Raw genomic sequence first — 560,561 nt, 5'->3', positions numbered from 1 at the left:
GACTGTCAGGACGCCATGTCACGCGTTATTACGGGAGATGAGATTTAGGATCTGTGCGTATGACCCGGAAGGAACAGCCCAATTGAGCGAATATCGTGCCAAAAATGCCCAAAAATCAAGACCACGTTGACAGTTTTCTTCCATTATCGCGGTGTTGTGCGCTATGACTTTCTTCAGTCAGGTCTAACCGCGAACAAGGAATATTACTTGAGCGTTGCTCGTCCTTTGGCCGAAGCCGTCCCCTTCAAGAGGTCAAAATTGTGGGCAGATGATTCTCGGTTTTTGCACCGCGCTAATGCAACGTGTCACACTGGAGAGGACATTTTGCCAAAAACTCGGTCCACGTCGCGCCACGACCACCGCGTTTGCCCGATTTAGCACCGGTGGACTTCTGGCTGGTCAAAAAGCTGCGAAGACCGCTCCGGGGACGCCGTTCCGACTCGATTGAGGAGACCAAAGCGGAAAAGTATCGGAGGCCATCCCGGAAAAAGACCTCTTTGACCGGTTCGAGGTTGGGAGCGGAACGACGGCAGAGCGCATCGGGTTGGCCCGGGAGTACCCCGAGGGCGATGAAATTTACTCGAAAGAACGATATGGAGATGAAGATTTTTCCTTTTAGAGGTGGATTCACCTCGTCTTCGCGTATACGTGCAAATAATGGCAAGTTGTGAATTGGCGGAGGCATCCGGATGCTTAGTCATCTGGAGAGGATGCTCCTGCGGTGTTCACGCGCTTGCAGCGTGTGGTCCTAAGTGGTGCACCCTCGAAGTGGTTTTTTGTCCAGCTGATTCGCACATTCTCATGCTGGAACTGCACGACTGCACACGTTCCGACTCCGGTTCTGGATCCCCCGGCTTCGTCACATATAATATCCGTTTTCCAAAATATTTCGTCTACCCTCGGTCATATTTTAGCGACATAAATGATTTTTTTAGCGCGCGGAAACGAGGATAAATATACGGCATTTTTCGCCATAATAATTATAATAGTAGCCTGTCTCTAATATTTTTCAATTTCGTGTCAAGTGATTAAGCACCCACATTATTCAAGCAGATATTCTTTCAAAAAAAGGGTGCCTGTCCCCATTGTTATTATGTTGAAAGTACGGCGAAAAAAACGAGGATTTTTAAAATATTTTTTCCAGTTAATGCCCGCCCTTTTTCCACCTCAAAAGAGAAACGATAAATAAATGTTTACAAATAAGCGTAAACGCTAATTAAATGACTAGTCCATTTCGCATCAAAACACTCCATTAGCACAACAGCCGACATTAAAAATAATGACTTTTGTAAATGATATCTTGTGATTTCGAAGCGCACACGCGATTGTGCTTTGTTGTGGCACTCTTCGGCTAAACGTCATATTTATTTATCACAAAAGCGGCATCGTTCGCCTTAATGCTCTCAATTAGCGATTAAAAGATGTTTCGACAGCCTTGAGAAGAGACAATGCGTTTAAGGCCTCATGAGCACTTCCCCCTATTTTTAAACCTCAACCAATCATTTTTGTATCTGCTCCCGGTGATGGTAATATATTCATGAAATCAAGATTAAGTTATTTAAAGTGAGTGCATTTTTAGCTTGAGGTTCCCGCTTGATGTAGCATTAAATTCCAAAGAAGGAATTGCGGCTTTTTTATTCCCCGAGAATTAATTTGAATTAAAGATGGGATTTTTTAAAGCATATAATTTCAATGATTTGCATTTGAAATTAAGTTATTATGGAGTATCGGGGATACGTTTTAACGAGCTTAGTGATGATGATGATGATGATGATGATGATGATGACGACGAGGTATTTTTAGCTTACTGGAAACCTAGAATGCACGAATGCGAGGTGGCGCGCACCGAGTCTTCTTACGATGCACTCACGTCCTTCGGACCCCGAAACGAGCCATAATCGGTATGCAAAACGAGGTCGACAAAAAGGGTTTTATGGCCTATGTGCACAAAGGCAAAAGCGGTCAAAGGTAAATTGCAGGTATTTGAATTCGGCCGAAAGTTTTGCAATTCGAGATTGAACGACAGCTCTGATATATGGCGGCCATTGTGCCTCTTGGTCACCAGGCTGCCATAAACTCATTTATACTTGGGAGAGCAGATAATTGTCCGCAAATTTGTTGGGGAATCTGGGATTGCCGGCTTGAGTTAGTTTCGATTTAGCCCGAGAATGTTGAATCGTTAAATGAAGTTGTTTTGACGAAATATTAGATTTGACAATGCAATCATAGACATGAAACAAAAATACGGCAATTTCTCAACGGACTAAACTCGCTCTGCTCGAAACATGGATGGGGCCCTCTCCGGTAATGAATAATGGAACAGAGGGCTCGGCAAAGAAACAAGACTTTGGCGTGATTGAGAGATCGGGAGAGCGGGCCAGAATATAAAAAGGAGATCAGGAATCGTTCTGCGGGCGACAAAAACTGATAAATATCCTGGAGATTTAGGACGGATTCGAAAACCGCCGCAAACTTTTCCATAACGTATTACGTGATCCAGAACCCGGAGCCGTTGCTAGTTCGCCTAATGTCCTTCGATCCGCGAACTTTTCAGCAAATGGAAACTTTCTTCGCCCGAGGTTTATAATGTGAAATCCTCGTGACAAAGAACTTTAAAGGGGATTAAAAATACGTAAAACCTACACGTACGTACATATATACACATTCGTAAAACAAACATTCACGGTTGGTTAGCGTGTTGTACGGTCGATATGAGAAACCGGAATTTGTTCGTGAAGGTAACAAATATGATTTCGGATGATGAAATGGTTGTCCGTTATAAATGGCTTGTCCGTTCCAACTTAGTGCCTGCCTCGCTATTTTGGACCTTGTACCTACTATGGCACCGACCCAAATTTCAGCAAGATATGAGCCGTTGAAAAATGGCACTGAAGAAACCCTTTTAAATTTATTTAATCTCGACTCACGGGAAACTCTCTGATTGATAAATAAATTAACAAAAAAAAATCTCCGTTCGAAATCCTGCAGGATCGTTGTCCGGATCGGCCTGAGTTATTTTCCGAAATCGTTCAAAATCCTGCCGCGACTCGGGGAAAAATCTGGTCTACTCGAAATGGGTTACTTGCTAATATTCTCGAATATTCTCGAATTATCGATTGGGGTTTGTTTACGCTTGAACTTTAAAGAAGGTGCGAATTTCGCCGTTTTAAAGCACTCATGTACATAAGGTAATTCCTCTTCCTGGTGTATTCTCACCTCATTTGTGAACCTCGTGAATCCACTCGTCTGCAAAATTGCGGAAATTACCGTGGAAAAATGAGGAAATTACTCAATGGACTAATAAATAAGGAAACGGGGAAAAAATAACGAATTCGATGATTTCATTCATCTGGTGAGAAGCTCTTCTCAGTGATTTTACAAATTCTTCGTTGTTTCTAGAACTGCGGGGAATTTTTTGCGGCCCAATTCCTCTGAACCTCCATTCTAAAATACACTTTTTCAATATTTATCGCGTCGCTTAAACGAGAAATTGAGTTTGGGATAAAATGAAACCAGGCTAAATTTGAATAGAGAAAGCCTATTTTTCAAAAAAACCATAATCTATCCTATAAATGAGCGAAAGTGACGATTTGTTACAGTTAAAAAGCCCCGAACCTCCTCAACAACTGCTCTTTTTCAGTGTTCCTTTATAGGGCAATATACAGGATGTCCCAGATTTAGCGCTACCCCATTATTTTGACAACCGCTTTAGATAGGGAGAAAATATTCATACAAAAGATGTAAGCGGCATTTAGAGCTGTATGAAGCATCATCAATTTTGTATACGGGGTGGGTCGCAGGTATATTTTCGGTTTTTTCAAATGGAAACCGCTGAATATTTGTCAATTTTCTAATTTCCGTCTCAATTCTAGACGCTCTCCATATAATGTGCATTTGGTTCGCAACCAATTGTTCGTTGGTTGGATCCACCAATTGTAACAGAGCTCCAAGAAATTTCTAAATTTATTTAGAACTTTATTATTACAAAAAAATGTAACAAAATTCAGCAGGTGCCAATGTACAAACATAGTTGAGAATGTTGTCTTTTCCGAATGAGACATTGCTCTATTCTCCTATTAAATCCCTTTTGAGCGAACGGTTTAGATTTTTTTTTTAGATAGAATTTCCTAAAATACCTATATTTTGAAGAAAAGCCAGACTAAGGCCCTCATTCCGGCTGCATTTAACTATATCTCAGATGTTCGGTGCGCGCCCGACTTATGGCCCCTTCTTCCTGAAAACCCTGTATAGGGTTGCTGATAGAACCTGTGTCTCACTAATTCCAAGCTAACGTGGCAACCGCGCCATCCGATGTAAACAGTTTTATATTCCATATTTTTTGTTCATGTTTGAGTTAAAATAAACAAATCGATCCCTTTTCTGCAGCCCTAGCTGATACCCCTTATATTGTGCAACCACTCTTTGCCTGCGTTCTTACATTTTTTGATATTCTTTTCTCGCATTTATCGATATCCGTTAGCACGTAAATCATCACTTTTTACCGGTAAATCATAGCTACATTTAAGAACGTTGTTGGTTGTTTTTGATCGGAAAAGTGTTTCTGAGACTGCGAATTCCTGCTGATCCGAACGCGATTATCCGCATCTGTAATTATGTTGGCAGCAGTTTGACCCCATGAGAAAGATCATGCACGCTTGTTGATGCCACGCCCAACCGGAACCACAACGGTGGCTCAGACAGTTAACCTGAGACCAGCACAAGTTCGACTAGAAGGAGCGTTCTCAGTAGAGCAGCTGATGTCAGGAATTTTTCAATTTGCCGTGAATCCTCTTCAAAATTACAATTTTTCACAAAAGTTGACTGATAAAGTGGCATAGAATTGCTCAGACCGAAAAAGTGAACAAAGCAAAACTTTGGTGCAGGAAATGTAATTTTCAAAAAAATCATAATTCACCCTACACATTCCGAAGTCAAGTCTATTTCAATTTTTAGGTGAGAAATGGCTCAAGTATAGGCCCTCATAAGAACTTTACAATGATTAACGGGACGAACCATAATGGAGTATTTTCAGGAAAATGAGGTTTCTGCCAGAGGTGGGATAAATCAGTGAATTTTTTGCAGTTGAAAAACTCCATCTTTGGTCCATAATGTTAGAAAATTAAATTTCATCTCATCGGCCAACATAAAAGCGCTCAAGAGACTTCCACGAACTTGCTCCATGGGTACACCAGAGAATTTTCAAAAAAATTCTAATTTTCTCTAGAGGTGGGATAGGAGACCGTATAGTTAACAATTGATTTAAACCGAAGTTTACTTATTTAATTATTTATTTATGGACAGTTTTAATAAGGATGTTATGTAGATTTTAAATGAACGTGGTGTACAGTGTGTCCAGTTGAACTGGAATCACACGGGAAACTTTTTTATTATTAATTTCACTAAAAAAAAGTTATTTTTCATATAAAGTGCTACATGATCTTAAGCCTAAAATAAAGTCAAATTTTTGAAGCCGCATCTGGGCTTTCTTAAATACGTAAATTTTCCTCATGACAATTTCATTGTTGTTTTATTAATGTTGCACATTTACCTCTTATTTATTGAAAACATGTATACCTTGTCGTCTCTTAATATGTTTTCATAATAATTGCGCGATTTAAATACGCAATTAACGCACGGTAACGATTTATTTTACTAAGAAGAAAGTACGAAGAATTATTCATTTGTGTGACCGTGAAGGATTAATCGTTCTTTTGTCAAATTTGGGGAAATGTTCTCACGTGGTTGCGACATGATCGCCTTCAAACGATTAACACGTTAAAGCGGTCTGCGCTGGTAGATTTTCTATTTCAAGTAACCGCATAAAAATAATCCATAGAGGTTAAGTCAGGAGATCTGGCAGTCCAAAGATTATGTGAAAGCCCGTGAATTTCTTTTCCATTAAAGATATTTTGAAGAATTCTGGCACTTGAGGCACCGACTTGTCGGAACCAAGTTTGCAGACGTTCTATAGTGATATACGACTACAAGAGTTTGATATCTAACTTTCTGACTTCGTATAGAATTTTTATGAAGAGTCGTTTTTTTTCGTAAAATCAACAAAGAGAAATTTTGCACATGTAAGTAGACACACTGTATATTTCCATTCAAACGGCAAATGAAACAAAATTCACTTGCTAACGAACGTTGCGACCTAAAAAAACAAAACGACTTCACCTTAACTTGAGACAAATTCAAACGCACGTGGGCACTCAAATACGTTCCCAGCTCGGTACCACACGAGTGGTACTATTCAAATTCAAAATCTAAAATATGATTAGTGGGTACGCCAGTCAATAACACAACTCTTGGACACCTCTCATTGTTGGCTACAACGCGCTTTAAAAATGGACTTATTGTTTTGATTCAGTGATTTATTTTGGCTGTTTCAGATGATGAATGAACAACAGATTTATTTAAATGGATTTTAACTGAATAAACTTTCACAAAACCATCAGGTCTTCCCTTAATGCTCATAATACGAGTGTAGATAATACCATTTGCCACACCACTCCATAGACTTCCCGCGTTTCCATCATGTGTTGACCATTAACGTAAATTAAACTTATGACATATTTCATGCAAATTTGTCCCATTGTCGCACTGTTTAGGTTCCAATTCAATGGGCCTCTAAAAATCTTTCGGTAGTACCAAATTTTCTATTGTGGTTTTGACCTATTTTCGGCATATGGCATGTAAAATTTGAAATGCCCCATGGACGTTGGACCGGGGCAGTGCACTAATGGGGCCATAAAATAGACCGCATACTGAGGACTTTTATTTCTGGTTGCGCAACAATATGCAAATCTTTGAATTTCTGGAAAAAGCACCTCCTAGGTAAAGTCCCTTTATTTGGTAACTTTCTCCTTCAGTTCGAGACATTCCGCGTTGGTGATTAGTTGGAACTTGTGCAAAGTTATGAGTGGTTTGATGATCTTCGTGATTAAAGGTAAGTGAAGCAGCGTTCTTGAAATTAGTCATGGCACCAAATGCGACCAGAGGAAGCCAGCTAACGAACAATATCAAGTTATAAAGCGATTTTACGTCAAAATTCAAGGCTCATTTAAGATCAGAAGAACGAAATGATGGCGGCTTATTGTCAGCTACCATAATTTTTTCAAAATGGCCCGCCATAAACATAATTAGTGCGATCATTAGAATCATTAGCCACGATCTAGATAACAGGAACATACGAGAGACTCGTTATAATTTTGTAAACATTCGGGCCTCGTTTGTGAATATCGCGATTATATTATTATGCCGATAAGCCTCATTAATCGGACTGTTAGTGGGTTGATAATGGCTTCATTTTTCAGCGATGAAGTTCACCTGAAGACATATGTATGACCATCTTAAATTTAACCCTCTATTACCCATTAAACTTAATAGAGCCATTAAATTAATCGTTTCTGTTGCACGTCGACCCATTCAAGAAAGCAAAGCAAGAGATGCCTATAATCTTGAGACGTGGTTTTGTGTACCTGATTGCTATAATCTGAGGCTGCCATCTTAGATTATGGCGGGTATTAATGGCCGACGGTCAGACCGGAATTCGAGATTTTTGACCTGCCTGTGGGCTAAAACCTCAAATGCATCATAGGCTTTGATGGGGTTCTAATCGACTGCCATCGCCGTGTGTTGGGTGGCAAAAAGCAAGAGCTAAAAACTCGTTCAAGGATTAGGCTTAGACGCAGCTTTTTAATGAACGCAGGATGTGCATGATGAAGACATTAGTAGTTTAATGTCTTCGGTATAATTTTAGCTTAATCTCGTTGCGATATTGCCCTAATTGGGCGATCAATATACGCAATTATATTATGAAAGCTAGTTTCTCTTTATAGTCCAGTACCTACACGTAACTCAAAATTAAAGTAATCATCCAAATAACTCCAAGTTCGCGACTCTTCATTTAATAAACTTAATGAAGCAATTTTGTTAATGATCGGTTTGCTCCTGCGTATAACCAGTTTTGGAAATGTATAGGCGAACTCGGTAACCACTGGTTTAATCGAGAAGAGGTTGGCTGTATTAAAATGGAATTTTTCATGCCTGCGATTACTAAATAATCGAAAATCAACTCAATGAAACTACGGCTAATCCCGCGGTGGCGAAACCGGGCCTTTAGGTATGAAGAAGTGCGGCGGTCACATGACTTCAACAAGAACAAGCACCGAAGCCAGTCCTGATGATAATGTTTCTTTTTCATCCGTACCTATTAAGCCCGTTTTAATTAAGTTGTAGGCAATTTATTATGCGGTTTAATTAATATAATCATCATCGTAACATGTACGAGTACCTCCTACGATATATGTGAACTATCATTAATTTTGATTCAACAATTTGCGGCTGTTATTTATTGTCGGATTCGCGATGTTGTCCTATATACCTCACAGTTGCCAGTTTCGACATGTTCATTTAGGTTTGGAGGTATTTTCACAGACCGGGATTGTCGCACGTTTGGGCACATTTGTTCATTAAAAAAAAATCGTGTTTTACTCGTTTAGTTTGGACAGAATTAGGACGCGTATCGCGGTGCGTCTTTGAGGAAGAAATTTCAAACCTCAAAAATGCCTCCGAGGATGTGTATCTCAAGATCGGGCCCGCGCTCCCCACGCCCCTGTGCACCGATGCAGGACTCCTGTGCAGGGCGGCAGGGAGGTAACTTTCGTAAATTTAACCAACGATCGAGAACATCATTCTGAACCAAAATTTTCCTTACAACATCCGGCAACGTCGCGTAGTGTTTATTTCATTTCGATATCGCCCTAAATAGCCGCATTAACGAGATACGCATTTTTTACACGGATTTTTTTTCAGTCCGATATGTTTTACAGTTAAAATTTAAACATAACGTGATTCTCATTTTATTATTTTGAAAAACCACTTACCGTTAAATTATTGTTGTCAACTCTAATTAGCAAAAAATGTTGCGTTACACAGTTTACACCACCCATATCGCAATAAAAAATGTTCGAAATGTCCGCCGTTTTAGTCCATGCATGCACGACGGCGTTTTACCCGATTTTCCTGGACACTATGAAAAATTCCATTTGTCGAGCTGGAAGTTTTCTTTCTCGATAATGATTAGCGAAAATGCACCCGGTTCCTTCGGAATTTTGTGACTCCGTACCATAAATCAAAAGAATCTCGTGATACCGGCGTGATGGATACATTTTCACCTAGATACTGCTGATAAGTCGGAATAAATTCTCGTACTAATTAAAAGGTCAGACCTTATCAGCTATCGGGCATTAAGGAATTGCAAAAAATAATCATAACAAAAATGAACGCCGTTTTCCCGGTCCCGTTCAGTGCGGCGTTGCCGCTTCGGTTTACATTTACCGCTCGAGTTGCATTATCAGTTATTAATTAAGTTTTAAATTGCTTTTAGCAATGTTATTACTGAATAATTCCTGCTTTCTTTGTTGCACGTCAAACGATGAATATCTGCCGTGTACGTGTTTTATCATCTTATTAAAAATCTTCACACCTTTCAGTTGCCAATTAAATTTTTTTTTTAACTGTTACGTGTTCGACCTCTACTCTAAGAAACTTCTTTGTTCAAAATGATGGTCTTGGTCATTTGTTAGACTTAGGAATGTTATTTCCCCAACACCCTGTAAGGGGTGCCGCAGTAGGAGCGCAAAATTTAGATCGGCCGGCACTTTCCTATGTCCCTATTTTTTTTAAATGGACCGACACCGACGCAACGATCTATTAAAATTATTAAGTATTCTCCCGAAAACGGTGAGAGTTTGGCTGCCGCCAATGCGCCAATCGCGTCCAACTTTTGTCGGAAAAATCTGCCCAATGCCTCAATTGTGATGAGACTAATAAGGAAATTTGGGGGGCTGAGTCGGTTACTGAGATGAAGCCACATAGGGGTGTCCATGGCATTGAGCATTCAGCAGAGAACGGCATCCCTGCTTGCCAGAATGTGGGCAAGAGCCCAAGCACGTCCGTTCGGCAACGCGCTTAAGACTTGTACATTACGATGAGTACTATGCACGAAGACTTGCATTTTTATGCCCACGAAATCCAACTCAGGCAAAAACTCAAGCTCAATCGTGTGCAGAGAAGGGAGTTCCTCAATTGGATCGTTGAACAACAAAACGCGAACAGTAATTTTGAACTACGACTAGTCCCTTTGGACTTTTTTCCCTGAATTTTTTGAGGTGGAAAGTTTATGTTAATCACCCACGACTACCCGAGCTTTGGAACAAGAGATTGGGCACTGTATCACTGAAATACAACCACATTTATTCCAAAAGTAATTTGAAAATTTTGTCAAAAGGACGCTAATGTGCCAGCAAACCCCTGGAGGGGAAATGACAATGGTTTTTGTATTTTCTACAAAAAAGGTTTTAACTTAAATTGAAATTCTGCTTTTTGTTGGGACGCTTTATAGTTTGTGGTTGGCATCTTTGCGTGCAACACGTACGTGTGTAGTTGTATGGGGGGGTTATGCAATTTTCAAAAAACAAGGACAGAGACATACACTCAATTTCATATGAAATGCACCGCTCAGCGATAATAATAATTTAATGCTTCATAAAAAAATATCAAACGATCGTAGATTCATCAAAAAAAAAAAAAAAAAAAAAAAAAAAAAAAAAGGAGAGAGAAAAAGAACGCCAATGGTTGTTTTTTTGTCATCGACCTTGTGGATTTTCTACTCAATTGTTAATAAATAAAATAATATTTACGTGGAAATATCATTTTATATTGTTGCTGAACTATAAACAAGACGGCTTAAAACACCCCTAGTTAGACAGCGTCGAAATTTCTCCCTCGTCTCGGGTTTTCATGGAGGACAAATTATCGACATGAAGGAGGGCGGACTTTCTTTTCGTTAAATTGCCCGAAGAATTAATTGGGACGAGAGCACTATTGCGAGAATATGGTGTTCGTTGTTGGAATCAACGATATCGTCCAGCTGGACGCCCTCCCCGTATCAGCGACAAACGTGAAGATGACGTAAGGACGCATACTGCAAATATTACTCGAGGATACCTGGAACAAGCACGATTGGAAATATTGCCTTGGCCTGCACGGTCGCCGGACCTATGACCTATCGAGCGTCTTGGGCATATGATGAGTCGCCGTCTTCGGAATTCATCGAGGCCTCCAAACAATTTGGATGACCTGCAACACCACCTTGAAGTACCATGAAATGTTTGTTTAAAATTGATTATTTGTTGCAAAGCATTCCACGAAGAGTACATGCGTGTTTGCTGTACGAGGCGAGGTCACTCATTATTTACTTTTTAATTATCAAATGTTTTTTTTTTTAATTGAAATCCTGGTTGTTTGATACTGTATTATGAAACGTTATTTTGTCAAAATTCCGAGACTTAATTTTTATTATTACTGCTGGGTGGTAAATTTCATGTGAAAGTCAATGTAATAAGCACGTCTTCCACGGACTAGACCACCGGGTCAAAATTGATAACGGGAGTGTATATGGGTCAAATGAAGACAGTGGTGTGAACGTATGTCATTGAGTCGGTTATTTGTGGCAATTCTAGCTCGATCATGACAATATCCATATGCTAATGATTCCGCTGTGTTCCGTATAACTACAGACAGTTTTGATGATGATGTTTTATTTTTTTGTTTCATAAATGAATAGTCCTTCATCTCCTCATTTTTTACCCGCCTTTGTTATACCAGCTTTTTGTACTTCGATCCAGAAGCAAAAAATTTTCGAGACGCCGCTGGCCATGTTTTGTGTCGACCATGAATTGATTCGTATCTATGACGCACATGCAAAAATCCGCACTATAAACTCCAACTATTATTTTTCAACGATCAGAGGCTCTATCGCATAATACTCTGCGCTCATGTCCAGGCCTTGAAGGGTTTCTTCGCGTTCCCCCTGAGTCACCCGACGAAAAATCTGATCCCACATGATGACCAGTAGAAACCAACAAAAGAGGCACTTTTTACATTTATGATGAGTGATCGTTCTTTGAAGACACACTCAAATAAGGAATGCTGTCCCCCATGGATCTTTTTTCAGGAGCAAATTATGGTAATCCGACCGAGTGAAGAGCATCAAATCGGATGCATGAGACGCACAGTAATTTTTTCTCAGCTTTAAGTGGATGTTTATGTATATACCGGGGCTGCTATTAGCATAATTACTGTCTTAAGAGCATGATGTACACGGTTTCGGTGGCGCGGCGTAGGTATGACATGGACTGATATGCATCTTGACTGCCAGGACTTACTTGGGCCCAATGAAGAAATTATAAATTTTCCCGCAAGTTCCTGAGGAAAAAACATATAAATATTTATGTATAAATAAGCGCAAACGAGTTTTTAACAACTTTCCAATCCTGTGTAACCTACCTGGAGGATGCTTTTCGGTATTGCAGTTGTTAAACTCGCATTTGCAGTAATTATTTTAATGCCATTATAATTCGCGTCTGGCGGGCTGAAAATGGCCGACCTATAGTAATTTTCTCGTTCTTTCGCGTGCACAACTTCATATTTTTATATGGTGCTTATTGCCCTTTTATGCATAAAAACCGTCCTGATGAATTCGCTGTAATAATGGTGTTGAAACTCCTATTAGACCATGCACCATTTGATTCCATCTGAAAGCCGACGGCTCACAAAAGCTTCTTTTGAGCTTTTGAAGCTGATTAGAAAAAAAAAAAGTGAACTGAAAGGACCTGACTCATTAGCGGGTGACATTTGATGGATTTCCATTCGGGACGGCTCTGCACCCGAAGGGATTTAGGGTATTTTCCGTTTCCTTTCAGGTTTTTAGGCCACGCCGTCGGGGGAGCCGCAGACGAACAAAGACATCAGCATGATGGATGCCCTTCATCTTATCCAGGCGCGTGATCGAGCCATATTTTAAAGGCAGCATTGGTGTCCCTGTCTGCGACTCTGAATGTTAATTTCAAGGAGAAAAAGAAATATTTCGGCAGTATGCTGGAACCGTCACGACGAAGAGAAAAATCTGACGGTGGGTTCCTTACCGTATCCCATTGTTCAAACATCGCGAGATGGGGGCAGGTTGGTCCACCACGTGTGGAAAAAGCTCATTTACAGATTAACACTCGGTTCAACTCTTCATCTCGGGCGACTGCACCAATGGAAGTCCTGGATCTTTGGAATTGCAGTTTTGTGCATCTTACTTTTAGAGGCATTTTCCCGATGGCGAAAATAGACATCAGAACGACTCTATAGTTCGGCAACTAACCGAGATCAACATTGATTATATAAGAGTCATCAAGCCGGTTAGTTTGAGACATTCCGTATTCGGGAAAGCCCTGATAGACTGGTGATCGGTCTCCATAGATAGAGAACCAAAGGTCCCACAGAAATTCCTTAAAATTGAACGAATTATTTTTAATAAAAATGCTGGAAGGCGACAAATATTGTTTTTAGGGTAGCGGACATGTATACAGTCACCTATGTGGTAGATAAAGGTACTTTTTAATTTTTTTCTTCTGGAACCCCGAGTATATTATAACGATTTTGAGTTCTTTGAAAAATTCTAAGCATACATTATGCAGGGAAGATTTTCTTTACACTATAAACGACATATTTCATAATTAAGGAAGCCATGAAGTGTAAATGTAGACAAGCCAGAAAATATCACGTTTTCATATTGGATAAAATTATTATCCAACGTCTGCATCATTTATTCTCAAAAATGCGTTCTTCTACCAAAATCGTCTTTATGAAGCTCCTGAGTTGATATCATGACATAGTTTTTAGTTTGTTGTAGAGAATTTCGTGAATAACACGAATTCAATTTTTGCCCATCACTATTAGCAATAAACTTTAATGAAAAGCAATTTTGAATGGCAAATGAAAAGATCATTCAAATGGGTTGCCACAAACCCACGCTGCCGATTTATAAGTTTGGGGGTTACAACTGTCCCCCAAAGGGCGTGAATTTGGGGATGAAATTTTTACGTTGCAGGATGTAATTTCAAAATCTAAAATTGACGTGTTTCGGTATTTTTGTCACATATGTCGAATTACGCAGATTTTGAGTTCATTCCATAGGATTGTTCCAGACTCTATAATAAGTCATACAGGGTGAGGCAAATCATCATGAATATATTTCACGGGACGATAATCGTGTGCAATATAACAAAAAAATGCTAATGGACCCATAGGCAAAAACGCAGTATTTTCGATGTACAGAGTGGCACATTTTCGACAGTTTTTACAATTCAATTTTCCTTTAGTTTTCTTTTAAGAAATTTGATTTAATGTTGGCAATTGATAATTGTTTCCGTTACTTCTTTTACGTTCTTAATTTGCGTCGATAGATATTTTTGCAAATTCTACGAAAACAGTGAAAAATACGAAAATACCGCAACAGACCAAAAAGCTAAAAAATTGAGGAAATAATTTAAGTTTGGGAAGTTAAAAAAATTTACACAAACCATAAAATAGTACATGACCCAAGTCATAACGTCTTGTATGTGGCTACCGACGATTTTGACATTTTTTGTAGAGGGTCTTAACGGACATAGATGTTTGAAATTTCAAAAATTTGGCTCAAGCCGTACGTGAGAAAAACGCAAAACGTGAGCGAAAATGTGATGCTTTGCCGCCCTGTACACCGAAAATGTTGCGTTTTTGACTTTGGGTGAATTATCATTCCTTTTATTATTTTGCAGAGAACCATCGCTCCCTGAAATATTTCTACATTGATATGTTGCACCCTGTACAGAAAATGGCATTTTTGTAGTCACGTTAGTGTCCGTGCGGTTGCTTAGAAAATGTTGAGCCGTTCGGCACTACAGGGCTCGCACACGGATTCTACGTAAAACGGTTGCAAAACCCCAAAATGTGACGTTTGTTTTGAATAAGCTCCCCAAATATCCCTAATTTGTTGTAGTACTGTAGGTGCCGTAGCAGTTCCTGTCGGTACGCTCCTTGATCCTCAACCCAACTTATGAAATTCCTCCGGTTCGAAGAGCTCTTCCCCCACAAAAGCAGTGGTGCATGTAAGATATGGAACGTCATACAGTGAAAAAATAAATGACCCTGATGTCCAAAACCACGAAACCAAAACGAATAAGAGCAATAAGGTGAGACAGCTTGTCAAAAAGCGTAGCATGCCCGGTTACATACATATGTAAGGCCTTAACAATAAAAGAATCGGTTGATGGAAAATCTCTCGCCATGGAACCGTGGGCTGGTTCTCACCGGGAGGTGACACAGCAAGACTTTGATTAAACGATTTGATCCCGAGCCCAGGAATTTTGATTCATTGTATGTGGTTTTAGTATAAGAACACGCTTCTGTTGCTGGATTAGTGACGCCTAGTTCTCGAATCAATTTTCTCTTCCAGTTGCGTAGAGACGAAGAAAATACGCATGAGTTCTGAGATAAAAACTTGCTTCGTTTTTCTGGGGGAAAAATCTAAGGGCTACTTCATCATCCCCGAGAAGCGCAAACTTACATGGCCACCCCAAATAATTGAGTGTCATTATGATTAATGCTTTTCAATCGATTTCTCTTATTGGAGAGGGGCGATAAACCCCGCTTCAGTCAATACAAAACGTTATTACAAGGGTGTTTTTCTAGATGAGATTTATGACTTCTTGTAGAATATTTATAACAAAAAATCAGCGGTTTCGTCTCCACTCAAAATAGGTCGATAAAGGAGTCACCACCTGACGTTTTTCCTAGTGGCACTTGGGCCCGTTGGGCGGTTAGAATTTTTGCCGAAAGACGTTGAACAGATCCCCCCCCCTCCCTCCCCCCCAAGTGAGTGCGTAACGTTGCTGATAATTCGATCGGGGGCGGCAATTAAAACAACGAATCCGCATCCTGTTCTATTGAATAACAAATGGATATCTGCAGGACCGAGGGAATTTTATCCGAATAAGAGGGGCCGATTTATCATCCATTTAATTTTAAATACCATCAACATTGCCAAACAAAAGCAGAAACCGAAATGAATAATCGAAACAGTGACTAACGGCTTGTTATTGTGTAATAATTTCGGGGCATTTATTAAAGATGGAGAAAGCAGGGAATGAATAGATAGGGGTAGGCAGTGAATTACCGGGAAAGCAGCATTGTTGCGGACGGGAATTGACGAGCGGGCATTATCGCCCTCATCCATCACCGACGAAGAGTATCAATGGTGCGCGCCACGCCATCTTCCCACAGGAGACCCAAAAACTGAAGCCGTGCCTGCTTTTTCTTTTTGTGCTCGCCTCGCGCGCCATTTTTCATCTTTTCTAGTTTCGGGGCCCCGTGACGTATGTCATTTATTTATCTGGATAAGAAATGCTTTTAGTTCCCTTTTTGTATGTGAATTTATCCATTCAGAAGACGTTAGGCACCACAATGGAAACATGCAGGTTGTTAATGGGCCCGTCGAAAATGGCATTATAAGCCCCTTCCCCATTAATACGCAAAAAAAACCCACTTTCTACACTTCACTGCGGAGTACATGGTTACGCAAGTCAAATCCTTCTACCTGTCCTGATCTAATCCAATTTCATGCTCTGGACAATGACTATCTATTTTGCCCCATTTATTTGCATACCTTGACCAAGGTCTCACCGTGGCAAATCCAACTCTTTCAAAAGGCTCTTTCAAGGATATTAGCTGAAGTCGGGTTCCGCAAACGAAAGGTGCATTAGACTTGAATACCTTTAGTCGAAATGGACTAATGTCCGGCAATTAGTCAAAATGTCTCCGACCAGCGGAAAGCTTTTTGTGTTGGAAAGGATGAGATTTGCAAGGTTGCATGCGTTTGGGAATATTGTATCATGCAGGTATAACGTGACGTAACCGTAGGTAGGGTTCGAGTCACGTAACTTTTTATTCGCGTCACACGATGTGACGATTGAGAGTCGCCTTACGTACAGTGACAAGTCATATAAATTTCACGTGCTAGAAAAAAACAAAGCTATATTTGACTCTCTAAGCATCAAACGTCAAATGGTGTTTCTTTTCGCCGTTGCCGCCTAATTTGTTGACGTTTTGGTTTATTATGGTGTTGCGTCCCTTGCTCGTCAACTTCAAAATTCGTTCGGTTGTTGCCCAACACAGCGCTCCTGGTTATTTATTATCGGTTTTGTTATTATTATCGACGGTGGGCAAATATTAGTACAAATTTAAGGTTAGGAAGCAAATTGACTGTCATTCAATGAAATGTTAAAGAATGACCTGTCACTCTTTGACATTTATTTAGTATAAACTTGGGAAATTTTAACCAAAGGAACGCTACTTTCTTGAACAACGCATTTTAATTATTAAAATTTATTATTAAAGTGGTGAACATTTTCTGCATCGCTTCTTAAAATTCGTTCACTTTTCCTCGTAACAAGGCCCCTTCTGAGACTTCTGTGCGCAATTTAGTGGCCAAATTTGAAGCCCACGGTACTATTTGTGACGTCAGACTAAAACAATACGCTCGCAGTGGTCGCAGTGCTGAAAACATGGCCGCTTTAACCTTTCGTTGGTAACGTACCGTCTATGAGACCGACAAGCATTGTCTATTCATTCTCCCAGTATCTTCCTAGATCAGAAACCTCTGTTTCCTCACAAAAAATCAGTAGTCACATTCTTACCATGTGTATGCTTTCAACATACACATGGTGCTAGTCTGAGAGAGTGACGTACAATTTGCGTTATACAGGGTGTCCCAAATGCCATGGGATACCATTGGTATCTTCTAAACGGCGAGAACTACGAGGTTAGTTAAGTTAGAGAAAATTTATCAGACTTGGAGCTTAGTTAATATTCGAAACAGCGTTACCAACTTTTCCTTATTTTCCGAAATATTGGACAAAATTTGGAAAATGCTACATTGCAGTTTTCATAATAAATCAAAAACTAATGATTTTTCTAAAAAAAATTTCATACAAATGTTTTATACTTTTTTGGACTCTTGGCGTATGCGATTTTCTAAATTTTATAGTTGGCGTAATTTACGAAAAAAAACATATATAACTTGTATAATCTTAATTCAAACACACTTAAAACAATTTCGGAACTATGGTATAGCGCATGACAAAATCATTTTTTAAGTCGGTCTTACAAACCATTGATACCATTTATGTCAAAATAAATCACGTTATCGCTAGAAGGTTAAAGAAAAGTGTCGAAGATGAGCATGGAACCTTCAACGCATCATCTTTCTCGGCAATTGGGCATTCCTAAAGGCACTTTGCGTAACATTCTGCATAAGGATCTTTATCTTCATGCTTATGAGGTCCAATTAACACAAGAATTAAAACCGCTCCATCATCGTTTGCGTCGAACATTTGCTGATTGGTTGTTCGAAAAATTGGATGAAAATGGCGATTTGTTAACAAAATCGTCTTCAGTGATGAGGCCCATTTTCATTGGCCATGTGAGCAAGCAAGCTTGTCGGAAAATCCAAGATCCATTACTGAACAACCATTGCGTTCCAGAAGAGTAACTGTTTGGTCTGGTTTGTGGTCATGAAGAATAATTGGTCCATACTTCTTTGAAAATGAGCACGCTAATGCCGTTACCCTCAATAGCGTACGTCATCAAACCATGATAAATGATTTTTTGTGACTCCAGATAGGTGATATTGATACAGACGACTTCTGCCTTCAACAAGATGGTGCCAGAAGCCACACAACGCATCAAGCAATCGCATTATTGAGATCGAACTTTGATGGTCGCGTTATTCCCCGTTTTGGTGATGTCAATTGGCCTGCAATATCGCGTGATTCAACACTTTTGGATTTTTTTCTTTAGGGCTATCTTAAAGATCGTGTTTGTGTGAACCACTCAGAAATGATTGATGGTTTAAAAGATGAAATTCATCGCTCTATTGCCGAAATAAGTGTATCTTTATTGGAAAAAGTACTTCAAAATTCCATTAAAAGGGCTGACACCTGCAAACGCGCTAGAGGAGGCGATTTATCTGACATTATATTCCATGAATAATTCCCATGTTTCTGCTTTACATTGGTATGAATAAAACTGAGTTGACAAAGAAAAGTTTTTTAAGCTCATTTACTTCCTGACCCTAAGTTAATAAACAGTCGGTGTAAGGAGCTCGTCGCGTCCCTGCCACATGTTAATTTTGAAAAGACGCGGCATCGCTGCCGATGTGAAGCCCGTAACGCGCATTAAAAGTTACGTCATTTGATGGTACAAGTAAAGTTTCAACTTCGCTTAGAAGTCGTTTCCAGGAGAATTGACACCGAAGAGATCTACACCTAACCAAAAAACGGGGAATTCGCAACATATACAAGACAATAAACACGTTTAAGAACAGAACAAGCTACACCAGGACACTCTCTATCTCCAACTTGTTTATTAAGGTATGCGGAAAAAGACCTCGAGGAGTATGAATTGGGCGCAGTCTCGGCTCAAACTCAATGATATATGATGAATTTTGCCACAGCAGTGCTGAAGGACAGCTGCCTGCCAACGAAAAACCAAACAGCGATGTTGAAAGGGGTCGGTAATAAGATTCGAAAATATATGCCATAATTAAAGTCTCAAAGCGGAAACCAGAGGGGTCCAACCATGTGTTACCAAGAGCAATTCCATTCGCAAAAACTGATAAACTCAACTGCTTGGTCAAACAAGAACGAAAATCTTTTGTGTCCGTCCGGGAACCAGATATGAAGGGGCTACGTTGTTGACCTCTGATTACGTGATGAGACGGGAGGGTGTCGTCATTAGAGCTGTTAATCTAGGATAATTGGGCCGTGGTGCAAAAAACATTATCCAGAACCTTGTCTTACCATAGATCCTACGCGATCGCTGTACCTATCGGGGACGTAACGGTTGAGCCTACCATGGCTGAAGAGGAAATATGTATTCCTAATTAGAGTGAGGCCAGAATGGCGGTCGATTTGAAGAGGTTGGTTTACGATGTATTATCACGGATTTACAATAGCACAATTGTTTCCGTTGCAGTGGCTGGTGAGGGACGCTGAATAGATTAACGGGGGTAAGCGGGGGTAAGCGGGGGTTAGTCGATCCCTCCAGCCGGTCCTGATAATAACAATTTTGAACTTTTCAAAAGACACATACATTATATCCTTCTCAGATATCACACGGCTCGATTGTTGGGCCTGTGCATGCCACAATATTAATCGAGTGTCAAGAGAAAACAACCTGGTGATAAACTGCTAAAAACGGACTTGAGCCCCGTGCGTTTGTCGGCTCGCCACGAAATGAAGACGTTACAAGATTCTAGTTTTAGACGGGTTTCATTTTTTTCTTGTTCCTCGCGTTCCTCGATAAAAGGTGGGTACGAGCTGGCACCTTTATTGATTACGAAACACTATACAGAGCGTCTCGAAAAGGTCTCTCAGTACGCCCTCTTATGCAAGGGTCCGCCGATGGACTCAAAGCGCTCGTAATGCAAAACAAAACTCTGCTTTAAATGCGCAGATAGCAGGAGGATGTTTTTAATACATAAAAGCCCATATTTCAATCTTTTCCTTGGTGTTGAATTTGCGGCGTTCTCCCTTGTATTTTTCGGTCAGGCTTCGACTATGACTAAGTGGACTTTGTTGTTCGCAGGACTGAGAAAAATGATGATTCCGCCATTCCGCATTGAGAAGTGCGCTGGCTGCCCCCCCCTGTAGGGATGCTCTATGCCAACCGGGTTTTATTCCGTTTCTTTTGCCTTTCGGTCGGACCACTTCGAGCGGAAAGTCTGACAATGAACAGCGATTAACTATTTTCCCGTTTTAACAACCGATGGTGATATTTCATGCCCTTGCTGAGAGGAGCAGGAACGAGAACTTTTAAAACAAAATTAATTCCAACTGTTTAAAACGTGCCTCGCATTTTTCAACATTTGAATGCCCACCTCCAACAATCACGAGGAGAACTTCCCCAAACGTGAACACTTCCTTATAAGCGACATCTATCCTTCACCCCTCCTCGAAAATATAAATTCCCTTTGTGTGCATGCAATTCCCCCGAAAGCTCGGAGCCCCCCGAAAACTAATCCATCAAAGGAAAAAATCGGCCGAAACTTGCCTAACATGATATCCGGCCAATCATTAATTACGGAAACAGATCGGCGAAGGACCCATAAATAAAATTCGACGTCCCATTTGGCAACGTCGCACTGGGGTGGGACGGTTGTGACGTGATGATGGAACGACTCCAAGGAAAAATGATCGCGTCAAAGGAAAGCTTGGCGCGGTTGCCAAATCTTATCTATCCTGGAAATGGCACTGGAAAACAGCGTTTTAGTATAATTTTTTAGCTCTTGAGTTTTCGCTCGATGCATTCGTCATCGGGCCAACAGTTTTATTAATCACAAGACTGTCTGACATCGGACTACGTCATTAATTCACAGATTATGGCAAGCAATTATAGTGGTTTAAGCTCGTCCTCCGTCAGACGAAACTGGGCTTAGAACCCTTTACAGGGTGATTAAAAATAAATTTGTTCTGTCCTTGATATCTGATCTATAGATGCTGATAGCAAACGATCGAATATTCAACTGTGGCAACGCTCATCCAACGACTCACAGATGAAACCATCTTTATCCTTGCGGCCCCCATCTACTAATCGAGTAACCCTTAGTAACCTAAATGAAACTATCATTAGTAAACTTGCAGTGACCTAAATCGATCCTAATGGAATTTTCGTAGCAATCGGAAATTACTTTAAATAGTTTAATGGTAGAAAGCCTAACAGCATCCACATAAGCGAAAGTAACTTCATCTGACCCCAATGAGATTTTTGTAGGAAGCGGAAATGACCAGGAGTGATGAAATTATTTGCAGCAACGCAGGTGGTAAATATGATGAAATCAATTTTAGCAAAGAGTAGTCTGACCTGAAAGAAAATATTTTAATTGACTTAAAGTAATTTAAATCGACTCAAATTTTTGTAGCCAGTAGTAATGACCTGAAATGAAATATTTCGACAAACAGGTAATGAAGTTCATTTTATCAACTTTCAGTAAAGTAATCTCGTTCGACCAAACCGTAAGTTATTTTAGTAACTTGGTCTCTTGATCCGAATAAACTTTCTGTAGTAATCGGGCTTGAAAGGAATCAATCGTGGCAAACTTAAACGTTGATTTTTTCCAAAATATCTTTTTTACGCACGCCTCTGCTCGATGAGTTCGGTCATATCTGAGGGAATTCTATATTACTTCAGCTTGTTCTGGTTCGTTCAGTGGAGAAATATGGAGAAAAACCCCAATAAATCTCAGAAAATTCGCTATTGTTTCTCTGTGGCAGTATAACGGAATTGCGAGTGCCAAATACTCTCTATATTACTTCAAGAGAGGTGACTCTATTAAATTTTCTGAACTGACACATCAGAGAGTTGGTTTTTGAAAACTATTTTTCCTCCCCTTTAACCAAAAATTTGACTGACGACACATACTTTCTTACTCATGCGACGTTTTCTTGAAACTACAGAGAATTGTCGAACGCTTGGCAACGCAGTCCCGAAAACTTACACTGTGCCATAGGGGTGGTGCACGCCTGAATGGGGGTTGTTTCGACCTTGATGGATTACTGTCCGTGAGGGGCGGGGGTGAGTCCTGGGACACACGGCCCCTTTGCCAATTAGAATTCCTACGATGGAACTCGTTTCTGGATTAGATCGAAAAATTATTTTTGATTTATCTTTTTTGTAGCAAAAGGGGAGAGACAATAAAAATTATATTATCAAACTCTCGAATGAAAGAGACACGTCATGATGGAGTCTCTAGACTCTAGTTTAATTTATCTTAATATATATATAGGTATCTTGGAAGTTGCGCCCTTATACCCCAGACATTTGAAACTGATTGAATCCATTTAGAAATTGTCTCCGAAATCCCAGAGACGTTGATAAAACGACGCCGACGACGCCCCTAAATAAAACCGAATTGAAAATATTCTATACGGAAGAAATGAGCTTTTTGGGGTATTTTTGTTTTTACACGAAAGTTTCATCAGACCGCTTTGACCAATAATATGAATAAAATATACAGAAAATATGTTGTCTATGACAAATGTTGTTAGCTCAGCCATAGCAAATGCACGATAATGGATGCTTTATTTATTTTAAAAGAACATAATGCTCAAATGCTTTTAGTACTTAGATATGAAAAATGCGGTCAGAAAGTTCACGTTTCCAGAGTGAAGACGGCTGATTGAAATGATGTTTTTTGAATGTTTTCACTTTGCCCTTTTTTACTTGGGGGCCTCGAGATATTATGTCTCCGAAGTGGGAAGGAAAGGTGCAATAAACCCAGAAGCAGCAACAAAAAGGAGTATAATAGCCGATTCCAGTCCGAAGTGAAGCATATTAATGGATGGCAATTAGTCAGATGCCAAAAAATCTGGTGTTATCTAGCGAACGCACGTGTAGACCTATGCGGAGCTTTTCGATAGCTTAAAGCTTCCACCCGAACGGATCAGCGTGCGAAATTCCCAGTGTGAATAAATTGCACTTCAGAGGGACTTGTCCCCGATTCGTCAATGTCACTTTTTCTTTATTTTGTCGTCTAGAGAAAAATTGCCCGGGATCGGGTTCTCATGCGATCTGAATTCTTTAACGTCGAAAAATCCATACCGAAAAATCGTCTATGTAAATAAAATTCCTCCGCCATCGTTTGGATACCAAGAGAGAATTTTCTATGAGATCGTGGAAAAAACTTCTCAGATTTTTTAGCCTTCAGGTCCGCAAAATTTTCGTGTCCAGGTCCTTTGAGATTCCGTGCAAAACGCTCGAAAAAAAAAGTTATTGAAGTCTGTCGCATGCTCGGGAAGTGCGAATCGTCGTTGGGTTTTCGAAAACGGTAAAAGACACAGGCGCGATATATGTATCAACACATACCGCTGGTGGAAAATTGATCACTGGTGGAAAATTGACCACTGGTGGAATATGACAACGAATAGTTAAGTTTAAAAAGGAAACACTTCGCAATTAGCAGTTCATTCGTCTCCGCACTTCAAAGGGTCTTATCCCCAGGAAGAAGGAAGGGAAAACAAAAATGAAGGGCAATCCGTATATTTGCCAGAAATTCGGTTTGACTGATAAACCAATTGATGGCTATTCCGGTTCTCGACACACTATTTTTTTTGGCGCTGCTGTTTAATGGTCCACATTACTCTCCCGCACTCTAAGCATTCTTTAAAGGAATTGTTTTTATAATGGCCCTGTTCCAGGCCGCTGGAGTGAGCAGGAATATTGAGTGGAACAATCTGAAAAGCCTCACTAACTTGCCATGGAACATACTTTAATTAAATTGTCATCAGCATTGACGTGTCCGGGGCAAATTACCAAAAAAAATCAAGCGAAATTTGCTGTTAAAAGCCATACTTAATTTCTTATACTTTTTGATGAACCTTTTCTTCGTTTTTAATGAAAGGTAATTTTGTACCGCGCAGACATGCGATTTAATCATCTAGATGCCCAGAAAATACGTCAACGAGTATGCGATTTTTGAATAATCCATGCAAGGCACCTAAAGGTCTCCAGCCGACCAATAAGAAGCTATCGCTTTAATGTTTTATTTGTTTTTGGGGGGGTAGCCGGTATCTGGCTCATCCATCAAGTATATAAAGGTTTAATAATAAATGAGCAGGGTCATTATTGGGAGTCACTTTATGTGAAAGCATGAACGAATTTTTCATTTTCCACTTTTTCACTTATGAATAATGAAGGGGAAATTGTAGCTGAAGGCGATTTATGGCCGCGTACGGGTCTTTGTTTGCCCTTTTCGTGGCCAGCGAACTGATATTTCCCAAAAATAATTAGGTTACCCTCGTTTGGAAAATATTTGTTCCGATTACGACGTAATGTACCTACGGAAAAGCATAAATGTTTCCTCCATCCAATATCTTAATGCTCTTATAACAGCCCCAAATCTGAATGGAAACATTGCTCCCACGTACAATCTCGCTAATTCGTGATTTAAAACTGCCCATCTCCCATCGAGCTCCATTACCGAAAAAAACCTCTCGTTTCTCCTTTTTTATCTTCCTACAAATTCTATGGCCTTTGGTCATACGCGGGGGGATCTCCCAATTAGGAAGCTGTCGCCTTGCTGGGAGTTGAAATACCGGCCCCCAAAACCGGTTATAAGGATCGGTTCTTCAATCTCCGGTTAGGGAGCCACAGATATCGGTTAATAACTAACACGCAGATAATGCGTTTTTTAAACCTACTGAGCGCTTAACTCACACCTGAAGTAACGACAACTAGATGTGTGAAGCGCCTTCACACAGGCACTTTGACTGACCATTGGTCTCGACTCCAAGTTACTTCACGCGCCCTTTTGGCAGAAAATTGAAGAACTTCCCCTTAGATTTTCAGAAGGAGAACCCGCAAAAATCCGAACAACCTTCTCAGCAATTCGAGAGGTTCTCTTAGCACCCGTACCATTCTTCTGTAATGGTACCTAGAACCATTTCCTATCGGACAATCGCTCCACATACGTTCCTTTCCCTACTCCTATTAAAAACCCATCAATAGGACCGCCATTAAGCCAACTAAGCCATGTTAAATCCCGCCTTAGGGAAAGAGGGAGCTGATGACTAATGATTACGTCCGATCTGACCGCCAATGACACTTTAATGGCTATTCAAAAATAGAAAAGGCCCTCCTTCCCTTGGGGATCGTGGGGGAGAAATTACCTACGTTTTAATTGAATGAGTGTGTGATTAGGAGGAAGAGGTGGGTTTACACTGTGAAGCCTCGCAGAATCGCTCCCGGGCTTGAAATTCCTAACCAGAATCTACTCTTAAGTGTGTTATCCAATGATGAATGTTCTGCATATTTTTAACCAGTTCGGCGGTCCCACAATCTTTGAAAACACTGGCTGAGATTAATTTCTGCTTCTTAATTTTATTCATTTGATGAATTTTAATGAGGGGACCGGAATAACATTAAGCTGAAAAATAATTGCTTCGTCCTTGTTGTACTTGAGTACCACCTCTTCAGGCTTATCTCTCGAAGATTATTAAAGGACTTTGCAAATTTCCGGATTATAATTTGGCAGTGCGCGGAAAACCTTTCATGTTTCTAAAAGAACTAATTTCCCCAGCCACGGCTGCAATTTATAATGCTTCTCCCTTGGCAAACAACTGTGCCTGCCATATTTCCATTTCTAGTTCATGCTTGGTTTAACGTTAATCGAATGTTAGGAAACTCGGTTCTGTGTTTTAGAGCTCGGCCATCAATTATTGTTTACTCTTTGAGGGAGCCGGGAAGTGTAAAAATTGAACGGAGATTAATGTCTCCATTTCTGGACAAGACCCAAAAAACTATCTCGGCTGGACCCCATTATACGTCCCCCCCCCCCTCCCCCCTCCCGCTCCGCGGCCTAATTAAATCCGAATTTTAGGGTATAACGTAAAATAGGATTGTTAATAGGCTACATAATGGAAACAACGGCAAAGGTGTGGCGTTAAATAATGTTTCACTCAGTATTTCGGACAGTTTTCACGCGGAGGTGCGTCTCATGTAGTGTAAATGCCATTAATATGAATTTAGCACATTTTGAAGGTGGTTTTCAGATTTATGAAAGCAAAAAATTACGTGTTATGTCGTATGGTCTAAAGTTCAATTCACTCACCTTGTGGTGTAGTCGTCGCTTCCTACATTTTTATCCGTCGTCCAAGAATAATGACCACCATAGAATTCCACTTAAGGTAAATATCTTCATATTAACTTAATCTTCAGAGCCATTTCCCCGCTTATGTCGACGACTTCATTTTACTGAAAGCCGTCTCAGTTGTTCTCCAACTTTTTGCATCTGCTCGTTATTATTATTTTTAACGAGGTGGTACCACCGTTAATCTACTAGCGAAAAACCTTAAAAAAAAAAACATTGATCTCCGGGAAGTATCTGCTATCACTAACTAAAACTATTCATTAACATATATGCACTTGGGGATGTTTTTCCGAAGCTTTTTGCCGAGCTTTAGAGCACATCTGCGGCTGTACGAAGCGAATTAATCTCCATTTTTATTTACATATAAACTTCGCCGGCTAAAAACCTTTGAAGTTGATTAAGATTTCGCCGCAGAGAGATATATTCGAATACTCTTTGAGCCTAATTAGTCTCCATCTACACATGGCTTCTTTTGCCGACAGAATGGTATCGCCGGGTGTTAAATGGCAGCAGTACTCGCATGATTTTACACGATTATGGAAGTCGAAGCAATGGCTGTTAGGCAGATGGATTAGACGGATATGATTCGAGGAACATTGCAGAACTCCAGATTTTTCGTGATTTCCAAGGTGGAGGGTGCCAAGAAGCCTCGCAGCTGGCATGAGCGAGACTCTCGACAATTGGAAATATTCAATTTTCCCTTTTTCACGCATACCAAATTGGCATGGAAGTGCGGTAAATTAGTCTCCAACACGAACGCTACACATCAACAAACTAAGGAACTGCTCCGATTAAGTTTGACAGATCTTCCAAGCGCAGCAACCCAGAGGGTTGTTTCGTGGCAACGATGTACACCTGCATGTGGGCCTACAACGTATATGGAAATTGTACATGACGGCACAGTGGAGTGCTGGGAGGGTGCTTGAGGTGAAACCTGTGAGGCGACAAATCAATTAAAAGTTGTGTACAGTTCGGGGCAGAAGTCTCCTCTCCCCGAGGACAGAGCCTGCGAGGATAGAGATTTGGCCCAATGCTCTGGACGGGCGGAGTGCGGTGGGAAAAAATGGACAGAGGTGTTATTTCCAGAACGAAAGTGGTATCATCTCAGCAAGGCTGAATTCCTAGAAAAACTTCCTGATGGGCACACTGCTACAAGAACAATTTTTGACGCTGGGTTAAAGAACCCCTGATAGCTACCTCATTTCTCTAGCTAGGCAAACAACATTGTACTTTTTATCAGAAATCCAAGCAGAGGGATGCTTATATTGATTGCCAGCAGGCGAAGAGCATTAATATGCTTTTTTTGACGACGTGCTCATTTATTTTTCCTGCGAGAAAACAAGCATTAGTTAATTGCTTCGCTTTTGGTGGATGCTTCTAAATATCAAATGAATTATAGCTGCGCTTATTCACGATTTTTTTCTAATTTATATTAAGCTGCTGCAGGAAGTTTTTAAATCACGACGAGGCAAAGTGGTTTCAGTTTGGAAGAAGTTGCGGTAGGTGCAACTAATCACGTTAATGCATAGTTTCCAAAACTCAGCATGATGTCAAATTCGTTTTCAGGGGAAAGACAGATGGCATCAAAACGGTTCGAAAAGAATCTAATGAAGATCTCCGTGAGCTCATCAAGCTCACAGCTTGCCAATCAATCCTGAGCACGTCCTTTTCCTTGTCCATCATTCGTTTCCATTTTAGAAAATGATCTTTTTGTTGCTCTTGAAAGAAATAAATGAGACCCGGATTATTTTCAAGTTCAGCGCCGCGTTTCCAAGGGTTTAGTTTTTACTCGGGTTAAAAATAAAGATGTTTTGCTACCTGAAAAACACAACAATTAATGGCCTCCCATTTGTAACTGCTATGGCATGGAAGTAATTTTATATATCGGGGCTTTTGCTGCTAATGGACCTGCGTAGACATCAACGTCAATATAGCAAAAGCGAGCAAAAGTGAAAAGTTGGAAAGAGGGCTCATTAGCACCTCGTAAGAGGAAACCATATAGGTAAGCCATGGGGGAGAGCAAATGGGTGTGATAAATGTCGAGTCGTTATACAGGTACTAACCGATAATGAGACCAATTAAATTCCTGCCTGGGTATTGTCGACGGAGCTCTGATGCCGAGAAGTTCATATCCCCAGGTAACAGTGATGTAATCTCTGACAGTCTGCCTCCCATCAAACTTGGCGATAGTTTTACCTTCGCCCCCCTCGACCCCCGGAATGTAAATTTGATTCCACACGTGGTTAGGACAGGACATTATTAGTGTTTTCACTCAATGTACAGCTATGGGAAAAAAAGTAATATTTTTCCAATCGCATCAAGGGAAACCAAATCGAAAAGGGGGCGGCTTTTACGGGGGTGGCACGAAGGGGGCGACAGGGCTGCGGCCCGATGACAAATACTCTCCAATCCGTCACTGCCAAAACAGGGCCGCTCGGAATTGGATGCGATGCAGACTCACAGAAAGCTTTGTAATATTGGATGGATTTAGACTGGATCGCAAGTTATGACGAAAAAATGGTTGCCGGCACAGTCTAAGCACGATCTCCAGCGGAGAGAAGCGAAGGGGAAGTCTATAGGAAATTACATAAACTCCGCACAGACAAATACAAATGTCCTCTTTGTACTGTTTCTGGGTACCCACTGCTGTGTCTGGTGAGCCTCTGTTCAGTAGGTTCAAGGGGGATATTTTCTAATTGCAGGATCGGACTCGGGAAAAAAATTACTCCCAGTTGGATCTTGATGGGTCGTTAGGGATTTGCCCACAAAATGCAATTCAACAAACAATTATTTACGTTAGTATTATTTTAATTACTCGATAGCTATGGCGACGAGAGTGCTACTTCGAATTAATATTAGTAACGAAGTAAGTTCCTCAGTCTCAGAAATGAGAGTGGCCACTTTATACGTCCAAATCGGTGTGTCCATTTAGCGTGTGCTTTCATTAAGCCTGGTAAAGTGGCTAAATATCTTGTTATAGAGTCCGAGATATCAGCATCCGGCGTTGCTTTTAACTGAACTACAGTCGAGGTTTCACAGCTCGTAGACTGCTATATCTCTTCATTTTGGATTTCCATAATTTCCACGAGGATTTGAAGTTCTTCGTAGAACAAACAACACTAATGACTACTAGGTATTTTATCTCAGGTCTCAATCGCGGAGATTCTTTAAACATCCTGCGATAGAAATTTCATATTCTACTGGTCTTTGAGAGTCCATGATTTCGTCGTTAAAAATATGTATAAATCACACGGATACAAAGCTGGCCCTCAGTGGCGTACGTTGAACGGTCCAATACTATTTTTATCATGATATAAGAGTTCATCGATTTCCGTTCATATTTTGGGCCATTAGTGCGTATCTGGATATATCTCTGAATTTTCTGGGTTTCTGATTTCTAATCCGAGTTACTGCCCTAAATCCTCGTTCTTTCCAGGATTTTTATCATTTCAAGGAGATCCTTTACCCTCTTCGTTTTCCTCCCTTTCGTGATATAGAGGGCATTTCAAATTCGCCCTCATCGCTGGGATCTCAGGAGCGAGAGGAGATACGAAGAAGTTCAAATGGGGCCGAAATTGCGCAATTTAATCGTTCACCCTATGCCGTTTTCACAATTTGAATTTTCCGAGTGTTTCCGAAGATATGCGACAAAAACAAATAATTGAAGATTTCGTTTTTTTTTTCGCGTTAACTGGGGAAGAAACCCGAAACCATGAGCGCATTTTCACTGCCACTTTTTTCCAGTTACACGATGACGTTTTCAGATTTGCCACCCGACGTTTCGCCTTTCGGCTACCGTCATCAACTTAATTTTTTCATATGGGCGCCACATTGGATTTTCCAACAGAAAAACAGTCCGATGCCAAATCTGAAAACGCCATCGTGTAGCCGAGTGAAAGTGGCAATGAAAATGCTCCTGTGGTTTCGGGCTTCCCTGCCAAATCGAGCTGAAAATAGTGAAAGCGAAATCTCTAATTTTTAGTTTTTCCGGATATCTTCGGAAGTGATGGGAAAATTCCAATTTGGAACCCGGCATTTGGCCAAGCGTCAAATTACGCAATTTTGCCCCCAATTAAGCTCTTTGCGTCTCCTATAATTTCCGAGATCCCACTGCTGAGGGTCGAATTCATGGTGTTCTGTATCAGCCCAGGGGGGTTGGCCCACCTCACCAAGTCCCTTCAAAACAACTACACACCATCCATTAGCGATATGACAGCCGTTGAAATAACCGACTAAAATCACCCTCGGTTTTATGGTAACATTGTTAGAGTCCGTGCCTGGCTGCTGAAAACTCAAAACCAAGAAAACATTCATTATCATTCAGTATCCAATGAGATGGATGATTGGGGACGCCAGACAAATTAAGACGGATCTCCTGAAATAATTACTAATTTGACCAGGCTTTCCATTATATAAATCGATCTTCAGACTTGGCAGTGCAGATCTTTATTAATAGTTATAAGTATTGGAACGTGGGTCGGCCGAGAGGAAATGGATTCCGGGTTATTCGTCAGGTGAAGAATTTTTAACCGGCAGGTGATGGTTTTTCCTCACGCGACCCGTCACCATCGCATTTGAACCTAAAATGCGACTTTTTGTTTTTGATTTAAATGCTATTGTTTCCATTGGGAAGATAAACTGAAGATGTTAAATTAAGCATATCAAAGACGAGTTTTTGTCCTCATTCATCTCGAAATATAGCCAGTCGACCAAAGTTCGCTATCTGCCAAGGAGGCACTTAGTCAAAACCCGGGCCAAATAAAACAAACACATTTTTCTCTTTCGTCTTTCGCTTCTAAAAAAGGGTTCAAGGGATCGATCTCCCCTGAACGCATTAATATACTTTTTTTGATGACACGATCGTTTATTTCAAGGAAATGTTTCAGGTTGCGCCATTTTCTCCGATGCATTGCCACACTACCAACAACAGATCGTTCACACTAAAGCTGGGAGGACGTGTATTAATCAAAACGGTGTTAATTACATAAACAGAAAACGAAAGAAATCGCTGGAACAAGAAACGAAAAACTCTATGTTAATTAACGCTAATCAGATCCGAATAACGTCTTTTTTTCTTGGTAGCCATCCCAGCTAATTCAAGACCATTAGTCAGAGTCAGTTTGGTCTTGATAGTGGCGACCCAAAGAAAATGCCGCTTACATAGCCGAGTAATTACATCAACGTGAAAAATACAGATATTCTGGAATTTATCAGTTTGGACATCTCAAAAAAATGTTTCCTGCTTTCGGGGCTGATGAGAGCGGGCCTCGCATTATCTGGAATGAATGTTAGTGAACACACAACCTGGGGTCAAGGAAATCCCGATATGGACGCTTCCCTCAAATCGACCTTTATTATTCTTCTCTCTAGACTTTAATAATAATGTAAGATTGTTGAGTGCCTAGGGAGATAAACGCCTCCGAAAGCCCCTGAAGATAATACCGAACGTCGTATGTAAATGTCAAGCGGCTTAATTGAATATTTATAAAAGCTGACCCTCAGAAGAACGGGCTGAGCTTTGATAGGGATTTAAGCCCAAGCGAGCTCAATTGACTTTATAATTTAATTACCACTGCCTCGATATGAGGGAACCCTTTTCAGCTCTATTGTTTCAGCAAGTATCAAATTGTTGTCCGGACATAATGAGGTCAAAAATAAAGAAAACGAAGTGCACATAAGAAGTCCATTAGGGCCTGCCGATGACCCGGGGCCTAATGGCCGGCGGTGGACCCTGTATCGAGAAACGATTAGTGTCGTTCGGGTCCTCGGTTGGCCGGTGTAAACGATGCCCATGCCACGCCCATCGGGCCCATCCGGCAGGTAGTCCTTCCATTTATTTCGTGAGGGGATTGTTGGGTGACATCTTTTTTTGGGTTTGGAGCCATCATCATCATCAGGGTTAGAGTGAAAGTTGGGTCGTTAGCGGAGGCTACCGGCATTTTCTCGTGGCCCTCTCCACTACGAAGAGTCGGTTTTGCTGCTAGAGAGTGCGGGATCTTCGTTCCAGAATTGAAAAAAATTAGACTCGATTGATGTAGCGATGCACCAAATAGAATTTCGATTCTCAGCTGATAAATTCGCAATTCTTCTCGGCCTCTGGTTTTTAGATCGCAGTAGTTGGAACCAAACTCTATCGCTATTAGGTACTATACCCTCCACTTCGACCCTTTTGGTACACGCTCGCTGATAAGCCTGGCAGTCGATTTTATGAAGGATCAAACTCTATGATATTCAGTAGCGTCCTGCCGTTTTCACAAAATTTTCGATAACGAAAAATGCTTTTTTGACCCAATGCTGAATGTCCGAGACTGCAAAATACACTCCCTGAGGATAAAATTAGGTTCACCTCGTAATTTGCATTTAATTTAATAAATTATAGTTTATTCAACTTTTTTTTCACCTACAACGTTATTTACTAACTTTTTGAGGTGATGTCGCGATCGCCCTAATGAAAACAAATATTCGTTTTTGCTGGAAAGTGTGTTAAAAATAGTGAAATTAAAGAACATGCATTTATCTCGAACATGAAAGTTTCTGCAGATAACAGCTTGTAGACGACGAGGCATGCTTCGAATCAGGTTTTGGATTACATTCTAGCAAAGATCGTCCCATTCCTGCAGCAGAGTTTCGCGAAGCTCTCTGAATATTTCAGCAGCCAACACATGTGTCTGCAAGAGGCTCTTTGCCTCACACATGCTCTATCGGATACAAATTCGGACTTCGAGCAGACCACGCAAATCGCGTGACTTGCACCTCGTCAAGTAAAAAAAGGTAACCAGGCGAATAGTGTGGGGCCATGCATTATCACGCATGGAGGCTGCGTTCTCTCTAAAAGTAACCATGAATGGCACAACACGGTCTCCTAAAGCCTCTGTCAGGTACTTGTGCTGATTCGGATGAAGACTGTGTACGAGCTTCAAAAGGAATTCCTCCCCAAGCCATACTGGAGCCTCCATCAAATGGACACTGTTAAGTAATACACGTTTAGGTACATCTCTCGTCTGGTCATCGCTACACTCTCAGACATCTGTTTCAGGTTAGGATCAGTAGGATTCAGGTCTGTTCAGTCGTAGGACAGAGTTGAGATTCATCGGAAAGGAATAGACGACTTCAATTCTCTACTTTCCAACCCAAGTGTTTTCGTGCAAAATTCCACCTGGCAGTCAGGTGACCACGAGAAAGCGAAGGCCTCATAGCTCTTCTTCCAGAGGATGATCCTGCACTTGAAACTCGCCCCTTAACGGTCCACTCGTTTTCGTTTACATTTCTCACTTATTGCAGATAAATTCGAAGGGAAACTGACCTAGCCCTTTGGTTCTTCAACGCCATAGAAAGGAGGAAGCGGTCGTCTCCAGCTGTTGTAGCCCTTCCTCGCCTCGATCCGCGTCTTCCAGTGAGCAGCTCAGCTTCTCCATATCGCTGAAACACGCCATAATTTATATTTTATATTCACTTCACAGTTCCTAGCAGTTTCGCGTTGTCCGGGTCCATCTTCCATAGCTGCCACAATTCGCGTCGCAACGGCAGGATTTATGGGCGTTTTAACGAAAGGACAAAATCGTCACGATAATGAAACCAGCCGTAGAATTTCCAATATACAGATAAAGACACGGGACAAAAATGCTGATAACGTATTTAAGGAATTTTGGTGCGGGGCCGCTTTTTTGTCCAGCGCCCATCGAAACATACTGATTGGCGGACTGGGGATCGTTTTAGATTTCGACGAGGGCCGCACTTGACTGGCAAAGTGCCCCCCTGAATTTGTTCGTGCGAGCCTTGAGGGCTTTTTCACGTGACCTAATTTTACGCTCGAGAGGGCGCCTCAAAAAAACCCAAAATTACGTTTCCTTTTAATGAGGTACCCTCACAATTATCGTCCTCCTGTATGTCTGATTTTACAACTTCCTTCGGAGCCAGGCGTGACAAAGCATGGATATTTACGAATGATTTTACTGGAGGAAAAATGGGTTGTGCCTAATTAAAGCGACACGGAGCGAGAATGACGTATTTTTATAGGATTGTCCAGAATATCAACAACTGATGATAATTCAGCACGAAACATCCGCCCTAGCACGGATCATACATAACGCGAGAGGCGACAGGCGTGTACCGGAACAATGCTTTTTTTCGTCCCTCCGCCCCGCGCCGAAAACTCGTCCAGCTCTGGCCCAGGAACTTCATGTGGGTGGAAACTCTAATTGTTCAATTTTTTTTTGTCACCACAACGATTATTCCTCGTGCGTTTTCACCACGTTTTTGGCGGTGGTTTAACTCTTTGGCCACAAAGGCAACTGGCAACGGGATTGATGGGAACTGGCGATTGCCACTTAATGTCGAATTAACACCGCGACTATCGCAATGCCACCATTTGACTTAAACGAATCGGAATCAATAGCGAAATCTCGGCAAAGCCCAGTAGTTGTTTCTTCGTCGACGACAACATTAATAAGAGCGCATAAATGTCAATTAAGAAAACCAATTAAAATGCGCGATTTGCGAGTGATTAACCGGCGGCATTCTGAAGATAATTGGCGGCTGCTGATGATGGTGGCAACAGACGCAAGAAACAAACCAGACCCTGTCGCACTTTTAATGACCGCGATTTTCTTAAACGCTCAAAAGTTGTTAGCGCTGCGCGGTTCTTAGGCATTACGAAAATTATATTACTATCATCAGGGTTATTAGTTCTTAAGTCCCGAAGCTGTTACAATCATGACGAAACATCAATTTCCCGGGGGTTATTATTTTAAGTGATCATCCTTTTGGAGATCAAATTAAAAGGGGATTTAATCTTCCCTGGGATTAACTGCTTTGATTGTTGGCGAAGCCATTCTTCTATTTAGACCTTGACAAGATGGTTCGCAAGCAGCGTTCAGGAATCTCTTCGGCGAGGAAAATTATTGTTCTAAGAAAAAGATAATTAAAAAGCACTTACGCAGTGGGTAGGTACTCGATAAACGAACGGTTGGAAGCTTCGCACTTAATGTCCAATAATCCTTTCTCTCTTTCGCTTAATGAGCAGGTAACTAAAACCGCATTATCTGGCAATGGCATGGCTGCCCTCCCCCGTCACCTCGGCCCTCCCCCAGTTTCAATCTCCTTGCGAGCAACATTGATAAATTTCAGGCCATTTTTCTCTAGAGCGTTGTATCCTTTCCAAAGCGGGAACAAAAATGCGATTCTAATATTTTTTGTGGACTTCAGTATAAATTGCCTGCCTTGTCTAATTGCTAATATTCCGGCCCTGATTAAAAAAAGCAATTCGAGTTTTCGAGTTGTGTTACGTAATTAAAAAAGTTTTTCGGAGGGACTCTCCGTGAAAAATATCGAGATTTCGATGAAAAATGTCATTATGTCATAGACAGATATTCTCTTCGAGATTTAATTAAAAAATTAATAGCCCCAAGGATGATCCGGAACGCAACCTCCTTTACATTCACTAATACCAAAAAAAGCTATGTACCAACCATAGCGTTGTTTATTAAGACTCAGTCCTCTATGGAATCCTTCCACGCGAATTCTTCATTAAGGCCTGGGTGATTAATAATAGATGCTGATCATTACCCTTCAGTCAATATTTAATCAGAGATGAGGAGTTACAGAATTCTTGTTTGCTTGATGGAATACAATTTTATGCATTAAAAATTAATGTTTTGGGATAAAAAACATTTAAGGAGGTTTGGTACGGTGGGTCGCAACATTTTCCTCCAGCAAGAGTGTCTTTAGGCGGACTTTGACTGCTAATTAGAACTGGAGGCTCCAGTGGCGGCTCCAGAGCATTTCACCTTCACAGTTTTTTGAACGAAAAATTGAAACGTGCACACCTGCGGTATTGGAATTTCCAATGAAGGCGTAAGAGCTTTATTTATTAAAAAGATGCGGCAGTTGGGGTTCCAGTGGCGGCTCCCAATTATTTTCCCTAATGTCTTCAATTTAAAAATTTTGTTAATCAAAAATAAGTTCCTAATATAAGCATCTGCGCTACTGCAATTTATATTTTGCAAGAACGAATCTGAATAACGGCTTTGCGTCCTAAAACCATGCCACAGGTGAGGGTCACAGTGGCGGCTCGGCGTTATTTTTCCAAATTGCGGAGAACTGAAAAATTTATATTTTACAATTTCGTGAACGAATGAATGAAGTTCTGATATAAGCACCGGCGCTAATAGAATTTATGTATCAGGAGAAATCTGCACAAGAGCTCTATTCACCAGAAATATGCCCCAGTCGATGGTTCCAGTGACGGATCTAAATTATTTTTACTAATGTCGTCGATCGAAGAAACGAACGTTCCCAATCCTTTCAATTGGAAAGGAAATAAATTTGTAATGAAAGTTCCTGCATCTAACTTTGAATTCGTGTTGGAGCTTTATATTCGCAAGACTTGTAAAGATGAAACTATTATGATTTGTGCCAGTCATGATCCATAGAATTCCCCGTCATTAATTCATCCTTACGAATGAATGAGAAGAGGCGAGAGGCACAAACGTGTCTTTACCACGTATAGGTCACAGAGCGTCCTCATTTATTCATCCAGTCGAATGAATCAAAAAACGACTGAGGATAGTCGGGAGGGGTAAAAGTTCCCTTACCAAGCATAGGCCACAGAGTTTCCTCATTCATTCAATCAGGCGAACGAATGAATGAGGGTAGTTGGATTTTACCATGTGTAAGTCATAGAGCTTCCTCACTCATTCGTCCATTTGAAGGAGCCAGTTAATAAATGAGGGTACGAAGTACGAAAGTACCATAGACCACGGGGCTAGGCCTGTCATGTTCCGCCTAAGTGTATTTACTGCAGCCTCGTCTAATTCATGAAGCTGACGAGTCTCTTAAGTACAACTCTTTGATCTGGTTAGCCCATCAGTTGTTTTAAACATGTAATTTAGGGGTGAAGGGGTGGAGGTGGGGAAGGACTCTTAGGATCGTCTCGATTACAAGAATCACACCATGGGGAGAGGTAACGCAGTGTGAGGCAATTTGGTTTTCAGCGTTGTTTTGTCATGCAGATTCCAGCCCAGCTCTTCCAAGGTGCGAGCCCTTTCTCTAAGGTAAAGGTATAGTATATATTTTCGACCTCGGGGGGCTTATTACCGAGACATACGACAAGGTCAGTTTGTCGTCAATGCAGTGTGCCCCAAGAGGTACAGTCATTACACGGAATAAAATGTTTTGTATTTTATCAATTCTCTCTTCCAAAATCTGTCAACTTTGAAGAATGAGGCACACCACTGACTTTTAAAAATTTTGAACTATTAATAAAAATTCTTTATGCAGATGATGAGACTTGAAAATCTATTGGGGAAGACCAGTCTAGCACCATGAAGGCAACGGAGGATGGAGAAGATTCAAGTTATTTTCCGATATTATATCGCCTCATTTATTTTCTATAGTATCCAGACAGGAAATATTGTTCCTCAATACTGTTTTTTTTTCTAAAAGTTCTTAATTGGTTCACTTTGAAATAACCTAGAAGAATAGCTTTTCAAAACTTCCGATTCTGGCTTGCCGGTGTGGACCCTCTTCGATTCGTTGGATAAAGGAAAATCCTGGAAGCTCGGTGAAATTCGCTGATTGTTGGAAACTTCCATCGAGCATTCCTAGGTGCTCCTCGTCCGAACTGACTTGAAATCGCCTTGCACCCCCCGAACTTCTTTAATGAACCACGCCCGGATATTAAAAAAGCACAACCGCTATACAACGCTCTATTAATCACCCCCAAGGAAATCCCTACACGTAAAGATGTTGCTCCAAGTCTAATATTTATATATGCAAAACGTTACAACGTCGCATTTGTCATAAACTTTCATTTTCCTGTACCGAATGGAAGCCGGCCTGACATGGACTAATGAGTCGCATTTGTCAGCGGGTATAGCGGTGTGACATCTTCTGGACCCGATGCATTTTTAATGGCACGATTCTGGAATGGTTAAGCTTCGTCATGCAAAAATATCCATTTTCACACGAAGAAGCAAATTTAACGGTTTTGAGTTTAAGAGCGACAGTAGCGCTACATTCATCCCCTAAACGAAACCGGGTAAAAATCCCGAAACTAATCTGCCCAGCAGCGGCAAGGGTACTTTATCATCTTTATGCCCGGGATATTCGGTGGCCCGTCAGTCGATATTACGAAGGACCGCTATCGATCACAGTCGAGGGTGAACTCACCCCGCTGGAAGCTTCCGCAGAGCAAAGACAGATGTCGCGACCATTAAAATTAATGCCCGCAAATTTGTAAACAAAATTCCTGGCGATTTACATAATGACCAACGATTTTTCCACTATATTGCAGCCATTCACGCAAATATAAGTTTTCTCCCTCATCGGGGAAAAATGGACTGCTTTCGATGATGACGGAGGGACTGTTATCAGGGCACCGAGTGGGGCGGGCTAATAGTGATTTTGTATATTTGTAAAATAATTTTATATTTAGTAATTTTAGTAAAACTTCGCAAGCATAAATCACAATTTTTCAAAACCGGAGACGATATAATTTTTTTTTTAATTATCACCTGCTTCGTTTGCGTTGTCCGACACATTTGACCACACTAAAGAGAGAAGCAGAGAGAGAGAGCGATTACAACTCGCTGTGCTCGATTTTCTCGAACTATGCCTTCAAATTCTTAGATGGCGCTGTGCATGGCGTAGCCACTTTCCCTGTCACTCCGTCAGAGGGCCGCAGCTGCTAATTTCTATCCACATCCCAGAATAATACATATTAGAAGCCTCCAACTTCTACATACAATAACAATTAATGCTCATTACTTTCTAATTCCAGAAACCAATATCGGGACTCCTCTCATCTAGATCCAAATTGGAAACGTGGGGCATCAAAGGTGTTAATGGGAAGCGGGTGCTCTTAATAGAAACATAAGTGAATGTTTATGTGCCGTAACACCGGTTTCAGGCTGCCTTTTGCCCTCCACATCTGATACACCGCTCCCGAATAAATTTAAATTGAAAACGAGAAAAAAATCGTACTCTGGTACTCCCGAAGTAGAGTTATGAGTTGGTTTTGGAAAACGAGCTTTGGCAGTTGGAGAAGATGTTAATGAATATAATTCTGAGATGCTAGAGCTCCATTGCTCCCCTTGAAGGATTGGGTTTTGAGGCGAAAACGTGAAAACTAACTCGAATTTTTAATATCTCCTCAAAGGGGGTAAATTTTCGAATTACCAGGTGGGACCTGAGTGTCAAGATTTTTGAGATTCCAAATACGCGAAACGCCGCTACAATTTTTGAGGCCTCCTGCCCACGAGGTCCTTCTGTTCATGAGGCTCCTCCATTGATCTCCTGAGTTGTTACGGAATCATTGGAATTAGGTAATCTTTTGGACGTCTCCGAATGGCTTTGAAGTCGAATTGTCGATAGCCGTGACTTCCAGGAGAGCCCTTAATGCCGGATTTATAAACTTGATATTCGTTTTGCCGACGGTGCAGTCGTAGCACTGCTTGACAGATTTGGCGTTGTGTTGCGGGCTACGTTCGGTTACCCCCTACTTTGAGCTAACCGGACGCCGTGCTACGGTTTTGCTACGAGCGCCATCATCAAAGAGGCTAAATTGGTTGGTGGCAATTTTATCTCCATTTTTCTGTTGAGAGCCAAATTTGAATTATCCGTCGAGTGCATAAATACGGCTTAACGGGTATAAAAATGTCTTTACCGTATGCTGATTGCAGTTTAACTAAATATTAACGTTCAAAAAACTGGCTTACACGTTCGGTAAAAGATTTTACGGCACGCATGTGGATTGCCGAAGCGGTCTAATTGCCCAGAAATAATTTTGCCGCATGCCACTTTGATTTGCGTGCAGTAAAACGTCGCTTTTAGCTCGCAAATGCGTCCGGTACAGCCAAGTTACCACACGACCTTAAGAAAATAGAAAAGACAATTTTAGACACACACTGGCGTGCTGAATGCTGGAAGCTGGCGATGTACTACTTGATTGCAAACCAGCTGAGAATCACGCTGTATGCGACCTTTTTGTTCAAATTAGAGAATTTTTTGCCCTCGGCGCTATCTGGCTCATAAAGCCGGCAGTTCAATCCCACACTTTGCCTCTCAGTCGAAATTCTCGCTGGGACTTCTGCCAAACAGGCGTCCTTCGAAGAACAGGAAGCCTTCTAAAACCACTTTTGCACGTTTTTGACTTAATCTATCAATGATACTTACTAAGCATCCTCTGCTGTTAGGCTTCTTATGAATCTGCTATGATCCCTCGACTAGGATTTGATGTCTTCTGGAAATTACAATTTTCTATTACCATATTTTTCAACTAGCTCTATGAACTTCCCACGCTGAGTGACAAGTTTTCCGACTCGGCCGACAGCTTACGTCTCCGAAGGAGCTAGGCAGAAACCAGCAATCAATTAGATGAGAGGCTTCGTCATAGCGATGGCTTCATAGTTTCGAGTTACTGGATAAGTTTTTGAGTTATTCAAAGCAGCAGAAACATCTAATTCTCCTACTTCACTGGCGTATTTCTTTGTCTTACATGATTCTAATGGGTCTTTCGGTCGCGCTTCGAGATGACGAATGTTCCGTGTAGGGACGCCATGCGATTTATGTTCTTCCGTTCCCCTGTTTTAATTTTTATTTACAAGCATTTAATTATATTCTCGAATCAAAATCAACCCCAAAGGCTAAAGCTTTCGTCCAAGCATGGCATCTAGCCGAAGCCTCTATGCACTTCGCCTTTTTTGAGCCTTGAATCGTACAGTCCCGATAATTAATCATCTCAAATTAGAAACTATTATGAGCGAATGTACTTAATTATTGGTCATGTAATATCAGATGCTTGTTGTTAAATTGAATATGGAGCCTTATCAAGACGAAATGATTAATGCTTGTCTTTGAATAGGTATACGAGGCAGCTCTCAAGAAATGGGTGTGAACATAATTATTGTTATTTTCTTGTTCGAGATGTTATCTCGTTGATACTGGTTAAGTCGAGTATTGTTAGAGAACAGTAGCATTTTGAACCCAAACAACTTTAGACCTACTGAGAACCGTTTAGGACTGGAGTTTTCAGTTGAAAATGTACTTTTAAGGGGATAATGCAATATTCAAAAGACAGTAAAAAATCATTTGAATATACCGGGAAAGCTACATCAGAAGACGAATTCGTGCGGGACTCGGGTCATAATGACCAGTTTGCGTGAACAGACTTCAATGGAACCCTCGCGTAATTTACATCATTCTAAGAAGTTTTATGTGCTTTATTTAGTTTTAAATATGGTAATGCCAATTTGAATGGAAACTTGCCCAAAACTTGTATTAAAAGTACTAGAATGCCAGATTGGACGGTTGATGTTTTCTTTTTATCCCTTATTTACCCGTTCAACATAGACTATTTCTCAGCTACAAGGTCAAAACCTCGCCTGTTTGAGATCAGAGGCCAGCTACGAGTACTCATTGCCTCCAAAAAAACCAACAAATGAAGTTGTAATTTGAAAGGCTCGCAAGGCATGATATGAACTTTGGTAGCTCCGAAGTAAACCTTCAAAATCCCTGTTAATGTCACATTTAATTTAGTTCAGTTCTCTGCGATGACTTTTTGTACTTTTGGATTTGACCAAATATCGCAGACCCTCCGAGGAAATCAACATGTTGAGCTTGCAATTTGAGGTATTGAAGGGTAAGTAATTATAACAAAGTTTAACAAAAAAATCAAGATATTATTTTTGAAATTGTTGCAGGTCCCCAGTGGGTCCAGCAGCCATTCCATACTTGCTGCTGTCCAGCACTTTTGACCAGATCGACAGGGCTATTCCAAACAGTCAACACTGAAAGATACGAGCTTCGCTGGCTGAAAATCCACCCTTCTAGATCTTTCCCATTTGGAAGGTGCGACTTTCTAAATTTAGCTCAGCTTGCTTTTTTGTTTTCCAACTCTTCGATACAACTCTATATTCGTGTGTACAACTTCAAAGCGGAGGTAGATTCTACTCTGGAGGAATCTGGTCCTTCGTTAACAACTGGCTAATTCTTTGTGATAGCGTTTAAACGCGGTCATACTGTCTGCCAAGAGGAACTCCGCACTGGTCGACCCAATGACACTCCAGATTCGACCTATCCAGATATTATGGGAAAAATCAACAAAACTTTACTGAAAGCTAGGCATGTCGAAAAGTACTGTACGTCGGGTTTTGACGGAAAATTGGATATGAGGAAGCTGTGCCGAGATTACTCACAATTGAACAAAAACAGTGCTGTGAGGAGCTGTGAAGTGAGTGTTTGACGAAGTTTAGGTTGCGCCAATTCATAACCATGGATGAAACGTGGGTCCATTATTTTACACCTGAGACTCAAGGGCAGCCAACACAATGGACTCACAGGGAAAAAAACTGTTCCATCTGCAGGAAAGGTGATGGCGTCAGTTTTTGGGATAATTTTTATTGGTTATTTCCCTAAGGGAAAACCAATAAACAGAGAAAATTACAGAAATTTATCACAGGCTTTGAACTGAGAAATTAGGGAAAAGCAACCGCATTTGGCAAAAAAGAAAGCCTAGCTTCGTCAAGACAATGCACCAGTCCCCACTTTCTTCATCGCGATGGTCAAAATCAATCAATTTAGTTTCGAACCTTTCCCTCAGCCGCCCTATTCGCCAGATTTAGCCCCCTCCGCTTATGTTCCATTTTCAAACTTGAAAAAATCGTCCGATGAAAAGTCACTTGCCACGAATGAAGAGGTGAAGTCCGAGTTGGATGCTTATTTTGAAACATTCGAAGCTTTTTACTGTAAACAAGGTATATCGCTGGGTAAACTGTGTCAATCTCAAAGGAGACCCTGCCGAGAAACAGTGTAATATTTTCCAATTTTTGTTTCTTTAAGTGTTAGATGGGGTATTTCAGGGACTATCTTCCTAAGCTAGTAAACTTTGAACCTCTACTTCTCCTTGGCAAAGTCTTTCAATGCCACTACGCACGCTCTAGATTTGACTTTAGCCTCGGTAGTTACTTATTTACGTAGCTACCTGGCTGAAACGACTTTTCTGCCCATGGAAAAAGCTCAATACGTATTTGGATTTAGACAGGCTTAATGAACAATTAACACTTATCCGCTAATTATATGAAAATCGCTAGTCTACTGAATAATTTACAATTTTTTATCTAGTCATAATTTCACCTCATCGCCTATGAAATTAATGTCTTAATTACAAGTAGCGATAAATGCGTATCAGTTTTTTTAATTTATCGAGACAATTAATTCTCTAATGGAGGCATAAGTACTGATTAATTTCCTGCTTTAGTATGTAAAATTGCTTGATATGTGGAGGAATATAGGGAGAATAATGCGGTTTTTGCACCAGGGCAAGCCTCTTTGGTCATAACTAATTTCTACATAAATAGACCAGCAAACGCAGATAACTCCATGAATAAAAATAATATGACGTTTACTTCCATTCTTGCAGTTTTGCCATCCCAGAAACAGGCAAGTATTTAATGAGTTAAAATTGTTTCTATTTGCATGTAACTGGAAGGAAAGTGAACTGATCTGGAAGGTTGACAGTTGATGGGCGAACGAAAAGGGCTCGAAGCCTGGAATTTGCACTTCGAACTGAGCAATGGCTGCTGAAGAGGAAGAATGCCGCCATTGGTGCAAGTTTTTGCAAGTCATCCGGAGATCCTGGGGGAATTGCCATTGTCGAGGGCCTTAAATGGAAAATGTGCTCGGCAAAGATGGCTTTATTATTGCGGATTTAGCACCGAGGCCCGATGGACTTTTGGGAAGATTAAAACCCCCGAAACGAGGACAATAATATGTTAATTCTCGAGGAGAAATAAATAAATTTTTTCGTATGTGTTTAAAATTACGTTTAATGTATTCAAATAAGCATTGGTGGAAGTCGCTCTAGCGTGCTTGTCCCATTCCAAGTTCTTCGTCGAAAAGATTTATAGCCTTCAACTGAATGGTGGTAGAGCAAAATGTAGAGGTGAATATTTACCGCATAAATCGTTCTTTATTAGTTATTTGAAGTGTTATCACGCCGAACATGTGTTATGGCTTGTGTCAGCCCTAATTATCAACCCCCTGTCTATATTTTAATAACTACGTAGAATTTCTGGACAAGGGGGCCTCTTTGAGGGCGCGTAAGAGGAAGAAGGGGAGAAGACGAAGAGCAGAAAGTTTCTCTATAGGTATTAAAAATCACGTTCTCTATATTCGAACAAACATTGGTGGAAGTCGCTCTAACGTGCTTGTCCCATTCCAAGTTCTTCGCCGAAAAGATTTATGGCCCTCAACTGAATGGTCGTAGAGGAAAACGTAGAGGTGAATATTTACCGCATAAATCGTTCTTTATTAGTTATTTGAAGTGTTATAAGGCTGAACATGTGTTATAGCTTGTGCCAACCCTAATTATTAATCCCCTGTTTATATATTAATAACTACACATAGAGTTTTTGGGTGAAGGCAGCTTTTTGAGAGCTCTTCCTTCGTGTAACTCCGAAATAAGAATTATGTCCTGTGGCGTAATTAAAGCTGGTCTTACAGTTATCAAGACGATCGCCAGACTTGACTCGAGATACTTATTATAAAACAATATGACAGCTGCCCGGTGGGTCTCAAGGCCCAGATTTCCGACGTGACCTATACACGTCATTGTTGGAAGTATATTTAATGAGGTCTCTGGTTTCTGCGGAGTCCTACGCGTTGTTACAGAACGTGTGGAGCCCCTCTTCCTTGTCAATTTCCATTAATTAAAAACAGCCTCAATCGCGACCGATAATTGATTTAATCGCAGCTCGTCTGCATCCACCGTTCGTTCGTCTACTCTTCTTTTCACAATTTGGTGTTTGTACGGAACACGATCCATCAACGTCAACAGTCGAGTTGTTTTCTCTTGTGCACCCCCAACCCCCCCGCCCTTCCGGAAGCCGACAATAACCCACTGGTATGGATGGACGATTTTTGTCATTTATTATTGGCTGCCTGTGACGATTGATTTTTCCACGAGGGACGTGTTAATTTGCGGTTGACACACACAAATTATTTCCAGTTTAAAAGACGCATCAGACGAGGTCCTTTTGTTCAGGAATTTAAGTATTAGCTCCAATGATCCTAAAGACCTATCGATATGTGTGAATATTTGTTGCATTATCCGACGATCAACGACCGGTGATTAATGATGGAAGTTACATTTTTACCGACAAGATCGCATTTCAGAATATTTTACATTGTGAAGCTGTCACACCAAGCCCCTTATCACATGTCCATCGACGGCTTTATTTAGATTCAATGGGGCCGGTTTTCGATTTTTTTCTATCTCCGTTACAGTTGCGTTGGTGGTCTATGTCTGTGACGCGGCTGATAATGCCATTTGATAAATTCGCATGACGCAAACTAACTGTGGATATCTCGAAAACCAACCGGGGACATTTCCGAAACTACACGTGTGGCACACGACAAAAACTGGCCGTTCGATATCTCGGAAGCCGAGCGCCAGATACACCCAGTAGATTTTTGCCAATTCCTAAAACTACTTAGTTTCCATTAGACGAATGAATAATGATCCTCAAGACATCCAAAAAAGAATGTAAACCAATTTCGCAATACAATTTGCATGGGGTTGCCGCTTTCTGTCTGTTCAAAGCTCGGGTAAGTGAATTCCCGGACGAGGGCTGTCTGTCACAGTTTGCGATTGCTTTTCAATACGGATTTTGATGGATGTAGTGCAAACTATACGAGCAACCTGAAATAAATTTGCTTCAGGGCGAAGCTGCGGTTCAATGTGAGGCTTTAATTCCAGGCCTTAAGTGTTTCTGCACGTACAGGAATGAAACATCAAAGAATAGCTGCGAATTTGGTTGCGAAACTGCAGAGAGTTTCATTCAAACTCCGGTTTTTCAGGTGGCGCAGGCACCCTGTATAATCTTTAGGGTTCTCGACTACTTTGAGGATACAAGGCAAAGCGTTTGCGGATCTTTTTAAATCATTTAGTTCTAGAAATCCACTCTTTGCTACATTAAAGGAAATTGCATTAGATGCTTCTTTTTAACATTTGAAATAAAATTATAAGCATTTTCAACAAAATATCAGATCTATGAACGCCGTTAAAGTTTTGCAATGCTTTTTACATGCGCCGTACGTAGTTGCAATCCAAATGGTCGGTTGGTCTGTCTATCGGTTTGTGAATTGTTTCTTCGGTTGGTCTGTCTACCCGCCTGTCGGTTGGTCGCTGCGATGGCTCGGAGAGCTAGCCCTAGGTCAACTGACTAGGCACTCGGCCTGTCTGTCTCCGTCGGTTCGACCAATATCGATCCCTTCCTAGATCGGTCGGAACTAGGTCTTCCAAATCAAATCGATGGATCGTTGAACCTTTTGACGAGCTGAGTGCCGATCGAAGTACCGTCTGACCCACGGACCGACCGATAGCTCGAGCTATTTGCGCTGATCTGCCGATTTGCCGTCCGTCCGTGAAATCATGTATTTGATTTGCCGCATTCGGCTCATTGATTTTCAAAGTTTTTTTTAGAAAAAGGAGTTTTAAACTCCCCCTAAAAAAAGTATAAGTAGAATTTTTACTCGAACCTACAATAAAATCTGATAATGAAATTTATTGCTGCTCTTACCGCGCCTTCGTACTAAATATGATTTCTTTGATAGAGAACACCCTCTATATTATTAGATTTTTTAATTGACAGGTCGCTATTCTCGAACCTACCACGGATATTTTTCTCAGTTCGCGACGAAGCTGAGGCTAAAACAGTTGATGTTAGAAAAAAAAAATTAATTCTTTCAGCGAGGCACAGTCCCGCTTTGCAACTGGTACCCTAATCGGGTCGGGCTGTGGTGTGGTACCGCTATGGACGCATCTAAATTCGTATCATTGGGACGACGATGTCAGCGTTCCATTAAATTTTATTTGAGGAGGAACAGTCGTCTACTAATATTTGTTAGAGAAACCCCTCGAGCTCTTTCTGTCTCCTTCAGGCGGACATTCCGACAATCTAAACTCCTTTGAATTTTTGCTTTTGCTTGCACTCAGTCTTCAAATTCTTTAAATATCTTAAATGCATTTGCTATACTCAAGTCTAAAAAATGCCAAAAGGTAATCTTTGCCATTATTTTCTCGACTTTCAATTTGCTTTGCGTTGTGAAAGCAACAAGTTACATCTGAACATCGTTTGGACCACAAACACTGCTTGAAAATAAAATGGGTGCGTTATCCATTTATTTCAAAGTAAAATTGTCCTTGGGTGCTTAGCTTCGCCACGCTTAATCCTCTAGGCGTTTTATAGTTATTATCGGCTGTATTTTCGGGTTCTCGTTCTCCTTTTACACGAATACATGTTTCCTTTCAACAGATCACGTAAAAGAGAAATTGTCGTAAACAAGTTATCAAAGGAAAATACGAATGTTCATTACTACCTCCGGTAGACGCGTCTCATTATTTACAATTATGTGAACCTTAGGCACCCTGTTACGTTATCGCATTTATTGACCTCGCGTAGGAACCAATAGCGAGGAAAATGCGGGCTGATCGACACGTACCCAAATTTCACACCCATTTAAGCGCTTTTAAAATGTACCATGCGGCTCTGCAGTGACCCCCCCCCCCCCTTGTTACTTTTTTTACAATTTTTAAAAATTTAGAAGTAGCATTGAATAGGACAAAAAGTACCATCCTTTCAAGTTTAAAAAAGTTATAGTAGTAGAACAGGGATTTCTTTTTAATTTTACTAAAGATGGTCGAGTACCATGCGGCCGAAAGATTGTTCGAGGAAATTTTTTTTTCTTTTTTTATTATATCGCCATTACTATAAATTCTATTCATTATTTTATCATTTTTTATCTCTTACGAAAGAATAAGTTTTTTTAAACGTTTGCGTCCTATCACACGGCACTTCCATTGCGCCTTTCGCACCTGCATTATTATCACCTGTTAACAGCTCTTTTTCTCAAAAACTAATCGGTCGATCTTAAGTCGCATCGCGCCATTAACTGCAGTTTCGAAACGTCTTCAATTTAAGGTGTCACGTGACCCATGAAATTTCGTACGCATTCCCATGTTCAACGAGCTCATGCGGGACTCTGTGTGTAACTGAATTTTCTCTATCGACTCGTCATCGCTTCGGCTTCAAAAAAAACTAGCAGCAGGGATTTCTATCATCGATCTTAGTTCAGGTTAGTTAGTGCAACTTGTCAAATTTCGCTTCATCTTTCGTGGGCTGCGTCGACTTTCCTTTAACATTCAAATTCAGATACGCCAAGAACGTCCTGCAGAACCAGGACGAAAAGATGTCGGTGGTAAATTTAGGTTCTTCCGGAACATTGGCATGACGTTCTGACAAAAACATCAGATTTATTGCCACAAATTTGGTCGTCAGTCTAGTTCAATTGTCTTGCAACCTAATTTATTATAGGTAGTTCCCATTCATAAGTAGGATATTGTAAAGGCCGTGACAAATTCTCATGAGAATCAGTGAGATGTCCTTGACAGCGACGAATATCGATTTTTTTCAAGATCGTCAGATCGACGGCTTCTCTGACTCTCAAGATTCTACACGTGAAGATATTCCCTTTACGATTGTTTAGGGCAATGGCATCTTCAGATGCGAAAAAACGGCAGTTATTTCAGTAATTTGTCAGGTAGCGACTCGTATTAAATTTTTTTTATACACACTGAATATACACTGTTTCGCAAAATTTACGCACATTTATCATTTTTACGCATTTTCTTTTTTATGATTTTGGAAAAGACATTTTACGTTTACCGAGGAAGGATAACCGTAATTTTCAATAAATCGAACTGAACGCAACCAACAAGGGAAACAGTTAAATTAACACGCGGGACACCAAAAAATCATAAATTTTTTATCCCTTTTCTATATGATATTTCCGTATAAACATTATTTTATTTATTAGCAGTTGAATAAAAAATCTAGGTCGATGACAAAAAAGCCATTGGCGCTCGTCCTTTTTTAGTGAAACTCTGGTCGTTCGATACTCTATTATGAAGCGTCATTTTGCCAAAATTACAAGACTTAATTATTATCACCATCGCGTGGTGCATCTCATATGAAACCGAATGTAACAATTTTGCATATTTTGTAAACAATTTTTGCTGCCTTGTAAATAAGCACGTAAAAAAATACGAAATAGCTTTATGAGCCATAAAGCAATAATTTAAAGTCACTTGCGTATTTTATAAAGATTTCCCAAAGCAAGTTGCTCAGTTTAAAAAATTATGCGTTAATTTTGCGCTGCAGCGTATTATCCCATAGACGGTACGTCGAAATTACCCCCTGTCCTCGGGAAAACGGCTTCTTTAACGAGCAAACGAGAGAAATGCTTAAGTGAGCGTTTGGTCGTGACTCAACGATAAAATTATCTGGTTCCGAAGAAATGATCTGAATTGTGGTGCTTTTCAGGAACCACCTGACAACGAAGGGTCAAAGGTCACCTCCTTCCTTAGCACGCGACTAAATTTGTAATCACAGTAAGGTAACGCCGATTAGAGAACAACTTCCTTTTAATCGACAATCAGAAGACGAGCAACATCTAATTGCCATAAAGATCGCCTGCGGGGTTCCCGGATCGTTTTTGTTTACGGATCCGGAGCAGGGACGTCGGCAGCGTCGGCGGCGTCGGAATGCGCCTTTCTCCGTTCGCTTTTCTTAGCAGCCGTCGTTCGGAAACCGACATTTTGTAAAACATCTCGTTAATCATCGACCCGTCCCCCGACCTGTCAATCATTGTGATATTTCCACTGAAAAGGCTGTTTCTTTATTCCTCTGCGTTTGCTTTTAATAGACGTTTGCCCTAGCAAAAATCCTTAATTTATCTTCGGCGTGCGAACTAAAAAAAAAACAAACAAACAAAGAAATTGGGCGAACCATTAATGTAATTCGGTACATAGAAATTAAAAAAAAATGGCACCATACCATGGGAAATAAGATACGTATCCCCTGAGTCAAAGTTGCAAGTAATCCTGTTGCCTGTGGAGGGTCAACACCGGCGGCCATATCGCCTGTCACTCAAATGTCACCGGCTTAACTAACCCTGTCATTGATGTAGCCGAAACACTCGATCATGATTTTCAATGCGAGAGTTCTTATTGGTGGAGCTTTCCACAATAGATGTCATATTTGTGTGTCAGCAGAATATGAAAATGCACAGAACCGATCGATTATAAGCACAAAGCGAAGTTTCAGTTATGTTTACCCTGATTCATTTGGTTTTGTTAATGTAACTTTTTTAATACCGTTTGCGCAGTCTAAAACGAGACCTCGTTGGCAATCGAAGATCATTTGGTTCTTCCGATGATTGTGCGAATATGAATAATGAACCAAAGCGAACCGGCATTTGCCTTCCGAATCAGATTGTTTTTTTCCTGATGCTCATTATGATTATTAGACCGAAATGGTTCTTTAACCTCCTGGGAGCTTTGCGAACGTTCAGTTTCGTAATGTACAATTTTTTAACGTCAGTTTACTCTTATTCTCAAACCCCTCCAACATCATAGTCAGGTAAATATTATAAAATTGAGGAAAATAGGAAAAATAATGCAGGCCCTTCCGGGAACTGAATGCTTTACGGCCTTTTATATCGGATTTTATGGCGCCATAGATGTTCTAGTAAAGCTTTATGATTTTAAATAACCGTATAATTCTGACCTTTTATGTGACAATATTTACCCTTCCTGTCATGTAGCAGAAAGTTTGTTGAACTTATAATAAAAGTTTTGTGAAAATCATTTCGTATTACCTAATCAATTTGCCACTTCGTTCCCCTTCAACAGGGCGCACAATGATGCAAATATTCAATAACGCAATATATATGGTCATCAAGCTAATGACGAATTCAATGGTGCATGGTATTTAATATCAAGATTGAAAGTGGAGTTTCATCATTTTTATCACTGCAGGAGAGTTTTGTCATTCTGGAAGCAAAAAGTGCAGTTCAAAACTTCAAAATCGGTTTGGATTGATTCATTATAACAAAGACTTAGTCGATTGGTTGCTATCGAGTCCTATCGGTCACCGTATCTTATTATGTGCAACACATGCGACAATGCTGATTCCCTCTCATTGTAAATCCCTCTGTGGAAGGTTTATTGAAAGGTTTGGATTTAGAGGGGAAGCAGCCAATCATCCAGGGTGGCACTCTGCAAATTTCGATAAAGAAGCCACACAATTTTCATATGTGAAACGCTCACAAAAATGGTTTTAAAAAATAGCAATGTTGCCATATTTGCTGAATTTTCACTAAAGAATAGAAACTTTGTGAAAAATCCAAGTAAAAGAATAAAAATGAATAAAGCTGGTTGGAAGATAACGTGTAAGATCCCTAATTGATGTTAATATTACATTTTTGTAAGCGAAACGAAAGTACGTTTTGCATGATTTTTATTTTTCTGAAGGTCCTGAATTTTTTTATTTGTTCAAAAAACGCAAATCCTCCAACATATCCCGAGAGCTGGACCAAAGCTACGAAACAGCCAAACTGTAGCTCTGAAATAATTGAATCTCGCAAGTGCAGTGGAGTGAAAATCAACCCCTTTCCGTGGCATATTTCTTTACCCTGCGAGACATTAATTTTTTTAATTGAGTATTTCTCGGTGATTCCCAAAGAACTGGATTTTCCGAGTCTCTTTTGTCGAGGCAAATCCGCGTATGTACATGCCCATAACGAAGCTGCGATGCATCGCATTGTTTATCACTTTCTCATTCCCTGGCGTATACAACGTATTTTACCTTGGGCAAGATCGCTTCGGATCCGGCACTGTCGTTATCAAAAGCAACAATATCAACCCCTGATTTCTCTAAACACTAGGAACAATACTGTTGGCAGCGGTTTAGAATGTACCATGAGGGGTAGGTAAAGTCGGTGGTGAATTTTTAATGGCTGATAAGTGTGACGGGTAATTTGGTATTTATGAATATTATTAGACTTAACGGAGGTTTAAAATTGATCAGGGGTGTAAATCGGCATTTGAGTATGGGCCGAAAGGTTTATTGTACAAATACCGGTAGATAATTTATGGCTTGCAGTAGATTTTATTGAAATAATTTACAATTAAGTCTGCTTTTATGTCATGTAAATTTACCTTTCAGATCCTACAAAGGAAATCTTGTACCTAATCCATTCGAAACCTCAACACTCGAACTGCTAGATTTTTCCAACTTAGAAATAAATGACATTAATTATATCAAATTACTGTTAGTTATACAAACATAGACATCTAATTGGCCAGCCTCTTCCTACAATTTATAACTGTTTAATGTCTTAATTTCTCAAAGCGTTCTCGGTGACGTTCGACAACACCGAAAAATGCCCAGTTTTCTGTGAATGCACCATACGGGCGTCAAGGATTGGGCACATGGGCGGAGAATACCATTTTTCAAAAATAAACTCCTCGAGAACCAAACCAAAATGCTTCTCCAGTTCATTTACGAGTGTATACAGCTAAGATCTTATAAACAATATTCCTAGTAAACTTTAATTATCTCATCATTCTCTCATGTTTGATTGTTTTCGTGGTATTCCAAATTTAATTTGCTAGAGGTGGTCTATAGGGTTGAGATCTGGGCTCTGAGCTGGCCAATCCAAAAAGTTGATCGTACTGTCCCTAAGTAATTTCTTTACAACTCCAGGTTAATGGATTGTAATCTTGTGCAAATTGATACCTTACTCCCATAAAGTTCTCTGCACAAGATTCCGTGACGGTTTCCAACTTCGATTGGGCAGTGTCGCATATGATGATTTCCGTTCATTTCCAAACTGTAAATTTTTGTTTCCTCCCAAAAAGGATATTTTTTCAAAAATTAACGATCTCCGATAAGCATTTTTTAGCAAAATTAATTTTACGAAGGCTGCTGCTTCAAGATACAAGCAGTTTTTTTAGCTTTGAAACCATCCTGTTCGTCTCATTCGTTCTTGGTTTGATTGACTTTAGCGACAATTAAGTGTTATGATTATCAATAATTTGTTTTGTTACTTCGTTCGCAGTGAAAAAGGATCAGCTCCGCTGATTCTTGCGATAATTTTATCTTTGGGCACGATGGTTTTTCGCTTTCTAATCGCCAAAAAATGTTTTCAGGGTTTTAACAATTAACCAGCTATTCAGTCGCCGAATGCAAAACTATTAATTTACATTCACAAGCCAAACGAGGACCAAAAGTGATAATGTTTTTGGGTTCATGGATGAAACATATCATACCAAAACATTTTAATGTTTTGCTTCGATGATTGTAAATAATTTTTTTACAAATATGCTATTTGTGCCTACCTATATGTACTCTCCATGAGACTTCAAATACGTTCATTTTTATTCAAAATAAAATTTATACGCCACTGCCGAACAGCGAAGCATTGACTATCGTAAACCGAAAAATACCCTATATACTTTCACAATTCAATAGCCCCAATAAATAAGATGAAAGATGAAAAGGGACCCAGGAATGGTCGGGGGTGGGTAAAATTTGCAGAGGGCAGCTGTGTAGCATAAAAGAGCAAACCTTAGGGGGTAGAGGACACCCCTCCTCAATGTGCCTCGGCGTGTTATTGTTAACACTGTTGACATTTACTCTCGGTTTGTCCATATCAAGGGCACACGTTGTGATTTTTCTCTTCGGGAGTGCTGTAGTGACGCTAGCTCTTCAGTGATTAGTGATATTAAACATGAGTGCATCTACGCAGTACTGTGATTATTGGAATCGGATTAATTGTGCCACCTCGGATATTACACATCAGTATAATCAAAGCTTCACGACCTACCCTCAGTGTCCAAGACAAGAGTACTACAATCCAACAGCTCACCGCGATGGAGGTATCCCTTTGTTACACAATGTGACGCGTTCTAATCTGTTCTATAACAACCACGAAACTGCAGGTTTCTATCCACCGTATATCCCGCCAGGGCAGCTCAATAATCAATTCCACATTCCAATCAAAGAGGAATCAGGCTTTTCTAATACATGTGCCTACCAAAATCAGCAGTATTCAGATTTGGACTGTACGGCGGACAATTCACTGAGTCCCACCATTAATCAGTGCCTGACTTCCTATGAATTGAACTTTAATCAAGTGACTAACGAAAGAAGGGATCTTAATGAAGCTGTTGCTCCATGTGGAAATGATAACCTTGACGTATATATGTATAGGTTTAGGCACATATGGTTAATAATTATGTTTTGTTTTATAGAGGACGAAGCCTGAAATTCAAGGCGATTCATCGGCTCTAAGGGCATTATTAACTAAGCCGAGCAACGAGAAAATTAGGTATGATTACTCCGATTTGCACATGTGTAATGTTGATAGGGTTGCAGAAGAGTCGGATGAGAAATCAGCACTAGACAATGAAACTAAAATTGGTTCCGATGGCAAGCTCGAGGGAGATGGTGATCCTCAGCAGAACATCTATCCGTGGATGAAAACTAATACTGGTAGGTAATTTTTGCAAAAGATGCCATTGAGCTGCACAAACCTTTCCTAGGTAAGTAAGTGTTCAGAAATCCAGAAAATGACCAAACCGAAAATTAGAAACTCAAAGCAGAACTGTTGAAAATTGGTTGTAGGCTCCACAAGAATTCGGCACTTGCATAAAAAGTATCTGAAACTCATCGAATTTTAGTCATAAGGGTAAAATAACTCTTCGAATAATTGCGAAATCCCAGGAAAAATGTCTCAAAAACCTTCAAAAATTGCTGGTAAATGGCATACATTTCTGCAGGTATGTGAAAAAGAAAATTCAGAGGAAAACACGTCTTGAATCCCTTCAAAAATTGCTAGTAGGTCTCAGAATTTCCAGTCTTATTCGTCAACTTAGTTTATTTGTGAATATTCAGAAATCATTCAGAGCATGTGCCCAACATCAAAGTACTCAAAAGTCTCACGAAAAGTTCTGGTACAAAAGAAATTTTGCGAACAAACATCACCTGAATCTCATGTCTCTGGAAATTATTTTTTCTAATAGATGGCGCTGTGCCGAGCCTAGGAAAAAAAATTTCGGGCCACTTTCGGTGTAAACTCCGGAAATAGCGACGTTAAAAGTTTTACTATAGATTTCGCCTAACCATCCCCCATCACGATAACATTATCGTTTCCATATGCCCGACGTGTGTCGCTATGGCCCTGAAACACAATATAACAATACCAAATTCAGACAAAAACACCCGCCTCCCCCAAAATGGCCTACATCCATCCCATATCAAGGCAGGCAGCTTAAAACGTCAAACTGTCAACGTGTGAGTTCATTCCTTTTCTCGGTTTGAGGTGGGTTTCACTCTGGTTCAGCTGGTTTACATGGGCAAACGATCCTCTTTATTATTTTTGTTTTATCTCAAAAATAAACTCAAGTTTGTAAAAAGGAACCTGTAATGCGAGAACGCACTTCCGGCCCTTATTTACTCCACGACTCCTGTTTTTACAGAATGTGCCAGCCCGGGTAACAAAAGGACCAGACAAACTTACACGAGATTTCAGACATTGGAGTTAGAGAAAGAGTTTCATTCAAACAAGTACCTGAATAGACGGAGAAGGATAGAAATCGCTCATATTCTGTGTTTGACGGAGAGGCAGATTAAAATATGGTTCCAAAACAGGCAAGAATCGAAGGCAGTTTTCTCAGTTAATTTACTCCAGAATTCTTATTTGGGCAGGCGAATGAAAGCAAAGAAAGATAGCAGATATGGGGATTGGTCCGGTCCAACCGGGGACATCAGCATGAATCAGAATGCAAATTTTCTAGGGAATAGCAGTAAAGCCTCGAACCTCAATCAAAATAATTATCCTTCAGGTAAATGTTAAAAAGTCGCATTTTATTTAAGCTTCAAAGAACATGCTGAACTATCAAATTTTTCATTTTCGCTTTTTATTGAGGTTTCGGATCATATTCCTATCTGACATTTTCAGACAGTCGAAGGCAGAACTAACCAGAACTAATCGGTAAAACTCTTTGCAGTGTGTGATCCTGAAAATTGGTATTTTGTAGTTCATTAACTGTAATGAAAATGCACTTTTCCACTAATAGCACTGGAGAATGTACTTTTCCACCAATAGTATGAGAAAATGCACTTTTCCACTAATCGCACGAGAAAATACACTTTTCCGCTAACAGCACGAGAAAATACACTTTACGTTGAAACTCGCGGAAAACTGCCAGTTTCCGGAGTCTTAATTAAATTCCCATTATAAATCCTGAAATGCAGCCACCAGATTGTATTTTCAAGCTGGTGTTATCGCTGTTTTTATCAGCGTCCAACTATGTCCCTGTTGATAAGACACTCTTTAAGTGTAAGCGTGTTGCCTCGGCATTCGAGAGAAACACATGCATGTAAACCAAGAGAATGAGTGAATATTTATAGAAGCTAGTAGGGAATAATTGTAGAGGTGATGAAAATGTGCATGTAGACGTTGGTTTGCACGAGAAATATTCCCATTTTTGAAACGGGACATTTTTTTAATAGAAAAAGCAGGACGGAATTATCAAGCTGCGCCCCCTTACGAAACCGTCGATTTGGCCCAACCTTTAACGCAAATCAAGAACATAGCGGAGCCGCATATTACTCCCTAAAGCCGGAGGGTGTAGCCCCAAAAGGACACCGTTTTTGAGCAATAATCAAAAGCCAACCAAGTGGATAATATATTCCCGTATAATAGAATTAGCTCGACTGACTTCTTTGACTGAAGGTTTTTCGCCAGGAGGAATAATATTGGGTTTTCATAGTCATTAGTATTAGAATGATTGCGTGCATGAGCACTTATCTTTAAATATGTATGTATGTTATATTTTGAAATTATTATTTAGTCGTAGTTTAAGATCAATTTTATCCCAAATGGCATATTTTCATATTTCATATTTACGAATAAATATTTTACATAAATAAATATTATACACGAATAGCTATTATAGACAAATAACTATTATACAGGAATGATAATTTCCAGAAAAAAAAAAGGTTCAGAATTCCAAATGACTGTTTGATTTTACCCATCCTCTTTGTGTACCGTAACAAACCAGTTTAGAGAACTGCAACACAATATTGTGACAATATTATGATGAATAGTTCTGACTCGACAAATTTCTACAAAGGAGGAAGACGCTAATTTTAAGACCTATACAAGGAAGGTTAATGGTTCAGGATGGTTATTATTCGGCAAAAATGTCGCAAATATCCTTTCAACTCTTATGGACTTAGCAGAAATAACTGTAGGTGCTCTACTGGAATATGGATCTGCACAATAAGATTAGCATTCTGAACAATTTGCTATTTACGGTAACTTTCTATTTTCTGTTTAAAAAATTATTACGGCCGTGTGGTAAAGCGGTTTTGCTGCACGCGTTTGCCGCTGAAAATAGCATGCGGCGCGTAGGATAATCCCCCGTACCTTTCTTAAACATTTCACCTATTCAAACAATCGTTTTAATTAATTTTTAATTTATTTCTGTGAAAGTCAGCTAAAAATTATTCGTAAGTTGCCTCACTTTTCCTTCCTCTAAAACTTTACCCTTAAAATCGTCGTATTCTACTCTAAGGCAAAGTTTTTCCACGTTCTGTAAATCCGAGGTTATCCGAAGATCTATTACTTCAAGCTACTCACTTCACTTACTTCGAACTTCTCCATTACCGATTTGATACAAAGTAAGAAGGGAATGTGCTTTGCATTCCTAAAGTTTTCACTTAACAAAACGTTAGAAAAAAAGTTAAACAAGATTAAAGGAGAGTTTTCCGACTTTCCCATAGTGATTCTTTTGCAATAACTTCAGGCTCAGCATACCTGTTGCCACACTAAGGAAGAAACTTTCCCGACTTTCTTACTGTTTAATTTCACCAAAAGTCCGTGAAAATTCTCCTCTAATTCCTCTTCAAGTTACACAAAATAAGAGAAGATAAATTTAAAATTTTCCTTACTCGAAACTGATCATGCACTGTAGGCAGATCTGCGTGACCTTTTCCTTGTTCATGGACACTCACAGCTTTTCACCGATACAGCACAGACATTTTTACACGCAGAAACACAGTTGATGCAATATTATGGTGTATAGGATGAAGGTAGAGTTACCTGAGACCATGATGCCTTGTGTAATGGAATGGTTCGTTGTTATTTCTGGTTTTAGGGCAAGAAGGCAGCTGCATGGGGTACGTTAAGATTTCAAATGAATGTCTTGCGCTGTGCTGCGAGAGATAAGAGGGTGCAAAGTACAAGATTTGAGTCGCTATCCGGTCAGGTGCGGCGTCTTAATGAAGAATTTGCGTTATTGAGTTCCGACTTTTTGGTTGTAAACAAACTCCCAACTATTTCCAAAGAACGTGCCAGCCAATAAGCGTTCATTTTCTTCTAGGAAATTAATCGATTTCTTTAGAAAAGTTGGGGCAAAAATGCCGGATCGCGAAAAACCGAAACTGTTTTCCTGGAGCTCGTTCGAAAGGGCGCCCGGAATTCCATCTTTGCATTTGACAGACAGGCCGGCATAATCAATCACGTGTCCGTCGTGCTCCCCTTGACGTCAGGGTTAGTGGAACACGTCACTGAACGTATTATGTTCCAATACACACCCCTGACAGACGGCAGCCCTGCGAAGGCCATCAGTTTTATATTAATGAAAATTTTCCGAAACCATTGTGGCTTTTAAAACAATAAATCCGATATTTTTCTGCGATTCGAAACTGGGAGTGTTAAAACAGAATCATATTCAGAAGAACCATATAACATCCACTAATGGATTAAGGGCTGGCCAATGCGGTTAGGATGTGACGGGTCACTAATCACCCACCATAATTACTCAATTTTCACAAAACTTGCGTCCGAGAGTATCATTAAGTCCACATCTGTTCAAATGCAGCGGAAAACCACTGAAATGCACGCAGAAAATGAATATGCTCTATGCTTAATGCTAGCGCTCTGGAGGCCCAACTAACGAGTTCGCAGAGTCAGAGTCAAAATTGAAAAGTGGTGACTCGTGAAAAACGTTAAGCCTTCAAATGCTTTTTCGGAAAACAGACTTCGGTTGGTAAGAAAGACTGATATTCGACGTTCCTAGCAGATACAATATGATTATCTCAAGGGATAATTTTCTACTAATTGTGCGTCAGAATGCAGGAGGAAAGAGATCTCGATTCATGACAGGAGAAAATTAAAATTAAGATAACAAGTACAAGTTTTTGAAATTTCTAGCAGGCAAAATTTACTAGCTACGCTAATGATTTATCTATCAATGTCAATATTCTTAAAATGTAAATGTACGGCAAAATTGCTCAGTTTATCAATGAGAAGACTGGCGCAGAGGCCCTAATTCGTCATATGATAAAGTCTTAAACTTGAAACAGGTAGACAAACCAGAATCCTTGATATCGTGCCTGTGAAATTCGGCTGAACAGAATCCATCTTTTACTAGAATTTCTTGAATAAATTACTTCCACTAAGCAAGACAATTTTTGCTGCGAGAAAATGGAAATTCGCACGATGAAACTATGCTATTCCTGAAATCTGAACTAATATTTTAGAATTTTACATCCGATTCATCGAAATTCAATCGGCCAGAATTTTGATTACTCTACAGATTTACTTCACCTCCCGATCGTCTAACTCGTTGACCGAAAAAAATGATAAATGATCAATAGTAGACATCATGAATCATTAAGATGATGGTCCAATGTCGATTTCCAAAACTGTATCGGAGTAGTCAGGGTGCTGTGCTTCACATCCCTGTCGCGGAGCTCCCCCAAAATCAACCATTAACCTCGTATTTATCATAATGGGTCCTGTATCACTTTCACCAAGAAAATTCATGGAAAAGAAAGGCTCTGGGTAAATGATGATATGATTGTCGATGTAGTTGCGGAGGATACCATGATCGATCCTGATGCTGAAGAATTCTACCTCGACTAAGATTCCTATTACAATTTTCCAGACAATGTGGTTAAATGTAAAAAAGTGCTTCCGGAAGGTATCAATAAACACCTAAGAAGAGGCTTCGGCAGTGTACAAGGCGGGCTTCGCTTTGATGTTTACGTGCAGCCCACCATAATTCAATCATAAGTGGCTATTTATTAAGTATTGTTTTCTTAACAAGTCCTGTAATTGAAAAATGTTTATTTGATTCGGGCAATAAATTCCTCAAACGTCCCTGCTAACCAAAACATGATTGAACAGCGAACAGTTCTTAAAAACCGACTTGGTGATTGAGAATATTTGACTTTCTAGCGTTTCTCCTAAATATTTTGATTAGTTTTCGAGGATTCGCAGATTGCGTGAGAGTGATGCAGATTTGAGAAATCGAGTGATTAATGCCTCTTTGGTGTTGTGTTGGCGAAACTTGAGTTCGAGTGAAGAACGGGAACTCGGAGGAAAAACAAATATGACTATTCATCATTAGAAGTCACACACGGTTTTCAGTGCTACGAGTCCATGTCTCTATCTTTGCCGAAGCCGATCTCTAGAGCGTTGGATTGAAGTCCATAAATGTTTAAATGATATTCCAAGCTACTGTGGTGCAATGGGTGCTTTTTTGATACAATGTCAATCAATAACTCTATTTAATCATAAGAAATAAGTAACTCAAAGACATTTGAAACGAATTAGGTAAACTCGTATTGAATAATTCATCGTCTAGGAAATATAAATTATTTTCCAATACACATTACCCTCGTTTTCTTGATATTGGAAATTTTACTTTTCATATTCTTTTTATAATCACACATACCTAATTGCGTATAATGTTCTCTGAATGATTAAAGACATTTCTTCAAAAAGAGCCGCCCTCGTGCTCTTGACGACTTTGAACTCTAAAAAATCCAAAAGCCCTTTTACCTACCGCATTTTACTTTACCTTAGGAGCAGAAATTTAAGACTATCTGTTGTTCAGTTCATTTGAATACCTTTGTGCGGTAGTCAAAGGGTGCTGCATTTATACCTTTATTCTCAAACTATTCATACTAATTCGGGAAGGGTGCCAACCTGTTGGAATAATAAATCTTTTCGGGTTAAGAAGTTGCAAATCAGAGCAGATAATGGGTTCGGGACAACCCTGTTTAAATGTCTTTGGCAATTTGCAAGAAGGACAAACATTAGGTTTTTAGCAAGGTTGGAATGTATGTATAGTTTCGTGAAGGTTAAGGCATGAAAAGAGTTATTTCGGAACAAGGATGATTCAGTTGTGAAACTCTGAGGTTGATGTTTTTGAACCTTGGAATCATATGAAAATATCCACTCAGGTTTAGTATTTATTTTTTAGTCATTCAAGGACCATCAAGGTTCAACAGAATCGAAAGATTGCGAGATATTTTTGGTACAGGAACGCAGTGGCTGAGTTAAACAATTTTGGACAATAAAATTAATTTTTTTCTTGAAATATTGCCTGTCAATTGCGATAGTTCATTTAACAGATTTGAAGTCTCCAAATTGGCTCAGAAATTTTGAACTTTTCTGGCATTCGTTTGAGCTTTCAGACACGTCAGCGAGTCCCAGTGGTGGTATAGAAACGGTGTTTCTTTCCACTGTGTGCTTTACACGTGCCCTCAAAGAACAAACGTAAACTTATAAAATTCCTCCCTTAAACCATTTAAATTTCATTAACATTCGCATCTTTTATATCCATTATCGTTCCATAAAAAATATTTCGTTGGATTTCATGACAACTGAATCAATTACATTTTCCTCCAAGACTCATAAAGATTTTTCCATTTTTTATTATTCCAAAAAACGTTCAAATAAATTGGTAAATGTTAGCAAGTAAGGCACTTTACATTTCAGTCAGCTATCAAGCAGTTTGAAAGACTTATCATCAACTCAAGTGTGATATAAAGCCAAGAATTGATGCCAAGTCAAGGTGATTTAAATTTACTTTTGATTACTCAATTTAAATCGGCAATTATTATTTTGCAGAATGTTCCATTTTCAAGTCCAATTAAAATTTTTTCATAAGTAGAAAATTCATTGGCTTTATGCGGGTTCATCAGAATTGAAGATAAAGTAGTTTTCTACTTAAAAATTTTTTAATTCAGTTTTGGTGTTGGCGAGGATGTGAAGGAAACGAGCATCAAGATATTTGTAATTGCCTTCGAAATAACTTTGAGGTTGCTCACGAGGGTTGTCGGAGATAAGTGTGAAAACTATTCATTTCCTTCATTTTATCTTGTTTAACTTGTGCTGTTTATCACTTTATTTTCTGTTTGATTTTAACAACTGGGACTCGTGCAACAACCGCTTCGCTTCTCGTTTCGCAACTTCAATAACGGTCTGCCTTATGAAAGTTCTACTTTAATGCATTACTATTAAGATATTAAATTGAAGTTCACATTTACGACTTCCCAAAGCATTTCAGGAGACACTGAAAATGCCGCCTAATAGCTCAAGCCGCAAGAAGGGTATGTAACTATCATTCATATACTCACATATTCACTCACACACCACACATGTTTCATAAGAAAAACTATTCGAGAAGCCCTAAAGCAAATACCGCTGAAATCATCGACTGCAAGACGATCATCTTCGGTTGATTCATTAGCCCAGCTACCGGAATCCAGTAGACCGCTCAGCTGAGCATCAAATCTTAAACAATTCACAAATTATCAATTTGAATTTGTGGCACCGCCCCGTGAGCGGCGCCCCGCCCCTGACTTGCGCCTGTCAAAACGCGGAGTTTACAGATAACGAAGCCACTAAGCTATCCCCCACTGGGTGGCACTGTCTCGCTCTCGCCCACGCGTAGGCCGTAGCTCCCTCCTTGTCTGAGGTCTGAAAACAGTGTGGGATTAAGGCAAAACGCGTGGTCTTGCCCAGTTGTGGCGCCTGTTCGCCGCGAGTTGTTTTACTATCACATAAGATTCCACGTGATACGGTCGTTTGTGACAAGTTAGTCGCGTCCGCGATGTCGCTGGCTCTACTCATTGGTAACCGGGTCTGGTCGTAAAACACCTCGTGACAGTTTTATAGCCATTAGGCCACGCGCCCCTTTTGTGCACCTTTTCCGGACGATTATTGTTTATTGTCATGCAGGTGGACACTGTGTGAAATTTTAATTCGTTTATGAGACTCCATCGAGATGAGTTCGTATCAGTTTGTGAATTCCTTGGCTCAGTGCTACGCTCAGCAGGGCCGGGCCGGAGACCAGTCGCACCAAGCCGCTAGCCCCGGAGGAGATTATTACAACCCCAACGCAGCAGCTTCGAATTACCCTCCCGCCTGTTACTCTCCTCCTCAAGTGGGGCCTCAGGGCTACACTCCTCATCCTTACGCTACCCCAGCTCCAGGCCATGGCCTGCAACCCATGGGCGATTACACTCAGCTGCAGCCCCAGAGGTTACCTGGAGGTGGTGGGAGCTCGCATATGCACCATGTCAGTCCTGGAGGGCAAAGCCCTGGAATGCTCAATCCTTCGGCCAGTTGCAAATATGCCGATTCCACCTCATCGACTGGAGTGGCGAGTCCTCAGGATCTCAGCACGAACGCTCCTCCTAGTAGAGCTACTCCTCCTATACCGAATGCTCAATCGAGCAGCAATAGCAACGCCACGATTACTTCGAATAAGTCTTCAGGACTGACGTCTCCTTTATCCGTAAGCACTTCTCCAGGAATTAAACCCGGGGTGACGTCTTCAACTGTGTCCCAAAATTTGTCATCGCCAGCGTCCAGCACCAGCTCGACGTCCAGTAATGACCAGAAAGTTAACACTAACAATAATAACTCGAAGAGTGGAAGTCAGACCAGCAATCCTCCTCAAATTTATCCGTGGATGAAGAGGGTGCATCTCGGCCAAAGTAAGTAGAAATGTTCACTAATATAAAGTGATTGCTTTGTTCTTAAGACTATTATTCTCATCCTAAGTCATGGGTTTTGACTGCTGTCCTCTCTCTTGCAGATAGACGTAAGTTCACCACAGGGTTTGTAGAAATTCATATATATAATTTTATCGCTGTCTGAGGAGAAATTTACTCAATAATGGTTGTTGACGTTATTTTAAAGCCATTAATCACCAGAAATGGCTGTAGCTACAAGGAGGTTTGACACGATTTTCTCAGCCGTGCGTTAATCATGTTAAGCTAAGAATTTTACGTTGTGAATGGTACTTTTAACATACGTGCTATTGATGTAAGTTCTTTTGAATTGAGATGCTAATGGGGTTTTAACGTGTCGTTATGAATTGGGTAGTTTAGGCTTTAAGAAGGAATTTCCATCTACATGCACACCAAATAATAAAACCCACTGGAGGCAGATGGTTCAAAGACATTCCGTTTTGTAATTAATTGAAAATCTGCTCGTGCTGCCACCAGAAACGCATTGGTAATTGGAGGTTTACAGACACGAATTTAATGTAGTCAATTTTACTAAAAATTTTCAGGTATACAGGAAGTTTCCTTAACATACGGCGCCGTTTTAAAATGCTTTAACAAGCTGAAAGAATATAAAATCTTCTCTCACGCCACCGTGTATGTATAATAATTAATGATATAAGGTACTTCCAAACATATTTATCGAAAATAATTCAAAACATATTTTATCCGTTTGTTTCGTCCATCATCAGGTTCCTTAGACTTGTTTTGTTTTTTCTTTACTGCAACTATCGTTATTCAACAATTTTAGTATCTTTGTCTATGTATCGCTTACCGTTTTCGAGATCCCATGATCTTGAACAAGATACGTCACTGATCTGTTTTTAGTTTGAGTTTCATGTTCAACGGACCGAATTTGTCAAATTTTCCATGAAAATGCGGTGGCATATAAAAGGTATTAACTAAAGATTGGCCAGAATCTGACCTTAAAATCTAGTCTTTAACAAATCGTAACTGTATTTAAGGGTCGCAATTTTTTGGGTGGTTAATTCCGGATTTCTTCTAAAATCACCAATATTTTGAAAATCCACTGGGAGAAGTCAGCGGGGAGTCCCAGAATGATTTAAAAGGTTGAAAGCATACAAACAGCCTGTATATTTGAATGATTTCCAAGCGCGTTTCAAAACAAGCTACGCTGCTCATTTTTTTTCACATTGGACATACCGCATGTCCTCTACAACCGAGAAAATCGTGAAAATAAAAAGGAAAAAAATCGAGGAAAATAAAATCATATTAGACGCATCAAGACACATCTCAATTTTCAAAACTACGTTCTTAGATATCTCATAATTGGCTAAAGAATTTCTTCATTACTCCCCAAGACTAAGTTTTACTAACTCTGCTTCTAGTGTTGAACTAATTTCCTCTCAGATATTCATCAGTTTCATTAGATTTTTCCTATAAACGTAGTTAGGTTTAGTTGAAGCGGTGTAGAACGCCGAATTATTTTTTGGTTCGATTGGAGATAAATTTGCATTCCACGGCTTGGACTTGAATAAGTGTGTTATAATTCTGTAAAATTTAAACTAGCGATAATTTATTTCATAGAGAATGTCGCACATGTGGAACGCGCATCCTGTTATTCAAATCTGTTTAGCCATCCATTAAAAATATCATACTTATTTATATGGGAAACATAACTATGTATCAAATATCAGATATAAAATTAAGTGTATTAAAATTCAAGGTTTTACGTTTTTTCATAGTTAAAGAGTTGTCATTTGTCTTTTGAACATTTTGACGGCGAATTCCAGCATTGAAATCCAGTTGGAACAAAACCAGTCTCTCTTCAACTATTTGGGCTAAACTTTCTCTAAACAAATGCGTGGAGAAATTGAATATTCAATTCCAAAATTTCCTTATGAAAATTCGACATTTTTAGGGTCATCGATCATGCTACAGGGGGGTACTAAACGAAATTTTATAGGGGTCAATATATAGAGAAAAATAAAGTTTCTTTTTGAGAATTTAAAGGGAAAATTGCAGCTCCTCTCAAAATCCAATTACAATCATGATTTTAATATAGTTTTATCGCCCCAGAATTTTCTACGAAACTTGAGACTGTGAACATCGTTCATGCCGCTACAGGGGAGTAATAAAATTAATTCAAAAAACGGTTACTCTACACTAAAAATCAATGCTTCTTTTGAGAGGTTTTTGAGACGACCACCGATGCTCTTGATGCTAAATATGAAATAGTCAAAAATTGTTGCTGTGTTTAGAAGTGGTTCTGATCGTTACACCGAATGCAAATAAAATGTAATAAATATTCCGCCTTGGTGACAAGTATAGCGTGTCCTTCTTCAAGGACTGCCCCGGCGCGGGGCCACTGGCCCATCGTCGCTAAATCTTCAACGATCTTTCCTCATCCTTGCTATTCACACTATTGCTCGAGAACGAAATTTTGGATAGACTGAAGGTCTTCAATCTATCACACCTTAAACCTACTCACATTACAAGCAATTTTTTATCCATCACCTCCAGTCCCTGTTGACTCATAAAATCGTGTAAAAAGCGATCGAGGGGCCACCTTATCAATTTTTAAAACGACTGGTACATCAGTTCTTGTCCCGTAGGCCGATCTATTGAAGCCGCCACTCAAGAGATTTATGGTCTTCACCCGATCCCTCGACTGCTGTTGCTGCTGCTACGGACCCTCCAAGTGACACTCTTTGATTTACGCGGGATTAGTTGACTCTATAACTCCGTTAGAGGTGTAATTATCATCTGATAATGATGGTGTTTGGCGATGTTGCGTGTGCCGTAGATGGGGGGGAGTTCGCTGAGCTGAAGGTGCGCTATTCGAGGTGGAAATTGTCTCTAAGTTTGGTGAAATTCGCCTGTACTTAGTGCCAAATTTTGAAACAGAGATAAATGCCGTGTTATCCCCCCAAATTTCGCCACTTCTAAACACAAAACAATGTTTTTGTCCAGTCTAATAGCCAATTAAAAATAATTAGTAAAAGCGCGAAATAAAGGTTCTACTGCATCATTAACGTGAGCCCATCAACCAAGTGAATATAATTAAATTATCTCACCGAGCTATTACACTTTTAACCGTCTTTGTCTAGGCGTAAATCAAGTACCTTTCACATGAATATAAATAAATAAGATAAAAATGGTTCCAGCGTTCATTAAAGGATAACTTGAATTCCGACAAATTGCCGTTTGAATTACGAATATTCATGATTTATCGTCTGTTCCAACTCCTTAAATATCCGGCATACATAAATAAAAAGGGATTGCAATAAATTATCGGTAATTTATAACGGCTGTTAATTAATAAACATTTAGTTGTTCATAATTATTTGTCTAAGGTTGCCTTATGGGAACTGCCTCAGATAAATTTATTATGCAAAGCCGGCTAATTTACGGGCCCGGCTCTGAAATTTATATTTACGTGGGCATAATTCGATAAATGCCTGGATATGCGATAAGTGCCTGGATGTGCCTTCAAGGTGCGCCCTATTGCAGAATCCGCGTACCAATTCAACCGTGGTAAAAAGGTAACCAAAAAACACACAAAACCGACCCATGATATATCAGTTTCAAAACTCGGGACCGTTTCAAATTGATATGGGGTGAAAATTTCATTGCCCTATCTTCACATCGTAAAGTAACCCCCATAAGATATGTTGTGGGCTACAGCCCTCTTTTAAATTGGCCTTGAACAATAGAGTCAAGCGGTTCGCAACCTAAAGGCTTCTTAAATTTCTTTTGACTTAGCTTGATCTATCGCTCAAACCCAGAAGAAACGCTAAACCCTCGGCTTAACCGCCATTATCGACGTACAAGAGAAGATTGCTGGCATACCAAATCTGGTTGGTGTTTGAGGTAAACATACGTGGGCAAACCCAGAAGAAGGAAGATAATTAAGAGCTTAAATGTAAATGCACCGCCCGAATGCAGTCAATTTTCTGCCCATCGAAAATGCCCATAATCATAGATGATTGCCCATTATGGTAATTGGGCGATTGTCGACGGTAATAGGAGAGAAGTAAGGTACGATGACTTTGGTTCAAAGAACTGAGCAGAGAGTGTGTAATGAGGAATGATGGCGATGATTATGGTGATCATGAAAGATGTCAAGGAAAAAACCTTTGTTGAAATGTTGCATTTCCGACTTCCGAAGATATTAACACCACTGTTTTGAGGGCAAACTGGGAGTGTAGTAAAGTTTCATGTTGGAAGTTAGAAGTGGAATTGTATCTGCCATAAAGTTTTCAATAGTTTTAAATGAGTTATCCAACATGTTTTCAATTTTCTTCGGAATTGAACGACTAAAAAGGTATGGAAAATTGCCTCAACTTAGCTCGGCTCGATTGACCAAAATCGTGTTGGAAGTTGCCTTCAAAACTGAATAAAAAAAAAGCGAACTGGAATTGTGCGACCCCACTGGTATCTTAAGGAGTTAATGACCGGGGGGTTCTTTAATTGTTGTAAAATTTGCATTTTACGAAAAATCAGAGACGTGCTTTTCTCAAATGCCGAAAGGATTGGAATTATAATACCACGAAATAAATCCGCTTTTAAGTATATTTTACTGTCGCTGAACTATAAACTATTCCACTGATATTTATCAGATACAATATATGAAGACATTTTTCTATCAAAAAAGTTAAATTATGAAGTCCATTATAAATTATTTATTTCTAATGATTTTCTGTCTTCACGAATGGTAGGCTACACGCGATTGGAATTTTAAGTACAAAAAGGCTAGACTTTTCTAAAATTTTTAGTAATTTTTTCGTTAATTTATTAGCATTGTGGCAATTTTCATTAGCAATGTATGTTTAGCCTGCGTACGTTCCGTGACGTAGCTCCTTTGATGGCTATTTTCGTGCCTTTAGATGCCCGAGAACTTGGACGTCTTTGACCATACCTCCATTTTCAGCACACATAATAAATATCAAAAACGTTTTGGAAACTGTAAAATCTTTATTAATTTGAAGATCGGCATCGAGACAGGACAAATCCGAGAAAAAGTAATTTGAACGAGAAACCTAGAACGAGGTGACAGAGAAAGCTTGGGAAAATTGCACACAATAAGCAAAATAATTTAAGATTAGATAAATATCCCAAAGGAGATAAGTTCTGGTTAATTCACCTAGCTTCTTAAACTGAGATTAAAGAAAAGGAAAAATCATTTCGGCTTTTTCACAACCAATGGCACAGAAATCCGAATAGAGAATACGTGTCAAAGATCTCGAAGAACGCCTTAAACACTATAGAACAGTGGTAATTGAGCCTCTGGATGAAAGAGGGGGAGGGGTCGTTGTGGCAACTCGAGACTTTCTTATTTGTCATTCGCGTGTTTGATAAATTCCTCATGTGGATAGAACCATTGAGAGGCTCGGTGAATGTACCGAGTCAAATTTTCGCACTATCAATACGTCTCAAAGACAGGACATCCTTGACAACCTTCCTCATTCACCTCTCTTCTTGCATCTTGCGAGTTCGAAAGAAATGTAGCAAATAAACGGAAGTTTGTGCACGAACCAGCAGCGCAATCTTCAACATTCTCACCGTATAAGTTCTTTTGCTCTTCGTATACCGGTGCAGAGGAGATAAGCCTTGCTGCTCGGCAAACAAAACAAAAGGGCATTCAAAATATTGTTTGCCTTAGAGGTCAGAAACAACATTTCTCATCTCACTCGGTTCGAAGCGCAAGAATGGCCGATGATACCGTGTGTTCGTGAATAAGTTAATAACAGAGTGCTGCTTCCCCAGGCCTCAATATCTCGGTCCGAAAACGTTTCTCCGCCCTTGCGATTCCCATTGACGCTACCATAAAGACCAAAAGGAAAAAGAAACTGACCACAAGTGTGGTTGAGACTTGTATGTAATAATTATTATTCCAGCAATGGGAGGAGTACTGCGTGATACTGAAAACTGAGATATCTTTATTATGAAACTTATCATCTGACAACGCAACGTGATTTATTCTGTATCTGGTTACTTATCGATATCTGTTTTGGTTTCAAGATTAATTTCGTATCGGGGGGCAATTATCTTTATCTGAAGTTTGGATCAGGAGTGTGGTATCAGTGCAATTTTTCCTCTGCCAGGGCTTGTCATAACATTTAAGGAAGTCGTAGCTTCATTATTGCCATACCTCCTGGGGGCACAAAAAGAGGAGTATACAATAAGTTCCATGATGGCATGATTTACTGCCGAAAGGGTCATGTCCTTATCGACGAAATTGGAGGGAACAAGGTTCGTGTGGTTGAGCAACGAATAGAGCCATTATATCGTTATGTCGAGTAACCACTTCATATTTCACACGAAAGGGCCTTATTATACTAATAACGGCCGGTCGAGTTGGTTTTTATCCGGAGCTAATCTCGGACGTGTAAAACATACTTCAATTTTCAAGAATTAACGAGATTTATCGAAGTCTCATGTGCCCAATTATGTCATTTGTATTAAAAAAATTGATTAAGATTTTGGGTAAATAAACTGTTGTAACGGGTCGACGAACTCGACAATTTTGGATAACTCTGACACAGACGGATAACCTCTTCTTATCAGAAACCATCGTGCCTACATCCGTAATGCAACACCAGAAACATCTAACTTTTGCGTGTAATCGTCATTCCCCAAGAGCTCTTTTCAAAAAGGCTCCTTTGAGCAATCAAAATCCACATGACTTCTTCGTCCAATATTAATATTCCATGTCAAACTACTGGAAGTTGATGGGGCTGGACAAACCTTCTTTTGCTAACTAGCCAAAGAAACGGTTACCCATTGTTTAAACTGATGAGAATCGTTGCGTGAAGTGGTTCTGCGTCGATTTTTCGGCACGAAAACTGGTAAAACGTAAAGCGCATTTAGATCAGATCGAAGATAATACGTTTAACGACAGTTTAGTTCCAGACCACACAGAGACTTTCTGTAAAAGTCAGCAAATAATGCGAAAGAAAAAGTTAAACTACAAAACTTGTAGATCATTGAAGACCAAGATAGATTTAAAGAAGTTTGAAAAAGAACTGAAGTAAAGATAGTTTTTTTTATAGAACTTCCAGGTCTCCGAAATGCCACAGTAGATGGAATGAGTCTGTAGATGAAACCCCCTTTCGAAGAGTTTAAACTATAACACAGAACCAGTCGGCATGCACAGTGGTATACTACAGATCGTGGAACAAATACAATTTATCAGGAAGTCGCGTTAAACTGGTCACATTGACGTTTTTCCCGAAGGAAATTATTCTCTCCAGAATCCACAATCTGGACATTTTGCGCAAATCTGTTTTTTGCAATTTTTGTTTTTTTTATGTGAAATTCGATTAATTGTTCCGTGCTTTCGTAATTCCGGGGCTGTTTTGCTCTTTCACTTATAACTTCGCGGATTTTTTTCGGAAAAAATATCAAAACCAATTTTTGCAAAATGGGTATTACTGCGCGCATCGAGATACTAAATGCGTAGTTTTGACCAGACTTCGAGGTCCCTCGTAGCTGAAAATCCAGCTACGAAGCACACTATGTAACTACCATTCTTGTACTTGATAATAAGTAGAGAATAAAATTCTGCCGCTCTTATTACCCTACAGCTTTTCAATGAAGTAATCGATGCTCGTGTTACATATTACTAATGTTCTGATATTTTACTTTATACTCAGTTTTTCATGTGCACTACTCAGAATTCGGCTAACTGTTAGATAGCAGTTTTCTTGCAGAACTTCCTAGGAGTTTGATCGACCCCTAGCTGTGGTCTCTGATCTCTAGGAACGATCTCGTATATTGCGGCAATGTTGACAAAAACAAAGACTGTTTTTCGACATTTTTTGCTCGAACACTTCAGAACGATTCGTATTTAGAAATTTCCTAGAATTTCATTCGATCTCAACAGGAACATTCGCAAACACCTTCACCTCCTCGTTAAAAAAATGTCGAGATTTCCAAAGGGATAGGATTATGTAGTTTGCTTCATCTCTGTATTAAGGGATTGCGCTACCATGAACATACAGAGTGTCCCTGAAACAACGGTACAATGCTTGATCAAAAAATCTTCAGGCAAAATTACCTATGCTCAATGTTGCTTTGTTTTGCCGCTACAGGGTGGAAAGTTCGTAAATACATAAGTTTTTTTGAAATAATTGCAACAGGCTTTTATCGATTTTCGCTAATTTTGGACCTAAGAGTTACCGCATAAATTGGCGTGTTCTGATGTTAGCGGTAATTTTTACTAATGCGTAAAACCATTGGAAATGGTTCACGGTTCGCAACTAGACGTTTGTATATTTGTTACTCCCTGTTCGAATAACTCAATTTTGTTCTCTGCCACCAAGTGACTTAATTTTGCAACTTTCTCGTCTTCGGTAAAATTTTCGCCGCCCAAATGGTTTTTTCACAAAAAAATAATTTACAACGCCTTGCAATTCGTCATTATTGTTTAGTCGGAGCGGCGCCGTGGATAAAGTTCGAATTCTAAATAACCACCAACGTAGCCTAATTCTTACAAGAAATGTCCACAGTGTTGACCGTTTTCCTTAACACATAAATAAATTCGTTTCAAAAAATTAATCTGTACTTTGGGCATCGTGTCGGGCTTCTTTTAACGTTGTTTTCATAACAATGATGAATTGCAAGGTATCGTAAATCATTTTTTTGCTGAGAAACTGTATGTCTGGCGAAAATTTTACAAGAGGCAAAAAAGATTTAAAAGAAAGTCAGCTAGTGGCAGAGAAAAATTTAAGGTCGTTCGTGCAGGGCAACAAAAATTACAATTTTTTTTATTTAGGAATCGCGCGCCATTTTAAATATTTTCACCCGTTAAAAAACGATCCTGCTTACATCGAAATGCGCCAATTTACGTAGAAATTTTCAATCCAAGAACGCTGGACATGGGTGTGTTTGCCTAGAACGCCTTATTTTAGGTTAAGAAATATTTAGTCCCGCGTTGTGCAGTCATTTTAGGGTCCTGTACTTCGATGATGAGGGTCACTCGAGTAAGACATTTGGGGAGAGTCTCTGCTGCTTGAAGGTCGCTTCGACATCTGATTTTTTCAATACCATTTCCCTCAATTTCTTCGCCTCTGTTCGAGTTTTCGCTACTTCCAAGCCTCGGCACTCGATTGAATTCTCACATAAATATAAAACCGACTCCAACAGGTGTATATTTCACTGGACAATCGAACATAAACCCCTGTTCCAGTGCGCTGTCAGGCAATAATGCGGGCAAAAGCAACGGCTTGTGACCCCAACCATCATAAATTTTATTCGGGATCACTGAAGAGGCGCACTCCAGAATGCGACTTACGCCAAAGAAAAAATGCATTTTAACATTTTTTTTTCTTCACACGATCAACTATATTTTTCGTTCTAACTCCATTGCTGCAAATCTCATAACAAGCCGCAAATCCGTAAATAATTAGCCCCGACTCGAGTCAAAGCTCAAGGGAGAGCTTTTTATTTAACAGCAGATGGTTTCCCCGTGCTATTGTTACGTCGTCACTTTAAAACCTATAATTAAATCGAGTTTCTGATTGTAGGATCATTAATCAGCTTGCTCCTTTAGTGCAGCCAAGTTGGAAAACTTTAAAGGGTAAACAGAACATGGTAAATGAATTTGCTTCCCTCGGCGTAGGGAATAGATATAAATTTCAAACAGGTATTTGTTACATTATGAGCGTTTCTAAGGCATACTCAGCAATATAATGTGAGGTTAACTGGTTTTAAAGTCTTTGGCTATTGTTTGCTACATACAAAAGCCGAAGGAAATATTTTATTAATAATCGGCGTGTCTCATTAGCGATCTAGATCGTGAGTCTTCTGGTGCGGGCACCGTTGTTCAGGTCGTTCCTCATAATTAATAGCGCTTCTAATATCTGATGGATTCGCAGGTGACCATCACCGTCACCCATGATCCCACATCCCATTGTATCATCACCGACATTTGTACTCTTCGCACTGGTGGCATAATAAATTAGGCTTGGTGCATTGCGCTACGTGGATTTATACGTAACAATTTGTTCGTTTTCTTAGATTTGAAAACACCTACGCCATGGTGTTTGAATTATGGACTCATCCTCCGGCTATTCTAATTTCCACCTCGGATGCGTTTTTCATAGTCGGATTAATATAAACAAACAATCGCGAGGTGGAAGACCCATGGGAGGTTCGGGAGAGCTTTTCAGTTGCTGACGCTTGCAGAAGGTGCTCCGAGAGTTGCTTATTTGGAGTCGAAAGTGATAAAATTTCTCGGGAATCGTGACCTCCATGATCTTTTTATATCTCAACATCGGCGGTTTAAAAATAAAAATTTCTCACATTAGTCTTTCGAAGTTCGGAAACGTTGTTTTATAATCGAATTTATATTGTTTTGAGCTGCTACTTTGTGTTTTGTAAGCTTCTGTTACGGTTTTAAGTGTTACAAGGCGGTAATGAAAGAATTATCGGCAATAAATTTCGATCAAAGCGAGAGTTTGCTTTCAATATTGGCCGCGAGAAACTTTAATAAATCGTCATTTATCTGGGGCTTATTTAGCTGCACATTTTTGGTTCAGAAGTGGCCCTTCTGGGAGTTCGATCATCGGGCGGACTCAATCAGGCCAATCAAATTGTTGCCGCATCAATTGCTCGTCATGAAATCGATCAATCAACTGGTGATATTTACTTGACTTCGTGTTCCGAAAGAGTACGCTTTCCAACTGTCGATATCTCGGGAACGCGTGGAGCCGCGTTCTCCTAGAAGATAGCTGAGGTTAATCGTCCCGAGGAGTGTTGCAAGCCCACGTTAACCGGGTTAGATAAGTCCATTGGAATTTTAGCATATCTTGCGAATACATTCCCTACGTGATGAAACAAATATTCCACGTGAACGGTTTGAAACCAGAGGCGTGTTAAGCCTCGAACCTATAATGCAGCTTTGCTCAGAAGTTTTAAAAGAATCTCGAAAAAAAGTCACGTGGACAGCGGGCAGCGCAGGCCTGTAGGGTCTTAGGAGGTCTCTCCAATAAATATGACGCATCTCCCACTTCTTCACTGGAACTCTCCTGCTGGTTGGAAACTATCACAATTCATTTTAAAAAATGTTAATTTAAAAAACATGAAGTTAATAATAATTTTCCAATGCCCGTGGCACTGTAATTCATGTATCGTGCCAAAATATTTACATATAAACCACGGAAAAAATTTCAGCCTGATAACCTTGAAGTCAGAGGGTACTAAGTCTGGAAATTATTACCGCTGTGTGCACATACACTGTTTACACCCAAATATGGAAAAAAACTAGTGAGTTGGAAATGTTTTAAGCACGGCAGTGGAATTGCAGCAGGTTGCGTCGATATATTCCCCACATAATCAGAAAATGTTTTCAACGCGATTGCCTTAAAACTAGGGGCCTACCAAGCCTGGCTAAGCTGTGCGTAAACGTTTTCAAAGGGACTTCAATGCGACTTCAATGTCCCTTCAATTTTGCTAAAAGAATTTAGGTATATCAGCCGAAAACGGTGCCTCAGATCGAAGGTACCTACTTCTCGGACGTCAATCGTCGATATCTCGAAAACCTGAGAGCCGTAAAAATAGTCCCAATATTCAGTTGAACTTTGACTGTGTTTCTCCGAGAATATGCTCTACAACGTTTGTAATTTGAAGAATTCGTTATTAAATTGTTCCGATGCACTCTAGGAGCCGTTGAAACTGACTTCATGGTGCTTTTCTAGCAATCAACATGGAATCTTTGCGATATCAATTAGATCTGCAACATCAATAATAGTTGTAATTTCACACCGTTCAAGTACGTAACTTGAAGCAATCAAGGTTTGAGAATCTTCATGAATGGGGGTATTCAAATCCCCATTCTAACCTTGCTTACGTCCGCTCGGTCTCGGAAACGCCATGTGTTTCGCATAAATCAACATGTCCCAATTACTTTAAATCGTTAATTAAATGTAGTGTAAGATGAAGACCGTTTTAACCGAGGACATGGTCGCCACCTCCATCTACACCCTTAATCAGTGCCCCCCAAAAAGTCCCATTAAGTGAGGAGAATAATCTAATATTCTAAATAAGTTTTACATCCTGACACAAATACCAACTGGTAGTTTCGTATTATGGCGTCGAACCCAACCCAGTTTTTGTATGCAAAACACATTTAGCGCAGGTGTAGAGAGCATTTATTAATGTGGCTAATCATCCTTTTCACAGTAATAAAAGTGATATTAACTCTGTAAAACAGCTGGTGACAGTGGTGGACGTAATTCTATGCAGAACCTATGCAAATGGGCCGAAATTACAGGGTCGTCCGCCCTTTTTTCCGAAAATTGCACAATGGGCTCAGTAGAACAAAGGAAGCGGAAAGCAAGAATAGACCAAAGATGACAGTTTGAATGGGCCAGTTTTATTGCCTGTGGGGACGTATTTCAAAATTATGTGGCATAATTTTAACATCTGGTTGTGCAATGTTTAGAACCTCAACATGTGGTTGCTGGCCTATTTTAGATTCGCTTCAATTCGGCAGAATTCCGTTTTTTGGGCTGGAAAAGGCATTTAAATGCTGTATAATTCGGTGATTTCAAATTCAAATCCCCTGCAAAATCCCCTGGCAGCAGGTTTCCTCACTTGCCGCGCCACCATAGAAAACAAGTTCATTTTTGTTACGTGTATGCGACTTATGCCGCATGACCCATTTGGGCTCATTTTATCTGAAGACAATTAGCACCAATTGTCCCCCATCCGGGCGCAAAAACCCATAACCATCATCCTGCATTCAGTCGTTCAACTTGGATCTTATTGTATATTCAGTTATGCAATAGCAATGCGAGAATTACAAGTCGGCTTCAATGATTGATGATTAAAGATCAATGCTTGTTTTGCATCGGAGGATCTCTGATCCGTGACATCTTTAGGCCAATAATTATTGTTTTAAATCCCGACAAGGAATTCGCCTCCTCCAGTTCTTATGCCAAACATACATGCGTCAATCAATGCCGGAGATATTATTCGCAAATAAACTGGTCTGATTGAAGTGTTTGTAATATGTTTTGATTGGTCTTGAAATTTATTAAATAGCTACATGATTGGATCTCTCAATCAGGGCAGACACTTCGGCTTCCGAACTAATATTGTCCCGGAGTTAGTTAGGATTTTGAGTGCGATAAATCACTCGGTTTATCACTAGAAACTTCCCGAAAAATGCGGCTTCCCTTAAGGTTATTTCCAGAATGAGATAATGTTATTTTAATTTTACGACTATAAATCAGCCGATAACAATCTCTGTCGCTTCTCCCAATAAAGTATAAATATGCATATAATTTTTTAAAAGGCAAATGCTACTAGGAGAAGCAATATTTTACCGCATACCTGTTGGGCGGTATAGAAAAATGCACGTGTTAGACGGAGAAGCAGCATTTTTAATCCAAAAGGAAGAAAGAATGCCGAGCCATAAATCTTGAAGTGACCTCGTAAATAAGCGGCGGTTGTAGTTTAAATATTCCAGATTATAAATAACTGGATATAAGCCATAGGAAAGTCTAGTGGGTTAGTCTGTCGGCCGATGGTCAAAATATTTACGATACCCCACCTTCAGTATTTATTTTAAGGAATTTATCAATTAGTAAGTAATCCAACTGCGCAAATTACACCGCTCTTTCATTGTACACCTCCAGTGACAAACCAACGATTTTCGAACCAGAACTTCACAATTTACCTAACTTAGGATCCCGTTAGCTCCCGGACTAAAAAATTATGTTAAAAACGGAATGGTGTAAAACTAAAAAGCTTTTTGAGATACCTGACTCACTGTAGGCAGATCGTGTATCTGTCAGAGCAGTTGGTTGTTTTCGGCCACATGAAGACACCTTTCTGTTTGAACATTAATAAGAATTAGTTAATATGGAAAGTATGCGTTAAGGTTAAACCACACGCACCGCCAGGGAAGAACGAATCGTATCGCATCGTCGTTATTAAAACGTCTAATGGAGTTTGATACACTTACAGAAAAATCACCGAGTTCAGTTTTAGTTTTCGACAGCTGAAAAATGAAGTTCTAAGTCTTCCAAAACATCTAAAAAATTTTTTTATTTGGTTTCACTTTTTAGTGAGTTTTTTGGGCATATCGAGAAAAATCATTAAGTGCAGCTCATATTTTAGGTTATTTCAGTAATATACAGAGTGTGACTAATTCGAGTCTATGCATGGGGTTCTCGAAAACGGCAAGAAATATAAAGTCGGTTGAATGGAAGCGAAGTTGGGTGTTTCAACGCTCAACATTAATTCATTCGCGACTTCAAATGAATCCGAATACTTCCAGAAATATCCGATAAAAACCGAAAACTTGTATTTTCTCATGGGGGCCATCTTAGATTTTTACAAAGTTGGAATCTACCTGAAATTTTCTTTTCGGTGATGTGCGTATTATCCCCCTTTCAGTATTTTAGGGGATTTTATATAAATAAAAATAAAAAAACTTTCTCAATCTTAGAAGCCTTAAATTGTGTTTTTTCTTCTTTTCATTCTTTAATAAAATTAGTGGACTAAGTAAAAAATAAAATAACAAAATACGACCTAACTTTTGTTGATTCGGCACGGCAATGCAATCCTAGACTCCTCATATGAAAAAAGTTTTTTTACTTTTATTCACATAACATCCCCTAAAATATTCGAACATAATAAATCACTGGAAAATTAATTTCCTGTAAATTCCAATTTTGTAAAAATCCAAGAAGGCGCCCGTAAGAGAATCCAAAATATTTCATGATATCTCAAAAACTAATCGTCGAGTAAAAATACCTACAGCGCGGATTTTTTCAAATTCGAAAATGAATTATTCTTGAGACCCAAAAGATGCAACTTTACCTCCATTTAATCTACTTTGTATTTCTTATGATTTCCTAGATCCCCAAACACAGGCTTATTACACCCTGTATAGGAGACTTGGTACACCTTGAAATTGAACTTATTTTTTGCGCGTTAGGAGGTGGAAATCTTCAAAAAACACCAGGACCTTTCAGTTTTCGCTCCCGATGACCTCACGATAACAGCAGCGTAGTGGGGGAGTCCAAAACCACCCTTTCTCTTATTCCGTGTCCCATGAACTGCCTTGTCAGCATACTTCGAGGTGCAAAAAACACGCACACACTTATTCCATTTCCTGTATAATTTTCCTTTCCACAATATTTTCCACCATAGTTTTGAACTTAATCAATTTCCTCTTGTTCTTTATTTGTCCTCTCCCTACTATTCCACGCTTCAGTCTCAATCCATTCGCTCTTGCTCTTTTCCGCTTAACTTTCCATTCAGCACACTATAAAAGGGTGTGTTTTCGAGTGTCTTTAACCCTCTCCTGGCTGAACATGCAGTGACTCTCGCTTTCAACCCTTATTTTTCCCATATATTTGGCAAAAACTCCAGGTCTTGTAAACATCTGTGTCAACGCATAATTGCCCTCAAGTTGATCTTCCAGATCCTTCCGGTTGCACCTAGCAAGTTTTTAAATTTGTTTTAGGTTTCGAATGAGGTTTTCGGACATTTGGAACTGACCAGTCTCGTTCTCTTTATAATGCCAGTGGAATCAGCAAATTAACCATTGAAGAATTTGCAAAGAAGCTTTAAACCCTCGAAAATTAGTCTCTTAGGATCTTCCTTTTGGGTGTTCGTTGGAGGGATTTGGCTGTAATCGTCTTCGTTTTTTCCTTAAAAACCGTTGCCTTAAAGTCCTTCGAAAATGAAATTATGTAACGAACTATTTGGCCTTTTGAGGACCAATAGGGAAGATTTTCGTAATCAAAAGGACGCATTTCTTCTGTGTGATTACGTTGCCCGATGAAGGTGTGCAGAAACGTTAAACTCCCACGAATTTATTAAAAATTGAGGCTTCTGCACACTTCCCCCATCTACGAGACACAGCTGCAAGGACTTCGTTTGGACGGTGGATCCATCCATGGGGGCCGACTATTCTAGGCTCAAGGGCCACGGAACGGGGTTCCTGCAGGTTCTAATGAACAAACGCAAAAAACGCACTAAATTTCAGAGTTGCTTTCATATTAATAAAAATGTTTCTATTTCAAGTCGCTTTCTCACAAATAGTCTCCGCTTATTCATGGCGTGACCATGCAAAATATATCATTTCTGCTGGAGGGAAATTAAATGAATTATGCTTGCATTAACTTGCGTATATCACTGTTACTCCACCTTCCTTTGAAAGGTGTATTTATGTACTGTAAATAATCCAATAATATACCCAAGAACAAGGCGTAAACATTAGCTTTAAGCCTCTTTTGGTCGGCACGACGGTTTCTGGGTTGCAGGAAAATGTCAATTTTGAACAAAATTTACCTCAAACCAATGACCATATCGCTCCATACTAAGCCGCAATCACTGAAAGTATATTTAGCATTGAAGTCATGGAGATAATCGTTACTAGTAGTGTGATATTCATCGATATAAATAACGTTCCTTAAGTTCGTGTGAGAAAAATGACTCGGTTTGGGTCGCAGTTTCCCCCCCAAGGAAAAGATCCCCTCACAGCTGTTACATAGGGGCCGAAAGCATTTTTCGAAATCGAAGCCAAAGAAACGATGTGACAGCCATCAATCTTCCATTTATGAAAAGTTTCCGGGGTTTTGTATCGGCTCGGATGTAAAAAAGCGCCATTCGCGACCTTGTTGGAATCTTATACAATTCGAATTTCCCGCTGCTTTTGTTTCAACTGTTTGCAACGCACGGTGATTGATGAATCGCGTCGGGTTGTCGGACCGGTAGGTCTTTCCTCTATATCGGGTCCTGAATGGCGTACCACGACTATGTTCCATGATTTAAAAAAAAATATCCCGTAGGAACACTTTGAGAATGCCCAAAAAAATGGAAAAATCGTCCCTCGACATGGCTAAGACTTAACGCAGGACGATCACAGCGAGCTGCAAAAACAATTCTGCAGTTTAAAACGCGAACACATGCGTCCCTGTGAAGTCCCTCCCGAGGATCTCTCTTCGAGAACTTGTTCCATTATTTCTTTCCTTTCTCGTAAAGTTTCCATCTTGACCTCCTTCCTTTTGTTGGACGAATTTGGGAACACAGTGAACAAACATTCCGACCTCCGGGACACTCTTTTTTGAAACGCGGCTCTATTCGTGTTCAATTAAAGTCTATCTCTGTGGGACGGGGAGGGCCGATTACGGGGGGGTGGATGGAAACAGTTTCGGAAAAAGTGCCGTTGACAGATGCCAAGCCGAATCGATTTGTTTTAATGAAATATGAACTTGTTCGGGGTTTGTGTGTTCTAAGAGTGTTCCTTGTGCGAGCCTCATAAGATAATTACTCGATTTCATAAGTCTAGTTGCAAGAAAGGGTTTGGAAACTGCATAGTTCAGTCAAGGAGAGACTCGATCAAGCGCCTCGAGACCCTCTCAAGAGGCGCTGAAACCAAAAATGTATTAAAACAACTTCATTTTTCAACATGCAAATTCATACATTCTGGGTTAGAGCTCCAACGAAATGTCATTTTTTCTTCGTATTAATTCATGGTAAAAATTTCTCGTTTTCCTTTGACTTTCCATGAATTTTCAAGACTGCTAAAATACCCGAGGAATTACCTCATAATTTCATATTTGCAATCTATTCTTAAGCAGAATTTACTGTTTCGTTCGCGACTTCGTGGAAAAAACAACCAGAATGGAACGTTAAATAGAACTGAGTAATTGGCTTGGAATGTTCGTAAATAATCCAGAAAAAATAGGGGCGTTCTAGGCTGTGATACGCTAGTGAGTTTTAAGGCATGCCTGATGAATATCATAGATAGTTCCCCACTAAGGGAATCTAGCAGTGAAACGTCGTTTAAATACAAGAAAACGTTCATTTCTCCAATACGTACATACTCAGCAATTTTTTTAACGCATCTTCTCAACTAGCTCATCTGCCCCAATGAATCTTCGAGTAAATAATCCTTTTAAAATTTTAGGTAAAGGCAGCAAAACTGACCGACCGAGAAACAGCGGCATAGATGCACTTTATTAATAGAAAATTTGCAAAGAAAAAATTAAAAAGTCAAAAAAATCTACCCCCTACACCAATGAATTTCGTTTTCCATTGTCTTTCGTCTACTACTTGCGATCAGTAAAATTTTTAAATTTATTGACTACGAAACAATGGCGTATGAAAAACACATTTTTGAGGATCGAAAGGGATCACAATAAAAAACACAAAGAGAGGGATAACAGAAAGAATAATATTTTAAAAAATTCCTAGTTTCAAAATAAAGCTTCTACGACAATGAATTTCAAATTCAAACAATTTTAGAAATTGTTGGACTAGTAAAACAGTAGCGGAGTGAAATCCAATTTGAAGATCCAATAAAGAGCACTTCTAAAGCTTAATTCAAAAAGGTCATGTTGGAATTGTTGTGGTCAGTGGCGAGAAATGCCTTGCATGAAGATGCGCGAAAAAACATTTACTACGCCATTGCTCGTCAGGAATATTCAAAGATCAAAAATCATTTCTGAGAAAAATAGAATTATACCGAAGGAAGACTCAATTTTGTCTCATTAAATTCTGAAAGCTCGTGTAACTTCTGAGAAATCAAGCACGTTATTGGATCTTCATGAATTCCCATGAAATCCCACAGACACGTCCAACTATCACGGTTTAAGCCATTGACTTTAGATAGAGAGGAGCAAAGTAACTGTTTGAAATAAATTAAAATAACTGGAACATCAGAATAGACAATCAAAATCAAATATATTTTCGAAACACGAAAATGACGCAAACCCATGAAGACCATCACTAACATAAATAAATTTCCTGACAAAATTCTTGATTTATAACTGGCATTTAACATCGTATAGAAAGGACAAACCAAAATCCTATTCAAAGTGGTACCAGCGCTCACCATGTGATCGTCTGATTTATGTACTGCTAACCTACGATTACTAATTTGTTATTAATAATTCACTATACTAACAGGCCTCTCATTCACTTTAATTTATTCAAGCTTACTGTGATTAAACTATAACGCAGTTTAACCGGTGACCTTAACAGGGATTTGATGGGGATTAGCGGTCTTCCATTGCGTCTCAAGTTATTTGTCAAACATTTGGAACGTCACTGGTTTTCGGTAATATCGAAAGTGCGTAATTTTTAATGATGTAAATTTGAAAAAAAATCAGTGACGTTCGTAAAATAATCCTGTAACGCAGTTCAACCAGTGACCTCAACAAGGATTTGACGGGGAGTGGTGCTGTATTGTTTCTCAACTTATTTATCAAAGACTTGAAACTCAAAAGAAAATCTTATGAGAAACCGATGACATGAATATTAAACGCAGAGACGGCAAGTTGACATGCCATCATCGTTGAGAAGGAAACAGTTGTTACCGCCCATGATCGTTAACAGATTTGACTTAAGAGTTAAGTAGTTAGTAGTCTAAAATGGTTGCATGGGGCCTATTATACACGACGTGTCAATCACGGTTTGTTTTTTTATAGACCTCCTGTAAGGTTGCGGTGTGTACACAATTTATGCCATTTTTTCCCCTATAAACAAAGAGTAGTGCTTTAATTGGCATCCCATTACATTAATTGCCCCAACAAACAAGATATGAAGTATTGTTATTGTATTTTTGCCGCATTCTTGATTATGCTCTAATGGGTTCTGTTGGTGCTATTGTGGCGCGGTACTTTGATCTGGAGGTGCGCGCAGAAACTCACATCTTCTTAATTTATTTAATAGCAATAAGAACTTCCCATATCCATTAACAACCCCAGATTTTGATTTACGACATTCAAATTCTGTAAATTATCAAGCTTTTAACAATTCACCCTCTGTTCAGATTTCGATCGCTGCTGCCGCTCCGTAACAACCCTTATAGCAATTGAAAACAGGCCCGTAATCTTTTAATCTTTATGATCGAACGAAATTGAGGAGAACGGCCGTCCGGGGCTGGGGTCGCTGCGCCGAGTCCGGCCCTGTTGCTCCTATAAGGAACGTCAACATCGCGAAAGGAAATAGACAGACAGATATAAATGGATAGAAAAATTATCAAAGAATTCCTCCTTCAATTCGAACACTATACACAAACATTGCATTCACTGCCGGAGGATGTATCGAAAAAAACTGTTTATTCCCCCTTCGCACAGTTAGCGCAAGAAATGGTTTTTTAAGAACTCTTTTGGGGATATAATATTTTATATATCACTATTTTTCTCTCTTTTAGAGCTTTGACAGATCATCAAGCGGTTTAGGGAGAATACGCACCTTAGGCCGAAAATTTTGGAGAGAAAATTGACATGAAGGTGGAGATGAAGATTCAACTGGTATTCTGGTTTATGAACAAATAATTACTAACGAGGCAAAGGGTTAACGAGCGTACGATTTTTATACCAATCGCAAAGATAACGAGTTCTTTCTTATTTATCATATATAGAAAGTGTTGAAAAATGCCTGACAATTATAATTAATCACCCTTATCAACGCTTATGTTTATAATAACAGGACATTGCTTTTGAATTTTATATAATAACAATTATCGGACTTTTGATTATTTCCAGACCGTTGCAAGAATCGATGTGACATGCTGGATGTTATCAATTAATAATGCTCAGTTTAGTGTAAAAGATGTTGGCTCAAATACATTTGTTGTGCTAATTAAAATTGTTAAGAGTCTCATTATTGAATAACTTTATGTAGGTTTATTATTCTCGCTACTGAAAATAGGATCTATCCAGGGAGGCCCAGTGTGTCCAGTTGGGACACACAAATAACGTTTTTGTTAACTTCAAATCAAAGTCGGTCAAAGAAGCCGGAAATTAGACTTTTTCTCATGAGCGCTCTGGTTTGATTCGAATCAGAGTCCCAATTTGAACGTTTATGAGGAATATTTATAAAATATTATCTAATGCCCTCAAGTTTGGCAAAAAAAACTGGGGAATCAAAATCCCGCTTTCTCAATTTTCCTGCTCATCACATTCGGGCCAAGTGCGTCTCTGCCCGCACTCAAATAAGGGCGCTAATTTGACGTTTTTTGAGGAATATTCCGAGCTATATTTCCTTCACGAACTATTATTACACTATAACTATTATGAGCTTTTAATTCGTTGAGGGTGGTCATCTCGTGGATTTTTCACACGCGTCAAATTCGCGCTATGTGCGCCTCTGGTTCAGGTCAGAGGCCAGTTCCATCTTGACCGTTCACAGGCGACATTCAGAACTATTTTTCCTCGGAAACTGATAATTAGATTTCTAGTAAATACTTCGTGTTTGGCAATTTCTCCAAAAATACCGGCGTGATGTTTTCAATTTTGGAAGTTTTCGATTTCTGGAGTTTTCGCGCGCCTCAAGTTAGAGCCGGACACGTCACTGGTTTTGATCAAACAAGCAGGGTCCATTTGATGGTTCACGGATGACGTTCGACAGCAAGGTGAAAACATAAAATATCATCGAATCGGGAAAAAAAACGTATTGAAATAGCAACGGAATCATCTGATGAACTGACGTTGCACAGTTTGAGGCTCGTAAAGTAACGCAAAAGGCACTTTCTCTCAATTCCCTGGGTGTCGGTAATTGAAACTTTTCCTGACCAAAATAGGCTTCTGCAATGTAGCTATAACTCAGTACTTACCTCGACATTATATTATCTACTCGGTAGTACTTGTCTATGGTAGTACTAAAGAGCCCAAAGCGACGAAAAGCCGCAGAAGCCTTTTTGTTGTTGTTTGAACTCCGTCGGTGTGCAATAAAGAATCGAATTAATTTTCTGCAAGACCGCTAAACATCTTGACAAACGAGCGTGAAATATTAACCTGGTGAAACTGTCGAGACCGCCATACGCAAAATATTTATAAGCCTTCGGTGCTATTTTATCGCTAAAGACCTTTATAAGGTATTTTGTGTTTTAATGGCACAAAAAAAACTTTCTGGAACAGCGGTTTAATGCATGCAGGCTAATTAGAGTCTATATAAAGGAATAAGAAACATCATAAAAGAAGAAAAGCAAACCGATGGGGCTGCCAATCATACGTAGGTATAAATATATGATGGAGTGTAGTAGGACGAGGTCTGGATAAATCGCGACAGCGTCTGAAGCTATCCAGAAGTGGGAAACATGGGTGCTTGTCTGTCGGAGGCTCTTACGTCATGTTAATTGACGGCAATGGTCTCTGGAAATGGATGTCGTTTTAAATTTATGTTTTAGTTTGGTTCTTCGACCTTATATAAAAATTGCAAATGATTTATATAAAGAGACCTGAGGCAACGAAATAACTTATCTGCGCTCTACCTTTGGCTCTGTGCCAGAGATAAAAAAGATTTATCGAGTCAACAAACACCTCTGCCTTGGTGAATTATGGTATAGAATGTCACTTGCCCGTGTCTGGATCAGTTGCCAAATGCTCTAAGAGTACTCTGCGCGTCTTTTTTTCAAATCTAATTGGAATTACAACTATTCGAATAAGTAGACGCCCACGTTACGTGGGTGGTGATTGTATTGTTGTGAGCCAGTTTAGATATTCGTGCGAAGTTACAGGAAAACTGTCCCGAAACTCGGATCATATTTAAATAGTTGTTATGCGCAGTTTAGCGACTTTGATAAAGTTGGACACTTCATGCAGAATTTCATAAAAAAAAAAACTTCAGTAAATTTCAATCTCCACGCGAAAGCAGAAAAACCAGATTCATTCCTGATAAATATTTACTGAAGTATTGTCAGTTTTGGCGAAAAAATCTGTGAGATTTCATAGTCTATGAAAATTAGTGACGTATCTTGTTGCTCCAAGCAATTCCAAGTTTCCCGCTAGTAGAGCATTCATCTCCTCAACGGTCAATAATTCTTTCGGCCGCTACGCCTCTGACCTTCGCAGTGTGGTTTCAAACATTTTTTATCGATATTTCCCAGCCCACGCCAAAGACGGTGACGCATCAGGATTTTCAAAGATATTGAAAATTCTCTCAAAACTCATCCTACTACTTCTCCTGAATTATTGTCTTTTGGCCAAAGTCCCTTTACGGCGACAATGATGTCGCCTCTTAAATGATAAAGTTTGAAGGAAAGCTTCATGAGATTCCTCAGTTTCTGATAACATTTTTAAATTGATATTTTTCATCGGAAGTTCTACGAGTTACGAGCTACGAAGCCCCGTAGCGCATCACGATTTTCAAAACTACAGGCGAAGAGCTTGACAAGAGTTCATCTTACAGATCAGTGAATCCATGAATCTCTCGAGACTTGACTAGTCTCCTCGGTGACTTCTCATTTAATTTTAAAAAATCACTACTAGATAGCAAAATGCAAAGGGTCCACAGCACGGAGGCACTCTAAGACGCCCTTCTTCCATATACGTCGATCAGAATAGCGGATGTTGCTTTAATTCTGCACGCTCAAAGTACTTCAATTGACACTCGAAAAAATAAATTATGAAATTAATTCATAATGCCAAATTCGCTTTCTAAGTTTGGTAATGTATGCCAATGTTAATCATCCTAAACCTAATGCCATTACCGGCCATTAATCCATAGCCACAATGCATTAGTATATTGCCATTATTAATAGCCATGCATAAAGTTTAATTATATAATTATAGAGAAACGTGTTCACTTGTTATAAAAAAAAAGTAAAAACCCTGAACATTAGCATTTCATGATGAATTGCATTGGATGTAGTTTAAACGCATTAAGGTAGCGCGCACACATACACACAGCAAAAATAATAAATCATAAATGTTTAATATGGAGAAGTAACCGCAGTCACCACTGATGACCTAAAACCAGCCTCAAAGACACCTCGATTAATCCTCGCTTCGTGAAATTTCAGTTACCCAAGTCCTAAGGGCCCTAATTTCGCCTTCGAGTTAGCGACTGCGAGATAATTTTAGCTAGGTTTGAGCTCCAGCCAAGAGATATCTCGGCTGAAATAAACCCGGAAATCAAAGAATAATTAGGTTTGTTGGATGTTTTGGCCCTGCCCAATTGTTGTAGTGATGCCCTTGAGCTCGCCACTGGTTTTCGAAGCTTTCACACTAAAGTAAATCTACGCACGATCTATTTCGAAATTTGTATTTTCGGTTTTGGCTGTCACTTTTGAAACGGACCAACATTTGGTCCCGCTGTAAATCTCCAAGTGGAAAAAAGTGGCGGCAATTCTAAATTTACTTGTCCGATCTCCAACATTAAAAATATGCACGTCATATTATGTGAAATAGATGAGCAAGTGCCAGCTTTATATTATTTGTGAAGTATCTTCCTCTGAATGATGTATGTTTCGGATTAGCTCTTAAGATCTCCTTTTAACTGCCATGTGCATTTTCAATTTCCTTCGAAACAGCTACTAATTTCGCTTCTTGTTTCAGGTACCGTAAACGCAAACGGAGAAACAAAAAGACAGAGAACCTCGTACACGAGGTACCAAACGCTAGAACTAGAAAAGGAGTTCCACTTCAATAGGTACCTCACGAGGCGAAGGAGGATAGAGATAGCGCACGCGCTGTGTCTGACAGAGAGACAAATTAAAATCTGGTTCCAGAATAGGCGGATGAAGTGGAAGAAGGAACACAAGATGGCCAGTATGAATATCGTTCCTTATCACATGAGTCCCTACGGTCACCCTTATCAATTTGACTTGCATCCCAGTCAGTTTGCCCATCTTGCCACTTAGGAATCTTAATGTGATATTTCTATTGTGTGATCTTATGTTTATTAGGTATTTTATTTTATTTTATTTTATTTTTGAGCGATTATTTTGTATTTACTTTTAGTCGAGAAGCGTTGTATTGCACAGAAATTGCTCTATTTTTACTAGTTATAGCACAACAGATATTTTAGGTGCAGTTTGTTAGTGTTAAAGGACAAAGTGGAACGGCAGTTAAATCCATGCGAAAATTGAAAAATTTACCCCAAAAGGTGTTTGGGGTGATGAGGTGTACTGCTTAAGCCTTAAGCGAAATAGAGGCTCAGCAAAGGATAATTTCATCGTAAATTTTTTTGGAAACACTTGTTTACTAGAAAATCACAAGAAGTTCAAGATGGTTAGTTTGTTGTTTATAACGTCTTCATTCGCTTTTTATCTCTGTGAATCTTCACCTTGAAGTGCGATTTTTCCCACACGATTTTTGGAGAAACTCGTTTGGCGTTATTCTAGAAAAATTCACTTTGTTATAACTTCACATTGTGATTTTCTTATGATACTGATCCCATTTTAGATTTCCTTGCTTGATCATTTGTTATTCCAGGACTGAAAATCTGATTCTGAAAATAAACTGTCCTGGTTGCATAATGTGGCTAATTCTTGTTAAACACAACTTAAACATGCGTTGAAATTATGGTTGTAGTATCTTTTTGCTAACTTTATCTGACATAAAATTGGCTTAACGTTGGGAGGATTTCCTTGGACTTCAATAAGAAACACTAATTTGACCCTTAGGATTATTCGCTTTTTTTCTATTTATATGGCACAGGAACTTGCTAAAGAGTGCAGATATAAAATCATAGGAATATCGCATCTTACTGATAACTTTATCTGGTTCAAAATGGCCGAATTCTGTAGCACATGCTTTTAAGTAGCTCCTGGAATTTAATATTGGAGCCAGCACATCTGTGCAATTTAAAGAAGTTAAGAAGGGCGCGATCGGTGGTTCCTTTGATGGGTGGACCACAGTATTGGTTCTCTTCTCGCAATTCTCGCTCAGTGTCCGCCTAGTAAAACTTATATTAGTCCCATCAGTTTCGTCATTTGCTACAGCTGCCAAAACTGCCCGTTTGTTGGTTCCAGCAACCAAAATCTCAGACTGTAGATATGGTTGTGGTCTGGCTTCAACATTTGAGTTTTTTGGCCTAGGAGTGGCGGCTGTCTGATGGATGGTAAGGTTATGTACAGGATGTTTCAGCACCATGAGCTCAAACTTCTAGGAACTGTTCAGGGCAACAATACAGTACACCTGAGTATAAGAACCCGTGTCCGCAAATGTCTCCCTAAGGCGCTACGACCTGATGATGCTTTAAGACAGTTATGTGCTAAAATGTGTTTTTTCAAGTTATCATATTTATTTTCAAACCGAAATGTCCTCCCATTAAACTTTCGACAGAAAATGTGACTGTACCCTTTCTGTTCAAACCCGTCAGTATTTGTATCGTTAGTTCGGACAATATCGGCAGAGGTGGTCCAGTTCCGTGGCCCCCTAGGTCGCCCGATCTAACACCTTTAGACTTCTTTCTGTCGGGACATATAAAGTCTTTGATTTATGAAACGCCAGTGGAAACAGAACAAGACCTGATTGCACGAATTACTGCGGCATTTGAAGTCGTTCAAAGCGATTATCAAATTCCTAGCCAAGCCCAGAGAAACCATATACGTCGTTTAAACAGGTGCGATGAAGTTCAAGAACGACATTCTAAACAATTAATGTAGTGTTATTTTGAACAAATAAATTCAAATGAAATATGCTAAAATTCGATAAAAACATTTTTGCACATAACTGTCTTGGAGCATCATAAGGCCGTAGCGGCTTAGGGAGATGGTTGCGGACACGGGTTCTTATGCTCAGATGTATTTTATTGTGGCAGTGAACAATTCCTAGAAATTTGACCCCAAAGTTTTGAAACGCGCCGTGTCTTGTAAACTTGTAAATATTTACAACTACATTTCCCACGTAGTTGCCTGTATCGTTGTAGTTAAAATAAATATTTAATAACACCATATTAAATATCATTTTCGGAGTTATTACAGGGATTTTGTACAAAAGATGTAATAGTTCGTTGTGCTATCATCTAGCGATACTGTTGTACGTTTAGATTTCGTGGTTTCTCCTCACGATTTTTCCCCATAACACTTTTCGTCATCGATATGAAATTGCTCAGAGTAAATGATACCTAAATTTATTAATAGTTCAGCTGTTCAAAATAAAGCGAACAATTTTCCAAAAATTCAACACAATCGAGGTGTCCGGAGCCAATTTATTTCTGAAAAAAATTGGAACATAACGTGTTTGTCACAACAATTTAAGTGATTCGCATTTATCCTTGATACAAAGTAGGATGACTTGGAAAAACCAGAACTTTCGTTAAATTCCATTTCAAGATCGCGCTCTTATTCTTGCCTCCTGACTTCCTCCGTTCGGACACACTTGACACTGAGTATGAAATTTGACGAAAAAAAAAATGAATGATTCCCAAAATAAGAACTGATTGAACACGGATTACAAACTTGCACCAGAAGGATTTTAGGCGTGTAAGTTTCAAAGATCCACAGCATCCGGCTGAATGTCACCAGTAGGTGTTAACGAGATTTGGCACCGAATAACCCATGTACTGCTGTCGGAGTTTTTAGGTCAAAATAGATACAAAATAGAAATTCTTCGCTTTAGTTTAGTTACGTGGGATTGAAAACGGGTGTCTGAGCCATTGTTTTGGAGTGCAGCAGGTTCAGATATGTCATGAGGAGGGAGGAGGAGGCAACGAAATGGGATTACTTTGTCTTGAAGTCTTGAAAATAGAGCTGCATCGTGTCCCGAGAGCAGAGATATTTTTGTCTGATTTCGAAAATGTAGCCGAAACATTCTTCTGTTGTTTCCCCTCTCGTGATCGTTGAGACTTTAAATATCCACTGATCATCATCGTTTGCTGCAGCGCTCTCTCCCTGAAGACTCACTTCTTCATCCATTATTGCATTAAAAAAATTCGATTATATCGAGAGAGCCAGTTATTAACCCCCATCCCCAATCACTATTTTTAGTTTTATCACCAGTTATCTGATTCTTATAGAGTACTTTTCAAGTCACTCAGTCAAAACCTCTGTTGCAGACTTCCACTTGGCGTCCCTCCAAGACGAAGGCTACGCATTCCATCAAGCCATGGGGATGGGCGGTATGGGGCCCATGCAACGCGGCCTCTACGCATGCGGCACCCCTTACAGCTAGCCCTGGGCCGCCTACAACGGAGACTGCGGCCCTTCCTAAGGGCCGTAGGGGCGCTCGGATCCTAAACAGTCTCCGACCTCCGGTTCTACCATCAGTGGTATCAGAACCGTGGGTGCTTTTAGATTTAGCTTTATAAGTGCCAGTAAAGGACTTTGTAAGCCTGATGATGGTGCGCATTTGTTGTGGTTACTTCTGGATTCTTTTACATTTTTTCTTTTTTTTTTTTTAATTGTCAAGAGGTTTTTTTGTTGTTGTTGGTTTCTTTTATTAGTCGAATCTGAAGTACAGAAATTATTGTGCAATATAGTTGTTGATATTATTATTGTTTGTGAAACAACAAAGCAATTATTGCGAATGTGAAAAAGACACTGACTTGTGCTCACTTAATTTTAGTTATTTACAAAACTTCAAGTGTGATTATATTAGGTAGTACGTACTCGTAGCTAAAAAGCGAAGGTTTTATGAATTTTTATAAATGGAGGTTTCCCCTAGAAAACGTTCTGATTTCTTGGCAATTCTGGATGTGTAAATATTGTCTTTAATGCTAAGTACATAATACTATAAAACTATGGATACGTTCTAAGCGTCTATGTAAATATTGATTGAATAATTTAAGCTAAAGTTAAGATATATTTTAATTTAAATAATGCATCAAAGTATACTTAAAGTAATGTAAATAAGAATTAATAATACTCTAAGAGCATACTCGATAATGTAAAATTCTCGACATGATGTATTGCTTCTGTACAATAAAAGTATCATTTGGACATTATCCTCAGGAGAACAGGCAAAGCTCTATAGGTACCATTAATACTCCAACATTTTTGCTTCGGAACCCCAAAAATTTTAGCACCCAACAATCTACTATCAAAACTATTGTGACACACATGGATTGAGATGTAAAAGTGTAAATAGTGTGTAAAATACTTTTAGCTCAATAGATGTTCATATTAATATTATGTTTTTTGTTTATTTTTATTTATGTAATTTGTACTACTTCTCGTGTGAAGGACGATATACTGTTAAGTTGTATTCGTTCTAACTAATAGTTACTGTTGTAATTGTCCACTCTAATAAACTATTAATAAAACTCTGCGTCTTTCTCTCGAGTGGAAATCGAGTCATTTGCAGCTGCATCCTAATTACCTTCGTCACACCTACAGACTTGCTGTTCCCCTATTCCATTTCCCGTTAGTGTAGCCCCCGCAATCAATTATTGCACTATTGATCTATGTGGGAGGAGACTTATTCATGAGAAGAGTTAGAGAAATACTATTGGCGCAAGCTGATTTTGCTTTAGATTTCAATACGACGCCAAATCTTAAAACTCAAATCTGTGCGAAAAGGAGAAGATGGGGCAACTGTGTCTATAAGAGATTTTAATCTGCTTGGGATATTCGGGAGTAGGTATTTCGCTCCTTATCCTGAATCCTGAAAGGTGGTGAGCAGCAATTTTAAATGAAGAGACACGTTTTCTCCATCAAAATCGTTTTTTCATTCAGCGTTTAATTACTGAAAATTGTCTGTTTTTTTCTTCATTTGGAGCGAATTAGTTAAGGGCATGTCCTTGAGCCAATTCAAGTTATCTCTCTAGGCGCATTGCTAGTGAAGTTACGTTAGACATGCACCCATTTTTTGCCCATTTACATCGCCAATTTTACATTATGCTTAGTAAGTCCAGCTTGATATCTAAAACACGTTGTTTGGTTACTAAAACAATTCGCAGCGACACATCCGCCAATCTTTCCTTCTGCAGAGGAACTTACAAGCGAAGAAATCTTGGACCATATGTAGGCCCGTCCAGATTTTCATTATTATGAAAACGGATTTGAAGTCCTGGTTCAACTTGGTACTGGCTGAAATCAACCGCTAGACCACTTTCACACGTTAAAACCTCCTGGCTCTCGGGAGGTTTTATAAGAAGAACTGTAACTTTAGCTTCACTGTCTGAAGCGTGCACTACATCTAGGGATTTCTGAGAAGTTTCCTCCCCGTGAAACTGCAAATTTTGAGTTATGTACGGATCTTTTCTGGTGGGTCGGACATTGAGTAGGAAAACAATTGATAGGTTAATATTAACGTCAACGAGATGTTTTTGGTACTTTGAATCCGAAATAGTTTATACAAATGTAAAAAGACACTTAAGGCCACTAGGCAAAAGTCGCTATTTCCACCCTCTGGAACAATACTGCCACCGCTAATTATATATTAATAATGATGACAGAAACATAAAAATTAATCATAATTTTTAAATTTAATGATAAATAAATATATTTCAATTTTCCAATTTCTTTCTTGTATATTCAAAAGTTTTTCTAAGAGCTTTCCAGGGTAAAAATCCTCCACCATTCTGTCTAGAAAATATGTGAAACCCGCGTCGATTCACATTTCTCACACATTTCCCCCGTGAATCCCAGCCGCAAACTTACAAAATTCCTTTTCCTATCAGAGAACATTATTCAAACCTCCTCAATATCACTATAAATCACGTTGTAGGTCATTTTGAAGGAAGAAGTGAACATCAGTATTGAGAAGAAGAGTGCGCAAATGGCGGTGATTTTGATTCCATCGGCATCACCTTATTCATTTCTATTCATACAAACTACGCGATATTGCGTTTTTCGCTCTTAAAAAATCGCAGACCTCATATGCAAATTTCCTTTGTAGAAGCAGCTGTGACAGACGAAGACTTTATTTTGATGCTTGACCACCGGTCGCATTGATGCTCCTCGGCCTGAAATGCGACAGATTTACATTTGTAATGTTGGAGGCCTGAATGCGATTTATGTCCTTTTGTGCGTTTGTTCCCATTTTTAATGTTGCGAACCGAGGAGAGCGTCACTATATCGCATATCGTCGTGTTCGTCTGTCAATCACTGATGGTTTTAGTAGGGCATGTGGGAAATGTATGATTGCATGGGAATCCAAAGGATTTCCATATGCACAATAAATATTATGTAAAATTTAGTTTAAATCTATTTGGTTGTAATGTTAAAATTACATTAATATCTGAAAAATCAGTATAGATAGTTTCTAGAAAAATGTCGAAATAAAGATACTCATTGACTGTTAAACTGTCCCGACATCCGCAAATTCTTCAATGGCTCTACATCAAACCCTCGCCTTGAGATAACCTCAAGAGTAAATAAGTACTCCTTAAGCTCCATAGAAACTTCCCAATTAACTCAAAAAATGCGAGATTTTATTTGTTAATAGGAAATTGATGTGTTGTTTGGTTCTTTTTATTTTTCTTTTATTTTTATTATAATTATTTTTAAGCAGACTGTTGGTAAGCGTAAAATCGAAAACCAACCAACTTCCTATCAACAACAAGTTTTTTCATTGTTTATATATTATTTATGTAAATTTGAACTGCATTTTTTATGAAGTTTATAGCGGTTTTCCTCAAGAATTAATCAATAGTTTTTAAATCGCATTACACTGTTGAATATAGTTTTGAAGCATTTTTAATTTGAGGTGTGACCCCTTGTGCCATCTAAAGTTTTAAGACGGTTGTTATGAGGCACATAAGGGTGAGATTTGCAGGTTGAATTTTTTACAAAAATTCGCCCACCTCAAAAACTGTTTTAAAGTATTTTAGGAGTTGTCTTAAAAGTCCTTATTTTTCAACATGAAGAGAGAGTAAAATTTTCACTGGGTCACTCTGTATAACCAGATTGTCTAGCAATCATTTCGATTCCCAAGGATTCGACCAAACTTGAATCAAATGAATTCCTTCTTGATACTCTCTGTTTGGACGTAAATGTCCATCACTCATTTTCATTTTCAGTCGGTTTTTTCATTTAATACTTAAAGTTTTCTTCTAAAAAGGTAGTATTGAGCCGCTCCCATGACTCAAATCTCAAATTAAAGCTTACAATTAGCACTCAGAGTTTAAGCTTTGTATTACGTTAAGCTTGAACCAAAAATAATGTAATAGTATGGGCGTTTTTAAGGAAGGGTAAGGAGGAGCGCTTTCTGCACCAATTTGTCAAGAACTTATGAGACCATAAAGTGACTAAGTAACTTCCATTATTTGTCTCTCTCCCTTTATTGTGTATTTATGTTTTCTTTACCTTGCTCTACTCACTCTCTGCGTTACTTTATTTTATTCTATCTAATACTACCAGACGGCAATAACACATCCCATTCATGTACTACGTACATGCGATATCTTATAACTCTGTGGCATATAGATAGAATATGAACATATTTTTCTATGCATGTTCTCAGAAATGGCAATTGTCCGGAAATCGTATGCTATACTATATGTTTGAATAATGAGTATCGCATCAAGTATGAATATTGGATACGCAGTTCATGCACAGATTCACTATGCATATACTGCGAGAGAGTGTACACATACTATGCATGTTCTAAGAATGGATTAGAAATTCAATGGATATAGCAGGAATAAGGGAGCATATGCCCGCTTATATTCAGTTAACACATTGAGTGTCGTGAGAGACACCGGTATGTGTTTCAGGTTTGTTACATAAAGCAACAACAAGCACCGGTGTCTGTTAATATTCTATTGTGCCAAGTGGCAGGGCTTAAAATTCTAAGGGCACCTAGTACTTGTTATGGTGTCTGCAGTGGCTTAATAAAATATGTTCCTATATCTGAGTCGGGCAAAAAGATCTGATAGAGCTCTATTCTTATAGTAACTGCATTTTGCGACTGTTATCGCTTACTAATTGCTTTATTTCTCTTATTCACATCATGGCAGACATTCTAATTAAAAATTCTTAGCTGCCGAAGGTTCGAACGAGTTATTTCGGCCACGCAAACTCTTGTCTGCTTCACGGAAAATGTCTGCTTAAGGTGTCTGTCATGCCCCCTTCAAACCATTATTTGCGTCTGCTCTGGCCCGCTATTTATTCTGCTATTATGCACTTCAACCTGAATTAGCATGAACTATTCTAAACTAATGTCTTATCATTCATTCAGCGCGTCACTCCTTTAATAAAAATCTTAATAATGGATCTAATGCTGATGTGCTAATGGATTTCTTTTGTAATAACACATAAAGATTATAGTTTTTAATGTCCAAGTCAATTAAAGCTGAGATCTTGAACAATACCTCGGTGGCAATATCAATTTTCATGGGAAGATAGCGCTTCATATCTATCAAATGAAAAAAAAACTCTACAATTAAATCTATTTTCATCCTCCCCGTACGATGTTTCTCACGAACTATATTCAGGATAAATTCCGAAGCGACAAAATCTCGGCCATAACATACACAGGGCCATGATTAAAAAGGGCGGTATTACATTTGATCCCTTTTCAGAGGGCTGGCGAAATCCGGATCAATGTCTGACATGCCAGCTGCGTGAAGACGCTGGTGACGTAATCGATGGACGGCCCCAGTCCACTATGCCACTTGAAGTATATCGATTTCTAGTGATGGCTAACTTTAGAGAGAGGTGGAAAGTTGGAAGCCTAAGGGCCATTATGTTAATGTCCTGATAAGTTTACCGGGTAGATAATGACAGTAGGAATAAAGGAATTTACTGATGTTTTGATTAGGACTCATTATTTAAATAAAAATTATGTTGTTATTAAAGTGAGTGTGACACATAATTCAATGTGCTGACAACTTTATCTAGACGATCATTTCCGTTAAAAAAGACCAATGGTATGCCCTTATTTCATGGTTTCATTAAACATTCTCCGCTATTTAACCTTCTTTGTGTAGCAGGTACCACCCTTTAAATTCACAAGTTGGAACAATGGGGCTGTGATACTTTCTCCTAAAGGTACTCTATGCAAAATCGCTATTAAGTAGTGAATTCGTTCTACTTTCCAGGAACTTGAATAAGTTAGAATACGACTTCTTAGACCTGGGAACTTGCACTACAACTTTCAAAGATTTTGACAAAGCGAATGTCCTTGAAATTGGTTAAGGGATGACGAAAATAAAAATGAAAATAAGGGAGACATCTCTTAGGAAATAAAAAAAAACAACAGAAAGGAATCAGCTAAAGAAAAAAAACGAAGAGAAAATCTTCATGAAACGAGAGATTGTTTCCACTACAGTATAAAAAAAATGGAAAGAATTAATATTTGCCACATGGTGTGCCAATGAGTGGAGCTCATTGGATCAGAACTCAATTGATCATTTTATTTGCTCCTCCCGATTCACGAAAATTCATTTATTTGTGGAGAAAGTTCATTAAAACAATAGTTCCCAGTCTAATAGTTTACTCGTTTAATAAAAAGCCCTTAATGGACGAATGAAACTCTGAAGAATGCGTCATTACATTAGGGGTTTCTGCCTCATTTCAGATGAGCGATCCGCACCCAATCCGAGAATCCGATCTTTCCAAAAATTAAAGTTTCCAAAAAAGTCCCGTGACGTATGACTTGACTTTTTAAATTCTCATTTTGCCGCCTTCAACGTCGTGTTGCAAGCCGCTAATCGACAAAAGCGACCATGAAGACTCTGCAGTTTTCTTTCTAAAAAGGGGCTCGAAACGGCTGAGCCCCTGGGGTTCGAACTAGAAAAAGGGTCCCCCGGTTTATGACCCAATATTAACTGTCTCCCAAATAATTTATGTTAATGGTTTCAAGCCGGTCGGACCGAAACGGTGCCGACCGATCTCGCTTTGCGCACCCACAGTTGCTCGAAGTCGACGCTGCTGTGAAACGCGTTTTCGTAGCTCTCTAAAGCCCTTTGGACGCTCTCAGTTTACAGATTTTGTCAGTTTTTAATGATTTTTTTGAGTCAGTTGTGGCCGGTTTTGTGGTGGCTTTGATCGAATTTCCGGGTAAGTGCAGTAGCTTTAAGCCGAGTTGATGCAGCTTTCCCTTGAACGTGTGATGAGCTAAGCGCTGCTACACCGTTAACCAAAGATTAATTTTTGACAAAAGTGTTTTATCTTAATCTTGCATTTCTTAATGGGTTTTTAATATCGAAATTCCTTGACGGGTTTGCCCTCTCTCCGTCCTCATCACCAAAATATCTACCACCAACTTGCCGATGACGATCTTCAAATAATAAATAATGGAATATAAACTATTCTAATTGGTCAACTGTCTAATTAGGTAATTATCAATAATTGTGTTAGAATTGTTATCAAAAATTAGGTTTTTAGAGCGTCAGGCAATTAGCAAGTGGCCGGGCAGTGTGCGAATTGGCATTCAGCCAATCGGCCTCTAATTAGGCGTTTAGTTCATAATATGTATTTCCTTGTTTGCATGATCATGGCTTTATGTATTCTTAATTGGTGTTACTGCTTTACTAAGTCAGTTGAAATTGAGCAAAAATGATGCGAATTGAGTGTTGGATCGCAAAACACAACAGCAAATCATTTTGAAAGCTCAGAATCCTCTGGGCTTGAGCTTTTCTTCTATCTTCACCTCATTTATTTCCAAAGTTTCGTGTCAAAGGGCAAGTTATTTGTGGTGTTTTTATTCATTTTTTTAGACATGTTTGAGTTTAACGAGGATTGAGAATCTATTGCTCCTGTCCGACTAAATCTTCTTATCAGTGTTTCTGCTGGTTTTTACCAAAATCGGTGAGTTTTCTTATTTTATTAATCAGTGAGGGTGCCCCCATCAATTTAATGTCTGGTTCAACCGACAAATAGCCAAGTTCCTCTAGCAATTCCTCATTCTGTAAACCAAACATCTTCACTCTCGTTGAGGGTAAATCGATTCTGTCACGCCATTGTGCCACTTATAGGGGAGGAATCGCGATGCTTAGCAACCCTTGCGCAAACTCGCCCCATCCATGGATCAATAGTGGAATTCTAATTTGCATTTTGATTTGCTTATGTAAAGTAAATTGTTCATGGCAGCAGGGAGATGACGACGGGACAAGCCGAGTCGTGGACGGGCCTTAATTTCGGGGGCAAATTAGCGCGAGGGTGGGTCGTATACTGCTGCAGGGGGGTGTCATGATTAAAATACGTTTAGAGATACGGAGATATACGAAGAGGCTCGGCGCTCTGAAGGATGCACGTTCTCAGTAGAAAGTAATGCTTTTGCCTTTAGCCTCTGGTGGGCAATTTTAACTTAAATATTTGTGAGTGAAGCTAAATGGCGTCTGGATTTAAAAGTCTAGTAAAATGGGCCGTAAAAGCTGGTTTATCATATATATATGTAAAAGCAAATCCATTCGAAAAGTAATCAAAATGCTCTAAACTTTGAGGTTTAAGTAGTAGTTTTAGAGAAAAACAAGCAAAAACTTAATTTAATTTTGTTAGTAGGAGATATGGAGATATTCATTGATGCTGAAATGTAGCTTTATTCTTTAGCTTTAAATTGGTCTACCATAGTTTAGTCCAAAAAATATTATGATACTGAGGTAAATTGTCCCTAAAGGGAGAAAAACACTTTCTCCTCAGGGGGGGTGAATTTGAAAACTTGCTAAAATTTGGTTCTCCTGCTTGTTCCGCAGTCTTCAGGAAATTTTCTAAAAGATCTTTTAAAATGAAATTTACGGTTCTGAAATAGTACAGATACTGAGGGTATATTGACCCTAGACACTTGTGTGACGCTCTGAAACGTATAAATGCAATTTGATGAAGCGGACGTGGTTCATAAAAGTATATTTTGGTCATTTAAAAGCAGTTTTCACTCTTGGAGGTGAAGGGTAAGGGATCACCATTTTTACATACAGGGTGTTATTTAAGCACGTGGCCTACGTTCATGAGGTGATTCTAAGACGAAAAATTTAGATCGGGTAATGCTTCGATTTCGAGATAAAAGGAGACAAACGTTTAAAAAAACATTTTTTTTCGTAAAAATCTTATCAACTCTTCAGTCGATTTTGCAGAAATTCCACAGTTTTATTTATGGTCATTTATACTACTAAACTATTTATTTGTTTAAGTGTAATTTTACTAAAAGTTTTTCTTTTTTTATTTTTCTTTAATTTTCGGCGTTACCCGTGCGCAAGTCACGAGTAAAACAAGACAAAAAAAATTAGATTAAAAGATTTCTTTGTATCATTAAAAACTGTCACCAAGTTTCAACCTCATATTAGTTGGCGTTTTCTTGTTATTTAGGATTTTATTTAAATATGTAACAGTTTGAAATTCTGTATCTTGCAAATTAAACATTGCCGGACCAATCTCACTGAGGTCGGAACACTATTTTTACAAATTTTTTTTGCAAAATCGTCCTGTACGCCACTGATTCTGAACAGCCAAAATTTTGAGGTGAAGCGCACGTCAAAAAAATTTTCTTGCGAAAAACTTCATCTAAGAAAATTATACTCGCAAATTTTTATCTTTGTCAAGACAGTGGCGTCCGTGGCAAGTGCGCACTAAAAAAAAAGTAAAAATTGAGTGCTCCGATTTCGAAAGTGTTCGATGCCCGAGTAGGCATTCGAACTACATATAAACGTGTCTTATTAGAATCACTCAAAAAAATCACCCCTTGAAGTTTAGCCACGCATAACTCTCTGTATATTGGAAACGTTCGAAGTTGACTGGTTGGGCTTGAAAGCGTTTTGCCCCATGCCATCGCTGAATAAAATCGGTAATTAAATCAATATTTTTCCAGCTCAATCGGGCAATGAAAGTCTACTTAAGATTCAAATTGAGAGCAGTAGAAACCGTTTCGACCACCAAATTGATCCATAGTCATGTTTGTCACGAACCAAATGAGGCCAGTGGGTGTAGAGAGGCATCGTACCATTACGCGGTGTTATGTTGAAGTTTTATTTATTTTGGTCCGAATTGATGTCAAATACCGCGACAGTGAGGTCATTGTTATTTTCGTGGAACGGGAATCCCAAAAGCAAATGGTCAGTGACGGGGAGCTGACCACTCGAGATGGTGCTAAATGAGGAGGATTCTTCATCGATTTAAAATGGCTATAACGGTATGTTTAATTCTAATAAAGATGTAAATGGCTCGTTTCAAATTAATCATTCAGAAGTTTTTATTGGCCATTAGCGAACATGAAAGACATGGAATTGCGATCGGGGCTGGAATTTTTTAATTGCATTTTCTGCTCGGGTGAAAACAAATTATTTAACAAACGTGTATCAACGCAAGTCGCAAACAGGATTATCAATTTTGAATTCGTTAACAAAACTTGTTCTGCCTCATCCAACATCGATAATTTAATAAAAATCGTGAAGCTTCGAACGACCCACCTTCTTAAAGGGATTTTCCTGCGAACAACATTCTTCAACTTCTACGCCACTGGTGTTACTTGCTCTAACACAACACTTGACTACATGAACCATTAACGTAAATTCAAGGTGTAATTATTCTAATAATCCTTAGTTAAGCATGCTATTGTTTTGTATGACTTCATAGTTTTTAACAGGCTGCTGGTAAAACCAATTAAAGTAGATGTAATTAATTGGCAACTTGGTGGCGCCAAATGTAGTATTCTTGGGGTCGTTAACATCGATTTCATACTTTGACGGATATAGTCTAGTGACCTGAAGAGTATTTCTGGCAAGTCACACAGCTTTAGGTGCAGATGTAAAAAAATCGTTCGCCCCAGGTAGAAATAATATACCGGGCACATCACGAAAAAAGCAATAGCCTTTCTACGCAGAACTGAAGATACCGTCATAAATCTTAATGGAAAATCACGTTTTGCCCCGATTTGTTCGAGGGCTTTGATTGTATTGTAATACTGTTCCAACGGAGTTTAGCTTGGCCTTGTATCATTTACAAGGGGAGTTCTTGTAAAAGACCGTAAAGTAACGTAGGTCATTGCAAGTGTTTCCCGAATTCGCTTTGCAAGAGCAATGGCGTATCACACGGGATTTTCAAGGAAATCCCATTAGATTAAATTCGACTCGTTACGCTTCAAGACGAGGGACGCCACTGACCGCATTGAAGCAACTTCGCAACCACTAAAATGTCCAGAATCCGCTTTGAAGTGTCAAATCGGGTGGCGGGGACGAAAAAATTCGTAAGGAAAAGTTCGGCTTTCAGCCCCTAGTCAAGACAAGTTACTTGACTGGCTATATTCAATTCTGACGACTTCGAATCTCCTTGTCACCTATGCAATTGCATATGTAATACTATATGCTATCAAATTGCCAGTCTTTCTCGTATGTGGGGCAAATTCTAATGATTGATTCCTAATGATTCAAATCTGGTTCAGTTCTGATTAGTGCGCCTGACCTCTATGCCAAGAAAATCTTAATTTTTCTGGAATATACGGTGCCTGCTTATGTTGGAACAAAACTGGAAACTTTATTATTATTAATAAAAAAAAGTGATTGTTCATAAAACGTTCTGTACGATCTTAAATATAAAATAAAATAATCAGACATAAAATTTTTGTAGTCTTACACCAGCCTTTTTCAAACTACGAATTTCACTCAAGCGAATTTTATTATTGTGAGTTTCAACATTTATTTCCTGTTTATTGAAAACACTATAGCTTTCCGTCTCTTATATATACTTTTTGATAACGATTACGCAAGCTGAAGTGTTAAAATATTCAACCATTACAAGAATGTAACTGAAAGAACGTACCGTTTGCCGATAGGGAACATTTCCGAAATATTTTCAATGGAAAAGTAAGCCACAGACATTGAAGTATTTCTGGCCTGCCAACCTGAACCAACTTAAGCGAGCGCACTGTATACGGAGAATCGAAACCATATGGAGAAATGGAAGACCTCTTCGGAATGGAAGTTTGAACAAAAGGCAGGATCGCAATTCGTGCTGTTGAATTTTGACGACTATAAAGCCCCACCACAGGAAAGTTTAAAAATTTATCAGTTATTGTGGTCTAATCCTCCTCTCCTTTCTTCAGACGTAGCGTTCAGAATTCACAGATGAAACTTTGTCAATGCAGATGCAAAATCCGAGTTAAGTTCCTTTGAATCCTGAGCGCTGTGGCTAATCTAAACCACTCGGAACCAAATTGCAACGTTTGCAAATAGAACCAACTCCGATGTGAATTTTGCGATGATCTCCGACGAGATCCGCACGAGTGGAAGATTAAGAAAATGCCTGTCTAGACATCCACAAATCGCTGCTTAGGAGCATTGCCAAGGGCATTTCTCCCTGTCTCAAGGCCAGCTGACCCCCCAAACCCTCTAAAGCCGACACACCCCTTAGGCCCTTACCTCACTTACCTACATAAGGCGAAAATGCAAACATTCAAGAGTCAGACGCAAAATAAATGATAGTTGCATGTCACGACAAGAAGCAATTCTCCACCGACCTACCTCAAACCTTAACTTAAGATTAATGACATCGTTTGTAGAATACGTGCCTCAGGCTTTTTTGGGATTTTTAAATCTGGATCAGAAGGACCATATAGAATAAACTCTATGTAGGTCTGTAGGGTGTGTGTGCAATTGGGAAATCAAAGTCAACGACCACGTAATCGAAATTTATGTGCAATAAAAATTTAGACAGAGTCATCATAAGCGGCGAAACGGCTTTGTTGCAACTTCTGGCAGTTGCTACCATGTTTCGTAGACGATTTTTGTGTCAAACTACGTAGCTTTATGTCTCGATTTAACTTTTAAAACTTCGATAATGGCATCAGTTATGTTGCCAGCTGATGCACTTTAATTAGGAATTTTTAAAGGGGCTTTGCCAACACCTGGCCTATTCGATTACTGGCTTTTCTCACAGACAATGCGGATACGTTCCAAATGAATCCACAGGAGGATCTGATAAGGGCAACACGCAGTGGATAATTTCAAGGGCTAATTAGGGTTACGTGGATATCCGCGGAGCTCCGCTCCGCTCCCCTTCCCCAGGAATTATCAGAAAATTTTCTTGATTTTTGTTTTTCTGTTAATAGAGCGATATGCATTGTACATTGATTTAGAAACCTGAAACGATGGAAAGCACTGTTATGGACCTTCGTTTTACAGAACTTTCAAAACCCCAAAAATAGGTATTAACATGATTCCGCATCTCAGAAAACCAACCAGATGTTGCATGTCCGTTTATGTAGGTTACACAATAAGTAAACACATAATAATTCTGAAATAATGTGAAAGTTTATTTGCGAACCTTTAAGACGATTAATGGATCCAGGAGCCACGAGCAAAGCGATCTAAAAATCTCTCTCCTTCTAGAAAAGGTCTGGGAATATGAAGCTCGGCTATTATTCCAATGGTTAAATGCAACTTCCTCTCTCTCAGAGCAACGACCTGAAAGGCTGACCCTAAATGGGCTGGCAAGATGAATTCATTGGCGACAGCCCTTACATATGATGCTGGGATAATGCAGCGGAAAGGGAGGCCATGTTGGTATAGCGTTTGTATAAGGCTTGTGCAGCTGCTTTTAGAGGTAAGATTCGATTTTTTAAAGAGCGCTTATTAACGATTTCTCATTGCAGGGCGAAGAGGATCCGTCAACAATTTAACGAGACCCCTTTCCCTCGTCATCCCCCTCGGACGACCTAAATAAACCCCATCGTCAACACAGGCTCGTTCCCTGGAACGAGAATCTCTTTCAGGAAATCACAACCCCTTGAAAAGGGCCTCGTCACCCCTCCCTCCATCCCTCAGGAGGAAAATCGTGAGTCGGCGGACATGGAGCAACTCACCCCGCGCATCGAAAATCAGGGCGTGGGAAAATCGATCGAGGCTCGTGTGGAGAAGGAAATGGGGGTGAAGGGGCTGGTTGTGGAGCAAGGGCGCCCCAGTCTCGTTGCTGCCCCTTCTTGTCATCGGAATGCGGTGCCGCTGTGAAAAAGTGAGATGTCGACAACTCAAATCCTGTTTCGGTGCTGACGGAAGCTTTATTGAGATTGGCAGCCAGGTAAGATTCATCTTTTTGTACTTTCTTATTGAGTCTTGATGGTGTTAATATTTTCTGGAATTTCTCCGGATAAAAGCATTTTTTTTTAACGAGAAAATTTACTGCTGCAGGGTCGTCTACCACTACTACACGTATGAATATAAAATATTAATTTTTGCTATTATGGTACTTGCGAGTCAAAACGTAAAACGAGGCTGCGCACTTGAAACTTGTTACCCAAAATGGGCAATCTTCGGCCGGTTTCTTTGGGAGATAAATGACTGGTTTCTAAAGTCATTGAAAACTCTTTTGACGTCACGATCTTTGTTCGTGGAAGAGGGTGCGGTACTGGCCTTGACCACTTGAATTTCATACATCAAAATTGGGCGGTTAAAACCGCCATGCAATAACTTCGCTCTCAACGAATTTAATTTCTAAGAGCTTTTTGAACCCATCAAACCTTCGCTTAAAAGAGGGAAGGTAAGAAAAACCCAGATGATAAACCTGCAGTAGTGTAAGGCGAATGAGAATAATTGTGTTTGGTCAAATTACGTGCTTTAAAACTTCATGCAATAACGCTATTACTTTTGTCCCAATGGGATGTTTTCCAAGAGCTTTTTACACTCGACAAACCATCAAATGAAGGACGAAAACTAACGAAAAATAATACGATAAATCTGCAGCGAAACCTAAAGACTATACTGGCAACACAAATTTAAATTCTTGAAATGTTTCAATTTCAAGCTTAAGACGTCTGCCCAAGACATCACTGGATTTTTTATGAGTATAGAGAACCGCTGAAATTTGAATAATAATTCGATTTTTAAACCGAAAGAGAACCAGTTTGATTGATGATTTAGCTCTTTGTATATATCAACTGTACTTTCAAATATCTAAATAAAACTTTTTTAGGTTGTGCAAATTTTGGAAAAATCAACTGGAGATCCAGATTTGAATGCCGCTGCACATTGTTGTTATCGATACTCATTGAAGAAACGGAGGGATGCAACATCAATTGGAAAATGAACATTGGTAAGAACTAAACTAATTGCCTCCTCATAGCAACTACAGTTTCTGAGATATCTTGCCCAAATTTGCAGATCGGCATAACTTTGATCAGGTCATGATGATCGGCATTCGTGTACACCATATTGTCAAGAGTCAAAAGGTGCCGAGTTATTTTTAAAATTCTTGTGACTATTTCAAAAAGTTCTTTGTCTTTCCTTAGTTCGCCTTTATACAGAATGAGTCTATTGATGGTAAAAGAACATTCAACAAATTTTCTTGATTGACGTATCGCGTGGGGTTTAATGCGTTTTACAACACATTTCTTTCAATATCATTCATTAGCTCTTTCTTTGAAGTTTTACTCCACTTTCTATCCAAAAACTTTTTTCACAGTTCTTCCTTACAAGCCTCCCTCATTCCGTGATAAATTACTCTTTCTAACAAATTCACAGCTCTAATCCTCAAAAACCCCTCTTATCGCCTCCAAAAGCTCCTCGCATGTCGGTATGACACTAATTACATTAAGCTATTTAATTAAAGAGAATTCGGAGGGTCTAAGTTTCTACACTAGACCTAATGAGCCCATACACCACGCTATTTCACACTTATTTGATTACCTCAGGGTTAATTGGGCACATGCTACTCGTAGGCAACGTGTAAATTAAATTCTGACTGAAAAGCTGCTTTTGGTGTTGGCGGTTTCAAGAAATTTAGGGGCCTAGAGTGTCGTTAATTGCCCTTTAGAACGTAACAGACAAATGGAATTTCCTATACCTATACTATATAAATACCTGTTTTTTTTTGCGACGAGCACTGAACTGCGTTTTTTTTAGAGAACAAACACTCACGGCCGAGTATTTGACAATGGAATCCTCAGCTCCTTCGTAGAATGTTGCGGCCCAAGTACAGTCGCTGGAATCACCTCCATACACATCATTGACGAACGGACTCTGTTGATAAAAAAATATATCGTGATGGTAGAAGTATATTTCAGCTTTCCATATTTTGCAGATTTTGACTCATATCGATCTTTTTAGCTCATCATCATGAAGAAGAGATACGATAGAGGGTTCTGGACTCCACGTTAATGCTCTACATCTACCCTGTAGATCCGAATTTGTTTGATAATAGGCGACAAATTCGGTTCTAGAGAGGTTTGTGTGGTGCATACAAAGCAACGTGAGATGCCGGAAGATGTAAAATAAACTTTCGCTTGAAGGAATATTAATAGAATTGTTAATAGTCAGGGTTTAAATGTTATAATTTAATTGAATAGAGCGGTTATTTTCTGCAGGCGATAGGTAGATTTTTAGCATTTTCTTCGATTGCTATTGATTATTATAAATGGAGAGAGAATAAATTTGCGCCCTGAGCCTCAAAATAGAGCAGATAATTGAAGAAATCAAGATGAAAAACTCAGACTTAGTTTTGGAACGCGAAGTCCCATTGGTTGACTTTGAATAAAGACACATCCATTTTTGGATAAAGGGACTGTAAAATCACTTTCTACAGGTGCGCCTGCTTTACTAGTGCCCGTTCTCTAACTAAATGTTAATAATAAATTGTATTTCATTCTGCTGTGTTTTGCGGCTATTTATGTTCAATTTCAACTAGTGGAATGACCGGAAAGTAGATTTGCTTGCACTGAAACGACTAATATATTTCACTCAAGTTCAATGTCGGTACAGGCATTAGCCATCGAGGTAATTGCTTTTCTGTGCCTCCTTTGCAATTTTTTTCTGTCCTATAATTATTATTTCTGTCATAATAATTTCTGGTCTATCTTTAGGAACATTTTCTATAATAACTTTGATGGTTCTAAAAGGTGAATCAATTAAACATAATTTGAAATTCAGTTAGAAAAAGGACTCTGATAAAGCGAGTTCCCTTACCCCCCCTACACAAACCGATTTAAAATCTCTGTCCAAAACTTCGTGAGATTTTTTTTGACTTATTCCATATGTTGATTCACATCTCAAATCCAAATGTTGTTTAATTTCTTCATCAACTATCAGCTTCATTTGCTGGTTATCTATGCTCCATTTCATCCTCTATCTATTTTTATTAATTTTTATTTTCACTAAATAATTGCTATTTATTCGAAAATTTCCGTTGCGTAATTTCATTATTTTCTTCATATTTCCTGCACCTTAATTTGCGTAAACTTGAGTTCAAGTTTCAGCGTTAGCCGTAGAACCATTAAGACAGTTTTGAAAATGGAAGGAAAAGAAGATTGCTACTGAGTGGATCTCTCTATGTAGTTAGCTTATGTGACCATTCTCCCTATTTAATTCGCATATAGTTAGGCTCAAATCGTGTAACTTTTAAGATAATTATATCGTTCATTTCATTGTGGTGGTTTTTTCTACAATTCTCCTACAGCATCATGTCCCGGAAGAAACACCCTCATACAAATTTAGTGTTAGTTTTTTAAATTATTTGCTTTCTGGAGAACCATCCCTGTATATGCATTTTTTATGCCACCCTTCAAGTCAGCAGAAAAATACACCGACAAGGCAAGCGCATTATCAATAATATCTCAAATGGGGTTCTGAGAGCTAGGCAATTGGACTGTTTCTATATTGTAGCATCTCTTTTGTAAAACATGATTCGAGTGATCATAATGAAGCTTGAGCAGGAAATGGATGCATGAAAGTAGCTAATAATTGAACAACTTGAGGGTTGAGTAGATAGAGCAACGTGAAAGATCCAGTTGTTATTTCACATCAGAATTGCAAGGATGTTTTGAATTCAGTTAGAAATCATATTTACGTCATTCGATTGAAACTGACCATTTAATGGTAAAATAGTCGTGTGGAGTGAACATTTCAGGTAAAGAAGAATTTATGACGGATCTTCTTCACCAATGACGAATTCAAAGTCGTTGGAATATGCAAACGATAGATCCCCCTCCCCTCGTTCCTTTCATAAATCATTATTTTTCCTAGCTATATTTTTAAGTCCCTTCTGTTTGTAATGAGTCCACTATTGTGACTGGACCTTCTTCATCCTTCTCTGTTCTCTCCATATCCGCTTTCCTAGCCTAGTTTTTCCAAAAAGTGTCCCTTAATTCTGCTCTGTCGTTAAACATTGATTCTTTTCGCAATGATTTCAAAAACCTCTCAAAGAAGATATCTAATGGATATAAATCAGGACTTCGTGGTGGCCTCCCTTGCATCTATGAGATAAGGAGCAGGAGCGTTCTCTCGCACATAAAAAAAATATTGCTTTAAGGCTAGAGAAATATCCCCCACAACCAGAGATAAGTCGTTTTTCAAGGGGCTCAAGCACCGTGCTCCATTCAGCGTTGCCGGAAGGAAAAGACTGCCACAAGGATTCAGCTTTGATGAAAAATTGCACAGGCCTTAAATGGTATGGAAATAACTTCTACTTCCAAAGAAGTTTAAAAATAGCTAATTTGCTGACCTCTGCTGCTTTGGAGATACGTCTTGTGTTAATGTCTGATTTTTACAGTGCTCGGACGACTATCTGCTCTTCTTTATCCACAGCGCGAATTTCTTATCCTCCATTTTTCGGTTTTGAACCAGTATCGTCGAATTTGTCGTAGATTAATTTAAAACCTCATACAGCACATTTGGGCAAATAATTGGAACGTCTACCTATCTATCCATCTATCTATTTATGTAGCCGTGCATTCGTTAAAAATCAACTTAATATCTCAATAAATATAGGAGCTGAAGAAATGACTATTGAATTTGAAATTTACCTTCTTATGTACGTGTATGAAGTAGGAATCCAATTTGTCTCTCTTATATTTCTTGATGCTGAAAAGATCGGCGGCTAGCGAATTGGCCTCAATTTGTATGATTACAACTTCATTTTGCTTTTACGTTGGTCTTAGAACATTTCAAAGTTTAATCAAATCCTCGTTTGGTCGCGGAAAGTCCCCACCTTCTAATGATGAGTTTTTCATAGTGTATTATCAATGTAATAAAAATAAGGCCCCCGGCAATTTATTTTAATACACCTTCAGCTCAAGAGGTAAAATTTTCGTTAAGCCTAAAATCCCCATATTCCCATCTCACACACATTGAAACGATTTTTCGCAGGTAGAGCATCGCCATCATTAATAACTTCCAAACACGTCTCTCTTAGTCGGATTAAAAAATGCTTCACAAAAGTAATTTCTACCTTTCTGGTTCAAACAAAACCATCCTCAAGATACAGTCGGGCTCTCACTCCGAGATTTTCGTGTCACTTTTGAATCTTTAGTCCGCAGATCATTAATCTTCCCCCAGTGAGGAACAAATACCCACCACTGCCGCAATTTATTGGTAAGGGTGTAATACAGGGTTATACCTAGGACCGCAGTATCGCTTTAAAATCAGAAGGTGTGATGTATATTCCACGGTACTGTATTATCAAGTTCATGCCAGATGTCCTTTTCCGACCACCTTCAGTGGCATATCATCAATTACTATATCTTTTATCTCAAATCGGAGCAGTCAACATTAAAAACCGAGTTGCTGGTTATCAGTACCGGGAATGGGTATTACAGTAGGCGAGGAACAGCACTTTAATGCTGAGAGTGGTACTACGCAACAACGCTCTTCTCCGGCTCCATTTCAAAGCCATTTATAAAAAATAACTTGTATTTTATGAGCTCAACTGTTGATTGTGCGTAAGCGCTCATCAGATGATTATTAGTGTTGACTGTAACGGTAATTTCTTGCGTGGTGCCTCTCTCAGCTGCAACTGATTAATAATCATCCTGATTGATAATCGTGTCACAAAGTATGCAGTCTAACCGTGGGGTCCAACCTATCTTTTTTATTAATTAACTACATTAAAGAGTTGACTGCCTGTTTCGAATCCCTTCAGAGTTTTAGAAGGGTGGCTCTCTTAGCCGAGATAAGGAAACGCGTTTTTCGAGGGGGTAGCAAATTGGGCCCAAGAATTTGACTCCAAAGGACACTTACTGCTCGGAAACATTCACTGACAATTCCATCCACAAAATCAATAATTGGGAAGGGAATGATAGCTGCGTTATTAAATTCGAATTAGACTTTTACTGTGTTACTTTAATCAAATTTGAATTAGAATTTGAAGCAGAAACTGTGCCTTAAACAATGCATAACTGAAAAATTCCTTAAAAACAATTGTCGGTGTAACGCACAATAGATGAGTTTCATTTATCATATGAGCATTTGCATTCCCATTTGACAGAAAAAAATGCATTGCAATGGCGCTGTAACGGGTCACGACAAGGTTACGATGGAGGCTTGTACACTATAATAGCGTTTACATATTCAGTTACAAAGAGACAATATTGTGTGTTAAAGGATGCAATGTATCATCTTGTAGCTGTCAGTGGTGGGCACACCTTCACCGGGAAATGACACACTTTGAAGATAATCTGTACTCGCCATGTTGGTTTGGTGTGTGGGGAGGTTCTGGCTTCGTGTGGAGGGAATGAAAAATCTTAGGAAAGCTCCTCTAGCGCAGATACCAAATACGTACTGATCTTGATAGATGAGAGGTCAGTTGATGGAACATTTACGGGAGGCACAGGGCCGGCTTCAGCAAGTTTCGGCGTCCTGGGTAAAATCGTTAACCACTACCCGATCCCCTATGGAAAACCGCTGACAAGGAAAGTCCGCTGTACTTCCTGGTCTTCCGTCCTATGCCAACGCCCAACCTGGCCCGCCCATATTATTAGCCGTGAGGCAATTGCCTTACAAAGTACCTCAAATTAAACGTTTTGACTAATTCTATAAAATGCTTCAAACCCTTCCGCCGAATCTTGTTCAGTATCCAAGATACAGGATCACTTTGGGCTCTAATTTTTGCGATTCTTTGGTGCCGTGCCCTTTCAAGGTTCCACGAGCAGAAGATCCATGTATATATGGGACCTTATGAGTTCACTGGACCAAGAAACAGGACATCGAAAATGTCGTTTTTTTTCAAAAAATGTCATAGAGGGGAATTATTGCTCCTTATTTCCCCTTTCAAATCTGGCTTAAATCACAAAGACGCATTACACATATTCTTCGGGCTTCGAAAGGAGACAAATCTCCGTGAGGATGTTTTTTGCAGAGTCGCAGAGTAGGTACACGTCTCTATTATTTAAAGCAACCGCTATCTCTCTTATAGTAATTCGAATCTGAGTCTAGGTCTCACTGAAGGCTTTCAGCAAATCTTTTCCCGGGTATTTATCCGATCGAAAACAGCAGCGATTATCACATTCAAAATAAAGAAAGTTCTTTAACTGGCTGTCAGTCAAGTCAGGCGGTAGAAAGAGGGAGCGAGGGGCCTTTAATCTTGAAGGGTAGATAGAAAGAGTCTTTCGTTCGTTTCTTACGTCGGAGAACATTTTTTCGGTCTCGGGCTGGGAAAAGTTTGTTGTTTGAAGCCGGTGCGGCGCGCCGACCGCCCGGCAAAGCATCATTAATCACCGCGCGATTCCGAGTGAGTGACAGCTGCTCTGGAGCGAACGCGGCCCCCCTCCCGAGACAGGGATGGATCTTCTTTTTAATTAAACTAAACAAAAAAGAAGAAAATCTTCGGGTCTTCCTTGCAGATGAGGATGCGATGAACTACAATTTGATACTAAAAAGTGCGCTAGAGTAGTCACAAAATCAGTTCAGAAATTGAGGAGTGAGGAACTTCCAGTACGCACTGAGAAATATGCAGTACGGTTCTGCTCTGCGCCCTTAGCCCAAAAGAACTCAAGGGAGCTTTCATAAAATTGCAACAACTCCAAACCGAGCGAAAAGGAGAACGCGATGAACTTTCGAGTGAGCGATTCTTCCCTGAAATGATGACGCGGCAATACATTCTCGAAACGAGGTATTTGTTTCGGCTTAATTAAATTGAAATTGGAAATTGCCATGTCGAGGATTTTCAGTGTCAGCGACATCTCCCGTTTTAAGTTCAGGGGACGACTCAATCATTCTAATTAGATTTTTGTATAAATCAAATCCCGAAATTTTAAGCATTCGTCAGAAAGAACATCCCGCATTAGCCTCATAGGCTAACTTTTGCCAATTAACAAAAAACGATTTCAAAAAACCATGATGACTAATAGCGAAAATTTTCTCTTCCACTTGCACGTTGATGTCTCCCAGATCAATATTTTTGTAGACGTTAAAGGAGATAGGAACAGTAACTCTAATAAACTGAGTCTTACTACCCATATTAGCATGAGTTTTTCTTTAGAAGATCCATTGTTTTGTGGACTGAGTCACTACCTTAACTTTAATTACAACCTTCTCCGGTGTTCAAATAAAAATAAACAGAAAATTAGCATTGCAAATGTGTTTTCAATTAATAATTGCGTTACCTGCTATAATGATAAATATTACTTGAATAACACTTTCAATATTTTTAAGTCTAAATTAAATTACGAATTCAATTTACATATTATGGGAATTTGACCTGTGGTGGGAATTAAATTGAACATATGCTCAAAGATAACGAGGAAAACACAGAAAGACATAATGATAGTTCATGAGAGATAAAGAGAGAGATCGGAGCAGGAGTTTTAATCACTTGAAATGTGACAGGTGATATGACAGGACATAAAGTTGTTGATGGTGGCATGTAACTGAAACATCTGATAGAATTTCTGCTAAAACAATTTTATTTTTATTTTAAAGATCTCTCGTCAAATGAGGCCGAGAAAAACTAAAAAAGTTTTGCGAATTATCATGACCTTCAGTTTTGCAAACAATGCAAGAAATTATTATACCAATCGGATGTTATAACTGCTAAGTTAATCTGTTGCATTATGGAATAAATTAATATTGGCACCTGCTAATTTGTCGCAGTTTTGCACATGACTCACCTTTCCTTACGTAACGTTCAAAGTAAAGCTACTGCTGCTGCAATGCAACTCGAAACGTAAATGCAGGATTATTAAGATGAGAATCAGATTCTTGGCACGAAAGGCCTGATACGGTATTGTGAGTATCAGAAGGGTCACAATTATTATTCATTTGTAAATGTCATCCCGTGCCCGATATTCAATATGGTGGGAGTCACCGGACCACACGACGTTGCAAGATAAATGATCTTCAATTCTTGAGATATTTTTGTTGTTTTCGTGTGCAACTTTGCTGCTTTTGCTCGGCTTAGCAGAACGCGTTTCCTATTTCGAGCTCTTATATTTCTTGCTGTTTTGCCAGAGGCGGCGCATCAAGGATTTTCCTGAAAATAAAAATAGTTGGGAGCGGTTTCGAGATTATTTGAGTGTGTACGTGTAACAATGACATTCTCAGGGGTGTTTTTCGGTAGTCACAATTCTATTGTCAGTGGCTTTGACTTTCGGGCATTACCTATATCTGTCGACTTTTCAATGGAAGTCCCACTGGGTATTCCCGTCTGTGCATATTATCAACGAACTTTGTCGGTTTTCTTGTATAGACTTCAAATTTGTCCTTCAAAAGTTATGACGGACCTCCAAAATGATCACCTGAAAAATAAATAACCTATAAGCCTAATTTACCTTGAGCTCTATTTTTAAAATCCCCACCTTCCCCTTAACGAGAAAAGAAGGAGACTTAACCCGGTTATTTGAAAGTTGGGGTGCAAATTGTTGTCGACCCCAACTTCCTCGAATTAAAACGCATTTATCAAAGAAGTTTGGCGGTGCCATTAAATCGATGAAAGTTGGATTTCTCTGTCGAAGACCTACTTAAATTCGCACTTCCTTATCAGAAAAATGAAATAAATTTTGGAGTTGTGTTCGAACCACTAATTAACACATTGCATAGTACACGAGAAACAGCATTTTTATGGCATTTACCATTCCATTATCTTGGAAATTACAATGTGAAATGTTGGTGGTCTCGTTTTAATTCACTTTATCCAATTAAACTTTTACGCTAATGATTAAATAATTGCGGGGCTACATAAAGAACCGGCATTAAATCGTTCTGGAAGGATTAAATACTATTCTTATAAAAAATCATCGACCATCTGCCTGATGAAGGTGTTCAAAATTGTTTAATGTCAACAAATCCCACATAAGAAGTTATGAACGTCCCTACTCAAACAATATTTACAAGATTATCCCTAGAGATTCCCTTTCGGCAGTTTTAATCCTTTGTCAGGCGTTTGTTTCGCAAATGCTACCGGTTAGAACATCGTTCGGATATGTTCTTAGAACTTACCTGACCTACCAGAACTACCAAAATTTATGGGTCTCTTAAAGGGTTGTGTAGGGTGTCAAATCGCTTTTCTTCAGAGATTTATGGGTTTTTTTGTCATAAGATTTACAAGGCTTGCGGTCGAAATATCGAGGGTGTAATTTGAATAAAATTCTAGGTCATCGATACTCAAACACAAAAAGTTGGAATTTTATTGCATTTTAGTTGTAAAATGGCGTAAAGGCACCAAAAAACAATAAATTGACCTTGTTATCGATTCAAAACCACTATGTACAGGACGTATACTAAATGAAATCTAAAGAATACATTGCATGCACCTACAGTGAGTTAAATAGGTGAGTTAATTTAATGTCTGTCCGATGATCGTTGGCCGCGTTTAGCGGAGTCAACATTTGGGAAATTGTGTGGGATTTGCTTCACAATTAGTGCTACAGCCGTGCAATGGGAATTCGTTTTATTTATTTACGTTGAAGTACGTAAAGAGTAGGTCTCGAATCATATTTGAAAAGTTCTGAGTGTGTGAACTAAATCTCGACATATGCACATTAATTTTATATGAGGCCAAATGGGCATCAACTGATTTATAGATTACTCAAGCCAAGTCTTAACATCTATACTAATATAATGCAGCTAATGCAGACCAAAATCGTGAAAAATCGACTAGAATTCAATACATGGGGATTTCCCGTCGTCGAGATGATTCTCACAAAAAAATTCTCTAAAAATAGTCTAATAAAGGGAGGATGGTGTTTTAATAGACATAGGTTCGTTATAACCGATCAAACCTGCAAATTCGTCATGGATAAAGGTTCGCTAGAACTGATGGTTCGTTATAAATGTGTTCGTTGTATCCGAACAAGAATATCACGTAATTAAATAAACACTTTGTACGTTCCTGACATTTAGTTCGTTAAAAACGACCGTTGGTTCTGAGTTTGAATGTATGTATATGGTACTAAGAATAACCTTCCTCCTTAAGTTAAAAGCATTGTCTTAAGACGAGAGGATGGTCCTCCAAAACTAGATTTTGCAAAAGGCTTCTTACCTATATTTTTACGGTTCCCTAATATGCATTATTGGAAGTTCAACTTGTTCCAGACACTCCACCGAAGCTTTATGTTACAAATAATGTCCTTTCATTAAATAAGGCTTCTCTGTGCTTCAAATGTAGTATTGTTCCCACCTTCATTGCAGCACTTATCGACAATGAAAGAAAAGGCTCGGTAACCACTATTTCTTGGGATTTGAAACTTCTTCCACAGCAGGAAAGAGAGTTAGCGTCCACTCCCTTAAAATAATTTAGTTGGTTTCTTAAGATTAGCCTGTATTATTTATTGTATTAAGGGATATTGATTCTAACATAGCACAAAGTAAAAAGTAAATACCTGAGTTAGACTTTATACGTTTAAGTTTTAAATAAAGTGATATTAACGGTCTTCGAAATTTAAAACGAAACAACTATTTTGAGGTTATGGCGGGAAGAATGAGAGCGACATCTGGGAGAAGGACCGTAACATTATCATACTGTCTCTCTCTATATATTACACATTTTCCATCCTTGTCTGGCATTTGTCTGGCATTTGTCTGGACGATTTGGATACTCTGTCTTACTTATAGTGACACATAGACCTAGTTTCTTCAGATTTATCTCTTTATTAAATAGACTATCCCCTTTAACGACCGCTAAACTCTTTGCAGTGGAATGTCTGGAATGTTGACGTGACATAACATTTGGAGGCGCCATGTATTTTGCATTTAACTGTCTTCACCTTGAACTGACCTTCGCGGTAAATTGTTGAAGAAACGCGAGTATTTCAATACCAAGAAACTTTTTAAGCCCAATTTGGCTTTTAGCCTAATTATGTTTAACTGTTTAAGCCAACAAAAAAAATAAATCCGAACAAAAAAAACTGTTGAAAATATCCTTTTTTCAAGATGCAGGACTCTACTCTTTGCCTCATCGACCAACAAACTCTCAATTATTCTAGGAGTATTGCCGATGGTGATTTTACGGAATTCGATTAAATGTTACGAATTGCTTCAGATAGTTGATAAATGAGCGGGACGATTATTTTCTCCTCATTTTCTTCACAGTTTTAATTTGCATCGATAGATATTTTTGCGAATTTTATAAAAAGAGGGAAAGATCCGAAAACAGTCGAATTTGGTTACAAAGGACACGAGGGGCCAGAGATTTTCTCCGCTATAGCCGGACGTTCGGTATATCCTATTCTAGTTAATATGCACATACATAGATATACATAGATACTATCATGTTCGCCTTACAAATTCTTATATGTTGAAAATCATTATTTTATGAAATTTGTATGATCACAGTTAAGATTTATGCAAACATGTCACGTAGTTTGTGCTCAGTTTTTAATAAGAGAATATCTTTTAATGTAGTCCCATACAATTTGTTTAAAATAGATTGTTTACAAATCGTTATCTATTTTAGTAGGCTTGTCTAGATCAACATTATTATGCTTCTTAATCCACCTTCACAACGGAACGCCTTCTTTGTCATCTTGATCTACGAGTTCCCGTTACCGTCCAAAATCCAAAATCGCGCAAAATCGACCACTATTCAGTGCATGGGGATTTCCCGGTGTGAAGATCATCACCGCAAAAGATACCCTGAAACTAACCTAATAAATTTTTCAGGATGGTTTGTAATCGACATTAATTCGTTATAGTCCAGTTTCGCAACAATCGAGTTTAAGTGTCTTTTCTGTGGGATTACTTGCGGTCTCTAGTTAACAAAACCCCAGTCCAGAATGAACAAGATCTAAGAAACAAGATATTTGAATGGTGTGCCATTATTAATTAGACACCAGGTATATTCGAAGGAGTTCATCAGTCAACGTTAATGCGAATTGATGCATATATTGCAGTGGGCGGCACTCATTTTCAGCAATTATTTTAAACTTTATTAAGTTATTTGCAATAGTGGTTTAGTCTTAGTCTTGTAAGTGATCTAAGTTTGTCACGTTATAATATAATCAACAAAAGTCACATTTTTTCGTTTATTTTTTAAAAAGTCTCAGTGATCCAACTTGCAAACTCCCAACGCGGGTTTAAGGTTAAACCTGGTTTTTTTTTTCAAAAATAGCGGCTTTCAGCAACAAATACTAAGAGTTGTGGTTATTTCAATCCAGGTTCGATACCGTATGTGGGTTCCTCTAATCTGTCTGGCTTTAAATGAAAAATTATGGTAATATTTGAGTTTCTCATCACCGATACTCCTAGTATCCGGAATTTAATTAAATTGGCATGCTATCGAACAAAAATATAATCAAAATACTAAATAACATTTCCTTTGAAGCCCTGTATTTCAAGAACCCAACCACTGCGGTTCATATAAAATTTTTATCTTAAAATTTGTCAAAGATCCACTTTTTAAAGTTTGTACAAGTACTTAATAAACACCCTGTATATAGACATATCGTTCGGGAGATATCCCTAAAGCGCAGAACTTACTAAATAATTCGGCGTCATTTGAGCATCGTTCCTTTCTTTTTCTCACTTATCGCGTTTTAGACAGAGAACATTCATATCTAAATACGCACTTACCTTACAAGCAATAGTATTCAATTGTCATATTAAATTTTGATTTACTTCAACTCTGCCTTAACTTCGAAAATGGTATACTAAAGCTCTACAATGGGTCCATTGAGGAAACAGCTACGTTGCAAGACTTTATTTCAGCAATCGCTATCCACTGTAGCGCTGACTTTAAAAGTAAAACGTATTTTGCGGAAAAATTTGAATTTTCAATTTCCACAACATTAATTTCACAGCTGTTTCAAGTACAAGTTGTAGGTGTATGCTGTGATGTTACTATGATGCTGATGCACTCGGCATATGTTGAACGACTGTGAATGCGCCTCGGCAGTGCTGAACCGTTCCAAAAGAGCTGAGTGCTCCGGATAGTTGCAAGGGCCAAATTAATTCATTTTAATGTGCTTTAGACCCTCTTGAAAATTACGACTTTGGTTTATACACTTTTTTACTCCAAACAGACGATATTTAGAAGAATCCACTAGGCTATCCATATTTAGATATTTTTAATGATTTTTTGTTGCCTACGTGGTCTTCAAATTCCATCATTTGGTTTTCCATTAGTGTTCGATTCCATTATGCTTTAATTAACCCCAACCACTAACGTACAAAACTATGTCATCAACTAGTCACAAAGATAATGGGCTAAACTTGAATAAACTTTTATACAAATCTACAGGATTGTGCTTTTTTAGAGGTGGATTGTTCCGTCGGAAAATCGAATTAGCTGCTGAGTTTGCGATGTTCAACGTAACATCGTCGCACGGAGAGCGCACTGTTGCGGCCGCCCGAATTCGCCGTTCAATGGAAAAATCTAATTTTGAATATAAGTGGCAATGCTTAGTTTAGATTCTCATGTCCAATGCGTATTTTCCCTCGAAATCAACTTATTACAAACAACAGCTGAAATCGAGACGGTTGATTAAATCTCACCCTCCCTCATTGGAAAAAGGGGACTTTCGGCTTAGTGGAAAAGGCATATAGCACCCGTTTTCTTCTTTCGTCCACAGTGGCAAGTTATTGAACGCCGTCAACTGGATGACTGGTCATAATTTGTCGTGACAAGCGGTTGCGCCGACAATGACTTGCATGATCCCAAGTGACTGACTCGTATGCCGATCGTTCTTATCGCAAACATCGCTTTTTACGCCGCTCGCACCACAATCGAATCGTTGTTGTAGGTGAGCGTGTTGTGTTGCAAACTTTGATCGATCATTTCAGATTCCTGTGTTCAGATCGGTCAAAATATTTTCCTCTTAGCCATTATACCGGAGCGGGTTCAAAATTGCCTCGAATGAACGATCGATCCATTGGGAGAACCTCGATCAAATTGAAAATACACAAATCATCTGCACAGTTCACAAAATTAACTCATCACCAAAACGATCCGAACGACCTTAACCTACTTAGAACCATTACTGTCCATGTGACAATAATTAGGACTCTTGAAGAATGTTTGTGTGCAAGAAGAGATTGATGATCTACGGAAGTCTTCATGCTAGTTTCGACTATTTAAAGTTGAATAATGGAGGTTCTTAGTTATTGCAGATGGTCCCAGAAAAGAAATCTATTTCGGTGCTCGTCCAGTTGGTTATTCTGGTCGAGAATCAAAAGGATGGTGAAATGGTTAAAATTCGGGTTTTACAGCTGCCATCAGCTTTGGCAATGTTACTCGTTAAATTTGGTTTGCAAAGATAATGAATCGATCACAGTGTGATGTAAAATACTAGTTTCGTCTGGTGATATTTATCATTACCATTTTCGAAGTCATGCGCAGAAGTCATACTCATTGGCTGGAGTAATCTCGAGCCAGAGATTCTTGATTAAATTTTCTAAGATATGGATCGACGTCACGAATCTGGACTTTAAGTGAATAGAAGATTTATTTTCCGGGAGAAATAGTTTAAACTTGCAATTTTTAGTGTGAACTCTTGCCCATCTATTCCATATGTTGGTCGTCACCCACATTGCTAAAAAAACTCATTTTTTCTGCTTAGTTTTTTCAATTACCTTCCACAACATCTTGCTGTTTATACTTGATTTCCATCGATCGGTTGCAATCGATGGAAGAACCGCAAAGAAATAGATATTTCCGCGAATCCGAAGGTCTCAAAACTATAAAAAAAACATTCAAAATTGCTTAGCAGTTGATCTTTCTGCTCGTATTTTATTACATGCGGCTTTTTCATCAAAAACGGCCAGCCCTCGCTCCCTGCCGATTTTAATATCCCATAAATTGAAAATTCCTGTAAAGAGATTATCCAGAAGTTGTTCCCTGCCACGTCAGTTTTCCATTACCAAATTAATATGTCCGACTAAAGCAATCAGGGCCGGTTTGTAAATTTAAATCGAAAAACAGTAAAAATGCTCAATCACCCAATCGTAAATTTTTAATATTATAAGGGCGTATCTTCTGCCATAGTCTTAAAAATTATCCGGCCATCTGTGTGAAAAGCCGCCGCGATAATGGGCCCTGCGAGATGAAACCCACCCCTAAAAAATACCCTCCTAAAATCGGAAATTCTGTCGACCCTCGTCCAATAGAAGAATGTTTTTACGTGATTTTTACGCTTGATCGAAAATTCTTCTCGGCCCTTTGTTCCTCCAAAAATTGCAAATTAGGGCCATTCTTAGGGCGAGGGATTTCAGCCGAAATAATTATGCGTTGGGAATATCCGTCGGGTGATTAATAGTTTCGTTTTCCTTTTTCTTTTATTTGATGTTTAAAAAAATTGCGGGAGCGAGGCAAAAAGGTGACGACGCCTTTCAACGGCATCGAACCGAAAATTCGGTTTTGTATGCAATTCTTGGCGATAATTGAACTTTGAATGCAAAAAACGTGGAACGATCATCATTAGCAACACAAAATGGTGGAAAATATTGTGACGCCACGTTTCACAGACCTGGTGATGCACATCTGCCTCAACTTCAGCAAAAACCGCCACCGAGCTACGGCCGTTTCTACATGGGGAAATTGCATTTATTGAAAATCAATCAATCAAACCTGAGGCAAGAAAAGACGTGACGTTGCGATGGAGAAGTTAAATGAGATGTTCGGTTATCAAACGGAAATTGTCTTCCGGTGGAGATGAACGCGGCCAATCCTCGAGCCAATTTAACCAAGAAACTCGCTCCACTGAACTGATCTTGATTGATAAGACAATTAAGAAATACTTTGTTTTAGAGAGTTAATAATTTTCTTAGAGATCTTTGTTTCAATTCGAGTGTTATGGAATAAGCACCGAGGGTGAAGTTACGAGCAGTTTTAAATCTGACTTTGAAGGGAGAATTTAAGACATGCGAGCTTCTGGATCAGAAGGCCTCGAAGTTTGCGAATTAATTGCAGATATTTTTCTGGATTTTGTGTTCATTTCCTTTAATAATTATTGTAATTAAACACTATTTCGGCGACCACGACAAATCACCAGAATTTATTAATAAATGTCGTCATGAAGGAAGTTTCTAAAATAATTTTCTTTTTATTTCAACACCAACAGGGTTTTAAATCTGGTGTTTACTTAGTCGAATTCACCGAATTATTAAATCTCAATCTTCTCTAAAACTGTTGAATATTTCGACTTTCTTTGCTTTTTAAACAGTGCTCCCCTGTATTTCTCTTCGCTGAAAAACTGTGGCATTTTTTTCGAATACTTAAAAAGGCTGCGAAAAGTAATGAAAAAATACGAAATTTCATTAATTTATCTCGAAACGTTTCGAAAACATTAATTAAAAGCCATCTTTAGGAATCGACTTTCACACCCTGTACGTCGAAAACGTGCCGTCTTTCGATATACAGGGCGCAGCATCGTCAGACCGACCATAGGAAAACTCATGTATATTTAAATACCATTTAATATTATGTTCCTTGTTCGTCTAAGGGAAGCATTTTATTAGACTCTTTTGAAGGTCGTTTCATTACGGACTTGCATGTAAAATATGATAATTATTCTTCACACCATTTGTAAGATACTTTGAAAAAAACTCTTCTAAAATTTGCAATCTTTTACTGCTGACTATATTTCCTGCAATTAAACCACCAGCAACAAAATGATGTATTATTTAATGGTATTAGCACACAATAAATAAACATGCCTAAGTCTATTTTTACGTTAATAAATGTTCAAATAATTCCAATTTTTTCCAATGTAGCACCATCTAATTATCTTTATTGTTTCTGTTATTGTGTAGGATATTTTTTTAGAAACTTTAATAAAAATAGAATCGTTTTGACAAAACTCATTCACATAATGTCGCAGTAGATAATAAGGTGATAGTTGCTGATTGTGTAATTAAGGAAAATATCAGGGCGTCATTACAAGTTTGCAGATATTAGAAAAGCTTTTTCCACAATATCTCGCAAACGGTGCGAAGAACGTTTTTCATATTTTACAAGTCCCCCACAAAAAGACTTTCGAAAAAGTCTAATGCAATGTTACCCTTAAATGAACAGGGAAGATGATATTAAATGGTATGGACATTTACATGGATTTTCCTGTGGTCGGTTCGGCGATGCAACACCCTGTATGTTTATACGAAGTTTCCGTCATATTTTCAACTGACCTAATACCTGGTTGAATTTACGGCGCTATGCCCAGAGACATCTTCTATAACCTTTAAAATCCACGAACGACATTGACTTCAGTCAGTGTTAAGTCCAAAATTGGCTTCTGCAGGCAGAGATTTTGGAGCCCAATTTTCTGAACAATCAGTTTGCTCCTCTCCTGAGTTGCTGCTTCATTTCTCTTCTAAAATTTGAAGGCCTGATTTATTCTTTGATGCCGGAGAGTCTTAATTCAAAACCACTAAGTAATTAGGTACATAGTGTGGTCCAAGCAGGGTCTGCTTGCACGGGCATCCCGAGAGGTTTCTAGAGAATAAATCATAAAGCGAAAAAAACGTCTTCGAACCTCAACAAGCCGACTATTAAAGTCCCGGTTTCCAGCATTTGTAGTTTTCAAGAGGCCCGGAGATGCGCGCCCAATTTGGGCCACACTGTATACCGAGACGAAAGATTGATGATTGGGTAAAATAGATGTTTGTTACAAGAATTAATTACTCATTTCAGTTGAAAGTAAAGTGTCCATAAACATTTTTTTATAATAATGACTGTAGTATGATTTTTTTGCCTTTGTTTCAATAAATGGAATGAGCAAGTGAATAACACGACTGTATTTCTATATCCAACTGCTCGATTTAAAACGAATCGATTCTGAATTTAATAATAAATTTCCTCTCGGTAAAATTGCGCTATTAAAACCCTATTCGTGATATCCGAAAGAGGCCCAAAGAAACCATTAAAACTGACCGAGTGAGTGGCCGTGTAAGAAGAAAAACCAGACCGACCAATAAAAAAGCAAAGTGTTTAAAAATGCATTATCTGCATCCTGCTCATCCCAAAGCCGGAATGAGCATCATTTATCTTCTTTCCCAAATGTGGGCAAATGCCAAATTAAAAACGCCTAACAGGTGCTTTCAAAAGCCGCTTTAATTTTATAATGGCCCCTGGTTAGAACCTTGTTCGGTCGAAATGTTATAGAAAAGACGAGTTTGGTTGATGTTGGTACTTTAGGCCGATTAAAAAAAAAAAAAATCTGGATCAGGTGGGGTTGTCCAGGATGGAAATATAATTGGCTAAGAACCGAAAAGTGGCACACGGAAATAAACTTTCAAGTCCAAAGGCGCTTACGCGAATCATTTGTCTTACTTCACTCGTCATAGTCGGAGTTAATAAGACAGCGTCACATGCACTGCAAAGCAAAAAATTACGTGGAAAAAACGCATCTTGCGGCTTATTTCTAAAACGTCTCGTGTTATTAATGATGGTTTTGTGAAGTGACATTCAAAAGTAACAACGTTGACGAGTGTGCCACATTTCAACTGAGTATATTTTTCATATACCTACAGTTTAATTAGTCAGGAGTGCTTATTTGTGACGTTTGCCTAGTTCACGTCTACAGAAAAAAGAAGATTTTTCTTTCGTTTGACGCACTTCATTGCCTGCTTCAGTATCGAGAACGAGCGAGATGGAAGAATTTAATACTCACACGAAGTTGCTAATTAGTTTCCTAAATGGAATTGAGGTGTTTTGACGTGGTGAATAATATTGATCAACCAGTTGAACGCGCACCTGAAAAGCCACGGATCACGCTCTCACATGTTGAATCGTATACGATCCTTTGGTCCTTTGAAAACAATTGGCGGGATGATTCTAAAAGTCAAAATAAGACTTTTTTCCTTACAAACATGGATCCGCAAATGCTCAGTTTCCGATTTACAGGGTGTCAAAATACTGTCACTATCAAAATTCACAGTCGACCATGTGGGCGTAGTTTGACAACTCTACGCAGTTTTTGTCGATTTGTTTGACAATTTAGCTTAGCTGAGAGTTAGTACGTTTCATCAGGTTTTTAAAATTTCACCGGTACCTCGATCTCATTACCGTTCAGTTCCAACAAATTTCGCAATTTTTTTATTTCATTTTTTTGTAATAATCTGTTTTCTGCCTGCGAGGTTTTCAAGAATTTTAGATTTCATCACATTTGACAGGAAACGCTTAGAAGTGTCGAGCTACTCAGTCATAGTCCGCTAACAATTGTGACAATAATAGCATTTTGACACCTTGTACATCGGAAACTAAGCATTTGCGAACCCACTTTTGGAGGGAAGAAAGCCTTATTTGGACCTCAAAAGTGGGCTCCTAAATTCTTTACACCGAACTTTGAATGGGCCTGCATAGACGTCTCAAGGTGTACCTGTCCACGGCTCTATGACAGGGCCACAATGTCTCTTGTAGGACCAAAATCCAGAGTCGCCTGGGACAAGCAAACTCTCAACAAAGAGCTTTTCTCACTGGTATAATTAATCTTCCCGTCATCTGTGGCATTTTCACTCAGCTCAACTCACTAAAACCTCCAACAACCTTAAACCTAACAAATCTCACTTTGTCGTCATTCGCCATAAAAGAAAATTCTCCAAAAACATAAAATCATATTTAATTCAACAAGAATCGAGCCGTTTGGAACCCGTAATAGCATTAAGGCAGAATTGTGCCTCAGCTAGTCCTTCCTCTGCAAAATCACCATCACGTTCTTTAGACATTCTGAGCCCATGTTGCGGGCATCTCAGGATCTCTTTAAAGCTGCTAGTGAAGGACAGCTTTCGATTGGAGAAGCTACAAGGAGACGCTGCAAGCGTTCATTCTGCAGCGAGGAACCAGGTGAAGTTGATACAGAGTCTGGAGCTGTGGCAGAGTCTTTGAGATTTGAAATTTGGTAAGGGGAAGATGATGCTACGGATTTCTTGTAACGGCAGGGGAACTGGGCAGAGGAGAAATAGTTTAAACTGAAATTAGTCGATTGAAATGTGCGTCTGAGGATTAATAATAAACAGATTTTCCCCGAGAAAAATTAAAAATTCGCCCAAGTTAGCGAGATCATCAGATTCTTCTTACAATATTACTCTTATAAATCGCAAATCATAATGAGTTTGCCCGCTAAGTACAGTGTTAAAAAGACATTAAAACTATGAAGTTGTGAAGGCTAATTTAAATTAATTCTGGTTAGTAAACCCCTCAGATTCTCCTGAATAAATCGCCATCTATTAATGTTTTAATTCGGAGAACAGTTTTGAAAGATTCGCTGAAGATTTCCAGATTTCTTCAAGATAGATTCCGTTAATTAATGTTAATAGTAATTTGAAATTGGCTTTTAGTACAGTAGATCACAATTACATCTAGTATTTCTGTCCAAAAAAAAAAATAGGAAAAAAGTGAATAAACATATTCAACTTATTTCAGCCTGGTTAATAAAGAATTGTTTCCTCTAGTAAACTGAATAGTCCAACACAACAGTCACCGAGTTTAAATACTCAATGGGCATCTCGAAAAGTGAAAGACACCACAAAGATGCACCAGGTGATGCTTGCCGGAATCAGAAACCGATGGGCTAAATTGACACAGGATGAGACGCAGTTGGTTTCGGAGTGCCAGGCACTGACCTCAACCAATGAAGAGCTCGAAACTTCAAAATAACTTAACCGAGAAGAGTCGTTCGAGTTCAACGCGGATACGTCAGTGAAGTTATAATTCATGAGCGAATGACAGTTTCTAATTTTCAAATGTAAATACCCAATAAAGGACAGTGGAAGGGCCGTCCGAGGACCAAATCATCGGGGCGTGTTGTCATCTCAATTGTCCTTTCCAAATACCAAATCAATCATAGGCCGGATACGAACTCCTACTTCGTGACGTCACGAGTCGATCCGCTCTTCTGCATTTTAATGTTTTATTTTTGAACGGACTGCCGCCGCCATGTCACCGTTGAAGAAGAAATATGAAGCAGACGTCAAAACGTATATACATTTCAAATTTGAGGGGAGGTTAATGGCTTTTGAGATTTTGGGGCTTTAAATGATGCCCGAAAGACCCGCCAGGGCCAATTAGACTATGTAGAAACCAATACATTGATTTTCCTAGTTGTGGCTACGTATAGACCTGGGATTGAAGGTACAAGGTTTCGAAGAATCCTCCCGGATACGAGGGCTGCAAGGACACTTCCCGTCATCTTGCCGGCAACGATTTCTCATCCCGGGCTTAGGAAGGGACCATTGTGCCGGTTAAACTCACTGGATTACTCTATTCTACTGTCAGACGTTCCATTTATTATAAAATCAGAAAAATCATTAATTTCCCGTCGATTTGTCTGTTATTACAGCTTTAAACGTCCTAGATTTGGACCGAACTTATTTTGTTTTTAGATCAAGAGGAAACCTATTAGTACACTACATTCATCCCCAAGTTAAAAAAAGACTAAAAATTAATCTTCATTACAAGCGTCCATCTTCAGCAATAATCCCGGTTATCAATCTTCAGGCTTCATTAACAGTTGCATCTTCAAGACGACCATTATCAGTTATCGCGGATAATATTTGCGATTGGCTACGCTAATCCCGGCACATAACTATAATATATGGCCAACGGCCGAGGTTTTTAAAAATCCTTGACCAACATTTCAAAACCCGGAACCAATCCTGATAATAAATCATAGAAATGCAATGTAACCCCTTGACTGCAATCACTTGGAGCGCTTTCAAACAATGATTTCGTGCTGAGCCCGTACCTGAAATCGAATGCCTTTGTTTTCTTCACTTTTCGTGAGGATTGAAATTTCGTTGCACGAGTTCTTATAGTTTTATTTTTATTTCCTGGTTCTGCTTTCATAGCTGCAGGAAAGTGTACACAAGCAAGTGAAAAAGAGAAAAAATTTAAAATAAGGAGAACAAGTAAAGATCATGATAGAGGAGTTGATAAATTTATGAGTGGTCGTGGACATTGACATTGGAACATTTGGAAAGGGATCCCTGGTGTTGACGAATGGCAAAGACGAGGCTCTAGACCCAGAACTAAACTCGGCCAACTTAATAGAAATTACACACGATCCTGATGGTATTTACCCCAGCGCTATCAACAAATTTCATTAAAATACCATTTCTAAGAATTTTCAAATAAAAAATGTTTCTAGTTAGAGTTTCGGCCTAACCGTGCTATAAATTAGAAATATATAGATTGTAGACCCGGATGGTGCGCTAAATTTAAGTAACGGATTTTACTGGAAAGTTCACTTGAAGTTTCACATAAATTGGTCCAAGGTATAAGTGATAATTATCTCGAAGAGTTAAAGGACAAAATGAAAGCATCGCGTTAGAATTATCAAGAATATCGAAGGTCAGTGAGGAAATCGATATGATGAAAGGCAATTCTTAATTGCACAATGTGATAGGAATTTCTGCAAAGTGAAGAATGTGTCGCTAAAAAGCCAAGAAAAAGTAAAATTTCACCGAAACACATTCACATTCAATGACACAAGTGAGGAAGAATTAGAAAAAGGTATGATATGGAAACTGTCGCAGTACAACCACCATCACTTTATAACAGTTTTCTAGGAGAAACGTTCGTTCTCGGTCTTTTTTCAGAATTCCTAGTCACAGGTCTCGAACTTCTTTGTCTAGAAATAGAATTCCATGACCAATTCGTGATGAATCTCGTGTAATCGTCCATCGACACCCCCGTAAATTTCGTAACTGAAATCCTTTTTCAATCAACCTGAATATCGTTTTTAGTGTTGTAAGAAAGACCATTTTATGACTTGTTATCAGGACAATTTAGAATACGCTTTATTTAATTTTCTGACGACAAACCCTGTTTTCTTTACCTTCAATTTTATTGCTTGTTTACGAGACGCCTTTGTCCTAATCGCCTGTTGATGTTCCTTCGATATCAACGATTTTGGTATTACCAGCGATGCGGTTCGCATCATCAAAAAATCGAAAATTGTTGGATTTGAACTTTGGTCATTTTGGTCTAATACAAAATCTAATACAAAAAGTAGTAAAAGTTGTACAATTCACTGGAGATGTTTTAGAAGGCAATAGTTGGCAAATCGGGAAAGAAGTTTGCGTGATAAATCTGGAAACTGCGTTGCTGTTCTTGATGCTGATGACTTCTTTTCGGCAATAAAATCTTGTGAGATGGATGTGCACCAGAAAAACCATCGCCTTAAATAATCAGCTCTCTCGCGTAGACGTTCAATTGTTTCATGGCGAATTCGTCATTACATCCATATGCTCGTTAAGTATGATCGCCGTAAATGGAAAAATATCTGCGTTACAGAATCCCCATTTCTATAGTGGCGGAATTGCAATGATTACGTGAGAGTTAAATTGAAATAAGAAAACATTCTAAAAAATGCGCAGCAACTCTTTAAGAACTTTACTCGTGCGAGAAAAAATTCCGCTGGCAAATTATATACTCTCGGTGATAATGAGCCTTAATTTATATGCATTAAAACGGTGTGAATAACAGCGCATTATAAAAAGATTACGATCAATTCCCCCGCATAAAAGCCTGGTAATTAGTTAAAAACATTCCAACCCAAACAACATACGATCCGCCATCAAAACATTCTCAGGCACAAACATAAGACGCCGAGTGAAAAAAAGAACGCCCAGAGAGTCGACAAGAAAGAGAGAGAAGACCGACTCCACATTCTCCAAGCTTTGTATTGCACCGACTGCAAAACAGCAGGACGAATCTCCTCTCTTTGTCCCACCCACAGAAGAGGAAAGGTAAAATGAAGCGATAAGTGGCAGCCAAAATGGGTGGAGTAAAGAACGGGATAGAAGCCAGTAGATTTTATTCTTTTGCTTTTCAGTCAGTCCTTTCGTGTCTCTCTTACTGGTCGAGTCGAAGGGGAAAAGTGTCGTTCCCGAGATATTTAGTTGTTACTAGTGCGGTGCTCTGGACTTAATTGACTCTAAAGCCACATTATAGTGCTCTCCACCCCATAGTGCCACTGGGATTCGGTTTTATTCCATGCAGGTACATAATCGCCAAACGACTTTAGTGATGCCAATTGAAAAAAAATTGAAAAGTTTCAAATAAAATATAAGAACATAAACAATAATAAAATATGTTGGTCTTAGGTTGGTTAGAGTGAATCCTCGTGTTTAAAACACACGTTCCGCGCGGGCCCGTCATCCATCATGCTCGGTGACGTCATAACACGGGATTGGTTGTCGGTCTGTCACGTGGTTAGTTAATTGGGCCCGGTGGGCGGGGATCGTGAGTGGAGTGGGGAGAGAAGGGAGGACGTCTCCCGACAAGTCGTTGCCTTTGGAGAATTCCGGTAAAATTATTAATGACTATGAGTTCGTTTCTGATGAACCCCGTTTCGGGTTATCAACAGCCGCAGCATATTTCGGCGGGGGTTGTGGTCGACCCGAAGTTTCCCCCTAGCGAAGAATACAGTCAAAGTAGTTATATTCCGTCCGCGACCGAAAACTTCTTCGGGAACCATCATCTGAACCAGCCCCAACATCTGCAGTATGGGTACCACAACCACCACCATCACCAAGCCACCTACGGAACGTCGCTTCCCTTATCGAATTCCGGTTACGGGGGTTACGGTAACTATTACCATCATCAGCTGCACCATCCCTCACCTCCAATCCATCAAGTGCGTCCTGTCCAACCCATTCACGAACCACAGAATCAGTTACTTAACTGTGCCTCCTTGCCCGACGGTCATCCAAATCACCCTCCCCCGACCACGACACCCTCAAACATCCTCCATAATATACCGGACATTTCTCCGAATGTGTCTCAACCGAGTGATGTGAACAGTAGTGTGTGTAGTCCGGCATCGGTTGGCCATGGACAAGACTCGAGAGGTTCGCCTCCGGTAGGACATTCGTTGCAAGAATTGGGGTTAAGACTGGAAGATGGGGGTTCGGACGAACAGGATGAGCTCGACGACGGACAGGGCAGTTCAACAAACAATGACGAGGACGATGATGATGACGACAATGGAGACAGGCAGATTTATCCCTGGATGAGAAAGGTCCATGTGGCTGGAGCTTGTAAGTATCGAGACTGTGCGGTGTGGATAAGATACATTTTGATAACATGCAGTAAGGGATTTGTGGATGATTGAATGATATGTAAAGGGTATTTGCTAAGCTAGCAACTCAAATCTTGTAAAGCTTAACGTAAGTTAGCAAGTGAACGAAACTTAACTGACGAGAATAAAGTGTAGTTTAGGACTAATATGTATAATGGCGAATTATGTTCATTTTCCCAACAAATTCAGAAATGACCATATCCAGAATTCTACAACTCATGCCGATGGCATTTTATCATAATATTATGCAGATTAGTGAAATGATGATGTGGCAAGGGTTGCTTTAGAGGTCGTTGGATCACCGGAAGATACGGTGGTATTATTTAATCCAGGAATCCAAAATTCTCAAGTTATTTCCGAAGATTTTGAGCGAATTATTAACAGACTATCGATGTTAAAATCGAATGTTAACGACTCGCCAGGAAATTATTACTCATCGATATATGACAAACATTTGGTTAATCCGGAGGAAGTAGGAATGAGCCAAGGGCGATTTATGAGTTATCCAAGAAGTTGTTTGGAGTTCCGTTTTTGTATTTTTGGACCAAGTTCTTAACAAGGTCAGAAAGACTTTGGTTAAGTACCCAACCTGAAGGCGATTTCTTTCCTCTCGAGACAATCAAGGGGTACGGATCTTCACCTATACCGGAATTTTCATCAAACAACTATTTTAATTGATGCCAAAATCATAAAGATCTCAGAGTCATCTGCCTGAAACCAACAGATAGAATCCAGAGTTGTCGATTCAATTATGTTAATGTCATTCAGATATTCTTGGATTTGCAAGATAATCTCAAATTTGGTCCATGGAATGATCCTTGGACGAAACGTCCATTTTGTCGAGTTCGGACCGAAAGTTCCGTTAACCAAATGGGTTATATGTCGCATACTGGAAAGGGTTGATTATCATAGAGTTTCTTCGCCTCTTTACGATCCAGATCAGATAAAATAGAAAGTGAATTGCTCACACATGATTTCATGCTAATGGCTGTCTTCAAGTTATCGACTACTTTCATCGACTATCCAAACCTGCAGCTTTGAATCCATTCAGCTCTAGATTATTTTGATCAGACTCTTGCACTGACAGATGCAAAATCCTGAGCTTGAATGCCTGCGTGGAATGACTTACAAGAACGAAAAAGAAAAGATTAGGAATCAATTTATGAGGCTCCGAAGGAAAAAGTAAATTACCATGAAGGGCGAACAGCCAGCCAGTTAATTAAACTTTGCACAAAATATCTAGACCGTCTCCGGATGGTACTACTAATCCAAAAAGCCGGTAAAAAAGTGCTACATCACGGCACAGGTAAACATAAATATTAATATCGGTCTTCTATTTTTCCCATGACTGGCACAAACTTTTAATAGGCTATAAAGCAGGCGCCTGTTCCTTTTTTCCTGCCTTTGAATCCGAGCTGCTTGTTTTATTAGATTAATATTACCTAAGGTACCTATTTAATAGGTGAATAGCAAAGGCACGTGTTTGGTCCACATTAAACGGTCGAGTGGAAGAGGAGAATTGTACAAAATCGACATCCAAAGAGAAATCGATCTTAAGTCGAAGAAGCAGGAACGGTCAGACTCATTTCGATCATTTTGGCGGCGAAACAGGGGACTCTCTGCAGCCCGCAGCTGGATGGATTCTCCTCGCGTTCCAATTATTTCGACTTCTTCATCTTCGTCACATCTTCATTTTTTCTTTTTGTTCGACTGGTCTTCGACCAACAATACCGCTCAACAGCCTCACCAAAATATTACATCGACAAATTCAAATTAATACAGAACCTCTTCCACAAAACCAATCCACCCTGAAATTCTTACTTCTCACCGCTGCCTTCACAAATCATTCACACCATCCTTGAAACCCCCACAACCAACAACCCTGGAAAGACATTAATAAAAATCTCACGTTGAATAGCGAATTTGTAAAATATTTAAAGCTCTTCAGTACCCTTATTTATAACCCCTGCGGTCTGATCTTTAAACCGCATCACGTTCAAAAGGGGCAACAAGAGAATCTGAGAAAGATATAAATTGCTCATCGTTTGTTTAAATCGCTGATCCTTTCAGATTTTGAAGAGACGCTTATTTTTTATTCTATGTGTCACTAGAAGTGCTTGTCACTGTTTAGATTATAATATACCTTCGAAGGTTGTCGATTACTGCTCGTTCAAGAGGGATGATTTAAGACATATGGGGAAGGCCTCCTTTCTATATGTCAGAAATGAATATGACCTTGTTAATCTTGTCAAAAGACCTCCGACCATCCGACATTTAGCCCCACACAAGTCGATGAGATTTCTCAACTGAGATAGACGCAAATTAGCTCTAAAATTCCGACCGCACAATACCTCCTTAAGTACCTTCAATTTATTATCCTTTATTTGCTAAATGGCCAGCGATTTATAAATCTCTGAAGGTCTGTTGTGACCTCCCCGGGGATGTTTTGGAACATCGCTTTGTTGTCGAAGATGTTGAACGAATTTGAATGGTGATTAGGCTGTACGAGCTTCAAATTTGCCTTGTGGTATCTCGAGAATGTTTGAGTTGGATTTGAAGAGGGGCTTTGTCGAGATTGATAGGGAGAAATTTACATGTATAGAAATTTTATTACTGTGAAATGGTCGGGGAGAAAAATCCCAACGTTTTTTATTTGGAAGTTTGAAGCATTGGAATTCAGCCAATATCCCCTTAAAGGTGTCTTAAGTTTGAACTTCAAGCACCTAATTACCCGCCTAATTCATATACTTTTCTAATGTTGCATTTCCATCAAACATTTTCTTTCAGTTCTGGTAGCTGGGTGCCTCGTTATGAATCCTTCACGATTCATTATTATGCTCTCGAAAATGCGAGACGACCTCGGGAAAGTTTCTGAATTCTGTCGATCACTTGAAGAATTACTAAAAGGTCTTGAAGAAATTAATCTTAAAAATTCTCCACGAAAAAATTTACATAGTTGACGTCATTTCGTATGGAACGAGGAATTTTAAACATTTTTATTTTCCTATTTTTCAGCCAAAATCTTTAGCAGCAAAAAACCCTCAACCACAGAAACTAACAATCTAGATTTTTCCATTAGAAAAGGACAAATTTTGCAGTTTCATCAAGAAATTTTTTTCTCGAGTTGAATTATAGACCGTATTCGCTGATGCTTCCGAACCAACTGTCTGATTGAGCTCGTAATCACAGTGCACGAAGGACACGGATAAATAATTGTCCTTAACAGAAATAGGCCTTCGAGAGCATTTGAACTTGAAGACGTAAATTTGTAAAATTTGGTCGAGCCACGAAGTCATTTTTTGTTCTAGCTGGTCAAATCATGGTCCAGTGCTCCCAAATAAATTGTGTGATTAAGCTCATAATTACACTGCATGAAGGACACATCTATATGGATATTATCACCCGAAATTAGTCATTTAAATTATTTCATTTGGAAGAAACAAATTTTCAAGTTTAGCTGAGCCATCGAGCAGTTATGTATGTACAGTTGATTGTACCTCCCAACGGAACTAGCGAATTAAACTTATGCTGGCAGCACAGCACGCCAATACAGGGTGGCCCAGACCTATCTAGAGTACGGGTCCGAAAAAGAGGAATCGGGCAAGGCAAAGCGACCAAACAGTTTGGTCTCAAAAAATCCGCAAATTCGATTTTTTTCTTGAAACGAAAAAAGAGAGAGCTTGAGAGTTCGTTCAGAGTGCAGCAATAAGAGGCGATGCAGATGCTCTTGGATTGTGCAAGAAAAGATAAAGTGTGGAAATCATTAATGGCTAAAAGACAAAGAGGTAAGAGTTAAAGAGTCCAAACTAGAATCGCTCGGCACTGACCTAGTTCAAATCGAAATTATTTAATAACCTTAAATGTAGCACGACCGGACAATTAAATGGATCATAAGCCATATCAAATTCATTACTGCCTCGAAAAAAATTACAATTATGATTGTCGTCCACGATTCTGTAGAGAATCCAGCCACTAAAATTCGCAAACCGCAGTCTGACGAAAAAAAATGGAAAATTATTTAACACTTGAGTGTCTTCAGCCTTGGAATTGCCTCTTGGTGGAATAAATTTCATCTGAAGGCAGACCCGTTTTAAATGAGTTTGAAATGAAATATTACCGCCATTGGCACACGTCAAGACCTCAAAACAACATAAAAACATATTGCTTTTAAGTTAATGCAATTTAATGATATTCACGAATCTAACCGAAAGCTCACGCTTCTTACCTGATGGTTAAAGATGAAGGATCGTTACGTAACTGATTTTTTTTTTCTAGCTCTTTTCCTTCATCTCGAGCAATTGCAGCGGGGAAAATATAGAAAGTTCTCATATGTATTAAGTGCATCTGTCGCAGGAAATACTCTCGGTTTTTGGTTTTGTTTTTCAACTAAAACGCCGGATTCATTATTCATTAGTGTTGTCCATTAATCAAAAGTGCGTTACAATTTATTTGACATTAGCTTGCACGCACCTTAAGGGGAAAATGCCTGAATGAAAGGAAATTGATAACTTAGCAGTAAGAAAATTAACCCAAGACAAATGGACTAGACTAAAATAATGGTAAACAAAGTATAACACTTAGTTATAATTTTAGATATTAATACCTGTATATGTGATGTCATATTAATTACCTTTTCATTTTGTCTTTCAGTTTCGAATGCGCATGACATTTCGTCTAATGGCAGTAAGTTTTTATTGTTTTAACCATCACTAATGCTTTTAATACTATTAAAATATTATAGAAGGTTTGATCCTTTCGTGTTGATTATTTATACACGCACGAAGAGATGAAGTCTGCTTTCGCTTCTTCTTATTTCTTGGCTTTTAATGGTTATTATTTGCTTTCACCACTTATTAAATTTTACACGCAAATGCACCTTACAATAGTAGATTTATTAGATTAAGAATAACGATATAGAATGTAGAGTCTCTGCTGTTGCTTCTTGGAGTTTTAAACAAGTCGGTTTGGTTTTATTGATGTCTTCCGGATATTTTCCGCGAGTTCAGGAAAATCGCTTTTAGCCAAGATAAAGTGTTTCCAACCACTTCCCTCCGAAGGAATTTAATTAGACGTTGATTTGCATCACTGGCGGGATCGCGAAAATTAGACACCTTCCTCGTCCACCAAGAGTCTCTTCGTGCGAACATTACGGTTCTAAATGCGTTTGGAGTTGAATCAGATTAGTTCAGATTCAGACAGGGAGGTGGAGCGGTTCCTTGAAAGACGCCTGCACACGTGCCGAATGCAAGATATTTTAGGCTAAATTTATGAAACGTGCAGTAAAGCAGGGCTCCCACGGTCCCAGCAGGCAGATGACGCCTCGCACTTGTCGTGGCGTGGCTGGCATTTTTTGCGTCAACGCATCGCCGGATTAACTGAACCCATTTACCTGCTACCGGGTGGCTAAAAATACATAAATTTAACTTTGATTAATAAATGGCATTCGCACGTTCTGAACTTTTCGACTCAAGCACGTTAGTTTTCTCTATCAGGCAACTCATTTTGCAGTTTTTTTTTTAGTTAAAATGTAGGGCCGGAGCTGGAGAGGACTAAACGCAAGTAAAAAATCTCCTTCATTCTGGAGTCAAAATTTTCAAACTTTCCAAGGTACTACTGAATAATTCATAGCCCGTAAAAAGCAATCTTCGGCATTGCTTTACGGCAAATCAGGAACTCCAAATGTTCTAGAAATGCAAAGTATTATGGGACTTTTTCGATTAAAATCCGAGGCCGTGACACGAGCAAATTTGAAACGATAAAATCGAGCTAAAACTCTGCTTCTCGTGGAGGACTACACTTCAAAGAAAAAATAAACTGCACACCACGCCACAATGATTTCGGCACATATCAGGTTTATTGAATTATCCAGCTTTTGCATTTTACATTTTCCAAAGTTTAAGCATTGAAAAATGCATAGTCCTCTTAAAGAGCAAACAACTGCACTATTTTTTGGTAAATTCAATAACTCTAATGGACTTACGGTGAATTTTTTACGGAAAGGCCTCGATACTTGTCTCGAATTTTGCCGAAAGTTGCCTTCTAATGCCGTGTTCCCACGGGCCATGCCGTCGCTAATTCTGCGCTAAATCAAGGGCACACCTAAATTGTCGTATTTTAAACCTACCGATGGATGACATTGTACAAGCCTTTTTCTCACATCGGCAGTCTGTAGCCATAAGTACCATGGAAACCCAGCACATCGAGGTAAATTAAACAGGTTCGCGACATTTGTGCCCAAATAATTATGTGCTTTCGTAGTTCCTTCAAGTTAAGTCAAGAGTTTGCGACCTGCAGCTCGATCACCTACTTCCAACTGCCCAAATCTCAGATTGTATAGTGACCTGCAGCAGTACAGCCCCAAATTTGGACGGAACGGAAAAAGGACATTGTGTCTTGCCGTCTTCTACTACATCGACCGTTTTAATTTGGTTTATTCCAAAACTCTGCAAAGTCATGCTGAATGGCCGATTACGTGCTGCCAAGCAAGACTTCTTTAGAGTTTTTTTTTTGCCGACCATGTCGCGACGATGTTCATGGTCTGATCGTGGTCTGCACAAAAATGGGCATTTTTCACATCCAGTGGCGTATTTTAGTTAGAAACTTTGCTCGTGGTGACGAGCGAAACCTTTGAAATTTGGAATATTTAAGCGTGAGAGAAGCGACAGCTTGGCTTGGACGTTTTTAGGTGTGTTCACATAGAGCCACTTTATAGTTAAGAAGGAAGGTTGGGGACAGCGCTACGCCCCTGTATACGTTGTCGGCATCCAAATGCCCAAAGAGAAAACGCTGTTCATCGTCAGCATAGCGAGGAGCAACTCGAACATACAGCACATCAACAATAAGAGTGGTCTTTATTGTTAATTCTCTCTAATTAAATGTTATTCAAATATTCCCCCGCATGTGTGGCAAGATGTACACGAGGAGGTGGTGACAGGTTCAACAACCACAAGATGAATCCACAGTTTTTACTGAAAGGATAAATCGTAATTGGCTAGACATTTTTGGCTTAATTTGGTTACAAGGAGATTTCTATGAAAGGCTAATTGAGTTGATTCGCTAATTTGAATATTTCCAGAGTCAGGCATGAGCGCAGAAAGTGACCTTTGCTGTCACGTTCTGAGAATAAGCAAATTTATTCAGGAATTAATCAGGTAGTGGGGCAAGATGTACATTTTCAAAATATGCAGGGGAATTGGAAAAATTTCGAAACCTAATTTGGGTCATTAGGTAGAACAACGTTGAACAATGCTAGAGAAAATAATTAATTCTCCAAGCTGTCAATACTAATTATCCAAGCACATTTTTTCACCCGCTCTAATAGTCATTGTTGACAATTTATCAATACCATATTGTTGCCTAAAGGACCTTGATGAATGACGAAAATTTTGATCTGAAACTACGTAAATGGACGAGTTCTTGTAGAAGTTTTCCAATGTCACAATAACGTTGCACACACGTACTTAGCATGTAAAAATAATTTTCCCAACATCGATATTAAACGGAAATATTTTTATCTAAATGATTAATTGACTCCAGAGCATAATTTATCATAAATTTAAATAATATTTATGTAACACGGAAATAGTGGACGGTGTAATTTGCAAATTAATTCAGCCCTGTGTGCCGGTAATAGATACGCCATTATTTTGAGCTCTGCTGTGTGGAAAATGGAAAAATTTCCATTGCCGGTCAAAAACCCATATGTCTTGGATACGTTGGTTTTATAATTGCGCCACAGGGTGTCTGAAACTATTACCATGGAGATGCTATCTACGCCAGTTGATCGATGATGGTCAGGGTGGTTGCAATGGAAATGAATATATTCACAAATTGATAGCGAAAAGTAGTGCTGTTTAACATGGAAACCTTTTTGTAATTGTAATTTGTCTCTATTAGAGAGCACTCGGTCTTTGGGAGAGAAGAGCGGTTGTGTCCCAAACGTCCAAACGACGCTGAATACAACGTCTGATATAAACGTGATCAAATGACTGTAATGACGTCCTTCAATATCGTTAAGATCACGTGAATAAGACCCATCAACAGAACGTCACGTTCGTTGCATCCAAGAAACGTCCGTGAATAACTCATTTGAAACGTCGAATTCCATCTCCTTTATAACATTAATAAAAGGTCAATCAAACCTGCACTAATTTTGCAAAACTTTAATACACCTGTGCGACCTGTTTTGACAAGTTTTATAGACAAGTTTTTTTATCATACGAATTTTCATGTTTAATTGAACGAGCCAGCTATCAATTGATGAACCGCATAGAAGCGGCCGTTGTGTTACCACCATCCACAATGGAAGAGCATTGATGGCATTTGATTGAGCAGAAAAAATTGATGTTTTAAAATGGCCGTCAGAGTTCCGAGCTTATGGGGCATGCTAGATAGGAAAATAACATCAAATCAAATCAAAAATCAACAAGGACTTTTTGAAAAATTAGAGAAGGCGTGATCCACCATAGATCAATCACTATGGACGATAATTGTAAAATCAATTCAATCTATGCCGGAGCGGTGTCGCGTTGTGATCAGAGCAAATGGGCACCACACTAAATACTGATTGAAATAAACGTTTGTACTGTTTTTATTGCCTGTAATTTCTTCAATGAAAAAGTTCCAATCATTTTGTCGAGGCTCAAAACAAGATTTGTTTATGTAGTTGTATGTTTGCCTTCTTCAAAGTCAATTATATTCGAAATATTTTATCAAAAGCGTACTAATCATGATGTTATAAGCCGGATCAGCCAGGTTCACCTATTAGATATTAAAGAAATATATCAAATTTGCAAAAAGTCCCAACAACGGCCACTTCTTCTATGTCATTGAGCGTTTCAAATTCCGCGTGATATTTGTAAAGAACAAGTGTGGACCCACCTAGTAGAAATCTAACTAGAAAGTCAATTTACATTTGAATGAGCTTCTGTCACATGTGCCCTGACGATTGTCAGGCCACGTGACTTGCACACCGTCACATATCAATTGTTGTTTGTCAGTATACGTGATGTGTAGAGAAATTGTTCATGGATAGAAACGCATTTTCACGTCATAGAGTGGGCCCCCATGACTAATCCACATTCCCAATTTTAATGACCGTCTAGAGTTAACTGACTGCGATCATCGCGCGGGACGGCCTGGATCCCGGCCAGGTCTTCCGGCTCAGAAATGCGATCGAACAGGCCCGGATCAGAACCGACAGATACTGCAGACTTCGCAAATATCACTTGCGCAATCCGTACCAACGCAACAGATTAACGGTGGCAACAATTATGATCATAAAGGGCACTTTATGACATTGTTTCGCGGTTATAAATTGATTCATTAGAGTCTCAGAGCAATAAAGAAGGCGATGTTATAATCCTCGTGATATAACGCAGATAACACATGGCCTGACAATGTCTGAATATTGATTGATGACCGTAAATTCCTTTTAGCAGGTGATTAAGGAATTTTGGAGGAATTTGAGTTTTGTCTTAGTCATTAGCAATTTATTATGCAATCGAGCGTCATACATTGAAATGAGGTTTCACTTGACGAACTAATTTATGGACTCGCTCCCTGCCTGTCTTTACGTATTTATTTGACGAATAACTATATTTATATGTTTCAACGATTAATTCATTAACTGTTTAATAGGTTTGTCTCCAGATTTATTTGAGTATTGGATTACTGGTATTCGCCCTCCCAAGCTCGATGGAGCGCCACAAACTCCAGAAGGAGACTATGCTATGCTTAACATGAGCGGTATCCAGCGCGGTTGAGGAGACATTACTAAAAATTCCGAAAGATCAGAACCAATCAATCTCGCTGCCGAGAATCTTACATTCATGTCTATTATAGTCATACCTAATCCACAGTAATTAAACTAATTACAGACGAGAGAAAAACGAGAAGTGCAGCCATGGCATCCTGTTTTCGCCGCCACGTTAAATTAACACTAAAAACCAATGATTGTCGTCATAGGAAGCTGCATAACCATTTACTTTATGCATTGCATAACCTTTGTTCTAAGAAGCAATTATGCCCCTGATCTCGGATTTTGTTGCAGCAAATGGTGCCTTCGCCCCGGGCATGGAACCCAAACGGCAAAGGACGGCCTACACCCGGCACCAAATCCTCGAGTTAGAAAAAGAGTTCCATTATAACCGCTACCTGACCAGAAGGAGGCGAATAGAGATCGCCCATGCGTTGGTTCTCAGCGAGCGTCAGATCAAAATATGGTTCCAAAACAGGTAAAAATTCTTATACGCGGTTTGCTTCTTGGAGAAATGACTGGCGAGAAATATCTAGTCGAGTCACGAATATAGGTCATGTTTGTCTGTTGGTGCTTACAGTGGTACTAACAGAACTTGTATTGTCTCTTGCAGACGAATGAAATGGAAAAAAGACAACAAATTGCCAAACACGAAGAATGTCCGGAGGAAAACGAATCCTGCGGGCGTCACGACGACGGCGTCGGGGGCGCCGACGGCAAATAGCGGCAAATCGTCGGGCAAGGGCGGCGGTGGGCGGGGGGGCAAGGCGCAAAATAGCGCCGTCGCCGCCACCCAGCAGCAGGGGAACAACAATGACAAGAGGAAGAATAACAACACACGGTGAGTCATAGCTACCGATGGCAAGAGATGATTTATACGAGTTTGGCATGCTCTCCTCGTCTTATGATTCTGATATCCGGATCTGAGATATCATCAGCTTTTACGATTGCGTCATAGTTTGATTGCTTGAATAAATTGGTGACCAATATTTTTGGAGCTTCCCATTCCACGAAGAGAGGGCATGCAAGTCGCTTGAAACGCACTCCGTGGATCTTTCTCGAGTCTTCATGAGGCCATATTTTCGTAACTTTGGACAAACATCTTCGTCACGATTGAAATTCTATTTTTTTACGTATATTTGAACGCCCGGTATGTTTGGGGGAATTTTATCAATTTCCAGATTCAGATTCAGTTCCCCTTTATAAGTCCCCATGCTCATCTCTCTTAATTTTGACGTAGTACAGAAGTCAGTTGAACGATTGCGTCTTCTATGTCCAATATCTTAACCTTCTCAAAATATTCTATTCTCTTTGAAAGCTTTGCAGATTTCATCCTCTTGCTTACAGACGTTAAATCCCCTCTTTTTTGTTTCAGCGAGCCAATCGACGGCCTCGGCGATAATATGTTAGACATGTCCCTTACAGCCACCCATCCCCTACCCACCACCATTTCTGGTCATTCCCACGCCCACCCCATGACCTCATCCCTGCATCCCAGCAATCCCATGATGGACCCAGCCCTCACCCACTTGGGAGCCGCCCTAGGGGGGCCACCCATGCAACCCATGTCTTCACCCCCCGGATGCCGGGGCATACCCGGGGGAGGAACACCCCCCGTTATCAAACCTGACTACGACTTAACTGCGTTGTAATGGATTATTTTTTAAAGAGTTTTGTTATGAATTGGTGATAGGTTGGGTGGGAGGGTTTTTAAGTGAATCTTAGTGCGGTGTTCTTTTATCTCACTTATTATAGGAGATTGTAGAGGGTATTCATTAGGAAGGTTTTTAAGTAGGTTTGTCTAAAACTGTTATTATAGCTGGGTTTAATCATTATTTTCTCATAATTTATTCATGCTCCCTATAGAATACCGCGGATTTGATTCAGTGAATTCATACCAAAGCATGAAATGATATTTACGGGAATTATTTTAACTAATCTGCTGATAACGAATTAATTCGATGATTGATTACACCTGCGGATGCATCACAATAACGGTTGGAAAGCGTTATCTCTATGTAATATTGCAAATAACTCTTTCGTGCATCTCCGGTTTAAATTATTTCATTGCGGTGTTTTTTTTTTGTGTGTACCACCAAATTGGACAAATGTAGCGTTGTCCCGAACCTCCTTAATTTCTAATGCGAATGTTACCTTTTAACGAGACGTTTTTGCCGAAACTTGTAGTTATTATTAATGCTCTTTAGGGCGAGTTTAAACTTATAGCAATCAACAAAAGACATTTTTCTTTTTACCTTAAGGTGTTTGTAGATAAAACTTCAAAGTTTGTTTTTAGTAAATGCATCCTTGCGTAATAATACCGCAAGGATCGCGCATGTCTTATATGTGTTTGTATAATTGTACAAAGCGAGTTAAAATCTCGATTGGACTTACATTATAGAGATATACAAAAGGTATATATGATAACTATATTAAAATGTGTATTATAACATGTTATTATTGGTTTTACTGTACATAATACATCATACAATACGACGTTTATATTAGACCTAAGTTGTGAGCCCAGTGTGATTTTTTTAAATGTGAATATTATCGGTACATATAAAGTGTATATACTAACGATAGAAATAAATATGTATAATTCTACAGTAATTTGGATGTTTTATTTTCAATCTCAATTCTCGCATTTCGCTTGGTGCAGGCCCGGGCTCAATGGTCCCGAAGGAAATCACAAATTGAGCTTATTACCGAGGGTAAAGAACACGGAATGTGTTTCTAACATTTTCAAATTTTATCCAGCCAACAAGTACGTAATTTCCTTGTCCGGTTTGAAAAAACCATATTTGGCGGGTCCTCCAAAGCAAATTACCTGAAGGAGGTCATAATCACATTGGCGATTATCATGGCTATATAGGAACTTCCTGGGATTGAATTTTGAGGTTATGAATTTTCAAGCTTGGGTGAGCCAATAAATAACATTTTTTTCTCTTGTTCATCAGTCACGTTGGTGATCCACATTTTCGGGCTTGGAGCTTTTAAAGCGTCCAATTTTTCAGCTCATAAATTTAGTACGTGAAAGGCACATATACAGGACGCTGCCACAGTGCCTCAGGTTTCCTTTGTTTCTATACCAAAAAATTTTAATTTTTTTCTTCTGCAAGAGTATACCGCACGTAAAGCCGTATCTCAAAGAATCATTTTCTAATATACAGGGTGGCTCCCGATAGTGGGCCAACATGCACTTTTTTCGGATGTCTCGGTAAATTTTAAGAATGGTTTATGCAATGTGTCCCATCTCTAAAATTTATCGTTGCAAAGTGTTTCGCGAAAATTTCACAGCAGCAAGTTTCCACAGAAATCAGTACTGGGCGCTGTAAAAGAGAAAAAGACCCATATCACTTTGACCCACCAAAAGTTAAGAGTCTCTTCTTTGAAACAAGGACTTCTTCGACATTGTAATACGTGATCCTTTGCAAAAGACTGCGGATTTTTTTACTTACTGCCCGTATTGGTATCTGCAAGCTTGCGGGGCCGTGGAGTGAATGGGGGTATAGGGCGGGGTAAAATAAAACAAAAAAGCTGTTGGAAAATATAATAAATAATGTAATGAGACCTAATTTGACCTGACCTAGCGTCGGCCAAACCCACAGAAACCTAAACTAACTTAACCAAGTCACTCTTACCGAAATAAAAAGAAGTATATAACATAATTGAAAAACAGTTATTATATATAGTGGGTTTGGCTGTGGGTAGATTAGGATACTTTATATTAATTATTATATTTTTCAAATGTTTTTTTGTCTTATTTTACCCCACCCAGTGCCCTTATTCACTTCACGGTCCCGAAAGCTTGCAGGTATTTATATGGAAAATAAGTAAAAAAATCCTCAATTTTTTGTAAAGAATCACTTATGGCAATATAACAGGAGCAATTTTTTCGTCAGAAAAAACCATTAATTTTTGGTGGGTTAAGGTAATATATCACCCCAAAAACGTGTTAACTTCACTGATATAGAAGCTAAGGAAGGCTGACGCACTGTTGCAGGACCCCATAGATGATTATCGTCGCCGAAAATGAAACATCTAGTATCTACAATTTCCAAGATAGAATTATTTAAATTTGGCTCAAGGCACTTTTGCCGTTCATCGCTCATTGACGGGCCTAGTACTCCCACACAACTTGCCGGCTTGAGCTCGTAACTACCGTGCACGATGAGCACGCATATACGATTATTATTTATCAGAATGATCAGTCTATTCTATTTCGATGCAATAAATTTTTCAATTTTGTCGAGTTATCGACTAATTTCCCGCACTGCGAGTCAGTGCTCTCAAAGTAATTGAATTCATAATTACAACAGATGGAGCACACTTTCCGGTAATTATCAACCCCAGTAATGAACCTCCCGGAGACTTCCGTGAGGAAATTACAAATTCTCAAATTGGTTCCTTGATCTCCTAGCTTTCAGACCTTCGGCTTCTCGCACCGTTAGTCGCTGCTTATCGATTCTCAAGGTAATCAAACAGTCCCCTGAGCTGTTGTAGCGTCTCCCCGAGTTGCTGAGAGCTCCGGCAAGAATGAGAAAATCAGAAATATTATTTGTTCATCCTCGATAACCCACGATGGCATAAATACCAAGTTAATTTAATATTTCCCCCGGCGTTGTAGGTCCGGTTGGCAACATGGCGATGGGATAAAGCCACAGGGCCGAAATATAATTGGTCGGCATGTGAGCCTGCTTCAAAAGACTGACAGAAAATATATTTGACCCTCGCACGAATTCATGTCGTGCCAGGCAGTCGGTTTTTAAATTGTCTGGAGAGAGAGAGAAACAGACTGAATATAATAACAGCGAATTCAATATTCGAATCGTGAAGGAAACTTATATAGGTAGTTGACCTAAAAACTACATAAAACGGGTCAATACAGGTCAAAATGGTGCCATAGTGAAAATGCATCATTATGATTTAATTAGGTTCCGATCAAGATGTAAACTGTCCGTAAACATTCGAGTAGGTACGAATTGAAACCAGTCTTGATATCTCTCTATCTAGACGATGATTTGCAAAATAGGTTCAAATAACATAATAACAATCTAAATGGTCAAATGGTAGTTCAAAGACTCGGGAGATAAACGAACTTGATTAGAATGTGTTAACTGGACTGGACAAGACTTAATAGATTTAATAGATTTTTTTAAATGTCTGGCAACACTACTGCGCTTTGCCGTCACTAGTGCCGTTGTAATTTATAGCGATGAGTAAGGGATATTCCTCTCTTTTATATTAACTCGCATTGCAACACTTTTGCCTTCGATACCATCCAATTATTGGTTCTTGTATTAGTAAAAAGTCTCATTGCTAGGCGCAACTTCTTGCACTAATCTGACAGCGTTTTTCTATTAATCATTATTAAAACTGTCACGGTAATCGCTCCATGTAAACTTAACGTAATTACAAGTTAATATCTCCATTCCTGGACCCATCTGCTTGGAAAATGCTCATTTAAATTCTCTCCTGCTGCCGCGCTGTTGGATAGAGCGCTTTGCCGAAAATTCGCGCCAAATCCAGGAGCAAAATTAATTGAGTTCAAATTAGGAAACTGGGTTAGATAGCACAAACAGAGTGAGATTTTGAAAATGTTAACGAGGGTTGAACACTAGGAACTGGATATTATTCGATTAAGTTGGATTCCACGTCGAAGCCGGTGATCTGATGTGAGAGTCGGAGTTTTGGGTAGTCCGGGACAAAAACCACGAAAATTGGCAGGTTTGAACAAGACAGTTTGCTCGGGCTTAAAGTGGTCCGATATCAAGGATGGAAGTTTGAAAACGACTTGCCTAGAGTGGGAGATCCGGGTGTGAATGACTAATAACCGAAACTCAAACAAGGGAAGCAAAACCACCAACGACGAACAGGTTTCGCGGTTTAATAGAGTCAACTTTGAATTGATAATTCTTAACATTGAGAAAAGAAAATAAAACAGTTTACCGTGGCTTTAGATTTTCCCAAATTGCAGCAACATAATAAGCTTTCATAGACAAAAAGAAAGTTCCGTCGTTGTAGAGTAGACTGAAAAACCCTCTAACTACGCCCCTGAATGAGTCATCCGTTATACAACGTGTCAATTTGAAAACGAACCACCCTCGATATTTCAATTCTTATAGAAAATATGCAAAAATACGTCGATTTTATTTTCAAGGGAGACATTCATTCAGCCGGTCTCCTGTTAAACTACGTACACCCTATAGTGGGGGTGGAAACGTCCTTAACTTAAACCACTAAAATTTTAAAAGGGAAGGGAGATTGAGTCATACTTCATTTGAAAAATCTTTCAATTACCTTTCCGAGTGTACCTGTTCCCTTTTTCACTGAGGGGTTTTCGAAAAATCATGCTTCAGCCGTAAAAAGCTTAGATATCAACGATATTGTAGAAAATTTGTTTATTCATATTTTAAGTATCCTAAATACTGCCCATTATAAACAAAAAATAGTTATTTTGGTTTTTATTTGGTTATATGTATTTCTGAACTCACTTAGTTAAATATTTATGCTCGTAGGAAAAAACAGTAAAACTGTTCGATTAACAAAATGACGGTGTAACTCTTGAGTTGTGTATTATATTATTATTTATCGTCATAAATTTTATTTTCGGAGTTATAACGGTGTTTTACAAGAAGATCTTCATTTTCAAGAAGATGGAGGTCCACCGCGTTATTTTCTTCCTGCCAGAGAGTAGCCGCACGAAACGTTTCCTGGCGAATGGAGTGGTCGAAGAGAACCAATAGACTGGCCGCCGCGATCGCCCGATTTAACCCATCTAGTTTTTTTTTCTACTTTGAAATCTGTTGTCTGTTGATTATCGAACCCGGCCTCGAGATTTGGAAGCATTAAAGAGAACAATTACAGCTGCGTGTCGGGAAACTCAAGCAGAAGTTTTTGTGAATGTAGAGTGGTGCTTTAAAACAACCTTTATTATTGTTGAGAAAACAATAAGCAGCGTTCTGATAATTCAAAACGTTAATAATCAATTTTTCTACAGTACTGTGGGTACCTAACCTCGTGTACAGTTTGGACATGATCGTTCGAAAACCTCTCAATGGAAAAAGGCAGGTACATTTGAAAAGGTAATTGAAAAACTTTTCGAACGAGGTATAACTCAACCCCTCTTCTCATTTGAGATTTCAGTGATTGTTTCCACCCCCGCCAGAGGGTGCACGCAATTTAATAGAAGACCGATTTAAGGAATGCCACGCTCTAAAGGAAAATCGATTTATTTTTGCATATTTCCATATTATCTATAAGGACCGAACGATCAAGGGTGGTTTATTTTCAAGTTGACAGGCTCTATTATATTATTGTAAAAATTTGCTTTTGGACAGGTTTAAAATAATGAAAATCCATATCGGAAATGACCGCGTATCTCATCGTAAAACATAAACCATGCAGGTTTCGTAAAACATTGCATTATAGCTTGTCGGTATTCAGGCTGAACTAATCTATCTTGAATTTAAAATGTCCCCCATTAATGTTTGGAATTGTGTCTTCATAAAATGTACAAATAAGTCTTTACTTCCGAACTTTTCCCTCGAGGGAGCGAGCTGCCGAATAAAGATTGAACGCCCGAGAAGGCCTTAATAAGAAAAAATCCAATCTTGTAAAAAGTTTTATTTCCGGTCAGCCGAGCACGACGAAAACCTCTTCATTCGGAGCTCTCCGGGAGCAGCTTTTTCCATTTTCTTGCTAAGTAAGTAACTTTCCTTGGATCCATATTTCTTTCTTAGGGTCAATAAAAAAGTGACAGCTTTTCGGTCGACTGTACTTGACGACAAGCCAAACGGCAAAACCCTTCGAAAAGGGACCAACTTTTCCCAGTTGAATATGTGGGTGAAAACGAGACCTTTGCCCCTGCACCGCTATTATGTTGACGAAATTGCTTTTTTGATTGGATTGAACAAATGCCTCTTTATCTTGATTTTTAGAGTGGCACGTTAACTGAAAATCCACAATCTGGGTCAAAAAACAAAAACTTGACCAGTCATTCGAAAGTCATAACTCGAAACCGCCCCCGTGTCAGCGGTACACAAATAAAGAGTTGACAAATTTACTCTCGATCCACAGGGAGTTCCAGCTGGAATTAGCAATTCAACCGTCCATGTCCGAACAATTATCGAAGAGTGACCATTCGACCAGCCGAAAGGGTTTTAAATAATGAGCCAACCCTTTGGGACTGTCCAGCTTTCTCGTGGGTTTGCGCCTTTCACCCCTTTGTCGAGTCTGCTACTGGTCTTTAAGTTAGGAATTTTTTATAACTGTTTTATTCATTTCAATCTCTTACGTCCGCATTAGTGTAGTATCATACAGCAACATTCAAAAACTATCATTAACCATCGCTACTTGTGGGTCTCTGTGTGACATCAAAGCTACTCCAAACAAATTTTCACTTGTAATGCTCCGGTCATAATCAATCTCTTCAGTTTTTTCGATGACTTTGCAAAACCGAGCCGCTAATAGAATCACTTTGAATTATGGTAACTTTGAATAATTGTTTTATTACATTAAGGGCGCCTTTTGTGATTGATTCGATTTTAATTTGGCGCAAAAACATCATTTACTGCCTCTTTTTTCGATTTTCGATCGTTTGATGTCGCCTAATGACTAACGCTCATGGCTAATGATTATTTTATTGGTTTGACTTGATGGTTGAAACGAAACCACCACCTTTTTAGCCACTTTGATTCGGTATTAAACATCCCCTTTATATCTTGATCTTTCACGTGGCCAGCAGACGTCAAACCGTACTCAAATATTGAAAAGTAGCGGGGTTTTTCTGGCAGCAAAAAGGTCGGCCTTTGTTTTCTTGTGTTATCAACAAGGGAAATGGTGACCCCTCGCCATTTTGGGTCGCTCTGTATAAAAATAGATCGGCCGAGCATGTTCCCTTGTCGAGATTGGCAGAGCCCCCGGGGGTGAGAACGAGAGGAGGGGACGGGGCCATTGTGCAAGACCTTAAGAAGGGACTTGTGATTCGGGGAGGTTTGATTTTATTTAGTTGCCTGCACAGGGTGATGCTTCAGGCTCGGAGTGTATAGACATTCCGACGCCAAATGTTGCGACTTTTTTACAAGGGGAAAGGGAATATGGCATAAAAGTAACCGTTCGACGAAACCTCAGGAGGAGCTCCACAAAAATGTCTCAAATTTCTTTTTGGAATTTTTCAACTCAATGACTTGGGTCTTCAAAGCGTTTTCCTCAAATGCCAGAAATTTGGGGCCAAGGAAAACCGGTCTGGTCAACGTTTTCGAAGTCCAGATTTTTCCCCTTTCTTTGTAGAAATGTATCGATTCCCAGAATTGCATAGTTCATAAAAATGACTTAAAAAGCGTCAATTTCTAAGAGACGGAAAAAGAAGATTTTTTTAATAAAGGAATTGCTCTCTAATGCCCCGCTATGAGGGGGCGAATCATCATGATTTAAAATTGAATTAAAAATTGTATGTGCAGAGTCCCATAAAAAGGGGGCGAGGCTATAACTCAGTTATTTAACAATTTCTATAGGAGTTTTGACGAGATAAAAGCCAATTAAAATGATCAGACTATTAAATAACGTCTAAGTTGATTCTTTTTAACTCAACTTCTTCTGTTCTTCTGCTTCAGGTGTCAACTTCAAAATTTCAAACAGAACTCCACATTTTCTTATAGAAAATATTTTTCTGAATTTGATGATGTGTGGCAAGTTAATGTAAAAACAATTGTAAACTAAACAAAAAATGAAAAAAACAATTTTTTTAGACACTAATATATTGTTTTGAATATTATGAATCGCTTTTTAAAATATTCATAGCGTTGCAAGTTGTCTTCTAAACGTTAAAGTTTTTTACTATGAGGCACTTCTCTATTACGAAAAAGAGTAAGATAAAAACGTGCCGCTTCACCAGAGTTGCTAATGCTTTGAAAAAATGCTTCAAGCATATCTGTAAACTTACGGTTGGTTTTTAAATATTTTCAACTGAAATTGACCCTTGATAATTGTCGCAAAAGATAACACTAATAACTGTTTTTATAGCGCTAAGAAATTAATTTACAATTATCACACTTGTAACATAACTGCTCACGTAAAATCATAAAGGAGCATAATGTGGTTCCAATGGTTAAGAGCGGTTTCATCTTGTCCCCTCTCGCTGGGTCCTAACGGACTCCACTTGTCTGAGCATCTTTCCACAAGATAATACAACGGGATAAGGTGGGATGGTATTTAGACGACCACAGGATAATACACATGGCCCCATGAGAATGCAGATGGCTAAAAAACCCATATAGCTCAAATTATTCAATTTTTTTAAATTAAAAATTGGTTTCACATTAGCGTCGCATAATCACCGAACACAGAAAAATACTTTTTAACAGAAAATGTGACAAAAACTATGGAGTTCTATATAAAGCTCTGAAGTTGACACGTGAAGCGGAAGTTGCGTTGAAGAAAATTAACTTTTACGTTATTTAGTAGTCTCAGCAATGTGGTATCCTTCGGTTTTTAATTAATCAAAATCCGTTCATAAATAAGTGAGTTATAGCTTCGCCGGTTTTTATCGCCCCTGCCTAAAGTCACTCTCAGGTTCTTCCATTTGTAATATAGAATATTTCATAATTCCATGTTGCCATCAGAAATAAAAAAAAAAAGGAAATCTGAGCTTTAAGGTAACAGAACTGAGAGCTAAGAGGCTCAGGTGGGCTAAAGGGAAGATCTACGGAAAGAGAAATGAGTAATAGTGCGCCTTAGTCCTAACTGCAGACCATCAAGACTCCTATACTTTTAGATAAGCGCATGCTGATTTTGTGAGGTATCCAGAAATTGCCCGAAGAGTAAATAAGGTGATTTTTGAAGAAGAAAAAGACGTTTTTGTGTGGAAAAACCGCAATTTGCGATATTTAGAAATTTCAGTATCTTCAAAGGTTGTGCCTAGTAAAGGGGCAGCAGCAGTGGCGGTTCAATCGAATGATTAATGATCGTCGATGTTTTTTCAATGCCCTATTTTAAAACTCGAGCTAAAACACTTTTTGTGTACCGTTTGAGCAACACACCGATGCGATCGGCCCTTACTCCGGCTTCCCTTAAGGCCTTCAAGGGAACTCGCCGGCTGCTCGGCAGTGATTAATGATGGCGGACGTCAACCGCTCCCGAGCTTTAGACATGTCTCTGGGCCCCCCTCGCCCCATTGTGTGCTCGCATTGCACACGATATTTAAATTCGTACATAAAAGACGTACTGTGTTTTTCATTATCGCCGTTTTGGGCCTGAAGGATTTCGCATAAAGGCGCCCCCAACGAGCGCACAACAGACGCTGTCACGGCGACTCCGTCACCTCCTCCTCCTCCTCCTCCCTTTTGCACGGTCGACTGGAAATTTTCCAGCCTCACGTTTCCTCTCTAATGTTGCCCTAAATGCATTTCGAATCTTCAGCGATAAAACCCTGCCCGCAAAAATATTCAGGTCACTCTCATTCCTTTTTACTTTCATACCAAACAAATTACAGCCGAGTTCCCCAAAACGACCATAATTCATTCGTCACAGCGTCTCTATGCAAATTTAGCTTTTTCAAACCGTGGATAATATCTAACCCTTTCTCAAAAGTAGGTCATAAACCGCCCATAGAGACACAAGCACCTTTAAAATCTTCCAACTCTGAAAGAAGGAATTTCTGCATAAGTGTGCAGAAATAAAGCGATCTCTTTTGCAAACCAACACAAAAGAGCTTATTTTCAAAGAGCTCTATTCAGGTTTGATTTCACACGTGACTAAAATGGAACAAGTCCCTTGATGTGGGTAATCGGAAAAATAGGAAATAATTAATATAATCCTCAGAGCTTCTCCGCTAGGGCAGTTTGATTAAAAGCCCCACAGATAATTGGTAATTGGATGGAGACTCTGACGAGGAGATCAAATTAAAAGGAGCGTAGTGATACATCAATAAGATTCCTCTTCAGGCAGTATCAATAATGGTCGGTATTTTTTCTTTGTTTTGAAGATGGATATCCAACCCTTCTCGAGAGCCCAAGACACGAATAACATATTCAATCCCAGGGCAATAACTATTGGAATTCAGCGGGGGTCCGTAGGGGCAGCTCAACATGGGAAGTCCCCGAAAACCACTGGACGATTGCCTGCCAATCTCGTCTTTCTCTGATATTCTTGTGTGAGCTGAAAGACAATTTCCTGGTTTTCTTGGGGCAAAGGATAATTGCCTTCTCTGTGGGATATGGAGAAAACATTGGAGGGAGAGATTAATAGTGGCAATGGTGCGACGGCCTGGGTCCATGAGCAGAAACCAGCAATTTTTTTAAACCTCGTTTCAAACCTCTTAAAACATATAATTCTCAATTATTTCTCTACCGTTACCCCTTGCCCTTCTTCGTGGCAATAAACTTTTGCTTCGAAATCTACCCGGTAAAAGTTTTTTAAGAGTTTTAAGAAGGGTTTTCCCCACCTTACTTGCCCCAAAATCTTCTTGTAGATAGTCGAAGAAAAAGGTAAAAAACTAGCATATGTGTCCAGGCCAGTCTTCACAAACGAACTTTTCAATTAAGCTCGTGATTGCAGTGAATGAGAAGCTTATCTAGATGTCAATTATTGCCAAAAAGAAACCGCACAGATTCCTCCATTTAGAAGTTAAAAATGTTCAAATTTGGGTGAATCATCAAGTAGCGTTTTAGTTCCTGTTGAACACGTTGTATTTGCCTGGTCCAGCGCTCCCAAACAAATTGTGTGATGAAGCTCATAGTGATAGAACTTGAAGGACACATGGAGATGATGGTTCGTCCCAGAAATCAACTATCCAAATTCTTCTATTTGGTAGCTAAAAAATTTCCAATTTCTCGAGAAATCAAATAGCTCTTTGTACTGTTGCCTATGACATGGTCGTAGGTCTAGCGCTCCGGAAGCTGATAGCTAGTCGAGGTCCAACGACAGCATATACGAGCTCAGATGCGTTGAAGTTGAGCCAAGCCTAAAACACCAAGCTACGCTTTGTTTAGATTTCAATGTTAAATAAATTATAATAGATGGAGAAACGAAACTTAGCGTAATTTATTTTGTTATGTTGGCTAACTATGCAGATCGTTGAAAAATTTTAACAGCAAAAATGTAGAAATGTATGAGGTTTACTTTTACTAATTGTATTTACAGGAAACACTGCATAACATTTCTCTTTGAGGTCAATGTTCTAAATGAATCACAATCTATCAGAAGCAAGCAGGTGTCCGAGTGAGAAGAAAAACATCTCAATATATTTCAAGCTTTTTGCTGGGAAACCCATGAGCGATAAATCCCCAAGGAGGGACCCCCAGTATCCTTGGGAGTTTTCTCCAATTATGGCTGCTGTTTCTTTTTGCAATTTTCTAACAATCGTCACAACCATCAACATTTTTTTTCGCCCTCAATACCATCTAAAGAGATTTCCGAGGCTTCTAAAATAGACGTTGAATAACAGGTAAAGAAATTTTCCTCACATCGAACAGTGCCAGCACAGCTTCCCTTATTCAAAACCCCTGCGGTGATAAATTAATTTACGGATCACTAAACAACAAACTGCTCGGCTGATTCAAAATGGAGGCCAGATATTTGATTGACAAGGGTTTATTACCCACGGACATTTCTTAGCAACTTTCCTTTATTAGTTACAGATAAACACATGAGTTATTAACCATAGCGTTGAATTAATTACATGTCGGATATTTGATTTTATAATTGTGGTGCAAAAAAGCACCATTTTCTCTAAATGTGAATATCGTGAGCCCTGGGAAATTTCCGTACGGAACGCCGCTGGAAATCCTGGGAAAATATGAAAGAAGCGTTAATTGATAAATTACTCCTCAGTACCATGATAGAAGTCCATCGTCTAGTACCAATTTTTAAAATTTAGAGAAAACTTTTAGCGGCAAGCGCTGCCTGAGAATCTCTGAAGATCTCACACGATATTACTCAAGCTATTCATGTAAAAATAGCTACATCTCTATCTGCAGAGTGTTCCAAGCTAAAGTCTAGGGAAGATTCCGCTCAGCAAAATTTGGAAAAAATTGGCATGAAAATAGGTCAGAAAATGGTTCGTTTTCGAGATGCTGGGCCTTAAGATTTTTTTATCAATAACTTAAAAACGCTTTAGCCAAATTGATGAAATTGTTACTCTTTATTGGAACAATTATCATCAGACACCCACTGGACCATTTAGATTGGATCTACAACTCCCAAGGGCGTACCCAGCGGACAAGTAGGTCGTTCTCGATGGTATTTTCAATGCTAAGAAGTACCTGGTCATCTTAGTGAATTTTTCTTCGTTTTCGCAAATCAAACACGCCATAGTAGAATTTTGGATAATTCCTGCGCAGTTTTGTTTTCCCTCGTGGAGTTTGGAGAAGTGCCGAGGTGTGGTGTTGTAATTTCCTTTTCGAAACCAGGCGAGACAGTGAAAAAAGTCCAGAAAGAAATATTTATTTTCAGTGGGTTTATCTGAATATTACACGAAGATCGCAAAAAAACCATAAGGTGATGTTTTTCCCACAAAAAGTAGCCGACCTGCTCGCCGGGCGTGCCCTTGAAATTCTTGATCAAATATAATTAGTAAACAAATAGCGTTTTTGTGTGTTTCTTTTGTGAACAAAAAATTTAACGTCCTGTACCTCGGGAACGAGGCACGACCGAATCCACGTGCACATGAGCTTTTTTTCCTTATTTTGCTGAGCGGAATTTCTTCTGCGATTTGGTCACTCCACCCGTGGAACACCCCGTATATGTAGAGCAATGCTTAGTGGTATTCTGGGAAATGTAACTCGAACGGTGTCTCAATTTTTTTTTAGCAATAAACGACCCGAAAACTTGATCGACGCAGAAGAGCGGTTTAAACAAAGCAATTGTGTGATGCAGGCAGTGATGCTATAGGCTAAATATAAATTTAAATATACGGGGTGGCTAAAAACATACCGGAGATGCCATTGCTTTATTTTAAACCGGACCCCCGGGCAATCACGAGTAATATAAAATTGTACATTCAATTTTCCGTTTTCAAGTTTGCACGGTATTGAAAATCTATTTTTGACGTAAACCCGTGTATGCTACTGATTTTGCAACGAATGGTATTTCAGAGGTAATTAATTTTATTTAAATAATATAAGGTATTTCCAACACACAGGGTGATCGATGCCACACAAAGATAGGAGAACGGTTTAAATACAAGAGATGTAAGATGGAAGCAGCGATATTGTAGGCTGAGCATAATTGCATAATTGCAATAAAACATAATGGTGAGCCCGTGCTCTCACCTTTATGTTTCGCACGACATTGAAAGAATTATTTACTATAAACAAGTCTACACCACTGATTCCGAGAAAAACGATCTTTCAGATACACCTTGTTTTGCTGAAATGGGATGGGGCGTTTCCTAGGTATGGGGTAATTAAACGAAAAATGACGTTTTATCGAAAACTCCTTATCATTTTTTTTTGGTCCTCCACAAAAAGGACAATCCCCCAAACGCGTAGGGAGACATCGACCGAAACCGCTAAAGGACATCGAGTACATCAACAGTTTTGAAATGTCCTTAGTTGCCAAATGCAATCGGTTGAAAATGAACAATTTCGCATGATATTTCATTAACGCCGTACGGAAATGAGGGAAAAATTAAGATACGAGTTCTTGCTCATGAAAATTAGCGGAGGCACTTCCGAAATATGAGCTCCCAAATCGATTGCAAATTTTACCGCTATGTTTGTGCAGCAGCAGGTCCAGAAGATTGATTTTCCCTTCATGTTTAACAACGCTGCTTATTCTCAAAGCATATAGAATTACAATTGATATCTCAATAATACACGTCCCGACAATTTGGCATTGCTTCCACATGGACTCTCTTGCTGGAGTATCTCTTCTCAAGCCACCGTTTCCACCATAATTAATAGCTTCTCAATAAAATATTATACAGATCCCAGCTAACATAATATTTTCTTTGGCCGGCGAAGCCGCCATAATTAATAGTCTCAGATTTTTTCCTGAACATCTACGATGAACGAACCGGGTCTCTTTGAAATTAATAGATGTAATTGCCGTATTTATGAATGTGGCCGAATGGTCATTAATCAGGATTTGGTAGCGTGCTGAGGTGTCAAACTTCGTCGTTCTTAATCGTTTGATTAGAAGAAATCATTTCTATTCGCCGTCATACAACTTTTATACTTTGTGCACGCTGGGCTTTAGAATCGCCTCATTTGTAGGTTAATTTCGCGATACTCACTGATCGAATTCGAGACAAGGAAGTGTTCTCATAAAAGTATTTTTTCGAACATTGAGAGAAACAAAACAGATAAAAGATTGTAATCTTGGTTTGGTTACTTAACGAAGTGACTGGGCTCATATTTCATACATATCCATAACCCACGCGGATGATCGCATGTTAAATATGCTCCTGTCTCGTGTTCGAGACAGTCAACTCGTAACATTTCGAAAACGAGTGACCACATGAAGAGTCCCACAGCGATATTTCTCATCGCCACAAGAGCGGCCTGACTGGAACGATGTAGCGCATAAATTCCTGCAGCGAGATGTGCATAGTAGTATACGGGGTGTTCCCTAACTACGATTCATATCTTCAGGAGACAATTTTTTTGTGGCATCTAGAGGAAAAAAGTTCCTATAAGCGTGTCGGACGCTCTTGAGTTGCGAGATACAGGGTGTTGAAATGTAAAAAAGGATTATTATTTGAAATAAATTCCACGGTTAATGCTAAATTCTTAAAATGTTGCAGTTGCCGTAAGTTGGTATATGCATTTTTAGTATCAGGTCAATTTTTATCTCTCGCCAGTGGGGTAGTTAGGCGACAGCTGGTTGAAATTTTCGTCAATAAATGGAGGGCGCCAATGGATTTCGTTGACATTTTTACCATTTCCCCACTCTCCTAACGTTTTTCGACAAAAAAGGCCTCTGCATATTTTGCCCGATACGAATTTGCGCTTAGAAAAATGGCTAGCAACTACAAAGGACCGTCACAGATATAATCAGTTCGACATCAAACCAAGGCATGATGTTTTTCTAAAAATGGGTTAGTATTAGGCGCAAAAATGGATATATTTTTTATCGAAAAATATTAGGAGAATACGAAGATTATAAAAATGTAAAAAAACTCCATTGGCGTTCTACATTTGATGACGAAAACGTGGACTGACTCTCGCCTAACTACGCCACTGGAGGCAAACAAAAATTGACATTATGCAAAAACCAAACTTCTTGCCAACTGCAAAATAAAAAAAACTAACATTGACTGAAATTTATTTCAAACAATAATATATATATTTTTTTAATTTCAACACCCTGTATCTTGGAGTCCAAGCCTTTCCGACCACATGTTCATAGGAACTTTTTTTTTACTACCATAATAAACTGTGCCCTGAAGTTACGGACTGTACTTAGGTACCACCCTGTAGTGATAGCTCTTTGGCAGCAGTGGTATTACACCGGTCGTGGCGAACTCCAGCACTTTGATGTCGTTCTTGAAAAGTTTATGTTCGTGGCAGAGACATGGTATAAAGGGTCGGTCAAATCAGACGGTCATTTTTTACCATCCGTGATGCGAAGACTTCTTATCTGCCGTACGTGTTACGGGAGATGCCTGTCTTGTCATCTGCAACAGTGAAATTCATCATGGCTCACGGTGATCCCAGATCGTATCACCTCTAATTGCTCCGATATGGCTTATGGTGATGTCTTATGGCACATCACTAAATGCGTATAGGCAAATAAACGTAAATTCGTTCTTTTACCTGTTAACTCCCTTCCATGAAAGAATGTCATGGTGGCCGAAAATAAATTTATGAAATATTAATAGTGTTGCAACGTTCGTGCCCATCCCTCTGGACAGTATGAAAAATGGTTTGCGACGAACCAGAAATAAAATGGAATTTCCTGAAAATAATAATGCACTACAGATGCTACAGGTACGTCTCCGCCTAAGAAAAATGATCACAATATTTACTTTCTATTTTTGTTTATTGCTGCTCCGTATATGGAGACTGGCAATCTTGGTAAGGACATGCATTTCCACGAGGAAATTTCCATTGCCCTTTCCCTGACATTGTGTATTCATCCAAATATTGATTAATATCCCCCACCTCCATCGAAGGAAATATCGAAAAGTGCGTAATCATTGCGCTCTTTCGGTGCCGTATATTGTCGATGATCGGGAGTTCTGACAGGCAGACGAAAGCCCGCTGAAGGAGCATGAAAAATGGCCCCAATATTTTATCAAGAGATCAGATGGCTGTGTGCATACGAACCCGGGGATAATGAGACGGGTTAGGAAGCTCGATACCGCCGTTACAGGGATATTTCACCCCCGGAGCTTTGTGAATGCTTTCAAGGCTTTGACGTCGACAATACAGCTGATACGGGATTTTCCGAATAAAGAGGCTTTACATTAGTAATATCAGAGAGGTGGATTTAGATACGTTTGTTGGAATCAAAACAATTTAGCCGCTACGCTAGAAAGCTCCATGAGGCAATGATCTACAACAAACGGACCGAGCACGAGTTTTTGGCCAATCGGACACTAATGCATGGCGGCGGAATTGGCGGAAGTGACGTCACTGTGATCCGCAGCTTAGTACGCGCTAGTTAAAGGCATGAAAGGCTCACATTGAAAACATGTTTGACTTAGTTTCGCTCCGCGTGTTTCGTCACACACCCGAGTAGGAAGTTTACTAAGGGCCCTTACTTTCCAAGGAAAACTGTCCTTTGCGGACACCGTTTCGCCCAATGTTTGTACTAAATTTCGAAATATATTGATGCCATTACTTTTGCAAACTGTTATTACTACAAACTTGCGACTCGAAGAAAAGTCTTTTAGCCTTCGATGGCACAAGATTTAAAAGAACCTTACACCAAAAACACCCAGCTCTGGCCCGTGAAAGGAAAACCGTATAATCTTACACCTGACAATGTGATAGTGACAAATCTGAGCGACAAAAATTGGTTACGGAAGCCAATTTTTACCTGTCCACGATCGTGTTCAGGCCCACGCTGTCCAGGCCGGTGGGCCGTCCGATGACGCGAGGGTTATCGATATGAAAATGAGCCAGATCGCCTCTTGGTCAGGTGACATGACCACCAGCATGCAGCAAATTAGTCGATTCATATACTGGGTGTTTAAGCCTGATTAATAATTTATTACTAGACCGAGGAACAACTGCTGATTGACGATAATATTGCTGTGCGTTAAGCAAAGGACGCGTTTGTGCTCTGAAAATTTCTTTGCAGATTAAAAATCTACATTCGAACAAAAAGTGGACGAACTCCATGTCAGAATGATTAATCGGATCGAAAATAAGAGACACGCCGAAGAGCCGTTGGCAAGGCGGAAACTAATGCATATCGAATGAGTTGAAAAGCTAATTATGGAGTGCCGGAGCGCGATGTTTGAAGCTTCCAATTTCGCCAGAGCATCCCCTCGAATGTCACCTGTCACTTGTCACTCTGATAAGGATGATGCGAGGGACGCCTCGAATGCGGTTATGTTCAAACTTGACAGGTAAAATATTAATGAATTATACCGATAGCACAGAGGGCTGTTGCCGTCGAATAAAAGTTTTATACTTTACCAGAATCAATGAATATACGTACGAACAGCGCAGCACTCGATGCAGACAGCTGAAATTATACCCTTAATGTTTAAGCGGAAAATGTGTTCCCTGATTGCTCGCTTTACGAAGGGACACTACCTACTACTAACATGAGTACAACTTCGTAGCCAGTACAATGCGGACAGTACAAATTAGCAAAAAGCACAACCCTAAAAATTAGTACCCTTATTACTGAAGTAATGACAAAAAATTTTATAAGCAAAAAACACGACAAATGCTACCAAATTTATGTCTTAACACTTAAATGCAATCCTGAAAATTAGTACATACCTTGATTGCTGGGACAATGAAAAGAGGTTACGGTCCTGAAAACTGGATTTCAATAATGCCCTTGCCAATTTTCGATCTCTGAAGCTGCCATTCTAGGCCTCGCACACTGCTGCAATTTCCTGACGCTACGGCCCTGGCCCTTAGGGGCAGCCCCGAAAGTGTTTCCTTTATTGCTGGCATGGTGTTGAAGAGGCACTGGCCTCAATACAGTTTCTCAAGTAAAAGCTCGACATTCAAATAGTAAAAAAATAATACAAGGTGTTTCATAAATATACTGACAAACTTTCAGGAGATGTAGAGCCCATAAAAGTAAATACTTAAAGTGACTACAGTTAGGTTTGAAATCTCTTCGTTCGTGAGATACGGAGTGTTTAATTTCTTTTTTTTATGTTTAAATATTTCAAAAACAGTTTGAAATAACGACATGATATTAGGAACACGCCATGGGAAGATAAATGTGCATGACAGAATATTTCCACCTACACCAGTGGCGTCGATGCGGTTATCCAACGTTCCTGCACGTGTGAATGGCTCAGAATTTAATGGAACTGTGCCTTGGAAGAACAGTATTGTTTTGCGATGGGGCATGTTTGGCACACTTTCATCTTCATCTCCTCTATTTTTACTAAAAAAAAATTAAATTAAACTCTCCTAAAGAATTAAGAAAAAATTTCAGTCGCAAACCCATACCGGTTTTTTGGTAGGCACAGGAATGCGAGATTATTTTTTCTCTTAAAAACGGTTATCTGAGCAACAAGGCACTAAGAGACCTTTTGTAAGAATTGTTGGAATATTAAAAAAATATACTCGTATTAAAAAATCAGTGGCGTACACTTTTTTTCATTAAAAGTTTCCCATTGAGTGGCTGCACGGACGCTAATGAGGTGGGTGGAAATATTCTGTCCACTCCTAAACATACACATTATCTCACTATAGCGTGTCTCTAATTTTGTGTCCTTATCCCAAACCGTTTTTGATATATATAAAAAAAAATTAAATACTCAGTATCTTGGAAACGAAGCAATTTCGGACCTAAGTTTATTCGACCTAAAGGTTTCGTTGATGAGCTCTAGATTTCCTGAAAGATTGTCGGTATGTTCATGGAACATCCTGTATATCTGCTAGAGCAGTCAATGGATGCCGTTGAATTTCCGTGAGGCCACAGCCCCAACTCTCAAGTATAACCAAAGCTAATTATTGCCATGGTTTCTTAAGAAACGAAAAGGTACCAGTCCCTCTTGTTAAATTCCTCGCTTCACTAAAACTATGAGGCAATCAAATATTATAATCAATGTCTTATGGTTTAAGACTGTTCCTCGGACTCTTATGAAACATAGGATTACTAGATAGGAAAGAAGAATGAAGGATTTTATATTAGGAATCCACTTAGTACTGCCATACTGAGTCCTTTCTCTGGGTTCCTATTAGAACGTTTTGGTTCCTCCAAAGTCACTTAAATACAACCATCATCCCACCACCATCTAGATGGAAGTGACCAATAAAATACTTCTTTTTCCAATTTCAATGTAAACTAGCCGCAATTAACGTCAATCACCTGCCGCATATAATATCCCCGACACGCAGGAACCTTCCATCCAGGCCTCACTAAGAAAAATCGGCCTTTGTTCTTTTCAAATTAAATCTAAAGAGAAACCATTATTCATTTTATCGCGAAATCGTGACTGCAGCATGTTGTTTTATTAGAAAATGCATGCTTTGACGAGAAACTGCAGTGTAGTTAGCATGCAATAAGCATGGGAGATGATGTAAAAGAAGGGGGGTTGGTTTGGATTAAACTAGTAGAGAGACGCGCTTTGCCCTGAGGAAAATTTCGATTTTCTTCACAATATCATATAATGAAAACGCTTCTGAGTTCCTAATTCGGAAATATGTATTCAGAGTCACAGTCTAATTTGGGACAAACCCGCTTTATTGGTGCCCTCTATAAGTTCAAACTGAAAGTGTTCAGTATAGATTCTCATCCCTTAAAATAGGGGTAGGAAACTGCCAATAACGCCTAATGTCGTATGCTCGGCATTGAATAGATGGCGGCAGAAACTTAATCAATATAAGGGCTGAACAAATGTGATTTTGCCATCAACGTGAATATCACGGAGTTTTGTTTTATTTAACGTGCCTTAGGGCTAATTAACACGTAGATCATTTTGATGGAAATGCAGCGATTTTTCCATGTTTTGCTTTGAACAAATCGTTTCTATGGAAAAAAAATTTGGGGAAAAAAATGTAGAGGACTGGGGAAATGCACAACGCCTTTGGTAGGTCCAAAAGGCCGAGAAATACAGAACTATTTCAGTGCACAAAAGATCTTGAAAGGTTATTTTCCATAAAAAAACACGCAGAAGTTAAACATTGAATCATTCGTTGCGTTAGATCCTCCATGGCATAATTTGCTCCTGGAGGCATTGGAAAGCCACTCCCATAGCGATTGGTGCATTTGTAGACTTACTGGATCAGTTATAGGTAAATAAATTTGCTCATAAGGTTCTGCCCTCCTGACTTCTTTATATTAATACTCCCCCCCCCCCCTCACATTTAAAATATCCCCTGGGAAATCCATCATTCAACTATCGACCCATTAACAAAAGTCATCAACTTTTCGATAAAGTCGAGCTTAATCTTAGTTGGTGTGAGAATAAATTTAAGCATTTAGAAGCATAATATTTCAAGATAAGCATCGCAAACGGCCGAGATTGCTAAAGTAAGGTTGTTTGTCATATGTCCAATTAAGTGCCTATAGCTTCGAGATTGTTGAAGTCTTGCCTTTGTGTTGTTTCCTCTTATAAAGCTAATTGATTGCAATGCTTGGCTAATAAATAATGTTTTATTTGCGTGAGGTATGTGTGGAAGTGGCGATTTGTGAAATTCAATTTCCTCCAATTTTTTTTTTTGCAACTTTTAAATAGATCTTTCTTCAGTTTTAAGGGATAAACGACCCTTGTAATAGATTTTCCACCTGCGCATGCCGTTTCTGTCCTGTGCGTTTATAGATGCCGCAAGGGCAGTCCTATTTTTAGCTATGTTCTATTAGGAGAACAGAGGGTGTACCGCCCTTAGTGTATTTCAAGTGCATCTGAATTTTGGCAAAAATTTAAAGTTGAAGGAACCTTCAAACGAGAACGAATAATGTAGGTCTAGCTATTAAGAAAAGTCGAGTTCACTACAGAGAAAGGAATAAAGGAATATTAGTCCTGGAGAGGATAACGCAGTAATCTGGGTAAATGCTTTATTAGTTCATGTTCCAAAGGTGATAATAACAAATATTTTTCATAAAAGTACTGAAACATGTTAAATGTTGTTTTTAGTTGTGCATTTTTCGACGTAACACACGTGCGTACAAAGTTACCCATGTAGTAGATGAATGTAGTTTTTAATTTTGTTCTTATTAAAACCCCATGTATATTATGTTGTATTTGAGTTCGTTGCGAAATTCTCAACATACGTCATGTAACATATCTACATCTAAATTCAATAGTTATATTAGCAATATTTGCGCAGTATGGCACCTAAAGTGGCCTGTTATATCGCCTGACCTCACCCCTATAGATTTTTTTTCAATTTAGACACGCACATGGTTCATGAATTATATTCAAAATTTCTCATAAAACTCGAAAACGTCGCAGTATACATAGGGGTTTCATAAAAAAATAAAAAAGTGCATTTATCTACTCCATGGACAATCCTGTATACAGGCCTGTTACGTCCAAATATGCACAACAAAAAACGGTATATGACGTGTTGCACCATTTTCACGATAAATGTCTCCTTCATTTTTTAACGAAGTTGTGCAGAACTTTTGGTCCTCTATGTGTGTAGTTCTGATAGTAACTGATGGGGAGTTTCTAAGTTTCCTCGTTCGGTGCCGAAACAGCGTAGATCAAAATTTCCAACTCTGAGCACTAAATATTCAAATTGTGGAAATGTGCGAAAAACCGCCCTTAAAATGGCGCCCATAAGGCAACTAATATCATAAAGAAAATTCCGTGAATTTCTGCCTATTAAAATCTAGAAAAATGGTCTATTATTTGCGTGCTTATTTATAAGATACACCACCCACTCTCCTAATAATACCAAACACCCATAAAAATACCCTATAAATATAATATAAAAAGAAGGCATCATATGCTTCATACTGATCTGATTGCCTATGATTTTAACGAAAACAGCTTTAGAAGGCTTATAAAACTTGTTCAATAAAGCTTTGTGTATGCCATGAGCTCGAATTCTTAGCACGGCATCCAGAAACTTCTGGTTCAGCGAAGAATTTTTTCGCAAGACGAAAATTAGTTCACAACGGATTGTCCATTTCTGACCCTGCATGCATCTCAACTGCTTGAATAATAGCGAATCTTGCCTATACTGTACTAGAATATTTGGTAATAAGGTATATGAGTTTTTGTCCTTTCTGATTGCCTCAGTGCATTCTTTAAAGCTCAGACAAATCTGGCTGTTCTTCAAAAGGTCATACTCTCCAAAATTAACCAAAAAAATCCTTTCGGGAGGGGAGTAGTGTAGCTTCAGGCGGCCTTCGAATAATTGGTCTACAGTGGATGGAAATAGCCCATAGCCGGAAAGAGGGTCGGATAGTTTGGCAATCCAAAGGGACACGTACGAAGCTGACAGGAAAAGTTGTAACAATATCAAACAAGTATATACAAGGCGCGATATTTGTCTCTTCGGCATTCTGACAAAGGTACCTGCATTATGAAAAAAAATAAGTGCTTTTGGGCATATGAAGAAAATAACATTGAGTCACCCCAAAATAAGAGCACTACATCGTATATAGCAGAGGAAATCGCGTGATTTTCGTACTTCCAGAAAATTAGTATTGTTGCGATCATTACGAAACTTAGAAGTGCATGGGCCTGCGGAGATATCAGTTTCATCAAAGTCATCCATTGGGAGTTCACATATTCCTATAACATACGATAATTAATTAGTCATTGTTAACATATCTATACAAGGTGCCTCTGAACGTAGTGAATCAGGTGTTCTAAGCCTTAAAATATGATGGAAACTGCGTATAAGCTTATATCGAAAGGCGTATGTGAAAGATTGGTTCCTAAGGATGATCTGTTATTATATTATTATTATATTCGAAATATTTCTAGATAAATTAACGAAATTGTCTAGTTTATTACAATTTTTTGTTTTTTTTTTTTTGTGAAAATTAATAAAAAAGGTTTTAATCAGAGGTCTGTTTGGTAAAACATAATATCCACCGATTTCTTAAATCTCAAATTTCTCGAAAACTCTCTCATGTTTCGATTTTCAATAAGTACCTTTTTCGTGTAAAAATTTTCAAAATGTATATTTTTTCCTAAAAATCGTGAATGAAGATGAAATGGAAAGAATCTTACATACTTTTTAAGCAATACGTCCCTGTATTGCCCATTGCTAAAAAAATTAGACAATTTCTTTAGAGAGATTCCAAAAGCGCACAAAAAGTTATAATAAAGTACAAAGTTCCATTAATGTACTCCGGAACGGCTCAAAAATATTAATTAAAAAAAAACATCCTTAGAACCCAACTTTTCACACCCTGTACACCAAAAACGACACGTCTTCCTTCGTTTATATTAAGTGTTCATCACACACCAGAATACGTGTGTGAATTTATATTACCGTTGTTGAGAGACACCTTGTATAATAATACAACCTTTCTGAGGCAATACAACATATGATCCCTTAGCCAAGGATGGATAACTTCAAAATGTTTTTTTACATGTTGGGTTAATCTTATGTAACCAATAAAAGCATCGAATTTCCCAAGTTGGAGGTCACGGAACACCCCTGTGGCGGTTCCATTAGCAAAAATCTTTCCATAGTAGAAGTTGGTACCGTGGACGAGAGCATGGTATTGAACCTATAAAAAAATTGGTGTGTTCAAGCCCTATTTATACATTGCTTAAAAAAATCTAAGGAACAAGCACACTTTTGGCTATAATCTTTATATGATGACATTCATTTACAATAAATTCACATAAAATTTCTTCTATGCCCCGTGTTGCTACCACAAGCATTAATAACAGCAGCGGAACCTCTTGGCATACTCAAAATCGCCCTATCTATAACCTCTTTTGGAAAAAGTTACCATTGCTCCTTGAGGACGTTCTGACTAGTCAAATTGCCATGAATACAGGCTATAAAGGGATTCAGTTACCCTTGTAGCGCATTCCGTACGTGCTTTATGGGACTCAAGTCGGGTGATTGTGGTGGTCAATTCATAAGGGTTACATTGTTGTTCCTGAACCAACGGGTAGTGCCCCGGCTAGCACTTGGACGAGCATTGTCTTGCATATAGAGGAGTTCTGGGCCAACGACATATGCAAAAGGAAGGACAATAGGTTTGAGCACATGGTCTTGGTACCGTAGGGGTTGCGGGAAACAAATGAGCCCGGTTCGATGATGCAATATAAATCACCCCATACCTTCAGGGAACTTCTTCCAAAATTATAGACTTCCTGAAAATATCTCTCTCGTTTTAATCGTCCTCTTTCACGCCAAAAGTGTTGCCTTTGGATATCAGATCAAATCCCTAACCGGGACTAATCTGTGAATAACACATTCGCTCATTTTTTAATATGAGGGTTTGCCAACGATTGTTTTTGTTCCACAGATTATTTTGAGCATTATATTATAGAGAAAAATGAAATTACTTTGACGTTAAGAAACTTAGTCATAAGATCAAACAATTCCACCTCCAAACCTGTGAGCTCTTCTTTGGTCGCCTGGTGGTACATGCCATTCGAAGGAAAGAAGGAGGTGAAGGATTTCAATATTGCAAATGGTGGAATAATGTTAACTGCAACCCTATAGGAATTTACTTCATTATTTGATAAATTTAGGGGTTTTCTATAATAATAATACCTTAATGAGCCATTATTGGCTCTAGCTGCAGGAGTATTTCCCAGACCTAGTATTGCAAAATAGAGAAAGCTTAAACTATTCATAGTGCTGTGGCTCTATTTGTAGAAATAATATAGAAATTGAGGTAAATTCAAATGATAATAATGATGATAATAATGTGGTTTTATCCATTAAATTTCACTTAGATTTTTAACATTTTAAGCGATAAGTTGACGAAAATGGGCAAATATTATACCAATCATAGATGTTTGTCTCTATTAGTGCACTTGTATTAGGTTTATCGGGAAAGGCAAAGTGACTTTCTAGACTTACAAATCTTCAGGTCAACTGATCGACTGCGTGTCCGCTAGTGTTTACAACGCTCAATTAAGTTTTTTTTTTATTATTTTAAAATTGCGCGATTTGGATGTTTATGAACATCAGTGGCGTGTCAGAATCTGTACGAATTTTTACCCCAGATGGAGCATCAAACTAACCGATTATATGACCGCCACTGCTGAGAGCCGCCTCCTCCCGACACTCCCACTATGCTCGATTTAAATATCCCCGATAATGGATATCAGTTTTTTATGCAGGATTTAGATAACGTTTCAACCATATACACGCAAGAAAATCGTAATGCTATGTATAATGGCTGGTGATATACAGGGCGTTTCTAAGCATCATGTACATATAGAAGGGGGTAATTCTTTAGCTTGTTTCATGTCTAAAAGTTCATATAAACCTAGATCCGCAAATGTTTCGTTATCTATCTACAGGGTGTTCAATTTTTGACATTTTTCAGGTTTTTCTTTATAGCTCCTGCGGTTTTTCGCGCTCATTTCGATCAGTTGCATCATTGGGCATACCAAATGATTTTGATAATCTACAGGATGATACTATTTCAGAGATCATTTATCTTTTTCGTCCCCTGAATTTTTTTCCGGTGCACCGCTGGTAGGTTGTTTCTGATCTTGCAGTTTTTTCGCATCTCCGTCGGCGATCGAGGAAAAAAACGATTTTCTGTATTTCGCCAGATTAAATTAAAATGTATTAGAAGCAAGCAGTTATGTATTTTAGGTAATACTCTATTTTTTTAAATTTTGAGAGTTAATTTGGAAATACCTGTTAAAGATTAATGCCGAAACAATTCCAAATAATAACAATAATAAAATTAAGAAGGAAGCTACGTTATAGCACATGTTGAAAGCAACCTGCGTCCACCCTCATACATAGGCCCCCCCCTTTTCCAATTAATGTCTGTACTTTTCCAAATATCACTGGAGTATTTTTACATTTTCAAATGCATCTAATATTACATTTCGAAACTCATCAACAATATTCACTTTTTAATATTTTTTTCATTTTAACACCCTGTGTATATGTGAATAGGCGTTCACGAGCATAAGTTTGTATGAACTTTTAGTCATGAAATAATCCAAAAATCTACTCCCTTCCGTGTGTACGTGATATTTGCTGTATACAGGGTGTTCTTAGGTATAAAGGGCTTGTCATAAATTCTAGGGGTTATCGAGAAGATCAAAATAATAGTAGTACTTCGTAAAAAAAATTATTCGCCCTCATAATACGAAGTTGAAACTCGCAATTGAAAAAAAGTATTTTTGCTTAAACTTTTAGATCTAAAGAAGTTTTCGAAGGTTTTAATACCATATTTATTTTCACGTGTAAAACATATAATTTTTTTTATCATGTGTGTATAATTTCAAATTGTTGCCCTGTATAATGCACATTGATAATAAAATGCGATTTTCTAAAAAACGGTATAAAATATCGACTAACGTAAGGAGTACTTTTCTTGGAGGAAAATTATAAAAAAATCAAGTGGAGTAGAAACAATATTTATTTTGTCACCTCACTAAAAAATTAATTAGTTTAAATGGGAACTATTCCCGGAATGAGAAAGACACATGAAACATCTATTTACATATTAAAAGAAGCAAGAATGTCTTACCAAGATCATTCTTTGAAAGTCACAGCAAAAATAGGTTTTTCAACTTCTTAGCACTCTTTTTAACTTCTGTAAGAGCAAATAATTTGGTAAAAGTAGTCGCTAAACATTTTTTTATATGCAGTATTTTTGCTTTCTCTATAACCCCTGGAGTTTATAACATGACTTTCCCGGACGCTCTGTATTTTTGCTAGGTAAATAACTGTAAACAAAAGATACGAATTTTGGAGGAAATAACAAAGACCGTGTTTCCACCATCTCCAGTTATGGCATTAATTATTATACGTTAGTTAATTATTAATGTTATTGCCGAGTGTTTTCCCATCCGTAAGATACCTGTAGAGACGAGCTTCTGATCTCAAATCTACAAAAACCCGGATCTACAGGGTAGATCACGAATGTGCTCAGTTGGTGCTTCGCGAACGAATTTATGTATTTATCATCAGGATATTGACGCGCATCAAACAAAAAGGTAAAAATGCAACATTGATCCATGTACTCAATAAATAAATGTCCCGGCTTCAATATAAATTAATTATTTTCATAAAACCAAAAAGGGTTTTATCCGTCTCGATTTTGGTTGTGGTATAGACACCTGCTGTCACGCTGACCTGTAGTCCATTTTTCTGTGTCCATCGCCTTTGCTTTGATCGACTGACGTTTCGACTCGGTCAATTTATAATCTGCTCCTCTTTTTTCCGGATTCTTTTGATATGTGACCGACTTGACCATTTCGGACCCTACAGAAAGACTTTGTTTCAGAGTTCAGTGCGCATTTTTATCGAATTAATAAAAACCGCGGCACAAGTTTTAATGTATTTTGACTAATTCGTGAGCTAGAGAGAATCAAACTTACCCGAAGACACTGGATACGCCCACTAATTAAAGACAACAACACCGAACCTTAAGGCGTAAAGAGACAAGGTCATACCATCAGACATAGTAAACAAAGCCATTCATGAACAATCTTACTAGTCACTCTAACACTGTTACCAAATTGTAATTGATTTTCACTTACGATGGTCATGTGATGAGCTCTGATACCGAAAGAACGCAATGCATTTTTTTAATAAGATTTTCAATGTTGTTTCACACAATGGACGCGGCAGCGTCCCCTCATTTCGACGCCGACGCCCTCACGCTGTCGATGAATACTGCGTTTGGGGATGCTGAAGGGACGACTGGACCAGGGGTGGAACATCGGAGTTTGTTAAAAAAATCATGGCAGATGCCGAATTAAGGGAAGGGGGTAGTTTGATACAACCGCTTCGAAGATAAGAAGCAGCTCCACAGCAGATTAAATCCCAGAGCAAGTTTCAAGAAATGAGTAATTCTAAAATTCATAGCACTCCGCTGTTTCACGGGAAGTTCGAGTGTCGAAACAATGCGAAATGGCTGGAAGTTTTTGAGAATGGTGGAAGAAAATAGGCAGAGTGCTTTCTGTTTCATACATTTTCGTCAAAAAATAGTAGAATATGTTGAAAACGGATAGAGCAAGGCACAATTCAAAAGTGCACAGACGTACAAGATGTTTCATTTAAAATATTGAATTTCCGAGAATATAGGCAATCATCAATACTTATTCATGGTGTATAACCAGAAAATAACAAAAAATAAGAGGTAATAATTTTTACCCCGATTTTTAAGTAGACCATTCACAAAAGTTCAGACTTGAGGATTATCCCAAGTTACTTCAATTCAATACTGGCTCTTTGCGCATGTTCAAAAGTATGAAGTCCTCACTGCATTTAGCATTAAAAATTCTAGTATTACCCAGACAGGCTGCAATAACATAAAGTATTATCAAATTTTACCGCAGTTCAATCCTGTGGTGATATATTATCAAGAATTTGCCAAAACTGAACACGTGCCGCCATCTACCTCGCACCGTTCAAAGCGATTGTTACTCCAATCGCCGCACAGATGGCGACAGAAGTATAAAATTGAATAAGAATAAAATTGAACGAAACCGTATTGCCGTTTCGAATGGCCATTCGATTATCCTAACAAAATACCCTAAAAATAGCCTAATAAATTTTTCAGGATGGCGTTTTTAAGATAGTGGTTCGTTATATCTGACCGGACCTGCAAATTTTCAGTTCGTGTTAACCCACGTCAGGTACAATCAAATTTTAGTGGATATGGTACTGAAAGTAACCTTGCATAATCGAAAAGCATTGTCTTAAACTAAGAAGACGATCCTCCAAAACTGAAGGTAACTTATTTTGCAAAAGGCCTCTTACCTCTGTTTTTACTATTCCCCGACCTGTTTTGCCAAAAGTTCAACTTGTACCAAACGTGTTACTGAAGATTCTTGTTGAAGCTAATGTTTTCTCATTAAATAAGGTTTTTGTATGCTTCGAGAATAGAATTTTTCATACCTCCATCGCAATACTATTAGAAAATACAACGAAGGACTCAGTTACCACTATTTCTTGAGTTTTATAACTACTTCCGTAGCATTCAATGAGACGATCATCCACTCCCTTAGAGGAGTTTAGTTTGCTTCTTAAGTAAACCTGCAGTGCTTATTACGATATTAAGGAATATTGATTCCGACATAATATGTATTAAAAAGTAAATACTTAAATCAGACTTCATGCATTTAAGTTGTAAATAACGTATTGTTAACGGTCTCCTAACTAAATTCAAATCAGAAGAACTATTTTGAGGTTATAATGTAACGAACGAAAAAGACATCTGGGAGAAGGACTGCGATATTAGCAGCCTGTCTCTCTCTGTGAGTTTCACATATTCCGTCCTTATCTGGCATTAGTCTGGACGATTTGAGCACTCTGTCTTACTTACGGCGACACACAGACCCAGTTTTTTCAGAGCTATCTCCTTATTAAACAGACTATCCCCTTTAATGAGCGCAAAACACTTGGCAATGGAATGTCTGGAATGTTGACGTAACATACATGAAGGCGCCATACGTATTTTCCCTTTAACTATGTTAACCTTGAATTGACTCTCACGGGAGATTGTGGAAGAAACGCGGATATTTCAGTGTTAAGAAACTTTTTTTAGCCGAATTTGGCTTTTAGCTTGATTTCGTTTAATTGTTTAGCTAAAAATAAAAATAAATCTATACATATGTATATATAAAATTATAAAAACTGTTGAAATATTCGTCCTACCAAGATGCAGAACTGTTCTCGGCCTCATCGATCAACAAACTCGACTATTCTAGGAATATTGCGAATGATGATTTTAAGAAATTTAATTAAACGTTACGAATTGCTTCGGATAGTTAACGGCTGAATCGGGTGATTATTTTTTCCTTATTTTCTTCACATTCTAAATTTGCATCAATAGATATTTTTGCGAATTTTACAAAAAGGGGAAAAGATACGGAAATACGGTCGGACTTGGTTATAAAGAACATGAGATGACGAGATTTGACCGCTATAGCCGACCGTTCGTTATATGTTATTTTAGTTAATATGTACATACTTATACATACTGCTAGTTTGGCTTTAAAAATTCTTATGTGTTTGATTTTTTTTTATTTATATGCACATATCTAAGATTTATTCACCAGAGAAAAAGAAAAAAAGGCAAAAGAGCATTTCTGTTTTATTTATATTTATGTAATACCCCTGTAGTACATCATATTACTTTTACATACAAATATATTGTTTATTTTGTACTGTAGAGTAGTCAGTCATTTTATTTTGCAATTAATTTATAATAAGAGGACGTCTTTCAATATAGACATATAATTTATCAAAAATCGGTTGTTAACAAATCATTATCCATTTTGGTAGATTCTTCTAGATCGACATTATTATGGTGTTTAATCCATTCTGACAGTGGAACGTCTTCTTCGTCATAGCGCGAAATCGACGATTCATTATACTGAGTGTTTAAAAATGACACGATAATATTTAAGGGGGTGATTTCTCAGGTCATTTTGTGAAAAAAAATTCTATAAATATAGGTCCGGAAATGTATTGTTTCCAAGATACAGGGTGTTAATTTTTTTTTCCAATAACAATTTTTGAAAAATGATTAAAGTATCTTTTCACCGATTTTTTTGGAATTTTGTGGTGTTGTTTGTGGTAATAAGGGGCTGGCTTGGCCCTAACTGGATTAAAATTATTAAGCCCAATAGCGTTAAGATGGAGACCTTAACCAAATTACACCACTGTATATTTGTTTGTACATTGTAATTGTACCACTGACTTTAATTAAATTTCGATACTCTTTTGATATGAAGCAACTAAAAATATAATATTTTGACTCTTGAATTTTCGTCGTATCTGGCTTCGTTTACGAAAAAAAAAACATAAAAAACATTTTATTGCATGTCCATTTGTCATACAAAAACATTTTCAAAAAATTGAAGGTTTTACCCCCTTATGCCCTAAGAATACTTTATCCTTTGATGATTTTGAAAAAGTTCCTTTGTTACAAAACTATTATTTGAAACTAAATTATTTAAAAGAAATTATTTAACAACGCCCTGTATCTTGGAAACAATACATTCTAGGACCTATATTTATAGAGTTTTTTTCCATAAAATAGCCTGAGAAATCACCCCTTTAATTATTGCCGCGTCTTTTTGGAACACCCTATATATAAGAATTGCCTGGTGTCAAGATCGGTCCAACCAAAGAAATGCCCTAAAACTAGCCTAATAAATTCTTCAAGATGGTCTGTTTAACAGACATTAATTCATTATAACCAATCGGCCTTGCAAATTCTTCCTCGAAAAGGGTTCACTAAAATCGATCGTTGGTTATAAATGTCTTCATTATATCCAAACAAGAATTACACGTAGTTAAATAGACACTTTGTACATTTCCGACATTTAGTTCATTAAAGGCCACCGTTCATTATAACCTACGTTCGTTCTAATCGAGTTTGAGTGTATTTGAAATTTGGTTCGTTTTCTTTTTTAATAATCATTTGAAATACCAAGACTCTTAAGACGTCACAATCATACAGCACTTGTGATGTTTTATTCAGCAGAAAAATGTGAACTTCATCGAGGCTTAATTTTAACACTACTTTTTGACCACGAAAACTTTGTCGATATAATTTTTTCCACCATCGCGCCTAAACAACGTTCAACGTTCAAACCCCGAGCAGACATATACTGATTGAAAGAACATCGGCAAAAGGGCAAACTGTGCCTCACAAAGGACTCCTTGTCGAAGAGGGAAAATTTATGGCCAACCTACTGCCAACGTCCCTTATGTAGCATGCACGAAGGGTCAAATTATTGTTCAATAAGCGTCAATTGTTCTATCACACTAATTTACTTAAAAGTGAGTTTTGACGATTTGGATGTTCTAAATTCGTAGTAAGATAAATTCCGGTAGCTCATTTGTAAGCATTTTAGGAGTGTTTGCTGCCTAATTCTAAGGAAACTTTCCGTTCTGAGGACTTAAAAAATTTACCATTAAACTAAATTAAGAAACTCAGATTTTCCCTTATCACTGACATGTATTTCTGTACAAGTCAATAAACTCTGCAGATACCTTTTAAGGGCTGTGCAACCCCTCGAAGTCATTAATCATAGTGCGACAATTTCACAGTAGACAGATGTCTCACGCTTGAAAGCAGTTACTACTCTTATTAACAGAATTGAGGGTCCTTTGCTGTTTTTTGCTACTATACAGGGTGAGCCATAAATAGGTAAAAAAAGGACATTGAAACAAATTTTAATGGAACTTACTTTAATACCATTATAACAAATAATAAGCCACATCAGTACGCACATATAATATAAAAACAATCCCTACAGAAAAATGAGAAATACGGACTGACATTAGTTTAAAGTCTAAATAACGTGAACAAATTACGCAAGATCCCCAAATTGTACCATTGGAACTGGTGCTGAAAGGGGCGAGACTGTTGGAGCCGTTGCGGCTGCTGCAGGTTGTGCAATCGTTGATATAATCGAAGTTAGTTTGAATGGGCAAGTGAAGCCTAACTTCACAATGCTTTGTGTTAAAAAAAAATCAGTATCGCCCATTGGGGATCCATCAGCATTTAGAGACTCCATATTTATTATAATTCCCCGTAATCTTGCGAGATCTCAGCGCTACGCTTTCGTTCCTCAAATGGCCATGACCCTACAGAAGTCGAAAGCGGCTCCTGGATTTGGAAATGGGGGATAGCAGTCCTGACGAGTTAGATGAGAAAGATGGATATGCTGATGTTAATAGAAATACAAATGAGATGGATGGGGAAAATGATTCCCCGGCTACGATGCCCTTTTGGTCGCATTGGTTTAGGGTTTGGGGACACATATGAGGATATGGAAGCAGGAGTGGCAATTCTTTCGCTTTGTTCTTCTGCTTCACTCGCATGTTTTGGATCCAAACCTTAACTTGAGTCTCAGACAACTGAAGTCGCACAGGCGATGAGGCCCTCATCTCTGTTCCGATGTAGTGGTCAACGCGGCAAGCTGTTTCCAGTTCGGACAAGAGTTCCGAAGAAAACTGCGTCCTGGTTCGCTTGCCCTCCGGTTTCATCGGATCCTCTCAAAGCGAATTTGCAGGTACTTCTAATTCTAAATTAAAAAACTTTAGAAAATTCGCTGGCTTTTCGTTGAGCAAGGGCCGAAGTATCAAAGTACAGATAACTTTACCTAAAGGATAATTTTCACAGGAACGATGGAATAAGGACACGTCATTGGTGACTTTTTGGGTTTCCATAAAATTTTCTCGATGATAAAGTCCCATGGCCTGGTGACCCCAATTTGATTAAATAATTACCAATAGGATTGAAGCTACTAGCATCGCCTCCAGTTAGCTGTCCCATTATAAACTAAACCATTAACATTTGGAAGCTGACGAGACACATAGCCTCCAAGTAAAAGCGGTTAAGAAGGGTTATCTAACTGTTAATGTCATTAACTTAATGAAAAATCATCCATTGCAATATCTTTAAGTACTTACCCTAGACGGGCCCCCGTAGTCGAACTTATTCAAGAAGTTTCGTTAACAAAAGTACAAAAAGTAAATGGGGTGTCTTTAACCACTAATTGGCTGGTGGTTCTGCAAAAATACCAGTTCTGAATTTTAAGCCTTGGGTGTGTTTATCAGCTCGTTGAGCAGATCACAATAAGGTAGTAAAATTAATCCTTTTAGGCCTTTTCGAAATGAATAAGAAGGAGAAAAGGGGAGGAGACTTAAGGATGGTCGGTGGAAAAATATGAAGTAAAAATGGCTTTTTCGACTCCACATTTCTACCAATTAAATATGTTCGTAACAATAAAATAAGTTCCAAATTTTATTTCATTTTGATTACACATTACTCAAATGAGTCGTGTTTTAAAAATCTATAAGTCAATTTCGAAGGTCAATATCTCCTCAACCATTAAGTGTAGAAAAAAAATCAACAAATCGTCATATTTTGAGATCCCCTACACGGACCTGCACAGTGTCTGTTCCGTTACGACTCGCCCTGTATACGAATTTATGAGTTTCGTTTGTCTCCTCATATCTCTTCGATCGGTGAACTGCATGCAAAGCAAACTTCCTGGTAAATTTCTGCTTCGCGATTTTATCAATTACTTCTTAAGATATTGAAAACGTTGTTCCCAATCTTTAACAATTCATATCTCCTCAGATATGAGAAATCTCACCAAATAATGACAAACGCAGAGGGTTTTAATCCTTGATAAATAAAATAATTTTTCAATGGTTTTGCTCTGTAAAAGTTCAGGTAAACAAAGTTTTAAACATACCTGAGTAAAGCAGATAAATACAAAACTATTTATTTTTAGTATAAGGATATATTTTAAACAAAAAAAACCTCATACTATCGGATTGAAAAATATGGTTTAGGTGGTAAAAAATCACAATTTATCTGCGAATAACAAATTGGAACTTTCGTGGGTATCTCGCATCATCACTATGTGTCAATTCTAGTGACCCCCATTTTCATCTAATGATAAACGATCGCACATTTCTTTTAACTCATAGATGAAACATTTTTTATTCAGGGCCCTTAATTATGGTTCCGTTTGCAAACTTAACTGGTCGTGGTAATTTGGGCGTAAATCTTTAGTAAGCAACCTTATCGCGGACATGATAAAATAGCGGCGAAAGATATATAAACTGACTCATAAGATTCAGAGGGGCCACCGGGCCTCAAATAAAACGGCATGAGTATCATCGTTTTAATTGTGAACTACTGTATGCTTAAACCTTTTAAAAAGGGACTGTAAACCCACAGTTTACAAGCTAATTATGGCAATAATATGTAAAGTATACACAAGGAGGCATGTTTATGGCACTGAAATAAAGACATTCATATTTTATGGTCCGGTCCTAACACGTGCCGATTTTGCTACCTTTACTTTATATTACTTTGAAAGTCATGGGTCTTTTATTCAAAGGTACAATGTACTGTAATGAACATTATAATAAATCATGAATTTCCAAAATTTGTCAATGGCCAACCTCTCATGAGGCTTCTAGAAAACTAAGCATTTATTCTGGACGTTTTTGGTAATTTGGCCAACCCAGTGTTGTAACGTTTACAACAGGTCCGGCATATCCGATTTCTCAATAACTTCGACGTCAGTGAATTAATATTGTGGTCATCTTAGAATATTATCGCGTACTACCACCCCTTGAAATATTTGTTACGCCTTGTATAGGTATTCCTTGATACTTGCCAGAGAAGAATATTTTTTAGCGAGAGCTCGAATAATTTCGCCATATGGCGAACAATGGTCATTTTCAAATAATTTTTTTCTATTTTTGACCATGGCTGCCCTAGTTGAAGGGGGAATTTTTCCAACCTTCATATACCTTTCAGTTCCAAATGGCGTTTAACACAACTTGTTCAGTGAATTTTATACTGAGTTGGGAGTAGAAGAGGCTGATGCCACATACCTCTCTTTACCTAACAAGTGTAGTTGTATATCTCGTTGACTGAAGATTGTATTTATCTCTCTTTCTTTTAAATGCGCAGACACGCTAACTTCCAAAGCTTTGCAAGTTGGTATATCTTTGGGACGTAACGAAAATATACTCATTTACCCTGCAAAATCCCAAAACAATGTAATGAACCGAAGAGCGTGAAAATTGATTTTTAACATATATTACAAGATGTAAAAAAATATGCATATTAAAAAATAGATATAAAATGCAAACGTGAAATTGTAACTTAAAATTAAAACGATAAAAGATAAAATGAAAATGTTTAATTTCATAAAAAATTAAAATCTTCGATTGAACTCCATATAAGTTTAAACTCGGACACTCAAATCCTCAACGGAAATAAATTATTAACTCCTTTACTTATTATTGTTATATTTATTTTAATCCCTTTACTCGTCCTTCGAATTCTCACAATACTGTGTTCCTTATTTGCCCGTACGAGGAAATTGACTTTCCATCGACACAAGCTGATCTGACGTGAATTAAATTTTCACACTTTGATACTCCCAAATTGGGGGTAGTTCTCCCCAAAAGCAGTTTGGATGTGGGATTGCTGGAAATCTGAAATCATACAAAAGCACTAATTCAAGGGAAGACACATAGATATGCTTTATAATCCATAACTGAAAATTACGATTTTTCGCTCTTCCTGTCGATTATTATTACTTACCATCGCAAGATGGGACACACTGCAATTGCGAATGTTGAATTCAGACCTTTGGCCTTTAGGTATGACTTTGATCAGCTAACTGCTCAATCTTGTGAAGGACTCAGGAAATGTTTATTCAGCCGAAAAATATTTTTGGTATAAAAAACCAATCAGGTACTCGCGATTTTGATTCAGGTTTTAACCTTCTTGGGAATTTTCCATGTTTCTCAAGAACTTACGAGAACCAAAATAATCAGCTTGTCCCCCAATATATGCAGGTGGTTTATAATAAGTAAATTTTTTATTTATAATCCTACCTGAAAGGGCGATATTTACAATTAGCTTTAAATATGTAAAAAGAGATAATTTCAGATATCTGTAGTTTTAGAGCCTATTAACGCAAAGTGCAAATTTAATTTTGACTATAATAATTTTTGGAATGAAATGGTACCTTTTTGTTGAAGCTCTGTATCTCCAACAACATTAGATAGGTCTAGGGGGAAATTATCAGAAATCCTCCATATAAACTATAATTCATAAGTATTTCAAATATACAACGGCTTATATAAAAAAAAAAACCGAGCCAATCTTGGGGTAATTTTCCACTCCAAGGGGGAACATAAAGCATTTATAGTTCCCGGCCAATAATACTCCTGTTAAAAGCCTCTGTATCTCCCAATGTGTTAGAGGCATGCCTGACCGATGAAATATACAGTTCACGAACATGAAAAGCTTGATCGAAAATATCATCAACAAAATAATGGTACACTTTTTTGAAAAAATAGCAAATAAGAAACGTAGCAAAGTGGACCAAACCACATGTGTTGTCTTCAGACAATTCTTCTTTTGAGGCCGGTAGTTCTGCATCTTCAAAATAGTTAGGGGTTCACCTTGAATTATAAATCAATATGTAACAAAAAAATTATGAATGCACTCTTTTCCTACCGACCTAAACTAATGCCCTAACCCTGTTGCCAATACTTGGACACCCTGTATAATTAATAAAAACCACAATGGAAATGTCAGGAATTTCAATATTATGGAAAAAATTGGTGTCGATTTGGGCCTTTTAAGCTCAATCAATCCTCATGTCTCAAATCATTTTTCGTTTTAACCATGACAAAAACAAGTGGAAGTTCATAGGTGAGTACCTACATACTTTCATGATTTGCGGGTTTGGTTGTCGTTCAATTTTTGTAAAGTTGCGTTTCATTTTTCGTATTTTGTACCTCTCAGTGACGTTTCTTTGATTTTACGCCTGAAAATAACAATAAATCGATTGAAATATTGGCATTTCAACACTGAAACTGATTGCATTTATCATTGATCTCATCTGTAGTCTGTAATTTACATATATAATTTTGTCCTTTAATACAAAAGCAGACACAAGTGTTCTTTGCGAATTAATTCGGTAAAACCATCAGTCATTCTTTAGTCAGAAATCTGGCTCACTTTGACGAAATTGGACAAAGTGATTTCGAAAAATTCATCACTTGCGAATGTCACTTGTGCCTGCACCTAATGTAACACCATAATATGTGGACAGAAATTTTACGAATTTAACACTAAACTCGGAAAAATGCCCCTGATGAGCAGCTTAATTAAATTGTTTCTCAAACCCATGATGGACTTAATAAACCAATTTCAACTCCTAGATTCTATGTAAAATCTACTGTCTCCCCTGGATATGTTATTACCGCACCCTGTGTCCGCCATAAATTGTGCACACACAGGGCCATTGTAGATATCAAGGTTTGATCCCATTTGAACTCTCGAAGCATGTTATTTTTTTTATTATTGATACATATAAATTATAGAGAGTGTAGGAAAATAATGTGCCCTCTTGAGCCAAAAATAATCTAGCAGGTACCTATTTCATTGATACTGACTTGCTGAAATTCAACAATTTTTTTCTCTTTTGTTTGGCTTTACCAAAGGCACGATAATTGGGTGTTCAGGTATGATATTTTTAAGCTTCAATGGTGGTTTAGTACACATATGCGTGGGTAAAATGACTAAAACTTGTCATAATTGAAAAAAATATCTTTATGATATTCTGACTGCGTGGATCAATGTGGCAATTCAGTATGTTTTCTGAAAGACTTTCTCTGTAGGTATTTTCCAAACAAAATACAACTCATCAAGAACTAATGAAATACGCATTACAGCAGTAACATGACGATTTTGTCCAGGAACACGTCACCGCTGGATGGCCATATTTCAGACCACTTTCTATCGAAATTATTTTGGTTCTTTCTATCCATTCTTATTTTAGTCCAAATTGAAGAAAACTACTGTTTTTTCTAATATGGAGAGCCTCTCCAGCCGTCAGTAGACACCAATTTCTTATAAGTCTTTTCGTGTATTTTCAAGACTTCTGGCAACAACTGATGGCGTAATTCACTGGCAGCTTCTTCCATTTCGTTCCGTTTTTTTTTTTACATAAAACTGGATAAACCCGACATTTTTGAAATCTGCATCGAAAAACCAGCAGCAAATAAAGTCAACATACGAAGTTAACAAGACTAATATAAACTCTTTAATCTCCCAACTAAATCTGGTTAAGTCCTGTTGTAAAAAAGAACGTGCTAATAATAATGCTGAATTAAATTCGTGAAAATATTAACAAATACTATAAACAACGATTGTTATGTTCTTTTTGTTACATTCAGGTATCATTTGGAAAAGCCCTGAAAACTGAAATTATTTGCAGGTATTGTCAAGAATTTACCTCAAGATGCACGAGTTATTGGGTATTGAAGACCTTTGGAGCTACCTCAGAAATTATCACGAACCTTAGGAAGCGCTTATACCCTTTTGGGAATCTGTGTATTTTTTACTTATGTCCAAAGGCCTGCAATCTCTCTTTAACGGGAATAGATTATTGACTGTTTTATCTATAATTTTTTGAAACTCTTACTTTCATTTGTCAAATCATTAATTGGGACCATATAATCGGCTCATTTTTTGCAAATTTACACGTACCTGAAGGAACACTTACTTACCGTTAGAATTGGTATGAAATGAGGTTGTGTGTAGATCGACAAAAACATTAACGGAAGTTGGTGGAGTTGAACGTGAGGCGACAAGATTAACTGGAAAGATTGAGCGTCAGTTCTTTTCTGTTCTATTTGTATTTCCTGAAATGAAAACTCCAACGGAGATAGATTATTAACTCTTTTACCTATAATTTAATGAGCTCTCACTTCCATTTGTGGGTTTATGTATTGAAGTCCCAGGACCGGTTATCCATTTCTGTCATTCGAAACGCATATATACACATATATATATATTATTTGTAATCCCCTTCCCTGACACCCTCACCTTCCGCCATTTTGTGTTCACTGCACCGTCAACAACAGTCGTGTCAAAGTAAGGTAAGTCTTTGTAAGTCATCCTATAATTTTATTTAAATTTTTATATTTATGTTTGAACTATAGTTTTAAAGGACCGTTTTAGCCCCTGTGTTCCTGACCTGTACGTTCGGGACCTTATTAACAAACACCCCAAAATTCGAGAATATTTAACAACGCGTCCGGGAAAGAGCCAAAAACTATTAAAATATTGAAAGCTGCGTCTGACGTCAGAGCCCAGAGCCGCCTCGCCATTTGTCAGCTGAAAATGCGGCTGATTTGCGCAGGCGCGGCGCCATTTCATGCATTTAGAGCTGTCTTAATTTCGAAAAATTTCACGGAAAAATCCCCTTCGACACGCAGAAACTGGCCAGACACTTTAATCTAGTAACGCCTTGTTCACGATTTGATGTCGCAAAAACATCGATTGCCCTTCCAGAATCGCATTTGTTCAAAAATAATTATAAAGTATTGAAACATTTAAATAAAATCGATAATTATCGTTATCGATTTTCAATACAATGGGATTGAGAAAAGGTTGGAAACTGCTAGGTTTCATCCAACAGGAACAAATAATACTTCGATCGAATTGATTGATGACAAACATTTTCCATGTACGATCTATCTTCTAATAAATAGTAATGGTTGAAAAACCTCCAAGTTCTTAAGGAGAAGTTACTCCTGGCGGAGCTTGGTGTTCAACGGGATGCAATGGAACAGTTTGGAGATATTGGGCTTGTTCCCCTTCTATTCACTTCTACCTTCATTCATTCTGAAACCAAATCTTCAACGGAAATATATATTTTTGTTGATCAACGTTGTTTGCATTTGGACTGGATATTGAGCCAAGTCCTTTACTTCGTCCCATACTATTTCCTAAATTTGGTACATTCAGATTTCGGCCATAGTTTTGAAAGACATTGTTGATCTAATGCGGCAAAATAATCTCTTATCTGTATCAGTGCCGTTGTTATATTTGAAAACGTCGTTATCTCTATTGGTCATGCACCACCTTGTTTCTTCCTCCTTCTATAAACTGTTTTTTTCCATCAAAACTGTGATTTTTTTATCAGTTCAAGGAAGCGTTGAACGATAAAAAAATACTGTAATTACCATCCAGTCGTGAACTATAGCAGGGCGATTAATTATACTAATATAATACTTGCATGCATTAAAAAAAACTTGAAAATAGTATGATTCCAGCAGCAATTAATCTTTTTGATGAAATTATTTGCAGGATATTTTCAAGAATTGTTCTCGGAATGCAAGATAAGTATTACGGAAGCTTAGAAACCTTGGAGAGATTTATTTACTGTTAATGGTATGAAGATGTGGTAGATGCAGTAAGTTGAGGTGCTGAACCAGACGATGGGTGGATGCCGTGGTAGGTAAGATGTGGTGGCATATAAGGGACATGGTTGCGGAACATCCGCGACTGGGTGGTGGGGTAAGAAATTGGAAGAATTTTCAGAACAAAGCAGAATACATTATGAACTTTCGTAGAATTACGTAAGTGGGATACCTGAGTCAAGCAACTCACATCGTCCAACCATGAAGGCCATGATTTTTTTGCTGCCTCATGACGTGGAAATTCACGATGATCGGGTACTTTGCGGTTGAATTAATTATTCCGGATAAAAACTGTGTCTGTCTTCGTTTTATCCTCCTCAGAAATCTCTCGAACTTTTTTCTACTATTTTTTACCGAAATCTCCAATCTACAGTGAAATAAAAGAAGAAACATTTTTCCCTCATTCAGTAAGTGCAAAAAAATGTAAGTCCTGTTTTTATAGTATTTTGGTTCCCGCAGGAGTTGCCTTCAAGTCAAAGTTACCAACGTTATTTTGATCTATTAGTTCCAATTGCGTTAAACAATTACCAATAGGGTTGAAGCTACCGACATCGTCCCCATTTTGTGTGGGATAAGTTCTGCAATTTCAAGGTGAAACTGCTCACATTTGAAAGTTAGGGGGCCCCAGCGCCGTTACACGTATGGGGCAAAAAATTACCAAATTTTTAATGACGTTATGGAATTAAATCATCACCATTAGGATTGAATCTACCACTATCTCCATTACTTTATGCCGTAGCAATCAAATTTATTGATGATAAACTGTATAGTAAGAATGATCTCCTGCAAGAGTAAAATTTGGTTGTACATAAGGAGAGATTACTGAGGGAAAGGATGAAACCCTGGAAAGGTAGTTTTTTTTTCCAGCGGAATTTCCAATTAGCTTTTCTAATGGAAATACATTATTAACTCCAGTGTATTCACGGATTTGTATCGCACACCTTAACTTGAGTCTCAGCTCTTTCGAGTGGTATAGCCATGGAAGCCCTCTTCTCTCTAACGATGTAGTCGCTGATTCCGTTGTAAATTGTGTCTTCCGTCCTCTTAACTTTCTGTTTCGATGGAGCTTTTATTTACCTTTCTCTTTGGACATCTGTAATGTAAGTGATGGAACAAAAACTCGTAATTTTTCGATTCAGTAATGGGAATTTTATGCTCACCAGCTGCATTAGATTGGAAGCACAAGTAGGAAGCAGCGGTTGAAGGAAAATCTCTACTGTTCCGGAGAAGCGGTATGAGGAATGGCGGCGTTTGGAGCAGACGAACTGTGAGCAGACTGAGCTGATTGATTCAGAGGACAAAATTTTAAAGCACCAACCTTAATTTCATTGTAGAAAGCCTAGAACGAAGATACTGACTACCTTCAATGCTGTAACACCAAATCAGAATATAAATGCTGCTGATTAAAAAAAGCTTTTAAACTTAGCAGTAGTTTTATCCACAGACATTTCAAACACCCCGAATAGATAGTAATTGGCTCTTGCTGTTCTGGTCGCTGCTTGGACGCATACCAGCGAAATGGTTTGAGAAGACTACGTTTGGGCGCCTATTTATTCATACTTCATCTCCTATCCATCTAACACTTTTCGCTCATCTTTAACATCAAACTGCTCTTACTTATGAGATTCACAATCTACGGTAAGTCCTGCTAATTATTCCAGTAAAATCCAAAACAATCATAATACAAAAGTAATTTTAAGAAAACGCCCAAAATTTGAAGAAAAAAAAACAATAATTTTGATGAACAAATCTCTTTTCAATGCATTTTTAATAAAGTGCAAATATTGTTTAATTGTATCCTTCCAATATAAAGGATTTTTTCAAACTATTTGCTGGTATGTTCAAACCACCATCTTCTACCATTCCAGGCTCAGCGATGCATTTGAACACGTCTGACACAGAATTATTCATGAATTTACATAGCGTTAGTCGCACTTAACTTTTAGCTATTCCTGATAATTTATTTCAGAGCTGGATGATAAAATGAAGGAAATATTACTCTGGAAAAAAGAGGTTCCTGATTCGCTTCCTTGCAAGTCGAAGAGAAGGAGGGGCTGGATGAGAGGGTTGTTGTTGATAACCACGAAAATTCGATATCTCATAAGAGGAGACAGCGGCGAATCCTCCACTATTGGATGACGAGAGGTGATTTTTGAGAATAAATACTTCTCATTTTGTTTCCTTGCCAGTGGATTATGTTGCGTGGTTTGCTGATTAAGATGCGGCGAATGAAAGAGATGGAGATGCTGATAATCACAAGAAGCCGAACGAAATAGGTAGAGAAAGAATTTTCCTGAGTGCATTGCCCATTAACTCTCAGAAGATTGGTAACGAGGAAAATTTGATATCGCATAAGTGGCGATTGCGATGGATCTTCAATTATTCCTTAGGGAGATAGGACTTGGGAGAAAAAGTAGTTGTTATTTCGAATACGTACAAGTTGAAGGAGGTTGTGAGGTTAGTCATGAAACAAGATGTGCAAGAGGTGGATATACTGATGTTGATATAAATACCAATGAAATGAATGGAAAAAGAACTTCCCTGGTTGCCGTACCCATTAATCCATGGAGTGTTGTTGTTTGCAGTCAAAATCATTTGGATAGAGGAAGATTGCTGTAGAGCTGCTGGGTAATGGGACGAAACTCTGAAAGTAAAGTTGTTCTTTTTCCTTTCTTGCAAGTTATATCGAATTATGAAGGCCTTGCTTATGAATTTTGTGGAATAGAAAGATATGCTGGTGTTGACTAAAGGTATGGCTGTTGGTAACCAAGAAAACTTGGTGATATAATGGGAGCTTACAATGAACTGTTCGCTATTGAATGAAGAGATGGAAGAGGTTCTTTCTCGGAACCTCCATCTGAGTAATTGATTGATAGTCGAAGAAGTACATGCCGTAACTTGAGTCTCAGACAATTCAAGTCATACAACCTCCAAGGGCCTCATCTCTTTTCCGATGTAGTGATTTACGAGGATCACAGTAAATCAAACAAATTTAAATCAACACTAATGATTCGAGCCTGAAGGTAAGAACAGGGAAGTAACACTATCTATATCTAAAGTAAAAAATTTACAATTATAGTATGAACAAAATATTTCATCACTAACTCATCAATCCCCACTAGAAACATGCAGCATTTTCTAACTGGAAAAACTCTTTAAATTTACCTTCAGTTAAACACATTTTTTCAATAACTGTTGTTTTTGGCCCTGATTTTTTTGTGCAACGTTGTCAAGTTAGAATTCATGAGTAATCAATATCCGTGATAATCAGCGGCGTAGTGCGTTATTTCTAGCTTCTACGAAATTTAAGTTGTAAACGATTATTGCTTTGGTATTTTCATGTTTTCAACTCTTTTCGGTACGTTCCTGATTTCTATTCATATATTATTACTAGCCATGAAGTTTCAGGATTAACGAATGTCAGGGAAGTACGTGGTTTTAAAGAGCACCCAATAAATGTCAAAATTTTGCTTCGTTTTTAATTTGCTTCTTGCAATGCTGCATTGATTTCTTAATTGAAAATTTTCAGCTTTCAATATCGGTTAATATTGTCTTCTAATATTTTAAATTCGACAAGACAAAAGAGATTTGGACAAATGTGTATTAAGGAAATATCAACAATTATACAAAACGATTTTGAACAATTCAACTATATTTTTAAAAATAATTTAACATATAAATAAAAACTTATAACAAAATTATGGCTGGAATCCTTCTCCAGAGTGATAGCGGCATTCAAATATGGCGGGCCAACCCTACTGTAAAACATAAAAAAATACCAAAGTTAATTGAAGGAAACATTGAAAATGTTAAATAAAAACGATCATAATATATGAGACACTTAATTTAATGCATTAATTAACTTTTGAAATTTTTAAACCTTTCAAAGTTTAATTTTTAAATAAACAAATCCTTTGACAAAACTAAATATTTTCAGAACTATTGTCCCATGAGAATAGTTTTGATTAGCAGTCTAACTTACTCTAAAACGTCCAGATGCTCTTACCGTTGTTGATCTTGTTTTGCGTTGCTGTTGATCCCTATGTACCACCTCTGACGAAACCCTGAAATTAAATAGTCTATTTGGAGGTCAAATGGAATTTGAAAATCAAAAGTTGTAGAAAAGTCATTTTTAATATAACAATTGGGTTTTTCCTGAAAACCGCAACATTAACGGGCTCTGGAAGGCAAATTTTTTCATGTTTTCGGTCGAGAATCCGACCCTTCAAAAAATGTCGCACTTGATTACGGCTCATCCTGTACAATACTATAAGAAACGACGGCGTGTCTTGTACTGAATGTCCTGAAAAAGCAGCCCAACTTATTAACCACAGATTACTTGAGCATGAAGAAACCGCTGTGTTATAAATTATTTTTAATTTGCAAACATAAAAACTGTAGTAAATATTCACTGGTTTCCAATTATTTAGAAATTTTCTATTGTTAAAGTTCTTCATGCTAAAAGAACTGGGGTTAGTAGGTTGGCTCCCTTTTTCGAGACACCCCCGACAAAATTTTACAGGATGAGTTATAATTACGGTCAAAATAGGAAGCAGAGTGACTTCAAAGGAACTCACCTGCTGGATTTTCACAGATTAGTTCCTCCCATTTTGTGTCCTTGGAATGTAGAAAAGTTTCCGCCACCCCCTGCCAAAGGAGTTTGCACGATTTCCGAGAAGAAGCATGAGGAACTGAGCCCTTTAAAGAAAATAGAGTATTAACTTTTTTACAATTCAAAATTTTAAAGCACAAACCTTAGTTCGGTTTCAAAAAGCTCGGAATGAAGGGATCGGTACCTTAGATGCTGCAAAAGGAAAAACAAACAATTATCAAAAGAATTCTTGTTAAACAAGTAAATTTGCACCAAATATTGCTAATTAAAAAAATAAATAAATAAATAAAAGCAGACACTTACCCGCAATGTTGTCCACAGATATTTTCCAACACTTCAAATAAATCAGTGAAATCTTGGTCATATGGACTTGCCTCCTGTGGTGCAGGTACCAGTTCAACAGGATAGCAAGGATAAGCTTGCTGTGGGGGGTCCCATTGCCCTGGAACCTGACGTTGGTAAGGCAAACCATATGACTGATTTTCTGACTGAAGGTTGGGTTGCTGCATTAGCTTTAGTTGCAGGCAATCTAAGGTTGCCAAAGGACCTTGGAGGGGAGCTAAGGGCAACGGTAGTGTTTGAGGAGTTTGGTGTTCGACGTGAATGGACGAAACGGCTTGGGGATGGAGAACTTGGGAACGGGGCGACGGATCAAGGGGTTGGTGTTGGACGTTAGGCAGCAAGATTAACTGAGTAGATTGGGGAAATTGGATATAGTCGAATGGGACAGTTTCAGGACGTCGCCGCTGAGCTTCCCTCTGGTCCTTTTTCGCCTTCATTCTTTTGTTTTGAAACCAAACCTTTAAATAAAAGAAATTTGTTACACCTCGAATTTAACACTCATTGAACTACTTACTTTGATTTGCTTGCTGGTAAGATTTAGCAACAGGACCAGTTCCTCTCTCCTTTCTTTGGACACATAAATATTTCTGGCAAACTCCTTTTCCAACTCGGTCAGCTGCTCTGCGGAGAATTGAGTCCGCACCCTTTTACTTGCAGCATTGGCAGGGGCACCCTCAGCAATCTGAGGTTTATTGAAATCTGAAACGAGGCGAAAACATATATTAAACACATGAATTTTTGGTTATTTTCAAGTTGAAATGAAGACTTACCAATAGGACAAAAATTGACAGGAATTTCCTCATTGACGAGTTGTTGGTAGGGGGTAGGCGCCTGAAAAAAAGGTGGTTGCAAATTTACAAGGAATCTACTGAATCTAAAGTTCTATTAAAATAAAATTATGTTTTTAAAGCAGAACTAACTTCAAATCTCCCTATTTCTCTAGTCGTACCAATTGTTATTACTTACCACCGCAGATTGATAGTTAGAATTGAGCCCCACGTAATGGTATTGAAATTCAGGCTGACCATTAGAGTTCATGATAGAATTTAGTGCGTTCTTACACACTATTCGACTATACCTCCAGATCTTAGTGAAGGGATGGTTCGGAACTCTAGTGACCATTTCTCTGTGATACCTTTTTATTTATTGAGCTTGGGTTGACCTTATCGGTACTTTGAAAGATAAACCAATCAAGTGCAAGAAACCATCTCCGTTAGTTCTGCCCCTCGAGAGGGGGTGTTAATTTGCCTCTACCACTTTCGGTACTTACTATACATACAGATTTTTGTAGATTCGTTATAATACAAGGATGAGAAACTTTTCACGAAATTATTAGTAAAAAAGATGCAAATTATGGGGTGTCCACAAAGTCACTGCGTATTTTGCAATGTAAATAAAATGACATTTTTTTCACTAGTCATGATTCATTTTTTAAATTACCTATTGCCCGCTTTGTTCAGTAACGTTTCTCCAGGGCTTTGGGGCAATTTCATGATACCACGCTCATAAAAATTGACTCTTTTTTTTAACAAAAAACAGGCGCAAATACGTTCCGTTTGTCGCAAAAATTTTTCCATTAAGCGCACTTTGCAGCGCTCGAAACGGATGATAATCAGATGGTTCTAGATCTGGAGAATGGGGCGAACGTGCCAAACATCTCATTCAATTTATAGCAAGTTCTGGCGAGCGGTCAAACTTGCTTGTGGTGTAATATATGTTGATGAAACACAAAACTATTGCTAGATAACGATCCTGAGCGATTTTTCTTTAATCAATCAATCCTTTGAGAGGGTTCAAACTACACCACACCTTTACGATTCTACCAGTTGGATAACATAACTTTTCTTTGGTGAATATCCGCTGTTGGAGTGTGTTAGGCTGGCTCATTACCCTTGGTCTAAGACCTTTTACGGCCAACATTGTTATAGATGATCCATTTTCCTCACCTGTTATCATATATTTCAAAAACCCCCTCATTAGGTCAGTTTTATTAGCATGTTTTATTAATTCGTGGCTCGTTGAGGCTATTTACAAGAGTACCATAAACTTATATTTTCAAATAGCAACAAAAAACGAAATCTACAGAGGCTAAATTAGGCGATTTTTCAGGCCATAACACAGATGCGCCCCTTCCTATCCACGTACATGGAAAAGTTTGATGTAAGTGTTTTCCATGCATTGTTTTATCCATGCGAAAAGTTTTTTCCCGTTCTAAGAGTAGACGTCAACCTTGATCTTCCGAATAAATATCATTGTCGTCTCAACGAAGCATAAAAAAATTGGGCTTTTTTATCATTTCTAATTGAATCTCAACAAAAAAATATCTCAGCAACAACCCACACTTGCCATTAAGAAGATGGTTCTTGGATCTATGTGGGTGGTTATGTTAGAAATCAATGTAAACTTCCTTACATTATCTTATACATAGTGCCCATTTATATTGCAACAATAGATAAGTACCTAACCGAAAGGCTAAATAATCGAAAAGCACTAAAGTTTATTATTGGCGTTCGGAACCAAAAATTAAATTCTTGGTAACAATTTTCATAATCCCTGTCAACAAGGGTGAGATTTACAACTACTACGCTAAATGCAAAGGGCTTTGACAACAGAATGGGTGGCCACAATTTAATCACATTTTACTGAATAGAACTTTATCTGTCTGCAGAAATTATTTGAGTTTAAAATTTTTTGTGTTTGCCGAAGAGAAGATACCAGGGGTATAAAATGAGTAATAAAATTGCTAAGTGGAAATTTGCAAGTCAATATACTTTACAGTTATTCTATTTATTACAGATAAATAAAGAATGAAATTGAGCATGATTTAATTCCTTTTTGTAATTTTATTTTGTACTTCAATAAAGTATTTTAAACGCCTGAAAACAGATATTCGAAAAGTTCTATATGTAACAGAAATAAAATAATGAGGAGTGTCCGGAAATAACGTTCAAATATTTTAGGTAGTGACTCTCGAGATTAAAACACTTAAAAAAGTTCTTATAAACATACCTCAAAATGGCTTTTAAGGGAACTAAAACCCCTTAAAGGAGAACTCTGAAAATCCGTTTTTAGCAATATCTTCGAAACGGTTTGCGCTAAAATTATGAAATTCGGTATACTTTAATAAGTCGGAAAGGGAAAACTTTCTTTGTTAACTGCAGATTTCTGTCAGGGGGTCGCATATATGGAGTCTCCTTGAATGTGATGCCAACTAAATAAAATTTCAATTTACGTTGCAGTATTTCGCAGTTTTTCACCAAATTAAAGACAATAAAGTGTTTTTAAAAGAGGCTTTAATATTCTTTTGAATCGTAAATATCTTTTTCTGTGTAAATAGGTACAAAGAGGTACGTCATAAATCTATATGGGAGAAAGAGCTGACATTTATTGTATTTTAATTTGCTAGTCTGGTTTTATACCTTTACCTGCAACTCTGTAAGGTTTAGGAAGTAAACATTTCAACAAATAGATAGAAGACTAGGAAATAAGTTATTCACCCACAGATAGAGAAACGACAATACTTATATTTTTTTTAAATTTATTATTTCCAATTTTTGGATATTTCAGTTTAAAGATCCCCAAAAAATTGAATTTGAGAGTGTTCGTAAACATATGAAAAAACTGATTTAAGTTTCCTCTTAGGAGTTGCAATCTTGATTTTCTGGTGAAGGCAGAGTTCATGTCCTTTTGGATAATATTTAAAAATAGAATATAAGACAATTCTGTAGGACACTGATAAATGAATTTGTCATTCATCCCTATTGATTTTTCGAATTTTAAAACGAACTTTTTTCAAATATTCCTTCTCTTCTGCTAACCAATAAACACCTATAAAATTATTTTCAGTCTTCGCTCCATTGTTCCAGAATTCTGCACTTTAAGCTCTAAAAATTTGAAATTTTCAAAATAAAGTTAAAACGTCCAAAAACACCTTTTCATTAAAAAAAATCTTATACTTCAAAAATCAGAAACATGCCACGGATTTCTGTAGAGAAATTGAATTAAAATTTCTTCAGAAGCTATATAATTGAGAAATAAATATGATAAAAGTCAATGTCGTACTGAAGAGAATTGCAACAAAAAAGATGAGACTGTTCAAAAACACTTTTTCACTATTTTCGTAATGCTTCTGACGACTTCCTGGAGACCCCAAAATGTGAAATACGCCATTGATTTCTATTCAAACATTAATTATGGCTGTCCTAGAAGTTTTGTAAATAAAAGATACATAAGTGCACTGAAAGTCAGGGTCGTGCCGAAAGAAGTTTGAAAAGGGGATTGAATTTACTTAAACACATTTCTTCAGTGTCTTCCAAGATGGCTGATTTTTTTTTTTTTGATTCGTGGCTCCTCTGGCATGTTTTAAGTATTTAATCCCTTTGAAGGCAATCTAGCACTTAAATGCTGATAAACTTTATAAAGTCTTAAATGTTCTAAGATAAACCGAAGATGTGTTAAATGAGACGTCATATCTAAACTGTAAATGACTAGTTCGCCTAAATATGCTTTCACAAATTATGCAAGTATCTTGTCCATACTTCATGAATCATCATTTTCTAAAAAGTGCAAAAACCAGGTGGATGGAAATTTAATGGAATATATCCAGAATTTGAAGGGATGTTGTCATTCTAGATTCGGGCATGCTCGCCACTGCATATTATCTAAGATATTCACCTATTCGACGGTTTATTGAAGAAAATTAAAGCCAAACAATGATAGAAATTCGTTAAGAAATGTCTATTGTTTTGGCTTACAGATTTTTTCAGAACTTAATAAAAAATAACCTGAATTTTATGGGAAAACTTGACTCGCTAAATTCAGGTATGGTACGCCACTGTTTAGCGCTTAATGTATTCACCCGTTGAACAGCTTATTGAGGAACCCTAAAACCAGATATTGATAAAATTTTATTATGAAATTCCTGTTATTTTGTCCTGCAGGATTTTTTGGCACGTAATAGAACATAATCTCAATGTTGTAATAGGGATAGTTGGGTAGATTTGAGGATGGTGCACCACTGTTTATTAAAGTTTTATTAATGCGCTTAAACAAGTTTTTTAGGGAATGGCTTTGGGATTGTTTTGGAAAAAACTTGGTGACTGAATTCGTCCTACAACATGTTCGACACACAACCATGCTCCCCCTCTTCAGCACTAGGTGAAGCAAAGTCTAAATCAGAGATGACTGCCGGAAGATCGCGGTAAGGACTTTATTACCCCATTCTTTTTTTTTATTAAGCAATTTTTGATAAAGGAGTTGCACCTCTATGTAAATTTTATTGATCAAAATTAAAAACCGTCAATTAATGCTAAGAGTACTGTCGCATTCCTGTTTTCAGTAAAATTTATCCAAAACTCGCACAATCTCATCGTACTAATTATAAGAGTGCAAGAAAATCCCAACTAACCGAACTTCGCAATAAGGTTGTACATCATATCGGAGCTTCCAGTGTTGCCAGAGTTAAACAATTCATATGTTTTTTTTTATTTCGGGAAAAAGGAACTAATATATGTTGAAATGTATTTTTTTTTAATTATTTTATTTTCAACAATATGTGACAAAATTTTAAAGTGAAAGCTTTTCCTCGGTGTTAGCAATTATACGTTCTCCATTTAACTTTACGTTAATAATTAGCTTTGTTGGTTCTGCAGATCCCTGATATAACATTTAAATACATGCTGTTATAAGCGTTTTTTCCACCCATTTTTTTGAGATTGCAACAGTAGCCCCAAGAAATCCAATTCTATGCAATATGTCATATTTTCTTATGAACTATTACTTATTAAATGCTGCTGGGGCCAACATTTCCCTGCAGACCCCCATCTCTGCAGCAGGCATTGATATTACCAAAAAACCATCTCTTCTTAGCATCTTGAAATTTCTGTGAAAAAATCCGGTTAAATAGCTTTTTATTCTACCTTTGGCAACACCGCCTTGTGCCCGCCGATGTCGGCGGCGTGCGACAGCTGTCCTTACGCGGCTGTCTAAGGGATGATTGATGACATGGCGGCTGTGACACGGCAACCCCGCACCCCAACCCCATCTGGATGGATACACATAAAAGATCCTTACTCACTGTTATTTCGAGTTATTGGCGTTGGGAAACTTTTCGCATCATAATGTAGACCCTGCAGAGAATAACATTGTTTTAGAGACCGTTTTGTATGTCTCGGGAACTAGGCAAAAACAAGCGGAGAGTGTAGGATTCGCCAACTAACCTGAGGAATTACTCAACTAAATCGAACCTCTAGGGGACAGAAATGTCGGTCATATAAAGCATCTCTACTTGGTACTTCCTTCGGTTAAGTTTGCGCGATAAACAACATGCATATTGATGGCCTATTTTATTCCGCAATTTGCGGGGAAACAAGACAGATTCATTTGGTTCAAATCCACGGAATGAGATGGGGAAATCCCTAAGACCTAAAGTGTTTGTTCTCCATCTAGGAATTTTCGTATTTTATTATTTTCTACATTTGATACATCAAAATCCTCCATCCCAACAGATTATGCGTAAATCTGTTTGCTAACTCGTGTTCCCGGAACACAAAGCTATCTAATATCGACCGCCCCCCATTCCGGCGCCCATGCATCCCTACGTTATTCGATAAGGGCAGGATCAGGCTGTCACTCAGTGCTCGTCAACTGTCAGCGGGCCGGGGAGGCAACATGGCGACCAGGACCCCACTTGTCCGATGATTGACATATTCAACAATCACTTGTTTATCTCCGCATTCTCAGGGTATCGCATGTCCCGCGGCCTACCCGCCGGGCCATTTTCTAATATTCAATCATGCCTTGTCATTGTTCTCCTGTTTTTATTGCCTGCATAACGACTTTAATTGGATTTTGTGCCAAAAAGCGAGAAATTCTCTCATGCACCACAGAGCTTCTCAATGCAACGAAGAGCTTTCGTGAGGTGCCCTTCTGTGCTCAATAAAGATTTATTTGTACATATATACATTACGAATTTGAATAGATTATGTTTAATTGAAAGGGTCACATGCAAGAAAAATAAAACCCATCGTGCCTATTGTTAGTCCATAATGTATTTGAACCATTCCGATTTGAAGCATATCATATTATTTACATGTTATATTCCCCAGAGTTATTACAATAATACGCCATAATAACGGGTTGTGAACAACTTTTAATCAAGAAAATACATCGCCATAACATGTTATTTGCATAATTTTCAACAGAAATATAAAACGAAGCCGGTTCATTCGCTTTGGGCCGCTGGCGGCCATTTTTGTTTTGACACGACATCCTCCAGTCACGCATCTGATACTATCAGTCGGGATTACAGACCACCGGCTTTTTTACATTTCTTTGCTTTTCTTTCTATGTGGGATTATTTTGTTTACCGACATCGTTTTAGCTTGATTTGATCCTATCACAGTCCAAATATTTACAGGTGGAAGTCATTTGAAGGGGCCCGGATCGTGAGGAGCATGATGGACAAGGTTGTGTCACCGGTCATTCGCTAAAAATGGCCACGAAGCACTAAAGGGCATGTTTTGAGGGGGGGATGGTAGCAACAAGCAAAGCTTGGGCACTATTCTCAGCGAAAACTTAATAAAATTTACACTTTACCGAGCGCTCGGACGAAAACCACGTAAACCTATGTTTCGATAAGAAATCTGACCATCTTCAGACCGTGGAAGAAAATTCTAAAAAATCTACCAAGGTAAAGTGCAGGGATTGCTATTATGTAAAATGTTCGAAACGCTATGAAGATTCCTCGCTTAAAATGCTGAGGAATGACTGAGTTATTAACAAGAATCCTGTCGTCAGATCATTGCTTAACCATTGAATTTGTTGATTTATGATCTGTTGTACTCTAAATGGTATTTGTTAGTGTTTAGTTTCTTTTAGTGTGCCCGAGGTTCAAGCGTAGGTAATAACATATTGTCCATGCTTACCGAACAACAGGCCACACATCGATTTTTACTGGCACTTTCTTTGATTTTACGCTGCTTTGATAATGGTTCCTGCAGGCATCGTCTCATTTAATATTATGACCATTATCAAAGGCACGGCGGCACGTCTATTACCCACGAAAATCTCCATTTCAGCGCTAGTTTGGCGTTCTTTTAACTCTGTTTGCTACAGCTCTAGAGGTTTCGCCAACATACGCCAAGGACGTACACTTCTTATCACGGAATTTCAGTGCTCAGGCGTCATCCGGAAAATTCCAGTTTCGTCGCTCAGAAAAAGTAACTTGGCCCTTCCAGTGTGAAATTTGTTCAAAGTAATGCGCAGGTCCTGACTTGAGCGTGATAATCTTGGAAAATTCGATTTGTTCCGTGGTGCAAAAACTGTGATTCGCATTCAATAAGAACCGAATTACTGGGGCTTACTTTGCAACATGCAAAATCTCAGTAACATCAGCAGGCGAGTAGGGCAGAAACTTTTGCAATATATAAACCTCTGTGGGACGGAAAAAGCGGTGTTCCTGATAAGAAAATTCACAATTTTGGACAAATTACATTTAAAAAAGAATCACTTTACATATCGAATATGTATGTCAAGTCCCTTTATTTACGAAAACTTTAATTAAAATACATATAATGTTGTCTAAAGAAAGTAATACAAGGGGAAATTTCGCATGTACCCGCATCGCGTCATATAAGGATGGCATGTCATCGGTGGTGGAACCGAACCACTCTCGGGTCGGGCTGTCGTCTGTCAGTTTAAACCGTCTCAAACAAGATGGATGGCCGCTGAATGGAAATCAAGCGGCGGAAGTGCTCCGAGAGCGAAAGGGTGCGGCCGGCCCTAAAAAACCTCCCTATGGAAGGGTCGGTTCCATCCACCATCGACGTATCAAACTTACAAGTATTTGTAATGGGGGAAATCCTTGTGATCGAGGGAGGTGACAGAGAACACATTTCGCGGGCAAAGTTGTAACTGTTTTAAACCACCAAAAGCAGCAAAATAACTAAGTTAGAGAGTGAGTTTTTCAAACAATTAAAACGTAATTAATTTTTGGGTATAAAAATTTAAAAAGTGACCAACTGCATAACCCTCGCCATGTAACGCAATTTTAGACTCCTCTAGAGTTTTATATCTCGATGGTTCACGCAACCTTTAATCTCTAAATATCCTACAGGGATTAAAGCAATTTCGTACGCAGATTTTGGTTGATATGTTTGTATAACCAATTTCAATACGGCTTAATTTAAAGCACTAAATCATATTTTTGGAGGAGGGGGAATAGTTCGATAACAGCATTATTTTTAAGATATTTTACTGAAGGAGGAACCTTTATGTAAGGCCGAAAGTCTTCGATTTAGAATATGATAATCCGCCATCCCCCAAATACATACAGGAGTGCGTTATACAGATCAGATATCCCGGGCATATCCGGGATATCCTTTTCATCGTGGCGTAGTGGAGCTTTTGTAATAGGGGCCATAGAAAATCGACGGGAGCCCATAAATATCGCGAAAACGGGAGCTGCTCTGGAATCAGTCAATAAAACCAGAAAAATCCGAGGGGTGGAAACGTGCAGTCCGCGGATGCAGCCTTATGAATAAAACAAACGTTTTAAGAACTATCAATATTCCATTGAATCGATGAAAGTCTACGGTAGAAATCTGCCTGCTAAAACACGCATAATACAAGTTCCTTAATCTTCTTTAGATTTCTAGTAGGCACGAACAATTGATTTACATAATTCCTTAGGCATTCCGCTATCGGTAAATAAATTACATTTCTGGGTCGTACCGGTCCAATTGGCTTTAAAGTTTTAAGCGTCGATATCTCGCAAATCCGTAAATAAATTTCCCCAATAAAAATGTTCCAAGTGATCTGTCTCAATAATCCCTACAATCCTACACAAACTGGGTTTATAATTGCTCTTTTTAGTTTCGGAGATACGGAGTCCCTTTAATAATACGTGCCGTTATCTGCACATTCATGTTCCCAGAACCTCATTGCATCCGTCGGCTAAACGGAGAAAGAGCAAGAAGTCCTCGTGAAGTGTAGAACTAAATACTCATGGAATTAAAGCTGCTAAAGCAATTTAAAATTAAGATTATGAAATATAAATTATTTGTATACCGCGAGTGTGATAAATAAAATCCTGGTGCGCCATAAAATGCAGCCGCGCTCAGTTTCACCGATTCAGCCCAATTAAACGACCGGAAAAACCGGGAATCGTTAATTTTTTTCTATACGCCTTAAGAACTAAAAACAATTTTGGTTAGTCAAAAACACAGGCAGAATTAAGTATTTATTGGCCCTTGGGGGGTGCGGGCCAAGCATCCACTTCCCGGAAGAACTTTTCCACTAGTTTAGAAAAGTTGAAATATCGCGTGAAGTACCTGTTTAGTAGAAATACAATGATCTAACACTCTGCACGGTCTAGAGCCGAACAGGTTAATCCAGGTTTAGGCACTAAATTAAATCCGGTCAGTGTTGGAACCTTATCGAATCAATAATAAATTAAAATTAACCCTTTTTGGGGCGGGTTTTAATAAAGCGCAAAAAAGTTTTTATTGTGAAACATAGTGGCGTATTCCTAAAATAAACGGCTTCATTAATTACGAAACCCGGAGAGTCATCGATACGCTTTATCGGTGATAATTTTATTAATGATGCGGTTCGGAGTAAAAAGGGAAAGACTTGAATGAGTTTTGTTTAACAACGTTATTAGCTGGATTAAAAACTGTATTGGAACGCGGTTTTCGTTTTTTCGTGTCTTCTCGGAAAAAACTTGACCTATAGGATGAAACAACGGAAATTGATTGCAGCGACAGTGTGGGAGTGAACCTGATGCAAGAAGCTCCCGAGCGTGTAGCAATAACACTTATTATTCATTTCCTGAGAAGAATCAATATAAGGGAAGAGAGAGCAAAATATCCAATAAAACAAGAAACGAGGGAGGGTATCGGCTGCACGAAAACTATCAAATATTGAAATAAAATTCATCTCCGCACATCAAACGCATCTGCCACTTGTTTTAAGAGTTTGTAAAATCGGAGAACGCCGGCGACATATTAAAATTCTTCCAGAGTTGCGCCGACAATGGGACGGAGGTACGTGACTTCTGGAAATCCCTTGTCCTGAAGACTGTTTATGGGGTTTATAGGTTAAACAACTTTTAGCTGCCAGATTTGGCCTTAATTGAGGAGAAGGTTAGGAGTTTGAGATATGCAAACGAACGTGGCCATAGCACAGAACCCAAAAGACCCAATTAATAATGAGTGGAGTTTAGGCGGAGCAATGGCAGCGGGTGAAAGCGGCGAGACGCATAATTGAATTACTGATTTCAGAAACACCCTAAGTCCGTTTTTTTACATATTCCAGTTAGGTATGGGGCTGAGACGACATGGATCTATCGATTGAGTGTAGAGACGACCGTTAGTTGTAAGCAAGAGGTCGTTCAACTAGCGCATATTTTTTAGTTTCGAGAAATATTATGCGAAATGTGGAAAAAAATCCAAATTTTTCACATTTCAAGTGTCCCAAACTCGATTTTTTTTTTTTAATGGGACACCGTGTATTTTTTGACTCGCTCTCTTTTACTCACATTCAAATAATACATGTATAAACATATATGACACACAGCACCTTTTCACTGTTACGCACGTGGAGATGCAGTGAGTGCAAGCAAAAGGCAATTGGACGATTGATAAGTGCGAGGGAGACCGGCTATCGTTTCCCCTTCCATTTTTAACGATCGGCCAACATCGTTGACTCGCAAGCAGTACGCCTCAACCCGAGGACGGAGAAGGTCGCACCGCGATCTTTTTGTCACAAAAACAGCGCTATTGATGCGTTCTAAAATGCCATTTTTAACGTGTGTTTGTAGGAGTAAGGCTACATTGAAACTTACTATGGAATTTGTCCTTGAAGGACGCATTCAAATTTGCGCGTGTGCGCGCATTGTCCGTCCTCCAGAATCCCATCCACGAAATTGTTCTATACTAAAGTTGAAGCTTATCATAATAAATTTCCTACATAGCTACCTTTATTTGCCATGCATGTGGTATATAGTTTTTCTAGCTTTCTTGTAGAGTAATGCCACTTAATCAGCTATAAATGTAAGATCTCTTCAGTTCGGACATATAACATGTGCACATCATTTGAAAGTGAGCTAAAAGGAGAATTAATTTTCAAAAAAAATACAGAGTGTCTCATTTAAAATAATTAAGTTTGAACCATTTGAAATGCAAAAAGTTAGTTAGGTTTTCTTTCGACACCTTACGTAAAATGTCTCGAAAATTCACAATACGCTCTAATGTTTCTCTTTGTTTTCCACCCCCGCAAGTTTTCAAATGGTTCAATTAATTTCGTGTGAATTTGTTGATAATTTTAAAAGGCTTGTCTTTTGTTCGATCTTTACCTCAACTTCGATTTCTTTGAGTTAATTCTAAAACTGTTATGCGAAAAATGTAAAAAATTTCTAACTTAATTGGTCTGAAATCAGTGCAGTGGCGGATCCACGTTACGTCGATTAAAAATTTAAAGAGCTTTGCATTAAAGACCACTAATCGTTACTGTTCGAAACGAGCCTCTACGCCACTGAACTTTTGGGAGCCTAATCCCCTAGGTCTTACCTGTAAACAGCAGAATCTTGCACCTGATTGGTGACTAAAGAGAATCACAGCAAGATGGCCTTTGATGACTCGATAAACCTACTATTTTCCGCTTGTTATAATATAAATATTTTATCTAATGCACGCCGACAACATGCTAAAAAGAACAATCATATCCAATTAATAGAACACAAATTAATTGAAAGTATAATTTAATGAGATATGTGTGTGCCTTTGGAACTGCCAAGTTCTGTTGATTACAGGCCGCAATTACGTAATAAATTATCCGCATTTAAATATATGCACTGCTGAGTTTTAACGCAATTTTCCATTGTAATAAGTTCATATTCCACAACCATAATTATTCATTATTCGCAATAAAAACTTACTGAACGTGCATGATAGTATGGAAGTTATAAAGCGTTAATTACTGATTACTGTTAAGGTGCCTCTCAATGTGCGGTTCATTCACAAAAAAACACTCCCCTTCTAAGAAGGAATATGTGGCACACTTACAACCAGTCTGGAAATAAAGCTTTGAGATGGAAATTAGCATAATCACTATAATTTTCAACAGCTGACAACACTTTTCTTCCTTCCCCTGCCTCGGAATTTTGCAGAGCAAAAAGAGCAGAGGCGTAGGAACTTAAACTAAAATGTGCTAATGAACTTTAGCAACAGTGTAAGTTCTCGGAAAAATAGCCCTATAAAAGACATGTTTTTCATTTTCCCGTAAAATCTTTCGAATGTTTTTAGAGCTTTGGTAAAGTTAGAGCCGAGGATCGTTTTGCATATAAAGCGGAGCTCACGCGAATCAACAATCTAGTTCGACGATTTGGCTCCAAGTTACGACCGCGGATAACAGATAAATTTCCCCGAAATGGTTCTCATACCTGAGATAAAGCATATTGTTTTCGCCTCACATATTAGCAGTTTTCTGAACCAACTTAATATTTTTCGGCAGTACCAATCAGTCGTTCCCAGAGATCAGATGTTTGCCAAACTAAATACGTCCGTCATTCAGCCGAATGTGAAATGCTTATCTGTTAACTGAGGGCTGTCAAGTGGATCCATCACACTAATTACGCACGAGGATCTATTTAGGAGCTTCCAGGGAACAATGTTGCTACGATTTCCGCCGTACTACCTGAGAGTCGCCTTCGTTTTTTCCTAACCAGAAATAGAACTCCCGAAGAAAAACAAACGTTTAAATTTAAAGTGTCCGTTGGCAAATCAAGCTAACCCCTGGAAACTAATCAGCTAATGGAAACCCCCCTTTAAAAGGATTAAAACTTAATCAAACGTCGGTGGTCGTGTCCAAGTGGAAGCGGTCCTCCCTGTACATCGTTTTCAGAAAGTATCCCATCCGGCGTTAAAGCTCCCAATAAAAGGCAATCAGTGGCTTGTCATTTGGCGTTAGTTCGTTCCCGTGACGTCACCGACAGGATGATAGATGTCTGTTCTTGCGGCCTCCAGAAAGGACCAACTTGTTGGAACGGCGACCGATGTGGGGCGAGACAGCGACCCTTAAATACACCGAACAAGGATCTCGTGTTTGGTCTCGACGTTCCCGAACTTTGATGAGGATATTTCGGATTTTGCCCATGTGCGAAAGTTTTACTAGGAAAAAATCGGTTTTGGGGTTTGCAGTTTAAACCGTTTCTTGGGTGTGCAGTAAGAAAGTCAAAATGTATTCCTACACAAGGGAGAAATTGTGGGGGCGCGTTTTCTCTCAGTCTCAGTTAATTGGATGACTGATAATTCCAGCAATTTTTCAAACAATCGCCCTAACCGTTTCCGAGGTACTGACGCTCAGAGTTTCCCTCAATTTTTGGAAAAATTTCGACTCGCCCTTTTGCGGTCACGGCCATTACTTCGACGTGGCGTTTCCAAACATGTGGACAATATCTTGGAAATGAAAAGTCCCTGTCCAAAGATCGTACTTAAGCTTACAATGCTGCGCGTCAAAATTTGATAAATAACGCTCTTTCCAGTTGGTGGCATTCAATGGATTTTGGGTCGCTCCTGTATCGCACCAAGGTCAATAGGATAGGACCCAACAATTCTTTCTACATCTTCAGGGATGCGAAAGGGAAGCTACCCCCAACCTCTTTATCTCTAACCTTTTAAGGTCTTGGCCTTTTTTTAATCGCTATGCGGTTTAGTAGGTTTCGGGCGTACCCGAGAAAAAAAGGTACTCTTGATTGATGCACGCAAGCCGAACCGTTTTCAGGAAAAACGCCATTTCGTCCAGGGGCCTATTTTACAAAAGTAATGAAATTACACGTGTGTTTTCTACATAGAAGCAACAATATACATTTCTTTGCCGACGTTTCTAGAAATAAGTCCATCACTTCGAAATACATTTGTAAGTTTTCATCAACTGAAAAAGAAGATGTTTAGAAAATGCCATTTTCGCTATCAAACCACATTCCAGTAAGGTCTAGTTTTTGTAAAAAAAAATTATAAGCATAAAGTGACAAGAACTTTTCATTTCCGGGCTGTTTCCCACATTTTTGGCAACACTCGGCATAAGAGACGATTGTGGCGCATTCAGCTGGCAATCTTAACACGACAGAACTGCTCCTTGTTACAATAACAAGTTCCACGAACCTAAACGTAATTTATTGGTGTAGAATATGAAAAAGCTTAAAGTAAAGTTCTGACTTGGTCTGGTTGATAGGATTTTGTTTTTTCTAGAACCATTCCGCCCCTGATAATTCCAGAAGCACTGTTCCGCAAGCATTTTAAATTTTCAGCTGCAAAATGGCGTAAAAAGCCTTTGGGCAGAACAATGCCAAAACAGTTGCGACGTTTGCACCGATCGCCTTGTTCTTTCGCAGATACAATATCCAAATTCTGCCACTGACTTCTTCCACGCATTTCACTTTTCCAGATTTACGTGAGGCACTCTATCCATTCGGGAATCAATTCAAACCGGTCAGAGTTCCTCAGTAAATTTCCTGAATATTTTCCGAGGTATCACGGCTCAAAGCTAAAAAACTAGCATGAGATCGACACCGATTAACTTCGTACTCGTTCGGAAATTAGTTTCGAATACAGTTATTCACCCTGACAGGATCACAAAGGATTCACTAGAAGAAAAAGCGAAATCCTCAAACAACGGAACGTGTGTCACAATGAAATATTCAAAGACATTTAAAAAGGGTTTCGACTAATCTTAAAAAGAGAAAAAAAGATAACTCACTTAAAGGCATCATGAATAATAAACGTTAAGGTAAGCCGGAACGGATCGCGGCCGACAAAGGCTGATGAAATATTTGTCAAGGCCCGTGAAAAAAATTAGAGGCAGCTTATTAGCACTGGACATTTATTTATTGATGGGTTTCCATCAAATAGAGAAACCTCTCATCAGGCTGAGTTCTCGCGTGCATTCCGCTTCTCTCTTATAATTAACCTGGGCAGCGATACAAATTACAAAGTACGGGATGGCGTTTTTTTACGGAAAGCCTGCTCCTCAGCCGACACATTTGTCCAGGAATTGAAAGACCTTACGAGGGACCTTAAAAACATTCAAAAATCCCCCTTAATGTCATTCGTCTTCCTGCCATAGGTTTCTTCACGCCGATACCCTTTGGAATTAAAGATAAACAAATTCACCGGCAACTTTTACGCATACGAAAATTCCAAAAAGGCCGAACGGTTCAGCGCGGAAGTTATTGCGGACCCCCGGTAAGTGTGTCCACTCTGCTCCGCTTACTTATTAGCGGCTGACATTCGATTTGTCTTGTCCTCCGGAAAGAGCAAGACCGATCGCTGAAGGGCCTTTCGGTCGAGGCCCCTCATTTTCTTCTCAGACCGAAGCCCGAGACCGGGGGCGGGTTTTAATTTGGCAACTGCATGAATATTCGATTATTAATTGACGCTATTTCGTTGATGTATTAACCTGGACGAAGAAAAAGTCCCCCGTGACTGATTGCCTTTTCACGGTTACGATTATTACTTGGAACAAACCTTTTAACAGCCCTACAAAACTCAATCACTTGCTTATCAATACGATAACGGGAAATAAGGACGAATGCAGACCGCGAGAAGTGGGAGAATTTCGACAGCGAAGATAATTTCCTGGTATGTGCTGTTGCCATTGATCATGCAGTTTCCTCTTCCAGTATATTTGTGTCGGTGTTGTTCTTATCTTTGCTCTGTTATCAAAATACCTATTAACCGCTCTTCGCTTGCACTTGTCAATGATCCCGGAGTCTCTTCGAGATAGAGACGCTGCTCTGGTAAGGCTCATTACTCAGCCCCCGATTCCGCTCATTTCCCTTTTACGGGCGCCCACTATTTAGCGCGTTCTCCATTGAGTTAGCACCCATGGAGTTCAGTTGGATTCAAGCAAGTGTCAGAAACGAAAAGGGGGAAAATGTCAGGGAGCCCAGACCCACCTGAAAGGAGGGCGGCTCGACACGACCCGAGCCTGCCGATGTTCTAACCCTTTTCGACCCGGTTCGGTCCGACTAATTCTGCAATTTAATGTATAGGGTGGCTCAAAAATGTAGCGACCGACTTTAAAGGGCGGCGGGGCATCAATAAAAATAAATTTCTAGAATAAACGCATGCCCGCAAAAATGCCGTTAGGGCTCTGGGACAAGTAAAATATTTTAAGTTATATCAATCAACTCAACTACTTATTCATTTGGTTGGAAATCAATGTCTTTCATTAAAAATTCACTCTTTCGACTACGTTCGTAATTGGGGAACACAAGCATTTCTTTGCCACAATTAGTCACTCCGCAGCTGCCAGTTTCAAGACCGTATCATTTGTACATTGTGATTATGCAGTTGGCATGGTAACATCAATTTTGTTGAATTTTAAATCAAATTTGTATTGAAAATGGACGGTAATTTTCCATTTGAAGAAATTACCGATATGCACCGATGGACTGGAAGAGGAGGTCTTGCAACCCGGCCCGCGCTTTCTCCTGATCTCAACATCCCGGACTTTTTTCTTTTGGGTTATCTAAAAGCCGTGGCCCGCGAAACTCCTGTTCATACGGAGGAAGATCTCTCAGCAAGAATAATGGCCAGTTGCACACATCTAGAAGCTATTCCTGAAATATTTCGTAGGGTTCACGAGTCAATGAACAGACGGTGCAATTTTTGTATTGAAGCAAATAGTCAACATTTTCAACCATTACTGTAAGCCGTCGTTTATTTATCGGTAAAACAACTTCTAACGCGAACAAAAAGTGATTATAATGACCGAAACCATATTGCCTTTTTTTCTCCTCAAACGACACATTTGCGGGTATACGTTTATTTAAGGAAAAAAGTTTGTATTAATGTTCCCCAGCTTGAAGTTTGTTGGTGCATTTTTGGGACACCCTATATTTATGTATACTTTGACATGTGATAACGTCCTTCGAATCAATATTCCAGAACAGATGGCATGTCCGGGCTTATGAAAGTTCATCTTCCAACAAAACACGCCAACGTTTCGAGTACATTTTACCCATATTTCAGTGTATATTCTATGAAAGAGTATAGTTAAATACTAAAACACGCACATCCATGCAACCCACAGGCCTTTCGGTGAGACAAATTCAACTATTTCAGATCACGCTAAGTAGTAATGGTCCATTGTCGTTATTCTAAAAAATGTGATTTTAATATTCCTCTTCGAGGAAGATTTTCGCCTGATTACAGAAAGTTAAAGTGACGTAGAATATGTAAAAGTCTTACTCAGGATTTGTAACAAAATAGCGAAGAAACAGCGAACTTTTAGAAATTTACTTTATTGGTGCCATCCGATCGGTAAATGACTCTCGAGTGGCCGAATGGACACTGAAAAAGCACTCATTTGTGAGACGGACTCTTGAGGGGGCGCCATGTTCCTGCCGTTTTAGTAAACTTTCAAAAGAAACTAACGAGTTTTATAAAATTCAGGTTTCGTTTGTAACATACGGCTTGACTAGAGCCTGAAGCTGTGTAACCCGCCTTGGCTCAAACCCGCAGATTCAGCCGGGTCGGGTTTTGGCCCGGCCCCTGGAGGCCTCTTTTTTTCTTACCCATCTACCTATCATTCTTTGTTATAATTCATCCACTTCAAGCTCGTAAGCCGTTATCTTTCTACGTATGTTCAGTATTTACGTCGTAGTCTGATCTCAGAACAGAAATTAATCTGAGTCTCGTACGCACCAGAGCGCGAGACTAGTTTAGGGCTCCCGCGAAGCTTTATTCCGAGACACAATAGCAATTGGAAAGCGTTCCAAGTGCCTCAAGTGCCGATGCGTAAGTCAGCCTATTGGACTCTTGTAAAAATCCATCGGACCTTCGTTAAATCGTTTTTAAGCTGAGGGGGATAGATTCGTGATTTTCTCTTTCCTCTTATTTATCCAGACCATTTGTCTACTTGCGGCCAGGAATGCTGCTTTGACAATAATCGATGGATCCAGGGAGGAAAATGAGTCCTAACTTACCTCACAGTGTCTCAAATGAACTTTTCCTGACACTGACTCTTCCTAACCATCATCGTTGCCTCTTTTACAGAGTGAGAAAGGCTCTCGTCGACAATTCCCGAGTTGCGAACGTTTGCGCTTATCTTTGAGATTACGCCGCTTGAACTTATTACCTCAATAACCAAATGGGATTTATAACTTTTAAATAGCGCCACATCGATACTGCTACCGATAACTACCTTTGCCATGGTCCCACTGTTTAATAACCTGAAGCTCTTGGGTTTTTACGACCCATTTAATCAGTTGCTCCACCCCTTATCGTCAGTCGTATTTTGTCGCTTTTCATCGTCTCAAAAACGCGAAAGTGATTATATTACTAAATAATAATAATTCTTTTAAGGAGACGAAGCCTCACTTTACCTGTGAACGTTATGCAAAATCAATTCCCTCTCTTTCCTTGGAGCGTCTCTTTTGTTCGTGCACCGTTCCCCGCCCCTCGCACACCCGCAGGAATATCTTTTCAAAGGAGCAGGATTGTAAGGATTAAGACAATCACATTTTTCGAAGCCTGAAAAAGTTCCCTGCTCCAGAATTAAAAGGATGAGATCGACAGGGTGATATTAAAACAAAAAAGGCGGCCCCGCTGGCATATTTTAACGGAATGAGAGCAGATGAAATCTCTCTTTTTTAAATTATGTTCCCTTAGCAAGGTTCTCACACACTCACTCAATTTATCCAGAGGAAAAACTCGAAAACGAAGAAATTAGGAATTCATAGGGTTCCGCCGCCCTGAGGGTCGCCTTATCGTCGCCTAGGGCCCACGCTGGACCCCGAGTGGACAGGTGTGACGTCACACGTCCGCAAGGGACCCGACAGAAATTACCTTCTTAACCGCAGGGCCAAGAAGGGGCGGGAATCTCAGAGATTGAAAGGTCCCTCAGGAAATGGTCCTCTTTTAAGATAAGAAATTGGCGTGTCGCCTGTGTTTTTCCGGATGTTTCGGGCCTGGGACGGGTGTTGTTTTTGTGTGCTAGGGTCGACTTATTAAGGGCTCTGGATAGATGGCTCTCCGCTGGAATGGAGGACTTCCATTTCGAAACTGTGCAGCGCGATCCGAAGCTGAGGCGAGTCGTGCAGGAGAAGAAGCACGCCCTTGAGGGATCGGAGCAGTCTCGCTCGAAGTACCAGAAGTTGTTGAGCCATTTCTCAAACGAGTCCAGAGCTGTCGGACCTCATTTGAGGTTTGCGCAACAGTATAAGTTCGATCCAGAGCTCCGCACCAGAATTAACACGATTTCGATCGTGTCCTTTTTGATGTTTTTTTTTTTTTTTTTTTTTTCTTTTTTTTTCCCGAACCTTTAAAGAAATAAATTAATGCAGAAACTTGTGAGGATATTTTCTCTTGATGAAAAAGAAAAGTACAGAGGGCGTTTCGGCGGATATGGAGTCAACGTAAAAAAGGAGTTCCATTGCGGTGCCGGAAAGTGGAACAGGCCCTGCCGACAAAAAGCCAAGAAAAATCGTCTTTATAAGACGATAAAAGCGGCCGCGTCTTTGCATGTTTTGCGACAAACACGAACGACTCAGACTGAGATATTCCCGCGAACGTTTCTTTGTTGTTTACATTGTTCGTTGACGTATCGCAATTTGAAAACCCTGGATTATAAATGGTGGCCCCCATTGTAAGCCAAATATACATTTTTAACATTTGAATCATGCATGTTTCATAACGCGCTTTGTTACCCCGAAAAGCGCGGATGTTGCAGCTTTTGCCCCGTCTGACAAGGCCCTTAACCAACGTGTCGGTTTGATAAACAAAATAATGCAAAAATCGGTTTAATTGAAATTCAGGAAGAAAGTTTCCCCTCCTAAAATGTGGGTGCATTTTTTTACTTCGGCTGCATATGAATGAGATTTTTCAATTAAATTGCTATTTGGACGATGGACGGACAGAGAACCGGCGGCCGACCGACATGACAGCTGCCGGCCAACCGGGTCAGCGAAGCTGTCACGAATAAATCTACATTTCATTCAGCTTCGATTAATATTCGAAGCTGGAGCTGACAAGAAACGTCGCTGCCTACATTTGAAAAATGCGGACGGGACCAGAAATGTTTTCGGAGGACGCATGTTCTCGCATAGCTACGGACTGATTACATTTTTTTCATGGAAACTGTTTTTTAAACCTAGCGAACGTTAAAAAATGTCGTGTAAGTGGGAAGAAGCCAGAGAGCGGAAAAGACGAGAACTGTCTAAAAGAATAATTATTATTCTTCCGGGACTGCTGGTCAGGATGTTACTAAGAAATTCGGTCGTCCATGCAGCGCCGGCCAGAGGACGCGAATCAACTAAAATCAACACTGAGAGCAAGTACAACGCTGCCGAAAGCGACTTCTTGTGTATCAGCTGCGTCAAAAGCGACTTCTCGAGCATCAGTCGCGCCAAATGCGACTTCTCGAGCATCAGCCGTGCCAAAAGGGACTTCTCGAGTATCAGCTGCGCCGAAAGCCACCTCCTCGAGGTCGCTACTGGCGCAGCTGATGTTGACCTCGAAACACCGAAATATTCTAGATTTTTTACTAACCTGAATTGATCTCGAACTACTTAATTTGTCGATGGATCTGGATGTGAGTACTCACCTTACCCTCGCAGTCTAATGACGTGCATGACTGACCTTAAACTACCCCAATTTTCTAGATGTTTGACTAATCTAAATCGATATTGGAATGGTTAAATTTTCCGTTCTGTGGACTTACCCGAACTGACCTTAAAAGCGTAATTTAGAGTATTATTGACTGAATTTGGAATACTTCTGTTGTCAACATTTTTGACCAACTCGAGTTGCTCCTGAAGTTCTTTAGTTTCCTGGAAGTTCGAACTAATTTACGTCCCATTACTCTTTGACTTGAACTTCTGGTGTCTCACTCAGGGAGAAATTAACTCCTTCAAGTTTCCTATAGAAATTCTTTCGTTTGGGCCGGTTTACTAGCTTCTGCATGTCTTCTGGAATACATCCCAAACCCCATTGAAGCTCTTTTATTCCAATTTTCCCAGCTCCGGTGCACGTGTATGGAAAAAGTAGTGTCATCCGACCATGCCACGTCATAAATCCCAGAAATTACCCTTTACCCTCTTGTAAATTCCACGGCGGAGCTGAGATAATTGCGAAACTATAGCAGCGACATGTGGGGACATTTGTAAGAGCAAGATACGACCGTGCCAGGTAGACGGCCGCAGCTCGTACTATTACGTAGAGGGCTCGCTAATGTTCCCTTTTAATTAAATAAAACCTCTTTTTATATTATCTTTTTGCGACGGGGGTGTGAGACCGAGGCATTGAGGTGCTGCTCAAGAGATAACGTGTAAAATTCGTAAAACATATGCAGCTTTGTCGCCAAAAGCTTTCAGACGAGGGCAGTTGCTCTGTGAGCACAATTAGATCTCACGAGGGTTGTGTGCAGCGAGACTTAAAGGGACTGGGTGGTTTCCTGCCAAGTTGCGTCCTCCGACTGGCGGAACTCGTTGCGGAGCAATATTTGTTTTCGGGGGCGGTTTTCTGAAAAAAGCTAAAAAGCATCAGCAGCATGCGACGAAAGCATTAGAAGAAACACGAAAGCACATAAAAGTACCCGCTGGTCACGTAGCTGGACAGGACTGGTCGAATCTATGCTCGTTACGTGATTTGTCATTGAGGCAAGCCACTCATTAAGGTTTTTACTACTTTCCAATGATAGTCGGGTATTCACCTTAAAGTAGTTCCAGTTGCGATCTGAATCATTAACTTATGAATAAACCAAATCGTTAGGTAGGTACGCTCTCGAAGAGCATGTGGTTGCGTGCTATTACCGTCTAACTGTCAATGGCTTTTTTATCTGAGATTTCCAGATGGCAAAATATTTTGATACAATGCTGAGCGAGTCATTTATCATTTCCTCGCTGTTTATTCTGGCATGTGTACCTGTGTTGCGATTTATTTCCTCTTTTAACATAATGACACTCATTCCGTGAATTGCAAGAATAGACCGACTATCGTGTTATTACCTTCTTGCTTCAACATGACCAGAGACTTTTGTTTTGGTGAGGGCTTTTGAGGACAGTTGAACTTATGGAATGGCCAGGATTAGCTCGCGACCAGCTCCAAACTGGGTTCTCATGTAGAGGGTTGCAAAAATTGAGCTGAAGGATATTTTCGCAAGAAAGCTCTTCCAGAAAATTCTGAGTTTTTTCCAGATGCTGCTTTTCGCTTGAACCTTCGGTCGATCCAGAGAAAGACCAGCATTCGAATCCCGAAAAATGACCAACCTAGGTAAATATTTATTGCCGCTGGTTCTCCTCTCTTTCCTCAACCTTTCCCGATCTTGCGACGTGCCCAAATATTGAAGGCATCGCAGTGTCTCTCATTAGTGAGGAACTTCGTAATCTAATATGCAAATATCCTCATGTACAGGGAACTTCTTGGCCTGGTCGAGCAAAGGCAGAGGAAACATCTGCTCGCGATGAAGTATAAAGAGAAGCAACTTCCAAACTGGGAGTACACTACACTAGACTTCTTAATTAAATTGTTAAATTGTTTATCCTGTCTTCGGAAAGTTCACAAACTTGTTTTTGCGGGTTTGAACGGCAAAGCCGCCTCGGAATATGTTGAACACACCTTCATATTGAGTAAGTTTAAAGAGTTTTCCATTAGGGTGCGGCCTTTAAATGAGGACGGAGTTTGAATTTTTTTCCTGGCTGGATATGAGGAAATAAAATCGGAGTAAAAAATAGGGATCTGCGGCAGGGACATCAGATTTGCGAGGCTAAAAAACGAATCCAAATCAAACGGCCCGCCAGGATGAAAAATATACATCACGCGGCCGAGTGGCGGCAGATGGCTCAGAGGGTGCAACGCGAGAAATGTTTTTATTAGCCCCAATCGAATGATTGATCGAATCCAGATCGCGAATTTCTGGACAAATAATTTAATAATCAAGTTTGGAGATATTATAAATTTGAACTCTTTTTATGCAGCGTCTTCGATTATGCAGCAAAACTTTCCATCTTTACCGCTGGAAGGAACAACAGGGCTGTGGTGACAGAGCCACAGAAATATAGTTTGCAGTTTGAATCTTTGCACGTGCGTCAGCAACACGAATCAATTCAAGGTCAACATAAAATATGACCACGTGACGTCGAAATAATTTTCTGTTTTTGGATTGAAACAAAAAAAAAGCAGGTGTAATGAGACCGGGTAAAGATTGGGGATGTGAAGGAATATTAGGTTGTGGAGAAAAAATAAATCGAAGTCACGAAAACTAGTGACGTCATTAATATATATTGTATATATGAACCAACTCAAGGACGTACGTTCATACCACCACCCTCATGCGACCCGCGTACACGTCCATGATCGATTTTGTCCCATTAGTCCAGCCCATAGAAGACATGTATGTTATATATATATATATATATCTTTCTTATTTGAATATTGCCCCCCTGCCTCTATACGCCGTGGGTACGTGCTACCTAATGCGGTGCACATGCAAAGATGCGAACCACAAACTATATCTCCTGGGCCCCAGCTACTCATCGGCCACGTGACGAGTATTGAAACATAAAAGGCACCATCCCCTTATGGGAGCTAATTCCAATTGAAAAATAGACCAAAAATTGAAAAGATAAAAAAGATAATGCGGAGTTTTGAGCCAATAAAACCCGATTTTACGTGTTATTCGCTTGACAGGCAGTGGCGTCCCGCATTTGACGCAGGTTCCATACGAATTTTGAGCGCATAAAAGTGCCCGGGTAATTCTCCTTTTGACTATCTCTCTCGTTTTTCGCTAGAAACGACGACCTCTATCCATGAACATCAGTGGCGGCGGCGTCTCCCCGAGCTTCTATGAATTTTCGAGTGATGCGCGCGCAAAATTAAGTAGCGAAAACGTAAGTTGCCGTGAGGAACGGCAATGAAATTTTTTTATCGGTCGCCTCTCTCCTCTATCTGTGAGAACATGTTGCTGCGAGTTCCGAGAAGCAAAAATTGGTAGTCAATTGCCTTAAACCCATTTCTTTGGCACATTTATCCGGATTGTTGGAATTTATTTAGCGTGAAGAAAAAACATTTTTTCAAGGCATCTACAGACCCATTTAAGTGAAAGTAAACCTCGCATCGGCACCTATTTCCACAGGATAATAGACAATTAATTCGCATAAACGGTAAATTCGCAGCATAAAGCCGACTCAATTAGTTTGACGCGTTGTAAAAGGCTCCAGCATAAAGGTAGACAGGCATTAAAGAATTGTCCGTGATGATGAATCTGTTGTTTCTTTGTTGAGCTAGAGAGAAATTAATAACACCGCGAGCCAAATAAAACCAGGCACAACTTGGTTTTTTTTTTTTTTTATTTTGGTTGAAGATGCAGTTATAGGGGGAAACGCAGGCGCGAGCCCCATTACCTTAATGCGGGATAAAACCAAATTAAAACACTAAAAGCAAAAGGAAACGTACTTGAGTAATGCATTTTCCCTTTAAAATTCCCGAAAACGTTGGAAATTCCAGGGGCACCTTTCGGGAGCGGCATCGCTTTTGGTTGAGCGACAGCCTGTCAGCCGAAATGGAAAGACGAAAGAGTTTTAAGTAGTTGGCAGAAGTTTGAGTGAAACCGGATCCCGCCTGATGCCGGATAAATAAACGGGAGACAGTGTATCGAAGGAAACTTTCTTATTTTCCGTCATATTTATTGATTTTTGTTTAAACTCCCTCGTTCCTCAATATGCCCGAGCATTATGTTTTCGAAGTCTAGAGGAAGTTTTTCGATAATTTTTAACACTTGAGCTGCGCAATTGTTTGTTTTCCCTCATAAACAAGGTAGAATAACAGCCCCAATCATGTAAACCTTGTCACAATACGTGGTAGAAAAGATTTACTGCGTTTTAAGCGACCTTCTCAGGCAGTAAATCAGAGACTGCGAGAAAGAGCCGGTAGTCGCCCGACTCAAATTTATGGTCTCGAAATATTGACATAATTCGTGTAAGAGCTGCTATTTGGCTGATTTATAGGCACAGCTATAGATATAACTCATTTCTTTTCCAAATGTTTCCCAAATTCACGGGAATACCTCGATGTTGCACTTGCATAATTACGAGGGGGGAGGGGGGTAGTCAAATCCCCCTCTCTCTTAAATTTGCGCGGCAATTAAGGGAACCAAAAGTACTATTCGTCATCTTTTCTCCTTAAACCTTTTTGAAATTTGGCACTAAGAATGGATTTTTCGAATAACTTCCGGCCGCCTCCACCTTTCAACATTCACAGTTATAAGCGACGAATGAGGAGCATTCGAATATGTGATGTCAATTTGTCCTTCAGTTTTCACCCAAAAATTTAGAATCTGAAATTTGTGCCTTCCACCCGTCCCAACCTGAGTCAACCTTCACGGGCATCCATGCGCGTACGTAATTGGTACTGGCAACCTCGATCATCAGTAGAGGAATAATCCGCTCTTTATAACCACCCATTCGTTAACGCAAATCTCAAATTAAGTAGCCCCTAAGGCAGTGACAAAATTGATCAGACCTTCTGAGGTATTGCAAACGTTTAGAGGAATTAATTTCACCGTGATCGTTGAGCGTGGGCTTTGATCAGTCGCGCGAAGGGCCTCCAGGTGGGACTATTAAGTCCAATTCTCATTTTTCGTCATTTGACGAACGTCATTGCTAATTTGATAAACGTGCTCCAATTAGAGAAGTGCAGGTAAACCGTGGACCTAAGCCTTATAACAAAAAACCTTATCTAAAAATTCCGTCTATAAATACCTGCGAAAAGAGTGAAAAAATGCCCATATGGAGTTAGTCAAGGCTAAATTGAAAAAAACGTGGGCAAAACTTAATAAATAGGCGATCCGGGCAACTTGAAATTTCTCCTCATCCAAAAAAACGTCAATGCCGTTGGTGATTAATTTACATCTGTTTTTCGTCGATACATTCTCTCAAGTGTGTATATACAGGGTGTCCGGAAACGACGACGAATTATTTTGTGAGATGATTTTAACGATTAAAATAATAGAAAGTTCTTATAAACACGCCCCAAAAGTTGCTTTTTAAAGAGATTAGCACACCTTAGAGGGGAAACGCTGAAGATGGTTTTTCGCAATACTTTCGAAACGGTTCGCGGAAAAATTATAAAACTCGGTATACTTTAATACGTTGCAATGGGAAAACTTTTTGTGTCAATAATTGCAGACTTTAGTCAAGGTCGTCACATGCAGGGGGGCACCTACGTAAACGTTGCCCCATCAGTCCGTAGTACTTGAAATCAAATTACTGAATCGCGAATATTCTTAAGTAGAAAAGATTCTTTTGTTTCGTCTTGTCGGAATAGGCCGCTTTCCAGAAAAAAATTGTTTTCGTCAACCGATACGCGATTGCATGGACATCGAAAGTACCTTGCAGCGATATCAAGACTAATATTATTAAGAAATTGTCGCTTATTCGTGACAAATTTTGAAAATGGCCTCCATTCATCTCAACGCAACCTCTAATTCTTTTCTTCATAGAAAATCTCACCCTACCAAAAACACCCCTCTTATTTTTAATATAATACATATGCAGTAAATACGCGCTGTTGCGATTCCTCTACAGCGCCAGTCGCGACAGCACAAACCAATTCTTTCAAGAATTCCCACAGAAAGTAATCCAGGGGATTTAAATCTGGAGAACGCAGCGGCCAATGCACTGGTCCACCAGGTCCTATCCATCGTCCTGGACACAACTGGGCCAAACACGCTCTTACGCTGAGAAAGAAACGAGGCGAAGCCCTAAGTGGAACAAATCGTTTTCTAAAAAGTTTAAATACTGTTGCCCATTTATGGGAATATTTTCGGCATTTGTTACGAACACGTGACAATTCCTAAGTAATATTAGAATTGTCGTCGCTGGCTAATAAACAAATATTTCTATCACGGGGTCATGTTAATTGAGACGCGTCTCGACGTTCGCGCAGACCGTTTCGAAAATGTGGCGAAAAAATTATCCTCAGAGTTCCCTCTTTGAGGGGTTCTGACCCCTTCAGGAAGCAGTTGTCCGAGGATGTTTATGAGAACTTTCCTATTATTTTAATCAGTAGAATCACCTGGCAAAATATTTCGACGCCGCTTCCGGACCGCTCTGTATATGTCAGTGGTCTGCCTGCCCAAGGATTATTATCGTCCGGGTTCATTTATATCATTTATTCGGAAATAGTTGAGACGGTTGTCCCAGTACGTACCAGATGTACTGAGTGAGTGAATTAATTCGTGGGGATTGCTGCACGTTGAATGAGACTGAAGGACACCTCGATAGGCAGCCAAACTTCCAGATGAATCCAGTCCAGATATGACGGCCATAAATAAAATTTTCCCCACGCAATTTCATCTATTCTATCGAATGTGGCGCAATATTTAGTACACAGGTACTCGTCGGCGATATCTCCTTTTTCATATATTACAAATAATGTAGTTTCTGGAGTGAGTCGCAGAAAGAGATAAAGTTATTGTTGGCGAACGGGGATGGCGGTTTCGGGAGCACATCCACACTCACTTCATTTCCCTGGCACGGTCTTTATCTCACCGACGGGAGTTTATCCATTTCCTCCCTGACGAAGGGAAGCCTGCGAAATTTAAATTGCCCCTGGCTTATTTTAAATTGGACGGATAAGAGTTTTTACACTAACTCGACGGTAATTCGCCGAAACACGAAATTCTGGAAAAGACCGCACTCGAATGAGTCGGCACATATCCCGCCTCGAACAGTGGCCGAATAATTTTTTAATGCTGTTTTATTATTTGAAGTTATAAAAGGAAATATCGTCGGACATCATCATTATTTACAGTTTATTTGAAAGGAGTAATTTATGGTGCAAGGCGAACCCAAACATGTCACATAAATATCCTTAAAAAGAGCCTGGGAGAAAAGGTCAATAATTGTTTGGTCATTGAGGGAACATCCATCAAATCGGAAAACGGTAAGCCCCAGAGCTGGCTGATTCCGAAAAACATCGCTGTTTTTCGCCATCTGAAGTTCCATATATCTATCTATATATATATATATATATATAGATATATGTATAGATATATGTATATATAGATATATATTTAGTGGTTCGTAGGTAAATGTCCAGGCAGTAAGCCGCCATACTTGGCCCGGGTTCCATTTTTTTCCATCCTATCTGGTTATTATTTTAACAAGGCCAATTTCCTAACATTATCGAATGCCCAACGACAGCATTCAAATAACAGGTTGTGGCTACGTCAGCCATGTTATGTAGGTATCTAGATTATACCTTTGAGATAGGCAGAGCGAAAGGAGTTTTTGCCAGGAAGTTTTCGTCACAAAACACGGGAAGAGTGACATACTGATGCCCAGTAGTGGCGATCCAGATTATTTGCGACGAGCTCGTCTGCACGAATCTGGAATATGCGAAGTGACTTTCCAGGCCTGGATAGCTTAGTTTGGTTTCTACATTAATGTTTTAGCGCTCGAAAACTCCCTCATACCGAGAGTAAAATTGTCCGGTATTAGCTGCAATAAAACATAATAGCCGTTAATAACAGGCTATGTGTTTAAGTGGAAACCCTGGACTCACGATTGGCGGAGGAACAGGTAATATCTCATATTTAAATTGGTGGTGAGAAAAATTATGGTTCCGCTCAGGAGGACGTCGTGAGCATTCACAATTTTACTGAACCTAAATCGATGAATTAAAGGTAAGTCGAGAATTAGTTCATGGTCCTTAGTGCAACACAAAAGCGTAAAATGTTTCACTTTGAAAGAGGCCGCGCGTCTCGGCTCCCCCTGTGGGGGGTGAACGCCGTGCGTCTGCCATGGTCATATATCAAATTGGCAAGTTCTTCGCCACACCCCGACATAATAAGCATTTAAACCCCGATGAACTTTCTCTAAAGGCACCCGAGAGACCTGCCGACTAAAGAAAAATTACGCAAAATCTTGTCTTGGGGGCGACAGGGAGTCGTGTGTTTAGTGACCACCGCACCTGGAGGTCCATGACCAGTTGCCGTCGAGAGGTACTGAAAATGAGACGAGTCACGATATCAAATATTCACGGAGCAACAATAATGAGGCCTCTATTCCCGGACTGGAAGATACGCCAGTGGTGGGCACACGGCGGGGCAGTTCGGTTCGATCCCCATCCCCCTCGATGCGCCACTGAGTGTCGGTGAAATCTCGAGCCAAATACAGGGCCGTGCAAAGTGAGTCGCGGCGTAAAAGCTCCCTCTACGTCCTTACGCAAGTGGAGTTGCCACGTCCCCTTGGGTTCCCTAGATATGAGACCACGTTAGCAGAGCTACGTATTACTCGAATCCTCCCAAATTTACCACCAAGGTTAGTCGCTCGAAGCTCTCCGTGGGTACCCAGCCGTCTCGTCCCTGTATGCTGCAGGATTGACCCACAGGTCAGTACAGCCGCCCCCTCTTCTGGATTTTAAAACCGGAAAGACGCAAAGCACTCGAGTTTCCCAAGACAATCAAAAGTATCTCTTCGTGCTTTCGCCTTCAATTCATCATGCAGAAACGTTATGGAAAACTTTATAAAAATGTAATACGAAAATAAAGCAGCTGAATGCTGTATTATGCCATGTAATATGTTAGTATGGCGAATTTGTCACAAATGGCACAACACACAGAATATTATTTCAATACACATGGAGCGGGCTAAAGTGGTGCCATCAATCTCATGGCAGAGGCAGCGGAAAAAGGGCCGGCCGACACATCTTATAACTTCCTTCATATGAGATATAAGGCCCAATAAATCTGAATAATATGTCGCTGCATAGAAAATGGATATTCGGGCTGCTACACTCTGGATATTACTATGAGAACAACGTTGTCTATTATAGTACCACCCTATAAATATTTTTCATCAATCTAACGCAATTGCAGCGGACATCGGGGATGTCCCAATGGAGCCTCCTATTTGAAAACTTGCATGGGTAATTCCAGTTTTACGTGTTCTCCAACGCTCCTATCAATCTCAATCTCGAATTAATTTGACATGGCTATTGTTAGGTATACAGCAAATTTCCACCGAGAGAAAATTAGTAAAAACGTACCCGTCTTCATCGTTTTATGTAGAAAGCGTCCTATGCGAAGAGCACTAATTCGTCCCCAATTCGAGCGAAACTTATGATCAAAAGGAACCAGCTATAATGCGGCAATTACCAAAGGTCCTGCACTTTGAAACTGCAATTTATCAAACTTTCAAACTAATGTGGAAATCGTGTCTACCACAAATATATAGGTGCAAAACACACGCAACGCTTTTTTCTTCGTTGACCCAACTTTGTAGCCCTAATTTATACAATTACTTTAATTAAATTATCTTCAGGATCTATGAGCTAATTGATGAACTTACGGACTGCTTCGTACGAAGCTCCGCTGAATTTTAATGCTTCAGATGTGTTAAGCTCGTTATGCCAATTATGGTTTTAGATTTAATGAGTAATATGCAGAATATGTTTTTAATTTTTGCCTGAAACCACTCAGAAACAAACCAAAATAGTTTATCGCGGATTGATGATGAGGAAAAAATGATAAGGAGGAAGCTTGATTGTAGGCTGCGGGGAGGGGAGGACTGCATATGTACTTTCTATTATGAATTGTGCAGTTATCCAGCCGGTCAACGATGTTCTACTTGAGTACCTTTGGTGCGAAACGCAATTCAAAGCATTCAAGGAGCTAATTGAGGTAATCTACAAACCACCATTGACTAGCCGCTAAAGTCTCGAAGGAGGGGAAAACGTTATCTTCGGTAGTACGATCTGAACATAAATTTGCTTATGCTATAGCATACACAGAGTCCAAATGTTTGAAGTCGCCAGTTGCGACTTTCGACTTGAAGCAAATCATTGTTGAACCAACAAGAATAACAAGGGATAGTGATAGTAAGATTGATGCAATTTACTCGAATGAGCAATTGAAAGTTAATAAAACAGGAACGACGGAGACGCATCACTTGTCAGACCGCAGATTGGTTTCTACAAATTTGAAATTAAATAGTCCTGAGATAGTTGCAAAAATGAGCAAAATTACCGGTCCCGCAATGGAACGCTTTTGGTCCCCCGCTGATTTCTCCCAGGGGGTCAAATTTGCGAGGTCCGTCTACACGCCGATGACACACAATTGCTACACGAGTTTCACCCGGAATGGCAGAGTGATCCCCGAGTTCAGCGAACGAAAATCCGGGGCATACACAGGATGTTTCATTAAAGCTTGCCAAAAATGCGGAAAATAAGTTCATATGACCTTAGGTCCGTTTTCGCTTCCGGCGGTTATCGCTATAAAAAATACTTAAGGGACCTTGTTTCACCGAAATGCGGAGCGTTCGGAAAATGTTTTTTATCTTGAAAAAAATCAGCGGCGCATCACATTTTTCGGGCAAAATGCCAGTGGCGAACCCCCACGTCCCAGTGGACTGAATTAACATGGTCACCCCTGAACACGCATGTAGTTACAGCATTTTTCCTTAAATAGAAAGGAGATGTGCGATTGGGAGTACTGCGTAGGCATACGGAGCTCCAATAAAATATCGTGCGCCATTTTGAAAATTCCAAGAAAAACGTTTTATTTTCCTTAATATTTAACTATATCTATGTATCTGGGAAACGACTCATTTTAGGACATTCGTTTATATGACATTTTCGTCTTGGAATCGTCCAGGGAATCGGCTCCTTAAGCGTCGGGACACCCTTACGGACCATCCTGTATGTTTGCGTATGATTAACACTTCTGTGGCCAGCTCTAAGGTCACGAGCCCACATTATCGAATCCAAATATGGATTCGGAGTGCACGTCCGGAGAACGCGCTGCAGCTCCATGTTTCCCCACTTTGCATGCAGAACCGTGATGGAAAAGCGCAATTATTTCTGGAAATTGACGTCAGGACTACCGTGAATAGCCTCGGATGCCATGAACCTCGGTTAGTTGTGCCTAAATCCCCCATTCTTTCAGGCCTTTGTTGACAGACAGGAGTCGCGTCACATCATTCATGTCCCTTGCCCTTACGACTTGCTTCTGCATGTAAATAAAGGTCTGGTTCGCCAATCCATCAAACATGTCTTCATATTAGTAGGTCACACACTGTAATCGGACTGAAACATTCAGAAATACACGCCAAAGATTTATTGGGTTATTGTGCCACTTTTTTTGCACATTTAGAGGTGTCTCACTTCTCACGCGTCGCCTCACTTGATCGATGGTGGGAAGGTTGTGCAAGTTCATCTTTCCAACTGGAACCGATACTTTTTGCCGTTTCGCCGCCAAATTGGGGGAGCCTGAAGAAGGAACTTTTCATGGATGTACAGTAGCAATTGAAGCAATTTTCCTTTTGACTCAGCCTACCGTGAAGTAGATAAAAACTGCACTTTATATGGATGAGCTGGGTTGTAAAAAATCCTAATGCCATACAATTGGAGTAATAATTGTGGACGCATCGTCGTCGACCATTGAAAACTGTTAGGTTGGCGAGGGACCACAGACGCATTCCTTACAATTTAAAATGCATTACCAACAGGAAATCGCCGCTACGTTTTATACCTGAATGAAAATAAGAACAAACACCGGTTCAATAAGCGTGTTTAGGTTTTAACATGTTATTTTGCGGCTGTGGTGTTATTATTTTACTATTAGCGAAGCCGATCTAAACTTATAGATCCGACCGAAAGATTAATCAAGTGAGACAAAGTTTGGCGGAGGAAGGCGCAATGTAAAGTAGGATAAGTGCTGCTTTGCGTTTCGGGATCCATTTGCTGGCCCAGTTTCGGCTCAGACATTTAAAGGTAAATTCTATGACAACAAGCGACTTTCGCAGGAATCCGGCAACTTAGGAAAATATATGTGCATACCCAACAAGAACCGAGGCAAGATTTATCAACAGCTGCTTAAACCGAAACTTAAGTTTATTATCCCCGGGGACTCTAAAATAAAACTCTAAATCGCCTATTATTCTCTTCTTAATTGCTGCAGTTAATTTAATTTATCCCGCTCCTGCAATAAAATCGGGAGCGAGTCGTGGCCGCGGTCGGCCACGTGATTAACGCCCCAGGCCGCGGTCTAAGACGCACCACATTTGTATTCCTGCTGCGGCCATGTCCTGCATGTGTTGCACGGGGTCCACCGAAAAGGACAATGGATGTCCTTTGCCCTCTGGCGTGGAACGGGGCGAGCACGGGAAAGAAGAACTTGACTTATATGAGTTATATCAATAGGTGGTCCTGAGGGTGGAACTGTGAAGGAACGAGGGTGATGATTATTTTCTTTCTTCTCGATTGCTCAATTTCTCTTTATGCAACAGCTTAAGATAATATAGAGAAGGCACGGATCGATTTGACATGAGTCAGTGCCACCTCGCCAAACCCCAAATCGTTAAGAGAAAGGTCATACCTGCAAAGGGCGCGCGAAAGGCACTAGAAGTGATGACATCGCGAGGACACTTTCGACACAACGGGCCTTTCTTCTTCAAATGAGGGAGCCTTCCTTCACATTTAAATATATTTCGGTATTGCACAACGTCTGCCATCGAGGCACTTACGTCCAGCGCTTGCAAAAAGTCTTGCAAGACGTTAACATCTTCCGTAAACCTTATATTTTTTAAAAATGTTTAAACAGGTACAATTTGATCGGAAAAGAGGCATTCAATGCTTTATTTGCGATGTTCAAATTTTTCACCCCTATCCAGTTACCCCTACCGACGTTCGATTTCAAACGAAGGGGTACCCGTTGCAGTACATCAAATGAAAGGTAATTCGATAAGGGATACAACGGTGTACTCTGTAATAATATTAAATCGTTTGGTTTTCTGGCATGCATCATCTAATAATTTGCTCTTTTAAGTAAACCTTAGATCAAATTTTAGTTTCAAATATTCCATTGTAACCCTTATTGAATTACCTTTCATTTTATGTGCTACAATGGCGTCTTTCCATTTGAAAATAAAAAGTTAGTAGGGGTTGCCATATGGGGGTGAAATATTTGAAAACAAAAAATAATGCATTATATTATTTTTATTTCAATGTCTTTTTTTAAACAAAATTATGCGTGTTTAAGCACATTTAAAAAATATCAAGTTTACGTAAACAATAAATGTAGTACTTTGTAGAAGCCCTGTATGTACGTATACGCCCTAACTGTGAGCTGCGCAACAAGGACAAACTTACGCCAAATGCAGCACGTAAAACTGAGGTGGACAGAGTGATATGACGTGCGTTTCCTAAGCTACTTGAGCTTAGCCAAACCTTGATTTTCCTGAATGATTCTTCGAAAATAAAAAGTTTTTACTTTAACATGCGAGCTCGACACGCGAGCTACTAGGAGGGTGCTCAAGAGAAATGACCGAAATTTGGCTGGAGACTGTTCTTCACTGGTGGCCACGAGGGAGATGGACTATAGGCAATTTTAAAGTACGAGGAATAGGATTGTTTGGAGGAGAAGACTGCATCAAAAATTTTATCAAAAATTTCTTATTCACATCAAATCTAAGCATCTCGTCCATATCAAAATTATTCCTATCTTGATTATCGAGGAATCTAAGGTGACGTAACTGGGCGATCTCATTAGCAAATAGGTTTTCCGATCCGGGAAGCGTATTAATTTCCTTATCGGAATTAAGTGTATTACAGAACACAGCGGAGGTCGCTTTGTTGGCCCGCTGCCTCTTAGGCAAATCAAACAACGACGCCTTGCAAGGAGTGCGATTAATAAATTAAAAGTGAACGGGTGTTGGTGGACCACACCTTCGTTCGAGCTTTAATCCCCACTTTCGGATGATTTGCATTTAAGAAATTCAGTGGAAATGGTGTTGTCGAAGGCGATTGCACGGAGAAGATTTAATCCCGGTTTGAAGCTTAAACGCTTAAAACATACTTTTAATTGTCAAGAAACTTAAAAGCTCCATGTAGTGATTTCGCTCTAGGAAACTGGAACACTGGACCTAAATGTCTTGTAACTTAATGGTGATAATCCTGTATAGAGACGACGACGTAGGTCCATAAGTAAGGGCACAGTGCTCGTTTCAATAATCGTTAAGCTCATTTGTTTGATACGACTAACAGATTTTCCGAGAATTTACTCAAAAGTGCGCTCTTTTAGATAAAAGTTACTCCATAAACTTACCAGGCTTTTCTTGCATGTTTGCAGTAATGCGAAAGTCGGCTGCCTCAGAATCAGCCACCCATGTAAATACACACTTCTAAAGTAGAAATTTGCAGATCAGAAAACAGGAAAGTTGCGGTGATGAAGTTTTTTGAGAATATAGAGAAAAGCACGTTCTTCCAAATAAAAAATACGCTATAGACAAATTAGCGTAGCCTCAGCAGTCGCAGAGCTGCTCCCGACCGAGTCAAAACGTCATTGCTGCTTGGAATAATTGCGAAAAATTTTATCAAGTATAATTTTATAGGGAAAATAGAAAATTTCCAAATGGAAATTTCCGAGAGTATAGAAAAATAGACGCTCCTTCATAGGAAGAATATACCACAGGTTCGAGGACAGAGCGTCCGAAGTTAGAGATATGTCAACATCAGCTGATTCGTTGCTAGGGCCAGGCACCATGAACAATGCTTAAACGAACGATTTTCAGAAGGGAAAACTTGACAGTTACGATGACGAAACTTTTTAAGAGAGCAATCAAGAGTTCGGCCCTTCAAACAAAGAAAATGGCCGATGGACATACCAGCAGGGCCGAGTAGCAGCATTGTTGCTAAAAAATTCGCTGAGCTACATCTCGCAACATCGAATTTAAAATCGACGTGGCAGTCAGAAATGTTTATGTTGCAAAATTAAAAAGATACGACAATGAAAATCGGTGCGGGTGGAAATTCATTTAAATCCGATCGAAAAAAAGGTTTTTTTTTAATAAACTTTGTTTCATTCGCACACCGACATTGTCTCTGAAGCCGCAGACACGTTAACGTCAGCCGATTTAGTTGGAAAATTGAAAAGTTTCGACCATAACAATTAATGAAGACAAATGGGAATTAGTAATAAAATGCTTAGTCAATACCTGTTGCACTGACGAAAGTTTAAATCCTCGATGATTTTGATCTTCTCAGTTCCATGATAGCGAAACGACCCTCATCACTATACGATCCGTTACTTTCATCGTCATTATCAATTCCCCTTCGGCCACTGGATTAGGAAACATGCCCAAATTAACCAAAACTGAGTAAAACATTTCTGCGTGAACGTCTCGGAATAACTGAGAAATTGAGTGAAACTGAAACACTAATGCCAGTGGCATCATCAACTGCTAATTTGGAAACCCTTTTAACGAATTATTTCCTCTGGTTCACTAATGTGCTTTTGTTGATGTAAGTCAGCAGACTAGTCAGTGGACTATTAGCCTTGCCCGAATTATTAAACCTACTTCTAATGATTCACTCTTAATTACCTACTCAGATGTTTGTAAACAAAGCAGTTTTGCAGACGATCGCTATAGTGCAAGAATACCCTTTTAGGGCTGGTCAAATCGATCAATCAAATGAAGTGACCATTCGGGGCTCATGTGCGACTATAAACAGAAGTTTTCTCATAACTCTGTCGGTTTGCGGGGACCATATGTCTTTAAGACGGCCGCCGCAATGTCCGAGAAGTGGCGTGGTGTATGTAAAGTGGCGCATTGGGCCCTTTTGGCCGAAGGGTTGACTCATTTCCTGACCAGCATCTTGATTAATGATGCCTAATAACCGGGTTCCGGACCGGTTGCCACTCCAACTCCTGTCAGAATGGGCTTTTGACTTCGGCCGGCCGGCGGCCACCTCTTTTTTTCCAAAAAGTTTCTTGGTTTCGCATAACTTTGCGGTCGGGTTTCTAACTTGAAAATCGTTTTGTTGTCTGCCACCGACAAGGTCTCGTTACCTCGATATACTGCTTGGAATACTCTATTCTCTATCAGGAGCGCGAGAAGTATGCCACATCCCTAGCTGTAATTCGCCACACTGAAATAAATTATTTTGAAGGCAACTTGTATAGGGTTATAAATAAATTCCCAAGGGGATAATTTATCACCACAGAGTAATGACACAATATTAATTACTTGCTTAGAAAAAAACACCTCTGCGTTAAAAACACAGTTCGCAATTAAGGCTTGACCACCAAAGATTTATTACCCGTTTCCGTCTTAAGTCAGTCCGTCATTCCCGACAAGAACCCGAAACTATGAATAATAATTTCTATATATTCAAATTTTTCAAGAAGGTCATTACCATCACATGGTTTTCATTCATCAACTCGAAATCCCATGTGCCCATGCACTTCTTTGTGAGGACGAAGCGCACTACACTCGGTAGAAACGAAAAAACCCATTAATCATATTTTACAACACCGAAGTAATATAGCCACCCAGAATGGGTTGGAGACCGTATGGTGACCACATTACCACAGTATCAATACCAAGGCGGTGGTGTATTGCGTTTAAAGCATTCAGGAAGCAAGAACTGAGGGTTCATTGTTAGATATTGGGAATTGATGGTACCAATTCGTTGGTTTAAGCAAATGAATGAGTTCAGCAACAGATGACGGTGACACCACTTCGTCGTTGTTCTCGGAAAAAATTAGAGAATTTACTGGATTTCTAGGTTCCTCGCAAAGTGTTTGAGTTTGAGGAGTTTTTCACTGACAGGAAAGTCAAGGCGTGACATGCAACATTTCGGTGCGCAGGCACAGAGGAGATACGTTCTTATGTGTTGAAACTGCAAAAAAACGTACGCAAAAAAGTGTTTTTTTTATGGTAAAAATGATACGAAAATCGTGAAAAATCAGGCGAACATTCAAAGTTTCAAATGGATTTGGGGGAAACTTCCAGTTGTAGTGAGTGAGAGTAAACAAGTTCAGAGTTAAGAAAGTCAGATTTTACAAGAGCAAGTCATAAAATTTGTACTGGAAAATTCTTGGGTTCTTCAAAGAACGATATGCATCGCGGACTTAATTAGGTGTGGTAAATGCAAAAAAAAAATATGCAGACACCAAAATTTGAAAATTAGTTGTGTTGACTTAGAACCACACTGAAAAGGATCGGACGAAATCGGAAATTTAAGGAAAGTTTCTTCATGTTATATTCAAAAAAATTATACCCCTGACTGGATGAGAATCTACACTAGTTTATTGATCCAGAATACATAAGAGATTTTAAATTTGTTTAGGGGCTCTCTTTGATGTGTGTTTCACTTTTCCTATATCGGTTTACTCGTTCATTAAGCAATATGTACTAGACGTGTCATACGTCCGTTATTGTACAACGGATAGTCCGTTGTTGCAGGCTGTCTGTTTTGTCCGGTCTGTTAAATTATTGTTGTCCGTTATTCATGGGAATTTTTGTCAGTTTACCGACCTCAAATTTAACGACCGGCCCGTTAAATTTGTTAACAAATATGGCAATCCTAAAGTGTAAGAAGCAATTGCTCCGCGACGCTCGTCCAAAGGCGTCGCGTAGCGTCGCTTGACGTACCACTCAATTAGCGACCGCTATCGCAGTACATTCTCCCCATTTCTTAGTCGCAATAAAATTTTGTTTTCTAGGTCATCTCTGCCCAACTCCTAAAGAAGCTCCGTTTTTAACAATCTGACCCCAACCGCTTTTTAAGTGAATTCCGCAAAGAGAATGAGAGCAGTTCATATAAAGGTTAAATGGCACTCATGATGGTCGCAAAGCTTGCGTGATCAACCAGCACGTCCGTGTTTAAAGTAATAAGAATATCAAAGGCATATCGGCGGCGTGTTCATGTGAAATCCGCTGTTTTTTTCATAATTTTTACCTGTATAATTGTAGTGGAACCCGACACGACAGGCGTGAGCCCGCCCCGACTTCTCTATGCTCCGCCTCGTCGGCCCAGGTTCGCTGCGGCCATTGGCGGGGCCTTGGGACACGTGACCCTCTGTCAGCCTCCACAGGGAGAATGAAACAAAAACAAGGCGCGCTTACTGTATCCACGGACGCAAAGCCCAACAATCGTTTTCTATTTCCAAGCGCGGGAACGAGCAGCGAAATCTGCCCGACAACTGCAAGGATACGCGACAAAGGAAAAAGGTTTCGCGAAACGCACTCAAAAAGGGTTTTTCCAGACTTGCGACGGGCTATCAACAATGTTAATGTGCGGCAAGTGACGCGGTGATGACGCGTTGTGGTGGTATCGCGGACGAACTGTGATGGTGGTAGTAGTAAGTAAGGTGCGGTGGAGGCAGATAAGGAGTTCTCAGGACGGTGGTCGATGAGGTAAATATGGAGAATTCAACTAAAGATCTTTAAATGAGAAGTAAATGTACATTTAAAGTACCTAAAGATAGCTTGATGGTGAAAGGTGCCTGATTAGACTATGGAACTCACCACACGGGACAAATGTCACTTCGAAGGTGCACTCAGGTTCCATTGATGCACAGTAGTGCTGAAGTGATTGTACTTCGCTATAACACGACTGACTTACAGCGTGAATTTCGAATTTTCAGTTTTCAGGAGATCAAGTTGACAGGTGCTTGTCAAATTAAATTGTCAGACAGAAGGCGCTCAGCGAATCCGAGCTTCAACTTCTGTAGCCGCTTGACCGCTTATGCATCTTCTCTGAATGGAGCCGACGTGAATCTTTTTAAAGCAAAGGAGAATGAATGCGTGAAACATTGCCGCAAAGATGAAGAATTCTTCAAGCGCTCATTTAGTCGTAGTTAGCACCAACTAGTGAAATTTCCCTAATTTGAACTGATGATCACAAGAAAGCTGCCGAGAAGTTGTGAGTGTGCTCGATGAGTGAAGCGCCAAAATGAACTTAAGAAATTAAGAGTTATCCTGGCAGTCTGTCAAGCCCAGAATGTCGATCTGATTTTACATGCATATGTGGTCAGTTTCCGAGATACTGATCCGGTCATTCTTCGTATCTCCAGTTCCTAAGATATTTACTTCAAATATTGACTTGCCGATATTTCTTTCCATTTGTTTGGAGATTCATTTTCACTTCCATAGAGATAGGCACTCTTTCGTCCTTTCCTCAACCCTTTTTATGATGCGTCACCGGCTTCGGCCTCAGTAAAATCGTTGGTATAGTCAACCTCTTAGAATTCTTATATTCTTAAAGGGATCTTCAGAAACGTTAAAGATTTGAATTGACGTACTGGCCCTATTCTCGCGAATGCAAGAGAGTTCGTCACTAATGTTTCGGCAAGCATTACTAGGAATTTGAGGAACATTAGAGCGGCATTGGACCTTACAATTCCCAGTAATTTATTAGGCACCTTCTGCCTTTCAAGTCTTAGTAAAATCAATGGTGTAGTTAAACAATTTCGAATGGCTGAATAATCACATTGAATTCGCATATTAAAAGAATAATAACTTGATCCTTTAGGGAACGTGGCTGAAAATGAAAAAAAGTGAATAGATTCTACTTCGTGCTCACCTCTAAAGGTTCTTAAGAGTTTTTGTGTCTCAATTTGGAGTAGTTTCCTGCATGACAGCAGTTTCTTGTTAAAATTGTACAAATTTCAGAAAGATTAAAATAGTATTCAACCGTGCAATTCATACTAGAATCAGTTACGCAGACCATCCCTGGTTCTTCTCAGAAATTTCTTAAAATTAAGTGTCAATTCACCATGGTAAAATACGCTTTCGCTCTTTGAAAAATACAATTCTTATGATTTTTTAGATATAAAGCTCCAATCTGAGCAACCTTGTGCTCTATGTAACCTCCGTTCATAATGCATCAAATCATAAGTTTTTTAAGCTGTAACTCTAATACTCATGCCGATTTATTTACGAAGTCAGACGCTCTTTGTTGCCGGAAGTCGACAATATCTGCCTTTATTTATACCACAATCCACTGATAAGCTAAATGTCCAAATGCTGTTTTTGAGGCTCAAAATAATGCTAAAAACTTAACCTACACGCATCTGCGTTTCTTTCAAAATTTCCCGCTATCCTTTTTAGAGTTCGAGCTACTTTAAAAATATATTAACAAATTGAATTGGAAGAACATTACTCGAGTACTACCTGAGAATTGATTACATGATTTCAGGCTGATTCATATAAAATTCATTTTAGATAACATTTAGATGTTTCTCAAGAAATGATCAATATGCATTTCCATGATAATACTGTATTTTTGGCAACGTTATGCCTTAAAACAAACAATCACCGAAACAGTCGTGCATTGATAGATGTCAGGAAAAGGTAATTTATCTTTGTCGTTTCAGTTAATTAGACACATTTTACTGTTTTGAAGGGAATCTAATATTGGTCGTGAGAATAAGATATTTGAGGCTTTCGGGAATGTCGAAATGTATAATGCGATATAGCGGATGTTCCGGCTATTAGACACTTGTTTTAACATTAGATGCAGATATGGAAACCTCCTCACGTGTTATTCAAATTTTAATTCACCTCAGATTCCTCCCAATTTCTCTGCACAGTTTAGCCTGAAATGAAGTGTCACAATTAAACTTTCTAATGAAATCTCGAGCAGAGCGATCAGAATATTCATCGGTAGCTCTGTTTCGTTAAGAAGTGGCCAAATCCTGTGTGTGCATCTGAAGACAAGACGAAACGAGACCTTTTTTCATTGTAGCTTCCAGATCTTCATCACCTTCTTCTTCTCAAATGTCCAAAGGGTATTCCATACGTCTTGAAAATTTTATGAGCGTTCATCAACTCAAAATTGTGGAACAGGATTGAGTTTGAGAGTACAATCTTAAGCGGCAGGCACAAATTGTAAAACTTCAAAAACCTGATTTCTTACTAAAATCCTTGAGGCCTCACTGAAAAACCAAGAGGTTCCACTATATGCTATGAAGATTTCAGTACTATTAAGCGACTTGGAGGGCCAGAGCAGAATCGAAGTTAAGAATGCCGATTTCAGCTCCACATATAAATCAAAGAGATTACAAAAACAAAAATTCAGTTTTCAGCCCTCACCCCTTAACAAAAATTACTAAATCTCGCTCAAAAGCTTAAAATGTCAAGTATGGATGTTGAAAATTCCATGGAAATTAAAAAATTATATCTTTCAGACCGATGAATGACGAGAATTTTTGAACATTTTACGATTGTTCTCTAGTGGTCCAATAGTTAGTGTTGTAATGCAATTTTCTAATACTGTTTCTTGTTTTATATGAACTTTCCATTAGAATCTCACTTAAAACCTCTTTCCAGATTGAATCACGAACCGGGCCTAATTTCACTAATGCCTACAGTGGGGCAGCTCGAAGACGACGTCGACTTTGTGCCGGTCAAGACGCGCTCGAACACTCCTGACGGGGCCCCCGGGGGGCCCTACTGGATGCCCCCCGGTGGCTCCAGCGTGGGGGGTGGCCCTCGACACCCTATGGATGGGTGCGAGACCGGGTTCATCAACAGCCAACCCTCAATGGCCGAAGTAAGTAAATTAAAGCTTTGTTTGCTTCCAAATCCCTCAGATTTGAGCGTCATCCAAAAATAGTTGTCGTATTATTGCCAAATATCTTGATTGGTTCGAGGGTCAGGAACACGCCATTATATGGACGTGATGAAATCCATGGTGCTGACATGCATGTGGAATATAATTGATGATCTTCGAAAAATTTCTCAAGCGACAACTTACAAATCCCTGGTGGATGTAAAACAAAAAATAAATAACATTTTTGTTCTCAGTTTATGACGGCCCTGCCCCACCTATCTGCAGAGATGCCGCCCCATGGCACACCAATGAGTCCTCAGCATACCCCACCGGGGGGGTATTCCATGGAAGTGCCTCATGGTTTAGGCTCCCCAGGGGTGAATGTACCGGAGTACCCTTGGATGAAAGAGAAAAAGACCACGAGGAAAAACAGTCAGCAAGGTACTTTTCAGCATATCTAAATCGGAGCACATTCTTTCGCCACTTTCCGAAGACGCAAATAGCATCTCATTCATTCATTGTTATTTTCAGGCCAAAATCTGCTAATTAGCATCATTGTTAAACCTCTGGCTAATTATTTCTCATTCATATGAGATAAGCGCGGTTCGGTTTTGCCTTGTTATTCGAATACTATTCATTCAAGTATTCTGCAATAGCCTTAGCGGCCATTTATGTAACCGGTTGAATTATTCTGCAAATCATGCCAGGGAATTGCCTCATGTACGGTAAGGTAAACCAGACTTTGGAAAAAGTGCTATAACGATTTACAAGGAAATTATCGAGATGTAATATGGATTTTTGTGGGCGAAGTAGAGTGAAATGCGGTTCTGTTCTATTTTATGTTATGGAGAGCTTTGGTTTTCGGGGAGCGATTCTATTGCTCCTTCTACGGAATACCCGGCGAATCATAGGACATTTTCTATCGGTCACACACAAAATGCGCTTGCGTGTGGCTACTTCCTAGCTAGCTTCAAGAATGCCATTTGACTGATATAAAAACAAGTTTGAAAGTGCAATTTAACATGATTATGTGAAAAAATATGAGCTGAAATATTTCTTCGAAAAGTATAGAGTGCGGTCTCGATATCTGGTGCCTCCAGTTGGCAGATCATGTCGAAAGACATTAAAGTAATATGGCCCTGGATCATGCAAGCTGCGGTGGGCGGAGACGAACCTGCACGCTACAATTTCATTCTATTCATGTTCCGTGCCCATTTTTTATTTTTTGTAGTAAACAATGCCAGAACCTTTGATGTCAACGATTACTTTAAAACCGTCTCGGTCTGATTCTTCGGATGGGTCCAAGTCAACCGACGTTTTATTCCAAACTCTCCGACAACAAAATATACAAATGGACCTGTGGATTCCTGTTATTAATTCACGACAGCGGACCATTATGGCGGTTGTTAATTGAATGATATCGCCCCCTGCAGCGCCATTTTGTATCATTAGCACGGCTTTATGACAGCTTCTATTAAGTCGCATCCGACTAATTCTGAGCGAGGCCCGTTTTACAGCTTTTACAACGCTTTTTACCGATTTGCTCTCGAATCCCTAATCGTAACTGTTTGCTCGATTTGCCGAATAATTATTACGGATTCGAGAATGGTTTTACGTAGAGAATAAACTACTTCATGTCATCTACAACGCCTCACCAAAATCCCACTCTGTTTTAGAACCGAGGAACCGCAGAAGCGGAATCACCCTCAGTTGCATGGGATTACCTCGTTAATTTCAATCCTGCCCAATTTTCGATTGAAAGTCTTGTAATTTTTACCATTTTATTAGAGGCTTCAGTCTCAATTTAGCCAAAATAATTTGTCACTTATAAGCGACGGTAACTGTAAATTTATACAGGGTGCGCTTTTTTTAAGTATAGATGCCAATATCTTGCAAGTTATGCCGACAGTAGAAAAATCCGAAAACATGTCCACCACAATGTGATGGTTGAAAATGATTGAGGGTGTGATGAACTCACTGTCAAACACCAATGGGATATCCCCATATTATACTTCGGGGTATTATTCTTTGCGCACGGGGCCGTGGCAGATCTAACCCTTGACGACCCTTGGCCGTATTTGCCCCAATTTTTCTCAAAATGTTAAACTGAACCAGAGAGTTCCCGTGGGGGTTTGGTGCCCCTATTTATGATTACGCGTTTTTTTAACGAGATTGTTGACATAATGTTTGCGCCAAGTTTGAAAACTGCAACAGATTTTCACTGAAACGTTTACAAGGGTTTTCGTTGGAGTCTCAGTTAAGGGGGAATGGTATTTTCAGATAGTTCCACCCCTGCTTTTGTGTGATTCACGAAGAGAATAAAAATGAACAATTCGCCTCAAACGCACAGAATGTACGGGGTGCCAATTTGAAAATTTTGCTATGGCTCTATCTGGGGAGCAAAAAAAGATATTAAAAATTCCTCCCACCAATTTTTACAACATCAAGAAGGAACCAAAATGATCTACTAACCAGTCAGTTCTCTCTTAGCCCCGCTTCCTCAGCCACCCCAACCACACAATGTTAAATGACAACCCCCTGCCTTATCTTCAAGCTCTCAAAAAATGCTTTCCGATGGTAGCTTGCAAAGCTACACTTGATCGGGCAGTTTTCGTTTGATTAAGAAAAATCTAATTGAAAAGTACATGCGACCTGAGTCAATAGAGAAACTTCAGGCAGGAACAATTGAAGAATTCAGAGCTATTTCCGGAAAAACATTTGCAAACGTATCTCAAGCGCGTGAAAATAGGCTCCATTATTGTCTCCAAACTAATGGAAATCATTTCCAGCATTTATTAAATTAATTATGAATAAATTAAATGGAAATACATGACCTGCGATGAGAGATATTTTCACAAACTAATCAAGTTAACAAAAAAAGGGACAAAAATAATCACAAATGTCCAATGTGACCACCATTATTGTCACATAAACTGTGTTAAGTTTCAAAATCGTATTTGTAATAAAGTCCTAATTACACTTCATTTAAATTTTGTGTGGTCTGTTAAATTTTATCTGTTATTTCATTGAAGTCTGCATTATCATCGTTATAAACTTCAGTTTTCAAATAGCCCCATAAAAAACTATCCATGAGGGTAAGATCTGGGCTGTTTGGAGGTCACAGAATAGCTGCTGCTTTGCCTGTCCACACTTCATACTCATTGTTTCAATAATATCTTACTTCTGCTATATTGTACGGAGGTGCTCCGTCTTGGTGCCCAATTTGGTTATTGTACTTTATCAGAGGAAATGCTTTTAACTCATTTTCTATGTTATTTTGCAAGAATTGCAAGTATCTTGCCTCAGTCAGATCGTCCTCCTAAAATGGTGGGTCGAAGACTTTGTTTTGGTGAATACCACACCAAACATTGATTGAAGTACGACCTCAACATGGGATCTCTTCAATAGAACGAGGGTTTTTGTTTGCCCAAATACGAGCATTTTTATGTCATAAATGCCATCTGTTGTGAAAGATGCTTCGTCGGTTCACAGTATCTTCTCAAAAATTCTCAAGTCTTACATTTCTCAAGCACAACATCTATTCCTAATACTCTAAACTTCATATTCTCTCAGTATCTGTTAGTTTCTGGCCGGGCATTGTTCTATAACGATGATAGTAATATTTGTGGAGGACTGAAATAACTTTTCCTTGACTTATATTGAAATACCTTGGAGCATTCACTGTAGAATCACTTGGCCTTTCTTTAAAAAATAAATATGTTTATGTTTTCTTATGTCAGCTTAAGGTACAACACGAAGGAAATATCGTCTTACCTTGGAAATATAATAATATCGTAAAAATCAATTCTTCAATTGGAATAGCTCTTCGTTGTCGTCTCTTAAGAATTTTTCCTTCTATAAAGCATGGTTCAATACAGAGTGTTTCAAAACTATGGGATAAAACTTCTGGGGGCTGTTCAGTGCATCAAAAGAAGACATCTGAGTATAAGACCCCGTGTCCGCAAATGTCAATTACGTGAGCAGCAACTTAACCCACACGGTCCGCTGGTAATGTTGATGGCCATTTGGTTAGGCCATACCTGCTGTCCAATCGTTGAACGGGGCCTATTTACAGGCGTTTTCTACAAGATGTCCTGCCGGAATTTGTTACAAACGTTCCACTAAACGTTCAACAGCAAATCTAGTTGCAACATGATGGTGCGTCTGCACACTTTTCTCATCAACCCCGTCATTATTTGAATCTTCAGTTCGGACAATGTCGGCAGAGGTGGTGCGGTTCCGTGGTCCCCTAGATCGCCCGATCTAACACCTTTAGATTTCTTCTCTGGGGGACACGTAAAGTTTCTGGTTTAAGAAATGCTACTGGAAACAGACTAGATTGAACGAATCAGTGCGGCATTTAAAGTCGTTCAAAATTATTGCCAAACTCTTATGCAAATCTGCAGAAACCACGGACGACGTTTCAACAGGTGCAATGAAGTGCTGGGACGACATTTTGAGTGTTACTTTGTGCAAACAAATTAAAATGGAACGTACTGAAACTCGATGAAGTATTTTCGCTCATAACTGTGTTAAGGCCGTAGCACCTTAGGAAGGCATTTGCGGGTTCTCGTACCTAGATATCTTCCGTCGATGCACTGAACAATCTGTAGAAGCTCCGCAGTTCTGAGACACCCTGTGCGATAAAGTGAACCTCGAGAGGGTAGAGGAAACTCAGAATGCAAACGAACGTACTCGGCCCGAGCTGCATTAAAATTTTTATTATTTTTGTGAACTAAACGAACAAGTTCGAACTTTTCTTGTTGGTTAAATATTACTTTTTTGTCAATGAACAATAAGTAATAAATGAGCTAATGGGACGTCGAAGTAGCAAATAATACTTCGACTTCTTACTTTTTTGTCGTTTCGCTTCCGACCACTCATGGCGTTTTTTCACTACTTTACTTAAATCGAACATCGGAAACTACTGGAGCAAGCCCGGACATATATATTTTTGGAAAAATTGGCGAACTCCAACTACGCGTTGATGCACAGGGGGTTCCCATAAAAAAAACTTCTTTTGGATCCTGACGTCCATTTGTGTTTTCTAATTTCATAAAAGTGTACGTAAATGTAAACAACCTTTGTGTAAACAAATTTTCCTAGCTTGAACAGCGTACTCGCAGCAACTTGTCAACTTACAAAAATTAACCCCGTACGCGTACTTATGGATATCTGTAACGTGGCCCTGAACCAAAATGGGATGTGGATGCACCGGATCATCCTCCCCGACATGTTGCTAAACAAATGTAACAAATTGGTCCGAAATAATGAAAATGGGATCCAGAACAAGTGGTTAACCGAATTTGCCTGTCCACTTAGTACAGACTGAGAGCAACTGCGTGAGTTATTGCTCTCCCTCGTTTTGGGGTGAGCCACTGACGGGAGCTACTCCATCTTTCTTCCTGTTAAGCACGTCATTAATGTCTGACGTCTTGATAACATTCTTACGATTCTATTTCGCTCTATTCGCTACCTCTCGTTTGATTTGCGATTTGTCTAGTAAACGACTCTGGGAATTCGAACAGTCGGCGTACGACTATCATGGATGTCCCTCTTCCCATGGCTATTAACATTTTTCCTATATTTAAACATGGCTGAATTAAATATACCTTACCCTTAACGGTATTATTGATGTGGGTAGAAGTCAATAACGTCGAGTCTTGAATTATTTAATAATAGATAGTGAATATTGAGGCGGCATAGGCGATATCGCGTGTAGGAAACTTGAAATAACGAATATATTATGTAATATTTAAGCTTAATGTTTGTATCGTCCGAAAAGCATTATTATGAGTGGCCCATTCCTTTTGATTTTTCGAGGGAGGTAGGTGGCAATGGAGGTGCACGAACTGCCTCGTCGGTTGGAGCGCCTCCTGTCGAACAGGGAGAATTTTCGTGAATGAATTTCAAAGTCAAAACTGGCGAGTGTCCACGAGTTGACCACCTCGGATCGAACACCGAGAAAACAGTGGTAAATACACAACAATGGACAAACACAAAAATCAGATTCCCTCGTATTGCATCAGCGGCAGGACTATACAAAATAAGTCATCAATCACATTGTCAGTCGTAGGGTTCAGCAAAGCATTCTCGAGAAAAATTACGTCTTCAAAGATGCGGCAGAGGGTCCGTCACACTGAAATATTAAAACTGATTAATTTCACGTCGAAGGATGTAAAAGAATTAAAAAGTCGATTTCCAGAAAGGAGTTTCAGTTTCGTGTCTGCCATTGAACCAATGGTGCATTTGGCATCGATACGTTGCGAAAGGCAAAATAAGCGTAAAACCTCCCCATCAGCTAAAACCGGAATCAGATGATAATATTTAATATCGGTGGATGAGAGATGTGCTAAAACGGGGGGTGGATAAACATTATTAATAGTTGGTGTCTGATGGAGATGTGCAAGTCATTCTACGTCAGTTCGTGTCGTTGTTTTCCCCCTGATCGATACCCCAAGCAGACATTTTCATGTCATCTTTAAACCATAAACCAAAATCTTGTTTCGGTTCACGACGGCTCGCGAATATCAATATTAAACTTTGAATTTCGGTGCCGCAGGGAAAGCTCCTCCTGAAATTTTGAAATTGTGATGAGGACTGTAATTGATGGATAACAAACAGCTTTTAAAGAAAATGTCTCTCGGTAGCGTTTTGCGCATATCGCAACGCTACAAATTTAAAGTTCTTGACGATGTTGAAGTTATATTGCAACACCTTGTGATGAAACGAGCGCAGAGAAGATATGTGGAAAATGACCTGTGACGCAATGGGGACAAAAAAGCTCCTCTCGCCTGTACGGTTCCATATGGACTAAAAGGTGATATCGGGTTCGCCTTTGGGCGCTGGCCCAATCCGTCTATGGAGAAATGCAAGTTTTTTGTTTTGTTGAAGTTTATGGTTTTGTTTTGTGAAAAAAAACATGACGTTGCGAAATTGTTTTCAACCTGATACCGCGTCCGGTTAAACCGGAAACTGACCCTTACACCATTTTTTTAAATTGAATATGGCAGTTTCTTTTAATGAAAATGGTTTTTTGTCGGAAATAAACACAAGCTTCATAATGAAATATAGCACCGATTCTCCACTGTTTTTTTGATTTATTTTGATTTTTGCGGCTTTTCCACAACTCATAGAGTTTCACCGAAACTGAATTATCTACAAAACTATTTGACGTTTGTTGATGAAACAAAGCTTAAATTACTGGAAAATTGACAAATTTTCATAAACGATTAAGAATTAAGAAAAATATTTGAAAAAAATTATTAAAATTTAGAATTCTTAAATACCCAAAAGTCGTTTTTTCCAAATAACGCCCAACAGTTATTTTTACACCACGAGTTTGGAAGAAAAAAGTTAACAAATACGATATACATTATAAGTTTAGAAAATGAGTGCTTTATAACTAAATAAAAAAAAAGTATAAGTAAAAAGTATAATTTCTACTGTGTAGATAATAGGTACATCAGCGCACCTCTACACGACCATGTTGCTCAATGTTCAATTTGATTGTTTGTTTTGTTTTCTCAAAAAACAAAAACAAATACATTAAACTTGTAATTTCCCATGTACGGATTGTGTCAGCTCCCAAAGGCGAACCCAGTATAGGCCAATATCGGCCCCACGGAGAGGCGAGGTAGGGCGACGGCCCGGGGCGGTAGACTAGGAAAGACAGCGAATTTTCCTGGTCCGCAATTTTCCTTGGGGGCAGGGAGACGATGGTTAAAAAATTTTCCCAAAGCGCCGGACTTGCTAAAGCCGACCCTATGCGGTTCGTCTCAGGAACACTGCTACAGGTACTTCAAGTTTTCCTGATAAGTCGCCCTATTCGTTTGGGTATTCGTGTAGTTGCTGAGCACTAGAAAGCTGTGACATTGTTGATGTTTAAAACCACATCACCAGCGTCCCTATGCCAGGACAAGGTGTCATCCAATTGCATCCCAAAAAATCCTACAAAACGACTTAGGAGAACAACATAGCGAAGCATCGCACGATGTCGTCGAGCACCTCGACGTTCACCTCACCATTCACCTCACCATTCACCTCGCCAAGAATTGAAGATCGCCTCTGATTTATAGAATGAAGAAGTTCGCATCGTCATAGTTTATTCGTCACATTTTTAACGAACAAAGAGGTACTAAAAATGTTTTCTCATTCAGATGGTGATAGTGACTCGCTAAATAACTTAATATGGTGGATACTATTAAATACATTTTGTTTATGTGAAATTTGGTCTGGTCCCTCAACCAGCACCACATTATCGATTCCTCTACCCCCAACGTACATTGAGTGCTTCCATCGGATCGAACATATCGAGTATTTCTAATTAAATGCAACGTGCACTATTGCCGCAGCAAGGGAGTGGGGGGTTCAAACTAACCAATCACAGAGCAAGTTTCAAGCACCTCGGCTCTGTGAGGGATCAAGTGCGATGCTGAGTGAATAACTTCAGTTGATTTACCATCGCCGAACGGCGCGGTGAGCGTCGAGGTGCCCGAAGAAGTTCAATTCTTCACTTTTACCTTTAGGCAAAAGTTTCTTATCGCCGGTACGCGTTCATAGGCGTCATGTAAGTTTTTCTCTATTTCTCCGAAATATTTATTTCCTTCTTGTTATCTATAAATTGAATTTTAAAAAACCATTCATTACGCATAGCCATAAGAACTCGTTATCCCGATGACGCTCATTGCCGTCCGTCCTCAAACTTAAGACACTAGTGTCATCAGCGTAGTTAGTAATGCTGCATGATTTATTGGGGCGTGTCAAATTCAAAATATCACAAATGAGAATTAAGAAAAATAATGGAGCAAGTTTGCTACCTTGGAGAAGTCCATGGCCGGCTGTAAACGTTCTTGACATACTTCTGTTAGAACTTTTACCGGTGTATATATAACATGACTTTGTCCTCTTATTTATCCATTTAGGGAAAATGCACTTTAGACCAAGGTTTTCGCGTTCTTCTAGTACAATTCTGTGACTTAGGATGTCAAAAGCTTTGAAAAGATCTAGAATTGTGTCCATGGGAATCTCTTAGGTGGGCACATAGGTGCGCTGTGCTGTAATCCCATAACCATGCTTACTATCACTAAATGGGCTGTTTACCTTTAAACGATCTATTATTCTAACCCTCATGACTTTTTCGACCCTTTTGAAAACGAAGTGGGTAACCTTGTAAGTTAACAGTTTTATCGATATCTTCATGTGTGCCGGAGTCATTAGAGAGTTTTTCAGTTCAATTGGGAGAATTCAAAACTTCAAATGATTTCTTATATGTCAATGATGTATTTAACAAAGGAAAAATCAATTTTACTGAAAACTCATCACGACCACTATTTAACGTGTTTTTTAAGATTCCCAGCGCTGTCGCTCAGTTCATCCTTATTTACTGGATTAATTATTAGTCTCTGAAGAGAGCCTCCTATTTAATGTTAATGCAACATTATTCATGTTCTCGACCGAATTAGTTACTTCAATCTGTAGATTGGTCCTACATTTCTCCTCAAAGTTCTGGTTACCTTCTGATGACTACTAATGAGCTCCATCTCCACCCAACATCCCACTGACGACACCCTGGCTTGCCTCTGATTTATTATCTGATTTTCCAACTTGAGTACTATAATAATCTGTTTTTTTCACAAATATAAATTTTTAAATTTCGTCGTAGATATGTATATGTGCGCCTATAGGAAGATCAATGATATACTTTGAAGCGCTTATACATCTACATAAAATTGCTTTTTTGAGTAGGAGGAACTGAGGTCCTCAAATCAACATTTTAATTTAATTCATCGGTCACCACGAATATCTATCGGAAAGAGACACCGGTTCCGCGCATGCCGACCACTCTACATACCTCCCGAGTGGCTTCAGATCAATGAAGAAGTTATTTTTAAAGTTTTTGAAAATACCAAACCACCAAGTAAGATTATTGGACGTGGTCCTACAAATGTGGGAAGATGAGAGGAAACACAAAAAACAGCTCCGAAACAAGATCAGAAACTGCGATAATTCGATGTCCAAATTCGAAACGTTCCATTTCCTCATCGATAAAATCAGAAATTTTGTATCGATTTAACGCATCAGAAATGGCTTAACGAATTCTTAGTTTTCGTTTTCTTTTGTATGTCTGGTTTACTTCCGGCCCCCATTATCGGGCCGAGAGTGGAAATGTTGCTCACAATGCATATACAGAGTGTTTCATGAACGTACCGACAAACTGCCAGGGGATGTAGAGCTCATAAAAGAAAATATTTAGATTGAATGAAGTTAGGTCCGATATCGGTTTGTTTCCAAAATACAAAATGTTTCATTTCTTTCTTTTATTTTTAAATATTTTGAAAAAAGTTTGGGTTAAGTTCATGAAATTAGGAACACTGTGGAAGGATAAATGTCCCTGGCAGAATATTTCTAGAAGCACCAGTGGCGTCCGTGCGGCCATCCAACGTTTCTACGTGTGAAAATGAGCCAGAATTTAACGGAGCCGTCATTTGGGAGAAGAGTATTATTTTGCGATGAGGCATGTTTCACACATGTTTATCTTCATGTCCTGTGTCTCTACTAAAAGAAAATTAAATTAGTTTCAGTAGTAAATCGGTCTTGGAAACCCATATTGGTTTTTTGGTAGGTACAAGGATGAGAAATTATTTTTTGTCGTAAAAACGGCTACTTGAACAGTAAAACGCTTCGAGGTTCTTTTTACTAAAAACTAATGGAATATTAAAAAATATGTATTCGTATAAAAAAGTCAGTTGCGCACCACTTTTTTCATAAAAAACATCGCCTTGAATGGCGTCACGGACGCTGACGGTGTAGGATAGAGATATTCTGCCCACACTTGAACGTGTACATTTATCTCGCTATAGGGTGTCCATAACGCCATGTCCTTAACCCAAAACTGTTTTTGAAATATTAAAAAAACAAATGACAAATATCTCTATATCTTGGAAACAAAGCGATTTCGGATTTAACTATATTCGATCTAAACGTTTGTTTTCATGAGCTCTACATCCCCCGCAAGTTTGTCGGTATGTTTACGAAACACCCTGTATACATTTTTCAATTTTATACGAAATATTTCTTATACACCCTGTGCAATAAGACTGGCTGGAAAAAAATACTGGGCGTCGTTGTGTTAGAACCAACTTTTTATGGTCCAAAGTTGCAGCAAAAAGATGTTTCTATGGAACCAGGTATGATATCGAAATGTCGCCGAAGCAAAATGACCTTGTAGTAGTTTTTTGCATAAGGAATAAGACTTTGGATTATCTACCTTAAACACGACAGCAGTTCGCCATTCACTTAAAGCACCCTTAATTCAGTTCAAAATACATCTAAAACCAATGCCACAGGAGCCTGCAGTATTAAAACTTTTTTGCGATTACTGGTATAGACATATGCGTTCTTTCCGTTCTAAGGGCTCCCAGCAGGAACCTTAAAGATCTAAAATTTGCAGGGTAATTAACTGACAGTGCAGGAATTTTAAGAGCGTAAAAATGTCACTGAGCCAATAAAAAGACGGTTCTTCGTCGACCGAAAAAAGCTCGATCGACGAGCACAATGTCTTGGAATTGCCAAAGAGCCTTCCGAGAGCAATAAAAATTAAAAACTGCTGCCTTAAAATTAATATTTTATGCAACGGGGACAATATGGCCATGCTGGCAGATTTTTATAACCCTGTGAGTAGGCGATAAAAAATCTGAGATAAATCATCTTGAGGGGGACGAACCGGAACCTCGCCGACATCCACTAAATTCCGCATAAACCAACTTTGAACTATTGTTAGGATTGCGCCTCTGTATCGCTTGAAAACTCACGAAAGTAAGTGGTATGAGTGGTGACGTAGATAGCACCCCCATGGACAGATCTAACCCCCGCGGAGAGTGTAAATGCGGATCAATTCATTATCCGTCGGAGAGTAGGTCAAAGCTGCAACGTCATCGCCCGATTACACTGCTTGAAAAATGATCCTGCTGACACTTCCGATCGCTACTGGTCAATGCTGGATATCCCTAGGTGGTTCATATAGAAATTAAATTCTACTCATGCATGGAACGAATGTGAAGACTTCATATGCGGGAGCCACATAGTTAAGCTTCCAGGAGGGCTTCAATTGCTTCGCTTGTAGAACCTGTCTAATAGTGTAACTCGGGGAGGACACCGGTGTCCTCTAACCGCTATTGTGGGTGGTCTAGTGGAAAAATGGCCTGCATTTCGGGATTAACTAACATCGCATGTCCTATTGCGACCGATGCACGCAACCATCCTTTCTTGGACATGCTGTATAGAGGGCATAAACTCATATAGCTTTTTCTGAACTTTCTCTACATCCAAAAGCTTCTACAGACGAAATCTCGCAAGAAACCTCTGCGGGGTGTCCTTTCTTATTTTCTTTTATCATCGTTTTTTCAAAGGACTCCTTCTCGAGGAATAATGAATAAACAGTGGGGACTTAATGACTTGTGCTGATTGCAGCAATGGCAATAATTTCGGAGCAGTGTTCCGTTAAGACGTCGAGAAAACCGCGCTGCGCCCTTATTTATATAGGTGAGCTGCAATTTTTAATTATTAATGGGATTTCCCGCTTTTTAAGAGGAAATAAAAAGATTTAAACTGCGGAGAGTAAAATAAAGCCAGATTCAAAACTTTTTCCTACGAGCGTGTGATAAAGGGGCTCCGCCGAACGTGTGCAGGCAAGAATTTTGTCGCACATTAAGCTGTGTGGCAAGTGTCAGCAACCTTTGCGGGCAATGCTGCGAAGCGTCTTTACCGCACTTGATCGCTGCCCGATCTCCCTGTCGCGTCCTTCGGACAACTGCAAATCACCGTGCGGCAAACCATCACTATTCGCACTTGTGGGGCATTAAATAACCATTCTGAAAGCACGCATCTAGACATGAAGTTGTTCTTAAGACTACAACTGAAATGGAATGGAAAGATGGATTTATCATTACATCTAGTGATAGATATTAATGGCAGCAAACTCAATTTGGTAGCGTTATTAAAATTTATAAAATCTGTTACGCCCGTCCAATTTCGTGGTTCTTTCGGCCTCAAAAACGTCGATTAATTTCCTTAAAACAAAGAAAGAAGATCTTATGAGGGATCCGTCGTGACAAGAGGCAGACATAGACGTGTAATTAATTATTGTGTTTCTCGTAAATGGATGGATTTAATATATTCGGGTAATCGCGTTGGGATATATTAAATAGTAATTGGTTCACGGGAATGTTCCTTAGTTTCGACGAGTTGGGGATTTAATATCGGGTTTATGAGTGTGCATTTTGATGAGTTTCGTAATTCCATTGTATTGGCCAGTAATCGAAAACAAAGTTTACCATCAGAACATAGAGGCAGATCTCGTCAAGAAAAGACCAAAAGCCAAGAAAACCGTGACTTGACGATTTGATAAGACGCTGACTTGGCCTTCCAGGAAACGGGAAATAGGGAATATGCGCCGACATTATAGGAAAATGGATCCATTATGCGACGTTAAACTTCTCTTTTCGAACATTATAACGTTAACGTTTTGGCGCAACGAAGGGAGCAATGGATCTCTAACGGTTGGAAATTTCACCATCATCACTTGTGTAACTTTTTTCCCTGGCAGCATCCATAGGGAGGGCCCACTTGCAAAAAATCCAGATTTCCTCTCGCCGGCGGTAACGAAGAGAGCCTAATGGAAAAAATATACAAATTGTTGTCGGCAGATCCGAGAGAAGTCGACGTTCTTTTTATTATATTTTTTCGGTTGTAGAAAATTTCCAAATACAACATCGTATTTTACAGTAAATCTGGATAATCCTCGAAACCTTGCTATAGGTGAGACACGAAACATAATAAATTTTACCCTCGACGGTGGAACTTCACTAACCGCTCCTAACAACCCTCAAATTGCCACGCAGGGAGCAGTTGAACTCCAGGGGCTCGTCGTGATGGCCTGATAAATGCCTCAGCTTATTTCTCGCACTGTGGAATTGCCATGATACTATTACTTGATTGTACGGGGCGTTTGAAGTCTTGCGATTTTGCCCAATAAATAGAACTCGAGAGGTGGCGGATCGGGTGGGCGAGGTGGCCATCGATTTGGAAGCTCAGGGGGTTGCCTGTTCCCCGATCTGACCCATACCTTTCGCTTAAATGACAAACATGAAAAACTACGGGTAGCAGCTGCGTACGCGGTGAAGAACTGCTAAATATATGAAACTCATTAAAAAAATTGATGAATTGTTAAAATAAGTCTTGTTACGTAACTTTTATAGTGGCCCTTTTGGTTTAGGCGGCTTCCTTTGAGGTGGTTAATCGTCCTTCGAAATTAAAATCGCAAAATTTCAAGCACCCTGTATCCTTGAAAGTAAGTTCTCTAAATAGCGAAAAAAGTTCCTGCGTGGCGGCAATCCATCAAAAGGGAAAAAGCTCGAACAATAAAAGTCTCGTAGTGAGTTTATTTATCTTTAATATTAGCCTATCCGCACTCACGTTTCGTGAGCAGTAAAGAGAATTTATTACCAACACATCCAACGATCAACAGGTCGGACAGGGTTAAATGTTGCGTTTGGATGGCCCGACATCGGGCCCATAAATAAATATGTTACGACCCTTATAAATGTTTACTGGGAAAAATCCGACGTTGTGGAAAATGCTGAGCACTCCCTCAATATCGGTGAGATTTGGGGAGGTTGTTTATTATAACAGTTCCGACGGGATTAACCACCACTTGGTAGCTCGTCCGACGCACCTCGTTGACGGCACAAAATCTTCACAGGTGTTCCCAGTTATCGTCAAATTGAAAGTTAAGAAGTCAAAGGCCCAGCTCGATCCTGTGCACTCTTCGGGTAATGACAAAACACTAATTAATGATTATGGAAATGAACGTCCAACTCCGCTAGATCACAATCATCCAAATTACCAAATATCAGTCATATTAACTCATGGACAAAATTATCGCACCATTAAAAATATATCACAACTTTGATACTAAATAAATTCGATTGGTATCAGTCTTCCTTCCTGATTGATGAGGTGGGCGATTGCTAAACTGCTTCAATCCTCATAAAATATGTATTTCTGTTGCCACGTGTACAGTTCCATCCAATGAGCGTACACGCACGGTGACCCATCGACATTTCGACTTCGTGTAAAGTCCAAAGAATTTAGGAAAAAAGTGTTCCTGTTAGTCTAATCTAGGTTAGTTCAGGTCAGTTTAGGTTGGGACGAACGTTCGAGGCTTTTTTTCAACGCCAGATGGCGCCGGTGGGATATTTTCCGGCCGATCCAACGTATTTGTCGTCGACATTGTCGATGTCTGCCTGCGTTTAATTGAGCCAAGGTGAACCGAGCTGATGATATTTAATAGGAAAACGTCCAAAGGTCATTGAGAGCACAAAGGATGCTGAAGGTTAAGACAGACTTAAAAAAATGCTACAATAAGTGGGTATCAGCACTCGGACATCATTTACGAGGATAGTAATGTGCCTACACACGACTTGGAAGTCCATTGTGGGAATACGCAAAGTTTATCCCTCCGGAACGAATTCAAAAGAGGCCACTTAGGAACAAAGTGTCAGGGCAGTATTTTACACATTAGAGCGGGGCTTAATGCGAAGCGGCCAAGATAAGAGCTCGGCATAATAACGTGTGAAGTGGAAGTAAGGGTCAGTCTGGACAAGAACTGCTCGATCTAGATTGTAGATGGTAATAGAATGACCGCGGGACCTGGACCGAAACAGGCCGCGGTCAAGCCGGAAGCAAAAACAACTAAAATGGATATGTTTCCTTTTTGTTCTCGCCCCGGCCAGAGATGGGAACTTGAGATGAACAGTAATTGAATATGATGATAAAGGGAATTTAAAGTTGGTTAATTAATGGTGAAAGCGGAAAGATCTTGTTGTGCACGTATATTTCGTTATTCGTCATCAGCGAACGGGGCTGCAGCAGAGCATTGCGAGACTTTTTGCTGTGGACTTTCTGGAGGAAAAAGTTGGAAACAAAGCGCGCTCTCGAGGCGATCGGTTTAAATTCGCGGAAGAAAAAGAAGCGAAGGAACGGAGCAAGCTCAAGTTGTAAAATAAGAAAAACAAACTCGCTGATAATTTGAATATGTGCCCGAGCGGACTGAATCTCGGTGGCTACAAGATGTTTTTATCGTCGCGAAAGTATTTTCTCGAGTTTCGCGAGGGACCGCCGAAGGGGAGGGTGAAATTCACCCCGCGATCAGGGGCGCGCACCGACCGAACCCATTCTCGAACGCATTTCCATCGGGGGGATTAAAACTTCGAGCCGAAGGAAAAAAATATCCGGGCTAAACTTGCGGGCGAGACGTTTGCAGATGCAACGGCGCTGCGAGCTCCTGGAATTTGTCTCCTAAGGCGACAGCATGCAGGCTGCTACGCCCCTGCTTTTATGCATGTAGATTAAAATCCGGTGTTGGGAGCTAAATGGTCTGCTCCCCTCGCTACCCCCTCGCATAAATCTCATGCAGGCTGCCCTCCCACAACGATAATATTTAAGTAAATTTTTGCCCTAGATAATTTCGAATTTCAATCCGAGACAACAACAATAATTATTATAACGTTTAGTACTTTTGTGGCTTAATACTCGTAAAGTACTGTGTAATCCACACATTTATCTGCCACCATCGGTCGTTCATTAATCCGTGATGGGACAAAAAGGTGCAGGTGGTCTCAGGGTGACTTGCACCGCGGTACTTTTAAGGCAATTTTGTTCAGCTACTATGCATGACTGGTGGGTACAGCTACGACAGATGAGTCAATTTTGTCCAGGAGCTTATGGGCTGCCCCGACAAACGGATTATTATGTCGTAAATTAACCAAAAGGCTTTTTCAGGCAGGTGGGACAAAGACGAGTTGGAATTTTGCGTAATGGTACGCTGCCTTGGAGCAACAGCAGATACACGTTTTAGATTGTAAATTAGTGAGGAAATGATCAGGAACTAGAGAGTTTTGTTTGATTACCTAACGGTATTATTGGGTAGCCGGTCCGACATTCTACGGGGTGATATTTCAAGTAGTTTTAAAGATGGAAAGTTCTTATAAACCTTCATCGTAGCTCGGTTGGTTTTCAAGGTACGGGGTGTCAAAATTGAAAAAATAAATCACATTCTTTGATACCTTTCGATCTCTTATAGCCAACTTCACGGAGTGTCTTATTCGGAAATATTTTGGGATGATAAATCGAAATTTATCAAAGATTTAGTTGCATCTTCCAGAGGACGCCACAAGCGGCCATTAAGACTGGTTATTTTAGCACCTTTAAATAATTAGCATGCATGATCAGTTTTAGGTGCGTTTTCCTTGGAAACCGTTGCTCCTACCGACGACAATCGGGTAAACTTTCTTTTTGCACAGACAATGTAGAGAAAAAGATTTTTGTAATCGAAAGTGACACACGGTGTGGCACGAAGAAGTTCCAGCTGCTTAAAAGTGTCCAAATGGCCGCTTGTGGCGTCCTCTGGAAGGTGCAACTGCATCTTTGATAAATTTGAATTTCTCATTCCGAAAAATCACCGGATGCGAAATTTAACAAAAATTAGCTGGAAGACGTGGAAAAATATCGAATAATACGTGATTTATTCATACAACTTCGTTACCCAGTGTTTTGAAAACTAAACGAACTAGGACACATGTTTATAAGAACTTTCCACCATAAAACTACTTGAAAAATCGCTCTGTGTAATATCGAACACTTAGTCGACAACACCCTGTATACAATTTGTCTGGTTAAACTGGAATCAAATGCCAAACTTTTCATTATTAATTTTACGAAAAAAGTTATTCTACATAAAAAGTTTTGCATTCTCTTAAACCTAAAATGAAAAAATCACCCAAAAATGTTTTTGAGTCATTTACCAGCTCCCTTAAGAACATGAATTTTGCTTAAAAAAAAAATTGTATTATTATTAGCTTCAACAATGCACATTTACCTCTTCTTTATCGCGAACAAGAAAACTTTTCGTCTCAGGGAATTTGACATTTAAGGTCAATAAATCACTCTGCTGGCAACTTTACCAAGGGGACAATACCCATGGAAACGCTTAAATAAAACTGGGCATTGATCACTTTCACGGTTGCGGGCAACGTATTAGTTCCAGCTACCAGTAGGACCCATTCGGTTTCATTACTGTCAAAGTCGTTTGCTCCTGACTGCAAATACCTTAAATATGTATTAAACAGTACAGAAAATATTTTTAATCACGTTCAATTCTGCATTAACTTGCCGTTAACACAGAATGTTAACAATTCACAAACAACTTGACGATATCGAACCTTAAATATTGAATGCTTACGCTGCCTGCTTGGAAAAAATAAGTTAATCTACTGAAAGAACAATGGCTAATCTAGATCTTTCCAAAGTAGGTGAATTAATCATACAGATAAGTACTTAAAGAAACTTCCAACAAGGAGCCATCAATCGATCCTTTTCTCCATTAGGAAATAAGTCCCCAAACCTTTTGCAATTATCAATTTGACAAACGTCACTGACGTGTCACCTTCAACTGTCAATTTCATGTGCAGTTTGATGGATGACAGAAGAGGATAGTCTTTCGCCGGTACTTGTGAAAATTCCCGTGCTGACCTCTATCGAGAAATGCAATTTTAGACGCATCCCCATATAACCATAAGGGCTTATTTAACTAGCCATTAACATATACGGTTTTACTTAATCAAACACTAGAATTGTGGGTTTAATAATTAGGTACACTATTTTGAGCGATGGACCCTGATTGAAAGGGTCAAAAGATTATAGCCAATATCATATTACTGTGTAATGGTTTTGTGTAGAATTTCAATTGCCGATTTTAATTTTCCAGTAGCGTCCATTGGGGATAATAAGTAGAACTCAAATAGCGACGAATTCAGTCAAAGTATTTTACACATGCTTATTTTTGATAGAACTTTGATCCATGAAATGAGCGAGTTATCAGGGATTCAAGTCATGGAACTTCGGAGGATTATTTCGGCGGTTATTATTATTTTTTGTATATGTGAACCCCCTGTTCTGCAGGGATTACAGAGATTTATCAGATTTCCTGGGAGGTAATTCTGCACGTTCGGCATTAAAATTTCCACATTTTGCATGATGAATGACATCGAAGATCCGAAATATCACCAAGTGCTCCTGCTGAAAGAGCTTTATTAATTTTACTAAATATTAATCTCATTCACTCTTAGCGGTTAGTCAGAGAGGTTTTTCAACCCTTTCGTCTGCGATGTTGTTCATACGTCCGTTTGACATCGTTGTGATTTAATCGGAAAACGACATCTCTCAGTGAGGTTTCCGCCGAATCAACGACGCATAAAAACCGCATGGAAGATAGGAAAGTAGATACGGCTTCTTCCTCGGACTCCCGAAGCTCCGATCGAGGTGGATTGAAGATTGTTTCGGCTGTATACGAGAATAGTCCCAGCAGTGCCAGACCTAATGCTTAAAGAAGAAAATATTTGGAAAATATTACAATGTTTCTCAACATAATCTCCTTTGAGGTTGACTCACCTTTCTCGGCGATGTCCTCTACCCCGCTCGAATGCTTCAAAATAGACATCCACCTCGGGTTCCACCTCTTCGTTACTGGCAAATCTCTTTCCACCGAGCCATTTTTTCAAGCTTCGAAATAGAAAATAATCTGAGGGGGCCAAATCTGGCGAGTGGGGTGGGTGAGGAAGGAGTTCGAAACCGAGTTGATTGATTTTTTTTTGAACTGCAGCTATTAATCATGTTCCCCGCGTTTTACAATATTTATCTTTAATTTAGGGATTAAATTTAAAATCTCCTGGCCGCGCCAGCATCCCAATAAACACCGGTATAATATGCGGAAAAGTATAGTGACGATGATAAAACGGTTTCGACTGCCCAACAAAAGCCCAAGTCGCCGGTCAGACACGACTTCAACCGTATTACCACTGGACAAAGCAGTGACAAATTGCCCTCAAGAATAACTTTATTTAATTTTTAGTCCATTCACACTGAACATTTCAATAAATCAGACAAGCCCTGAGCCGAAAACAGGTAGAACTCATTAATTTGTTTGTTGAAACGCTTTTTTCTGATGGACAATGATAATTTTAAGGTTGCATGATAAAGACGTATTAAGACTTAAAAATATGTGCAAACTTAGATTAGCATTGATTAAGAGAGAGGTAATTTACAAGGTTCAGAATCATGTATGAGCGATCTTCATTTGTGATCTCCTCATTTAATATTTAAATTGCAAACGTAGGTGTGTAATTATTACAGTGCAGTTCTAAGGCATCTGATTACAGCACGTAAATATGGAATTTTCCCCATATTAATCTTTCGTAATCAAGTTATTAAGAGGTCGAGAAAATGGCTCATTTGTCACACTGAAGTGCCTTCTTTGTTCCTGAGAGAAGTTTCCCATGCACCGTATTACGGTATAACACGTATTTTCTGAGTAATAAGAATTCGAGCTGCGAGGAGGGCTTAAAGTAAAAATTTAAAATTCCAAATTCAAGTAAATTGGAATCTGGTCTAATAGATGCTATAGAGTTCATAGACCTATCTGCTCATGTTCCGAAATTGCTGCTTAGTTTGTGAGCGATGCGCCGGGTGCGGCACTGAAACATGGTTTTTTCAAAGGTCAATAAAAAGAAGTACTCGACGTACATGCTGCGTGACATAGAAAAGAGAACACTCCGTAAAAACGGTTTTATTTAAATAATTTTCGGTGTGCACGTTCGCATATGGGAGCACGAAAATCGATTCAATTTCCAGCCATATTTGTTAATATATTTACGAGTTATCAGGAATTTTAGTTTTTTTTACTATAAAAATTTTAATAAAATGTCAATAATATAATTGCAAAATATCATTTATTGGTGTATAACGTGCTTAGAAAGTGCTTTTAAATTGATCAAATATAGAAGCAGAATGCAGCGAAATTTTCATAAATTGAGCGACTTTGAGGAAGGTCGAATAGCGAGTCTATGAGAGACCGCTCGGTCATTTAGGGCAATCACCACTAGATTGAACCATAATGTAAACACTATAGTGAGACGTTGTCAGACATGGTTCCAATAAAAACCAACAGGCAGAAGGAGGTGTACTGGACCATCCCGAAGAACTACAGAACACCAAGATCCCATGGGTTCGTCTCGTCGAGGTCGCTGGCGGATCACTGGTCTGTTGAGCATGGAATTAGGATTCGACCCATTCATCGTGGGATAAGGAGTTTTGAACGGATTTCTTACCGTCCCCATCTTGTGTTACCCGTCACCTTAAATCATCATCAAAATCCACTGCATTGTTGCAGAGAACGGATAAATTGAAATCTGGAATGGGATAATATCGTGTTCAGTGACGAATCCAGATTCTGTTTGGGTATGCACGATGATCAGGCAAGAGTAAGAGGAAATACGGGGTGAAAGACGAGATTCTCAGTTTATAGCACAGAGGCATATCCATCTTGGGATAATGGTTGAGGTAATGGTTTGGAGTGCAACTGTACGTGATAGCAGGTCACCTTTACTTTTCATTAAAAGTAGTATGATTGCCCAAAGATACGTCCAAGAAGTCCTGGGACCTCATCTCGTGCCCTACCTGGAAACTTTTGTTAATCCAGTTTTCCAACAAGACGATGCTCGACCGGACGTGGGTAGAGTGACTGTGGACTTCCTTTAGCAAAATGCAATCAATTTGCTGCTTTAACCACCTCGATCTCCAGACCTCTCACCGATTGGACTATTATAGGTAGAAGGTTGCATAATTTACCCCATCCCCCACCAATCATAGTGACGTTATGTCACGCTGTTCAGTTAGCCTGGAATGAGATCCCCAAGAGAACATCACTCACCTCATTAGATCCATGCCCAGACGTGCACAGAAATGTATAAGAAACCGCGAAGTACCGACAAATTATAATATTTTTTTTTGTTGGTTTTCCTCAATGAAATTTGTTCAATTTTTTAATTAAGTGTTTGTTTTAGCGTAAGAAACATGCGCGCCAAAAATTATTTAAATAAACCCATTTTTACGGGGTGTTTCTTTTTCTATTTCACACAGTCAGTTAATCATGACAACGTGGAAATTTGCTTAAATGTTTTTGAAAAGAATATTCGACAAGCGACGACCGTTCGTTTTGATGCGTTCTCGGATCAGTCCCCTAAGCTGCCTCTCGACTCTCTCCAGCATAGCAATTCCAGAGAAAATCATCAAAAATCTCTCCTTTCCGATAGGATCCCAGTTCAGCGTGCCTTGTCAAGAGTAGGAATCACTGCAGCCTCCTTCTTTGAGAAGGACAGTCACACAGTGACTGTAAAAATGTTATGCGGCAGTGATTGATCATTTTTTGTCATCACTTCACAACATTGACGTAGACGAAGTGCTGCTCCAGCAGGCTGCGGCCACGCCTCACGCGTCGAGAATTTGAGTGCGTCCTTTGAGGGAAGTTTCTCCCATGCGGCTGATCTCAACCGAAGGTGACATCCCATGGCCCACACGCTCTCCAGATTTGGCTCCCTGCGATTATTTCCTGTGGGATTACCTGAAAGGGGCTGTTGACATAAACCGTGGAAGTTTTGAAGAACAATATTCGCGAATCGATTACCCATATGCCAACGGCTACGCTGGAGAGCGTTAAGGGGCGTTTTAGGGGACTGATCTAAGAACGTATCGAACCGAACGGTCCACGCTTGTCAAATATTCTTTTGATAACAATTTAAGTTATCATTTATGTAATTATTATAGCTAATTAACAAAAAAAACGTACGTACTGAGTAGTTTCTTTACTGACCTTTGAAAAAACAAAGTTTCAGTGCCGCACCTTGAATATCGCAGGCAAGATGCCGAAATCTTCAAAGAGCTATCTGCTCATGCTGCCAAATGGCCACTCACTTTGCTAGCGATTCATTAGCGGAAATACAACTTCGTCTCTTTTAAGTTGCGAGAATTCACCGATGCACCGACAAATTTTATGAATTGATAAATTTACGAAGTCTTCCAGAGTCGCGGTTCCAGAGCGACCCACCTCTCACCACCTTGTGGTCGTTTTCCACTTTCAGGCTCCAGGGCGATCAGACAGGACCCCGCGCAAGAATCTCCCTTAGAGTCCTATTTTTCATTTTAGCTGAATTGGGGCCAATAAATAATGCTCCCCTCAACCCACATTCAAACTCCAATTCCTAAATACATACATGTTTGTGAAAGTTTTATCGACTCAAACATGTCCGTGATAGAGCCGTCTAGTCCCCGCGCCCCCCACCCGTCTCAATCCGCCCTGACTATCCGTACTCGTTTGATTGACGGGTTCCTCATCAGTATTCCGACCTTGCGATTGGACAAACTCAGCTGTCAATCAAAAAGTTTACGTGCAGGCTGTCCGCCCTATACACACGCTAACCGTCCATCCCCATAGCGACGGTTTACCGTGTTTTTGTTTGAAATTCAGTTTGTGCACGAAAGGCTGCGTAATCGGGGATTCGAAGTTAATCAAATAAATAATTGAATTGGTCTGTTGAATTCGATGGGGTTGTATTAAATATACCTGCGGCGGTGGTATTTATTCATAGATGGACGGGGGTGAGACTCATTAGGCGTCGCAGGACGACCGTGATGAACATCGAGCGATATTGCTCAGGGAGCGAGATGGACTGACGTACAAATGAGTTTGTGCAAAAAGAAAGGCGAAGTTAAAAAATTTCATTTGCAAATCGTGTGCGAGCAGGTGCCAGCGAAGTCTTCGCGACGAACGAGGCAGCCCAATCGTTGCCTCACGTTCAGGTTTCGTGATTCTTATTTCCGTCCACTGGATAGGGTCGGTTTTTCAATAAGTCCGTCAGACCAAGTTACCCAAACTGGCGATAAGCCTCAAGCAATCCTTCGGCCACCCATCTTAAGCGTTACTGCAGACTTAGCTCAAGCTCTTTGCAACTGGAGGTCTCAATTAGATCCGCCGCAGTCGCTGGTGGTGGGAGAGGGGAAAAGACGGTGGTGGCAGCCCTCCGAATTCCACGCGGTGAATCTCGGCCTAAGGGTCGAATTGTTCGTGTGACGTCAACTTTAGCTGCGACTTTAACTAGACGCTCTGAAACAGAGCCTAGGACGGCGATGGCACTGCCAGCAGCACGTTGATAATGTGATTACAAATCACATTTATTCCTTATCCCGATTTGCCAGTTCCTACTTACACCTCGGAATATTACCGCGGCGGCCATCAATACGATCATCTCTCACCCGTCCCAGTTCCATTATCGATTACACTTAACTAAAGTGTACGGTAAACTTTTGCTCAATACGCTCAATTCGGATTTGATTGGATCACAGCCAGCTGTCAATCAAAAAAATAGCGAGAGCTCGTCATCCCTCGTATTGGAATATTTTTGAGCCTCCTCCACCCGCTCCCTCCACCCCTCTTGGCAGCCCCCTCGGAGGGCCGGGGTTTCAGCGGGGTTTAATCCGCGCGATATAAAAATTAAATGGAAATTCACCGGCCGTCTCTCGTGTGCACCGACTCAAGCCGAGGGTGAATTTCAATTTTAGTTTAAACGCTTTTTAAATCACTTTAAATAACTTCGCATTATTTGACTTATTCGAGTCTGGAGCCATCTTTCCTTCTTTTTTTTGCGTGGATGCTGCAGCTGGTCGGTTATTAGTTAAGAGAGATGGGGAGAGGCTCTATCGGTCCCAGGAGTTGATGGTCCCAAAAGGGGACTCGGACACGCTCAACCGTGGGTTCTGCCTGTTATGGGATTGGGTGAAGTTTGGGGGGAGTGAGGGTGAACCAGATTTGAAGTGGAGAGCGCAAAAAGGTTTTCTGCGAACGGGGAATCTGCAAAGAATCCAGAAGTCTGGGAAACGAAGGCTCGAGGGACTTTGCTCACGCTCCACCCAGAATTTCTTGCGTACATTACTCCCCCGGAACAGTACCTGTTTGCAGAGGTTTTTTGTAAAAAGAAAAGAGGGGGAGGCAGCATTTTCAGCACCCCTAAATCGGTCTCGCGGACGAAATGATTTTTACAGTCTGTTAAGGGCCTTTAGCATGTCATAAGTCCTTCTTGCTCAAAGATGTCGGTAGGTATGTTACGACTTTTACGCTTATTTTTCTTTGGCGAAAAAAAATTGCAGACACAAGTTCATTTTCATGGGTAACAGCTCATTTAGAACCTCAGAACCAAGAACTTGGCGTTCGTTAAGCCAACCAAAAAGTGAACTTTTCAGTCTAGTAAATACAATAATTACTAAGTTTACACGTAATTGGCATAACAAGCATTATATGCAGTATTTGCTCAACACGCAGGCTATTTAGAATGTGATATCTAGCAGCTGGTTTGCTCTACAATATTGATGTTTAACAGGTTTGAATGTTGAGTGCACCTCCCTACGTAAACCCATCATCCTGCCAATTTTTCTCGTTTACAAGGGAATAAAATTTATTCTCGACTCGGTAAAGCGGATTTAAAACTAAAAATGTTCATGGCTCATGCGGAAAGAGGCCACTTTTATTTGCTAAATAATTGTGTGTACCTGCGATTTCCGGCTGGATTGAATTCCTTATAATTACAACCAGAATACCATTGGTTTCTGAGCTGTGTAAATACCAATATAATTCAAAAAAGGAGAAAAGAGGAATCTCGTCCGCCAATTTGTCGAGAAGTTTGCGTTGAATAAGTAACGAAATTCGCGACCAACAGTACACATGCCGTCTGGGAGCGTTTATTCAATCGACAAGAGGTGTGTTGTCAAAGAGTTTTCCTCTCTCCGACTCATAGAGAGTTCGAGAATACGTGCTCGGCTTATTGTGTTTTTTGAGGGAAAACTAGTTGTTTAAAATTCCGAGTCAAAACTGCAAAATTCGATTCTTTTACACTCTGAGCGTGGACTTTTTTGGTTTCGACGTCGTTTGTTTTCCGACCCATCTTTTGACCATATTCAATGGCCTAAACTTTTCGCGTGAGTGACGTAGGCCCTCTAACCTCGTGATCTGAGGGTAGAAACTGCATGTGCGCGCAATCGCGGCAGACCCCAATTGCACCGGTGGGTACCATTGGGGCAGCACATTGCCCTAACCCGCTGAATACACACCGAAACGGCACCATTTAGGAACAATGCCAGCTGCCTTACAAATGTTTACAACGCATAAATACATGGTACCGGTTGGTCGATTGTTTTTCCGCTGCCTTCCCATGGTACTGCCTCGAACAATGGCTGCATCTAGTCAACCATTGTTCCATCCTTCGGAGGGTGTCATTAAAATAATAACCGCAATTTTCATTTTTTTTATTTTCGTGGGTCTGTTTTTATACCACTGCGTTTTTGTATTATAGTTTGTTCTAGAGATAAGTTTAAATATTTATCTGAATAACAATTATTTTGTAAAATCGTTGATGGGTGATTACGATAACTGGCGGATTTGAGGTCAAATGGAGCTTTTGTCTAAATTTAACGATTCTGCGATATTCATACTGAAAAATCCATTTGATATTTGTTTCACTCTTGCCGAAAGTTTAATAAATTCCAATAGGTGCGGAAGACAGACAGTGCGGCCCGCCTGAAGGGATGGAACTCCGGCAGTGATATTAAATTTCACCTGGTGACAGATGGCGATGTGCTTTATCACTCACGAATAGGAAACACGTCAAACTTTATTAATAATTTCTCGTTTTCGGTGCTGATTTTCAGCCTGGATGGCTCTGATTTGGTCGATTTGTATTCGGTTCATGCAAGAAAATTAACATAAAATATCCGATATGAGGAACAAATTCCGCGGTGAGAGCTCGAGGAGTTCCACGTAAAGACGAGCCTTCAAGGTTTCTATGCGTCTCAACTTACTGTGGAGAGATTTGCTCTCGGCGCCAGATTTGAAAATATCCCTAACAGTCCTGAGAAAATTAAACAGGGAAAAATTCAGGCAGAGAGGCTCCGTCCCGTTCCCACGAGATTTTGAATAATCATCCGCTGTTATTTTGTTCAAACGCATTAAAATAGAACGTACTAGAACAGGATAAAGCACATTTTCGCACATATCCGTCTTGACGCGTCATGAGGCCGCAGCGACATGTCCGAGGTGTCATACCCAAATGTCTGCTACAGCGTAGAGGTTTGATCACGCAGTTCTGCATCCCCCTGTAGGGGAACTCGCCGAGCCAAGCAATCCAGAACTGCGACCTGCGGCATTGCGGCGCTAAAATCTAATTTTGGTAGAATCGTCTGTTTAGTTTTAAGGGGCTTTTCCTGCGTGAACCATCTAAAAATACTATAGAGAAATGTTTGTTTTTTGCTTTGCCAAATCTCTCAAGGCGAAAAACAGCCTTTTATGTTCCCGGCCAGTTGTCAATCATTCCCATTTCTCACCACAAGACATCAAGGCGGCCCGAGTTTCCGTTGAATGATAGGGAAATCCTATTTTAAATATACGCATTTTTCGTGACCTAACGTTTATTTTCAGAAAATGGACTTCCACGACGTCTCAGGACTGCTTACACCAACACCCAACTTCTGGAGCTGGAGAAGGAGTTCCACTTCAACAAGTACCTGTGCAGGCCCAGAAGGATCGAAATCGCAGCCTCTTTGGATCTCACAGAGAGACAGGTAAAAAGACCTTTTGCACATGTTTTTAAATTATCGTAAATTAAACGCGCATGTTGTAAGACAATTTCCAATTATTTCCAGTTTAAGTAAAACCCACTTAATAGATCGAATAGTGCCGTCGAGTCGCCGTTAATGGATTTCGGTCTGATTAATGATCCAGCCGAGAACAGAACAACATATTACACCAAACTTGAGACGTCTTTTTGCCTTTTTACATTAATTTCTGAGGAAATAATAAGTTACCAGACCGAGATTTTTCATTAGTGCGGAGACAGTTTACGATGTGTGCGAGGCCATTTGTCCCTACACGATCCCGAACGAACGATTTGTTAACTAATTTGGCATTGAGGGCTTGACGAGGCGATTTTGCTATGAGAATTCACTCTTCTTCTAGGTAAAAGTGTGGTTCCAGAACCGTCGAATGAAGCACAAGCGACAGACCCTCGGAAAACAGGGGGAGGACGGCGACGACAAGGACTCGGTGACCAGCGAGGGGGGCAAAAGTGCAAAACTGTCCGACAAGTTCCTCGACGACGAAATGTCCAAGAAGAGCTGCCAGGGATGCGAGATGCCCACTGCAGGTGCTCCTCCCCTTTTATTAGGTTAAGTCGCCAATTTTAAAATGACAAGTTTCACTTGAAACTTTAAAGAAAACCCAAAGGGAAAATGTTTTTTCAGAGTCAAATCCGTCGCTCTCTACGACTTTTTGCCAGCACCGAAGAATAATTTTTTCGGCAGCGATTTTCTTGCCAAAAGCAACTTTCCCAACCAAATTCTAGAGAAAATCTGAATTTGCTGTGAAATTATCTGTCAAATGACATATGACTCATAGGCGGAGTCCACGGGATTTTATTATGAACATTTAATTCAAAAAAATGGCGACAACTTTTGGCTTAACCTAGTATATTTCATTGCGACACATGCAGCCTCCATTTTCAGGCCTCTGCGTGCCCCAAGAAGACATCCCCGACATCGCTTCTTCTAGAGGTCACAACAACAACACTCCAAGTGCTACTAATAACAATACAGGGACGTTTAGCAGTGGCAATTCCACTGGTGCTAGTAGTATAGGCAAGTATGAGAAGACGTGCGAGGGTTCCGACTTAAAGTGGTCATCAGGTAGTGCAGGTTCCTTCGACAAGTTGCTGGAGGAAGATTCGCGGTCCAACGAAGATTGCGGGGGGCCCGGGGGCACGGGAGGAGGGCCGGTGACGAAGAAGGGCAGAGGCACACCCAATTCAAGTAGTATTAAGGTGAGGACGCTTTGAAAATTGTTCGCGACAATCGATCAAACGGAAAAAAATGCGATAATTCGTCTTCGGTTTGCAGGTCGAAGGCAAGAAAGGCTCTCCAAACTCATGTGATAGAAAAACCACCTTAGGTAAAGCATCCCCTAACGGCCCCGGCCATAATGAAGCATTGAGCCAAGTGGACCGAGGAAGCAACCGGTCTCCCTCCCTTAACCTGAAAGTGTCGCCTAAGAATCAATCCATGGTTCCTGGTACCAACACTCCAACGGTACAACATCCTGCATCCTTAGGTGAGCCATATCAAAGTTAAAGGTATCGCCGATTCATCGTGCTTGTTCCCTAGGGATATCTCCAAACATGATATACTCTCCGCACCTGCAAAGATCATCCCCCACAACCGCCACAGCGATAGCGTCAGCTACGGTAACAATTCAAAATATCCCTCCAAACTCGGTACCGCCGTTCGTGACCAGAGGCGTGACGGGCCCTTTTACCAGTCATCAATATCAAATGAACAATCCCAATCAGATTGATTACAGTAAGAGTAAGAACGCCTATGCGATGGGGCATCAAATGTACAATGATGGTGAGCCACTTGGATTGATTAATTCAAACCTAAACTGTGAATTAATGTACAGGACGGTCCACGTAAGATGGTCACTGCCTCGTTTCAAAAATCATAAGGTTTCGGAAAAAGTTCAATATGAAAGTTATTAAGTTTTTCATTTTATTTTATTTATTAATATTTTCAGAGGTACTGGGTGAGCCAAAAACCGTGGAGAAAATTTTTTTTTTTTTAATGGAATGTCTGATATTTCATTCCGATTCTGATTGTAATTATAAGTTTTTCTGTTACTAAATACGAATTTTTGTTAGAAATTTTTTAGTTAAATCCATTTTGAAGTGAAGATCGAAGAAAAATAAGCTTCTCAACAAATTCTCAATTATTTGGATCGTTTAAAGACTCGTCCAGATAGAAACAAAGGGTGGTTCACATTTGACGTGCCTTAAAGTATATTTTTTAATGGGACGCCCTGTATATTTCTTTTTTAAATAAGGAAATAATCAATACTGAAATCCGCAAAAACTTCCTTGTCCGGGATAAATGCATCTAACTGCAATTTAACTTCATTACTTTTAATACGTTTCGCAGCAAGAACAAAAAAACCATTTCATTCGAGCAATTTGAACAAAATCACCGCATGAACTTATAATTATGTTACAGGTGAAAAAAAATCAATAAACCATAAATTATTAAAATAATTGTAAATTACGAAGTGGCCTTAATTTTATACTCGGGGGTGTATTTCAGGTATGTATAACCCGGACCACCCCTCGGTGACGGACAATCCGAGTTATAATCGGACTCAAGCTCATGGAAACTTGCCCCGATCGAATAGAAATGCGAGAAATCAAAATTACTACCCTCAACAACACGCTGCGTATGGTTATGGGTACAATAAGCATGGGTCCGAGAACTACCCAGCGGCCGCAGGACAGGCGAGCTACGGACAGAATTATCATTCAACTGAGCACGGTGAGTTTTCTAAAATTTCTAAAGGAACCCTCTCATTTTTTCCACTGCAGGCTCGTACCATCACTACTCATATGGGAGCAACAACATGTATAATGTAGAGGGCTCTGAAAACGTGCAATCCCACATTCCGAACAACGTCCAGGAGGCGAACTACTACGCCAATACTCACATGCAGAAGGAATTTCAGCAGCAGAATAAGATGGGATACTATGAGCCTGCTTATCCAGCCACTCAAATACCTGCAAATGGCGAATCCTCCTATCCGATGAACTCGGAAATGTTTCCTGGAAACAACACCAATTCTGCAGGCGTGATGACCCCTCCTGCAAGCGTCCAAACGGACAGCAGCGACAATTATAGCAATTTTCATCAATTCTACTCTGGAGAGAATGCGTCAACTGTGAACAACCAGCAAGTAGCCCAACCGGACAGCAGCAATGGATCTTCGGATTTCAACTTTTTGAGCAATTTGGCGAACGATTACATACCGGAGTATTATCAGATCTGATGCTAGAGAGGAAGTAATTGAGGATGATCGCGAAGTTGAGGAGCGCCTTCAAAGGGAAAATCGTAATTTCATAAGTCTGTAAAATATGTTCATACCATTTAGACAATCGGATTTACAGTAACATGTATTTATATGTAAATATTAAGTTTTAGCGTAAATGTTTAACAATCAAAATAAATCGTTAAGTGAATGTAAATGTGTTTGCTATCATTTTGGCACGGAGTGAGTGCTTGTAAACCGAGTCATACGTTGTGGTTTTATTCATGTTTTTATGAATATCTATAAGTTCTGTTTTATTAGTTGGAAGAAGTTCGAATCACGATTATAATATGAATTTCCAGTGAGGTGCAATAAAGTATCGCTTTCGTTATGTGAAATGTTCTTTTCCATTGCAATGTGCTTGTTTGAAACAAGAACTCTGTGTTGTTATGCTTTTTCGAAATTAAATTTTTGTTACTTCGCAATTTGATGTACATATGTAAATACTGTCCGTCGTAAATGAATATAATGTACATCACAACACATTAAATCATAAATCTAGCATTTTAATTCTTAACAATATATGATATTAGCTTTAAATGTGTATTTTCATTTTCATTTCCATTTCCTTCATCGGAAACTAAAGGAAATAAGTTCAAATAAAAATGCGTTCTCACACTCTATTCTTTGGCACGTAAGGTTGAAAGAGCGGGCCCGGATCTCAACCTTCACTATTTTTTCCATACAAAACCGGCATGAACGCCACTGCCTTCACGAAGGCAAAGTTTTTTGGTGGCATTTTTCGGGGTACAATTTCCCGTACGAATAATTCACAATGTACGTTTCACGCAAAATTTTTTATGCCCAAAATCAATGACGTACAGAACGATTTTGAAAAATAAAACAATTTAGTGAAAATCGAATGCTCTGATTTCCGCGAGATTGGGTTCCGCAGTAGGCGTACGGTACAGCTTCGATATGCCACGGTCAAAACTCGAATCGGACAAAGTCGATTTTTTGGCCCAAAAAATACCAAAGGCTATACATCAGGAAAATTTTTGGCCGGAAAAATCAACTTGCTCCGATTTCGATGATTTTCAGTTGGGACGTAGATACGTCAAATGCCCACTGCGAAACCCAATCTCGCCGCAATCGGACCACTCTTTTATCAATTATTTTCTTTTACACAAAGTTATTGTTTGTGTCGCTGAATTTTGAATCGTTAACCTTTCATACAAATCTGTAAAGGAAATGGACGCTTTAGCCAAACTTTCCCAATTAAAATTTAGGATATCGGAAAGTTGGACACGTTTCAACTGAGGAGTAGTTTATAAAAGAAAAATTGAGAAGTTTACTTCAGAAGTTGATGAGGTTATTTAAAGAAAACGACTATGGCGCTATCTGTTGAGCCATATTCAAACATTCGCCCTAGAAGAGTAGATTCCATTATATTGTTATTTTAACAATTACTGCGCCCTCTATTCGCCATAAGTGTTACTTCAAATGTCCGTGAGCTAAGAACCATAATGGAATCTACTCTACTACTGCGAATATTTCAACATGGCTCAACAGATGGAAACATAGCCGTTTTCCTTAAAAAACCTCGTCAATTTCTGCAGTAACCCACTCAATTTTTCTTTTCTAAACTACTCCTTAATTGAAACGCGCCTAATTTTCCAATCTACTAAATTTTAATTGGGAGAGTTTGGCTAAAGGGTCCATTTCCTTTACAAATTTGTATGAACGGTTAACGATTCAAAATTCAGCGGCACAAACAACAACTTTGCGTAAAAGAAAATAAGTGATAACAGAGTGGTCCGATTGCGGCGAGATTGGATTTCGCAATAGGTCCATTCTCATCCAAATCGGACCACTGGATTTTCATCTATTAATTTTTTTGTGCAAATGGATGATTTTACACTAAAAAAACAATAACTAAAAATCCAGTGGTCCGATTGCGGTGGGACTGGGTTTTGCAATAGGCATTTGACGTATCTATGTCTCCACCGAAAATCATCGAAATCGAACCACTGGATTTTCACTTATTAATTTTTTTGTGCAAATGTTTGATTTTGCACTAAAAAAATAATAACTACAAATCCAGTGGTCCGATCGCGGCGAGACCGGGTTTCGCAGTAGGCATTTGCCGTATCTACGTCCAAATTGAAAATCATCGAAATCGGAGAAAGTCGATTTTTTCGGCTAAAATTTTTCCTGATGTATAGCCTTTGGTATTTTTAGGGCCAAAAAATCGACTTCCTTCGATTCGAGTTTTGACCGTGGCATATCGAAGCTATACCGTACGCCTACTGCGAAACCCGATTTCGCCGAAATCGGACCACTGGATTTTCATCTATTAATTTTTTTGTGCAAATGGATGATTTTACACTAAAAAAACAATAACTAAAAATCCAGTGGTCCGATTGCGGTGGGACTGGGTTTTGCAATAGGCATTTGACGTATCTATGTCTCCACCGAAAATCATCGAAATCGAACCACTGGATTTTCACTTATTAATTTTTTTGTGCAAATGTTTGATTTTGCACTAAAAAAATAATAACTACAAATCCAGTGGTCCGATCGCGGCGAGACCGGGTTTCGCAGTAGGCATTTGACGTATCTACGTCCAAACTGAAAATCATCGAAATCGGAGAAAGTCGATTTTTTCGGCCAAAATTTTTCCTGATGTATTTATTGTATTGTATGGTATTTTTACGGCCAAAAAGTCGACTTTGTCCAATTCGAGTTTTGACCTTGGCATATCAAAGCCGTCTCGTACGCCTACTGCGGAACCCAATCTCGCTGAAATCGGAGCATCTCAAAGTTATTACAGAGAATTGTCAGATACGCGCTGTATTGGATAATTCTAATTGTGATCAAAATTTCAAAATATCTGATATCAAAATTATTTGTGGTCGAACGTCAAAATGTAAATGCTGTGATTTAATAATAGGCAATGTAATTCCTTCTTATTGAGATTAACGCTCAGGGCTATGATATATTTGGAACAACAGTGTTTTTCGTTCACAGGTGACAAAAATAATTATTATAAAACTTAAAAAAAAAACATCCTTAAACGATTATGTGAATAACTTTCATATGTATTGTGGGTTTCCAAATACCTGGTGATTCGCACGTTGTGCTATCTAAGTATTAATCCTCCAAATAACATCTATAGTTTTCTGTGGCGCCATCTGTGATTAAGTAGCGATATCGAGCATCACGATATAGAAGAAAATGATTCACGTTTAACAGCTAGTGCGGTGCGTAGTGTTTAGGTGGCGCCACCAGTATGAAAAAATTGAGTAGCACCACAAAGAACGGCATGCTGATATATAGCTGATACTTCGATCTTATCATTTATGTTGATTTCCGATGGCTCAAGGTATCTTTAAATATATTGTCTGAAGAGAAAAAGGATCTAGACAATAAAGATCAATATACCCAGAATATTTCACCCTTTATTTACATAGTCTCTAGGCACTATCAATGTAGCTGTAATACATCAGTAATATTTATATATAAATAAAAAATACTGAAAATAAATTAAAAAAGCGTGGCACTGAAATTTTGATTCATGATCAAATATTCGATCCAGTCTAGAAATAGATAACATCAGCTGAAGTTGTACCGAATTCGTACAAAAACTGTATGTAAATAACAAATTAAAATCATCTTATAATAATTTGAGATCCAGTAAATTACTTAAAATAATAACTATTATTGTAACTTTATATATAAGTATTGCATAAATAGTGTTAATGCTGTATCTAAACTGTTATAAGATACATATAATGATTTTCCATATGAACTTGACAACAACTTTAGCTGCCATTATTCATCTCAACAAGAATACTGGAATTTATGGATTGACAACATTTGGCGAGGAGCTCCTGTCTCGGAAATCGCTGGATTCTTCCAAGAACCGATCCATAAAGTCAGTCACCCCTGGATGCAGAACATACTTCTTCTTCTCCAACCTGATCTTATTCGCAAACATATCATGTCTCTCAGTCTTTTTCCACAGATAATAAAATTGCACCAACTCGCCCACCGATCGAGTTCTAACCTTGTTTTGTTGGGTCATCCAGAAGTTTTTCCCAAACAACCTTATACCAGCTTCAAAGTTCCTGCACTCCTCCTCTGACCAAATTTGCATGGTTTCTTCCTCATAGAGGTGCTTGTTGATCTGGAGTCGTCTTAACGCCTCCTCTGTGTTATGTCCGCATTGCTGAAGAAGATGTAAAGCTGGCTCGCAATCTCTCAAATGCTTACCAGTTGGGAGGGATGTTTTGCACATTGCTGCAGCTTGTTTAAGGTAGTTCTCCACCTCAGTTGATGATACTGGTGAAGGATCCCACAGCAACTTATCATCATTTTCATAAGGGAGAGCGTCACCGTAATGAGATAAACCATCAGGAATTGCAGCCTGATAATCTCCTCCTACCATAATGGTCTTCATTATCATTGGAGTTACTTCTTCAGGTGCATGTTTCAAATGGAACCGATCCTCATCCTCTTCAATTACTTTGGATCGGAGCAATCGAGATGCATCTGGATACTTTTCATCATATCTTTTAGGATTGTCATTCTCCTGGTTCTCAGAAGCATAGAATAGTTTGGACGAATAAGTAGGACTGGACATATTAGAGCTGGAGCTTGAGTCGCCTTCTTCAAATCCAGGACCGTCCTCGAAGTTGGTGGTCAAATGGCTTACAGATGATTTCGCTTTTATGTAACCGCTTCTCGAGTTTATCGCTATGGATGTTCGATAAACTTCCATTTTATGCAGGTTTAGATTGGAGACATTTTGGGTTGTTTGGCTGCCTAGAAACAAATGGAAAAAACTATCTATCAACACTGAATGCTAATTTTTAATTGTTTATAAAATTAGTTTTTCACCCAACCTTACTAGGAGCCCTCCCTTTCTTATCTATATTATGGATTCTCTACTTCAGACACATGCACTTACCAACTTTAATTCCCTTGTAGTAACTCTCTTTTCAGTCCAAAATAAACCAAAAATAAAGAAAATTTGTGGAGCTACTCGTAAATTTGAGAAATTCTGTTAAGTTCGACTAAGACCACCTTGCCAGGAAGATCAGATCTTTGCTTTATTGAGGTCAAAGAATAATATTATTTGCAGTGACTTTAGATGAACTCAATAATCGATTTAATGAAGCTAATAAACTTTCTCTGTTAATTTTGACCGATAGGTGTATAGAATTTCATCCCAAATTATTTAATGGAAATCAGTACACGACACAACTACAACAATCAGGAAAACAAACAAGATGGTTTCCAAAACATCAACGCTTATGTCAAAACAGATATTTATTGGTGCAGCGCGATTGCCAGCTGCCTCGAACCCTTTTTTTGATTTTCTTGTCAAACTCAAAGCACTTGAAAAACTAAGGAATCAAGTCAATTTATATCAATAACAAACATCAATTAGAGACACGCAAAGTATTTTCTCCCTGTATAAAGCTAAGAAAATGTCCATTTTCCCATGCGGAAACTCCTAATGTGACAATCTGGCAACGTCAAGAATATACCTGTATTGAACTTCATTTGTTTTTCGTATACTTGCGCTCTCTATGCAGTATGTAACGCAGTTCTTGACTAGTTATGATTTGAAAGTAAAGTATACTGTGTAGGTAGGAGTTAAAAAGTTGTAGGCTCATTGAGAGATGGCACCACATGTACGTTAACATATAGATAAATATTAATATCGTACAAAAGCATTTAGAACTCTATGTTTAGAAGGAAAATTAAGTACCATTTAAGGTACGCCAGTTAGAGAACCTGAAGTTTTCACTTTGGAAAATTTTGAGCGATTTTTTGGATATATTTAGGTGTACTCTACCAATTGACTTTTAACTAAATAAAGGAACGAACTGAGATTTATACTGGCCTAAAATGATCCTTTATCTACCCTGTTTTGCTCGAAAGTTTGACTGAGAGGCTGACTTAGGACTTTTTACAAAATTTTCCTTATCTCCCTTAACTGATCGAAAGAAGCACAGAAGCAGTCGGCACTCTGAGACCAAGCGTGATGCTTTCATTATTTTGCAGCGTGCGATAAAATTACTTTACAACATTCCGAATTAAGAAATGACCTGAACGAAGCTAAATCGAAAATTTTGGTTCGTGTGCAAAAGTCCGAAAATGCGACATTCTGTGTTTAATAATATGTCAGCTCCCGGACTAGCACACACATACACACACACACCCCAAGCAATCGATCAACCGTGCTGCGACCTATATTTCTTAGGAAAAAATCCTCTTTGATGGAATAATATACAAGGAAATAATTGGCATTATAAAAGTAAACAGGAAAATGAAACGAGAGGGAGGAGGACACACAAAGAGCACAGGAAAGTAGCCGGCTCTGACAAGCGGTGATGGATCGGCCACGTCTTCTCCAAAACCTTTCTGCTGCCTCATGAGAACGGGGCTTACGTCGCTCCAGATGTACTTAACACCTAATTCTATCGGGATTTTTAATAAAAACTAACCGGTCCCTAGGATTTGATGTAGCGCTGCTGAGACTAGACAAATTGAATGGGCATTAAAACGGGAAGATGCGGGGAAGTCGGGATCCCACGTACAGCTGTAACGCGACTATTGGTACTTGCCAAAAAAGTTTTAAATGATCCGCCTACGGATAGTTACAGCAGGCAAATCGATTGTCCAATTGCACGTACACCGCAGAACGAGGAAGATACAAGATTTTTTTCTAATATATTGAGTTGTAACAGCAGCCCCTATTTACTGAGAAAACTGTCGCGAAGACCACAAATGCGAAAACGCGATAAAGAAAATTTCTCCTGTACAAAAATTCCTGTATTCCTTCGATCCCTTCATCCACTCTCCTGATACCCAGTTCTAGGCTGCACGTTTCTCACATCTCCCACTTTCCAGCGACATAACTCATGGGCCGTTTTATTGACTTATCAGAGCCATATCACATTCAAATCTCTCATTCTTCCCGAATCCAATCCGGTTCAGACTTAAAGGGCACAAAAGCGCAAAAAATCCCCTGATGTATGGGGCACAAAGCAACGTCTCTATTGTGCTCGATTCGACTCTGGTCGACCCTCCCAAAAGGTCTCTGGGCGAAATTCCCGAATTCGTGAAAAGGGCCCACGGTGCTCCGTCATTGGCCTGTCGAAGTCTGAATAGACACAATCAACAAAATGGAAATGTCTCGAGATGCATTTCCATATCTCACAGCTGTCCTGCAACAATATCTGATAAATGTGTCGTATATACAGTGCGACCCACATAAAAACGGCGCAGGCCATCAGCTAAGTGCCAGTAAGTTTGAATTTACGGTCCGATTTTGACGAGCTTGATTTGGAATGTAAAGCAAGAAAAGAGATTTTTTTTTGTTTATTTATTTCGTCTGACGAAGCAACCCATAAAATGCGACGTTACAAATACCAAAATTCAACCCGATTAGAGACTGTGTGTGCCACTAATAACTGAAGATATGAGGCAAATTTGAATTTATGCGCCTTTTTGGCGTCTTGTCGTGCTCTTGCGACAAGAGATGCAACCAGAGAATTGGTAGGAGTCTTTTAAACTGCTACCAAAAAGGTTGACGGAATTTTGGCTCATTTTTAAGGCGTTAATCTCAGAAATAGCTTAGGCTAGATTCACACCCTAAAAGGAACCTAAAGGTCGCCTCCTCTAGGGTTGGATAGGCCACCTCTTCGTTCAATGCATTTTATTTTTAGAGTTTTAATTGGAAGGACAAGCGTAACGCACCACTCACGAGGAATGGCCGAAGGAATATTTCGAGAATCGGTGGATAAGAGGAATCGAGCCTTTAATCGAATGGCCTCCAAAGTCGCCCGACTTGACATAATCTGACTTTTTTCTTTCCCGTTTCAGAGGACATTTACCCCACTGCTGTCCACGGGTTTTTTAATAAAAAAAAAAAAAATTGTTAGTTGCTAATGTGTGGCGCTCTCCGTATGGCCCGCAAGAGCACCCTGTATATATTGTGTGGTTTTTTGGTAATTATGAAAAAAAATTATGGTCGGTGGTATAAATATAGCTCATGGCATTAGCATAGACGTTGATGTAAATATCTTTAGAAAACAAACCCAACGGATGCAAGTTATCTTAATACAGGGTCTTATAAGGTAGCTCGTAGGGATCATCGTATTTAACGGCGGATTATGTTGTCAGCTTGTCACAGATACAGCACGCTGTACTCTTATGGTAAATAGACTTATTTATGGCCTGACAAATCTACGGGTTTGCTTACACTAACAGTGGGAAATTGAACCATTGGCTTTGGAGAGATTATCGATTCAATGTGTTCGTTTCACAAGTTTTTAATTTATTGGCCTTATTCTCTTCCAGAATTTATAAACTGCCGAGCAAATATCATAAATCTTATCCGGCTTTAAGACAATGTTTGATTGCGTAATTTGTTCAAATACCAACTGATCTTATAGTTTAGGGACGAGAGTGAGCTGACAGATTATTATCGACCCATTGTGGGGTAGATTATATATAAAAATCGATTTTCTTAAAAGTATTCTCAAGTCGGTGGGATATGCACAAACCCCCATATCCACGCATTATGCTTACAAGAGTATGTTATTATAGGAGCCCCCCTGGAGCGTATAATGTACACATCACTTCTCAATTTGCCTTTTTATTAAATTACTTCAGGCCGAGGGGCGCCATTTTGTGTGCGGATACGGGGTGGATTAGTGGTAATCTGCATGAAGAGTGACAGGGTATTTTGCGGTTTTAGACTGGCTGGTTTTTAGACATCTCGAAGGCCTGCAAAAAGGGGAAAGAGCTCTTGATTGAAACAGCTCGGGGAATCGGGTCGTCAATCTCCGGGTTTGGAGAATTTCAATCCCGGTAATAAAGACATCGTCTGCACACTGCATTAAAATTTGTTTGCCCTAGCACCAATACAATGGCAATCGAATATTTTTGGGGTCCAGCACCCCTGTCTTCTTGTACCCCTCTCATCCATCACCGGCCGTCAGTGCCCATTAGTACGCCCGCGTTCTTTTTGAACCGATCCTGAAAAGAAGAAAACAGCCCCTGTTGCCAATTTAATGGAAAGCATCAGTATGTGGGAACTCAATTCTCGGACTTATCGTTTTCGTGAGGTCATACGTCTGAGATGCCTGCATAGTGTTTAAAGCCAGATCTGTCCGAGGACATGTCCAGAAAATTAAACTGTGCAGAGAGGGGGCTGAGTCTATGCATGAACCATATTTAGGCATAAGCGTTATGCAGGATATGCATTCACCCACGGGAGTACCTTCCAGGCGTACGGGAGGAGTGTCCTGTCTTTCCTGCTTTTCTGTCGGATTCCATCCCGATGGAGAATTTGGCCGCTTTCGGCGGTGGAGATTGCCCGATTTCCTCTCCTTTAAATACGAATAACTCGAACACCTAAATTTTGTCCCTTTGCATTGGTTGGCTCAGAACACCTGAAGCTGGAGATAAGTTTCCTTGTCGACCTGAGTATTCCCTCCTCAATGGACTCGGCAGAGACATCCGCGCCAACATTCCTCGTCACAATAGAGAGCTAATTGCGTCACCGATCTAAACAACACTCTCTCATCTCAACACCACCGGAGTTCCAGGATTATGTGCGAATATTGAGTTGGGTTTGAAAATGATCACCAGAGATTTCCAGTGACTTAAGTGCACCTTGTTCAGAGGAAGGCTTCCACGTGGCTTGGTACTAAATCTGACAATCCATAGACGTGGAAGAGGTTCTCCACACAATGACTATTTTCCCAGCCCAAAATGGATATTTATCTCTTATCCTACACATCTAAATCGTGTAAAATCGTCAGCGATTTCCAGCGGCGTAACTGAATCGTGTTCTGTGGCGTTTTTCAAAGGTTTTTGCCGTCCGTGAAATTATGTTTGCAGACAACGTGACTTTGAATTCTAAGGAACTCGAGGATTTGCTAATGAGGGGTCTCTTGGACTTCGCTTGAATAGTCCGCATCATCACCGTTCAAATTCATTTGGTGACGAAGCAGTTGGAATTCGGTACTTCTTGATGAAAAAGTATACTCGAAAGGAATGACAAGTGAAATTATCCTTCAATTTTTCGATGGATCGAGTCCGTCGTAAATATTTCTGAGCAGAATTACGCAATGAAAATTTGTCCCTCTTTACTGAACGAGTGGAACCATCACTGCTCCAGTGACGTTATTTTGACGTCAGGGACGAATCATGTGCCGGCACATATAACACATTAGATGTCATTATGACGTCATATTTTACGATTATTGGGGTCGCATTTACCAAAGAAATAAAGGGGGGATGCCATGTGTACTCTTTCTGGATCATTGAGAGAGGTTGGCATAGATTACCAGAACGATCGTGAGACGTAATTGTGGGAAATCTGAACAAAAAAATGTTCGATAAAATCCTACCTGACTGATCGCTTAAGGCTTATCTCGAATGGCAGCAAATTGAGATCATACATGCCCCCCCCGAGCTCCAGCCTGGGGCCAGCATTCTTTTGCAATGATTTACTGGACCTGAAATTGAAAAACTCGTTCCCGAGTTCAAAACTGCTACTTGATTGGTTAAAATTAAGAACATTCCTTTAAATTACATTATACAGGGTGATGCCAAAGTTGGAGTTATCGTTTCGCCAGTGAATAGGGGTGAAGAAAATTCGTTTTTTTTCCTTTCGTGCTTCTTAGAAATATCAGCGTCAATGTAGATACAGAGTGTCAAAATTTTATTTAACAATCTCAAGTAGTTTGGCAATGATTAATAATTTTTTTTTTTTAATAAAACTTTGACACCCTGTATCTCCGTTGATGTTGATATTTCGAAAACACACCAAAGAAACGAAAAAATTACTTTCTGAAGCCCTATTCGCTGGTGAAACCATAATTCCAACCTTCGGGATCATCCTGTTTAAGTATAATTCGCTTGGAATCCTGCGGCAGCCTCTTGCCGGCTAAGGCGTGAAATCGTTTCGGGTCCATAAAATTAAAAAAGAATTTAACAAGTTTTTCGCCATTCTGGCGATAAATATTGAGGAGCACGAGTCCTGGGAACTAGCACGAGTTCCCAACCTCCCAGGATGGCGTTCAAAAGCCCGAAACAAGGTAAGGGGGTGGCGGCCCAATTCTGCTCCAACTTCTTCCCTAACTGGGACCCATGGAAGAAGAGCAGCATATTGGAGCGAACTAAGGCTACCGATTACCCTTACAGCAAGGAAGCACCAGCCAAGGCGGCAATAAGAACAAAAACGGCAAGAATGCAACAACGCAATTTGCTCAACGTCATTACAACCCTCGCCACTAGGGAAACAACCCTGAAGCGGGAAAATATAAGAATCGTTAAGCCGGAGACGAACGGTTTTGACTGAACCAAGCAGTGTAAAACAAGGAAAAAGTTAGCAGTATGCTACAATCTACACCATAAAAACCAACGGAGATAACGACCTTATGGGGGGCGAGGTTGGATGACGGCCCATGGCCTGCGGGCCTTCACGGTAGGCGGTTTTTCTTGCGAGTAGAGGGATGGCGGCTAACAATTTCATCCAGGGCGTTAAACTTGCAAAGCCCGACCCTGGCTACCGAGTATACGGGGTGTGACAACTTCACGGAGACATTTGAAGGGGCGATAGTTCGCTGCAAGGTAATAATGGTAATAAACCGGCGACGAAAAACGTACAGGGCGGCAAAGTTCCACATTCTTTTTTTCCGAATATTTTGCGTTTTTCCCACGCATTCCTTTGAGTTACAGTTTCGAAATTTATTATTTTTTCACCTGCACCAATATGTTGGTGCAAACTCAGATCTTGCCAGCAGCCACGGCGGAATTTCAGCCATTTTAATTTGTTCTGACATTTGACGTTTTGCATTAAGTGAGACGTGTCCGAATGTGAAACTCTGCCGCCCTGTATATGGAAAATGGCGCCTTTTTCGAGGGTCTTGGCATATTTTTTAAAAATTATTTCGCAGGGTACCGTCGCTCGCCGTAACATCTCCATTGTGTTACTTTGCACGTTTGTAGAGAAATGCCGGACTTATCTGAAACGTAACTGTGAGCGACGCAGCCTGAAAAACACTTAATCGATCTGCAAGACCAAAACTGGTTGGATTTTACGAGATCAGGTGTGAATGCGGGCGCGATCGAGATCGTATTGATCTGGCCTTGGTCTTGGCGGGCGCATCACTAATGCGGACAAGCTCATGAGAGCAAACGGAGCTTTGTACCAAACTTTTGGGAGAAATCTTTGAGCTATCCCGCGACAAACGGAGACTGAAAACGGCTCAAACTGAACTCGAACGACCTGATTTACAATGTGCCTCAGGAACCAGCTTGCAAATCATTGAGTTCACCTAAATCATCACCGAAACCTGAATTAAACTTTCTCCATTTCGCTTTTCGCAATTTATAGCACATTTCTTATAAACTCCTAATGGATTAGACGCGAGATTAATACCGTTTGTTTTTATTTTCCAAATGATAAATTACATCTTCTCAGATAAGAGTCGCTGACAGCCGCTATACACTTTCATTATGTTGTTTTCACACTTTAGTAATTCAGAGAGTAAACAATTTTGTTTCAATTTCAAGTGCCGAAGATATAGATAAAAGTAAATATCTGTGCCGCTTCAGGAGGAAATTAATAATCTAGTTGACAACCTGTTGAAAACTGGCTCGATATCTAGCAAGTAGAAAGCTACACCTCAATACCAAATACTACAAACCTCTTTATATCAGATAAAGATAGCCTTAGAATTTAATCCCCTGATAAGGGCGTCACCACCCCTAATCTCAGGGTTTCGTAATCTCTTTAAAGTCGACCGATGTCACGTCATGTTCGGGTTGAAAAGGGGTAAATTGGGTGAGATAATCGCTCATAATCAGTGCTGAGAGTAACGATGAATGAGTTTAAACTGTTATTTAATTAATTGATAACGCGATAAAGATGAGAGATCGAGATCGGGCCCTTAGCGGGCATGCGCGATTTAAAACAATCCGGATAAGAGGTTGTGTCGCACGCAGCGTGAAAGGCCTATGAGCACCTATGGCGGGCTTCTGGGTAACGTATTCGTACTAACAGATGGACATAACTGCTGGTCGGATAATTTTGCGTCTGATCCTGCCTCTTTACGTTTCTATGTTCAGAGCTTTGACCTTCTTCAAATTTAAACGCTCCATGAAAAGAGCCCTGCGAAAAGTAGGGCCTTAAGAACATGAGAAACGCAATTCTGCGGAAACTGCACCGAAGGAAAATATTAGATGTGAATTATGGTCTTTTTCGGCGAGACACCCGGTATGCTTTTGCGTAATTATGCTGTACCAATGCAGAGGGACCTTTTACTATTACACTCTCTTCTCTCTATTTCCATCGGTTTTGGAGATATCGAGGGATTTGCGGGCAAAAGCAGTAAGTTTCTACTTAATTCAGTTGCGGATCCTCGAGTGGTGAGACATTCGCGTTGTTTCAACGAAACGCCCCGTATATTTTTAGCAAATATACCGGGTGGTTCTGAGTAAACGGTAAAAAATTCAATGGCTGAGTTCTGAGCCAAATTTAAGACGGAAGGTTCATGTAAAGCCATGTCCAAAAACGCTTCGGCTTCGATCTACAGGGTGTTAAAAAGCACTTTTGTGTTTTTTCAAACGCTGCCAAAACACCTTTATTTTTAACACTTTCAGACAGCTAACAGTCGACAGTTGTCAAACTTGACAGCGAACAAATGCATCAAAAAATCATGGCCAACTTCGCTAAGTGCTACTTAATTATTTAAATTGATTGATGCGAACACCCTCGACTAATATCGGAAATATTACCTAAACCATCGATTTAAGCGAAATTTCGCAAGAGACTAAAAAGTGAGAAAACTCAATGCGGATTTCGGAAACTTGCTTAAAATAGCCAAAATATTAACAGAAAAAAAGTGATAAATGAGAGCTCGGGGCCTATCAATTCGCATCACCCCGTATTTGAAATCAAAGACCGAAATTTACGTTAGTAGAAAACACTCGGCGTATGATACGTACAAATTTTCAGCAAGAACGGATAAAAAATATACAAGTAATAAGAAAAAAAAACAAAAAAATGACTGTTTTTAGCACCCTGTAGATCGAAGCCGAAAAAATTCTTTTATCCCTAGATTCGAGGTGCTAAATGTTTTTCTGACATTTATGAAAAGCTGCAATAGTTGTTCGTAATGACTGCCGTCAGCTTGGCCGCATGCTTCCAATCTTCTCCTCATTGACAACCGAACTCTTTCAAAAATACCAGGATTCTTGTCTATCGAATTGCACCCATGCGATTTCTCAAATCTTCCAAGTTTCCCACCGGATTAGTGTGAACTAATGATTTTAAATGACCCCATAGGAAGTGGTCCAACGGGTTCAAATCTGGGGATCTAGCTGGCCATAAGTGAGGTTCACCGCGACCAATTCGGCATCTCCATATGATTCCATTAAAAATTCGCGAGCAATTCTACTAAAATGCGCTGGTGCTCCATCGTGCATAAACCACATTGCATTTCTGGTTGCCCCTGATACATCTATAAGGAAATCAGCAAGCGATTGTTCAAAAGAGCTACGATAAACTGCGCCTGTAAGTCTTTCTGATAGAAGTATTGGTCCAATTAACCCATCACCCACAATTCTAACCCAAACGTTTAACGAAAATTGTTGTTGGAAATTAACGTCTAGTACTTTGTGTGGATTTTATTCGGCCCATGTATGATTGTTATGAAAATGTCTCATTGCATTTCTCGAAAACTTTGCTTCATCGGCAAAAAGAATCAACGACAGTAGTGGCGCAATTTGCAAGTGTGCAAAACCCATTGATGAAATGCAATCTTCAAGAGAAAATCTGTAGGAAGAAGAGGCTGAACGCGTGATATGTGATACGGGAACAACAAATTTTCCCTCAAAACTTTCCACGCAGTCTTATTGCTAACATCCAGAGCCCTTCCAATTTTTCTAGTAGAAATACCTGGATTTTCCCCCATTATATTTAACACGTTCTTGCCCAATTTTGCCGTTCTCACTGTCACTGGCCTTCCTGCACCTCCACTTCCTTTTAATGCACCTGTTTCACGAAGACGTAGATGAATTCTCTCGAACGTCTCTCGATTGGACACATTACGATTCGGACATCGTTCATTGTAAAATTGCCTTGACCGTAACGAATTTCCATCGGCAAGTCCATACATAAAATTCACGTCAGTCGTTTTGGCATTCATGATATAAAAAAAGGTTAAAAGTGGAAAATTTGGAAAAGTCTTCAAGTTAAATGACGTTCAACGAGTTTACTGGTATTGTTTTTCACGATTCAGTGCTTATTTTGGCTCATTTTAACAAAAACTTAACAAAAAAATGTCAATAAACATCTATGGCCTTGTGTCTAGGGACAAAGCGTTTTTCCTAAAATCGTCAAAGGACAAAAAACTCTTAAAATTACTCGGAGAATAGCCCCCTAAATTTAGGACACACCCTGTTATATAAACCCTTTTTCGTCTTAAATTTGGCTGAGGCTTCGCCCATTAAATTTTTTACCATCTATTCAGAAACACCCCGTATTGTACCAGTACAGAGGAACGTTTTCTTATTACGTCGCCCTATGTCTATCTCTATCGATTTTTGAGGTTTTTGGGGCATTTGCAGGCAAAAGCCCAGGGTTTCTGTTCTCGCGCATTGTTTATCGGGGTAAAATTTAAGTTTTTTTTTTATAGGAACGTCCTGTATATTTTTGAATAAAGCTGTTGCTCCGACACAGAAGAACTTTTCCCTTGCCCCGGCCGCCGTTTGTCTCCGTCGATTTTGGGGACACTGAGAGATTTATAAGCACAAGTCAGACGTGCCTGTTTATCTCAGCTTCCCTTTGTTCGATTGCCCGAAGTTGAAGCCTTTCAATCAAAACGCCCTGTATATTTTCAAATAGCTATATAGACCCAGGTCAAAGGGATGTCGCGTGTCGTGACGACCGATAAGTGTGGTGACACTAACTAACTGGCCACCTGGTAGGGAGTTGTGTGGTAGAGGGTGTTCCTCCTGACTCCGGTCAAGTCGATTTTCCGTGATTCCAACGTCGCAGCTCACCGTCTCTTTCGACTTAAAGGGAAATCCAGCTTAGTCAGGCAATATACTTGTCCTATCACTATTACTCAACAAAAAGCGACTTTTTCCCAGGACATGTACGGAAACCCAATAACGAACAACGTGAATCTTCAGCCGACAGTAATCCCGCTACATCTCTTAATCAAGCCCGAAAACCCTTCCGTTCCCAGTCACGTCCAGTATGTCGGATGTCTTTGCAGTTGATTAATAGCAGGACCTGCTAATAACTCCGACAAATGGACAGGCAGTCGGACGGACAGATGGACATCGGACGTCTTTATCAGATCATCTAATTAAATTAAGAAACTATAAAGATCAGCGGGAGATCGCGACAGAAAATACTGAATGCCACGAATCAGATGCCTTTCGAGAATTATTCCTCGCTGGAATGTTACTTATGTGAGTGAGAACGAATCACATTAGATCATAATTGAGAAACATGTACCGTTACACGATTCTTTTGTGCGAGACTAAAAACTAGAGCGAGAATGTCCGTTTTAAGTGAGCATCAGGTGCACGAAGGAAAGATGGAAGACGCGTCCCTGGAGGGCCCCATTCGACAATAATTGAAATCGAAAGTAAAGGGCTGACAAGTGACATCCACCGAGTTGTTGTTCTCTGCAAGTTCGGCTCAGAAAGATGTTTCTGCCAACTTTCGGAGTCTCCGGAGGTTTACCCGCAAACTTCATCTCTACCGGGAATGTGCACACGTAATATAGCATCACCCCTTTTGTTCGTTAACTCAAACTGAACGAAAGCCCCTAACAACAGCACGAAGACCTGTGATTATAAATTCAACTAAAACCTAAACACATTACAAAAGCCACTTTCAGGTAAACGTTTTTCTATGATTCATCTGAGATGATGATGATGATGATTGACAGAAGTTAGTGAATGTTTGGAAACATTCCTTGTGTGAGCCTGACAGGTCTAATGGGATTATACCACACGTCGTGCACTCTATGAGGCCCCATAATCGTTGGCTACATGCAAAATTTCATCCTCATTACTGTGACTTTAAGCCTTTTCTGATTAGTCGACATAGTCGACCCCAAACAGACGGGTTTGATGGGGATTACGCGGGGGAAAGATGGGAGTTCGTCGTGCTAGAGTGGTTGGTGTGTTTGAGGAGGAACGTGTGCCATACGGGGTGGCCGTTAAAAACCCATGCGCGAGCGGAAACATCGCAGGAGTGTCTCGGATAAATTCGTTTTTCATCGGTTTGTTAGTCGGAGGTTTGATGGCGAGCGGTAAATTGCTCGATCAAGCCCTTTTTCCAAAAGCCACAGAGGTAAATGGCCACGAGGTCGTGCACTGACGTAACGTTATTCTACGTAACGCTGGCGCCTAAATCTACAGAGAGCTCCGCTCAGAAAATCGATTTTCGCGCGACCGGACTGGAAGAAGGAAATTCCAACCATCGATAATGTTTTAATGCCTTAAAATCCCAAAAAGCGATAGAGGTAGATCGAGAAATGTGTAATACGAAAAGATTCCTATGTGGTGACACCCGAACATACAGAGTGTCTCTGTTAAAAAAACATGTTTTGCTGCGCTAAATTTGTAGCACCCCAAGTCAAAGCCGGACTAAAAAAAAATGTGTGTTTCTCATCACGTGATCTCGACTCGACTACGTTCATAATTGTCAGTTTTCGCTTTTCGGTGATTTTTCTCCCCTGCAATCGTGCCTGTTTCGCACGTTAATGTCTTAGTTTTCAACTCATATTTCTCGAGCCCGTCTCTGCACCGATTCCTCGTTCATTTTCTCGCTTTCTCACAATCGAAATTCTCAAATACGGTTTTCTGGGCCGGATTGTTCTCCTCTCCGTTGTCACGGCGGTCGGTTCTTCGGGTTCGCGAGAACCCAAAAGCGAAATTAACAGCCTCACTGGCAAAATTAAAAATTGCCAAACCCACTCCTTCGACCTACCTAAAGCGTTTATGGATGACTGTTAATAAATTGAAAATTAATAACCTATCAAGAAGTGTTGACAAAACCCGCTTATCTAAGCTGAAGCTCAGAAAGCGTCAATTATTAATGAACTCCACCAATAATAATTAACATATCATTAAAATACGTTTCTGTCGTTTGATCGAGAAAAGCGGCGACAACTGCCCAAGGTAGGTCGTTTACTGATCAAAGACCAGATAGGAACAATGACGAAGGAAAAAGCTCCTCAATGGAAACGGTGTCAATAGCCCAACGATCATCGATGATAATCTTAATATTTCCTACTTAAGTTGTTTGACTCGAATGGACGCCAGTATTTTGCATTGATGTACCGTGTTCGTCATCGAAAAATTCAAAATGTAATGGTCGAATGAAGGTCCCCAAACAAAACAAACAAACAGTGACTGAGTGGCTTCTCTATACCAACACAAAATAAACCAAGAAGAACGGAACATGTTCCAGTGATTGAAAAAGAGATGTCAAGATAAGCAGCACAGGTAAATAGAGAAAAACAAGTTTCCGGTCAATCGCTTTCAGGTAGAATTACAAGAAGTGGCAACCAAGGGCCGTGACAGAGGTGTCAGTGTCATGAGTCTTCAGGGGCGGCGCCCCGCCGCGGACGAGGCCCCGAATGTTGCATTTAAATGTGTTTTTCACGTTTTCGCCCTTGATAGACGTTAGAAAGGATAATAGACAAGAAAAGCGAGGCACGCACGCATTCCCGAAGGGTTTGTCGTTTTTGGGGCCCTGGAGGAGTTGTCCCTTAAAACCGTCTAGAAATGATATCGGTCTGTCGATCTAGGAAGTCGCGTTTCATAATGGAAATGGATGAAAACGCAGCTTGCCCAATGCGTGGATTGCCTCGAGAGACTTTTGCGTTAAAATTTTCAAACGCCATGTATGACGAGTCTCTATACAGCAATTTCCAACTGGAACCGCTTTAGAATATGTTTCGTAGCAAAAATTGCATTCTGCTGTTCATTCGACCAGCGGTGTATCGCAAGTGCCGTAAGCCGTCGATTCCATCGATACCCAATGGGCCGAAAACGTGTTTTTACCATATTTACCTAACCCACCGAACTCCTAAAAACTCCTACAAATTATTCATTCCGGAATCCTGCCGATTTACTAGAAAATTCCTTCTCGCTCTGAAGTTTTTCGGCTCTGAGTCCCTTAGGACCAAAATGATAGGGAGGTCTCAAAGGGCCCAATGACTTGTCATCTTATATACCGACGATGTGTTCTACTTCGGAGTCATCTTCGGAATTATGCAAGGAAATCTTAAGGAAAGTGACTCAGAATCTTGTCATTTTTGGAGATTGCGGATCTGACTTCTCTTGCTTCCGACTCCTGCAGCTTTGTCTATCGGAATGGGTAATTTTATTAACCAACCTCGCTCTGTATATAAGAATAGTCTTTTACTGAAACCTCAAATATTCCCTTAAACGTCTGATACGAATCCTCAAATCGACCAGGGCACCTCAATTGAAGTTTTGAAGCCTCGGAAACGCACCTTGAGGCCTTTTAATTCTGTTATTTGAATTAAAATTTTCTTTTAAGGGTCGCGTGGCGGGGGATAACGGGACGACCATTGCGTCTCTGCCTTTCTAGTATTTAAAACCATGGATAATTGCGTAATCTGCGCGCCTCTGTCTTTCTATCAACTCAAACCGCAATTTCGAACTCCCCAAGGCCTGTCTCAGGACAGTCGGTATCTCCGAAATTGGAATAGATATCTTTAACCCGTTTAACGGCCTTAATGAACTCCTCGAAACCGGTCGATTTGAGATATCTTTGAGGCAGAAGTTGCTGCCCCGGGACTGCCAAAATTTGCGGAAGTCGTAATTTCCCTTCTCGTCTGAAATTCCCGTACCATCGCCATATTCCATTGTCTTAATCCAGCTTATCTGCCACCAATCTCCCCATCGCTTTCTATCAAAACTGATTTCGGGATTACCGTTGTAGGTTTGCCAAACTTCGGTGCCAGATCTGATGGGCGTTTCGACACAATCTCTTATCTAAAGCAAATATTCCTAAACCCATTCGCTTTATTCCGTCATAGTTGAACGTGTAATCGCTCATAAGTTGATCTATTCAACATTACTATTTTGATTACGTTGTTTGCCTGAGGATTTGTTCCGAAAGGCCTTATGGAATTGTTACGGGCTGGTTTGCAGATTAGGACGATGGTAACGTAATCAAACGTTACTTAACTCTTTCCTGGATTGCAAACTTTTTTAGGTACAATGCGGCTGGACCGATCATGCTCCGCCGATGATGTCGAAGAATGCTCATTCTTTAAAAAAGTATATATCTATTCGATCCGAGAAATGGGTTGATCATGTGATGGGTGTTGGCAGTTCTAATAAATAATACATTCACAAATATTTACATGCACAAGCGCATTTAGTATCTCTTTATGGTTCCCTAAGGCACGTCTCTCTTTGGAGAAAATGAATATCTCACCAATAAACCAAGAAGTGTTAGAGGGTGTTTAATTGACCATTCAAGTACCTTTAGCTCACCACAAAATACTGCCACAGCAACATTCAGCCCCTTTAACGACGGAAAAATATAATCTCAAGTTGCTGCCAACAGTTTTTATCAGGTTAATAGCTCGCTTCAAGTTTCTACAGAACTTTGTTCTTGTTTCGCATAGTTGCTTGAGAAAGGTTACTTAGGTTGAGGTTTATTTGAGCATACTACGCACAAATTTCCCCAGCCACATCTTTCATGAGGTTACTCCCAACGTTTTAGGTCACTACGAATATTTTGAATCCCTTATCAGAACAACGCTTTCAGCCTGTGAGTTCACCGCGAGTGCCCCTTTTGAACAGCACCTCAAGCAATTGGCCAGAGCCAGCATCACCAGTGCTCAGAATTTTTACCGTTCTTGAGCTTTTGAATTTGAGCTACTCGAAACATACGATTTGGGTCGAGAGTCGCGGGCTCAATGCAAAATTATGAGCACGAGTGAAGGTGAATCGGCAGTGAAATTCTACAGGAAAAAATAACCGGTATAGATAGAGGTACCATAAGATACACCAATCCTTATGTTCCGGTTTGAACCGGAGCTGCTATGAAATGGTCTAAGAACTACCGAGGACCACAAAAGCGCCCATGTTAACGGGACACGCCGCATAAATTCAGTCTCTTTGTTTTTCTATCTTTTCCCTTTTTGCAGAAGTTGAATTCGAAGGTGCCTCCCACGTCAGCAAGTTGCATCAACCGTATCACACATCCAGCAACATTTTCGCATTCTCCTGCAATCCAAGCCTGATGGCAACTGCCATGTCATCTTTTTCATTCCGCTCCAACAAAAGCGCCCAGCACCCGGTCAGTTCAGCTATAGCCACCGGTTCTCAATACAACATGCATGCTGAGCTGTCATGTCACACACAGTAGCTGACAGTTGTACCCTTCACTTGAATTGAAATGTTGCCCAGCAATGGTGGCTGGATGCTGACCAATAAATGTTCTCCCATCACGTTGCCACTTCAGCTGCGGCCCGCCATTGGCCGTAGGCCAGCTGCGCACCGAAACACGTGAACAGTCTGCCTAGCGACTACGCCCAAGAGGAGTGGCCTCAGCAACCGGCTGCGGCAGGTTTTATTGCAAAGTTAGTTGCGCGAGGTATGTGTCAGGTGGAAGTTGAACATATGACGCTATAAAGCTGATGCAAAGCGGTTGCTTCGCGACGTAGTTTGTGATAGTTTTCTATAGTGATAGTGGCCCGCTTCTATGTGACTGAAGTGCGGATTTGTCCTTGTTGTAGAGGCACAACGTCAAAAATTCTTTGAACAATGATTATGATGGACGTTAGTAGTATGTACGGTCAACATTCGGCGCCATCATACAATAGCGCAGACACTAATTACTACAATTACAATAATAGTTCTAGTGATCATACGATGGCTCCGCATCATCAATACGGGGGTGCCCCCACGGGGGGGTATGTCGGGGGGGCCACCTATCATGGAGGGGGCACTTTTGAGGATTCAACATATCTCTATGGTAAGTCAGGCAATGTAATAATCGCATTTTTAACGAAAATTGGAGTAGAAGGAAAATATTGGAAAGGTGAAGATGGTGCGAAATTGATGCTTGAGGCACTAATGAAGTTGCTTGGCAAAGGAGGACAGTAAGAGCGGAGCGAGGTGATGATCGAGGAAACAGAAGGTTTTTCGATCGCAATGGGTCAACCTTATCTATAAAGGTTTACAAGTGACCATACGTACAAACGGGGACGTCCCGACACTGTACTATTGTCATGGGCTTGAAACATTGGTAAAAACGGCATGGAACTTACCGAAAACCTTTGGAGATCGTCGCAAAAGTCTCATTTTCCGTTTGTCGTCCAGTTTTACCCGCTTCCGAGCCGCATTTTCCTGAAAACAGATATTAAAGTTGATATTTACAAATTGACGTGGAAAAAACTCCAACGTGATCCTTAACCAAATGTCACGTAGAGCACAAACGAACCGAATGGGTCATCGTTACGGCGATTGCGCACATTGCGATGATTTTTCAATTAGAACCGCGGGAAAATTGCTTTTTTCAATACGAACCTCAGCCCCTAATCGATTTTTTGAAGGAAAATACAAGAAATTCGTCATGAATAAAGCATTTCCTGAGATATCATAAGAGTCTTCGCAGATTACTAGTTATTGCGGGTACTTCAGGGATTAGGGGCAAATTCGAACTTTCCAAAGTTCGATTTGAAAATTCGCTACAATTTCAATTTTTGACCAGTCACGTTCATTTTTGACAGGTTCGCGCAGGCGCACGTCGAGCATCTTTGTAAATTATTTTAAACATTAATCAGACCTCGAGGTTCCAAGTTAGATCGCTTGGTGTAAGATCGAAAAGAAATCTCCCAATAGAAATTTTTTCTCTTCTACGAGCTCTATGCGACAACGACCTCGCAGGGGCGCATTGGAACGTTCAAACGTTCCTCTTTATTAGAGGCCTTTAGCCTCAAACCAAAGAGAAAAGTACGCGAACCAGTTTAATTGTTCAACCCTCCCAAACGAGAGAACTTTAAAGTCAATATCAATAATAATTATTAAGACTTGAGGATTCAATTAAGTGCTTGTTATCGATTTCAAATACTCATCAATCTATAGATCGTTCATATAGCCGACTAATGATTCTTCATCATGGCTTCAAGATCTTCATCGAAACCTCCTCTATCAATCACCGCTCAAAAGTTGAATTCTTCACTGTCTTCGCGCTAATTCAGGAAGATAGAAGAAGATACGAGAAGGTACTGACGTATAAGATGCAACACAAGTTTGACTGATACGTCCTGCTCCTATAGAACCATCTGCCACTATAGTCGAACGCCCGGTATATTGAGAGTAATACACATGACAAGTACCTCTACACAGTAATTATAAATGCATTAGACGTATTTTGCTATAGCTAATGGCCATGTCCCGCATGCATGTGTTTGTGGTCAGTTCAAAATAATCAATTACGTGCGTGAAAATCAACTCAAGTTGATTCAAGTGACTTCTTGAAGGGGCACCGGCCTGAGAGGAGAACAAAGGAAAAATATAACAAACCAACTGAATATTGAGGGCATGCAGTAGATCATCATGAGGTGTCTGTCACCCAGAAGTAATTGAGTGCATCGGATACTGTTAATGCTACGGAATATGTAGTAAAGGAATGCTTGCTCAAAGATACGCGTTCAGGCAGAACTCGAGGACACTTCGAGAACTTTCTTCTGAGGTGCGGCTATGCGCCATCAAGATTAATCCGGGCATAAAAACATGGAAACATCCAGTATATTTTATTAGTTGGGTGTTCGTCTAACAAGTTTGAAAATGACGATTATCCTTTTTTTTTCCGTCGGACGGGACTCACGATCAGATAGTAATCAGATGCTGAGGCTTGAGGCAAAGCTGTTGAGGGCCTCATTTGCTCTTCAGTATAAAGTGCTGTTGGCAACTGTTTTGCTCCTTTTTGCTTGACCAGCCTGTCAGAGAAAATATTCAAAGCTCATAAAAGTATAATACTTTCAAGCTGAAAATCTTAATTTTAGAGAGATGGTGCTCGGATGAAACCTTCCGACGGAACTACTCAGGAGCAATAAAATAATCTTTATCTATTCGCATGGGAAGCTGCATGGTGCCAAATTCCTATTGATAAGAATATACCGGGAAATATGATTTCGATTGTAGATTTATAGTCCTACACAATATCCCGACTTGCGTACCTACGCCACGATCATCATTTAGTTATTCTAAACGTGCAGGAAAGTGTACTGCTTGTATCTCCTGAGCAGCATCGTTTCGGTCATGGAGCACCTTGGCGTCGAAACCCCCAGCGAAGTCCTCACACACTAGAAACACTTATTCATCAAGAAAACTGATGTGATGAGGTACCTTATAGTGGATGGTGGGATGATAAAAGACTGGTACCCTAGGAGACCTTCTGAGATATGAAAGTTAGAAAGATCGAGGCGGAATGCTAAGATGGAGAATGAAGGTGGTTGATCAAAATTTAGTGGAAACCTCCGGTGAAAATTGTAGGCAAACTTTAACAAACTTGAAAAGTTTGTTATCCCAGGACTTATCACACGAAAACGACGGTACTAAAATCTCTAAATTAAATAATTTTTTTCGCCTTTATTTATTGAGAATACGTAGGGCACCCATTATACACAGCCTTTCCCGTTCTTTTTCAGGTGTTAGCGGAGCCTCCACAGACTCAGAGACTCCGCCATCTCCCCAGGAACACCACTTCTACCCCCACCAACAAAACCCCCCCGAAACCTCGATAATAAACACTGAAACTGGACTGAGTTACACCAACCTAGACTACGCTAATGCCCCTAATTCCATGTACCATCAGCCAGGATACAGCGAAGAATACCACGGCAGGCCCCACCACGAACTGCTGCTCCGGCATCACGAAGAGTCCGGTGAGGCGAACTACCCATACATCCACGACACCAAGTACCACCCCTTGGAAGAGGGATCGTACCATCATCATCCTCATTTGGTGGCCGGGGGACAGGGAAATGTCGGGTGTATGGAGTTTCAGCAGTTGCCCTCGAGGTGAGTGTTCGCCGTTTTTTACCATAGCGACGATGATGGGCAAAAGTTTAGTAATTTCAGGTATAAGGAGGAAATGCTGGGCAATGATGGGAGAATGCGTCAGCACCATGGCATGCATCCAGGTATGGGCAGTGGGCAGCCGCAACATCCAGTATTGCCCACGTATAAGTGGATGCAAGTGAAAAGAAACATTCCAAAACCCAGCGGTAAGTGAGAAAAAAAACCATCGAGGCTCGGTGCGAAGGTCATTGATATTTGCACAAATTCCTGCGGTTTTTGCACAAGGAAATCGTTTTTGAGTTGCATTATCTTGAATTACTTCCATGTCGATAACGCATAATGTCCGCAGCATGTTTGCTCTAGGCTTGTCAATACTGTTTACAAATTTGAAAAAACAAATACGAAAGACCATTTGTGTCAACAATGGAGCACCCTGAGGCACCAGAGACTTTGTTCTTGCATTCACCACGATAATACCTATACATGTGTTTAGATGTTGAATTTAAATATTGGTCTTGTCATCGACTATTTGCTCGGAAACAGGATATCAATTTGTCAACGAGAAAGCGATAAGATCATCGCAAAAGTCTGATACTGCGTGTCAATGAAAAATGATGGTCGTATTTCAGTTGAGGGCTTAAGTGAAGTTTGTTATTTATGGACCGTGGAATTCCTCCCAGAGGTCTGTTGAACCTAATTTGAGACTTTCGTCACATAGCAAAAGTGTGTATGGAAACTAGACCGTACGCCGCGGAAAGGATCATTATGCATGATATACGTAATGGTATGGGGCCCCTTGCCGTGCACGCTTCTTGGGTTAATAAAGACCGACAGGGTCACGCAATTAGCAACTTCCATGTGGTGTTTTTTATGTGTAAAAATTGAGGTAAAAGGTCCCTGAAACGAAGTTCATATCAATATTATTGACTCGGCTAGTCACGTCGCGATAGACAAACGCGTCTGCCAGTCTCAAACTTTGTTTGCGTAAAGTTGATTGATTTATCATCGACATTACGTATCGATATATTAAATGTGACATCCAGAGCTACTTATGTTAAGTATATAATTTGTTGTAACACTCCAATATGATATAAAATTGGTGGGTCTCTTGATCAAATTAGAAACATAATTTTCAAGTGTTCGAGTGTCGCAACGTTGCGCGCGCATTATAATCTTCAACCGAAGAAGCGGTACCAGAAGTGATCTCTTGACAAATTGGTGAGGGAGACCAAATTTTTTTCCGGGCCTTATTTACTCGGTTTTCGCCAACCCGAGAGAAACACTCTGCAGCTTCTTAAGCTCCCATCCCTTTCAGGACTAATTCCTCAAGGGTGGTTCGTCCCAGCATTATTTAGGTGGTGACGGCCCTTGACGGAACGCACTTCTCGTGCCTTAAAACCTGCCAGCGCTATAGTAGGGTAGCGGAACAATAGTGTGGGCTTAATCTAGAAACGATCAGATAAATTCTGAGAGGTGATAAGACGCACCACATATAAAACAAATATGAGATACAGCAAAACCCGGTATTAAAATAAATAAATCCTTATCAGAAATCTAATAATACGGTTGCTAATATTGAAAAGAAGATTTGACGTGTATCGCATTAGGCTAAGCTTCTGTCCATATAATATTGCTACCGTTTAAACCCGTTTATCTAATCGGCTAATCCTTAAACATTTTATCAGCCCACTGTTTTCCGCACTACTTGCATATTGAAAAATCAATTTGGGGGTTTAAAGGAGAATTTAGTTCAGCGAAAACCCGAAAAGTGGGAGATAGTGAAGTCGTTCGAAGACATGCTAATTAGCATCCAAAAATGGCCGAGCCTTCATGAACAATAGTCGACTTCTGGGTTCAAAGACCTCTAAACCTCTTTTTAGCTGGATTTTATAGGTGCAGTTTTTCGGTCCATACCCCGGCTTGTAGAGCTCACGTTCGAACTTGTCGGTATTAAGTGTCTCAGCATCTAAGATCTATCCGCCTTCGAAGTACCGTTGGTCGGAGACAAATTTGGCCGGTTCGCCATTCCGCACCCTCAATGTTCTCGGCTCCCGCATGTTTCATCTTCTCGTTTCAAGTGCAACAGTAACACGAAACGATACATGATTAAGCAAGAAACGAAGGCCTAAAATAAGCCCTATAGGTATAAATGTTTTTTTCCAAAAGCTTTTAGTTGCGGGGTGTTATCAGGTCGCGTGGATCTCTAGACACGTCCAGATCGGATCGAAGTGGCCTTTCGGATTTGACATTACCACACGGTATGACACGTAGCCGGACGGACTCGAAATCGTAACAGCGACTTACTTTATTTGGCTTTCGTGTCGTGGAACAAGAAGTACACTTAATTTATTACGCCCAAAATGCTACTGATGTGATGACTTGCTTTTAATGTTAAAAGCTTCAGCACTTTTACATACCCCATCCACTCCACCAGGAATACCATCCTCCCCAAAACTCCTAAACTCATTTGAATTTTCGATCTCCGGGTATCGCAGTTCGTCCGCTTCTAGATAGCAACAGTTGACTATTTCTAACAGTGAGACCAAAAGGAAGGATTTTCTTCAACTTCGTATGCATCTTGAGATTACTTCAATAGACGTTTTTCCATTAAGGAATATTGACCATCTTCCAGTAATCACTACTGATTTGACACGTGAGGGTTTCACTGTAAACTTCCGGAAGCGTGGCAACCAAGCACTTCCTCTCAGGAAGCCAATTCATTTCTGTCGCAATCATAGGTTAACCAATTGAGCCGGCCATGTCGCTCTGAGGGCTGCGCGACGTTGCCATTTGCTGGAAGATATACTCAAAATGCAGTGTCGATCGTTAAATGTCTCAAGTCGAGACGACTTCCGGCATCTGCCAAAAGGGAGGTTTTCAGCGAGTAAGATGTTTCTAGATACCGCATACCAAGTGAGTCATGCAGAAGCGGGCATACTTCTGCCACGAAATAAGATTACTAAGAGGAACGTCGAATGAGCCTTAAAAAACTGTTCGAATTTTTAAGCGTTATTATACAGGGAGTTTTACACATTTTGTTAAACACTAGTTTTGACTAGAACTCTGTAATGCCAGGTTGTTTTTTTTTTCATTTCCTGGTGGAAGAGTGCACTATTGTGTTTGAGATGTATTCAGAGTTAAAAAAAAAACAGGAGTGTCCTCAAAAAATTTAGTAAGTTTTTCACTCCAAAAAACCACCCTGCGTGCGCATTTTCGAAATCGCAAGACTGCAATATTCAATGGAATAAATTATTTGAGACATATCTACAGGGTGTTTCGTGCTAGTAGACTAATCTGCTAACCGGAGACTCGTATACGAAACCGATTACTTTCCTCTTGACACTTTTTCCCTTGACGCCTTATACCCATTACACGGGATGTTTGAAGCTGGTTAAAAAAATGCTTTTGCTAATAATTTGAGTGTTTCTTAATATATTTTAATAAAATTTTGCAGTGATGTATAGTTCAATTAGCCGCACATTTCCTATGATTTGGGAAAAAAAATTTTGAGAAACAATAGTGAGAGTGGGGGGTGGTGTACACGTTTTCCCCTAAACTTTCTTTGCGTTCGCCAATGGCGCATCTGTTTAATTATTCAGATTAGTTGTTCCTCTATCTGGACTTCTTCGTCCTTGCAAAATTTTCATTTACTTTAGAAGGCATTTCTGGTCATGGCCACCAAATACGTCGCTTCCGTTATTTATGGATTTAATTAATTCCATTGGGAAGGTGGAATTTTACAAATTGTTCATAACAATCCAAGTATTAACACGAGCATGATTGCGTTTCGAATGGAAAATCTAGACACTGATAAGTGCAACATACAACAAGTGCTAATACGGCAATCGTGTGTGTGTGTGTGTGTGTGGAACTGCGTTCTCGATTGCTAAATAAAAATTAGTCGCGCTTAGGGTTCAATAAATTGATCTTCTAAAGGAAGCTGTAAATAGAAATTTTACAAAAATTAAGAAATTTAAATAGAGAAACAAGCAATTCTAATATCTAAACAAATATATAATGGGCGTACGCAAAGAAAGTTGGGGGGGAAACGTGTGCACGACCCCTCATTTTCCCCATTGCATCTCCAAATTTTTTATGCGAATAATAGGAAATGTGCGCCTAATCGAACATCACCGCAAATTTTCATTCAATAAACACGCAAGTTATTGACAAAAGTCATTTTGTTTTACTAGCTTAAACACCCTGTGTAAAGAGTACAAAGCGCCAAGGATAAAAATGACATAAGGAAAGTCTAATGGTTTTCGCATAAGTAATCTCCGGTTAGCGGACCGGCCCACTAATGCGAGACGCCCTGTATAGCATTTCAATATTAAAATGATGAGGGGAAAGAATACTAATTTTTACTGTTGTGGGAAAGTGACCGAAAAACTTACACAAAAAATGGAAAATTCGCCGTTTGTTGTTAACTACTGTTAGTTAAAGATGTTTTCAAAGTGCAACCCCTAGATTCTATGAATTCAGCTGAGTAAGTCCGACAGTAGTGTTAACGGGGACATGGTTATGCGAAATTTGGGCTCCTCTCTGTTAAAAACGTGTCTTTCTTCAGTATGCGCATTTAATCTTGCGAATTAATATTCATAGTTATGGAAACTAAGTATGTTGTTATATGCGAGGCGGGCGAGCGAGCGATCTTTGTAGCATAATAGAATAATAAAGCTACTGGTTCAGTAGATAAAAGCTGGAAAAAATATGCGAATATGAATATGTCGACCTGTCACTGGGGACGATTGATCACCGGGGCCGTACAATATAAACCGTCCCAAACTAAACAACGATAAAAAGCTAGAAAAATATTCACCACGAAAGCCATCGTGCGATCTTTTACTCCCTTTTCGAGCTTTTGTTTGGTTGATTTGCTGAGGCCATAACGGAAATAGTATTAAGATGTCCGTTTGACGTATCCACAAAAACTTAACGTTAATAAAGCTATCTAGACATGGGAGACTGTTGGAGAGAAAGTTGGCCATTAAACCAGATATCAAGGGTGATCATAACCACACGGATTTCCAAGAAGATGGGTCTGTATATCGATGTCGCGTCTGTCGCCGGTAATTACCGATGTAGCGTGTAGTTAACACCGCCCTGTCACAACAGATTAATGAATGCATCCCCAGACTATGCTGCTCCTTCACTGAACACCAAATCTGATATTATTTAGAGTCCGCTGCTCCTATAAATTGAAGCTTGTCTCTGCTTTTTGCTCCCTTTTTTTTTTAATAAAGGCACCAGACTCTCGACAATCGCACTGACAAAGTCTCACTGACATTTTCGATTATTTTCTTTGTTTGCGGCAAGAAAAACCGCCATGAATCTGCAACTGGAAGACATCTACCAGTGGGTCGACGATCACGAAATCACCAGGCAAAAGAAAAATTTACACAGGGACTTTTCGGACGCAGTGTCTTTGGCTGAAATATTGAAAAAGCACTATCCAAAGCTCGTGGAATTGCACAATTACGCTCCGAGACACGCACTCTCGCGGAAGATCATTAACTGGGAAACTTTGAACAAAAAGGTTTCCCCGATAAGGAAAACAGCTACAGGATAAATTAGGAATTTCAATCGCATTCCAGGTTTTGAACAAATTGAAAATAAACCTCTCTTCTGCCGAACAGGAACAGCTGGCAAGGGCTGTTCCGGGGGTGATAGAGAGGTTGCTGCACAAAATTAAACTCAAAGTGGAGAAACACGAGGCTGCACTGAAGAACGCTGAGAACAAGGAGAAGACGCATCGCTTAGAAGGGATGTCGCCTGAGGAATGCGAAGAGGGTAAATCTATTTTAGGGCGAAGCGATGATAATGGTGGAGTGGACGTGTCAACGGTGCTCGACACAGAAGTGAAAACTGAGGCTTCCAACGTGAAAATTATACCTAGCAACATTTATGATCAAACGAAAGCTGATATGGCTGAGAAAATTGATGAGATTGCTCACTTGCGTCAAAAGGTGGTCATTGCGTGAAGCCCGGTCTCGGCTGTGATGTGGGCGACGGAAGAAAGGAACAAAGTCTTACTCGTTTTCCAGGTGGAGCAAATGGAAAAATCGCTGGAAGTAATGGACAGTCGAATAACTGGTTTGACTAAACAGCTTCACGTCATGCTGAATGGAGAGGGCGATAGTGTGACTTCCCCGAGGGCTCGACTTTTTAATAAAATATTTTGATGCCTTCGCATTGGGAAAGAGCACAGCTTCCACGTGCATGTCGACCGATAAAAAATAAAACGAACTTCAAACCACGTCTTGCGTCGAAATTTTCAGCCCCCCTTCACGTCCCTTGGACGGGCGCGGTCCCTGTGATAGTGCACAAATTATAAATAAAAGTCGAGCGATTTGTCCGAAACCCTTTTTCCCTTCGGCCGAAATAAGTAGTTTCGATAAGCTTCAAGCGTGCAGAAATCGTCAGGTCTCTCTCAGTTTCTGATATTTGGGGCCGTTTTCAGAAGTGCGTCGAGCGATGTTCGCATGCCCCCGGGGCGTTAGACGAACGAATATCATCAAATAAAAAAAAATCGTAATCATGGGGGGAATCGCTAAATTTCGAAAACGAAATAAAGGAGTGCCGCTTAAATCTCCTGAAAAATGCCGCACGTTCTGGCATGAGCTTCGTTTAAAGCCTCAGACGGGTTCGACATATCGGATATCATAAGTTGAGCAACAGCTGATTTTTCACGAGTTAATTTGCAGACACTTAACGTTAAAACCGACAGCCGGACCTTTACCCTTTTAATTTATTAAACTGCCAGCTGGTTACTACTGACTGGCACATTTGCAACACTCCCATGTTTCAATATTGCGAATATGCAGTAAAGGATTACGTCCTGTATGATTCACAACATGGTTAACAATATCTCCTTTACTCTGCGGAAAATTGGACAATGTCCGATCGACAGGATCAATCACCACAGCAGTCCCTTGGAGCAAGGCTTCCTTGAGGCTCGTTTTAAGCGTGTTTGTCAAGACAGTAGGGTTCAAAATCAATTATGAAATTGTGTGCTGCGGTGACAACCCCAGCCTAGATACTTTAAAGTATTTGATATTGAGCTTCGTGTTGACATCTCACCCACTTTAGATAATAACCGGGGAAAAGGCTATTTTTAAAATGTGCCATAATCCATCCATCGATCGGCTTAAAAAACGATTATTCCAGTCCCTTCGATATGAATCTGTGGGCAAACTCGCTAATTGTAAATCCCAGTAATCCTTATCAATGACCAAACGATGAGCGACAAAGCAAACTAACCACACAAACAGGGTCTGGGTATCTTACAAGAAAGAGTGGGCAGAAGGATGACTCTTTTTAGTCACTTATCTCGACCTGTCAAAATCGTTACATGCCCATTCAACCAATTTGGTTGGGAGACACCGAGATGATATTGATATCACCTTTTTGTCAGGCGACAGGAACTGGACAAATTTTATGGAGGCCTTCAGCCAGTTAGGTATCTATGGCAAGGTAGACCTGTTTTATTTATTTATTTATTTATTTTTCTGCTTAGCTTGCACAGATTTACGAAAACGTCGTCCGCTGAGGTTGACAAACAAGGCGACCCGCCGAACGCTGTAAATCGTTATCTTTTAATAAAGCATTTTAATTGTGTCCACATGACAAAGGTTTTTTCTAGGGGAATCCTTTATCGCGGAAATTGGGGCCCTCACGAAATCGTGGGGGCACGCATTGCGTGCACGCAAGCCCGCTTTCACCGGAGATTAACTGGCGATACATTGACTAGACACAAGAATTGAATTGGTGAGATTAGGAACAGTACAAGTCCAAAATATGCCGTTTTTTTAGTGATATATACTTTTTTTTGTCGCGCACAGCTGCAGCAAATGAGTGGAGCAGCCTCAAAACTGCATTGTTAAGGCGGTTGCTCGAGCTTAATGAACGCGACTGAGAAGAAGGACAACACAACATGTACTGTGGACATGTGCTGTTCTTAATCTCAACGGATAGTGTTATTTGTCACTTTTTTATTGAAATTCCATTATCAGTTTATTATTGAAATCCCATGCTGCGCGTGCGCGTATTGTTGTTCCCTCGCAGTAGTTAGTTAAAACGGAATAAGCAGTGTCATCTGGTGATAGCAATCAAATAGAAAGTGCAAACAGGTAATACGGCGCAAAAAGGGTACCAAAAATCCAGAACAATGGAAAATTAATTTAAAAAATCATCACGACAAGGTGGTGAGTCATAGATTTCCTCACCTGGTAAAATCGTCCAAGGAAAGAAAACTGGACAACCTTGAACGAATTTCCTTCCTTCCTTTATTTTAAATGAAGTTGTGATCTAATGGATTAAATTGAAATGTACAAGTAACTGTTCCGATGTAGAAAAATATTCGATACTTGAAAAATATTATGGTAATTCAAAAAACGAACAGGACGTGTTTCTCCACGGTTTAATTGTAATTAAACCTATTTCAAGACGTCGAATTCGCGTTGAAGATCGAAGCTACGCTAAGCCAAAATCTGCATCTTTTAAGAATTTTGTTAGAAAAAATCAAGAACAAGCGCGCAAACAAGCGTTTACGGGCTTGCATGCAATACCTCATTTTCGTGTGCAGCGCTTAAATTTGCTACTGAGCGAAGGGGAATCTCCTAGAGATAAGCGAGGGAAGCACAGTAATAGGCCTATCTCAGTTAATGAAGAAACAAAACTTAAAATGAAAATGCACATTGAATCATTTCCTTACAAAATTGCCCATTATTCTACAAAAAACATTCGATATCTGGACACGAAACTTCACGTGAAACTTATGTTGAATTTTCTTGTTAAGAAATATCCTGAATTAAAAAACAAAGTGAAGGGTGATTTTTTTCTAAAATTTTTCAATGAAAATTATCGACTAAGGTTTGGAAGACCACAAGTCGATGTGTGTGGTCAATGTGAACGACTTAGTACAAGATTAAGGGAAAGAGGTTTAAACGATGACGCTGAAAGAGCTTGTGCCTCAGAACTTGTCACTCACAAACGCCGGACCAGAACATTTTATAGCAAATTACAAGAAGTTGAGAAATTTTCTAAAGAGCATTTTTGATACTGTTGGAATCACTTTTGATTACATGCAAAATTTGACGCTTTTAGCATTACCGGTACAATAATTATTCTATTTGAGCCAGTTTTTGGTTTATTTTTTTCATATTCAGGACTAAAAAACAGATGCTGACCATTTCTATACGTATCGTGAGGGTCAAGCCCTGCAGGGCCCCAATGAAGTATGTAGTTTCATCAATGACGATATCAAGAAACGTATACCCGAAGAAGTTCAAGAATTGCAATTTTTTTCTGATGGATTACCAGGACAAAATAAGAACAATGGAACGATGAGATTTTTGATGCCTAATCAGAGTATCAAAGATTTCAAGATAATTTAGCGTCATTTTCCATTGTGTGGACACTCATTTTTGCTTTATGGCAGAGATTTGGAAGATGCAAAAAAATTAATCCGAAAATGTGATTGTATATACGTTCCTGAAGAATATGAGACAACAATGAAAAATTCCAGAAAAAAAATCGTTTGAGGTTTCAAAAGTTGGTGGTCTTCACTCTACAAATGAACCAGCACCACAATCGTTAAGAAAGTTGAAGAAACTTTACAATTTCTAAGTACATGAAGTTTGTTTATGATGCATATTTTCGAGGCTACGTCAAATGTTCAGAATTTATTGACCGAGTTACTTCTTACGCATTTAGACTACTGAAACCGGATCAACATCCAGTGATTCCTAGCAATAAAGCCTATTTGGAGGTAGTGCCATTTAAGAAGAAAAAACTTGGAGATATTAAGCAAGTGATGAAATACATCGAAGGAGAAGATCCAGAGTTTTATTACCATGTATCATCATGGCCGACTGTTAATACAGACGATAATGACGATGGAGATAATCAGCATTGATTTTTTTAAATTTTCGTGCAATATTCTTATATAGTTGGATTTCAATTTTTATGACCGAGCTTAAGAACAATACAAGTCTACGTTTGTTTTCAGGGAATAATTGGAAAGTGCATGAAATATCAAAAAAAGAAATTTTAGTTCAAAAGTCGTAAAAAATATACTATAAAATTTGTATGAATAATGTCAGACAACATAAAGCATAAAAGGTAAGAAAAACATTTTTTTTTAATTTTCCCAAAAATCACGATTTTGGACTTGTACTGTTCTTAATCTCGCCGATTCATTTGATATCTCTGCGTTCGAAAAATGGCAACGAGGCACCGTTCATTTGTTTCGAAAGACTCGAGGGCAGAGATTGGTCGTTGCGGACTGTCAATGTAAGCAGCGCCGTCACAAATCGAAAATCAAATCGGCCCCGGATAAATTCTTCTCTCAGTTCGGGGTTTGTTTCCGGATTGTGCGTCTCGCCGAGAACGTCGAAGAAAATCGCGTCATATTTCAGCCTCTTTCGATGCACCTGGAAAATCCTGACGGTGCCCGAAAGTTTTCTGACAGTTAGAGTTTTCACGAGCAACGAATTTGACGGTGAAACTCGATGGATACTTGTGCCCTTCCGCAGATTAACGCAATTTATTATTGTAAATCGCCGATCTAAAGATATTATTGACAAAGCCCTGTTAAACCTCAACCAAGTGGGCCTCTTGCATCAGGCTGATGTCATCCGATATTGGGCAACCCGATTGCAATCCGCACTCAAATACGGTTTAATGGATTTGGCTCGGGTTTTGTTTGTTTTGCCTTCGGCGACAGTCCTGTGCCCGGCCGATATTAAACCGAATCGCATTATCGACTTTCGAGCATCGAGAAAAGGTACCAAATAGCTGAAGCCTTCAGGTTCTCTGGTTCGAGGCACCACCCTGCGGGTTCATTTAAATGCTGCTTCGTATCTGATGGGTAATTCATTAAACGACTACAGCGGGGCTCATCATCGACACGCAAGAAACAAGTCCAAAAACTGGGTATAAGAAATTCACTAATAAACGAAGACAGATCGGTTGCTAATAAGAGCAGTCGCCCTTTCCTGAGACTAATTGATTTGGCGTTGGTCCAATTCATCTTAAGGCTTGACTCGATGGACGGCTGGACGTGCGAGTCTGCCAAATTTAATTACTTCAAAGTTGCCTTTGTTTTTCTATACGAAGAATGCTTTGAAACAATTACCTTGAACATGGAGAATTGAGAAAAGCGCGGATCAGCTGAGAGGAGATAGATGAAGAATGATTGAGAATGCCTTAAAAATGTCGCTTATTTTTGGCTCCCGCGCACTGCATCCTGAGCTGAACGCACTGTCCCGTAGGCCTGCGATGTTTTGCTTTTCTCCCGGCCGTATAACCGCACGCTCATCCAATTGGCCCAAGAATTCATCAAGTCTTCGCTTGCGACGATAGGAAAATGATTAATTACGAAAAAACCTTTTACACAGAAAAATTAAATGTGGAATAGTTTTTAGGTGAACCCGAGGGACTGCTCGATAAGATCAGAGCAACGCAACTTTTATTAATGAGTAAAATTTCGCAAGTCACGTATTTTGAAATACTCGTGCGGCCGTTGTAGTCACGCACACCAACAACTTGTGTGTCCCTATCAGAACTGCCAATACCACTGCTAATTCTCTAGTCACAGCTTTTTATCCTTACAAGTCTTAGCTATGCTAATCCTACCTCGGAATGGCTTTTTTTGTCCGACTAATAGATATAATGCCCCTGACGGACTAATAAAAACTACGGCGGCTATTTCGAGATTGCGATCTAGAAGCATGGAACAATACGAATAATAAGTTGCTGGACTTATCGGGCTGAAGTTAAGTAGTAAGAAAGCTCCCACAGACGTGAAGTGATTTTTTTCGTGACATAAAAATCTGCGGTAGGGGAGTCGGAATGCGCACATCTCGCATTTCATCTTTGCACGAAATGGAACACGCCCTAGCAGGAAAGACCTCGACCTAGCCCCTTTTTTTGTAAACTTTTACCCTCTACGTTTTTTTTTTTTAACTCAAAACGCATCACCGCGAACTCGATGTGGCTTAGCGGCAACGAGTTAGAAGACCCCGTGGGAACCCGACGTAAAAATGCCTGTCAGACGGGCATCTGTAACCGCAGCGTTCAAGCATGGAGGTTAACCTAAAATGCAGTAATTTTTGTTTTTGCTTAGTAGTACTTCAGTATTACGAAACTCTCCTACTCCACCCTGTCATACAAATTAATGACTACAGAACAAAACCGCATTATCTTGATACGTTGCCTACTTAATTCATTACTTATCTATTGCATCCTACACAAGTCACTAAAACTATAAATTCAAGTCAACTTTTTTAAATATAAACAATTTCACAAAGATACGGATATCACATTAAATTACGTTACCTGCAACAATACTCGTATAAATATCATTTCGTCACCATACCCAAACAAATCAAGTTTCTGCGAAGACCTCAGGGAAGTAAAATCTTATTTTGATGAGTTGAGATAAAAAAATTTTACTCGTGAGTTTTTAAATTTAAGAAAAACACCTTAATGAGGGAATTCCAAAGCGGAACATGTGTGGTCCGCTCCGGAATTCCGGAAGAAAGTCTAATGAATCACGAAGAATTGCTAAACCCTAGCCTCAAAAAAGCTAAGTTGTAATGCGAAAAAAACGGTTTTTCCCCTCTTTTAAGGTCTCTGAAGACTCTGAATAACTGAAAAATCCAGAATAAATTTATGTTTAAACGAGGAGGGAATTGTTAACTGTTGTCACCACTAACCCACATTTCAAAACAATGTCACCGGATGGAATGAAGACCTAATTAACTGAGCTTCTAGTGCCTGAGGAGCAGAAACTCAAATTATTGAAGAGCTGTATTAAGGATCATAGATTTACCAAAAATTTAGAAAATCGTATCGTTTGTTGAAGCCTGGAAAATCGATCTAAAAGCCCCAAGTGATGCAGTTTAAAACTACGAACGGAGGGATAGGACAGAACTATTGTTAGGTGCGGACGTCTGGTGACTTGGCGAATTGAATAAATCGCGATAAGCTCCGTGTAAAAAAGAAAACAAAAAAAGGTGAAAATTAATAAAAATCAAGATGAAGCAGAGTGCATCGTCCAGCAATGAATTTCAGGACCATCCAGGTGCAGTGAATAATTCAGCTTATGTTGGCAGGAAAACTCATCTCTTTGAAACGCCGTCACCATCTACTTACTTATTTTTTGCTTAATAAGGAATGTCCCACAATGCTTTATAGATTTTAGCCCAAGAAACATGCAGTACGCGCCTTATGTGCGAGCGACGGCCCAAAGCGGCGAACTTTCCTGGTCCGCAGTTTTTCCTAGGCAACGCGGACGGTGGTCAAACATTTCGCCCAAGGTGCCAGACTTGCCAAGGCTGGTCCTTTAGTGCATTGAAGGAAAAATCAAAATATCTTAAGGTGAATCGTGAATTGTGATGGCATTACGTGATTTTCCCCGTCAGATTGCATCCCCTCAATCATCTCACTGATGGCCAGGTCAGGACTAGACCATCCACCAATTGAGCTCTATTTGTCGCAAGGTTGGGAATATGGAAACGCGATTAATCCTAATTAAAATTTAATATTAGAGGTTCGCCTATCGAATGAACGACCGTTTAATTATGACAGTTAATTAATTTATCAAACTAATTTTGATCGGAGATAAGAACACCTGTCCGCATCCTCGCCGTATCGTTCTTGTCCTGCCCAGCGACACGACCTTTTAAAATATTTTAAGAGGGGTTTGATGATGATTTTGTCGAATTCATGAGGCTATAATCCCTTAACTCTGAGGGGAGGATCTCATCCTCCACCTTCACCCAGCTGTATTTAATGTTTGATCAACTTCTTCGGTTACATAATGTTACGGTTCAAGGGGAACGTATATCTTATTTCAGCCCCACGAGCAGGGTTTCGCATTATTCAGGCAAACCTCTTTTCCGCCAATTACCAAACGAGCTTTAACATATTTATTATTATAATTACACACTTCTGTCCGTAACACAGCATAAAGTGTTTATCTTATCTTCACCAGTTGAGACTTGACAGGTAGTTTCTTCGAATAAGTGATGCACTTCTCATAAATATTAACGACCCGGTCGCTCGCGGATCTTTAATAAAGATATTTTCATGAATTGGTGGTCTGAAAGAAGGACGCGATAACCGGAGGAACAGGAAAATGAGATAATGCTACTTAAGACATGCACTTTGAATTTTTTCCTCAAGAGGAAGTGCACTGACGTCGTTGTGCACCTGCTTCATTAGGAGGAAAGATTTCGGCTTCTAGTTCGCACTGGTTGGGCCTAGAATTAACTTGCGAGCGAAACCATGATTATCATGAGACAAGGATCAAAGGTTTAGATCTACATTTACACACCCATTAGAGAGATTATGCCGTTATCTCTTATCTCGATGATTGTGGTTGGTAACGTGGGGTTTTATAATATGCCTGCGCTGTTCCTGTCTCACTCCCAGGACCAATAAATGTTAACCGAAGCTCGTAAACCGTGAACTATCGCTTTTGCCGAAATGTTTGTCGAGCCAGGGAATTGCAAATGTTGAATTTTCAGAGCTTTTTTGAGTTAAGAACATGAGTCACGCTCACAACCCGCGTCATCTTAAGGTAAATGTCTATTACATTTAAAATCTACAAGATATAAAAATAAAAATCCGGGGTTGTGCCCAGTTAGAAGCTAAAGAGCTGTTGTGAAACCTTAATTTTTGACTGATATAATCAATTGATGCGATCCCACATCTGACTTGGATTAAAGACTCGAATGAGGACTTAACCCTCTCCCCCATCCTCCCCCTAAAAAATGAAAATTTTCCTGTTAAGAACTATAGAACTATGAGTTTTCACAGTTTTACATAAGGGCATCGGGGAAATGCCCTTATGTCGAAACAACATGTCGTTACTGAGAAGCGAAGTGCGCTCTTGCAGGAAGTCATTGAATTTTCGTGGGACAGCCGATGCTTGGGAAAAATGTGTGCACTAAGAAAAATCAAAACAGCAATAAAAAAACCTAAATAGATTGATACATAACATCACAGTTCATAAACTGTGCAAAATGTCCCAGTTCTCGAATTCACAGGTTACTGCTACGACACACACATCTCCCCAACACCCAAAATCTCTTGTAAGTTTTCGCGTATAGATCGCTGTATTTCAGTCATCAATTCCCTTCTGGAGTTGATAGATTGGGGTGACATACTTTAGCTTTAACGCAACGTTAAAACGTAAAAGTCCAGAGATGTTGGGTCTGTTAGACCGTCGGGCCCAATCCATCTTATCGGATAATTTTCGTTCAGCTACGCAGCCGTAGCTTCGTAGTCGCCCGCCTACCGCTATGAGCTGGCCGAAATATTCTCGAGGGAGTCGGTTTCAATTCAGGAGAATGTGGAATTAATTTTGTGTTAAATAGGGCCCACATTGAGTCCTCATAATAATAATCAAATTTTAAGTGATTCAGACGCCGCGGGAAAAAGCCTTAAGCTAAGTCCGAATTAGTATACCCGTGGTTGGTCAACATCGCAAAACATTTTTGCAAAAAATTCTTTGTGTTAAACGCCATTAAAAAACTACATGCCGATTAGGTTTATGGCCTGTGAGCAAACAAGACAATTCACTTTCTTGTGACTCAGGCATCCATAAAATTAGGTAGCAGTTTCTTTAATGGCAAAAAAATTACATTATTTTTTACTTTAATAAGCTTGGTGAGTTTTTCCACATTCATGTGAACACCAAAAAATAAAAAATAACTGTTTATGATTCTTATTCAGTGGTCAGGCAATAAGAAGACACATTGTCCGTCTGCTTTGGTACGTGGGATTTGGGAGTCGTTCATGATGCTCATGCATTGAAAAAACACCATCAACATACAGTGTCGGGCAACATTAGAGCAACTTTTCCATTTAAAAAAAGCAATGAAACAATTATTTTAATTCAAGAGGTGCGCAAATGGTGTTACTACAAAATACTTTAAAACCGAAATATTAATTTACAATTTATGAAATAATAACTGTAAAAGGAATTGTAAATATATTTTTCTATTTTATCAATTTAAAAACAATTTTAAACCTTCCCGGCCGGTAAACAAATTGTAACGACCTCAAATACAATAAATTTGAAACAGGTTTCAGATTCAGCGAATCAATTATAATTTAATTTACAATTTGAAAATTTGCTCTAGTTTTGTCCGATACCGTATCTCCACAGGCCAAGAGGCTTTAAACTAAGCATGGGAGCCACCGGGGACCCCATTGCTCTCCCCGACCACCATTTTGATATTGAGAATAAGTCGCTTTCACACCACCCGAATTAGGTCTCTTTCTCTTGCGCGCTTACTCTAATAAAAAACTACTTTATTTGACTCAAGACCTAATAGGTAACGAACAAACTTACAGCATACTCACGGAAAACTATGGAAGACTGGCACATTTCCCCAATTAAAGACGGTTGTATATTGTCGTTTATCGGTGGCTCCTGATAGAATCCGCTGGTCCATGGTGTTAGGCGTCCTTGCAGAAGATAATACGTGAAAGAAAATAATAAAATGAACTGAGATGCAGATGACCACAAGATGATGCAGCTGGCCGCATGACGATGCAGATGACTGGATAACTCCCGTTAATAACTCCTTGATAGCGTTTGTGTTTTGTTTTTATCTGTCAAAGTGATGACGTAACTCGCGGTAAAAAGCGTAATTTCTCCGCGATTAAAGCAAGGAATTTTCAGAGCGTTTCAAGCATTTTACATATTCGCAGCCGATGCAGGTTTGCTCTGTTCGTTGATCCCAATCGGAAGATCAAAAATGTGCGGACTCTAGGAAGAAGTATCAAAATGGTGCGTTGTGCTTCCGGAATCGGCAAATCCGGGAATTCACAAAATGGCCGCCAAGACTGCTACGTAGCGAATAATCACGTGCGGTCCGACCTAAGTGCGCAGTCTCGGAGACGTTGTTTTGTGCAAAGAAACTTTCTAAGTACACCTAGGTTTGGTTGGTACGTAGGGTGAGTTTGCTCAAATCGCACCCCTTAAGGAAAAAACGTATGAGGGTGAGGATTCATCAAATAAACTATATGCGGTATTCAACCCTTTTATAATTGATGTTTTTATTTATTATCGTAAAACAAAAAAATCTAATTTTTTTCACACAAACTAAGCGAAATTCTCAAAAACTTACCAAGGTGGGACTAAGGAAACCATTCTCTTAAGTCGTACCATCTAAAGCTTAAATCATACCTAAGAATGCAGGCAAGCAACAAGAAAAATTAAAACGTATTTTTTAATCATAAAAATGCATGGCTCATATTCAACGAGTACACGCGTCACACCCATACTCCTTTATTCATTTTTCAACTCCGGCTTATATATAGATCATGCACCTATTATTTACACTTCAAGCACTGAAACGTGTTTTCCTTCCGATCTTCAGCAGAAATATACCAAAACCAATCGCTTTTAGTTGCGTTGCTTTTCTACTTTTTAATTTTCAATGCTGAACCCTTTTTATTGGTCACATTTCTTACATTTTTTTAATTTAAAGTTGACTCTCTTTCGATTGATGAGGGTGAGCCTCCGCGGAACTCTATACTTCCACATATTAAATTTGGAGCAGGAGATAAAATATGTATTTAATCGCAGTCTTATTTGGTGAGAATCCGATGTTGAAGGCCCCGCAATGCAACTCATAGGTGCGTGTTTTTCTTCTTCTGGGGCTTCTTTACTTTTGCGGGGAGATTTTCTAGACTACTAATGTCTAGTGGAGTTTTATCGCTCACAACTTAACCTGGATTTGGGCACTTCGTCTTGATCATCATTCATGTCCGTTGCATGTTCCTATGCCGGCAGATTTAAAACCATTCAAAGCAACATCCATACGAACTGATTTTCAGCATGCAACTTCCAATAGTTCTGACACAATAGCATGTCGAGTTGTGTTTCCAGGATTTGTTCTTAACCGGGCAGATGAAGCTTCGTTACAACGAGCTTTCAGATATTGAAAAAAAGATCTATTCAAAGGTTGCAGGAGGTGGATTGTACCAGTAAGACTGAGCAATCTCGCTCAAGTGTTATGCAAAATGGGCACATTGATTAAATCGAATACAATTTCGTCTCGTGCAAATGACTTGGAAATTTCCATAGAAGTTGTGGTTGAAAAAAAAGTATTTTACCAATAATTTGTGGCGATATTAATCGTCAAATATCTGTGGAGAATTAGAAAAAATAGCGGAAAGGTTGCGGAAACACGTTTAAATGGTCACAAGCATGATTGACTCAAATGCACACTGTGCTGCGCCCCGTTGAGTGGCAACATCCGCAACGCATTCGATATTCGCAAGGTACGACTTGAGCAATCTCACCCTAGAGTACTCCCCAAAAGTTTAGAAACTGAGAGGAAGTGGTTAAACTATTGGAAAAGTAGTTTGTGTTGTTCATTCGATGGCAGTTGAGGATGTATTACATATCATCACTTCTTGTACTATAGTGCCCTGCATGCTAGTTTGCCGTTAGCTTGTTGATGGCGTTAAAAAGAATTTGTGACATGTCTTTTCGTGTGTAACGTAGAATTAGGGGAAAAAGCCTCACATAAACCTTGAGATCTCCGCCACTGGCCTGTGGGAAAAAACTGGATTGGCGCCGAGAAGTAGCCAACATTAATGGTAGTATGCGTACGAACCTCACTTCTGAAACCTCAAACGGTTCCCGAGATACCGTCAAAGAACTGCGTAAAAAAAAACCGTACTTTTGACGCTCTGTATCTCGAAAACGGCGCGTTTGCGGAGCCATGTGAATAGGCACTTTTCTCCCAACAACGACCCAAGGAATCGCACCCTTCGTTTGCGGACGCACGTTTCGAAACACCCTGTTTAATTAAAACCATTTAGAAGTTGTAAAAACGCAAAACGGGCATTCAAATTTGTCGAGCACCACGAGACTAATTGCACTGAAATTGCCATTACGACATTTAGAACTACGGTTGTCGTATTTGCATATTCATCGTTAATGCCGGATTTTAATCATTTAATTAGATATTTAAGCATTCAGTTTATGCGTTATAGTAGTTATTCAAGCCCTCTTAAAAGGCACAATATCATATCGAAACGCAAGTGCATGTTGCAATAACAAGCCAGCGCAGCACAACACAACAGACCAGCAAAAGTGGATAACGTGGTAACGGAAACGGGTATAAAATGACGGCCTGCCAGCCACAATGCTGATATCATCATCTTTGCCACAAAAAATGCAAATCATTCCATTTTTACATCCACTTTGCAAATAACTGAATTTGATTTATATTGTTGCACGGAAACGGCCTTGACGTTATAATACCAGGCTAAAGCCAGTTTGCTTGCCACGATGACTTTCGCTGTTTTGGTCTGGTTCCAGTGAAAGTCGCCCAGATCATATTCCATTCAGGTTCGGAACTTTTATGAAACTTCCAGTCAATTTACTTTTCCCAAACAAGCTCTAGATCCCTCCAGAGATATGGATACAGGATTTCATGTCGCAAACTTTCCTAAAAATCAACTCGACATGCCCGATAAAGCCGGTTGACACGTTACACGGCCGCTTTTGTTCGAAGGGAACGCTTTTCCACTTTTCCAGGCTTTTCCTACCTCCATCGCGTGCCCCCCTGAAATCATTCTTCGTAATGGCTTCATCGAAGTTTCGTTTTGTTTCAGCTCCGAAGGTTCCTCCAGTGCCCATGGCCGATTACACAGCCCACAGTCCGAATGGGCCCACCTTGGACGTCCAGAACCCCGCGTCCAGGAACACCTGCCTGGGCTCCAATGCCTCTAGTCTGCTCAGCATTAACTGCTTGAACACCGGAAGGACCAACTTCACCAACAAGCAGCTCACGGAACTGGAAAAAGAGTTCCACTTCAATAAATACCTGACTAGGTGCGTAGGAGGGCTGACTCAGTTCTTCCCGATTTTTACGTTTGCTTTAGGGCTAGAAGGATTGAAATCGCCTCGGCGCTGCAGCTCAACGAGACGCAGGTCAAAATCTGGTTCCAGAATCGACGAATGAAGCAAAAGAAGCGCATGAAAGAGGGGCTGATCCCGCCCGAGTCCATTGTGAGCGTGAAGAGCACCAGCAGCTCTCCAACTTCCACCACAACCTCCATTCAATCGGAATTTGTGCCTGGCAGCAACGAGAACAGCAGAGAGTCCAACAATTGAGCCTGATTTCCGCCAAAGTATTATTCGAGTGCAAAGACTCTCCAACTTGTTCGTAAAAAATGTTTCGTTGGAATCCCTTGACGGCTTCTTCTGAGTCGAAATTCAAAGGGCTTGATGACGGTCTTAAGCCTGAGCTTTAAAGCTTCATTCAGAAATGTTTCATGAACTACCCGCCAAAGACAGCGTTTTAATAAAGCTTCGAAGTGATAAAATGAAATTATATTTAAAGCGTTAGTTTAAGAGATATAGAGATGATTGTAAATTTAATATATATTTCACGCTGTATTTATTGATAAGTGTCCCTCCATTACATGAGATTGTCTTCGTAACATTCCTAGCTAAAATTTAGTTCAGGTTAGTTCAGGTTAGGTACACCCAAGTTGTTGAGAACGATGTAAGTAAACACTTTTTACATGTACATATGGCTGTATATAACAGTGTAAGTTTAGGTTACTCAGGGATGTACTGTGTATGATGAATCATGACGTAATAAAAAGTTGTGAAACTTACATATTAACGCGTTACGTACTACGTGCCACATATTACGTATGGCGCATTGCGTATTACGCGTGAACGCACTGCGCATTACGTGTGACGCGTTACCGCATTGCGCAAAACGCATTGCACGTTACGTCAGTGAGCAAATTTTTGTCTGCATCCTGAACAGGAAAATCGCAAACCCCTAGAGAACAACTATTAAACTAAGAGCCGACCTACTATGGCGACGAAAACAGCTAAAACATGCCCTTGACTCAGCTTCGAGGCTGAGCTCCATCCGCACTCAATATCCGCCTTCAAAACCTCTATGATCGAGTGATTGTTCTTGTTCGCGCATAAAGAGATCCTGAACTCGTCCTGGGTGCTTCTACACGTGTAGTCGAAAAGAGTGGAGAATGGGGCCATCCCGGGGCTCTGCTCGCAAACATACTGCCGATGCTTCCGCTGCCACACTTCGATCCACCTTTGAGGGCATTTTTTCACGTTCCGATCAAGAATTGAAATGAAAAACATACCCCAAATCGCAGTCGCAGTCCCATCTATTGCCGGACATTTTTAAGTCTTTCAGGAAAGTTTTCCTGTATAAATCCGGCTTCGAGCCAGTGGAAGGGTTCATCAAGCCCTTTAAGTCTTTGTTGTTGCGTACGTCCACGGTGACGTTGCGAGCCACGCCTATGTTCCTGAAGAAGTCTGCAGGGACCTTTGTAATGGTCGTGTTTCTTATGCAGATGTGCAGTTCTGGAAATCGTACCCCCTGCAAAGGGACTGTGACACACGAGAAAGCGTATTTAGGTTGAAAAGTTACTTCTAAGACCTTGGAACCCAGCTTCTTCAGTCCCCTTCCAGACAAAGTGATATTTCTGAGCTTGGGGGGAAAGTACCCGGCCATCTCTTTGTTCAAATCGCTCTCGCTCTGCTGTTCCACCTTAAAAACACGCGCTCAGTTTAACCGCGCAAATCTCAAAATTGAAGGAAATTACATGAACTTCCAGGTTGCGAAGCCCCGTGCTCCACTGGATCAAAGCCGGGATATTGAAAGTCTTAAATCCAGTATACAAGTTCATCTTCATCGTCCTGAGCGAGTACATTTTGCAAAATGCTCCAGACTGAAATTCACCGCGTTTATTGGGCCTGAAAGACTCATTAGTCTTACTTCCAAGACTGTTAAATCCAGATTTCTAATGTCTAGCTCCTCCAGATGGTCAGCAACTCCCAGCAAACTCGTGTTACTCAAGTAGGTTATTTGGTTGGAAACCATAGAAAGCTGCCTCAACTCAAACAAGGAGTGAGTAAGGATGGGGACTATGGTCAAGCTATTATAGTCCAAATTAAGCTTCTGCAAATTAGTCATATTGGTGGCCATCTCTGGGGGCATGTTGGGGAGAGAGTTGGACGCTAGAGAGAGAGTCACGAGGTTCGGAGTGGGGAGGATGGGAACCTAAAAGCGCAACTTAATACCCCCGTACTTCAATTTAAGAAAACCTTACAGAGCTGAGGGACACGTTGTCCATTTTTAAATGCAGTAAAGAGTACTCGATCCCTTGAAAACTGCCCCCGTTCGGCTCCAAACTCAGTTGGGCATTATTGCTAAAATCCAGGTGCAGCAACCTGGGCAACCCCTTGAAAGTCCCAGTATCGATTTGAGCCAGCCGGTTGTATGACAAATCCAGGAAGTTCAGCTTCTGAAATTGGAGTTTTCGCATTTGTGAGATCGGAGGCCTGTGAACTCGCCTTAAATCTTCCCAGGAGGCCCCCATGAGACAAGGACGAAATTAAATTTCCCGATAAGTCCAATTCGCACAAAGTTTGCGCTGGGGCCGTAGCCAAGGCACTTAAAGGCATCTTGCTTAAGAGATTGTGGGACAAATCCAGCCTCTCTAACCCTGAAATGAGGACTCGCTGCAGGTTGCCTTTATATAGGAAAATGAGCAAATACCTTCCTCTCTGAACAAGTTGTCTACAAGGATCCTGAGGCGGTTGTGAGATATATCAACCATTCTCAAGGAGGAAAGATACCTGAATATGTCATTGGGGATATCTGTAAGTCTGTTGTGGGACACATCTAGGACCTGCAATTTCTTGGTATTCCTAAATATATCAAAATCCAGCTCATAAATGGTATTCCTGGACAAATCTAAAGTCTGTAGATGAGGCATGTTTCCAAAAACATCTCTTGAAGCATTCATGATTTGATTGTGCCCCAGATGGAGGTTCGTCAAGGAGATTTCCGCAGGTCTGAAAAACTGCTTGGCGATTGTGGATATGTTATTAAAGGATATGTCCAGGACCTTGATGTTCGAGTGATAGTACCCTCCAGGACCTGCGTAATGGGAACAAGCTATTTTCACCCTAATCACTTTTCCTAAAGCGTACCTAAACCAGTTTCGAAGGTCGAAGATCCACCAACACTCAGCTCTCTTAAGCTATTGTGGCTGATATTCAAATGGAACATCGCAAGGGTCCCCACTTGATCGAACATCGAAAAATCAAATTTGGAAATTTTGTTGTAGGACATGTCCAGATGTTCCAGCTCCGGCAAGTTCTGGAAGGCCTCGTACGAAATTGTGGCCAATTTATTCCCTGAAAGTGGAGGTAATGCTGCTTTGTTGAAAAATTGCTAAATTTTACCTTTTAAATTCAATCTTTTCAGCTGCTCTAAATTCATGAAGGACCTCCGCTCCAGGGAATCGATCTTATTGTCGTCGAGGTGAAGCTGCTGCAGCTTCGGTAACTGCACGAAGGTGTGTTGAGATACGGTCCTCAAGTTGTTGAAGGAAAGTGATATTTGTTCCAGATTTGAGTGGATGTCGCTCTAGAATTATTGCCGTTAAGAAAATTCCGGTTTTCATTGAGTTTGTCCTACCTGGAACGTGCCTTTGTGCACGGTTTCTATCACGTTATCCTGCAGCTCCAGTTTTCTCAATTTGGAAAGGAAGTGAAAGCTGGTCTCTGGCATGGTCCTGAATTTGTTATTACTCAGATCCAGAGTCTCCAAGTTGCTCAAGACTTTCAAGGCGTCGCTAGGCACGTTCCCAAAAGACGAGGAAAACGCATGTGCAAGGCTTAGATGCTCCAGGGAATGCCCTATCTAAAGTAGATCGTTTTTACTCAAATCATCGCTTTTCCTCAAGCCTACATCCTTAAAGGCGTTGCTCTCCAAAGTTCCAATATTATTATCACTGAGATCCAAATGCTTCAGCCCATGCACAAATCTAAAAGCGTTGTTTTTAATGCTGTTCAGTCCAGCGTAATTCACCGAGAACTCTTCTAAATCAACTCCGAATTCCAAGAAATCCTCTGGAGCAATCTGGGGTTGGGACAATCTCGAAAGGGTCAGAACCCTTAAATTTCTAAACCTGCAATTGGCCCTCGGCATGAGCGAGAAGCTTTGAGGGAAACAAGCAACTGACCTTCTTAGCTCTTGTAGGGTCACTTGAGCATTCATTGACCCACTGAGGTCCAGCTTGTAAAGGCTGAACAAGAAGCTGTTGAACATCTCCATGTTGTTCCAGTTAGATATGATGTTGTCCCTCAGCGTTAACTTCCCAATGTTTTGGAACCTAAGGAGGCTTTTAAGGGCATGATTCGTGGAGATTGGGAATAATTACCTCTGCAAGAGGTCTTTTGGCAACAGGGAAATGTTGTTTCCGGACAGGTCCAAGATTTCTAGATAGTTCTCCAGGCCTGCGAAGGCCGCGGGGGTGACACTGTTCAGGCCACAGTGTCTGATGAACAATTCGCGGATTTTTGCTTGTCGAAACGCGTTATTCTGAGGGCATTTGTTAGGGTTGTTTTCTAATTTGACACCAAAGCCCTACCTCGATAGCACCAAGCGGATTTCCGTCCAAATAGGTCTTATTTAAGACATTGAAATTGTGGAACGAGGCTGCCTCGAGTATAGTCAGTTGGTTGTAATCGAGCCTCAGAAGGTCCAAGCTGAGCTAAAAGCCTGAAGATTTATAAAGTACCTCGTGACCTACAAAGGTAAATTACCTGAAAATTTAAATTGATGTTCACTCCAGGGTCAGAAAGCGGAGTTAACTTGTTGATCCTGTTGTAACTCAGGTCCAAACTCTTCAGGGATTTCAAGGGCTGAAGCGCTTGGTAGGGGACCGCTGACAACTGGTTATCACTTAATATCAGATGAGCCAGACGGCCCATCCCATCCCGAAACACCTTTTTAAACATCACCATATTTATAGAACAAAGAGTCGCTGAAAACTTACTGCTGGATCGATCTCCCGAAGGTTATTCCCGCTCAAATCCACAGTATCCAGCAAGGGCAAACCCTGGAAAGCGTCTAACGGCAGCTGATTTATTGAATTGTCGGCCAAAATGAGCAACTCCAACGAGCCTTCCAAACCCCTCCAGTTGTCCGGGACAATCTTCATTATGTGGTTACCTACCAGGCTTTGAATGGAGGAAACTTTGGTCTTTAAGGAGATTCCTTATACCTGTCAGATCCAACATCCTCAGCTTCTGCAAATACCTCAAGGACCTGCTGGGAACCCTCGTGAGCTCGCAGTAACTCAACTCCAATTCCCATAAGGACCTTTCAAGCCCCAGGAACGCCTCGTCGGGAACAAATACTAACGGATTATTGCTGATTACAACTTTGTATAATCCTGAAAATGTAAAACCCTTATTATCTCAGAGATTTCTTACCTCGAGGAATCCTTACCAGTGCTTTGCAAGTAGAAAGGTTCCAACATCCGCAAACCGTTGTTTTCTAAATGCAGCTTGAAGGATTTCGATATGTTAACGGCCTCGGGTATTCTTGGTAAGTGCACATCCCTACAAGTCACTATTCCTAAATCTGGACTGGCTTTGGAGCAACTGCAGAGAGAGTTGAAGCTACAGGGGGGGTCTCTCGCTGATTCCTGCTGCTTAGATTCTACCATTGAAGCCCATATCATGAGCAGGAACGTCCCCAACATTAAGGCATAGCCAAACTGGATTATATGGATCAGATTCTGTAGATATACCTAAGCGAAATTTTTCCAAAAAGCACTAATGATTACTTACCATGATGGGAAACGCACGTAAACCCAACGCTGTAATACTTCAAACCAACTGGCAAGACATGCTCATGTATGCATCAGGGCGGCAGTCACCAATGACCGATGGCTAATTATCCCACTTAAGAACGACCAGGATTAATTATTACTTGGTCTCTTATAGCATGTTACCGTCTAACTAAGAGAGCTGATGACCTGTGCCGGATAGACTGAGGCCGAATGAAGTCTTAGAGCTTCGGTGCAGTCGGGCTTCTGATAATGGGATTAATTTTTTAATTCCATTGGTCGTTCCAGGCTACGTAGTAATACTAAATTTGATTTAAAGGAATTGGGTTATTTATAAGGTCGAAACACGAGCCCTTGCCCACAAGAAATTGCTCTTAGTTAGTCATGGTTATCAGAAAAATCATGATATATAAATTAATAATACTCAGGCTTGTTGCGTGGGCGACCTATTGCGGGCAATTATTAACATTGACCTTTAGAGATGAGTAATAAAATTCCCTTATGAAGTTGGTGGTCTTAATTCCTACTGGCTCTATTGTCTTTAAACAATTAATTGTGTTAATGTATTCGCAATGCGGGCGTCCTTAAGCTTTGGAGGGTATGAAAGAATCCTATACCGGTTTACGGGGGTGCCGGGGTGGGGTGGGGGTCTGGAAATTGCACAACGGCCCACGTTGGCAGACCAGGAAGGGGCGCGACGATTTAAAATTTCACCAAGGGCGCCAGACATCGTAGGCCGGCTTTGAAAAAAAAACTCGAAAGCCTCAAAGTCAATTAAGTATATTAAACAGCGCACGGAGAGCTCTGTAAATACATCCATATCGTCTATATTTTAAATACAATGTCTGTACAGCAACTTAAAATATACAGGGCAGTGTGTATCTAAGAATTTAAAAATTTACAAAAAATATAAAATTAAGTAGGTATCGTACATAAGAACGTCAAAAGTGAGCTACAGGTCCGATCCTGCTTGCCGCAATTTAACATTAGTAGCACCATGTTATTCCGCACTCAAATATTATTAAAAACTACCTTAAACGTAAGTTTTAGACTCATATAGCACGTCACTCGCTGGACTCTTGGCTGGCCAGAAGATCGCATTTATCTTCGATATCGTCCTAAATTTTAAAGACATAGATGTCATTATCCAAGAACCACATGGTTAAAGGAATAACTCAAACATACCTCCTCCAATTCCAAGCACTTCGCCCACTCTTTGATGGTGATTCTGTGGTCATCGTCAGAGTCGCAGGAGTTGAGGAAGGGAGCGATACAGTGTTCTAGAGCCATTAAAGGGGCGCGAATGGGGAAGAGTTCGTGACGAGAGATGTACCTAAAACGTCCGCATAGAGATGCATGAAAATGAAGTGATTTCCACGGTCAAGCGTCTGCTCACCTGTCTGGAGGGTGCCCATCGAGGTCGCAAAATTTCCAAAGGGCAGCGTTGGTCCATCTTCTGGTCATATTGGATTCGGCTTCCTTCTCCATTTTAAGGTAGTGAGGAGTGAGTTCCCGACGATCGGCCAAATCACGCATCACATTAAACAACCAATCGCGCATACGTCTCGGGAAATCTGCCATTTCGTTATCAGTACATTCCTAAGATATATGTGATAGTTATGTTGTTCAACAGTTACATTTTAATTTATTGAAACATTCATATAGTATAGAGTTATCATTCGCCACAGTATCAAGAAAGGACGTGTCATTTTCTCATATTTACTGATACAGTTAATTTTGAAGAACTTGGCGCTCTGAACAAAATTTTTAATTATTGCCCCCCCAAATGAGCGCTTCTCACTGGTATTTCTTAAAAACTCCCGCAAATCCACCATTTAATCGCCACGACATCCCTGAGATCCAAGTAGTTCTTTTGTCGTTTAAAAAGCTACATTTGAGATATTGAAATATCTCTACACACAGTGCTGTTCGCCACAATAGCAAGAACCAACATACTCACTGGCATTTCCCGACATGTTCCGTAATACTCAATGTGAAGATGTTGGTATTTCTCCCCTTGGCACCTTGCGTCACCTCCACGACACCAGCACCTTTGCTGATACACCGAACAATCAGATGGCCAGGTTTCGTTCATATTGGAGCACACCTAAATGCTTACTTATTACCTGAAAGCAACTTTGGACTAATCTCTCACTTTGCGCCTGGATTCGACTTCTTCTGGGCAAGTTTCAATGCAAACGCATTGTGGTTCTCCTTCTTTGTCCAGTTCGCAAACCAATCCTGCAGCGCACCGCACCTCCAAGCATGGATCTTTAAACAACTTTTGTATGAAAGATCACTGTTGAAAAATCTACCCTTACCAGTAATGGGCACACGGTTGTCAATGATATCAACCCCGGCAGCCATGGGAGGTAAGCTATCTTTAGGTTTCTGTTCATCGTTGATTTCGGCGGAGTTTTCGGTCGGGCGCGGTCTTCTGTACTTCTTGTGCTTCCTCTATCTCATCAGAAAAGCTTTTATGCTATTAGGTCCTTCGTTACCTAGAAGAATTATGTACTCACGGGTTTACCGTCCGATGCAAGAACGTCAGTAAACAAAGCGGCCAAGACCAGGAGGGTGACTACTACCAGGAACTTCATAGTGCTTGGATAAGCAAAGAGCCTTATCTATGATCCAAACAAAATTGCCTTTTAGCTGAGATTGGCAAATTCTATTGTACTTGAATTGATTCTAATAGTTTTACTTCAAAAGCGTTTTACTCAGATTTCGAGACATTTAACTTTCAATTGTGCAGGATTAACAAGGATCTATTTTAAGCTGTTTTATGGTAAAGCGAATTGAAACGACCATATGTCTCGTGTTACCGGGCATTTTTATTATTCATGACATCATCCTGAAAACGCCTGTAAGACTACGCGAGCCTACGCAATTTTCAGAATATTAATCGAATTCGCAGCTTTTGTTTCTTTGCATCAGAGTGAAAAAAGGACCGGCGTTAGCAAGTGGGGCGCCCTGGGCGTAATTCTGAATTAGCGCCACTTAGCGCCCAAGAAAAACCGCTGACCAGAAAAGTTCGTGGTCTCAGTACTCTCCTCTAATACGACCGCTATTACATGTAATAACAACGATTTCCAAAATAAGTTTCGGCCGCAAGAACACCGTCGGCATTATCGGCTAAAACGGGGTCATTTTTATTTAGCTTATTACTTCATTCAAAACTGGAATGAAAATAATGTGAGATCAGTGATTTTACCGAGCATCAGTTTTGTCACCGCGTCTTATCTAATCTCATGAAGCTTCCTGCGGAAGGCACGATTCTGTATGTAGGATAAACCGTGCAATGTCATTTCGCTGAAGACTGATAGATAAGAAGCGCAGATTAGTGTGTAACGTGCCCCTATGTTCCACCCATGAACATCACAAATTCTTTAAATGATACACCCGGAAGGCTGGATTTCAGTAATATGAACTTCAAGGCAGGCCATAGGGAACGCCGCCGATCGCCCTTTAGATATTCAAAATGGTGAACTACGGATGAAAAAGATAGCGAATTTTTCCGAAAAAAAATCGCAGCAGATCCACGGCGGTGGTACCGCTTGAGTCTGTTATCCAGGGCCGAAACCTAACGAGTCAGTAAAACTTGATCAAGAGATTATGAGTACTGGCCCCATGAGCTCTTAGAGAACCCATAGGTTTTTTAGTCTGCAATCGCTCCATGCAAAGTGGTTCCACGGGCTCACCCCCCTCGGGAACAGATGTTCCTGAGGCAGATCCATTACAGAAGTTGTGGAGTACCCACACGACAACTGCGTTTCAAATTCAAATCCAAAATTATTTGAACAAATATCCCATTTAGTTGACCCCCTGATAACCCTTAAGCCAACCTCCGCGTACCAATAACAGTTCTAGAAATTGCAAGGACGTAAGACCTCATGCGTGATGATCCACAACAATGTGCCCCGTAAGGAACAGTTCAATCGCAACTTTCATTTATTTATTTATTTTGGTATCGACTCAGAGTTACTAAATCCATTGGGTCATTAAGGTCAAAGGAAGTTTATGCTTCTCTTGTTTATATCATCTCCGTTAATAGAATATCCAGGGTAAAATAGATTGACCATTCGCCTCGATTACTTGAGCTTCATTAAGACAGCATATGTGCGTTGTGAAAACGATCTAATCAGCATACGAATGATCTAAATCGAAAAAAGGACGACAAATTGGTTTCATATCATCAGTGTGCAGCGTGGAGTTTGACCTAATTTGTGACATTTGGTTCATCGTTTCGTTGAATCATTTTAAGGGAATAGTTTGTAGTAAAATATAAAAAATAACATAAGTGCGAAGAGAAAAATAAATGTAAAAATAAATTTAAAAAAAAACTGTAAAATATAAGAAAATAAATTAAAATTAAATGGCAAGGAAGCTGAACGATATTGCAGGGCGTGAATCGTGTCTTTGATTTTCTGCATTTGGCTAGAAAAGGCTCAAATCGACCTTGAGCAACTTCCTGCTATTCCCAGAAATTGGCTCATGGCTGCGAAAACATCTCAACATTCGCAGGATAAACAACGTTAACTAGAAAAGTTTAACCGAACAGGAATCCTCACTTTCTCGGTCGTGGTGCCACAAACAATGATACAGAAGGAACCCGAAAGTTGTGGAAACATGCCGAAATGGGATATTCTCCCTGCTAACGCTAGAGGATTAAGCAAAGCCCTGGAAACTCTCCCAAGATCTTCCGAAAAAAAATGTGCTATTTCAATAAAGCAAAGTACGGCTCGAATCTGGATATATAAAAAAATATATTTCCATGCGAAGCCAAAATGGCATTGTGCACATTCTCGTCTGCGTCTTTCCCTGGTTAACTGCACTTTTGTGTGTGTTCAAAGGCAAAAAGTGCAAGATTTTTAAATTTTCAATTTTCCACAGAAGCAAAAAATCATCGATTTTTAAAGCTGCACGAATGGCCGGAATAGCAATGAGCCGAATAATGTTTTGATGTTACTTACGCTTAACTTGTGCTGATGGTACTTCACTACTCTGTTTGCGCAACCATTCAATTGCGCTTCTGTTGCTGACGAAGCGATGGTACCGAAGTTAATAGTACCGACTGCACGCACGCTGAACTGTAACCATCACATAACTTAAGCCGTTGTTTTAAGGCGAGGCTGCCACATCTTCGGTTGTTGCAGTTTTCGGCAACAACCCCGAAGAAAAACAAAAGATTCTGTTCCTTTTCAATTTGGATCGCGGTTATTAGCAGTGCATTATGATACCGTTGCACGAGGCCCGGAAATTTTCTGCAACTTCCTCGCTTTCCCGTTAAGCGCGGCAACGCAGCATACGAATCCTGACCTCGTAACCATTGGCATCATATTCTTATATAAACACATTAAGCTGAACCTAGTCTGACAGGCTTCCCTGCCCCCGCTCCTGGTTTCTTCCAGTCGAAACCGCACATGGCCCAAAAAATGGAACGCCGACCCATAAATTACGTTTGAAAGTTAATTGAAGTAACAATAGCTGCATGTGGAAATAACAATAACGATTCGTGCTTAGCTGATTAGTTTCCCCGAAGCTTATTCGTACCAGGACAGTACAGCAGGCCGCCCACCACCTTCACGCGACAGCAGTACCACGCCAGGGGGAATCATTCCTGGTCTTGAGTTGCGTGCCTGACACGTGTGCTTCCTGGCGGATCAATCGTCCCATCGTCCGTGTAGCCTCTATCCGTTTCCACCATCGTCGATGAAAATTCGAAAGGGCCAAGCTACCAATCACCCCCAAAGCCATGGTAATTGACGAGCAGTAGAAACGACCGCGTTTAACTAATTCTCTCATCGCTCTGACCCCCTCCTCACGTAACAGCGCCCCTTTCGCCGTCCTCACGGTCCGACGTTTCACCAAGGGGTTTCAGAGTTTCTTATTGTCTGAAACACGCGTTCGTGGACGTTAAGCACAGTGGTGAAGGGGGAAATAAAACCAACTTTATCCTAAAAAAACTATCAATTTTATTTAGAATAAACTGCTAAGTACACGCTAACACAAAACAACTGTATTCAAATCACAGATTAAAGAAGTAAAATACGTTGTTGAAAGTTCCGAAATTAAATACGTTTTAAAATTACTCAAATTGTCGATCTCAACCTTGGAATTCGCCATGGCCCCAATAGCGGAGGTGAATGGCAGAACTCAAAATTTGCTCAAAGAAATTACTGAATCGAATATAAAATATAATAACACTTAAGCCAAGGCCAAAGTTAAGTTAAGATCAACTTAAACCGGGCAGAGTCTAGATTAATAAGAGTATGAATAAGTAATATTAACAATAAAAAAGAAAGGTTTATTTATAAATTATTATTATTATTTACTCTAAGGTTTCGCTAAAGGCCTACTGGATCCAGTCATATATACGTAAAATTACGGGCGTTTTTTGAATGGTCTCAATTTAGCAGCATAGGACGCGAAAAGGGACCAATAAAACCATCGAATAAGGTATGAAAAAATATTTATTAATAATAAATCACCGTATAATTTCCGAGTTTCGAAATGAAAACAAACGAATTTAAAAAAACGATTACACGTCTAATAAGGTACCAGTCCATTTACGTAGCTTATCTCTAAAACTGAGACCAGACAAAGATGTGTTCAAAAAGTGACACCACTGGATTCGACGGACTTACGGGTTTCGACCGTTAGACCACGTCGCGTACCCGAACCGTCAGGAAACCCCCATCCAGTGCTGCCACCTTCGAAAGACAAAAAGAAAACAAACCGAAATGTGCTTTCACATTTTCCATTAATATTCAATCATCACATTTCAACGATAGGAGTTTTTCCCTAACTGCCAAGCGCCAACATTGGCACAAATTAGCTATCTGATGCTTTCGGTCACGTGAAAAGTCCTGCAGGATCGGTGCATATTGGTATCGCAGCAACGTTACGTTTACGTGTGAAATTATTGTCTTTGGTTCAAATTTTGAAACGAGATTGTCACGTGACGAGAAAGAGTTGTGAATAAAACAGAGTTTGAACAACCACTTGTATGGAATGGAGTGTTAAACTGCAATTGTAGTGTTGAAGGCAGGATAATATTTGCCTTATGCTGACCGTCCCAAATTCGTTTCTCCATATTGGGACCTCGGAGACTGCAACACTTCAAATTCATGATCAATCATCTGTTCCAGACGCTGAACTGCGGCACAGCTCGTTCGAACCCAATATGGAGCGGCAAATCTGGGACACACTGTACTTATAGTGTATTGTAGATAAAAGAACGTGATTAAAAAAGAACGAGGGCGTTCGTAAAAGGCTTTTTCGGCTAGGATGATGGAAGGTTTGGACAACGATTCTCTTTAAAACTTTAAAATTAGTTTTTAAGATACAGCTTCATATCAGACATTCAGATACAGACACCACTGTTGAGCGCATTTTTAGCACGTCACTGGGAAAATTACAATATAATGATTTATTGCTATATGAATATAAATCTAAGCTGATTTCGACCGGATTTTCCAGACATTCAGGGCAAAAAGCGGATAAAGTTCAAACCGTAAATTACCAGGAGGCCCAACAGTGGCGTTGCCAAGAACTGTACCATATTCTTAAAGGCGCACATTTACCATTAAAAAAATATTATGCGTGTAATAAACAATAAGAGTTCCCGAGCGATTTCCTTTTGCATACGACTTACAAAAACACGGCACATGTACCCCCCACTTACATTCAAACCACAAATTAAGTGCGTTGAAGAAGTGTTAGGACGCGTCGGACTACTTCTTCATGATTCTATCTAAAGTCTGTTTAAATGGCGCGGTCACAGCACCCACCTGACACTGTATAGAAAACGAACGAGTGCAGTCACTAAAACACGGGGAAAATGGGGAGATGAAACACGGCCCCTAGCGACGGTTGTAGTTGTTGGGACCACCGCGGTTCAAAGGACCTCCTCCTCCTCCACCACCACCACTCCTTAAAAAAGTCGTTTTTATTTTAGAATATGTCCAGACTGTCCAAGAAAAAATGTCTGGAATTATCAAAAACTACCTGTTGAATCTATTGTCTCTATCCCCAGTTCGGTTTCTGTCTTGAGGACCGCCTGGACCAACTCGTGGCCCTCCGGATCCCATGCGTCTAGAGGCATCTCCTCGTCCTCCAGACCTAAATAAAATCGTCAACATAACGTTCAAGTGGGAATCTTGAGAAAAATGTTCGACATTGGAAACAGTCATGGAGGTGTAACACTATTTTCTAGAAATTAAGTTAATTTTTTGTTACACCTAAATGTGGTATTAAAGGTGGAATTTCGAACATAGTTACTCGAAACATTTGACCTCGACCCTATACCGACAATGTAAATTTGTCATCGACTACGTTCAAAAATGAAAATTTCAGGTTGCTGGTTTCACAACATTAACAAAAATTGTAACCAAAAAAAGCCTCCTTACCAGGTATTGTTTTTCAGTTACTATTTCAGTGTAATTTCATGTACTGGAGTAAGTTTCCATATCCCCAATAAGCAAAAAACTCAAAATTTAAATATATTATTTATATATATATTTTAGGAGTTAAAATGAGAAATCAAAACTTGTTTTTTTTTGTTATTTACATAGAACATGTAGCAATACTGCAGTCGGGTTCCTAAAATTATGCAGTCTTTTGCACGCTCCCAGGTGTATTATTTGTTGAGTGGACAATACGATTTATTCGTGTGCTCCATGTAGTTATGGCGACCATAAGCTAATCCTTTTTTGAGTTTAATCAAGCCCATTTGACCATACACAGCTGATGAGAGGAATTGTTTACGTTACCTGTTATTGTCGATTCCTGGCCTTCCCCCATTGCCCCCATAAGACTGCCGTCCCCCATCTCGCTCCTTATTTTTCTTCTCTTCAACGTTCATTTGTGTACCAGACGGGTCGTTCTTCGGGTAATAAATAGGCTGTAAATTAATGGTAATTCACATGTTACAATATTTACCAAATGACAACAGTCTTGGTTTAAATCGGGGATTTTTTCATATTTATCTGGTCGCTGTTTTACAAAGAGAATCATATACTCACCCTAGCAGCCAAACAAGCCGCAACGGATTGCTGATTTTCATAAGTAATGAATCCGTAGTTGGGAGGAGCCCTGCCTCCCTGATTGGGCTTCGAACTTGCTAAAGGCGGTTTGCTATGCACTCTCAAGTCCACGATCATGCCGTAATCGGAGAAAATGTCCCGCAATTCATCCTCGGTTGCCGTGTGTGGAAGATTGCCCAAAAACAATTGGTTAGCATCCAGTTGTCCCCCAAAATTTGATGATTGTGACCGTCTTCTATCATCTGTTTAATTGCAAATGATGTTAATAATAAGTCTGACCAATGATTATATGAACACTTACAGTCACCTTCATCTCCACTTCTGGGCCCTCTAATATACCCAGGCCCATTAGCTCTGGAAGGGGGACCGGACGGCAGTCGCGGTCCTCCAGACCCTCTATTGGAAACGCCGTTCGTCTGTGGAGTGCTCCTTGGAGGCGATTGTGGCCGGTAAGGTAGAGTTTGCGGGGGCGTCTGATACGTCAATTGGTTATGGTTCGAGTTGGTGTTTTTCAAGAGGTTGGCATAGGTCTTGGGCTCATTGGAAGCTAATTTAATCGTTAAATTAAAAAAAATCACACCTTACCTAAACTTAAATTTTACCTGGCTCTTGGGGAATTTCTTGTTCTAGTTCAGTTTCAGCAACGTCTCCATAACCACCTCCATCAATGATGGTTTCCTCAATAAGTTCTTCCGGTTCTTGTAATTCATCAACTGGAGTCGCTACAGGAGGCTGATTTCCTAATCCTAAAGGAAATTACTCTTTACAAAACGTATCATATTTTTCTTTGCTTTCGTAAGATATTTCAAAGGTAAATGCAATGATGAAAGTATCAATAAAAGACTTTTATTGACAGCGCAGTTCATAATTTAGGTCATAGATAGAACCATTTCAAAATTTCAAATGTTCTCCGTAAACGCATGACTAAAATACAGAGTTTTTGGGACTTTTCCGACGCCTCATAGCTCAACCACCGTCGGAATAAGGGAAAAAAAATTCATATGAAAAATAAATTTATTTTGATATCTTCCACTCGCACTCGTTCTGTCTCGATGTGCGTTGCGAATCACAGTGTACATACCTTGGTTCGGTAGGTTGGGCAAAGGAGCACCAAGAGGCGGCTGAACCGACTGAGAAATGTGCCCTGAAAAGTGATATTGTAATACAGTCGCTATTTAATTCTCAAACTGAACAAATCAACGAATAACTCCAGAATTGAAATTTTGATTTAAAGTTACAGAAAATAACGTACCTTGCAACAAACCTAAGTCATCAGGATGTCCATTTAGAGCGACGGTAGCAGGGGGAGCTTGACTGATTGGAGCCTGAGCAGGAGGTAAAATATGCGAACCCTGGTGAGGAGCGGCAGTAGGCGGTTGAGTTCCTGATTTGAAATTTCGATGTGAATATGCCACAAATCACAAGAATTTTTTCTCTTGAATCACCTACCAAGAGAAGGCAGAGCATTTCCAGTAGGAGGCACAGCGTTACCATAGTAGGGCAACCCAGGAGCGGGGGCGATCGGTTGGCCGAGGGGTTGTTGTGGCTCGACTAAAACTGCACGTTCCAACGAGTCATCCTCCACTTCAGAACGGATATCACCGTCACAATCTTCGTCGGTGATTATTTCGTCCTAACAAAAATCATTAGATTTAAATTTCAAACGAAGATATTCAGGATGTAATATTTTACCTGATAACGGAAGATGTCGTTATGCACATAAAACTTCTTCGGGCTTTGAGAGGCGAGAACAAAAGTTTGAGTAAAGCGTCGCATTGGCTGTCCTGCATTGGACAATTCTCCGGTTACTTGGACGACTACGCCGCCACCTAATGTTGACTGCGAGTCCACCTGATATAGCACAAAGTGTCATTAATTTCGAAATTACAGAACTGTAACATTAAAAATTCATAATGAGAAGAATTTGAATGAAAACATATATTAGGAGGTTCCTGTAGGGGTATTACGAATTTTTATGTGCCCTATCTGTACATAGCCAATAATTTTACAGGGGCTTTTTTTTATTCAAAAATGTATTGAGTAACACCAAGAATCACATCTAAATCCGCCGAAAACTCACCTGGGTAATTTTAGCATGACAATCCCTAAAGTTGAGTTGCTGGATTTTTTGATGGATTTGTTTCTGACCAACCACAGGACTTGTCTCGCGATTGGGGTCCAGACCACCATGAATAAAGGAAGATTGGTGGTTGTAAAATCTAGGTAAATAAGCAGAAAACACTGATAGTAAAGGTAAAAAGTATTCACCCTAAAACACCAGCTATTGATTTTTTTTTTTTAATAAAGTCCACTATCTATATTCTGATAAAACCATGAATCACTGAAAATCAAGCAAATACTAACAGTAGATCACCTAAAAAAATAAAAGCTTCAGGTCGAAAAATTCATATCCCTGCAGAACGTAAACACTTAGGTGAACTCATATCATCTTCTAATAACCGAGCAATAAAAAGTAATTTTATCAGATATTTGTTGATAATGACCTATGAGTCAAAGATTCGACTTCCAATAAAGCATTAATTGATAGCCACTGATGAAAATATACACTCTAATATATGTATATTTACCTATGCAAATGAGTAGGAGCCTTGTTGAGAAGAGTGTAATATTGCCTGACGAACTCCCGTCCGACGCTCTGGGGAGATGGTGGTGCCTCCATTACCATTCCTGACGATTTTGTGGGGTTTAAATGCAACAACGGCAATCTAAGGGTGGTTGTTAAAGAAGGCCGAAGAAGCTGAATTATGGTTTGATGTAGTCACAGTCTGAAAGGAAATGTAAGAGTGTACAGTAGTGTTTGACCTGTAAAGTTGAGCCTAATGTGTATGCATATACTACTGACAACACATTAATGAATAGGACCAAGTTCTAAAATCTTCAACCTTTTCATGTTGATGTGAATTTCATATCAGGCGATATCCTATAGATAATCTTTTTAAGGACAAATTTATATTGGATGAGATTATTTTCACATTTTAATAAATACAGCAAGTAATTTTTGTACGTTAACCTATATAATATTACCTTCAGTTCATTTAGAGAAATACTTTGAAATACTTTTAGGGAATTATCCCCCCAGGTGTGCACTTTGTTTTTAGAAGACACCCTATAAATTAAAGGTTTGCTTTGACAAGCAATTGGTAAAGGTTTGAGAATTCTTGGAAACTGTCTCCAACAAGAATGATTGATTTTAAAATTCTTAAAATTGAAATGCTTGTAACAAAATGTACAGCAGTAGGAAATCTGCAAACAATCATCAAAACACTCTTATAGCCATCATTTTATTATTAAATTGACAAAGCCCCAGCTCAAACAGCAATCAAAGAGAAAGCAAGTCAACATTTTAGAACACAACTTTAGAGATGGGGTAAGCTGTGAGTTTACGAGCACTAGAACAATCTGAAGGATATATCAGACTCCCAGAAGTTTTTGACGTAACCATCAAAGGAGAGAATCTAATCACTTAGTTGGTTTACGAGGCAACAAGCTACGGCAGTTTATACAAAGTATGGTTTGCTTTTGGCCCACATGTCTAACAATTGTCAGATAAAAGTCTAAGCTGTTAAGCATGGTAGTAATCAGGTATGAAGATATAAATCAAGTATGGCTCAGAAAAGTGGTGGAACTAGGAAAAGGAGGGGATAATGAGAAGTCCACTAGAAGAGTGTAAGGTGCATCAAGTGAGCCACAACACACCTCAAGACACAAGGAAGGGCAATTAATAGTCACACCGAATTTAATTCAATACAAAATACAATAGTATTGCTTTATATCATCACCCAACACTTTACTGTGGGCTGCAAATTATGGTAATGGCTAACCTTATAATAAATTTGATAATATCTTGTTATGCATCTTAATAAAAACTTGGTTAGTGCCCACGTTTTGAAATCTCGATTTATTGAATTCTTATAGAACTCACGAAAAGCTGATTGCCAATTTCACTTGAGATGCCTAAAAATCCCCCAATGAAGTTGATAAAATGCAATGATTTCATCACCCAAACAAAGGAGATTCCATTCACGTACACGTGCAAATCCTACGCCAAAAAGGACATAAACAAGGGATTAATAAACTCAGAGTTCACTGTCCTAAGTACAACACGTAATTATTCGCACTTTTCTTGAGCTGGGGCCGGAAAGGTTTTCGTGGAATATAAGGCTCCAAAAAACGTTCTTCCATGTCCCCCTACGTCAAAATTCGTGTGAACACCCGGCATGCAAAAATAGATGTTTTCGGAAAAATAATAACCTGTCTTACCTATGGGGGTTTCGGTACTTGTTTTGAGTCTGAATGCTTTCACTAAATGAATGAAATTGGGAGTTTTGGAAAATATGTAAGCAATAATAGTTTTTGACGAAAACGCACACAATTCTGACTGTGGGGTGTATACTTTGAATGAAATTGGCATGTATGGACGGGCAGCGGTGCTGCAGCTGCCTTAATCAATTATTTCCGAAGTCATTTTCAGTTTTCGATGTCTCATTTAAGGACGAAAATGAAACTAGAGTATAATTAAAATACATCTAGTCGGAAAAAAATTATATTAGTTATGATAAATTGTGCTAAAAAGTCAGTAATTAGTAATTATATTTAAAAATTTTGACAAGCAATCGCGATTTTGGGGAAAAACTGTAACATTTGGCAGCGGTGCAAGGTAGTTAAGAGATACTCCGTGAGCGCTAGTGCAGCTTCCAAGGTCGTCAAAAATATGGCCTGCTAGTTGAATTGCGCATGCTCAACGGAAGTGACGTCACGACAGCATGAAAATACTTCTGTAAATATGGTATTTTGCATTTCAAAAGACCTGAACGGAATGCTTGCTATATACTGTATAAGTGGACGTACTTGAGTATCAACACAATTCGCCTACTTTTGCCATTGACAATCCAATAACAATTCTGTTTTTCTCTCATTTAAAGTTATTAAATTAATAAAACATCTTTAAATTTCCCTCCATAACTACACCAAGCCGAACTAGCGTCGTCTCCCAACCAATCAATACGCTAGGATATCTAACATTTAAATCTCATTCCTTATTGGCAGTGAAGCCCACATGACCGACATCCGCATGCGCGTGCCGCCATTTTCCCTGTTTCCCGCGCTAAAAGGTTGCAACCGACTCCATATTTCGGTTTCCTTTCGTCGATAAGCAAGTTTGTGGCGTTCTATAATTTCTGACGATAAACATGGTAAGTTTGTGTGAAAATACCAAGAAAAAATGTGAAATTTCCAGGCATTTAATGTGGTACAGGTTCCGAGGATCATTTTCCGGGTGTTTGGGCCCCCGATTGCATAATATCAATTTTTTTTTCCTGTTTTTAGGCTGGCGGTAAAGCTGGTAAGGATAGTGGCAAAGCCAAAGCCAAGGCGGTTTCTCGGTCGGCCCGAGCTGGATTGCAAGTAAGCTACATATTAAAACCTCTCTATTCCATACGAATTTGAATTTAAATTTTTATTTGTGTTTTTAAAAAAAGCTTCAAGAAATTAAGGTTATGTTTTCTATTTTCAGTTCCCTGTTGGGAGGATCCACAGACACTTAAAAAATCGTACCACAAGCCACGGAAGGGTAGGAGCTACTGCGGCCGTATATTCTGCTGCTATTTTGGAATATCTAACAGCTGAAGTAAGTCCATTTTATGTTGCACAAGATTGCCAAACAATAACTTCAACGACTCTATGGTATGTTGACTGTTAATAGCCAAAAATTGAACTCTTTCTGGGAATTCTTGCATGTGCAGACAAAAATTTAACCAAAATCTGGTTTTCAGAAGGTGAACAACTGTAATTTTTAGGTATTAGAATTGGCAGGTAATGCCAGTAAAGATTTAAAAGTGAAGAGAATAACCCCTCGTCACTTGCAACTGGCCATTCGTGGAGATGAAGAATTGGACAGTTTAATTAAAGCGACCATTGCTGGAGGAGGTGTGATCCCCCATATCCACAAATCATTAATTGGCAAGAAGGGAGCTGGACACTCACAGCCTGCATAGGCATCTTAAAGAATATATTTAACCTAGTTGATAATGTGAGTTTAAGGTACATTTATATACAGTATGAGTGTTTAAAGTTTGTTGTTCATGTGGCTGCTGATCTCTAGCAGAAGCTAGATGGTATAATATACCTAATAGGTAAATGGGAAAAAATGTTCATTAATAGCTTCACTTGAAATATATTTCAGTTAGCATGATAGTTTAAACTACATGGTATAATATACCTAATAAATAAATGGGAGGAAAATGTTCAATAGCTTCATATGAGATATGTTTCAGTTAGCATGATAGGTTTCGACAAAAATTCTGCTGATTTGTTTTGTTCAATGTGCCTTGTTTTCAGTTTCATTCTCAACAGGATTATTTGTATAACTTAGTATTTCATTTTTGTCATTGTAAAAAAATCTGTGTTCATTATTCTTAAAGGACTAAATAAAGAATTTTTCTAAAAAAAAAGGTTCTCTTTCTTGATTTTTAAATATGGCTTATAAAATGGTAAACTAATTGGTCATTTATTTACAGGTGAAATGTGTCAAGGACGAAGTTAAGTTTAAATCAAACTTATCTACTGTATAAAAGTTCCAAGGACAAAAGTTTATGCAATCATCCAGCATCTCCAAACCTGCCTTTAGGAGTGCATAATAATAATCTGACATGTCTGTTTAAGTTCGCCCATATCAACTGGAGGGAAGAAGAATGTTTCACACAAATTTATGTATTTCAAGAAATCTGTGATTGACACGGTTGGCAAAAGCTAGCTGGACTGGGTGTATGAAAGGATCAGTAATCCAAAGTAGGCACCTTCTTCTGCTAGCATTTACCTGCTTTTCTCTTAATGCATTAATACCTCGCCACATCTGTCTCTAAGCTCTCTGACTTTGGAAATTTTTCGTGCATGATCTACTTTCTTGGCCAGTCTCAGGGTCTTATGATGTACGCTATGATAATTGTTGAAATAGACAACAAATCTGTTGTTATTCAGGGAAAAAGAGTCAAAACACCAGACAAAAAAAATATTTTGATTTTTCGACATGATACTCAAGAGTATTTAGGATCAAGGCTAATAATAATCAATATACCACTATTATTGAATTAGCTTAATAAACACCTAAAATTGCCTTAAAATATAATCCATTTTTGCAGCATAGTAAATCGGTCCATCTGTCTTAACTTCTGGTAGGCCTAAAAAAAACGATAATATATTCTGATATACATTACATAATACAGGGTGATTTGCAACATGATGGACACAAAGCGCGTTATGGATAGACATAAGGGTACTTATTGTAAAAAGTTGTTTCTGTTAAAAAGCCTAATTTCTATCCGCACTAGTTCCAACTTATTACATTTTATTTTTAAGGGAAAACCCTCTTCAATTATGCTTAAATCAATTATGACTTACGCTTCAGAAAAAGAAATTATTTTCCCAAAAAACCTTACCATAGTCGTAAATTGTAGGGGGGAAAATGGGTGAATCGGAGAGATCATATACTGTTTTTTGCAAGTTGGAAGTTATTGTCATTGTCCAACGAGAGGGCAAGCTGTAAATAAACAAAACGGCTTTAGTAACACGAAACATTTCAATTTAACAACACTTACACATCCCAAACCCATCCCTGATTAGCCTTTAAATTGAATGTCATACTTTGTAATGGCCTTGCATTGATGTTAGCAAAGTTTTCAATAGTTTTACGCGTTGTGATATATTTATTTTGCAGAACTAGTGTTAACTCCCTTAAACCTTCATCTTTCAAATTTATCTAAAACCACTTAAGCTGTAAATCCACCATTATCAGTCAATTTTCAATAATTATCAAATACCTGATCTTTAGCCAAAAATAACATTTCGGAAGCTACGTATAACTGCCCTAAATAAGCCAGTTGCTCAGGTTTCACCGCAGTCTCCACATTGCTAATCAATTTTGTCATTCTTGTAGTTCTAGGAATATTCCCTGTACTTTTTTCATTTTCCTTGTAAAACGACCTGAAGAACGGTTAATTTAGTTTTTTTATTTAATATAAAACGGATGGATTGATGATGCTCTTACTCCCAAACTTCGTTAATGCGGTCTTTATTTTGCGGTAAAAATTTGCCTAAAATCGCTTCAAAATCATATTTGAGTTTTCGGGTCCCCAGTTCAAAAAGCAGTTCGATACTTTTTTGAGGTGTAATGTTAGTGATTGCAATTCTGCCTTGCAAAACATCTTTTACTATTGTGCAGACTTTGGTACAATCATCATTTATCTAGGAATATTCGTCTGTTTATTTAAATTAATGATACAAAATCTGGAATAATAAACTTACAAGTTTCATTGGCATGGGCAAATTAAACAATCCCTCAAACAAAGAGTTGAAACTGTTCACTAATACTGAGGTATTCCGGCAGTCTAAAAAACAAAAAATATATTGTGTACTTTTTACAAGGAATTGATGCTTACAAATTAAGATTTGCCATAACTTGTCTAACAAATCTATAGGTCTTAAATTTTCCGCAACAACCGCGTCTCTTGTGTCAACCAACTTAAATGATATGGTGTCAGTTATTTTAGAAAAAATGTCTTCACTCTCCAATGAATCCCCATCACTACATATTTCAATATATTCTTCATTCTGAACCATAGCCCTGAAATTATAGAATCTTAATCACCCTACCTGCAAAAGCTGATTCTTACCAATGAGATAATTCTACTAATCTTTGTAACTTCTGTAATTCTCTCCACAAGAAATTTAATTTTAAAAGTGGATTTCCAGTTACTACTGCAATATGCTGAAAAAAAAACATATTTTCCTTAATTCATTTTCATGTTATGATGGAAGCACCAGACACTAAAGTAATTTCACAATTAGAAAGTTAAATAACAATAGAAAAATGCCTTGATTAATACCAGCCTACCATTTCTAAAGTAGAAATATCACAATCAGTCAGTCTGAACTTGGTGTTTGAGCTAGAAACATTCATATAAATATTCCCATCTATTTCTTGATGTCTTAAGAGTTCTCTATTGACAGTATTACTGAGATTTTGACCATAAAGAGTCTGGGTAGTACACACTAAATACTCCACCTTCACCTAAAATATCCCAGAAATAATTGCCGAAATACATTAACTATAAAAACTACCTAGATTAAGTAGGTATTTACCTCCTTCTGCTTATTTTTGGAATGGTACTTGAGACATTTATGATATTCATCTATCACACTTTGAATTTCTTCCTCAATTTTACTCTCCTTCACAGTCCCAAGAACCTCAACTGAGTTTGCCATATAATTAGTTTTAGTTTGTGAACCTCCCATTAAAACAGTTTTTGACATATCATCTGCATTGCATACAACATATATTGGTAAAGGATTTAATAGAGCATTGGCAGAGTTTTTAAATATATTATTGATCAGCCTCCTAAAAATCATTATATATTAAACACAACTTACTGTTGATGAATTTACCTTGCTTGTCTCGTAGGGAGAGAAAAATGCTTCAATTCATCAGGACGCCACATCTGATTTATCCCATTAATGGTGATAATCTCTATTGAATCATTAGCATCACCTAAATCCACTTTAAGGGGCTCTCCAGTAAGGTCACATTTCTCACTTGAAGAATCATCAAGGGATAATCTCATTACAGCAGCAGTAGTTTCTTCAGAACAAGTTACACTTGGCCTCTAAATAAATAGATAGTTTTCAGGCAACTGGGAGGAATTTTTCTTCAAGGTTGCAACTTTTAGTTAGCCCAGAAGTAGTTGCAATCAATATGAAGCAACTACAACAGGTACTACTTTGATTTACTTTAATGTCGCTTTGAGCTTTGCTTTAATTGAAGGAGAATCCGAATATGTACTTACTTTTCCATAAATCAAGTAAACTTCATTTTCTTCGAAAACCTTTAGATAGGAAGGGCGAACTCCTATTTGAGAAACTAATTGAATGGCGCTTTCTGGCAGTTTAAATTCCATTTTTTAGGTTGATACAAGAAGTATTATCCTGAAACTTATTTGAATTTCCGTTATTTAATATAACTCATAATTTACTGGTAATTAAGCAAATGATCAGTTAATAATTCCCATTCAAATTTCAAATGTGTCATTGTCAATATAAACCACAATGCGCAGGCGCGTGTATTAACACATTTCTCCGTTTTAAGAGATCTATTATCGGTTTTGTTGGTTATTTGAATGTTTACTTAATTTTCCTTTTTATTTATAAACTCGAACTGCATCCAAAATCCTGAAATTGATATTAAATATACACCCTTTGAATGCATTTACACTGCAAGATAATCTGAACAATATTATGACCTCCCCGCTATGGTGTACATGGAAATAGACCTGCAAAATCGGCGAGAAAATGGTACTCGATAGTAACAACATTGCATGACCTATCTTCAAAGTAATCTTGCATTGTAGATTTAATTTAAACCAACCAACGTTTCGGAATGGTTATGCACCGTGCCCTGTTTACCTGGTTCATCTTTCTAGTCTTCTTTATATTGTTGTGCCTAAGACTTGAAGCCCGAACTCATTGGAACTGGTTTTTAATCTTCTTACCAATGTGGATTTACAACTTTGTGTTACTTATTGACGCCCTATTTCACCTGGCTGCCACTTGTGTTCAAAGTGAACTTTGGGAACTTATAGAAAACAAAGATTTATTAAATTTTTTCCTTGTGGTTGGTCTAATTGTGACTGAAATCATGCTGTGTCTGAAGTTGGAGTACAAGTCGTTAGAGCTAATTCATGTTTTGATACCTTTTTGGATATTATTGTCTTTAATGATAGTGGGGCTGTCCTATCCCTTGTTTAGAGTTCAATATTAATTTAAAGCTAAACATAGTAATTATTATACAAATAATTCTATTCTGTTTTATTTAAGTAGTATGTACAGATACAAAGAAAGATGGTAAGTAGGTAGAATAGATTGTATCTATTTAAAATATATTGTATTTTTCAGTGGCATGCACAATATCCAAAGCTTTCATAAGTGCCTTATAGTGCAAGAGAAAAACAGATATCCCCTTCTGTATTGATTAATTTCCCTTACGGAAAGCATTTGCCCTTGCAGTATTAATGCTATTCGAAAATTCCGTGCATGAAAATTTGCGACGAAAAACATGCACAAAAATTTATATGTTAAAAAAATATAAGCTGTCTTGGAAGTTTTTAATGTTGCCATAGTAACGACGGACAAACATGAACACGAGTAAGTCCGTGCAATCTTCTCATTCACTTTTTGCCGTTACGTAAACGAGTTGAAGTGAAATGGATAACTATTGACCCGTTCAGGATATCAATTGTTTAACTCGCCTCGCAAAAGTAACAGTGACATTGTCCAACCCCGTTTTTAGGTTAAATAAAAAAAATATATCTTTTAGGGCTTCTTGTTAATTCATGCTATAAATTAGTAAATATGCAAAGACTCGTTAAATGCTTTCCGGATTGTTATGGTATTATCAATCTTATCTGCCACGACGTCCCCAAGAAAGCGACCCATATAAAAAGGTCTATTAAGGTGAGCCCCACAATAAAAATCAGGTAAAGAACCAAATTTCTAGTGCACTGGACCTCTTGAAAGGCATAAATGGTTTCAGGCATTACAGTCAATATGGTAAAAATATCCAGTTTAAGCCAGAAGGCAATTTAAGAATGTACAGTACCAATTTTAACATCAATGATTTACTTGTGCGAATTTATGAAGGAAAAGTGTTTTATTTAAAGCAGTTGAGGAATGTGTTTCATACAATTCAATTTGGTATGTATAGTATTATGAATTTCCCTGTTCAGTATTTAATGTTTCATCCAGACAAACTGGAAAATGAAGATGCTGAGATACTACTTAAACTCTGTGGATCATTAGCGGCAGATTCATCTTGTAAGCAAAGGAATGAAGTCTGCCAGGATATTTTTCAGCAGTTACAAAACGCTAATAAAATAAATGCAAACATACTAAATAGATATATTAAAACCTGCACTGAAAATAATGTTTTTGCCTTCAAGGATCAGTTGTTTGAAGGAAAGTTAAATGAGGACACTTATTCACTGTTACTTGAAAATGTTTGTCACCAGGGGAGAATTGAAGAGGCACTTGGTATTCTTGAATCCATGAAAAATAAAGGTTTTGCACTGGATAGTTTCAGTATTAGCAGTTTAGTTTTAGTCCATACAATTAATGGGTGAGGGTTTTTATGCAAAAAAGGAATTATTTATAAAAGAGTTACTCTTTTAGAGGTTTAAAGTCTGGAATAGCAGTACTAAATACCATAAAAACAGCAAAAATAATTGAGAATAATAGTCTTAAATTGGCACTCTATAAGGGATTAATCCGGAGAGGGAATGTTGAGGAGTTTAGAAAAGCAATAAATCTATATCCTTTGGGTTTAGAAAAAAATGATTTATTGCTTATAATTGAGGAAGTTGGTTTAAAAGGTTTAGAGGGGTGGCTAGATGACTTGTACCCTCAGTATAAACATATAAGTCTAAGTTGTGAATTAGAAAATGATATTGAGAAAATTTGCATTCATTTAATTCACATGGGACAGCCAAATAGTGCCATGAATATCTATGAACGGTTTATAAAACCTAAAACAGACATCAACTATGGATATAATATTCTTAAAGAAATGCTTCATTGCAATATTGTAAGCTAATTTGTTAGTTCTGGCAGAACTGTTTTGATTGCTGCTTTTTTAGGATATATCAGTGATAATAGGTATAGCAAAAAACCTAACGGATAAAGGGTTTAACAAATATATATTGGAAGGGTTGACTTGGGTGGCTTTGAGGTTTAAATATCAAGAAGAGGCGTGGATTTTTCTTAGCAACTTAAATGTGTTGAGACCTCATTATTTTTGGCCCTTACTTTTACAGGGTGCTCAGAACAAAGAACATCAAGGTACTAAGTTTTCCCTTACTGTGTTGTTTTGCAACTTGCAGGATTTGCAGAAATCTTCTCTATCTTGAAGCGCATCAAGGACTACAATGTAAAACTTGACGCAGAATCCCTAGAATTTTACATAATTCCTCACTGTGACTTAACAAACATAAAGTTGATTATAATAAAGTTACAAGAATCAGGCTTCACCATACGCGAAATACTTAGCCCTTTAATCGCAGTTTTACTGAAATCAAATAAAACCAAATGGGCCGCAGACCTCAGTAAGTTTGCACAGTATATCCTTCATTATAATGTGTACAAAATTTTATCCAGGTGCTCAATATAAAGTCAACATTTATGGGACTGCGCTCCTTGCACAGTTAGCTAGATCTTGGGTCTTCACCAAAGATTCTACATCCGTCGTAAATTTGCTGGCCAGGTATTGCGAGTCTAATCCCTCATTTGAAGATTTTGTGGGCATGTTTTTAATTCATGCTGCAAAGTTCTGTGGGAAGCCCGCAACTCTTCAGGAATACTTAAATCTGGTTTTGGTAAGTTCATCTCGTTGCTAATTGGTAAAGGTAATTATAAAATTTTTTAGTTAATTGGCAGGCAGCGTCTGAATCTTACATCACGCTCAGCGGAAATAATTCAAAATTTGTGTAGGCCTTTTTTATGCTCAAATAGTAAACTACACGAAGACTTTGACATGAAAGTGAACGCGTTGATAGATATTGGATTAAATGTACCTCAAGACTCGGTATTACCGCATCCAGTGAGTCCTGGCTCCATACAAAATATTTGCGATTTGATTTATACTTTTTAGAAAAATATGGATCTGGATAGTTTGGAGGCCCATTTAATTGAGTTGCAGGAAAAAAATATGGAAACTCGTGGGGTATTGCGCAAATTGATTTTGCTACATGCTTCAAAGGGGAATGTACAAAGAGTTAAAGAGCTGCGCCAGCTCTTCTCAGATTCAGAGTAAACTGATATTTATACTTTTCCCAAATGTTACAATATTTGTCCTTTTAGTTATGAAGAGTCTCCAGGAATGAAAAGCTCTATAATGCATTCTTGGGCTACTACAAATTGTTTGGATGATGCAATGAATCTGTATGATGAGCTTAAAATTAGTCATCCACGATTTGAATTAGATAGTTTCAAAATTATTGATTTAGTTAGTCTTTTAGTAAAACATGATAGGTTTGATGAAGGATTTTATATTCTTAATGAAGAGCTTAAAAAATGGTACGTTTCTAGTAATAAAAAGGCCCATTTGAGATACATAACTTAAATGTTTAGTAAGAAAACGAGGAATACTCATGCAATTGAAAGAAACTGCAGAGAATTGTTGGAGGCTTGTAAAACTACAGAGCAAATGGAGAAAACGTTCAATTTACTCTGTGAAAACTATTTATGTAAAGCCTCTAATGTAATCCTTGGACCTTTTGTTAAGATCCATTTAAGAAGGTCATTAAAAGCTCCCCGCAATTTATTAAAAACTCATTCAAATAATTTTTTAGTGGGAACATTAATGAGGCTGTAAGGCAATATTTGGAGCTTTCAAAAAAGCACCAATGCACCCCATTGCAGTTCGAAATCTTACGTGAAGTCGCAAGAGAGAAAAATGTTTCTCAACTTGAGAAAGTGCTTAAAGCAACTGAGGAAGTGCATGGAGTGGGAGCTACTCATGTCGGCTTAATCGCAGCGCTGGCGGAAAATGGACAGGACAAGGCTTTAAGAAACACTCTTTTGGTAAATAACCCAATTTTCTGATAGAATTTCTTATGACAAAACTCTACAGGGCTGCAAACATCCTATATCTAATTTACTACAGAAGAGGTGTGCCAGATGGGTACAAGAGAGGAAAATTGAGCCTTTGATGTGCCTGGCAAAGGCATGCAATAGACTACCACAAAAATTTATGGATATAGGATTTATAAATAATTGTATAGTAGAGTTGTATGGTAAGATCATAACATAAAGTTTACTTAGTTTTTGAGCAAATAGTTTCAGATTTAAATGGTGATAGTGAGGGAGCAGAGAAGTTCCTTGATAATCTTCCTGAAGAAGCAAGAACTTGCACCCTTGAGGAGAAAGTTCTTCAAATATGTGGAAATAAAAATTAAAAATCAAACACTACAGTTCTGTTTTATTTCTGTATTTTTAAAAACTGTAACTTAACTTATGCCACCAAAGCAGATGCAGTGCTTGATTCATATTTCCAATTTGGAGCCAACACACTTTTGGTCTTGTAATATCTTGCCAAACGGTGGATACGTGATTCAACCAAAATAAGCCTGAACTTGCTATCCTTGTCTTTCCTATTTCTCTCCAAATGCTTGCGGATCGCTACAGCCTTCTTAATCAGGTAATACAAGTCTTCAGGTAGATCCGGAACAAGACCCATGGCCTTCATGAGCCGAAGAATTTTGTTTCCAGAAACAAAACGCACTTGGGCTACTCCATACGAATCTCTGAGGATTACTCCTGTAAATGTGATAATGTCGTGTTGGCCCTTGAGTTAATGTTGACAGTCGTTTAGGGACTCACCAATTTGAGAGGGGGTAAGTCCCTTTTTCCCTAACTTCATGATATGGTCTTTGACCTCTTCAGGGGTTACTTTAAGCCATGTGGGGACGCTGCGTCTGTAGGGAAGGGCTGATTGGGCAATGCCCTTGCTGTAAAGATAAATAATATAAAAATACTTTAAAATGTTGATGACCACGCGGGCATCTAACCTCAACACTGCTCAATGTTGTTTTGTAATGAGGTTTATAATGAAGTAAAAGTTAAGAAATTACTAAGAGGGACGTTGTAGGGGGCATTAGAATTGTATTATAAGTTTTTGTACGTACCCAGGTGCGTGCATACGGCCCATTTTTTCAGGTTTTTTTAGTAAATCCTGTTCTCAAACAGCAGGGACAAGCGAAAGAATTTAAAGAAGGGAATGGCCGAACAAGTGTGACAGATGAACGTTGAAATTCTGTGCAGAAGTGCCACCCTCTATTGATAAAGATTCTAAGTTATATATCTTTATCCTTGTTTATTTACTTTACATAAAAGAAGATAAGAATACACTCAATCACTTTGAAAGGACAAGAGAATTTTTGGCTACTACGCAAGACTGTCGCTGACAAAAGGAACAAGAAACGTCAGTGATGAAAATGTGAAATAAAAATATAATAATGATGGCTTCCTTTTAATTTTCTTCGAAATTATCCTGAAAAGTTGCCAATTAATACCCAATACTCAACTAAAATCCCAAGACATTTTAAAAAAGCGTTATTTCAATGGACTGTGCAGTGTAAAATACAACCATCAAACAACTAGTTACGGCTAAAAATGAGTGGTGATGAAAATGACATGGTGGGTCGGAAACGCAAGAGGAAACCTGGAAAAGTGGACAGTTCCGCTAGTAGTTCAAGCACGAGCAGCGGGAGCCCCTTTGGATCTTCATCTTCTAATGGAAGACGAAGAAAAGTAAATGTTTTCAGGGATTCCACAGAGTCAGAGAGCAGTGAAGAGTCAGATGTGGTTGTCAAAAGGAAAAAAATTGGAGTATGTATATTTTTGTATGTGTTTATTGATATTTTGTAGAGCAAATATTTTATTTGGATGTTGCTTCTAATTATTTCTTAAGTCTGATTGATAAATTTAATAACTTCGTACACAACATTTAATATTAACATTTTCCTCTTACAGAAAGTAGACTCGGATTCGGACTTTTCAAGTGACAATGATTCCAGTCCAATAATTCCAAGAAGAAGAATATTTCATGCTCACCTCAATCTCAGCCAGTCTGACGATTCTGATGAGTCTGACTCTAGTGTATCTGATGTGATTGTCCCACGCAGACTAGGAAATAGCGTTCCATTGCTGCTTTCTGAACAGGAGGATGAAAGTGATCAGTGGATGATAGGTGATGATGGGTCAGACTCTGAGCCACACTGCCGTTATGATCATCATTTAAAAGAGGCTGGAAAGGGGGTATGATTTAATTGAATTGTGGATTTCTTTTTGAATTGTTTTGTTTTTATTATAAATAGCAGTGTGATCCAACAGAGCCCAACACCTCAGTATTAACAGAGGAAAAGAACATTGATTCAGATTCTAGTGAAGGAAATTCAGAGAAGTGCCCCATTTGTCTTATATCCTTTCGGTTACAAGAGGTAAGATTGGTGAAACAAGAAGGTCCTGATATTATAGCACAATATTTTACCATTTTAGGTGGGCATACCTGAGAACTGTGAACATAAATTCTGTCTGGAATGCATCGAGGAGTGGTCCAAAAACATGAACACTTGTCCTGTTGATAGAAAAGAATATAAGTAAGTATTGAAGGTTTTGTGTGACAGAATTGACTAAAACTATGTACTCTTCAGTTCAATAACGGTACGGAAGTGCCTCAATGGCAAAGTTCTAAGGGAAATGCCAATACAAAGGCCAGAAAGACAAGAGGATCCAATCATTATTGAAGACCCCACTTTTTGTGAAATTTGCGGCTCTAGCGACGATGAGGATCGACTTTTACTTTGCGATGGTAACTATATAATTTCTTAGGATATTTTTCGTTATACTCCCATTGTTTTATTAGGGTGCGATCTGGGATTCCACCTCTACTGCCTCAATCCTCCTTTAGACGAAGTTCCCGAAGGTGTTTGGTATTGTAATCTTTGTGGTCCTGAGGTTAATCACACCATAGATTTCGATGAAGTGGCTGCTTTAATGGACGACGCTGATGAGTTGCTTGAAGGCATCCCTTTCGAACTTCTTCACGCTAGACGCACGTCAAGGAGGTGATGTAGTCGTTCTTTATATATATTTCAATACAGCTTGTTACACGAGCTTTCCAAATTTAAGTATGGTAAATGTGTGTTATAATTTTACCTGTAAAAAAACTCGATTTTTTTGACAATTTGGCTTTTTTTTTGTTTATTTGAATCACAGAATAAACCTTGCGGATAATTATTCGGTAAAATGACAAGAAATTTTAAATTCAAATCTCAATGAACTTTACTGCGCGATAATTTACGCATTCGCCTAAATTTCAAGTAATATGTTAATTTGCATTGTTTCATCCCCTCTATCAATGCAAAACTAGCTTAACTTTATTCTCGGACTTCTGAAAAACATTGTTTATAAACTGTGAATGAATTATTGATATTGCCGGACTGAGCGAGTTTTCTTTCTTTCTTTTTTTTCGGTTAGAACACCGCATCTTACAGCAAAAAAAAAGATACAATCTAGACATAAATATAACATTATTTCCTTAATTGGGCGGTGACAGGTGAGGCACTCTTACCTAATAGGTGGCGTGAATAACTGCTTTTTCCTATTGACAGATTGGTACCCAGGACCAGACAATCGGAACTGGTTAGGCGTCGCGTAGAGAACAACAGAAACCAGCGGCGCCAACTTCAACCTCGGGATGAAAACGTTCCATCCACATCTAACGGTCGTGTCAGCTCCGCGAGGGTGTCGAGTACGACTAAAAAACTACGGAGAAAGTCTAAAAAACGAGTTTCTAAACCCCGTTACAAAACAGTTTGGGTGCTGAACGAGTTGGGAGAGGCCGTGCCTGTGAAGAAGTCCAGGGCACGGAAGACTAGGAAAAGGCAAAAACGTACTAAAACTGAGAAAAGTGTGAAGAGACGTTTAGCTTCACAGTTGGGAATTTGCACTTCACAGCATTCAGTACAGTCTCTTCCTGATATTACAATTTCCGGCGCTACCAACTTAGGCCAGAGACGGTTTCAAGTGGGAATTCCAAGTTTAGATATACATGGAACTATGAATCGATTGGATTATTTCTCTCAGTCCGAAGACGAAGGAATATCCAATGAAAATGAGATGGGAGGTGTGCACACTCTTTTAGCAAGAAGGCCTGTGAATTCTACAGATGTTTTACGTAGAATATCAAGAAGAAAAACTGCAGTAGTCAATATCCCCACGGTCTCTAGTTCCACTGATATATTGGACAGCATAATGAATTCCCAAGAGAAGCTGCTTTCCAAGAATTCGGTGATTTCAGTAGTTGACTCTTCAGGAAAGATCATCATTGAGGACAAGAAACTATTGAATAATAACAATCCTTCGAAGCCTGATTTTAATTCCTATTCAGTAAAGGAAACCCCATGGCACGGACGCAATTATAATTCGGGCTATCGCCAAAATAACAGAAACAATTGGTCGAATAATCGCAATAATTGGCAGCAAAATAACAGCAACCAGAACAATTATCCACAAAGGCAAGGCAGCAATTTCTTTGGCCAAAGTGGTAGCAACTATAGAGAGCAGCAATTTCAGAATGATATACCACAAGATTACACTCAGAGGACGTTGTGTGAAGCTGAGCTGCTGCACGAAGAAGAAAATGATGTAAAGTCCGAAAATAATACTCCTGAGGCTGAAGTGGATGTTTATGGGGACATCGAAAATGTCTCCACCAGTAGAGTAGAGGAGGATTACAGACCCCCCACCCCTCCACCTGCAGTGCAGACTTCAAACACTGATGAGGATAATGATTCAGAATCAGGCATGGTTATTGACACAGATAGAGGGATGGATGATCCGGTTTCTTCGACCGTAGGGTTGGATCAACCCACCTATAGCCCAGGGCAACCTACAGATAGTCCGGATATGTCTCAATATAGCCCGGGAGATCCTACAAATAGTCCCGGCGATGGTCACTTAGTAGAAGAAGCTCAACCTGAAGTAATTCCCGAGTATGATCAAGTGGAGGAGCTCAAATCTGGTTTTGATGAGTTGCAGAAGGAATTTGCTTCCGGATTAAAGGAGTTCCAGATGAATATTAATTCGGCTCATGAAGGTTTGAGCAGTGAGAATAATACTGATACTGAATCTCTGGGAGAGAGCGTTGAAAATGAAGTAGCGGAACCTCGAGAAGACTTATTAGAATCTCAGGCCGAATTAATAGTAACTCCTGCCGAGAAAGCTCAAGATGATGATGAGGATTCTAATGATGGATGTCCAAATTTTAGCATTTACTCCAGGCAAAGTAAATCCGTGGCTTTAACCACTGACATTTCTCTACCGCCAGAACCCGACGATCCGATAACTGATGAATCCTCATCTCTACCACCAATCAATCACAGTGTTACAGTAGAGAAAACTGGTTCGGATCCGAGACTCAATAAGAAACATACCTCCTGGAATCTCGGAGGTTTATATAGTGACTCGGAAGATGAAAGTGTCGTCAAAAAGACTCAGACTTACGGCATTTCTGATATCAAAGATATGACTGAAGATATTGAAAGTGAAGAAGAGCGCAGCTACACGCCAGTCCTAGACGAAAAGCCAAAGGAAGTCTTCGAAGGTCTGGACACTGAGTTGATCTCTGACGATGACCGAAATGACTTCGACGAATCCCATAACGAACTAAAAACAGCCTCTGATGGGGATGCCTTAGAAATCAACGCAAAAGAGTCAGAAATTGAATTTACCAGACCGGAAGACTTTGAGGAAGGTGAGATTGTCGATAAAAACAAAGAAAAAGTCGAGCAAGTTCCGTCGCCCGAGAGCACCACTCCTGAGAAGAAGACCACTAAAAAAGACAAGGACGATGAAAAGGAGAAAAAGGGGGAGAAAGATGGGAAGAAGAAAAAGAAGCCAGAGAAAGAAGCTACTGTCGAAGCGGGGGCTAATAAGGAGAACGTCATCAAAGAGGCGAGTTTTAAGAAACTAACCAAAAGCAACAAAGAGCGCAATTATAGAGATAAAGACAAGACCAAAGAGTCATTGCGTTCACGTTCTAAAACTCCTGAAACATCTGGCAAGAAAGAAGAGAGTAAGAAAAAGCGGGAAAAGCGCAAAGAATTAGAGCGCTACAATGTACGTGCTATTATAGCAGAAAAACCCCGACATCCGGTCAAGGACCAATTTGGGCGAGATTTACGCAAATCGGCCACGAAATCGAGAAGTCGCTCATACACTCCTCCGTTAGCAGAAAAACCTCCCGCAAAGTGCACTCCCTCCCCAATAAGAGCACCTTCCCCAACGCCCCGCAAGAGGTCGGTTTCGAGGGGAAGGACACCCCCAAGGGGACAAAGCGTCGTATTAGAACAACGTTCAAAATCTAGAGATAAAGCGAGTAAAAGGAAACGCAGGTCTAGATCAAGATCTAGACCCAGGACCAAGAAAAGAAGGCGATCCGCGAGCCGCAGCAACCGCAGGAAGAAATCCAAAGAAAAGGGCAAGAAAAGAAGACGAAGTGTCAGTCGCACTAAGAGGCATCAATCTCGGTCTGTGTCTCCCAGGCGCAGTCGCAGAGAATGGACTCCCTCTTTGTCGCGGTCCATCACTCCTCCTGTGCACCACGCTTCACCTTCTTGGACTCCTCCCAGGAGTGAGGACGTGTTGAGAAATCAAAATCTTACTGTAATCGTGAATAATGAGACGGCTAAGAAAAAGAAGGAAAAACGCAGTAAAGATAAAAGAAGAAAGGACGATTCTCCCACGAGAAGGAGACGCAGAGAGAGGGAACGCACTCCCCCTCCTTCCAAGGAGGTTTTCGCTTCTGGCGATAACATACTTGTGAGCGTGAGCTTTAACAATGAGAACGAAAGCCGCGATGTTAGCACCAGAGAGAGCAGAAAGAGGAAAGAGGCATCGGCGAGCGAACAACAGAAAAAGAGTAAAGAGCGCAGGAATAAAAACAAAAAAGATCTAAGCGGAGTTAAGCCTGTGGCCATTATAGACTTGGAGAGGTCTCCTTTTCAGGAAATCGTCTCTTCACCTAAAGACGTCATAGTTCTAAGCGACAGCGACAATAACGAGACAGATACTAGACATGCAGAGAGTAATGCATGTGATTCTTCTCAACAAGTGGCCAGTCCTGAGGAAACTCCCAATTACTCCATGGGGCCTAAGACGCCCCCTGAGCCTAGCGTGAAATTCTCGTTGCTTCCAAAACCGCAGCAGATACGTGCAATAAACAACCCTCTACATGATCCTTTGGAAGTCGTGGAGGAGGAGACCCAGGATGATCTGAATCAACACAAAGGGCCCAATACTCCGTCGGAAGAACCCCCGACATCACCCCCTAGCTCCCCGGACGCTTATGATCCCTTTGAGCCTACAAAATCACCAACACCAGAGCCTCGAGGAGGGGATGGTGGTGAGCAACAGAACAATCAATCAACCCTAGATCCAGAGAAAGGAGGGCAAACTCCCGATATCATTAAATCCCTCACTCCGCCCATGCCAGATATTCAACCCGCAGACTCACAAAGCAGCATCCAAGAGATATCCGAGTCGAAATCACCGGATATGGCGACGCAACCATCGGGCCAACAAACTCTCATTAGCAAACCCGTAGCTCAAACCGTTCCCTTTAGTCCTGTACAAAGCACTTTGGCTTCAGTGGTTCCAGTATCGACCACTGTCACCATATCCAGGGTAAATATTTTAAGCTCCGCCATGATTTCTCCGGTCAAGCCCAACCCAGTAAAAATACCCCCTACGAAAGCCGCCATCAAGTCTTTACCCGTCAAGCCAATGCAGTCGAAATCGGGCAAAAAGAAGCAGCAAAATGGAAACAGCTTAGACGAGGTAAACTTGGACTTTGACTCACCATATTCGCCTGGATCAAGCGATTATGATGATTTGTTTGAACCACCCAGCGAACCGGCGAGTGTGACCAAGTCCAAAAGCTCGAAGAAAGGTGCTGGTAGTGGAAAGAAGGCCTCATCGGCTTTTGATACCCTCTTCGGGTCGCCGAGTTTTAGTAAGAAGACGTCCAAAAAAGGGGGAGGTAAGAAGGAGGGATCCAGTACCAAGACCAAGCATGTAGGAGTGAAAGTGGACGAGGATAATTTGAAAATTTTAGAAGATATGCCCAATTCTGCGGTGGAAATGCAGGTAAAAGACAAGGTCAGTACGAAAGTACCTTTTACGTTATAGTAAGTTGGGTGTGTTATTCTGCTCTTTTTAAGCATTAGAACACAAAAATTGAGTAAAACTTTTGTGAAACATTCAAAACATGTTCTGTTTCTAGTTCCTTAAGAAGTTGAATAGACAAGAACGCGTGGTAGAAGAAGTGAAATTGGTACTGAAGCCTTTTTACAATAAAAAGAAGATCACCAAGGAAGAGTACAAAGATATCATGCGACGAGCCGTTCCCAAGGTAACACATCGTCATGGAGACATTAAGAGAAAATGATTTTGTGCCGTTTTCACAGATATGCCACAATAAAACTGGCGAAATCAACCCGATCAAAATCCGGACCCTCATTGAAGCCTACGTGAAGAAGATAAAGCATAGCAAAAAAGTAACCTCGTCTAGCTCATTGCCCCAGAAAGTGGTTTAGGTTAAAACGCCTATAGGTCTGGCTCATAATTTCCAAATTTCCAATAAGGTTTAAGCCGCAAGAGAACTTTAAAAAATTATGATTATTTTGTATATATTTTGTGTTATAAAAAATATTGAATGCACGATCGCCAAAAAGTCAATGGGGATTTTACATTGGCGTGTAAAGGCGGTGTCCTTAGAAGTATTTTACTCTAATTCAAATTGATGATGAGCATCTTTAATTTAAATAACGTAAATCAATTATGTTACATTCACAATGTGAATTAATTTCTTTGTAAATCTTATAAAAGGTTTCTAGAACATATATGGAAATACAGTTTAAGTGATTGTGTATATGGCACAAGGCTGTTTTTTTTCTAACCTTACCCCCAATCAAAAACAAGTACGAAATTGGTTCTCCAAAAACCATGAAATCTTGGTCACATCAAAAATACGAAGCCGGATTACAGTACCTTTGGAGTCGATGACACAGTGGAACACTGCATTTTCTAATGCATTTGAAAATATGCATTAGATGCATATTTTCAAAACTCAATGAAACGATAATAAAATCTTCAATGTTTTATTTTCGGTAAAGGATGTACATACGTTCAGTAAACGAATCTAGTGCATTTAGCTAGTTTATTAAATAATAAATATCACAAATAGAGAGGATTCTTGTAGCTAAACATGTTTATATGAAAATTTATTAAAATCAACTATCTACTGCTTAAATTCCTATAAAACTGAAATCACAACTTTAAGTTTTAGTAATCGCGAATCCAACTTTGTTATTTCCGGCGTCGAACTCTGCGTAGAATTTCCCAATAAAAACATCCCCCAAGATCCATAGAGGTCCGTTTGGCGGAGGGATGTCGATTCCCATGAATCCGCTCAGGCAGAGGGTTTTGCCCATTTGGTTCACCTAGTTGCAATGAAATGACATAAAACCTTTAAGGAATCGACGCATGATCTTACCCTTAACACGTAGTCCATGCCTTCCAAAGTGAAATTCTTGCCTCCAAGAATAAAATCGATAGACGGTAGGTTGGGAATCAGATTGCAATCCACTACGCTTTCTCCTCCGATAATGGGAGTGGCCCCTATGGCTTCATTGATGGCTTTCATCTCTTCTATAGGCCCTGCGATCAAGCTAGTACCTGGAATATTTCATTCGCATAAAACGTAAATAAATCGCTTTGGCAATAATCTGCGTACCAGAATCGGCAATAGCCTCACATCCCCCTTTACAAAAAGCTTTTCCATTAACCTCAACTGTGTCCATTTTAAATTGCCAATAGGCTTGGCGATCCACTGGCAAATAGGTGAAATTCCCAGTGTAGTAATTTGGGTCGGATCCCCCAAGGATCAGTTCTCCTCCTACTTTACCATCAGGATTTCTAAAAGAATTACATTGACCAGAACTACTACAATTACAATACAAATTATATAGTTCACAACTGAGGAAAAACCATAAAACAACTTTTCTTTATTTCAACAATACACCTTACCTGTTCAGGTAAAAACTAAACACTGGCTGTGTAATTAAGCCTTGATTGACTATATTATTGAATACAGGCACAACTCCATCAACTGAGATTCTGGGATAGGCCAAACCAAGAATTCCATCGAATTTAGCAGCTACAAAGGCCAAACCTGGCTCATTCAGGGCTTCAGCAAAAGTTTGACCTTTCACATTTACTGAACCAAGCTAAAAATTTTTTTTTATAATAAAAATCCTCTTTGACAGGATTTAACTTACACCAACTGTGTCTGTGGAGAGGAAACCTGAGAGGCTTCCAGAGCCATAAGTAATAGAAAAGTCAGTTCCATTTTTCTTGTATGTGGATGATTTAGTGGAGTCATATTTGTTATGAAGCACTGCATAAAAAAAATATTTTATTAATACAATGACCTTTTATTAGTAAAGTTCAGACTTGTTTACTAGCCTTGATGTGAAAGCTAATCAAGTCTATGAACCATAAATTAATAATTACTTACTGCAGGCAATGTTTGTAAAGTGACATTGCTTGGAAGGCACCCAAAGATTAGAGGAGCCAGTATCAAAAACAACATTGAATTTTTGTGGAGGAGAGCCAATGGAAATTGGACCATAATATTGTGCCTGAAAACAATTCTCTTTGAAATATACTGCTTTGTTAGTCTAATTTTTTCTAGTACACTTTGCACCATCACTTTTGGAAATGCATATAAGAAAACCTAAGTATTTTCCACACTACTTACGTCCAAGTAATTTGAAAGTGGTTCAGGAATAGGGCCAGATCCAATGTATCTTAGTCTCACTTGTTGCAAATGGGTGCCTACTTCTCGGAGGGTATTTTTTGGAGAAGTCCCTTTTATCAAGGGAACCCTATAAAATTGATTTTTGTAGAGCTAGATATTGCAAATTGTCTATCCCATAATTATTAGAATTGAACATGTAGAATCAGTAAATTTCACGCTTTTTACCTTATTAAATCACAATTAACTGCCACACTCAGACAAATCACTAGCACAAACCGCAAAGGGACCATTGTGATGAAACACCTTTTTCGTTCTAGGCTCGTTTAATATAGCTTATAGGCTGGGAATTCAATAAAATAATAACGAATAAAACATCCAATTATCCGATAATGAATTTATTACAATTTTAAGACAAAAATAACCAAGACAACCTTTAACACCGGTTCTTCAACAATGACTGACAAAATTTAATAATAAATGGAACTGTCATGGGAGGAATACTTTCCTGTTACGTCACGAAGACACCTCAGGGAAGCCATTTTTACTCTTTTTGCATACAATTTTTCAAACATGAACGCTGTTACAACCTAACCTCCCAGGCTAATCTTTTCTTTTTTATAAAATTAAAAATGCCTTTTTTTACATTCTATCTTTATATTAATATACTATATATGTATATAAATAAACGGTCATTGCAGACTTGCATACAGCGGCTTATCTGACGATTTGATATAAAATAGATGACAGAAAAGACAGAGACAGTTTTGACACTTTATCTGTCTCTTTTTCTCCAGTGTGTTAAAATTTCTTTTAACTGTCTCTCTCGCTGGCCAAGTATCAGTCTTTCTGCTGCACAAAAGAAGATGTCGTAAGTATTTTCATATTCATCTCCCATTATTTTAACAATCAAATATTGAAATAATCAAAAACAACAAGTTTAATTAACTGTGTCTCTTATCCAAAAAATCTTGACCAATATTTTTTACTGTTTTATCCCGAATTCAGGTCCAAAGTATCCAGAGACACTCTATACGAGTGCGTGAATGCGGTCATCAATAAGTCCAAAGAAAAGAAACGCAACTTTCTGGAGACGGTGGAGATCCAGATTGGTTTGAAGAACTATGATCCTCAGAAGGATAAGCGTTTTAGCGGCACCGTCAAGTATGTTACCTGATTCTGAACAATTAAAAGTTGTTAAAATGAAAAAAAGTCTATTTGAGCTTTAAATTGTTTTATGAATCAGGAAGCCAATATTGGCGGACCTGTACCCAGGGTCTTAAAATAACTGGGCAGATACTACTCAGATTTATCTAAGTGTATCGACCTTTCAAGTAATTTTGTTGAGCCTTATTGGTGGTGAGTTTTTAGAGAAGCATATAGGATCAACATCTGTTGATAGCAATAACTCGATTTTTTTTCTTAAAAAAAACTCACTAACATGATGATTTGTTACTACAGTAACTTTTGAATCTTAGATTGAAGCACATTCCTCGCCCAAAAATGCAAGTATGCATCCTTGGAGACCAACAGCATTGCGATGAAGCCAAGGCAAACAATGTTCCCTTCATGGATGTTGAAGCCCTAAAAAAGCTAAACAAAAACAAGAAACTTGTGAAGAAACTAGCTAAAAAATATGATGCTTTTTTGGCTTCTGATGCATTAATCAAACAAATTCCCCGTCTCTTGGGGCCTGGTTTGAATAAAGCTGGAAAATTCCCAGGTCTTCTATCTCATCAGGAGTCTATGACACAGAAGATTGATGAAGTTAAAGCCACCATCAAATTCCAGATGAAGAAGGTGAGTAGGAAAATATGTGAATCTTGAGGTGCATCATCAAGCCAACAAGATCAAGTACTACAGTTGATTTTGTATGGAAGCATGATGCAAAACTAACTGCAATTATAACTACCACTTTTATAATTTTTGATGTAACTGTGGCTTTAGTATTGCAAACATTAATTACATATAAAAGTTTTATATTTATAAGTAATGAAAAATAAGAGCAATCTCTTTTTTTAGGTGCTATGTTTGTCAGTTGCAGTTGGACATGTGGACATGACTCCAGATGAGCTAGTTCAAAATGTCCACTTGTCTATCAACTTTTTGGTATCCCTGTTGAAGAAACATTGGCAAAATGTGAGGTCACTTCATGTCAAGTCAACTATGGGACCACCCCAACGACTGTATTAAATATACATAATTTTATGTATAATTAAATAATATAAATAGAAAACTGCCCAGTTTGTTTTATTTGTTCTTCACCTAAGGGGATAAGTTATTTGACAAACTAAATTCATGTTCAAACGTTTTATTCCATAGGAAAACAAATACTTTAAAGTACCAAATATTAAAGCTCAAAAACTATGCATTCTATAAAACTTATGTTACATGAAGAAACATTACATAATGAACAATTTAGAAACTGGTTGAGAATTCAAATTCCTAATGTACATCTTTTGTGGCTAGTTTCAGTCTTTAATTACAAATAAGCTAAATTATAATGATTACGAATCCAAATCCATACTTCCACCAAATTCATTATCCATATCTAAATCCGAAGCTAAGGAAGGAATTTCTCTCTTATCCCTTACTGACTCCTCTTCATTATCCTCATTATTATTATTATTATTGAAAGTACTACATCCTAGAAAATGTGTCACCTTATATTATTTCTTCCAAAAGTCATTAACAAAAATCTCACCTGCAACAGACAACCTTGGAGGAGGCTGCCACAACACTAAAGCAGTACATGGCTTTCTAATTTCCTTCAATAAAGATGCTGGTAATAAAGAATCAGCCTGTAACTTTCTCATCTCCTCACACATATATAATCTTTTATTTTTCAACAACTCTGGTTCCAGAGATGTACTAGTTTCTGAGTTTATGTGCAGTTTGGACATGTATTCAGCCATTTTCTCCTCTGTAATATGTTGTTTGCAGGGCTGCAGTGGTGGTGAATCACACTTTCGTTTTCCCAGGTGAAACCTCATTCTTTGATCTGGATATCCAAGACTGGTGGTCTGAACGGGCATTTGCCTTAAACCGCACATTCCAAATTGGAATATCGAAGAGGTTGGTTCAGTAGAAGGGGGCTGAGTTGTAGGTATTGATTGAAAAAAGTTTGGTACCATTATCGGTGCTTGGAAATTGGCGTTTTGTGTTAATTTTGGTTCCTGCATGTTGGTGCACCAAGAGTAGGTACTATCATTGGGGTAGAACTCGAAACGAAAAATTGAGGGCTGCTGAGAAGGTTGATTTATATTGTTGAATTCCATTTATGGCTGCGAAAAGTGGGCGATTAATGGACATCTACAAGGAAGTGGCTTTGTCAGTCACACCGATTCTTTACTAAAAGTTCAGTCTTGTTCCTAAGACTTCGATCTACATCAAATTTGGATGATTTTTTCAAACTGTTCTAAATTCTAGAATTCACAATCAAAACATGGCAAAATTGGTAATAATAATTGTCAATGTCAAATTGAGTGAAGAAAATTATTTTCACACTACGCACATTGATATCACGTGATTCACTAAGGGATTGCTATAGTGTTGTCACAAGGTTAAAGCATACAAAGTATAAAAAAACTAATTGTACCAGACCTTGATATATTTGCGGACTTACATTGTTGCCAAATGTTTTTGTACTGTCTTTCTCATGGTTTCAGAGAAAGAGAGAACGTACACCGACTTTAAAAAGTGGCAATAGCACACTAGCAACGTCACACAACGCTTGCGCGGGCTAATTTGAATTTGCACTCTTAGCAGATCGTCCCTTTGACCTGCACAAAGGGGTGTGCCCCGCCCTTATATCATAGGGGTGGAAATCGAACGTAAACAAAAATATTAATGAATTTCAAATTATGGCGGACAATAATACTCCCACAATTGGGCTTTGTGATAAAATAGGAAATAATCTATCTGAACTAGGAAAATGGTAACTACATTACACTTTAATTTTATTTGCAGTTAACCCCTTATTCCTAGGAGGGTATGGCAAAATATAATCCTAGGTCAGTTTCTCTCCGTTATCTTATGTGCAATAAACACTTTGGCGCATTACTTGAATTCGGGATCAAGCGAGGTACTACCTACAGGACAGTCATTTCCGCACTACATGTTTCTTTGTGCCATTTACACCAGTTGGTTAGCATTTAGACGAGGAGACAGAGGGTTGATTTCAATTATTAAAGCTCGAGGATGGAGATATTTGCTTCTGTGTATTATCGATGTAGAGGCAAATACTTTAATGAGTACTGCACATCAGTTTACTACCCTTACTAGCATACAGGTAAGAATAGGAAGAACTATGTATGTTACATTAAGGGCCAAATTCTTAATATGCTATTGCCTTTAAATCCAGTCTAATTTTCATAGAAACTTTAAATAATTCATTATTTTGCCTTCAGATAGTTATTTTTTAATAGTTATTAGGATGTGTAGCCATCCCAGTAGCCTTAGCTCTAAGTTGTTTGGTACTTGGAGTAAGATATCGAATGGTGCACATTTTGGCAGTATCAGTTTGTCTTATTGGTGTAGGGTGTTTGGTTTGGGCAAACATTGAAGATACTAAAATTGATGGTATTGTAGAGACTTGATGAGCGTACACAGTTCCTAGGATTGATTGATTTGTAGGTAAGAACCAACTGGTTGGGGATATGTTGTGTCTCGGAGGAGCAGTTTTATTTGCAATAGTTACAGTTCTTCAAGAATTGTCAGTAAAAAATACTGATATAGTTGAGTATTTGGGGCTCCTAGGGCTTTTTGGGAGTATAGTTAGTGGGCTACAAATGTAAGTAATAAGCTTCCATGGGCTGTGGTTGTAGGGCAGTAGGATGAAAGACCACAATTTAAGCTTAATAACAATCATTAACCCTATAAGGCATTTACTTATACATTATTTATCAATAACATTTCCAGGCTTCTATTAGAGAGACAAACTCTAATTTCCGCCACATGGAAAAACTCTAGTGCACTTCTGTCCTCGTTTTCAGCTTGCCAATTCATGTTTTGCACTTTTTCCAGCGTGTTTTTACTTAACATGGGCACAACTGCTTTACATTTGTCTTTGTTGTCTGGGAATTTTTATACCCTTATTGTAGGAATCCTGTTATTTAATTATAAGGTAACGGAACATCGTTCAAGAAGTAACCGTCTTATACGGATGCACTTTTAGTTTCATGCCTTATACTTCTTGTCTTATACCCTCTCGATGACTGGAGTTTATATTTACGCAATAAAGAAAACGTCAACAAGGCCTATGAGAAATGGTCTGACTTTTACTACGGACAGAAGTCAGACTTCAGCACCACAGCTTAATATTAGGTGAGATTGTTTAACGATTTTTATTGGGGATGATCAACTTGAGCGTTTTCAGGCACACTGAATGTCAATTGCGAGAACACATTATAGTGGACAGTCCCGAACCAATGAACGAAATACTGTCGACATTCGGGACAATGAACAGCAATGATACTTTTCCACTCAGTCACAGCACCAATACCACTTTTACTTCGTTTTACGGTAGTCACGATATACTGAATCATCAAACTACAAGAGCGTAGTTATTGTAATCTATTTAACGAGTATTCTTATTTTTTTGACTATGTTTATTATTTACTCCAAAGAATTCCTAACATTATGGAGGTCGGTGTTGAATGTTGTTGATTTACCATGAAGTATCTATGATACATTGACGTTATTAGGCATATTAAGACGGAAATATTTGCTCAAATTTTTGAAATAATTGGTAGGGATAAAATCGTTAGAAAACGTCGTCTGTATACTTTAAATTCCTCCAGACACTTCGCTTTACATTTATGTAAATGTATACTACCATAATATACTCCCGAATATATACTTTGTATTAGTGTTATTCGCTGACAACGTTGTTCGTATACTTATCTACTTTAATCTATAATTCTTATAAGAGTTCTTAAAATTCAATAGGTAGAATCCATTCTGTGTAATCTTACAACAACGAACACCTTTTCTACGTTTTGTATTTTCGATAGATGCGATGATAACACGACTTTTATTACCAACCATATTTTATAATACTGTAATAAAGACCGGTTATTGCATATAATGTTAAATATTATTTTTGTGCATGTAAAAACTCTTTGGAAATTACCCACTTAAGTATAGCAATTTTGCCTATAAGCCAATAATAAGAAAGGAGAATAAAATGATAGAATTTTTATTTAGGGTAATATGATCAAAGACCACGTTGGGATTTCGTCATCGAAGACCAGAATTGTTTGAGCGTCTTAACTTAAGCGTGAATAATAGCAATTTTGCGCAGACGACATTCTGTGATATTTTCGAGGCGTTTGAGCGTGTCAGTCATTTTGTTTCGTTGGAAAAGGTGATGAACCTAATGGGGTTCCTGGGAGTGGAGGAATCTCGCCATGGTCTCATATAAATAGGAACATGGGTTCTCAACTCAGTACACTTATTTTTTATTGCGAAGAAAATCACATACAATCAATTAAGCAGGAAACTGAACCACACACAAGGTCAACAAAATGAATTAAACGCAAGCGAAGGAAAGATAGGGAGACGACCGGCAAATCCATGCCAAAGCAACAATCTTGTGGCATGGCTGGTGCTTTCAATAAGGGTGAATTTCTCTTAAAGTACATAAAAAAGAATTGACCAATTTGGTTCATTTTTAAGCTTTGGTGCTTGATTCGAATCTCAAAACCTTATCATCGCAGGAGGAATGGCAGCTTAGGCGCACTTTTCTAGTTTTGAAATGGGAAAAATTGATATTTAGGCTAATAAATTGACAAAATTATTTTTATTTTAAAGAAATTCGGTCAACTACGGAGGGGGAGGGGGGTCGCCATGTATCGATGGCTTCTGATTGGCCGAATGCATTTCCCGCTTCGAGTTTGTTTGCTCTCTTTTTTTTTAGTTTAGTACGTTTAGTTTCGTAAAGGGTGTAGAAACTTGATTTGTGTTTTAACTGGTTTTAGCTGTAATTTCAATTTTCTTATCTTTCTGGTAAGTAACCGAAATCATTCTCGAGATCATTCGTTTCCATATAAAATCTACCCTCCTGATTTGATTCACAATATTTTTTACGATGGTTAGGTTCAAGGTCAAGGTCAAAAATCATATCGAAAGATATTCGAAGATTTTAATTTTCTATGGATTATCACCGCAAAAACAAAGAAATAAGTTATATTTCTTACAACTTTATAATAGTATTTGCAACAACCAGACAAAATTAGAGACCAAGAAATTTTTTTTAATTTAAGACCAACAATTCAGCGGCCATTTTGGCGACCGTTGTTGCAAATTTTGAAGTTCTAAACAGTAGATCCCTTATATTTCTCAAAAATCGTTGTAATCGTAGAAATAGTTTCGCAACCAACGTGCACTTATTATAATCAAAGTATTAAATCGAGGTACTTACCGTTTGAATTTCAAATTAACATCACCGGGCCTTAGAACAATCCAGAAAACCAACGGCACGCCTTCACAGTTGTCCGTGGATTAGCCTCTAGTCCCGGTGAGGCGCCAGCCTGCCATTTTTTTTTAATTTATCACTTATACTGAATACTTTTAAGAATCAAGCATCTGATTTAAAATGTTCAAACCAACGCTGATCAATTTATGATTTGTATTTTATGCGTGTTTGTGTTAAAAGTCCCTTAATATTTTAAGAAAATGAGCGAAACATATAGGTTATGTACTATATGGATATAGATTAATTTGTTCTTGACTCTAGACCAATCAGATTTACGTGCTTATCTATAATTCTATTATTTCGTCGATCTCCCTGAATTGAAGACACCATATTTTCGATTGTCGCAGGTATCTGAAATGAAATAATAGGCACAAACCAATGGAAAACCGGCATTCTTATGTCTAATTTAAGCTGACCAATGGCAGCTTTTTATTTCAAGCGGCCATTTTATGGCGCAGATACAATTTTTGTAGGATAATTCTACCATTTTTCCAAGATATTCTCAAAAATTACAAGATTTTTAACCATTGTTTTTTGTTTTCCGAATGTAGTACGGTGGCCATTTGGATATAAACTTTCCTACGAAGTCCTTATCATCCCTATAAGGAACCGGGAAGAAATGTATATTAAACAAGTAAGAATAACTAAACGATCAACAAATAAACTTGAGCCTTTCATCTTAGTAATGTTTTATTACAAATCAATTACACGGAATTAAAAAAGTACGTTTTTCTTCTTCTTTGAAGCTTATTATCCAGAACTTCAAAAGCTACGCAGATAAAACTGTAGTAGGCCCTTTCGCTCCAGGGCACAACGTTATCGTAGGAAGAAACGGGTCAGGGAAAAGTAATATTTTCAATGGTAAGTTCTGCTGTAAAAAAATGCAAACATTTTCTTATTGAAGACATCCAATTTGGAATTAATTTTCATTAGCCATTCAGTTTGTGATAAGTGAGGAATATGCTTATTTAAAACCTGAGGTAATTAGCCTATGTCGCCATGTGTCCGGCCCTAATACCCCGGATATCTCCGTCGAAATTATTCTTGATAATTCTGATGGCACAATTCCAGTAAGAAGTGCTAAATAAGGTCCTCATGAAAACACCATCTGGCAAATGCGTTTTTTTAGGTGGATGAGAAGGAAATTTCCTTAAAACGTATAATTCGAGACGGAAAAAGCAAATACTTTTTAAACAAAAAATCTGCTCTAAGAAGGGAATTTATACACCTCCTGGAATCGGGAGGATTATCCTCGCACAATCCGTATAACATTATAAAACAAGGGACGGTACATATACTTAAACTCCTGAATTGATTTCTTTATTCAAAATAAGTTGTATTTAGATTTCTCAACTGGCAACTGCCTCGAATGAGCAACGACTGTGGTTATTAAAACATGTGGCCGGTGTTCAGTTATACGAAGATCGCAAAGTTGAAATTTTATCGAAATTAAAAGATATTGCAAACGAATTGGAGGAATGTCGCAAGCATTTGGTTGTGGTTGAAGAAAAGTTGGCAAGTCTAGAAAATGAAAAAGTGGAGCTCAAGCAGTACGAACAGTTCGACAAAATCAAGAGAGCTGTCGATTACATAATTCATCAAGTGGAGCTAAATGAATTTACGCGGAAGCTTATTAAAGCTAGTATTTTTTTATTAATTTATTAAGTGGATCTCAAAAAGGCTTTATGAATTTTTAGCTTGAGAAAGAAAGGAAGGAATGTTGTGAGCAAATGAAGACGGTTGTCTCTGACTTAAACATAGCACAAGAGAACAGAAAAGCCCATTTTAAAGTTATTAATAGGATGAAAATGGATTTGATTTTGTTGAAAGAAGAGCGAGACATTCTTCGCAATAATAACCTTACAGATTTATTATTTAAACAACAATCTATAGTGCACTATTCAATTAAGAGCTTAAATAAGGAGCTTATCGGTTGAGTATATTTAGACGGTAAAAGATTTTGTTGATATAATATTTAATTTGCAGCTGATAAAGAACGCAAAAGTGAAAATGAATTAAAACTGGCTGATATTAATGAAACTATGAAGGAAAAAGAATCCGAATTGAATGATATCAAATCGAAGTACGAAGAGCATAAAATTCAAGAAGAGCATCTATCCAAAGAATTAACTCTTATCAAGCAACAAATCGACGATTTTTATGCGAAGAAAGGCAGGTGTGGTCGTTTTAAGACTAAGGAATTGCGTAATAGGTTTGTGAAATTTTTATCCTATTGGCAAATATATATTATTTTTCTCGATTCAGTTGGATCAATTCCGAGTTGAGCTCCCTAATTCAACAAATAAAGGAGAAACATACTCGCAAAGACGAGTTTGAAGTGGAAATACAGGATTATATCCGGCAGATTGGAGAACTCAGAGAGGTAATTGCAGAAAACTCGGGGAAACAGGAGCAGTTGAAAACTAACATCGATGATTACAACAAACGGTTCAATCAGGCCAAAAAAGACATCGATCAATATCAAACAAAGAAACGGTACATTCTATAGTTCGATATACAAAGTATTTCCTAAACATATGGTACAAATTTAAGACGATATTTTGTGAGTCGAAAACTTTCCTCTCAACATTTTCATGTAAATAGAATCGTCTGATTTTGGATGAAAGAATGTCTTTTAAAATTTAAGCCGTATATTGGGGAAATAGTCTATATAAATTAAACTAAATAGTTATTTTTCAGGGATCTCTGGCATAAACAAGCTATCACAGAAATGAGAATATCCTCTCTACAACAAGATCTGAACAATGCCGATCAAAAATTGCGATCTATGGTGGGGAGAAACATTTTAAACGGCACGAATAGTGTCAGAAAAGTGCTGGACACCTTCTCCTGTTAGCCAATACAATTATTAACTGCTTTTGCTTATTTTTATAGTTGCTTCTAATGCTTAGTTGGGTTTTAAAATTTGCGACATTTATGCCTTTTGCTCCTTAGCTTGCTCAGGTCCTGAAAAGGAAATCATTAACGGATATTACGGCCTAGTGATCGACAGTTTCGAATGCGATAAAGCTGTCAATACTGCCGTGGAATTGACGGCATTTAGCAAGTTGTTCTATCACATCGTGAAAGACCATACAATTGCAACATCGATACTCAGAGAGATGAATAAACAAAAATTGCCCGGTGAGGTAAATTTTATGCCTTTAAATAAGCTGGTGGTTTATACGCAAGAGTATCCTAATCATCCGGTAAGGAAGTTTTGCTTGTATGACTGGCAAATTTTTAAATTGGGGTTTTAGAAAGCAAAACCCCTGATTTCGGTTTTACATTACAACTTCACGTATGATAAAGCCATACGATTTTTATTTGGAAAGTCTTTACTGTGTGAGAACTTTGACACGGCCATTCAGCTTGCAGCAAAAACTGGTTTGAATTGCGTTACATTAGAAGGTATTAAATGTAAATATTTTTAATTTTATCATTCAATAATTCATTTTCTCTAAGGTGATCGAGTGAGTTCTAGCGGTTCACTAACTGGTGGTTATTACGACCCCTCAAAGTCTTGTATTGAAATGCAAAAATATTGTAAAGAGATTTTGAGACAAATAGAAAGTGCTGAAAATGAGTTGAAATCGTTAACGATTAAACTAAAAGATGTTGAATCGTCTAATAATCAGGCTGCAGTTTTGATGGATACTATAATCGCCGATAAACAGAAAGCTAGTGAGGCGTATAACAAGCTCAAAGGCAAAAATATATTTTCGGGTTTTTCGCCTTTTTATTGGATTTGTGTTTTCTTGTAGATCTGTTAAAATCGACTCAAGAAACGGTGTTCAATTTCGAAAAAATGTTGGCACGTAAAGAATATTCATTGTCTGAATGCAAGTCCAACTTAATCGCGCTTCAAAGGAGGCAACAAAGTTTGGAATCTGAACTCCAAGAAGAAATGTTCTCGTCCTTGTCAACTGAGGACCATGAAAAGCTAACTTTACTGGAAGAAAAGAAGCATAAACTAGAAATAGCGACCAACAAAGCTTTTAACCGGAAGATAAATGTGGAGGCGCAAAAAGATAGATTGGAGAATTTCCTGAAAAACAACTTGATGAAGAAGCGGGACGAGCTGATAAACGCTTCACAAGTACATTTAGGCCGATACATGTGGATTAAATACTAATTTTTGTTCATTTATGTTCACAGGTAACTGTAATGGAAGATAAACGGGCGAAGTTGAAAAATTGTAAAAGCGAACTTGATGAAATTAATCACAGGATCGACGATCTTAATATAGAGCTAGTTTCTGTTGAAAAAAAAATTATGGCGTTGAATGAGAAAGTAATTATGATAATTATTGATTTATGATTCAATCGAAGTAAATGGCATTTTTTATTCTAGTTGGAACCGAAGCAGAGGGAATTGGAGTCCTGGACAGCAATGGGAGAAGAATGTCAACATAAGGTAGATGAAAAGTCCAAACATTTAAATAATTTGATTGCAGAGCAACTTCGTTTGGAAGCCAAAGTGCGAGACGTGAAAAATGAAATACAGCACATCGGCGTTATGCCATCTGAGGAAATATGTAAACGATATGAGAAAATGTGTTTGAAGGACGTGAGTGTTTTTGTTCCTATTGTTCTTCCAAAAGACATTATTTTTTCATTTTATGCTCATTTTCTAGCTTCGCAAGGAACTAGAAAACGCCCATAAGCATCTAAAGAATTACAGCCACGTCAACAAGAAGGCAATCGATGAGTTTATTAGTATTTCTAATAAGAAGGAACGAGTTGATAAGGCATTAATACTACTGGAGAAAGAGTAGGTATTTTTCTTCTCAATTTATCGTCTGAAACAAAATTGTGCATTTCCAGACGAGATGCAGCTCAAGACCTCTTTGACGTCCTCGAGGAGCACAAAACGAACGCTATTAGCTTCACATTCAAGCAAATAACTCGCTATTTTGCGGAAACCTTTAAAAAATTTAACCCCTCGTTAAACGCACGGTTGGTGTTCATCTCTGCAGATAATGAAGAAAGTACCGATGAGATTCCTTTTGCTATAAATGAACGTGTAATTGTAGGTGCGTATTTATTATACATTGACTTATTTGTATACATGACTAAGAATTTATCAGGAGCCAGTATTCGCCTCACAGACGCCGTCACAAACGAGCAGTTGAGTGAACTAAACCCGCTTTCGGGTGGCCAAAAAACGTTGATAGCTCTAGCCCTAATTTTCGCTATTCAAAAATGTGATCCTGCCCCGTTTTACTTGTTCGATGAGATCGATCAGGCTCTGGACGGCCAGCACAGGAAAATCGTGGCCGAGTTGATCCATGAACAGGCCAATAAATGTCAGTTTATAACCACCACGTTCCAACAAGAGTTGGTGGGACTTGCGGATATGTGCTATGGGATTCAGAATTTGAATAATGTAAGCCGTATAAAGATAGTTAACAAAGAGGCCGCAACAAATTTGTTAAGAGAAAGTAATAGTTCCTTTTAAAGAGTTATCGTTTTCAGATATAGCTTTTGGTAAGAGTTCAAAGAGTAATGTTAATGTTAAGTTTTGGCACCTGTATTAAGCGCAGTTGAGTCACATTTTATGTAGAAGACAGTTATGTTTTTTTACGTCGCAATGACAATAAAGTATTTTGAAAGCAAATTCAAGTACCAGAGGGTGATGGAAAAATCCAGTAATAACTTTCTTTCATTTCTTAAAGGAAAGTTTGCTTCTGTGTCAAGTTAACGAAAGCACATGCCAATCTCTCTGATATCTAATCTTGAATTTTCAATGCTCCCCGAATATCACTGTTCTGGATAAACATATCACAGACTCATCTCGATCTCCCATCTCTGTTTTTCCGATATATTGTCGTGTTCTGTTTCTCTCTTTCATTGTAAAGGCGATTTCCTATCGTATCGTTGCCACGATGAAAATAAACGTCACCTTACTTTCCTCAATTTTTTTCATTAGACAGAGATAAATAACATAAAACCGTCATAGAGGAATAAGGTAAGAGGATTCTAGACTATAGTAGGATCGCCAAAGTTTTGTCTTTCTTTAATGCGTAGAGAGTGCCGAAGTTTGGCATCTGGTGAACAAAGATGGATATAATATTGTTCTTGTCATGACAGTCTGTCGGAAAGAAAATGTCATGAATTTTATTGAATGGTAATGGCAGTGGAATCTACAGATTTCCCTTTATAAAAATCTGTTAAAATAGAAATAAATTTAATGTTCGTAGATATTATTTAATACATTTTCGGTTACCAAATGTTGTTACTTCAATTGTGATAAGTTTTTGCCGGTTTTGTAGAGAATATTGTGCATGGAACTTTTGTGTTTTGTAGTCACCACTGCAATGGAAGAGATCAGCTAGGTAAATTGAATAGTTCATTCTAAGTAAACGGTAAGTATTACGTAAAATATTATGCAGAGATGTACCAAAATACCAGTGTTAAAGCCCCATGTAACCTATTCACACCTAGCATAGGAAACATTCATCTTAATGTAAATGTCTTTGTTGACTTGGCATATACCTATCATGCTCTTATACCTCTTCCATATCAAACATATGGTCTGCTTATATTTGCTCTATAACTCCCTCAATCTCTACAGTTTTTGACATAATTATATTTAAATCACCATAAGCCCTTTACAGCTAAATTTCAATACTGAGAAAATCATTAAGATTATTTAACAATTATCTCAATATTTTATCTACTACTGAGGATTATTTATCTTCCACCATTTCCTACTTCTAGTGTAAACAATGTCTTGGGCTCAAAGAAGAGGCCCTTCTCGGCCAACCTCAACTGGGAATCCTCCTGTTCAGGTGTTCAATCCAATTCAACATTCCAATACTGAGGTAAGCCAAAAATTAAATTATAACTGGTACAAAAGAAAATAGAACAATAATGTCCTATTTTCAGGTTTTATAACTTTTAATCCTTTTTACAGTCTGTTTTTGAAAATAGGAATTATTTCACATAATAAGTATTGATTTCAAATTGAAATTCTTTTTGGCAGTGGTTGTTTGTTTTTTTGCTTATCATATAGATTTGAAGCTAAACTAGCTATTTATAAGTCTAGATGTATAAAAGTGATTGCTCTCTAACTGCAGTCTGTCTCTAAATAATGTTTTGTTTTATGATGTATTCATTTGCTCAAGATATGGATTTGTGGAAAGACTATAAGTGTGTTACAAGTGGTATTGAGGCAGTAATAGAGATTTTAAAAACAGAATGAGTAAGTTGTGCTTACATAATTTATTAAAACCATACTTGAAATCAATAAAGGATGACTGGCTAATTCCACCTATGCCACAAAAACTTTTGGATTCTCTTTTAAATCTTAATTTTTCCCTCCCCACATATAATCATTGTATCAACTTTATTCAACATTGTGAGACACCAAATTTATACAATGGGGATGCCCTTTTGACCCAATTCATTGAAAATGTCGTCCAAAGTTTTATTAGCTCCTTGCAATACCAATGTGTAAGTCAGATCGAACTTGTGTGCATCGTTTTTCAAAGCCTTTCCTGCATTTATGGCCCTTTGCGGGCCTCTATCGCTGAAGTCAGCAATGAACCAATCGCAGAACAAATTTTTCTGTTCCTGTTCCGACTGGCCATGTTTCACTATTATGGTTTGATAATTCTTTGGACCACAACAGCATTGCTTTTTGCCCTAAATTTGTTGAATTATGTAAAAAGCGATCGATTTTCCCGAGAAAATTAGTAGTATGTGTATGTGTGTATGTGTCGTGAGAAAATCGATAGTCCTCGGTTTTGCTATGTTAGAAATTAAATGTGATTCTTACGCCAGACGACATGGTCGCTGATGGGGTGAGTCGCAGGACATTGCTGAAATTTGAGTGAATTAATTTGTTAAAGAAATTTGTTTTTGTGATGAGTGGTAATGTCCAAAAATCAGCAGGTTTAGGTTAAGAGGACTTTTCTGGAAGGGCTTGTTAGGGCGATTTTAAGTCGCACTAGTGTTAATATTGTAGATAGTGATTTGAAGCTAAATTGTTTATTTTATGTTTTGAATCTAAAAATATATTTTGATTTAAAACAAAATGATACAACAGTGGCAGGCTCAGGCGTGGCAACCCCCTCAACAGCAACCTCCAAAACCAGAACTTAATCAAACTCAGCCATACTGGCAACAACCTCAGCAAAATTATCCCTTAAGCCAGACGCCTAATTCCGCAGGACAATACCAGCAATATGGACAGCAGGAGCAGACAGCGTCAACTTCTCAGAATCCTCAGACATCTTACAACCAACAGGTAAGAACAGACTTAAATTGTACTATACCATGTCTCCAAATAGAGGTGCCAAGAGAAGACAATTTCTTATTTTTCATTTCACAAGAAAAATTATCTATTATCTCCATTGAAATGCGTCTATAGGGATACGGCAACGTTCACTACTCTCAACAGTATGATCAAAACAATCTTTATCCTAATCAACAACACCAAGCGTCCAATGAGTGGGGAAACTGGGGTTGGGGGGACGACGACAATTCTAACGCTCAGCCAGTGGTTTCCCAACAGCCTCAATCTGTTACCAATCAGAGTATTGGCAAGTACCAAAACAGTTCTCAATGTGAAGCTTTATTGATAAAATGTATACAGGTGAGAGTTTTGCAAATGACCAGTCTTGGGATTGGTCAGTGATGGAACAGCAGCAGGTGGAGGAGAGTGGTTCTAATGTGAATATTTTCCCGACTATTGGGGACTTGGGGATGAAGGGGAAGTTTGACGGAACAAAAAGTTATCGGAAAAAATTGGATACTCCACAATGGTCCACTGAATCGCAGCCTTCAATCGAATCTTCTGATGATGTATTACACACATCAGAGAGCGATAAAAGTCATATAGTGTCAAGGTCTTCCACAATTAGCCATTCCCCGATCTCTGGACAAGAAATTTCTCCTCCAGGGTATACTTTGCATATGGAAAATAAAGAAATTACCAAACACGAAGAGAATAGACCTCCACGAGTGAATCCCACTCCACCTTTACCTAAAACCGTGCAAACACCACCATTATTGCTGCCCCCACAAGGTGATAATAATCGAACTTATGGAAACCATTATATTAATAAATTGACACTTAAAAGGTGGTGCTTCAGATGATTCCAGGAATCCCTACAAACGTGCCTCTGGTCTATCGCGCAAGACCTCGAATAAATTTAAGTCTCCAGACGTGAGACTGCCTTCTTCTGCTACCAATTTCAATCAGGTGGTGAACTTGGAAACTCTTCCCGATAATTCTGAGCGTCCTGATTATCCTCTAGTAGTCAAAACTGGTCATCAACAGTGGCCTCAAATCGAGAACAATGAAGCGCCAATCAATGACCGGAATCAATACTTGGAAACTGGACAGTTGTCTGAAGGGAATTTACCAGATCTAAATGAGAGTAAGTGTTAAAGCAGTTGGGGTAAAAGCTTTGTCTCAATTTCAAATCTAAAACTATATATGCAATTCTGTCTATGTCTTCCAAACTGTAATAAAGCGACTTTCAAATTTGATGGTAATTTTTTACAATATTTTGCAGCTATGGATGCAGGAAACAACACACTTCCTCCTCCAGGTCTACAGAGAATGGTACCGGGACAAACAGAAGTAGGTGGAGGACAACCTCTTCCTGGTTTTAGTAGAATGGTCTTGGGCCAAAACGAAAGCACGTCTGATGCCACCAACCAAAACCCTTTACAATTTGACATGAGTGGTCCTCCAGAGGGCCTTCACCGTATGGTGCCGGGCGAGTCCAGCTCCCCAGAGACGTCGTTGCGCCAACAAAATGTGGAGGAAAACGATTCGGAGGTGGAACTAACTCAAAATCATAGTCCACAACCTCAACGTTCTGCTACGATCGGTGCCGATACTCCTCCAATTCTCAGCCAAACTGCTCCCAATTTAAGCATCCCAGCAAATAGGTCTGAAACAATCGGAAGTGATTTAGGTGCCTCAGTGGGCGGAGATGCGTCCGATACGCCTCAAACTACTGTACAGCATAAAGGCGGAAAACAGCGTGAAGCTGTTGAAGGCCAGACAACTGAAACTGTGTCGAGTTTGACTATTGCAGTGCGCAATTTAACTGTGGGAGAAAACTTGACAGATGGACACACTTCAAACAACAGTTTGCCGGAATTGTCTCCGCGAAGACACAGCAGACAGGAGAGTAGTGAAAGCGAGAGCGAACGAAAGAACCAGAGAAATAATAGAGATAAATGGTCCGCTGAAAAGGGAAAATCTAGAGAGAGGGAGAGAGGCGAAAGAGATAGGTGAGTACAAGAATTTTTAATTAGGGTTAGTTCAAGTATTGTTTCTTTTCAAGATATCGAAACAGAAATACTGAGAGATACTCTCCGGATCCGTATAGAGACAAACGAGACTCCCGAAACAGACGTCCCAGAGACAGACGCTACGAAGAGGACACCGATTATTACAGCGACAAAGAACGGCGAGGACGTGAAGACAGAGAGCGAGGTGCGACTTCTGCTTCACTTAAAAACAACCATTCATATAATAGCTTTTCTATAGATTATGAGAGAAAGTACAGCAGTCTTCGAAAGGAAAAAGATCGGCGACGAAAAGATCGCGATCCTAGAGACTACCGAGAATCCAGAAGAGGCGATTACTATTATCAGACCAGATATAGAGATGAATATGGGGCAGATAATAGATCTAGTAGACCCTCAAGCAGGTCTGATTCCATACATGAGAGCTATAGAGAGAGAAGGGAGGGAGACAGGGATAGGAGACCTAGAGATAGAGATCGCTACAAAACCAGAGAACATCGTGACGTTTACAATCCTTATCAGGTGCGAAAATTTTTCTTTAATATATTTTATTAATTTATAGTAAAATTTCAGAACTTTGCTTATGATCCCTACAATCCTTACTACCAGCAATACCAATACTATGAAAATTTGCGCAGAACTAACCCACAAGCGTACGCTGAATGGTATCGCAAATACTATCAGCAAGCAACTGGTAGTACTGCACCTTCTTACGCGGGAGAGGATCGAGCTTCTGTTCATTCAGGCAGAAGTTCCGCTAACGATGAGTTGGCCAAAGATAGGTAAGTGTTATGGTGTAAAGATTCTTCGTTTTTGTTATTTTCTTTCATTCATTTTGGTTGCTATTTGTCTGCCATGGCCAGATTGTGAGCAGGGGTGATGACGCTTTGCGGGCGATTGTTAGTTGGAAGAAGTGTTTGTAAATATTTATTTTACCCAGGTGTAGGCAATTTTATTTGATAAAAGAAGTGAATATGCGAACCTGATTTTAGGCAAACCAATATACAAGTCGGCTTTAAATAAATTAATAGGTGAGTTATCTCTCCAGTTTATCGAAGCTTTCTTATATTGTACAGGGAATATAATTCAATGACAAGACAAATTAAATTTGTATTTAATGGCAGACATTGGTAGACAAATAGCAATGGTACGTCATCGTTAATATCGCAAACCAAAACACCGCGCTTGTTTCGTTTACACCTCATATCACTGTGTGTGATCATTTACGCCTTCTTGTGCATTGTTTAGGTATACGAGACAAAGTTTTTATAGCCAGTCAAACTACTACGGACAGGCTCATTCGATATCGGGCCTTTACGGCCTCGATAACTCTAGGTGAGCCCTCTAATCCAAACTCTTGTTTCACTAAAACTTTGCAGGAACCAATAATTCATTCATTAATTTACTACAGTAGTGATGGTTCCTTTAGGTGTAGGATATTTTTAAAGAATTTTTGGTACCAATAAATAATTTTTCAACAACGTAGATCTCCATATCAAGTGTTAACATAACCATTTGCGAAGATTTGTTGGCTCTTTAAAATCCTAATTTTAAAGTGTTCTCTTTCTGACCCGTATAATTGATGTCTTTAAAAAATTCACGAAAATATTTCTGGTATAGAGCCATGGTTTTAACGAGCCAAAAATTGAGTTACAATATTTGTATGTGTAGACATAGGAGGGCAATTTTATAGGTGATGGGAGGTAGTGCACGCTTTGCTGTTTTCAATAACTTTAAACATAACAATCGTCTGTGTGTCATAATTTCGCCACCAAAACACATTTATTTTGCAGCATCAGCTATAACAGAACGTTGGACCAAACCGATAATTCCTTGCTTTATGAAGAACAAAAAGTGCAAAGGCTGACCCCTGCAAAATTCGCCACTGCCCACCTCAAAGCCTCGATTAGTACAGGAAATCTTATACGCATCCTGCCTAACTATCCCATGGATGGACAGAACGCCATAGTGGACGTGTGCAATTTGCAATCTTTCCTTGAAAACGACCCCGATTATATTGAGCTCAGCTCTTTTCCCGGACCTCTAATTAAGGGCGTCACGCACAAAAAGCAGATAATCGAATATTGTGACACTAAAATTAGGGACGCCAACTGTAATCGGGACATTGCGGATGTAGATTCGTATATTCTCATGTGGGAACTATTGATTCTGCTTCTGAGACAGAATGGGGTGAGGCCTCTCCTCGAATCCTGATGGCAATAGATTCTTAATTTCGATTGATGTAGATGGTGGTAGGAACGGATATAGCGGAATTGCTTCTGAAAAATCGCCCTTCGGAGCCCGCTCCCAGGCCTCCATCGGCCCTTTCCACCACGAGCAGCAACGTTGGGGATAAAAATGAGAATTCTGAAACGTCGAATCTGCAGCAGTCCGAGCACGGAAGTACACAGTCTATTTTGAAGGAAGAGGAGGTCACTAGAAAGTTTAGGGAGTTTTTGTTATATGGATCGTGCCAAGAGGCTCTTGGTAACAGATCAAAACAGTACTGGAAATAGTTATGAATGTGATGTTTTTGTGATAGATTGGGCCATGAAGCATGGTCTATGGGGGCATGCCCTGTTTCTAGCGAGTAAATTGGACAAGCGCACTTACGCTAACGTAATGATGCGGTTCGCCAACGGTTTAACCATGAACGATCCTCTACAAACTCTCTATCAGCTGCTATCGGGGAAAATGCCTGCAGTAGTCACTGTAAGCTCAATTTATCTTTTCATTCAAAAGTATACTTAGTGGTTGTTTTCTAGTGTGCATCCGATGAAAAATGGGGCGATTGGAGACCTCACTTGGCGATGATTCTCTCCAATTCCAGTCAAAGACCCGAACTTAACTGCAAAGCAATTACTCAGCTAGGGGACACTCTCTTGAACAGAGGAAGTTTATATGCAGCCCAGTTTTGTTATTTGATGGCCGAAGCCGGGTTCGGCAAGCACGGGGATATCAATACTAGACTAGTGCTTTTGGGCTCAGATCATCGAAAGCCTTTCCCGCAGTTTATCACCAACGAGGCCATTCACATGACGGAAATTTACGAATTTGCTTGCAGTTTGAACGATCAGGACTTTAGCATTTCAGAGTTCCAGGTAAGGTCCAGTTCTCCAGATTCAGAAGAAGATTGATTTTATAATTTCAGTTTTATAAATTTCTGTTATCGACGAGACTTGCGGATTTCGGGCTACTGCAAAGGTCGTTGCGGTACCTGGAACAGCTTGCCGGTCGAATTGTGAGCAATCCCCTGGTAGTATCACCGGTTTTATTGGATAGAGTGTGCAATTTGGCGGATAAATTGAAGTTTTGCGATCCGGTGGATGATCAGGACGATGAACTGGAATTTGGGACCGCCTTGGAATCTAGCAGGCCCGATAATTCCTGGTTGAAAGCTCTTCGAGCTGTTCAAGCTGACTGTCAGGTGTGTAGTTTCTCAGTGTTCAGATTCTAATATTTGTACTTGTAGTAGTACAGGCAAATTGGAGTCTTTTCTTTAGATATACACGATGATATACTTTGGTCTATTTCACAGGCGCACCCTGTATAATACGTCTTTTTTATTAGGCCGGAAGGCTAGCCCAACAGGTAAACACTCACAACTGCGAAGCTCTACAATTGATAGTTTCGACTGAAAATACACTGCAGGAATACGACGAGAGTCACGACGTTTGGCAGCAGGAACAGCAACAATATGACCAGCAACAGCAGCTGCAATATCAGGAACAGCCTTCCGTTTGGACGAACGAACAACAGGGGTTTCAAGGGCAGGAGGCCCAACCATTGTTGAACGGTAAGATTTTTGTTGTAATAATTGTTTTTATCCAATTTTTGTTGCGCATTCTTTGATATTTGAGTAGAATATTATTTGTGACGTCACACCATAAAAACATCCTTATTTGCGACCTGAGGCGCTTTCAATGCTCTAATGTAACATAATCACTTCAGCCTTGGCAGTGTATAATAACTATTCGCTTAATTACTCTTTAATAACTGTGTGTTTAGGCTGCAAAGCACGTCCATCTGTTTTAAACTTATCTGGTTAATTTTTTATACGCATTTAGCCCAAAGTGTTTATCCAGAACCCCAGAACTACTGGCCGGGACAACAGCCCTGGAATCCGGAACCGACCGGTCAGTATGGTCAAGAAGTGCCCCTTAATCAAGATCAATCCAGCGGTTTCTACGAGAATTCAAACAATCAAATAAAGGTGAGTTTTATTTGATTATTTAGTGCGTTTTGCCCAGATATTTGATGAATTTTGTGCCCGTTAAGTTGTGTGTATAGTGTGTAAATTTCCTGATACATGAACGGGTTAATCTTGTAATAAATCGACTTCGGGAATGGATTATTGCTAAAAATGGGCTCAATTTTGGAATTTGGAACCATAGAAAAACCACGTGGTGTCTCTGTCAGTGTCGACGTCGATGGCTTAAATCGATAGTTATTTTTTTTTAATTATCAAATGTGACACGAAGTGACGAAAAGTGACCCTGAAGTAGATTTATTACAATCCTTGCCAAATATGCGATTTCTAACTTGCTCATTTTCTGTGGGGCCATTCGTGGACGCAGCAGAAGGTAGACAAAGACCCGGCCGAAGTAAGTAGTACCGCTAAACAGTGCTCAGCTACTTTTGCCTTGCCCCCCACTACGATTTCCTTGCGTAAGCGCTCGGCGCTGAAGCGGGACTCGCCCAGTCCCAACAATACTTCTCGCTCGCTCGCAATTTCTTCTAACCTCCTGCATGGCGAAGCGTTAGAGATGCAACCACTTAAACTAGACAAAAATCGCTTCTCGACACCGCTTTCTAACGATAGCACCGGGTTTTTCGAACGAATGTCGTCCAGGGATAGTTCGGACAGCGAGGCAGAGGTGCTGTTCCGCAGGAAAAAGGCCAGCAAGTCTGTGTCTGAGGAGAAGCTGTTGCTGCTGAAGAATGATAGCGTGAAGATAGTCTCCAACGAAAGTTACCAGACTTTCGACCTAAAGTGTGCTGATCGTAAAGGGAAGTTAATGAAATTCAAGTCGTTGGATATAGCCGAGTTCAAAAATACCACCGTGAAATACGTTGACCGCAAAAGCAAAGTGTCTATATCCGCTGAAGACTTCAATGCTAGAGATTCCTTGCCTGGCGCGGTGGATGTATGGTCGAGAAAGTATTCAAAAGGCGTCTTCAACAATATCAGACACAGCTTTTTCCATAAATCCGACAAGACGCCCGATAAGGTGGTTTACAAGACTCTAGTCTTCGGAGGGACTTACCCCATTGACGTGCCCATTGGGCCCAGAACGAGGAACAATTCGGAGAATAGCAAATTGCACAAGAAACCGTTAGGGTGCTCCCCACCAAAACTGAGAGAGTACGGACCTGCCAGGACTTTTGACATTGATCAGCCCATATAAGAGTTTCGGATCAATATGAAATCATTGTGTTCACCATTTCAAAAAAGTTTGGAGAAGCTCACAAATTCCACTTCTTTGCATTTGCAATTGTTATTCTTGATCTGAGATTTAGTGTTAATTAAGTAAATATTCGAATAAGTGTTGTTCAGCTTACAACGACACATATTTTGACATGCAACGTAGACGTATTTTTATGCACTGGTATTGTCTGGGATCTTCAAGATCATTTTTCCGGCGCCTTGAGTACCAGATGAGTCTGAGAAATTTGCAATTGCCACGCAGTCGGTAATAAAACTGTTAAATTGTTATTGTTACATGTTTAAAAAATAGCTAAAATATAATATATCTAACTAAAATAGGTATAAGTCTAAAGGAAGCACATTATTAGGAGAAATAGCAGCAATGTGTGGGAGAGAAACTGTAGGCAAGCCTCGAATATCTCGACGTGAAAATTGCGGCCTAAACTACTTCTATTTTTTGACGCTAATTCTAAGTGCTGCGTCTTTTATTCAAGACTTCAAAACACAAATTGCGAACCCTGTACATAGGAATACGGAGCACATTACGTGAAATAATCCAATAATTTTTATTGTCGCTGCATTATTTGTGTTAGGTCGAAATTATTGTTAGATCGCTCTCTTTTGTGCCTCTTTTGGGGACTCCGACTTAACAACAAACTCGAAAAATCAATGGGAAGAGCACAAATTTGGTTTACACGTTGTTGCGAATAAAGGACTTTTACCAATAAATGGGTTAGCGAGAAATGAAGTAACGCACAAAACACTATATCTCATTAGACAAATAAAAGTATGAGGTTTTTCTCAATAATGAAAATTCGTTAGCGAATGCAGAACTCGAGAAATAGATTTTTCTACACAAAACAGTTCAAATGTGACTACTCAGTACATGATACACTTTGTCTACTATCACAACGTCCCCTGTATTGTGGCTTGCAGAGAGTTGCTAAGCCTATTGATAGAATAAGGACGGCTATACGTGCCACTGCTGCGCACGCTTGAGACAGAAAATAAAGGTGGAACCTGAATACTACACGACACGTGTTACGAGGGGAGTTTGTAAACTTTTAATCGATACGTACGTTAGGGCAATGAGCCTGCACAAAAATCGTTTTATTCCTGCTGTAAAGAGTGGAAAAGACGAAGGAATATCAAATCAAGTCCACTCACGAGACACTGCAATTTTACAAATTCGTTTTTATTTTTTTCGGACCCGAACGTTTGGATTTTTTTCAGTTTTAAAGGGTCTAAATAGCATTTTCTTTGATTGCCGCAGTTTAACCAACCTTGAATCTTCTAAGGCTTCTGGTAGAGGTTGTACAGAGTTCCAAAGACTACAATCAGAAGTTCCGACTTCTGGATTAAATTTTTTATGACACTTTTTAATTAAAGGATTGGTCTTCAAGTCAAAATTTTCATATTTGAGATGTAATTTGAATTCAAAAATGAAACGCACAACACCTGAGTGAACCATAGACGAGTATTAATTTTCTTCCGGTCATAGCAAGCTGTTTGGCCGAGGCCCAGAACTCCTGAACCTACCGTTCATGAAACGCAGTTCTGAGTATTTTTATGGAAAATTCGCAGTTTTCTCAACACTCCGTGAATTTGTAATTAATTTTGTTTGCATGACGAATGTTTAATCAATAATTTGTATGTACTACGTGATCTCATTGCCACTTAAGTCGGAGGTGAATCAAGCTTGCTTATCCAGGGTTCGTTTAAGCAACTAAAAAAAGAAGAAATTGATGATAATCAGTAAATTATATTAATTGTATTTTACAGATATAAGAGTATATTGTAAAATGTTAGAGCGTGGCTTTATATTTTGTGACACCATAATTTCGAGCATGCGTTTTTGAAGCTTGTATGTTTATCGTTAATAATAAAATCTTAAAAAGAAAATAAAAACTCTGTCTGTAGTTTTATTGTAATTGTCTGTTATTCAGTTTGCTTGTTTTACGGTAGACAAAAGCTTTGCCCAAACTCATTTTTCTCCGTATAAAACTTACGAGGAATTTTAACATTACAAATTGAGATTCCTCAAAGTCTTTTATTAACAGCGCACTCTTCATTTTCGCTTAGTTTGTTTTGCCGCACAACTCGAGTAATTTGTTCTCCTTCTCCGCGTTTTTTTTAGGAGAGTGAGCAGCAACAGATCTCGTTGCCCAATCAGGCGAAAGGCAAAAGCATTTTCGATGATGAGCCGCTGCCGCACGAAAAGCAGCAGGAGGCGAAACCGAAGGCTCAATCGCCAAAACAGGAGAGCAATCAGAGCACCGGATGGTTCGGGGGCATCTTCAGTAAGCTCTCCATGAAACCCAAAAACCAAATCAAGTTACCTGACGATAAGAACCCCAAAGTAGGTTCGGAGATGTGTGAGTTGAGACTAAATGAAATAGTATAATTTGCTCTTAGATTGTTTGGGATGAAAACAAGAAGCAATGGACAAACTTGGATGCGGATCCGAACGACACTGCCAACGAATTTAAGCCGCCACCAAAGATGACTCAAATGCCAGGTACGAGTGTGGTTTCCTCGCATGGTAGTTTTGGGTTTAGTGGTAGCAACCATATGGGAGGCGCGAACGCAGGACCTATGTCTTTGCCTGATTTAGGTACTGCACCGGTGCGTCAAGAGGAGTCGATGCCGGCGGCGAAACCTACTCAGTCTAACATGTTCAAAATGCAGAAGAATCGAAGTAAATTACATTTTTTTTTTCCTCATATTGTTTTTATGTGAGTGATTTTTTAGATGTAAAGAACGCCTATGTGGACGTTTTCAAGCAGAATGGAGTCAAGTCAGAGCCAGTTCCGGCACCGGAACAAGTGCCTATAATGGCTCCCACTGAGATGAATTTCTTTATACCACAGCCAATGGCAAATTCCAACGCTCCAGTGGACTTTCTGACTCCTGGAGGGGCGCTGGCGCCTATAGGAGAGTCACAGGTGAGGCTGTTTTTCGTATTGGCACATTTTATTTCATTGACATAAATCTGTACTTAGAAAAAGAAAGCTAACAACCCGTCTTGAGGACATTCCTAATATATTTACAGTAAGGGCGTTTGTTAAGTGTTAAGTTCTGCATGTCTGTGGCGTTGGTGCATGACCAAATTTAAATAATTACATAATTCAAAACTCACTATAGCTGAGCTTCTCACGCAAAGTTTATTGTGGTTATGGTAGATATCTAGATGGAGTTCGACCAGCTCGCTTTCCAGAGAGGTCGCATCTTACATGAGCGAATCAAGGAGGTAACGATTGAAGTTTTGGCTTTACGGGCAGGTAAACGTTTTCTCATCCTGTGCATGCGTTCATCTTCATTGCCGCTTTAAGCTTCCTTGGGTTAAGGTTCTTTTAGACCCTATAGTTTAGCAGTTTAATTGGTCCGAACTTTAGAACTTCAAATTGAGTTTTTAGTCTTAACATCTGCATTGTTTTTAGAACACTGTAGACGCCCCTAACAGTTCGATGGCAATTCGGACCAATTATCCTTTGTCTGCTCTTTTAAAAGGGATATAAAAACTAATAAAACTCTTTTTTTCAGACAAAATAAGATGCTAGTCCGGCTATTTAATTCGAGGTTGCGGTGACATTTTTTTAGGTCTTTTTCCAGTTTAAGGATAGAGGCAATGCGACTGCGCTAGGGTTTTTTTATTCGTTATTTGTGATTATTATAGTCAAGTTTTATTAATCTATACATACTGTAAAAAATATACGTAGAGTAATGAAAATAAAAATTATATTATGCGAGGGATATTAAGTTAATCAAAACGTAAGTTTGCTTTAAAATAGACCTTTATTTGTAAGTGCGCTTCAATTACATCGTAAACGTCTAAATATCTCAGGTATGGCATCTTAAATATACATACTTATATATATTCACAATAAAAGACGTTATGTACACAATGCGGAGAAATTGGTGTCTCCTGCACTCCAATGTGGTCTCTTTAGGCTCGAAAAATTACATATTGCCATTGATTAAATTTTAAAACGTTAAAATAAATATCAGTCAATTTAGTTGTAACTTTCACTTAAAATTCTATTTAAGTCCTGTGGTTTTGTCGATAAACAAATCACATTAGGATAAATTGATTACGTGCCGGAATGCAAAAGCTTTAAAAAGTCTCGAATTCCGACCAAAGATGATCAGACCCTTGAAGAAGCCGCAGAAGCTTATTTGAGCAATAATTTAAATCGTGTTCCGGGGATTCTTCAGTGGGTCAAGTAAATCCCTTAAGGGCTCGAATTAAAAAAAAAACTACTTAATTAATAATACGTTCTAATAATATCCTGACGACGGATAAAAGACTAGTACATGACTATTTCCCTCGTGAGAGAAATGTAACACAGACATAATAAAAAGAAAAAAATGCTCACCGCCAATGCAACAATCGCTCCATCAAACCGGCATATAAACACTCGAAAATTGGAATTTTGCCGGTTTAATCCACGAGAATAAAATAATTATAAAGTTCTCCATGGTAAAGCACCAAGCACTTGATTTTGGAAATAACACGATGCGCGTATTTTGTACAATAATTAGCTACAGGATTGCGAAATAGGCACAGTTAATTGTTGTGGTTTAAAGTGGAGAATAATTTGTCATAACGAGCTAAATCGATCGCTTTTTTTTATCAAACAGTTTTTTTCATCTCGAAAGATGACTGTTTACTCAAAAAAAAAACTCGCCTGATTTCCTTTTTTGCACTTGCTTCGGAATTTTGATTAAAAATTCCGTTGCTAGGTCCCGAAATGAGGAATTTCACTTATCAAACAATCCGAAACAAATTCTGACTAAAGGGGCGCACGCCGCGCTCGAAACGCTTCGTTATGACACATCGTTGGTTTGAAATATCCGCCGTTGTGGTTCCGGAGTGTAGTGAAAACGGGCTCTTAAATGTTGAGGGGAACCAGGCACCGAGGCGCTTTCAGTAAGGCGTCGCGGAGGTGGCACTGGAGGCGTCGGTTGTATATACCTGTAAATGTTAATTTTAAGTTTGACCACCGGGAAGGTAGGTTTTCATTATGACCTTCTGGATAAACTGGGCGAATTAGGCGTATGCGTTTCCAAAAAGGCTCTGCGCAATGCGAGGGGGCTTTGGCCTTCCGCGCTGAGGCCGCGATGAAGGCGGGGAGGTGGCTCCGGACTTTGATGGCGGCTGGAGTGCCCGCTTCCGGCCAATTGAAGTTTGATGTATGACGCGATGCGTTTCTTACCTGGCAAAAACAGTAACAAAATTGAGTAACGCGATACTTTTCATAGCATTTAGATGATGAGATGAGTCTCAATGCGCCAAGCTGACAAATCCAAATCCGCCTCAAATGGGGTCTTACACCACGGATAATTTAATAAAGCACAACGTTTATGGGGCTCCATTAACCGTGTCTTGTTGGATTGAGGTCGAAGAAGCAAAAAAAAAATCAAGAACGTAAGAGATTAATTCATAAATCTATTTAGTGCGAAATGTGTAAAAAAACAACTAATGACTGGCCTGCAATTTCTTGGGTATCACCTTCGCTTAGGCCAACCATGAGTTTTATGTTACATATCGCAACTTTGTAAATTTAACTGATTAAAACCACCAAAAGTGGTATAAAACCCCACAACTGAAAGCTGAACACTCCCATTAGGCTCGTTTGAGGCATAAAACAACAGCGATTAGGGCTGAAGTGCAATATCTTAATTCTTGAAATCTTTTATAGGTTTTAAGCAAGGAACCCCAAGTTCGTGATAAGAGTTTTTTGCATAACAATCAAATGATCCTCCCACTGAACGATTTATAGATTAGTAATCCACACTTTTCTCCTTACTTTTGTACTCTACATAACGACTAATTTTTCTAGAGAGTCTAATGTTTTCTTCTCCAAGGATAAAAGGCTAGAAGAGAAATACTGTCAAAGTCGACACAGTTACAGTGTTGTTTTTGTTTCTCTGTTAAGGTTTTCCACTCAATAACCTTTTCAAAAAGAAGACCCACTTACAAGGATCATTTTTCGCACTCTCCTCGACCTCCTTCAGCAGTTCCTTCTGCTTCTGCTGGTGGTAAAACCGCTGTAAGATAATCGGGCTAGTATTCCCGCTGATGCACTGGGGTTCTTCTACCGGAAAGTTGGTTCTCAGTGGCAAAGGCGATCCCACCGGCGATTTCCACCTCGTTTCACTCACGCTCCGAGTCTCCTACTCGGGCAAATTACACAAAATGTGTCATTAAAATTATTCACTGCCTTACAGGTAAAGAAGAAGGTCCGGAATTGGCGAACTTCCTATGTGGCATCGGCGAGCACAGCCCCACAGGACTCCCCTTGGTTCCTCCTCCGTAAATATTACGCTGCTGCATCGCAGCTATATGATTTTGATACACTTGCAGGGGAGAAAAACTCCTGTTGGTAGGGTTATGAATTGGTGGGGGTTTGGATTGATACGCGTCCAACCTCGAAAAATGCGTCACCGGGGTTGCTCTAGGTTGAAAGTGATGGTCAAAAGTGGGTCTAGGTTGCTCGAAAAGGGCGGAGTTGGTGCCGTTTACCGTGGGATGTGCCGGTGGTGGCTTTTGTTGCATCGTAATAAGGCTCTCTTTGTGTCTAATGGGAGGAGAAAATTTTCGAGATTTCATGATAAGGTCATTTTTCCAGTAAATACAGTTTATAATATGGTGAAACAATGTATTAATTTATTAATATGGTTAGAAGAGGGAGTTAAAGGCTCGTTCGTGTGTATGTGTGAAGAATGTTGAAAATTGAAGAATTCTAACAATAATTTTTACAAAAAAAGCCTTCGCAGCGTCATCCCGTAGGACCTTTGCAAAACTATTTCGCTAGTTGGGAGTGGGAATAACAAACAAGAAAAATGAATAAGTTTAAAACACAGAAACCCCATGCTGAACCCTTCGGTTTAATCACTCAGAGAAAGTCAACGATCCCACACTTTTCTATCAAAGATCATGGACTTTCCCAAAACAAAACCACAAAAAATGCATACAAACCTACAGTGGTGCAGGGGAGGACGAGCACAACAAAACGCAATCTAATGCACCGCGGGGGCGGCATTCTCTCTGACGTCACCCACATCAATCCTAAATAATCAAAATGCTACTTGTACAGAAAACGAACGGAAATCCTCGCATCGACGCGCTTCAAAATCAAACTCGTCACCAAACCGATTAGAAACGGGGTGAGTAGAGTAAATCAAATTAAGAAAAAAAGCGAAACTAACCATGCAACGTACCTCGCCGCCGCCCTATCGCTGCTGACCCGCTGCAGCGCCGTTACGTACCACTCTCCCACGTTCACCTCCGTCACTTGGTACCTCTTGATGAACATGTGGTTCTTCAATTTCGTATACTTGGGCCGCTGCTTCTTGTCCTTGGTTAAACTATTGTTTCATTAAATTATCGGTAACAAATCAATTTCAGGCAAATCTCACCAGCAGGCTACAAAGTCCCGGAACTCAGGAGAAAAGTGCTTGTCTAGAGGCAGTGAGGGCGGATCAGTCCCAATTACTTTGGTAAGCACTTCAAAGTCAGTCTTACAGTCTTGGTAAGGGAACACGCCAGTGGCCAGCTCCACCAGGGTAATTCCCAGCGACCAAACGTCGGCCCGGACGTCATAGTTTTGGTTTTGAGGGTCTGGTTCGATGCGCTCCGGCTAAGGCGTAACAAAAAAAATTTTAAAAGAGCTAGAAATCTCTTTATCAACGTACCGCCATGTAGGCCGCACAGCCCGCACTCCTGGAATTCGCCATCGAATCCACTAACCTACCACTAATTCCAAAATCACAGAGTTTAACATTGCCCCTCATATTCAGTAGAATATTTGAAGGCTTTACATCTCTATGTATTACATTGTGTTGATCTTTTAGGTAAGCAAGTGCTTCTACGGTCTAAAAGAGTAATCATTTTTGCAAAAAAGAAGTAGTGACTTATAGAATTAAACTTACAGCTACACTAACTTTCCCTAAAACATCTTCAGGAACTGGTTGATTAAGTCTTTTCAGCAGCTTATCAAAGCAAGTATCCATAAGCTCCATGCAAATCCACACCTCGGCTTCAGTGATGAAACACCCAAGACACTTTACAATGTATCTGCAATCTGATTTTAAAACCACTTCAATGTCCATTATAATGCGTTTAGTCTCATCGCTGTTGCCAGAACGTCTCATTTGCTACAATATTCCACAAATAGTAATTTTTTCCAACTCTAAGAGCAATCTACCTTGACAGCTATAATTTTTCCACTAGGCTTATGTTGCATTTTAACCACATGCCCACAAGTCCCATAACCCAGCTCTTCAATGTGTTCCATGTCTTGGATGTCAGTTTTGTATAAAATTCCATCAATTGTTAGGTTGCCACTTATTTTCATTATTTCCCTCAGCCTTCTTTCAGTTTCAGCATTGTCATTATTTCGGGGGCCAAAAATAAGGTGATTAGGTCTAGGCATTGTAGGACTGCTATTGTTGCTTTTTAAACCAACTGCAAAAGTGGTAAAACATTTTATTTACTTTAAAGTGAACCTGGGAATCTCATGGATTAGTAAGATTATTTTAGTTTATTTTAATATGATACTGATATTTGAATAGTTCTCTAGTAGTTATAAACCAAAACAGAGGTTAATTTAAAAAAAAGTTTAGGGTTTCTGTGTAATTTAGTTAAATAAACAAAAAAATAAACTAAAATGAGACATAAGTCATAATATGTTTAAAGATTTAATCAAGATGAAACAAAAAGTACATGGTGCAATCATGCTTGTAAGACCTGCTTGGAGGCTCAATATACTTAACATTGTCGATTTGTCTGAATTTTCATTGAGTTGCAATGAACAAAACTAATGGGACCTAATAGGGCCCAATGAAACTGGTATTTGAGATGCTTAAGTTAATTAAATGCAGAGACCTTAATCCTCTCAAATGGTAAAATTGATTGAAGTCTTATTACAATAATAACTATGTTAAAATGACAAAGTTGCATTTGTTTTACTAACTAGTTTGTTATATGAATATATCATACTTAAAACCCCAACAATTCTCCACAGACATAACAAGCATACTATCTAACAATCAACAGAGCTGAATTAAATCCAAAGGAACAAATCAACTTGAATTAAACACAGAAGGCTTTAGTTGCTTGAGTTATGAGGCCCCTCTACCACCGCCCCAAAAGTAACAATTGTGGATATTTCATTAAAATTGGACTGACCAGGTCAATATAGAACAGTTTAATTATAATTTAATGTTCTTACGTGGAGGTAATGAAGGCCTTGGGGGAGGCAACCCTCCCGTCGAAGAAATCGGGGCATTCATGGGAGGACTCTTTGGCGACCGTTCCCTGCTTAATCTGTCTAGCAATCCATCGATTCTCTGCTGAGTACTGGACATCGCTTTTTTGGGGGCACAAATTCCTGACTTTTTTATTATTTAATCACAATTTTTGGGCCAAAAATTGAAATTTAATTTTTTTTGACATAACTATGGCAAAACTTGGAAGTTAAAACAGAATGACATTTGTAAATTGCTAATTCTCATGTCAAATTTGACTGACAGTGAACGAGGAATTTTGCTCAATTTACGTTACTCTAGTTTTTCTTTGTTTGCAGATATGAAATAGAGAAGGACAAAAATATTTTCAATAGAAATTTTTTTGTAATAAGGTTAGATTGAGTCATATGTATACCTATGAGGATCATCATAATTATACTGTATCGACCAACACCAGATGGCGCACGATGCTCTCGAGAAAAATTTCACACGTGTTTACTCAGTGTTTGAGTAAAAATCTGTCAATTAAAGTTAACCGGGGTAGGCGCCTGGTATCAGTTCAACGGTTTTCTGCATTTCAACGCAGCTATTCAAACATGCCCTATTCCATAGTTGAAAGGGGCTCTCAATACACTGCAGATTACAGGATTTATATAGGTAAGTTGTGACTTGACCCATTAATGTATTGGTTATCAGCGGTACCTTGAACTTTACCCAGTCATATATGAACAATATCTCCCTTAATTTTACTGAAGATTATCATTTTTTTGCCTAAACAGAAGATGAAAATGGCCCCATCTCTCCTCTGCATGACATCCCATTAGTTGTCGACTGGGATAAAAAAGTCTTTAACATGGTAGTGGAGATTCCCCGATGGACCAATGCTAAAATGGAGGTCTGTTTTTTCTCTATAAGCATTGAAATTATAGGCTAAAGTAGTCAGTATTTAGATCACCTTAAAAGAAGTTTTAAACCCCATTAAACAAGACATGAAAAAAGGCAAGCCTAGGTTTGTGTCTAATTGTTTTCCCCACCACGGTTATATCTGGAATTATGGAGCCCTACCGCAGACTTGGGAAAACCCTGAACATTTAGATGATGGCACTGGATGCAAAGGAGATAATGATCCCATTGATGTCATTGAGATTGGGTATAGAGTGGCTAAAAGGGGGGAAGTTTTGCAGGTCAAGATATTGGGCACTATTGCTTTGATTGATGAGGGTAAGCAGGGGAGATTTGAGGATTAAGGTGTGATTAATTTTATTATAATGTTGCGTCATGTATTATTATCTTAACTGATGAGTTTTATGTATTGGAGATTGACATGTACTTTCCTCAAGTATGTAATCAATTTGAGTGTATTACATTAATGTACTAAGTTTTAAACTTTTTAATGTGGAAATGACAATTCAGGAATAATAATACAGTTTCTAGTCTATAATTATTGTTGTCAAGATAAAATAAGGACTAACTTTACAGGGTCAATCCTAAAGAAATCATCAAGGTTATGGTGGTCTAATAGGTGATTGCAACTTTTTACTTTCTCAGGAGTATTTAAAACTATTATAGCAGTTCTGTTGAGAGGTGTGGTAATGTACTATGACCATTCAAGTTGAAAATAATTAACAGCAGGTTCCCAGAAAAAAATTAGAATATTTCCTAAGTCCTCCTACACATTTTTTTCTGTATTATTATTCCCCATTTTTAACTCATTATTCCTCTAAGTTTGTCTTTACTTTCAAAGTTTTCCAGGTGAAACTGACTGGAAATTAATCGCCATCGATGTAAACGACCCCTCTGCTGATCAAATTAATGATGTGGCAGATGTGGAAAAGCACTTCCCAGGTCTGCTTAAGGCCTCAGTTGAGTGGTTTAAAATCTACAAAATTCCTGATGGAAAACCTGTGAATCAGTTTGCTTTCAATGGAGATGCCAAACCGGCTGCATTTGCGCATAAAATCATTGATGAAGTACTGAATTCTTTGTTTTAAATTGAACGAAACTTATTGTTTTTTTTTCTATATAGGTTCATGGATTTTGGAAAGCTTTGGTGAGCAAAGAAGTGGATGGAAAAGGGATCGTGTGGTAAGGCGATGATCAAGCTTAAATTTTTTTTGTTGTACAAATATTTCAGCACTAATACAACCTTGGAAGGAAATTCGTATAAGATTCCCTCTACTGAAGCCCAGGATTATGTCAACAAAACCCCAGAGCTCACGGATGCCCAAACCCTGGACCCCATAGGTAAGCTCCTCTACCAAAATGAATAGTTTTTGAGAACGTAATTTCAGTTGATAAGGTTTATTATGTGACTAGTTCGATTAACCAAGTTAGCTGCCGTTGCAGACTCTAAATCTTAATTTTCCTGGTTAGTAAAACTCACTAATTCCCAACCCATATAAAACCATTCCTTTTAACCTGAATTCTTTTTGTTTCAGTCGATAAATGGCATTATGTCCATCTGAAGTGAGTCAAGATGTTAGTGCAGTTCAGCAGCATTTAGGGGGTCAGCAACAAGATATCATTAAGCTTTTAATGTGTCACAGGTTTCATTTTTTACGTGGATGTTAATAAATTAATATATATATATATATACATATATATGTATATACATATATTAAAATAGTCTTTGAAAGTGTTTTGATTTTGGTCGAAGAGATTCTTTATGTTGTGACTTCCTCCTTGTTCTAGGTGGAGCCGTCTAGTGAAGTATCAAGAACCCCCGTAAAGCAACCAACAATACAATTCTTTCGGAAAATTCCTAAGTTATTCGCTTTTTGTCACATTATTGTACCAAGTCCGCCACTGTTCAATAATAATTCTTCGCAAAATACACAATTTTTTTAGAATGTTTACATAGCGCAGCCCTTTTTGCACGCATGCGATATCTCCGACGAATATTTGAAATTTTTGCTCCGAATTGCGGGTGAGCCGCAAAGATTTGCTCAAATAGTTGTTTTCGTTATTTTTATTTAGGAGTAGGACGTGTGTTTTGACTCGGTTTTATTTATCTCTAACAGTGCAGATCTACGTAGTTTTCGGTCAATAGGATGGACTCAAATCAGCAAAAGGTAAGACATGAGGTAACTTGCTCCTGGGGTTAATTAATGGACAAAACAGAGGGTTGTACGGTGATCAACTCCCCCGCGTCTATTTCAGGTTTTGAAGAAAAATAGTGAGCAAAACCAATTAACACTGGACATGCTCCAGAATTTCTCTATAAACTCCCTATTGAATCAGGAAGATGCCTTATGGGATGAACATGGTAAGTTCAGTTCAACTGTTCCGATCTTAAAATATACGAGTGCGGTTTTCTTAAGGTAATCTTTTGAGACGCTCCGTAAGTTCATTCTTTCACTTATTCATTGGTTTTCACAACGTAATCAGTCCCAACACCCTGTAGATACGCACACAAGTAAAACCAAAAGGAATTCCTGCCCAACAAAGTACAAAATAAACCAAAAATTCCTTGAATGTTTACAATACACGTACCAAAAAGCCGCAAAAACTTATCATTTTATTTGTAGTAGGCTGTGACCGGCCATTTCGTTCCGACACGTCAACTTGCGCTTGTTTTTTCGCAAATGGCCACTTCTAGTTGAGCATTTTTGACTTTTGCTCTTTGTTCGTACATTTTTTTTATTAATTCAGCGATTTTATCTGTTTCGAAGTGATTTTTGTGTGCGAATAGGCGGGATAATGTCCATTTCGGATTTGCTAGGTCTGAACACGCCACGCGGTCTGCTTAACTTGAACATGTCCAACCAGTTGAGCATTGGCACACCGCCGCCCTGTCCCGCAACCATGCAGGTGAGCTTTGAGTTTTTTCCTTATATATATATATATATATATATATATATATATATACAGGGCGGAAAATATGTGAAATTGGCTCTTTAACGACCAAGCGGTATAATAAGGATTATAGGTGGTTTTTTGTAACTGCGAATTTCCTTTTATACAGATTTTTTTTGTATTTTCCCTGAAAATTTATTTCGTGATAATTTGCGATTTCAGAGATTCGTGGTGAAAAATAACTGTTGATGATAAAAATAATTTCTTGAGATACCCTCATATACCTTATTACATTTGCAGCTCCGGCATTCAATTCTTGTCTCCTCCTTTTTCAATGTTTAATAATAGACAATTTCGCATTTCTAAAGCGCCCTGTACACCAAGTAAATGCTGCCTACATTTTTCAGCGTTTTGGCTGAATTTTATTGAAGACCATTTTATCCGGACATTAATTTTAATGTTTAATTTCCGGGCCATTTGCCAGAAACGCATCCCAATGTCTTGCATTATAACTGTGACAGAATGCTCTCGAAGTTACGATAATGGCCCTTGTTTATATAGGGTAATTTCGATGAGGCCAGACTGCCTTCCGGCTACCCCACCAGCTACAACAGCCCTAAGAATTTGCAACGAAATATTTCGTTGGGGAGCGCAGGATCTAGCCCAGCAAGTCCCCCTTATTTAGCCGGTAATTTCAGGAGTGTCTCATTGAGGTAAAAAGTTAAAATTTGGCATAGTTTTTGCTTCATAAACAATCATGTAGCGAGTCATGCGGAAGCAACCAATTCGAGCAGCAGCCCAAACACCCCATTTTAGGGCGCAACTTTTCAAGATCGGACTCCACTGACGGGTTTTCCCAAACGAACATGGAAATTGTTGATTTGCTGGTATGATGGTGACTTTTTATGGGAATTAAACCAAAATGTCAAATATTTAGAATTCCATTTCATTGAGTGAGAACTTAACTAGAAACTTGTTGGAGTCTACTCACTCAGTTTCTGACGTGGATTTATCGAATCTGCAAAATCTTCAGGCGTTTCAAACGCTGAAATATCTACAGCAACCCTTGTTGCATTCTTTGTTGCCTAACCATCAGGTTAGTTGTTCTACGTTTCGTGTTAGAATTTTACGGTTGTTTTATAGTTGTCTGAAAGGTGGCGGGGAAGCCAATCGGTTCTCAGTCCTCTTCCTGAGCATAATTCTTTAGATCGAGCTGCCAGATTTCACAGATCTGCTGCTTGTAAGAAGAATTTAACTTAAACATTTTAGATGTTTTATAGTTCATTTTCAGCGGTCTACGACTCAGTATGCACCACTTGGAGTGGAGTTCTCCCACCGCGCTCAGAAAAACCTTCAGGATATTCCAGCAAGGTTTTCCTAGGAGGGATTCCATGGGATATCTCGGAAGAGTGTCTGATGCGGATTTTCCGCCAGTTCAACCCAATTAAAATCGAATGGCCTGGGAAAGACAGGCAGGCCTCTCAGCCCAAAGTAAAATTATCAAAAATTCAGATTAATTTTTATGCAACAAAACACTTTCAGGGATATGCCTACCTCATATTAGAATCTGAGAAATCTGTCAAGGCGTTACTGCAAGCTTGCGCAAACAATTACGCCAACAACGGGAATTTTTACTACAAAATCGAGTCCAAAAAAATGAGGTCCAAAGATGTAAGTTAGATGTTTTGATAAAAAAAGGTAATTACAATTTTGCTCTAGATTCAAGTGATTCCCTGGTACCTGAGCGACTCTAACTATACGAAAATGGCACCGCAGAAATTGGATCCTAGTATGACTGTGTTTGTGGGTGCTTTGCATGGGATGTTAAATGCAGAAGGTCTCGCAAAAATCATGGATGATCTGTTTGGGGGTGTGGTTTATGCAGGTAAGGTTTCAATGGACGTTTTACCTCAGCATTAATATTTTTTTTTACAGGAATTGATACGGATAAGAATAAATATCCCATTGGATCAGGGAGGGTTACCTTCAACAATCCTCGATCCTATATGAAAGCAGTATCTGCTTCTTTTATTGAAATCAAGGCTGCAAAATTCGCTAAAAAGGTGAGTTAGCATGCTGGATGATTTAGGGTTTCTTTAATGGTATTTTAGGATTGTTTGTATCTACTAGTAAATATTTATTCCATTATTTTCCTTCAGCATATTGTCATTTGGATTGGATTATTAAAGTGGTCGGAAATAAAAATTTTGAACGCAGTTGTACGAAACAAGTTGGAATTCTCTATGGTGGCATTTGAAAATATATAGTCCACTACGTTCCAAATTGATTGTAAATTATCGCGCACATTTTTACAGCGCTATCAATTTAATCAAATTGGCCAATTAACTGTGAAAAATTGAGTTATTGTGGTATGGCCTCTAAATGGAAAATCGCAAAAACGTAATTCCTTTTCAAGCATTATTTTTACCTTCACATTTCCCTCCAAAAAGGTCCAAGTGGATCCGTACCTGGAAGACTCCCTTTGCTCTTTATGCGGTCTCCAACAAGGGCCGTATTTTTGTCGGGATCTGACTTGTTTCCGGTACTATTGCCAGTCCTGCTGGTCATTGCAACACGGTGCGGAACTGTGCCACCACAATCCAATGAGTCGCAACTCCAAACAAATGCGACGACAAAACACTACAGGGGATGTAAGTAACTCCCTAAAACCGGGTAATTTCGGTCTCAATTAAGTTATCTGAAAACATTTGAGAGAGCGATTCGTTGTTTGTGATTTTGTTGTTTTTTGATAGATTTTAAGTTTTTTGCAAGGTTTAATTCTTGCGAGGTTGATATTTACTCAATGAGTAAGTATTTAAATAGTTTCTTGTATCTATTAAGTTGAGTGTGGGGCAAAGATGAGCTTCTGACCAATTTCCGGACCTTCTTCCCAAACTCGCGGTTTGTGTGCGTATTGGGGGGTAAAACTATTTAAAAAAATTGCAAAAACTTTACAATATTCGGTAAAACTACCCCTTATTATATTTATACCTATTTTTACCGCAATGTTTGTGTGTATTTATTTTTTTAATTATTGTAACCGGTTTTAATCTTTTATCTCATATATGGAGTTTGGGAAAGCAGGTTCTCGATGTACTCAATGCATTATCAGTGCAATCAGAGTGGTTTGAAGACGTATGATAATTTTTTATAAGATAATCCGAAGCGATATTCGAATTATTAAGAGACGGTGGTATTCCAAAAACTCTCATTCACATACATCTGTTGGACGTTAAAACTGTAATGTTGTGGGCTCGACTGATCTTGATTTGGAGCCATCAATTACAAACATTTTTCGATTTTAAAAATTTAGCTCTTTTTAGTTTTAAGGTGTTTGATATATTTGCCAGTGATAAGCTGGTTTGTTTATCTCGTTCTTTGGGGAATTAATGGGTTTTTTGCATTACACCAATGCATAATGTTTATTCTTATGATCGTTAAATCCGGTATTATATGTTGCTTCATCGGCAGCGTTTTCAGGTAACTTATAACGATTAGTTTGTATATTTGTTAAGAGTTATTATAGTAATATCGTGGCCTTTTTGACGTCATCGTGTATCTCAAATAATTGGGATACGAGCGTTTTAACTCGGTCAAAATGACTGATTTTTTGATAATTGCAAAGCTGTTGTTATATGGAATAGGCGTCATTAAATTTTTGCTAAAATTTTGACCCTTCTCATTTCCGCATGCAGGTGCTTCGTTTTATGTTTTGCGCTTTTGCTTTCCTTCCCTGTATTAACATGTTTTAAATCTGTTTTAACACAAGTTTTAAATGATTTTAACACCCCATACATCCTAAAAAGTAATTAAGAAGATTTTAAACAAATCTTTTTAAATGTAACTGTTGCTTTAGTTTTTGAGTAATTTTCTAACATCATGCACTAATCCATATCCGCAGCATCGTTGATATTTTAAAGTCCATGTAAGTGGTAGTATATTAACAAACTAATAAATAAAATTGTTACTAATCTCATAAATTGTCGGGAAATAAATAAATAATACCCCCCATCCTGTAGGTTCTATAATTGCAGATACTGTTTTTTTTACTCTTCACCTGTTATTAAAATATTATCGTTATGAGACAAATATACAGCGGCTACGTTTGATGACGACACATATCCCGGCTTTTTATTATACAATGGCTATAGCTTAAACTGTCACTTATATGTCAATTGAACGGTGACACATAGCGTTTATCTTTTGTTTTCAAATATAGCAATATGGCGGGATCTTGTGTAAAGTTCGATATTCCGGTGATAAAAATATAAAAAAACCATTTAAAACTATTTTTGTGCGTTAAAGTGGCGTTCCTGAAATAATAGTTTATCCGGAAATCCTTGTAGTAGCTGCCAGATTGGGACCTTTAAGCCAAGTCCACAGTTCCAAACTTGGCTTCTTCAATTGCGCGGGAATACAGGTAAATTATAATAAGCAATCTCATAAAATATAAAAGAAACGACGGTTCCGTAATCAGCAACTTTATAAAATCTATCAAACATCATTTCAACCACTTCTTATAAATTATCAAATACAGTCCTATAATTGAGGAACTGGTTCCAATTAAACTGACAAACCAGGGCTTCAGCCTGGATGACCATAAAAACCCTGGAGGCAAAGTGTTTACTGCATGAAGAAAATCTAGAAATGCGCGCCCTAACGTCCATAATTGGTACTGTCTTAAAACTTGAAGCTTCTCAGAAGATATACTACTGAAAAACTTAAAATTGCACTTAAACTGTTAAAGTTAGCCTTCTTCTCACCACCTTTCTGCTTTGTTTAAACAACTTTCATGTTTTTTTAATAGAACCAAGTAGCGTAAAGTCTTTAAAATTGTGAGATAGGCAGTTAAAACCCAACAAGCTGAGCTGGCAGTTTCCCATTTTGTGTTATCAAGCCCAGTAAGCAATCTGTGTTTGGCCAGCCAAGATACCTTTTCTAGTGGTAGGAAAATGTGGTCTAATACGTTAGACATCACCCCCATAGCTGCCATGTATTTATCAGGCTCCTAGATTGTAAATATTTAAAATTACATTGTGGAGTTTTAGTCACTATCTTACATTTTTGCCAAAGCGGTACTGCAAGGTGTTTCGTAGTACGAGGGCGTCATCGAAAAGCCTCAATGTGGTTCGCGTGGCAGACATTTGCGACCCGAAAGTGGAAAATTTTTTGCGCAATTCCGGGTCATTTTGAAGCTCTCCTAATAGGCGAGAGAGGTAACATAGCGTACGGATTATCTAGAGAACAACGCAATTGTACAAAAGGAAAAACATAGGGAATGCAGTGCACTTTGTTTTATTTTAATTAGAGTAGATGAGAGAGAAACAAAATAAGACAAAGTAGACAGACATTTTCAATTAACACAATGAAAGAGTACTGGAGAGTCTTGATTATCTGTGTCTTTGGTTGACTTGATACGAATATAATATTCTTATAGAAGCAAATAAGGTAATTATTAGACATAAACAAGATACCTGTTGATCATTGTGGTTGAATTAAATTAAAGTTTAAAGTCCATGAAGAACCTTCGTGAAACCTTTCCCCAGGCCAACGTAATTTACAGTGAATCGATTTTATTACATAATAATTGACGTTTATGCGTACCTTATCTCTCCCTTTGTACGTTTCAAGCAATAAACAAGTTTCTTCTAAAACAGTGTTAAAAGTATCGCACATTTTGACTAGAATAGACACTACTATGAAGCCTCTCTATTGAAGATTAATTTAGGAGATTCTCTCTGTCAGATAGATGGCATGATTAACCTGAAATTGTACTTTAAACCAGTCACTAAATTTCCTATTTCCTTATCCTACATCTCGATTATTTAAAGTAATTTTGATTTAAATAATGTAATAAAATAATGATTAAATGCTTATAATTGTGACAATCAGCTGGTATTCCAACGTTCATCATGTACGCATCCCTTCATAAATGATCATTCCATCTCTAGTTGAATTGTAAAGTAGTTTGAGACAACACTATCCCTGAGATTTGTGAGCTATTCACAACTTCACTTTGACGTGCAATGTGCCATATTTAGTCAGGTTAGATTTCATAAAATACTTCTAAATATCTTAGAAAAATACAAAATTAACTCTTAACTGAATAAAATGCTCATATATGACTTATTAAATAAATCAAGAACCTTTTCTTATTAATTTTTCTCTTCAAAACTCCATAATTCTCACAAAATATGTTTCTGCATTCCTTATGGAAAGACAACAAATCCCTAATCAAATACCTCTCAGTAGCAGTTGTGGGTACCAGGTAAACCAACAGTCTAACTCAGAAACCTTTTTATAAGGCCTCCTTTAGCACCGCTTGGCTATATTATCAAATAAACCGAACTAGGGAGAATTTTGAGAATTCCCTGGATATCTCAGTTTTGCAAAATTTGGATCACTACATTTCCAGAGAAGAAACCTTAGAAGAGGAAATAATTGAAATCTACCCTAATTTTGAGTACAAAAAGAATGGTCTTTTACAATGGTTTTTAAATCATCTGAAATTTGCCTATGCCAGAAGGCTGTTAGCAGTGACAAAAGACAGTGATCAGTACTTTAGGTAAACCATGCTTTTTGTAAGATAAGGCTTAATCAACATTAATAAGCGAAATTCTAGAACTAAGGCAGTTAATAGCTTAGCTCATATGCACTATTTAAATAACTGGCATTTTGCCCTTATTGCCAATATGATTGATCCTCGTACTGCAGTTGCTTTGGCAAGAACCCCTAATGCTGACAGAAGACTGTTTCTTGATCCTCCTTTTAGATACCACAATTACAACAAAGATCAATTGATCAATGCAATGAGGGACTTTTTGATTAGCATCTTTGAGAAGTCACAGCATAAATGCATGGGCTATTTTTTGTCAAAAGTTTTTGTATATGAACATGTGAGTTTTGAAATATGGACTTGAGATTTATGGCAGCTAAAGGGGTTTTGTAGGACAGTGGTCATATAGTAGATAATGATTCTTCAGCTTTAGAATTAAGCAACTTTATTCAAACAGAAAAAGAAGTGTTGCCAATGTGTTTAGAATCATTGTTACATCATTGTAGTGTTGAGCAATATTCAACAGATATTGCTGATTTAAATGGATTGCCATTGCTCATGGAAATCTACAAAAGATATCCTGATAATGTTAATGTGATAGTAAAACTGTGCCAAATTTTATCTTATATGAGCTATAATAAGAATTTACTGGAGCCTTTTTGTAAGTCTGGTAAGCTTTGAAGCTTTATCAGAAGCAAAAAACGTAATCTGAGATTTAAGGCTGGATTGGTGTTTTATCCTCATGGACCAACCATGAGGATATTCGTATATCAGTCCCAGCTGCCAAAGCTTTGGCCAATTTAGACGATGATAACGCGGCTCAATATCCAAGCAATTTATACATTTTACACCCAATAAACCGAACCAAAAGGCCCCAGGACGTGGACGTTATTTTCGTACACGGTTTATTAGGAGGGGTATTTTTCACTTGGAGACAAAGGAATGAAAACCAAACAGAGATGGGAGTTATAAACAAAAGAAAGAAATTGGGTAAGGCCGATTTATAGCTGGAAATTCTAGCTTTTACAGCTAAGAATTTAGATACTGAAAGAAAAACTACTAGGAAATATTTACAAGATATCAAAGATAAAATTTTAACTGATGAATATGAGATTGTCTGTAGTGATCTTCCTTTGAATGCCAACATGGATTGCACAGGTCCTTTTACGCGTCCAGGAGATAAGCTAAATTTTGATAATGATTTGACAGATGATGGTTCTTATACTTATTGCTGGCCTAAAGATTGGCTAGGTATAATATATTGACAAAGTTGATTGTAGTGCAAATATGTTACAAGAGAATTATTATTCCAGCCCAAGACTGCAAAAACATTCGCGTAATAGGAATCAATTACAATACGAGTTTGTCAATGTGGGCTCCATTGTGTCCCTCAGTAAAAAAGAAATTGACTTTAAACGAACGGAGCGATTTAATGGCACGCAAACTCATAGACTGTGATATCGGTAAAAGACCCATTGTCTGGATCACCCACTCAATGGGTGGGTTGATAGCTAAAAATATACTTTGCAAAGGTATTTTTACAGCTGCATTCTCCTGATTGTGATTTATCATATGTCAGCATTCCAGCTTTTCATAGTAATGACTCAGCACTGAGAAACATCTGCTTACAAACTAAAGCCGTAGTATTTTATAGCACCCCTCACTACGGCTCTAAAATGGCTAATTTAAATCAAGCAGTGTCTCTAGTACTGTGGCCTTCAGTTGAGGTACAGGAATTGAGAGAAAGTACGTTTCATCGAGAAATTCAGTGCCGTTTTCTTTTAAATTCTATTGCAGACTCTCCTCAGTTAAAATCAATTCATGAAGACTTTTTGAGAGTAGTGCAGCAAATACCCATGAAGGTTTTGACTTTTGTCGAGACAAAGTCGACAGTGGTGACGGCAATGAAGTTCAATGTCTTGCTTGTTGAACCAAAGTCCGGAAATCCTGGAATCGGAGAGTACTTTGAGATTCCGCAGGATCATTTGGGGATTTGTAAACCTCAGAATAAGTGCGTGCAGTTTTTAAGGATTAAATGAGTTTTTGTGTAAGTGCAAACTTCTAGGTTTTCATTCATGTACCAAAAACTATTGCATTTGCTCAGGGAAGTCAAAGAAAAAGAAGACATTAATGCCAGAGAATGATAGTAATTGGAATTTAGATTGTTTTCTTATAGGCGATTACCGGGTTTTATACATTTTTAATATAAACACGATTTAAAATATCTACATAATTTTTTAAACAATCTTTTAATACAAGAATTGTTCTCACATTATTACTTTCAACAAAACAATATAAATATCTCTGTAGATTCGCCATGTTACTGCCGCGAGACTGCCTGTTTCAGCTGGTTTTCCAAATACTGTACTTTATTCACAATTTTGTCAGTCACTCGAAAGTCCGTGAAGGGAATTGATACCACTCTATAGCCCATAGCGGTCAGCAGTCGTTGGCAAAAGACGTTAATTCCGGTGAGGTCAGACTTGCCTTTACAGATGTCATGGTAGTCGTAGGTTAACATGGCTACCCTAAATGAAATACTTACAGCAAACTCTGTAAAATGATGCAGAAACTTACTTAATTATTTCGGCATTTCCTGTAGATTTTAAAGGTAACGGGTTGCATGATTTATCCAAAGCACATTCGGCATCTAGAAATCGTTTTTGTCAAAGAAATTTTACCAGACATGTCTAATTAGTTTTCAATACCAATATAAAACCCCAAACCAGTATTGACTCGACTTCTAAAGTAACTATCAGGAATTAGACTTTTTAATGCGTCAATAACGGAATTGACCATCAATTCCTTTTCTTTCCCCATAGGAAAGCTAGTTTTTCGTATATATTGATCTGTGGCTATTTTGGGACCCTTATAATTTTGGATCAAATAATGCGCAGCTCCATCAATGTTTAAAAGTTTCAATATAGCCGAAGTATTAAGTCCTTTCTGCTCTGTAAAGTTATTAATGAAATTATGGTTGATAGATATTACTTTATTAACAAACCTTTAAGTTTGTTGATAAATTCTTCATGAAGCACCGATTTTAATTGCTCACAAGTGGCTTGATTTAACAGCACTAAAGACCACACAATTTCTAACCAAATTCCGGGTCTGCCAGCTTCAGCAGGGGTTAATTGAGGCAGTAAAACCTGGAAAATATTCTTTATGATACTGGGTAAAAAAGAGAATAAAAACCTACTTTAAACATATGCTTTGAATTGGAAGGTATATAATTCAACACTGCTAGGGTCATGAAGAGGCTAAAAATGTCTTGAGGCCGGCAAATTGTATGATTTTTTACAACCCAATCACTAATGGCATCCAGAAGATCTGAAAATTACATAATTTTATCAATAGTTGAGATATTTAAACATCAAATACCCGGATTTTTGTACTTTAGCAGCCCAACACTCGTGATGATTGAACCAATTACTGCACTCTTTGTAATATTGGTACCTTGAAGTGCGCTTATTACATTATTTGCAGATTTGGCAAACAAATTTTCATCGAAAAAATTTAAACATGAGATGCTATAAAGTAAATCTGCACATTCCTTAATGTTCATTTGTTCGGAACTTCCGGCAATATTAAATGCTAGTGTCTGCAGAAGAAGAGTGGATCTTCTTCGTTTTATTGAAAGGGTTGATAAAACCTGCAATTTCATATTATACTTGTACTTAATCCTTTAGTTGTGTGTTGTATTTTTGTCTGTAATGTTCGTGCCATATATATATATATAGAATATATATATGCATATATATATATATAGAAAATTCCTTACCTTAATCATCTGGGACAGTGTAATACTACTAACTAGCTTTGCAGCCTCATCATCAGCAGTTACACTGAGCACAGTGGTTAAATCGTCACTCTTTAAGGGTGGTGATGGAGTAGTCCTAGCTGTCTTAGACCCTATACTCCCTTTAGTTAATATTTTGCAAAGTCTTAAAAATCTAGGGTCCCGCTCAAACTCCTTCAAAGCAATTTTATCACTTGAAGTCCATGCAGACAAAATTGAAACTACCTAAAGCACAATGTTGAAATTTAAACATTGATTATTAAGTAGTGCATTATTACTTTAAGAGCGTGTCTTCGAGACACACCATTTCCCTCAGATATAGATAACAACTCGTCAACAGTTGTTGCTGTTTCCAGTTTTTTGTCAGTAAATGGGGTGTTGATTTGGTCGTCCTTGTCCTGCAGCTGAATTGAAGCAAACACGGTTTTTACCATACAATTTGATTTGGGCGGTGTAGTTGAGGACGTTTTATCCTTCTCCTCTTCAGGGTTTGTTGCATTGTTAACGCTTTTCGCTTCGGCTATAGTAGCTGACACGAAGCTCCTTAGGGGGGGTAGCCTTTTTAGACTTTTGGAGTGTTGAAATATGTTTCTGTAAAAGTTTAACATGTTTTTTTTTTAGTTTTAAAAGTGTATTTTTCTAAATATTGTAATATTAGGTAACCTTAACCTATAAACCGGAGGTAGAAGGTGACAAGTTTATTAGTGTCAAAACAATCGTTAAAGTAAAAGTTTAGTGTAGGAAAAGTAGATCCCTTCCTGTTACAAGTGTAGAACTGACAAGTTGTCACTCGGTTGTCATTATTGTGCATAGTGGACAGTGAGTCACTGTCAAATAAGTCATTTATTTTTGGGGCCTCCAGGGTTGCGTAACAAATCTGTAGTGCTTTTCTCTTGGTGTAATTTAATTCAAAAGTCTTTAAATAAAATGCAAGTTTCAAAGCGGTTCGTCCAGTTAGTTGCCAGACAAGGTACGTATAATTTCAAATAGTAAATTTTCACATTTTCTTTACGAATGTCCCCTTTGCTTGCCTTGCATTTATGAGCAGAAGTCGTATTTCTTCGCAAGACCGAATCATATTGCAAGCAAGTATTGCTGCATACGTTCAAAAAACAACTATATCTTCCTCTTCTAAATAGGAGGCTTAAGACACTCCTCAGGCCATGGCCATGCTCATCATACACCCATAAGTACATATAATGATCTCCCAAATCCTTCGGGAAGCTGGCAGACCAACTATGCGTCTCAACAACGCAAATATAACGGCCAGCTAGCATTGGGGATAGCCACACTAGTAGGAACAATCATATTTGGTAAGGCCACAGGAGTGTTTGACTTTTACAATGATTACCCTGAGAGGCCTGCTGAGATAGAGAACTACAAGAACCAGTAAATGCTCTTTTAGCTTCAGTAATAATGAAAATGGTAGTTGATAGTTGTATACAATAGGTTATTTTTTTGTTATGACCTGACATATTCATTAAAAGTGTTTCCTATTTGGTTCATTTATTTTTGTTTTATTCAGGAAGTCCAAGAGTTGCAATGGTAATAAACGCGTTTATTTGACAATAATAAAAATATATAGAAATTATATAAAATTTGATTTGGTATCTTCAATAAATTCTTATTTACAAACACTACATTTATATAAACAGAATGCTACAAATACATGGTTTCACTTAATACTTAGAGCTTGCGCAACTTAACACATCCTACAAAATAATTATTATACCACTATTAGAACTAACTACTGCTGCATTTGGGAGCTCCTCTTCCTTTTACCAAACAGGGCTTCCCGAATGCGATGGGTCATTTTATCCTGTTCCCTCACAGAGTTTGGTCTGGGTGGGGAGCTTTGCTGTGACTCTGGTCTGGAACTTGCAGCATAAGTGTCTACAAAATAAATAAAAACATCACATATTTTCTTTGAATTTGCTGAAAAACTACAGAATTAGAGAATTATCTGCAAAAGAAGATTGAATGCTAGTGGGTTAGTGTGCAGTAATAAAGACAGAAATACAGTGCAAGAGTTAGTTGCTGATGCTACTTTCATGCTGAAAACTAACCATAGGGGCCTCCGCTGTTCTCATACATATTATACCTCTTCGAGTTATAATTTGGTGGGTCTGTTCGGGGCAGGGGTGGCGGAGGACTTTCTGCTGGACCGATTGTTATGTTATTATTATCATCAAGAGTTAGAAACACATAATGAGTAGTTAATTGTGTATTAGGGCATGAGAATGCTAGATAAAACTTGTAGTTGTAAATTGGCAAGTGGAGTGTATGTATATTACATCATATCTTCGACAAATATCGACAAAATTCTTGTCAAATTGGCTGCCGGATAACCATCGTACTGATTTCGATTTTTCGGCTCAGTTTAACTGAAGAAGTGGATTGTTTTCAGCTCATTGACTCACCCAATGTGTGCCTGCTCGAGTGAGACGAGCCGACGCTCCCGTTATTGGAATTCGTCTCATGCCTCAAAACCACATTATCCGAGACATCCGGGCTAGAGGTTCTGCTGGACTGCGAGCTCATTTCATCATTCACCTCCTGTGCACAAATGTTAGCTTATAACAATCGCAATATTCTGCTCCATTACCTTGTTAGGGACGTCGAAATGCAGCAATTGTTGGCTGGGGGGCAACCGCGCCCTAAACTTGATCTTATTGACCCAGTCCATCATCTCTACTTCAGAATTACAGGAGAAAAGTACTTCTGATCCGTCGACTATAATCAATCTGAAAGTGAACTTCCTCTTGTGGTAGTCTTCGGCTACAGAACACGAAGCATTGTGGATCGTGAGAGGGGCGCTGTTCGCTTTACTGGCCGCGAAATCGTCCTTGTTTTTGAAGAAGCACAGAAGCTGTCCACATAAAACTGTATAGGAATGCTTCCAAGCTCGATTAGAAGCTCTCTTAGAGCCAGGGAGGAGGGTTTGTTTACGCTCGAGGAAGCCTTCGGCTTCGACAGGTGGCAACTCCACATCTAACAAAAAAATTTAGTTCCATACGATGACTGGTTTCATGGGACTAACCTGGATGTTTTGCTTTAAAAGACCCTTTTCTTCGCGTAGTAAAAGAGGGGGTCCTTTTCACCGGTTTGGACCCAGGGCCCACTTTCATGCTCTCCGCCCTTTTGACCGCACTATCCGAGCCTCGTCTTAGGCGGTCTCTATCGAACATTTGAGCAACGGAATTAGTTTTTCTCAAGTTCACTACAATGGGAGTTCCAGTAGACGGCGGAGAGGCGGCTCGAACCGCGGAAATCAGGGGGGATGAATTGGAGGGCGTACCCATATGTTGTGACCCGAATCCTCCGGAGGGAGGAGGCCCCAAATGCGCCGCTTGGCCATTTAGTTGCTCTTCTAAAAGGTTATTTAAATGTCTCTTTATGAATGAACCAATTTAACGAGAAATAAGAGACTTACCAGGAATTTCCGAATATCGGTCTCCAGATTCCTGTTTCCGCATCTGCGTAATACGGTCCATTTCTTGCCTCTTTCGTTTTTCCAATTTCTCCAGTTCCAATCTCTCTTTTTCGGCCTTGCGGGCAAGCTCTTCTTGCTTAAGTTGGTCTGCAAACGCGGCTTCGAGCAACGTCAGCCGCTTTAAAGCTTCGAATTTGTCTTCCTGGGATTTGACCGTTTCTTCGAAATCGCGGTGTTTTCGTATAAGTTCCTCGACCTAAAAGGAAAGTAAATAATGATCGAAAATCTTCTACATTTAAGTAGGAAATCGTAATTCACCATCGACGATTACACTGTGTCTCGCCAATTGTCAAGAAAGTATATTAAAATTCTTGTCAATTGGCGAATGGTCTTTCATCCTTACGAACTGGTTAAAATAGAGCTGAAAGTAAAAAATTACCTGCGGGATACTCTCTCCGACCTTCCCCTCCCTCAAAATGTCCTCCCTGAGCACGAGCCAATTCTCCAACGTCTGTGCTTCCCTCTTGAATTGCTGCACATCCAAATTGGTGTCATATATTATCTTTCTTTGGTTCCAAATGTTGATCAGCAGCTCCATGCGCTGCTGTAGAATCGTAATCTTGTCCTCGATATCGTTCGCCAAAGGATGATTTTTTTCGATAAAGGTTTCGCCATTTTGATAGAACTTTGTGAAAACGGGTAACCGACTGTCTATTTCAGATTTGTAATCTTTGTGCCTGACTATCAGCAGTTCGGCTTCATTGCAATCTTGAGGCAGATCTGGCGCGGTGATTTTCGCCAGCATTTCGTTGATCCAGGCCCTAAAAACAAGCTCGATTAAGGAATGTTTTATGAGCTCCTCAAAATGCTTACAAAAGCTCCTGATACTCGTCGAAGTACGACTGCAATTGCTCGCTCTGCCGCAAATATTCGCGCTCTCTCTCCACTTTTACCAGCAAATTTTCCCAGGCAGACAAAGTGTCCTCTTTTTTATCGTCAATATGGTCCTTGGTATCCGGATATTCGTTAACTAATCTGTCGCCTTCTTGAATAATATATTCCACCCTTTCTCTGATGGCCTTCATCTCCGTCTCTAAAGCTTGATGTTTCCGAATTAGCTGCTCAATTGCCTCAGAGTCCTGCAGGTACGCCCCTGAAATTAAAATTAAAGTCAGCCTCAATGACAAATTCAGTTTATCAAGTCCTTACCGTAAATAAGATCGGACTCTTTTTCGTGAATCCAGGAAATAATCTCCTCGGCAGTTCTATCGAACAAATGCACCTGCTTGGCCCCATTCAAAGCCTCCTTTCTCGCATTGACCAGCTCCAGCAAATCCTCCCAGTAGCTCCTCAGTTCACTCACTTTCTGCTGCACCTCCGAGCTGTAGCTGCTTTTAGCGTTGATGATTCCGTTTCCGTTTTCGATGCACTGAACCACGCGAGGTTCGCTGTTAAGCAGACTCGCGTGGAACGTGTCGAAGGCCTGGATGAGTAGCTCCACGTGCTCCAGATCGGTTCCATATTCCTCCGAATCGGCTTTGTTAGTTTGTTCGCGCATCCAGTCTTGCACGTCGGCACACTCGTGGATGAATCCGAAGTACTGTAAGGCTTCGGCCAGGCGTACTTCGCGCTCCGAGACCAGTTTTCTAAGATCGTTGAATTCGATTTCCAGTTGTACCTTCTTCTGGGAAATGTTGTCCGAATCGAAGTGTTCTCTCTCGATTAGTTTGTCTGCGGTGCCTTTAAGTTTGTCAACGACCGATTGGAAAGACTTAATTTCCAGAGACAAAGCTTCCAATTTTCGTTGCAAAGACTGCGCCGAATCCTCGTCCTTTCCCACCTCTTTGGTGGCCAAGAAAGGTCTCTTTTCTTTGATCCAGGTCAGGGCTTCGCTCACTTCTTGGTAGAACTGGAAAATTGCAACATTACTGGTTTAGTTCATGTCTCAGAGTCAACAGCAAACATGAAGCTGATGAATGAATTTTTGATAGAAACTATGGATTTTTCCCCAAAAACAAAAAATAAATCACAATTTGGCAACATGGCCCGCGAGGCGTAGTGCGCCAAATCCCGAGCATTCAATCGCATGAAAGTGCCTCGTAGCCATATCGTGGTTTTAAGAATTACTGCGTAATTGCTTACCAAATGTGCCTCCAAGGCGTCCTGCAACCTCAACCTCCTAATACTGGCCAAATCTCTCACTTGTGTTAGCTGCTCCTTCACTTGATTAGCCCTCTCCCTTATGATGTGGGAAAGGGGGTGGTTGGACCGAGTCAGGTTAGTAGCTCGCGAAGCCAAACTCGCGACTATCGGCTCCCTCGCACCTAACTCCGATTCGATCACTTGATGTTTCTTGTGCAAACTCTGGACTGCAGCTAAGTTGTGCCCCAAATCTGAGGAAGTGCACAAACCCTCCCTCTCGTGAAGCCACTGCAGTTCGTCCTCTACATCTCTGGTGAATTGATGGAGCATACTTGCAGACTCCAGGAGGTCTCTGCGCACTTGCAGCGGCTCTTTCAATTGATGGAAGCGTGTAATTACCGACTCTGCCTTTTCTTTAATTTCGTTCGCCATGAAATGGCCGCTGTTGATGAATTGCTCTGAGGCCTCATGGATCTGCTCGCAGTTTTCTGAGTGCTGTTGCACGTCGTTCTCCAACGCAGTATGACGCTTCAGAAGGTTGTTTACGGTCACCAAATCTTTGCCGGTTTCCGTGGAATTGACCTGCGCTTCGACTTCGTTCAGCCAATTTTCGAATTCTTCCAACGACCTGTTGAAGAGCAATGCTTGATAGGCTTCGTTAAGCCTATCTCTCTTGAGGGTCGATAGTTCTAGAAGGTGTTTCCAGTCATTCTCTAACTCATCTAATCTTATTCCGATTTCATTTGCGGCATAATGGTCAGCGGCTATTAACTCTTTGCCCTCTTCCACCACGTTTTGAATGCGCTCTCCGCTGGCGATAACTTCGGCCTCGAATGTGGCGTGTTTCTGGATCTTGTTCTGCAGATTGCTCGGCTCTCTGTAGCTCTCGTCTCCGGCTACAGACAACTTTTGGCTCAGCCACATCTCCACGTCATTGACGTTGTGCAAAAACTGCTGCAATGCCTTGGATTTATTCAAGGTGTCCCTTCTTTCCGCTGCTTTGTTCAGCAACCGGTTCTTCCGATTCAGAATGGCATTCAGCTTTGATGTGACCTCAGAACTGGGTTTCACAGTGAGTATCTTCTCGGCGACTACCGATACTTCATTCACTCGCACCAATTGCTTCTCGAGCATCGCCTCGAAATCTGCATGTTTTCTCAGCAAAGTCTCCACGCTCCTCGGCGTGTCCCCCACGTCGTCGTTGTTCAAAAACGCCTCTTTGGTCGCCAGCCAGTTGTTCAATTGGTTGGCCTGCTCTTTGAAATCTTGAATGTTGTACTCGTGGTCCAATTCCAGCTTTGTTTGCTCCCAAGCCCCTTCGATTGTGTCTTGTAATTGTTGCAATTTGGCGACGTTGTCTACGATTACCGGAGCTTCCTTAAGGGGGCAAGTTTGGCCCTCGTGAATTAAACATCTGAAGGCCTCGTGCCGGCCCTTAATTTCCGCCCGGACTTCCTTGTGAAGCTGCAAGTGCGCCTCGGCATCAGAAATGCTGTTCGGTTTGTCATAGGCCTCCATCCTCTTGACCGCTTCACTGACCCAAATCTCCAAAGCTTTGACGTCGGACTTGAACTTCTCTTGGAAGTATGCTTTCTCTATTTGTTGCCTTCTGCGCAATTTGGCCTCGCTTAATTTGACCAGCAGATCTTCGATGGTCTCCAGCCTCTCTTGGAGGTGATCGGAGTTTTGCGGGTACTTCTGGCTCAGGTTGATAGCCTCCACGTGATGGTCATCGTCCACCTTGGATTTGACCGCCTTGATTTCGGCTTCGAGTGCGTCTTGCTTGCGCAAAACGACCTCCACCGATGCCAAGCTCTTACCGACGTCATCTACTTCCATGGCCTGTAACGAAATAAGTGATCTCTTTGAACTTGGATGCCGAGACGTGGAGTAAATATCGCACTTTTCACATTGGGGGTATTATAGTAACTACTTGCCTTGCATTTCTCCTTGATTCGTTCGATTGTATCGGCTACGTCTCGATCGAACAGGTGGATTTCCAAGGCCGCTGCCAGCTGAGCCCTGTACCCGTTCAAAGCACCTTGCAGCGACCGCCATTTTGCGATGAAAGCATCCCTCCTCTCCACCACTCCAGTCTGTCCCTGCCTCGCTAGTTTATCGGCCAATGAGCTGATGTTCTTGATCTTCGCATCGTCGATTCTCATGTCGCTGTCCACGTCGTCCAGTTTCCTTTGCAACTGCTGGCAATGCTCGTAGTCTTTCCCCGTGTCTCCCGCTTGGATCATCACCTCTTTGTCTCTGATCCAGGCCTCGAGCTTCTCCAGGAGGTTGGTGAATGTGAGGATATCTTGAGCCTCTTCTAATCCCTTGTTCCTGAGGTTTACGTCTTGGATGAACATAGCCCATACTCTCTGTAGTTCGTTCAGTTGTTTTTGAATCTCCGGACTAGCTTTGTGCTTCTTGGCGATGAGTTTTTGTCCGTTCGTCTGGACCTCCTCGATCCTGCCAATGTTTGCGGTGACCTCCGCGTGGAACGCCTGGTGTTTCTGCAGGATTTTAATTTTCTCCTCTAAATTGATGTTGTCGCTCATCTTCCCTTCAATGTCCATCTTCTTCTGCTTCTCGGCGATCCAAGTCATGGCCTCGGCCACGTCGCGGACGAACTCGGCGTACAAAAGGGCGTCCTGCAGCTGCTGGGAGCGCTGCGCGCACATCTGATGAATCCTCCGTCTTTTCGCTTGAATTTCCGCCAATTTCTTGGCAATTTGGTCGCTCTCGTAGTGGTTTTGTTTGAGCAGCTTACTCCCCGTTTGAATCAAAGCCTCCAAGTTTTTGTCCTGATGCGCCACTAGTTTCTCGAACGCGTCGTGCTTCTTCAGCTGATTGGCGACAACATCTACAGTGTCGCCGAAATCTTTGTGGCTCAGCGCGGCTTCCTGCACGTTGGAGGCGTCTTCCAAACTTTTGGCCTCTTTCAAAAACATGTGGAAGTCGCACAACTGGTCCAAGTGGATTTTCTTCAGCTGCCAAGCCGTGTGCAGTTTCTCCCGTTCTTGTATGAGAACTTTGTATCTCTCGATCGCTTCTGCAGCCGCGTAGTGCCCGGTCTGCTCCATCGCAGCTAAGTTATCGGCTGCAGACTGGAAGTCCGTTTCTCTGGCCTCGATTTCTCCCTTCAAAGCCTCGTGTTCGCTTTTTAGGACCTGAGCCCTCGCGGCGCTCCTCACGTGCTCTTCGGCGCTAATCGTCAGTCTGAGATTTGTGGCCCAATTTGTTAAATCCCTGACTTGAGCCAGGAACTTCTGCAGGTCGATACTGGCTTGCAGCTGGTCTTTGCGCAGATCTGCTCGTTCCTTTAAACTGTTCCAAGCGTCCACCACCAGAGCTTGTTGCTGCTGAATTTTATTCCTGTTTGTGGGGTAAATCTTCTGAAGTTTCGAGGCGTCCTCTACCAGAACCTGCAGCTGCGCCTCCAGCACGACCAGTTCGTTTTCGAAGGCTTCGTGTTTCCTGAAGAGGGCGATGGCGGAGTTCAAGTCTCGCCCCAAATCGGTCCCCAAAGCGGCGTTCTTGGCCTGGATTCTCTGCAGGGCTTCCGCCACGTCCCGGTGAAACCGGTGGATTTCACCGGCTGCGTTCAGACGCTCTTCCCGCTTCTTCACTTGTTCGTGCAGATTGTCCCAGGATCGCCTATAAGGAATCGACCGTTAGGGACATTTTATGGAGGTAAATAAAGAGTGGTAATGTTAGAAAATTACCTGACACGGTCGTGCTTTTCCTGCACCTCCACGCACGCCTCTGACGGGACAGTGTCAATTCTAGAACAAGTTAGTTCCCACACCATGTGATTTTTTAAGGGTGCAATTGCAGTGCCGGCTTGGCAGATTGTATTATCATTATTATTGATAACGAAGCGTGCAAATCTGCCAAGATGCACGGAAAACGAAAGGTGTGCGTGCACATTAAAAGTGTCCCAACCAGCAAAATCTTAGAAAACGAAAATCAAAGAGATGAGCCGCACCTGGTCACTCTCTGATAGCCAAAGCGACGCAATCTGTCGGTCGTAAATTTAAATAATTTTTTTTGCTAGTTGGAGAATCATGACCTCGCCGATTAGGACACACAGAAAACCTCACACTACACCCCCACAAGCTGAAGTTTACGTCGTCAAACATACACTTACTCTAGTTGATTTTGCTTGTTCTGAATATCTAAACTATAGGGATTTTCATTAGCCAACAGCTTCTGAGCCAGCGCCTCGCACTGCTTGTATCTCTCAGCTCCGGCCTCAATCTTGTGCTTCAGATCGTCAAATTTGTTCTTCAGTAGCTGTAAAAACGTACGATTGCACACTAACGAAGCTTCCAGCCCTGAAACTATTATACCAATAAATGTTCGTAATCCTGTCCATAATCCTCAGATGAAGCCTGTAACAAGTTTTCAGCGATCCAGCTCTCCAGTTCGTCGGATTCCACAAAGTACTCGTGCCGGAATAGCGACTCCATCAGGCGGTGTTGCCTAACTGCCGCCTTCCTCTGTAGGGACCTCACCAAGTGCTCCAGCCCTGCCTGTCTTTCTGCGATCAGTTTGGCATCGGGGTGGCCTGATTTGACCATGGTTTGCGCCCCATGGCCCATTTCCGCGATTATGTTGTTGTAAGTGTCCAATTCCAGCTCTAGGGCCTGTACAAAAAAAAACAATGAGTTTTCCCCTCAAATGCCTAATGAAAGAAGGGGAACTTGCTTTGTGTTTAGTAAGGAGTTTGGTGGCCGAATCTCTGTCCCTTCCATAATCGTTGCTGTCGAGAATGTTGGCTTTTTCATTAAGCCAAGACTCCACTTCACTGGCTTCAAAGAAGTATTGTTGGGCCTTAAGGGACAGGTCTAACTTGCTTGCCCTTTTGGCGGTGCTGTTGTCGAGCTCTGCCCAGGCCTCGCGCAACTTATCGCACAATTTCTTGATCTAAAGGCAAAATAAAGATTTTCGTCCATAAATTATTCTCGAAAGAAAAACTCACATTAGCCCCCTCCGGGTGTCCCTGATCGATCAATCCTTGACCCAACTCCAGAACCTTGTCGATTCCAGGCTTGTGACCCACAATCTCTTCACGAAGTTTCTTGTTCTTCTTGTGGAAGTTTTGGGCTTGGTGCAGGCTATTGGGGACCTCCTCTGAAGTGGCCAAAGGCATGTGCTCCTTTATCCACTGCAGCTCCGAGTCGATTTCGAATCCGAACATGTAGAACCTCAGGGCTTCCTCTAGTGCCGCTCGTCGGGCCAAAGTGGGCGATTCGAGGTCTTTCAGACGTTTTTCGCTGGCCAAGGCGTTTTGCCTGATTGAGGCCGAGTCGAAATGCCCATCGTCAGTCATATCGTGACTTTGAACCCCTACGCAAACACACGAATACGCTCGATTCAATTGATGAAATAAATTAATTACCTAAATCGTGGACTCTGTTATGGACTTGGCTGAGCTCGATTTCTAAGGCTTCGTGCTTCTTGAGCAAGTCTCTGCAAGACCTCAGGTCCACTCCAACGTTTGTGCTCTTCAAACTTGCGTCGATTTCATTTAGCCGCAACTGCACGTCGTCCACTGCAGCGTTGTACGTCTCCTGCGCTTCCGCCTGTCTCAACCTTTTGCCCTTTTCCAAGGACACCCCCACTAGATTCTTCCAGGCTTCCCCCAATTCCCCCAAAACCTTGGCAACGTCGTCTTTCTGATAACTGTCCTGCGCAATTAAAGCTGATCCTAGTTTAGTAACGCTGCGCAGTTGTCCTTCGTTGGCTCTCAGTTCGCGCTCAAACGCCTCATGTTTCTGCAGTTTCCTTTCCAGATTATTCAAGTCCCGGTAGCTTTCATCAGAGGCGGTTTTCTGCTTCTCGGCCAGCCAGACTTTGAGGTCGTGCACCTCAGCACAGAACTCCTGGTAGTTCTTCGAGGCGTCCAATGCGTTGGCACGCTGCTGACAGGCGGCTTTTACGGCTTTGCGTCTCTCCAACACTTGATCCCTCCGATTTGCTATGCTATATTACATTTCTGTCAATTGCTGTCATTGTTTTTGTCGAGTGAACTTACGCTTTGCTGTCATAATGCTGTTCGGCAATCAAAGCTTCGGCTCTCTTAACGAAAGCGGCAAGTCGCTCGTCTTGGGCAGTGAGGGTGTTGGTAAAAGCGCGGTGTTGCTTCTGCAGAGCCTCCACTTCGTCCAAAGAGCTCTGAAATCGTTGTCGCGTAAGCGAAAGGTACTTTTGAAGCTGAATAAATATCTCACTCCGAGTTCGGAAAATTCCAAGAAGGCCAAATGGGCGGATGTAACTGCGTCGATATTGTCTGCCTCCTTGTTGAACTCTTGCAATTTGAGGCATTGCTGCAGCCAATGCTCTTTCTCCTTCCATCCTCTGGAAATGGCGGCTTGCTCCGCATCTAGACGGTCGATCAAATCTTTCACTTCCAACAATTCAGGGTTTGTTTTGAGGAGTTTGCGGCCCAAATCAATCAGCTGCTGGAATCTGAAAATAAACGTTGAATCCATAGAAAAATTATTAGCGCTACGTGGGTTACTCCTCGCGCTTACTCGTCATCTTTGGTTCGTATTTCCGCCCTCAAATCCTGATGGTCCTTAATCAAAGCTTCAGCAGTCTGTACGTCTTTCACCAAATTATCCGCATTCAATCGATCTTTAACGTCAGTCACCCACTTGAGCAGCTCCTTGGCGCCGTTGGTGAAAATCTGCTGTCCCACTGCATCCTCAAGTCTCGCCCTCCTCTGTACCGCTTTCTCCTTGACTTTGGCCCACAGTTTGTCGATTTCGCTCTGTTTCTCAGCGATATTGCGCCTCTCCGAGGGATACTGAGCCTGGACATCATTTGCCAACAACGTGACTTTGTTGACTTTCTCTTCGACTGGGGCCAGCTCCCTTTCTAGGTTGTCATGTCTTCGCTGCAAGGCCTGAACGGTCTTTAGGTCGTGTCCGGAAACTGGGTCTTCCAGTTGCATCAATTTTTCCAACATCCAGTCTCGCGCTTCTTCGCAGAGTTTGTTGTATAGCTCAACACTGCTGGCGCCCTCGAGGCTCTTTTCTTTCAGGGCTTTGAGGCGATTGAGTTTCTGCCAGGCCATTTGGATTTGCCGGAAGCGCGCTCGGACTTTGTCGATTTGAGAATGATTTTGTTTCTCAAATTCTTTGACCTCCCTCTCGAGATCGTCCATTCTTCTAGTGCTCGCAGAAAGATCCGTGACAAATTTCTACGTAACAGCAAATTCAAAATTTTTGCGCAAAAGAAACAATAACGAAACTCACCTCGTACTTTCTTTTAGCCTGCAAGACACTGTCGTTGGAGTCCTCGACAGCCAACATCTTTTCCTTATCCTTAATCCATCTTTCAAAATCATCACACTCCCTATAGAACGTGAACAACCTTATGGAGTCCTCAAGCAAAGCTCGTCTGGAGGCTGCAATATCCTGCAACCTCTCGTAGGTATCGTTCAACTGCTTTTGTCTCTTGGGAACGCTGTTGCTGTCGTCCAGTTTCCTCTTCGCAGGCCTGGGCGGGCGTCGCACCTTGACGGGCACTTTCGTCTTCACCATTTTCGTTTTCTTCACTTTTTGCACAGTGCGAACGGTCTCGGGCTTGCGCACATTCACCTGGATTATCCGGGGCTCGATTTCCACAACGTAGTTGGCAGGGGCGAAGCCGTCGCTACCATCTGCCTTACGCACACACCACCAGTCAGGATTGCTCTTGTTGAGGAGGAACATCACCTCGCCCTTGATCATGGTCAGGCCGTGGTCGCTGAACGGGTAGAGGGAGCGCACTTGAGGCACCGTCTTCTCTTCGGTAATTGTGCGGTACTCGACTTTTTCCACGGGTTCGTCCACCATCACTTCTGTTGCTACCATTCTGGAAAATGGGGAAATAAGGTTAAATTTCGGCAAAGGCGTATGAACAACAAACACGTACATAGCGACGTTGTATGATTTTGTATTCTCTGCATAGTTTCAATACACTAAATAGAAAATTACGTTTTTGTTTTTTCTTTTGAAACTCACCTCATTTCATATTGAATGTCCTCAAAATTGTCCGTAACATCGACCTCGGCGTTCAAATCCAAATTGGAGATTCCCGCTTCGATAAGCCTGTTGGCCTGCAGGTTTAAGCTCTGGATATCGCCCTGGTAGGCCTTGAGCTCTCCCTCTAGATCTTTGTGCCTCTGTAGGAGAGCAGCGGCGCTGGGCTCGTCTGTGCCCAAGTCCTTCGAAGTCAAAATCGATTCTTTTTCCAGGAACCACGATTCGGCTTCATTGGCGTCCGCGTAGAACTGATAAGCTTCAGCGGCGTCCGCAAGCTGCTTTTCTCGTTCTTGGGCGAGTTTTTCCAATAGTTCCCAGGCTTTCTTGTTCCTGTCCATGTGTTGCTCGATTTCGGCAGCTCTAAAACAATACATTTTAGCCCCGATGGATTTCCATTACTTTTAAATATTTATTATACATTTTTTATACAGGGTGAGGGAGAGAATGGGCCAACACTAAACTGGAGATATTAGACGCCAGAGTGTTGTGATCGCGCTCAACATGGCTTATGTCAATGTCGCTGGTTTAAGAGCTTCATCGTTTTTTGAAAGTTTCAATGTTACTCTAAAATATCTCGATAATTGAGAAAAGTTTCATGGGATGAGCCTGAAAATTGATAGTTTTAGGGCTTTTAGTGTGAGAATTATGAGTTTCAGGGTTATTTTGACATTGCCTCCAGGAGGCGCCAGTCGTACCCGGTAGTGAGTAATCTCTGACTCACCCTGTGTATTAGCGTCGTATGTGGACGCGAAGTAAACCAAAACCTACCTGGGATGCTTTTCAAAAATGAGCTGCTTCCCGGTAGCCCCCAGTTGGTCGAACTTATTCCTCCTCCGTTTGATTTCGTCCACCAAGGCCTTGTGCTTCTGTTGCAACGATAGAACGCTTCTCAAGTCCTTTGCGGTAATTCCGGCCTGGCAAATCCTTTGCTTCTCAATTAGCCACCCCTCCTCATCCTCTTGATCTTGGATGAACTGGTAGAAGTTTCTCGCTTCTTCCAAAAGGATTTTTCTTTTAGCGCTGATTGTTTTAAGCTCCTTGTAAGCCTCTAATAGATCTCCTAATTTCTTCTTAACTAAATCTGCTTCTTTGGGATTTTGAGCCGCTATCTGTTCTCCTGTTCGCACCAGTTTCCTCTCGCTCTCTCCTAAACTTGACACTTGCAATTCCTGCAGCGCGTGTCTTTGCAGCAAATCCTCCACTGCCATTAAATGAATTCCTATATCCGTGGATGATAAGTCGATTTTTAGGTGTTCGATGCTGGCTAAAGTGGTGTCGATTTCCCTAAGGATGGCCATTACCGCCAACATTCTATTAAGATTCGCTTTGTGCTTCTCTAGGAGTGTTATGAGCTCCTTCCATTGACGCATAATTTCCGCCTCTCTCGCCTTGACTTTATCGGAATTCCTGTAATTTTCCTTCACTAGTTCGTTGCACATTTGAGTCAAATCATGCACGCGCTCCTCCCTTGCCAGTATGTCCGCGCTAATCGCCTCGTGCTTCTTCACTGTGGCCTCAACTTGCGCCAAATTCGACCCGTAACGAGGGTCTGATAACACCTGAATCATTTCCTTCAAGTAACCTTCTCGTAGAATGCTCTTTTTGCCGAATTTGTAGTTGAGTTGCTCCAATCTCTGCTGCCGCATCAACTCGTCCCTCAAAGCGACCTCTCGCTGATGTTCCGCTTTCTCCAAAATCTCCCAAGCCCTCTCAATGTCCTGCACCAGCTTCCCATCGGCGGGATTGAACATTGGTTGTCTCAGTTCTTTAAGCTGAGTGTTGATGTTGAAGTATAGAGCTTCGATCTCGCTTCTCTCTTTGTATTTCGGAGGTTTCTCTTGGGTTCTATATTGACCGAAAGACACCAAGAGACCCTGAATGCCCTCTAGGGAGTTCGAGAAGCCTCTATCGTCCAATTCCACTATTTTCTGATTAATCCAGTCCAAAAGATCGGTGGTGAGACCGTCGTAGTGGCCTTTCTTCTTGTCTGCATCTACCATTTGGCTCACGATTTTCGCAATTCTCCTGCCGCTCTTTTCCTCGTTTTTCATGCGAGCGAAGGTATGATAATATGAAGCTACGTAAGTCATGATACTCTTCTCGTCCGGCCTTGAGGTGTCAATATCTTCTGCGTCCAACAAACTGGGAATTCCCAGCTCGTTGTTGGCCACGTCGAATGCGTGATTGAGGTTGTCGAAGTTCCTGTTCCCGACCAGACGGTTGTAGTCGAATAGGTCGGGCCTATGGGCGTGGATAAGGGCGTTAAAGCCCAAACCGTTCCTCCACGAACCGGAAAAGTCCTTGATTTCAACTCCATTGTAGCCGTGCGTTTTTCGTTGGGCCCACAGGAGAAGAGCGTCTTTGGCCGATTTTCTTTCGCTGCTCTCGTTTTCCTCGTCCTGAAAATTAACGAAGACAATGAAGATTTAAACGTTCGGTTATCGAACACCTACCAATTGAATTTCGATCTCCTGTATCTGAAACCGTAAAATAATGGTCCAAATCAATCCCAGGATCAACCTGGGATTGCCATCGACTATGTCTTCGGCTCCGATACTTTCCAGCCGCACTTTCGTGTGCAAGAACGCCAAACTCTTGTTGACGTTCTCGATTTTGTGCACGCGCATCTTTCCATTATTGGGCTTCGCCAATTTCTCACCCGATATCACCTCGAGGAGTTTTAGTAGTTTTCTTCCATCTGCCAAGTCGACGAACAAGTCGTCTACTTCCATACGGGCCTAAATTATGAAAAGTCATTGACCGATGTTATTACGCAAACCAAGCAGGTCACTGAAGCTACTTATGGAACGCAACTATCATTTTTCCAACTAACCTTCTGTAAAAACGAGTTCATCCATTTCGTAAACGTTTTTTTCTGAATGTGCAATCTCTCCTCCTGTAGAACCTTGATCCGACCCTGTTCGAACTTTTGAACTTCATCCCTTTGACTCATGTTGGTTCTGTGCTGGAGTGAATAGCTTGAGCTGGTTTCATACTGCAGCGAACCAGCTGAAAAAAGAAAGGAGATTTTAAAATTTCCTCCATGTATGAGTAAATAAATCAGATCACAAACAGGAAAAACATGTTCTAATAACGAATCCGTACGAAGAATTAATCCAATATCGTAATACCTGCATCGGATGACGGTTTTCCCAAGGTATCGATTGGAATTTAAAGGCTTTCCGTGTGATGATTATATGGTTCTAATAATGATGAGATAAACCGATAAATTTATCGATGCCTAGACCGGAGAAGCCGATCTTTAGAGAAAGAATAATCCGAATTTTTTTTAACAATGAGGTATTTGTTTATCGTATTTATGGACAGTAGATGTCACAGTTTTTCCGAAAAATAATAACTTTCCCGAGAATCGCGAGTTGAATTGAAGAAAAAATACGTAAAACCGCCATATTCGGTCTCGCTCGTGCCCGTCGATGTTATATCCCTATAAAGCAAAAAAAAACAGATAGCCAAAATGTCCTTAAATCTTTAAACCACAGAAAAATTTCTCCGCCGCGCATTTACTCTCATTTAGCGCAATTTAACCAACACCGCCACAGATGATCGGTTAAGAGTAAAGTCTCGAGAGTGGGAAAACTCCAAAATCTCTAGTTTCCACAGGAACAAAATCCGTTTTCGGCTTAAAGATCACCATTAGGCCCCACTGCGTTTTTGTCCTCTTCGACAGCCCATGCGAATCGCAAACAAATCCGCCACAGGTAAATGTCACGTGATCATCCGCTTGGCCAACCAGTAGGAAAACTCCATTTATCTATGACGTAAGGCTTGACCGACTCTAATCGTGGGAGTCTCTAATTGACAGCAAAGGCGTTTTTCGAACGTAAATATTTCAGTCGCCAAATCGTCAAATGACACGCCTCGACTGTGAACTTCGAGTTCACTTCTTCGCGTGTAACCTCAGCATGACAGAAGGACCAAAACCGCTTCGCCCGCATTAAATTACCGGCCACATGGGCATAAATTTGAATATCGAGCACCGAAACAAACTGTGAACATAGTTTTGCATGGGACTAGACGCGACCATTTAGCCATGAACCCTGAATCAGCCGAAAGAATCGAGCAATTGTGTGCGAAGGTCAATGGTGAAACAGCGTCGAAATTTTGATGGTTTATTAGCCCGATAAAGGACATCTTACCATCTGCCTGTTTTAAACTATCGTTTTTATCTTAAGACAAGTGGGGCAAAACTGTGATTTATCGCGCTTCTCGTACAAAAATTCCGGTAAATGTGTGTTTTATTTTAAATCTATTTTGATTCGAAAAAAGGCAGACGAGTTGATTCTCTTAAAGCGACAACATATCACCATAATGAAGAGCAGCATGTACGGGTTAAAAAAAAACTCAAGAGAAAGGTGTAATAATATGATTTATGGAATATTTCCCTAAGGCTGCGTTAATGGTTTCATGTATTGCATGTTTAAACATTTCCCTTGCAGCAAAACCAATGCCAACATTAAATTATTATGATCGTGTCCATTCGAGCTTTGCGTGCCTTACAGATTTCTTGAAAAATTATCTTTTTTCGAGCAAAATTATTGACACTCTTAATGTCAAAACTCGTTCTATGTTCGCATCGAATTTGGTGTTATCATTTGACACGAAAAACGGTCTGGAGACTTTAGAAAATTTGCTTTACGACGTTCGACACTTTTGTATTTGCACTGTCTGACGGTTAAATTACGAATCGATCAAAATTATTTGCAATAAATAGTACACCATGTCAATATTAACTCAGACCCAGGTACTCGGAAAGTAAGAGCAAATGATCTAATCTTGGGACTCCCCATAAACCCGATAACACTTGTCAAACCCCACTTTCAAGTGTCATTCCATCCACTTCGCAACTTCATTGCTTGATGTACGCTGTACTTAGTTGTGCGCAAACGCTAAAAATTCCAAACTTCATCTAAAATTATTGAAGGAACTGCCCGCCTCGACTGGCCACTCGTTTTTGACGGGATGTGTCAAACTCCGATGTGATTTTAACGATCATTGTCAATGGAGTTTGACACATTTCAATATTCTCCATCCAGCACTGGATGGCAGCTGCTTCATCACCCTGTATATGCCGAAGGTCACCGAAGCCGGCTAAAAATGTTGTTGGGTGCAGTGCAAAGTTTGAAGTTTAAATAATGTAGATAGTTCAGGTTGTATTTGAGGATTCGGCCCTGAAAATTCTTGCAACTTTCGATTTGTGTTATGTGGCTACAACGATAAATCTACTTAATCGTTTTAAGATTTCAACACAATTAAACTTATTTTTATTACTCAAAACCCATATATATATATATATATATATTGACACCAAATTGGGTAATATATCAAATTTTGTAATCCGAAACGATGACGAATTTTTTTTCTGTAGAAAGAACACTTTTAATAATAACACCTGAAGTGGCGGCTTAACTGTTTGTTTGTTCACATTTACTTAAGGGTCCTCAGATTAAGTGTCCAATTCCAAAACTTCCGAGTTCAACGTTGACTTCAATGTGAAATCGCTATCCGGGTCGCGATACCGCGACTCGAAATAAAATATTTTTAGGGTCAAGTTACCTCCCGGTTTAACTTTATGTCATACATCGATTAATTCTTTTTGATCGATTATTATGCATTTGAACTAACACGTTTATGAATCTATATAAATAGCTCATACGACAATCAATCGTGAAATTCTCGTATCTTATCTTTACGCAGAGAATAATAAATATTGGAGGAATTCAGCGACGTCCTAAAATCGTGGAAGATCGAACGCGCTCGTGAGTTTTCAAACCAATCCCCGCCCCAAATAAACTCCCTGAGCGGCGCGGACGCACGCAAACTAGCACAAACCTCTTACAGTGCCGCCGTTCGAATTGAAGAGTCTTCTTAACGGTACTAGGCCTAATTAACATCTCATAATTATTGACATTACACAGTGGCGTTAATTGGTATTGTCGCCGCGTGCTTTTTTAATTGTGAGTCATTGAGTGTTTCTTTTTGTTTACACTACATGCGGCCCACAGCTCGCCCACATGAGTGTGGGTGCACTATTTGCATAGAAATTTTTATGACTTCATAATTTACAGAAAAAAACACACACACACACACACACACAATAGGAGGGTTGTTTGTTTGTAGATCTGCCGTCGATATCAAGTAAAATAGCTCAGACTCGGGATCGAGTTCTAACGATTCATTTAAGTGTGTTTCCGTTGTAGTTTCGTGGCAATAATGTGTGTTTAATTAGTTAAAACCCGTCCCGAAAATAGATTTGACGCAGGTTATTTTAATTAAGGCAGCATTAGGTAATAAAACCACTTGACTTTTAGCCGCCATATTTCAATAAACAACATGACGACAAGCTCGCAAGTGTGTTAGTACAAGTTCCGTAGATCTGAAATTTCCCCCTTATCGCATTGGAAATTTTTCTGCTCTAATACCCGCTGTTCTACAGAGCAAACACTCGCCGACCCGATTGCAATAATTGCTAAATTCAGAAATAAACACTACGCCCTGCATCAAGCCACATACATACCATGTGAAAATTGCTTATTCGCAGGCTGTAGCGAGTGATACCGTCTCTCCATGTTTTCTGGTAATCGAAGAAAGGGCCAGGTCACGAGATGCTGCTCTTTAATGAAGCATTTTCCATAACAAAACCGTTACACTTCTCGTGTTATCAACAGAGTTGACGTAGGTACCAGTACTAAGTCGTAAAACTACTGATACTGGATTTTTATCATACATACCTAGAACTTATCTCCAACCTGATGAGATAATGATGTTAAGCGTCGAGAATTGCTCAGATATGTGCAATCGCCCAAACAAAAAATCATACATCACAGTAAATTACCTTATACTAGAGTTTATGCGAGAACCTCTTGAATGTGTTTCTATTAACTCGTGTCAGTACAAGGTACGTGATCTAAGCTTCTTTAACACTAACTTAGCGTGTACTTACGTTATCACTTAACAAAAGACGCTGCATATTTCGAAAAATGTTCAATAAAATCGGGAAAGGAGTATTCATGGGGTTTTGAATCACGGCAAGCGCCGAACAGCCCATACTCAGAAATGACGTCATAATTTTACGAAGAAGTTTTGCAGGCATTTGAATCGTGTGTTTAGAAACTCGTGGACGTTGGGTACCGCTTTGCCTAAAATAAGTTCAAAACGTAGAGAAGCAACAATCGAAGAGAGAAAACTAGAGATGGGGCTTTTTAAGAAAGGTAATTCATTCTGGGATGTCGGTGAGACTGGAGGAAAAGGTCGTGGTACAGTTCGATATATTGTATAAAAACATATGAAGTATCCGGAAATATCGAGGACGGCCGTCGGTCTGGAAAACCATCGAAACTGGATGATCAAGATGAGCGTTTTACATCAAGAAGTATGAAAAAATCCACTTTAAAGTCCATCCGACGCAGCTGCGGCCTTGCGAGATAGATCTGGAGCGAGTGGCACACCAAGAGCCATTAGAAATTCCCCGAACAAGACGGGATTCACGGCTCACGTAGCCAGAAGAAAGTCTGACGTTAATAAAGCAAACGGGGAAAAAAGACTCCAGTTTTCAAATTGACGTGTTAATAAGCCTTTAACTTCTGGAAGAAGTCACCTTCTCTGCTGGAAGCAAATACGGCGTTTGGGATTCCAATGGACGGGAACTAGTGCGAAGGAAACCAGGAACTGCGTTGAACAAAGGAAATCTAAGGCCCCCCGTCAAACATGGCGGAGGTGGTGTCGCGGTGAGAGGTGGTGTGTGGCGACCATTGGAGTGGGAAATTTGTTTTTTCGTGGACGGCATTATGGGCAGACGCGTCCATCTGAATGTTTTAAAAGAAAATTTAACAGCCGGTGCCGACAGATTGCACCTCGAGGGTCGTTATCATTTTCAACACGACAACGAGCCGAAACGTGCAGCAGAGATAGTCCGTCTGTGGCCGCTCTATAACACTCCTCACGGGTTGCATACACCTCCACAACCTTCAGACATTAACCCGGTCGAAAATTTATGGGTAGAACTAGACAGACGCATTCGGAAACCTCCAATTACGAACGAAGAGGAACCGAAAGCCGATTTATTACAAGAATGGAACGAAATCGATCCGAATGTGACACGTAATTTAATAGTTTCAATTCCACGACGTTCAGTTGCCACAGTAAAAGCAACAGAACATCCCTCCAAGTACCAATTATACCATCACCACAGTACCATACACCGATACCATAGTATAAATAACATTTCACTGTATGAGTACTTTTTTCCTATTTTATTGAACATTTTTCGAAATACGCAACGTTTCTTCTGTTAAGCGATAACATAAACACACGTTAAGTTAGTATTAAAAAGCTTAGATCGCGTACTTTGTACAGGCACAAATTAATATAAATAAATTCAAGAGGTTCTTGCATAAAACGTATCATAAAGTAATTTTCTATGATGCATGAATGCTTTTTCCGCGGCCGCATACAGGGTGTTGCATTTAAAGCTGTGACTGAAGATCGCTCAAAAACGAAACGTTGTATGAAAAAAGTTTCCGTGAAGTCCGGTAAAGCGAGAGGGACGCGTCATGGAGATGATAACTTTTAGCCAAAATGTCATTTCAAGAGCAATTTTTTTCAAGGCGCAACCCTGTATCTTTTTACAGATCCTTTTAGAAGTTCAAAAAATAAATATCTTTAATTTTTTCTGTAAGAAAACGTCTAATAAAAAATCTTTAATTTTTTATTAGACGTTTTTCCACAGAATTATCCCTGATTTTTGTCCAATTTTTGAGATACGCGAAATTATTGCATTTTTTTTCCTAAAAAAGTTTTGCAATACATATTCTGCTTAAAACTCATAACAATCCTTCTATCAAATCGAAAAAAGAAGTTATTTGCACTAAAGAGAATATTTTCTTAAATTTCCTCTTGTGAGAATTTCCCTTGTGGCGAGGTCTACAGGAAATCGATATTCTTTCTTCGACAATCAATCTGATGGTTTTGTGCGAAACTATTGAAAAACTATTCTTTCCCTTTCAAAATTCAACAAATAAAATGGTTCGCTACACTTTGGATGGAAAATTAGAAATGTTTTTTGTTAATGGAGAGGCTGAATGAAATGTTGGTCGGGCAGTAGAACTTTATGCTGAAAGACTTCCGGACGAACGAGTTTCCGGTTGGAAGATTTTCAACGGTACCACTACAAATTTCAAAGGAACCAAAACGTTGGAAAAAAAAAACGCAATATCTCTCGAAGTGCAACACACGAAGGCAAATAGCAGATCTTGCAGCTGTTGCCGTCGCTCCTCATGTAAGTTCTCTTGAAATTGCTGCTGGCTCAGGAATATCAAAGACAAGCGTCCGAAGAATTTTGCAGGTGAATAAATGCCATCTCTACCACATTTCCTCACATCAGGAACTCCATAGAACTGATTTTGAAAACCGAGTCAATTTTTGTAATTGGGCAGAGCAACAATTAATTGAAAACGCAAATTTCTTCTCCAACATTTTGTTCTCGCCCCATGGAGCAGTGAATCGCCATAATCTGCACTTTTGGAGTGTTATAAGCTCACAACGGCTTAGCGCCGTTGAACATCACAGACCATGGTCAGTGAATGTATGGTGCGGTATTATTGAGGAATATTCAACTGAACCTTTCTTCGTTGAAGGAAACTTGAGTGGAGAAACGTACCGCAATTTCTCGCGTGATAATATTCAGGAATTGTTAAAAAAAAAAACGCTCTGATTGAGATTAGACGGGGGATGGCGATGACCGCTGTCCAGCCCATTAGAATGTCTCGTGAGATTCTGGATGGAATGTATCCATATCGATGGATTGGACGGGGCGGTCCAGTGAGCAGGCCTCCTAGGTCGCCGGATCTGACCTCACCAGATTTTTTTCTCTGGAATTTTTCAAAGGACAAAGTTCGTGCAGAAGTGCCAACAACTGCAGACCACATGAAAAGGAGAATTGAAAATGCGTGTCGATTGATAAACGGGGAGATATTGCGCAGCGCAACCAGTTCTTTTTGAACACGAGCTGAGACGTGTTTGGAGCAGGAAGGACGTTGCTTTGAACATTTGCTTACGTAAGTTTCTCAAATCAGGATTTTGAATTAATTTGCCAAATTATTATTATTTTTTTTTTTTAATAGAAATATATATATATATTGTTTTTTTGATTGGATGAACGGATTGTTATGAGTTTTATACAGAATATGTATTGCAAAACTTTTTTAGAAAAAAAATGCAATAATTTCGCCTATCTCATAAGTTGGACAAAAGCAAGGATAATTCTGTGGAAAAACGTCTAATAAACAATTGTCCAAATAAAAAATATTCATTTTTTGAGGTTCTAAAAGGATCTGTGAAAAAATACAGGGTTGTCTCTTGGAAAAAATCGCTATTGAAATGACATTTTGGCTAAAAGTTATCATCTCCATGACGCGTCCCTCTCTCTTTACCGGACAACTTCTATTTGAAACTTTTCCATGCAACATACCGTTTTCGAGTGATCTTTACAGCTTTAAATGGGATACCCTGTATATTTGTGGCATTAGGTGTGGCAATGGTTGTTAAATATTCAGTTCATATCGAAGTTGTAGGAAAGGATTCACGATTGCGTTTATTCCGTCTAAAACATTAGTGGTCGTTTCGCAGAGCTCGAGCAATAAACCGTGCGGTTTCAATGCGATTAGAAGACCGCGGCAAATGCAATTTTTCTAAATCCATTTAACGAAATAACGTGAAATGTTAATCGGCTAGAATGCGAGCGATATTGGAACGCTCGTTCTTAAACTCGCCAAGGTAATCGACTTTTATTCCTCGGTGAAACACATTCTCGACGGTCGCAAAAACACATGAAAACAATCATTTACATACCGTCGTTCGCGGCCTTATTACATCTTACTCAGAAATGGCTTAATAATCGTTAAACTGGAACACGTTTGTCTTTCAAACAGAGAAATGTACAATAATGGACATATTTAGTCGCCATTTAGTCAACAAGATTTTTTGGAACGCGGCTCTGTATGACCGAACGCAATCGTCAATCGACATACGACGGTGCCGCACCTCGTAAATCTTCCCTCAAACGCTTTAAAACTTTTAAATAAAGCGATGACTGATTGTGAAATGGAAAAATATCGGTAAACGAAAGGCGACACAGAAAACAAACACCGGGTGTGTCTTTCGCTAACCGTTGGCTCATAAGCACCATCCAATTCCATTGTTAATAAAACTGAATGAGATACATAAATCTATCCGCGGATTCCGAAACCGGCAAGGGAAAAATTTGCATTCCTGAAGCTGTTGGCATTTATAAATAATATAATGTCGACCTAAGCACTTCTCGATTAAATTATTATTATTGCGACACGTAAGCCACATTTTTATTATAGTACAGTGAATGAATACCGAGAATGTCGTAAACGTAGCGAATAAAACAGTTTCAACCGCTGTTGGAATTTTGATGAAATTAGAAGAAACACAAACGGGGTGAAGGGCGCTGGCGTTAATCACCGTTCGAGTTTGGTCGTCTCAGAGGGGTCCAGCATCTGCTTATCATGTAATTCAGATATACTGGCTCCGTTGCATTAATTATTGGGCTTTCTCTTGCCGTTACCTATCTCCCATTTAAATACTGATAGGTTTATTAAAGCATATAGATGGTCTATCGACCAATAAATCAATCATTTGAGCGAAATTAATGACAACAACCGAGAGGAGAAAATTACAGGGAAAAGTTCTGTTTGCTGTTACGGTTAACGTAGTTTCAAATTATTTATTAATGGAGATAGTTTCTCGGTATTTTTTTTATAAATTTCACAAATGCACTTGTAAAACTGGGCACGACTTTAAACAGGAATTTTTTAAATTTAATTCGTGAAATAACGACCGCCATTGTTAGTGTCCAATGATTGGGATACAAAAGCTGGAAGCTGTGACGTTTCTAGGATTCAAGAAACAAATGACAAATGTAATAGCCCCAAATTGACGGCCGTTTGAATAACAAAAACACAAAAAGAACGACGTCATCGGAGTACCCGTTCGTCGTCTGCTAAAGTTTATAATCGCTCTTTTAGTGTTTTCACTAACAATGGTGTGGTACTGGACTTTTCGTGATACAAATAGCTTTTTTTCGCAATCCAGCGCAACCCATTATTCCCTCATTAATACGCGAACGGAATTTTTCAAAGCAAAGTTATATAACAACATAATTAAACAAAGCCTTATGGGTACATTCCGTACTAAAATGGCGTTCGGACCATTAACGGCCTGCCGAAGAACAATTACTCATTGTTAGATCTCACTTTGGCGTGGTATTTGTAAAATAATGGTTGTTTGCTCTGCTTTAGTACCATCTCGTAAACAACGTAGAGGCTGCTCCTACATAAATAATTAGCTTTTTCTATTAAGATTTATAATCAGCACCCATCCTGACCCAGTAAATCGGCCGTCAAACAATGAGGAAACTGAAAGATGCCGGTAGCGTACCGATTCCGCGTAGGTACAAAGCAGAACATGAAACGTGGAAGAATGTTGGTTCGTGCTATGGCCATTACTTCGTATGGTATTCGGGTACGGTACGCACACACCGATGAACTAATAATCCACCCACATACCACGGATTGTAGTTCACCCCTTTGTCGAGATCTCTCGTCAGCCGTCAAAATGGCCGAATTTATGCAGCCACAGTTGCTTTCCATGAGACGTTGGACCGAGGTGCATAATACCTGGCGGCCATTTTGCGGCCAGAAGCAGTTTAATTACTATTTTAAACCATGTGGTGACCACCGAACATACAATGTAAGACCCGTTAAAGGTGATCTGCAACAGTGTCATCATCACCGGAACGCCTGAGGCCGGGCTGATGTCACCTCCCTACACTCTTCTGATGTAATTATTACGTTTCGAAGACTAATAAATTGGAACTATTTATATCTGTTACTCTCCTTTTGGCGTATTAAGTACCGGAAGGACTATCTCTTTAGCGTAACATCTCCGATTTGCTAAAGGTGGTGATGAAAGAGTGGCGAAAATCCGAAAGATTAGAGGTGGAATGCATCGCGCCCATATTGTCGCAACAGGAGAAACGCATTAGTAAAATGTGTTTTTCGTGTTAGTATGAGTCGGTTTTAAGCACTTAAACCAGTTATGACCAGGACCCTTATGTTAAGACCCCTGAAGCTAAAACCCTTGTTGCTACACCGATCTTTATCTAAAATCAGCCTTTCAGACACGCGTACAGGGACAGGCGGAAATGTGTGTTATACCCGAACTTCTCCCTTGAATATAAGCAAAAGAAATGGGGCCGATCGCTGATGTGTAGGAGCACATGGGACTTTTCTTAAAATCTCTCTTATTCATTACTCTCACGAAGCCGAAGACAAAGGACGCCATCGCCTATAGAATTTAATGGGAAATCCTCCTGAAGAATGCGAAATTAAGCGTATTATTGTTATTTAACACCATCCCGCAACTGACACAGATATCCGCGCTCTTTGGCCAATAAACTCACCTACTTAAGAACCGGTTAACTTCGCGTATCCAATCCTCTCATTACTATTATAGTTATTATTATTACATTGGCAACTAATTTCATTATCTCACATCTTGCAAATTCCCTGTCGTAGAGCCGTAAATGCTGCGAAGCTTTAATGGACCTCAAAATGCTCCGGTTCTGCGGTTGGTTGGTGTATTAAACGACCGTTAACCGAAGTCTTAGTAACAGTTTCATCTAAGTAGACGGCTACCATTGACCCAAGGGAATTGCGCAACTGGTCGCTATCAACATATCGGACATGCAGTTTTATCGTTTTATTACCGGAGACGCGGATTGACTCACTGACACAGAAATGAGCCCCTTCGGTGTGTGGACAAACTCACCTACTTTTTGAAACCAGTTTTCGTGGTCGCGGTATTATATGGCCGATTCGGTCAGTTTCGTTCGCCTACGTGAGACCGCAGCGACCAAGAATCTGGCACCAAGTTTTCCAGAAAGCAAAATCCGCGCCTTTGAAAGAAACTTACCGCTCCCGTGCTCGCAATAATAAACATACACCACATCCACGGATTCACTGATAAATTTATACATAACGGGTGAGGAATCCTAAACACAAATGCCAATTTGGGGTCCCTGGAAAGGCTAACCACACGCAAGTTCACGGGTAATTATCCCGGTTAAAGACAGACATGAGCAATGCGATGTAACGTTTCTGGTAGTAAATTTAAATAACCGGCGCATAAAGAAGCCAAAAGGCCTCTGCGAGGGTGTAACACGCCTCCGGTTCTAAAGATAGAAACAAGGAATGCTGCCGATGTGGAGGAAACCCTTGTTTAGTTCTATAGCACATCAAAGGAGAAGAAAGCCATGTGTGCCTGGCACAAAGGGGGAATAATGCGTCTCTAATTATTGAAAAGTCGCCTTTTTGGTCGCGTACGCAAGGCTCCTCTTTATATCGAGGCCAAGCTTCTTGTTAGACAAATAATGTACCAAATTATCAGCGAATTCCATTTATCAGGCCGCTAATTACCCTCTTAACTAATAATAAGACAACAATGGTAATTAATGCGATCATCATTATCGCAGTTAATTTACATTAATTCAAATTGTTGCCCTGGAATAATACACAAATATCTTGGATGATGTGTAGAGATTTTCCCATGATTCGCTTATTTGAGTTAAGAAGCCGCGGCTGCTCCATTAATTAACCAACTAGTCATGTTGGTTCTCCTTCTAATTTTACTTTTACTTTGAAAAACTGAATTTAAAGTGGCACGTTAATTGCTCATTTAACGGAGCCGCACCGAGCATGCAGAAGGGAGACTGGTTTCACCCTGTGTGCAGACGTTCGAGATTTAGACGTTGACTCGAGCGTTTGAAGAACGTTTTCTCTGAAAAAGGTATCGAGAAAATGAGTATTCGTCTCGGCGAAGTGCGTTCAGCAACGCATCTTAATACGACATTAAGACACTATCGTTAAGCAACACCCTGTGTATCTCCACCGGTTCTTCCAGCTTTATGCTCGACGAACTGTCGCGCTTTCTACCCGCGCGTCTTCGCCGTTTTCCCCCCATTTTTTTTTTACCCTCTTGGTCACCGTCCCAGGTTCGAGAACATCGTTATCACCCGATCAACCTGGTTGTCCGATCCCCCGGTTTAGGACCATCCCGAATGTGTCACATTTTGACATTTCATTCACTTTTAGGGTATCCACCGAGACACACGCGATGTCGCCGAACAATGGGATGTCGGCAAGGACTGTTGATTTTTCAGTTTTGATTAATAATCATTAAATTGAATAAAATAGTTCACAGAAATGCTCCGCTGCTTGGTAGGTATTAATTGAGTGAATGGCCTGAATTATTCAACTATATCTCCTGTAATATTCACCCTTTCAGGACTTAAACAAAAGATGGTATTTGCTAACGAACTACGCATGCAGGCAGAGCCATTGAATAATACCATGAGGACGAATATGGCCAGTTAGTTGATTCTTTTTCCGGCAGAAAAGGCACGTCCTTGAGATGGCGAGTACCACTTTCGTGGTACCATGATGGGTCTGTTTGCTGAGGCTGAAGGCCACTGGAAGCCCCAATGCCTTTTCTTTGTTATCCCGATTTCTTGAGCGTTAGACACGTGAAAACGGTAAACTTTTAATCTACACTCGAGCTGTGGCAGCTCTACAATCCCACGAAGTTAATCCGTACATCTCTGGGCTTACCTATATAAAAATTAGTTCTTCCCTTATTGGCTGCTATAATGCCAAGTTAATCCAAAACACACAGTACTGTAGTTCAGACACTATATCCTCGAAAAACGCACACACAAATGCCCGAAAAACCACACAGATACATGTAATGTTCGGGCGAAAACCGCGTCGTTTGGTCAAGCACCAATTCGCCTTTTACCGAAGAACTCTAACTAAATTCGGAATGGGTACTCGGGACTCGGGTACCATTTAACATTCCAACTTTCAACAGCCAACAGGTGTCGATTACGAGCACAACTACCATCGCTTTCCATCGAAAATGCGGCAACGTCGAGCGTTAGTCCATGGGCATGGACCGAAGCTGAACAGAAAATGCCCCCTTTGAACTGTGACGTTTTAGCTGCGCAGCATCTAGAGCAAAGCAACTAAGGTAGTGGGCAATTTAAGAGGGTTCAAGGGTGGAGAGGACGCTGTCGCGTGTCAAAACTTTTACCCATCGACTACAGAATATAATTGCCTCTCTCCTTTCCACTCGTGTGGTTTGCCGTACGGAGATTGCGGCGGGGTTGCCGAGTTGAGCAGAAACTATTCAATATTCTAACAGAGGGGACTTTTCGTTAATTGCTGTAAGTCTAATCGCATTCGAAAGCTCTGCTGGTCTTAGCTCAGTTTGAAAATCAAATCAAATTATCGCGTGATCCTAGGCTTTCCGGATAAAATTCCACTTAACTTGGATTGGAAGCGAACTGAAACTTGGCATAGATCTAAGATAGTTAATTAATGATTTTGCCAATAAGAGAACAATTAAATATCTACGCGTGGGTTTTGAAAAATTCCGATTTTCCAACATCCAACCAAATCTCCAAACTCAAGAATAATTTTCGCAATCTGACAACACCGAGTATCATTTCGCCGCTTACGCTACGCTTACTTTGAAGCAGAAGTGGGCGTCGTTGCCGCTCATTTTGGCGGAGCGCGCTTTATTATGTATTTCTTTAAGGGCGCCTTGTTAGCATCATATAAGGAATGTAGGGAATCGGGAATTGCTGCTCAATTAGCTACCCCATTAAGCTTCCACATTTCCTTTTAATGGATCGAATGTCTAATGAAACGTCTCCGAGATCCCGAAATGTCTCGCAACTAACAGACTTGCGTAACCCGAAATTTTTACCTTAACGACCACGTTAACAGTCGTTATCACGAGCGTACGAGCGTTTAATTACTGTATTGTTCTTCGCGGCAACGAGCAGTTTAGTTCCATACCATCTCTTTGAGTCGCTCGTAACTGATGAATAATATCATAATTATTTATTTGCCTTGAAGGCGAAACTGCGCACGTGACTATTTCGATTTCAGCAGCAGTGTGATTATAGAAAGCGGATTAGTTGCAAAATGCAAAGTCATGGAAGCAACACGTTGATACTGCAAAGCTTACAAAATACGGAAAACTTTGACCATCTTGAAAGCGTACATTCAGATCAAGATCAAACTGGGTACGTTTATTTTTAGGTATAATAAACTGAGATGCGGATCGTTGTGGATTTTATTCATAAATACCCTTCGCGGGGTGGTTCTTTTTCGACCTGAAACGTCTGGAAACCCGGTAAAGGCGGTCCAGTTGTCGGTCGCTTTGAAAGACAAGGGGCAATTAATTCCAAAAAATAGCTATTTATATGTGACCAGCCAGATCGGGGAGCGCGTTTAGTGATTACTTAGTGTTATCTTACGAGCGTCGCGAGGTCGGCGATACTTCACGAATTCATGCCATTAAAGTTCGTTCACCATTTTATCTACAAATATGCGTTCAAATGCCAGAAATCGAAGATTTTATGAGGGAAACGTTTTAATTTCCAGTGATCTGTCCTCATTTCTAATTATTGTCATACGGAACGAGTAATATATACACGCTTGATGTCAATAGAAGAGCATGAAAGTGCAAAGTGGCTGTTATTTGCACAGGCTTAAGTAAAATACACTGAACGATTATTTAAAATTCAACCTTCGCGACCTCTCTCTACTGATAAGAAGAGACGAGCAGCGATATTGGGACAATAAACAATTTCATTTGCCTTTTTTGAATAAGAAAAAATACACATTTTTATTAATCACTCATTTGTATAATTCATTGAGTTGATCAAAGCGGGTTCAGCAGTGTATACACAACAAACCACGTGCTTTGCAGATTAACAACAATTAGTATATTTTAAAGATGTGTTAAATATTGCGGTTCTATATGGTAATCACGGGACCATATCCTTAAACAAGCTGATGTCAATATAACAGTGCCCATAAACCGCACGACATTCTAGTAGTTCCGTAGCTCACTATTTAGAGGCTTCGTTTCACCACAAATTCCTCCCGATATAAGCTCCCATAAAATGAGCAACATGAGTCTCAGCTTAAGTGTCTCTAATGGAGTAAATAATCCCGTATTCGGTAAGTCGGCGTTCAATGCGCTCTAAGATTGAGAGTTCATTCTTAATGTGGAAAAATGCAGGAATTTCTGACGAATTTGGCGGTATATACAGAGATGGGAGAACGAACGTAAATAATGAGAATGAAATCTCTTTGGACGCTCGGTATAATAATACATTACGCGGCGATTTGAGGTAGGCAATCCATTGAACGTCAACATACATATCATTAACACCAGCCTGAATTAGAGTTGATAAAAATAAACTAGCTTTTTGGTGTCCGCTTCAGTGTCCGACTTTGTATTGCTAATATTTCTAAAGAAACTAATTCTTTTGGAAAACGCCTCAAATGGCATCAGAAACACAAGCCAGGTATTAATCCTAACTCACATATTTATTAAGATACATCTTACATATTTTTTTACAGAAAAATGAATTTTCAGCGCTGCCCCACTTCCTGTCGCAGACCACCCCTGGCAACCCACGTGGTGGCCCCAAAAATGCAAGTGGTGCCCCTCATTTCAACAAGTATCCAGGACAATAGCATTCATCTTAGTAGCAGTAGTTACTTGGTTCACTCTATATATCATCTTGGGTGACACAGTGCTACCACCCAAGGGGCAAATTTTCCAAATTGTATTTTTGAGCGTCTCCGCGATGCTTGCCGGGTGGGTGATCAGCACCACGAACTTACCGGCCCTTATAGGGAATTTATTTATCGGAGCCCTATTTCAGAATTGTAAAATTGTTGATTTGGATGAATCATTCGCCGAAGTTAACAAGTTTTTACGGTAGGAAAAATACTTCTTCACAGCAAAGTTCTAGTTCTTGTTTTGCAGAGGGGTAGCTCTGATAGTGATCTTGGTCAGGGCAGGTTTGGGTTTAGATTCAGTAGCTCTGCGCCGGCTCAAATTTGACATTATCAAACTGGGAATCTTGCCATGGATCACGGAGTCTCTAGTCCTAGGGAGCCTAGCCTATTATTTCCTCAAAATGCCCTGGATTTATGGCTTGGCTTTCGGCTTTGCCCTATCGGCAATTTCCCCTGCAGTAACTGTTCCGTCTTTGCTAAGGTATGTACCTGAAACACTTTTTACTACTGAGCAAACGCTCGATTGAAGGTTGAAAGCCAAGGGCTATGGGATTTACAAGGGCGTCCCGACATTGCTGATGGCAGTAACAGCTTTAACTGACGTATTTTCAATTGTGGGCTTCGCCATTGTCCAAAGCTTCATTTTCTCTTACGGCACCCTCACGGATATCATAATAAAGCTGCCAGTGTGCCTCATTGGGGGTGTAGGATTCGGCCTTTTGTGGGGCTTCATTTGCAGTTATTGCCCGGAAAGCCGAGACCCAATGGCAGTCAGTGAAATCGGCTCTTTACAGTAACGAGTTTATAGCTTAGTGAATGTTGTAGACGCCGTTAAGGGTGCTCTTAACCCTTGCTGGAGGAGTTATTTCGGTGTTCGGAAGCAGCGCTGTGGGTTTCGCGGGGGCAGGGTCTTTAGGCTGCGTGGTAGCTCCGTTCATTTCCTCTTTAGGGTGGCGTAAGCAAGGGTGGCCGGTGGGGGACAACCCCGTGTCCAAATGCTTCAAATTCTTATGGGTCATTTTTGAGCCTGTTCTGTTCGCCATTAGTGGGGCACAGATCAAGTTATGCCAACTGCAAGGAAATATCATTTTGATTGGTATACACCGTATTTAACAAATATTCATGATTAACGCATGTATATTTAAGGGGTGGGAATCCTCTTAGTAGGGATTATAGCCAGGACTATTGTCACCATAGTGTCAGGAATTGGATCAATTTTTTCTCTTAAAGAAAAGATATTCTGTTCAATGGCGATGTCCACAAAAGCAACTGTGCAAGTATGTTTCAAAAACATTATTACAACCGTTAATAGGAACTAAAGGAGAATTTTAGGCTGCTCTGGCTCCAGTGCTAATGGGGCTGATTTCCGACCACAAAAGCAAGGAATATAAATACGCCGAAAGCATTATGATGATATGCATTTTGTCCATTATAGTAACCACTCCCCCTTTGGCCATTTTTATGGACGTTTTTGGCACCAAGTTTCTGAAGAGGGACGTTATCCCCGAGGATGCTAGATAGGGAATTTTAATAAAGAAAACTGTTTTTGTTATGGATCATATGTATACAGGACCGGCCTTTGCCAGTCTGGGCGAAATTTTTGAATCATCGCCCTCCTAAATCAACAAACACTGTCGGCCAGGAATTTTCGCCGCCCTGGGCCGTCGCTTAAGTCCCCCCCCCCCCAGGCCTGTACTGTATGTGCGTAAAAAAACTGTTAATTTGATTATAATTTAGTATCAGTTCTTTAATTCGAATATTTAACCAATTGATTGATCAATCATTATTCTCAACAGAACAAACAAACACCAAGCACCTGCTTGTTTTGTTTTATTTAACCTTTCATTATCCCAGTTATCAACCAATTGAACCTGGACAAGCACAGCCTAACCTTGGCCAACGGCCGTAGATCTCAAAAATAGGACAGCTTATTGGTCAGCGGGAGCGTATGGCGCAGCCAGAAAACGTCGCGACGCCACGCTAAAACGGTCGTTGCCGGCGTCGTAGTCGCCCCGAAATTTCTTTGATTTATCCACCGACCTCAAAGGTCTTTTTTCAGTTCCTCATCCCAATTTCGCGCAATCAGTGTGCCACTATAGAGTGTAAAATTGTGAGAATCTGCCCCGTGGCCCCGCGTGATCGATTCGGATCGCACGTAACCACAATCGTGCCACATACCTTGGTTTTTCCAGGATTTCGTTTGTGCAACTGGATTTTTTCGGTTGTTTATGTTGATTGTGGATGTTTATCGTTTCAAGGTAAGACTAGGTTATCGTTATGTAAGTAACTCTTACTTTTTATCGATATTTGAGGGTCGTAAGGACATCTTGATGTGTACCTATAGCGGTGCATACAAACATTAAGTATTGAGTGCAAAGGTCTTGGACTAAAGCTACGTTTTTCAGAGAAACGCCGACACTATACAGGATGAATTTGATGTTCAGAAAGAATTTCAGGGATCAAAAGTCGGGACCGATAACTGGGAAAGGGGTGAAAGGCACTGTGGGGAGGCACGCCAGCAAGAGATGCACCAGGGAACAGGGATACACCCCCATGGAGGAGCACCACTATCGCACCCATCTGTTCTTTAGTCCTCCCAGGGTTAGCTACCAGGACGACTCCGATGGTGAGCGCAATAAATTACGAGCTCCTGAATAAAAAATAGCAAACTCCTTTAATACCGTCACCTCGCTAATGTGATATCCAAATATCGTATATTTGAGAGCTTTCTATGGATTTTTTTCGGGTTAAAAATAACCGGGCTTTAAAGGTCACTTTATAAAGCTCGTTTTGGCCTTTTTAATCGACTTTTAATTGCATCATTTTGTTTCATATTTTTTTGGCAATTGCGGAGTTGCTTCGCACCCACTTAATGTAAGTACAACTGTTAAATGTTGAATTTCCGTGATGTCGTTAACCCTCGAAGAAGAAGCCTGCTTCTTCCCGCCAAAGCAGTACCGGCCTTAAAGGGGTGCGCGGTTGGGCGACAGCCCGGAACGGCAGACCAGGGGACTTTCCTGGCGCCTTTTCTTTTGGGACAACGGAAACGGCGATTAAAAATTTCGCCCAGGGCACCAGACTTGCTAAGGCCGGCCCTGCGCCAGACTATATGTAAATGTTCTTCGCTCTAATCTGATAGTTGTTACACACCCCCAATGGCCGGGAATGTATTTGCGTTTGCTGATGCTGAATTAGTGATAGAGGGAGGTTTTCACGTAATTTCCTCTTTTCAGGATCTCTTGGTTCCGCAGGTAACTCGAGCCGCAGATTCCCGCAAGGCAGAGGTCTCTGGTAGCTTCACGTGACACGCAAGCAATTGTTGGTCTACTAACTCAGTAACTAACGAAATTAACATCCGAAAAGCGCCTGGAACGTTCCTTGGCAAGGCAAATTCATTTACAAAAATATCCTTCAATATTTTTAATAATCTCTGACCGTGCAGATCTATCAATACTTATTCAGTAGTGTCCCATCCCTGGCTGTTTAAATTCGTGCGACAAAATATTTTTAGAAAACTATCCAGTTTCCGAGGACCACACATACTGAGTACTCTACACGATCCGCGCGCTCCTTCAGGTAACGGTCTCGCACGCATTTTCCAGTCGATTCCGCTCGATTTACCTTTTGTTTGTGATGGCCTGCAGGTATCCAAAATAATATAAAAACGAGCCCCACTCCCGCGGATATTGGTATGTTATTGTGCAAAATGCTCGGATTTAAGTCACCACTAAGTGTGCCAAAAATCCGAATGCTTTTAACGTGCCGCTGTTTTCGTGTCGTTTGATTTAGATCTGTGTGGACGCTGGGGTATTGTTAGCTGGTTTTTTATTGCTACAGTTGGATGACCCTGTGTGACTAATTATACTCACAATGTGGCGTATTTCTTCACATCACCCGATCTCCGTACATCTTGGGAGCAGAGCCGGCCTTAGCAGGTCATGCGCTCTGGGCCGTCGCCCGACCGTCCTCCCCCCTAAGGCCGGTATTGCTTGCGAGATCCTAATTACGATCGTAAACTTAGTGATAACATAATTAAAATTCTGAGTGGAATAACACTCCTGAAATTCCTTCAGCTCGACGCTAGACTCCTTGTGTAAACCTTAAATTCTTTCTAGAGCCGCGTTGTGGCCCTATGACCGGTGCTGGAGGGGAACCTCCTCCCCCCAGCACGACCATCTCCCCAGCCATGACGGAGTCTGACCTGCCTCAGCCCCTCATATCGCGCACCCCCTCGGTCAGCCTGAAATGGTCCGCGCAAGCCAATAAGACCACCCCTACGAGACAGGTACTCTGCGACTCCCCTTCGCTACAAACCCAAAAAAAATTCATCTCTAGGTCAGCTTCAATCACGGCAGCTCGGAACTGGCCCGCTCCTTGTCGGGGGTGGAAAAAGACTGCTTCATAATTCCTATTCATAGTTTAGATAGATTCCTCCCCGCAGGAGTGCCTTTGCCAGTAGGTAGAAGGATGTAATTCTCGATAAAGGAAAAATACACAGAGTCGATTTCGCAGAAACCGCCTCCGTCCTTCAGTGGAGGCTCGCTCGAACGAAAGGCCCAGGCCAATTTACAAGTGATGGAAGTACCCGACCCGAAACTATGTGTCTTATGCCATCTTATGAGCCATTTGGAAGCTATCGATCCCGTGTTGGAATCTCCCTTATTGAACCCTTTATTTAAGCAGCGAATCACTGCAGGAGAGCTCGTGAACGAGGTAGCGACGGCCAAAACTGCGGTAACCGGAATGCTTTTGGCCAACATGGAAAGGAACGGTGAGACTCAACTTACGTAATTCTGCTTTAATTAAATTATTCCACTTTAGCCGAGTTCCCGTTCATAAGCTATTATGTGATAAACACATCCCAAACCAACCCAGTAATGTTTTATAACAATTTACGCACTGCCAGCTTAACGAAGTTCGATCCCAGAGCCACACGGTAATGAGTAATTTGAACTTAAGGGCCTAACAGTAAATGCATATTGCGCTTCCTCTGTAAGATACACAGCGGCTCACACCTTAGATTTGTATAGCGAGGTGGCCTCAATATGCAGACCTCCGATTCATGAAATCGGGGTGCCCTTACCGAAGATCCACAATCCCAACACTGGCTACATCATATCGGTTTATAAAGTATTCGAAGGAGACGACAGGGAAATATTCGAGAGGAACTGGTTGTACTGGACAGGTCAGGGAATAGTTATTTATTACAACTATTGAGAATAAAAATATGTTCTAGGTGCGCGAATGATATACCGATATTTGCCCCAAAGGGCGGGCTTAAGGAAAATATCTCTACATAAATCCTTGAGCCCCAAAGGGGACAAGATGTACGTGCTCATGTGCGAGTGCGCCAATTTACTGCCAGATATCACCGTATGTGCATTACTGTTACCAGCCCTTAGAGCTAGGCTCACTGGTTACACGGGGCTGTACAGACCCATTCAGTCGTTCTAAAATCTTCACTCACAATTGAGAGTGATGACAATCAACGTGCACATGAAATAAGTCGAAGTAGGTAGATAGATAATATTGAAAATGGCTGTGTGCCATCATGTGATATAAATAAACCACCCTAAGGATCCACTGTTAAAACTATATCACACCCAGTTTAAAGTGCAAAATAGCTTATTTTTAAAATGTTAAGTGTTAAGAATGGTGAGTTGTTATGTGGTTATCAATATACTGTTAGGGGTAATACCTATCAGTTTGTACAATAGAATTTGCATGGTAGAACAACCATGTAAATACTTAAATCAATATCATATCAGAGATTATCCTAGGTTCGTGTTATAATGGTAAGAATGAGGTCTTCACATGTATGGTAGACTAGAAAACTGTGTAGGAAACTTTGCCTTTAGTATCTTGCACTGCTTTTCTTAATGAAGACTTTTGACCAAATTATTTTATTAGTTTAGAAGATGTAACAAAGCATAATGTTGTGAAAATGTACTACTACTAAGTGATAAGAGTGATAATGAAGAAATAATTATTACTACAGTTTCTCTTTGCAATAATTGCAATGATATTATTACCAAATAATCATTTTTTTGTAATACAACTTTATAATATTACCTGATGGCCTTTCACTGCTTCAAACACAACAAGAACTTCAATTAAAATACTTACTTTATTTAGAGTTAATACAACTTAACTAATCTACTTATATACAACTGCCTTATTAGTATCCCTTCCTGCCCCTAAACCTCTGTCTCGCATCCAACTGCAGAACAATTTAATGCTTCAACAAGAATATTTAAAAACATCATATGCCTTACCAGAGATCTTTTGCATTCGAAAAAGGTAGTTCTCAGTGCAAAACACTCTGAGGGGACGCTGCCATCAGTAACATTTAAACATTCCTTAGGAGTTCTTCTGTGCTACAAATTATAAATAATCTATATACAAATTAATTTAGAGGAAATGTTGTTGAAAAGTACTAACGAGTTGACAGCACTCGCTTTGCAGCAGGCACATTTTTAAGTCTGCTCGAACACCCGCACAGGCACTTTTGTCTTTCAATGTTTCATTTTCTTCAGTGAAATTCATCATTTTTTATTAGCACTTCTGCAGTACAGTCCAAAAGAAGAACGAGTAGGAGTATTTGGGGTGGCTTCAGAAATGAATACGTGGAGAAATATGGGCAAGTGGCAGTTTTGGATTTTAACAGTCCAATGTTTAGGAGGTTTTTTTTAATTAGTTCTGAGGGTACCAAGTAAAGAATATTTAAAAATAATAATTTAAAATAACATTATTTGATGAGTAAAAAATTCAGGAAGTGAAGTCGAATTTTGAGGTTATGTATTTTTTTTAATCAAATGATTCCGTATTGTTCTAACTACCCCCAGTAAACAACTGGGAGATATTACCGATATACAAAAAAATCGTATTTTAACTACGGTTTATTATCATAGAAAAATGCAATAATATAAACAACTTTTTTTAATAACATTTGAAGAAAAAACATTTATGCATTCTTACATATTAATAATTATATTTATCGTCTTCGATGTCCTTCCATCTGCACCACCCCCGAAGCGTCAATATAATACATAATTTGTCACCTTTATCAAATTTGAGGTTATGGATTTTGGGTGTTTACATAGTTTAATTACCTCAAATAATTAACAAAATTAATTATTACTTTGTTCCGTTAATTGATCATAAAACTTCACAGTTCCAAAGCTCCCCGCACGCTTAATCGGGTCCCGACACCATGACGACAAGGGCGAAGGCTGGCATATCCAGAATCGAAGTCGAAATAGAGAAGAACCGAGAAGAAGGCAACTGGCTTAAAGTAATTGAATTGGCCCAGCAGCTTAAAGATAAATCCAATGAATTTGGTAAGTCCCAAGTTCAATGAGACGTAGCAGAAATTATCATTAACTTCGTTTCATTTTTCTCTCATTAAGTCAACTATTGTACCCTTTCTGAATAGGTAATTTGAATGACCAAAAGTGTAAGGGAATATAAGAAAGTTTCAAGTATTTGTGAGCCTATCTTGGAGGTGGACTTAAATTTACTAAATTTACGCAGTTAACTTGTCTTGGTTCCTATTTCAATTTATAATGTAAAATCGAACTCAACTTATGAATTTAACAGGACTTAAAGCAACCATAATTATAGTTACATAAGTAAACAGTAATACAATACAAAATAGTCAACAATAATTCTGATATTCTATTTTGAGGTCATACTTGATGAGATAAATCACCATTTTTAGAAATTTACCAGGGCAACTTACAGATACCTCAGTATAGGGCAAGCTACATTGGAAGCACAGATCATAAAATGGTGAAATAATATTTTGAACATTAAATTCAAGCTCTAATATGCATGCTTTTTGTGTCTCCTTTTCCCCTAAATTCTTTCCTTAAAAGTAGATAGTATGAATTAATTCGTTCATCTCAAAAACTAAGAATTCAATTTAAACACATTAGTATGCCTATCAGACTTCCTAATTGGGGAAGGTAAGTTGGAAAACTTTTTGGAGGAGTACCCACCCATAGAAATAAATATACACAAAGCAAGATCTGGTTTGATTGAAGCCAAACGTTACCTTAATATGGTAACCACAGATGCAGGGATTAAGGTATATAAATCTTCTACTTGTAGGTAGTTTTGTATGATGTGATTTTCATAGGCAGGGGTAGCAATGGATGCGCATTTACTCCTAGGAAAAGTCCACTATGCTTGTGGGCAATATGCAGATGCACTTAAAAACTACAAAATGGCAGATTTGCAGAATTTGTCAGAGAAGAAGTTACCTCTGTAAGATGCTTGTTTATTGTTATTGTGCAGTATAAATGTAATTTTTTCCATGTAGACGAAGTTTAAAAATTGTGGCAGAGTCATATGCAATAAAAGGGCTTTGCTTGCAAAAAGACTCCTCTTCTCACTTAAGTAAATTTAAAAAAGCTGAAAAAGAAGAAGAGATGGCTAGATGTTTTGGATTAGCTTCTGATTTGAGTTTATTGTACATGCAAAATTTGGAGAAAGAAATAACTCTTAATACTAACATAATCACCGGAAATACTGGTGGTAAAATTGCCGCAATCTTCAAATAACATAGACCTATAATAAATCTTCAACAGGGAGCCACTCACCCCAACCTCCAGGGCAGCAAAAAACCTTAGGCGAAGTCCTAGAACAAGCCTTACAGGCGGCGCCGTTAACCCTTTTACAGCAGGGTAAACCAGATCAATCATTGGAAAGATACCGGTATTCAGACTTTAGAATGTTAGAATTTAAATGTGGCTTTTGTACATTTGTTATATTTAAGGAACACAGTGTGTGCCGTGGAATCACAAGGCGTTCATAATATGCGGCTGAAGTTTTTAACGCAAATAGCTGAATTACTTTTACAAGGATTGGTGGGAGAGAAGTATCAGACACCTTCGAATCTGGCAATGAAGGTGTCTCATTGGAGGCCTAAGTATTATGCCTCTTTAAATCAGGTAAAATTGAAAAATATAGTTCATATATAAAATAATTGATATAGATGCTTTGCGCTTGGAAACGGTTTACTAAATTAATTATGTATATAAAGTTTACTTAACAGGCAATAGAAAATAACATTATGAACTCCGATTCTTGACTGTATTTATGAATATTAATCCCAAGTATCGATGATCAGAATTAAATATTCACGATTTTATTTGAACTGTTAACCCAGAAAACTGCTCCGTTTGAGCTCTAGACACAAAATGTTAATAATTTATCATTCACCTAACTCTGTTTTCTCTATGATTATATAGCTACAGGTACTCTATACACTAATTAAACGGTTGTCTAATGTCTCTTACAACCTATCTGTGACGCACCCAATCAGATGTCAGCTATTGACTTCATCCTTGTAGGCTAACACTATTGATAATCTGACATAATTTGTTAATGTGATCAAAACCATTATATCGCATCATACATCAACTTACAGACCAATGAGAATTCCAAAAATAATTTGAATCCAGACAAGAGCTGTTTGAAAAACTTTTGGGTTTATCATAGGGAGCATGGGTTAAAGAGCAACTTGTCGATGACCACACCGGCGTGCTATCGTTAGCTTCTTTAAATGCATGTTAAGTTTGTCTTAAATCTCGCTGAGAAATTTGTCTTAAAAGACTTTTTCTACACGAAACACTACAAGCATCTTTCATAAAAGGATTAATGATGTGACCGGCTGCGGTTCTAGATAGAGAATAGACAGGTACAAATTAGGTCAAATACTTAGAGCTCGCCTAAGATGTCCCTTAGGGCGGGCAACATGTTATCCCCCTTGTTGTTCATTTTATATTAATAATTTATAAAATCTCTTGCATAACGCCAAATTAAATTGAAGTTAATTATGCATGTTGATGATTGTACTGTGGCGATAGAGGCAAACGATATAACTGGTTGCTCAGGCCAATGCAATTGGGCGACAGTTTTCTGGCTGGTGCGCGAAAGATGACCGTATTGATAGCGAACCTAAAACTAACTGTATGATCTTTATCAACCGTAAGCTATCTCAGATAACATCAACTTAAACTATAAACTCATCTTACTTACCAATTTGATATGATGTAGTTTGATAGTTTTAAGCTAATTTTTAACAGTTTGTGCCAAGATCTGACTGCGAAGAAGTGATTCTGGTGCTTTTGGTAGCCGAGTCTATGGCTGTTAGGCACGCAGTCCTCTCTCAGAGTCCTGAATTTAAGGATATTAGAGTAAACGCAGGTCAAGATGCTACTACAGTTTACGATTTACTTACCGTAGCTACTGTAAGATGGGGACAGGTTGCGCTACTACAGGAGGTAAACACATAATTCAATAATTCGCACATGTTCTTCTCTAATTGATCAGGCAAAAAGCATGTTAACAATGCATTCACTTTATACTACCTACGATTGATTAAAAATGCATTAGAAATTCAATATATGTACTCGAATAAAAAACAGTGTGTGTTTGTAGTCGCTGGAGCGCTCCATGAAGTTTTCCTTTGAAGATCCACATTTGTGGAAGCAGCAGGCGCTTGCTTTACTGTCGATAGGGGATTATAAGCACTCATTGGCAGTATTGCGTGAAGTGATAAGGCTAGAGCCTGGAAACTCTAATAATTGTCTTTTGGCGGCCAAATTATGCTATGAGCACCTCAATTTGCCGGGGGAAGGTGAGTTTCATACACCTATTATGTTAATAGGATTCATTTTTGTTTCTTAACATGTAGGAGTGCACTTCAGCCTTGAAGCCAGAGAGAAAGAGATGGCAAACCCCTCAGGCCTTCTGGGGAGATGCCATCTTTATGCGGGCATAGGTTATTATTTAAAATCAGAAAATAGTCTCCTGAAAAAGGAGCAAAACTCTTTCCGCTGTAAATCAATAGACAACATTCGAAGGTATAAAAATAATAATTAAAAACGGGGAAAAATTTTCTGTTACAAAATCGCATGAACAGTGCTGTGGAACTGGAACCAAACGACCACCTCGCTCGATACTTCCTAGGGCTGCAACTGGCCATCACAGGCCACCTTGCCGAGGCCCAAAACCATATTCGAGTTGGGCTGGATTTGCAGCCAGAACATTCATCTACTTTGCACCTGCTCGCTTTGATTTTAACCGCGGAACGCCAATACAAGATGGCTTTGTCCATAGTGGAGAATGCACTGGAAGAATATCCGGATTGTCTAAATCTGTTGTACCTTAAAGCGCATTTAGAGCTACATGAGAAGGGCGGAGAAGTCGCTTTGGTGACAGCTAAACAGATGCTGGAGTTATGGAAGAATTTGTACGAAGGGCAGACCATTTCGGACACTCCGGAATGTGATAGGAAGAGTGATACTAGGTCGGTGTTTCAGCTGTACACTTCAGAAATGTCGGATAAAGATTCCAGTAGGGGATATTTGTTTTTTTTGTAGCTTTTGGGTTAACGTGAGCCTTTTAGGTTCTCTCCAACTGCATAATACCGCAGCAACAAGGGTTGAGCAGGCCCTAAGCGAAGTTGCCAGTTCGATGAGCAGTTTCAGTCCACGTCCGGGACCTCAAAGAGCGTGGATGCTACAAGTTGAGGTGTGGCTTCTTTTAGCTGAGCTCTATCTCTCTTTAGATCAAGTAACGGACGTGCAACAGTGCATTCAAGAGGCTATGCACATTTACCCACTGAGTCATCACATCATGCATATGGTCTGTTTAAATGAAGGTTAATAGGAGAATAAAAGAGAATTGATTTGTAGAAGGGGTTGCTACATATGCATCAAGAAGAGTGGACGGATGCTAGGGTTTGTTTCCAAAATGCAGTGGCTATCAATCCGCTCCACGTTAAATCGTTACAGCAACTGGGGTTGGTCTACCATTATCTGGGGTTACAGGGTTTGGCGGAGACTACTTTGAGAGAAGCAGCCAAAATCGAACCTCATAATACCTTAACATGGTAAATCACAGCATTTTTTTGTTCTCATGTAATTATTTGGCTGTTACAGGTACAATTTGGGTAAAGTTTTAGAGGCGCTGGGCGAATATGAGAAGGCGGGAAAAGCCATGGCTACAGCGCTAATGGAGGAGAAAAATAATCCTATATTGCCTTTCAATTCTGTTCCATTGTGTTTCGAATGAGTTATTTGAGATATTAGATGGGATTTAAGAACTGAAAGTCGAAAAAAGAGCAGTTTTGAAGTGTTCTGCTAGCAATAATTATTTCCAACAAACCAACAACGTTTCTGCATAGTAATAATACAGGTGATAGTTAGCGAAAAATATCGTTTTAATGGTATTATGTAGATGTACTAAGAAAAGCATTTAGGTGAGATTGGTGTATTTGGGACACTTGGTATAATAGTATTATTGGTTTTGGCTGTGTATCTTTTGAAATATATTGAGAGATACAATTATGATGAACACAAATCTTGGAAATAATTCTCAGTTGAAATCCGAATATTTCAACTGATCTTTTAAAATCCATAATTTATTTAAGACTGAATGGGTTAGGATGTTTAATGCATAGCTGAGTACTGTTAAGTGGCTGAGCAAGCTTAAATCACGATTTTTTAATCGGAGTACCAGCCTATAGAAATTAACATTTATGCATTCGTTTTGTGAGAAACTATCTTTCTATGTAGATCAGTTATACTTAAGTGTTTTATATACTTGTCTAAAGTATCGGATATTTAATTATTGTTGTTGAGTTTCAATTTAGAAGATAATCAATTTGTAAATAAAAATAGTATAACTTTGACAATGGTTGATGAATCTTATTAAATAAATGTTTCAAATCTTTCGCTTGTCTTTAGATTAAGGATCAGTTGTATTAAATGTGTTAACAAACTTTTTTGCAGGTTCTGCACAGTATTTTCCTCACGGCCATGGATCATACATAAAAAAAAAGTTCACCACCACCAATCACCTGCGATGGCTCGGGACTGAAACCCGGGTAATCGCAGCGGAAATCCAACATTACTAGAACTTTTATGCAAGTCAGGCAATGTTAGAGCACAGCATACGTGCTGTTTGACAAGAAATTTTACGCTCTTTCACATAGTTATTTAAGTTTTTGCTATGTGGAATTGGAAAGTTGCAATACACTTTCTTTTAATAGTTTATGTAGAGCAATAGCGGAAAGTATTAACAAATTTACAATTAATGGTTACAGATTAACAGTTCAAGAAGAATTTAATTCTGGACATAATGGTGTTTGTAAATTTTGCGGCTGATATTAGCACCTCTAAGGACAGCTAGTAACTACATTTCTGCGTACTGTCAAAAAATGCAATATCTACATGCATTTATTATCCTCCAATAAAAAAAATTAATCCATATCGTTTTGTAGCTTGTATTAAGGTTATTTAAGCTTGCAAATAAATTTCCGCATAACAATGATACGTGCAAATTTCCATGAAAGCTCCCATCAATAATTTTCCATGTATATGAAAACTGCGTCTATTAATAGCCTTGCAATAAATTTGGTGCTAGACGAGGGCCCCCGCGTGGCCGGGAGTGGCCTCAGCGGCCAATTTTTAAATTATTCAGACCTAATTAGATGTTATGAAGTTGGTTTTAGTGACGCGGCACGATTCTTGCATGTACATGCCCAGTTCTTGTTGCCGCACCCGCACACAAAATCAGCAGAACGACGCTCGACGTCGTCGTCCGACCTAGCGTCGCGGCGCTATGAAAACGTCACGCACCGCGTGCGACGGCCTGCTTGACGCATTGCAGGTAACCGTCAACCAATCGGCGCGCTCCGATCCCTCAAGTGGACGTTGTAAACAAGCCGCGCCCGACATTCAAACTTTTGACACATTCCGCCGCGAAAAATAAATTCATGTTTCTCTTGTGGATTTGACCGGTCCCGGAGTTCTCCGGTGGCAGATGCAGGAGGGTAAAATGGTTTCTGTGAAGTTTAACGGGGAACAGGTTTAGGGAGTTGGGTAACTGAAAAGGGGTTTTTGAGAACGCGTAGGAATATTTGCTGGTTTATGTCGTAGCCGCGCCATTGCGCCTTGGCGGCAGTGTTTGCGGCGCCGTTGCCGATACCCCTCCCCCATCGCCGTCCTAAACAAAACGAGAAAACGAAACAGTTGGCTGGTGCTTTTGGCGGTGTTAAGTTGTCATCAACGAAGTTTTGCGTCGATTTAATTTCGTTTTAGTGTAATCTTAAAAAATCACAATGGTGAGTGGCTATTTCCGATCATCGTACGCTTTAAATCCATGTCCAAGGTCCAAGCTTCGCCCCGGTTCGAGTATTTTTAGAAAATCCCTTCGAAATTGTTGGTAAATAGCTCTCGAAAATTGGGGTACCCACATAGACCGGCCCGAGGATTTGACGCATTGCGGGTACGGCCTGGCAAACATTTCCAATGAAGCTATGTAACTATACCCAACACCAGAATTTCCCCGAAAAAAAAAAACGTCAAATATATCGATCTGTTGCATTTCGACATTACGTAGGAATGGGGTGTTTACTTTAAACATGCAACAAACATTTCGGTGGCTTCTTCAGGCTGTTCCTTTCTAGGCTGACCAACTCACCGAAGAACAAATCGCCGAATTCAAAGAGGCGTTCTCGCTGTTTGACAAGGATGGAGACGGCACAATTACCACCAAAGAATTAGGAACGGTTATGAGATCTTTAGGGCAAAATCCCACCGAGGCCGAATTACAGGATATGATCAATGAAGTCGATGCGGACGGTATGTAAATTTTGACTGATTAATTAGTCATAGCTCATTAGAAGTCTTTAATTAGGAACATTTGCAATTGGATGGTTCACTTTGCTTTAATTTCCTGTGTAAGGATGAGCGTTTCAGTTCGTTTTTTACCTAATTAAGTAGGTCAAAGATTGAGTTGTTCCATCCAGATTTGCCTATGTTTACACTGTTACGTTTCAATGAGAAAGTGCTCTTAGACGTTCAGCTTTCTAGACTCGAGGCCAAATTGTAATTACTACCACGATAATAAGCTTTATTATATCCAAGTTAGAGAGACCCAAGCTCTAGGCCCTATTAGCCAATATGCTGTCAGATACTTACCCCAGGGATGTTGATATCAAGACCGGGGATCACTTCAGGCTGAAAATACCTAAATCGTCCCATTTTAATTTTTTTTTTAATTTACTTACCCAAGAGCCCTTCACTACTTGATATTTGGGACAAATGGTTGCTTCGCCCAGGAAATATCATAGAAGGTCTTCAGACATCCTTGGATATCCCTGGGTTTATTCAATTTTCTTTTTTTTTTAAGACATCTATTCAGAATGTTCCCCAACATCCGTATTTTGCTTGTCTAACCCTAATTTTGGGTTGTAAGAGGCGACAAGGGGAAGTCGGTCTTGTCTACTTCACTACTTTCATTAAATTCTAAATGGCAATAAAAAAATCTCAAACGATCCCGTTAGTGAAAAATGAGCCCCACTATTGAGATCTTCTTTATCTCAGGTCGGTTAGATTTGGGCAGTCGTTTCTGGCAAATTTACGCAACACGAGTGAGGCTTCATGAGGAGAATAGAGTGACTTCACATTCAATTAGATATTTGTATGGCTGCAAAGACGCATTCGATTTAATCGATAGCTCTTCCTATATTACTGAAATTTAGCTCATTGCGAGTATACATTTCCCGAAAAGCTGAGGTACCCAGCTAATCAAACATTACTCATCTGTACTATTAAATGTGTCAAGGACAATTATGCAGTAGGTGCATATCTCCAAGATTTATTCACTGACTCAAATGTGGTTCCCGTGCCAAACAAATAAAATTTATTAAATTATTTTGTCTTTTGCTAGATTTCACTATTCTGTGTTTTGTTTTGGGACATTCGAAATGCAAGTTTTCCTAGGAATGCAGCTGTCGTAAAGCTCCCTGTGATGGGGCCTAACGGACCTTTTTTTTTGCAATATTTTAATTTTGCTCTTTTAAATTGTTAAGCTCTGAATGAGTCGAGTCATAAAATACCTCTACGATGTTTACTAGAGCTGTCACTATAACGGCTCTCCGAGTGATGCGCGAATACGTTCGCGATCCTGCCCTGGTAGGTTTTCCGTGTTTGCCGAATCTGGTGTTCTCAGAAGTACTCTCGTCCTTCCGAAGGTTATTCGCCAAGATAATCAGATGTTTGACGGTTTTGGATCACATTTGCTCGGCAAGGAAAACGTAAAGAAGACAGTTGACATCCATTAAGCCTCTTGACCCATTGTGCAGCTTCGGTTAATGAGAGTGGGAAGCGCCTCGTTTCGGCTGCATACGACTGGTTTCTCCTTTCCCTTTGCCTTTCCTGTTTTTGGTTTGTATTTCTAGTAGGACGAAACTCGTCAGCCACAGGAGATTTCATTCAAAAATACCGATCAAAGTAAACCCATCTAAACACATGAATACCCCATAGGTCACTCCCATCGCACAAAAAAAAACTTTTGATCAACAGAACGCATGTTTACATAAGTATTTCCTTAACACTATCTCTAATTTATTCCTTGGCAGAGTTCGCACTACCCTAGGAATGCAATTATATATTTTTACAATCGAATGCTCTGCATTCTTCTGTAGTTAACAGTAATTATATTTGTCTGTCTTAAGATTCGTCTCGCATCTCGTCATGTAGTGTTGCGTTGCACGTAGGGACGCAATTAAATCTTTATTATCAATCAGTAGGTTTGAATTTTGCTTCTAATTATCACCGATTCTTGCAACTGTCCTTGTTTTGCATTCTGAATGTACGGGGATAGACTGTTATTTTAGTTTTTAAGTAAATGCTCTTTGGGTGCCAAAATTTCCTCAAAAATTCCTGGCCATACTTAATTGGGAGGTACACGGTTACATGCAAGCTGACGCTTCATCAATCATTAACCCAGAAAACAAGATGGTTTTCGCAGAAGCGCAAACGTTACACGAAAATCCTTCTAACGCAGTTTTTTCCGGCGACTTTCTAATCCCACAAAAGCGTTTCGTCGATATTACACGACTCTGCTACAATCTAGGTAGCCTTCCATCCCTCGCGGTCACCAGGATCCTAGTGGTGGCCCTCGAGTTTAGAACACCCCTTATTCCTGGGCTTTTATATCCGCAAACGCGAAGCTTTCCCCGTGCAACGTATTTATTTCCCGACACTAGTTGTTTTTCTTTCCTTTATTGATTTTCCCAAATCAACAACAACAGAAATCTTCCAACTTCTATGGATTTTCTACAACGCCCGACTACGGAATCAACCGCTCGCGACCCGTGGGCTGGGTTTCTCCATGCTCCATCACGTGCACGGACGCGGGCCGGACCACTGTCCCTGGTACTTGGCCCGCTTCACCTCGGAGAGTGGAAATATTGAAATCTGTTGGAATCAAATCGGGCGATCTGGGAGTCGATCGGTGGGTCCTCGTCGTGCGATTCAACGTTGCGAAAAACGCGCCACAAACCGTCGTGGAACAGTACCACCCGGCCGTGGCGCGCCGGCGCTTCATCCGGCCGCATTCTCGTTCCGGATCTGATGTGGTACTTCGGCAGGCAAGAACTCGAGTTTCCGTAAATCTCGGAGGTGACAACAACCACGGAGTAAGGAACCCGTGATCGTTGCGCTGCCCATGTGCACTCAGCCTCGGTTGCGCACTGTGTCGTTCGCCACATTTGGTCCTAGATATTTCAGGGGGCGCGCCTACAGCATTGGATCGTCGGGATTGCACCCAAAGTTAATAATGCCCAGCATATTTGCCACGTGTATTTTCATAATTGCTCCCGATACAAACCGACTAAAAATGAAACGTTTCTGCCCCTTGATATTTTCTCGTATCTCGCTTCGTTTTCCAGATTAAATTCTTGCGTGTCTCTGAACCAAAACAAACTGCCGGAAATGAAACGATTCCAGACATACACACGTTTATAGAAGCTTTTTTCCCTATTTCGACTCGAAGAATGTCCCCTTAAATTTACGCCGCGTGTACAAGAAACGCCCCTTATGTGTCGAGATAAACCTTGAAACTCAAAGCTAATTGACATGTATTGTAGATATGGAACTGGGATAAATCGAAATTGCACTAGTTACGGAGATAATTTTATTGAGTGTTTTCGTCGCAAACTGACACGATATTTTCAGGAGCCCCTCACGCTTTCGATTATTTACTTCCCTCGATGGGGCCGCATTCGCGGTGACCGTACGTACGCATTCAAATCCGTGCAATAGTAAATTGGAATCACGTACAATGTCTCATCTTCCGATCGCTCAAATTCCTCTGCCATTATCAACAACAACTTCGATAAATAATTGGCTGGTGGCTCCCGTTGTGAAGGCGAGTCATCCTTGCAGAAATACCCAAACATTGTCTCTGCGAAGTGTAAATGGGTAACCATTCTAAAAATATCGATTGTGTGCCAAACCTTGCTAGCAAGCATTAATTAGAGTAGTAAACTGGGTAGTAATCACTTTCTGATTCTGAACAAAACTACGTTGGTTCATTCATTCATAATGTACACACAGTTTTGCCAAATGATGAAAAAGGTTCAGAAAAGTATCGGTAGTCACGTGTAAAACGCGTACCATTCACCATTTGTGTCACGCTCGGGACGGTTATCGATTCGATCCGGATGCACAATATCAGGGGAGGTTACTTGCGTGTTCCATATAATCGTCCTTGAGAGGGCAGGTTCGTGCCTTAAACTCCAAACGATCCTTATCTTCGCCCGATTATTACGTCAAAAGGTCGAAATTTTCAACGTGGTTTCTGCGGGATGGCGTTCAGGAGATGATGATGATGATGATGATGATGATGATTTCATTTCGGCGATGAGGCAATCAATACAGATAAAAATGTTGCGATGGTGCGATGCGTACTGGATCAACGTAAACACTGATAATTCGCCTTGCTCTTCATTTTTTTTTCTCGATACGTGCAGATCGCAATCGATAACACCCATTATTAGGGTTACAGTTCTGAGTGACGAAACCTGCCGTTTCAGGGTTTGAATAATTCATGCCCGCTTAGAACCCTTTTCTGTGTTTGTGCAAAGGAGGCAAATTAGTTGGGAACATCTCGAGTGCCAAAGAAATTCCACGATTCTCAGTATAAAATGAAGTTTCGCATGTCTCAGGCTCCTAATTAATGCAGTAATTTGCAAATTTTCCACCTGGAGAAATTCCAATTCTCGCATCGTTAAGTTTTTTCACGTCTAGCGTCAATCTGATGATATCCATAATGAGTTAATCAGTGGGAAAATATTTGCGAATTACCGCTCCGACTTCCTCGCCTCCTTATTGCTTCTGAGCCGTAGAACGATCGGAAAATGGCAACGCGGCAACGTTCTATTGTTTAAAAATGGTTGACGCCTGTTCGTTGTGTCACTGTCACGTGATGTGTGACCGTGCTGCCAAGTGAAGATCTCTTTTTTTTTTTCGCGACAACGCCGAATTCATCGCCTCGTAAAACGATCATAATTCCACCTTAATAAGTGCGAAAAATTCGCGTTATGCCAGGCACATTACCCGGTTTAAATGGTCGGCTTAGTGTTCTTAACACCAGTAATAGTATTCCTTAAAGTAAATAAATTGTATTGTGCCGTATAAACTGTGGCGGTGCTCGCCTCAAGGCCGATCCTCGTTTTTGAGTAATGAACACATGCTTTGCGTATACCGACAAAAAAATCTTTAATGTTCGCTTTTTGTCTTGTCGGGCTATCAGCATTTTAGACATTTTGTTGCGATTGCTGTGCGTCGGCCGCTCAAAGAGGATTTATTTTTAATGTCGACTCGGTAATTATTCATCTTATTGATCACCAAGAAAATCGGGGGCTATCGACGAACGCTCGCGTGCCCGGAGTTGGGGGCAGCTGTCTATATTTGGACGAGAAATACGCCTTATCGAAAGTAAAATCCGGCCAAAGATTTGCGTACGGTTGCAGGTGAAATTCCGTCGTGTCCGCAATCTTAAAATGATTTTTCACGTTTTGTATTTTCGAACGCGCTCAACTCGAGGTACACGTGAGAAAACTGAAAAATATGAGGAAAAACGCGTGTAACTCCCCCACCCTGTATCAATCGACGACGACACGTCATCGACCGTGGGTGTAAAAGCATTTTTTCGAATTAATTCGCAAAGTGCCATCTGAAGTACCACCATAGCGGCATGCTACATCTTGCCGGTCTCCCGGCATATTCGATTGAAAATTGCCGATTCGAGCGTCCCATTGAAACAAACAATTCTCATTGATTCCGCAGCATTTCATTTTTATTGACGCACCTACGGGCGTAATCGTGTAGTTATAACACTCGAACGATAATCACTTACGTCCGCTTTGGCATTGATTAGAGGTGTTAAATGCGAAGAGCAAATGTGATAAACTCAGGGGGCTCGTCCCGCCTATGTTTACCTGCTAATTATGTCGGACGTATTAATTCGAAATTTGAAAATTGCAAGGAAAATACGACGAGCACGGTGCAATTGCGATAATTCTATCAAACCGAGTGTGTGTGAAATGTGGTAATTCCTGTTTGTGGAATTGTTTACATAAGCTTTTGCTGCACTGGGTTGGGTCAATGTAACAACGACATTGAATTTACATCTATTTATAATATCGGCCAGGATTTTGCGGGTGGATTTCCGGCAATGCCGAGACAAAACACACTTGCCTGCAAATCTAACTTTGGAAGTAATGTAGACGTCGAAAAAAGGCGACTACAGAAAACGCTCAGCAGCGAAGCCTGGCCGGTGGCCAAATAGGTATGGCACTTGCACTATTTACTTAAAAAAACAACTCAATAATAATTATTATCCGTGATTCATCATTGTACTCGTGCGGTTGTAAACACCCAAGCGCGGACGCCTGTAAGCCGCAAATTTGTCCTAAGTAAGATGGGCGGACGGGTCCCGCTGCAGAGACCGACGCAAAAATCGTTCCTGCCGCGTCGGGACGTTTCTAGAGTCTTTCAGAACGAAAAAAAAAAAAAATGGGCCTTGGGCGCAGGTGGGTCAGCCAGCTTTAGTCATGCTGAAACGTCTGAGCACTGCAATCGAATCGCTCTCAAGAGTGTTTTGATGAACTTTCCCTGCAAGTGTTGTGACTATTTGCGTGAGTGGTCAATTTTCCAGGTAACGGCACGATCGACTTTCCCGAATTCCTCACGATGATGGCGCGCAAAATGAAAGACACCGACAGCGAGGAGGAAATCCGCGAAGCATTCCGTGTATTCGACAAAGATGGCAACGGCTTCATTTCCGCAGCGGAGCTGCGCCACGTGATGACCAACCTGGGGGAGAAGCTCACCGACGAAGAGGTGGACGAGATGATTCGGGAGGCGGACATCGACGGTGACGGCCAGGTCAATTACGAAGGTACGCAATCGCCGATTATTATTATTTTTTTTATACGTTTTTAATTTCGTTGGTGGTTCGAAGTACCGTCCGGGGGGTTGATCCCCCTCCCAATGAAGTCCGAGTTTGTTCGGCCGTTTCATGTCCAAACTTAATCAGGAGCGATTCGTCGTCACCGCGACGTACCGAGTTCAGTTTTGTCGGGCAAAATTGCGTTCAGCCGAAATTGACGGTTCCGCTCACATTTCGTAAGGTAAATCCGGACACGTTGCCCTTCGAATTTCGCAAAAAGGGGGGGGCGAAGAGGCTGCAGGGCGGTGGCGGAATTTTGTATTATTCGAGGCACGTTACGCTCAAAACTCGAAAATGGTGCATCATTTCTTTAATCGCCTTTTTGAAAATATTTCTTCAATAAATCTTCTGTAAAAATATCCACAAATCCTTCCTAAAATTGTTTTTAAGATACGTAAAATTTTCATCCTCTCGCTCGACATTTACAACTTAATTGCGCCATTACGATAAGTTATCGTTGACGCCTGCATTGTGGCATTTCCTCGGTGGAAAAGCTTACAGTATTTTCATATTATCTGATTACCTGATAGCCGCGTCGATTATCTCTCTTTGTTAAATATAGAAAATCGTGGCGTAATCACCACCAAGAAAGGCTTCTTTTTTCGATAGATGTGTTAAGGCCTGTAACGTGCATGTCAAAAGTAAAAAGCGCGGGGCAAGAAGGAAACTTTCGAGCCTGCGAAGAAGGCGCCACACCCCAGGGAGGGCGAGAAGTCGACGCCAATCTACGATGGTCTCTAAATTGATTGTTTTTATTTAACACCCTGTATATTACAATGTATCTTTGGCCAATACCGAATGGAAGTTTATGAGTTGGATCTGTCACCAGCGTCTCAGATCATTTTCAACCGATTTAACGCGGAGTAAAGTTACACTCTTAATTTAGCTTTAAACTTACGACCTTTTTCCATTTAATTTTAATTAAGTTTGAGTTTGGCTGGCGTATGACTGGCAGTTTGTATTCGTTCTTTGCAGATTTCCGAGCGCTATCGCTCATTGTTTTCACTCAGTACTCGACTACAGTCACACGCGCTTCAAGCTGGTCAGTTTTGTAGTCCGCTTTGTACCACTTTAGAATGCGATGTTGTGTACAAGTCTTCTTGCCGAGCGCATGAGCCGATTTTCAGACAAGAAAAAAAGGTTTTTGGGGCGTTTTCTGAGCCCCATCGAGAAAATCAACTGCATTTTTTTACGTTTTCGATGTGTCGTCGGTTAGAGGAGAATATACAGGGGGTGTCTCGAAACGCAGATTTTTTTGAAACACACCCTGTATCTATCGCACCGAGGTAGTTGCGAAATTTGCGTCGCACGTTTCGACTTTATTTCGTTCTGCTACCAAAAAGTTCTTTTTTTTTTTTGTTAAGTGTGATTAAAGTAATTTTTTTAGTGTTCTGCGCATTCAGAAACGTCACGCATAGAGCAAAAATCAGTGGGTCAAAGGCGCTTTCAGCTTTAAATTTTGCTATTTATGTGTCAAAAACAGCTTGTTGCGACCAGCGGACTGACCGCAGAGCAAGTTTACTTGCAGAGTTCCACTTTGTGTTTTATCCGTTTTGACATTTCACCGACTTTGGGAGTCCCAAGATGTGTTCACGTTTAGATTAAAGATGGCGGTAGTGATATAGAGTCGAAACGGTCGGTTGAAACGCCACTAATAAGGGTATCATTATTTCAAAAATGTCATTCCTAATATAGCAGTGCTAGTAACGTGAAATAATCGTTTTGTGGTAAGTTACCAGCTTGTTCCGGATAATTCTGAAACCATCGCGTTTTTTTTTCCACCGTTGTATTTACATAGCGACCCAAAATCCCTCACCAGACCTGAGAGAAACGGTGTCTTTCGGACAGATTTTTCACACAATTTCAAGCATTGCTTCTCCTGGAACTGCGGGTTTTTTTACGCGACGCTTCTGCCTTTTTTTGTTGACTAACTACAGCCAAAGAGACGATGTTCACTGTTTTGTGCGTTAATTAAGTAATAATTTCGTTGTTCTTTCGGCCTCAGGGGGGGCGACCGGACCGTTGCTTGCAGCTTAAGGTCGCCTCCTCTCCGGCGAAGAGTTAGTACTAGTTGATGTTCTATGTACGATTTCCAAGCGGATTCATTTTGATAAACAATTTTTTGTTTCAGAGTTTGTCACCATGATGACGTCAAAGTGAAGAAGCCAACATTTTGCATTTCAGCTTTCCATTGTTTCACCTCGGCCCGTAAAACAAATTCTACTACATTTTTCACACCAACTGAACTTTATGCTTGTATATTGGCATCCGGGCCATTATGTGAATAACTTTAATGTTATTTAGTTTACAAGACATACTTTAATTATCGTAATAAATATTTATAAATTGATTATGTGTAAATTTTTGTAATATATTTTGTTGGGCGTGCCCCTGGAGTACTCAAGTAAAACAAACACGAAATTTCACTAGACCTTCACAAGGTATGAGATCGTACTTAATGCAGTTTTATCGATTAACGTCGCTCCCAAAATCGTCGTACTTTGTGCACTTATAATAGAATGTACTCTCTTCGAGTTTGTACGTTGCCCCTGGACCGCTCCTGATGGTCGAATAATCCCCGTTATGTTTCGCCCTTTTAGTCGGTTTGTTCGACCATCAGGAGGCGAGCAACGTTTAGGTAATCAATTACTTCTTTTTGTCCCAATGTACTGTACCGTAGTAGAAATGACTATGTTTAGTTTTTTCAAATATTAAATATAAGAGTTTATTTCCATTTTATTCTCGTATTAGGTTATTTTACATACTATTACTACAGCATAGGAGAGTAACTAGAAGTTACATGTGACATTATTAGGTGTTTAAATCTGAACTAAATGTGGCTAGAAATAATAATAGTTCTCTTTTGGTCACTTAATCGGACCCGTTATAGTTTATTATTACTGATCTTTTATGTTACTATTTATTTACAATAAAAATCAACCGTAAATTATTTGCTTTGTTTCATTTAGAGCCGTGGGGAGGTGGAGGGATATATGATGGAATTGGACGGAATTGCACTCGACTGTGACTGAGCGACAAATTTAGGTAAATATTGCGTTCACCATATATTCGTTAACCGTTACTTTTTAACCGCTTATTTTGTGGATTGAGACTTTCAGGTCGAAAGAAGGTACTAAGCTTGTACTAGTACAGTACGATTCGATGGCTAACCCAATGTAAGTGGGTCCCCGCTCTGGGGACAAACACCAAACTCAACAGCCGGATGTCTGCCACTGTTTTTTTGTACTGTTTACCTTACAACAATAAGATAAGTTTGAGTGGTATGTAATGTAAATTATTACGTTATAATGGCCAAGATTAGACAAGAAATTAATGGAGATCCGGCTTCACCACAATATCAAGAAGACTTGATTTGAATCTCAAACGTTTTTCTTCAAGAATCGTTCGTTGTAATACAGCCATTGCAGCGCATCAGTAAGGGGTAAGTGGGCTACCGGCCTGGCTGCCCGACTGTATGTCCGCCACTGGTACAACTCTTCTAAGATTTTATTCAGTGTTGTCATAAATAATTCTTATCTTCGACGCTTATCGGTACGTGCGGTTTTTTTGCTTTTCTTGTTGTGATCCATGTTTGCTGATAATTAATTGAATAAACTGCCCATAAAACATTGTTTTTAATAAAATATTTGCACAGATTTTAATTGCCAATAATAAATTAAGCTTAATCACTTCTGCCTGCATTAACAATCATTTTTATAGAGAATGTAAATAGTCAAATCATGTCCTTCAGTACCTGTACTTAATTACAGTTTTAAGTCCATGGCTGAATATATCTAATTTTCTCATAATTTTTAGGTGCGGCTACTTGAAGTTCAAGTACTTTAAGACTAAATTTTCTAATCTTCATCCTGCTATAATTGGATAAAGACACATTCAAGAACGAAGTCAGGAATTTCAAGTAGGAAAAATAATGACAGCTACACATATACATGTGCGATATACGATCTCTGAGATTTTGGTCTATTAAGTCCCAGAGGTGTGTCCTAGACCGACAAATCCGGCAAGTTCTTTTTGCGTGTGTGTCATGACGCACTTAACTAAAGGCGACCATTCACTACGGAACAACTACAATTCCTAATTAATAAATAATATGGCATTATGAGTGGCCGAATGGGCAGTGTACCTAAAGCAAACAGAAGGAAAGTGCATGTCTCCTTTAGCAGAAAGGTTTTTTCGTAACACATTCCTACTTCGCAAACTTAACACGTATCGACGTAATTGATTTGGATTCGATATACTATGACACAATACCTAGACAAAGGCAGTGAATGGTCAATTTCATTAGAACGTTAATAGACGATGTAATTATAATACACCAGACAGCTGCTGCTATTTCTTCAATGGCGTTTGATTAATATCGGTGATTTCATTAACCATCTGATGTCCATGACTTTGTTATACATGTTTCTCACATCGTTCACTGTTCCTTTATTCGGTCCAAAATGCCCTGGGCAAGGACGAAGGTTCTATTGGTTACTTAAAATTCAATTCAAAGGAAATAAGTTTGTTTGGGCAATTTTCTTGATGCAATTTATTGGTCAATCTTAATCGTTGAGGCAAAGATTGATTCGTTGCATTTATACGCACAAATGCCCAAGGAATTACATTTCATAGTTAATTGATTTTACCTCTTATTTTTGGATTTAATAGGGAAAAATCGTTATTGTCAAATGCAAGAAAAGGAGCGGCTATATCAGCCATTTTGACTAGAGTTGAAGAATATTTCTGTTCAGAAGAGGAAACGGCAACGCGACGCTTGGCGTTTGTTTAAAAAATTATACGTCAAAAATCGGCGTTTCGGAGCGATTTTCTTGCGGCCAACGTTGCCAGGTTATGCAGAAAATTGGCGATTCTCTGTTAGAAGTGATGAACTTATTTAAGTGCGAAACGTCTAAGCGAGTTCCCACATCATCATTTCGAACAAGTTGTGGGAATCTACATATAACAAAACACACTTATTACAACACGCTGAGTTGAAAGGAAAACATCGTAATGTTGTAAATTGTCACATTGTCGCGACCTGGTTCCTTCAGTCTCAAGTTCTGTATGAAGAATTGGTCTCAATTACGAAACTCTTCGCAAAGGCTTTGCCTCGAAGTAAACGTAGCCAATTGTTATTGAACTTGATAGAGCTCAGTAAATTAAATCCGAAAGGATCAGAACGGCCTCTTATAGAGGGGGCAGCTGAGATACTTTTATTTTTGACTAAACTCGTGTTTGTTGGAATTTAGTAACGATCGCCTGTGCGTTGAAGGTATCCGATTTGTGCTGTTCTAACGTGTGGTGTTTGGTGTTGTATAGTGCGCATATCTTGACAAAAATGTCGATGGTTAGTTACTCGAATTTATTACACGATAATGCATTGGGAGCGACGATTTCTTTGATATTTATTTAAAAAAAGAAAAAAAAAATTAAATAAGAACATTTTCGTTGGAATGCTATCGCATTTCTCTTTTTCACTTTCAATGCCGATAGCCGCAATTATTCAGTAGTCAGTGATGGCAGCGTGAAATGCAGGTATTATGAGTTATTGTTGCATCAGATTCTTACGCGTGCTGTAGAAGTGTGCCTCAGCTTGAATACATTTGATACGTGCTTTTCCCCGAAGGGGTCTGCGTGCAACGAGTCCGATCTAAAGATCCTCTTCCTGCCGATGTCGTTGGTTGATTTTGACTGCCATAAATTTCTAATAGTTCTGCAGGCCTGCAAAATTGGCCGGTATTAACAGTACCATAACGCGATTCATGGTAATTAAAAACCATGATTTTGTCCATACACTAATTTGTCACGTAAGGAGTATATCACGACGGTAAATCTTATAGGAGATAAGTAAACACGGGCAATAACGTTTTTGGTTCTGTTATATGTCGAAGGTTAAGTACCAGGTATAGTGTTTAAGGCGATAAATGGTCTTGTGGGTTGCAACATTTTAGCTCACGTTTTGTGCCTTTCTCAGCTGAAGTAACTTTAATCCTCAAAAAAATCGATTTATAACTATTTACAGAGAAAACGAAAGTTTTGTTATTTGAAGCGTCTAACTAAATGTTTTTTTGTTCTTATATTCGCAGGCAAGCCGCAGTGGTTTGACTATCATCACCATCAGGTCAATTGTTGGATGTCTCTGCTTTGCGGCCTCCATTCGCGCGCACCAGTTCCTCCCACTGCTGCCGTTCCACCATCATCAAAATCACCTCCCCGCGGGTCGTCATCAGGCAAGTTCAGCTCAACTAAACTCTCCTAAAAAAATCATTACAAATACTTTATTTGAAGGTTCAAACCGCAATAATCCATGACCAACAACAACAACCAACGACTCGTGCTACTTCAACGGCCAACAGGTTCCAATTGTTGCACCCTGCGTTTCCGCCCCAAAACCGACAAACGGATTTTCTTCCACCTTTCCTCTTGAATCCTCCCCTCTATACTGCCGTCCGCAACGCCCTAATTGGAGGAAACGGGGTGATACACAGAGGAAGATTTTTTGCGCCCCCGTTAAACAACCTTTTCACCCCTAATACTGTTAAGCACGAGAGGCCCGAGAGTGAAGGACAGGACGAGGAATACAGGTCAGATTTGACGAGGTTGCGCATGTGGCGAAAATAAAGTTTTTGTTATTTTGTTTAATAGAAAATTCCTGGAGGAGGAGGCAGAGGAGCTGGAAAAGGATCGGTATCACAATGATATCACCAGGGATTTTCCAGATTTTTCCCTTGACTCGATAAAGACGACGTCTTTCGAACCCAACAAAAAGACTTTCGTACGAGTTAATATACAGGGTAAAGATTATAGCTATGCGGCGTAATTTATCTACTTGAGCGTCAGTGATAAATGTAAACAACGAAACTCGGTTTAATATTTGTAGAGATAAATAAATATTAATAATTTAGTAAAAAATAAGGCATTGAGCTGAAACCGATATTGAAAATAATAAATTTTAAATAAATAATTGATAAATTTAAGAATGAAATTACAAAGCTTATTGCCATATATATACTTAAAGTGTGTATTATAGAGGTTTTAGTTATCATAATGAAGTTTAATTTGTACCAAAGACAATAAAGCACGTTTGCGCGCCCGTGTATTTCCCATCTTTGTTCCACTGCGCAGTTTTTCGGTTAATAGATTTAAGAGGGCCCCTTTTTTGAAAATCCCAAAATCTGCGATATTTTCTCTTCCACAACCCCTAGAATTGTTTTCCTGTTATTGTGACGACTGAACCTATGTATGAACTCATTCTTCCTTCAGTTTTTTGTATGACGCACAATAGGCATCGGCACTGGGCCCCGATCGACTTTTCAGGTAAACACAGACATGTAGCGCATAAAAATTCACAACGATTTCATCCGGTAACTTTCATTTATAGCAGATTCATGCGAGCATGCACGAAACACCATACGATTTTTTCCAAATTTCTAGTTCATCGCGTTTCGGATGTACAGGACGATAAAGCTAACAATTCCGTTGATTGGAGGTTTCACAAAATCTCCAATTTTCGGGAACTAACAGCCCTCCACGTCTATTTCTTGGCTCAGCTTTGGCACCTCAACTCGTTTCTGGGAAAGCGCATTAAAAAAAAAACGCCGAATTTCGGCTTTCGCACGCCACTGCTCCGGTAGACCTGGAAGGCGCGATGTAAAGCCCAAACTTTTCTATTTATACGACCTTGAGCTCGAGACCGGCCGTGAGCAAAAAAGCACAAAGTTTCGCAAAAAAAGGAATATAATCCCCCCCGTGGTAACGTTGGTGCGGAAAGGAAAAAACCGATTTGTTTAATTGTGTTTAACCTCCCTATATTTCTTACCAACTAACTACAATCTTGTCATACACAAAATAATGATGGAATTAAAGTTTAAAATGCATAGAAAGGAACAAGAGGTGATAGATCTTTAACTGAATTGTTTAACACTTAAATCTATGAACATACAGGCGGTAAACGTACAAAAATATAATAAATTTACAACAATAAGCGAATAAAACTTTGAAATAATATCAACAGGAAACTCATTTTCTCGAGATTCATTTTATGACATGAAACTGGATGGTGCCGTTCCGAGCGACCACTTTCTGCAACAGTTTATCGCCCAACTCCTTCGACACCTCATGCCAGACGCACTTCCCTATGATAGGCACCTCCTCCAGTGGGGATTTAAATGAAACCAGCAGAGTAAGAGCAGCCCCATCTTTCCCATCTCTTGGATCGTGTTCCACCTACGGCAAAATTAATATTGTTTTTTCTAGGATTTTTCCCGCACTCACCGATAGCAGCCCATGGGGCTTGTGGGTAGGTACTTCAGCTCCGAAGAGGTCCACCATGAACCTCCTCAAAGTGGAATGGTAACTCTTGCTGGGGTTCACCTGACAAATGGGCAAATGCCACGAAGTGCGCTCGCTTAGCAGAATGTGCACCCTATTGGTTGCTTTCTTTTTTATCACTATCACCAGCCGAAGGAGTAGTTGGGAATAGGGTCTGAGACAGGGCAGTTGGTCGAGGTGCCATGTGTGGTCTTTTGTTTGGCGGGCGTGAGTGTAGGCCCTACAGAAAAATGTATGTAAATAGCACCCGCTTTAGGTATACGGGCAATAGAATGCAAACATAAAAAGTCTAAAATCGCTATTTATTCGGGCCAGAAATTTACTAGTTTTGGGTGATAAAAAAAAAACAGTTTACTTTAAGCGTTGAGTACCTCAGCTCTAAATGACAATGACAAATCTTATAAGCGAATATTCCAGCTCCTACGTAAGTACTCAACTATTCCCCATTTTCGTAAGCACAACACCCAATTTTAGGCCGAATCTCCGCCTTGGGGCGATATAGACGAATACGCCGACAGTTTCAAAGAAGTAATCAAGCAAAGGGAGAAAATTAAAATCCCTTTTTTGCACACCTCTCCGCAGGTTTGTTGTTGTTAACCGCACGTCATAAGTAGTCAGTACTATACGGTCGTTTCAGCTGGAATGCCGACCACGAATCGTAAAATATCTACGAGAAAGGTGCGTTGAACGAAAGTACAGCCACTGCAGTCTGCATCTCGCAGTGTACCTCTTGGACACCTTCATGGATGGCCACAATGTTGTTCCTGGGAAAATATTGCTGGTAGCCAATGTGTGTTTGTTACTGGCTGGTAAAAGCCTTTTTAAAGAAACATAAGTAGACAAAGTTATAATTAATCATATGTTTCTTTAAGTGAAATTTGAGGAAAACACCCGTAATGTGCCGAAAATTTCGGAACTAAACGCCTTAGTTCAAAACTGCTTCACTGTGAAAGAGCACAAACAATTGGAAATGAGAGTTTTGGAGTATTTTTGCTGGTACATTAAATTTCCCACAGCTGCTCATTACACGCACTATTACATGAAGGCTGCTTTAACTCAGCAGGACCTAACGCAGTGCTGTCAGGATTTCCGGGGTGCCTTCTATAGAATCCATAGCGCAGTGTTGGAATATCTGCATCATGTCATTGACAGTGAGTACAAGAACCAACTTAAATCGCGTTAAAACGTTAATTCAATCAGACGTTCACTACATGCAAGAGTTCAAGCCTTCAGAGATTGCTGCAGGAATTATAGCGATTAGTAGGGCGGAATGCGGGTTATCTCCATGGAGCCATAGACTCCACCAAGCAACCGACTATACAAGCGAAGATATACGCGGACCTTTCTACACTCTTCATATTAACAAGTAAAAGAACCAGAATATGGCTTTTGAACGTAACAATTTGAAACTTTTAGGTATAGTCAAACACTTGACACTTTGGCGCTGTATCCCAGTTCAATTTGCACATTTAGGGAGAATTATTGTGGCAGCTGCGGTATACAAAGTTGCCCCAAGTGTTCATTTTTAAGAAAGATTTGAACCACAATAAAATTTATTTATTTAATTGCAAAATATGTTGATTTACCTAGCTTTCTCAATCAATTCCACAATATCTGAGGCCCGCAAAGTAATATCCTCCAAATTGTTAATCCATTTTGCTTGTAGAGATTCCTTGTCAGCTTGCACAGGTGTTTTCAAAATGCCTCCACACACTTCACCTGTGAGCACAAATCTGCACAGAAAAACTTAGACCCAAGAGCACCCCTTGTGAGCTCCGTTATACCTTAACCATACCCCCCCTGCACTCTCAACCATCAAGAGAGTGGTACACTCAATTTCCAATCCAGTTTCTTCTAGCACTTCCCTTTTACATGCTTCTATAACAGTTTCACCTTTCTCCATTCTTCCAGCTGGTAAATACCTTTATGACAAACCAACAACAATATTTGTATAATTGTTTGTGAATTGTTTTTCCATGTAAATTTCTGCATATTGGATATTCTGAGCATATCAGGGTAGATTTTGAGATCAAAAACACCAAATTTATGTCAAACATTTTTTAGTGCTTGTACCCAAGCTAACCTGGACTACAATAGCTCGTCTCCCAGGCAATATAAACTTTACTTACCATTTGCCTGCACATGACTGTTTTGCTTCTTGGATCATCAACACCTCGCCTTGCTCGTTTAAAATTACACATGCCACAATATAAGTTACAGTTTCCCCCACGGTGGGCTTGTAATTCGGGTCAACATTAGGCTGAATGCCTTGGGACTCTAGGGCTTCGTTCTGCTCCTCCAAAGAAAAGTCACAAATTTCAGCCTCTTCGCTGAATAGAGGCAAGCCCTTAAGGACTTTGATTAGATTCGATTCGACTGTGTCGGGCATATTTTTAAAGACGGTGGATTTAGTAGTGCCGTTAGTGTAGATAACAATGAAAAAATGTTGAAAACTAGCGAATCCTGAACCAATGCCTGGTGTACTCTTGCAATGAATTCTCTTCTTACCGCGTTGTCAGGCATATAATCTAGTGGTAAATGCTACACTTGTGTGTGTGGTAATGCGTAATTAACATCAGGAGTAGCCTAAAGCAAATATTTTAAATTCCAAAGAGAAAATTTACCGTTTAATTTGTTTGACAACTAAAAAAATAATAACAAAAAAGTGGGGTTAGTTGGGTGCGACAAAGGGTACTTTTCTGTCTTTTTCAAATCGTCTGATTCAGACAGGGACAGATTCAGTGAAACACTAACAGTAGCAATATCGCATGTGTGATGTCAAACATGCAAATGATTAACGAGTGTAGCGATATAACAAGATTATTATCAAATTCAGTATTCCTTAAGTTCACTTAATTAAAGAATTTATAGATCTCGTGGTAAGATATAATACCATATACTTAATAAACTTTATTCAAAAATTATAAATTAGTATAGCATATCAAACCTTATATTACTAGAAACTTAGAGTCATTAGGAGGCACCAGCATTATCACACAGTCACAAGAGGTGCCGTTTTCAGTTAATCAGTATTATTTGGCATGCTGCGCCCATTAATTTGCGTTCCTATTGAGTTTGTTTTGACACTAAAACTACAATTATTATAAAACATTTCATACATAAAAATAATAAAAAAATCACCAAGGATATCCGCGTTAATTCTTAAACAGCATTTACTGGAAATCCCAGAGTTTTTACGTAATAATAATACAAAATACAATATACAATTAATTTTTCAAGAAATTATATTGGATAAAAACCCATTGGACGGCACTTTTACATCACTCTGATATTGAACACCCACATCCTGTGTTAAACCTCTTGCGATTCAATGGTGGTATATTGCACCTTCCGAGTAATGGCTTCGAAAACTGGGGATAATTTATTACGAACGCTCTCCTTTTTGAGATACACATAGACAGACGTTAACGTTACTAAAATACATATCAATACTACTAGTAATACTGTCAAAGCTTTCGAAACGCGGCCCTGTTTGGACTCTGTGAGACTTTTCAAATTCACTATGTATTTCTGCCCATACTTGGCATTGACACACTTCAACAGGTCCTCGTTTCTAATTTTGACTCTGGTATTTTGACTCCAAAGGTATAAATTTCTGGCCGCAGCGTCGCATTTTAAGGGATTATTGCCAATTTCTAGAGTAAGCGCTTCAGACCTTGACGGTTCACTCTGGAGTTGATCAAAAAGGTCCAAGTCTTTTTGGGTGAATTTCGTGATATTGTTGTACTCCAGGTCCAAATATCGAAGCTTTTTTAAGCACAAAATTTTGAAATTTAGACTGGGGATCTTATTGTCACCTAAGTAGAGATCATGTAAATTTGGTAGGTCACAAAATACCTTCTCATCTTTCCAGCCTTTGATCTCATTCTGCTCCAAATGCAATTTGTACAACTTGGTTAGATTGCTATTCACAAAAATGTCATGTAAATCATCAGCTAATTTTGAGTCAGTATTGTCAGCAAATGCATTTGTCAAATGCAATTCTTCCAGATTGAAAAAATTTGAAAATACTCGAGGATGATGGAAATTCCTATCATCCTCAGCAGCAATGGAAATATTGTTATGATTCAATATAAGTCTTTGCACCTTAGTCACATGATGAAACGTTTTCCCTTTAATTTCACGAATTCCATTATTACTCATGTCAATAACTTGCAATTCACTTAAATATGGGCTATCCCCAAAAATGTTCATTGGCAACACATTTAAATGATTTCCTGTGAATATTAGAACATTTGTCTGTTCAGGCAATACCTGTAGGGCCTCAGTGGTGGTGAATCCTGTATTAGTGCAGTTTACTACAAACTTTGTTATTCGCTCAATATATTGTTGTCCACAAATGCATGGTTCAAGCAGCCTGTTAGCACATTTGTTTACTGACGCCTGTACACACAGCAGAAATGGAAGTAAAGGCAGGAATTTAAATAGTGAATTGTTCATTCTGGAAAATATAAAAATGCTACAGGTGCAATGGAACCTATATATTATGTTAAATTGATGCACTTGATTGAATGGTTTCCCAACGATAAAGTGTAGGTTCGTAATGGGGTAATTCCAATAAAGGAAATCCCATAATGTGAAGGCCAAAGAAGCAACTGTGGTGTTAATTGGTGAAAGAATGATGAGCTAAGGCTTAACATCAGCTTACCTGATTGACAATATAAGCAACTCTTTAGAACTAAAATTTTAGCAATTGATTGTCAAATACATTATCCTTGTTTTGCTACTTAATAAGAACCTTAAACCTCTAGAAATAACGATTTCTTTATAAATTAAAATCAAACAACAATTAACAATAGCAACAACAGGTGTCAATAACAAACCTGGCAGGTAGGACAAATTGTGGACTATATAGATCAGCTGATTTGACAGGTGCTTATTTTCTCTTCTTTATTTACTTCCGTTAATCTGACAAAGAGAAAAATAAACAGTACAATTGCTGTATAGTTGGTTGCATCGTACATTTTTTTTTTATATTATAAGTCAACTTAATGCGTTCTTTCTAAAAAATGGCGTCGCGATTTGAAATTTCCGACATTGTGATATGAATAAATCCAAAAATTTCAATTTTAAGACGATTTAGCCGCGTTTAAAAGTGTAATTTTAACAGAACAAACCCTACATTATCAGAACATTGCTTAGGCAGCGACAACTAATAGATTGGTAAGCGAAAAAATCCTTTTCAAATGTAGCAATTTTGCGTTATTTATTACAAACTAATTGAAATACTCCCATAAGGACCAAAACCGACAGTTCTAATTTTCGAACAATAATTAGTTTCTTAATTGCCCCAAGAGACATTTTCAGAGAAGCACTTTTTCCAAGTTCAAAATAAAATTAATAATAAAACTCTCAGGTTAATAAATTTTATATTTTTCAGTTAAATAATAGGCAAAATAAACATTTTCTCTCTAATTAAATCACAAAATTATATCACTCTCTGGTTCCAAATACGCCCCCTACACACACCACCTACATTTAAGCGAAGCACACTTCACATTATACAGTGTGTTTAATTCACATACTACAGGAATTTTTGTCATTATCAGAAGTAGACAGGGTCTTCTGTCTGAAAATTATTTTTAAAGCTCAACTTTTTTCTCGCTTTGCGAATGCTCTGTCTTTAATAATAATAATGGAAATACCTGCAGTGTGAGCATGAGAACAGGACACACTCAATAGATATCTAATAATGTTGTTATGCAAATAATATTATATAGTGTTATGATTTGAGATCCAGCTATAGGAAATATGGAACAGATTTAAATTGCTGTAACAACTTCCATTAACCTTCAAACACCTAGCTACCCTTACCTATTACCTTAAGTACCAAATTCTTAATTTCAAAAATTATCTATTAATCATTTAAATTGCAGAAAACAAGGTTTGTCACTCACAATAACTCTCCAAGCAAAATATCCCATACTCTTTTGTAATATAATTAAAACTGTATATAAATACAAGAGTCAAAACCCATGGCAATGGCAAAACACTAATAATTAGGGTCCACTCTACACACCTCAGACTGCAAATTTCGCACAAAATTTGGCAATAATTAGTTCAAAGACTTCATGCGTAGCTTTTTCTTTTTCTTACGGTCGATCTTACCAAGCTCGGTGGCACTTACCAACCTCCTGAGGGTCTGTTTTTTGAACTTGGTCTTCAGGGGGTTCTTGGTGAAGCTGGGAATTCGAAAACTGCCCTGTTTGCTGGTGCCCGGCTCAGCGGGCGACTTGTTCCGAATAAAATGGGCTGAAGTAGCTACCTTTGACTTATGGGTAAAGACTGTGGCTTTGGATGTGGGGGCGTCCCAAGACACTACCAAATTATCGTCAAACTCCTCGCTATCTTTGTTCTTGTACTTGGCAATCATGGTTTTGCCCTCCGGGTTTTTGATGAAGCATATTTCCCTCAAGTGCAATTCGTCCTCCTTTTCTTTATCTTGAGGTTGGGGCTCTGTTTTGGGATTTGTCTGTGTTGGTTTTTTGCCTTTTCCAACTTTAGTCTGCAGCTTTTCACTAGACGCCGCGTTCTTCGTCTTCAAGCAAATATCTTTCCTGCTCTTGGACCTGAACGGTCGGTTGAGTTTGACTGAGGGTTTTGAGCAGCTCGGCAGGCTCATAGCGGCGTGGCAAGCCAGGTTCTCCTTGCGTTCCACTGGTACCGAAGCCCTGGATTTGTTCAACTGTTTGACCGACTTTCGCACTGACGCTCTGGGTCGCTGCACGGCTCGGCCTTTGCCCTGAAGCAATAACAAACTTACCAACTTTATTACATTGTACGTTACAAAAAGGTATTCTGGCTTTTTCTTCGATTATACAGTTTAAAATTGGGAAGGGTGTGACGTAACGGCGATGTTACACCTCAAGAGGAGCTGCCAAAGAAAAAAAAATACAGTGCGTCAGTTAAATGAAAATTTGTTCCTTCAAAATATCCCCGGACTGGGAAAGAGATATTTCTTGGAACATATAAAACAAGCGGCAACACAAACTTGTAAAACAACTAAAACAAAATGGTGATTAAAACTTTAATTAAAAAAGCTATAGGTATAAAAAAATACATTAGATTCTTGAAATGGTTAAACGCCATGAAGACCGTCAATCTAATACCTAAAATCTACAGGAATTTAATCACAGGTTAGCTATAATAATCTGAGCAAAATGTCTTGCTCAAATTGAATACAATAGTATTGGCAAAAAGAGAACAGAAGTTTAGGCAAAAGCCGGCACATTTACGACATAGTACACGTAGTTATGTGAACGGGTATGTCATCGACATTTTCATTGTCAAGTACCTGATTTTGGGCCTGAGAGGGGGTGCGCATTCGCGACAGTTTCGGCCGGGCATCCCCGAAGTTGTTGGAACAGCAACTCGTGCGCAGCCACTCCCTGAGACCGCTCAAATTGTGAAATTCCGAATTTGGCAGACGAGACAATGGGTTGTGACCGGTGAGGTCCAAGATAGAGGCGCCCAAAGAGCGACCCACCTAAACGTAATTTTAAAAACATGTCAATTGTTTTTGACGAATACAAGTACCCGCACCAGTTCGTACTCAGTCTATAAAAGCTATCTGTATTCGTCTAACGTGTTGCCAAACATCATAATGAAACAAGGATAGTTAAAAAAGTAAACCATATTGCCGCACTGAGTGAGTACTGGTGCGAATGGTTCAAATGTTTAGTCACCTCTTCAAATATCTGAGGAGTGTATTTGGGCGGTATGGACACAGCGTGAACTTTGCCGGAATTTTCCTTCACGGTGGGCGGCAAAACGTTCACCAATCTACCGGTGTTGTAGTTGCATTCTAGGGTGTAACTTTTGATAATTCCGGTAAGGGAGAGAACAGCCACTCGACCTGAGCCGGCCCTACTCATTCCATCTCGTTTATCTCTGAAAGTATTTTGATATTCAATAAAAGTTACCGAGTAGTTTTGGCCAACTATTTTTCTCTCGAAATCAAAATTAAAGGGTATGGAAATCACCTCTTTGATATCTAAACGAACATACAACGCCCTTCGTGCAATTTTTCCAAGAAACACAAATATTACCTCAAGCCTTAGAATGTGTAACTAACGTCTGGCAAGGGCACCACATCCTGTATAACATTTGTGCCCGACACAATTATAAAATCATCAAATATTGTATCTTTTTCTTACCGGAGATACATATTCCTCTCGGTGAAATTGCAGCCTTGAAAATGGAAATGATGATTGTTCAATCCCATCAACTTAGGCAGCAGCATACACTCGACCCGCCTCTCCAAGTCATCGAAATGATTCCCGTACATGAAAATGCCCTTTTTCGAGGCGTGTCCGTGCAAGTCCAGGTACATGAACAGACCGGACTCATTGGCATTGACGTCACCGTGATTGCCCACCGTAACATGTTCCTCGAACTTCACCTCTTCATCGTTCTCGTTGTGGGTCAATTTGCAGCCGCACTGTCGACAGAAATTGTGCCCTAAAGAACGTGAAGGCTGGTTAAAGGTGGGCACTAAAGTTGAGATTCCCGGCATCGTTTTCTCCAGCTTGAGGATGCTCGCCTTACATTTGGTACACCAGGAAACACTGTTGTTGGACTGTTCCTCATTTAAGGACATGTTGGAGAGTTTGTGCAAGTGATCATTGTCATGATTCGCTGAGGGGTTGTGTTGGCAAATGTCGTATTTGAAGATCTTGTCCTCCTTTTCCTCGCCAAAGTGATGGTACCTAAGGTTGACCAGTCAAAAAGCACCAGATTTTTATGAGACAAAATTACTACCTAATTAAGCTTCTTGCAGCAAAGATTGAGGGGTGTTCTGTGAGGGTGGGATTGAGGTAAATTCTATTTAAATTTACACCTCTAGTGTCCGTTCTGTAATGACCATTGGCCACTCCATCTGGGTTTAAAAACGGAATGAGTTTAAATACATAATGTTTTCTCAATATTTGAGCCTGCAAATCGTCTTTATTTAGCAGGAAATTGAGAATTCCGTTGAAAACAAAGGAAGAGGGGGTTTCGCCTGGGTGCACCCGGGCTGAGATAAAGATCACCTAAAATTCCCATTTTTATTATTAATAAAATAATGTGGTGTATAACGAAAGGATACCCTTAGGGGTTGTATCCTGTAGAGGTTAGCCACATAAATTATTTGCCTTTATCTTACATCATACCTTCTTCCCAATAAACTTATGGGGTCTCTCCACATCTATACAGGGAAACAAGCTTTTCAATCTGGGCTCTCGTTCAGTGGTAATGCCATGAAAAGAGGATAATGTGATTAAATCAACGTTGCGTCCTTCCAAAGAATGACACACAGTTTCATGCACGTAGTAAATATCATCTTCAGCAATGGGCTGGATAGAAAGGTGCTTGGTGTCAATGTTGAGTAACATTTTCTGCAGTTCGGAATAGGCGAACGGATAGGTGAAGGCAAAATATGTGCAACTCTCAGGATTTTCTGGTGTTCGAAATTTGAAAGATAAAGTGAAGATATCTTCATTTATCTAAAAAATATATAGATAATTATAGAAATCCTTAGAACTTTTTAATGAAAAACTTTACACTATATACAGGCTTATCTTGAACTCGTTCCCATTTGGGCCTTCCAGGCATGATTCTGAACACAGGAGCCATGCCTTGACTGTACATTTTTCCCTGTCTGTTTAAATCCACCAAATTAAGTTTGACGAGCAGGCCCGGTCGGGGAGCTACAATAAGGACGGGAATAAGGGTTCATTTGTTAGATGGAAAATTGAAAATCTACCTTTAATACCAAAATAAAACCACGTTCTATTTCCATTTTCAAATTCTGTACCATTACAGTCTGGTTTGGTCCAAAGATTGAATTCGGCATCGGGAATCTCGATTGCGATTTTATTGCTACTGGTGGAATTTTGTTTGGAAACAGCTGAAAAGTTTGTAGGAATAAGAAAAAAAATTGTTATAAGGGAAATCTTATTTTCCGCACAAGGGCAATTTACGGACGGACCTCCCGAAACAGGGCTAAAAAGTTGGGTAATTATCAACTCTCCTGATAATAATTTTAGTAAAAAGATCACTAAATGCAATACTTTATATGTTCATAACTGCTTTTGTTAACTGAATTACACATTAATATCTTTATCACCAACTTCCTCAATTGGAAAGATTTTGTTTTGAGCTCTCTTAGAAAAGTGTTGAGATTTAGTTTAGCTTTCGAATGTATATGATTAACAAGTCAGTTGCAAATTTCTGACTTTACTGCAAATTGTGATTTACGTTGCGATTGGCATTAGAAATAAATTTATTTCTAAGGTAAATCTTTGGTTTTATGCACCTCAAGTCCTCGGGATATAGACAAAAATGGGAGGCACAGTTTGATCTTCTAGGTCGCCATGTAAGAGCAGTAGTAAGCCCATTCATGATAAATATAATCTAATCTCTACCAAACACGTAAATCTACTTAAAATATTAACCAATGCAGATTTCCATTGACTTACCGGTTTCAGTATTTGGTACAAATTCCACTCTTGCGAGATTTGCTGAATCAAAGTCATTGTGGAAAGTAAATTGGGCACAATTAATGCCATCCATCTCACAAGGGATTTGCTAGAGTATTGCACATTATTATGATCTATATTAGTCTTAAAACTGTCTGGAAAGTGAGATTCTTTTGTGCCTCAGGAATGGTAAGGTCATAGAGAACAAAGCATTTGACCTAGAAACCTATTTCTTTCGGAAAATTGAGGAACGAAAATGAACTGATTAAAAGGGTTATTAATAAAGGGAGTAAATTGGTTGCAAATTAGGGCGAATGCCTACAAATATTGTTTAGGGGGTTGTGACAACAAACAGCTGATTATTATTTATGTGTATTTAGGTGTCACTTAAAAATATTATAATTTTCATGAATCTAATTGCAAATAAGTCAAATTTAAATGCCACAAACCTGTTTAAACACCATAAATTGTCTATTTTAATATAAAACATTTCATTTTTAATAATTTTGTGTCATGACGGAGCTATCAAACTATCACTGACATTTTATTTTATGTCTTGTCCTGGATCAACCAGAAGTTCCTCCCCTCAGGTGGAGAGGGCGCCAAAATTCATTTTTATTTCGACTACCCTATGTGCTCAACTTCAGGTGTGAGTGCAAAAATAACTTGCTAAACAATTTTACTTAAAAAAAATCATAATGGTTCCGGAACAGCTGCAACAAAAAGTGTAAGCTCTTTTAGAGTTAACAGACAGAGTTTCACTGGAAGCGTGATTAGCACCAAAACGATTGTGATAGGTAAAATGAGGATTTACATGACAATTGTTTAAATCTAGAGATTAAACAACGGAAAGCAAGCAAAGCTGATGGAGAGCCCAGTAGATGTTGTTGAAGAGGTTCATGGAGACTAGAGTCGTTAGTTGGAAAGACGAACCAAAAATACATCAGTTTGCTTTGAAAATATTGATTTGACCCGATATAGGAAGGTAATGACAAACTTACAAAATTGAAATTCGTAAGGAAATCTGCTTAGCGACCATCCAATTAGTTACTATTAATCATTGCAGATAGATACAGAATTAAATTAAATATAAATACATGCAAACACAAAAACATTTTTGAACACTATAATTATAAAAATACTTTCTGCAGATGCGTGAATATCTTGCAAATCAACGTTACCTTGCAAGTATCCATTTTAAAACTTCATTACAACCTTCATATTCGTTGTATCTTCTTAGTAAACGATAAAAATTCGGAACTAGGACTATTTTGCGCAGAAATCGAATCTTCTATTCGGTTGATTCGGGTACGGTCCCGATAAGCTGCGTTACAGTTAAGGCGAACGAATACAGGGCGGCCATCGGGGATGCTTTGGCATTTTAATCTCAGCTGTGTTTATTCAATTGATTTAATCTTGTTCTGTTTCTTCCCCGCAACTGAGTATTATAATTAATTATTTTAAAACATTATTCGATCTTTTCGAGCACTCGGAATGTGTGCATCTGTAGCCATCTACCGGATAGTAGTGACACTCCAAACAAACCCTTAGAGTCGACGTGGCAGATTCCTTTCTTACCGACCGTGACGGATATTTTTTGGTTTTCGAAGAATAAAAAAATGAGACAGAAATTTCGCCACGGAAGTTATCAGTCACTTCAACTCTCAATCCCTGGGCATTTTTCAGTTGATGCGGCCTTTCTGGGCGTTTAATTGAAGTGTTTTAAATCCCCCGTGGCAGCATCGAACCCAGTGTGCATCCCCCATAGTGAAAATCGCCATAAAATTATTTCAAAGGTTTTATTTGATTTACGTCGTGTTTTGAAGGAGGCCATCTTTGCAGTCGACGGAGAGGTCCTTGACTGACCGTTTCATTGTCTGGTGGAAAATCCAGTGTTTATTCCACACACAGAGAACCAAATGGCTTTAAAGCGAATTAATAAGGTAGGCTGCAGTGTTCTACGTGCTGAACTTGAAATATTTCGAGTCCCGCTTGTATTTCCTCTGGGAGAAAAACGCCCTCAAGTTGTGAAATGCTATCTGAAGGATTTCAACGTGAGAAACTAGCTGTAAATCGGGCGATTCTAGCACATTTCTTATATGGCAGTTATATTGAAAGTCTCCGAAATAAAAAAATTACTATTGAAAAAAAGTTTTAAAAAATGCATAAATGCATACAAAACAAAAACATCCCTAAATGAAATAGAAAAATTGTCTTAGAAAGAAATTACCTAAACCCTACATGTACCGACGTACTGAAAAAAGTAGTAAATCAGCCCCTCTAAAATTTAGTCCAGTAATTTGTCATTACAAATGCCCATGCACATGTTTCTAACCTCACCATCTGACTTTCAAGTTTCTATTATTAACTCGGGAGGTTTTATTTCAAGGTGGTTTACTAGCTTTGTGCCCTGTTTTAGGAACTACAAGACCTTGGAAGGGACCCTCCAGCACAATGTTCAGCAGGACCTGTTGGTGATGACTGTAAGTGAAAATTTACATTTACAGTAGTTGATACTCGGATATGATACTTGTTTTGTGGGTACTTATGATCAATCCTAACAAGTATAGAAGTGAGGTGTAATCTTCTATCACAAAAAAACAACTTTAGTGCTTTGAGAAATTGCTCAACGCTTATGTGGAGGAAGATTGCATTGGTGTGTTTTATTTTGTCAGGGTCATTTTCAATCATTCTAAACTGTTAATTCAATTTTATTAAAATTTTTAGACATATTAACATTGTTTAAAGACATGCAAGGGTCTGCATAAAGAATTTTTACGTCTCAAATTCCACATTGACTGCAAAAGAATTTTGTTCCTTTTTTTACTGGTAGTATTGATAAAGTTCTGAGCAACAATTTTCTCTTGAGTACTGACATTACTAAAAGTGAAATTTTTGGGTCATTAAGTGCACAGTAGTTGTCTTTTGTCTGCTCCACATTACTGCAGGTGATTTATATCTTGCACTATACAGTATATGGAACAAATTAGCTTGATAATCCTTAAATAACGTCCATATTTTGATTGTCAACATTGTTTAGAATTTCATAGGCCCACTTCTGGGCTATCTTCTAAATAGATCTTTATATCAGGAATCCTTTGGAAATTAACTTATGACAATAACTATAATCAGACTGAAAATAAATAAGAAGGGCACGGACTGTTTAAGTGGTTTAACTTGGTAAAATAACTGTAACTTGTTCTTGAATAAATCTCAAGACCTCTGATGATCCTCTGCATGATATAAACTGCCTGTCGGTCCCTTTGACAAGCTCCAAAATAATATTTCATATGAGATAACTGATTAAATTCAAAATAAATTGATTGTTTTAAAGTCATTTATTGACAAAATTTACACATTAAGACACGGTAACTATTTAATATCAATGCCAGTCTTGAGGTATGTTCCTCTCAAGTGAAACAGGGGCTTAAAGAGACCTTATTTTCTCTTGTACTACAGTATAGAGTTGCATTACATTTTAACATATAGTGACTTGGGACTGTTTTTGGGAATTAGATAGGTCCAGTTATGTTTGCTTTGAAGTTAAAAGATTTCCCTCACACATCTCTAATTCACGAAATCTAAATTCAATTTATAAATATTCGAGCGATGTCTTTGTCTCAAACACAAACAAAATAGGTGCATTTTGTTGCCAAAATTTTGATTTTGGAAATACGGACAACCCCCGTATTTTTATACCATTAAAAATATGTTAATATATTTTTTTAATAGTAGTTAATTTCTTATTGTTATTGTAGCAATGCTCGCCATGATTATGCAGTAAGAACTAGAAAATTAAATGAGCGCAAAAATGGTCAACTTTCTCTTCTTTCATTGTTTTATTATGAGGCGTTTTAATGTGTCAGACTAAGACAGATAGCTCTAAATGACCATTTTTATACTCACACAAACGTCATCATTATTATTTATTAATTATTATACGTTTTATTTTCAGTATTTCATTGGCAAGCCACAATTATGGGACCAGTAAGTATTATATTAATATGCCACGTATAAGTAACAGGTTTTAATGATTTCAACTCAATGCAATAATTTCATCTGAATCACTTGTGATTAAATTGGTTTAATTGGCAAGATTTGATGTCACTTTAGCCGAGTTTTACTATTATAGCCTAATAGGTTGTGTCTTTTTCAGCCGGATAGTCCATACCAAGGTGGCGTATTTTTCTTAACAATTCACTTTCCCACAGACTACCCGTTTAAGCCTCCCAAAGTGGCTTTTACGACAAGAATCTACCACCCAAATATAAATAGTAATGGTAGTATCTGCCTTGATATTTTAAGGTCTCAGTGGTCTCCAGCCTTAACTATTTCAAAAGGTGAGTTACACTTTCAATTTTTTGGTTATTTCTAGTATATGTGTGGTATTTTTAAACTATCAGAAATGAGCTTAGAGTGATTTGTTACATCATCACTATATGAGTTTACCTTTATTTTTAAATTAAAGATTTGCCTCTCAGGCTACATCAATACCACAATTTTCCACCTTTTTAAATTTCGAGAGTTTCTTTAACCCCCGTGCAGTTGTATTATTCATAGGCTAAAGTGGAATATCCGAGTTAAAAGTGCATGGTAATGTAAAATCATTTCTATCAAATCATTTCCTGTATTGTTTACGAGGAGAGAAGGTCTTTGTTTTTGTCACTTCGCTAGTGCACAGTCATAATAAGGATTGTTCGTATATATACAGAGCGTTTAAAAATTTCCCCTTTCCATTCTGTGTATAATGACGATCGCTTCTTTGGGTTTATGATTAATCTTGGCTTTCTCTCCGCTTTTAGCCCAGCATAATTTTTAGTAATTTTCACTCTTTTCCTTACCAAGTCACTAGGTGGAATGCCCCTATTACATTTTCGACTTCAGAAAGTAATTTCTCTTCAAATAAGTCTCGAAATTTCTAACTTAAAAAGATGTCAGTTAAAAATCTTATTGCTATATCATTGAATGTTGTCACAAAATTTGGGATATTCTGTAGAGCAGTGCTTAAATCCTTTTTTGTGTTCCAGTACTGTTGTCAATCTGCTCACTACTGTGTGATCCGAACCCCGACGACCCTCTAGTTCCCGAAATCGCTAGGATATACAAGACAGATCGCGAGAAATACAATGAATTGGCGCGCGAGTGGACTCGCAAGTACGCTATGTGATGGCCCGGCCCCCAAATCACCACTACACCTAATTAGATGGTAAACAAAACAAAACGCAAAACTTATTCAACAATACAGTTATCAACAACAACGGAAGGGGATCGGCTCAGTCTCATCAGTAAACGTCTTATAATTTGTACATTTTTTTTGCGCTTCGCGCTCCCGGACTGTCGCCACGTTATAATTAACAACCCAAATACTTTCTTTGGTTCTGATCCTTTAAATATAAATGTGGTTATAAGGAGTGGATTTTTGTTCCTGGCCCGCACGGCGATGAAGATGTTTCAGAAGCGAAAACCGTTCTAAACGTTTTCGGTAGCCTGTCGCGTTCGGTCCGGCCCGGGTCCCGGATTGACCCTACCGTTAGGCCGTAACATACACTTATTACTGTATTATTAAATCAAATATTGTTAGTTAAATTAATACTGTAGGTTTTGTGGTTCTGCTAGGTATATTATGAGATAGAAATAAACTTGCGATTTTTCAACAACTGCACGCACGTTCTTAGGTTTTCCACCTCTTGATGTCTCCCTCGTTCATTTCATTGGGACTCATTTTACTTCACTTAGGGAGACATCTTCGAGGTGCAATTGTTAACATCGTCAAGAGTGCAGACGTCAATCTTTTTTTACTTTCACTGAAATGTAGAAATATGGTAGATCCTTGCGAGCGTAAAAATGACAGCGCAACTGCCATTTTAACTCAAAGGAAGCCATTCCATTGGTTCAAAAAATATCACATCGGTCAAACATATATTTTTCACCAGTGGAATGACGTTACGCCAGTCATTGTGACGCCCATGAATATCTACCGTCTTTGGCGAGCAAGATTGGGTACCAAACGTGGATGATTCCGGGACCCCGACGCGCTGACTCCTGCCCAATCCCTTCGTAAATTCTCTTTTTTTAGTTTGGCCTTGAATGCTGTCGAAAGACCTCTGTAAAATAATTATAAAATTTTAGAATACATATTTATATTTGCCCTCTTCAGTGATTTTATTAAATTATGTTTAAACTCTGATTTAACGGTTGTTTGTTTTTGAGACCTTCGGAATGGCTAAAATAATTCTTGGTGAGTAAATTATGAAAATCGACAGCTTTTCTTTCCCGTGTTTCAGTTATGTATCTGAGATGAAGCAGTGTCATCACTGTCAAAAAAATTAATTATCACTTAATTATTTTCTAGTTAATTAAAAGCAGGCATTGCCTCGTCGTGAGGAAAATTGTAGTTATTTTGACATTTTTAACATTAAAATGAGGAAAAAAGGTATGTTTGTTCCACATACCACAAAATTTTTTAAAATTTAACACCTCATACCAAGAACAGAAGTGCGACGAGGTAAATTTGGCTCAAGATAATCTTCGACAAAATAAATTTGCTTCATTCGCATTGGAAATTAAACATTTTTTATCAGGAACACAGAGATGTGATGAGGTAAATTTGACTCTAGATAATCTTCGACAAAATAAATTTGCTTCATTCGCATTGGAAATTAAACATTTTTTATCAGGAACACAGAGATGTGACGAGGTAAATTTGACTTTAGATAATCTTCGACAAAATAAATTTGCTTCATTCGCATTGGAAATTAAACATTTTTTATCAGGAACACAGAGATGTGACGAGGTAAATTTGACTCTAGATAATCTTCGACAAAATAAATTTACTTCATTTGCATTGGAAATTAAACATTTTTTATCAGGAACACAGAAGTACGAGGAGGTATATCTAAATATTAAAATATCTAAGGAAATCGATATATTACAAAATCGTACAAAAATATCAATAGCTTCTAACTTCTCATAGTGCATACCTTCCACTTAAAATTTCAAAATTCAATTCTTTTCCTTAACATGGTAATAAAGAACTGAAAATAGAAATTATAAAATGTACATTGTCAATAAAGAATAAACGTCCATAAAAATATAAAAACTAAGACTTTTCATCAATCTGGACTAGCTGTTGTCCATCAATAATTTGAGTTGATATTTATATTTCTCGACTTCATCTTCCTTTTTCTTTAGTTTCGATTTATACTCTTCTATGGTTCTTTTGGCCTCTTCTAATTCCTCCAAAACGAGATCTAATTCCGTGCTGGATTTATCGATGCTTTGCACCTAAAACCATATATTATAAAAAGTTATAACATACGGAGTGTCCGGAAATAATCTTGAAATTTTTTTGGGAGGCAGTTCTAAAGATTGAAATAAACGAAAAAGTTCTTTCAAACATATCTCGAAAATTATTTATTAAAAAAGTTAGAATGCCTTGTAGGGAAAATTCTGAAGATGGTTTTTTTCGCAGCATTTCCGAACGCGTTTGTGCTAAAATTAAAAAATTCGATATACTGTAAAAAGTTGGAATAAAACAACTTTTTTTATGTTAATAATTACAGAGTTTTGTCAGGGATTTCCTGCGTAAATGTTGCTCTAAGGTTTTTATTTGCCCAATTTTAAAATTTTTGAAATCAAATTAATAAATCTAATTTTTTTTTAAGTAGAAAAGACTATCCCTTTTAAGAAGGTATTTTTGAATTATTTTTATTAGAACTTTCTTTAACAGTTCAATCTTTAGAATCACCTCCCATAATATTTTAAAATTATTTTCAGACACCCTACATAAAGAAAATACCTTTAAGTTATTGCCAAAAGGAGTTGGTTTCTTATTCTTCTTCATAACTACTTTTCGAATATTCGGCCGCCCTGAAATCACCTTCAGATTACTTGGCAGGACATTTTGAATAAAATTGCCTTTGGTGAGCGCCAAAAACTGATCTAACGTCACTGTGATGGTTCTTTTAGGCGGATTAGGTTTGGGAATAACTTTCTCTTCTTGTTGTTTCACAGTTTTTAGTACTTCCTTTCCAACATCTTAAGCAAAAAAATATTTCTGTATTAAAAAAATTATTAATTTTAAGCTACTACCAGTTAAAACTACTGAATGTCCACTCTCCATCACTGCATTTAGAATATTGGATTCATCACTGTCTATTGGTAACATTGTAATTCCATGCTCTTGCAGAAGCTTCATGGCAGAAAAGTCGCCATCTTCTTGAACTAATTGAACAAAAACTTTAAGTTTTTGCAAATCGTTTTATAATGATTTTTTTTGTTAGTAAAACTTACCTTCAACTGCTGTAACAGGGCATGAATTCTCTGGTGACAATTCATTGGTTTCTTCACCGGGAGGTAAAGATTCATCATCAATAACAATAATTGGGTCAGCTACAAATCCAATAAATTACATTGAATTTATATATTGTGACCATTAAAAAAAGACTTACAAGTCGGTTTTCCATCGCAATTCTCCTCTGCAGTTTCAACAATATTGGTTTCTTCATCTTCCTGGAGCTGCATTACTAAAGCTTGGGAAGCAGCTTGTGCATCCCCTTCGTAAGCTACCAAAACCACATATTCAAAAACACTTCTTTTTCACTAATATTTTAATTTTGAATTAATACCTTGCAGCAACTCCACCAACTCTAATTTATTAATCTGATTGGCAATGTCTTGGGGTGTAAGATTGAATTTGTTTTTTGAGGTAGTGCAGGCCCCATTCCTCACCAATAGCTCCACTACGGCTGTATGTCCATTCTGCACTGCCCAATGAAGAGGGGTCATGTGCAGCATATCTGCTGTATTAATATCTGCCCCATATTTAATCAACATCTCTGCAACTTGGTAATTGCCTTCATATGCAGCCAAATGCAATGGAGTTCTATCGACTTTATTTCGTGCATCCTGTGAGATGCCCCCTTTGAGGACCACTTCACATACCTTGAGATTGTTGTTTTGAGCAGCCAAATGCAAGGGAGTTGTGCCCAACTAAATTGAATATTCCTAAAAGTCAGGTAACAGTAAATTTGCGGTAGTTACCCAGTCAGAAGTGAACGGGGAGCCTTGAGAAAGCAGGGCTTTGACTTTGTCGGGGTCCCCATCCTTGGCAGCTTCTAATAAGTGTTTTCCAAGTTTGTTGATGGTTTGTAGAGTTTGTGAGACAAAGGATGAATTGGCAGCAATACTATGGTCCTTTAATGAGGAAGTAGCAATTGAGGAATTTAGGGTTTCAAAAGGGAATGATTTTTTTACCTCAATATCAGGAAGAGCTTGTAATTTATTGTCTGCAGTTAATATGTATTTGATAGGCCTTACATTTGTTGTCTCTTCTTCCAGATGTCTTTTCATAGCCTGAAATTTCGGCAAAACGCATTTTATCCTCGTTGAAAAAACAACTTTTTATTCACATTTCAAAAACAGGAAAGGGAAGTCCTGAAGCCGTCCATCTTGAAATGTGGATTTCCTTTTCCTGCCCAGAACGGAAGTGACCAATTTGAAAATTGATTAATTGGTCAGTTTCTCGTTTTTAAGGGCATGTACTTACCAGCTATTTTCAGAATAATTAAAACTCTATTAAGAAAACAAAATTGGCAAATTTTAATAATATATTTAACCTCAAAAACGCGAAATAAATATAAATTACGTGCGAAGTGTCAAACATCGAAACCAAGGGTGCGTTCAGTCATCGCACAATCGGTGCAAACACACCCACAATCTTATGTACAAAAATGTCATCGAATTGCCACGTTTCAACCGATATCTTCAAGATTTTCATTTCTTTTTTGCTACTGAAAACAATTGATATGTCCACCGGTCTTGTTTGTATGACAATACACCTCTTTTAATCGAGTGGCATTGTCCGGTGTAGTTCGATTCCTGAAATCGCCAACGCTTATTTAAGACGTGAAATTTATTTGGCAACACTGCTTCAACGAACCATCGGATTCCATGCTCGAACTTCCCTTTTGTTGACAGGCAATTTAATCTCGATTTTCGAAGTTTTGACAAATGTAAATTTCTGCTTAATTAGCGCATCATTCTGACAATTAATTAAAGTTACGTAAAGAAATCAAAAGGGTCCAGTATGGAGAAAATTACTGATTATGAAACTTTCAAAACTCCCACTTCAGCGACTGATATCGATCAAAAAACCTCCAATAGGTCCAAAACCAAAAAGCGTATAAAATTTCACTTTAGCGTTAAAGCATACTTAGCTTCCAATTGCCCAATTTTCCAGCCTTATGGGTTACGGCCAGTATAGCCGAAGGCCTGGGCAGAGAGGAGTTCCTGGCAGCCACCCTTGTAGAGATAATTTTCCATTTAATTTCGTTGTTTTTCCTAACAATCTGTAAGTTAAAGCTTTTAGCAAAAACCCCTACAAAATAGAGCAATTGCCACAATAGACATATTCAGCAAAACCGATAGCTCAGAGTACTACCTCACAGAGTCGTTCAAAAAGGCTTTTGAGGTTGAAGAAGGCCTGGCGGAAGTGGTGAACGTGGACAAGTATTGGGAGGTGAAATCCTCGTCAAAAAATTGTTTTTCAAGGCTCACAATTTCAGTTTCAGTATATCAACGGAAACGTTTTAACGCAAATTTATGGTGGCCACGAGGCGGGGGGGCTGACGAAGGAAAAAAGTGGGGAGTTTTTAATGAAATTACTATTTACTTCCGGACGTGTAATCCGTAATAATGTCAATTTTTGGTTTAGGCGAATTAGCATCTAAGGCGAAAATTGAAGAATCTATTTCATCCAAAGGTAACATACGTGGCTCTGAGCGGCCCGACGAATAATTTTCAATTTAGAAAGGTTTACTCAATCCCCCATTGGCACTTTGGTTGTACTTAACGAAAACTTCGTCCTGGGAGTCCCGAGAATTAGACAGGTAAAAGTCTCAGAAACCTCATGTGAAATTCACGGATTTTTCAGACGACTGTTCGTGCGTTGCTACAACGTGTTTTCGAGTCGTTCGGAAGACAGAGAGAGCTTCGGACTGGGGGAACCCACGGCGTAATAACGGCAAATGTGCACAGATGCTCTGCCAAAGTTTCCATGTTTCTAGATGGATCTTTAGCGACTCTTCAGTCACAAAAAGCCTCGGATACAGGGGAACTCTAACCTCCTACTCAGGGGGCGGGTTTTACGCCGATTTCTCCCCCGATCTGAATACTACAATGAATATCCTGAATACTTTACGTGATAACTTGTGGATCACTCGCGGAACTAGGGCGGCTTTCATTGATTTCAGCGTTTACAATGCTAATATGAATTTATATTGCATTTGCAAGTAAGAGTTTCTTTACCACTTCTTTCATATATATATATTTTTTAAATCTAGGTTGATTTTCGAGTTTTTACCTACAGGGGGGGTGACCCCAAGCTACAACTTTTCCACTGCAAACTTAACCCCTTTGTCCACTACCTGGCAATGGACGCTCCGGATTTTGTTCTACGCGTTTTGCGTTTACGCCCTTTTTTGCTCGGCCGAGGAAATCAGAGAAATAATCTATTTTAAAGGAAGATATTTCCTGCGCGTTTGGAATTACATTGATATTACCGTTATACTGGTAAATTTATGCAAAAAAACTAACTAATTCGTCAGTTCGCCTCTTATTAGCTCACTTGTCAAATTGCCGTTAGCACTGAATACATGCGAACGGTAATAGTGCCCGACATTAAAAAAACCCTGAATCATCCCACCCATTATGGGAATTTGGAAAATGCCAAAGTAGTAAACCAAGTGGTCAAAATAAGTGAGGCTACGTTGCTGTTTTTCGTCTATTTGCGCACTTTCAAGTACCTGAATTTTAATCGAAGGATGTCGCAACTAAACAACACCATAAGAAGAGTAATAAACAGACATGAACCATTTCGTTTCAAGATATTTTCGTTTTTTAGTGCGCTAAAGACATTCTAGGGTTTTCCGTCATGTTTTTTGTGGCCTATTTCGCATATGCAGAGCTCGGGTACTTAGTGTTTGGGAACCAGGTATGACTACAGGAAATCGACATATTCCAATTTAAAACTATTTCGATAGGTCGAAGATTTCCGCAGTTTTGGGCGGTCAATGTTCACGCTTTTACGCACAATATTGGGCGATTTCGACTATGAAACCATCCAGAAAGCCAACTCCGTTGTGGCCCCCATTTACTTCCTCACTTACATCATGCTAGTATTCTTTATTTTAATTGTAAGACGAACTGAAATCAACCAGGTCAGTTGATTGATGACCGAAAGCCGTAAGTTGAAATTCGGCCTTTAACCAATCACGCGTCGGCAAAACCGGACGGCCATCAATAAACTCGCCTGGCTTTTCATACACATAATGGACATTTTGTTTTAGAACATGTTCCTGGCAATTATCAACGATACTTACGCTGACGTAAAAGTCGATATCGCAATCGCCTCCAAAGAGATCGAAATGACCGAATACATAGCGGACAGATATCGCAGTTTCTTGAGGAAACTCGGGTGTAAAGTGAGAAAGGAACACGAGAAACAGACGATTATTAACACGAATATCGCCCAAATCAGAGACGCACTGGTCAAGTAAACAAGAAATTTTTTGAGTAATTATTACACAGTGGTGTTACTGAAAAATTTAATTATTTAGGTTGGACTTCGACGATCGGGAGATTGAAATGTACTTTACAAGATACGATATTAATCCCCTGGCCGTTTTGAAGAGGGAGGATATTGAGAGATTTTTTGACAAATTCGGTAAGTTTTTTTACTCAATCATTTTCTGTAAAATTGCAATAATGCATATTCCTTTGTGGCATCTTCAGAATAGGTTTGCAATGAAAATAAATCTAACAAAAAGGAGGTTTAAGCTTAGGAATCTTACTTGTGATAGATCTACGAATTCGGCTTTCTATGTCATCAGGTGCTGCAACAACAATAGCAGGGTTCATCGTTTTCAACATTTACTGTTTGCATTAATACCGGCTTGTTTCTTAGTTTCTCTTCACTTTAAGCTTCAAATTAACCGCGACGATGCATTTTTCGATTCTATTCACATTGTGACTATCTAAATCACGACAATATTGTATCTGAAAATGAATGGATAAAATTTTACCATTTTGCTTTTTCTTTCAGCTCAGGAGGAACTGGACAGGAAAAGGGTAGAATCACATGTGGTGACGTGGAAAGATTTCCAAAAACAAAACGATAAGCTGGTCGAATTGGAAAACACTCTTCTAATGGTCGGGCAGAAGGTCCACGAGCTCCTAAGGACGATTGAAACCATGCAAGACAAAGCCAAACTTAAGGCTTTGTAGTTGCAGTTTATTAATTCTTTGATATGTATTTATTTATAAACAAAATGATACTTCGGTATATACATAATATACAGTAGCACAAGCTAATTTTCAGTTCAAAAATTAAATGGAAACTGCTCGAGTTTAAAACCATCAATTGCACTACTATTAATATTGATAACAAACGTACTAATTAAACTATCAATAAGGTGTCTGTTCAGCTACAGTTGTGATGAGCATTCTAAGATATCACAATATAACGTCAATCTGTGGCGAAATAGGGAATTTGATGTATATGCATAAATAGAAACTTTAGTGATACTCTGAGGAAGAAATTGAGTGCTTAAATCGACAATAATGGAGAATAAAAAAGGTTTAAAACAGGTATAACTGAGAATATATAATACATAAAAGACATTGCCACTTCTCTAATATCCTATCACAGTCCTAGAAATAATTGAAAATAAATACATTGTAAAATGCGTAAAACGAGACCTAACTCGCCACTTCCGAAGGAAAGTTTTTAAAAATTTACTTTTAAGTAAAACAAAAACATGATAAGTCTCAAATTCAACATGGAGAACAATGCAATTCCTCTGCTTCAATTTTTTAGTTCTGATCTCACATCAGAGCTCAGAAATTGAAGCTCTACGGAGACACAGAGATACTTCTCGATTGTTTTATATTTGCAGAAACTTTCGCTCCGACCACTGTGCACCCACGTTTGTTGGGATTTAAACTTCACTTCTCACTAAATAATGAACGACTCAAAAGCTCCCTTTCCAAGCTGTCGCACTCAGCCAGATCCTCGCCGTGAGAGCGACAATAGCAGCTAGAAGATGCCATGTTGCTGTCGATGCTGTCGTAGAAGTCGGTTCTCGTCTCCCATAGAAAAGTATTGGCCGTCTGAAAGCGGCGGCTTTCTGAATCGGTAATGGTCTGGTGCATTGAGCTCCTGTCCATCAGGGAATCGGGAAAGTCCTGCGGCTCTGCCCTATATGAAGAGAGAATCCATGGAGATTGAGATTTTGCGTTTGGAGGTGGCGAATTTTGAGTCTGCAAGCAAAGAGGGACTGTTGTTACAACTGTTACAGGAGGCACTGGGTGTTACAAGGAGCATCAGCACTGACAAAGGCCGTTGCATAAATCAAAAAGTTATGCGGCACTATAACTTGTAGAGGACATGCAACATGCATTCGCTTAATTGAACCATTATTCCGCTAACTGGTCTGTGCACGGGGTGTTGCCCGTTCGGACGCGTTTAATTAATTTTTTGCGGTGTTATTATGATCGGAGGTAGTCTTGAAATTACCATATTACCAGGAGCGGTCGTTGATCGATTAAGTGGACCAAAATTAACAGCTTTAAGCACGCTTAAGCCGCGTTAAACTACCTAAAAACGAAAAATGTCAACTTTTCAATTTCAAAATTCCCGCCACACACACTGGCGCCTCTATCGTCGCTCCCCGAAACCGTATGGCTATGACTTATTATCAAATTTTTCACCTAATGCCGAGGGAAACATACTCGCCACTACACTAGGACTTCCCACAATTCTCTGCACTCTTCACACTTGACTTCCAATTAATTAGCCGGAAAATGTGACCGCTTTTCCGACCCCCCCAACCATAACAGAACAAGTGTTTCGGAAAAATCAATGAAGGACACCTGCTAATGGCAATAGATGTGCGTTTGTTGTAAAAAAAACAAACAAACAAACAAAACACGATCAGGAATTTGACATGACGTCTCTGCTGAGCTGGCGAATCACCGCTGCGCAGCAGGACCTGACTCAGGAAAATTTATTGAATTTTTTTTTTGTAATTTTTGGACAAGTTTTAAATTGGCTTTTTCTTTCGTATTCTGTCATTTCCAACGCAAAAGCAGGATTTTTCTCCTCGACGCGGCATTACCGCAAAAAGTTAGGCAACCGGACCAATTGCAACACGACGTAATTGAAATTGAACGCTTAGCAAAATTAAACGTTATAAAACAAAATAACGCAGCGATCAAATTAAACCGCGTTTCACCGCAACTACTGTGTTTTCTCCGTTGAATGTTACGTAACATCGCGAGCCACTGCATCCACATTAATATCGTTTTACATTTACATTATCCACATAACCATCATAGAATTACTTTTATTAATGTAATTGCCATTAGGCACATTTAATAGCGCATTTCCTCAGCACTAGTTGCTTGTCCGATACAGTTTATGAATTATAAATAATTATGCAAAAGAGGAGGAAGAAGAATCTACCCCACCCTTTCAAGACTTGGCTGAATTGAAGGAATCTTCATTCTCTTTTTTTAAACGGGTCTTGAACTTTTCAAACTCGATCTACAGAACAGCTAATTAAACACGTGCAATTGGCCAGTTTCTTTTCTCCAACGTACCCCAATCTTTGGGTACGTTACTGATGTGCAATTACCATTGTAGTTGTGTAAATATCTTGTCTCGCTCTGATTGCCCGTGCACATAAATTTACAGTAGCTCGGAATTATTACACCAACCAACTTAAATTGTATGATGCTTGAAACGGATACTTTCTACATAGAAATTCATCATTTCAAGTTGATAATGCGGCATTTTGATCGGGCGATTTGGTGCCTTTTGCCGAAGTTATTATATACACGTTCGCTGTTCCAGGAATTGCACAAAACCAATGCAATTTGCAAAGAGTTCAATTTAATATTTAACGTAATAAAATAACATAGAGACGGGTTTTCGATACCATCTCGATTCACGCTAATTAGTCGGACTTGGTCGCAACAGGAAACTGTACTATTGCTTTAGTTTTAGTCTTGGACTTGCGAGATATCTAAAGATTATGATCTTCGCGCAAAGAACCGGTACGATTTTTTAAAGGAATTAATACAACTGGTAGCGTCGAGTCCGATACCAATAACCATTATCTTCTTAGATATTTTCAAAACATCGATATTTCAGGATTTAAACTGAGGCCGAAATTGAATCGATACTTTTGCGCGTCGACTGACCATTCCCAATGGCTCGTTTTAAGCTAGAAAAATTTAAAATATTTAATCCAACATAGGTCTGCAAGTTATAAAGTGTGAGTTGGACGCTACTGTCCTTAATACTTTTTGGATTCTTACATTCTTAAAAATTGACAATGTGGCAACATCGATGCTAGCGAGCTCGGACACCATTTTTTACTTTTCCTGGAAAACTGCGAAAAATAAAGAAAATAGTCATAAGAAAAATTGCATCAGATATGGGCCTCTGGCTTCCTATTAACTTAAGTTGCGCCGTGTTTCACGACAAGTTAAGCTAAACGCGCCACTCTATAACAACGTCGGTGCCGTGAAGATGATTCAGCAATGCCCAACTACAACAACTACATCTACGACCATCCCACACGTCCCACAAGCCCCTACGTGACCATACCAAAGCGACAAGCCTCTGGAAGCAAATAAAAATAAAGCCTGACTTACTCCACTCAGTGCGTGGCGCGCAACGAAAAATAAATCCTGCTATTGATTGCTGTCTCGCCGGAAGAAATCCCATATTGAGGATGTTTTGGACCGTACCTTTTCGCCCTTAGTTGTGCCACCGGTCCACTTGGCTCCCGTCTTTTTCAGCGTGTTGCTCAGCTGCGCAGGCGGATCGCCGCTGCGCAACTTGCCGGACAGCGAGTCGCGCGCAGAACCTAGGGAGCCGTTCCGCGACTTGGGCAACGAATTATTAGTCGCCTCTGCGCCGTTCCGATTCCTCCATGAGTGGGAAGTGTGTGAGCGGTGCGGAGAATCGCCGCCGCCGCTACGACTGCGCGGTGCCGGGCTGTGTTTACCTGCGGGTGCGCGATGACATGAATTTATAAATGTGTGTAGTGTGTATGTGGTGAAGTGATGATAAGCTTAAATCACTACAAACAACATAATTGTGTGTGTACAAGCTAAAAGGACGTATCAAATGCTTGCTCACCACCCGGAGGTTTGGGCGCCGTGTAGCTCTTCAAGGGAATTTTGCTGGGTCGCCTGCCCTTGGAGCCAATGCTCTCCTTGCTCCTGTTGCTCTCGGCCTGGTCGTGCGCCGACTCGGTGCTGCTGCTGTGGTCCATGTGCAGGTTAATCGGCAACGGGCTCATCGCTTTCATGCTTGCAGTGCTAGTGGAAAAATAATAGTTCTGACAAGATGGCGAAGGCGCGATTCCAATGAAGGTTTGCTTCGTAAAACGATTAGGAAAATGGCCGCCACTAGCAGTTGCTTATTGCTTTGAAACAGGCATGCGTGTAGTATGACGTATTTACCTAATTTCGGTCCGAGAAACGGGCCTATATTGTTCCTGACTGAGCACGTCGGGAATAATATCAGGCGACGTGCTCTTAATATTTACACTGGATTTGTGGTGATCCTCCAACACTCTCACTCGGGCTTTGGTACCTTCCAGCTCAATAGCCGCGTTTTCCAGCTGAAAAGAAACCTTTCTCTCTTAAGTCTGCCACCAGCTGACCGGGGAAGGAATTTACCTCGAAACGCAAATCCTCGTTTTCTTCCACAGCCTTGTCTAGTTTCGCCCTAAGGCCCATTTCTAAATCACTGGCCGAATCTAGTTTTTGTTTCAAAACCTGCAAGAACCAAGTAGATGATCAGACAAGGGAAGAATTCTATTATTGTTTTTTTCCAACCATTCGTCGAGGTTAAATCAGTCCAGTCAAGGTTGACGGCTAATTAAAATTCGTAGTCACGAGGTAAAAAATAAATTGAACTTCTGAGACTCGATATTGCTTATACAAAAATTCACCTTCAATTATCTTTAGAGATTTAAATGGAAGTTTCCGAGGTGATTTCTCCGCTCCTATAAAGCCACCGTTCATTGATTTTTCGCCAGAAACGGCGTTTTAGCAGGTTTCGGTGCTATTTCAGGACCAACAACAATTACAATTGAAAACCGCTGGTGACACAGTTTTATCCACTCAATTATGGTACGTCTGAGCGATTCCTTATAGCGTCTATCGACATTTAATTAGCAGTAAAGCGATTAAAGAAGATTTGTCGATCCAGTCACGTTTAATGCCAAGTGCAGACTCGGACGATTACCCTATTATTACGAAGGCATTAGAGTTGACAGGTTAAAAAATCTCGCTAAGAGCTTTTATGGCAGATGTGGCAGCTTATATTGCAGATAGCTCAACCTCAACCTCACGTCTTATTGAAGCATGACTCACAAGACAGTTGAATCGCCTTTACAAGGTCGTACATCATGGCCCGACCTATAATTAAGCCTTTTTCATCTAATGTTGCGTGTCTGTTTTAATATCGCAATCGCACCTTTTCTCGGAATAATAAGAACGGATGTTTGACCCATCGAGTCATATTTTACTCGCGGGCGGGCAAAACTACAAAGGAATACGGCGAGTTTTGTGCGAATTGACCTTTAAAAAGAAAAAAAAAAAAAAGAAAAAAAAAAGAAAAAGGCATCAAAGGTGATTCTCGAACGCAGTTAGGCGAAAGACTTGACGGCTCTATGCGCAGGCGACGCGAAAACACGATCAGCTGCGTGCCAAAACTCCGAATTTAATTCTTATGAGACGTGGCAGTTTTTATGATCTCCACAACGTTTGCTTTTTACATAATGTCGTATCGGTTACCTTGATATTGGTCGCCCATACAGACCGCAGTTTAAGGTCGAATTTTAGCATAAAAACGTAAATTTTACAGTAGTTCCTTCGTTGCAAAATCGTGATATTTCGTTGCGTTTCATGTCGCTTCTTCTCGATCAAAACACGAATCAATGCATTGTTTTGGCATTAAAAACGGGTTTTATTTGGGACTCCCAGCGAACTTGCTCCGGTTTTTTCGATACTTTTTACGGTGAAAGGCGGTCATTTTTTGCCTTTTTGTCCTGCCGTCCCTATGCATTTGCGTTTGGTCTAGAAGCTCTCGAGGAAACGCTCATAAATTACAACGGAGAGATCGGTCAAGTTCGATCTCGAAACGCAAATCCCAAGAGGTCGCTTCAAAAACGAAGGTACCTCCACGAACATTTCCTAGACACGTTTTCGTACCACCGAGCCTTTTTCCATTCTCGACAGCTTTTCCCCCGTATCCATCGCGTGATGAAGCACCTCGAGGCGCGCCATCACCGATGCAATAACACCCGATTATTCAACATTTATAATTGCGAATTACCCGTTAATAAATTAAACATTCACGTCAAATCTATTACTGTTGCACGCAGTACCTCCTCGCTTACCTGATTCTGAACGGTCGACACGAGCAGATGTTTCTGCAGTACCAGAGGGTCGTGTTCCCTCAAAATGGCCGCGATCTTCCGGCTGTCCGGCAACGAGATCTTCGGCGTCCGGTCCCCGAGCACCCCGTCCAACTCACTACCCGAAAACCGTCTCGAAGTCCACAGGGGTTGCGTCTGACTAGAATCTTTGCCACTCAACACTTTCAGTTTCTCCTCACTTTTGGCCACGAACTGCAGGTGGAGGTCGTGGATGCGCGAGTTGACCTCGCCGCGCTGCGACACGATGGCCTTCAGCTGCTCCTCCAAGTCGTGCTTGGCCAGCAGGAGGTTCTCCAGGTCCTCTTGGAGGCGGGAGGTGTGCAGGCGTCCGGCGAGAACTTCCGCCTCCATCTCGGCCAGCCTGGGGAGGAGATCTCGTGAGCATTGTCAACCAAAGTGAACACCCAAATGCGATTGTTCGAAAAATAGTGTTTGCTAAATCGTGTCCCGGAGCATTGTCGCATGGGATAACACGAGTCGCACAATGGGTCTTAAAGGTCGGGCTGTGACAGATGTGTATTGATATTAAATTCAATGCACCGAGAGGACATTGACATTATTTTTCAATCTATTTTTAAACGGCGCTACCCGGAAGCATCCTTGAAACGTTGACCACACGAGTTGGCAACAGAAAGCAATAAATAATTAAAATACAAAGACAATAGATGTCGACACCCCCAGGCGGATTACTTGTCAGGAAATTAGTGTAACTGTAATAAACCCACTGGGAATCGAGTGAAACATTGAAAAAATTGCATTATAATGCTCGTAAAACACGAGACTGACCTTAATTTGGTGGTGTCTAATTAAGGCCACCATTCGGCTTCTTTTATAATGGTTTATTTTTTAGTGCGTAACCAAACCACACATCTCTTGAGACAGCAAAAGAATTTCTGTTGTTCGCCTCGAAACCTCAAGTTTCGGCTTGAAAAAGAAACAAAAAAAAAAACGATCAAATGTCGAAACGAGCAGAGAAAGTAAACCGCTCTTTGGATTTAAATTAAAGCAATTTTCGGGTAACTAAAAATCGTTTATCGAAGTTGCCGATCGCATGTGCCTTTCGGGCTCAGAAAGACAAAAAAACCCGTAATTTCGCACTCAAATCCCAAGTTGCCGCCCTCAAGAGTCCCTCTTCAAATTCCGCCATGCGACATCCCAAATGCTTCGACTCACCTGTCAAGCAGCAAGTCCCTTTCCTGTCTGAGCTGCCTGACATCGTCAGCGGACGAATGGAACAAAACCCTCTGGAAATTCCCCCCGGAATCTCCGAACGGCGCTTGGTCCCTGAGGGTGCCTTGCAGGGCCTCGACCTCGTCTTTTAAGCGAGTCCCCTTGCGATGGATCACATCCAGCAAGTTCCACAGCTCGTCTTCTGCTTCGTCGGTCTCGCTGATGCCTATTTCCAGAAGAAAATTGAGGATTCACTCGCGGTTTCGTCAACTCACCCGTGGCAGAAGTGGACGTGGGCACCGTGGAAGATGCGCTGTGGGTCTCTTTGCTCGAGGCCTCGGTGCTGAACCCCGAATCCTGCACCGCCGAGGCGGAGGACCCGGTGGCCGGCTCGCTGACGCTCTTCTTCTCCTTGGAAATTCCCAATTTTTTGCGCACCCGAATTCCAGGGGTCCAATCGCCGGGCCTTATCGATATAGGAATGTTGGAGTGGTGGAGGTGGTGGCCTGAAACGGAGTTCACGCCATGCAGACGACGGTTTAAGTTTGATCGGGGTTATCTATACCGGTCATGGTGGCCGGCGTCGAGTTGGTGGCCTGCTGCTGCTGCAACTTGGAGCGCAAATTCGGGAAGGTCTCCATGACGAGGTCGCGAAACTCGAGCAAAGCTCCGACCTCGTGCTGCAACTCCTGGAGGGCCACCAGGGACTTGGCCTGCTCGCTGATGAGGTAGTGGAAGGGCCCGGTGGGCTGGTGAGGGCGCCCGCCGAGGCACTCCACGCCATGGCCCACGGACTCAGACTCCTGAAATCAACGAGAAACCGTTTTAGCCGTCAAGTCGACACATTACAGTCGGTTTACCATAAACGCGATAATTGCGAGAGAAAATCGATGCTCAACACGATTTTATTGACTGTAGGACACAACAAACACTGCACAGATTGCGGCATTCCAAGCTCAAATGACTCACGGATTACGTATTAAGGTCATTGATTAACACAGCTGACGTGGGCTGCTATTTTAGCTTATTAGGAGCCATCACTCACCGATGGTGATGTAGCAACTAACGTTACGAGCCTTAGCGTCGGTTTCTGGGAAGAGGAGATGGAGATTTAAATAAGGCACCCATAAGTCCAGTTTTAATAAGGAGAAAATCCCATCAACGCTCTTCCGTCAAACAATTTTCGTCGGAATCTCACAATAAAAATAAGCAGGATGCACACAAATATGCTTCAGATTTCGCATTCGCCATATGTTTCTCGGCCAATTTCTCTACTTATACCTAATTTTATTTCCACTTAAATTTGCGCAAACTGTACTGCGGAGAAGCAGTGGTTAATGGCTAATTTGGTGCACTCGAGAAACTGGGTAGAAACTCTTCTAATCACTGCTGCTGCAGCGGAATTAGTATAACGACCGAGATAATAGATCGAACCATTGTGATCGTTCCTCGTACGCGAGCAAACAGCTGTGGGCGGAAGCCGCCGGTGCCCGTCACTGGTTGTCACCGGACCCATTTGACAGGCGACTGAGGGAGGGACCGAGTCGGAGCGTTATTCCCTCTTCGTCTGAAGTCGTGCGAGAAAAAAGGAGGAAAAATCCAGAAATTATGGCCCAGTCATCACGATGATAATTGCATAATCCTTATCGACAAATACATTACGGAGCTCTCTTAGTATAACAATTATTATCGAGATAGACGCTGGTTATTATTATTATTATTTTTTTTCGGTTAAGACCTTCCTCCAAATCGCCGCCATAAAGCTGGCGATTTAATGGAACTAATTGAATTCGATGGATTAAATGAATTAACTCGCTATAGGAAGGCCGTTTTCTCGTTTAGCGAGGAATGTTACGATTAATTAGTTATCGAGATTTTTTCTCCACGAATCGAGCACAAGGAAATGTGCATCCTCGAGGATTCCGTCGATAAACCGTGCGACGAAGGAAAATTAACGATCTTTCATACGCTTTTTTAATGCCTCCTGATGGCCTCCCATCAAGCAAGATTTTTCCCTCGCACCCGACAATTGTCGCTTCCTCACGATCTGATAACAAAAAAACAAAAAAAGAAAAAAAAAAGAAAATTTGCATCTTCCCAGGGAACGATCGTCTTGACGACTTTCTCGTCTTTCTACGCGCCATTAATGGCCGACGAATGCATTATTCAAAATCGACGCCATGGGTCTAAATTTACAATTTTTCCCGTAAAGTCTTGGCACGTACACGCTTAATTGGACACACGCATGAATAAATTTACAAAGTAATGTCCAGTTTGGCCTAGGTAATGGCCGATGTATGCTAAATATAAACGAGTGGGCAGTGGATCAATTTACATCTAATTCATCGTTCGGGAGCGACTTTAGGCGACACACATTCTCCCATTGATCCGGCAGTTTTGGACGCGACTTCTTGGAGTTAACATATACAGCGTGTAGGCTAAAAATAGGCGTCCGCTTTTGTAATAAACAGTTACGCCTTCGAAGTTTTACTAATCGATTTTCGCAGTCTAAATTCAGAAAGGAGGTGACAGAATAAAAACATCCAAATAGCCGAAGGGAAAGCAAACAGATAATGGCAGCAGGAAGTCGCTTATTATCCATCATCATTTTACCCATAATAAATGGGCCTTAAAGGTGTCTATTACAGGCTAATAGGCCACTCTCCGGTTCCATAAAAACCCCCGGTAATTTCTGGGAATTGGGGCGGTACGGCACTGTGCACGGCGCAAAACGTCGATGAAAAATCGCATTCACACTTAATGAATGGGTAATTAATAGCGATTTCATAGCGCCGGCCCTGGCCTAGATGAAACGAGGTTCGTTTCGGGCTCTGGACGATCTTCGGCACGTAGGTACCCGCAGGTACTAGGCAAAAATTTGAATTTGGTTCGGGTTTTGCGTTGTGGTTTCGTTGTCGAATCCCCGGTAGCTGAATTTGCTTTTGAAACCCGTTCAAACATCCTTTCCTTGCAAATCGCCACACATAAGTGAGCCTAACGAGGAATACGTTACGCCATTGCATATGATTTTCTATTGTTCAAGGAATTTATGTGAAAGCAAACAGGACTATTCGGTTCGCTAATTAATTACAACCTCATTGTTTCGAGTGTGGAGGAAAATCGTATCCATTTTTTCGGCTCATTGCAATATCTGCGTGTGTTAAAGTCTTCTATTTGCACATTGCCGTCGTGAAGAGATCCTCTTGAGCCGCGCGGGACCGTGGAAGTAATGGAAGTTCCGTGGCCGGAGGAGCCGCGCGTTTCGGAAACCGTCCGCATAGTCTCCTTGTGATTTTTGGCTCTTTCGGAAAATCAGGAAAACGAGGGACTGAGCTTCGGGGAAATCGGAGACGTGCCGGCCTAGATCTTGAAACTGGCGTGACCGAAAGCGAACAAAAAATTAATTTAACACACCAGTTAGCAATTTTTTTTTTTTTAATGTTTTTTGATCAATTCAACACTCGGCTCTCCTTGAAACCGACGGCCGTGCCATGCCGAAGTGTTGAGTCGCGGACGCCTGCACCCTAAAGGGCGACATCGACCTAATTAACAGTTCAATTGAGCTAAAGCTTCAGATTTGCTATTATATTTACGTTTCACAAGGGTAACACATACCGCGCGCGAATCCCCAGCAGTGGCCTTAGGGCGCCTTTTTGTCGCACGGGTTACTTTCAGGCAGTGCGGTAAGTCGGTGTGGCCTAGGCTCGCTTTCCGAACGGTCTCGCGTTAGAGCGTTACCTGACACAAAACTGCGAGGGAGCTTTGCCTCCATAACCAATTTCCAACACGAAGACGTCCCGGGCTCGGACACCGTCGACTGGCATGCCAATGTCACGGCGCCCATTTCGAGAGACGCGCGACAACCTCCGGGCGCAATACCTGCGCCACTGACTTCCCTCGGCAAAGTTCAGATGTGAGGTTCCCGTGTTGCTCCCGGAGCGGAGGGTCAAATGTCGATTTTCCTCGACGGGGTCCTTCATAGATATCGTTGTTCACCGTCGTCAAACGGCCACTTAAATAAGGCCAAAACCGAAATCGAAATCCTACACAAGTACACGTCAACGGGTAGGCCGCAGACGAGGTCAGCACATTCATATTTTCGCGTTTAATCGTGCACTCAAAGACGACAACGAGAGGCCATAAACCAGCCGACCGGCCATAGGCCGTTTCGCTTTGGCAATAAAAGGCCATTTAAGCAGTTAAATCATTACCGAAGGATGTTAAAGGGGGAAAAAAAACAAAAAATTCGAATTAGAAAGAGACAATAAAGCTGTCCACGGACGATCGTTAACGGATATTTGCCTGTCGACGGGGACGCCACGAGACGTAACAACTCAATATGGCCGCCGAGGGCAACGTCATCACTTCCAAATTGAGTCACTATCATTTAAACGCGATTTGCATCGATTATCTCCAATATAATCGTTATTTACGAACTTTCATTCTAATTTGTTTTGAAAGTGCTTAAAATCTCGTTCTCTTTTCGATCACACGAATCCAAAGTAGCAAAAGTAAAAGTGACATTGATAGGCAAGAAACCGATTAAATTCGAACAGTGATAAGAAAGCTCCGTCGTTTTTGTTATTATTTGGTTTTAGTTGTTTGTTTTATGCTAATTTACCTTACTCTCACTTATTCACGAAAGAAACATTGTTATCTGACCGTCCCGGATTATATCTGCTCATCGAAAAATCTGACTCGGCGACGAGATTAACAAGTAGGTTTCTACTGGAGTGATCAATTTCGCTCGTTTCGCGATCCCTCCTCGAGACGATCTTGATTCGTCTCCATCGACGCTCGTGCCGCCGTTTTCCCTGGGCCTTTAAGAGTTCCTTAAGCTCGCGCATTCGCCATTTCATCAATAATCCCGTATAGTCGCGGGTCTCCGCAGCGACTCTCATCAGTTTTGTTTACACCTGAAAGATTCTGGCAACGTCGCAGTCTACACAGGACATCTGTATAATACCTTTTTATAACCGTGGGTACATGAATTACACGGAAGGTAGTAGACCACAATTCCCATTGTTAACGTAATTATTCCCGAGTTGTGTTGGAATTTTTTTGGGCACAATGAGAACCCGAATCGGAAAACGTGATTTGCTATATCCGTAAACTCAAAATTACGGTTTATTTCGTTGAATTATTGTTACTCGTCGGTTTTTGTTATTATCGGCGGCGTGTTGCACAATTTCCCCTCGGGGAGGGGGAACAATTTTTCGCCCGCATTACGACAGTTTTCGTTGGCACAATGGCGAAATCTGAAGCCCCGACCCGAGGTCCAATAGCTGCTCAATTGAGTGAGGCACAAATTGCTCTTTGCACCACCCAACGATTTATGTTCGAAACTGCTTTCTCCGCCACCTTCCTCACGTCTCAATTAACGCCTAAACACTTTCGCATTGGACGAATTCGGCCCTCATATGGACAAACTTGACCCACTTGCGATGACCGATAAAACAATTCTGAGAAACGTTGGAACAAGCAAAGAAGAAATTAGCGTTTTGCTTATGACTTGTACCCAACGGGTGTGTGTGGTTCATAGAAAGTGGTGACCTAGGCACCATTTGCGGTATCACTTTTGTTGTCAAATCCATGCTTCTATTATAAGCATATTGCATGCACGATGACGGTTCATGGAAAGTGATTTTTTTTCATGCATATGTATGCGTACACACGACAGGTGATGCGGCTGCTCGCCATTGAAATGAAGAGAAATTATCGATGGTTTTCTATAGAAAGATGTTCGCGGTGAAATATACTCGAAAATTCCCCAAACTTCTGACTCGGCTGGTTTCCAGGTGTCTGCAGACGTCCGAGTCGTCTGCCCGATGATCTTCTATCTAGGTATGTGATCGCGTTCAGGTAGTCCTCTTCGTTCATGCAAAAACATCACGGAGTCAACGTCGCATAGGTCACAAGCACCGTCTGAGGTAGTTTTATGATGTCAATGGCCTGGCGTTGATGAGATGACGATGATTGATGAGACTCACAATCATGCGAAATAGTTCATAAACGGTCCTGGTGCAGGGAAACTCCTCGCTAGGCTCTTATGCGATAGTCATCCGAGGGCACCAACTAAGGAGTGTCAAGCTCATCTCACCAGGAGGGGTTCGATTAGCAGTTTGTGCGCTCCACTGCCGAAGCCTCGAAAATTTCTATCGAGAACGTTGGGGCAGTTGGGGTGCGGCATGGTCTCACGAGATTTACCCCATTATCTGAGCACAACATCACTCTCGATGTCCCGGACAGGGGACTTGCCGGCTCGCACCGATCGGGGCACATCGAAAGTCGAGTTTTTTCCCCATTTAACAGATTTTGCGCCTCTCATCGTTTCAGAGGTAGCAACAGTGGGCACACCGGAAAAGGCGATGGAGTACCCTTTGTGCATAGGTTAATTGCTTGATGTCTCATCAGCTAAAATAGCAGTAATGGGAGGCATGCTGATAATGTCAAGACGTTATCTGAGACGACATATCGCGAAACGATAGAAAAATGATGATAACCAGAAAATTACACTTCCAAAACATCCGATAAGCGTAAATCTTCATTTGTGGTATTCTCGTCCTCCAAAACAGCCCCCTGGGGAGGATTATTTACATTCGTAGGAGGCGAAGTAAGTCCAGGGGCGAATTCTCACGGATAGGGCGTGAGAGAACACAGAGCATTTTCCATTGGTGCACAAACTGTACAAATCATTCTACGCAGTGCAATTTCCATTGTACCCTCGAAGAACTCGGTAAATGGAGTTTCGCCTCGAAAGATGCTTTTCGGCAATTTATGGATTATCGAGTCTTTGCCGATTTTTCCGGACATACAAAATTGCGAGCCAAAAAGTACTGACCTCATTCCACATTCACACCCACTGCGATAGGTCCGTACGCCTAATCCAAAAGGCACTCTCCATCACACCTAAACCAGCGCGGCACAAACGTGTCGGGATCCTCCGCGGAACCTGGACCGGTCTGGTTCCACTAATAAACCGGCACGCACCAAATCCGCCCATCAAACCCGTCGTTGAGTCAATTATTCTTAAAGTACACACAAAACTTCTTCTCGTAGAGTCGAAAGAAGGTTGTTGATCTTTTCGAGAGCGGTTCGCACGAACGGCAACGTCCACGACGACGGCGGAGAACGGACTATAGCAGCGTCGCACCGTGCTGCTGCAGCCGTCAGCGTCATCAGCGTCATCGCGGGCAGCGTTGCCTTATCTCGAATTTTTTTTAACAATAACTTTGAAATTTCTATGACACAGCTGAGAGCTGACGGCGAACGGTGGCAACGCCGCGATCAGAACTCTGCAGCAATCAAAGGAACCATTACGACAATTCGGGGACTTGGATGCGGGCAGATTGGACGATTATGAGGAGAATGATCAAGGTTCGGTATTTTCCGGATAAACATCCAGTGTTGACTGATAGTGACGCGGCCGAGACGGCCATTTAAGGCGCGCCCCCACGATCGTTTGTATCGCTAAATCCGCCAATCTTAAATCAAAAGTAGCAGTAAGTGTAATTGTTTACACGAAAGTGCCATAAATCCACATCTAAACTGCGGATCGAGCATTAAGGCGGGTCATGCCAGTCCGATCGGGCCAAAATAAATTGTTTTCAATTACACCTACACGTTCTCCTCTTGCAGATTATCTGGGCACTAAATTACAGCTATTTAGAAAAAATTAAAACCTTGCAAATTGTCGTCGTTGCGCTCAACCTACAACCCAACAGATTAAATCCATTATTATATCTACTTTCACTTAGTAAGTATTTACTATTTTGCGTTATAAATAGGACTATAATCGTGGCCATTAGTAAATTGACCGTGCTTCCCATATTGGACAACAACAAAACAAAGCAAATACGGAAATTAATGGTTTGATTCGGCTTACTTTACTTCGAAATTACGTAACGACAGTGTTTACTTTATCGATTCACCCCGTATGCGAGCTCTGTCACGGGGGATGACGTATCCTGGTTGCTTCGCGTCGCGTCGCTGACGGCATCGGAGAGAGACGGAGCGACAGCAGGGAAGAAAAGCCGCGGAGCTGCATGTACGGGGGCGAAATGGAAAGAACGCCAATCTGTTTTTCGTTCGGCGGGGACGTCCCGAAGCGCAGATATTTTGAAATCGGATTGAAATTTAAAGCCCACGTGGGATTTGTGCCGTTAATTCCGAAGAGCGGTTACCCCGCGCAAGACGTCTTGACTTCGTATAGGATTTGCCTCTGAGATTCAGAGAACGCACCGAGTTGTGGACATGATGTGAGGAAACTTGTAGAACACTCCGCATGAGAACCTTTATCGTTTCGAAACTGTCTTGTTCCTGAGATATGCAGGGAGTGAAGTTGACACTTCGAGCATATGTTCGGGACACCCTATGTGGCAAGAAATTCTATGACTCATCGAATAATCTCTCGGCAAGAATCTTGGGATTTTAACCGGAGGCGATTTTCTGCTCGACTTGAATCACTGAAGTGAGATTCAGAATGGATACAACGATTATAGAATTAAGTTGGCCGAGAGTTCGCCTGGTTGCCTACGTCGCAAAAGCAAACGGCCGCACGTAGTCATCTTCGTCCACGCAGCACACCACGTGAGAGCGATAGCGCCACACTGACGACGCACGAAAAATATCGTAAATTTCGCTGAAAAATCGCGTAAAGGGTTTTGGCTCTTAGTCGAAGAAATATGGGCGATTAAATTCATTGATGATGATGAGGGCAGGTGCTTCTTGATGGGTTTTGCACCTGCTCAGGCGGAATAATCACTGCTGTATCACTCACCACGCACGAACAACCTCTCCTGCAACCTCCGTTAAAATGCAGCATTTTAACTGTAAACAACTTACAATCCTTCGGCACAATGGAAGAAGCTCTTTTATGCTCGAAACAAATCGAATGATTGTTGTATCACACCGCGAAACTTCTTGCTTTACCATCGAGCAAAAGGCGAATGAATGCCTATTGGATTTGTTTGGCCTTTATCCGGTCGTTATCTTAAAGGGCCTTATCCAAACAAGTATAAACTACCAACAAACCCTAGATTGACGTCTCTCTCTGAGTCACTTTAGAACCTTTCACCGGGCCTTCTGCAGGATCAAGGCGTGGCCGCACGAAAAAAACAACAACTCAAAATCTCACAAAACCTCCATTACTCCTCGTTTTAAGATCGCAATTAACGCAATTTCTCGACTACATAGATGATGGTTTCCCAATCACTAATCTTCCAATTACTACGTTCATATTACTGACGATTAAACCACAGAAGGTGGAACGTGGGCCTTCGGATGGTTGTTAACATCCGCGAAGAAAACTGTTTGATTTGATCGTGTCGTAACGCGAATAATACGACACACGTGACGTAATTCTGGGAAGAATTGGCGTAAGCGTCAGCATCTGCCTTTTTCAAGCAGCAATTTCAAGAAGAATTCTAGTGATCGTTAAAATATGATTTATGGTTATACCAAACGCGAAGGCGAGCTATCTGCAAGCGTGAGCGGAGAAATATCGTCAAAACCGAACGTTACTGATGAAGACTAATTTATTATTCGACTTTTTTACCATGGTTTATGGTCTCCTTAAGAAGTACCAAGTACCACTGCAGACGCCAGGTGTTTCTGGGTGTTAGATGATAGTACGCCCTAAGCGCGGTACCTAATTAATTAGCGTGATGTCTAATTGATTTTGAAGCTAATAATGTGACGGCAGCAATCGGGTGGATATTCGCTCGAATGCCGTTCAGCAGACACACATTCTCTGTCCCAAATTTGGCAAAATGAGGTGCAAATTTATGAGGAAGCCGTATGGGAGAACCTCAGGAATGAATTCCTGCATAGGAGAAACCTGCATGGTGGCGCTCGTAGAAATTCCCATTGCAGCTCATTTTTGCCGCAGCACGACTTTCGATTAGAAAGTGTTCCTGGTCGACCTCCTCGGGCCCGAGCTAATGGGGGTACCGGAAACTGCACAGAACCGAGAAGCTTTCGAATTTTCTGACCCACCCAGGGCAAATTCGTCCAGGGCACCAGTTCGGGAACCGACGTGAACGGGGACCGAAGCTGCCGCCGGCAATGTGCCAGCCTCAAAGTCACGCACGTCCGTTGCTCGAATTAGCTCCAAGGTAGCGGCTCTTGGATTTGCTCCCGTTGCCCTGCCGAGACCGAATCCAACGAGGCACGCGTGCGTCACTTCGACGCACCCCCCCCCCCCCCCTTAACGCAATCGAAAAACCACTCGGCACGCCTCTGACTTTTGCGAAATTCGAATTTTCCATTCGCAATAAGGCCTGAAAAGCGTTAGGCAAACTTCGAAATCAAATCGTTGGTTTTCGGGCGGAGGGGATTTGCGCGGCGCCGGACGCGCCCCAGTGCGCGAAAACAAAATTTAACCGCGTATATCGTCCACCATCCCTGGGACCCGAAGAGGTTAAAACGACCCACACGTGGAGCCCTTGCACGATTAAATAATAACAGAGGTGTCATCTGCGAACTCGACTTTCGGCGATGGCACGAATCGTGACCAACTTTCGGGATATTGATAAGGCCTGGGTGGGGCAGGGCGGTGTCGCGCCCGGCATGACACGGCCCTGCCCTGAAATCATCAAGCTGGAAATGCCGCGATATTAAGGCGAAATATTCATGAAAGGACCATTTTTTTTTTCAAGGGCGGCACGAGGATTAATGCCAAGACCCGTGCGCAAGTCGCGGCCGATGTTAACGGAAGAAGTTAATCGCATCAATAAATAACGCTTCCTTCGGGGTATTGTTGAAGAGGAAATGACTAAACCAAACTCAGACCTACAACCCGAAGCTTACTGTTACACATAGTAGTTGGTATGGAAAGTTAACGTGTAACAACGAATTAATCGACGTATAGTGGGACTTGGTGCCAATTAATTTAGAAATAGGCACTCAAGAGACGCTTTCTACATTTCAATGCCTAAATTTCACCGACAATACGGCTGCAGGAACCCGAGATTTATTTCTGAATTAATCTATTAGCAGAAACCTTCAGCGTACAATAATTCCTTGCAAAAGCATAACCCATCAATTAACGTTTTTTCTCCGAGTGCAGCTCTCACCTGACAGCAGTAAATTATTAAAATCCAAGTGCTCCACTCATTAAACTCATTGAAATTGCGATATTTAACTGTGCTTATTGCCTGGAACAGCGAACATTCAAAAAATGTAATGGATCTGCTCTCGTACGCACTATTTCAGATTGTACGTGCACTTTCTATGCAAACACGTGGAAATATGCCTCCGGGCCGCGGGAAACTCGCGGAAAAAACGAGCGACCACCTCGCGAGGAGGGAAATTCGGCGTCGATTTCGGATCGTCTCAGTGGTTGCGCTTTTTAATAAATCAACAAGCGCAAGAAATCGTTATGTAAACGGCCGATGATTAAGCAATGCTGTTTGTTTATACCTTTGTACAACTTTCAATTATTGTTTTAGATGCATTGTCTCTCGATGAAAAACAAAAGTGAAATGTATATTTTATTCCGCATCAGCGCGTTTTAAGCATTAAAGTATGAAAGACAAAGAAACCGAAAGCACCGCTTGTTATCGGCTCGAGCGTCGGCGACAAAGTCGACGTTGTCCCAGAAGCGACGCGAGTAAAAAATGCCCGCGCTGTTGACAAAATGGCGAAGGAGCCGCCTTTAAAAACCATTTTCAATGGCGGCGCCAGCCGCGCCTCCGGCAAATCCCCGTTTACGGCGGGTATTTCTAAACCTGAACGAGGGCACTTCTCTCCAAGCTTATCCGAAATTTCAACAACCCAATTCCCCACGTGGAGGTTTGCCTGCAATCTCTGGGTCTTGTCTGACACATCTGCGTTTACGGCGTATTTCTCATTTAATCAGACGTCGGTTCACGGGGGCAATTCCCCACGCCGAAAACCTTAGGGTTTCCGTTGCTGCTTCGTGACAAACTTCAGGAAAGCATTCACCTCCACTTCTTGGTTGGCGCAAAGGGCGTCGGGGCCGTAACGGCTCAAGGAGGCATTAGACGTTCTGAAAACGTAACAGATCGGGAGAGCGCGGAATCGATTAGCAGGAGACGACTGGAGTGGACTCGCGGTTCTGACCGACCCACGAAGGTAGCCATCGACAACCGTGCAATGATACACTGCGCGACACGGGAAAGAGAACACCCCGTAGATAGATTTGGGTCATTTTTGGCACGTAGGGACCGTTAGTTTTTCGACTACGTTCGTTTTCGCTTTATCGGGAATTTCAGCGATTTTTCTTTCACCGTAGAAAGTGCGCCAAGCTGATCTGATCGGGCGAGATTGTAGGGACAATGGTGTGGGGCGCGACGCCCCGTGACACCAGGTCGCTTCCGGCTTCCGTCGGAGGCTGCGTGACCGCTCGGCGACGCGTCCGCGAACTCATTTTCCGTTCGATATCAGGACATTCCGCAATTCGGTTGTTCGACAGGACGGTGCCCGGCCGGCCACGTGTTGGTTCGGGTTGCCGTGGACTCCTTCCAACGAAGCGAGATCGACTTTTGCCTTGGCCACCGCGATCTCCAGACCTGTCACCAATCGAACGACCGGGGATGCTTCGGCGGCAATGCCGGGCGGACAGCCCGGGACGAGGTCCGTCCAGAGAACACCGATCGTCACGTTGAATCGATGCACGGAGACGCGTCCGCAAGTGCGAAGGACAACGAGGGGGACCGATTTTTGTTTTTTTTTTCAGGTTTAAACTATCGATTTTTTTTTTCATTTCTGAGCGATGGTGGTGACGTCGGTGTGAGGAGCTCGCGCGCCGAAAATCGTCGAATCTGAGCCACCGTCACGGGGTGTTCGCTTTTCCACGTCACATAGTGTAATTTCTAGAGTGGGCCAGCATTTCGTTCCCATGCAGCCTACCTGCCCAGGTGGGACGCAAAGAACTCCAAGTGGTATCTCAATTAAAAAAGGCCGTCCGTAGTGGGCTGTTAACGTAACGATTACAATTATAAAAAGTATCAGCCTTAAGAGTTATTGTTGTCAGAAATACGTTTTTTTCTTTAATGCAATATCGCAATAACTTAATAACTCGTTCCGGCAAGATTGCGTGTTAAAAAAATTTCACAACGAAATCGCCTAAAAAGCGTTTGAAGGCTGATCAGTCGTTATTACCATTATTAGGTAACCGTTCAAGACGCTCTGACACATTTTGCCTTAACACATCCGCAATCTGATCCCATTTAAATAATGCTTTAATAGACTTGTGTAAATAACGTTAAACTGGACTTTCTAAAGCAATCTCAGATGCTCGTTCGAAAAAATTAACATTTCAGTTCGCCGGATTGCAGCCATAATTAACCGCGTACGCAGCAATGATACTCCGATTGTGCTACTTGCGTAATGCAGGATATTTTATGCGTCGAGTAGTAGAATAAGCCAATTGAGCTTAATTCGTTCGGGCAGTTGCCATTGCGTAAGGGGTTGGGAATGGGCGCGAAATCGATGCACCGCAGTCGGTATGATGACGTCTCAGATGGGTCGCAACCAAGACCGACAACAATTAATGAATTTTACACAAATGGGCGCGTATAGCGTTACGTGGACGCGCCCCCGGAACGGGCTCTAATTAAGTGCAGATTCCAGCAATTTCTATTGGTTAACCTCCGAAACAACCGTTTTGAAGATACCGCAACTTGCCGGTCGTGTACACAAACAGACAATTTTAGATAATCGTTCGGTAAGTGGGTATAGTAACGGGATTCGGAAAAAAAAATGAGGTAAACTCGAAATATGCAGGTACATACATATATGCGGCCTTTGAAAAAGTACCCATCCAGATAAGACATCTTTAACTTTTTATGCGTTATGACCTGGTGGCTCGGTCACTTTCTATATGTGTAAAATAGCCGCGATTTTATCGCTAACATAATTAATCGCTGCTAGATGCCGATGCTCAGTTCTGAAGCGAGTGACACGGTGGCTGACTCAAACACCTGACTTTAGCTCTAACCAATTGAGATTCATCAGAAGTAACAAAACAATACGCAGTGCACAATGGCGCATGACCTCGTCAAGTCCTAACAAAAACCCATTTATTTGTGCAGGCCCATTGAACCATTACCGGCATGATATTTTTGCCTTTCGTGGGAGCTTCCGCTTCAATACGCAGTAATGGGAAAACTGCCAAATGGCCAACTGTATGAAGTTTTGCCGCGTTACAAGCCTAGGCATTTAAACATGATATGCAGAAAAAGGCTTTATACACAGCTTTTTTTTTAATTGCACTCGGCTTAGCATCAAAAATTAGTTCCTACATAAGCTTTCACCTAATAAAAGATCGGTAAATAACTGCTCGGTACACTTTCTCACCGTTTCCATTACGCATATTGTAACAGTACATTTCGATTGTTTCGGTCGGGTGTAATTAAATTATTAATTATTGCATAAGGAGAAACAACTGTAAATTGCCCAATCTAATGCTGGTCGCTGTTTGTCATTCTTTGGCTCTATACAGAATTCCAGCATAATGATCCAGAACCTGAGTCACGGTGAACCAGCTCAATGGGGTATCGACTACATGCTGTTTTTTCGGAAGAGTGAGGAATGACACCTCAGACACAAGTAAGGGTGGAATTGCAGAGTATTCTCAGTTGCATCTAACTGAGAATAATATTCCCCCTTACAGACAACTTGAATGAAAAATTATTGTTAAAATTTCAGTAACAAGTCTGCTAGAGATATTGTCTTTTCTCGTCCAGTAAGATTGAGCTTCGTAGAAAAATCGAAAATTTCCACAGAAGCCTGAGGAAATTTCTTAGGTAGCGGTGTGTTTTTGTGGGATATCAGATTTGGCAAAAAATCAGTGGAAAATCAAACTCTCTAAGTTAATTTATTTTTCTGTTGAATGAAATGAGATTTGGTACGGGGCAATTTTAGTTGCGATGGGGTGTGCTGCAAGGAGGTATACCCTGTCTACTGCCTATCTACGATAGGAGGTTCTTAAACGAAACTTACACTTACCCTATACAAAAACGCTGTCTCTGTGTTTTCAAAGTACCCACGACTCATCTTTACTCGATTGCAATCTTGAGTTCCCACAGACTCAGACACACCATTGGACAGTCATTGAGTTACAGCACGCACGAACTTGATAGCTGGACGAGTCGACACTCACCGTTCTTTGCAAAAAAGTACTCATTTTTGAACTGTTGGAAAAAAGGACTAATCAATTCTCACTCAACAAGGCTGAATAAGGTCAACTAATTACGCGAATCACGGGATTTGAACTCACTTTGCACGGTAGGTCATTTGTTGAATATCATTAGTAGATGTTATTCAGGCGTTTTTCATTGAAAATTGGATCATTATTTAAGGAAAATAAGGCAAACTGCTAAAAAAAAGCGTATTAGAAATGATTCACTCTACTTGTCCATTTTTTTTTAATTGTTAACACGTCATTGTCAAACGTCAGAAGCTACGCAGGATAAGCAGGGTTGCCATACTAGTTTGTTTAATATGTAAATATTGGCAATGGCCATAGTAGTGCCACACACTAGTGCGGTGTAAAAAAGCTTATTTGATAACAATTAAACCGCTTTGTAAGTTTTATACAAAGTGTTAGTTAAATACATGTAGTTATTTCAAGGGATGAGTTTTTAACTGCTTGATCACAAAAAGTTCCTATGAATGTGGGTCCGCAACGCCTCGACTAAAGAATTACGGAATGTCAAAATTTTATTTTTATATTGATAGTTTTTTAAGTATTTTCGGACAGACACGTAAAAATCGGATAAAATTGTAAATGTACAGAAAATAATATATAATAAACGTATAGAAGTCGGAGGTAGCTATTTTCAACATCTATTATAATGTTAAATTAATTTTGATAACTCCAATAATTGTTGTTAAATCAATTTTGTCCGAGTTATGTTAAAATGAAAATCCGTTTACTTTCAAAACGGTTACTTCTACAGACATTTTCCAAGAGTACTTTTTTTTTAAATAGAAGAAAGTGTATAATAAGACTTTTAATACAAAAGTGGCATACAGTGTAGGGGAAAAAATTAGGGTCAATTAAAATGCGAAGGAATTTCGTATGTGACTCCCTCTGTCGGTAATAAAAAAATTAAGCTAAAATTTGGATTTTGCGTCATAAAAAAGCCCCGTATACTGAATTTTGTCCGATAATTACATCTTAGTCCGAAAGTATTAAAAAAAAAACGAATTAAAAATGAAATTTCAACACCCTCTACTCCTTAAACAAAGACGGTGCGAATCTACGTTCATATAAACGTTTTATGATGAAATCAGTTAAAGATTCATTTCTTGAAATGAGTACGTGCACTTCATTAACACCCTGTATATTTTGCTTTAACTTAAACCACGAGAAAAAACTAAATATCCAGATATTCCCGAGGAATTTATTTCAAACAAACTCATTTTGCGTTAGTTCAAATCTTCGTAACGTTACGTTGTGGGAGAAACCCATTTGACTGTAAAGGACGCATGCGTCTGCAAATACCATAGATCGTTACAAAACTATTATAAATCAATAACTTTTTTATTTGACCTCACAGAATGACCTCACATATCGGACTTACATACCTGGAAACGATCACTACTTAAACGACAATAGAACAATATACTTTAGCTACTTTGGGCTTGGCCAATAAGTACGGCCTTACCGTTAAGTCGGTCTGAGTGCAATCATCGACCCACATAGCATTCTTTCCTCCCCTGATTTTAAGCAGTAAATCGTTGCATATCTCATATTTCCCATCGTCATCTGCGAGGGTGATCTCGGTCAACGTCTGCTCGGACAACTTCGTTTGGGGCACCCCCCGTTGCAGTTCTGTTTTCCTGGGCAGGTTTTTCATTTCGACGCTGTGTTCCTCAATATCATGATAAGGGCAGCACCGGAGGAGGCTGCAGAATTTAGGATTGTCACTGGAAGTTTCGATAGAGAGCACCGTGCAGAATTTCTTGTCCGAAGTAACCACAGTCGAAGATACGAAGGCTGGTAGAAGAAATGGGTACACACTTTGCACCTCTTAGTGTTGGTAGTTTTGGCCGGGGGGGAGGAGCGGTGGAACTATATGGCATTTCCATTCTCGTTAGACAGGCGTCTCTTTGGGGGTTTCCTGGGTTTTGCGACAGCGTGACACGCGACGCTGGTGTCATGAGTCTGACTGAAACTCACCTGTAAAGTTTTCGCAAATTTCCCGTTGAAAGCAAAAAATGTCAAGTCCCAGCAGGGATGAGACTAAAGCTAGCAAGAGCGAGGCCGAAGTTCTGCAAGAAACTGAGGATATCTTGCACAATTGGACAATAGATGTGGGGTTCCGACGCCTCTCCAGAAGCTCCAGACAAGAAAACGTCCAAACTGACGAAGAAGCTACAAAATGGGGAGAATATCAAGGACTTGATAACGTATCAGACAGAGGGGGCTCTACAGAGAAGAGAAGCAAAATCTTGCAACTGCCCACTTGGAGCAGCCCTCGTGAGTGCGAAAGGGAGATAATGGGGGATGATTCTTCCAAGAACAGGGTGCACATTGAGTGCGAGTGCGAACTTCCAGGGCTAGCGGGAGGTGCCGTTCCTGTAATGACATCCTTTATTCAGTCGGGAAATGAAAACGATGATAAAGGTTTGAATTGCTGCTTAACAAAATGGCGAATGACACAGAAATCTCTGATTTATAGAGAGAGGGGAGAAGGATGAAGTTGTGCATAAATTTAGGTCCAGTCTCATTTCGAAGTTTTCCAGTAATTTTAGGAGCGCGAGAATTACTTCTCCGACAAAATCCTCGCACGGACCTCCTCCAATCGAGGAGGGTGGAGCTGTGAGTAGCATTTGCTTCAGTGAGTCTCCAACGATACCGACAAACCTCATGCAACATTCTTCCAATGGTCTTCCAAGTAAACCGGAGTCCGAAGAGGAGCATGATTTACATTTGTTGAAGGAGGAAGCGAGGAGGCTCCGTCGCTACAAAAAGCTCACTAGCGACTTCGCAAAATACGTCTCTAAGTCTGCGAATCTGTTACCCATGATCGACCAGAATTAAATATTTCTGTTTCAAGACTGGCAGAAGAGACTTCAGACCTCTCAGAAATCTCCAACCCTGAAGCCCAAGCCTCTGTGGTGGAAGATTTGTGCAAGCATGTGGTTAACTTGAAGAAAATCGCGAACGAGCTTAAAACGATCGAAAACCGAGCGTCCTCAGAGCCACTGATCCCCAAAGATCCCCTAAATCCTGATCTCAGAACCAAACAGACCAAGGACATCAACAAGATATACATCAAGTTCCTGCCCAGCAAAGCTACGATTAAAAAGAGGAAAAGTTGCAATTCTGAAGCTCAAACTGAGTCTGAGGAAGACGCGGTTTGTTCAGCTCTCAAATCAATTTCAATGATTTCAACGAGTCCTTCCCGTAGAGCCGAGATGATGCGAAAGTAGTGGACTCGGTGGACGGGATGTTTATCCCCTCCTTTGATGACCCTCCTGAAACTGACGATGAGGATGATGATGAAGAGGGATTGGATATCGCTATAAGAATTCCCGAGCTTCAGAAAACTCTCAACCAGCACGCCTCCCATTTATCCATCATCTCAGCTGAGGCTTTGGGGCGCATCAAGCGATGCCCCAAAGAGTTCACCTTGAAAATGGATTTTGTGATGGGAAAAGTGTTCTTTCAACCGGCGAGAGCACCCGCAAGCAACTTCGCTATAGGTAAAAATACTCGGCGATCGAGGCTTATTCAGCATCCCTTGTAGGTCCAAACTTCAGGAAAGCGGGGTGCACGAAATCGGACCTAATCAGCATCAAACTCTCAACCGAGTGCTTGTACGCCTCCCAGATAATCCCAGTCGAGGGCGCAACCAGAAAGGACTCGATCGAATTTCTCAGATCCGCGGATTCTGAATTCTTCAACGCGGTGAGTCTGCCTCAAGCGACGAGGCGGAGTTCTGCAGCCACAAAATCGTGCGTTTCCTTGAGAAGTGCCAGGGAGTATCTGCTGGGGGATTGGGCTTGTTGCAAGAGCATGCCTCAAATTCCCAGCCTCAAGAGGATTCTAGAGGAGCCGGAAGATAGAATCGTTAATGGTAAAGTTCGTAATGTTGCTTCGGAAAGGAAGGCGGAACGGAGGTTCTTAGCAGGGATGGCAGCTGTGAGACCGTGGAGCCGGGAGTCGCAGAGAAAGAGGGCCAGCGCTAGTTGGGAGAATGTTGGGCGCAGCAGTCCTTAATCAGAGGATTTTTCCAGAAAAACAAGCGAGAAAATCGACTTCCGCCCATAGATATTGATATTGGGTGTTTGATGCTGGCTCTTTTTTGCGATTGAAACTACTTTATGTTTATTATTCCAAATACATGCTTTAGCTGTGCTACATACGGAAAACACACATTATTGTATTAAAAGACCACAACCAGTGGTCGCAAATTAGAGATTCGCCCATGCGAAGAAGTAAACCACATGGAACACCCACCGGATTCAGTACCAGAGAAAACCATATTGTTTATAAATAAATTGCACTATAATTTGACAAATTGCTATATCGTTATTCGGATGTTTGCAATGTGTGCAGGTCTCCGATAAAAATTGAAATGGGGCCTCTCATGCATGTGCTACAATCAGGCCTTTCCCGAAGCTTTAAAGGTATTTACTCGGACTTGGACGGACATCAAAGTTCGCTTTCAACTCTTCCTCTTCAAAGAAAACGTACGAACCCCCGTTTAAAGGTCTCTAAACTCCGTCCTTTTACGGGCACTAACCCCTCCACGCAGCGCAGTCCTGCCCTCCCAATTGAGGTAATTAGCTCCCCTCTCTCGGCGCTCTATCGCCCTCTGGCAGATACGGTACATTATATGCGTGTCGGACTGGCAGGGCTCAATGCGAAGGCGATTTGGATTAATCAGCAGTTTTACATCGGCCCTTTGTATCTTCAAGACCCCGCCTACAGGGCGAGTTTAGGGAACCCTCTCGGCGGAAAGGGCTTCGTCCTCGGTGCTGAGGACTGTGCGCCAGGACGGTTTCACGACTGGCGATGTGAGTTTTCTTTTTAGCAGCTTTCAGGGTGTTTTTGACTCGGGAGGATTTTGAGTTACGTTCCACTGAGTTTCAGTTCCGCCATTGTGCAGATGTGTGAAGTCACTCGATGTAAGAGCGTCTAAAAAGAAAGCCGAACAATTAAATAATCATAAGTAACATAACGTTATGAATGATATGATTTTCCGAGTGTATGGAATTTTTTAAATTACAGTGCTAATTACATTTCGTCTTTCAATTAAATATGGGTAGCTGCCGCAGGAGAAAGCGGCCTCCTCGCATGTAATCTACTTTTACCAAAATTGTTAGGTCTGCGCTCATACAGGGTGGCCCAGCGAAAGTTTTGCGCCTCAATTTTCAGTACTTAAAGGGAAAACGTGTGAAATCGCTCGAACCAATCCGCTTTCGATTCGAAGGAGACAATTTTTTTAATTGCACTTTCAACTCTTCAATTTCAACCCCTGAACCGCGGGTAAGGGTTACCCCGAAAATTTTTAATAGGGAGGTGTGTCGAGTGATACCTCACGATTATACCTGATTATGACCTCTACGCTTGGAAAGGGGGAGGATATGAAGCGCCTCTTGCTATGATAAAATCAGTTCAACATAGAAAAACATTTATTTATTTATTTTAACTTTCCTTGTAAAAAGCAAATAAAAATTACAGAATAATTGAATAAATCACGCATTTTTACCATACATAAGTAAAGTATAAATATTAAAAGAAAAATTCACAGACCAACAACCTGCTTGATGCTATCTTTTCTATCTACCGTAACGCACAGAAGACAGAACACTATAGCATACATGCTACAGTACATACTGTAGAATAATACCATACAATGGTACCTTATCCCATGCTACGACTTGACATAAATCGCACACTACGGTACGAGAGTTTGTCCGTGTTATAGTATGGGGCTTTGCTCATCCATGGAACTTGTCATAGGAGTGTTGGACTTGCCATACTGCAGGATAGGGCTGTGTCCAGAGTATAATATGGGATTTACCCCATATAAATAAATCAGTACTTATATCAAATTATTTACGTTTTATTATTCGTCATTTCTGTTTCTTTAATCATAAAATAAACAAATCTTGGTGTAAAGACGGCCGGATATAACGACCCCCTTTGCTCGGTCCTCTCCCCGTCGTCATATTCACTGTGCATCAACATTATGTTCTTCATTTCAATTGCAATGTTTCACAAAAGTTCTCCTGTTCCTCCCGAACTGACGGGCGTAGCAGCGCCCTAAGGGCCTCATCGAAAGTGGTCTTCGAGCCTTTGTAAGACAACGCTGAGGACTCTAAATAGTTCACAGTCTAAATGTCCTTGGCCATGTTCAAACATTGCGAAAAACTGACAGATTGCACGATAGCGATGATACCATGGCGTACTTCTGTTTTCTTAAATCAACCTCGAAGCCTACCAAAATTGTGGGGGGTAGGGGCAATGGTGTTTCACTTCAGAGCACCATTTACCTCGCACGTTTTCATTGTAGATAGTGCTTCTCTGCAAGAAAGGGAAGAGGAAAACATAGATTTCGATGTGCGAACGGGGCCTCAATCTGACGTAGTCTTCTTGGCCTGCGGGGTCCCACAGTTGAGGGCCGATGAGGCTGCCATTCACTATTACATTTGCGTAGCGGTTATCGAAAACTGTTGGGATGTACTCGCCGGGAAACGAGTTGGTGGTGTAGGTGAGGAGGTAGGTTTTACCTACAGCATCAGCATTCGCCACCACGCAGTTCTCTGATCGCATTCTGAGATTTATCTATGATTTAAAAAAATCAAATTTAAAGCTTTTAAAACACAATATTTACAATTTTCCTTCTTATTTATTCCGCAAAATAGCAGTTTGGTTGAAAATAATGCTGGAACCAAAAAAGTGTTCTATCCAAATATGTCTGGTTGCATATACTGCTGGAACTGACAATGAAGAACGTGGGAGAACGACTTGTAAATATAAAAAACGTTAACAGAGGGCGCCGTAAGCGAACATTTCATTTATCGTCGTTTTTGATTTCTTTTCAACGTAAAAAGTAAACAAATAATGACGAAGACGGTAGTACTGACGTCACCCAGGGGATCGTTATTGCAGAGTCGGAATCGGTTAAGTTTTTAACAGTTTTAACAAAAAAACAGCTACTCGCTATATTTATAAACCGGGTTGTCAAGTATTAATAAACACTCGATCGAACGCTGTTGCAGGCTCTCTTGCCGGTCGCACTGTGCAGCAATTCCATCCATTGCTCCCAAGTCAAATTAACCCCGTTAAAACACTAACAGAAACTTTAAGATACCACCAAGATCAAATTTTATGTTTTTACAGATCGTACGAAATCCTTCGTAACTTTGTAAATTAATCTCAGTGATTTTCACTAAACTTTTTAGCAGATTTATGGCAGATTCGCAAGATTTACACTCATCTTCAAGCATAAAACAATTCTAATAAACCGCGAACTGATCTGTAAGCTATAATTTTACCAAATTTCAGTTCTGCAGTTATTCGAGTGTCTTCCACACAGGCTCGGACTTTCTGAAATACGCGCCCATCTTCCCGGTATTCTGCGTATGAATCTCAAAGTATGTGCCACAAATTGTGCACCTGCTCTTTGCACTATAAAATCACAATATGCGCTGTGCACAAAACTCAAAATTTTAAGGCACTTGCACTGAGAAATAAAGACAAAACAGTGGGATAGATATTGGGATTATTTCGAGGAAACTTATCATGAAAAGTGGAAAAAAAAATTATTTATGTATGTTATAATAACATTTTTAACACTAATTAACTATATAAACTGATAAAATTTATCACAGTGATCTTAAATATTATTACGGTTACGATCACCTTAAGAATGGTGTGAACTCCGTTTCATTTTATTTACTACCACTACTATCGAAACATCTCAGATCATTATGAGTAAAGTTGTTTTAATTAATTCATTCCTTAAAAATATTTTTAGTTGACAACCACTTGGCTAGAAGACCTGCAATAAGACAAATTATGGCAGACCAAGTCGGGTCCATTGTTTTTAACAGAAACCATCACAAATAGTTCGATGCCCCGCTCTGTGGTTAATCTTTCGCACTGAAATAAACGAAATACTCAAGAATTTTTATACGGGTGATGAGAAATATACATTCAAAGCAAGCAGGATGCGATTTAGAAGCTACTTACAATTTTTTTCTTATTAGAGGGCATGCCTCTGCAAGTCTTTTCAAAGATATGCTTCATCGATTGGTCCACTTTCGGATTTTTCGCGATTTTTTGCATTATGTCCGCAGTAGTTCTGCACACTCCGCATGTTGATACCTCTTCTATGATCAAAATGGAAGTGTTTTATTAAAATTATTAAAATGCTAGGGAAAGGCCACACTTACCTCTGACGAAACCTAAAGGATCCTGTACCTGAGGACATAATTTTATATACGCGCAAATCTGGGCAGGCTCCATGGCCTCTTGGAGCAGTATAATGATTGCATCTGCGTATTGGTCCACGAACTTATTGCAAGAGGTGCTTATTGATGTAGGCAACGCTTTGCAAATCCCGCGGACCAGAGATTTGATTTCATCCTGTAAGAACATAATTATTAAATTTTCCTTCCCTGGGTATCATAACGGACGTCTGTTTTCTTGTCCTTTAGCTCATCATCGAGCTCCTTCATAATAAACTCGCACAAAACGCACTTTTCGTCGTTCAGACTCTCGATGGGGTGGCCGTCGACTGTGTTATCGAAAATTACATTTGTTTCTACAATAAATAAAGTTGAAAACTTTGGAAATGAAGTGTGAGGAATGGGCAGAAACCTGTGTCGCCTCCAAATCGTTCTTCCTCTATTTTCACCTCCTGCGACATAGGAGTTTCATCGGAGCAATATTTGAGAAAAACGCACACTTCCTGTGGTTTGAAATCTGCGACCATCATTTCGATTAATTCATCTCCGTAAGTATCAATGAAATCATTGCATTCCATCTTAAGGTTGTTCGATAAATGATTGCAGACCTCTTTCAGACTTTTCTCGATTTCATCCTGGAAAATTACACTCCAATTAACCCATAACATGATTACAATTCTCAGATTGCACAAAATTCAATCTTCAGAATTTTTAACTTCTTCTGACCAGATAATTTATCATGAAAATAAAACTCTTTATCAACCAACTTTACCTTCGTTTTCTTGCCTTTGATCATAGATTCTAGTGTAGTTACAGCATACAGACACAATGGACAACTTTTGGACGACTGAGCAGTCTGGAAAACGTCCACATCCCGAATTTCCTCTCCCGCAACGGGACACACCTTGATCTTAGGGCAAATTACTGATGGGTCCACTTCCTGGGCCAAAATAGCCACTAAAACTGGCTCATATGTATTTACAAATTCCACGCAAGTTTCATTCACTGAGTTGGGTAGTTTCGAACATGCTCTGTCGATCAGTTTCTTGACATCATTCTATATTAAAATTAAGAAAAAATATTGCTGCTGGGAAGTACATGATCTCAGTGTTACCTCGACTGTGGGATCGCTGATTTCTTGCTGTAAAAAGTGCAGGAAATACTGGCAGAAAACGCAAACTTCGGGATTGTACAATTGCTGATGGGGGGGAACTAATAAGTCAATGGGCAGCTGCATTTCTTGAGCTGACAAAACTGGAGAACTTGGCTTGGACTTGCTTACTTGAACTACAATATCATCGTGATATGACAATTGATCTTTGAGACTCATGGCCGCGTCCACATTTTCCACTGGCAACAAGGGCGCAATGAGCCCGTCAACAGTGGCTGAATGACAAATGCCGATAATTTTGCAAACAACAGAAGGGTCCAGGACTCGTTCGACATCATTATAAATCTCTTCATAATAAGTATCCACAAAAACTAGGCATTCTTTGCTGATCTGTGACCTTGTTTGTTTGCAAATGCCCTCTAGCATCTGTTTGAATTCTGCTTCAGTGGTATTGGCCACCAAGATCTCCTTCAAATGAGTGACTAATTGTTCACAAAGCTTGCAAGGTAGGTCATCTTTACCACTACAAATTAATCACTATAAAAATATTGGTGTTTGGATTTTTTTTTAAAACTAACTTGACTTGAACATAACCGATATCAGATTTGGGGGTAATTTCTACTTCGTGTCTGTGGAATGAAGCGGAACATTCTCCTAAGAGTATACAAGAGGCTTGGGGAAGATTTTCAATATTTAGGTTTTCTTTTACATAGGAGAATATGTCATGGAAGTGAGTTATCGCAATATTCATACAGGAGTCGCTGTAGCTGTTCATGCGGGCGCAAATCTGCATAAAAAAACTGATCAAATAAGTACCGAACAAATCGACCTGAACATACTTTTATAAGAATCGTCAAGAAGCCCTCATCAGATAACCCATTAAATTTAGTTTTGATCAAATTTAGAGTGCTGTGGCAGTTATCACAAGTATTACCCACAACCAACTCTGTGGGTTTATAGGAAACCCCACTCTCGGCTTCGGCAAGTAACTGAAGAATCTTTGCACTGTTACAAAGTCCTGCAACTGCACACACAGTTTGAGGATCCATCTCTGATGCCAAAGTGTCAATCAAATCGGGAACAAACCCATCCGCTATTTTATCACATTCCTTTACAATCGGTTTCAAACGAAGGAGGGCACAGGACCCTTCAAAAACCTCCTTGATTTCCTCTTGAGTTTCATTGCTCAGCAACTGATCTCGGGCTTGCTTCACCATGTCCTTACAGGTATCGCAGATGCTGGTAGTGTCTTCAGGGTACTTTTGATGAATCCATACTGTTTGGATGCAATGTTTGGTGGCATGGCAACCTGCAGCATTGCTAAATAGATAAAAGTCGTGGTCAGTTTTAATTTGTAAGTTTAGGGGGGGCGTTATTTTACGTTAAGTTCAGGCACCAGAATGATGGACCATAGGTGCATTCTTTTTCACCAAGGAGGTGTTGTTCCCTGATGGTTGGGTTTTGCTTGAGACTTCTGCCTACATATGCAGATTCCACTGCTGCAAATAAATTTGTGGGTTTTGATTTAAATGCAAAATATTGAATAATTTTAATAATTAATTGCGGAGTTTTTTTGCAACTGTATTCTTTGTTAATGCTAATTCGTAAGAAGTATATATAAAATTTATTGTTAATAATAAAACCACTTGTCGTCTTAAGATTTTGCTTACTTCAGTCACGAACTTGGAGATAATAAAATTACTAATATCAACATATTCCTTGGTAATGTTTACATTATTCATGTTTATGTTTGTGTTTGTGCTGCGAATCAGCAGTAATAAATGTGCGACAAATAGAGGGCTTATTACATTCAAGAATTTACAAAGCATACCATAAAATGAAGAAAATCCTAATGATTCTTAAATTTGCATGGAGATCTTCATACAAGGTCTATATCATACAATAACGAATATTGTTTCTCCTCTGGTACTTTGTGTATGTGTTTAAAATATTAAAATTAGCTATACATGACATTATATAAATTAATTAAATAATAATTTAAAAAATGAAAATAAAATAATGCACGTCGATCACATGTACAAAATGAAGAGTTCAGTCAACAAAGTACACAACACAACAATTCGACCAAGAGAGTTTGTGATTATAATAAAAGTTTTAAATACTAGGGTTGGAGGTTAAAAAAGATAGACATACTAGGGGTAAGAGGCAATTATCAGTTAATTTATTGTCTATTGTTTTGGAGTGTAACGTTTAGTTGAATAGTGAGACTTATCTTCTACCTTTATGTTGCAGTTATATCAATTTAGTGAAACAGAGTTGCACCTAAATTCTATATGGTTCAAGGGAAAAGGAGTGAGAGTATACGGGACCACATGTTTTAGAATAATGGGTACTGGAATCTGCTGACCTACTGAACATATCGCTAAAAATGTGATAAAGTATATAGGCGTAGCTTAAGGATACATTACACATGGTTTGATTGTGATAGCGCTCCAGTTATCAATTATATTGCAATTTGTTTTTCCCGTTAAATTGCTTCATTACAGCTCAAAATAACCAGTTTTGGGTTATCATAGAAAGATAGGCCAAAGAGTTTGACTTTCTTTACCCTGATAAACCTTATTAATATTGTTATCAGTGAACGGTTTAATATAAATTCTCTTTGTTTCTTGTTTACTTCTAATGACTGTACATTTAGGGTTCAAAACTAAGAATTCTCCTGTACCATAAATAAATGGGTGAATATCTCAGAAATGTAGTTAGTGTAAAAAATAGGGGGAGTTAATTTAAACTATTTCCCCTTTTTTTTTAGTATAAACTAGTTGCTTCTTTCTTAAAACTTGTTTATATTTTGTTGCTTATTAACAGAGTCACACACATACAACTTGATTGTGAAGGCACTAAAGAAAGAGAGCAATTAACTGTCTTTCCAGCCTTAAGTATAAAAAAACCGGGCACTATACATGGGTGTGCCCTGACTAGAGTACTATTAAAACTGTTTAGCATAGCATAAAGGCAGTTGTCATGCAGGATTTTATTCCTTGTAAAGGGTTTCGAATCCAGACTCAAACACTGCTCTTTTAAAATCATAAGGAATACCGCTGGGAAAATTCCTGCCAACAGGGCACCTGATGCTTAATCTTCAAAAGCAGCATTATGATTCTATCCTGCACAATAACGCTAGTCATAAGCATAACACAGGGAATACATCACCCTGGCCTACCTCATGACAAATTAAAATAATAATGATAATAATGGTAAATAATTATTAAATCCAAAACACTTAGACACCCTATAGCTTTAAGTAATCTTTGATTAAGTTGATTACTTAATAACTATTTAAAAAAAGATGTTATCTATAAGACTTATTGGAACTCAGTAAAATACTGGGTGAAATACCGTACTAGACGTGCCTTCACTGCAATCATACCATTATGACTCAGACAATCTTCTGTATCAATTTACTTAAAATTCATAATGAACAAAGACATTCTAGTTGTTGAAGGTTTAAGGAGCAATTCGTGTTGTTTTAATTGATTGTTCTAAGACGTAAAAATACTTGGCAATAGCAGAGGTTCATGTCAATCAAACCTATTTCCTTTGTGATAAAAATAATGAGGTATCCAAACAGGGGATAAACTTACCCGCTAGCCACAATAGGGCTAGAATTATGAACTTCATGTTGGGGTTAGGCTCTAGCCGAAACTGCAATTAATCACAAATATAAATAACCTCTTTGGAACGAATTTACGAACTTCTTACTACGATGGACAACAACGAAACGTTATGAAGCGTAAATCGATGAGAAATCAAAACAAATAACAAAATGGCAACTGTCACTCTCAGCTAAGTCACGTGGTATCGCAATGCTGCCACACTATACTTCAATTTCGTAATTACTGTTTCAAATATTAGGTAAAATTGATTGTAAAGCACAAATTATAATTATTAATTTCTATTATTTGTATTAATTAAATGCGCTAATTAAAGTATTAGGTAGATTGCAAAGCTGTTAATGCAACTACAAGAAGCGCCACCTATCCCACAGTGAACAAACATGCATTCGCATGATCGAATACTTTTTAAATTCGTATTTGAACCTGAACAGATCAACGTCAGATGGCAGCATGAGTATTAATAAAAATTAATAGGGGTCGAGGATAAGGGGGATAACAGTTAAATGATATCAAATTAAGGGTGTTTTAAGTATCATCAGATACAACGGATGTAACTCGAATGAATGTCCCAAAATTGAGGATGTAAATTAGACAATACCTAATTTTTATAATAACAGCAACTTCCTGAAGAAATTGATATTTTCCAACAAGTTCCTATGGGGGACAACTGAAGTTTGTGGCAATGTTACGGAATTTATGCTTCAAACGACACTTTAAAAGAGTTCCCAGCAACTCATACAATTTTCGTATTATGGGTACAAATCCACAATCTCATACACTTCTTTTGGCCTTTTGTTTTTTCTTTGCCTTGTTTTTTGGTCCATTTTTCCATCCCCATTCCGACGCATACCATTATAAATGTAAGCGGAAAACGTTATATTCATACATATTATACGCGGGGAGTTTTGTAAGTATTTAGTATTCAGATAACGCATAAAACGCCCTCTGCATCCCGGCAGCCCGCTCATGCATATTCATCGCTCTGTAATTAATCATCCCGGATAGGAGACACCCCCTCAGGGGCGTACGTCTCGTGATATATACCTTTGGGGTGAATTTAGTTCACTAAAAAATTGTTTCATTTAAGAGAACCAGATGTTTTTGATAATGAAAAAACGGGGCATTGGTCTTGAGTTTCTTGTCGAAATGGAGGAGAAAAATGACGTATGGCAACATTGGAGAAATCTTATTCCGGATTACATATTATTGTCATGTTAAAGCAATCGCGTAATTGGCTTACATTTGAGATGAGATGAAAGATACAAAGCTGAGGGCTAATGCGTATGTTTACTGGGGTGTGTTATCGCCCTCTGCCCAGACATATTAGCTCGAAATTGCATCTGACATGACAATACGTTTTACATATCGACGGTATCTTAGGAATGGATTGGCCGTAAATTGGACCATTTTCCTCTGAAAGGTTTTTCCGTGTTCAAGGTATATGTGCCATTACCCACATATTTCGTTCGAAAGCCTGTCAAGTTTCAGTTATTTCTCGGGCAAAGTCCGTAATAAAGTTAGTGGACAGCTTTAGCGGTCCGCCGAGTCCGGGTGTGCCCACGGAGATAATAAAACTCAGCGTCCGAGCTGGACCGTACAAAGCCCGGGCTAAAGTAAATTGCGGTCCCGGATTAGTTGGATTTGTCCGGAAGCCATGCGGTACCTGAGGGTTATACGGAAAACGACCTAACTTCTAGTTTATGTTTTAAGCAACAATAAGATGTAGACCGATTAAGCTTTATATTGAAAAGCGCCATTTTGAGGATCTGGCTGTCTCCTCTTGAATTACGTGGATAGGGAAACAATACTCGATTAAAAATAACAGTTTCCGAGCGGCTCTTGTATCCTCGAAGTCGTCGGCAGTACCGCGGGTGGGACGTCCACTTGCTTTCTGTCTCGCTCGGGAGCAGTGGCATTAGTCGGTGCCGGCGTCGTAGTCGAAACCCGCGTGGTGCGTAGCTGGCAAGTAGCAGTACGTTATACGGGGTGAGGTTGGTGAATAAAGTCGATGAAGGGGATTTTGATGTTGTGATGCAGGAATGTTAAGTCACAGAAGCGTCGGAAAAATTACTCGCAGGGGATACAATAATTTTGTAAAGAGAGATGAGGAGTGATTATGTCGAATAGCAAGTTGAGACTTTCCTTTCTCGAGGGGCTTATAACTTGGTCGTTTAAAAATTTTCAGTAAACACCTGACGAGGTACTCTGAGGCAGCAATGTGGGACTGAAATTTCTACAAGGAAGGCGATTTTTTTCGAAAGTTTGCACGCAAACGTTAAACAACCTTTCACGATGTGGGAAATGCGACACCCATCTGTGGGTGCGCGCAGTTAATCATCCGCAATCTTTCACCTTTCTTCGGAACTCAACCAGCTGAACTCGATTCAAATTTGCTGGTGTAAAATCGCGATGCCGTCCCTTCAATATGTACCAAACAAAAAAAAATCAAAAAACGCCCCCCTCGGGACCTGCAAAGCATTCTCTAAACTGCGTCAACACTTCGCCTCTTTGGGGAGGACCAAAATCCGAAGGGAGCAATCATCTCTGGCAAAAGAACATCCCCCGACGAGCGTTGTTAAACACATAAAGCATCTTTTTACCACCAGATGTTGCTCATTACTATTGCGGTACACAATAAAACCATCGCTTTGTATGTCGTAATGTGGCGGTAAATTGTCTGTCTTGTTTGGCTATTTATTATTCTATCTGTTTGGTTTTGTTTGAGGGTGCATCGCGGCACCCTGATTTATTATATTAGAACGTCCCTTTGTTGGCCGTTTTGGATGTTTGCTTTACCTTATTCTCGTACTTTTTTGGATATTCTCCAGTGATAAAACTCCATACCAGGTGAGGAGCTTTAATGCACCTGGTTTCTAAATTCCATCCTGCGGATTAGAATCGCTCTATATTCCTGCAGCCGTCTAGGATAAAGGAGAACTTCGATGTTCCGCTTTATCTAGTGCTTAGTGCTTACTCTCGATACAGGGATAGAGTAAGTAATTGACGGATTTTCTAGTGGCTTTAGGACAGATTATCATAATCATAAAACGAAATTTTGTTAAAGGGATTTAAAACGTGTTAGAATCACTACATGGAAGGATCCCGTTTAAAATTGATTTTACAGCGGGATTAAGCCCGGTAATCGATTCGTGGTGGCTTTTTAATCTCCGCTGTAATTAGTTAATCAGAATTCAATTGGACGCATGGAAATGTAAACTTTGCGCATTAAAATACGTTTGATTTTGCCCCAAAAAAAAAACCAGGACAAAAGCCCGGGGCCCTCGTATCGATTTTTCATTTATTTGGCATCGAACAAATGGCATATTTACATTGAAAAACGCGGGGAGGGTGACTCGTTTTATTTTACAGTAATTTATCTTAAGGTTCCAACAATGGCCTGTCATAATATGGGGATGATGTGACACCTCGGACCCTCCAAGCATTACGGCTCTGGTGCAGACGAGCGTAAGGTTAATTCCTAAATTCACTTTTTATTGAATCGGGTATGGGATAAGGGTGGAACAGCCCGGTTTGGGGATCTGTTTATCTCAGAACAGTAGTGATTCCCGCGCGAATGGAAATTTATTAAAATCGGACAATGGGAAATTTAAGGGTCAATCTCTTTAATATCTATTCGCGAGATCACAAATATCGCCATTATGTCATCAAAAATTACCGGGATCAGGCAGAGCTTAGGCGGTTCAAATCCCTGTTTGCCGACTGATTGATCCGTTATTATCCAATTAATGTATGGTAAAGAGATTGCCAAGCCTCTGTTTTGCTTCGTGCACGGCAGTGTTAAAGCGTTTTTCCTCTAAGCCCCGTACATATAAAGATTTATTAATGCCATATTTTACAGGAATATCATTTTGATTAGGCGTTCCGAGATAACTTATCGACGCAGCCGTCATAAATACCCTATCCATCCGATGGGAAAAATGTTGGTTTGTGAAGACATGCACATTATACCGTTCGCAGACGGCTTAGAGATCAAATAAATCATTAAAAAGGAGAGTTTATTCGGCAGAGAAACAGGACAATTTGTTATGTGCATACGTGGTCGCCTCTGCTAGAACCGGCTCGGAGAATGCTTGAGGAATGATCCAAATTTAAATAAGACCGAAACTGCTGCTCGTGGGACTCTGACGGCGATTCATTAAAAACGAGCACGAAAAAATCCATTTCCACTCGCTGTAACTCTCCGAGAATTCGATTTTCTGGTCTCGGGACCATTGCACTAACCTGGTGCGAGGCCAGCCTGAGAGTGCTGCGAGCGCACTGGCAGCCCGAATACGTCATTCTTCATCGTCGCGTCGTCTCATCACTAATCTTATCAGTAAATTTCTAGACTCATCATATTATTACTTCATCTCATGATCAATGCAGATGACTGCGCCTGTATTGAAAACCGAGGCGAAACGTCGCGTTGCCGCACTCCGCTTGGACTTCCTCACACAATCGTCACAATGGGGCCTTGAGGACCTCACCGGTGTTTATGACGCAACACTTGCAAATTATTTAAGGCAAATGTGCAATGCGACCAATATGGGCCTTGAAAAAACGAATCCGGCCCATCAGGTGCATAATCTGAAAACATTTAATGGCTAATCCATCTTTAGTCTGCGGGACGCCCATTCTGCAGCCCTAATTGATCGTTTTATATACAGGGTCTGTTGACTGATCAGCGGGGTGCACGAGGGCGCTACCGGATAAATTGCCCTTTTGTTTGCCCTTTTTTTATACTCGGCCCTATAGCGAAATCTATGGTGATTATATGCCGATTAGTTTATTAGATTATATGCAAAAGTTGTTGCACCCATCAAGTGACGTCAGCGAGAGTGCAATAATTAAAACAGATGGGCAAATGGCAAAATTAATTTGTACATCAACCCCTTGTGGGACATCGGAGAGCGAGCCGCGATAAGGCAATAAGTTCGACGTTCTTGTAATCCACAGAAGGGGTACCATTAATCTCGAGGTTTAAGGGGTACCGATTCCCGATGAAAGGGCATTCTATTCTTCGCTTATCTAAGCCCCTTTGACTTAAATAGAATTTGAAGTAGCCGTTCAAAAAGAACATTGTCGCGATAGTGTCATCGTGCATACACAAGGAACCCCCTGTATCAATCGGGGGCTATTTTATATCTTTTTAGTTTGCTTTGACGGCTTTAACATCGAGACTGTTATCCATAAAGAGCCCATTCAGGGATTGTATTATGTAAGACAAGCGTTTACTCCTTCCGAATTCAAAGACTTCCGATATGGAGAGGGGAAGGTAGTCGATATCCCTGTGTACGGGATTTAACTTGATTGATACCGCAAATAAAGAAAAAATCTAACTTGGAAATTCTCCATTATTAAATGCGACGTCACGTTCATGTTGCTGGAAAAACAATTAAGCACTCGATCCGGAAAAATCACGTTTATTTGCCAAGTTTATTTGGACTGCATTTCCATCAGGGAAGGAAAGAGGAGTTTCTGTAGGAGCAATTTTCCTTCACAATAAAGAATAAGGGGCTGGAAGTTAGTGACTTCGAATAGCTGGTTTTCCATGCCGAGAAACCAGAGCAAGATTAGAGTGACATAAATCATTGAAACATTTAAGGTATGTTTACAGGCATTTCTGGATTATCTCTGACGCACAGACAATGTCAGCAGCCAAGCCCACAACAGTTACACACGCATTCAAGCCGGAGTAATTTATTAAATAGTAGTGAAGCGAACAAAGATGATACAGTAAACGGGGCACAATAGTGGAGAGAAGTTATAACAACGGTAATCCCGGGCATGGAGCAGGACAATGCGAAGATCCCGGTGCGCCCATATTTCTATTTCCATTACAATGGGCCTTTTGTTGCGGTGCAACACTCCGCACTTCATAATGTACAGTCCACAATCGCGATCTTTAATACAATGTTGATATTTCAATGGCGTGCCAAAATGCCTGGCGAGGGAAAAATCTTCCATTTTCGGCAAACATTTCTTCACTGAGCAAACCGAGATTAAATCCTCCACTATTTGATCAAATGGCATATTATATTTGCACTGAAGGCGTTACACTTTTACCTCCTACTTACCACTATTTGCCTAGCAGTTTTAGATGCACAAACATGGTATCATGGCATGAGAACGTTGATAAATTTCGTATTACTGCCTACCAAGTTGGCGCCTAAGAGATTAGAAACTGGGCCATCAAATCGGAAGGGTTTGATACACCTGTTAAACATTTGTGCAATCGGTTCAGGACGGATTTATGGCCAATACGCAATCTGAGGTGCTTCGTTTGAATAGGAAATTCCGATAAAAGATCTAGATCTTATCGCCAAGCATTGAGTGAACTTTGAGCTGATTCGAGTTTGGAAAAATGCCCGGTCCGAATTAGACCAAAAGCATTTGTGAACCTGGGAAGCGTTGACTGAGCAGTTCCCCTGCTAGTCCGGTCTAGTCCTTTTAAATGTGTAGATTGAGGAGAGTCCTCAGGGACGAAAACAGCGAAGCATCGCTCCTCGCCGGGCACCTCGACGGTCGCCTCGTCAAGAATTGAACATCGCCGCTGATTAACGCAACGAAGAAGTTCGCGTCGCCGTAGTACATTCGTCAAGATTCTAGCGAACAAAGAGGTACTAAAAATGTTTTCCGACTCAGATGGTGATAGTGATTCGCGAAATATCTTGACATGATGGGTACTGTCAAGTACGCATTGTTCATGTTAAATTTGGTCTGGCCCCTCAGCCACCGCCACATGTTCCGTCCCTCAACCCTCAACGTACGTCGAGTCCTTCCATCGGAACGAACATGTGGAGTACCGCTGATCGAACGCAACGTGCACTGTTACCTTACCGAGGGGAGCGGGCGGTTGAGAGAACCAATCGCAGAGCGAGTTTCGAGCACCTCTGACGCTGGAAAACAAAATATTTTATTCGTCATTTTACGGCGAAGTGAGGAGCGAGGCGCGATGCTCAGCGAACAACTTCGGTTGATTTACCATCGCCGGACGGCGAGGGGCGATGCTTCGCTATGTGTTCACCCGAAGAACCTGCTGGTCGCTGCAATTAAGTCATCACTCCTCCGTTCAGACCAGCCCTGGCTGTCTCGAAATGGCCCCAACTTTCGTCCCGGGTCAATCGCGCTTCTTATGCGAAATTGCGAGACTTCCCGGGATCAGCTCTCAGCGTTCCAGTATTAAGCGGAATGCACTTGCACCGGAAGGTCGCTAAAGTACGAATTCCCGACTGTCTTTGCATGGCCACTGCGTCGTGGATCGGCGTTCCAGGTGGCTGTACGGATTAGCATTTAGTACACTCCAACGAGAGGAAATATCATCCGATCTCTATCAAAGAACTAAATAACTCAAGACTGGTTTCAGCCATGACGAACCTTCTCGAACGACATCTGTTTTTGCGATCCTCTCGAGGCTGTCGCAATGAATCATCTCGAAACGTGCATCTTTGATCTTCGGCCTAACGAAAACCGATATTTTAATTCCTCTACTAATTTCGGATGACCACAAACGCACGATTTATCGCCGGTATAAACTGATATTTATTGCCAAACAAACACTCTTCGAAAAACGGATCTCCGCCCCTTTAGCGGGCCTCCGATGCCCGGAAATTTCACGAGTGGCGTAGTTTTTAGTGTAAACACGTTTCTGGAAATTTGATATTTTCCTATAAGAGCAATTACAATTGCAGTATATGACAGATTAGGGCAATATAGGAACGGACACCTCCCGTCCCTATTCGGGACATTATCCAGTTAATTCAATGAGCGGCACGACGCCTAAAGCAAACACAAGGGAGTCGGTTGGATGGACCACCATGGGCACACACGTCTTTTGTGCCCGACACGTGACCTTTAACAAAAGAGCGGCGCTTCTGGTTTGTTCTGGATTGTTTACGTAGGCGTGAGAGGACCGCGCTAAAGATGAACAGTTTAATTTATTCCGCAAATATTGATGATGGAAAAGATGTCTTGTCTCTATATGTACGTGCATAATAATCCCCTGTTAGAATTACAAGTCCTCGTAGATGCACCAGGGCGTATATACGTTGCACTTAGCTCTATAGCCTCTGTGCGCCTACTAATCTTACTCTATCCATATGTCAATATCGGAGAGAGCCTGCTTAAGGCATTGGTCGTGCGAGGTTCTGTTTATGTCGAGGATTACAGTCTCAGTGTATGTTCATATTGAAATGTTTAAGATATGTGAAGCCTCATCTTAAGTTTCGGGAATAAAGCAATCGAACTCGCTACGGATGAAGGTCGGTAAGTTGTCGCGATTAATGTAGAAATATACGGTTTAATGTCGAGCGCTGGAACTCCCGGTAAGAACACCCGATCATCCGGAACCATTAATCACCCGGAATTTGCCAGTTTAAGGTTGGTTTGCTTATACACGGTGACCTAGAAACAAGGCTACGAATGAGTATTGGGTGTTCTCTTGACGTGAGAATTGATAAACGCGCGATTTGCCGATCCCCGTCGCTTCAGAGATGCTCCTGGGGCCAAGCTCCTGATCCTCCAGCATCTGGACGAAGATTCCTTCTTTTTCTTCTTCTTCTTCTTCTTCTTCGTCCATAACGAGAATTTTTGGTGTTCCTTCTTCCTCCTGCATTAACGTATGTAGAATTTCGTCTTTCTCGAGGAAATTATCATCTTCCAAGCGAACACTTAATTCGATACGTGAATAATCATTGATGGGAAGCGGAGAGAGGAAAAGAAAAAAATACATCCGGAAATGTTCCATTGCGGTGGTGAAGAGAGAAGGTAATCGGGTTGCCTTGTTTGTCTTCTAAGACAAATGGGGCTCCGGCTGGTCTACTTGTGACAATTGTCTTTTCATCTTATCTGAATTTATCGCACTCTTTAAGTTATTTTTGTTATGTGAGTTGTGTTGGTATAAATTGGTTGGATGGCTTGTGTAGACGGTTGTCGGAACGCTTTACTTTTGTGATTAGTGCGATTTACTCTCTTGTTTGTATGCGCTATCTAGTTTTTTCTGTTATTGAGATGAAGTTCCAGTTGGCAGTCTGTTCGTCAGTGTAGTCATTTTAATATTAAAAAACTGCTTTCAGCCTCTTATGTTGTACAGCTGCATCTTCACATAGAATTACATAGAATAAATATTTAGCGGCTTCCTTTGTTTGCCCCTCATTAAGACCAAGTCATCCACAGAACTCTCCGTGTATCCATCTCTTAGTTTTCGCGCCGTATAAGAACTAACGAAACCACCTTGTTATAAGGGCAGTTTCCCCCCTTTTAAGTCCTCGAAATTCGATTTTTCCCGCTAAACAACTCCTTCATACACCGTCGATTTAAATTAAATCCTCACTAGTGTGTTATCGGATAATTTTGAAAACATACGCACCCTGGGCAAATATTTCTTTAATATAAGGGATGATTTTACAGCCCTTCCGTTATTGTTAAATTCGACGCGAGCCTCTTCTTCGAGTTTAAACCAACTGAAGGGGGTGTAGACAACCTCTCGAAAAAGATTGAATCAAAGTTTTAGCTCATTGTTCGAACCAAAGGGGCCATTTCCCACGTTTCGTCGTGCAGTTTGTCAAGGGTGGATTATGATTGTATTAGCGGACGTATTGTAAATTTGCATGAACTGTTTGTTTTAAGTTTTGAAGAGGTTTATGCAACGAAAGCGAACCGAATAAAATTTGTTTCTATATATGCCCATAACAGCGGCCATGTTTTAGGTTATTCCCCGCAGAAGCCGGACTTGGTCTTACAGCATTAGTCGATTATTTTAGACAAATGAGTTTTGGCTCTCGACTTTGACAGTACAATCGAACTCCTCCCAGTTTACTTACAAAAAAAAAAAAAACTCAACTCTTTCACTCTCCTACTCACTCCTTCATCACACACACATTTCTCACTCAAATTACATGCCGAAAATAATTAAATTCGGCGTCCAAAATCGACGTCAATTAGAGAATAAAAGGCCCATTGTTCCCCATGACCAACTTTCGGGCGGCGGTCGATGAATGCCGAGCGCTCGAGCGGCGTCGGCCGGCGTCGTCCGCCGCCATATTGGACGCCTGTCCCTTCTGCTCCGCCATTGGCGCGAGCGAGGCTGTAGGTGGCGCTTGCCCGTCGACGTTGCCGTTGATTGACAGGCCTGACGATAACGTTCTCTACTACACAGCACTCGTTCAGTGTATTTTATTTTGATGCTGTGCTGTTTCTTATTCCGCGGCGATTTTGATGTTGACGAGGACAGTCGTTTCTTTCTCTTTTTTCTTATTTTCTTTCAGGAGAAATTGATTTTACTCGTTTTGGGGTTTGGTCGGGTCTTGGGCACATAAGCGAGGGGAGGGATGCCGTTCTATAGTGGAATTTAACACAAGCAACTAACCATTTTGACAAGTTATGCGACGCCATTTTAATTCTTGGAAGATGCGTCACTTTGAACATCTACATAAAATGGTCAGCGAATGGGGCGTTAAAAGAAACCTTTCAATGAACGTCAATGATGTTGGTTTGACGTATTAACCGTCAAAATTAGACGGAAATGTATTAATGTCAAAAATTGCTGTTTTCTTTTTTTACTGAGCCTTGTTTGGTTGTGAGGTGCGATTTTAGATAGATCATTGCGTGCAGATTACGTTCGGCTGCCATAGTTGCGCAACTCTTGAGTGCCGAAATAGTGTCGTTTTGTCATTAGTTGATGACGTAACTGGGATGCACCGAAGAAATAAATTTTGTTTTAATTCGCCATGCGTTTGCCCCTTCCGGTTTAGTCCTACGTACTTGAAAAATTGGTTCTTTAAAAAGAACATTTAAGTTACAAAATACTGCGTGTTATATTGGCGTTGTCCATTTCTAGCGATTTACAGAAATTTCGCCAGCCAGAGGGATGAATTTTTCTGAATCTTTGGTGTTTGCGCTTTTTCGCCTTCTGGTGCGCTTCCGAATCTTACATTTTTAGTTCAAAAATATCCATTTTTAAAAGGAATATCTTAGCTATAAAATAATACAAAGGCCATTGATGTAGATAGCTGTTTTTTCAAAATTGGGAGGCTTTTTTGAAATTTTACAAGCGCAGATGTACGAATTATTCCTCAAATCTGTAAATGCTTTTACCCCTCTTGATACCTTCGAGAGGTGGACGTTTAAAAACTTTTAAAAATTTTGCAAATCCACTGACGCAACAGTTTTTTTAAGTTCAAATTTTCTCTTGCTTCCGCCCTTCTAGTATCATCTATACAACAATATAAAGTTTATTGGCGTAGCAAGTTTCTGCAATTTTTCATCGGTTTTTAAAATCCTAGAAATTCAATAAAATAAATTATTGTTATTCAACTTGTGCGTTGTTGTTGTCCCTTCTGGGACGTCCCTGAGATTTGCCGCATGTATTACGAATTTAACCCCTTAAAGTCTGAGCAACAAAACAATACAAAGTTCATTGGCATAAGGGATTTCCAAAGTCTAATTAATTTATGAATGCTTTTAGCAGAAGAATTTCTACTGTGCAGAACCTCAGTGCTGTAGCGAGCCCTCAGGGGTGCCCAAAAAAATTGCGGACGCATGAAAAAAATTCCAGATATTCCCCTTTGCATTCTTCGCAGCTCCCCTCCCCGAACCTCCTTTCCATCAATCACCACCCAAAAATGCCTAATCATCCCCCATCTCCATTATAATCGTCAAAAATTAAGAAACTATCCAAAGAAAATAAACAAAACTAGACGCTAATCCTGTATCAATACAGTACGAGGGCCCGTTTACAGATTCCCTTGACTTAACGCCTTGCCAACTCCTCCCTATCAATAAGCCAACAAGGACAGACATATGCTGTTCTCGTAGTACTGAAGGAAGAGAGTCTACCCGAAACATGACATTGGTACGCATGCCCACTGAAAATCACGGGGGGCGTTCCCCATGTTCTCCACGCTCTCCTGTCTCGAAGAAAAGGACGGTTATAGGCGGCATTAAGCGAGCGAGACGGAGAGAGAGGCAGTGGAGGGTCCTCGACTGTGGAGGCAAAGGTTTCACCGTTAGCTATGATATATAGAGTGAAGCGACTTATGTTTAAATCGCGCTGGGAAGTGGCCTAGATTAGAGGGACTTTGCAGTATCAAATCCTAACCCGATACCTAAGCGTTTAAGACTTTTTAATACTTTTATAGGATTTCGTGTTAGACCGCCTGATGCCCAGTTAGTGATTTGTAAGGTTTTAAGAAAAGCGCACCGGGTGTCTTTTCGGAAAGTTGATTTTTCTTGCCGGGAAGTTTTTCGGGAAATTGTGCTTGCACTGACGGTGATTTTTAACTTGTGAATAATAGTGATAAGTGGCTCCATCATAAAACAGATAAGGTAAGTAAGAAAAAATAGCGGAAGCCGTCAGGAAAATGTATCATTAAGCAGGGAATATTAACACTGTTGAAATTATATAGTCATAGTGCCCTCTTGTATTCAGCAACCAAGGCCCTGTCGCGATTAATTATCCGTCGGAATGATGCAGCTTCTCACACTATAAATTTGTTCTGTGACTGCTCAGTGCTATAAAATAACCGTTCCATAGAGGGAACATCAAAATTTAGATTTAAATATTTGCTGAGTTTTCGTTGAAGGTATGCTGCACACTTCCTTATAACTTCAGGGAAGTTCTTTTGCCTGTATGTACAGGGACGAACACGCCACGTCCGTCGGAAACACCGCTAAAATGGAGAAACATCCGCAGATGCCTGTTTCTATTGCATAAGATTGTTCCTCTTGGAGATCTCGGTACTGTGCTTATACAGGAACAGTTCTCGATGGTATAAAAAATTGGTTCGTCTCAGCCGGCCCTAAGATCAAGTAATGCAGGGACACCCGGAGGTTTGCTAACTCTACATGACAATAATGTCTAATGCCCATTTTGCATTTAGCCACACCTGCACCTCTGAAACCTCCAAGTTCAAATGTTCATCGCATCCAATAATGGAGTAGATGTTAGAGTTCTTGGTGCGTTCGAGGATAAGGAGGGTAATTAGGCGATTCCATGGCGAGGAGGGAACCATCTCTGCAGTGAGAAGTCGCGCTGCCTTTGTTTTTACTTTCATTCTCTTCTCGTTTATTAACGACTTTTCTCGGGGTAATTGTGATGTTTGGAATTTTGGTCAAGCTCAATTGTGACGACGTAATCAATTAAGTAAAATGCTGTTTAATAACTGTTAAAAATCCCTTGAAAATAGCGAATATTGGCCCATTGGACACATTTCGAATCGAATGGAAAAAGGACGAAATTACTGTTTTTGTGCTATCACAAGTCAATATGGAATTCTCGTACTATGACACGTTTTACTATTTGCCGAAATGACCTAATTTCTCCAAAAATGCGCTAAATTTATTGTTCGCAAATAGTGGCAAAAGACTGTTCTCATCCCAGAAACGGAATTATAGAATTGTGGCCCTTAAAGCCCTCCTTAAATTGCCGAATCTAGTTTTAAAATGATGTACATTTACACACTTGTAGCTCTCTCATATGAAATATTTAAAGAACAGAACTTAGTTATGGACCTACGTAAAAATACTTGCTTTTATTGCCTTGAAATTACAGGCCTTCGGAGCTTTTTCGATTTTCTCGTACTGCGACACACAAGTTGAATTTTCTCTTGCCAGATTGCATAGGTCCCTTTGGACCTCGCATTATCGCGAAGTCTTGCGTAGTCAGGTCAACAGATGTTTTTTCCCTATATAAATAATGGACACATTATTAATGACCGTAATTTGGTAAATTAATGGGGATGGAAATGTCAAATTTTTTTAGGACTGTGCCGCATTTCTTAGGTTTCGAATGAATGATTGGGCTCGGACACTTAGCTTATCATCAATTCACTTTGATAGTTCCCCAATTTCCGTCCGCACTCATTGGTCAAATTCGGTCACTCTCACTGATGGTATGTCCATTATTGACGCTGGCGCAGTTTTTTTTTTTAATTTTTCCAATCGTAATTTTTACGTCCTATTCGGCGACGGTGTTTAAAAAATACATAGATATATAAAAAAATCGAAAAATTGTCATTTTTTATTATTTCATTTGAATATCGCCAAAACTACGTGGGGCACAAACGGGCGATTCATCTTATTTTAACGCGAATGGTTTGTGTTCATATTGATTCTCTTCGTGTTTCATCGAAATCCAATCGCCTCTACTTTTGCGGTGCTTATTTTTGGGACAACCTGTATCAGGAGTCTGCCACCGCGCGGAGCCGGCCCATTAGTACATTGCGATGTAGTTCCGCCATTGAAAAAAATCGCTCCGGCTTCCGGTTTGAGAAAAAACAGAGTTTTGAATAAAAAGTACCCATGGAGACGTTCAACTGTCGGCAGAGCCGAACCGTGAAAATCAGAATTACGCCCCCAAAATTTCCCCTTGCAGCTAACAAGGGAGGATTCGTTGGAACAAGTCTACCTACAGGATAACGGCAAAGGAGGTTTTGGATTAATTTGAACTTCCTGATTTAAGCCCTTTCCCTAAGGTCTTTCCAAAAACGTTTTCCCTTTCAATTACCTACATGGCATGGTATGTTTGTAAGGCCGGGCTTTATTGCCGCTCCGGCACCAGATAAGATGATTTACGAGCTCCCCAAACAGAGATAAACGGTGACTTCAGAAATCGGATATTTTCTTCTATTTGCTCGTGCATAGGTGCGAGGTTTATCGCTCCCGATGCCTGAGGTCGTTAATTGAAATGAGAAACAAACGTGGATCGGAAAAGGTGCCTCATTAGGGTGTCGTAAAGGCCTAATTGAGTGAAACGATTAAAACTTTTATGGGTTTTATGGAAGGAGCAACCAGCAGGGGTCAGGACAAAACCAAGTTTATCTGAAATCCCTCGGAATCCGGGTCGCAAAGCCGCTCCGAAATTCAGTCGACAACTTCAAAGGCTAAAGCTTTCGATTAAATGCCTCGGTTAAGGGTTTTAAAACGATTCGGAATTAACTCCAACCTGAATATGGTCGGAATATTGAGGATTCAGGCTAATTTATTTTCATAATTTTTTCCTGAGAGGTGCCGGAGTAGGAAGTGTTGGGCTGATAGAAAATAATGTATATACGGGGTGTTGCCTTCCGCCAGTTGGGATGCATGGACTGATTGCCGATCTCTTTCGAAAATCCCAGGGTCGCGGTTATAATTAAAAATCTCACTTGGAATGCGCTTCTAGGGAAATGGCGACATTTGGGGGGGGGGGGGCGGACCAGGGTCCTCCTGATTTTCCCATGATAACATGGCAATGGGCAAAATTGAACGTTCGCAATTCATCCATTCCTAACTGGTGCACATTTCACATAGATGTGTAACAGTGCGAGCGCAAAGGGCCGTTTCTTCCTTTTCCGATTGATGAAATGCTAAAGCGGATAGCTGTTGTCGTTCCCGAGATATTGTCGCCTAAATTATACAGATAAAAATGCTAAAATGGCCATTTCTGAGGGACAACGAGCGCTCCTAGATTGCGCTATTTTGCATTTTTTAATAGATTTCCAGAATATATTCCATAAAATAGCGCAATTATAAAGTGGATTTTTTTTTTTTAATTCCGGAAAGACCCGAATTCGCCAGACACAAATCGTGCACTCGGCAATTTTCCAGAAGACCTAGGTGTACCTACAGTCACTTCCCTTCATTAGCTGGGCTACGTGCGCGTTTGAGGTGTTAAAATTCCTGCCTAATTAGCATCAAATTAACGAAAATCACATCGCCGTTTCCCTGGGCGCACTCTCGAGATAAATATCTCCGTAAAGGCAGGCAAAGCGCCCCGAAAGCTTCGCGAAGCTCCTCGAAAGCTTCCTCATTCTGTACGCGCGCCGCTAACGGCAAAACGAACGACTATCAAACCGATTGGCGGCGGCCAAATAACCCAAAAAGGGGGGGGCCGAGGGGGGAAATGGCGGCCGCCGACGGCCGGGAGGGTGGGGACTTAGTAGACGCAAAGCTCTCGAGGCGTCGCGACGCTGATCCGATCTAAACCGGCCAAAGCCGCTTTTAAGCCGCCCGTCTTTTTTCACGGACTTAGCCGACTTTTGGTCTTTGCTCCACGTCGCACCTGGATTTAAGGAGGTTACTTGAGTGATTCTCGTTTGCGTTTTTTTCTCTCTAATTTGAGACGCCATTTTGCAAGGAGTTTAGGACGGAATTCCACATGTCGCCGCCGGATCTCATGGATTAACTCTTCGACGGACCGACGGACCACTCTTGCGAAATGTATGTAAATGTACCTATTTGGACCTCTCTAATGCTAGAGAAAAGCCAGATTTCATTGATTTGAAGCAACCATTCTGATGGACATCAGACTTTTAAAGTTCTCTCCGCAAAGCATTATCAGTGAGCCTTATCTTTGTAATGTACCTATATAGGAAACCCGATAAACCTTTCAAGGAAACTCGATGGTGACACGTTTATCATGGACCAATTTTTGACTAGTTAAAATTAAACCTGCGAGTTTCTGTCAATCGGAACGTTTACTAGCTGCGTTAGGACTCTTTAATCGAACAACCTTTGTCACCCTGTGTATTGAGCCCTACACGTGTGTACCCTGTATTTTGAACAAAAATGCCGAGGTGCGTCCCTGAATTCTAAACGATCCAACCACCGCAGAAGGTCGCTGTCGAACCTGCAATTTCGAAATTTGTGCGTAAAAATCAGAGGCGGAGGAATTGGGATCTATGAAGCAATTTAAGGATAGAAGCCGTAAAGAGGCACATCAGGCGGTCGGTTGTAAACAATTTCATAGCTGCGAAATGGCCCTGACAAGGCCAAAACTTCGAAACTATCGCAGTAAAGTGGTAAATGGACGCAATGTGGTCGTGCAGCAACTCAATTAATAAATTTCGATTCAAAAGGTGGCGTGTTTTGTCTATTTAAAAAATATTGATACGCCCCTGGCATATAGGTCGCTTAAGGACCGTAAGTCAAGTGCCAAATCTGCATTTTTCGTTCCACCCAAGAAAATCACAGTGGTCGAGAGTGAGTTGGAAAAAATTGCAACGGGCGAACGAGCAATGCGCGTACGCCCCTGAACTACAGGTAAATTAACAACCGCAAAATGTAGGTGCCAAACCCAAAATTTACATGAGGAAATCAGAGGGGTGGGGCAATTGACACAAATTTGCATGGAAGTTATAAATTAATACCTGTTTTAAATTCCAAATTTTTATGAATAAATCAGAGGCGTGGGATTTGGGCCAATTTTACTGCAAGCGTGGTTGGTTGGTTTGAGCACGTTATTGCTAATGCACGTTCCCGTCACCTTTTTGTAGTTTCCTATATACAATAAAAAGAATTATAATCTAATCGCCTTGTGAACCACATTTATTTACAAGTGTAATTACGTGTTACCTTCGATATCAGCTTGTATCGGACTGATAAACTGTTTATCTCAATGGTAACCGCTGTAAACTGCTCCTTAATCTTTAATCCGCGGATAATCCCTAATCTTGTAATGAGCTCAAATTGGATGTCGTTCGAGTAAATAATAATTCGTATTAAAAGTGAATTATTTTCGGTGCTTTTTTGGACAAGAAAACACGTGAAAGTGCTTTTACTGACGGTACTGGACTTTGGTGGTGCGGGGACATTAACGCAGAACTGCGCGATTTTGTATGGGAATATTTTTGAGGGTATATCTTATATTCCGCGGAATAAACACTAGGTATATAAATCTAATACCTTCACATGTGAGCCGAATGCATAATGTGCATAAATAATAATAATGCTCCGGTTTATTATGTTGCGTGTTACCTTATTATAAGTGACGTAGAAGCTTGTCGATGGTGAGTCAAAAGATACGGTTTTTATCGCTAGTGTCACTTCTGATTACATACTAATCATTGGGGTTTTCATTATTCCACACTATATGATTCCGGCCAACTTGGCTGATATTATAAATTATATGAGGCAAAGAGAGAGAGAGGGAGAGAGAGAGTGAGCGAGAGAGACATAGAGAAAGAGAGAGGGCGACAATAAAAATATGAAATTTTCTTTTTCAGGATTTACATGTTTTCGAGTCTCTAAAAGCCGTCACCACGACGACCCTCCTGGATAACTTCAGTTCCTATAAGCTCATGGATCGCATAGAGCAGCTGTCGGATCCGGCTCTGTGCCTCCAAGAACTGGTGACCGGAGTCACCACCTCCTCGGCCAGTTCCGACCATCTGCACGGCGTCCACCATCTCCACGATTCCGTCAGTTCGGCGGTGTCCGTGAACTCGGCCATCTCCGGCATCATGACGGGATCGCTGGGCCACCACGTGACCACTCACGATTCCAATCATCACGGCGTGGTCCCGCACACGCCCTCGCTGCACCACGAGCCTTTGGAGAAGCTGAAACGTGGTGAGTCTCTTCCAATTCGTAATAAAAATCCTTCCTTATAATGACGAGCTGATCCCGACTAATCTTCGATGCGCTATCAAGTTTCATACCATAATTCCCAGGCATAAATTTAATGATCCGTGGTAATCCGAAGTATTACACTTCTAAGCTCGATCTAAGGGAAATTAATGCATTAGCTAATTTTCTTGTCGCGTGTCTTTTCGGCGGCGTCGAAATTCCAAAACAACCCTTTCGCGATCATTAATCTTGACTTTGCAAACAAAATAAACTAATAGCGGTCAACCCCCTGCAAGAGTAACGTGCACATCTGTCGGAGTGCACTGCGTTAATCCCTCTATTGGAAAATTTGTCTTTCACCCTCCGCAAGCATCATCGATTGATGGGTTCGGTAATTTATGTGCCCGAAGGGGTTGATGTCGTATTCCTGGTGGTAATTGCTTTGCAAGGATTGGAAAATGCGTCTGGCTTTAATAGGTCCAGTTGCTGAAGGTCACCTCCAACCCACACGTGATCCCGGCCGGCTGTCATTTTTCGCGAAGGCCAGTTCGCTGGGCTGGGAACGACACAATCTTCCATTTAACATGGAAAATCCCGTGTGTTTTTGACTTTACCGGTTAATTCGCTTAATTTACCTGCGGAAATCCTGTCCGCATGTCTCTTAGCTTTCGACGCAAAAATTAAGGAGGCAAACGGAGCTCGGACGTCCGTGCGGTAAAACGCCACGATTAACTCTCAAATGCTGAAACCGGCCGCGGGTCGTGCTAAAAGCCGGACAGTCTAAGAAAAATATGACCATTTCCGCCATATAAAATGTTAATTGGTCCTCCAAGCCCTAATGACTTAACACCCAATAAACTCAGACCATAAACAGGCTCCTCATTCTGCCCGAGGGGGGAAAACGTGCAATAAATTTTACGATCCGATAAAACATAATCCCGTAATTGATAAAAAATTTATTGTGAATTAGAATCCATAAATTTCGCCAATGAGATAGAGAAAATTGCTCAACGTCAGGCTGTAAAAATGAATTATCAATTCAATTTAAAAAGCGTCGCCGTTTAATAAATTATTAATAACAAAATGAATTTATTACCGGATTTATTTATTGTCGACAGTAGAATGACATGATTTTTTTCAGATTTTACACGTCTAAAATTGCGCGCAAACAAATGAGTCATTTAGTTTTACCCGAATTTCCGTGACATCGCTGTTTATTGGAAATGTTCGAAAAAAAAAACAATCTAATCGCAATACAATGCAACAAACTGATTAATTTGCCTCATTTAATTCGCGTTCGATTCGTGTCGTCATTACGCACCCCAAAAACTTCAATTTTTTAGGGGCGGGAAGGCGGAAAATTCATAAATATCGAATTATTGTCAGTGCCCATGGAGGCGAAGAAATGGGTATGAGAACTGCGGCAAGTGCTTCAGCCCCGGCTTTCTATGTTATTATTACTATGACAGGTCTGCAGAAGCGAATTTATTCGTTAGAATCAGTCTATGAGAGAGAAATCGGCTAAAAATTTATTCGGTTTGAAACAGCAACATTATCGCGGCAGCAGCTTTTGCATTTCCTCAAATTTCATCCCATAATCCTTAGAAAATACACGTTTAAGACTTTTATCCCTGTTGTTATTCCATCAGCGATTAAGGTATTAAACCATGTGTTTGGTTAGGCTAAAAAAGTTAAAACCTCACGTTCTGCAGATTTGCTCTAACGCAACTGATAATTTTTTTCTGGGGAGACATAAACAACTCAAAACGGAGTATTTCGGGTTGCTTCCACACGACACGTCCCATAAACCTACGATAATCCCGCCTTCCTTTTAAAATTTCGGAAGTCGTTTGTCAGGGGGTTATTATTGCGGCCTGCCAGGTGTTACATCGATAAAACATCTAAGACCGTCGATAACAAGTACCTCGATAAAGCTAAAAATACGCAGGTGTAGGAACAGAAAAAAAAATTAAAATCTGCGAGAAAAATCAATTCTTTGAATAAATTTGTCGCGTGTCTAGTCCAATTGGCTGATGGCGGTCCCGAGTTCCTGGCGCGCGATTGGTCCGAGCCTGATTTTCGGAATCGGCAATTGGGAGTTGATCAACTGCACTAATAAAATTGTTCGCAGTTTTTCTCCAGCGGATTAGCACCTCTGCGGTGAAATAAATAGTGCTAAAGGATCACTCAAGTTTTCTACTGCATGAGAGGGAATGTTGCGTTTTTAGACGTTTTCGGTTGCAAAGATTCGCGTTTGTCCCGGATATCGGCGAATTTTCAAAACGTTTCGATGCCCTTTCAGCGAGTTTTTAGGCTCGGGTCCGGGAGATTTGGGAAATTCGAGCTCTTCGCGGGGACTTTTTGTGCTCTACGAAAAGGTTCGATAACGCCGCAGCCCTCGAAATACCCAAGTGCGCCAAACAAAGATTCCGTAAACCCGTCAAAACTAAAAATCGAAAAATCCGAAATAGCCCGTTGCAGGTTCACTACGTGCCTAAACCGTAAACACTAGACGACAATTCGGTGCTCCCAAATTTATTGAAGGGACTTATTTTTAAATGGCCCGGGGTCATGCATCCCAAATCGCCTTCGCACCGCCGAAATCTACATCGACAATGCTTAATTATGAAATACCTACAAGTATACGCTTTGTGCAATATTTGTTTTTCAAATATTTAATAAATGAACAAATAATCGATGCTATAGCTATCGGTGCGACATCAAATGCACCCGCCCCAATCAATCATGATACGAATTGTCAGCGGCATTTTTCTGTGTCTGCTAAATTGAAATATATTGCTGTTTAAAACGCTTATCTACACAGATAATGATATTTTTCGATTCTAGGCAAATGTTCAATAACGTGATGTAAGTATCGGGATTTCAATGTTACATGGCGAATATTAGGACCTCTTCCCCTGCCCGCTGACCCAAATTAGATCAGGAAATTCACCGCAATAAAACAATCTTGATCGTTGGGTAATAAAGTGACGTGGGTAATTGTTACCTACATGCCAATTTTTTCTGTGTCAGGTAGTTGATTTCTAAACGAAAACTGTTAACTTTATCTTAGGAAAATAAAACAATAATTATCTCCGCGTATGATATTAGGCAGGGTAAATAAAATTTGTAATTTTAAACAGGTCATAAACGTTATCGTGTCATTAAACGAGCTGGTTACAATATTTCTTTACAATGTTTATTAAAAAAAGAACAAATACGAGATATTTGAGGGAAAACGACCATTCTCCAAAACGATGTTTGTTCAACAGCGACGTATATTGCAGTACAATGAGAGCTCATACGTCTTATGTGTTTGAGCAAACACACATCCGAACCCAGATACTCAAATATGTAATTACTTCATTTACATTACGAGGCTTATTTTTCGTTTTCGAGTTGACAAATGACAGGCCGCTTTTTTCTTCGCCCCATTGTGTTTCTCTCATTGACGTATTAAAATGTTTTTTCACGAAAAATTTCCACGTGTGCGTGTGCGACGTTGGTCGAAAAGACGTCACTCCGTCCCTGCACGAGGAAGAAGTGCCTTTCGGAGCGAGCGTGATCGATCGAGCCTCATGAAAGGGTCATCACTCGAGCATTGAATGTTTTATGCCGTTTGTTCACGCATGAGTTGCGATCATTACCTTCATCGTGTAATATCAATGCGGTGTTGATGTCATCAGCGGCTTTTGGAAATTAACACTTATTGTGCGGCTGACAGCTACCCTCGTTGGAGGGGGTGAGAAATTCCACGTGTTGTGCCGTTTTGCTTACGTATAACATTGAGGTCGGAGCCGGACTCAAGGGTGCGAATGGGATATTAACAGTGTAACGCTAGAATTCTGCTTATCGTAAATTTCTGCTGTGCAGTCTTTTAGGGCCGAAAGTAAGAAATTTTAATGTTAATTTTTTTTAAAGAAAAGTCCCAGCACACCACTGTATTAAGCGCGCTATTCGCAACAGCAATGTGGCATTTGGTCCCAAACCGTTATTTTTTCCTCTCTGCAAGCCCGAGGAAGTTACCCAGCGTCGTACAATAAGGGCAGCGGCTAAAATCACCGTTCGAGGTTCTGTCAAAAGTTGTCACACCACCGGGAACAGCTCCTGGTAGTGTTACGGAGCTCGTTAATTAATTCATCTTTGGGGCCCCGATCGAGAAAGCCACGCAAAAATGAAAGTCTCTCCTCCAAAGGGGCTGGGCAACTTAATTGTCGCTTAAGTGGGTGTTAACTCGTACTTTTTCCTAAACTAACACATGTCACAAGATGTATCGACTACCTTATATCTGGCGACGTTTTTACGAGTGTGATTTATGGCTTGCTGCCCAAGACCGCACTTTTCGACATGTTTCTCATTTGCTGCATCGTTACTGCTGATTTAGAGCCGTTCACCGTGTCGTTTCTCATTAATAGCCTGCCCTAAATATAGAAAATTGCATTTTATTCGACGGATAAACCTGCGGGTTAATGCTTTGATAAATAAGGCTTAAAGTTAAGCTAAAATAATCAGATGCTGAGCCTCAAATCCTTTATATATCCCGCCGATTTAAACTATGACTAACTGAGCGCACGAGAGCCTCGCCGTCAAATCAATAAATGATTATTTATCTTTTGAGGTTTTTAGTGCAGGCAAAGAGCAACTTTTTTGCATTTTTTCAGTATGGGCGGAAACGGGCGATTTTAGGGATGCCCACTCCACCGGATCGATGACGCCATCCAGCTCTACTCCCTCGATGGAACACTCACAGCTGCCCTTTCCTACCACCGCCAGGAGTCGCACAAGAGACCGAAAAGGTGAGAAATTTTGATTGCCAAGTATCGCCCTGTAATGATGCGTTCGGCAGCGTTCTTTTTGAAAATTCTGTCAAAGTCACGCTTCCGAGTAATAACTTTCGCAAACAAATTCTAATCGTCGCGTTGCCATTTCCATGATTATTGGAAAAACTTTTAGTTTCCGAGATACATAAACTGTTGAAAGTTCATACAAATGTTATTCCCCTGGCACGGCTATACAGACATATTTCTGGCTGTACAAAGACGCTCACACACAAACGAAAAAAAACTCAAAGCAGTAACTACTTACTGCCTTGGAAAGATTTCGGATGTTATTAAGTTAATCCAGGCAGCAAAGAGGAGCGCTATTTTGGTGCCGCCTTAAGTAATTAGTCTGACATCCAGGATTAAAATGGTTTAGTCGGACTGAAATTAATTGGTAACTGAAAGTGTTGTTATAGGGCGATGTTCCCGGTTTAAAAAACGGTTCGAGTCGAGTGGAATGTTGATGTATCTTTTCGTCTGTTTATTAAGGAGGCTGAATGATGAGCTCGTTTGCCCGAATTTCCATGTATTTTCGTGTAAAATAAGCGGAACGATACGTGCAACTCCTGAAGAGAAGACGGAGCGGAAAAATAATTGCGAAATCTTCCGATCAGCTTTACCGGCACTTTCCAGGGCTTAGCGGCTGAATTTTTAATCAGTTTCTCAAACAAGCAAAGCTTTAGACGGCTATATTACAGCCCGGATATTTTTCTCCCTCTGTTTTAAAAAGCTCAGCACTCAATTTTTAAGTTTATTTAGGTGAGCGCCCACGGATTACGTCTTCCTGATACGAACTGCACTCTGCGATTCAATTTCCGAATGGAAATTTCGCTCATTTCAGAGAATCGTTTTACCCCCTTGGGAGGGAAAAATACCGCCCAAATCAATCACAGTGGACCAGGCGAATCGTAGACAATGGTGTAGTAAATTTAATCAAAGCGCATTTCATTGGCCGATACCGACATTGAGATATACGTGAGCGTTGATAAGATTACGATAGCGGCCATGAATGTGTGATACAAGTTGTCATTGAGGATGCGTGTTTTTCGGCAAAGCCAAGTCGGTCATAAACTGCACTGGACACTTAAATCAATCAAAATGAAATTCAAGCCACTTTTACAGAAACTGCTTCGAGAAGTATCAATATTATTAATAAGGCACCGGACCATTAAAACATTTTGCATAATTTAAATTCTCTACACAAATGTTGACATTGTTAAATGTGCTATACGAAAACTCCTCCTAATTACCTGAGTGACGTTTGAAGGAATGGATATTCCCAAAGAACGTAGATAGTCAAGTTATCAACTTAATTTTTTTCCGCAATTTAAAACAGATAACACTTGATCTACGCTTTACCTTTAGGCGCTACCACGGAATATTCTTGGTTAATTGCAATTATGGTTCGGACTTACCGGAACACGCCTTAAAACTTTCCCCGGGACTCCAAATTTTATCCAGCCATTCAGTACTTTCCGCTTCTAGACAGGCTTTCCGTTAAATCGGCGAATAAGGTTAAGGAAATGAGCGGGACGCACGACACAGCACTGTGAGTTTGAGTTATGGAGTTTCTTCCATAAAATACCACACAAACGTACTAACCTTTTAGTAAAAACGCACGTAACTTCACTTCCCGTATTTTTATGCATTCAAACATTTAAACCGGGTTTTTCGACTTGTAAATTAACAACGAAATTGTGGATTTACAGAAAGCGTCACTGAGGGCAATCATGGTGCATAAAACAATTGAGTTTAGGTCCTGCGCGAAAGCCGAAAGTGACGTAAGCACGTCATGGCACACTAGATGAATATTGGGCCGATTTGTAAGGAGATAGCGAGACGATCTGCACCTTTGGAAATTTAATTCATTTAAGGGAATTTCTTCCATTTTCATGAGAATCCGTCAAATTGTGGATTATAGAGAAAACTAAGGTCTTTGACGCTGCTAGGCCCATTACAGTGTCTGTAACGGGAAAGTCATATTATGGCGTCAAGTTCGGATCTTGAAAACTGAACTTGAAAAATTAGTTACAAGTCAAACTATGATCGGAGCGCCTTAATCCTTGGTGGGGCGATTTGCAAATATCTCGAGTATATTCGGGAATTTTTTCAGATTTTGAGTGGCTCATCAAAACAAGATACTATTTAAGGCTCGTTCTTCGGGATTTTCAGTAATATTTACCTTTCTTTGAAGGATAATGATTTAAAGTGCAGGCATAAATTAATTAGGAATAAAAACAGTTCAATAATTTTCACTCGAATATTCGTCGTAGCAATCGAATAAATAACAATGTCCTGCTTTACGACAGATCTGACACCGCTCGTAAAGCTATACAGCCTACAGCCTCAACTCCTGTAAAACAAACATTGGCCACATCTTGGAACATCACTCAAAATTTATTTTAACCACAAAGCCCCGTTATAAACATAGATTATTTCGGATTCCCCGGGCTTAGCCCACCCATTTAATTCCGAATTTATTCAGGTGACACACGCCATCTTCTATTTTAGTTTGTTTATGAAGAATTTATTTTTTACAACGATCATGTTTGTTTATTTCAGCGAGCAGATCGCTGCAAGACTCGATCAAGACGGAGGCGGGGGTGTCGGCGGAGTCTGCGGAGCCCGAAGACGGCAAAAACGACAAGAAATCGAAACGTCAGAGGAGGCAGAGAACTCATTTTACCAGTCAACAGTTGCAGGAGCTGGAGGCGACATTCGCGAGGAATCGGTACCCGGATATGAGCACTAGGGAGGAAATTGCCATGTGGACGAACTTGACCGAGGCCAGAGTTAGGGTAAGGATCGGGAATTTTTCGGAACGTGCGGCACTGTCGTTTAGGCGAAAATATCGTGCAGTTTTGTCACACTTTGAAGTTAGGAGTGGAAACATGTGGCACGAATCGCCATTGCCATTTTGAGGGTACCCGATCGAACGCGATGAGAAGTCGGTCGCAACGTGAAGTGACGCGGCGGACGTGATTGGTTCTTAATAATTTTAAAATAAAATCCGGTTAAGGAAAAATATTCGATAATAAATGTAAAAATAAAAAAAAAAACGTCCACGTTCACTTTTTTTTTGTTCAACCCAGATGGGAATGGAACTTTCAACGCGAACCGACGAGCGATCACCCTGCCACCACGCCAACGATCCATTTTACAAAAAATGGGATTAGGAGCTACATACTCGAAACCTGTGACGTATATCTGTAAAAAACAAACGCTAATCTAGGCGTTGCCATTTTCTGCGTTCCAGTGGAATAACTCGAACTTCCTTTCTGCTCTCCAGTTGCATGATCGCTCCGAAGGAAAGTGCCTCGCGCGGTGTGAGAAGATGTCACGCACACCTTAATGGCAATTTTTTTATAATTCAAAATTCCACCTACGTCCCACTGTCCGAATTTTTTTGGGGGCCCTTTTACCGTGTTCATTTTTAAAACGATTCGCAGCTTCGTTCTGACCGCCACGTCCTCGTCGGTGATATGATATATAACCATAATATAATGAGTTTCGGTGCAATATGCACGCGGGCATGCATGCCCCGGAATGGGCCGGTCATCCGCGATGGTGATCGCGCTAATCCCGGCCAGATTTATAGTGTTAATATGGTGGGATTAGAGTGACGTTGTCTGCTCTACCTGCTCGGTGAAATACGGGCCTCTGCTGCATTTATCTCATTACAGTTGAGGATGATTAAGCGGGGGGGTTTGGGAATAAACAGGGCGCGTTAATAGGCAGCGATAGCGACCAGTTCCAGTCGCAAAACGGACGATTATTAAATTAATAATTTGCGATGATTGAGAAGGATTTTCAGGTGTGTCGATCCTCGGCTAATGCACCAGAATTACATTATTTTCTCACCCTTAATTCGGCACGATTGGACGGTCATGCGTATCGAAAACGAACGAGCTGTGCTTAATCGAATATAAATTAAGACATTTGCGATGCTCGTTAAAGTTGATGCGATTCTGTAATTGATTCACTTCTCGGCTGCAATAAATGCAATTTTATACGGAAGAATATATTGTGGAAAGCCGGGGGGAGAGGGAAGCGCTTGGGGGTGCCGGCGAGAACGAGAAAAGGAGCCGAAAAGGCCGTTTTGAGATATGGTTGATGGCCTTAAGAAGGAACGAGAGAAAGTTCTGTTTTGGAATTTCCTATCAAAGTCGCACGTTACAGTTTCGCCCTCTGTGGATCATTTTGGTTGATTGGGCCCTAAGGGCAAAGGGAAACATTGTTGGCGTGATTAAATCGGGGCCGGCACGTGCAAATTCCCGAATAATTGAAAAGTTCGCCACACGCAGGTCGACGACGTTAATTTTGCGGCGTCGTGATTGATGATGGCCATTTTTGCGACGCTTAATGAAAAATGTTTTGCATAATAATCGACCCGGGTGATTTACCGTCGATCGACGATTCAGTTAATCTTCCATAAATGTTTATTAAGGCAATCCAGACGACGTAAAATACTTCATTAAAAATCGTATGTGGGAAGAATTGACGGCTTTAAAGGGATTGTGTGGAAGCCCCGTTCTATACTCGAAGGCTCTACATGCTAGAGCCGTTTAATATAGAGCCATCCTACAAATCAGTTGACTTGGAACGTGCTTCACTTGCTGTTATTGGGGAAGCCAGAAACATGTCTACTTTTAGTAACGTATACGGGGTGTAACAGTACACGTTCGCGAATAAGATATTTTATCACTTATAGTTTCAAAGGTTTACAACCACGCCGCAGCCTTACTAACGTTAGTTACACATTTGGCTCAAATAATCTACTATCATCTTATCACAATTCTTTTTTATGCATTTGATGGTTTTGGCCTAAAAATGTCCTATAAAACATCATGTTTGTATAGCCCGAAGGCCGCCACTACACGCGGTTCCTTTTGAGACCCGAAGGAAAACACTTCAACATCGTGTAAACCTGTGTTCTCCGATAACATCTGGTTGTTGGGTGGTTGTTGGTGTTCATCACTTTGTTGACTTCTTTGATAATAACACTCTGTGTCTACATGGCTATTCAAAAGATAACTAATAGGGCGATAACGGAAATAAAAAGGGGGCCGATATACGTGTCCCGGTACCGATCGGTTATTAAAAAGTGAAAAACACGTACAGTTTCCCATCGGCCACCGACGGGGAAAATAAAAGAATTCCCTCGTGGCATCAGTTTTTCCCCTCGATTTTTCCGTTTCTGTACGGCCAATGGGGCGGCTCGTCTGTCTTCATATCGCGGCCGCAATTAGACGGGTCGTTGCCCACCACGTGGGGGAGAAATCATCCCCGACGCGAGATAAAATGCCCCCGTAATGGAAGATGATGGCTCAAACGGTTCGCCGCTGAAATGTATTGATTTAGTTTAATTTTCAGCTAAATTAATTTAATTATTGCCCGGAGGGGTCGTAGGTGCACCGGAGCAACCTTAACACTGCAAGATTTGTTTTTTTTCATTGGAAAATGCAACTTCGCTCTTCGTTTGTGTCGTCTGTTGTTTTCACAAGTGTACGTCCCAATGTCTTCAGTTAGACCATCGGGCTGGGGCAAGATGTTGCTATGCCGGTCTGTAAACTTCCAGTTGAACTCCCGAATTCACTGCGTGCTGCGTACTCGAATTCGATACAAGTCGCGCTGCTATATCTGAAAAAAAAGTTTGAACGCTGCTTCGCGATGGCTCCTTTCCCCGCAGCTTCGGCCATTCGAAATACCCATTGATATCTCTATTAATAAAATATTCCGGCCTCGCTCCATGGAACATTTGAAAATTCCTCAAATGTCTGCGTAAGCAGTCGGAATCCAGAATTCAGACCTCCATGTACGTCCGCATCTGCGCTCCTTGAATTTACTTGTTTGGTCCAAAACATCGACCGGCAAGAGCAGTCACGTTGTTTATTACTTTTGTTAATTAAAATCTATAGCGCGTTCTTACCTGCGTAATTTGTAAATAAGAGTTTTTGAGTGTGAGTAATTGCGTGAGGTGGAGGATCGAACCCCCCGGGTTAGTAAGTTCAAACAAAACGATTTCGGTTAAGGGAGATATGGCAACTCGGCGTTCTTCAATTGTTTTTTTTTTATGGCGGACTCTACCGGCAATACCGAGGTTGAGGGTCTTCGAGTCATCCTCATCTTGTCAAAGCAGGGACGTAGACGAGCGTGAAAATCCAGAGGCGTAGCTTGCGTCAGATACCTTTCAGAGTGAAAGTTCAATCCTCCTATTTCAAGGCTATTTACAGCGTATTTAGACCCATTTGCCTCTTCCCTAATGAAAATTGAGTTGATGATGCATGAAACTGTGCGGCATGCCTAATCCGATTAACACGGTATGAATTGCTTATATAAAAGGGCGAGGGACGTGTGCCGATGCGCCTGTTAAAAGGCAATCTCAAACTTCCCCTGTATATTATGTGGTGTTGCTTTGATTGTGATTGAGATGTCGGCCAGTGCGAAAAGGAAGCGTGCGTTCCCATGAAAATGTTAATGCCCCTTTTGGAATTTAAATTTCGTAACATCAGAATTAGGTCGATAATGCGCTGTTATCAGGGAAACCACTATTAGTTTTCCGGGCGAGTTCCCACGTCAATTTCGGTGCCAATAATGCCTTTCTGACTTTAATTTATTGTTGCTTTATTGTCACACATGAACTGTAAAATCAAATTTAATAGAAACCACAACTCCACTAATAAATAGCTCGTTTTCCCATACGGTAATCCTCCAATAAATAGGAATTTAGTTAGATGTGTATTCAATATTTATCTTTAGATTTGGTATAATTCCGATGCGGAGCAAATTTACCGTTTGATCTCGCTGCCGGATTCGGTGGGAATTGTGTGTGTTTAATGAAAAATTGCGTTGTTGCAGGTGTGGTTCAAGAATCGCAGGGCGAAATGGAGGAAAAGGGAGCGCAACGCCATGAACGCCATGAACGCAGCGGCCGAATTCAAGACCGGCTTCGGGACTCAATTCAACGGCCTCATGCCCGCAATCAGCGACGAAAGCTTCTACTCTTACTCAACTTATAACAACTGGGCCACCAAAGTCCCTAGTCCGTTAGGAACTAAGCCGTTCTGGCCTGTAGTACCGTCAAACCATCACCAAAGCCCGGTAAACTGTTTCAACGCCGCGACTTCTGTAGCTTCAATGGGCGGGGCCGCCGGCTCGATGCTGCCCGGCGGAATGGGGGGCGGCCTCACGAGCACTCCGGGGGCGGTCAGCGGCCAACCTTGCCCGTACACCACCCCCGCCAACCCTTATTCTATGTACCACCACCGGTCAGCCGCCGAACCGTGCACCGCCATGTCTTCCAGCATAGCTTCTCTTCGATTGAAAGCCAAGCAGCACACAGGGTTTGTGAGTTACCCCAGCGTGAGTCCTGTGAGGTCCACGTCAGCAGGGTTGCAGGCCTGCCAATATGCAAGTAGTGGAATCGGGGTAGGGGAAAGACCGGGCTGAGATGAGGATGAGGCCCTTGGGGGCCACCAGATGAAGCACGAGGACCAGGACGACTGATAGAGGCTTGACGACGTTGAAAGTGAGGTTCGGTGATTTGGTTAGCAGTGCAACAGGACTTTGGGGGGTTGGAAGACTCGCCCGGTTAAAATGGGGTTTAACCCAGGGCTGAGCTTGGGGAATTTTACCTAAAAGTCTCTTTACAAAAATTTAAAGGGAATCGTAGCAATATTTCTGATCCTATCCGCATCAGATGTAAATTTTGTATCATACAGAAAATATTTGTTTGATGTCTACATTGTCTACTTAAACATCCTTGTAAAGTAAACTTAAATGTGGTTATTTGAAAAAATCGTGTAAATAATGTAATTAAACTTAGTTTTAAATGTATTAACGCTGTGAACTCTTCAAGTTTGTTTCAAGCTCTGAAACCAAAGTTTATGTTAAGTACCTAGTACCAATAACGCAATCGTGCCAAATCTTATTACCAATCCAAAGACAGCATGTTTTTATCATAGTTTTATTGACTTATTTTGCTTATCGGAACGCGAAACGTTCCTTTACCTAACATAAGTTTATCTTTAATTTTTAATGGTGCAATTATTGTGGATTATGGTACCTTACGACTAAATTGCATTGAGAGATTATAAAAAGGTGTTGAGTACAAAAACGGCTGCCAAGTGCAATGGTATAAAAACTTTGTTTCTATTTCACTTAAGAATTGTCTATAGGTAGCTTCTAAAACTATACAGAATGTTAGGTACCTATTTGAAGTGAAAATATACTCTGTGCATATCGTCTGTATAACAACAGTGGTTTAATATTTTCAACCATCTAGTCACAATAAAAAAATATAAGTTCCACATTTCTTTCATTTCAATCTCCCTTTTTTAATTAAATTAATCCCCCACATATGCAAAATCCGATAACACGTAATAACGCAAAACTCGCAAACGAGCTACCTGTTCGATTTTTCTATTACGTATATTATGGGCAACAATGGAATGTATCGAAAAGCCATTTCGGTTAAACGCGGCACTAATTTAAGAGCGTAAGCCTTAAAAACGAGCCCGATTGAAAATAAAAATCTGCCGGATTTCGGCTAACAAGAGTAATTTAGTCCCAGGGATAATGCTTGGTGGGAAGCATTAAAGCCCACTAATGCTTTTTAAAGGCTGTTCGTTATTATTTAATCATATTTGAAAGTAATATCTAGTTGGTCAATTATATTGAGTGTTTGTAAAATTCAAAAATTAGATATTTTCTTTATGGCCCTCTGAAATGGCGGATTAGCCTCACTGTGGACCGCTGAAATAGAGATTTCTTCCCACTGTATCATGGCAGCTTCTTAGTAGTTGGTATTCGACATATTTCAATATTTGTGGCTGTCTAATTTGACCTTCACACGATACGAACAAATTACTGATGAATTACACCGAAAACCCGCTCAGGTTCATATATCCGTCTTCGTCATACAAGCATAAATTCAAAGTTCTGATATAATTCCGAAAAGATCTCGTTCCTGCTGTCAGTGCTTGACGTTCCAGGGGATGATTAGGTAATTGTTTTTACTTTTTTTTCATATTTTAGGTTGTGCCATCGACATAACTAAACCTCTCTTTGTCTCGCGCACGCAAGTGCCATTAAAAATGATGTTGGTTTGTGCGCTGAGAAAAGTACAGTGAAGTGCTTCAGAAATCGAAGTTTGCCTTCATTGCTAAAATTTAGTTTAAACAATATTTGTTTTAAGGGTTATTGATTATGGAGTTGTGCCAGCTCGCGATAGACTGCATCTTTGGTAATTCGTAATACGTTACTGCTGCACTAAATTCCCCAAAATGTCTATGATTTTTCCATTTTTCCGGACCTCCATATTAAGCCGCTGCCTGAGCAATACATTAGCAGGAATGTCTGTAAGTCAATAGAAAGGAAAGATTTATCTTTCGCGCTTCGCAGGAAACAAATGGGCCAAATAATCGATACTGATATCAGGAACAAGAAAGATTTATGGCTGACACATGACTCGGAGGAAGACAAAATGAGGTGGTTTCCACTCCGACATCATGGAAGAGTTAAGTTTACAATCTATAACGCAGCTACGTAAAATTGCAAATTTAATTAAAAATTGGGCAATCATTTGAGTAATATGGGCAAATCCCCTCAATAAACGTCCGTTATAAAGGGAAAATAAGGCCGACAAGCCTAAGTTTTATTTTTCTCCTCGCCTTCGGATACGTTGTCGTCTTTTAAAGGCCCGTAATAAAACTATTTAATTAGTTAAAAGCAGAAGCGTGTGAGTGACTGACTGGAAAATGCGGTGCCATTTTGAACGTACGCCGGCCCTAATCCGCCCTTAACGAGTTTTGGCCCGTTCGGGTCCGCTCCTGCAAGCAATGAACATAAGGATCCGGACGAAAGCCTTCGGTTATTTCCTTTTTCACTTATAAAGTCGCGTGGAAATAACCAGGAACTTCTTTTCTAATTAATCTCGTCCCTTTTTTCCCTTATTTTAAACGTTCGAAATTGTATTTTACACAAGATTTACTAATCAAATCATTTGGTCGTATGGACGATCATAATGGCTTGACACTATCAGACTCGAATGTCTCCTCGTGCGATGTCCCTTGGGATTACTGTTGTGTACAGATTATAAAGCAATCAAATTGCACTAATAGAAATGGGGAGGGAAATGAGCAGAGTTCCTTGTCTTGGGAAATTGCCCCTGCCTGTGTATAGTTTATTTACCTAGCAAGTGCGCAAAGTGATAATTTACCGTACAAGTGATTGCAAATGGAATTCGGCCAGCAATTTCGTTCGGTAATAACAGTAGATTATAAAACGAACCCTAAATTGTACCTACTCATCTTGCGGTCTTATAATCTTTCTTCGTATCGCAAATTGAATTTACAATAAAACTAAAATTGATTTTGACTGAATTGCCACAAATAAAGGCCACTGCGTGACGCACTCTTTCGGTTTCCACCGCTAACGCCCTCTAGGTTTTTGTTTTCTTCAGACGCTGTCAAATGTAGAAAGAAAAATTATGTTTTTTCGGTGAAAATTGCTTAATTAGTGGCTGGAAATAGTGCAGAAAATTACTATTCAAGGTAAGAGATCGATTTAGACCCATTTCATGGCGTTTTCTTTGCCTAAAACATTAATTTTTTCGAAGAGATTATAACGTGAATTACTGCCATATTGCAGTTAATAGTTTGGATAGAAAGAGATATCACATATTCGAGTCCGTCTTCGTCTAACATATGTATACATGCCAAACACGGAGAGTTTTTGCGCCAAATATACGTATGTATTTCTAAATACAGGGTTATCATGAAAGAAAGCTCACAATTATGAAGTTCTTAGAAAGTGAAAGAGAGATCAAATTTATCCGAGCTAATTGCTCTGTAAATAAAGCGTATTTAAGGTTTGGCAAATCGGCATTTCTCATTTGAACTAAAACACCACATTGTTAGTTGAAACGAGAGGGGAAACGTTTCCTTTTGGTGACCAAGAAATTATTTTCAGTCACACTGAAACAATACGATTATTCACAAGCCAACCAAGTTCAATTAAAGGACCTAATGTAAGCTAATCCTGGCCACCTCCTGCCGCAGTCTTTTCCTGATCGAATTTCCACCCCATTATTGTTCGCAGGGAAACCCAGATGTTTCCGTCCGACGTTTAAACTATTATTATGCTGATCGAGCTATGATAGAGGGATTACACCCGCAATAAAACCGGCACTGATACATATCAATGCAACCTCAATATGCCTCCACTGCTGCGCTCTATTTATGACCTGGCAGCGGCTTGGTGACAGCAGGAACGCCTACGCCCGACCCTGTTGCCAAACCAACCTCAATAATCCCCCTCTGCGTTCTTCTACCTGTAAATTTAACATCTTAGAAGACCAATTCATAGATGGCGCCCGAGGCGTGGTACTCGTGGAACTCCATGTTTGGCACAAACTCCGAGATTCGGTTAGTTGTTTGAGTAGGTGCGTTGAGCTGCGGCAACTGCGCTTCAATTGCCCTTTTACCATTATGCTAATAGTCATCTTTATTGGATTTGGCGACAAATGTAATACTGCGAGAGAGCCCTAACTGTAGTATGTAACAGTGCGCTATTATTTTAACTTAGGGGGGGTTAATGAAACATTATGGGACGTCCGCGAAATATGTGCCATGGGGATATAAAAACGGGTTTAAAAAAATTGCTCTTTTGGGTGCCTCATGTAATAGAACAACCGGGATATTTTTCCAGTTATTTAACGAGTGAAATAATTTATTATATTTGGAGAAGCGTAAAACCGATGCAAATGATACGAGATCCGCGTTCGCGGAATATAAAGACATCTTTACTGCGCCACTTTTCCTATTTTTATATCTGTTTCATTTCCGTTTTATGTGCCTTATTTATCCACCCTTGCACACGTCACTCCCAGTATTTTACAATCTAATCATGGGGAACGCACTGAAGTAATCCCGGGTTATTTCTCTGGCTGTGTTCCCAGTCACCCATGCGATTCTTCGACCCGGAAAAGGCACGGACCCGGGTTATTACCGACATGGGGAGCCGTTTCGCGAACTTCCCTCTGAACGTCGGGATGGGAATATAAAATAAACCAAGAAGAGTCCCCCCTTTGTATACACAGATATATTTCGCATTGTGCTTTTTTCCCTCTGGTGCAGCAGTCTGCGTTTTATGTGGGGAAAACTCAGAGAATCAATCTCAGTCCGAGTCTCAGCGTTATGCATCACAAGCCGTTGTGACGGTGTTCCTGCTCAAAGGGCGCAACGCAAAGGTGCTTTTGTTTATGTGCCAGGTTCTCCACGCGCGACTCGGTGACTCAGAGCAGGCCGGGTTCGGCCCTGCTTTTTTTCCATATATATATATATATATATAAATTTGAAAGCGCAGGACCGTACTAAAGGCAAATATTTGTTCAGGAATCGGTTTTAAACCGGTTAAATTGACGAATTTCCTGACAATATCAGACCGAACCATCTATGCCGGTTTTCCCAATTTCCATTATGTGTAGGTGTAGGGGTTTTTTTTTTAGCTCACCCTGCCCTAAACCTCCATATCGATTCACAAAAAGTGCGGAGAATTATTCCCTCCACGATGCATTATTTTCCTAGAAACGAAGTTATTCACTGCAAACGTGCCCTGGATGGCAAAATTAACCCTCCAACCCCATAAGCAAGCGACTCCTATGCATACCAACTAAAATACATGTTGGTCTGATTAGTATTTATGACCAAGACGGATGCCTTTTGGCCAACATGCCGGATTTATGCCTGTTTTGCCGAACGAAATCCATATTAATTGCGATCGTTTTTCTGGATTCGCGTCTTAAGAGAACTCCGTTTGATGTTTCGGTGGACGTTGACAAATTTCGGCACGCACATGACTAATGACGTGTCCACGGCAGTTTTTGGCACTCGTTAATTAATAAAGCAGATGTATCAATTAAGTGCCTTGTACCATTGGTGCTTGTACGCAAATTGTAACGTTATTATTTACGAACATATGCGGATATATTATTTGTTCTATCGGCTCTCTCTGCCCGTTTATTTGATAACGCAACTTTATCAAGTGACAATGATTTATTTCCATCAATTTTGCCTGTTTATATAAAATTACGTTTTCGCCTTTGAAGGCACGAATAGTTGGTAAATATCATTAGCGACACCATCAATTATGTAAAATTGTCACCGATCGAGTGTCATTTTGTGGGGGTACAGAAAACGCCATATTTCAAATCCAGATATCCAGATCCACCGCGCAACGTCCCTCTACACACACACACGGACACACACACACACACACACACACACACACACACATACACACACGTACACATACATACATGCACACACACACACACACACACACACAACACACAGCAAGAAGTATGGCGTCGGTCTTGAGCCATTGATCCCCAACTTGTGCCGCCAACTCCAACTGGATTTGCCCTGGATCTGGGCCTTCCTTCATAATTCTTTTTTATGGGCCCATGTGCCACCGGCCAATGTTCGCGACGTATCTTTACCGTTGTTTTGACTTTATTGAGATTAGTTTCATGGGTTTTCCAGTCAAGTGGGATTCGCGCAGACATGCATGACCGTTGACTGGGACAAAGACAACAATGGTACAATTCCCCCCAAGAGCTGTCAAATTCCCCTTGATTGGGCCTAATCCCGGTCCCGGCAGACTGCCTTACGCCCCACAAACTCCACCAGTATCCTAAATAATTTACTGCCAATTATTATCGGGATGCGAAACCGACGAACAAACAACGTTGTTTTGATCAATATTCCTCCTCCTACCCTGCCTTCGCTCCCTCTTGTTGCTTTTGGGTCTTGGAAATGAGCAATATGGAAACGGCAGTGGAGGTAGGCCCTTCATCTGGTTCTTTATTTCAATTGTCGAATTCACTCGTCCTGCCGCCGACGCGTCCGGGACACACACGTAACACCTCGACGTGTCCCCGCCTCACCAATTATCTTTCAATCCGGCACTTCAGGGTCTGACAAATTCCTCTTAGGTTCCAGAAGAATTGCCCTGCGTAATAATTACTTCAAAAGCTAAACGCGGGTAGTAAAAAGGGACCTTTCCAGCGGCTTATTGTTTTAAGGGTGGCCACCCTCAGTTGCCGGAATTCGTCGAATTTCGATTAAATCGCTGCTCATTCAGGGTTTTTAGTTCCAAAAACTCAACATCAAATTGACGATTTTTCGCAGCAAATTTGTCGTGAGTAAACTCCCGTGCTCCTCGGGCGGGATTAAAAAAGCACAGGGCCGCATCTAGGGGCGGTCTAATGAGGGGAATGTGGCGCACGCGAAAGCATTGTTGTTTCGGTGTTTTCGACTGTTTAATTCTTTCAGTTTGGGAAGGGAACGGCTCCTCCGCCCGATTCCGGCACAAATGGCTCAAATTGAGATCTGTTAAAACCCTTAACTCCGAAAAATGATTTTTCGACTGGGATTCATCCCCATAAGCTCTGTTATAGGTTAATTTATCCCAATTATCCCGACGATTACCAGCGTTTTTTTGGATGTTTTGACTACTTTATTAAGCTCGTCACTAATGAGCCGTGACACGCGGGCGTTGCACCAAAATAATCTTTCGGAAAGCCGCAAAACAGCCACATTAAAAGCTCGTCTTGAACCGTTTTCAATAAGTGATATAAGGATTAATGGCAAACCCCCTTAATCCCCTAATCCCACCTTCGCTCCAATTCTTTCCAATTTGATTGCTTCAACGTAATAATTATTCAAACATTTTATTTCGCTTTGACATTTATATGGTGACATATTACAGTAATTAATTCCGCCGTTCGCGCCACCTTCAGATAAAATGCAAACTAATATCGCCTTCCGATAATTATAAGATAACGACTGGGAAAATATTGTCAGATGATCGGAATCGACTGATTTATTGGATAAACGGGTGGAAATGAAAAGCGTGGAAAGGGGGGGCACACATGTGCTTCCTCCAATTGAGGCAGAGACGCTCACTAAAGTGCTCTGTGCGGAGTTGTCGTCCTCTCCGCAGGAACAAAAAAATCCCTCCACAAAGGTAAATCTATAGAAAGACGGGGGCAATAAAGAAATGATATAAAATAATAAGGCTGAGCCAGGTAAAGAGCGTCGACAAATAGATCAAACCCGCCACGATCCGCAATTGAGTAGAAAGCTTTGGTAATGATCTCCTTTGAGCCTCCGGATGAGGCAGATATAAATTTGTGGCGCGCCCGCTAACTCCCTCCTTTGGGGGCCAAAATGGCGCCCGTCGGGGGCCCGTTCCCATGGCGACCGGTGTCTTGGGGCGGCAGCATGTGACGACACCGGGCCCGGCTCCCCGAACCCGGGCCCAGTCTTAGGGCCGCCCGCAAGCGGCCAAAATATGCCCGGAATGGCACGAACGCATTGGCGGGTAACGGTGTTGTAAATACGGTAAATTGAAGACGCATTTCCTTTGTGAGAAAAACATTGATTTCCTCACGTCCCTGCGCGAATTTCCGCCTGGGAACGGGACGTAATTAATCATAGGATGATTCGCTTAGGCGGCATGAAAATTCACATCGGTTCGCTCGCGCATTTTCATAAATCAACCGCCAAAAGGGATGGTGTCAGGACGAAGGGCACGGAAGCCGCGATATCCCTTAAGACCCGCACGGCTCGTTGTTTCCAATTATGCAAGGAGGAGACTTTGCGCTTAATTTAGCGCAGCGCCCGACCAAGTCAAGCCTTTGCCCTTTACCAGAACTCCTAGAAGAAATTTGTCGCTTTGATACCTTTAATCCTTTATGCAATAAGAGCACATCCGCAATTAAAGGCAAATTCTATTAAAATTGTTGAACAAGCGGCAATATTTCACTGTCACTTAAGACCGATTAGCCCTACTGATTTTAGACGCATAAGATGATTTTGATCAGTTATTCAGAGCAAAACATTTAAGGTGAAACAAGGAAACTGTTTATGAGCGTTGTTCCATTCACCATCGCATCAAGAAAACTAAAGATGGACAACTTACTTTCGTAGCTTTTCCGTTTCTACATTTATTTCAAAGAGTTCAGCGCCGACACAGCAAATCTAGCTTTCGCTCAAAACCACACGTTTAATGGAAAAGATCAACAACAATTAAAAAGTGTGTCGCAAAATGACGTAATCAAGTTTATGATCGATTGCATTATAGGAAGTAGGTGGCCACTGCGTGTCCCCGTCAGACGACGATAGTTCAGCGGAATGGCCGGACTTATAGGTGATTAATGTTAATCAGATGACATTGGTTTCAATCCTCAGCGTCGGCAAAATCACTCTTTTCGATTTGATACCTTCAATCCTTTACTTCGAACAAATACAGCCGGAATTAACATTAAACTTTATTAAAATGGTAAAACACGTAAATTATTGTGGAAGGTAAATAAAAAACAACTATCACAGTACATAATAAATAAACGTAGAAAAAGTCGAATTAGTAACTCCAGTATGATGCAGAAAGGAATTGGCAAGAAGAAGCGTTACGTCTACGTAACAAAATCAATTCGCTGATAAATACTTCAATAGAACGATGACAAATCTTACTTTACAGCCCAAAAACCTATATTATCCTCATGCTATTGGCACAGGCATGATTCAATCTAAAATCGACGTAAATCATCCCGGTGTTATGCCAATAATACAACGCTCCGACCACGAAAAGATGCCACCACTGGTGCGAGTGGCCCAGGAAGTCAAACTTTCCGGCTGCCCATCTTTCCGGAATCTTCGTTATGTATATCAAAAAAGCGGCTCCGCTGATAACGTACATGCCCAGCACTCTGGGCAGCAATAGCTGCAACAAAACCATCAAAATCAAGAGAAAAATTCCGAAAAAACTTACGTTCACGACCGGGCTTTCGAACCAGCCCATGCTGGTGCCCCAGTGGAAGGTAGGGACCACGCCGTAGGCAGCCCAGGATACGAAGGTTATGATTTTGATGTTTTCGTTGATTCCCAGGCTGGGGATTTGCAGGATCATGGCTATGATGAAGATTATCGTCACTGTGAGCAAGTAGAAGTTCTGCAGAAACTGAAAATAGGTTTGGTTGAGGGTGCGGCCGTGTCTGTTTTTATTTTTTTATTCGTTTTTTTTTTATTAGAGTTGCTACATGCGTAGATTTTCTCTAGAACTTTAGCGATATTTTGTTAACTTTCTGAGCGTTGTGGTAAGTCGGAGTTTCGGTCAATTGTACATTGATTGTCGCACCAATTGGACAAAAGAAAAAAATGTATAAGGGTTATGGAAATCTCTCTTTTAATGCTTCAAGAATGTATTTGTCCAAGAACTTTTAAGAAATCCATGATTACCATTTCACGAGCATAAAGGAGAAAAATGTACATCGAAATTCATATTAATGAAAATATTCATTAGAAGAACTAAAGTCGGCCTCTATCGGCAATAGCCCCAAGTTTTTACATTTCAGTAATGTTGTTCGTCAAGAAATTCGGTACTTGTGTGCATGATGTGGAGATGGCGCTGTGGGCACGTAATACTGTGGGGTTTCTTCGTCAATTTGTTAATTTATGGTGTCGTTTTTCCTAATAGAAACTACAAAGACGGCGCGATCGTTATTAGGAATCCTATCCCACTCGATAAATTTTCATTATTTCAAATCTTAGAACTTGTTTTTAGGAACAATTTTTGCGTCACTAATTGCACGAGAAATGGTTTTTGCCCAGTTGGTAACACAAAACCCATACCTGATCGCACCAGAAGGCATAGTAAATTCCAGACACATAAATTCCATACAGAGACAAGGCAATTCCAAATAAGTCATATGACAAAAAATAGTAACAATCCTCCTCAGAGCGGCAGCAAAATGTGTGGTAAATGGCCGACAAGGCCATGCAAGCCTAGAAAAGGAATTTGTTTAGAAGTTTTTTTCAAAATATTTCTGAAAACTTACCTGGAAGAAAATCAGGATAATCCCCACCAGAATTTTGTCGCTCAAAGGCGCCTCTATCTTCAGTATCATTAAATCGTACACCGTGAGGCTAATGAAGAGGATAAATCCGAAGATGTGTGACCAGATGTTTATGGTCTCATTAGTCCACCAGAAAATACTGAATTTAATTTAAATTCAAATCCGAAATTTCTACGAGATTCCTGATATGTACCTTTCTTTACACAACTGGGTAGACAATAACCCTCGATATCCACTCCTGATGAAAGAGTTATGCCTCATGTACTCAGGAGCCTCGTCGAAGCTCAAGAGCCTACGGGCCTTTTCATAGTAGATTTCATCGCATAATTTTAAAGTTTCTTTTTCAAAATTGTCATCGTCTTCTTCTTCGGTGGGAGTCAAGTCTTCAAGGAGAGAGTCGGTGTGATCGTGCACGTGAAGCATCTCCTGCAAAAAATGCATTAGGAATTCATGAAATGATGAGGCATTGAATAGAGGCAAAGGTCAAAGAAACATTACATAACAAATAAAACATTGACTTTGCTGTTCGGTCAATAAAGCACGTTTGTTCGGCGTCATTGGCGTGGTTTGAATTAGCTTAATTGTTTAAATAATTTAATTATCAGGTTTGGCCCCCTTTCATTTGAGTTTGAGGCTATTTCGTCTATAGTTCGAAAAACAAATGTCTTTGTAAACATTTATTTCACACAGTGCAGCGACATACATAATTGCGGATAGAAAGTTATTTAATGGCGGAATGAAATCGCCCGTTTACCTTCACCGAGGTATCATCACACGTTGGATAGCAGGTATCGTTGTCCGAAGAATCCCCCGAAACCAGCTCTGTTTTTGCGCAAATGGTGACCGTCATCTCTGGAACCAAAAAAATTGTGACAAAGAGAAATGCTATTTGATTAGTGATGAGAGCGAGGAAAAAATTATTCTCCTTGTGAGTTTCACGTTATTGACTTTATCGCGGAGATTTGCTTTGGAGAAAGTTCCAACAAGAGAAGATTTTTTGCACCAACCCAGAACTCACCGCTTCATTTGGTGACAATCCCATGATCGCTAACAAGCAAAAAGTTTTCTTTGTGTGCAGCACGAAACAACATTAATACGTAAATAAGAAACTTCAAATGCTAGAGGTGTTATTATTTCTGCCTCGCTCAAGAAGCCTATAACGACTTTCACCAATGTGTTATATGACCATTTCCTTAGTTAAAACCTAAATCATACGGAGATCTCGATAACTGACGAAGTATGGAACTACAGTCGCAGGAACGTCAGAGGGCTAGTAGAGCTACAAAGCTTTCTCGGGGAATTACCTATGCAACAAGAAACTGACAAGAACCAATAAGACCCTCGTCAAGTCCAAATAACGTCTCTGGTTATGCGACGAGGAAAGCGTCTTACCTGCTATAGTAAAAAACCACAGGAAAACGGGACTGAAATTCCCGAAATCTATACGTTTGCTATTAATCGACTTTACCACACGCTTTCTATAATGGCGATGATGAGGATTCAGGCCATGTACGCGAACACGCAGGAGAACTGCCCGAACCGCGGTCGGACCGCTACTACTACTGCAAAATTATGGTAAAAGTTAAGCGATAGACCCATTCTGAATGGGGATTTGTTAATGCAAATCGCACTTAAGTTTTTCTATTATTGTTGTCATTAAAATGCGATGTTTGGCGATTTCCATTTCTGCCTATAAAAACTCAACATATTTCTGTTAATGTGGAAATTGCCATTTCTTCTGAAGGTCTGTCCTGATGTCTCCTCGTATCACGCGTTTCTTCAGCGACTATCTCAAAAGGTTTCCGCACATGTACCGGTAACGAGGCAACACATTTTATTACCATTTAAGGTGAACATTTTTTTCAATATTTCTACTTAATTTAAGACTACCAGATGATGTGAAGGCCATAGACAGAAAACTATTCAAGGTACCACATCGAAATCATGAAAAAGGAAAAGACTCCTGAAGAAAAATCATTCACCACCGCGTCAAGAATATGTATATATATATATATAATATACGTATTACTGCGTTCATGGACTAGAGCAATTTCCTTCAAAGGCCTTATCATCAGTTATTATTTCACAAAATGGATCCCATAAAAGTGCAATCCAAGAATAAAACCTACAGTATCAGGTTTAAAGTTCGACTCATGAGGGGAAATGGCTACCAAGGGCCGCGTCAACTCACGACGACTCAATGTACGACCTGCTGACCAGGAGGTGGAAGGTTCTTTTGCAAATGTAAAATTTTGTAAGAACAGATGAAGAAAAATGAAACAATATTACGAACATCATAATCATCACATTTTCCGATGAGATAAGACGAAGAAGTTCTCTCACTCATTAGCGGTTTTTCAAATTAACTAGAACTGATTATTACCGGCTTTGTGCAACTCCATACTCCGCCTAATAAAAAC

At 39.9% G+C, this 560,561-nt stretch overlaps 49 protein-coding genes and 6 long non-coding RNA genes across 120 annotated transcripts; 30 read left to right on the top strand and 25 right to left on the bottom strand.

Moving 5' to 3' along the window:
• The first annotated feature begins 53,660 nt into the window (after positions 1 to 53,660).
• On the top strand, positions 53,661 to 57,461 carry LOC136345696 (homeobox protein Hox-B5-like). Of its 4 annotated transcripts, none has more exons than XR_010733186.1 (7): positions 53,661 to 54,353; positions 54,417 to 54,673; positions 54,729 to 54,969; positions 55,956 to 56,127; positions 56,185 to 56,321; positions 56,438 to 56,526; positions 56,585 to 56,955. XR_010733186.1 is itself a non-coding variant. In XM_066294231.1 (7 exons), the coding sequence occupies exons 1-6, from the start codon at positions 54,206 to 54,208 to the stop codon at positions 56,455 to 56,457; spliced, it is 975 nt and encodes a 324-aa protein (XP_066150328.1). In that variant the 5' UTR covers positions 53,661 to 54,205; the 3' UTR covers positions 56,458 to 56,470; positions 56,992 to 57,461. The 4 variants fall into 4 exon arrangements, 3 of the variants coding, with proteins under 3 accessions (XP_066150328.1, XP_066150329.1, XP_066150327.1); XM_066294231.1 differs by lacking the exon at positions 56,585 to 56,955 and adding an exon at positions 56,992 to 57,461 and having other exon boundaries at positions 56,438 to 56,470; XM_066294232.1 differs by lacking the exon at positions 56,585 to 56,955 and adding an exon at positions 56,992 to 57,073 and having other exon boundaries at positions 56,438 to 56,505.
• A 5,848-nt stretch (positions 57,462 to 63,309) lies between these two features.
• On the top strand, positions 63,310 to 93,279 carry LOC136345697 (homeotic protein Sex combs reduced-like). 2 transcript variants are annotated; one of them, XM_066294233.1, is made up of 3 exons: positions 63,310 to 64,284; positions 88,629 to 88,841; positions 92,074 to 93,279. In XM_066294233.1, the coding sequence occupies exons 1-3, from the start codon at positions 63,570 to 63,572 to the stop codon at positions 92,187 to 92,189; spliced, it is 1,044 nt and encodes a 347-aa protein (XP_066150330.1). In that variant the 5' UTR covers positions 63,310 to 63,569; the 3' UTR covers positions 92,190 to 93,279. The 2 variants fall into 2 exon arrangements, with proteins under 2 accessions (XP_066150330.1, XP_066150331.1); XM_066294234.1 differs by having other exon boundaries at positions 88,629 to 88,978.
• A 5,557-nt stretch (positions 93,280 to 98,836) lies between these two features.
• On the top strand, positions 98,837 to 107,850 carry LOC136345823 (uncharacterized). The gene is made up of 5 exons (XR_010733211.1): positions 98,837 to 98,962; positions 105,220 to 105,433; positions 105,483 to 105,907; positions 106,799 to 106,918; positions 107,728 to 107,850. It is a non-coding gene; the product is annotated as an uncharacterized lncRNA (long non-coding RNA).
• A 22,961-nt stretch (positions 107,851 to 130,811) lies between these two features.
• Dfd (Deformed) lies at positions 130,812 to 144,394 on the top strand. 2 transcript variants are annotated; one of them, XM_066294286.1, is made up of 5 exons: positions 130,812 to 132,000; positions 136,692 to 136,724; positions 142,093 to 142,276; positions 142,412 to 142,639; positions 143,174 to 144,394. In XM_066294286.1, exons 1-5 carry the CDS (start codon positions 131,280 to 131,282, stop codon positions 143,448 to 143,450), a joined length of 1,443 nt encoding a protein of 480 aa, XP_066150383.1. In that variant the 5' UTR covers positions 130,812 to 131,279; the 3' UTR covers positions 143,451 to 144,394. The 2 variants fall into 2 exon arrangements, with proteins under 2 accessions (XP_066150383.1, XP_066150384.1); XM_066294287.1 differs by lacking the exon at positions 136,692 to 136,724.
• Positions 144,395 to 165,044: 20,650 nt separating this feature from the next.
• LOC136345989 (uncharacterized) lies at positions 165,045 to 171,674 on the bottom strand. Its single transcript, XM_066294786.1, has 4 exons — positions 171,557 to 171,674; positions 167,380 to 167,586; positions 166,477 to 166,636; positions 165,045 to 166,417 (listed from the first exon to the last, which is right to left on the bottom strand). Exons 1-4 carry the CDS (start codon positions 171,563 to 171,565, stop codon positions 165,726 to 165,728), a joined length of 1,068 nt encoding a protein of 355 aa, XP_066150883.1. The 5' UTR covers positions 171,566 to 171,674; the 3' UTR covers positions 165,045 to 165,725.
• A 4,534-nt stretch (positions 171,675 to 176,208) lies between these two features.
• On the bottom strand, positions 176,209 to 178,267 carry LOC136345705 (uncharacterized). The gene is made up of 3 exons (XR_010733198.1): positions 177,453 to 178,267; positions 177,143 to 177,394; positions 176,209 to 177,064 (listed from the first exon to the last, which is right to left on the bottom strand). It is a non-coding gene; the product is annotated as an uncharacterized lncRNA (long non-coding RNA).
• A 1,428-nt stretch (positions 178,268 to 179,695) lies between these two features.
• LOC136345704 (uncharacterized) lies at positions 179,696 to 183,629 on the bottom strand. The gene is made up of 6 exons (XR_010733197.1): positions 183,572 to 183,629; positions 183,102 to 183,493; positions 181,046 to 181,354; positions 180,548 to 180,986; positions 180,118 to 180,413; positions 179,696 to 180,008 (listed from the first exon to the last, which is right to left on the bottom strand). It is a non-coding gene; the product is annotated as an uncharacterized lncRNA (long non-coding RNA).
• Positions 181,126 to 190,243, top strand: LOC136345703 (uncharacterized). 7 transcript variants are annotated; one of them, XR_010733196.1, is made up of 11 exons: positions 181,126 to 181,239; positions 182,810 to 183,473; positions 184,687 to 184,837; positions 184,953 to 185,206; positions 185,259 to 185,649; positions 185,715 to 185,899; positions 185,963 to 186,066; positions 186,134 to 186,437; positions 186,769 to 187,126; positions 187,190 to 189,869; positions 189,924 to 190,243. It is a non-coding gene; the product is annotated as an uncharacterized lncRNA (long non-coding RNA). The 7 variants fall into 7 exon arrangements; XR_010733191.1 differs by having other exon boundaries at positions 186,769 to 187,822; positions 189,733 to 189,869; XR_010733195.1 differs by having other exon boundaries at positions 184,687 to 184,833; positions 186,769 to 189,869.
• LOC136345702 (uncharacterized) lies at positions 189,388 to 191,078 on the bottom strand. Its single transcript, XM_066294238.1, has 6 exons — positions 190,720 to 191,078; positions 190,524 to 190,584; positions 190,268 to 190,452; positions 189,715 to 190,211; positions 189,554 to 189,603; positions 189,388 to 189,497 (listed from the first exon to the last, which is right to left on the bottom strand). The coding sequence occupies exons 1-5, from the start codon at positions 190,873 to 190,875 to the stop codon at positions 189,597 to 189,599; spliced, it is 906 nt and encodes a 301-aa protein (XP_066150335.1). The 5' UTR covers positions 190,876 to 191,078; the 3' UTR covers positions 189,388 to 189,497; positions 189,554 to 189,596.
• Positions 191,079 to 229,678: 38,600 nt separating this feature from the next.
• pb (proboscipedia) lies at positions 229,679 to 264,525 on the top strand. Of its 3 annotated transcripts, none has more exons than XM_066294410.1 (11): positions 229,679 to 229,954; positions 232,871 to 233,093; positions 233,348 to 233,534; positions 260,509 to 260,651; positions 261,046 to 261,232; positions 261,591 to 261,722; positions 261,771 to 261,904; positions 261,981 to 262,191; positions 262,245 to 262,487; positions 263,214 to 263,438; positions 263,489 to 264,525. In XM_066294410.1, exons 1-11 carry the CDS (start codon positions 229,950 to 229,952, stop codon positions 263,944 to 263,946), a joined length of 2,148 nt encoding a protein of 715 aa, XP_066150507.1. In that variant the 5' UTR covers positions 229,679 to 229,949; the 3' UTR covers positions 263,947 to 264,525. The 3 variants fall into 3 exon arrangements, with proteins under 3 accessions (XP_066150507.1, XP_066150508.1, XP_066150506.1); XM_066294411.1 differs by having other exon boundaries at positions 261,591 to 261,726; positions 261,775 to 261,904; XM_066294409.1 differs by having other exon boundaries at positions 261,591 to 261,904.
• A 2,841-nt stretch (positions 264,526 to 267,366) lies between these two features.
• On the bottom strand, positions 267,367 to 269,246 carry LOC136345806 (mesoderm induction early response protein 1-like). Its single transcript, XM_066294413.1, has 2 exons — positions 268,898 to 269,246; positions 267,367 to 268,752 (listed from the first exon to the last, which is right to left on the bottom strand). Exon 2 carries the CDS (start codon positions 268,706 to 268,708, stop codon positions 267,788 to 267,790), a length of 921 nt encoding a protein of 306 aa, XP_066150510.1. The 5' UTR covers positions 268,709 to 268,752; positions 268,898 to 269,246; the 3' UTR covers positions 267,367 to 267,787.
• A 16,360-nt stretch (positions 269,247 to 285,606) lies between these two features.
• lab (labial) lies at positions 285,607 to 309,720 on the top strand. 2 transcript variants are annotated; one of them, XM_066294249.1, is made up of 5 exons: positions 285,607 to 286,006; positions 288,687 to 289,059; positions 289,120 to 289,265; positions 308,710 to 308,929; positions 308,980 to 309,720. In XM_066294249.1, the coding sequence occupies exons 1-5, from the start codon at positions 285,796 to 285,798 to the stop codon at positions 309,209 to 309,211; spliced, it is 1,182 nt and encodes a 393-aa protein (XP_066150346.1). In that variant the 5' UTR covers positions 285,607 to 285,795; the 3' UTR covers positions 309,212 to 309,720. The 2 variants fall into 2 exon arrangements, with proteins under 2 accessions (XP_066150346.1, XP_066150345.1); XM_066294248.1 differs by having other exon boundaries at positions 289,111 to 289,265.
• LOC136345701 (sperm flagellar protein 1-like) lies at positions 293,885 to 295,587 on the top strand. The gene is made up of 3 exons (XM_066294237.1): positions 293,885 to 294,595; positions 294,654 to 295,025; positions 295,104 to 295,587. The coding sequence occupies exons 1-3, from the start codon at positions 294,386 to 294,388 to the stop codon at positions 295,239 to 295,241; spliced, it is 720 nt and encodes a 239-aa protein (XP_066150334.1). The 5' UTR covers positions 293,885 to 294,385; the 3' UTR covers positions 295,242 to 295,587.
• chp (chaoptin) lies at positions 309,464 to 315,013 on the bottom strand. The gene is made up of 20 exons (XM_066294247.1): positions 314,735 to 315,013; positions 314,391 to 314,682; positions 314,164 to 314,334; positions 313,936 to 314,111; positions 313,703 to 313,885; positions 313,528 to 313,650; positions 313,318 to 313,478; positions 313,120 to 313,269; positions 312,846 to 313,065; positions 312,573 to 312,797; positions 312,338 to 312,521; positions 312,083 to 312,289; positions 311,646 to 312,029; positions 311,441 to 311,592; positions 311,197 to 311,391; positions 310,863 to 311,147; positions 310,690 to 310,815; positions 310,515 to 310,634; positions 310,225 to 310,463; positions 309,464 to 310,172 (listed from the first exon to the last, which is right to left on the bottom strand). The coding sequence occupies exons 1-20, from the start codon at positions 314,735 to 314,737 to the stop codon at positions 309,908 to 309,910; spliced, it is 3,861 nt and encodes a 1,286-aa protein (XP_066150344.1). The 5' UTR covers positions 314,738 to 315,013; the 3' UTR covers positions 309,464 to 309,907.
• Positions 315,014 to 315,497: 484 nt separating this feature from the next.
• Positions 315,498 to 319,866, bottom strand: SPARC (secreted protein, acidic, cysteine-rich). Its single transcript, XM_066294710.1, has 8 exons — positions 319,707 to 319,866; positions 317,256 to 317,360; positions 317,055 to 317,190; positions 316,889 to 317,004; positions 316,694 to 316,840; positions 316,130 to 316,332; positions 315,919 to 316,066; positions 315,498 to 315,851 (listed from the first exon to the last, which is right to left on the bottom strand). Exons 2-8 carry the CDS (start codon positions 317,331 to 317,333, stop codon positions 315,798 to 315,800), a joined length of 882 nt encoding a protein of 293 aa, XP_066150807.1. The 5' UTR covers positions 317,334 to 317,360; positions 319,707 to 319,866; the 3' UTR covers positions 315,498 to 315,797.
• An 818-nt stretch (positions 319,867 to 320,684) lies between these two features.
• Positions 320,685 to 328,216, bottom strand: rin (ras GTPase-activating protein-binding protein 2). 5 transcript variants are annotated; one of them, XM_066294707.1, is made up of 13 exons: positions 328,062 to 328,216; positions 326,369 to 326,566; positions 325,861 to 325,999; positions 325,473 to 325,631; positions 325,230 to 325,413; positions 325,033 to 325,164; positions 324,862 to 324,924; positions 324,383 to 324,526; positions 324,082 to 324,327; positions 323,760 to 324,022; positions 323,508 to 323,638; positions 322,741 to 322,857; positions 320,685 to 322,668 (listed from the first exon to the last, which is right to left on the bottom strand). In XM_066294707.1, coding segments are annotated over exons 2-13 (1,677 nt in total). In that variant the 5' UTR covers positions 326,467 to 326,566; positions 328,062 to 328,216; the 3' UTR covers positions 320,685 to 322,667. The 5 variants fall into 5 exon arrangements, with proteins under 5 accessions (XP_066150804.1, XP_066150799.1, XP_066150800.1 ...); XM_066294702.1 differs by having other exon boundaries at positions 322,744 to 322,857; XM_066294703.1 differs by having other exon boundaries at positions 320,685 to 322,665; positions 322,744 to 322,857.
• Positions 325,670 to 326,002, top strand: LOC136345967 (uncharacterized). Its single transcript, XR_010733228.1, has 2 exons — positions 325,670 to 325,734; positions 325,792 to 326,002. It is a non-coding gene; the product is annotated as an uncharacterized lncRNA (long non-coding RNA).
• Positions 328,217 to 328,840: 624 nt separating the features above from the next.
• His2Av (Histone H2A variant) lies at positions 328,841 to 330,535 on the top strand. 2 transcript variants are annotated; one of them, XM_066294715.1, is made up of 5 exons: positions 328,841 to 328,993; positions 329,127 to 329,204; positions 329,314 to 329,427; positions 329,597 to 329,829; positions 330,317 to 330,535. In XM_066294715.1, exons 1-4 carry the CDS (start codon positions 328,991 to 328,993, stop codon positions 329,792 to 329,794), a joined length of 393 nt encoding a protein of 130 aa, XP_066150812.1. In that variant the 5' UTR covers positions 328,841 to 328,990; the 3' UTR covers positions 329,795 to 329,829; positions 330,317 to 330,535. The 2 variants fall into 2 exon arrangements, with proteins under 2 accessions (XP_066150812.1, XP_066150811.1); XM_066294714.1 differs by lacking the exon at positions 330,317 to 330,535 and having other exon boundaries at positions 329,597 to 330,250.
• Positions 330,536 to 330,793: 258 nt separating this feature from the next.
• Positions 330,794 to 334,275, bottom strand: Zwilch (zwilch kinetochore protein). Its single transcript, XM_066294701.1, has 13 exons — positions 334,178 to 334,275; positions 333,638 to 333,785; positions 333,240 to 333,457; positions 332,937 to 333,192; positions 332,689 to 332,865; positions 332,468 to 332,562; positions 332,234 to 332,418; positions 332,100 to 332,182; positions 331,843 to 332,039; positions 331,616 to 331,778; positions 331,394 to 331,554; positions 331,235 to 331,335; positions 330,794 to 330,976 (listed from the first exon to the last, which is right to left on the bottom strand). The coding sequence occupies exons 2-13, from the start codon at positions 333,746 to 333,748 to the stop codon at positions 330,903 to 330,905; spliced, it is 1,821 nt and encodes a 606-aa protein (XP_066150798.1). The 5' UTR covers positions 333,749 to 333,785; positions 334,178 to 334,275; the 3' UTR covers positions 330,794 to 330,902.
• A 328-nt stretch (positions 334,276 to 334,603) lies between these two features.
• Positions 334,604 to 338,802, top strand: Lrpprc2 (Leucine-rich pentatricopeptide repeat containing 2). Of its 3 annotated transcripts, XM_066294699.1 has the most exons (15): positions 334,604 to 335,104; positions 335,164 to 335,323; positions 335,380 to 335,540; positions 335,592 to 335,961; positions 336,015 to 336,426; positions 336,479 to 336,680; positions 336,731 to 336,943; positions 336,996 to 337,213; positions 337,264 to 337,437; positions 337,489 to 337,646; positions 337,698 to 337,913; positions 337,968 to 338,135; positions 338,189 to 338,420; positions 338,470 to 338,632; positions 338,682 to 338,802. In XM_066294699.1, exons 2-15 carry the CDS (start codon positions 335,199 to 335,201, stop codon positions 338,792 to 338,794), a joined length of 2,925 nt encoding a protein of 974 aa, XP_066150796.1. In that variant the 5' UTR covers positions 334,604 to 335,104; positions 335,164 to 335,198; the 3' UTR covers positions 338,795 to 338,802. The 3 variants fall into 3 exon arrangements, with proteins under 3 accessions (XP_066150796.1, XP_066150795.1, XP_066150797.1); XM_066294698.1 differs by having other exon boundaries at positions 334,604 to 335,323; XM_066294700.1 differs by lacking the exons at positions 334,604 to 335,104; positions 335,164 to 335,323 and having other exon boundaries at positions 335,384 to 335,540; positions 335,786 to 335,961.
• An 8-nt stretch (positions 338,803 to 338,810) lies between these two features.
• Positions 338,811 to 339,658, bottom strand: RpS13 (ribosomal protein S13). Its single transcript, XM_066294713.1, has 3 exons — positions 339,524 to 339,658; positions 339,219 to 339,346; positions 338,811 to 339,155 (listed from the first exon to the last, which is right to left on the bottom strand). Exons 1-3 carry the CDS (start codon positions 339,544 to 339,546, stop codon positions 338,851 to 338,853), a joined length of 456 nt encoding a protein of 151 aa, XP_066150810.1. The 5' UTR covers positions 339,547 to 339,658; the 3' UTR covers positions 338,811 to 338,850.
• A 147-nt stretch (positions 339,659 to 339,805) lies between these two features.
• Positions 339,806 to 347,341, top strand: LOC136345692 (PHD and RING finger domain-containing protein 1). The gene is made up of 9 exons (XM_066294223.1): positions 339,806 to 340,226; positions 340,371 to 340,655; positions 340,715 to 340,837; positions 340,896 to 340,996; positions 341,051 to 341,208; positions 341,263 to 341,464; positions 342,011 to 346,559; positions 346,684 to 346,812; positions 346,868 to 347,341. Exons 1-9 carry the CDS (start codon positions 340,011 to 340,013, stop codon positions 346,994 to 346,996), a joined length of 5,892 nt encoding a protein of 1,963 aa, XP_066150320.1. The 5' UTR covers positions 339,806 to 340,010; the 3' UTR covers positions 346,997 to 347,341.
• A 205-nt stretch (positions 347,342 to 347,546) lies between these two features.
• On the bottom strand, positions 347,547 to 349,690 carry cathD (cathepsin D). Its single transcript, XM_066294709.1, has 8 exons — positions 349,447 to 349,690; positions 349,222 to 349,348; positions 348,979 to 349,102; positions 348,740 to 348,858; positions 348,489 to 348,688; positions 348,196 to 348,377; positions 347,956 to 348,137; positions 347,547 to 347,902 (listed from the first exon to the last, which is right to left on the bottom strand). Exons 1-8 carry the CDS (start codon positions 349,509 to 349,511, stop codon positions 347,738 to 347,740), a joined length of 1,164 nt encoding a protein of 387 aa, XP_066150806.1. The 5' UTR covers positions 349,512 to 349,690; the 3' UTR covers positions 347,547 to 347,737.
• A 277-nt stretch (positions 349,691 to 349,967) lies between these two features.
• RpL10Ab (ribosomal protein L10Ab) lies at positions 349,968 to 351,457 on the top strand. The gene is made up of 4 exons (XM_066294711.1): positions 349,968 to 350,089; positions 350,227 to 350,382; positions 350,697 to 351,018; positions 351,241 to 351,457. The coding sequence occupies exons 1-4, from the start codon at positions 350,085 to 350,087 to the stop codon at positions 351,409 to 351,411; spliced, it is 654 nt and encodes a 217-aa protein (XP_066150808.1). The 5' UTR covers positions 349,968 to 350,084; the 3' UTR covers positions 351,412 to 351,457.
• Positions 351,458 to 351,513: 56 nt separating this feature from the next.
• Positions 351,514 to 353,000, bottom strand: LOC136345963 (uncharacterized). The gene is made up of 2 exons (XM_066294712.1): positions 351,923 to 353,000; positions 351,514 to 351,865 (listed from the first exon to the last, which is right to left on the bottom strand). The coding sequence occupies exons 1-2, from the start codon at positions 352,494 to 352,496 to the stop codon at positions 351,726 to 351,728; spliced, it is 714 nt and encodes a 237-aa protein (XP_066150809.1). The 5' UTR covers positions 352,497 to 353,000; the 3' UTR covers positions 351,514 to 351,725.
• Positions 352,990 to 355,313, top strand: LOC136345959 (solute carrier family 35 member F2-like). The gene is made up of 7 exons (XM_066294708.1): positions 352,990 to 353,155; positions 353,206 to 353,509; positions 353,646 to 353,799; positions 353,854 to 354,010; positions 354,139 to 354,343; positions 354,395 to 354,543; positions 354,596 to 355,313. The coding sequence occupies exons 1-7, from the start codon at positions 353,082 to 353,084 to the stop codon at positions 354,780 to 354,782; spliced, it is 1,230 nt and encodes a 409-aa protein (XP_066150805.1). The 5' UTR covers positions 352,990 to 353,081; the 3' UTR covers positions 354,783 to 355,313.
• A 755-nt stretch (positions 355,314 to 356,068) lies between these two features.
• LOC136345937 (structural maintenance of chromosomes protein 3-like) lies at positions 356,069 to 362,678 on the top strand. Its single transcript, XM_066294656.1, has 19 exons — positions 356,069 to 356,226; positions 357,247 to 357,329; positions 357,442 to 357,556; positions 357,629 to 357,765; positions 357,825 to 357,983; positions 358,040 to 358,333; positions 358,393 to 358,627; positions 358,682 to 358,907; positions 358,961 to 359,191; positions 359,396 to 359,547; positions 359,651 to 359,904; positions 359,956 to 360,106; positions 360,161 to 360,403; positions 360,460 to 360,794; positions 360,854 to 360,988; positions 361,049 to 361,264; positions 361,332 to 361,468; positions 361,522 to 361,730; positions 361,785 to 362,678. The coding sequence occupies exons 2-19, from the start codon at positions 357,315 to 357,317 to the stop codon at positions 362,153 to 362,155; spliced, it is 3,615 nt and encodes a 1,204-aa protein (XP_066150753.1). The 5' UTR covers positions 356,069 to 356,226; positions 357,247 to 357,314; the 3' UTR covers positions 362,156 to 362,678.
• Positions 362,679 to 362,837: 159 nt separating this feature from the next.
• Sec16 (Secretory 16) lies at positions 362,838 to 376,167 on the top strand. 11 transcript variants are annotated; one of them, XR_010733226.1, is made up of 25 exons: positions 362,838 to 363,062; positions 363,418 to 363,521; positions 364,748 to 364,948; positions 365,072 to 365,243; positions 365,297 to 365,728; positions 365,784 to 366,083; positions 366,222 to 366,951; positions 367,005 to 367,156; positions 367,211 to 367,491; positions 367,543 to 367,751; positions 368,218 to 368,304; positions 368,763 to 369,159; positions 369,216 to 369,456; positions 369,512 to 369,681; positions 369,735 to 370,070; positions 370,121 to 370,396; positions 370,540 to 370,765; positions 371,037 to 371,182; positions 371,547 to 371,573; positions 374,535 to 374,756; positions 374,813 to 375,095; positions 375,149 to 375,342; positions 375,400 to 375,448; positions 375,580 to 375,678; positions 375,941 to 376,167. XR_010733226.1 is itself a non-coding variant. In XM_066294652.1 (25 exons), exons 2-24 carry the CDS (start codon positions 363,426 to 363,428, stop codon positions 375,649 to 375,651), a joined length of 5,190 nt encoding a protein of 1,729 aa, XP_066150749.1. In that variant the 5' UTR covers positions 362,838 to 363,062; positions 363,418 to 363,425; the 3' UTR covers positions 375,652 to 375,678; positions 375,941 to 376,167. The 11 variants fall into 11 exon arrangements, 10 of the variants coding, with proteins under 10 accessions (XP_066150749.1, XP_066150752.1, XP_066150744.1 ...); XM_066294652.1 differs by lacking the exon at positions 375,400 to 375,448 and having other exon boundaries at positions 370,540 to 370,560; positions 370,621 to 370,765; XM_066294655.1 differs by lacking the exon at positions 375,400 to 375,448 and having other exon boundaries at positions 374,813 to 374,915; positions 375,012 to 375,095.
• A 6-nt stretch (positions 376,168 to 376,173) lies between these two features.
• LOC136345940 (dual specificity mitogen-activated protein kinase kinase 7-like) lies at positions 376,174 to 381,898 on the bottom strand. Of its 2 annotated transcripts, none has more exons than XM_066294667.1 (10): positions 381,634 to 381,896; positions 380,608 to 380,867; positions 380,333 to 380,557; positions 380,096 to 380,275; positions 379,820 to 380,040; positions 379,622 to 379,768; positions 378,627 to 378,978; positions 378,379 to 378,574; positions 377,427 to 377,613; positions 376,174 to 377,372 (listed from the first exon to the last, which is right to left on the bottom strand). In XM_066294667.1, the coding sequence occupies exons 1-10, from the start codon at positions 381,767 to 381,769 to the stop codon at positions 377,225 to 377,227; spliced, it is 2,052 nt and encodes a 683-aa protein (XP_066150764.1). In that variant the 5' UTR covers positions 381,770 to 381,896; the 3' UTR covers positions 376,174 to 377,224. The 2 variants fall into 2 exon arrangements, with proteins under 2 accessions (XP_066150764.1, XP_066150765.1); XM_066294668.1 differs by lacking the exon at positions 376,174 to 377,372 and adding an exon at positions 378,208 to 378,274 and having other exon boundaries at positions 377,474 to 377,613; positions 381,634 to 381,898.
• A 183-nt stretch (positions 381,899 to 382,081) lies between these two features.
• Positions 382,082 to 384,277, top strand: Nurf-38 (Inorganic pyrophosphatase Nurf-38). Of its 2 annotated transcripts, XM_066294686.1 has the most exons (8): positions 382,082 to 382,306; positions 382,429 to 382,544; positions 382,600 to 382,870; positions 383,402 to 383,619; positions 383,676 to 383,734; positions 383,784 to 383,893; positions 383,941 to 384,017; positions 384,088 to 384,277. In XM_066294686.1, the coding sequence occupies exons 1-7, from the start codon at positions 382,117 to 382,119 to the stop codon at positions 384,000 to 384,002; spliced, it is 1,026 nt and encodes a 341-aa protein (XP_066150783.1). In that variant the 5' UTR covers positions 382,082 to 382,116; the 3' UTR covers positions 384,003 to 384,017; positions 384,088 to 384,277. The 2 variants fall into 2 exon arrangements, with proteins under 2 accessions (XP_066150783.1, XP_066150784.1); XM_066294687.1 differs by lacking the exon at positions 383,941 to 384,017 and having other exon boundaries at positions 382,083 to 382,306.
• Positions 384,278 to 384,414: 137 nt separating this feature from the next.
• orb (polyadenylation element binding protein orb) lies at positions 384,415 to 389,111 on the top strand. 2 transcript variants are annotated; one of them, XM_066294673.1, is made up of 12 exons: positions 384,415 to 384,720; positions 384,809 to 384,914; positions 385,371 to 385,459; positions 386,006 to 386,157; positions 386,208 to 386,331; positions 386,382 to 386,540; positions 386,588 to 386,684; positions 386,736 to 386,935; positions 386,987 to 387,115; positions 387,164 to 387,329; positions 387,380 to 387,507; positions 387,895 to 389,111. In XM_066294673.1, exons 1-12 carry the CDS (start codon positions 384,700 to 384,702, stop codon positions 388,135 to 388,137), a joined length of 1,614 nt encoding a protein of 537 aa, XP_066150770.1. In that variant the 5' UTR covers positions 384,415 to 384,699; the 3' UTR covers positions 388,138 to 389,111. The 2 variants fall into 2 exon arrangements, with proteins under 2 accessions (XP_066150770.1, XP_066150771.1); XM_066294674.1 differs by having other exon boundaries at positions 384,770 to 384,914.
• Positions 389,112 to 389,909: 798 nt separating this feature from the next.
• On the bottom strand, positions 389,910 to 391,286 carry LOC136345951 (peroxisomal membrane protein 11C-like). Of its 2 annotated transcripts, none has more exons than XM_066294691.1 (4): positions 391,049 to 391,286; positions 390,505 to 390,681; positions 390,211 to 390,452; positions 389,910 to 390,156 (listed from the first exon to the last, which is right to left on the bottom strand). In XM_066294691.1, exons 1-4 carry the CDS (start codon positions 391,118 to 391,120, stop codon positions 389,946 to 389,948), a joined length of 702 nt encoding a protein of 233 aa, XP_066150788.1. In that variant the 5' UTR covers positions 391,121 to 391,286; the 3' UTR covers positions 389,910 to 389,945. The 2 variants fall into 2 exon arrangements, with proteins under 2 accessions (XP_066150788.1, XP_066150789.1); XM_066294692.1 differs by having other exon boundaries at positions 389,910 to 390,153; positions 391,049 to 391,285.
• Positions 391,287 to 391,332: 46 nt separating this feature from the next.
• Positions 391,333 to 394,224, top strand: LOC136345941 (protein SERAC1). 2 transcript variants are annotated; one of them, XM_066294671.1, is made up of 10 exons: positions 391,333 to 391,712; positions 391,761 to 392,009; positions 392,217 to 392,340; positions 392,394 to 392,670; positions 392,721 to 392,990; positions 393,042 to 393,251; positions 393,314 to 393,532; positions 393,588 to 393,746; positions 393,798 to 394,011; positions 394,066 to 394,224. In XM_066294671.1, the coding sequence occupies exons 1-10, from the start codon at positions 391,639 to 391,641 to the stop codon at positions 394,142 to 394,144; spliced, it is 1,875 nt and encodes a 624-aa protein (XP_066150768.1). In that variant the 5' UTR covers positions 391,333 to 391,638; the 3' UTR covers positions 394,145 to 394,224. The 2 variants fall into 2 exon arrangements, with proteins under 2 accessions (XP_066150768.1, XP_066150767.1); XM_066294670.1 differs by having other exon boundaries at positions 392,067 to 392,340.
• A 6-nt stretch (positions 394,225 to 394,230) lies between these two features.
• On the bottom strand, positions 394,231 to 396,514 carry LOC136345942 (FAST kinase domain-containing protein 4). The gene is made up of 8 exons (XM_066294672.1): positions 396,078 to 396,514; positions 395,782 to 396,024; positions 395,382 to 395,652; positions 395,200 to 395,330; positions 395,005 to 395,149; positions 394,709 to 394,951; positions 394,578 to 394,650; positions 394,231 to 394,528 (listed from the first exon to the last, which is right to left on the bottom strand). Exons 1-8 carry the CDS (start codon positions 396,405 to 396,407, stop codon positions 394,321 to 394,323), a joined length of 1,644 nt encoding a protein of 547 aa, XP_066150769.1. The 5' UTR covers positions 396,408 to 396,514; the 3' UTR covers positions 394,231 to 394,320.
• An 822-nt stretch (positions 396,515 to 397,336) lies between these two features.
• Positions 397,337 to 425,322, bottom strand: kst (spectrin beta chain, non-erythrocytic 5 kst). 4 transcript variants are annotated; one of them, XM_066294644.1, is made up of 26 exons: positions 425,115 to 425,322; positions 412,238 to 412,413; positions 411,858 to 412,142; positions 410,173 to 411,803; positions 409,384 to 409,764; positions 408,634 to 409,234; positions 407,908 to 408,578; positions 407,605 to 407,842; positions 407,409 to 407,548; positions 406,773 to 407,356; positions 406,353 to 406,720; positions 406,079 to 406,297; positions 405,721 to 406,017; positions 405,519 to 405,664; positions 405,094 to 405,153; positions 403,312 to 405,025; positions 401,375 to 403,216; positions 400,442 to 401,141; positions 400,106 to 400,385; positions 399,672 to 400,053; positions 399,233 to 399,488; positions 398,840 to 399,169; positions 398,405 to 398,790; positions 398,220 to 398,355; positions 397,866 to 397,955; positions 397,337 to 397,692 (listed from the first exon to the last, which is right to left on the bottom strand). In XM_066294644.1, the coding sequence occupies exons 2-26, from the start codon at positions 412,355 to 412,357 to the stop codon at positions 397,547 to 397,549; spliced, it is 12,003 nt and encodes a 4,000-aa protein (XP_066150741.1). In that variant the 5' UTR covers positions 412,358 to 412,413; positions 425,115 to 425,322; the 3' UTR covers positions 397,337 to 397,546. The 4 variants fall into 4 exon arrangements, with proteins under 4 accessions (XP_066150741.1, XP_066150738.1, XP_066150740.1 ...); XM_066294641.1 differs by lacking the exon at positions 425,115 to 425,322 and adding an exon at positions 415,940 to 416,098; XM_066294643.1 differs by lacking the exons at positions 397,866 to 397,955; positions 425,115 to 425,322.
• On the top strand, positions 416,288 to 419,509 carry LOC136345695 (uncharacterized). Its single transcript, XR_010733185.1, has 3 exons — positions 416,288 to 417,953; positions 418,475 to 418,699; positions 418,766 to 419,509. It is a non-coding gene; the product is annotated as an uncharacterized lncRNA (long non-coding RNA).
• A 988-nt stretch (positions 425,323 to 426,310) lies between the features above and the next one.
• Positions 426,311 to 429,927, top strand: LOC136345944 (sodium/hydrogen exchanger 9B2-like). 5 transcript variants are annotated; one of them, XM_066294678.1, is made up of 9 exons: positions 426,624 to 427,538; positions 427,600 to 427,711; positions 427,766 to 427,888; positions 427,960 to 428,307; positions 428,356 to 428,589; positions 428,638 to 428,878; positions 428,934 to 429,204; positions 429,255 to 429,385; positions 429,441 to 429,927. In XM_066294678.1, exons 3-9 carry the CDS (start codon positions 427,866 to 427,868, stop codon positions 429,627 to 429,629), a joined length of 1,437 nt encoding a protein of 478 aa, XP_066150775.1. In that variant the 5' UTR covers positions 426,624 to 427,538; positions 427,600 to 427,711; positions 427,766 to 427,865; the 3' UTR covers positions 429,630 to 429,927. The 5 variants fall into 5 exon arrangements, with proteins under 5 accessions (XP_066150773.1, XP_066150775.1, XP_066150772.1 ...); XM_066294675.1 differs by lacking the exon at positions 427,766 to 427,888; XM_066294677.1 differs by having other exon boundaries at positions 427,600 to 427,888.
• A 120-nt stretch (positions 429,928 to 430,047) lies between these two features.
• LOC136345946 (uncharacterized) lies at positions 430,048 to 434,179 on the top strand. 4 transcript variants are annotated; one of them, XM_066294681.1, is made up of 9 exons: positions 430,048 to 430,366; positions 430,514 to 430,734; positions 431,360 to 431,392; positions 432,224 to 432,393; positions 432,444 to 432,563; positions 432,621 to 432,879; positions 432,930 to 433,044; positions 433,106 to 433,293; positions 433,345 to 434,179. In XM_066294681.1, exons 1-9 carry the CDS (start codon positions 430,350 to 430,352, stop codon positions 433,560 to 433,562), a joined length of 1,341 nt encoding a protein of 446 aa, XP_066150778.1. In that variant the 5' UTR covers positions 430,048 to 430,349; the 3' UTR covers positions 433,563 to 434,179. The 4 variants fall into 4 exon arrangements, with proteins under 4 accessions (XP_066150778.1, XP_066150779.1, XP_066150777.1 ...); XM_066294682.1 differs by lacking the exon at positions 431,360 to 431,392 and adding an exon at positions 431,342 to 431,359; XM_066294680.1 differs by having other exon boundaries at positions 431,342 to 431,392.
• A 37-nt stretch (positions 434,180 to 434,216) lies between these two features.
• LOC136345955 (cytochrome c oxidase assembly factor 5) lies at positions 434,217 to 435,169 on the bottom strand. The gene is made up of 4 exons (XM_066294697.1): positions 435,087 to 435,169; positions 434,550 to 434,807; positions 434,384 to 434,485; positions 434,217 to 434,328 (listed from the first exon to the last, which is right to left on the bottom strand). Exons 2-4 carry the CDS (start codon positions 434,655 to 434,657, stop codon positions 434,287 to 434,289), a joined length of 252 nt encoding a protein of 83 aa, XP_066150794.1. The 5' UTR covers positions 434,658 to 434,807; positions 435,087 to 435,169; the 3' UTR covers positions 434,217 to 434,286.
• A 6-nt stretch (positions 435,170 to 435,175) lies between these two features.
• On the top strand, positions 435,176 to 441,390 carry Ttc7 (tetratricopeptide repeat domain 7). Of its 2 annotated transcripts, XR_010733227.1 has the most exons (14): positions 435,176 to 435,448; positions 436,046 to 436,197; positions 436,249 to 436,376; positions 436,432 to 436,646; positions 436,700 to 436,826; positions 436,888 to 437,062; positions 438,200 to 438,397; positions 438,555 to 438,753; positions 438,811 to 438,979; positions 439,039 to 439,472; positions 439,525 to 439,763; positions 439,814 to 440,010; positions 440,060 to 440,315; positions 440,912 to 441,390. XR_010733227.1 is itself a non-coding variant. In XM_066294666.1 (13 exons), the coding sequence occupies exons 1-13, from the start codon at positions 435,322 to 435,324 to the stop codon at positions 440,190 to 440,192; spliced, it is 2,493 nt and encodes an 830-aa protein (XP_066150763.1). In that variant the 5' UTR covers positions 435,176 to 435,321; the 3' UTR covers positions 440,193 to 440,853. The 2 variants fall into 2 exon arrangements, 1 of the variants encoding a protein (XP_066150763.1); XM_066294666.1 differs by lacking the exon at positions 440,912 to 441,390 and having other exon boundaries at positions 440,060 to 440,853.
• A 695-nt stretch (positions 441,391 to 442,085) lies between these two features.
• Cam (Calmodulin) lies at positions 442,086 to 452,376 on the top strand. The gene is made up of 4 exons (XM_066294695.1): positions 442,086 to 442,245; positions 442,591 to 442,765; positions 449,133 to 449,375; positions 451,558 to 452,376. The coding sequence occupies exons 1-4, from the start codon at positions 442,243 to 442,245 to the stop codon at positions 451,584 to 451,586; spliced, it is 450 nt and encodes a 149-aa protein (XP_066150792.1). The 5' UTR covers positions 442,086 to 442,242; the 3' UTR covers positions 451,587 to 452,376.
• A 114-nt stretch (positions 452,377 to 452,490) lies between these two features.
• On the top strand, positions 452,491 to 456,770 carry LOC136345953 (uncharacterized). Of its 2 annotated transcripts, none has more exons than XM_066294693.1 (4): positions 452,491 to 454,776; positions 455,516 to 455,659; positions 455,718 to 456,013; positions 456,075 to 456,766. In XM_066294693.1, the coding sequence occupies exons 1-4, from the start codon at positions 454,768 to 454,770 to the stop codon at positions 456,247 to 456,249; spliced, it is 624 nt and encodes a 207-aa protein (XP_066150790.1). In that variant the 5' UTR covers positions 452,491 to 454,767; the 3' UTR covers positions 456,250 to 456,766. The 2 variants fall into 2 exon arrangements, with proteins under 2 accessions (XP_066150790.1, XP_066150791.1); XM_066294694.1 differs by lacking the exon at positions 452,491 to 454,776 and adding an exon at positions 454,843 to 454,964 and having other exon boundaries at positions 456,075 to 456,770.
• A 441-nt stretch (positions 456,771 to 457,211) lies between these two features.
• Positions 457,212 to 460,383, bottom strand: LOC136345949 (8-oxo-dGDP phosphatase NUDT18). The gene is made up of 5 exons (XM_066294688.1): positions 459,890 to 460,383; positions 459,545 to 459,682; positions 459,347 to 459,493; positions 457,704 to 457,980; positions 457,212 to 457,655 (listed from the first exon to the last, which is right to left on the bottom strand). Exons 1-5 carry the CDS (start codon positions 460,147 to 460,149, stop codon positions 457,464 to 457,466), a joined length of 1,014 nt encoding a protein of 337 aa, XP_066150785.1. The 5' UTR covers positions 460,150 to 460,383; the 3' UTR covers positions 457,212 to 457,463.
• Positions 458,054 to 459,333, top strand: CycJ (Cyclin J). Of its 2 annotated transcripts, none has more exons than XM_066294690.1 (6): positions 458,054 to 458,184; positions 458,235 to 458,342; positions 458,398 to 458,569; positions 458,633 to 458,911; positions 458,961 to 459,126; positions 459,183 to 459,333. In XM_066294690.1, exons 1-6 carry the CDS (start codon positions 458,143 to 458,145, stop codon positions 459,298 to 459,300), a joined length of 885 nt encoding a protein of 294 aa, XP_066150787.1. In that variant the 5' UTR covers positions 458,054 to 458,142; the 3' UTR covers positions 459,301 to 459,333. The 2 variants fall into 2 exon arrangements, with proteins under 2 accessions (XP_066150787.1, XP_066150786.1); XM_066294689.1 differs by having other exon boundaries at positions 458,055 to 458,184; positions 459,177 to 459,333.
• A 274-nt stretch (positions 460,384 to 460,657) lies between the features above and the next one.
• Positions 460,658 to 462,616, bottom strand: LOC136345947 (leucine-rich repeat-containing protein 15). Its single transcript, XM_066294685.1, has 2 exons — positions 462,430 to 462,616; positions 460,658 to 462,222 (listed from the first exon to the last, which is right to left on the bottom strand). The coding sequence occupies exon 2, from the start codon at positions 462,219 to 462,221 to the stop codon at positions 461,073 to 461,075; it is 1,149 nt and encodes a 382-aa protein (XP_066150782.1). The 5' UTR covers position 462,222; positions 462,430 to 462,616; the 3' UTR covers positions 460,658 to 461,072.
• A 517-nt stretch (positions 462,617 to 463,133) lies between these two features.
• Positions 463,134 to 468,780, bottom strand: LOC136345938 (cytosolic carboxypeptidase-like protein 5). Of its 7 annotated transcripts, XM_066294664.1 has the most exons (11): positions 468,691 to 468,776; positions 468,242 to 468,350; positions 467,527 to 467,670; positions 467,325 to 467,470; positions 466,934 to 467,266; positions 466,542 to 466,813; positions 466,329 to 466,489; positions 465,938 to 466,241; positions 465,467 to 465,671; positions 465,076 to 465,267; positions 463,134 to 464,523 (listed from the first exon to the last, which is right to left on the bottom strand). In XM_066294664.1, exons 1-11 carry the CDS (start codon positions 468,703 to 468,705, stop codon positions 463,837 to 463,839), a joined length of 2,568 nt encoding a protein of 855 aa, XP_066150761.1. In that variant the 5' UTR covers positions 468,706 to 468,776; the 3' UTR covers positions 463,134 to 463,836. The 7 variants fall into 7 exon arrangements, with proteins under 7 accessions (XP_066150761.1, XP_066150759.1, XP_066150760.1 ...); XM_066294662.1 differs by having other exon boundaries at positions 465,938 to 466,489; positions 468,242 to 468,459; positions 468,691 to 468,780; XM_066294663.1 differs by having other exon boundaries at positions 465,938 to 466,489; positions 468,242 to 468,396.
• A 1,077-nt stretch (positions 468,781 to 469,857) lies between these two features.
• eff (ubiquitin-conjugating enzyme E2 eff) lies at positions 469,858 to 474,428 on the top strand. The gene is made up of 5 exons (XM_066294872.1): positions 469,858 to 470,184; positions 470,661 to 470,724; positions 472,197 to 472,228; positions 472,398 to 472,581; positions 473,269 to 474,428. Exons 1-5 carry the CDS (start codon positions 470,161 to 470,163, stop codon positions 473,406 to 473,408), a joined length of 444 nt encoding a protein of 147 aa, XP_066150969.1. The 5' UTR covers positions 469,858 to 470,160; the 3' UTR covers positions 473,409 to 474,428.
• A 721-nt stretch (positions 474,429 to 475,149) lies between these two features.
• Atac3 (Ada2a-containing complex component 3) lies at positions 475,150 to 477,944 on the bottom strand. Its single transcript, XM_066294871.1, has 9 exons — positions 477,789 to 477,944; positions 477,497 to 477,595; positions 477,284 to 477,436; positions 476,869 to 477,232; positions 476,692 to 476,805; positions 476,534 to 476,632; positions 476,333 to 476,464; positions 476,040 to 476,278; positions 475,150 to 475,525 (listed from the first exon to the last, which is right to left on the bottom strand). The coding sequence occupies exons 2-9, from the start codon at positions 477,590 to 477,592 to the stop codon at positions 475,364 to 475,366; spliced, it is 1,359 nt and encodes a 452-aa protein (XP_066150968.1). The 5' UTR covers positions 477,593 to 477,595; positions 477,789 to 477,944; the 3' UTR covers positions 475,150 to 475,363.
• Positions 477,937 to 481,525, top strand: LOC136346030 (polycystin-2-like protein 1). Of its 2 annotated transcripts, XM_066294869.1 has the most exons (14): positions 477,937 to 478,422; positions 478,482 to 478,592; positions 478,648 to 478,760; positions 478,813 to 478,882; positions 478,956 to 479,003; positions 479,051 to 479,255; positions 479,308 to 479,532; positions 479,584 to 479,812; positions 479,863 to 480,093; positions 480,144 to 480,233; positions 480,283 to 480,435; positions 480,589 to 480,794; positions 480,859 to 480,965; positions 481,344 to 481,525. In XM_066294869.1, exons 1-14 carry the CDS (start codon positions 478,329 to 478,331, stop codon positions 481,523 to 481,525), a joined length of 2,064 nt encoding a protein of 687 aa, XP_066150966.1. In that variant the 5' UTR covers positions 477,937 to 478,328. The 2 variants fall into 2 exon arrangements, with proteins under 2 accessions (XP_066150966.1, XP_066150967.1); XM_066294870.1 differs by having other exon boundaries at positions 479,175 to 479,532.
• A 364-nt stretch (positions 481,526 to 481,889) lies between these two features.
• On the bottom strand, positions 481,890 to 504,323 carry jvl (javelin-like). 5 transcript variants are annotated; one of them, XM_066294865.1, is made up of 11 exons: positions 504,176 to 504,323; positions 503,905 to 504,089; positions 489,497 to 489,734; positions 489,207 to 489,437; positions 488,935 to 489,157; positions 487,723 to 488,122; positions 485,996 to 486,094; positions 485,777 to 485,937; positions 485,451 to 485,632; positions 485,057 to 485,316; positions 481,890 to 482,560 (listed from the first exon to the last, which is right to left on the bottom strand). In XM_066294865.1, the coding sequence occupies exons 2-11, from the start codon at positions 503,950 to 503,952 to the stop codon at positions 482,246 to 482,248; spliced, it is 2,157 nt and encodes a 718-aa protein (XP_066150962.1). In that variant the 5' UTR covers positions 503,953 to 504,089; positions 504,176 to 504,323; the 3' UTR covers positions 481,890 to 482,245. The 5 variants fall into 5 exon arrangements, with proteins under 5 accessions (XP_066150962.1, XP_066150960.1, XP_066150963.1 ...); XM_066294863.1 differs by having other exon boundaries at positions 503,905 to 504,323; XM_066294866.1 differs by lacking the exons at positions 503,905 to 504,089; positions 504,176 to 504,323 and adding an exon at positions 495,773 to 496,612.
• Positions 504,324 to 505,903: 1,580 nt separating this feature from the next.
• LOC136345694 (uncharacterized) lies at positions 505,904 to 509,278 on the top strand. 3 transcript variants are annotated; one of them, XM_066294228.1, is made up of 6 exons: positions 505,904 to 506,530; positions 506,586 to 506,910; positions 506,964 to 507,264; positions 507,318 to 507,612; positions 507,657 to 507,986; positions 508,041 to 509,278. In XM_066294228.1, the coding sequence occupies exons 1-6, from the start codon at positions 506,122 to 506,124 to the stop codon at positions 508,127 to 508,129; spliced, it is 1,749 nt and encodes a 582-aa protein (XP_066150325.1). In that variant the 5' UTR covers positions 505,904 to 506,121; the 3' UTR covers positions 508,130 to 509,278. The 3 variants fall into 3 exon arrangements, with proteins under 3 accessions (XP_066150325.1, XP_066150324.1, XP_066150323.1); XM_066294227.1 differs by having other exon boundaries at positions 508,038 to 509,278; XM_066294226.1 differs by having other exon boundaries at positions 507,657 to 509,278.
• An 836-nt stretch (positions 509,279 to 510,114) lies between these two features.
• LOC136346008 (ras-related protein Rac1-like) lies at positions 510,115 to 510,691 on the bottom strand. Its single transcript, XM_066294817.1, has 3 exons — positions 510,412 to 510,691; positions 510,318 to 510,355; positions 510,115 to 510,252 (listed from the first exon to the last, which is right to left on the bottom strand). The coding sequence occupies exons 1-3, from the start codon at positions 510,689 to 510,691 to the stop codon at positions 510,115 to 510,117; spliced, it is 456 nt and encodes a 151-aa protein (XP_066150914.1).
• A 992-nt stretch (positions 510,692 to 511,683) lies between these two features.
• Sap-r (Saposin-related) lies at positions 511,684 to 517,223 on the bottom strand. The gene is made up of 11 exons (XM_066294252.1): positions 517,048 to 517,223; positions 514,824 to 514,941; positions 514,282 to 514,762; positions 514,021 to 514,229; positions 513,446 to 513,965; positions 513,104 to 513,388; positions 512,744 to 512,966; positions 512,560 to 512,687; positions 512,317 to 512,509; positions 512,114 to 512,253; positions 511,684 to 512,023 (listed from the first exon to the last, which is right to left on the bottom strand). The coding sequence occupies exons 1-11, from the start codon at positions 517,082 to 517,084 to the stop codon at positions 511,895 to 511,897; spliced, it is 2,463 nt and encodes an 820-aa protein (XP_066150349.1). The 5' UTR covers positions 517,085 to 517,223; the 3' UTR covers positions 511,684 to 511,894.
• An 11,889-nt stretch (positions 517,224 to 529,112) lies between these two features.
• Ptx1 (pituitary homeobox homolog Ptx1) lies at positions 529,113 to 548,528 on the top strand. 4 transcript variants are annotated; one of them, XM_066294283.1, is made up of 5 exons: positions 529,113 to 529,404; positions 535,059 to 535,404; positions 540,063 to 540,197; positions 542,784 to 543,019; positions 547,080 to 548,528. In XM_066294283.1, the coding sequence occupies exons 2-5, from the start codon at positions 535,134 to 535,136 to the stop codon at positions 547,668 to 547,670; spliced, it is 1,233 nt and encodes a 410-aa protein (XP_066150380.1). In that variant the 5' UTR covers positions 529,113 to 529,404; positions 535,059 to 535,133; the 3' UTR covers positions 547,671 to 548,528. The 4 variants fall into 4 exon arrangements, with proteins under 4 accessions (XP_066150380.1, XP_066150381.1, XP_066150378.1 ...); XM_066294284.1 differs by lacking the exon at positions 529,113 to 529,404 and adding an exon at positions 532,988 to 533,274; XM_066294281.1 differs by lacking the exon at positions 529,113 to 529,404 and adding an exon at positions 534,538 to 534,842.
• An 8,035-nt stretch (positions 548,529 to 556,563) lies between these two features.
• On the bottom strand, positions 556,564 to 559,720 carry LOC136345874 (progestin and adipoQ receptor family member 3). The gene is made up of 7 exons (XM_066294535.1): positions 559,534 to 559,720; positions 558,896 to 558,993; positions 558,335 to 558,567; positions 558,124 to 558,280; positions 557,918 to 558,070; positions 557,058 to 557,246; positions 556,564 to 557,009 (listed from the first exon to the last, which is right to left on the bottom strand). Exons 2-7 carry the CDS (start codon positions 558,989 to 558,991, stop codon positions 556,776 to 556,778), a joined length of 1,062 nt encoding a protein of 353 aa, XP_066150632.1. The 5' UTR covers positions 558,992 to 558,993; positions 559,534 to 559,720; the 3' UTR covers positions 556,564 to 556,775.
• Positions 559,721 to 560,561: the final 841 nt, after the last annotated feature.

The sequence above is a fragment of the Euwallacea fornicatus genome, chromosome 21 (genome assembly GCF_040115645.1).
Source record: "Euwallacea fornicatus isolate EFF26 chromosome 21, ASM4011564v1, whole genome shotgun sequence".
Classification (NCBI taxonomy): domain Eukaryota; kingdom Metazoa; phylum Arthropoda; class Insecta; order Coleoptera; family Curculionidae; genus Euwallacea; species Euwallacea fornicatus.
This window is presented reverse-complemented; position numbering and strand designations above follow the sequence as displayed.

Excerpts from the sequence above, each read along its gene's own strand:
- LOC136345696 (XM_066294230.1), top strand. The coding sequence starts at position 54,206 with ATGAGTGCATCTACGCAGTACTGTGATTATTGGAATCGGATTAATTGT. Across the intron at positions 54,674-54,728 it reads GTGGAAATGATAACCTTGAC|AGGACGAAGCCTGAAATTCA; the intron begins GTATATATGTAT and ends TTTGTTTTATAG. Across the intron at positions 56,322-56,991 it reads TCAAAATAATTATCCTTCAG|AAAAAGCAGGACGGAATTAT; the intron begins GTAAATGTTAAA and ends TTTTTTTAATAG.
- LOC136345697 (XM_066294233.1), top strand. The coding sequence starts at position 63,570 with ATGAGTTCGTATCAGTTTGTGAATTCCTTGGCTCAGTGCTACGCTCAG. Across the intron at positions 64,285-88,628 it reads GAGGGTGCATCTCGGCCAAA|GTACCGTAAACGCAAACGGA; the intron begins GTAAGTAGAAAT and ends TTCTTGTTTCAG. Across the intron at positions 88,842-92,073 it reads GAAGGAACACAAGATGGCCA|ACTTCCACTTGGCGTCCCTC; the intron begins GTATGAATATCG and ends CCTCTGTTGCAG.
- Dfd (XM_066294286.1), top strand. The coding sequence starts at position 131,280 with ATGACTATGAGTTCGTTTCTGATGAACCCCGTTTCGGGTTATCAACAG. Across the intron at positions 132,001-136,691 it reads GGTCCATGTGGCTGGAGCTT|TTTCGAATGCGCATGACATT; the intron begins GTAAGTATCGAG and ends TTTGTCTTTCAG. Across the intron at positions 136,725-142,092 it reads TGACATTTCGTCTAATGGCA|CAAATGGTGCCTTCGCCCCG; the intron begins GTAAGTTTTTAT and ends ATTTTGTTGCAG.
- LOC136345989 (XM_066294786.1), bottom strand. Across the intron at positions 166,637-167,379 it reads TGTTGTATTGCCTCAGAAAG|GAATATGTGAACTCCCAATG; the intron begins GTTGTATTATTA and ends CGTATGTTATAG. Across the intron at positions 166,418-166,476 it reads TGTAGTGCTCTTATTTTGGG|GTACCTTTGTCAGAATGCCG; the intron begins GTGACTCAATGT and ends TTCATAATGCAG.
- LOC136345702 (XM_066294238.1), bottom strand. The coding sequence starts at position 190,875 with ATGGTCACTAGAGTTCCGAACCATCCCTTCACTAAGATCTGGAGGTAT. Across the intron at positions 190,585-190,719 it reads CTAACTATCAATCTGCGGTG|GCGCCTACCCCCTACCAACA; the intron begins GTAAGTAATAAC and ends CCTTTTTTTCAG. Across the intron at positions 190,453-190,523 it reads TGTCAATTTTTGTCCTATTG|ATTTCAATAAACCTCAGATT; the intron begins GTAAGTCTTCAT and ends GCCTCGTTTCAG.
- pb (XM_066294409.1), top strand. Across the intron at positions 233,094-233,347 it reads GCCAACCCTCAATGGCCGAA|TTTATGACGGCCCTGCCCCA; the intron begins GTAAGTAAATTA and ends TTTTGTTCTCAG. Across the intron at positions 233,535-260,508 it reads GAGGAAAAACAGTCAGCAAG|AAAATGGACTTCCACGACGT; the intron begins GTACTTTTCAGC and ends GTTTATTTTCAG.
- LOC136345806 (XM_066294413.1), bottom strand. The coding sequence starts at position 268,708 with ATGGAAGTTTATCGAACATCCATAGCGATAAACTCGAGAAGCGGTTAC.
- lab (XM_066294248.1), top strand. The coding sequence starts at position 285,796 with ATGATTATGATGGACGTTAGTAGTATGTACGGTCAACATTCGGCGCCA. Across the intron at positions 289,060-289,110 it reads TTTCAGCAGTTGCCCTCGAG|TAATTTCAGGTATAAGGAGG; the intron begins GTGAGTGTTCGC and ends GCAAAAGTTTAG. Across the intron at positions 308,930-308,979 it reads TTCAATAAATACCTGACTAG|GGCTAGAAGGATTGAAATCG; the intron begins GTGCGTAGGAGG and ends CGTTTGCTTTAG.
- LOC136345701 (XM_066294237.1), top strand. The coding sequence starts at position 294,386 with ATGAATCTGCAACTGGAAGACATCTACCAGTGGGTCGACGATCACGAA. Across the intron at positions 294,596-294,653 it reads GGGAAACTTTGAACAAAAAG|GTTTTGAACAAATTGAAAAT; the intron begins GTTTCCCCGATA and ends ATCGCATTCCAG. Across the intron at positions 295,026-295,103 it reads TTGCTCACTTGCGTCAAAAG|GTGGAGCAAATGGAAAAATC; the intron begins GTGGTCATTGCG and ends CTCGTTTTCCAG.
- chp (XM_066294247.1), bottom strand. Across the intron at positions 313,651-313,702 it reads ACATCAATTTAAATTTTCAG|CTCAGCTTGGACCTTCTGAG; the intron begins GTAATTTACCTT and ends TCAGGCTTTTAG. Across the intron at positions 311,593-311,645 it reads CAACTTGTTCAGAGAGGAAG|GGTTAGAGAGGCTGGATTTG; the intron begins GTATTTGCTCAT and ends TCCTCATTTCAG.
- SPARC (XM_066294710.1), bottom strand. The coding sequence starts at position 317,333 with ATGAAGTTCCTGGTAGTAGTCACCCTCCTGGTCTTGGCCGCTTTGTTT. Across the intron at positions 317,191-317,255 it reads TTGCATCGGACGGTAAACCC|AGGAAGCACAAGAAGTACAG; the intron begins GTGAGTACATAA and ends CTGATGAGATAG. Across the intron at positions 317,005-317,054 it reads CAACCGTGTGCCCATTACTG|ATCCATGCTTGGAGGTGCGG; the intron begins GTAAGGGTAGAT and ends AGTTGTTTAAAG.
- rin (XM_066294702.1), bottom strand. The coding sequence starts at position 326,466 with ATGGTAATGGAGGCACCACCATCTCCCCAGAGCGTCGGACGGGAGTTC. Across the intron at positions 326,000-326,368 it reads GCTCCTACTCATTTGCATAG|ATTTTACAACCACCAATCTT; the intron begins GTAAATATACAT and ends TTATTTACCTAG. Across the intron at positions 324,527-324,861 it reads GCCCAACCTACCGAACCAAG|GATTAGGAAATCAGCCTCCT; the intron begins GTATGTACACTG and ends AATTTCCTTTAG.
- His2Av (XM_066294715.1), top strand. Across the intron at positions 329,205-329,313 it reads CGGCCCGAGCTGGATTGCAA|TTCCCTGTTGGGAGGATCCA; the intron begins GTAAGCTACATA and ends TTCTATTTTCAG. Across the intron at positions 329,428-329,596 it reads TGGAATATCTAACAGCTGAA|GTATTAGAATTGGCAGGTAA; the intron begins GTAAGTCCATTT and ends TGTAATTTTTAG.
- Zwilch (XM_066294701.1), bottom strand. The coding sequence starts at position 333,748 with ATGGAATTTAAACTGCCAGAAAGCGCCATTCAATTAGTTTCTCAAATA. Across the intron at positions 331,336-331,393 it reads CAGGGATGGGTTTGGGATGT|CTTGCCCTCTCGTTGGACAA; the intron begins GTAAGTGTTGTT and ends GTTTATTTACAG. Across the intron at positions 330,977-331,234 it reads CCCTACAATTTACGACTATG|GCCTACCAGAAGTTAAGACA; the intron begins GTAAGGTTTTTT and ends CGTTTTTTTTAG.
- Lrpprc2 (XM_066294699.1), top strand. The coding sequence starts at position 335,199 with ATGCAAAGACTCGTTAAATGCTTTCCGGATTGTTATGGTATTATCAAT. Across the intron at positions 336,427-336,478 it reads AAATGCTTCATTGCAATATT|GATATATCAGTGATAATAGG; the intron begins GTAAGCTAATTT and ends CTGCTTTTTTAG. Across the intron at positions 337,914-337,967 it reads AATGAAGAGCTTAAAAAATG|TAAGAAAACGAGGAATACTC; the intron begins GTACGTTTCTAG and ends TTAAATGTTTAG.
- RpS13 (XM_066294713.1), bottom strand. The coding sequence starts at position 339,546 with ATGGGCCGTATGCACGCACCTGG. Across the intron at positions 339,347-339,523 it reads GGCCGTATGCACGCACCTGG|CAAGGGCATTGCCCAATCAG; the intron begins GTACGTACAAAA and ends TTATCTTTACAG. Across the intron at positions 339,156-339,218 it reads ACTTACCCCCTCTCAAATTG|GAGTAATCCTCAGAGATTCG; the intron begins GTGAGTCCCTAA and ends TCACATTTACAG.
- LOC136345692 (XM_066294223.1), top strand. The coding sequence starts at position 340,011 with ATGAGTGGTGATGAAAATGACATGGTGGGTCGGAAACGCAAGAGGAAA. Across the intron at positions 340,838-340,895 it reads TATCCTTTCGGTTACAAGAG|GTGGGCATACCTGAGAACTG; the intron begins GTAAGATTGGTG and ends TTACCATTTTAG. Across the intron at positions 340,997-341,050 it reads GTTGATAGAAAAGAATATAA|TTCAATAACGGTACGGAAGT; the intron begins GTAAGTATTGAA and ends TGTACTCTTCAG.
- cathD (XM_066294709.1), bottom strand. The coding sequence starts at position 349,511 with ATGGTCCCTTTGCGGTTTGTGCTAGTGATTTGTCTGAGTGTGGCAGTT. Across the intron at positions 348,689-348,739 it reads TCTCCACAGACACAGTTGGT|CTTGGTTCAGTAAATGTGAA; the intron begins GTAAGTTAAATC and ends AAAAATTTTTAG. Across the intron at positions 348,138-348,195 it reads TGAGGCTATTGCCGATTCTG|GTACTAGCTTGATCGCAGGG; the intron begins GTACGCAGATTA and ends GAAATATTCCAG.
- RpL10Ab (XM_066294711.1), top strand. Across the intron at positions 350,383-350,696 it reads CGTTTTAGCGGCACCGTCAA|ATTGAAGCACATTCCTCGCC; the intron begins GTATGTTACCTG and ends TTTGAATCTTAG. Across the intron at positions 351,019-351,240 it reads TCAAATTCCAGATGAAGAAG|GTGCTATGTTTGTCAGTTGC; the intron begins GTGAGTAGGAAA and ends CTCTTTTTTTAG.
- LOC136345963 (XM_066294712.1), bottom strand. The coding sequence starts at position 352,496 with ATGGAATTCAACAATATAAATCAACCTTCTCAGCAGCCCTCAATTTTT. Across the intron at positions 351,866-351,922 it reads TCCAAGGTTGTCTGTTGCAG|GATGTAGTACTTTCAATAAT; the intron begins GTGAGATTTTTG and ends CACATTTTCTAG.
- LOC136345959 (XM_066294708.1), top strand. The coding sequence starts at position 353,082 with ATGGCGGACAATAATACTCCCACAATTGGGCTTTGTGATAAAATAGGA. Across the intron at positions 353,800-353,853 it reads TGAAGATACTAAAATTGATG|GTAAGAACCAACTGGTTGGG; the intron begins GTATTGTAGAGA and ends ATTGATTTGTAG. Across the intron at positions 354,011-354,138 it reads ATAGTTAGTGGGCTACAAAT|GCTTCTATTAGAGAGACAAA; the intron begins GTAAGTAATAAG and ends TAACATTTCCAG.
- LOC136345937 (XM_066294656.1), top strand. Across the intron at positions 357,984-358,039 it reads ACATTATAAAACAAGGGACG|ATTTCTCAACTGGCAACTGC; the intron begins GTACATATACTT and ends AGTTGTATTTAG. Across the intron at positions 358,628-358,681 it reads CTTAAATAAGGAGCTTATCG|CTGATAAAGAACGCAAAAGT; the intron begins GTTGAGTATATT and ends TTTAATTTGCAG.
- Sec16 (XM_066294647.1), top strand. The coding sequence starts at position 363,426 with ATGTCTTGGGCTCAAAGAAGAGGCCCTTCTCGGCCAACCTCAACTGGG. Across the intron at positions 367,157-367,210 it reads ACGTGAAGACAGAGAGCGAG|ATTATGAGAGAAAGTACAGC; the intron begins GTGCGACTTCTG and ends GCTTTTCTATAG. Across the intron at positions 369,682-369,734 it reads AAATGCCTGCAGTAGTCACT|TGTGCATCCGATGAAAAATG; the intron begins GTAAGCTCAATT and ends GTTGTTTTCTAG.
- LOC136345940 (XM_066294667.1), bottom strand. The coding sequence starts at position 381,769 with ATGTCCAGTACTCAGCAGAGAATCGATGGATTGCTAGACAGATTAAGC. Across the intron at positions 380,868-381,633 it reads AAGGCCTTCATTACCTCCAC|TTGGTTTAAAAAGCAACAAT; the intron begins GTAAGAACATTA and ends CCACTTTTGCAG. Across the intron at positions 377,373-377,426 it reads TCGCCCAGTTTATCCAGAAG|GTATATACAACCGACGCCTC; the intron begins GTCATAATGAAA and ends TAACATTTACAG.
- Nurf-38 (XM_066294686.1), top strand. The coding sequence starts at position 382,117 with ATGCTCTCGAGAAAAATTTCACACGTGTTTACTCAGTGTTTGAGTAAA. Across the intron at positions 382,307-382,428 it reads AGATTACAGGATTTATATAG|AAGATGAAAATGGCCCCATC; the intron begins GTAAGTTGTGAC and ends TTGCCTAAACAG. Across the intron at positions 382,871-383,401 it reads TATTGCTTTGATTGATGAGG|GTGAAACTGACTGGAAATTA; the intron begins GTAAGCAGGGGA and ends AAAGTTTTCCAG.
- orb (XM_066294673.1), top strand. The coding sequence starts at position 384,700 with ATGGACTCAAATCAGCAAAAG. Across the intron at positions 387,116-387,163 it reads AAAAAATGAGGTCCAAAGAT|ATTCAAGTGATTCCCTGGTA; the intron begins GTAAGTTAGATG and ends ATTTTGCTCTAG. Across the intron at positions 387,508-387,894 it reads CTGCAAAATTCGCTAAAAAG|GTCCAAGTGGATCCGTACCT; the intron begins GTGAGTTAGCAT and ends CCCTCCAAAAAG.
- LOC136345951 (XM_066294691.1), bottom strand. The coding sequence starts at position 391,120 with ATGTGCGATACTTTTAACACTGTTTTAGAAGAAACTTGTTTATTGCTT. Across the intron at positions 390,682-391,048 it reads CGTACAAAGGGAGAGATAAG|ATAATCCGTACGCTATGTTA; the intron begins GTACGCATAAAC and ends GTTGTTCTCTAG. Across the intron at positions 390,157-390,210 it reads TGTTTAAACAAAGCAGAAAG|TAGTATATCTTCTGAGAAGC; the intron begins GTGGTGAGAAGA and ends TAAGTTTTTCAG.
- LOC136345941 (XM_066294670.1), top strand. The coding sequence starts at position 391,639 with ATGTTTCTGCATTCCTTATGGAAAGACAACAAATCCCTAATCAAATAC. Across the intron at positions 392,010-392,066 it reads GACAGTGATCAGTACTTTAG|AACTAAGGCAGTTAATAGCT; the intron begins GTAAACCATGCT and ends GCGAAATTCTAG. Across the intron at positions 393,252-393,313 it reads CTGGCCTAAAGATTGGCTAG|CCCAAGACTGCAAAAACATT; the intron begins GTATAATATATT and ends TTATTATTCCAG.
- LOC136345942 (XM_066294672.1), bottom strand. The coding sequence starts at position 396,407 with ATGTTAAACTTTTACAGAAACATATTTCAACACTCCAAAAGTCTAAAA. Across the intron at positions 395,331-395,381 it reads GCTAAAGTACAAAAATCCGG|ATCTTCTGGATGCCATTAGT; the intron begins GTATTTGATGTT and ends TGTAATTTTCAG. Across the intron at positions 394,651-394,708 it reads TGGTTTGGGGTTTTATATTG|ATGCCGAATGTGCTTTGGAT; the intron begins GTATTGAAAACT and ends AACGATTTCTAG.
- kst (XM_066294641.1), bottom strand. The coding sequence starts at position 415,991 with ATGGAGAGACGGTATCACTCGCTACAGCCTGCGAATAAGCAATTTTCA. Across the intron at positions 406,721-406,772 it reads TAACAGAGTCCACGATTTAG|GGGTTCAAAGTCACGATATG; the intron begins GTAATTAATTTA and ends GTGTTTGCGTAG. Across the intron at positions 403,217-403,311 it reads GAATCAAGGAGAAATGCAAG|GCCATGGAAGTAGATGACGT; the intron begins GCAAGTAGTTAC and ends ATTTCGTTACAG.
- LOC136345944 (XM_066294675.1), top strand. The coding sequence starts at position 427,481 with ATGAGCAACATGAGTCTCAGCTTAAGTGTCTCTAATGGAGTAAATAAT. Across the intron at positions 427,539-427,599 it reads AGTAAATAATCCCGTATTCG|GAATTTCTGACGAATTTGGC; the intron begins GTAAGTCGGCGT and ends GGAAAAATGCAG. Across the intron at positions 429,205-429,254 it reads AGGAAATATCATTTTGATTG|GGGTGGGAATCCTCTTAGTA; the intron begins GTATACACCGTA and ends TGTATATTTAAG.
- LOC136345946 (XM_066294680.1), top strand. Across the intron at positions 430,735-431,341 it reads CTACCAGGACGACTCCGATG|GATCTCTTGGTTCCGCAGGT; the intron begins GTGAGCGCAATA and ends TCCTCTTTTCAG. Across the intron at positions 433,294-433,344 it reads GAACTGGTTGTACTGGACAG|GTGCGCGAATGATATACCGA; the intron begins GTCAGGGAATAG and ends AATATGTTCTAG.
- LOC136345955 (XM_066294697.1), bottom strand. The coding sequence starts at position 434,657 with ATGATGAATTTCACTGAAGAAAATGAAACATTGAAAGACAAAAGTGCC. Across the intron at positions 434,486-434,549 it reads AAAGCGAGTGCTGTCAACTC|CACAGAAGAACTCCTAAGGA; the intron begins GTTAGTACTTTT and ends TATAATTTGTAG. Across the intron at positions 434,329-434,383 it reads TCGAATGCAAAAGATCTCTG|TTGGATGCGAGACAGAGGTT; the intron begins GTAAGGCATATG and ends ATTGTTCTGCAG.
- Ttc7 (XM_066294666.1), top strand. The coding sequence starts at position 435,322 with ATGACGACAAGGGCGAAGGCTGGCATATCCAGAATCGAAGTCGAAATA. Across the intron at positions 436,647-436,699 it reads AATCACCGGAAATACTGGTG|GGAGCCACTCACCCCAACCT; the intron begins GTAAAATTGCCG and ends AATCTTCAACAG. Across the intron at positions 438,754-438,810 it reads CCTCAATTTGCCGGGGGAAG|GAGTGCACTTCAGCCTTGAA; the intron begins GTGAGTTTCATA and ends CTTAACATGTAG.
- Cam (XM_066294695.1), top strand. Across the intron at positions 442,766-449,132 it reads CAATGAAGTCGATGCGGACG|GTAACGGCACGATCGACTTT; the intron begins GTATGTAAATTT and ends TCAATTTTCCAG. Across the intron at positions 449,376-451,557 it reads CGGCCAGGTCAATTACGAAG|AGTTTGTCACCATGATGACG; the intron begins GTACGCAATCGC and ends TTTTTGTTTCAG.
- LOC136345953 (XM_066294693.1), top strand. Across the intron at positions 455,660-455,717 it reads TCCCCGCGGGTCGTCATCAG|GTTCAAACCGCAATAATCCA; the intron begins GCAAGTTCAGCT and ends CTTTATTTGAAG. Across the intron at positions 456,014-456,074 it reads GGACAGGACGAGGAATACAG|AAAATTCCTGGAGGAGGAGG; the intron begins GTCAGATTTGAC and ends TTTGTTTAATAG.
- CycJ (XM_066294689.1), top strand. The coding sequence starts at position 458,143 with ATGACAATGACAAATCTTATAAGCGAATATTCCAGCTCCTAC. Across the intron at positions 458,570-458,632 it reads TGTGTGTTTGTTACTGGCTG|TGAAATTTGAGGAAAACACC; the intron begins GTAAAAGCCTTT and ends TGTTTCTTTAAG. Across the intron at positions 459,127-459,176 it reads TACACTCTTCATATTAACAA|GTATAGTCAAACACTTGACA; the intron begins GTAAAAGAACCA and ends TGAAACTTTTAG.
- LOC136345949 (XM_066294688.1), bottom strand. The coding sequence starts at position 460,149 with ATGCCCGACACAGTCGAATCGAATCTAATCAAAGTCCTTAAGGGCTTG. Across the intron at positions 459,494-459,544 it reads GCAGGGGGGGTATGGTTAAG|ATTTGTGCTCACAGGTGAAG; the intron begins GTATAACGGAGC and ends TTTTCTGTGCAG. Across the intron at positions 457,656-457,703 it reads AGCCCCATGGGCTGCTATCG|GTGGAACACGATCCAAGAGA; the intron begins GTGAGTGCGGGA and ends ATTTTGCCGTAG.
- LOC136345947 (XM_066294685.1), bottom strand. The coding sequence starts at position 462,221 with ATGAACAATTCACTATTTAAATTCCTGCCTTTACTTCCATTTCTGCTG.
- LOC136345938 (XM_066294657.1), bottom strand. Across the intron at positions 467,471-467,526 it reads GTTTTATTTTGGTATTAAAG|CTCCCCGACCGGGCCTGCTC; the intron begins GTAGATTTTCAA and ends TCCTTATTGTAG. Across the intron at positions 466,490-466,541 it reads GCTGCAAGAAGCTTAATTAG|GTACCATCACTTTGGCGAGG; the intron begins GTAGTAATTTTG and ends GGTCAACCTTAG.
- eff (XM_066294872.1), top strand. The coding sequence starts at position 470,161 with ATGGCTTTAAAGCGAATTAATAAG. Across the intron at positions 470,725-472,196 it reads AGGACCTGTTGGTGATGACT|TATTTCATTGGCAAGCCACA; the intron begins GTAAGTGAAAAT and ends TTTTATTTTCAG. Across the intron at positions 472,229-472,397 it reads AAGCCACAATTATGGGACCA|CCGGATAGTCCATACCAAGG; the intron begins GTAAGTATTATA and ends TGTCTTTTTCAG.
- Atac3 (XM_066294871.1), bottom strand. The coding sequence starts at position 477,592 with ATGAAAAGACATCTGGAAGAAGAGACAACAAATGTAAGGCCTATCAAA. Across the intron at positions 477,233-477,283 it reads CCCCGTTCACTTCTGACTGG|TTGGGCACAACTCCCTTGCA; the intron begins GTAACTACCGCA and ends TATTCAATTTAG. Across the intron at positions 476,806-476,868 it reads GTTGGTGGAGTTGCTGCAAG|CTTACGAAGGGGATGCACAA; the intron begins GTATTAATTCAA and ends TGGTTTTGGTAG.
- LOC136346030 (XM_066294869.1), top strand. The coding sequence starts at position 478,329 with ATGGAGAAAATTACTGATTATGAAACTTTCAAAACTCCCACTTCAGCG. Across the intron at positions 478,761-478,812 it reads ACGTGGACAAGTATTGGGAG|TATATCAACGGAAACGTTTT; the intron begins GTGAAATCCTCG and ends TTTCAGTTTCAG. Across the intron at positions 479,004-479,050 it reads AGAATCTATTTCATCCAAAG|AAAGGTTTACTCAATCCCCC; the intron begins GTAACATACGTG and ends TTTTCAATTTAG.
- jvl (XM_066294863.1), bottom strand. The coding sequence starts at position 503,952 with ATGAGTCGTGGGTACTTTGAAAACACAGAGACAGCGTTTTTGTATAGG. Across the intron at positions 489,158-489,206 it reads CACGTCCACTTCTGCCACGG|GCATCAGCGAGACCGACGAA; the intron begins GTGAGTTGACGA and ends TTCTGGAAATAG. Across the intron at positions 482,561-485,056 it reads GCACAACTAAGGGCGAAAAG|ACTCAAAATTCGCCACCTCC; the intron begins GTACGGTCCAAA and ends CTTTGCTTGCAG.
- LOC136345694 (XM_066294226.1), top strand. The coding sequence starts at position 506,122 with ATGTCAAGTCCCAGCAGGGATGAGACTAAAGCTAGCAAGAGCGAGGCC. Across the intron at positions 507,265-507,317 it reads CTGAGTCTGAGGAAGACGCG|AGCCGAGATGATGCGAAAGT; the intron begins GTTTGTTCAGCT and ends TCCTTCCCGTAG. Across the intron at positions 507,613-507,656 it reads CGCAAGCAACTTCGCTATAG|GTCCAAACTTCAGGAAAGCG; the intron begins GTAAAAATACTC and ends CATCCCTTGTAG.
- LOC136346008 (XM_066294817.1), bottom strand. The coding sequence starts at position 510,691 with ATGCGATCAGAGAACTGCGTGGTGGCGAATGCTGATGCTGTAGGTAAA. Across the intron at positions 510,356-510,411 it reads CTACAATGAAAACGTGCGAG|GCTTCGAGGTTGATTTAAGA; the intron begins GTAAATGGTGCT and ends CAATTTTGGTAG. Across the intron at positions 510,253-510,317 it reads GAAAACAGAAGTACGCCATG|ACTGTGAACTATTTAGAGTC; the intron begins GTATCATCGCTA and ends AAGGACATTTAG.
- Sap-r (XM_066294252.1), bottom strand. The coding sequence starts at position 517,084 with ATGAAGTTCATAATTCTAGCCCTATTGTGGCTAGCGG. Across the intron at positions 513,389-513,445 it reads TCAGCGATCCCACAGTCGAG|AATGATGTCAAGAAACTGAT; the intron begins GTAACACTGAGA and ends ATTTTAATATAG. Across the intron at positions 512,688-512,743 it reads ACGATTTGGAGGCGACACAG|AAACAAATGTAATTTTCGAT; the intron begins GTTTCTGCCCAT and ends TATTTATTGTAG.
- Ptx1 (XM_066294281.1), top strand. Across the intron at positions 540,198-542,783 it reads TCGCACAAGAGACCGAAAAG|CGAGCAGATCGCTGCAAGAC; the intron begins GTGAGAAATTTT and ends TGTTTATTTCAG. Across the intron at positions 543,020-547,079 it reads TGACCGAGGCCAGAGTTAGG|GTGTGGTTCAAGAATCGCAG; the intron begins GTAAGGATCGGG and ends GCGTTGTTGCAG.
- LOC136345874 (XM_066294535.1), bottom strand. The coding sequence starts at position 558,991 with ATGACGGTCACCATTTGCGCAAAAACAGAGCTGGTTTCGGGGGATTCT. Across the intron at positions 558,568-558,895 it reads GTGATGATACCTCGGTGAAG|GAGATGCTTCACGTGCACGA; the intron begins GTAAACGGGCGA and ends CATTTTTTGCAG. Across the intron at positions 557,247-557,917 it reads ATGCCTTCTGGTGCGATCAG|TTTCTGCAGAACTTCTACTT; the intron begins GTATGGGTTTTG and ends ACCTATTTTCAG.